Source organism: Lepisosteus oculatus, chromosome 6, assembly GCF_040954835.1.
Source record: "Lepisosteus oculatus isolate fLepOcu1 chromosome 6, fLepOcu1.hap2, whole genome shotgun sequence".
Taxonomy (NCBI): Eukaryota; Metazoa; Chordata; class Actinopteri; order Semionotiformes; family Lepisosteidae; genus Lepisosteus; species Lepisosteus oculatus.
Genome location: NC_090701.1, coordinates 1,832,510 through 2,409,225, shown reverse-complemented (window position 1 = coordinate 2,409,225; position 576,716 = coordinate 1,832,510). Strand labels below are relative to the sequence as shown.

At 40.9% G+C, this 576,716-nt stretch overlaps 11 protein-coding genes and 2 long non-coding RNA genes across 32 annotated transcripts in view; 5 read left to right on the top strand and 8 right to left on the bottom strand.

Annotated features, from left to right (window-relative positions):
* cntnap2a (contactin associated protein 2a) overlaps nt 1–39,081 on the bottom strand; it is a 460,034-nt gene extending 420,953 nt beyond the window's left edge. Inside the window, exons 1-2 of one of the 2 annotated variants that reach the window (XM_015354892.2) lie at nt 38,848–39,081; nt 38,583–38,683 (exon numbers count right to left, since the gene is read on the bottom strand). In XM_015354892.2, coding sequence (XP_015210378.1) covers nt 38,583–38,670 — 88 coding nt within the window. In that variant the 5' untranslated portion in view covers nt 38,671–38,683; nt 38,848–39,081. The remainder of the gene's footprint in view (nt 1–38,582; nt 38,684–38,847) is intronic. The other variant, XM_015354893.2, reaches the window with a different exon arrangement.
* Nucleotides 39,082–136,410: 97,329 nt separating this feature from the next.
* On the top strand, nt 136,411–254,968 carry tpk1 (thiamin pyrophosphokinase 1). Of its 10 annotated transcripts, none has more exons than XM_015354882.2 (9): nt 136,411–136,497; nt 147,772–147,849; nt 170,355–170,429; nt 191,749–191,818; nt 211,884–211,956; nt 216,547–216,642; nt 223,424–223,570; nt 232,900–233,011; nt 254,303–254,968. In XM_015354882.2, exons 2-9 carry the CDS (start codon nt 147,807–147,809, stop codon nt 254,455–254,457), a joined length of 771 nt encoding a protein of 256 aa, XP_015210368.2. In that variant the 5' UTR covers nt 136,411–136,497; nt 147,772–147,806; the 3' UTR covers nt 254,458–254,968. The 10 variants fall into 10 exon arrangements, with proteins under 10 accessions (XP_015210368.2, XP_015210373.2, XP_015210371.2 ...); XM_015354885.2 differs by lacking the exon at nt 136,411–136,497 and adding an exon at nt 136,845–136,868; XM_015354884.2 differs by lacking the exon at nt 136,411–136,497 and adding an exon at nt 147,302–147,366.
* Nucleotides 254,526–257,820, bottom strand: sec61g (SEC61 translocon subunit gamma). The gene is made up of 4 exons (XM_015354888.2): nt 257,710–257,820; nt 256,375–256,487; nt 255,089–255,191; nt 254,526–254,671 (listed from the first exon to the last, which is right to left on the bottom strand). The coding sequence occupies exons 2-4, from the start codon at nt 256,466–256,468 to the stop codon at nt 254,662–254,664; spliced, it is 207 nt and encodes a 68-aa protein (XP_015210374.1). The 5' UTR covers nt 256,469–256,487; nt 257,710–257,820; the 3' UTR covers nt 254,526–254,661.
* Nucleotides 257,821–258,533: 713 nt separating this feature from the next.
* LOC102692420 (retinol dehydrogenase 12) lies at nt 258,534–266,925 on the bottom strand. Its single transcript, XM_006634485.3, has 7 exons — nt 266,747–266,925; nt 265,857–265,972; nt 263,018–263,173; nt 261,762–261,866; nt 260,922–261,131; nt 259,747–259,939; nt 258,534–259,295 (listed from the first exon to the last, which is right to left on the bottom strand). The coding sequence occupies exons 1-7, from the start codon at nt 266,758–266,760 to the stop codon at nt 259,193–259,195; spliced, it is 897 nt and encodes a 298-aa protein (XP_006634548.1). The 5' UTR covers nt 266,761–266,925; the 3' UTR covers nt 258,534–259,192.
* Nucleotides 266,926–272,678: 5,753 nt separating this feature from the next.
* Nucleotides 272,679–282,085, bottom strand: LOC102692624 (retinol dehydrogenase 12). The gene is made up of 7 exons (XM_006634486.3): nt 281,175–282,085; nt 279,478–279,593; nt 277,782–277,937; nt 277,281–277,385; nt 275,720–275,929; nt 273,479–273,665; nt 272,679–273,042 (listed from the first exon to the last, which is right to left on the bottom strand). The coding sequence occupies exons 1-7, from the start codon at nt 281,255–281,257 to the stop codon at nt 272,940–272,942; spliced, it is 960 nt and encodes a 319-aa protein (XP_006634549.2). The 5' UTR covers nt 281,258–282,085; the 3' UTR covers nt 272,679–272,939.
* A 1,954-nt stretch (nt 282,086–284,039) lies between these two features.
* LOC107078268 (uncharacterized) lies at nt 284,040–288,205 on the bottom strand. Its single transcript, XM_015354608.2, has 4 exons — nt 287,358–288,205; nt 286,761–286,986; nt 284,852–284,958; nt 284,040–284,495 (listed from the first exon to the last, which is right to left on the bottom strand). Exons 1-4 carry the CDS (start codon nt 287,451–287,453, stop codon nt 284,262–284,264), a joined length of 663 nt encoding a protein of 220 aa, XP_015210094.2. The 5' UTR covers nt 287,454–288,205; the 3' UTR covers nt 284,040–284,261.
* A 3,578-nt stretch (nt 288,206–291,783) lies between these two features.
* tnfrsf11a (tumor necrosis factor receptor superfamily, member 11a, NFKB activator) lies at nt 291,784–313,923 on the bottom strand. The gene is made up of 10 exons (XM_015354607.2): nt 313,591–313,923; nt 302,929–303,004; nt 301,572–301,697; nt 299,986–300,132; nt 299,414–299,501; nt 298,489–298,574; nt 297,970–298,077; nt 297,694–297,743; nt 296,472–297,111; nt 291,784–293,592 (listed from the first exon to the last, which is right to left on the bottom strand). The coding sequence occupies exons 1-10, from the start codon at nt 313,687–313,689 to the stop codon at nt 293,264–293,266; spliced, it is 1,749 nt and encodes a 582-aa protein (XP_015210093.2). The 5' UTR covers nt 313,690–313,923; the 3' UTR covers nt 291,784–293,263.
* An 8,353-nt stretch (nt 313,924–322,276) lies between these two features.
* On the bottom strand, nt 322,277–368,869 carry relch (RAB11 binding and LisH domain, coiled-coil and HEAT repeat containing). 6 transcript variants are annotated; one of them, XM_069190859.1, is made up of 30 exons: nt 368,316–368,858; nt 358,880–358,969; nt 353,259–353,330; nt 353,091–353,146; nt 352,694–352,807; nt 352,010–352,210; nt 351,447–351,538; nt 350,501–350,806; nt 349,505–349,598; nt 348,992–349,087; nt 348,794–348,817; nt 341,111–341,223; nt 340,233–340,323; nt 338,801–338,872; nt 337,855–337,992; nt 337,442–337,606; nt 336,989–337,136; nt 336,309–336,465; nt 335,839–335,962; nt 335,620–335,668; nt 334,826–334,905; nt 334,621–334,727; nt 334,179–334,278; nt 333,045–333,127; nt 330,827–330,890; nt 330,446–330,584; nt 329,626–329,742; nt 327,046–327,134; nt 325,751–325,821; nt 322,277–322,885 (listed from the first exon to the last, which is right to left on the bottom strand). In XM_069190859.1, the coding sequence occupies exons 1-30, from the start codon at nt 368,761–368,763 to the stop codon at nt 322,765–322,767; spliced, it is 3,621 nt and encodes a 1,206-aa protein (XP_069046960.1). In that variant the 5' UTR covers nt 368,764–368,858; the 3' UTR covers nt 322,277–322,764. The 6 variants fall into 6 exon arrangements, 5 of the variants coding, with proteins under 5 accessions (XP_069046960.1, XP_069046959.1, XP_069046961.1 ...); XM_069190858.1 differs by having other exon boundaries at nt 337,855–337,995; nt 368,316–368,857; XM_069190860.1 differs by having other exon boundaries at nt 337,855–337,995; nt 349,505–349,580; nt 368,316–368,856.
* Nucleotides 368,870–370,096: 1,227 nt separating this feature from the next.
* pign (phosphatidylinositol glycan anchor biosynthesis, class N) lies at nt 370,097–394,374 on the top strand. 2 transcript variants are annotated; one of them, XM_015354895.2, is made up of 29 exons: nt 370,097–370,324; nt 371,037–371,272; nt 373,104–373,225; nt 374,090–374,188; nt 374,278–374,384; nt 374,744–374,868; nt 375,565–375,695; nt 376,228–376,344; nt 376,598–376,638; nt 376,926–376,985; nt 377,338–377,430; nt 378,013–378,068; nt 378,712–378,790; nt 379,233–379,415; nt 380,039–380,178; nt 381,183–381,282; nt 382,188–382,280; nt 382,709–382,800; nt 383,247–383,352; nt 383,766–383,874; nt 384,591–384,693; nt 385,129–385,231; nt 385,626–385,712; nt 386,502–386,557; nt 387,989–388,064; nt 389,027–389,100; nt 389,761–389,803; nt 391,387–391,439; nt 392,474–394,374. In XM_015354895.2, exons 2-29 carry the CDS (start codon nt 371,046–371,048, stop codon nt 392,595–392,597), a joined length of 2,799 nt encoding a protein of 932 aa, XP_015210381.2. In that variant the 5' UTR covers nt 370,097–370,324; nt 371,037–371,045; the 3' UTR covers nt 392,598–394,374. The 2 variants fall into 2 exon arrangements, with proteins under 2 accessions (XP_015210381.2, XP_015210382.2); XM_015354896.2 differs by having other exon boundaries at nt 370,097–370,356.
* Nucleotides 382,901–481,920, bottom strand: LOC107078309 (uncharacterized). Its single transcript, XR_011189842.1, has 8 exons — nt 480,974–481,920; nt 476,942–477,038; nt 476,003–476,087; nt 434,575–434,720; nt 400,836–400,894; nt 386,905–387,186; nt 383,887–386,807; nt 382,901–383,458 (listed from the first exon to the last, which is right to left on the bottom strand). It is a non-coding gene; the product is annotated as an uncharacterized lncRNA (long non-coding RNA).
* A 736-nt stretch (nt 481,921–482,656) lies between these two features.
* On the top strand, nt 482,657–491,985 carry gpr141 (G protein-coupled receptor 141). Of its 2 annotated transcripts, XM_015355002.2 has the most exons (3): nt 482,660–483,015; nt 483,626–483,678; nt 488,408–491,985. In XM_015355002.2, exons 2-3 carry the CDS (start codon nt 483,656–483,658, stop codon nt 489,342–489,344), a joined length of 960 nt encoding a protein of 319 aa, XP_015210488.2. In that variant the 5' UTR covers nt 482,660–483,015; nt 483,626–483,655; the 3' UTR covers nt 489,345–491,985. The 2 variants fall into 2 exon arrangements, with proteins under 2 accessions (XP_015210489.2, XP_015210488.2); XM_015355003.2 differs by lacking the exon at nt 483,626–483,678 and having other exon boundaries at nt 482,657–483,015.
* Nucleotides 491,986–493,454: 1,469 nt separating this feature from the next.
* hnf4g (hepatocyte nuclear factor 4, gamma) lies at nt 493,455–522,123 on the top strand. Of its 3 annotated transcripts, none has more exons than XM_015354999.2 (10): nt 493,455–493,652; nt 511,237–511,408; nt 513,614–513,708; nt 514,640–514,746; nt 515,543–515,698; nt 517,501–517,588; nt 518,454–518,606; nt 518,750–518,986; nt 520,467–520,589; nt 520,896–522,123. In XM_015354999.2, exons 1-10 carry the CDS (start codon nt 493,616–493,618, stop codon nt 521,015–521,017), a joined length of 1,290 nt encoding a protein of 429 aa, XP_015210485.1. In that variant the 5' UTR covers nt 493,455–493,615; the 3' UTR covers nt 521,018–522,123. The 3 variants fall into 3 exon arrangements, with proteins under 3 accessions (XP_015210485.1, XP_015210487.1, XP_006634664.1); XM_015355001.2 differs by lacking the exon at nt 493,455–493,652 and adding an exon at nt 493,874–493,893; XM_006634601.3 differs by lacking the exon at nt 493,455–493,652 and adding an exon at nt 505,676–507,380.
* Nucleotides 522,124–543,866: 21,743 nt separating this feature from the next.
* On the top strand, nt 543,867–569,180 carry LOC107078320 (uncharacterized). Its single transcript, XR_001479257.1, has 3 exons — nt 543,867–543,913; nt 568,243–568,423; nt 568,688–569,180. It is a non-coding gene; the product is annotated as an uncharacterized lncRNA (long non-coding RNA).
* Nucleotides 569,181–576,716: the final 7,536 nt, after the last annotated feature.

The following is a 576,716-nucleotide window of genomic DNA, read 5'->3' as shown; positions in this document are numbered from 1 at the left end:
TACTGTACAGTATTTAAAAAAGTAATATTCAGGCCAAACAGGCAAGCCTCACAGATTTATGCCCCTCGCCCACCTCACTCCAAGTGAAGAGCTGTAAGGACTTTAGTGGAGGGTCACAGAGAAGAGAACTCCAGTAAGGAAAGTGTAATATCTCTTATATCTATAAAGGAGGAAGGTGTGCAAATGGTAAAATGTGTGGACTGGTCTGTCTCCTGAATGTCCATTCTCTTAAACTCAGTTTATTGCTCATTTGTCAATGCTACCTCCTGCCACACAGCCAGTCAAGATCATGGGTCTTGGTGAAGTCCTGCTAATTATTTTAAGAGCCACTGGTGCATATCAAAAAGTAATAGCCGCAATGTTTCAAGTCAAAGGTTTTACAGACATTTCATCTTAATTTCACTAAAATATCACTCTTTGAAATGGAAACTTCTCTCAGTCAGAAGGCTGATGACCGCTTTAACTGCTAATTGCAATTGTACAATGTTCTTTTTTCTTTTAAATGGTCTCCATGCCCTTATTTTCTCATTTGATTCTTTGCTTTATAAAGCTCATGTTATTTCTGACAGATGTACAGCTGTGATGACTGATTTCTATGCAGCATGTCAGCAGGCCATTATCTTGGAAAACTATGCTATATTGAGTGATTTCTAATACAATAATTGTGTGTCTTTTTAGGTACTGAAGGTAATTTAGATTTTTGCTTTGGTTTATTAGCTCTTTATTTCTACAGTTCTCTGGAGTAAGACTGAGTTGCAGGTTTAACTTTACCTGGCTGTAGGACCAAGGGAATCAAATCATTTGTGAGTTTCACTGTTCCAATGTATGCTAACCCATGGCAAATATCCTCCAAGTGGCAAATTAATGTTCTGGATTTCATGCTTTCATGCTGGATTTCAAGTCACTGCAAAGACACGTCACCACCCCACTGTCTGGGAAGTCAGGGATTCAATAGAAAAGGAATGGCCATGCAAGAGTAATCTCTCCTGCATGCTGATGACTCTGTCACCTCCAGGGCTGACACCAGGCTCTTTGCAGGCTGCTTACCCTCATCATTAAGATCTGTTTGCAATTATAGAGTCTTTACTGCCTTAACCAACTCTCCGTCACTTTCCATTAGACACCCAACAGCCCTGCTTGTTCATTTTGTTTATGTAGTTCACCAGCAACTCCTGGACGCTTTTAAACCAAAATAATAAAACCCAGTGAGGCATCTTCACTCTCTTCCTCAATATAAAAGTCTGTTTAACTAGAACAAAAATATAATATCAAAACATGGCATTGCTGGATTTGTATTGGTATTTTCCAAATGTATATCGTACTGTATGTGCTGTACTGCATATACCGTACATGAACATTTGATAAAACCAATGATGCTTTCATTTAAAAAAAAAATCCACAACAGAAACAGAGATGTGAAAGTTTCATTGAAAATGAGATAATTACCAAATTTAAACAATGAGTACACATAATTAAAAACTTCAGCTAAAGCATATAGTATTATTCAAAGAAACAATGTGTATTTGTTTGGATTCAAATCAGAGTACAGGCATTATATGGCTCTAGAGTAAAAAAAGACAAAAGCTTGCTCTCATCCCTTTCCAAATTAGGCTTTCTGACATACTATTAATTCTAAATATACGGTCCTATAAAACTAATCAGAAACTCATTTTGTATCTTGTTTGTTTTTCCCTCCAGTAGTTTCATTTAATCTCTTTCACTTTAAACTCCCTCCAATTCATGAACAACTATCTTTTTTCTGTTTGTCGCACCTGTCAGATTTCTATTATTTTTTTCAGAATTCCTGTGGCTTACAATTCTTTTTTTAGATTTGGTTTTTGTGCTGAGTGAAGGTGCTGAGGTGAATCAGTGACCCGGAAATATATAACCCCAGAGAGAGAGACACCGGAAGGACAGCAAAGCACAGGAAACTAGGGACAAGGTAGGGGTGCCCTCTGGCTGCAGAGGGTGTGACAGTACCTCCCCCTTCATAGGCGGCTCCTGAAGCCCATACAAATAAGTGAGCTGCACAGCACTGGGGAGAGGAAAAACCTAATTTAACTGAAAGGAAACCTCTGGGAGTCCACGGTTGAGAGCTGCCACCTCCTCCAGGGTATAAACCTTTATTGGGTAGAGGAAGGGGGGTCAGGTAGAGCTCTGGAGACTTAAAACAAAAAAAAGACAAGTACACAAGCACAAACCACAACAAAGATAAACCCGGGAGACCAGGGTAACAGACCACAATAAACAGATACGGACCAAAAGTTCCAAGACACACGGGACAGGGGGACCAGAGAGAAGGGGAAACCAGGAAATGAAATATCAAAACACCAAGCAAAAAAACAAAAACCAGGAGAAAATACCGCAGACTGGGCAAAAGGTACACTCACATTCTATCACTGATATCGGGGTGGACAACCCGAGTAAAGCCAGGCCACAGCCCGTTCACAGGCATGGATGTCAGGAAGATGATATCCAGCAATTAGAATGGGAGAGGAAAAAGGCTCACCACCCTATCGCTGATATTGGAGTGGACAACCCGAGGAAAGCCAGACACAAAGCCCGCTCACAGGCACGGTTGACCGGAGTGATATCCAGCGATGAGGACAGGAGGGCCAGCTCAACATTCAATCACAGATGCCAGAATGACAACCAAAAAGCCAGGCCGCAGCCCGCTCACAGGCACAGGGTTCGGAAAAAGCATCCCGTGATTTGAATAGGAGAGCTGAGAGAAAAAAAAGCCCCGGAAAAACAAAAAAGCGCCGCTAGCGGAGTCAGTAGGAGGCTCAGCATTCTGTCACGGATGTCAGAAGGGACGAACCGTGGAGAGGCAGGAGAACGGAAAAAGACCCATATGTGTAGCGGCGGATTGGGGGATTAGCCCGGGCTCAGCTGTTCAGGAGTCGTATAGAAACCAAAGTCCTCAGGCAGCGGACGTGGGGCGACCTGGTACTAGGGGGGTCTCAGGACATCCGAACGTCAATGCTGAGCACAGGAGAATCAGAGACCCGGAAATATATAGCCCCAGAGAGAGAGAGACCGGAAGGACAGCAAAACACAGGAAACTAGAGACAGGACAGAGTAGGAACGCTTCCTGACTGCAGAGGGTGTGACAGGTAGACAGTAGTTATTAAACCCAAGATTTCATCAAGCTGTTTCTTGAAGGATATCAGTGTGTCAGATTCAACAACATGCCTGGGTATCTTGTGCTTTCCTCTAACAGAAGACTGTGGAACAGAAGAAGCTGGGGTGGAGTGCCAGGATGCTCAGACTCTTTGAGACACTTTCAACAGCCAAGCCAGAAGCTTGAAAGCAGAGTGAGAAGCTGGCTTCAGTCCTGCAGCACCCGAACAGCTCGAAGAGATGAGGATAGAGGGTACATGATAGAAAGCCAGCTCAATCAGTTACGGTCTCCGCCATTTCTGAAGAGACAGGAGTCCTAAGAAGTAAGGCAGGAGAAGCTCCTGTCAGACCTCATGACAGAGGAGGGTCCAGAGTAGATTGGAGAGGAACCAGATATTCGTGGCCTCAAGCTGAGAAAGATGTCCTTGGTCAGAGCAGAGCTGACAAAGGTCCACACGACTGTGAAATAAGAGCAGCAGAGGCTGCCTGACCAGCCCCTGACTGTAAAGGATGACTGTTGCTGCAGCCTCCTGAGTGCCCAGTAGCACATGTGCCACCATAGAGGAGTCCCTGTTGCATCAGAAAGGAGGACATATTCCAAGAGCTGGACATACTCTGGATGCAGTTTGACATGTTAAGTTTCCATCTTTTCTTTTTAGACTAAAATTACTGCTTTAAACTTTGCATCTGGACACCAAAAACAACACTGGCCAGACACACCCAGGAAAGAAAATGAGACAGGGGACAATAAAACTGTACATGAAACAAAAATGAACACGTTCTCATCTTAAAAGATTGAGAGCAAAATTTAATTAGAGGTTATAACAGCACGTCAATGCAAATGTCAAGTGCACAAGATTTATGTTAAGCCTTGGAGATACAATCAAGAATGTTTTAAATTCCTGAATGCAGCCCATTTCAGGCTACCTAGCTATAGGGCCTGTCAATGCCTTTACATTGAGATTGAACATTTCACACTAAGCTATTTTTAATATCAACCATCAGTCACCAGTCTGCTTTAACACAGTATATTTTTGTGGTCTTAACAAATCTGCATTTATCAGCAATGCAATTCCATTTTAATTCTTTTTTTTTCACACTATAGGCATTTCCTATTAAATGCGAGCATAAAATGAAAGGGCATGCCCAACAATAAAATGGACAGCGTAGAAAAAAAATTCTGCTGTAAAGACTGCTAGATCAATCACAGAGGAGACTCAGCATTTTCTTTTAAAAAATTGAACAGAATTTTGAGCTTGCATGGAACAATCCCACCACTGCAGCATTCTAGGAGATCTCTACTGAATTTTAACTGAATGAGCTTCAAGGTCATCTTGGTAAATTTATTAATTTGTCACCATGAGCAGTATTCCCACTTTAGGATAAACTGCAAGGTGCCCATGAAGGCCTTTGACCACTCACGGGCATCTAGTTAGAAACTGAGCAATATAAAAGGGAGTAAATGAAAGAGCCTTAGTGCCAGTACTGGAGACAGTCTGAGTCAATAAAAGCCCAAAGTTTTGCGTTCAGCTTCCACTGTTAATTCTCATCCACAGCACCAAATCAATTAACAATTTAGAGAACAGACACACTTGTGACATGTCCCGGTGTCAAGTGTTTGTCTCTTGTGGTTTCATTGACTAAAGCATCGACCATTAACCCAGTATTTTTTTTAAGAGTCAGCGTCCTGTTGGAAGAAGAACCCAAACAAGCTGACACAAGACGTTGGAAACAGGCGCTGCACTTGTGCAGAGGGCAGTGTACTGTACCACCACACACAGAAACACAGGTGTTTGCAGGAATAAAGAGCATGTTCAGTCAGTAGAAAAACTGATCATGTCCCACCAGAGAATACTGTATATGCATAACATAACATCACTTTATTAGCCCAATACAATTTCTTGCATTAGGAATTCATCTTTTCACATACCCCAGCTTGCTCTCCATGATACACAGACACAGGGAGATAAGCTTGGGGTCTGAGTGCAGGGTCAGCCATTGTACAGCAGCCCTGGAGCAGTTGGGGTTAAGGGCCTTGTTCAGGGGCCCAACAGAGTAGGATTCCTCTGCTTGCTGCAGGATTTGAACCAGCAACCTTCCAGCCACAGCCACAGAGCCATCCCACCGCCCGTGTGCAGATGCAGGTCAAACGAGAAATCAATAACAATACCATTGCAGGTTATCTATGAAGTCATTGTGCTTTCCTCCCCTGCATGTATAGACTAACCCCATGATTTAAGATTTTCAGAGACACGTGTCTTCCACCTGAGTGTAATATAGTTATCTCTTAAAAAAGTTCATTGAAATTTCTTTAAGAAGTTTAATTGCAAAGGTAAACAGAGTATCCAGTAAAGCAGAAAACGGTATATTGTTCCTTTTGTGATTCTTAAAGGCAAAATGTGTTGATTGCAATCAGGACACAGAGCTGAAAGGAAAGCTGGTAATGGATGGATGACTGCACCCTGGTCGTGACCCATCAATTGCTCTGAAAAAGAAAAGACTGCAGTATGTGCTCCAGTCAGCTACTCTGCAGTAGGTGCTTATCTGAGTAGGAGAGCATTTTTGTGTAAAATCCATTTATCACTTTTTTGTGCAATAGAGCATTGCACTTATTTAATTGCAGCGCAGTTTGTCTTGGTGAAGACAGAGCTAGATTTAGAGTTTATGCAGCTGCTAATTTACTGACTTTAAATGCAAGCTTTTGGGGAAGATAATGAAGTGCTGCTTTCTGTTTATAAACAAGAATGGTGCATGCAATACATACTGTACTGGAGACTATGCACAGGAAAACAGAGCTTTCTTTAAAAAAAAGTTTGCAAGCAATTTTATAATTTTAAGAGATTCAAACATTATTTGATCTTTAGACCAAAAAAGACCAATCTAGAAAAGACAGAGGCCATCATATTTCAAAATCTGTTTTAACTAAAGAAAATATCTGCTCAGTCATTAGTGTGCATTTGAAATATAAGCTGAATTCAGTAGCGTACTGTAGGTACCCGAGAAATTACTTAATCAAACACAGCCTATAATAGAGTAAGACTAGATGAAGGAAGTCACAAGACACCAGTTTGTTCTGGTCGGCAAGAGCATGAACATTGTTTAGTCATTAAGCATCAACAGAATAATAATGTAAATATATTTTTGAGATTTGCAGACCATTGTTACATCACAATAAAATTATACTCAGACAATAACATACAGTACACTGTGTTTGTGCACAGGGATTTTTCAGCAAATAATGCTGCAACCTTCAGAAATGAAATGCACACGACAGATGCACGATTAAAACACGGATTGATTCAGCAGTATAAAGAGATCCAAAAATCTACAAGTACAGTAATATGTTTTCAGTAAATGCAGCAGAGGATTAAGGACTAAATCTCTATGCATGTCTATGTACTCAAGAACAAGTTAAAGGTTTATTCCATGCTGAAAAGAGAAGAAAGGATACAACATTTCAGCTGTGGAGACTTCTCCACATAGACTGTTCAAGAAGGTGCTACAGTACCTCCTTGAACAGTCTATGTACTCTCCTTCCTACTGTACATCTAATAACATTTAATATATGCATTTTAGTTATTAATTTTGTCTTTACTAATTTTATTTTATGTACTTATGTTAATATATTTTATTTTTAAGTGCCTTAAAACACCACGATACAAAGCAAGAATCAATGAATGTTTTACTCATTTTTTTTGGTTTTCAGTGATCCTGTAATACAGTGGTTTCCTTTGACACTGCTGCACATTGTGGTTTTTGTCTACAGACAATTAATTAATCAAAGACTAATTGATTGCAATTTTCTACTTGAGGTATATATTTAAAATTGCAATTTTAATCAATTTATAATGCTGACTGTAGAAACAAGTGTAACGAACAGTTCTTTCCGGACCCTATGCGGACGACACAATCCGACGAAGTGGGGGAACACTGGGGAAACGTCATGCAGGAAAACGGGGCTGAAGACAGGGGGGCGTGTCCAAGGTGCGCTGGTGCACGGGGGAGGTGTGGCCGAGGCGAACAATCCAAGAGTAATCCATAGGGAAAATCCAAAACACACGAGTAAGTCCAAAACCAGGAGATCCATCAGAACAAGAATTAAAAACCACGAAGACCGGGTCGGAACCGGCGGACAGGGACAAGGAACAGGGGTTAAAACCTTAACGGGACCAGGCACTTCCTGGTCCCGGACTCGCACGATATGGAAATCAGAGCAGAGCCCGGAAGAGCGTCAGCGCCTGGCTTTTAAGGTGGGCAGGGAATGGGAAACAGGTGCAGAGAATGAAGTCTTTAGTGAAAGGGCTGGAGCACCCTTAAGGAGGGGGGACTATAGTCGTGACAACAAGTAAACAAAACGTTTAAGCAAGCAGAAGGATCTGTTGAAGCTACAGTATCAGCCGGCGTCAGAGACTCAGAGCTTGGCTGGAATGAAAACCAGGAGTGTTTTTACACTTGTTTTAACAATCGAGAGACTTTGTGTAAGTAAGAATTCCATTGTACCAGTACATGTACCGGTTACATATGGCAATAAAGTTCAAGGAGACGAGGGTTCTCAACTCTCTGGGTTGGTAGACTCTGTTGCACAAACTTTACACTGTCCTTTCCTTCTGTGATAGCTTTAGTAAGGAAATCAGAGAGTATTCCCTCTGAAAATCATTTTGAGTAACAAACACTATGAGGTGAAACTACTACTTACATTACTCTGCAAATAATACAGGGTTTTCCAATCCTGGTCCTGGACCTCACTCACCCACTGCTTTCTGTTCCACCTGATCACTCAGTAAATACTGCCAACTTTAACAGGTTTCATTAAAACTGCTTTATTGTTTTCAGTTCCCAGACATGTACAGGTTGCCTTTTAACTCTTGTGTTTAAGAAGTAACATTGGATTCCCAACTGACTAGAAAAAAAACGTGCAAAGATTCCAAACCCAGCAGCTTCTCGATTCAGTTAAGGATTGAAGTAAATCCTTTCGGAAAGAGGTCAGCTGCACTGAAAACCTGCAGGTGTGCGAGAGCTGCTGTGGGTGTGCCCTAAAATGCTGTTCTCATTCCAGTAGCATGCCACTTCGGCTGCAGTGGCACAGAAAGCCTCACTGTAGAGGGGAAAAGCAGGATCTTTAGATTGAACTTTACAGGCCTCAATTCATGCCTTGCACCTGTCAGGATGCGTTCTTTCCGGACCCTATGCAGACGACATAATCCAGGGAAAGTGAGGAAACACTGGGAAATGGAAGAAATGGAGATGGGCATGGAAACAGAAGTGCTGGTGGTCAGGGGAGGTGTGGCCGAGGCAAACGATCCAGGGACGAGTCAACAAGGGAAATCCAAAACAGGGCAAAAGTCCAAAGCCAGGCGATCCATCCGAGACAGACGATTAAAACCAGAACCGGGTCAGGATTGGCGGGGGGGATCGGGAACAGGAACAGAAACTAAAAGCTTAATGGGACCAGGCACATCCAGGTCCCGGACTCGTCTGGTGCGGAAACCAATGCAGAGCTTGGATTAGCTTCAGCGTCTGGCTTTTAAGGGGGAACTGAAAAGGGGCTGGGACAGGGAGCAGGTGCAGGGGATGAATAACAAACAAGGAAGGGCTGGAGCGCCCTTAAGAGGAGGGGTTTGCGATCATGACAGCACCTGGAAATCTACAGCACCTCAGTTGCAGACCCACGTCTTTAATGCAGCTACTGCCAGTCTGAGTTGCCACCCGACTGGGTCAGGTTTCGCCAGTGTCGCAGAATTCTTGTGTGCTGTGCAGCGTTCACATCACAATGTGGACCGCACCCTCTGTTCCAAGCCTGGGTTAGACGTACGCTTGTCAGGCCTATCAATGTACCATACAGTGATGCTTTAGCAGCCAGGACTGACTTCTGTTCTCCAGCACCTGTTCTTGGACCTCTGCCATGTTTTTCTAGCCAGGGACCTTACTTTGATCCTATTTATTCTGTGTGGGAAAAAAAAAGAAAAAAAAACCCTGAAGAAGGTGGTCAACTTAGGTTAAACGTATGCACTGTGTAAATCCAAGGAAGTACCTTCGGGCGACCCCATCTTCAATTACACAAACTGCTTGGTTTCCTGCGCTGAGGTACTGTATGTGGCTTTAAAGCACACTCAGCTGGGTTAATCTCAGGGCCACAATCCATAAGCCACGAGGTGGACAGCTCCAACTATACATGAATTTCTTCATGGGGCTTTCTGTCTTTCTTCTGAATCCCCCAGTTCAGTTTTTAGTTTCTCAACAGACTGGGTGGCCAGTTTGGTCAAAGTCTTTCTCAAACATGTAATAATAGTTTGTCTCATGTTTCAGGCACTAGATGAATATGAAAAAAAATATGAAAAGATATATTTTTCTCCTGAGGATGTGACTTTTGTCTTATACCATAATGTTTTAAAACAGTTTATTATTCTGCTTATTTATTTTTCTTCGGCCATTAAATTATTTTTTACTGTCTATAATCTGTAAACTGCATTGCAACACAAATGCGTCTCTTTTGTTATGATTTAAAGTCAAAGAGATGCATCCTGCAGTGAAGGCGTTTTGAGACAGCATTGTATTGCTTTGCTGTTGCTTGACGGACGTGTGATTGTTTTCTTCTTACTATAAGATGGTTCAGTTTGTCTTTTAAAAGATCAAGAACAGAAAGAAAATAAATATTTCTTCCAGTAGGTTTTCTTCTCTGATCAGTCAAGACAAAAGAAAACCTTCACAGCCATAGCATAATGTTTCCTAAATGCTCACCATTCTCCAGCTTTCCCAGGTGGGTAGGTAATAAAACTGGGCAATGAACAGATCCAGAGCTACAAGAGCACACTGTGGAAATGTGTTTTCTTTAAAAACAAATAACTACCCACTTTATTATAGTTTATAAGTGGATGAATAAGTCATAAACATAAGTCTCAGTGCTCAAGTCATTCACAGTACTAAACACTTTCCTGTGCACTTTACAATGTCAAATACTATAATATTTTGAAACTAGTCAAGAAACTCAGACTAGTCTCTATGAATTCTTCACACCTTCAACAAGGGCCGATGATCCCTTTCTGACTTTGAAATCTTCTATATTGATTTCGCATTTATCGGTTGACATTCAGGCCAATTAATCTGGCTGCCAACAGAGGAGGGCTGCATGCGAAGCAGCATGTTGGCATGAAATCCCACCAGGATAAAAGTGAATGGAGGCCTCACTCTGGGTGCCTGAGACAGTTCACTGGGTTCAATCAAGCTCTAATTGAACTCTGCTGCTGTCTTTCTGCACCAAGAGGTGTCAGAGACTGATGGTCTCTTCCTGACAATTTTCTTCAACAGCACATTTTGTAAAACTGCAAGAGGATGACTTTTCTTTCTGGGGTGCTGTTAGAAAGCTTGAAATGAGGAAGGCTCTTTGCCTGCAAAATATGAATGATTCACACAGATATGCACCGTAACATATTGTACCATGTACCAAGACTTTGAATTGGCAAAACTGTGAGCACGTTTCAATATATCTCTGTCCTGCAGCAGGGATGGAATTATACTCCTTTTTATAAGGACTAAGACAAATCTGAAAGTTTTTTATAAAGTGAGGCTCTGCCTGTCTAGAATCACCGTTTCCCATTTTGAAATCATGTCATTTGTTTTGTGAAATAAACATGGTGCACATTCTCACATGGGATCAACATCCTCAGCATGTCAGTATAAAATACCAAACACAGAGACTCACAGTCACATGCGCTTTGTGCTGTATTGGATATCTACTTTCTATACAGTACTTCCTGCCAGGAGCACACTCATTAAGTAAGAAGGATGGATATTTTTCTACCATTTAGGTTGTAACACTTCAAAATCACACTGAAAAACACTGGCCCTTAAAAAGACTAAAAAGTATGGAAGCAGCACCCCTCTCTACTGTATGTGTCATGATATACCCATACGTAATCAGCTGACATTTTTACTCATGCTTCAACCAAATGTTGTTTGTGCCTGTTGCAGCACTTACTGTAAATGATAGATGCCACTCAGTTGTCATCTACTTGAGTAATAAGGTGATGCACATCAGTCAAATTAATAATAATTGTGTGTGAGCCCACGGCCTTGAGCAAGACCCTCACTAGCAGAGCATATTTTCTACTACTTTGCAACTCTTCTGGGTACTGATCCACTCTAGTAGCATCTCACCCACTCACAGAGTATTGGATATGAATGATACCACCCTGTCCACATCATCTGATCATGTCCAAACAGAGCTCCTGGCTCTCTGCATGCGCCTATCACATGGGGAAAGGGTTAAAGGGGTAGCTCTGTTTAATGAATGCTGGTGCACTGTCTGTCTACTTGCCCTGCAGCTTTGCAGTTTGTCTCACCTTAATTAAATGTAACCTCAAGAGAATACAAATGTCAGGAGGAGTTGACATAGTCAAGTAATATTGTCAGCTAATATTAACCTCACCACCAAAATGATTTCCTGGGGCCAACAAAAAAAAACCAAAACAAAACCAAGAAAAAAAAACTAAAACAAAAAAGATAATCTACTTTTTTTGTAAATATTTTACAGTATATATTGATGAGATTGTGGTTTTATTTTTCTCGCCCTTAATAAAACCATATTTTGTGCAAATGATTTATTCCACAGTGCTGTTTGACTCCCATTGAGAGAAAAGTTCACATCCTCACTGTAAGTGAAAAGCACTGCTGGCTGATTACAAGTCAAGTCCTTGGAGAAATAAACTGACATTTCAATGCTGAAGTACTTTCTGTGCCTGTAGAGCTGCACAAGGGTTAAGTCCTTGAAGGAGTTTCATATTTAATTAACAAAAAGATTTTTATTTCTCTTATTGGGATACATACGACAAAATCAGGCATTAAAATAACAAAGTTTTATACAGAAACCGATACTTGTTTGGACATATCAGACACTAATTGATAGTGGTCCTATGCTTACCTAACATTAACACTAACTGGCACAGGATTGGTAAAAACCCTAGGGAAAAGTTTCTTAAGAATGTTTAACAGACAAATACGTACAAATATGCCCATATAAATCTATCTATCCAAACTTCCTACACCCCTGAACAAACGTTTGTGCTTATGATGCTGTGCCACTCTATCCCATTTGCAGGCATTATGCATTTAAAAACCTGTCACATCTGGCCAAAAGCTTACTGTAGCTGTTAATATGTTGCCGACGTCACTAACCCATCAGCATGTAAAAAGGACTGATCACCTACAGAACAGAACAGGTTCTGTCAGACTATATACTGCAGTATGTACACAGCACAGGTACTGATGGGAACAAAGCCATTTCTCTTCTGTTTCACGTTTTGTGCAATTTTCTGAAAGGGTATTTGCAGATCTCTACACACTGTATATGAGGGATTGTGTTGCAAAAAGATAAACTATACAATTTCTTTATTTCATTATTTTAATATGTTTCTATAGCAGAAGTGTTGTTTTCCCCCATTTGGTACCCTGTAAAAGTATTGTCTTACAGCCACAGTGGTCTTAATATACTACATGCCTTATTATATCATAATCATTAGCAAAATGAGCACATCCTTTTTCATTTGTTTTTTAAACATTTTAAAAATCTTTTGAAGCTAAGGAACATTAATTTGAAAAACAAAATCCCTAAATCCTTACAAAATCAGAAAATCAGGTTAAGGATTACTTTAGCCCATCCTGCATGTAGAACCATATGTCCATGTCTGTCTGCTAACCAGTCTGTATTAAAATGAAACCTACTGTATCATATAACTTTGCTTCAAAGTTGCAAAGATTCCCCCCATTTCTTTTGAAATAAAAAAGATACTTGGAAAAACAAAGCACTAAACTAAAATCCACTATCCAAGTGTCTATGGTAATATTGCACAAAATGCAATGGAATTTACCAAGTGAATGTTACTGGCAAAAGCCTTTTTGCACAGCATGCAGGGTGGAACTGTGTTTCTTGTTTGGGGAGAGGAACAGTACCAGCAACGTGTTTATCTTAAGAAGTTCACCAGCTCTATTTGCAAAAACAAATACCTTTTCAAATCATTCCAGACACTTCCCAAACAAACAAGGCCTGTGCTGTGTTTCCTGTCACTTTTCTCCATTGGTTTGAGAACAGGCTTCTACGGAGACGACAGTCAGTAATGGAAACTGCTGAGCATTTTGACAATGAAACCAATGCAAAGAGAGGGGGGAGGAGAGTCCATCCAGTCCTAGCAGCAGTTCAGAATTAGAGGCTGTTAGGATTTCGGCAAAGCAAAGCCATAGAAAAGGGTTTATTCTAGCTAGGAGAATGATGACTGCACATCGCATACTCAAATGGTGGACAGGAGATGGATAACTGAGTCTCCACCTATATCCATCAGGCACTTTACGTAGGATGCTAGTGTACAACAGATAATGAAAGTTAAACCCATATGACTAATGTTATTTTAAGCTGCAATGCACACTTTCTCCACTGTCTGATGCAGGGACATGGTTGCTTGCTGTGGTCTTCCTTGTGTGAGCACTTGGCTCACATCGAAGGCCAACAGATTAAGCAGCCTGGTGCAGAAAGGAATCACCAGCACTCGCCCTTTGTTCACTCTGGCATGAAGCGAGACGTAAACAGGACTTTAAAAGATAAGATCATCTCTGGGGAGACCTGTTCTTGTGCAGTTTGAAAAAAAGGTTAGAGGAGCTTTTTGCACAGCACACACAGAAAAAAAACTCATGTGCTCCCAAATTCAGGGTTCAGATGGAACAGCCGTCCTGCCACGTTAAATTAATTTGAGTTCATTTTCTATTTCATGGGGTCATCAAGGAAGAAAGAGATCTGACAATTGTCTGTGAGAAGAAATTGTATTGCATTTAAACAACGTGTCTGATGGCATTTTTGTTTTTCCAAAAGAATCTAGAAACTAGATACAGTATAAACAAAATATGCTATTACCCATTCAGCACTCGTGAAACATTACACAACACATTTCAGAACCACTTTCAGTTTTTTTACAGAGTTACGGTGGATAAAAGTGGAGCAATAATAAGTAAGAATGTACAGAAAAAATTGCAAATAAATACAATTCTCAAGACTGCAGTACAGATGTTACTGATTGCAAGGTACCCTTTATTTAAGATGGTTCTTAAAAAAAGCAATTTCATTTCACAGTCTCAAAAAGGAGGTAAAGAGAAAAGATTAAATGACAGAAAGAAATATATAATACGTATCAGCATAAGATATACTGTATGGGATCTGCTTGTGTTAGATTATTTCACCTGTGTCATCTACCAGAAAGCCTAAACCAACCAAGAGCAGCTTCGATTCAGGTAACAAGAACAATTCAAGATGTGTGATGTCATTTTTATGATACCAGTTGTGATGACAGTCATGGTGACAGTCATGACATTTATGATCAGGTGTTACAGGTAGGAGAACGTATGAACATGTAGGATGTATTACAAAAGTCTATTTTGTCTCGGTAATCTTACCTGTCAGATACAATGCTGATGTGGATTTAAATCACATTCCCTGTGTAGTGTTGGAGTAATATTTGATTGAAAAGTGGATCACAACTCCTCAACTACAACTGCAAGTACAGCTCATAAGGTATTAAGATGCTGGAATATACAGTATAGAACAGATTTTGTTTGCAGTAGGTAAGAGGGCTTATTGGTCTCAAAGTTTTGTAACCTTTCTTATGTTCTAGTGTTTCCTGTGTGTAAAAGACATACATATTGATTATTTAAAGCAAAAGTCATTCATTGCTTTCTGAAAGACCTTTTCCAGAAGGTGAATTTTTCAGTATCTTTATACAGTAGTTTACTGAATTTATTTAATTTTCATATCTTTTAATTGAATGAGAAACAAAGTGTGGAGCTTGATATGGCCTCCGGAGGTCATCTGTCCATCCGCCTAGCACCAAGTCGCCCTACGTCCGCTGCCTGAGGACATAGGTTTCTATACGACTCCTGAACAGCTGAGCCCGGGCTAACCCCCATCTCGCCACTACGCATATGGTTCTTTTCCTGCTCTCCTGCCTCTCCATGGTTCGTCCCTTCCGACTTCCGTGACAGTGGTGATTTCTATGCACAAAGGTGAGCTGCCTGTCACATTCTCCTGTGTGTGTGTTCAAGCTTGTGAAATGGTCTTGACCAGAACTGTGTTAAGCTGAACTTGAGTTTGAACTTGAACTTTAGTCCACATGCACCATTAAGGGTTGCTCTTAAATACAGTACATGATTGATTAAATTACACGTGACTCACCACACACGTTATGTGACAGAACAGATAAAACATGCACAATCGGGCTGGCTTACAAAGAGGAATATGTAGTCAAAAAATAATTCATTTCAATGAACTTAATATTCATAGTGAGTATTGTGAGACTTGCAGCAATCATCATTGGATTGGCATCATTCCTTAATGTGAAATCAGAGAAACATCAGAGATGGATGTATTGGGGAGTTATCCCTGTGGTTCTCTGTCAAACTTCATTATGATTATGCAGCTATTAATTCCAGTTCTATTTCAAGCTCTACCAAATATTAATACAGGAGGGGTTTGCGGTTAAATGTCAGGAAAACCTGTATTCATTTAAGTAGATTGATGAGTCATCTTGTGAATCAACAGTTCATCTCAATTATTTTTGGCTGTATTTCAACACCCCAGTAATTTAGACCACTGGTCTATATACACTTTCCTAGCCTACATTAAGCACAGAGTTTAACAGCATTCAAATGTTGCCTTTGCGCAGCTTGGTGCTGTTTGAATAGCTAGTAAGAAGAGACGGCTCTGCATTATGTATCAGAAAATAGAATACTCCTTCTACCTTTCTTCCCATATCCACTGTTCACTCCTGCAACAATTGTATGCAGAATTTCTACAACTGAATACAAATCTAGCAGTGTACTTAGCGTGAAAGTACACAGGTCAATCTTCCACCATCTTTACATTGTTGACATTTTGTCATTATTCCTTAGGGTGCTAGATGAAAGCACACTGTGTGGATTGAAATTTCAGAACGCCTTTGATTTTGTATCTACTGATATTCACTTTGGCACAGACAAAAAGGGAACATTTACTAGCCTGGTGAGACCCGTACTTTATGTAAAAGTACTGTCAATCTGTTTTTGAATGAAGGGCTTGGAGTGGGGAGCTCCTGGTGTGTGCACTGGCTGCAAAGGAGCAAATAAAAGGGGATTCAACACCGAGAAGAAGAAAGAAAAGAAAAAAAAAAGTGTTTTGGCTGTGAAGTCTTCTGCGTTTTCAATTAGCACACCCCATATTGCAAGCTAGAAACCATTTGTTGCTGCTATGCTCATAAAAAGACCTGCACATGAGGGTTTAAACACATTTGCAAAAGGAAAATGATATATTGGAGTTTTTGTGAGGAAGGAGGAGCAATTGCTATTAATCATTTGACCTTACAGAAAACATTTCATGTGAATTTAACGCATGGCGTCAGGATCTTCCTGAGCACAAACACGGTGCTACATCAAGAAGTGGTGCAGCATGATCTTAAGGGTAGTGCATTCGCTCACTTTGAGCTGTGAAGCAGACCCTGGAACTAAAGAGGAGCCAGAACCTGATATTCGGCCTTTTCACATGGAGAAAGACAGATGTCAGCATCTGCCATTAACACACATGCGCAACTACAAATTTAGCAGCATCTGTCTCTCATTTTTGGATACATGTTTGATTTTAGAGATCATGTTCAACAAAAGACCAACAAATACCTAAGGATAAGAAAATGTTTCAAATGTAAATGTCTGAAATATAAATAGATTGTACTCCAAAAAGACAAATGTCAGAAGAACCCGTCTTACAATGCCCTATACCACCTTACAGTAAAGAACAGCAATACAGGTCCATGAAATTCCTTGAATTTTGTCACAGTAGAAAACTGTTATAGCTCTATACATCTTTGATTCATGACAGAGGTCAAAGCAACTTCCGTACTCAGCTGTTTTACAGTATGCCTGACACATCTGTGTACATATTTAAATTTGTCTATTGCAGATAAGTTAAAATTCCTCCCGTTCCACGTCAAAGATGTATAAGGCTCTTTTACTCCTACAAAGGCATAAAAAAACATAGTTTCAAGGAAAAAAACTAATGACATCCCCCCCTATATTAAATCCAAACACGTTTGAAGGGCAATAAGAAACACAATTATACAAACTTACTTGTATACAGTACATACAGCAGGAGTCTTTGAGCACTATCATTTACCTTAAGCAACTCAGGTTTCATTTCAGCCTTTCCACACAGTTCCCTCAATTTGTTTTAAAGTGGTATCTACAGCAACTAGTTCTGCAGTAAGAACTGCCCTGACCTCACCCAAGAAGCAAACAAGACAAGGCACTTTCAAAAACACAAATTAAAAAAGCCATCTGGGAAGAGCATCTTTGTTCTGGTTGGGTGGTTGAAGACCAACTTTCAGAGCACTTGGGCAACTTAGGCATAACAAATCGTTTACTTAGAGTTAGAAGACAAACTGAATCATAGGCTAACTCGTTTGTACAGCAGTACTTACAGTGCGCTAGTTTAGCTGATGGTGAAAAGATCTGAAATGTGTAATTGGAATACAATGCAGACACTTTGGTACGGTATCTGTATACAGTATGGAGTACTGGGGCATATCTAGACTCCATAAAGTGAACAGCTGTGGTGCTGGCACAGGGCAGAAAAAAACTAAAGATATAAATAGCCTCTATATTTACCTTTTGACAACAGCACTAGATATCATGTGAGCTATCGCCTGTCAGGGTTTTTACTTCTGCTACAGGTTTACATTGACCGAGTACTTTGGAGGAACTGACAGACTGGCAGCTTGTAACGAAATCTATTAATGATGGTAGAAAAATGTATGTAACAACAGAGTGCATTGGCAGACAGCAATATTTTATCTCATATATTTATATTTTTAAAAGCGATTTTTCTGAGCAGATCTTTCCTAAGACACTTGGAAGGGTAGGAAATACAGTAAGAGAAGAATATTTGGCCCACCCAGCTCCTGTGGTACTGTAGTCACATGTACAGTAGCTGCTAATTGATCTTTAAATCTCCACCAGCTGCTTCTTGGAAGAAGCCAGAGTGCTGACTTTGATGTCATGGCACGGTAGCTTATATAGACAAATATTAAACCTATAACTGGTTAGCACTTAGAAGTGAATGAAGTTAAAAGAGCAAGATGAAATATACTTCAGTAGGAATACCTTACACTAGGAAAAAATGTCAGGCTTTATTATTTATAAAGGAGTTTTTAGACCATTGATAAATACACCATGTGTTTTATTGTTGTTAAAAAAAAGTTAGATCAGCAGTATGAAATACCAAATAATACTGTATGTGCTTTCAGCTTAAAAGTAACTAATACAAAACTATATGATTCCTTGACACTAAACATTGATTACTGTAAAGCTGCTTCATTTAATGCAGATTTCATGTAAAGGCATTTGAAAATGCTCTTGGCTAATGTGTCTAAAATAACTGAACACATTTGCTGCTGAAGTTGTGATTATGGTAAATGGTTACATTATTACGTGTTAACAGAACAAGCTCACTTTCCTTTTCAAACTGACAATAGCATCTGCTGTTTGCCAATGAACAATATCAGAGGATAGATGTTCTTTCAAAACATGATACCCAGGGGACACTGGTTACATAGAAACCACGCAAACTGCTCTCAGTGAGATCAATAACCTATAATGGATTTGTAATAATTTATTACCTAGACTCATTGTGAGTCTTTGCAATCAATAATAGATTTTTGTATTATTTGGTCTGCCTTCTCTTCACCTATTGAGAAAGCTGAGAAATGGAAAAGAGGAATTTTAACTAAAATAAAACAAAGTTTAAGAATCTTTGCAGACGCAAAGCTTGATAATGTTGAAATTGCCAAGATGGCACATCAGTAATACTGGAACATGAGCTTCACGAAGAACAAGATGAGAAAAATACTAATAAAGCTTTATTTTATAAAGTACTATTTTTCATTAACATATCCTGAAAAGGTGTACATATAGCATAGGCTAAATGTTACATTGGTAAAACCATGTGCTATATATTGAAACAAAACCCTGACTGTAAATATGAAAATTATAAAAGGTCAGAACAGTGTAAAACTGTTTTAATGGGTCTGACTCAATACCCAGTCAAGAGAATCTTAAATCTAGCAAAAAATAAATGGTTTTTTTTATGTTGAGAACAGTCAAATAGTAGAATAAATCGTATGTATAGTACGCTTATTTATGACATGATGGCATCCGTTCCTACTACTTAATGTATTGTGAAAGACAGAGATCATAGAGACAATTTCAATGCCTGCTTCTTATCATAATGTGCTTGAGAGACACACAAATACCAATCTGCAGATGTGTCTGTGTGTTTTAGCTACACATTTACACAATGAGAAGATGGATCAGGTAAGTACAGTAAATAGAGGAAGTTGACTTGAGAATTTCCTCATTCACCTGCCAATTTCTTACTGGACGTTCCCCACATTTTGCATCCTTTCATCCAATCACATACTGTATAACCTAAAGCTGAACCTAAATATTCATTCCTTGCTGCTGACATCAATGTTGATGAATAGTACCTTCAGGTCATGCAAATATAATTAAGAATATTGCCCTTAAGACATAAACTAGATTGAAATGACATAACTGAAAACCTCATTTAAGTACCTGACTTTATTATTTTTTTACTTCCAATAAATGTTCATTAGACTAAAACCCCTGATTTTCAAGAGCTTGAGTTTAATAAAGTTTTAAGCATCTACAGGGAGTGTTATTAATAAAATTAGATCAGAAACCCTAGCCACCCCGCCGCTGCACAACAGTACCTACCCAAATCTTATTATGCCTTACCCAAAAATAGGAGCCAGTAATCAGACTTCCAAGCAGGGAAACCTTCAGTGATTTGTAGGCTTAAAGCCCGCAATGAATGTATTCCTTTTCCCCCTAATATTCAGACATTGCCTAGTCAAAGACCATAATATTATTACCATATAATAATAACAATAACAACAACAACAATAATTTATGTAACTAATAATAATAATAATAATAATAATAATAATAATAATAATAATAATAATAATGCTTACACTTATATAGCGCTTTTCTGGACACTCCACTCAAAACGCTTTACAGGTAATGGGGACTCCCCTCCTCCGCCAATGTGCACCAGTAATAACTATTATTAGCTAAGCAATATCCTCATTTCTAATATTTGAATCTGGCAGGTGAGTATAGTTAATGTACTGTAGTTCTATGGCAGTTATACTGTACATGAGCACATTCCTGTAGTATATTTTGGTACGGGCCCTTGGCATTGAGCAGATACATAGTTCTCACTTAAAATCTTACAAATCTCTTTAATTCTGAGACTGAAGCCAAGATGATCAGAATTGCAAATTAATGAGATATGAGTGATGCTAATTATGCTACCTTTCTTGCTACTAGTTTCTGCTTTACCACAAACCCACTGTCACAACAGTTACAGTTAATAATATAGTATTTCCTGACAATGAAACTTGTACGGAAGCCGTCACAAAACTGCATGGAAGACAAATGTCTGGAAAGCATGTGCATTGAAGACACTTTTTTAATAGGTTTAAAAGTAATAGGTTTATACCACGCTGAAAAGAGAAGCAAGAAAACACAAGGTTGTAGCCATGGAGCTTTCTTCAGGTGTGAGAAAGACAGGGCAGTAAGCAAAAGTAATGTAGTATAGGAGAACTAAAGCTGGGAGATAGGAGGAGTGGGAGATGGGAGCAGGGGACAGACAGAGTGGCCCATCAGGTGGCGTGAAGTCAGGATAGGTGAAGAGAGGTGTGAAATGAAATCTGGAATGAATAGAGGATTCAGTGAACTTGCAAAAAGTACCAAAGCAGGACATTTCACTCTGAAAAGAGACCCCTTTGAAGTAAAAAATGTAATAAATCTGTAGGTTCCACTTTTTGGGAGTAAGGAATCTGCTTCATCATCTCGCACAAGTTTTTCTTCTGCACCTTGTTTTCAGCACGTTTGTTGATAATTTCATTGGAACTACAGTGTGTCAAGACAGGTGACAGATTTGCTGCTGTCATGAAGGACTGTTCTCTTTTGAGTAGGGGAAGGGGCAGCTGAGGTGGAGCTCACTCAGTAGGGAGGAGGTCATGGAAGAAAAGAGTATTGTATTTCCAGCAAATGTTCGTATAAGTTGTTTCCACCCCAAAAAAAAAATGATCACAAAAAGTATTAAAATTAGCAAATAGAATTCTGCCCCATATTACTGCAGGAGCCCAGACATATTGTACAATGAGTTATCGTGTTACGTGATGCCACAAATCAAAGAGTGACACAACAGAGGTACTGGAGAAGGGCAGAGCAGGGAAATCCAGCACGGAAAAAAGCACCCTCAGAAGGCCGACAGCAAAAGCACAACGAATATCAACAGCACAGTATCAAGAAAGAGATGCTTTTTAGAGCAACAGGTGTGTCCACAGGCTTTTGCAGTCCACTCTTCACAAACGGGGTGTGTTCAGTCCTGGGTCCCCTTTCACACACCCAGAACGTTTGCTCATTACCACACTACAGTGTTAGCTGGGCGTGTCACATATTTTCTGCTCACATGCTGACAAAGAAGGAAGGACATTCACAACCCCCCTTCCAACAGAGTGTTCCAACAACGGTGTTGCATTTGTTTTAAGATACTGTCAGATTTTAAACTGAAAACCACATAATTAGATCAGTCAGGTCAACTGCAAGAGAGAGACGATGTTTCAGCTTCTTTTAGTGTCCAATGATGTTTCAGTGCAACCAACATACAAATTATAGCCTTTGTAATCCCAAGGGAACAAAGCAAACATTAATCATTTTTCATACCGCTGTAACAAATTAGCTGATTGCAGTGTTCACATATTACTCATACAAAGGTTTTTCACCAATAAACGAAAACACGTCATTTTTTATGAAACTGGAAAGGAAGAAGCTGTGCATGAATTAGTGTCATAAGCCTGGGTGTTTCAGGCTGTATCTCGACTGCTCTTGACACGGTCTGCATCGTCCATACCAGTGTTATTCCCTCTGACATTTCCAACCACTTCAGCGAATCCACGCGCTCGATGGATTCATCTACACTACTCACCGTACTGCTGCTTCTACTACTTTGTGAACACTGTGATGCCACTGAAGCAATGATATTCTCCCTGTGGTGGAAGGAAGAGAAGAACTTTTTTTGTAACATTATACTGTAAATATGTTTATTTTATTAAGATTGGTTTCTAGGTACTGTATGTCAATGAAAACTGTTCACCTGCAGCAAAACAGTAAAAGAAATCCTATGATCTACAGTATACAGATAGAACATCACCATCGTGTTAAGAAGTCATCTTGGAAGTTCATAACGGATGCTTTCCTACCAAGAGAGCATCTACAGTAGGACTTTCTGTTTCTGTCCTCAAAAAGAGAACTTTCTTCTTTGGAGTAAATAACAGAACAGCTTAAAACATGAATGTTCACTATTTAAATACAGTTATGCACCCAAAAATCAGGGCAACCCAATTTCTTTGCTGCATTTCACATTTTATGTAATATTACTTAACGATTTCGAGGAAACAATCATAAACCATTAACTCAACAGACTGAACAGCAAACTCTAACCACAAGAAAAACAAGAATATGATTGGATCTGATTTCATTTTTTGTGTTAAGTTCTGATAAATTTAACTCAGGGTAAATTTCTTCTACATTAAATTGTACGTCTGTAATGTGTTTGCAGAGTAAAATGCGTTCTGAAGGCCACCTTTTTTGGCTAAAGAATGGAAGACAAATTATTGCAATTAACAGGGACATAACTCAAGATTATTTACACCATTGTCCTGTAGTACTGCATTCAGTTTGGTGACAGTATCGATTCTGCATTAAGGGATAAACAGTGCAGTTGTCAAGAAATAAAAAAATAATGCCTGTAAGTATGCATTTTCATAAATGGAAATGAAAACAATAGGAGACACTTGGTGCCATTATGCCAAAATTGATAGGACAGCAGCATCACTCAGAAGGGGCTCCCAAGACAGATTAAATGTTAAATTCTACTACATTTGAGCCCATAATCCAAATTCAACACTCATTTCAATATTTTACCTCCCTCTCTCAGGACTGGGTGACAAATTGAAAAGAGCAACGTCTCCTATGATATTGGAAGGTTTTGTAGGCAGTAATTCATCTAGAACATGTTAATGAATGCTACAAAAAGTTCAGAGCCAGGGACTTAACACAGTTCAGGTTCGCTGCATTAAAAGTTTTCAGGGATCATATCCAACACAGATAATATGGTAGATTGCAACCAGTCTACAAAATGTGAACTCTGCAAAAACCCTTTATTGGAAATTAAATATGCCATTGTCGCCACCACGGGGATAATTCTAATTCAATTAATCTTTTTCATAAATCCTTTCAAATTAAGTCTAGGATAGTTCACTGTAACGTTTCATCTGAGCTACCGGCAGATGTCTTTTCTTCTGTTCCCTCTTCCACAACTCCCATGAAGTCAATAGCCTGCAATGCCTGGGCAGCTCTACAGCCATCTTCCTAAAGGGGAGCAATATTGAAATAAAATTGTTTTAATTGATCTATAATTCAAATTCCGATGAGCAGCGACAGAAAAGACTAACGACTAATTCACCACAAGAGAGCGAAACAAAGCACATAGAGAAGTTGTGGCAGTCTGTCTCCTTTTTTATTCTGGTTTCGTCTTGTGAGCCGAGTGTTGCACCCTCCAGCATGCGTGTGTTACAGAAAGAACACATGGCAGACCTTACTGTGGCACTCAAACACTGGCCAGCACCTCCCAGGATGCCTGTTAAAAGCTCTGCCAGTAATTAGATCCTCATATTAGCAAGGTAAGCGGGAAGACTTCGGCCAAAAGTATTTTGTTGTGCTCACAGCTCCATGCATCACGACATACAGAGACCTCAGGTGGCTCCAGGCAGATCTCGGTAAGAGCCACTCCACTTCCCATTAAGCTTAATGTACTGCTATTATCTAAGCAGCCCATGCTATCATCGGTACACACTACAGTAAAAATATTGCGCTCCATCCAATATTGTCTAGAAAAAAATGGTCAAGATGCTGTTTGTTTAATGTTACCTTTCCACCAATAGAAGAAGAAATGATTTTTTTTATTTAGTCATTGAGTGGTTTAATAGTCAATTACTCTGTAATCCAAGAAATATGAATAAAGTCTTGAACTCTTTAAAGGGAAAGTACAGAATCACTCTTAATAGATCTAGATCTATGCGATTTGTTTTTGAATTGCATTCAATTTTCGCTGTTTTTTTCTCTCTAAATTCATCCAATCAACAACTGCTTTCATTCACTTATAGATTGCTAAAACGTATTAGAAGGTTTTAGTTATTAGTTTTATTCTAGATCATTCTCACATTAGTTAGAAACAGTAGTCAGAATTTGTAATATAGTAAATAAAATTCCATGAAAAATAAATTATATGTATTATTCCATAAAGAATACTAGATTTTGCTACAGTACTTATAATCAAAACAATGTCCTTGACATGCAATGAAATTACACTGAAGGGAAACAGACCTCTAAAAGGACAAATACTTTAGACTCTGTTTGCAAGATTTATTGAACTTTTAGTAAGTGCAAGCAACATTGTGTAAAGTTCCCTTTTTCAACTCACATGAAAGGTTTTGAGGCTGAAATTCACATACCCTATCATTTAAAATAACAGTGAGGCCCTCTCTGGGTTACGTGCAGACAAGACTTGAGCAGTCATGTGTTTCGATGCTAGTGTCTGCGTGCTTTATGGAGAGACCCTGTGCAGACGGTATAGTCCGGAAATGACTGGAAAAGGGCTAGAGGGAAGACACGGAGATATATGGATGGGAGGACAGACAGGGAGAGGTGCCGACGGTGTTCAGGGTGTGAGAGGGAGCGCAGGCGAGCAAGTCCAGTGGGAGTCCAAGAGGGAAAAACAGGACGCAGTCCAAAGTCCAGGTAGCAGGGAGATCAATCCAAGACAAAGATGGGCAAAAGGGATCCAGGAACATGGAAAATAAAACCATAACGGAGCCAGGCGCTCCGAGCCCCGGACTCAGATGGTCAGGACACCTGGGGAAAAGGTCTTGCCCTCAGGCTTCTCCTGAGCCCGGTGGATAAGCAGACCTTCAGACGTCTGTCTTCCAATACTGAGCCCAGAGCTTAAGAGGCACATAACTTACAGTATATAGTGATGGATAAAACAGGAGACAGAAGCACGTAATGATGGAACTAATAATAAAAGGTTGGAGCGCCCTCTAGAGGAGGGACGACAACCGTGACAACAACACCATGATTTTCATGGCCCACCCCAACTTCTTGATGGCGATCTACGCTAATTCCGTAGATTGACATCAAGAGGCCGAGTCCGCTGGAAACTAACGTGAGAGTGCATTTAAAACAGAGTGTGGAAAAAAATATCTACTATAGTCATATTGCTGATGCCCATACCTCTCAATAAAAAGCTAGATGAAATCATCAGATCAATAAGATACTAACTACCACATGGGCTAAGTGGGCCAAATGGCCTCCTCTCATTTCTAACCTTTCTTATGTTCAGAATTGTGAAGCATATTAGCAAATACTCCATCCATCCATTTTCTAACTGCTGCTGTGACTTCATGCAAGAAGAAGGATTCACTTTGGACAGGATACCAGGCCATCAAAGACTAGCAAATAATACTCATAATAAATGTACTTAAGAGTAGCCTTCCAATTAAGGCTTCCAAGCACTGTGGTACTTTTTAAGTGAGGTTAAAATGTTTGCTTGTTTCCAAAGTATAGTGTCCATTGCCAATATACCATAGGAAGGTTTGTAAGGTTTTAGGAAGGTTTCTCTTTGCCTAGCATGTCACACACAGTAAATACTGTAGCTTTTGCACAAACATCAGAGGCAAAATCTGTTTCTTCTATGGTTAATACAATGAGTCAGGAGTGAAAGGAGTCTCATTTCAATGTTTTCCAAATGTCATTCACTGTTACCTTGACTAATCACTTTGAAATATGATATTGTAATATAACATACCATGTGTACTATACTGTAGGAACATGTTGGTTTATAATTGATTAAAACAATTACAGAGAAGTGCTTAATTATAGTAATGTAAAATTAAAACAACCACAGTTGTGATACAGATTCAGTTGGTCTTGGCTATGCAGACTTGATTGCTAAATTAAAAAAAAACACAACTAGTTAACCTGTAATGCAAAATTACAACTCATCAGCAATTACATCTAAGGGATAATTCCATAATCAACAATCTACTGCTAGCTAATTTTGAAATCTCCCCTCGTGATGAGAGGCAATTATGGGCAATTTTAAATGGATGTTTTTTTAAAGATAAAGTTTAATTTGAAAGGTAAAGCCCTCTCTTTCACAGGTCAGACAGGAAGAAATACAGGTTATAATGCACATAAACTGGAAGAAAACGTTGTATAGGATCAGCTTTTAGACTATTACGTTGGCCCAACTTACCCAGGCAGACAAAGAACCCACTTGCCTCCTTCCCAGCTTATCATCTGTGAAATAATATTGCCTTTAAAACTCAAGGAAAAAAAGACAAACGTGCCTGATAGGTGTGGAAAATTCTTCAGGTACATAAAGATAACAGAATCGGTGAGATGGGAAAATACAATTAGACATAAATAGCCGAGGATGAGCGAGGTGATCTCTTCCACAGATCAATGACTGAGGAAATGGGCAGGTGGGCAACAGCTTTGAATTTTCATCTATTATTACTCTTCCTAAAACATAACTCACTCTTCAAAGCCACTGGAAGGTGTTCCTTTCTCCAAGACGGAGTTAGGAACAAAGACAACATCAACATCAGCTGTATTTCACAAAAAATATATTAAGGTAGAAGAGTACATCCCAACTAAAATAAAGAGAGAAAAACATATTGGGGCTTCACCTCAGGGGGTGTGGATCTAAAAACCATTAGGCCAAATGGGTCCCGAACAAAAGAAAAATGGCAGCAATGGGGCTGATTATTGAAATTAAACCTCTGAAACTGCCTTTGCAGTTGTTCCCAGTTGTGAATGTGAATAATCAGTTTTCCAAAGCTACGGATACATCATTTTTTTAACTTGCTCTGTGTTTAAAATTGGATTGAAGACCTGGGAGCTGTGTCTGTGTATTATCCTTCAGGTTCTTTTCTTTTTGTTTTTAAACTGAGATGCTTTGTTGCTGAATTGCTATATTGTTGTTATTTTGATACTGTGATACTTTTTTAGTCTGCAAAGTCCTTTGAGGTCCCTGGATTGAATGCACTATATAAGCTAGTTTTTATTATTTGTTTAAAATCAATACTTAAAGAGACATACTATTTGAAAAACAAAACTAGAAAAGGGCTTCCTAATTAGAGCATGTTTCAGTTCTCATTTTGAGAACTGCAAATTGATGCGGGCTTGGATAAAAAGTCCTAATTACAAAGCATGTAAGCGTGAAAGTTAACAGTTTAAATATGCAGTGTGTCTCTTCACCAGTGTAACCATGAAAGCAAGAAAACTGCGTTTTTAATGTAATACTTCTAACAACCTTAACCAGAATCCAGATAGTAATTGAGCTGAAAGACTAATTATATTGAAAACGTTCTTTCCTTTTCACCCTTGATTTTTATTGACAATTTACAATTATGATGCAGGCAGGAAAATGCTGAATAGTACCAACTGTGCCAGCTCAAATCTTTTGCTGACTGATACTAAGTCTGGAACTGGAGAGCAAAGCCTCTTGGACAGCTGCTGTGTCATCAATGAAAATGTGTGTTCTTCTTGAAAGGAAGTAAACCTCCTCCCCCTGGGAATATCCCTCCCTCTCCCAATCCACTCTTTTGATCCCACAGGAAGAAGATCTTCATCTCCACGGCACAGGAGAACATTTTAAAGGTGACTATTTAAAGAAACACTGCACGTACAGTACACCTCCTCTCCATTCCTAATTAAGGGGCAGAGTGGTGGCTCTGTGGCTGGAAGGTTCAAATCCCGTTGCTGGCAGAGGAATCCTACTCCATTGGGCCCTTAACCCCAGCGGCTCCAGGGGCGCCGTATAAACGGCTGACCCTGCGCTCTGACCCCAAGCTTCTCTCCCTGTCCGTGTGTCTCATGGAGAGCAAGCTGGGGTCTGCGAAAAGACAAATTCCCAATACAAGAAATTGTACATGGCTAATAAAGTCATCTTATATCTTATCTTATAACTAAGATCTGAACCACTAAATTCTGAGCATCCCTTCAATGACAAAGAGTGGGAGAACGTATGAGGAATGAAATGTGATGGTGTTTGCAAGCATTAAGGATGCAAACAGATTTTCTTGTCCTACAGGTACTGTGACCAAAACGCAGCTCAGTGAAGGGCAGAGAGGCTGTGCTGTGAGATCCTACCATCCAGAGGACAGCTCTGCTGGATGTGTTGTGTTGACTGCACTTGGAGACCTGCGCCATCCCCTTTATTAGTACAACCTCAGCAGCCTCCCAGTGTTTCAACACAATGTGTAAAGAGCCATTATGAACTTCTTGAATGCACTACGAAATGCCGGTAGGAGAAACTGAAATGGATGTGATGTGTATGTCAATTCCAACCACTGTCACTCCACAGCAGCATCTTGAAACAATGGTGTAGGAAGAATAAATAAAAAGGACATTTGATTTATTCAGTGACATTAAACTGAACTTTCCAGAGATTCAAACAGATGTTGGCTTTCTAAGTGCTGATGTGTATCGACCACCTTATATTAATGATTATAGACCTTTAAACAAAACCCCCTTTACAAGTTGTCAATGGACACCACAATGGGCATTGGACACTGGGGACATGGGTATTCAAAAAGTGGACATGGGCTCTAAACATTGAAAACATGGGCATTGGACATTGAAAACATTGGCCAACTTCCTGGACTTCAACACCCAAAACCCAAAGCTAAATGCTTCAGCCTTTCCTCAGTCATAAAGCAGTAATGGGATCAATGCTCTCCTAAAAGGAAGGTGATGAGTATAAGACAATTTTGTTACTACTGGACTCAGGAAATTAAATTTAAGTACAGCACCTTGTACATGTAGCTGCTTTTGAATAAATAATCTTGGTATTAAGGATTAGGAAGCTTAAGCGTCTTATCACAATTCTTTGTTTGAATTAATCATTATTCAAGTAACTGTTTAATTGAAGGTTCCTATAATGTGTTTGCCAAGCAAATGTTGTCTTTGTATGCTTAGTGAGGCAGAACTACTTTTCCAAGCTTAGGTTTTGTAAAAAGAAAATACTGTCTCTCCGTCTACAGTATGTACTGTATACTGTAAAAGGAGCCTACATGCAGGGCATGCCACGCTCACAGTGCCTGAAGCCTATTCTCTACTGTAGTATACTGTAACTATTCTAGTCAAGGATTATTAAGATGTTCATTCCAGAAATATGTTTCTCCCTGGAACAAGGAAATAAATGTTACTCAGAGATAATCTCAGGTGAATTAACGCAGCTTTCAAGATCAATCTCAGGTACAGTATATTATAGTAGAAACTAAACTACCTCATCTGATTTCAGCACATGGTTTGATATTCAACGAGACCTGTATAAACACAATATGTAAAACATGTCTCAGGAAGTTTTGTACTGTATGTTACACTCAATACCCACGTTTATGCAAACAAATCTTTTTAAAGAGTGACTGATGGCTCATTCTATAATTTATAGAAGAATGTAGCCATAATTCGAACCCTAACATTAACTTCTATTAAATTTGCCTTTATTATGTTTACAAAACTAATGCAACTCCTTGGCAGTTTCATATTTTAAGATACTTTTTCAATAACTACCTAGACTGCAATAAACCCCAATCTAATATTTGACACAGCCTTGAGGCAATGCAGGAAAAAAACACACTGAACTATGTTCTAGTTATCTTCCTAACAAGTCTGTAATGTAGTTTAGGATCAGATTCTAAATGATAGGTAGGCAAACTAATAAATCTGTTTTTTTTGTCTTGCTGGTCATATTTAACACAAGATGGTAGTCTTCTGTTACAACAAAAAAACCATTAACACACAATCACAGGTGTTGAAAAAAAACTTTCACTGTAACATGTTTGGAATCACCTGTTTGGATTTTTCAAGCTCTGTATACTGTATACTGTATGTATTTTTCCTATGCTGATGTCAAGTACTCATAAAAAGGACACCTCAGTGGAAAGCAAATGTCTGGGAAAACACTGTAGTCACTAGTTTCATATTGAAGATGCATTTTTTTAGGCACCATCTTGAAAATGACTGTGATTCCCATCTGGAGATGTCATACTTTCCCTCAGGCAGTTAATAAACAGGTTGCAGGAAAAAGGGCTGAGGGATGACTTTGATGTTGAATAAGAAAAGATGTGATAAATGAATGAAAGGTGCTCGCAATTAAAGAGAAAACAATGGAATTTTCTCTTTACACAAGGTGCTGCTGAAGAAGAAAGTTGCCAAATCAAACTTCAATCAAGCCAAAGCGATTCAAAATGAAAGGTCCATACTTATCTCAGTTGCCTCATGTGTTTTTAAAGCACCATTATTGTTTGGACAAGGCATTTCACAGGCACACAACACCCCTTCTGACAAAAGTGGAACAGAGGATGTCTTGCATGTTGTGTGGTTCAATGAGGCAAAACATCAGCACTATGATAGGAATGTTACTGGCTAGTGGCTGCCAGTGCAGCATGAAAACAATATAACACAGTTATACAGTAGAACAAGGTTACATTACAATGTTATAACATGTTATAACAAAATGTCTTATTCTTATTCTTATTCTTATTCTTATTCTTATTCTTATTCTTATTCGCTGTTCTGTTATAACAATGTTGTGACGTTGTTGAATATAGCCTAATGTGCTGCCGTATCAGAAAATGGAGATGTCACACTACAACCCAGCCATCTGCTGCATTTTCTGGAGCTGCTGCAAAATTGCCTTGTACATCCAATGACATTTGTCATGGTCTGGGACAATGTAAACTGCCATTGCACATTTGTAGAACAAGAGAGTGAGAGTGTTTTGTGTAATATCCATGACACTGTTCCTGCAACCCTTGTCCCCATTTGCTAGCGCCTTTACCTTTCAAGTCATGCAGGTGACCCCTGAGTTTTTTATTTTAAAACTGTACCCTGAATTGATATTGTTATTATTTTGCATTCACTAAGAATATCCGTTTTGGACTCTTGTTAATTCATTTGATTCACTAACTGAAAGGAAAATTTCAAACTACACAAAGGTTTGGGGTTTTGATCTACTTTTCCTTGACGTTCTTATCCTCCAGAACTTGACATTTTGTACTGGTTGTGTGTTTGTGTTGCTGGAAAGCTGATCCAGAGAATGACCCTGTGAATTCTGCCAGATGTGTACAAGCAGTTGCTTTGTCTGAGTGTTTGTGCTATTAGAGCTCAGATACAGTATATACATGAGCTGCTGTGGTGAGAACAGGTCAGAAACGCCCTGATAAAGTAAAACATCTGCCAGACCTGCCACAGCCTCCACAATGCCATGCCTCCACCTGACTCACACAGGAGCCAAACAGGGAAATGAATCTGCTTCAACTAAGACAAATATTGCTATTACTTTCTGCCTATATATTTAATTTGTTTTTAAGCTGCTTGAAAACCCAATTTACACAGGGAGATTAAGTAAATTAATCTTTCAGCCAGTCCCCAATGAGAAGAAAAAATACAGCTACTGTGTATCACAGGGAAATGGAGTGATATGGAACAACCAAAAAGCTCATTTGTAACTGCAAATATGAATAATTGCCTTCATTTGGAAACAAATATAATGTCAAATTACATTAGTTAAATATACTCTGTATTACAAATCTATCTGTTTATAATAAACCTAAGAAATCACACCTATTCATTTTCAAATTTGCTAGGAGCCTTTATTTTTTAATCTTTTTTTCAAGCACTTTTTACTTTATACAGCATGAAAAATCCTCTATATTGCATTAAGCTAGGGGGACCAGGTGGATAAGGGATTTTCAATTAAAGCCAGCAAAGAGTGGTGAAGTAATAGGTGAGGTGACCTGAAGAATTAAGGGAACTTCCAGAACAACTCGATTGTGACTCCCACTGCTTTTCAGGGTCACGCACCTATCAAGGGGTCATTATATCCTTCGGTAGGGTGAGCAGTTGACTTCACAGAGAACAAATAAACCATAGCCAGTCAATTCCTACATTTTCGAGAAGTAAAGAGAATTTAAGTCATACTCAAGCCTCAGGCTCCCAGAGCCAAAATTGGTCTTTTAGAAGTATTCCCAGCTCAACTGCTTTCTGGCCGCAAATATACCGCAGGTTGTTTTAAGACACATCATGGGCTTAAAATGAATTTCTGTCAGAAAAAGATGCAAAAAAAGGAACCGTTTTAAATCTCTAAAGCAAAACAAAAACGTCTGCCTGCCTGTCAGTAAGAGAGCAACCATAACAAACATTACTCCGACTGCTGTCTTCCCAGCAGTGCCTGTGTTACAGTTATTAATCCCAGGCCTTAAGGTCTCCAGGAGACCACTAGGTAATGAGATCTGCTTTGGAATTTTTAACGTGGACAAATTAAATAAAACTAACTTCAAATAAATCAGAATCAGCTAATGTAGCTGCCGGTGAGCACTTCATTGTACACTGGTCTGGTTAGAAAACCTTGAGCAGATCAGACAAAAACAAAAAAGTCCAAACTCTGGAGTATTACATGGCATCTGCAGCAGTTTTTTTTTCTGTTTGGACTGCAGACTTCATGTAATAATCTTTCTTATACTCTAAATACTCTTCCTTTTGTTTAGCAAGTGTATGTGTGAGGATCACATAGGTAATGATTAGTTTAAAAACAACTTCAGATGAATCCCACGGAAATCAAAGGCATTTTGATTTAGCCTTAGAGTAATTCTCCTGTTTCATTGTTCAATTATTCATTTTATGAAACCAATTTGCACACAATGACTTTGATTTCTGTATTGTCTCCACCAGTCTCTCTGAAGAATTTTCTGTTTAACTTTTCACAGATCAATGAGCCAAGAATTGAAAAGTTCAATTTATCTTCAAATCAGATAGTGCCACTACCTGGCTTACCACCGTCAGCAGACAATCTGCTGCACAACGTGACCCTGCAGTCCTTCTGGGTCCCCTTGGGAAGTTTCTGTTTCAGCAGCAGGAGCTTGATTTGGTTTATCTTCATCTCTTTCTCCTCTCTTTTGTAACCCTTGCTTACTATGAATAGAAGCCAGGTCTTTACCCAAAGTGTTGTAGGAGTGTGGAACAAAATGTCCAGCCATATGGTTGAAGTCAATACCTTGCTTTCTCTCAAGAAATGGCTGGATGAGACCGTGGGATTAATTAGCATCAGGGAAAGTGGACTTTGCTAGCTAATTAATCCCAAATTCTCACCCTGAAGGGAAAATGTCCACCACTAACAAAACCAAATCGTCCTTGTTCTATTCCAAACCCATAACAATTAACCACATATGTTTTCAGAAATATTTGGTCCCTATGTTAAAACACCGTTGCTCAGGTTAGTCTTACATTACATTTCTGAAGTAAAAAGATATCTAAACATTTTTGCTAAAAGAAGCCACCAAGCAGACAGTGACATAACAAAGCGGACCTACAGGTGAATACAGCAGCTCAAGTAACACCACAATTATAGAGTCCCTTCAGTCCATTTTCAGTAGCCACTCCCTCCAGTGCAGGACTCCAGCAAGCCACAGCCTAACTCAGCTGACTCTGCGGACTCAGCACCAGTCCATTGCAATACACACGCGGCAGACAGTTTTGGAGATACCCATTAACCTAAAAACCCTCTGCCTCCGGACTATGGGAGGAAAATGGAGCCCCAGAGACATACAGTATGGAGAAGATGCCAGCTCCTCACAGAGTGCACCGATCAGTAAGGGAATGCACAGCCAGAGCTGTGAGGCTACAGCGCTAACTGCAATGCATGCCATCCTCTTATTTACTCACAAACTGGTGAGGACATAATATCTATAAAGACATGGAATTTAACAAGGAGCTCATGTATTGTTCAACAGATATGCAGTGCAATTGACTAGGCTCCTAAAATTAAGTCAAGGGTATAGTTGCACAGAGTCCATTAGCTAGTGTAATTGCTTAATTGTCAGAACGAAAAAAAACACTTACACATGATCCACAGACACAGGTAACAATCATAGGTGTTTGCAAGTCAAATAAAGCTGGATGGAACTTCAGCACCCATAAGCAATCTCATTAATACCTCCTTAATAAGTGGTATCATACTCAAGTTATAACAAATATAACTTTTATTTCCCACATGCACTTGCAAGAACCCCAGGGGAAATGTACAGTAATGCTATTAAATACAATGTAAACGAGTGTTTCTTTAAGATGAAACATTGTAACATGCCTCTAAAATGTAGAATACTATGCTGATAGAAGGGAACTGTAATGTGAATAACAACAGCAGACCCAACCAAAGCATCAGTTCAGTCTTGAGGATTTATACAGAGTAGATGAAAACTGCAATATAAGCCTTGTGCAATGTGTTGAAAATAGACAATTGGCTTTTCACTTTGGGAACCCATTACGGTACATCATTTTCAATTGTAATATATACATATATCTAACCTATATGGTATAAAGCGATTTTGGTACATGACATAACATGACATACTGTACATCTAACATGCTGAAATAATTAGGTATTTGGGTTTTTTTAAATGCCAAGCATGCACTGTGATCCAACGTGTTTCCTTACAGTATATACAGTACCTGTATAATACATTTACATATTTCCATGTGGATCTTTTAGGAATCTCCACACAATCCAAAACTGCATCTGCTTAACTTTGACAACAAAAAGCCCAGAGTGAGAATACCTGAAACAATGAAAATATGCTAAAAATCTGTAGAAAACTAATTTCACCGATCTCACAAGACATGGAGGAAGAGCAAATGTGCAACTATTATGAAACAAATCTTAATCATTATTATATAAGCCTTCTTTTGTATATTTTTTTAAAAAGAGTGATATGAGTGAGAAAAGTTGGACCATATTTCATAAACATCTGCCTGCCTTTCACACAAGGAAAATCGAACTGTTGGTCTCCTAGGACTGTCAAGAACACAACAAAAAACAAGGCTTTGGAATGCAGTTGAAGATGCAAAGAACAGACACAGACAGTAATGAAATTAAAGCCCTTCTGCTGAAGGTTTAGAGTCTGGATTGGAAAGCGCTCCCTGAAAAACCCTCTGAAATCCTAGGGGAAAGAATTCCAGAGCTCTGTAGCGTAGCAAGAGAAGGCAAAAAGTTCAGCCTATTTGTCTACCAACACCTCTTACAGCAGAAACAGACTTGCTTCATTGCTGAGATCTGTTGAGATACATCTACAGGGTGCTGCCTCTGACAGTGCATGAGTACCAACAGTGCTGAAATGCATGTGGTGTTTTTGGACAGGTAACCAGATCCTTTGCAAATATACAGTAGGACTGGCTGTTTATCTGCTTTACAGGCTTGGGATATTATGCAAGCTGTACAATTGGACTAAAACTTCTCTTTATTATCCAAGCTATACATTTGGACTAAAACTTCTCTTTATGGGAAACAAAAGTTCTGTTAGCTCTCCTCCTGGTGGGACATATTGTACTGTTGTTGTAATATGGAAGAAATACCTAGAAATCATGTTATTTCGCTCTTTGCAACAGTTTGCTATAAAGCGCTTTACCGGTCTGTACTGTACAGTATGTTATAGGAGTTCATAATATACAGGTCACAGACAGAGCACGCCAGTTCAGTGAGACTTTTAAGAAAGATTTTGAAACGTTATCGTTCTAAAGTGCACCACAGTAATTGAGGAAATAACATTTACAAATAACTGAGTATGTTTCACATCTGATGTTGTATAGTATCGGCAAATGTACAGCAACATAACTCTTTAGACGTGATTTTAGTGAGCCCCACACAGACAATGTGTGGGCTCAGTTTCACCATTATTATACTATAAGCTTCCGCGTTTCTGGGAATAACGCCAGTTTCACTTATTTAATGTTGATCATTAAACATGTGCGTCGCTAAAGATTCTTCTCTTCAAGTGTGTCTTAAAAACCTGAGCAACAAAAGTCATCATTGCTTATACTGTAAAATATCAGACAACACCCATCTTGCATAAATCACAACTGATGGTTTCTGCGATGAAAGCTGGAAGTTAAGCTAAATAAATGGAAACTGAACGGCCGCAGGAGGAGGGGTCCTGTCATTTAATGACGTTTCTTGTCATCAAGAAGGGATCACAATTATCGGTGCGTCCGCTCGCCACTCCATGGAAATTATTCTGAAATTCCATCTATTAGTTGTTGGTCTTCTAAAAAATACCGAGTTTTGTTTCATACTCTAGTTGCCCATTAATTTTGTAGTCTGTTAAAAAAGCACTAAGTACCCGTGGTAATCGTGCTTTGACCATACCAGTTACCCGCCTCAATACCCAAAGATTTTGCTATTAACCTGGGAACACTCTCCAAATTCAGCATCCGCGGATCCAGCTGGACCTGCTGCAGAGCGGTAGGACTGAGGGCTGAGCGCAGAGACATTGTCTCCGTCCCCGCCGCAGAAAAAGAACGATTCACAAAGGGTCTTTTCCCGCGCCCTGTCGTGAAATCCGTGCTTCGTGGATGCGTTTTTTTTCAGAAGGCTTTTCTTTATTCCCTCTCTGAAACCTTTATAGACACCAGATATTCACTATCTATAATTATCTATAGTTGCACCAAGTTACCAGTACAAACATCGAGATGTTCTCGGTTGCTCTATCAAAAAAGGATTCAATGCATGTTTGTCCATTATTAATATAAATCCGTAGTCAATCAACTACCAGTGTATAGTCCTTTTTAACTGCAATGTTAACCTTGCTGTTTTCGGCACTCAGCCCGTCCGCTTTTCATAAAAGCTGATACCTTTTATAGGCATTAGAGAGCGAAAGACTCGCATTAACGCTTTGCTTAACAAAAAAGCAAATGTATCAACATTGCATTATCAAATTAAGTGTCACGGTTAATGCATTGTAAACTCTGCAAAGTGGTACTTTTAGAGTTCAAATTGTTCAGCAGTTATACAACGTGTCCTAGTGATCTACCAGGAGATCCTGTTAATAAAAAAATATGTAGCACACTTTGGATAAACGATTATATCCATACTGAAGCCAGGTACCAACTTCACTATACTGTATATGATAGGTGATATACAGTATATATATAGGAAATATTTTTTTTTAAATGCGTGTCTGTCGATTATAAACGATCACTCGACTATACCACACAGTAGTTCTTGCAGTTTAAAACATCTGGAAACTGTAAAAGCCCTTGCGTGCTGTACCCGAGTCCATTCCAGTGACCATTAAAATGAATGTGATGCGATGAATTCGCACATGTATCTCATAATGTGCTGCGCTTGGACAGAAAATTATAGGACGCTCAAGATAAAGCGGACGCGCTGCCTTTCTGCAACTTTTTCGCTTTCATTTGATCTCAACCTTCAGAAACCCGAAACTTCTTGGATAGAATCGCGGTTTGTAGTATACAGTATGTGTACTGTATAAGGAGAGTACTGTATAGTATTTTATCCGTGGCTATTTTGCATCGGGTTTCACAGACACAATTCCATCAAATAACATCTAAATGCCCAGACACCGAGAAGACTGCTTTGGTATACAGTACCTCCAGGTAATAAATATCACATACATTCCAGCACGTTCAAATACACTTCCTATTCTTCAAGAAGTTAAACTGTAACTTTTTATGGGAATATTATCTTCACCTCTAGCGACCATCTGCGCCTCTCCCATTGTACGTGGAAATACAGTATACAGTAACTGCTTAAATCCCTTCTACTTCAACGCAAGAAAACGAGAAAGAAAAAACACTGAAACTCATTTTCCTTTACGGAAGCTACTTCTGCTTTAGAATGGAAATGAACAGTATACCAACACTTAAAAACCTTTCCATATTTTAATTTATTCAACGTAATTAATCGGGAAGCACTTATTAAGCCTGTATTCAAATCCAGAGAAGACATGATCACTTTTCTATAAATACAATGTAAATAAAATCTCAGTTTAAGCCCGGCAGATAAAGTAAGCATCCCAGCACACAAATTTCACTCCATAGACAATCCCAAACAGCCTCTTGACTGGTGCATTATAAATCTCATTCCTCAAGAGGCAACACATCGCACTGTTCGGTGTAAAATACTGTGGCACATTTCGTTCTGAACTAGTAAAACTTTGCTTTTATTAGCGGTCGCAGAGGGGCTATGCCACAGCTCTTCACAAATGCTCACGGTACCCTTGGCCGGATTCAGATTTCAAGATATTAAAAGCCATTTCCAGAATCTGCTGAGCGACCTGCTGAGCTTCACATGTTCCCGGCGTGCCAGTTTTCTGCATTGCCCTGTCTCTGCAAAGGAGTGCTAAGTACTCAAGCACTGAAGCACAGTCTCCTGTGATACTTACGGGATGCCGGGAGAGCTGCATTGAAGCTGCTGATGCGGCTGAAAAAACAGAGCAATAGCGTTATCCCTGGTCCAGGAAGCTGCAGCATCTTCAGTTCTCCACTGCAGTTAAAAAACAAGCACAGGATACTGCTTTTATTCTCCTCGCCTCCTTTCCTTGCACCAACGTTTCCCCGCACACGGGCAGCCCAAGCTACAGACAGTCCCACCTCGGTCTGTTTTATTTGCGATAAATAAAGAGGACGATGCTGCCTCTGCGGTCTAACCTGTGCTTCTCACCAGCAATACACAACACTGCCGCTTCTCATTTATTAGCCCGCAGCACTCGAGCCCCCGTCGACAAATTAACGCCAGGCTGCTCAGAAGGACCCCTCCAGCCTCATAGCTCCGCCGCGGATCGGGACGTCGGCGATTATCACATAATTTCGGACAGCGTTTGAAAGGCTGTCAGAGACGCGAAGGTCGCTGTCCAGGTGCTGAAGTTGCCAGCAGCCGCGTCCTCTTGGCTCCCCCCCCCCCCCCCGTCCCCCCCTTTTCCACCATTTGGTACATTCCGCCAAACACTATCCTCCGGGGACTCGAGTCGGAGAACAGAAAGCAGGGATTTCTCCCGGGTCCTAGCGAGTGGCTGGGAAGAACGCGGAGGGGTGTCCCTCTCACACGTGCAGAACTAATGCCCATCGGTGTGTCACCGAGGCACCTATAATTCACGCTTTTCTGACTGCTCCGTGGACTCACGACAATGAAACTACCGAACGCAAGCCTCTTCGGTACTTACTGTACACAGGGCCAGCCATTGGATTATAATAGATGTTAGAATTCACCTTGAACCGCTAATTTTACCTTTTCATACAGCATTTCTGGGCGGGCCAGCTGCTTCTTTAGATACCTTTTTTGTTTGTTTGTTTGTTTGTTCGTTTGTTTGTTTGTAAAAACAAAAGGTTAAGATACCAAGCGCCAGACATTTACACGTTCTGCCTCTCTGTACTGTATATTGTGAAAGTTTTTTTTTTTAAGTTTGAATCCTACCAGTAACAAAACCAGCTTCAAAGCTCAGGATAGTCATACAGTACATGTGACGTACAGTAGACAACAGCGGTCAGAATGTTATTAAATAGCCATGGTCGTGCTAGTTTTACTCATACTGCAGAATGAGAATTTAAAAAAAAACACGTCTCAGTTTGCATTACAGTACCGGGCTGTGGATCCAACGGACTAATTGGCAGCTTGACCGAAACGAGAGGAGAGAGAGAGTACTCCGGTACGGAGGAGTACATACGGTATACTGTAGGTGCTGAAAACCCCGTATGAATCAGTCCACGAAAGTCCGAGGGGTCGGAGGTCAAGTTTACTCTGGCTGCTGAAAAATGACCTGTGATGCCTCCGTACACAGAAACATAACGGACCTACAGTGCATTACGTTAAAAGGGCAAGTGTATCTTTAAAAGGAATGCACCTCGCCCCCGAGCTCAAACTAATCGATTTTATCAAACTGCCTAAAAAAAAGAGGCGTTTGAATGCCTTAACGATTAACAGTATAACTCCTGTACAACATTTCCGGGGAATTGCTTTGTTTTGCTGCAGTGTGTTGTTCGTTACTAAAACAGCAATTATCAATAACTCCATACGCAAAATAGGGTATGGATTGCAAACGATAAGATGTGAAATAACAATTTAAAAAATTCTTACACTTACACAGTATATAGCGCTTTTCTGGACAGTCCACTCAGAGCGCTGCACAGGTAATGGGGTCTCTTCCCCACCAGCACCAGTGTCCAGCCCCACCTGGATGAAAGAGAGTAAACTTAGCGACGTGAAAGGGAATTATATTTATGATAAATGTGTTGTTTCTGTATGATTTTCACAAATGCTCTCAACATTTTCCATCAGAAAGCTGCTCATCGCTGGGACAGAGTCTATCAGGACAGACAGCGGTGCACAAGCGGGGCCACACGCTGGACTGGACACCAGACCACGGCACAGACCCATAGACAATTAATTAAGAGACACCGATTCATCTTGCCACCGGGTGTTTTGAGGGCTAGAGGATGAGGACCATCCGGACCCCAACAGAACATACAGACTTCACACAGAACCCGCTCGGGCTGGAATCGAACCCGGGACCTCGGAACCTATCGCCTGCTGCTGCCAGATTAAAACAAAGAGAGCAAAAAAAAAAAAGTTTTTTTTTCCTTTCCTTTTTTTGCGAATGATATTCGGTTAAGTTTGAAGATCGCGTTTGCCCTTTACAGTTTATGCCAGAAAGTTTTGGGGAAAAAAACAACGTTAAATGCCATCTAAAAATTATCAATACGAAAGAGACCGTTTATTAAAAGCTCCGTCCTTCATATCTGATTATCTGAAATGTGGTGACCATAGTTTTCGTGCTGCGAGTTATTATCCAGTCCCCATGATTTTCAGACATTTACCACTGTGTGGTGCGTTTACTTCCGATTCACCGATACGCTTACTGTAAAACAGTGTTCGTGTGATGCATAAATAGTGCATATTGTATCTGTACTGTCACCCACTCCATGGCTGTGTGGAATCAAGGAAAAAAGGAATAACAACAAGACATCCAGTTTTTTGTAGGCATTAAAGTTCTAAATAATTTATCGTTGTAATGATACAGATGTGTTCAACATGTTTTCACGGTCTGTATCTAGGGCGGGATTCAGAATCAATGCGGGCCGCTTGCTTTAGTAGTGCAATTTATAAAACACGGTTATTCCACCCCGGTCAGACTCATTATTAAAGAACTTTACATTTTCCACTGCAGTATGTTTCGTGTTCAGTGACAGGGCTGCAATCTAAAACGTAAACGTACTTAAACGGAAAGGACATTGTAACTTAATTAAGAGGATCTCTTTGTTTAATTTAACTAAATTGTCTGCGACACAAGGAAAAATCAGTTTGATAGCTCTCAAGGAAAACGAGTGGGAAATACAACCGCAGGTCTCTCACCTGCACTGTCAGACAAGGAGAAACGTTTCAGCTGGAGACAGGGCGTCCGGTTATCGAGTAATTATCCTGCTTACAGACCAGACATTTGCAATGTGTGCTTTAAAATGTGAAGATGGTCATTAAGACAGACAGATACAATTGCAAGTCGGTATGTTTGAGAAAGATTGAAGCCTACCAATTGACACCGCAGCTTCTTTGACAGCAGGCACTAGCGGATTAGTGAAATACGACTGGAGAAAGTAAAAAAGAACTACGTGGTTAATCTGCCGTTTCCGCAGTTTTGAAAACTGTTGGAGATACAACATACTGTACCAAAATATATATATATATCGGATTGTTTGCATGAAGTCTTGTTAAGATGCTTAAAACATCCCTCATCTATCTGGTCCAAGATACCAGAAAATTGCATGCAAATTTGTTTGCCTCTAGCTTGAGGGCAGTAAAAAGAAGCGGCCCTCCACATACTAAATGTTAAATGTTACATTTTACTGTGGGGGGTTGTGTTGAGATCTGGTACTTTACTTTCTTAGGTAGTAACATCTTCTGACCGTGTTTGTGAGGGATTTCTCCCATCTCCAAAACACATCCAGGTCAGACGAAACTGGACACCCCCCCGGACATGATGTTGGGACTAGAGGCCACACAGAGCAGGAGACGGAAGAAATAGATTTGTTTAGATGGTTCGTATTGCACCCCCCTGCGTGCTGGGCGTTGGACCTCAAGCAGGTTTGTGGAGGCCTGTCTGAAACCTTACACCCGACATCTGTTTTTGCTGAGTCTTCCTCTTCTTTTGTTTTTTTTTTTCGTTTTTCTTTCAGCATCGTCATCACTGTCTGGAAGACTCATTTCTTTGCCTTTGTCATGGAAGCTGAAGAGAGCTGGACGCTTCGTTGCACATCTCCCTGTGCTAATCCAGGGAGCTCCGACTCAGAGCCTTCGGAAAATGAATGGTAAAAGAAAAAAGCCACCCATCCACTATAGTTAAGGGCTGTAACTATGTGTAAATGTTTTAATGCAAATGAATACTATAGGTGTGGAACCAAAGAAGGTCTTTTTAATCATGATATTGTCTCTTAATTACATAGTTTATGTTATGATCAAGTGTGACTGTCCTTGTTGCACTTGTTACATGTCAAACCATATTTCTAACACATTGGGGCACATGAGAGGTACAACAAGGTGGCTTCGGAGAAGAAAGCTTGGAATTACATAACGTTACACAGGCTCAAGGAATAATTAAAAAACATCAACCTCAATAAATATATCCCAAAAAACAAAACAGTCATAGAAGCATTTGTTAGATTTTTCTTTGCACTACAACTTAGTTAGACTTAGCGTAAAACTAATTTACAGATTTAAAGCAGTTAAGACTGTTAACACAACTGGCACTCTTCAATTCCTATCAGCCAGTGATATCTATGTACCCTATTTCCTTCAAATTGGGAAAATATTGATAGATTTCAGCAAACTTCCTCACTGCTGTCAAAACAATAATAAAGGGCATCGTTCTGCAATTTAGCAAACAAAAAAGCTGATGTAATGGGTTTTTACATTGATCCTGTGGTCACGTTACCTTTCTATTTAAAAAAAAGGAGAATCTTTTCCAAAATGGGAATGGGGACTTTTAATACACTGACGAAATAATGGGCTTCTGAAGTGTTTCATCACCCTAATTAACTTGAACAAGTCAAAAGAAAAGTGAGCTTCAGCAGAATAAAGTAAAAGTATCTGATACCGATCAAGCATTATCTTGGAGTTCAATTACACTTCACGCAATCGGACGAATACAAATCTTTTCATGCACCTCCAGCTGCAAGGCTGAAAGGAGTTCCCCAGTGTTGTTTAGATTAATTTATTGCTTGTGCAGTAGATTTACTCAGAAAAAAAGAAAAGCATCGTAAATCTGTAAAAACCATAATCCATATACATCAGCGAAGGAGCGTGTGTTCCAGGGCTTCTTTTTCTGAAAAATGCAGTTCAATTTATTTTTTTGTAATTAAAAATCTAATTAGGCAATAAAAGCAATTAGAATTAATGTGTAGCAAGTAACCCGTATATAACATCTTCCATATTCACACATACCCTTGAGAAAATGTAACTATAAAGATTTGAATAAGCATGAAATCCAGGTGTGTTCTCAAATTTTTTCACAAAAAGTATATAAAACCAAAAACCTGCACAAACATATGAAAGGTATCAAATCAGGCTCTGATGTGACAATTTAAAACAGCATTTTCAGGGTTTTAGACATCTCCTGAGGGATATTTGACTGCTCTCCAGGCTGACACTGCCTCTGCTCTGTGCAGCTCATGTCATACATACTTAACTCTTATCTGAGATGACCCATCAGGAGCAAGGAGCTTTATTGCCTCTTAACTCTTTAGTCATTGAGCTTCATGCATACTTCTTCAGTCTGGATTTGCATGCACTCAGGTAAGTGACTTACTGATATCTAAGGGGACAGGATTCAAGAGCTCTGGGGTGCAAATCAGCAAGAATACTTTAGGTTCAGACCAGAGCCCATCCACCTGCTATCAGAAAGCTACTCACTGCATTCTTGGTGACCATCATAGCAACCCAGAGCCTTGTCCCAGAAGCACAGGGCACAAGGCGGGATTGGGTATCCACCAGTCACCACACAGGGCTTGCTCATACAGGTGCGCACGCACACGCACACGAAGGTGATCACAGTCTTTCACCAAGTTTCTGGCGAAAAGCCAATTGAACACAGGAAGAGCATGCAGGCTCCAGAGAGAAGGACCTGGAGTGCAGAATCAACCCCAAGAGCCGTGAAGCTGTGCTCCACACCACTGGAGTCCCAGCGGCTCATCAGAGCGGACAGCAAGCACCGAACATGCAGCACTGCACCGGGAGCAGGAGATGCACAGGACAGAGACTGCAGGTCGCTCAGACTACACCCGCTGTTGCCCAGAGGGGAACACGAGTGGGAGAGATTCTGCACGTTCCCGTCACATTCATCTCCCATCTGCCAAGGCAGGGAATGAACCTGATGTAGATTTTATGAGGGCTTTTGAAATAAAGCCTTAAGGAGATCCCCAGCGGGCCATCAGGTTAAACTGCAATATCACACAGCACATCACCGGGATCTCCATTGTTTAATGTTGCTGGGGAAACACAAGGAGTGCAAATCAATACACCTGCTTAATAGGCACAGACTACGACTAGTGGAAAATCCTTCAGGGCATAACAGCTCAGCGACATTCACTGATTAATACCGAAAGGTGAGAGGAGAATAGATGTTCATCTGTTGTCAGTCTGGATGCTGCAGGGTGACCAACGAAGTCTCCATGACAGAGAAGAAAAATGGAAAAGTTGGATTGCAAATGGAAAATATAAATATTCATCACGTACATCCGGTATTGTGCTTGCTACATTCCAATGTTTAGTGCAGTAACCCAAAGTTTTACTTTTTTTGTACAATAAGACAATTACAGAAGAAGATTTAAAATGGAAGAGATTACAGGAAAAAACCTTTTGATAGTTTTGAAAAGATGTGCAAAATCAAAAGCATTTGCTCATGCCTTGGTACACTATAGTCATGGTTCGACTCCAAGAACTTTGGGCTGTAGAACTGCAGTTCACATCTCTGCTGTGTGATACCAAAAGTTGTTGTAATTACATTAAGTTGTATAGTGTAATTCAACAGTCAACACTGCTCCTGCTTCTTCCCATTCTGAGATTGATGCTTTACTGCCTTGTTTTCACAGTGATCTGTTGACGTGGTGAAAAAGTTGTATTGTTCAAGAGATCTAAAAGACAGGTTTCAAGGGTTAAAAGATTAAATTAAGTAAAGTTTTTTTTTAGTTTGTTTATGCAAACATAAAGACATACAGTAACGTCCCAGAAAATTATTTTGGCAATGCACTATGTGTTTTTCCTGTTTTTTGTTAAAACTCCTGTTTGGATTTGAAGATAAGAAAACCTCCAAATTAGGAATTCAGGGAATACTATTTAAAGATTCACATGTCCAATGTGTAAAGATTTAATTTAATAGGTTATAGGTTCCCTTTTATAAGGAATTTTGGAAGAAAATACTGTCCTTACTGTATACTGTGTATGTTTAACGTTCTTTAACTTTGGCTTTTTTTAAAGAAAAACAATTCTGCCTAAAACTACTTTATTATGAAAGAAGGTGTATGCATATCAATAATCCTACATGCCCTTCAAAGAGCATTTTGGAAAATGTCTTGCTTGTTAAATTTTTTCTTTAAATGCGAGAGGTCCATTTCCTAACAACCTTACACAAGGTGTTGATGTCTAATTCCTTTGCAAAACAAATCATGCTCAAAGAAAGTGTCCATTATTTAAGATAAATAGTCATACAGTTTTCCATGGCTGAAGGTGCCTGCAGACAGGAATAATTTCTCCACTCATTATTCTGTTTGTACGTTAGAATCCACAAACAGCACTGGTTATTTGCACAGCAACTATCCTGATCATAGAAAATGTTTGTGCAAGCTTTTGGTTTTAAGAGCATTCGAGACACCAAATGGCAGCATGTGGACTTGGGAGAGTTATTTCAGATCTATTGTGAAGCTATATTTACATAAGAAAGGCAATGCAAATGATATTCAAATTTTATTTAAGTTCCATGGTATAAGATTACTACAATGACATATAAAGAACTGAGAACTGCTTAACAAAGAGGGGTTTCCTAAAATTCTACAATACAGGCAAAACAAAACTTAAACTGCATTAAACACAACTAGACTGAATGTTTTTATGATTAATTGAACTGCAACATGAAATGGCAAAGCAAACATTTACTACTATTCTTCAGTACCAACAAAACAATGTTTTAAGGATAACAAGACATTACATTGTATTTACTTTTCATTGCGTATATGTTACTAAGTACTAATAGTTTAAAAATTAGTAATGATCATGTTGTCTGTAACATGTTAGTACACTTTTCCACGCAACAATATTTTTAAAAAGATACTTCATATACCAGTCTTGAATAAATAGAAGCACAATGAAAACACAACAGTTTCAAATAAATCGTCCATTAGGTATGCTATATACAGTACATAATGTTATTTCTATTTTTTAAGGTTTCTTGATTATCTGAGTATTATTGGTCCTGGAGGCAAGGAAATACTGCACTCTGATAATATAACTTTCTACAAATCTCCATGTCTGGCATTCAGGTTGCTAAAATGAGTTGATTAAGAATCTGTATAAACAGCCATGCAAAAATACATGTTTTTAATTAAAATAAAGGAAAGCAAGAGATATTACCATGAACCCTATCTTCTTAAAGATTGATTTGAGCCATTTAAATATTCAGAGCTTAAAATTATGAAAACTTCTGGGAGACGAGACCTGTTTTTCATAGACTAGGGAACATCTGGTAGCAGCAGAGAGAGAGGTGGAGTGTTTTACTCAGAATTCACTAATGAAGTCCAGTTTGTTCTTGGCAGAGTTGATGGAGGACAGCACATGTGAGGACACTATGATGTTGATATGATGACTGTGAGTTGCTCAAGCCAGCCGGTAGGGCGGAAATATGGTGACATGGCGAAGAATTTCCCTAAACAAAAGAAGATCTTCGGTGCAGCTTGAGAGCAATTTCACAGGCCAACGGGACTTTGATGAAGTTCTTCAGCTAAAATGGCTCATGTTTCTGTAGACCTACCTGGAAATGCCAGTTGTTCCAGCAAGATAGTATAAGACCCCACGAGGTTTGGATCTCATGAAAACTTGTTTTCTCCTGCGCTGATCTAGCTGCTGCTGCACAGGGAGTGTGGCAGGACATCCCAAAGCAGTCTGTCCAGAGGCTGTTCATGTCTGTGTGTCAGCACTACCAGGAAAGTGTCATACTCATTTTTAACTTTCTAATGTTTTATTTTGGTATCATGCCGTGTTTCACAATGTAAACTCAGTCCTTTTGTTGATGTGTTCTGTGATTTTTGTATATTGTATATGCAAAAAGGTTAATTCTTTTTTTCTTTAGAATCAGTTAAACTTGATTTCGAGTGAAAGCTGCTCAGCTACAGTACTTAAGATGCAATTTTGGTTTCACCTGTGTTTGCAAGTTGTTCACTCCTGTCTAGGTCCTCCTAGAAAACCCATCACTGAAGAGAGAGTCCCACTGTCTACAGCCTGCTGATACAGATGCTCCAATGACTGCAGTTAATTTCAAAAATCTTGCAGCCAGCAAATAATTTTATGCCTGTGCTCCAGTAAGCGATGAAATGATTGAAAAAGTACCACTTAAACTACAAGAGCCTGATTTGGCTGTGCAAAAGCCATGATTTATTCATCTCATGCAGATGGTATTGATCCTGCCCCATCTCAAATGTGAAAGTGCATGCAAATAAATCTTTCTCTGCTCTATTTAAACAGTGTCACTTATATGAGTCGTATTCGTAAAAAATGCATGGTGTGGCATTATTATTTTTTATAATTTATTACATAGTTTTTCTTTGAATTTGTATGCTGAGAAAGTAAACTTCTAGTTCAAAGTCAAAGTTCTGCTATATTTAAAAAAACATTTTCATCCAGTCGAGCATGGCAGAAACCAAAGACATATCAGCATATCATAATGTTATTTTTGAGATTCACACACTGTACAGTACATATTGCAATCAAATACATCTTTCACATTAAAACTGGTAACAGAGTAAACATGAAAGAATGATGTTACAGATTCTGTGAATTTCATGCACACAAAACAGACATAATTCATGTCCATAAGAACATGTGGCGTACAGTAGTTGTGCATTATCTGAGAAGACAGACTGAGCATACATAAATCCATAACAGGAAAGGGCCCTGTCCCATAAATAGTGATGAATGCAATCAAGCTTCAAGGCTGCACACCATTTCAGATGTCACAGAATCAAATATCAGTGGCCTTCTGAGACATGACAATGCCAATTATAACGTCAGCGATGGGACATGTTCAGGACACCCATATGTAATAATGACAAGGCACAAGGCACAAGGATTAGGGCACATAATCATCTACTGTCAGCAGTTGCAGAAACTGAAGAACCCATCCATAACTCGTCACTGACAGGCTAGGTAGACATAGATAGCAGGACTACTGTGATGTCTATGGGATCAAAGATGTGGAATTCGAAGGACTTCTTCATTAATGGAGTTTATTTAACTAAAGTTTGGGAGGGATGACAACAACCACGCTCAATCATTCCCAGCCATCAGTGATTAGCAATCACTCCCTTCGTCCTTCCTCCACCGAACACCATAAATAACCATCCCACCTCCACCCCAACTCCACCTCTGCAGCTGCCCCTCGGTTACGTTGCGGGGGGGTCGGCCCTCAGCCTAGTGGGTTAAGCCAAATATTCACTCCACAAGAGTTCGTTACACTTCAATTTTGGGGCATTGTCATTCCTCGTGAATTTGTGTGTGTAGTTCTTCTGTTGTTCATCTCATATGTCAATGTTGCACCACATTGCCATTCCATTAAGTTTCTTGTTTGAGCTCAACATCTGTGCTGAAGATGTTGTACTGTAAAGCCGAGCACAGGAGCGAAGTTTCTCCTATCAACATAACTGCTGATTGTTCACATATAAGGGAATTTCCCTTGAACTCAGGAAGATGATTGTGCTTATGTTTAACTTTCCAAAGACGTGCCAACAACCTGGAGGAAAGGGATTCTTTCACGAGTTGCGAGGATGAAAAAAAAAGACATTTTTGAGTTTATTCAGCATGTGACCTTATCATATTATTTCAAGGGCAGGAGAAAAAATGCACAGTTGTCCAAATAACTCTCAGTATTAGTCATTTTAATAGTTTTGATTACATTACACACCGTAAATGTGCTTTCACTGAAAAGTTTTGTGATGGTTTTTAATGTCAAAACTGGCAGCTCGGGACAAGGGCTGTCATCACTCTTGTGAAAGGGACATAGTGTCAGTGAGGCCAGGGTCTTCCCCTGACAATGATTAAACCATTACGAGTTTACTGCTGGAAAGTGCGTGAGGTCAGTGGATGGGTAAACAGGGGCTATTCTTGTACATCAAATTGCATAGACTTTATTGGCAGACTTATAACTAGTAATATTAACATTAGACATGTTGTTGAAAAGCAGACTCTAACTGATGCAGATCAACAAAATCCCTCATGCAATTATATGAGTCTACCAAGGAATGGCTCTCAATGTCAATACCTTCTTTACTATAATGCCACCCCATTGACAAATTGATAGCTTTTGTTGTCTGGGAAGGAATGCGCTGTACAATTTATACACTGATTTAATCAGTTTTGAGCCTTTGATTCAAAACACAGACACCTCCATTAATGATACTGTTCTTTAAACAGTTGTTCACAAACACCTGACAATTAAAATGTGAATCAATACCTGCATTCACACATCTTCGATATCACCCGCTGCATCACTTAAATATTCAGTTTGGAGAAGGTGCTCAAAGATATAATGTTATCCCTTTTCATTCTGGTTGGCATTAAATGACTGTGCCATTCCCCCTTCCCTCTGCTGGTACGGAAGTGTCGTTATCTTTGTGAGTTAAGTCAGGTACACTCAGGTACAGTGATGGAGGCAGCGACACCCTGTGCACTTTCCTCACCTGCTACTGAGACAGGAAGATGGCATTCTGCTTGTGTGTCAAGTTCAATGGGAAGAAAAGGCAGTGTGCATTGAGTCTTTTCATCTCATGACCCAGTTTTGTATTATTACCAAAAAACACTTACATTATGCAGCAAATGATAAACAAGGTTAGTGCATAAATATACAGAAGTGAAAAGTTTTATTTTTGCTGGAGTTTCCCAAGATAAGTGGTACCCTGCCTGCACGTTCCTGGTTTAAAGTTGCCCTGCTGGCCATTTCCGTAATGTTTCGCTTATCTGATTTGTCCCATATTTTGTGTAGGCTTATCTTTACACATTTGATGAGATTATTCATTTGGTTAGATGTTCTTGCAATTAAACATTTTGTTTTTTTGACCTATTGATGTGTGTGGGCTCTTCAGGAATGAGGCCAGCTGCTATCTGATGGTTTTTGGCATCCAAGTTCCACAGTAATCCTTCCTCACTCAGTGAAAATGCAGAAACAAGAACATAAATTACTGTATGTCTGTTAATTGAAGGTTGTTGTGTATTTGTTGTGTAATCTGTTTTATCCTGAGTGTCATCATTTGAGTTTGTTCATTCTTTTGCTGCATATCTTAAAGGTTAAAAGTCATAATTTGCTTGCAATGCTGGTGTCTATGGTTTTTGTAAGGCGAGAAACATTGCCTACTTACAAACGAAATCTCCAAATATTCATGTCACCAACCTCATATACGTAGTATGCCCCTTGGAAAATGACTGTGCTACTCTGGCTTTTCTCAATTTCCAGGGTTTTTCTGCAAGACTCCATTTTTTTTGTTTTTTCTACAGTATGTGAAAAGACAAATTCCTAATGCAAGAAATTGTGTATGGCCAATAAAGTGTCCTTTTCGGATCCTAGTGTTTTCAGGCTCTTGTCTCTTAATGCTGCCCATAGCTCTACTTGAGCAGCAGAGTCAAATACCACTGCCTGAGTGATAATGTTCAGATCCTCGCTGGCCTCCTCATATAGAGAAGTTATCAAGACTGCAAATGTTACAGTAAGACAGATAAACCTTCAACACCTTATGGTTGACTCTGCAATAGAGGTTTTATGTTATGAAAGCTTTATTGGTGTACACATCATTTCCCTCTTGTTTTGGTCACCTAAAAATGTCTGTAGAGGTCACTCTTAGCCTCTGCATTTCAAACCGAGAACAGGAAGCAGTTCTTCACACTATGGGTTCTTGGTGCCTGAATTGTAAATCCTGAGGTGCACAAGAGCAGGAGGGAGCGGACACACATTTTCAAGCCAACAAGCTAACAAGGAATGTTAAAAAAGTCATATAATTTCAAGTATAACAACATGGGCCTCTCTGTTTTTTCACCGCGGTGGACCTGTCATCTACTTCCTTTCTGTCTGAAACTACACTAGCATATACTACAGAATATGTCACTGGGTTCAGCGCAGTGATCTAGTCTTCTAGCTCAGCTTAGTTCACTGCTGTCTAGGCATTAATGCTGTGTCTGCTCTGAGTTTGCAAGTGACTGTGATTGAATCCTAGCAGAAAGAAAAAACAGACCTACAAAAACAGACATGATAATCTCGTTATCTTCACAAAACAGTGACTTAAACTTTTCGGTTTCAGAAAGCAGGTGTCTAACCTGATGAAAACACTTTATTGTCCAAACTACTGTAGTTGCCTCATGTTGCATTAGCCAGATTTTCATAGGGCACTGTAGAGACTTCTCAAACATTTTTCTAATCTCTGATTGAACTGATTGACTATTTGCAATATTGGAATGCAAAATCCATCCCATATGAATCCCATTCAGTTCCTGAGCATTTCATGGCTTTGTTGTGTACCACTACCCTTCTCTTCTTTTGTTACATCTGGAGCAGAGGTAGTCACAGTACAAGTTCTCCAATCTTTAGCCTTTAGTTTCACGACAGACATTTTCTCTGGACACTGGCAGCCTCTTTATGTAGACATGTCATGCAGACAAGGAACTTATTCTCCATAATAAGTCACAGATGCAGAGATGGATACAATTCACTTTAATTTTGAAATGTTTACACGGCTCAGTGTTATTCTGTCTCTCACTGTTGTCTATTTTATCACTGGTGTGTGTCTAGGATGGTACAGTATTTGAAGACGTGTTGGGTGGATGCTGTCTATCATTGGCTTTGTGTTGCATATTTCTATTATACTGCTGTATACTGTATGTCTTTAAATTGTGTATGAGCTCACCAATCCAAATTCCATGCAACTAGTTGTTATAGAGTAGTTGAACTAGAATTCAAATTATTCAGTCATCCAAATGGTCAAAACCACCTGAGTTTCAAGCCTCCTTCACTTGATGAATTGACCTGCTTTCTTCCTTTCCCTCGGCCCCAGCTTTGAGCCAGAGCATCACCAGAACTCACAGCTGCATCAGCAGCACACCTGATGCCTGCTTGGGGCTTTCCCCTTTTCAACCCAGGCTCTGATTCATTAAGCCTCTTGTAAGATATTATATAGCAGAAAAACGCTCACATTAAATTCTTCAGGATGTGAAGAGCTTCAAGTGTCCAGAGCATGGGCAGTGTAAAACTGAGAGGTGCTGGTGCTGACGTTCGGCAAACTCGAGCACAAGTGTTTGCACAGAACCGTGTTGATGAAGACATTATGTAGTATATCTGTTTCTTGCAGAAAACCTGGGTGAAATTCTACAATAAGAATAAGAGACACTTCTGTACATAAGGAGTCTGGAATAAGCTGCCTGGCCAAGTTGATACTGTCACGCCCTCCGCAGCCAGAGGGCACTCCTACCCTGTCCTGTCCCTAGTTTCCAGTGCTTTGCTGTCCTTCTGGTGTCTCTCTCTCTGGGGCTATATATTTCCAGGTCTCTTATTCTCCTGCGCTCAGCATTGACGTTCGGATGTCCTGAAACCCACCTAGCACCAGGTCGCTCCATGTCCGCTACCTGAGGGCATTGGTTTCTATACGGCATTTCCTGAACAGCTGATCCCGGGCTAACCCCCATCTCTCTGCTACACATAGGGTCTATTTTCACTCTCCTGCCTCTCCACGGTTCTTCCCTTCTGACATCTGTGACAGATACCCTATCTTCTATTTAGAAACAAAATCATGACATCAATTAAAGACTAACTATTTGACAGACTAATGGGCTGAATGTCCCACTCATATTTGTAACCTTTCTTATCTTATTCACTTCAGTAATGGACACAATATGCACAGTACTGTAAAATTACTATTTATTTAATAATGCATTTATTGCAGCTGTCACAAAAATGACAGTTACTGTATGTTTCCTCATCTGCCTGAACATTAGATTGCATCTATTGATAAGTTGTATCGAAGCTATTTATTTCATTGTTTGAAAAGGTCTGCTCTTTTTTGCAGCCAAAATTATTGGCTTCAATCCTGCTTCATAAATGTTTGTGGAAGACTTTGTTTCTAAAGGGTTTAGAAAGACAGGGTTTAATGGCTTTGTTACGCAGATCTGTGAACCCAAACAAAATCATCAGAAGAAAACTAATTGAAAGGTGAATCATTCTGGAAGGGTGTTTAATTATATACCAGTTTCAAAATACATCTGTGTTAATCAATGCATCCAATTAAGCAAAGAAAATTGCATATCATAAAAGGAATTGCTTATCTGAAGAATTAAAAGGATAAAACAATCTAAAAACATGAAGCCACAACAAGAAAAAAAACCCAGATCAGTTCAGTATCCATCATGCTCCTTACAATGGGCATATACTGTACCTTAACACATTTTTAATAATTGTCAAAATTCAGAATCATATACAGTATATTCTTTTGAGGAGATTGTTATGAAAATCTGTAATTTCTGTGTAGATGGGGGATTTGAGCTGGAGATAAAACTCCTTTGCAAATTGAGCTGCCTTTTTCTGGAGGCTCGATGCAGTGAAAGTATTCTACATGTTGCAGTATATCAGCTACTTCACAGGCATTTCCTTTACAGTATCTGCTGTAAGATCCTCAACTGATGTGAGGTTCCTGTCCGTGGATATAAGCAGTGGGTAAATGGGGAAACTAATACCAGTCACTCCTAGTTTAAGACCCTTGCAGCCATTTTGTTTTAAAACAGGAGTTAATCCTCATAGATTTTTGTTTTGTAGGATAAAGTTAGTTTGCATTATAGATGTGTAGAGGGGAACAAATGATGTTAATGACAAGGAACACCTGACAGCGAGTCAATTAGATTTGATTGATATGTGATGGAATAGCTACTTGTGCTCTTCACATCGGCCACTTGTGTAAAGTTTGCCTCAGATTGCAATTGATTTTTTCAAAGTGGATTAAAGATTGCTAAGTGACAAGCTCGGTTTCTGCGCTTTTCTATTAACTACAATCAAAGTTGTTATAAAAGTAACAAATACTAATGGGGGGCTTTAAGTAAATTACATGGATATGATGTAACTCTGGCTGTGTATTTTGCACAGCATATATTTAGAGTTATATTTCTTGAATAGACTTAATTTTCAATGCTTTGTCAAGTAGATGCATAGCTCCTGATGTTCAGGAATTCACTCATTCATGAGACTTGACTGGCTCCTCTGTGACTTTCCGTACTGATCTGATTTACAGACAGCCTACAGTCTCTAGGTTATGCGTCTCAAAATGGACAAAACACATATGCAATTCTTGTAGATTTTTTCTCATCTACAAAACAAATTGCCCATCTTATTCAGAAGTGTCTTTATAAATGGCAGGAGGGCTAATGGAGCTTTCCCTCTGTAAAACGTCTTTGATTTTTTTTCTTTTTCTTAGTAACCTGAATTTTAATGCATTCTGTCATATTTAAAAGTAAATATAGATTTTGAGCAGGGGATGGAGAAGGGTTTTGGGAGACAGCACATTGAGAAATGCTGGCACCACTGATGGTATTGTTAATTTAGTCGTGATACTCAAAGCAAAATCATTCCATTCTGGGCATCTAAGCTCTTGGTTAGGCATTCCCATGAAGAACTGAGACTCAGAGTTTTGAACAGAATATAATTCCCTGTCAAGAGCACCCTTGTCAGACTCGCCCAAAAGCATGGCCTTGCCACTTCAACAGCTGAGTGGTTCCGTGCCAGGCACATGGCTGTGTTATGTCTGCTGGAGTGTTTAGACTGGACCCACAACTCCTGGGAAACTCTGTGAGGGCAGATTAAAGGCAGACTGAGCAGGGACAGTAACAGCATTACAATTTTCACTGGTGCTACAACCACCATCTTACGGTAAAATGCAAAGGGGTCACAGAATGACAAGCCAAATGCCAAAACCACCAGATAAACTAAGGAAAGTTGTATATTGGCTGTCTCCAAAGAGTTTTGGAATTGTTGAAAATAGATGTGATGAAGTGCATGTGCAATCCTTAATTTCTGTAAGTTTTTAAAAAATATGTTAATATATAATATTTATATAATTAAATTCACAGTCTAATTTTATTCATTTATAAAAATGCTTTTAGAAGTATAGGTATTTAAGATTCCTGTTCCCAATTTTCTCACAGTTACTTGTGCAGTGCTTAAATTGAATTGAAAAGTAAGATTTCAAAAGTCAAAGAATCATTCTTATAAGTAAGGTTCTGTACATTTTTAAAAACCACTAATCTTTTTTTTTTTACGTGAAGAATTAAGTCATGTTGCAGCATTTTTGTATAAACCGATATGGTAATGAATTTTGCTTGATATATGTTGGAGAAAGAGTACATTGATGGAGCAATTAATCAGGTAATGACTATGTGGATGTTCAATTATAATCTCTATGGCTGATTAATCTTAGCAGTGAGAATTCTTGCTACCCTGGGCTTGATCTACTTGCGTGAGTGATGCAAGAAGAAATGTGAGGCTAGGTACAGTATCTTGAAGAAACTAAGATGGTGGTAGAACATACAATTTTTTGCACTGACATGTTCTAAAGGCATACTGTTCTTCAGTTTTCCTTTTCTACTTGAAACCTTATAATGGAGGTTGCTGCGTAGGCATAAATGTTCAAGTTTAAGAAGCCAGCTAATCTAAATGCAATCTTCTTGACTCATCCATTTAAAGTAGTCACACCACCCTCATATCTAAGTATCTTTGTACTGAAATTAAGCATAATAATCTCTACTTTTTAATTCAGAACTCTGAATCTTGATGCAGATTTATTTAAAATATTTTCTCCAACAGGAAGATAAGTGATAGATTGGACAATCATACAGTCAGCTTCAACTGTATTTCAGCCTCATTTCAGACAAATGACATGAAGCACTTGTCAATATTGAATATACAGTACAGTATATATGTTCCTTTGATACTTTAAAACATTTTAAATTGCATTTGCAATACAGTATATGATAACCCACCTGGCCTTGCCTTAGGAGATGTTTGTTTCTCTTTATTCTTACACTTCAATAATTTATTCCCAGGCCAAACAAATTATGAAAGGAAACACAATGAAAGCTAATTAGATTTCCTCAGAATGATTTACAGTATCTGCGATCACAAAGGAACACTCTGATAGCTTTTGCACTGTGGAAAGCCCCCTGTGTGGTGCTCATATTCTGTTTTCCCCTTTGTGTTGCTCAGGTCCTCTGACTGTTCAGAACGTTAACCCATTCGGGAAGGGAAATCTATAGGTGCAGCAACTGGAAATACAAAAGTGCTGGAGGATGTCACATCCTGCAGCGCTGGGAACAATCAGAGAAAAGCTGCTGCTGTGGATTTCTCTGCTAGTCATTTGCCACCATTCAAGTCCTGGTTTTCACTTGCTTCTCATTAATGGAGAGAAGTTTTTAAAAGACCTCCCCAAAGTAAATGCAATAAGTGTGCGGCAAAGGCTTTCATTCTGTGTTAGCCTCATTACATTTCATTATTCACTGCCCCCAGAGCTACTGCAGAGGTTAAACCGATTCTGTATTTCCTTGAGCTCACATTCACGCAGTACAGAAAGTACTTTCATCACTTTGTCCTCCCTCAGACATGGAGGACTGAGTTGAGAAACTAGATGGCAGCAGTAGTTTTTAGTTTGAGGGGGTAAATAAGGACCTCAGACAACAGAGACCATATCCTTTTTTACATTACAAGTTTGAACATCTTTTATAAATGCACATGCTCACTCATACACACTACATTTCCAGTGCCTTTTGACTGTGTTCTTTAGAATAGAGTTTTACACCTGTTTTAGGTCAGTGAATGTCCTTTCCAACTAATTTCAACGCATTCAAAGAGTGTTTTCTGAGGTTGTCACTAATTTGTTTCCTTGGTGCTGCAATCAATACTACAATCGTGAACTGTGAGTTCAGAAACATTTTTATTACGCTTCTTTTACTTTTTGGGTAAGTTCTTGTTCTTTTTAGAATACTTACTCAGAACTTGAAAAGATATTTTAATCACAGAACCCATGCACAAGTCCATCACTCCATTGCTAACAGCGCACAGAAAACACGATTTCTGCTATAAAACCCAATTCATACTAACCTGAATAGATTAAATGTTTATGACTTTTTACTGTAATAATTACTACAGTATATATATTTTAGATTATATTCATCATGGCTCTGCGCTTTACTTGGAAACAACACTGAAAACAGTTGAAAATATGCATGCTGTACAGTACTATATATGGTGTGTTGCTGCAGACTACAGCAGTAAGACTGTGTGTGTGAACCCAACGACAGTTTACAATGGAAGGATTGCCAGAGAGTGGACAGAAAAGCGTCATGAAGTCACGGAGATGTCGTATCTGCCCAGGAAAGTCGGAATGAGGCAAGTTCAGTCCTGCTCTGTGATCCTTGTAAACATTCACTGCATGTTGTCGAATCACTGTAACGGCCAAGGGCCGTTCATCACGAAGGAGGAACCCAGCTGCTCAACAGCCACCATGAAACATCTGCCTCTTCCCCAGCACGTCTAGTGTCAATCCTCAGTGAGGTAAACAACACATCTGTCTGATCCAGACTCAAAGGGCTGTCGTACATCTCCCGAGTAAACCAGCAGTCCTTCCATCCATTTTCTAACTGCTCTATCCAATCCAAGGTCGTGGGGGAACTGGAGCCTATTCCAGCAAGCAACAGACAAGAGGCCGGCTAAACCCTGAATGGGACACCAGTTCATCGCACAGCATACACAGCAATCACAAATAAAACAAAGCTACAGTAATTATGAAAAACTATTTCTTGCCTAACTGAAGCTCATCAGCACAGTATTGCCAAGCCTCAGATTATCTCTTTTTGTCATTTTGTCCTTCAGTTCAAGTGGCAACAGAAGTCTAACAAACCTTCGTAAGGGATTATGAATGCAGAGTGTCATTGGATTTGTTATGCGAATTCAAATTTCTTTCTCATTGATTAAAAAAAACAATTGGCTTTACGTTATCCAATAACAGCTAAATAATTTAATATGGGCTCATGCTGAATCAGTTTTTACACAGGCTGCTGTAATAAAAAGTTAAATCGACTATCTTAATTGAACAAACAAAACTCAGTGAGAGGAAAAATAAACATTCAATTGATTCCACAAGTCTGAAAACTAATTTTGATCTGCTTTCTTGGAATTGAGCTACACACTAACAAGGCACTTGAGCATGTAATTGACAAGTCTGATTCGAGTGGAGTCGAGCAACAGGTGTCAAGAGATAGTGAGGAAGATGCAAGTATAAGAAAGGGAGCTGAGAATAAGAAGGGAAACGGAAGGATGAAGATTAAAAATCAGGAATATCCAATGAGGAATATCGTGGGCAGGAACTGCGCTTTGGTAAGAGAAACAACTCAGCCATTAAAAAAAGAACACATCTCATGATTTTATGATCACCCCAGGAATCGGAGAGAGAGAACAGCGCCCCAGGCTTCAAAACGGTGTCTTTTGTACTAGGGTATAAACAGAAGCACAAAAGTGGGAGACCTGGGAAAGGTGTTTCAAGAGACGGAAAATGAGGCATCGGTTTATGTTGGAAAAGGACATGGAAGAAAAAAACAGCGTTGTCTTTGTCATGCATTCCTTTTGCATGTCAGAGAGAAAACAGAATATGAATGCACATTAGACAAGAAATATTCTTTCTGGTCAGAGAGCCCCTTTAAACCCCTTTTAATGCCTCTCAACAAGGTTCATCAATTTAAACTCAAAATCATGTCTTAATCCACGAATGTGACATACTGTAAAGTGCTGTTTAAATTAGAAGTGCTTTTACAAGAATAAGTGCACACTGACAGATGTGTCACAAGGGATGTGACAGCAGTTCCACTGTCAGAGAGTGTGGTTTTTAAAACTTTAAGATACCGTATGGGATGAAAACCTTTTCATACTTAGAGCCGCTGAAGATGAACATGTCTGAGATGAAAAGGGGGTTAGCATTTGATTGAGATTAACTTGCAAAGAAGGTCAACAGAACAGTGATATAATTCAGGAATGTGGCATTATATTTTAAGACCTATACTGCTGACCCTCAGGTTTTTACAGCTACTCAAAATTCACTTATACATTTTAGCTGTAAAATCATCAGGATAATCACTTCTGTTATTTCATTCAAAAGTATGTTACAACCTCAGTTGTTTCCCTTGCGATGGATTCCCAAAACTATTTGACTATTTTATATCCTTCACAGCTTCATGAGCACATCTAGTATATCTACAGTTGTTTTGTCTGCGCTGTGATTCTTTACATGGCTTGTTGTCAGCAGGTCAAGCAGGATTTGTGTCTGAAGATTTTATAATACACTGTACAGTACGTAATCTAAGTGCCAATACATGAACATCATTTTCACTGCTTCAAGTATCACAGTCTGTACCTCACTCAGATTTTAAAATGAGAATGTGCTGATAGCACCATCACCATATAGCACAAATATTAACTTCAACATCTATGACTTTGAGAGAATTTAGTTTATACATGACTGCTGTTTTATTAGAATTGGCAATTTTAACAGTAACATAATATTTCCCCTAAGACATTGCCAATTGGAAGGCTCTTATGGGTGCCAAAAATGATATCTGTGATTTTTTTTGTAATAACATAGCTCAAAGTTGTCTCTCTCAAGGCTCAGAGGAGTTTTTATTTATATTTATTGACTGTATATGTATTTATCAAGGCTTAAGATACAAATCAGATAAAAAAAATATATATATAAAAAAACATTTGTTCTGAAGCTTCAATCCCACTGAGTCTTGCAAATATTTCATTATGTTAGCTTGAGCACATTACTTGTAATGTATAGGAATCAAGGCACTCTTTCAGGACATTCAGCACTTAAACTGAAGGCCAGGCTCTATTCCTGAGGCTATAACTATGTCAGTACAGCTGTACTTTAATGAGACGGCCTATGAGTGCCAGCCTGTGCTTTGTGTGTGCAGTTGAGGTGGCGGTTTTTCCCAAAAAATGGAATGGCTACACCAAGATTCACTCTGAATCGATTATTCCTGAACTGCGGTACAGGAGGTACAGTACAGCCACACCAAAGTGTGTCCAGGAGTGTCCCACTAGAATGTGCTCTGTGGATCATGATCTTTGAAGAGATTTTTCACACCATTCATTAAACCCAAAAACAGATTCAAAACTTTAAATTAAAACTGGCACATCCAGACAGTACGAGTTTCCAAAGTTGTCTTTCATTATTGTTATGCAATAAAAAAGTAAATTAATTTCTTTTAAGTTCAAACTGACATTCTCTGTGAAAAAAGCGCTCTCTGGAATTGTAATATCTAGAGAACTGAATTTCTCATCACTTAAAAAATACGGTGCAGATTGCTGTCAATATTTTATTTGTTTTCAACAATGACTAAGATGCCAAGCTGAATAACTTATCTGAGCACAGAAACATGCATCAAATGCATTTATCCTCGGTGACATTCTTCACTGAAATAGTAAATAGGTTATGATGTTTGTTTTCATGTAAGAGAAGGCTTTTCCCTGGTCTGTTGTATTACCTACCAAGAGACCATGCCTTTCAAAGGAAACGTCAGGGATTTCATTATTTATTTATTTATTTTTTATTACACTGAACTATCTGCAGAGGTGCTTCAGATATTGATCTGCTGTTTCATCTTCATTTTCATATTCGTCAGACATGAAGTGCCTTGCAAAAGTATATTGCAAAGTCATTGACAATTTGGAGTAGAAATTAATGCAATTTATAACAGACGTTTGGGAGGAAGGTCATATCCAGTATGCCTGTTTGCATCCAGAACTACCCTTCTCCAGGGTATCTCCAGTTTTTTTTTTTGCAGCCCCCAACTCCATATCTACACCCTTGCAGCTGATCCATGGCTTATTCCTCACAATAGTGAGGCAGCTTATCCTCTAGAATAGGCCTCCATTCCCTCATGCCAAACCCACACAACACATATTGTCACTCATTGCATTCCTTAGGATTTAACCAAACTTTTATTACGGTGTGTATTGCACAGTATATACTATACACTACAACACAATCTACTCCTCACATACAAGGCAAATCTGAAAGAAAAGTTGTGTATATATCAGTAGTTGAAACCCTTTTGCTGTGATGTCTTTGCTGCCTCCTCTCCTTCTGGGGTCTCAGAAGCCAGTTCTATCCCAGGTTCTAGTCAGCGGGCTGGGATGAGCGCTTTGCCACGTCAGCCTCCCTTACTGGTTTCCAGGGGTGCAGACAGCCAGCACCTCCTGGAGCGCTGCACAACACTTGCTTTCAACGTCTTGCTCTTTCCCTTCTCATTACCACTGGCCAGAAATAAAATTTAAGACTAGATCAAGCAAAAACCAGCTCTTGTAAATAGTTATTTTTCCATCATAAATCTACTTTAGGCAAATTTTCAATTAGCAGAAAAATGCTATTAATATGGTAATTAAATGATCGTGTATTTCAGGCCAACGTAGAGTTACTGTAGGTTTACAAGAACCATGAAATCTTGACTGCAGATATACTTGTACTTCCACTTCAAATGACAAATTTAAGAGAGTTTACCCAGTAAAACTTTTTTTGGGGGATAATTTCACTAAACGGTTCATTATGCAAACAGATCAGCCAAAAGCCTCCCAAAAAACAGATGAAAGTAGGAGCAAATTGTTACACTCATAAAGTCTGACCCAAAATGCAGAGCTGAGCTCAAAAAAAGTATGAATAATAAGTGAATGTTAACCCTAAGCCTAGCTTGGGTTTCAACTGAGCACATCCGCAGTCTATATCTGAAGCCCTCGAATCACTGGATTTTGACATGATCCCCAAACCAAAAAGTACAGTATGAGTAGGAAAAAATAAAGACCACTGATCAAAGCCCATGCAAGGAAATGAGATTCAATAACGTATGTTTACAACTTTAGAACAAGTTAAGAGAGCTAACCCCTTATGGAATCTATTTAGTGTGGGAATGCTAATTTCTCACAGTATGAAATGAACAATAAGTCTAAAAGAATCAAAACCACCAAAAATCTCTTTGATAATACACATTTATTTTGAGAAATTTTAAATCGGCTAAAAAATTCTGTATAAATGCTATTGAAAAGAGTCTGCATTTCAGGCCAGTGTAGGGTTTGTGTTACCATAACCCTGATATGTTGACTCCAGTTATACATCTGCTTGCACGGTAAATGAGAAAATTAAAAGATTTTACCCAGTAAAACAGTTTTCCTTACAACTTTTTGTCTCACTTAAATTTAGGATAAATTACTGAACGGTACAATATACAATATAAGCAACCAAAAGTATCAGAAAAAAGTTGAAGATAGGAGCAAATTCTCACCAAACGAGCATTTCCGCTTTCTATATCTGAACTTCTCTGGGAATGCTAATCCTAACCCTGGCTGAGGTTCCAACAGAAGCAATTCTGCAATCTGTCTCTGAAGACCTCCAGTCATCAGGAAATATTCTTCAAACCACAAAATATGAGTTTTAAACATTAATCAATTCTAAAAAGCTCCTGGAAATGTATCTTTTTCAGTAATAAACTTTATGAAAATGGACAGTATGATAGTTAAGTGAAGTAACTGTAATGCCAATTCTTGCGTGATGATGAGTTTTCATACTTTGGTACAGAGACACTTTGGCTTCATTGAAATCAGCAAATGCCTGCAAGCAAAGACACGTTTAGTAATTTTGTCTTTACTCCTGATCATCTCAGATGCCTTTGTTTTATTTTTTACTTGATAAAAGCATCATAACTCCATACCCAAAGTTAAACAATTAAAAAGTCTACTGACAAAATGAAAAGGGCAGCATCTCATGATATATATCTTCTCAAATTGCATTGTCAACAGCTATTTGTCAAGCCTAGTCTTCCTGAAGATTTACGGAAGAAGCTCACTTCTGAGTAATTCAACCACTGTCTAACAAACAACCTAACAAATAAATAAATAAGCTACAGTTGTACTGCGACAACAAAATTGCTTGCAGTCAAGTCAGAAAACACAGTATAATGAGCTGATACATGTCTTCTGGAAATGTTTGTTTTGATTTGACTACATTAATTTGAAACGTGTCTTGTACGCCACAAGGTTTTGTACAAGTTAACACTCTTTTCAACACTTTCATTCACAGTGGTTTTCAGGATAAAAAGATGTGGATAAGGTGTCACAATATTCATCTATCCATCCATTATCCACTTTTCCCCAGTTAGAGCTATGGCAACACAGAGCCTGTCCTGGTATCACAAAGCACAAGGCAGGGCTAAACCTGTCCATCACGTTGTGCAGACACAGATACCAGCACAATTTAGAGATACAAAATAATTAATTAAATTGATTGATTTTACTTAATCCAGCTAGCACACCTTTGAATGATGGGAGGAAACCAGAGTGTGCAGAAAAGAACAGAGACAGAAAAAGCACACTCCACACAAACAGTGCAGAATTGTGCAGAATTGAACCCGTGGCTGAAACCAAACCGCCACGCTGTAGCATGACTCAATAACCTTTTTTAATCAGATCTAATTATCATAGAGTCTAATGATCCTAATGATTGTTTGAACAGATTTGCACTATGGCCATTTTAAGAAAAGCTTTCAAGACATATTTCTGTTTAAACAGAGGTAGAAAACAATTGGACTCCATTTGACTAAAACAGAGAATCTGAAAAAATTAAGGAGAGGTGTCATCTTTCTCGGGTAGATTATTTTTAACAATTTCTAGTTAGGAAATGGTTTTGTGAATTCTGACGCAAAATATATTGATAATAAACTTAAAGATCATCATCCTCACAGAGATCAATACAATGAAATTTACACAAGTATATCTTTTTAACACCACCCCCTATTAAACCAATCCTTAAGGAACCATTCGCAGATGCAGTTTGTTTTATTTTGTTTGAAAACTTAATCAAAACTCAAATTCAATGCCTTCTTGTTTGAGAGATACTACAATCTACTTAACCGTATAACTATTTGTATTGTAAAGCACTGTTGACTGAAAGCACACATTCAGGGTGCAGTTAACTACAATAAATCAGTAAAAAAAAACATGATGATGATAAAACTAAGCTTTGGCACAATGTCGTGCCAGCCGGTCCTCTCCAAAGGAAAAGGTGACTGTGATTTCAAAATGAGATTTATGGTCCTCATATTCTGTTTTTCAGTCTACCAGAATGAAAAAAAAACTGTTGTGTTGGCTAAAATTACTCCAGACTAAGCAGAACCGCCCTGGTGTTAGCACTTAGAAAAGGATTTGTCAGATCAGAAGAGTTTCATCTTCTCTCTCTGTGCTGCCAGCGCTGTAATATCTGGTTTATTGACCAACACGGTCAATAGGCCTCAGATTGGAGAAAAATTGCACTCTGCATCAGGCAGGTTGCTGTTTGCGAAATCCATTTTAAGACGGACAAAACACAACTGCTGGATGGAGCTGATGTTCTAGAGCTAATGTAACATTGTATTTCCCCCCCCTCTTTTTAAAAGATCTCTTGCAGACATTATTGACAAACACACTGTCACTCCTGAAGACGAAATGCAGCACCAATGCAAAGGTGAACAGCTGTGAGCACAGGACTGGAGAACGATCTCCCAGCGAGGACGGGGGTCTCTGCAGGGGCAGGAGGCTCTACGTCTAAAGAAGAGGGTTCCGATCAGAATTAAGGGCAGGAAACAAATGCTACTGCATACATGTGCGACCATGATGTACTGTAACTGGAAACAGAGACATGGAAGACCTGCTTCCGCCAGCTCTTGTTAACAATTTCAACTAAAAGGGAAACTTAGAACTAGACTGGCCTTCTGGAATGCATACATTCGTCCTACCTACTTTTTTTTCCCTCCTTTGTTGCATGGGTAAAGTAATTCCTCGCTCCTCCACCTGAGGTCACTGTTGCGGAATGACATCCCGCAGTCCGGCACAGCGCTTCCAGTGGCGGGCTGATGTGGGGCCCAACCTATACATCAAACACTTTGGGATCCTTTGGAATAAACAGCACTGTTCAAATGCAAGGAGTTATTGCGATTATTTCAGGCGAATATTCTGATACTCAGTTTCAATTCAGCATCTACAGGGTGCCCATCAAAAATCCTGCACACGGGGCTGATAATAAGAATTCATGAGAGATACATATTATGTGTTTTAGAAACCAATCTCTTTATATTACCAGCAGTACAGCATGAAAATATGTGCAAACGTCAGCAAATAACTGTTTGTAAGGTGAGAAACTAATGCTTATAGCTCTGGATTATTATTCTCAGGTTATTATTCTCATACATTTCAATGTATTGTTTTCTACTTTGCTGGAAAGTAATTATATGGGAAGACAGTCTATGACCTCTTCATTTTTTAATTAAAATCCATGTGTGCTGCCATTTTATCTACACTTTTGCACTAATTAACAGTGCTGCAAATTCACAGACTGACAGCAGAACATATGAAAATGATTTAGATCCGCATGTTCGATGCCTGGTTGCCTGAGTACATTTCCTGCAATAAATTCCCAATCTGCAACTGATCTGTAGTGTCGGTAAACTAGTTCAATAAAGAAGAGGTAAATAAAAAGTTAAAACCTACTACGTCTGAAATGTTCACCAATATTTCTCAGATATACAGTATATACTTTTTGGTTCAAATATCACACATTAAAAAAAAAAGTAAAAGTATAGTCCATCCCAGAGCCACAGAGCTCATCCGGGTTTCTGTATTGTGACTCAGTCCTAGACAGGTCCCCAGTCCATCACAGAGATCGTTGCTGGTTCCCACTTACACAGTAGGGGGGACTGGAGCAACTGGGGTACAGTAACTCACCCAGGGCACAACATCATGCCTGCAGCAGAAAGACCAACTGAGTCCAACTGCTAACCCCCTACACATAATTACAGTATTGTGATACAACTACAGTACTGACGTTTACTTAGAGTAAAAACCACATTGGATATGTATTAAGATAATCATCCATTCAGCTGTTTTTAGAATAAACCAAAGGTTTTGTTTTTATTCCTGCCCTTACAAAAAAAAGATGAACTAACCCATCTGTACAGAGCAAACCAAGTACAAATTCTCCTGGGTGCCACATTGGGGGAAAAAAAGCTCACATTTTAGGAGCATCTGCCTGGCTGTAATTTTGGGTCACCTGTATTTTGGTGCTCTGCATTTAAATGTCACAGGCAACCATGTCCCTGAGGATGCAGAACAAAGAAACGCACATTTGTCTTGATTGCCTGGTAATACAAAACAACTTCTAACAAATTTATAATCCTGCAGGTGCATTTTGTTTTCCCATTGGAGATAAGTAATATAGTTCAGCAAATGTGTTTTCTAACATTAAATACAAAAATACAAATCATTCATGTATTTTTTTGGAATGGGTCTTCTCACTAGATGTATATGGCAAGATGATTGCCTTATCTACATTTTTTGTCACTGTTTGGCCAGGCATGATTGTCCTGCATTAATACATATTTTGAAAATGATATTTTCTCTTGATGAGCATATAACAATAGCATACACGCCACTACTTCTAAAATTAAAGTGATACTTTAACTTCATTGGCCTTTGTCTTGCAAATGCAGGTGCTGTTCTTATGTGTGTTAAGACATTCCTTAAACACTTTTCAGGGAGGTTTCTACTGTCTACCAATTTAGAGCAGAAACAGTAAGAAAAAGCTTTAATTTCAGTTTCATTTGTAGCAGAAAAATACAGTGCTCAATTTCACTTCTTCTGCCTCTTTTATTTTCACCCACAAGGAAGCTGTCAATGTGGTACTCTGACTTTCTCATATTCTGAATTAGACACACACTTACATTCCCCTTTTTGAGTGTAATTAAATTGACATAACTTTCATTTACTGACACATTTATCTAAAGTGACTTACATTTGCACCCATTTATAAAGCTGGGTATTCCAGTGCTGCAGTTTGGGTGAAGTACTTTGCCCAGGGGTGGAACAACAATGGCTTTCTTGGGATTTAAACCCACTACCAGTGGCCATCCAGTGGTAGTTTAGTCCTCCAACTAAACGACCTGCTTTTAGCGTCTCTGACTCTACATAGCTCCTCACTCCAGAACCCCTGGAAATGTCCTCTCTGAAGACTGTACCATCGACTTGGACATCCAGCACTGCCTAAGACAGGCTTCAACAGCTTTTGGACAGCTGAGAAAAAAGGAGATTCAGTAACAGTGATCTATATATAAATGCTACATGCATATTCTGCCTGGTCCCAGCGAAACCTGACTTGTTCTCAGCTCAGTGCTTGGAATCTGGATCGGTGTTTTGAGGATTCTTTTGTAGGTAGGATGTGACAGCACTGATCTCCAACAAGCACTGTCACTTCCTCAACCAGGGAAGTTAAAGCCGAAGTATTATAATATCCCTTTATATTCATCTGCTCATTTCATCATTATTAGAATCTGACTCAACAACTGAAATGCTGTTCTTGAACTGAACTCTTTGCGATGGGTGTCCAGATGTGCTGTTACAATGAAGAACCTTTCAGACTCCAACAAGAATATGAGGCTTCTCATAACCAGCCTGCTGTTTCATCCTCCTATGCTCCCACATTGTTCCCTCTGCATTTCCCATCACTGAAATCCATGACATCAAAGACTGGACTAGCTAGGCTGCAAAGGACTCCCTACGGCCCTGGAATTCCCTTCAAAAGTGAATGCATGGAATTGTATCTTTCTCTTTCTACCACTCAGAGGTCCATAAGAAGCAAGCTGTCACCCAGCTTACTTCCACCTCCCACGTTGGCATAACCCAGCACACAGCTGGACACCAGTTATCGAGAGGACCCCTGAATTGCCCCAGCTGCCACCCCCAGAATGTGCCATTCTACTGTTTCTCCATTTCCGTTACTCTTCTTTTGTTCTTACTGCTATACTGTACTGTGTGTCTACTATGCCTGCTCCTTCTTGTTTTCCTCCTGTTCATTACAGTCAACTCTGCTTTCTCCAGCTGTATATTCGGCTTCTATCCCCGGCATTCCAACATGGTCCAGTCACAATGTTTTTGGTGCCTCTGGCGCCAGTTTCCTCTCAACACAGCCCAACATCTTTGGTGCACTTGACTCTGGTTCCTCCCTCGCGTGCCCTGCTACTATCTCCTTGGCCTCGCTTCTGTCCAGCTCCAGCTCAGTCAGCAGGCGTCCTACAGCTTTTAACATCTGCTTTGCTTTTCTAATGCTGTGTCCGACATTCCTTCTGTCTCTATGCCCGATTCTTTTGGGGTACCTTCAGACCCTGTTTCTCCCTCTCCACCCCCTTCTTCTGATGCAACCTCCTCTGTCATAACTCTGCCCAATGTCTTATCTATAGCTGAGTTAGATGGCGTCCTACCTACCCCAAAACGTTTTGTTTTTCTTCATTGTCAATTCACCTTCCTGTTCTTTGTTCCTTGTCTTTATTAATGTTTAATATTAAAAATTGTTTTGGAGTGTCACAATGCATTGACATGGACTTTACTTTTAACCAATTACTTAAAATACTTCAAATTAAGTATTTAATTACTTAAAAATTATATTTTTATTTGAAGAAAATGTAATTAAATTAACACAATTAAAAGAAATACATTTCAATTACTTGAAATAAAGTCAACATTTACCCCTAAAGGATTAATAAGTATGATTCAAAACCACCTTTTTTGGCTGCTCGTGTACAGGGCATCTGGTCCTTTGAGCACTTAAAAGCTATTAAAAGTTATTAATTGGGGAGAAAGGCAGGCATGGAGTTGTTTAGAGCCAGTCTGGACATAAGGGTGGAGGACAGGAGCAAGGCCCATGAGCTTCTATGTCATGACGTTGGTCTAGTGGGCATATAAGGAACGGATCATTAAAGAGCTAAGAGGGCTGTCAGAATGATTAAGCAGAGAGTTCTGGGCAATGGACTGAGAAAAAATGAATAGAACTGAGTGCCTAAGGTTAAACAGTTGGGTCACTGTTGCTGGTGGAAGGAAGGCAATGGGTTCAGTGTTATCTCTGTGTTGTGTCAAAGATGTACTGTACAGTACTGTACTGTAGCTGCACATTCTTCCCCACATCTTGTCCACTGGCCCCCCGCAGTGCAGTGCGAGATAGACTCCAGAAGTGCTAGCTGTGTGGTTTGTCCAACTCCTCGACAGCTGTTAGCAGTCTGAAATATTTTGTCTGATGATCTACATCATATCTCTCCATAAAAATGCCTTGGCTGGTGAACAAGAAAATATGGCCAAGATTCAGAAATGCTTCAGATTACATTGAGTGATAGCTCTATTAATTAAAATAATCAAAAGCAACTTCCTATGGAAATATACTGTACATACTGTATGTATAAATTAAACATATGCTTCATTTTAATGCAATTATTGTTATGTTTTGACTGAGTCATATACAGTACAATGTACTTAATTTTCTTTTATTCAGAAATCCTAACATTTGTAGTCAGAAATGTTTCAGAAGAACTTGTTTCATTGGCCAACTATGCAATGAAAAAAAAATCTACATGGTTAATAATTGTAAGAGATACTAAGCAAGTCAGCTCTAGATTTATAAATACATAAACAAAACCAAAATAAATCTTTACCCTGCTCCTTTTAAATATTTATAGTTGGAAAACTTCTGAACCCACATTCGTTATATTCAACTTAGTGTTAAACTACTCTGCCGCTACACGTTGCTAAGAAATATTTCCTTGTCAGCTAACCCAAATTAGAATCTTAAAGATTCTCCAATATATACAGTAAATAATTATACAGGTTTGTTAAACAGCTCACACAACACAATTAAATACAATCAAATCTTCCTAATGATCTAATTGATCACTAGTTTGTAAGGTGATCCTCATCTTTAACATCAGTTGCTCCTTTATAACATCAAAATAAAAATCAATCAGGAATAAATAAATTAAAGCAACATTAATAGTAAAAGTTAGAGAACTGTGACTCTGCATGAAGAAGGAAAACAGAAGACTAATGCAGAATGTCTAAGACTTTGTGTAAATGCATATATTGAGCGGAAGCTTTAAAAAAAATTAACATTAAAAGGTTAAATTGTCCAGATTTTTTAAATGATGGTTCGAGGAACTGAAGGCAGAAAAGTACCGTTTTCCTTTTGTGACTTAGAAACATTACTCTACATAGAGGAAGGAAGTTCCAAACTGAGTGACTCAAAACCGCCGGTAGGGTTTTGAAGAAAAATAATTCTGTTCTAAAATTCTCAAAGGATGAATGACAAAAAAAAAAGAATTTTAACTGACATATGGTATTAAATATAAAGCAGATTATAACAGAGCTGTTGCAGCATCATGTATTTAGCACCATTTGTCATGAAAAAAGAAAAAAAAAACATTTTTGAAAGACCTACAGGTGAGAAACAAGATGAAAGTACATAATGACTATGGGAAACAAACATCTAAAGAGCACTTAGCTGGAATCAATGTCCTCAAATGTTTTATTAGGCAAACTTATTTCAGAGAAAATCCACAAGAGCTAACCCATTAAGAGCCTGCAGGAAGGTAGAATCAGCATGTTCTTTAAGGCACATACTGTATTTGCATATGCAATGACTAAACGCAATGTGAGTCTGCATGTATGGCATAATGAACTGAGCATTGAAAACCTGAGCTAGCTTGTATTTATGACTGAAGTTAATAGTGCACTTCTGCATATCACTACAAGGAGAACATTACGCTGATAGCAATAGGAATACAGAACGTCTTTCCTATAAAGGATTTTTCAGTCATATAAAATACATATTGACTCATAAATCATGATAAAAATCTAAAAAATGCCTTTTTGTCAGAGTAGAACATCTTCCATAACACTGAAGTACTAAAACTAGAGAAAAAGTGAAGAGGCGTTTTCCAGAAATGCAACTAAAGTTAATCATTGTGACTACTGACATGAAAACCTTTTCAAACTGAAGAGCATCAATGTGATCTTAAATTTAGCCACAGTATGTGAATCTAACATTTCTTCCAGTTGTTTCTTGAAGGAGACTAGTTGAGGGGAGCCTGGACATCTACAAATATTTGAAGAAATATTTTGAAATCTCAGTCCTAAATTAATTCCAGGACTCCAAAGCAGTCCACTAGGTTGACCCTATCTATACATTAATATGTTCGACACTTATATAAAAAATCTCTAATCACTTACGAGACTGAAGAGATTTTTCTCCTTTAACTTGTGAACATGGATTATATCCCCCAAGACCAGAAATAAAGATGTTGCTCTTCTAAGAGAACACACACAAAAAACATTTGCAATGTCCTATTTTGTATTACACTCACCAAAAAATGACAGTATCCTAAATGAGGTCTTACTAACCTGTTATAAGGCTTGAGAGTGACATTCTCCGAATTGAATTGTTCTGGTTTTGCTACATATTCAAGTACTTACTTTTGCATAGCTTTTCTGCTGTCTTGATAAGGACATACTGTAAAGCACTAAACAAACATCCACATCTAAAAGAATCTATATAAATATGTATCACTTTCTGCAGCTCAGAACAATCCTTGTGAAAGTTATACTATATGTTCCTACTGTACTTCTAAGTTAGTGTCTTTGCAACATGAAATGCAATTTACTGCTGTTTCTGTTTTCCCCATTATGCCCATGTGTGTACAATTTTCAATGTAACTATATGGAATATTTATTACCTTCTAACTTATCCGTGCAGACATGGCTTAATCTAAACAAATGGAGTAAATGAGTTAGAGTAATAGGCCTCCAATGGCCACCTGCATTGCATTTGCTCAAACATACTGTAGGTTGTGCCTCTTAAGGTAAAGCACTGTTTACTATTTAAAAACATGACATTGGATTCTGTCAGATCTTCATTTCAGGATGAACTTTCTATAACGCACCTTGCCGCCTTCCATTGTATCATGTCATGTGACTTAGATGTACCATCTGTTGCTCGATCACAAATTCTAGTATATTAGTTAAAATATTTTACCTCTTACTCTATAGTATGTAAGAAGTATTTTGTAATACGCTTCTAGTTTGGCTCCACCATTTTCATAACTGTATCAGTAACAAGAAGTCTGCCTGAATGGTCTTTAGTTTCCCTTTTCATGCACTGACATGGCATTTGAAGTTTCTCCAGGGTGTGGGTGCAGGTCTTTTCACTATTGAAAGTTGGGATATCGTAGGGGGAGTTTTATGATTTTCTCAGGTATAACTGGGAGTCCATGGTTACCTGGTGACTTATACTGTACATGTCACGGGAGTTGGATCGGTCTCCCGTGGAGGGTGATGTTTTAGACCCTGTGTGAGGCAGCAATTCCGGAAAAAGGACCATTGACATGGTTCAGAAAAGACACAGTGCAGGCGGGAAGTTCACGCAGACGTGCGGGGAAAATCCGGAGGCAAACGTATGCAAGGAAATTCAAGGGGAAGTCAGGAAGCAGTCCATAATTCCATTGCCGGGAGATCCATCAGGAGACGCAGACGAACAGGAACACAGACGAGACGGGAATCCAGGAAAGACGGGGCTCTCTTGCAAGCTCAGTGGGTCGCGTAGCGTAAACGGACATGGGGGGAGGGCGACCTGGTACTGGGCAGGCCATCGAGCTACCGTCAACCAGGAAGGGGTAAATTTAAATAGGAAAACTAAAACAAGGCACACCAGGACATAATGCAGGTAATAATTAAAAGGAATAACAAGAGGAGGTTGGAGCGCCCTCTGGGGGAGAGGATGGTGACTGGAACTGTGTTTAAAGTCAATCAAGCTTCCGTGTTAAAGTTTATTCCATAACAAGGGGCATGTTAAAACATGTGAGAAATATCTATTTTATTTTAATCCATTCTAGCCTCTGTAGAACCTCTTTGTCAGTTATACTTAGATGTAACATGAGTTTATTGATGTATTTTATGGTAAAAACAATTATGGCGTGAATTATTCATTTATCACATTTACCATTTCTTTTTTGTCTTCTATTATTAATCCTTTATTATGTCATAAACTATTTATTTCACCTTTTGTGGTTCTTTTCCTGCAGAATAACTGAAAACGTTGTTTGCCATTTTCTTTCCTTCTTTCTCTATTCCAATGTTGTTTTTCATCTACAGCTCAGCACCTCAGTACACTCTTTTACTGTACGTGTTAATCTTGGGAACCATTTATACAGTCTATAATGCTCTCTTCCTTCCAAGCTATTTTATTCATTTTTTCGTTGGACCATTTAGGTCATGTTTTCCTAGACCTGGGCTTATTTCTCTTAGGGATACATTTCTTTAAGCTTTCAACACAATGTTTTTCTTAAGTATAACCATCCGTCTATTGACTCTTTCCATCTGTTCCCAGTTCACTGCTTGTAAGATCTACCACATACTTTTACAGACTGCCTACCTTTTAAAAAAATCTAAACCCCTGTTTTATATTTAACCTTTAGAGACTTGAAGTAGACATCAAAAGAGGTTTGCTCATATCTATTCCCTTAATTGGTAATAGGTGGATTCTGCACATTGTGGAGGGGAGTCCCCATTACCTGTAAGGCACTTTGAGTGGAGTGTCCAGAAAAGCACTATATAAGTGTAAGTAATTATTATTATTATTAATAATTCTCCCCTAACAGTTTTAAAAGACTAGGTCAAGCAATGCATGTCCCCTTCTAGGTGCCTTTACATCCTGGATAAGAAGCAGTCATTAACCATTTCAGCCATACGCGTTTTAGCTTCAATTCAGTTCAGTTGCCTGTCATATGGACAAGTGCAATGAAATGCTTATTTGCATGTATGCCCCAGTACAAATGCATCAAAGGAATCACCAAATACATAAACACATAACAGCAGAAGCAACAACAACAAGTTAAATAACATATAACTTAAAACAAACTTCAGTGTCAGACAGTGGTAGGGGTAGAGTTCAGTAATCCGACAGTTTGTGGGAAGAAACTGTCTCTGAATCTGGAGGTTTGTGCCTTTATGCACCTAAAACGCTTACCAGGAAAAGGGGGAGAAAAGTGAGAAACCAGGAGGACTGGTCTTGTGACTGGAGACTCCGTTTCCAGATCACCTGCCAGTCATGAGGCATCCACATGTACACATACAGTTACACACACACCCAAACATTTCAGTATCTAAACACAGGCGATAACTCTGGTTTACAACGTAAACAAACTAGTCTGGAATTCCAGGGATAGCTTTGCTTGCTCTGTGGGTGCACAAACAGAGTAAAGTAAGGTTGTTCCCGCATTATCAAAATTAAACATGAACTCAAATCAAACACCCATTTTCCTTTGTTTTAGAAGTGAAATGAACCAAATTGGTGATCAACTCACGTGTTTCAGATAGATAAGTTGTTTGGATTACTCACCTGCAAAATGGCTTCTCCCACAACCTGTAGGACCCAAACTTTGGCATGGCAACAGGGGCTGGTTTAGTAGTGCCTGTTTCAGGATTGTGCAGGTGTAGATTGATTTGTAAGAAGATACCATTAAGAGGGGGTAGTATTTTCTTAAACAATATTTATGTACATAATAGGAGTATGATATTTTATTTTTGGTAATAATATGTTCATTGTTCAGTTGTGTACTTAATAAAGAAATGTGTATATCAGAATTCTGATTATTATTTTGTAAAATTATTTTTTCTTTATAGTGGAATATTCTAGGGGGAGGAATTTAACCTAGAAAAGGAGCTCTTCAAGATAGGAGGGGGAGATAGGAGAAGGTTGGTTGTGGGGTAGAATAGGAGCTGCCAATAACAATCTTTTTTTTTTTTTTTTTTACAGCAATTAATGTATGATAGCTTTGGGTTGTTGTTTTTTTCCTGGTTAGTTTGTGTTTTTCACTTGGGGTGTGGACTTTGGGAACACAGTTCCTCTTAATAAACGCCATTGCACGTCTTTTGCAATCTTTGCAATTGTGGCTGTGCCATTGTTATTGTTACATTCTATCTACGCCTCTAAACTCTTCAAGGAGGAGACATGACAGGTGCCCTTAGCGATACTTCCAGCCTTCCTGAGACAGCATCTCATCACTGCTTAGGCAATACCCCAGTCTGTGCGTGGCAAATTGAGGTTTCCCAGTGACATCATGCCCACCTTGCTACATCCCTTCAGGAGGAGCTCATCACACAATGAGCCACAAGTGTCTGTGTCTGCATCGAGACCCTTGTCTCCAGAAGTGGTCTATAGCATGAGCCTGCTCAACATCTTAGGATTTATATTTTCCACTTCAACTCATATATAGTAGTTTCTAAAGTTTCTGTACCTCCCTAGTTTCTGATTTCTAGCTTGCTGGTCGTTTTTGATGTATCGTCCCTCCCCACCACATCTTCCACTCCACCTGTCTTTCTGAGAAATGTGTACCCATTATTTTTAAATTTGTCCCCGTCATCTACCCCTGGCCATGCCTCAACAATTCTTCTCATGTCAAAGGTCCCCGTTAATGCCTCAGGTATGTTCTTTGTTTTATTCCTCATGCTTCTAGTATTGAAGTATAAATGTTTATATAAATAGGTGGGTTGTTTTAGGTTTGTTCTTAGTGTTGCCCTGGGCTTTTCTAATCCCAGCAGGACTGCTCTGTAGTGAACTTTCATCCCACCTGTTCTCATCCAATAACCCCCCCTAGCAAGTCCTGACATTCTCCTCATATTATGATGCATATCTGGTGTATGTGGAAATTATAGTGTATATTCTTTTCCGCTCAGCTCTAACACTCTCCCACTAATCTGTACACTTTCCTATTCTATTTTCCTGACAAGATCATTCTGAAATGTCAGTGGCATTAAGGTCTGGGCACTGGTGAGACTATCCTGCACATCTGTATGAAAAGTTGTTAGCCCTTGCTCCTCATATCAGTAATTCATGTTTAGAATCATCCACTTACCAGGAAACAAAGTCTTCACCTAGATGTGCAACAACGACACAGTTGCTGTACATGCCAAAAAAACAGGTCTTCTGTGGCATTTTTGGAGAACACGGGCAAAAACCCTCCGGTATCTAATCAATAATTTTTAATTGACTGAAACTTTTTTCCAAAGTGCCATTTGTTCACAGTCATTTAGAAAACTAGATATTTGTCAACAATCTTCTAGGGATGAGTCCAGAGCACTGACAGCTGCTTCCAGTCTAGTGAAAGGTTGGTTGATTTCTTTCTTCTTCTGTTTCTGGATTCCTATATGATTTCTGTATTTCCATGTGATTGTTATCATGACATGATAGTTACAACCACAGGGGCCTTTACAGTATCATACATATTTCAGCTAAAAATGAGCATAAATATATGCAGGGAATGCTTAATGTATGTTTAAAGTTTAAAGTTTTAAAATCTTTTCGTTCAGAGACAAATAAGACAACATCAGCTGAGAGAATGAAAGAAAGCTATTTATTTTAATCATTAGAATTGTTAATTAAATAAGTATTAGTAATAATATAATTTACTTTTAAACGAGGTGATAATCATAATTAATACGTTCCCAGAGGCATATTGTTTTATTTTGACCACAGATGTTACTTGTGTACATGCTGGCTTCAGGCCTGGCGAGACACTCTCATGATTAATTAGTGAGAGCTGAAATATCCACATCTAATTTATTCTTCTTTGAGATTAGAAACGATACAGCTTTAACTGTTGTTTATTTTTTTCTGCTTATAAAACAGTGAAATATAGTAAGTCATTTAAAATCATCACTTTGCATGAGCTAAACCACCAGGCAAAGACAAGTGACATATTGAGTCAAATAAACCTCTGCGATATTCCTGGAAGGCTATCATTCATTCGCATTGAGCAGTCTAAACTACAGTGTCTGATTCAAAGAATAATAATAATTTTATATAGTACCATAAAATAATTAAGAATGATTACAAAATTAATGTTAAATAAACAAAGGGATTGATTTCTCTTCCTTCAGATGAAAACTTTACTTATTTGTGTTTTTTTCATGATTTATTTACCTCACCTAAAGTAGAACATACTGTCATATACAGGTAAGTGCACTGTATATACAGTTCATATGTGATTCAGATCAAACAATAGTCATAATCGTTACATTGTATAGAGGTGATTAATGATCATATGTTACAGAAGAAGAAGAGTAATGGCCCAGTGATGTGAGCTCATTTTTAAGAGGTCTGTTCGCTTTACTGTAAGCTGACTTTGGAAAACAGAACAAGCAGAACAGTACCCAGAGTTTCTATTAAATGGTCAGTAAACTGCATCCTTCCACCAGCTGACAGGGATCATTCAATCAGAGTGCCCTTGCAACACTGCTGCCTTCCTTTTCCTCCAGTGAAACCCCAGATCCTGTCACAGAACGTGATTATCAGAAGAGCTCAGCCCACATACAGTGACATAAACTGAGCGCAATTTGCAAATGTACCCAAGACTGACAACTGCTAATTAACCATTGTTAACCAGAGGCGCCTGTGCTGGTAGGCGATCATGGAAAGGAGGGAGAAGAAGTTTTGTGTTCTTTAGCCTATTTCACTCATCTCTTTGATCTTTAAGACGGGGTGTAAAACACTGCAAACATGTGGATTTAATTCAAGATGGTCTACCAATAATGTTCTCCACTTCCATCTGAATTCAAGTTACTAAAACTCAACCGGCAAATGGAATGTAACAATCAAGTTAATATTTTTGACCAGATAGACTGATCTGAGGCACCCCAAATGAAGTCCCTAAACCAAATGCAACCTCTTAGTCCTGAATCACCTAGAGATTTATTTTCTGCCTCTGGGAGTTTTCATTTCTCTCTCCTTCATTTCCTGTGGTCTGTACTACCTGCCCATAAAACATCTGTGGTATGAAGAGCTCGGTGGCAATTTGTTTAGAAGGGCTTTATGATAAAATAAAGTCTAATTGATTGAAATGCAACACAGTTTTCGCAGATCATCTTCTGTTGAGCCAAAACACACACCTGTTGAATGTGTAAAGTTCAGTTTTTATCTCGGGTACGTGCAGGCATTGACATTTGACATTGTCATCTAGAACTGAATGTTATGATCAGTTTATGCGTAGCACTGGGATTTCATTATTCAGCTCTACTGCCTAATCGCAATTTGACATAAAGGAACAGGCAGAGATTTTAATTAGAATGCAATAGTTTTTCCAATTCTCTTTTTTTGTAGAGTTGTCTTATAAAGCAAATTATTTTCCAAAGTCTCAAAAGAAAATGAGGCAAGACAAGAAGAAAAAGAGTTACTGTTCTCTCAAGGACAATTATAACATTCTCCTGGTGAAATTATTGGTCAGTCTGTTTGTGCCAAGGGTCAACATTTACTAGAGATGAGGCATTTAAAGAGATATTATCAACCAAATACACTTCTAACTCCCTTTGTTAAACCCAGAATAATTTGGGTAGATATATTGTTAAGCTTAATTAAGTTAAGATTGATTTTGTCCATTCTCCTTACTCAGCATATCAGTGTTGGGAAAGAGAAATCTTACTTCTGTCGGAGTTAGAAAAAGAATCAGAAAATGTTAATTTGACAAAATCCAATGGCCTTCAACATTTTCTCCAGGAGATTTTATTGGACCTTGCCTTAAATATATCTCAGATGCAGTTGTTATGACCACAGGTATACTGTAGTTCATCCAGTCTTTCTGTAACAGGTCTCATAGTAGCATAAAAAGTACTGTATAGTGCCCAGGCCAGTGACATCACCTCCAGCATGCTTCAGAATTTATTCGGAATTACAGAGATGAGCCAGGATAGATACTCAAAAGAAAATCTCCCCATCTGTGACAGCAGGCCTGCCCTGGGCAGGCATAGTGACCTCTGCAACTGACTGACTCGTCTTTATTGGTGATGCAACTAATGACAGAAGCAGCAGAATGAATTATGAAGTCGACAAAGAACATTTTCTCTGCTAATGTAGAAGAAAAGGCTTCAATTCTCGTTGGGCTGCAGTTCCCTGTGCAGTGTGGCAATAGTGTAATGAAGGTTTGAAAAAGAAGGCAAACCTTTAACCACACTTCATTACGTATAAATGCAAGTGTCCTTATCCTTACCTTTTCTCATCCTAAATTAGACATTTTTTGCTGGTATGTTTATTGAAAATGTGTAAAATGGAGAGGCTCCTGCACAAAAGTAATTTGCAGAACTACCACCCATATTAAACATGCAGAAAAAAGTTTAAAACAAATTGTTATCAAAGCTTTGTGAAACTGTTTTATGCTTTGAAATGAAGAACAAAGCTTGCTTATTTAACAATGCACTTATTGCATTGCCTTGAAAATATTTGTATTAACTTACACCACAGAATAATAGAAATATGAATACTTACAGTACTGAAGTAATGACAATAATAATTGATCGTACTTACAGTATTTAGGCAATTGTACAGTTTAATGACAAATGAAGATTAAACAAGGATGTCTGATTAAAGTTTATATAATAATATACAGGTTTATCTCTAGCACAGAGTAGCTATCAGTCTGGAATATAAACACAGACCTAACCAGAAGCTTAAACAATTACTCAATAAAAACTAATGTTTTGGAAAAGACCCCAGAAAACAAAGAAGTACAAAAGGTAGTTCTCTCACTGGTGGATTACTGAAACAATCAGAGAACTGAAAGGCACCAATCAAACAATTGCAAAGAATAGACAAGACTGCCAAGAAAAGATTTAAATTAGTCCCAGAAGTGCATTTTACACAAACATTAAACAAAGAAGCCAAACAGAAAAACATCAAAAATAATCTCCCACACATTGAGCTTCTTCCCAGCAGCACATTTCAGAAGCAGTCCAGATAATTTCCTCTGCAGGGATGAGACAAAATGTCAATACCGGTGCCAACAATTAATGCTGACAATCCCGAAACTCGCAGCAACAATGAGCTGAAGGTCAGGATGCATCATGAGGACAGCCTCCTAAGGAACGGTGATTTTCTGCTTCTCCACTTCCCTACACGAGTTCCTGGTGAAGACACAAGTTCACTGTGATTGGAACAAAACTTCCTGGAAGGAGACAAATTAGAACACAAACACTTTGCTTCAAAATCACACTGGGAAGGTGACATCAGGCAACTTTGAAAAGAAATCCAAGACCCAGATATGAAAAATGGAGCCATAGTAAAAACCTTCCCGTCAAAAAACGCATCTAAAATACCCAGAGAGATAATGTCTGAAGGCACTGGCATGTCATGAAGCCAGCAGATGAGGTTAAAAATGTAGACAGAGTAGCACGTTTGAGGTTAAAAAAGAGTAATGAAATACTGTGTAACACAGTATAACATTACACTCTACCTTAAATTTCTTACTTTATTTTCTTTATAGAAAAATCCTAATCTGAATAGGGACTTTCTACTAAAATCACTTAATGGTGATAATGTCTACACATCCCTCATCACGAAGGAGCATATTATTTCTCAAGCAGAGCTTAAAGGACATGAAACATACTGTATGCAATGCAGTCTCCAACAGCAATGAATGTCTTTCTTTTTTTCCAATTTCATCTCAGTGTGCTTCATGAACCATTGAAAACCTTAGCTTAACTTCTTTAAATTGCAGGCAGTATGATTGGACAGAAATGTACCATTAAATGTACTATTAAATTTCTTGCAGCTGTAAAGCAGAAAAGTAGCATTGTTGGATTGATTTTTCTATGGTCTGGCTGACAGCACTTCTAGAGTAATACCGAAACTGGACAAGCAAGCGGCGTGAGACTGAATGAGCTGCTAGCTAGTTAAATTCTCATCTCTGGTTCGGTTTAGCAGTTTATTTCTTTTATCATTTGGCGATAAGAGCTTTGTGCAGACTTTTGAAAAATAGAGACCTGGGATTAACATTCCTCCATGTTGTCAATGCAAGTCCTGACATACTGTACAGTAACAATGCCAAGATCAGTACTTTAGATTCTACACTCGGACAGCAATGTACAGTATACAGCAACCTCCCGCGCAACAGACAGGTGTGAAATGAAACTAACAGAGTTATAATATTTTGTTCTCTTTTCTTATTTGCGCTTCTTTTCACCAGAAGGTAGGAAAAGGTAATTATCTTGAACCTCCTAAAAGTTCAATTATTTGTATATTTAATATTTATTAATCCTAGTAGTCTAACAGTTCAGCATTTGATTAAATAGATATATAGTATATGCAATATAAATCTATTTTTGCTTAATAATAGAGTTTATTTTTGGACTCATCACATTCTACATTTCAGGAAAGTTAACTGTGACTCTCAAGTAATTTATAACTGTAATGCTTCATAAAAGTAAATTTCTCCAACAATGAAAAACACAGGAGAATATGTTAGCTTGATTATACCTTACATCAAAGATGGAAACTCTGTGACATTGTTTTGCTGACATCATATCTGACATCTGAGTCTGTTAACTAAATACATAAGAAGAAAATATAATATTAAAACTGTCTGTTTATCTTGAAATATATGAAAGTGTTGAAATTATATATTTTTACCAAACTTCAGGAGTGCAATTGACACTGTAAACCTACCTGTACCACTCCAATGTGAATTAATAAAGAAGTACCTCTATAATATCTGAAAACAATCTGACTGCTGCTAATAAAAATGAAATTAGGCACTGACAATCAGTGTCTGCCAGGTTAATGACACTCTGTTGACACTCCATTTATACAGTATATTACAGAGGTTATAAAGTATATATTAATGGAATCCTAAAGGTATTACTTTATTTAATTATTTCTACCAGCCTGTCTGCAATGACTACAGTACCTTTATTTGTAGACATGAATTGTGAAGTTAGTGCATCATACTGTACCTTACAGAATATTCACAAATTGTACTGTTCCAAATGCATTGCATGTAAACAGTTCCAGAATGATTTCTGCTCTAGATTATCAAGAAATAAGCTCCTGCAACTGATTTCTTTTTGTTTTAACGATGGTCCCTCTTTTATTTTAACACTCTTCTTCCTCTCCTTACATACAGTGTAAGAAGGGCTGCCACCCACCTTAAAATTATATCTTGAACTGGAATTTCCCTTCCTTATTAAGATTTCAAATACATTCGTAAATACCTTTTTACCATACAAAAACATTGCAATTCATACAATTTAGTTTCAGATTTATAAAAAAGGCCACTCAGCTGGCCAGTGCAGTGACTGTTTATAACAGTGCATCTACCTGTAGCTCTTTACAGATCGGGACAGTGTTGTCTTCTGATTTTTTAGTGAAAGTGACAAGGTCTTCTAAAAGGCTGTAGGATTTGAAAGTTTGCCTCTGCACAAGGACACAACAGGAAAAATTAGTGTGTTACTTAATTTGCAAATGCGATGTTAGAAAACAGCTTTTACAGCAGAGATGCCGTATTGGAGAGAAACCCTTGTAACAATTACCAAGGACTACAGGGCTTTACAAAGGCCTGCGCAGATCTGAAATGGGGAACTTTCCTTAGAATTACCAAAAATCATTAAAAATTGTCACTGCAATAATGTCACTATTAATTGAGTATGATATAAGCTGCATTTGTCAGAGCACAAGGCCACTTTCTGATTTATGGGCAAGCGCATCTCATTTAATTTACCTCACGAACCTCTTGAAGTGAGTAGCTAAGTTATTTGATAGATTTTCAAGATCGATAAAGCTTGGAAAATCTTTTATTGAAATGCGTTAGATTCTTCTGAATGCCAGCAAGAGCACCGGCAATCAATAGCCTTGTATGGGTAAGGGTTCAGACTTTTATTAGCCTAACACTTCAGAAAAACCCTAGAGGTTCAAAAGAGTAAAGATGCAACCATATGTCCTACAGGTACTTATTTCCCTTAGTGCTCCTAAAATGAACATTTAATAAATTTTATTTTTCATAAATAACAATGAGAAAGATAATATAGTATGTTACAAAGACACACTTTTGCATGTCAAACCAGCATAATAAAACTGTTATTTGCACTGTTTTAAGATTGCATGTAGCTATCCACTATTAGAGAAGAAAAGTAAGAGGCAGTCAATAATTGAGCGCAGCTTGTTGATTAAGACCTTAAAGGAGATGTACAGCAGAGATATTAATGAGATATTCACTTCACAAGTTAAATTACTCATAAGATTTTTGAAACATTTTAATAGTCTATAATATTCCCAGGACGAAGAATTTTACACATGCTGTAGCCGTGCAAGAAGTAAATTTCTTGAAGAAACTTGAAGAAGTCAAGGGAGCACAGCAAGGCACCCAAACTCTGATACAGGCTGGACTAGGTATCCAACACAGAACCTAACCCTAATCCAAATACTAATTCTAAGACTAATTTTAGCCCTAGCCCTAGTCCTAGTCCTAGTCCTAGTCCTAGCCCTAGCAGTATTGAATTAGAGATACTGCAGAATTATATACCTGCCCTTGAGGAGTCTTCTCAGTTGGTGGTACAACAATTAGCAGCTGGACTCAATGGAAAAGATGAAAACACTGCAGGAAACAGTGCCACAATAGCAACAGTGTTGTCTTTTACCTATGTTTGCACTCTACACCCTAACTGTTTTAGCAGCCCTTTAACAGTTTAACCGCTATACTGCACTATATAGATCAAAAACTATATAATCAAAATGCAGGTGTGAATGCAGTCACAGACAATATTATCTGGGGAGTTAAAAATTTGAAAAAAAATGTAAAGAAAGTGATGTCTATCAATTACATTCTGCTGCCAAAAGATGATTCAACTTGATAAAATGATAAAACATCAAAATGTTACTTATGTATTAAAATTTGAAACTGATTCCCGGTATCCTTCCAGAGATATTTTTGTCCATTTTTCCACATACACACAGCTTCAAGTTCAACAATCAACTTTGGTTTCCTCTTTGCAACAAGGATGCTTCAAATCAATCCACGGCATCTCAATGTAATTCAAGTCTGCAGTCTGATTTTGCCATTCCATAACTCTTATCTTCCTTCCTTCCTTGCACAGAAATATATATTTTTTTTACATTGGAGAATTTTTAGTAGCTGTATCCCTGAGGAATACCAGCTTTTGCCCATTCAAGTTTATGAGCACTTGTTAGTATTGAAGGGCGTAAAATTTCCTGATCTCACTGATCATTCTACAGCGCAAAGACTGCCCAATGCCTGAGGAGGAAAAACAAGTCTATATACAGTACAGTTGTCAAACAAGGGAAAACAAGAGCATCCTTCCAGAAATAGTTGGCATCCTGTCTGTTTTCCCTGATATTCTACTGGATACTGGTGGGTGCAGGCTTTCATCTGAGGGCACAGAGCCGAGTGACAGCCACATTCTCATTTGGACATAGTCGATTCTGGAAGTATTGTAACTACTACAACAGCATCAATGTGATTAGTGTTTAGCAATGTTTTAAAGTGCATAAAAGCTTGATTATCTGAAGCAGAGTGGCAGTTAATTTTGAGAATATAAAAAATACTGTTGTTTCTACCCAGAGAGCTCTATCACCGCAGAGTGATAACCTGTGTACACCTGGTAGATATTAAGGGAAATTCTCTATTATTAAAAACAAAGCCCGATGCAATAAAAGTGTCAAAATGGTCAAGGTAATGGAAAGCAGGTGAAACATGAGGTGAAAGTTAGTTCTACTTACGTTCTACACTATGAGACCTTTGTTTTTCCTTGGAGAAAATATTTGGTCAAGTCAAAAGCACAGCTAGCTACATACTGTAACATACGCCATCTTATTTGATCAGAAATTGAAGTAAAGGCGAAGACAAAAAGCACCTGAATGTTCTTTCTTCACATCCTCTGCAGGTGACAAAGGGATTTCTCCTGAGTTCATATTGCATGTGTTCACGTCAAGGATATGATCCGCGGCACACACAACAGTATGAATAAAGGGCACATAAACACAGCACAGCATTAATAAAAGTGTATTCAACTGCTGCATTTGTTTTTTTGCCAAGTGAGTGGTGAAAAGACTGAACCTGCTAAAGATACTGTATCTCTAAATCTTTTTAAGATATCTCCACATGATTTAAAGATGCCTCTAAAAGGAATTCAGGTACTGTAAATATCTTTAATTGATTAAAGACATCTCTAAATAAAGAAACAGTATCTTCAAAATAAATCTTGCCATACTTCCTGGGTATACATTCTTTACTCAGCTGCTTTTTTCTGGGGGGGGGGGGTGTATTGCTTAGTAGAGAGCTGTTATAAAAACAAAAAAGTATCACTACCACAGCTGGGGAAATGTACTAAGCCCATTTGTAAATTGCAGATCCGTTTTTGCTATTTCAGTGATTTCCACAGGTATCTTAAGTGTCTGTAAAACAAAAGGCCAATTAACTGAGAGATGGAAATAACACACAAGTGCAGCATAAAGATTAGATTTTCTTTCCTCTTTAACATGGAAAAACTCTTACACAGGTCAGTTTAATTTACAAATTCATAAGGGTAAATTGTCATCCTTGTGGAGCTGCATCACGATTCCTCAACTAAACTGAGTTTTTTGGAGTCTGTGATGTCATGTTGCATGTGAAACCACGACTTGTGCAGAAGAGAGGTTTGATTTTTTTCTATTTAGAAATTTTATTTTTCTTTGTATTTTAATGAAACTTCTTAATGGAAGTTAGGGCAGAATAATTACGGACAAGCCAATCTCATCCAGCTGTTGTAAATCATAATCATTACCAACTTTCTCTGTATATACAGTATATAAAAAGCTTGCACACACTTCTTCTCACATTATTTATGCATTTATCCTGCATCCACCCCATCTCCACCTTTGCAGCTGCCCCTTGGTCACTCCTTTCTCTGAATGGGGTCCCTGCCTCCTCGTCCCACTGCCAGGAGACTACCAGGAGACTACCTCTTAATCAAGCGGGTTAAGACAAAATTTATTATCTGAAGTAAAGTTACTGTATATTATTTTCATTTTACACATCATGTATCTACTGTATACGAAATCACTATTGCTCAACTGCTTAGGTGTATGACATGGCATTCGTCACACAAACAGACTTTTTGGAAAAAGAAGACAGAATTTTGGTTCAGCTATGATAAGGAAAGCACCTTTAATTTATTAATGTTTATTTTATGGTTCAATATTTCTCTTGAACTCATCCTAAAATATTTTAAGATCACACACGTACCATGTACAGGCAAGTGTTTAAATGCAAACCAACAACATCATGTGTTAAGCGTTTAATGCCTCTGAGTATTTACCCAGCTACAGTACCTGCGCAGGTACACAGCTGCTGCCTGTCTTGCCAGGAAAGTCATGGCAAGCCTCCCTGATGTCTGGGCCTGAGGCCTCCCTCATTGAATGCCCTGATTCGGCATACCTAAGGGATGGCTCTTCTTATATTACCAAGAAAATAATTTGCAGAGCAAATTTGCGAACTTGAAACAGGGTCTTTTTGGGACACACAATCCCACTTTTTGAAGTGTGCTTCTGAGTTTCCCCAAGTTAAATACTGCCACCAAAAACCCTATGGTGTTCTGACAAGGGGGTGATCTTCAACTGAGCATTAGAGGGGCCAGCCATGACGCATGCCAAATTACCAGCGTGGTACACTAGATAAAAATGCTGCCTCATGCCTATGCGTTGCTATTGCTGCTCTCTTAATATCTCTTTGACTTCACATTTTCTTTCTTTGTGCTGATGATGCGTTTTTCTTCTCTCGCGTGCAATGAAATGAGATGTTGCCTGTGGTGCTTTGGCCCAGTTTCATGGCTGCCTTGCCCTTGAATGTCTGGCAAGAGGCTCCTGTATCCCAGTAAACTTGTGATCCTGAGAGAATTCGGTTTAGAAAAGATGACTCCAGCCTCTGTATTTTAAAGCTTGCAGTGTTGCCCATCATCTTCTTGTCTCCTGCTGCCCAAAGCTCATAAATCACCCAACACATACATATTCGGAAATATATAGAAATATAAAATTGCTATACTATTAGAACTAATATTACAGCAAGGAAAGGATTAACATTGATGAACCTTGTCATAGATTTTGAAAAAAAAAAAGAGAACATCTTTGGAAAATTTTATAAATGTTTTAGAAATATTTTAAATAAAGGGTCAGTCATTTGCTTTCTAAAAAACACATGCAGATTCTTGGAGGAAGCTGAATAGGGTGTGTAAATGTAAATTGTGTGTAATAGTAGTCTAACAAATTCACCAAAAGAGAATAGGAGGCTTATATCATGAAACCATTAATTGTTTAGTTTTTGTTTGTACTGAAGATCAAGGGCTGAAATACCTTCTTTGTATTTTTGTCACTCATCATATAGTAGGTCACGTGCAACTTCACAATCTATCCACAGTACTCTGGATTATTATAACTTATCAGAAATGTAATGCACTGCTGTATCTCCATGTATCCATTTATGATGCATAGGAAAACATCTTTGCTTCAAGAGATAGGTCAAGGGCAAATCAAAAGACGAGACAGGAAGCAGTATGGGTCCACTATGACTGCGCTCTATAATAGACATGTCACTTGTCCATTAAAATAAATGGCGCTAATGTCCCAAACCTTTAATAGGGAAGCTTTCATCAGAGGACATGAAGTTCAGTGTCAAATAATAAATAAGTAAGCAATATTTATCTGGCAAGAGTCAGCTGCTTTATAAACTCACAGAGCATGTACTGTAAGTGTTTGCTCATGCTGTACTTGAAAATTATTTTCGTATTTTGTCGTCTATTCAGACTGTAAATTTCTCGAATGTCTCGTTTGATTGAACCCTTTTAACAGCTCAGATATAAATAATATTAAATGAAAAAGAAAAGCAAAAAAACCTCTTGTAAAGTAGTGCTTAGGAATCAGCTTGTGCCTTTTTTACTTCTGTTACAGGATTGCCAAAATATGATTTATGCCTATTATTAATAATAATTCCTTACACTTATATAGTGCTTTTCTGGAGTCTCCATTTAAAGTGCATTACAGGTAATGGGGATCCTCCACCAATGTGCAGCCCCACCTGGATGATGTGACAGCAGCCATAGTGCGCCAGAACGCTCACCACACATCAGCTATTAGTGGGGAGGAGAGCAGAGTGATGAAGCCAGTTCAGAGATGGGATTATTAGGAGGCCATGATTAGTAAAGACCAATGGGAAATTTGGCCAGGATGCCAAGATAACACCCCTACTCTTTTTGAGAAACACCCTGAGATTTTTAATGACCACAGAGAGTCAGGACCTCGGTTTTACGTTTTACGTTTTACCTCGGCACCTTTTTACAATATAGTGTCCCCTGTCACTATACTGGGGCATTACGACCCACACAGACAACCCCCTACTGGCCCATTTAATGGCTCTTCCAGCAGCAACCTTGGTTTTTCCCAGGAGGTCTCCCATCCAGGTGATGACCAGGCTCACATCTGCTGGGCTTCAATGAGTTGCAGGGTGATCTGGCTGCTGGACAATTAACTGCAATATCTGCAGCTACTGCATGATACCACACAGTGAGAATGATCAGCTTTGCTCTTTGGACTGACATTTTAAATCCAGCCCTTCTTATAAAATACTGTATTTCAGAACGGACCATAAAATCCATCTCACTAACCACACCCTCATTTGCTTTCAACTATTTATTGTTCAGTCTTTCATTATTCATTCCACATTTCACTTCCAAAAAGCTTGTTTAAACAGACCATCCTTGTTTTCTTTATTTCAGAACACCAGTGACATTGTACTGAACAATGCTCTCACTTCTGCTTCTCAAGATTCAGCAAAAAACTGCTTCTAGCCTTCAGCAAATTGCCTGTTATGTTCTAGGATCTCAGGTGTCCCAAAAAAACCTTTGAGTTCAAACTTACTTTGAAACTTTCTACGTGGTTGTATTTCCAATGCAATGATGGAATATTATTTATCATATGAGTAGCTTTGACCTGTGTTTGAGCAAGTCCTCCCTTATCAAAAAGAAATTGACCCAGAATGTAAGAGCCAAGGCAGGACTGCACCTTGTTGGGTTTCAGACTTTTATTATTTTGTAGAGACACAAATTAACAAATTAAGTGTAGTTAAGACCCTATGCGAGGTGGCTAAGCTGGGAAAGAACCAGAAATGGACTTCAGGGAAGACAAATGAGGTTTATTAGTGCTTACTGTGAAAACAGAGAAAACAGGGAAGTCCGTGCAAAAGTTAAGGGTAGGTACCCAAAAGCAACCAAATCCATGCGAGTCTAAAGAGAATCAGGATGGGTGTTTCATCCTTTCTGGGTGTTTCATCAGCCTAAACCTTATGGCTACTGTGTGCTTAATGAGTTAATTCAAATATTAATTGCACTTTCAAACTGTAGACATTTTGTTATTCCATCATGGTGATTTGAATTTGCCCAAACTACTGAACTGTAGTTTTAAAACAACAGTTCAGAAAGAGATAAAATTGTAATCTTGCACCAATACTCTCCTATGCATATATATCTCACCTGCTAAGACCCTTTTGAGATAAACTTTTCTCGTACCCCTCCCTCCTCCTCACCTTCGTTCCTTGCAAGTGAGGGGGCACATTGTTAGCTTTGACCTCGTGTCCAGAGCTGTCATTTCCTAAATCAAGCAAGCTAACACCAAACATTAAAATATTAAGTACAGTCCCAAGATCAAGCTTGCATCATCTCATCACATTAATTAAAATTAAAACAAATTAATAAGATTAATAAATTAAATTAATAAGAAACAGATTCTTACTGAACCTCCCAGGTGGAATGAAAAGATGCAGTTAAATTGTACTGCTGTTCACGTGTGAAAGTAGTTTTTCAATTACCTTTTCAGATTGTATTTTCTCTTTTAGAAGTGATGACAGTATGGTTATAACATATTTTTTATAACAGTGTTAATTTATTTCAACAATGAAAGGTATTTATCTTATCCCTTAATGTATATTGAGACATAATTAAAGATAATTAAAGATAAAATAAGCAATGTATTCAATCATAATTATAGAAATTCCACTTTGGTTAATATAATTTATATGTACAGCTCTGCTACTTAGAGGTACATTTTAAAATGAAAATGTAGAAATGTACCAGTTTAGAAAGTTCACATAATGTAGTCATACATTCAAAGTATCGAATCTTGAGTGTATGAGAAGTTTTAATTCTGTTTTTGGAGCTTGGAGGAATTCCAGGCCAGGCAAAGTAAATGGCTTTTTATTATTAAAAAAAAAGGATCATCGCGAGCAGTGAAGTGGTTTAAAGCTTAGGGCAGTGATATTATAGATCTGTCACTTTAAAGATGTGTTATATTTATTACTGTATAATTGTGGGATAATAGAAGAAGAAATGACTTCTTTTTACTTATATTTTTCTTTCAGCTCTCTGAACATATGTAAACATATGTAAACAGTGATAACAATAAAAAGTGTCCATCCGTGACATCCACACCTGCAAAGTTCAAAGTTAATTTACCATTAATGATTCTACACTGTGCTCACAGTCCAGGGAATCCCAGGAAGAAATAACCTGTGTATTTAACCTGTGTGTGACCTTAACTACTGTAGCTGTCCACACGAAAATGATTTATCTGTTCAGGAGTGGGCCAAGGGTAATGCTGACAACTGGGAGAACAAAACATGCTCTCCTGCGGGCCAGAGAACATTTGAGGTGGGGACAGAGAGTGGGAGAGTGTTTTAGTCACCAATGAAAGCAGTTTTTCCATGGACAATCCAGAGGCAGAACATCAGCAGAGAAGGTATGGGTATAGTACTGGCTGGTGCATTGATGCAGCCAACTGATTAATCTCCTCTTAAAACAGGATCATCCTGGGTATAGACTGCAGTGCTAGGAGTAGAAGTAATGTACATGTCCTCAGCATGGACAAAGTTGTGGTAAATGCCGAGGCTGATTCTGTGGCTTTGTTTTGCTCCTGACCTGAACCCAACAGAACATCTGCGAGGCCTGTTTTATATCTGTAAGCCTGGCACGTTGCCCAGAAAGAGACAACAGTGGCTGGCCCACCTTCACCGGTTGGGTGTAGCTCCACAGGAAGAGAGGCAGCACATCTCACAGCAGTCTGTCCAGAGGCAGATTAAGTCTAACCTCACAGGATTATATGGATACTTGTTCTGTACTGAAAAATTACCATGATTCCTTGATCTGCATTTTTATTCACATTTTGTTTGAGGTTTTTTTTTGCATTTTTGTTATATCAGTATTTTGCAGCTGAAGATTAAGATCCTGGTCTCTAGAGTGCTGTACTCCCTGCAAGATCCAGTTTTTGGATTTGTCCTTCACCCAAAATGTGTAACTGTTAAAACATTTTCATGTACATGCCATGGCAGTAATACAGGATTTATGTTCCCAGTATATCCAGTTGATATTACAAATGCCTCCCTTGTTTTGAATAGTGAAGAGGGACGTTCAAAGTTGCCAGTATTAAGCTCCCATTAAAACATAACAAATCAAATCAAAATGCTGAAAATGGAACTCTTGGGTAAAGGTTAAGGTAATTATCTCTCTTCAGCTTTACATAATTCTCTACTAACATATTCCTTACGAAAGAAGCTCGTGCCATTTAACATAGGTTATCGCAAAACATATGTTGACTGAAAGAAAGTCACTTGCATGTGAATTCAAGAACACAAGAGTGTTTACAAACAACAGGGACCATTTTCCCCTTCTAGTCTGCTTTATTACTACTAATTTTAAATTTTAAATATTTTATAATCATTCAACTTTCTTTTCTCAGGTGCGATTTTCTTTTAATCTCTTAAAATCCCATGGGGTTTAATTTAGTCCTAATCATCTTCTCACACTTCATTCTATTTTTAATATAAAGGTGTGCATGAGGTGGGAGCTGTAAATTCAAAAATGTTTAATCTTTATCCAGTACTTTTCAGGTTAAAACTTACCCCTGTGCTTAATAAGAATAAAACATGAGAACAATAATGTAACTCATAAAAATCATAATAAACCAGATAAAAATATATAAAAGCTAAAACCAATAGTCTGAAAACCATATTTAATAAAAAAAACAGATGTGGCAGCAAAATCCATTATATAAATGCTCCTTCTACACTAAATTGGAGGTTTACAATCCTTTCAAGTCTTCTCAACAAGATCACATGAGCGATGGTGTCAGAAGCAATAAGAACTGATTAGACAAGGACAGAGACAAAACCAGGATCAGCATTCATCAATATACAGTATTATTGACTCCCCTGACAAGAGCTGTTTCTGTGCCTTGAAACAGATCTGAAACTGGACTGAATAGGTTCATAGAGGTTGTTAGTAGATAAATGACTTCTTACCTGTTATTAAACAGCACACTTTAGGACCAATTAAAAACAGGCCTGTAAATACAGGGCAGTCTAAGAAACAACTAAAGTGTTTTTATGATTTAGTGAGTAGTGGCAACGACGTTTAAATGCTGTAGATACAGCTCCAGAATGAAGATGCTCATTAACAACGTGAGTTACATCAACACTCACAGATGCATGAAGTACAGGAGCAGGAATGTGGTCCAAAAAAACAGGTTGTACAAGTCGTTTTTGAGATATTTCTGTATATCCAGTTTGAAGAAAGCTCAGTGAACTCTGTGGACCTCTATGAGACTCATTGCATAGAACCTTTCATGCAGCCATCAGAGATATTTTCAATTTTGTGTGATGAACAAAAAGTCCATTATGTTTCTCTGAATATCACATTCGTGCGATTCTATATTACTAGCAGGATTCAGTAGGAATTGGATGGTGGAGAAGAGGAAACTGGGAGTCCTTCTGCTTTCTTCTATGTTTTTCAATATAAAAATATCTTTATGGTCTGACAGATGTATAGCACAAAAGATGTGCAGTAGAACCACACTGTATCTGTCCTTTCTCTACTACAGATCATACTGAATGAGAACCATGGAGACTTACAGGAGAACGAGATTCCCCTTCATTTTACTGGGAATGAGTAAGGATGTTAGATTGAATTATAAGCGTCACTTATTCGATTTAATAAACCGAGATGAAATGGCTGGAGCCCAGAATAAATCTTACTGGAAAAACAAAATGCCTAGCATTAAGCCTTTAGCTATACAAAAGAATAAAAACAAAATCCATGTACCTCATCAACAGAAGTATGGCTTAAGATCCAGAATACTCAGAATACTTACAAACAAAAAAATATTTCACTTTACTAATTGCTGTTTGACATAGTCCTGATTTTATGATTAAAAAAAATATATATGTATTTCCCAATTCTGGAATTCATAGAACATCATACAGCTTGGTTAACTTTTTCACAACAATCAGCTTATTTTGTTTGCAAAATTAACTCAGTTGTATTCTCTTCCCCCAAAACAATTATATCAATATAAGCAGATATGTCACATCATTAAAGAAAAATTACTTTATCTTCAGTATTACCTCATTATTCAAGTTGACTGATATATTTCTTAATTTGTCAAGAAATGGGCATGTCCAAACTATACTGATAGAAAAAAGAAATGCAACATTTTCTGGAATGAGAATACTATAGTTCTAGCTTAAGTACAGTACTTTCACAAAACGTTGTCAATTTGTTTTAAGCCCTCTGACCAGCAATACAGCTTGTGTAGTGAGTCATTGAACTTGCCAATCACACGAAAGCTCGTTAGGTGTACTTTTACCCAACCAGGTCCAGGTGGAACAATACCTGATCAGGTCACCTTTAAAAAGGCCTGAATTCAAAGCTTAGGTCACTGCAAGAAAAAGAGAAGGTTTCAGCAGACCAGTAGGACAGTTGGCCATCCAAGCTCTGGTCGCCCTCGAGTGACCACACCAGAGCAGGACCGACACACCAGACTGGTCCATCTGAAAGATCATTTCAGATCTGCCCCCCGTACTGCTGCTGAAACTGCTGGCAGACACAATGCCCACATCAGTGACAGGACAGTGAGACTCCATGCTGCTGGCCTTAGAGCAAGGCGACCTATCAGAGGCCCTCTGCTCACACCTCCTAGACGTCACCTCGACTGGCTTGGGCCAGACAGAGGCTGCGTTGGACTCGTCAGCAGTGGCATCAGGTCCTCTTCATGGATGAGTCACTCCACGCAGACAGGAGGGCTAGAGTGTGGAGGAGGAGGTGTTGCGTTTCTTTTTTCTATCAGTCTATATAGAATCTTTGCTGCATTATACACCTACCTTGTGGGACATGTGCTGCCCATTGGTCCTTTGACACTTCCTTAGAAATCTGAACTTCAGTTTGTTTTAACACATTTAAATGCTCAAATAACTCAGAAATTCAAGTTATTCTATAAAAAAGTTTTACACCATATACATTTCATTCAAAGGAAGGTTTTCCTCATGGGTCTTGTCGGCACTGAAATATGTCAGCACTGTGGTGAATTAGTACCTGACAATCACCCACATGCTTTCTGGAAATGCAATCCTGGTCTCAAATTGCATACATCATGTTCAGCATCCGTGCCGTTCTGCTTGACCCTGTGTTATACCTTATGGAAGACCTTAAGCTCAAAGAATCTACATGCACATCCAGATTTTTACTCCTGTTATGTAACGGAGGTGAAAAGGTTATATTATTCAACTGGAAGGATAAAAGAGATTTCCTTTTCACAACGGACATCAGGAATGTTTGACTTGAGAATCTATGATATGTATAAAGGATCAAATGTCTGTGCACTTCAGGATATTTAGTAGCTGTTCATTAATTATTTTAATTGGATGGGGTATACAGTATGCTTGACAGTTTGTTACTGTGATGTCTTTTATTTTTTATTCACAACCCCAGATAGATGTCTCCCCTATTCTTCTTTGTTCTATTTTCCTTCCTTTGCTATTATTTGCTTTTGTCTCATTGTAAACCTTATCTATTCTTATTACTGCTTATTCTGCTGTCTTTGCACAGAATGTTTTGTAAGTATTTTGTTTACTTAATGTCCTTTGTGTACTTTTAATGTATGTTTTATTTATTAAAGAAAAAATTAAAAATATCTTTGAAATCATTTTTAAGGGAAGTATTCCGACAGAACCAGTTCCCCCACAACCCTACTGTATACTGGATAAAGTAGCAAGAAAATATGTTACATGGATGGACTGAAGTATCTTGAGACATCTTCAACCTCCAGTTCACAGAATATTTGGTCTTTCCAAGTAGGCATTCAAATACTGAAATAGACAAAATTGTTTTGGGGCTGTTTGTTTGAAAATGGTCAAATCCACAGAAAAATGAATTTTAAAATACCCATGTATTTCACCCATGCCTATTGTGTAGACCTACTAGTTTTGCTAAGCAGCTTTCACCGAAGTAAGCAATAGAACTATTGAATATTCAATACAAAGATTTCAATAAAATCAAACTTATCTGATAATAATCAGCAGGTCAGCCGAGTGCTATTTTTTCACCACAGGCTGAGAAGTGAAAATGGATGAGATGTGAGACCTGCAGAAAGGTTATCACATCCATAAAACACTCCCTGCAGTTCTAGAAATTTCCTGTCGGGCCACTTTCTCACAGATACCCCATGGAAGGAGGCAAATGTTTTGTTTATCACTATTAATTTCTACTGAGCAATGAGACCTATAATGGTAATAAATAAACCACCATTTTTCAACATGCCCTGTACAGTACGTATTTTGTATCACATATTTCAGAATTGGACTTCTCTCACGTTGGTGCAGGAACTGTGAAAGAAGTAGTGAAGGGTAATTAGCACCCCTGCCTGATTACAGAAAAATACAATTTAAACTGTAATTTTACCTTTTTATTTTATCTGAGATTTCCTTCAATAAACATTTGCTTTAGATGAAACCCAGTTCTGACAACTCATCAGATATGAAACATGTTCAGGTCTGTGCAATTGTTACTGTCAGTGTTCCTGGAGTTTCCTGGCTTGCAAGCAGGAGGGCTGGAAAGACATTGCTGAGAGCAGGAGGGTGACCCTGATGTGTCTGAGGCTTGATTTCTCCTTCCTGGTACAGTGAACCGTACTGCTTGTATGTCACCACTAATGCTCCTCTTCACAGCAGTGTGCTACCATTTGCGTTTACCACTTAACTTCAAACCATGTGTTGATAGTCATATTGCAAAGTAATATTCCATATCTAATATTTTAGTTAGATTTGCCTATTTGAACACAGGTACCTTGAGAGTGGTATTCCCTGTTAACTGCACTAATTGATTCATTTCTTTCTGTACCTGTTCAGATATACATTATTATCATTTGAATATTAATTAATTTTGTCCAAACATTTATCTGATTTTATGAGGAAGAGATCTCTGAAGAATTCCCTTTCTCGTTAAGGGCTATACTTTTCTGATGATGATTTGCATATTTTTATTAAAGATTAATGGCTATCTAAGAAGTAATAGTCAAGAGCCTGACTATTGTAATTAAAAAAGGTCAGTCTTTTGAAATGGCCCTTCAGTCTCTTGGTAAAATAAAATTAAGTCAACTGATGATTTTCCACAGCTGTCTGTCATATAAAAAATTATCATTTACTCATTCCAAATTTAATCTAGCCCACATGAACAATTATTCACAATTTTCAAATGAACTTAGGCATTTTTTATTTTTCTAATCTTTTTTAAATTCATAATTCCTCCTGTACAAAGTCAAAAAAGCAGTGGTCAAGGGGGAGCAGGAACCTTCAGTATCTTGAAAAGTAATGGATGTAAGGCAGGGTACACCCTGGACAGGACGCCAGTCCATCACAGGGCACACACACACACACACACACACACACACACACACACACACACACACACACACACACACACACACACACACAGGGCCAATTTTCCCCCAAACCAATAAACCTACCAATATGTTTTTGGATTGTGGTAGGAAACCCACGTGAACAAGGAAAGACGTCGTGCAGATAGTACATCAGGTCAGGAGGTTTCTGCCGGGGATATCAAAAGAAGCAAATTCATATTCATAGATTCATATTTTATTGTGGATCTCTTCTAACACATTGGTGTTCTTTGATATAAAAGTTCTGCTCTTTTCATTCATTGTTTTTCCTTCTTCATGCAAAGCCACAATTCTGTTGAGACCTTCTGGTGGTTTTGGTCCTGATTGTACTCTTTCTTTTAATGTGGATATACACATTTTTGGCTCGAACACTAACCTTGTACTGTATGTATAAAATAAAAAAAGAGATACAATACATTTATTTTCGCATCCCCCCTGTTTACAGGGAATAAAAAGAGCTTTTGATGATGCTGCATCCCATTTTTTGAATGCTGTTATATAAATCTATTGACTTATATAACATTTTTTTAACATTCACGATACATGCATGCAAAATGCAATACAATAAAGCAATTAAATTGTGTCTTTAAGTGACTCTTGTAATTGCAGTCTCAAGAGGGCAATTTAAAGAAGTCAAGGCTATTTCATTCACAGTTATCCTACTTTTCGTTGAAGTACTGCTGGGAGAATAGAAAAAAAACATTAGGACAAACATCCATAACATAGTTTATGAATTCACCTCAAACTGGGTAGCCAGTGTGATTCTAATTCTATTGATTCTTACATCCCCAATACACTCAGTAATGCTAGTACATGTACATCTCAACAAAGTGGAATTTTGCTTTCTTACCGATCTCCTATATATACAGTATGTATCTCTCTTGCCTTTTGGACTTCTCTTTGCACGTTTCTCTCATGTGCAAATGTTTGCAGCACTGTGCATGTATCCGAATTTACCGTGGCTTAAAATGAGGACAGTAAAATTATTATTTTTTTCAAACTGGAAAAGATAATAGGAATAATGCTTCCTCACATAACTCAAACCAGTAGAAAGGGATTTCGAGACGGATTGGTAATACCTCCAGCTACCTCATCAACTGTACACCCTTGCAGCAGCTCCCTGGCTCATTCTGCATGAAAGTGAGAGGGGGTTCGTCAGTCTCTTCCTTAGACTCTGACTGCTGTTCTCTCAGCTAGGAGAGTTTGCAACCTCTAATCGCCTTTCATTCAGACAACCGAACTGCTGAATCATCTTTTGAATAGAGTACTGAAAGCTGATGCTGTCACTAAATGGGGTAAACAGTATGTGAGATGTTTGTGAGGCAGTTTAGATCCAAATCTGGTCTACTTCCACAATCCTATGTATCCCTCTAACCTTCTGGTCTTCTCTTTGCACGTTTGTCTCACACGTTGGCCCCCCACCACATCTTCACCCCTGCTACAGCTCCCTGGCTCATTCCTCAGGGAAGTATGTGTGGGGAGCCCAGTCATCCTTACAGTTCTCTCAGCTGGGTGAGTTACCCCAATTAATCTATAATACATTCATCCCTCTATCACATTCATTAGGATTATTATACCTACATATAGATGATTATGAAAACCTTCCCATTGGAAGTTTCTGAAATTCAGCTTTCATAGTCTATGGGAAGGGCATACTATAATAGTATTTATTCAACATAGGCAATATTTTAATAATTGAATGAGAATGGATTATTACCTCTTAGAAATCTATAACATTTGTTGAAGTCATCAGATTTTAACTTAAGCAAAAGTACCCAATTCTAGTTTTGAGGAAATGCAGGTATTAAACACAAGATTTTACCCGTCCATTTTTGTTTTATGTTTCTTTCTACACATGTATACTATACTTTAGATGTTCTTTTTAGGTATGACTTTATTTTTTACAAAGTCTTGTGAAATATTTTCTGAGAAAAGTCTCATGGATACTAGTGTCTGATTCAGGAAAGACAATAAAACCAAATAAAAAATAAAGATGTACATTGGGCCACTTACTCAAAACAGTATATTTAAATTAGTTCAGCAAAAAAACATAATTAATTGGAGTGAATCACCACTCTTATTGTTACTCTGCCAATACTAGATCAAGAGCCAGTGGTGAAATTGTGACTTGAATTCCACATTAAGATAGGAAACCAACCCTCCTCAAAATCGCTTTCTACTGGTTTGATCTGTGTGAGGAAACATTATTCCTATTATCTTTTCCAGTTTGAAAAAAATATTTGAGTGTCCTCATTTTAAGCCACGGTATATTCAGATTCACGTAGCATTGCTGTACCTTCCTCTAATCTCTGATTCTATAATTAAGAAACATAAGATTTGTTTTGCGGTTAATGGATAATACTTTCAAGGGATATATGTGGCAACAGATTCATCTAGACTACTTTTTCATTGTTTCATATTTGGTCTTTACATGTGTATATAGTTTTTTAATGTAGGTCATTATCAGGGGAAAAGGAATGTGGTCCGTGTGCAAGGGTTTAACGATGTAAATGTAACTGTCAAGAAAATGAGGCTTTCAGAAATTAATAAGAGTAGTTAGGAAATTAAAAAACTTTGAGAATGCATAGCCTGATTCCATTTTTTAATTATCTCAATATTTAGCAGAGCCCTGAAAGAGAACACAATCTTCACAAGAGCGAGTTACTCCAGGTCTAGACTTACTCAGCAGGGAGTTAAGGCACATGAATACCTTTCAAGCAGAAAGTGAGAAACACAAGGGTTGCCTTTACACCATCAACAGAACAAAAATACTTTAACCATTACAAAATCACGATTGTTTTATTTTTTGGAGAGGAAGTGTAAAGAGTGACACATCATTAAAGGGCCGACACATTTATTTTCAGAGAAAAAGAATGAAGGCTCTCTCAGGAACCCAGATGTTTTTTTCCACCTCACTCTGCCTATGAACTTGTGAGCTATAAATTATTGAAACATTGTGTTTCAGAGGATGAATGGGAGAGGTGAGGCATTAGTATTTTTGCCCTACTTTCCCTCAAGCTTGTTAAAAACAATTGTCTGGCCAATTTGTCACACTGGTCACAACGTCTCCTCCAGCACCACCTGACAAGTAATAGAAGGAAGCTAATTGAAGATGAATGTCCGAAAAAAAAATAACCTGCCCAGGCCTAACATTTCATACATTTAACAAATGATAAACAGAGAAAAGTAGAATCACAATGTTGTGCAAAAGTGCAAAAGACAAATTGATCTGCTTTGAAATATACACCAAACTCTTTTCTTTAAAGACTCATAAGGTTTTCTTCAGAGCTCGAGCCGTCACTCCCTTGTTTTCAGGTCTGCCGGGGCTGTAAATTAATATGAATGACCTTTTCCAAAAAAATCTAAGTCCCTTCTGTACAGGAATGTAATTACAGTGGACAACGAAAGGAAAATAATGTAGCACCGTGTACATGGCATGTCGTGTGTTTGTTTTTCTGCCATCAATGTTATATTTTGTAGGCATGCACAAAGTCACAGCACAGTTCAGTACAGTTTTAACATATATTTATTGGCGGATGGCCATCCGGAGAGCACAGAAGACACAGTCTACTCATTTCTACTATATAACACATTACAAGGGCCTTTTATAATCCAGGCACAGCCCCGATTAATGTCTTGTGTGTAACGAGCAGTTCTTTCCGGACCCTATGCGGACGACACAGTCCGACGGAGTGGGGAAACACTGGGGAAACGTCATGCAGGAATACGGGGCTGAAGACAGGGGGGCGTGTCCAAGGTGCGCTGGTGCACAGGGGAGGCGTGGCCGAGGCGAACAATCCAAGAGAGTAGTCCTAAGAGTATCCAAAACACACGAGTAAGTCCAAAACCAGGAGATCCATCAGAAGAAGGATTAAAAACCACGAAGGCCGGGTCGGAACTGGCGGACGGGGAACGGGAACGGGAACGGGAACAGAGGTTAAAACCTTAACGGGACCAGGCGCTTCCTGGTCCCGGACTCGCACGATATGGAAATCAGATGCAGAGCCCGGATGAGCGTCAGTGCCTGGCTTTTAAGTTGGGCTGCGAATGGGAAACAGGTGCACAGAATAAAGTCTTTAGTGAAAGGGCTGGAGCACCCTTAAGGAGGGGGGACTATAATCGTGACATTGTGTTACTACAAATGTTGTGTTTGGGACAAGGACACAACATCTATTCAAACGCAGAATATAAAAAAGCAGACGTGGTATAGGTATATTTGTAAACATCAACACAGAATGCATGTTCCAACATCCAGCTCTCTGGGAATGTCACACACTTTTTAAGTCAGCTGAGTAAGAACGTGTTGCTTCCAGAGTCGAACAGTAATGCTGCCTGCTTTGTCTGCCTACTTTCATAACGTAAAGGAATTACTACGTCCCATGCAAGTGAAGTCTTTACTTTGTCCAAGTTAAACTTACAGCATCAATTGTCTTCCTCAATTAAAAAAAAAGTGGATGCGGTCACCCAGATTTCAGATTCTACATTTCTAAATAAATACCACAGGATTAGACCTGATATTAGCAGGGACAACAGTCATACAGATACACTGTACAAGTTAAACTGTCAATGTGTATGTAATTCTTCTTGTTAGGTGCCATGCTCTTAGCAGACAGAGCTTTTTTATGTAAAGGAATCAATTCAATATGATTAACATAACCCACTTCAGTACTTTCAGTTTGAAAACATTATACGAATGTAATTTTGCAAACAGTTTGGGATGAAGGGTCATTTAATTTAAGGACATATGTTCAGTTTCTCTGTAAATGATGAAAGAGGCACGACCTTCACAAGACTTCTCCACTGGATCAGAATAGCTGATCTCTCCCTCTCTCTATTCAAATCAAGATAATTTTTTCTTTTGCTAAACAGAAGGAAGCCTCAGGCAAAGAAAACCTGCAGGAGTCATTCTGGCAGAGAGATTTGTGCAGGTGTGTTTTTGATTTGTTTTAACCACTTTATCAAAAACACAGCTGAATTGAAAAATCAATCTAAGGGGGACATTTGGTGGTATAAATTGGTGTTCTCGAGAGGTGGAAGTCTGGCTGGAGTCTCCAAGCCCGGTCCCAGAGAGCACCATTCCAGTAAGTCTTCAAGATCTAGATTTCCCAAGGCCTGAGATGGCCTGGGTGAGACACTGCTGTTGTACCTTCAGCAAGATACTGCATTCTGATCACTCTGTGTCATCACCCTGCTGTATTCATGGCCTCCCGGCACTTCATTCTGAATGAGACCATGTTCTCAAGAGACTTAAGAGACTTATCTGGTAAATAAATAATTAAAAACATAAAAGGGATTGATCAACTAAGCAATTAGTGTGCTCAGTTAAGGGTACACTGGGGTCCTAAGGAGATACATTTGTATTACAGATTATTTCTAAATGATTTAATGCAAGTTTTTACAGTTGATCCCAATTAAATGTTTCCTAGAATTTAGAAGCTGATAACCTAATGGTTACCTATAAAACCTGAAGGATTTAGTCTTTGCAGGAAGAGTGTTGCTGCTTGATCTATAGGTTCAAATGAAATAATTAATTTTAAAAATATTAGTTGTCAAACATCATTAATGTTATACAACAAATACATACATGATTTCTTGGGTACTATCATCAGATTAGGTGATCCCAAAGCCAACAGGTAGTGTTAGCTGAAAAACAGAAAAAACATGATAAAGACATTATTGCATAAATAAGCACTCACAGAATTCCCACTCCTGTCAGAATAAGAACTGTTTCCAGTCCAACTAGTGCTGCAGCCCGATGTGTGATCTGTGATCTCCTGCCTGAGGAAAAGAGTAAGCCCCTCAAACAACAGTAATACAGATGACAGAGAGCAGAGACATCACAGATGTGAAACATGTCGGTGCCTTCTGATGGATTCCTCTTAAGCAGTTGTTACAACTGTTTAAATTGCAACAAAATATAGGTACAGCTCTGTTTATTACAAGCACATCAAAATTAGGGTTTGATAACATTCGAGTTGAGAATTTGCTTCTAACAGAAAATACAATATATAGCAGTATAGTAGTTATAGCATCAAAATCAGCCTATATGTGCGTGTGTGTTCATATGGCATTCAGATCTCCAAACTTACAAGGAATGGGTTCAGGGACAGGGTGTTTTAACCACAAGGAGATTCAATATGAATCATGTAGTGTCCATTGCAGGATCCATACATACACTGGGCAAATTATATCTACAGTATGTCATGTTGATAAGTCTTAATACCAGCAAACAGTTTCCGTGGCACCTACTGTATCTGTGACCTCATACACACAAAGCAGAATTGCTTCTTTAGGCGGCCTTCCAGCATTATTTATGTATAATGAACAAGGTGTACAACTAATGCATCCAATGTTAATATATCTCTTCACCTTTAATATTTGCCATCTTATTTTATTTTTTTCCTATTTCAAATACATTAAATAAAATGTTACAAAAGGAGAATTCTCCCTTTCCATTTAGTGTAAAAGCAATTTGGTGACCCACCTTCATTTTGCAAAAAGAGCATACTGAATTAAGAGAGCTTCTGATTAATCACGCTGATTGCACTTCGGAAAACTGCCTGAAACAGCTCTACCAGCAGACAGAAATATTTTTAAAAATATGAAGCCATTACAGAGCAAAATCAGAAAGTGAAAAAAGGCCGTTCTCCCACAGTAGATACAACCAAGGGACATGAAAGACAAATGTGAAGACTGAAAACTGAGTGTGCTTCATGTTCAGTGAAATGTTTGTTTTTCTTCTTTTTTCCATTAATTAATTTCTCATTTAATTAATTTTAATTAATTTCTCAGTGAAATCTATCGTTGGCAACTAGTCAATCCTAGTCCAGGCTTTTACATGATAAAATCCTATCTAATAATGTTGTGATTTTTTTTGTTCTATTACAAGATGCAGATATCTTGTCATTTCAAACTGTCTTCTGTGTTTTCTGAATTTCACTTTTGTATCTACTGTACAGTATGTGCCCTTAAGGAACAATCGCTCTTTCTTGTAAATTACTGAGGTGGTGAGTTAAAATTTTAATAATTTCAATTAGATTTCTAATGCAGTTCAATGCAATTTGATCTAGCCCCTATATTTTCGAAGATATTATTTCTTTCATGTTAAGCAAGTGATGAATTAATTAATAATTTTCTAGACTGGAAGCGTGCTAATGAGCAAAATGTGTAATGTAATAATTAGGATTGTGGGATCAAGGAAAGATCTGATAATGCTGGAGACCATTTTCATTCTTCTCGTTTGCTTATTTCATGTATTGAGGGCAAAAACAACTTAAAACTTATTTTCAAAATAACATGGATTAGAACAACATGTGTCTTGTACTCACATGGTTACACACTTTGTACAAGGGATAAATGTAGATGATTTTCAGCCCTGTTTGTGCTCTCTGTGCCTTCCTCCTCGCCACCTTTATTGCTAATCCTTGTTTCTCAGCCATCGCCTCATGGTTGTACTACGATTTTCTCAACGTGGACCTCTGTTCTTCCTCTTTTGTTGGCCTCCATTTCTCTTCCTCTTGACTCCAGCCCCTCCCCAATGATGTCATCCTCCCAGACTGCTTGTTCCTTCTCCTCTCCTGTCGCTCAGTCTTGACAGGGGCTCCACAGAGCTGGAATCAGTTACCAATGGAGCTCCTCTAAAGAACCTATAGAACCAGTCACTTCCTCTGCTGAAATGATCTGACTGTGCAATGAACACCATTATTTTTAATCAAAGTCAAATGAATTTATGGTTAGTGTTTAGCACCGGTGCGTCTCAGCGCTGGGGACCGTGGTTCTGTTCCTGGGGATCTGGCTGATATCTTTGTATGTTCTTCCTGTGCTCACGTGGGTTTCATCCAGGTGCTCCGGTTTCCACCCACAGTCCAAATGCATGCTGGTAGGTTAGCTGGCTTCTGGGAAAAGTGGCCCAGGTGTGAGTGTGTGCATCTCTGTGTCTGTGTGTGCCCTGCAGTGGACTGGCATCCTGTCCAGGGAGTATCCTGCCTTGCGCCCATTCCGTGCTGAAACAGGCTCCGGCTCCCCCACCACAACGTGCTGGATAAATCGGTGAAAAAAAGAATGGATGGATGTTTAGAAAATAGATGGATGGATAATATTATAATAAGTTCATAATTTTAAGAGTTCTTGATGGAGAATTACATCAAAATTTATGGAACTGGTTTGTGAACAGCAAAAACTGAAAAGAAAAGCATTAAATGTCAAGAAAGCTGCTGGCAATATCATCCTCATACAGCTATTACGTACAATACATCAATACATAGAATATATAATTGATCCTGTACATGAATGGATGTAACATCAGGGTTATTATCTGAGATTATTTTACTAGCCTATCCCTAATTATAAAGCCTAGACTGCTCCAGGACCTAATCCCTAATGTGTCCTGTGTCCACTCTTATCCATAGCTCTGCAGGAATGGAGTCAGAACTTGAAATCAGAACTGATCAGATTGTTAGAGGCAGCACTTGCGATCTCTCTCACACTGCCATGACCCTTTATCCACCAGCCCGTGCTGCCCTGCTCAGGGGCGTTCCTTGTTTACTGTGACCGTTAACTCCTCCTTATGTTGTTCACCAATTGATTGCACTGGACATTGGTTTCACTCTACCCTGCTCAGGCCCTGGCATGTGTCTTGTGTTTTCTCCTTTTGTGTTTTTAATATTATCTGTTTTAAAATAAATAAAAAAATAATAGTATATAATACTAAGTATATTATATGGATGGCATATTATATATTTTTAAGTCACCCTGGATAAAGGTATCTGCCAAGGCATCTGCCAGATACATAATAATAAGAAAAAAATAACTCTACTTATTATAATAACTGCTTAAAATGAAAAGAAATATGTTAATGTACAGAATATGCTGCACTGACATCAGTCTTATTATATTTTAGCATTTTTATCTTGGTAATGTTGATTGAGGTAACTCTTTTTTTAATGAAGAAACTCATTATGGAAACAGTACACAATGAGCTGCCTTCGAAAACATATAATCAGCAAAAGTCTGTCTGAATTGCAACCTTTCCAGTGTTTTCCTAGTGCGTGCTCCCATAATTCTTTTTGCTTGAAGTCCGATAACATGACTGTAACACTCTAAATACATTTTAGGATTAAGAGCCAAGAATACTAATATTTTTCCATTTATTTCCACAGATTAACCCCCATAATCTTCCTTCCAGAGTAACTACAAAACCATTATGCCGCAGATTATTGGCATGCCAGTCAAATCCTGGAGATTTACTGAGTGATAAAAGTCTTTGACAAGGAAATTGATATTGAAAGAATAAAAACTACTTATATTTGCATTTAAAGGAAACACTTTGACCTAAAAGAATAAATGTCATTAAATAAGGCATTGCTTATGAATAGCGCCATTGTTTCATCTAAAGGACATCTTTAAGAAAAAATGGTGATGCTGAAGATAAAAACAGTTCACGCAGATGTGATCCATACTAGAGCAGGATGGATATCCAAGCCAATGTATAATAAGTGCTGTGAGTGTGGGTAAAACTGTTTAGTAATTTTGGATGTTTGGCATCATATGAAAGAAAACATGAAAATGACTGACTGGTCAGTTAAAAACATTGCAGTCATGAGATTATTTATGTACAGTAAATTAAAAATGAAAATAGTTCTGGGGGGTAAACTAGAAATAATTTGTTACCATTTAATATTGCCTAGCCAGTGTTTTGTCTATAGCTTCCCTGAGAGGGTGCAGACACTGAACCATATATCTGTTGTTTAGTTTTCCAAGAAGTCTGCTTCAAAGGCTTTTTGAAAGAGAGAAAATGTTATGATTGTTCATCCAAATAGCAAACAGAAATAGGCTCCATCCTGAGTACCACATCCCACAGCCATTAGGCTGCAGTTTCTGAGTTGTTTGAAGATCATACTGCACGAACGTTACAGTGATTTCATTCAGTAATTTTAACCTCACTTCAACCACAGTGAACCCCAAAAATTCCCATGTTCATACCTGTAACTGTAAATTGCATTAAGCACCCATCCTGGGAGCAAAGAGCAAAGGTTTCCGCTTTCCAGGGGTAAATTGTTCCTTTAATGCAGTACATTACCTGAAGCAGGTTTCCATGTGACAGCTCTCTTCTCTAGATATTTTCCAATTTACCTTGCACAGGTCCATTCTGTTCTGAAGGTTTCATCTTCTCTGTTTCCCTGCTTGAACAAAAAGTTAAATTTGTTCAGTACTCTAAGAAAACTGCTTTAGTTCTAATGGTTATGGAAGAGATAAACACCTGAAGGTTTGTTGTAATTAATTTATCTGTTTGTTACGATACATGAACACATGAATGTACTGCTCACTGATTGCTACTTGCTGGGAGCTCTCTGTGAAGAACTACAACTCTGGTTCGGGGGTGTTTTTCTTACAGCGACCTTTTAGTGTGTTCCTTTCCTTGACATTAAAAATCACTCCAAGATGGAAACACCAAGTCAAAGTCACAGGTCCCAGTACCTTGAACCCGGGTGCACGAACAAGAACAACATGACATTTCCCCGGCACTGGAGGGCATACCGAAGGTGCGATGATGAACAAAGGAGTAGTGCCCCCAGCAAACCAAGCGAGTCTGCGCTGGACCAGTCGCAGCAGACTGGGAGGAGAAAACTGGGGACCCTCACATTGCCTTCCAGTACTGCAGTCAGGCTGCCAGCGATTAGAAAGGGAAGAGATGGGGCTGGCAGACATCCTGCAGGAGTGCAGCGGGGGCTCCGCATGAGGCTCCTGCACACCTGTTGCCATTTCCTGGCAAGCAGGAACGGTTCAGCCAGTGATAGCAAAGAAGGGGGAGGCCATTTGATCCATCTGGCTGCCAGTAGCTAATGGACATGGCAGTCTCACCCTGCTGTTTCTTGAAAGTTGTTTGCGTATCTAACACAGGTCAGGTGAGATTGCTCCGCACTCCCACAAGCCATAACACACAACCCTGGACCCTCAGGTTAAAAGTCTAATATGCCAGTGAGTGAGTTAGCCAGGTTCATTTCGTTCTCTTAAAAGCTTTATAACGCTGTTATTGAATTATGTTAAAGCCGTTTCAGTGGTCAAGAGGACGCTAATCCATACTGATGCACATTATATGGTAATAAACTGTAGGTAGCAGTTGTTTATGGTTTTCTTGACTTAAAGTCGTTGAAGAAGAATTAGGAGTTTATTTAGCTAGTTTTGTTTTCTAGTGTTGTGAATTCATGGATATTTCATATTCAGATACTGTATATGCAATATTTGGAGATGTAAATATTATCAACCCCTGTCTGATCTAGTTCACTAGTGCTAGTTCACCTCAAAACTTCAGTCAACTTCAAATTACTTCAAAACGTGTAGATTATTAAACAGTATTTCTCAATTTAAATGAATAAGCAAAAGGAAGGGAGCCAATACTTTGGTGCGAAGCAATTTTCCAGGTCAATATACAGCACAGAAAGAAAATTATTCACATATATTTTTAGAATGTTTAGAAGCCATCCAAACAGCATGCAGGTTTTCCCCAGTACCTGTTTCTGACTTTCAGATGGATAACGATTTTGACGTATCTGTGTAAATGCTTTTACTGCTTTCAGATAATTACTCCCTGTTATTGCAGCTCTGAATCCCTCTTGGCATTCAGTAAAGAACTACCCAGAACAGAAGTTAATAATGAGCTATGGCAGCCAAGGGGCATGTTAAGTGCAATATTTAGATGGGGTGATCAGTGAAGATTATAAAAAGCTGATGGGTTATTGTTGTTTTCCTGTATTTCAGAAGATTTGATCAGGCCAGTACAATAAATCTAAGAGCACCAAGCATCATGAATAATAATAAAGCTTGCATTTTTTCAGCTAGACTGAGATCTTGAGAGGAAGCACACCTAATGAAGATGAATGCTCTAGGGTTCCCATTTATACACATTAATGCCTTGCGTGTAGTGCACTGGCCTTGGACTAAGACAATTCTTTAATAAGCCAAGTGTAGCTTTGAAAAGCAGGAAAGAGAGTTTGTTTTGCAAGAATGTCTTTGTGGCACCAAAAGATGAGATGAATCGGGGTCACAGATTCTGATTTTAGCACTCTGCAGTGAGCAAGGGCACGTGGTTTATCTGGTGAAAAATAAGGCAAACCATCTCGTACTGTCACACATTGCCCGGAACCAGAATGCTGTGTTCAGTTTGGTGTCCTTTCTTTAACAACTCTAAGATCTTAGCTTCATGTTCTCTCAGATACCATTAAAGCACTTTTGTTTCTTTATTGTAAATGTTTCTGGGGTTTTCACAGGTGCAGAGTTATTGTCGCTTTACAGCTCGTACTCCAATGGCCAGATGTACAGTATTATGTCACAGGCTTAATGGCCTTAAGGAGGGTTGCTTCTAGAGAAAGACTAGGTGCTGATACATACAGACCTTGTTTTATATCACCTAAAATCAGCATTTCAAAGACAGGTACAGCTAACCACACAGAAAAAAAGACGAACTTCACTAAAAGCTTGCTTCTGTTGCACAGAGAGTAAAGCCTTTGGCTGATGTTTTAGGGGCTTCAACAGCTCCTCCCTGCAAGCATTGATTATTTTAAATACAAAATTCTGGAAAGAAAGTAAAGAAATAATGGAGTAATCAGAGATGAAGAAAAGAAAAAAGACAGATATTTGAAATCGCAACCTCAAGCCAATGTTTGAGCAAAGCCATGAATATCAGGCTTGATTGAATAATTGTATCTGAGACAAATTTGCCACCAGTGTTAGCAGTGGCATTTGATGGCTTTAAATATGAAGAAAAAGCCTGGTGGACATTTGTACCATTAGTGTAGCACTAATTTGCTTCCCCTGAGGGTTCTCCACACCAGCAGTTTTGAACGTTTGTTTTTCATAATCAGTGGGGAGGAGGACAGGACTGGGGGGTTTTGAACCCCGGGGGTGGGGGTGTCAGCAGTTGTTATTTTTGTGTTTGGAAAAGTAAAAAATGTATTCACAAAAACAACTACGTCAAATTAACTGTAGAATATTAATGGTCTTTCATAATCTTATGTCTCATCCAATTAAATATTTTTTTAACTTCACTTTAGTGGATTTAATGTTCCTGTTAACAACCAAATATTCTTTCTAGGCGAACATGGTAAATAACAACAACAGATGATTATAAAACAGTAATTTAAAAAACGGTATAGGAAAAGTCAACAGCTATACTATCTATAACCTTTCAACAAACAGAACACAACAACAGTTAACTACCCTTTCAAAATTGCTACAGTATATGTTGTGTGTTTCATGCTGTGTGAGGTATAGATTGACATTTACATTGAGCCTTATTTCAGGAAGCAAGGGCCTCTTTAGCAAGCGGCTGTTTCTGTTAGGAATCAGACTTTTAGAACATCTATTGTTTGAGAAGCCTTTCAAGATCACAAACACAGCTTACACTTCAGCTGGCTTTAGCTCAATGCCTCTGATAGTTGGATACTGTATACTAAATTATTTTGAAACTGATTGGGTAAGGTTCACTTGTGTTTTACATTTTTGTTTTGACATGACATTTTATTTATTTCAAACATAAAAGATTTGGTGTGAGATTTCAAGTCTTGATCGAGAAAGCTTTATTATTCAACAAAATGGGAGAGCTTTGAATACTTTTACAAGGCACAGTAATTCAATTTTAAGTTGAGAATTTTTCATAAACTGAGAAATACACACACAACTCATTCTATTTTGCAGGATGAAGTCTTACAATCCACCTCCTCTCTGTTTTGTAAGGCAAGATAGGTAAGTAGACCCCCTTCCCCTCCTTTCTTTCTCATAAGATTTGGGCTAAGAAGTTAACTTTCTGAAATCTTATAACATCTTCCAAACATAGTCCTCAAGTAAAACATGTCTTTTCTGATTTGCTGCCACAAAACTCTCAATTACAAAGGATAATTGGTCCCTTAATTGAACTGCTTTCCTAATTCCTAATGCATTCTGTACTTATTACTTAGTTTCATAACTAACTTGCTGTAGGTGTTTTGTTGCCAAGAGATTTAGCAGCCAGAATGTGAATTAGCTGCACCTCAGCTTGAAATGCATTGCTCCACAGTACCAGGAGGACACCTGACTTCTCATGTGAAGGATGTGGGCTGGAGGTCCTGCTGATGTGATCTTGAGTGAGGCACTTTCCACTGATCACTCCAGTCCTCTGTGCAACAGGTTATCAACCTTTCTCCAGGGAGGAGCTGTGTGCTCTTGATCTGGCACACCTAGTGGGATAGGCTGTGCTCTGAGGGGTATGCAAGCTTGAGAATCAACCTACAGCTATCTAAGCAAAAACTTTCTTCCATTTCTGTCCTGGAATTTTTCAAACACTCCTGTGCTTCTTAACATCACATTTATAGCAAAAGGCAAATATCAGTTTCAGTACAATATAATCTTAACACATAAAATTACCTATATTTTGGTTCTAAGACTATTATTGTAAGCAGCAGGGAGCAAAGTACTGGTGGGTGTTGCTGGACACCTTTAGTGGTATTTCAATCAGAAATACAGAAATTTAGTCACACCCTTTCTCTACAGGAAAATATCTCACCTCTATTCCCAATATGTGCATTTCTTTCCCACACTCCTCCTCCCCATCCTCACTCTCACAGCAGCTCCCTGGCTCATTCCCTCTTAAAGAGAATGTGTGTGTGTGTTGTGGGGGGGGCTGTCAGCCTCATCCTCATGGTCAGGCAGCAAATCCCTCAGCCAGTCCTACCTCGGCAGCTGATCAACATTTTCTCACGCCACTTAATGAAGAAACTCTGTCACTGACAGAAGCATACATCTGAACCAACTCTAGAGACATTCTAGAGAAAACTGCAGCTTGTCATACAATCGTTTGAATTGCTGCTTTCACCTGGTACCCTCAAGTTCCTCCAGTCTCTGTTTCTGCATGCATTTGTGGTTTTGGGGTTCATCTGTTTCTGTTGGGGGGTTAGGAGGCTGTCCCTTAACGCAGCGAGATAAGACAAAAACGTATCACATGTAAAATATTCAATAACATTCACAAAGCATTTGATTCTTGGATGTCATTATTTCTCATAAATAGAGGTTTGTGATGAAAGTCACAAAAAAGGCAACACCTTAACCCTTACCAATCACCTGTCCACAAGTGTATCAGTACAGGACTTTCTTTCCCAGCAATCCTGAAGCGCATTGTTCCTTCAGGAACTCCAGTATTTTAAATTGCCACTGTATTTTCAGTACTTATTAAACAGATGTTGCTGAAAAAATTCCTGTGCTGACATTTAGATAAGATGTGTGCCTATACAGTACTGGAATTGTTCATAAAACAAATCTAAAACCAACACAGCTTTATTTTATTATCTTTAGAAAATATGTAAATCTATGACTGAATAAACATTGCACTTAATTTTAACAATACATCTTTTGGTACAAAAAACTAGACTGATAATTTTGAGAAGAGCCACAATGAAAATTAAAAACTGTGTGGTGGCAATGAGCAAGTACAACAAAGGGGATGAGTTTAAAGTAGAGATAGATAAAGCAACAATCAACATTTCCACTCATTCTAAATCGAGCTTAGCTAACCTGGAGAAACTCTTATAAGAGTCTTATAAGATATGCATATCATTACTGTTTATAAGGCAAGGACAGATTTAACTTTTGGTAGCAAAATTAGCATTGTTCTGCAATTCTATTGGAAAAAATAACGTCATCATACTGTACTATAAAGATTATATTTTCTCAGCTTGATGCTGAGCAAAGATTAACATATCAGGCAAAGGTAATGTGCCTTAGGTACAAAGCAATATGATCGGTGCAATCTTGCACAGTATTCATATTCATTATAACAGCTATGGCACAAAAAACATTAATAATTCTTAGTATGTGCCCCCAGGGGACCTAGATATAAAAGTTTAGATTTATTTGTAAAGCAAATTAGCTTAGTAAAATGCTAACAGTTGTTCTTTTTGCCCTCTTATACAAATAAGAAGAAATCCCCCAAAGCTGTCAACGTAACCCAAAAAAAGTGTAGCTGTTCAGGAAAGGAAATAAATTCAGACAGACCAGGACCAAGATGCAAATCCTTGGTGGGCAGTTTCTGTCCTCTGGCTGCTGCCTGACAGCTGCGGATTTTTGCACTGGAGTCACAGTGTTAGAGGATGTCAGCATGTTGACATCAGTGCAGATATTCCAGAACATGAGAAGGGGAGGATGTACTGTATTTCTTTTTGCTTAGAGTGGACACTTCCTAATGTTGTTGAGAGCTTCTTGTTCCGGAGAAACTGAAAATATGGAAAAATCATTCTAAAATTTAACTTTAGGACAGAAATAATTGAAATTTTGTTTCACAACTGCACTATTCTGTACTGAAATTCTATTGGCAAGAGTCAGAAAGGCAAGTGTTAACACAACTGATTTTCTGACAGCAAAGAGCCATGATCATTTTTTGATGGCAAAGCAGCAGTGTGGTGACAAATCAGAACACCTTTTTAAAAATGATATTTTATAATATAATATTTAAAATATCTGTGAACATAAAAATATAACCTTGTGAGAGTTAAGTAAGGGCTACCAACTGGGAAAAATAATACTTAAAAATCATTATGGGCAATATACTGTAGGTTGTTGTAAACGTGTCCACTAGACCAGTTAAAATGCCAGCGCTGAAAAACTTAAGTATGAATAAGAAAAGTAAAACCTGTTGCTGTCGTGTTTTGCCAGATGGAAAGGTAGCACTGTCACAGGTAACTTGTTAAGCTTCCTTAAGGCAGTTCTTATAACAATAATGAATAAGACATTGACAGGGTGAAGAGAGACATTACAGCAGGCCACAAAGAGGCAACATTTTAAAGAGGTTTTTTAAAAGAATCATATAAGAGTAGGAATGCAATTAAGTGCTGGACTCTAGGTCACATCACTAGAGAGTCTGAGGCAAGGATGACAAATATAATTCCAAAGAATCATGTACTTAATTAAAAGAAACAAAAATACAAAGAGTACCTGATAAAGAAAATAGCAGTCTAACTACACACAGTGATGTCAGTGTATCTAAATACAAAGAGAGTCTGTCAGTGGAAATACTGTACATTTGATGTCAGCTTAATTAAAATATCAGTTTTACAGTGCATGCTTGGCAAATTAATTAATGTTTGACTTACACAAATCCATCAGTTTGAGAGAGATGAATGATAAGGTTAGATCCAAAAAGTGCACATTCAAATCGTTGTGACATTATTATTACTGAAGTAGAAAACATACTTAAAGTATGATCACAAAGAGGTGCTGGAGGGTACTGTAAATTAAAAAGACTTTACAGAAATCACCAGGCATATTCATTGTTTAATTGTGCTTAAATACAATCTATAATAATTAGTGTCATTTGATTATAAATTTACTCATGCATTGGATTGTCAGAGTAAAACTAGGCAGACTTCCATTAATTAACTGATTATCATCACTATGATGGGGTTTATAATTAACATGGAGTTTTGTACTGAATGTCATGTGCACTGAACAGGAATTGAACAGTTTTTGATTTAATGATGCCTAACGTTTGAAGTGATGATTGTTTGTCACAAAATTAATTTAATCTATGCCCCTGACAATGCATTATTGGTATTTACATATTTTTAAAACAGTAGTGTGCAAATGTTTTTGCATAGGACTTCAGAACAAACCGCAACAACGTGGCATCAAAATGAAAACAAAAATCGCCTCTCAACTCATGAACCACTAACGAGCTCTGCAAATCATCTCACACTACTTCTACTTTTCAAATTGATACTGTAAATCCATTTTGAAGAAATGCAAGGAACTTTAATTAAAAGAAACAGAAATGTGATTTCTCTCGTCACTGTCGCTCATGGAGACAAGCTGAAGATGAATCTCTCTGCAGTACAGACCGGCCAGACTGCCCTGCCCTTCCACCCCTGGAATTCTGCACTCTCAGCTGATTTCCGAAATTCTTTAAATCTCAGACACACTCGGACCAATGGCCACTAGCATTTAAAAATAGTCCTCTCGAGGTTATTTTTCACAAAAGTCTCATTTTATTTTCATTTTTAAAAATGTAATGCTTTTTTGGGGCGCCAGTGGGGAAATTTGGCCAGAATGCTGGGGTAAGCCCCCTACTCTTTTCGAGAGATAGTCAGGACCTCGATTTTACTTCTCATCTGAAGGACGGCGCCTGTTTACAGTATAGTGTCCCCGTCACTATACTGGGGCATTGGGACCCACATTCAGGGTGAGCGCCCCCTGCTGGCCCCACTAACACCACTTCCAGCAGCAACCTTAGTTTTTACCAGGAGGTCTCCCATCCAGGTACTGACTGGGTTGCTTAGCTTCAGTGGGTTGCCAGTTGTGAATTGCAGAGTGATATGGCTGCTGGCTATAAAATAAAAATCAACTTCGTTATCTGCACTTGTTTTTCATTACTTTTTTTTGCATTTCACATTTCTTTTCTATGTCTTATTGGTTATCATTGCTTTACATGATCAGCTGCCACTCATAAGACTTAAATCTACTGTATAACTTAAAGAAGGGCAATGGAAACTAATTTTAAGATGTGGTTTAGTGTGTGATGTTTTTTGTAAAAAAGACGGATAGTTACTGTAACTAACAATGACAATTAAACATTAACAATTAAAATCTAGCCTTTAATTTGCCCACTGGTACTTTCTGTTACTTTCTGTTAGGTATCTGGTTATTCTGGAGTCTGTAAGCTAGCCTGCGTAGTGGAGCCTTGTTAGCAGACAAGCTTGTGAGCTGGTTAGTCTTTCAGGACGTTTAGGTTGTGATCCCAATACTTTCCAGCTGAATACTTGTGTAACTCTTAGCTGTCCATTAAGTTAATTGTCATATTTTGCTTTTCCTCCAAACTCGTGGATAGACTACTGTCTTTGTTTTGACTGTTCTCCCCTTTCCCAGCTGTACAATCGCACGTGTGAGCTCAGTTAAACTCTGACAACCTCTAATCCATCCCCAGAGAAAATTAATTGTGCTCCTTGCGTGCTCTGTCTTGAGATTAAGATCATTTTCATTTACAGTCTTGATAACAATTACTGTCTGGAAAAAACAAAATTGAGATTAATTTCTACCCATGCCGGATAAAAAATTTGAATATTGGGAAACACCAAACGAATTAATCAATTTTCAGTAATAAAACAGTTTTCCGCTGCTTGAAATTTGCTTTTACAAATTCCTTCCAGAGGGATCTGTTTTTTTATTTTTATTTTCATACCTACAAAGATGAGTAGTTATAGTCAAGAAAGAAACGTTATTGTTTGGATTACAAAATGTCCTAAAATTATGTAGCTGTTATTGACCTGATTTACTCTATAAATATTTGTAATAAAAGGTGATTGAGCAGTAATCGATCTGTCAGATGATCATATACTGTGTATCTTGAATACGATGGGACTCTTGGCAAGTGCGTTCCAATCCAAGAGCCTGATGACATCACAATCTCTGGCGTTCCTTTTAGCTCTCCTCTCTTAGCTATCTTCGTTCTCAGAAGAAGTAGGAAATCGAGAAATGGATTCTGTGGTTGTAAGTGCTCTGCAGTTCATATAGGAGTCACTGCTTATACAGTATATAGACTGAGGTCCACTGGAAACTCCTGGTCCCAGACAGCCAAAAGGCCCAACCCTGTATGGGTGCTGCCAAGTTTTTAAGAAGGCAAAGATCCGATTTATTCAAGGCTTTTGAAATATTTTTTTATATATACATAATCAAAGACAATTTACACAAAACAACCAAAGTTGTAATAGAATTTTGTCACAAGACTTAATAAGAGAGTTTGGGGAAAGCCAGAGACAAGCAAAATCTCACTTCCAGTAACTAAGAGGAAACACCTCAAAAATGCATCCCCTCATTTAAGATAGGGCTGCTAGACTGGCCTCTCTGTTTGTAATGTTATAGAATGAGTATTATTCACTGCCTCTGCTCTCATTCAGGTAAGAGCATATATTACACTAACCTCATGACAATCAGCTTAAAATCATTAGACCACAATGTTGCTTTTCTTTTGTGCATCAGTGCCTTATACTTAAAATGATCAATTTAATTCTTAAACTACTTTATTGCCACCATTATTATGGTATTCTTTAAAAATACTCTTCTGCACAATTACATTTTAAATGTTAGTGATAACTATTTTAAAATAATCTTATGATTATGTGTTTCAATTCAAGAAACATTATTAGGATCAAAAGTTTCTTTTTTACTGATAGAAATTAATGAGCTTTTCAATTCATAATTTAACATTAAATGTTAGAAATGTTGTAATCAGGTATCAAGCTTCCTTTTATCAAGATGGGAGAATTAAAATTTAAAATTCCATTCCATGATTGTGAAGAAAAAGATTAATTATTGTCCATTATTTTACAATAATTGTGCCTATTTTGAAGTTAAAATTTAAGCTTTTCAATTGTTACAATTTTATAATCAGCAACAAAGGCGCTTAGGAAATTTAAAGAATCATGACTGAACATCCCAGATTATGATAATAAATGAATGACTAATTAAACTAACAAAGAAACTCAACTTGCTGTGTGTTGGCAGCAATTGGAAAGGCGAGAGTTACTCAGAGTAACTGCAGGCTTTGACAGCCACAATACAGGGCAAAAGTGGTCGGTCCATATGCTTGTATATTTATTACATAATAGTTAAAGTCTTATTAAAAGATTGCCATAACCTGATTAAATGTACTGTGTAACACAAAGACTAAATATCTATTTGAATTATTTAAACAAAATAATCCAACAGTAAATAACCTCTTGTGAATAAGCATGTGGACCCTCAGATTCAGTATCTGGTGGCACCTCATTTAGCAGCAACTAGACATTTTCTAAGTGTTTTTCAGTCTCTCACATCATTCTTTTTTCACATTTTTCCTAACAGAGCTACTTCTAGTCAGGAACATTTGAGGGTTTTCTTGCATGAACAGTTTGCATCAGGTCCCGACATGCACATTTCAATGCAGTTTAAGCCCAGCGTTTAACTAGGCCAATCCAAACTGCGAAATTTCGTCAGCCACGGTTGTAGATTCCATTGAATGTTTAAGATCATTGTCTTGTTGCATGACTCCCAAAGCAGCCATTATACTCCCACCGCCGTGCCCAGTGGTCAGGAGAGGTTCTTCTGTTGGAAGACAGTGTTTGGTTTTTGCCACACAAAACGTCTCTCCATTTAGAGAAACCATAGTCTTCTCGTAGCCTTGTAGATTGCTCATATTATCTTTCGAGAATTTGAGGAGGGCATCAATGTTCTTTTTTAGAGAGCGGTGGTTTCCTCCTCCTTATCATCCCTTTAAAAACTTTCCTGTTCAGTCTTTTCCTGTTGGCTGAGGGTTGAGCAGTGATATTAGCCACAGCGGGAGAGGCCTGCAGATCCTAAGAAGATGGGGTTCTTTGTGACCTTTGAGATAATTGGGGATAATTGGCTAGACGACCTATCCTGTGTAGTCACCATGCTCTATTTTCCGATTGTAGACTGATGACTATTGGATGGATGTAGTCACAAATGTTGAGAAAGGTTGTAAACAAGTGAAGGCCATTTGGTCCACTTATCCCAGTTGGAAGTTAGTGGTTAATTTAATGGGTTTTTTTAAAATAATGGTTTTGTAACCCTTTTGGAGACTGATAAGTATCAATTACTCTTTTTCTGGGGTGCTCTGGAAACTCTGCTAATGACATGACATGTTTCTACTAGCTTGTACTGAAGACTGAACTCTCAAAGCTTCTTGCAATTACAGTACATAGGACATGGCTGCTCAAGCTCAGTTCTTGTTTATTTGTTACCCAATTATTTCACCACCCTGATTCTAATTACCCACTTAGTTATGGTGAGTAATCAAGGGGTTTCGATATTTTTTTCACATACTGTACACTTATCATTTAACCTTTACTTTTTTACTTCATACACCCCTGTGTCTCAAAAAAACATTGAATTGGTAAACATAACCCGTCCAGTTATTAAAGAAAAGACTGGTTTCAATTTAACAAGGACATCTTTGTAAGAAATTGTAATTATTCTTATTTCCACTAAAGATTGGAAACTGCATGTGGAATATGCAAAGCAGCATATTATTGAGGTGTCAGATGATCAAGACAGGACAATAAAATAACTAACTCAGCTGCTGACGCAGCTACCCATCTGAAGTAACTCAAGATCTGATGTTTTCCTAAAGCAGTGTATCAAATGGTCTACATGAGAATCTTAGTGGTCCACATCTTTTATAGTGTCAATGGCGGCAAAGCGTCTGTGCTGCAGACACATCAGAGTGTTCTGTAAGCCACTGCAATTATTCTGTAGGATCTTGGTCCTGATCCACCAGCTTAGTAGCAGCTTAGCTTGTTTGAACGTCCTGTCACTGGCATTGGGATGTTGGAGAAGTGCATAAATGTTGAGCCTGGGACATCTGAGAAGGCTTGCAAAGCCTGTTGGGGCATTCCTGGCTGAAGCACAGTCAGCGCTTGGTACCTCGGTGAATCTTTAAAGAAGCTGGTCTACACTTTGCAAGTGCAAGTCAAAGAATTTGTGATATCCCATGCTTAAAATCCGCCCTTTGGCACCAGATTCAAGATTTTGAAAATGTTTTTGCAGTAAATCCAATATGTGAATCACAAATTAATGGTATACTGTGAATATACATCTGCCATTTTGGAGAGTTTTGTTTTGGGGGCGGCCTAATATGAAATATTTAATTCAAAACATTGTTCCATACATAATACTATATATACAGTATTTATAAAGGCTAACAATTGCTACTTTTTGTTTGAGCAGACTGGTTGTTAAAGTGATTGCTTGAAGTGCGTGCAGGCATAATTAATAATTCTGACTTGATTCTTACTTGATTCTTTGATTTTACTACTTAAGGCTTTCATTTGCATTCCAGAGGGAACATGACTGATTTCATTAAGAGACCCCACAGACTTTATGTTACAGTCCTTGTAACTGGTTGGAACTCAGTTCATGATAATTTCATATATTTTCAGTTCTTGATCAGCATGACTGTTATTGTTTCTTTGCGTTAATTGCGGAGGGGATCTCATTGTGTTTTCTACAGTGTGGAAGAAAGGTCAGGGGCTGTACTGTAAACTTGTACGTGGAAGGGTGTGAGTTCAGCTCCAGGATGGAGAACTTCTCAAGGAAGGTACTGCCCTCAGATTCCAGTAACAGACCCAGCTGTACAAAAAGGTAATATACTTTAATGAAAAGATTTCACCATATGAATTACTAACAGGTTTACATAAATGTGAAATGATTATCCTTAATCTATAAACAGAGCACAGGTGTCCATGGTAATTAAGGAATTTACTGCACAGGTAGGTTTAGATAGACGGGCTGGGTACTGATGACCATTACCCTACAGTATGTACTGTAACAACATGTCAGCTTCCTGAAGGTTCTACATGACAGTGAGCAACAGGATGATATTATAGGACAAGCCACCTTCACTGAAAGATATTTTTAAATATTTGAAGATATTTGGTGTTTTTGAAAAAATGTGCCTTCTGTTTGGACTGTGTGACCTGTCAGTACACTGAGAACCTGTTGGCGTCAAGCGTTTGTGAGCCATTTCAATAAAAGTTGCAGGATGAGCTGGAGAACAGAGTGGAATAAAAAATAACCGAAACATTTTAACTTTAACATATGAAAAACAATCCTCGGTAGCATACGTACAGTTACATACTGTAGGTAACAACTTGTTTGCTTGTTTCATGCAAAATTGAACGTCAGAAAAACCAAATGCAGGGATACGTAGTGTACCTGAAGATAAAGACGAAGGGAGAAAATACAGGGCTGGAAGAAGGCAGCTGAGGAATGAAAACTTGGATTTGTGTATTCAGCTTTTATAGAGACTCCTGAGAATTTAAGTGAGACCTGGGAATTCAACAGCCACAGTTTTTAGAAGAAGTACCGTAAGAAAATCATGGTTGTATTCCAGTAAATATTATGGAATATCGCAAAATAATTTGACTTTACCATGGTACAGTTACGTTTGTAAAGGTACATTTCCAGAAACAGCTGGATGAGATCTGCTACCCACCACCTCCTCTTGTTTTGAATCGTTCTGTTTGTACCTGGCGTCTGTATGTTGTGTTGTCTGTGTGTGGGCCCTGTGATGGACCCATCTGACACTCTGCTGGAATAGGATTCAAGTAGCCACAGAACTCACCAGGAATAGAAGAACAAAGGGAACAAAGGTGACGCCCCATCAGTCCCGCTGATCATGACAGTGCTCATCTCCAGTGGCTGGGAATGGGCATGCAGCGCCTTCCTTGGGTGTTAATTCAGCAGTACACTTTTCTTCTGTGTTGCACTCCAGCATGTGCTGTCACTGTCCATTGTCCGTGAAACAGGTCCCTGAATAGGCCAGCTTCTTTCACAGACACCCTGGATTTACCTTTCAACATTGCTGGTGTTAAAAATACAAGAAGTATGCCTTGTGAGAACTCGCTTGCACAACCTTCCTGACAAGCGCCTGTCAGATAAAATTCAACATTCCAGTTGCTGCATTCATTTAAACATTTAGCAGATTTCAATCTGCTTCGTGTTTTAGTATTGTGTTACCCATAAAGATAGAAGTATTAAATTGTTTTGCATTGAAATGTATTTTTTAAATTGCATTTTCTCCGTTTATTTTTGTGAGTTGTTGGTTGCATTTATTAGAGGGCTTGTCCACTATATTTCACATGCTACTGTAGCTTGGATTGGAGATTAATACCAGTTATGACAAGAGGCAGAGAAAGACAAGGCTGCTGCTTTACAGTAGCTTCAGTGAATTAAGCTACCTTTGTTTTCTTAAAGCTGATTTTGTATAAATTGCTGCTGAGATCCCACTAGATAACTTTTGTTGTATAATGATTATTCGACGCATTTATAAGACACAGGTAAGCAATTAAAATTGATGCAGGGATGTATTTCTTTTGTTTATCTGATCTAATTAGGCTTTTTAGGTATGCATAAATGTACTGATATATTCTTTCCAGTTGTACAGTATGTTGCCTACAGCATCAGGGACTCTCCACAATTATTCCAACAGTCAAATAATCAGTTTCACTAATTGCACTTAATTGTACTGAATCAAAAGCTGATTATAACTCTTAGAAGTGTTTTTATGTCTCTGTGTGAATGTGCAGGTATGGAAGAGAGATGACCGAAATAAACAAATACACATAAGCATTTTCAAATGAATCATTATCAGACTGACAACCTTTGTGCATATTTAAAAGAGTTAAAATATTAAAAAATACCTTTTAAACTTGATAGTACTTGTGCTTATTGCAAACCAAATAATTTTGAATGATTTGTACAGGCATAAAAGACTTTCTTTCTGGCATCATTTGTGCCACATCTGTGAATGTGAAAAACACTTGTAAATCTGCAATACCTTCATCGTCCAGATAAGCAGGGAGAGACACGTTTGAATCCAAGCCCTCTTTGTACGTTAGGATGCTTTTCAAAAGATTCTTATTAGTGCTCTTGAATGCAAATTAATTCCCTTTGAAGGCAAATCAATTAATAACATATTATTATTGCAAATGGAAGATACTGAGGATAATTATTTTATTGTAACTTTCAAATGAAACATTTTTCTATTAAATGGGATTTATTTTCTTCACAATATAACTTAAAAGGCTGAGAAAGAAAATGCTAATTTAACACAAGTATCATGCACTCTATACATTAATAATTTATGATTATGGCTAATGTGCTTTATCTATACAATTGTTACCTTCATGTTGCTAATCAGTGACTAATCAGAGACCAAAGGGACTGTGAACCCACAGTCTTATCAGTCTTATCTGTAATTTAACTACATTTTCTAAATTCCTATTTAATACCCCCATCCTTGGTACTTACTGGGTACTTTTAAAAAAATGCAGTTTCAGCAAGGAAAGGAAAATGTGAAAGAAAGGACTGTCTCGTCAGCTAGCCTTACTCAGACTGTCTAGTGACCCAACATTGTTCTGCATAATGAAAAAAATCCTCTTTTAAAAAATATGGCTTAATGCATTATGCATACATGAATTTCTGGACTATCTCTCTAACTCTTTCTCTCCCCCCCCCCCACCTTTTCAATGAGATGCTGAAAAGCCCATAAAACTAAGGACATAATAGCAGATTCCTCATTTTCAAGGTAAGTATGGCAGCAAACCTCAGAATCCTGTCAGCCTGAACAAGTAAGTGTCACTACACCATAAAATGCTCATTTGACTTCATGATTGCATGAATGCTTTGCAAATGTTCTGCAAAGCATTTTAAAAACTTTTTGTAGGAATTAAACGTTAAATCTCTGAGCCTTCAGTTTCATCACTGCACTTCCTGTTATAAAAAGAACTGCCAGGCATTTAAGTCAAAATGCTATGAAGAAATAAGTACAAGTTAATTCCACACTGTAAAGTATAAAGTGGAAAAACGTACCATTTTGGTTGTGGAGCTCCTTCAAGTGAAGAGCTAAACTGTACTCAGGCCTGAAGAGGATACACAGCCAGAACATGGTTTTCTTCTTTCTGCGAGTCAGAGTGGAATTTAAGGGGAAATGCTCTTTTAATAAGAGGAATGCAGTTATTTACTTCTTTTATAGTAACAGCATTTTCCCCAAAATGTGAGCACTGGATATTCTTTCCTCTTGCAGCAAGACTACAGATCTTCAGTGGCCCAGTGTCAGAGTTTGCAATTATTGTTAGATGTCATTCTGTGCTACGAAAAGGTCCCACTGATACGTACAATATCAAGTACACTGAAAGATCAGCAATGACCTAGAAATCTTGACCTTGAGTCATCAGTAGAAAGCACATTAGCTCATTGGACTGGGTTCCAGAACATGTTCTGGTGAGCTTGCAGCAGCCGAGGGCATGCCTGGAGAGAAAGACGTGGTAGATGAACATGTCGGTACGTATGGATTCCTCTTTTATGTGGACACCTCAGTACTGCCTGGCACTAACCCTGCCACATCCAAAGAGAGGCTTCATGGCTCCCTTCTGAGCTCTTTCTGGAGGCGAGTGTGATGGGACGAGTTTTCCCAGTGAGAGGATCTTGGCCAGGTAACGGATAACATTCAAACTGACATCCTGTTTGCCAGTTGCCAAATGGGTGGGATTTTAAAGCTGCTCTGCATAAAGGAATTATGTCAGCTTTTGCCAAATGTACAGTACTTTTCTGATATCAAGTAGAGGTTAAAATGAACTCTCCCTGAAGTACTTCCTCAAGATGATGAGGACTTCGAGCAGGAACCCCAGCACTGTTCCCTTCTGGTTTCATCACAGCTCATGGACTGAACACACCTGCTGTAGAAAATGACTTCATACAGGGGCTCTGTATGAGATGATCGCTTTCAGCCTATAAAAATTCTAATGAGAATACCTGGACATGAATGAGAATGCTATCACCACAGTATTAGAAGCTGTTACTGTAAAACTAAAACATCTGTATTACATATACCTTCACTTTTAATGGAGGGCATCGTTGCTGCAGTCAGTATAGATGACCATATTTTACTGAAGCCGAATGAAATAGAATACCCAGTAAAACTATACTTTTAAATTTCCTAATCATTGCATTAGGAAATATTATTTCATATGATAATGTCACTTTTTATTCTTTTTAACATTTGATGTTGCTGTATTGAAATTCCCTGTAAGCATTCAGAAATGTATTTTTTTTTCTTAAAACACACATTCCTGTATTTTTCTAAATTTGTCAATCAACAGTTTTTCCATCTTTATGCTGGGTTACATTTCTTTGGTGAATCCTATACTGAAGCTTTTACCAGCTTTTTTTAATATACCGTAAAAGTTAATAGTTAAAAAAGTACCATCTTATCTTTGACATTGAGAGTTATTTGTGCTAAATACAATGGATTAGCTACAGTATTGTATTACTGCTCTACACGCAGTATTGGCTGCTTATAGATAGATAATACTTTATTAATCCCGTAGGGAAATTGATTAATATGTATAATTTACTTTAAGTTATGATCATGTTTTTGAAAATTGTCATCAATGTGAATTTAACATGGCTGAAATGAAAGGCTTAGTTTCTTCTCACCCAAACTAAGCGATATAAAGAAAACATAACATTGTTAGAAAAGTACAAAACTTTAGCAATAACTTTGAATACTGCTGATTCACAGAACTTATTCTAACTCCTGATTGTCTCAAAGTGTTTTGTTCAGCAGTGTGTAGTTTCGAAAAGTACAACTTTTGACAAAGTAATTCATTTTGCACAATTCAACATGTGCAGAAAACAGTATATTTGAGATTTTTATGTTAAAAAGGGAGAATAGAGCAAAGAAGGCACCAACTACATATCTACAGTGCTGGAAGCATATTGTTTCATTTCTTCTGACTTCATTTATAAGAAAACTCTAAGCTTTTCCTTCCCCCTCCCACTTAATTGAAATTTAATAAAATGTCACTTCATTTTTCAGTTCTCCGTGTCTTTCATATGCACATGTATTTAAATCCACCGCCCAGTACCACTAAGCTATAATGCACAAACAAATCCAGGAGCAGTCAAGTAAGAACACAAATCTCAATTTTTACTGTGGCACTTTATTTTTAAATTAAAGGGCTGAGAGAGCTGACAAAGAAGCAAATAATTTGACAAAGTTATCTTCACAGAGCTGTTTGAATTCGGCTCTTTTATCTTCCCCAATGCAAATGAATTGTGATTACCTTGTTGGCCTTGCATAACTTTCACTCCAGGGTCTACTTCAAGGGTTCTCGAGTTGTTCTGTAAATTCGTCTTTGTAGTGTCTTTGAATATTAACATCTATATTTAAAGCACTCGTTCTTGTTGTATAACACAAATTAACATATTGATACACAGAGTTAGTTCTGCCATTCGTAATAACTCATTATACATTTTCAGATAATTACATCATTGAGAGAGGAAATCGTGTCTCAATTATTGGAGTACGTACAGCAGAAGTAGATCATAGCAGATATATTTCTGTAAAACAAAATATTTTGGTCTTCAGCGCACTTTATTATTTATAATAAATATCATTTATTTCACATATATATAAAAAAAAACTTATTTAACTGATCCGTTAGTTAAATTATTCATACAACATTTGTATTCTCTCATCTTACTCCTCTGCGTATTTAAAATATTTTCATTTTTTTGCACGAGCCCTTTGAAGGTCTTGTTTTTAGGCAGAAAAGAGCTCTGTGCCGGGCTAGTTACAGCACCTGTTCATTCACCCCTCTTTCACCAGGAGCTCGTGGGCTTACAACACTCTGTCACTGTAGGTACCAGCTGGCATCGGGACTTCAGAAGCTGGACTGCTGGCTTTCAGGAAGGTCCCTTGGGCTCCTTAAAATAAAACAAAATGGAACATTTTCTGCTCAAGGTTTTCAATTGCTAAGGCTTTTCTTCAGCTCGTTGCACTGAAAAAAAACCCCGAATACATGGTGGACAGTGAAAAAGCCCTAGTCAGTGTTCAGGAGTTAAGGAGGCACAAGGTTGGACTGGTGTGCCCAACCAATTATGATGAGCCAGCTGTGTCTGCACCTCCCAGGCACACAGGCAGACGGGAGAGAGCTCGCCCTTCAGGACCCTCGGTGACGGTAAGGATACTGCCGCAGTACTGTTTGAGAAATCCCAAACACAGTGACACTCCACCCTCCACTGGTGACACAGGTTTTCTTTTCAACAAAATGTCCTCCGAAATTGTGGTCAATTGATCGGTTTGTTTAACAAGCTTTGTACTGCCCAGGAGGTGCAAAAGAGTGGGTCTCAATTAAAATGAGTTTGTTCAAAAATGGGAGTAAAACCTAAATAAGGCACATGAGTTTATAAAAAAAAGAAAATTAAAATAAGAAATGGACCACTACATCCAGTACACTACAGGCATGATGACTTGCGAGGTTTTTGTGGCTAAGAAAACGAATGTCTTCACAGACCAGTTGTATACTCCTAAAAACAAATGACATCAAGACATGAGAAGCTGAATGGTTATTTTTAACTAAATTCTAAAACTGTTAAGAGCTGTCACATCAAATTTCGTAAAGTTTTGTGTCCTATTTATCCTATTCTGTCCACCAATATGCCATCACCCAGGGCTTCCACAAGCATGTTTTATCTTTAAGTGGATGGCTAACTACAACTTTTTGTATTAAACCATTGCTATCATTTATTTGGTGATATAATCCATTCGTCTAAGGCATTCCTTAAACATATTTTAATATCTTTGAAAGTTCACCTTTGCAATACAAAAAACGATCTGCAAGGTACTTACTGTATTTTGTTTATCATCATTTTCTAGCACAGTATGCTGTGAAGGTTACTGTATTAAACTAAATATCATTAAAGACCCTTTCTCCAAAATTACAGATACGCTCAGATATTTACAGCTGCATCTCTTTCCTTATCGGCACCAGTAAATGCAACATATTGCAACATGCACATCCAAAAGCAAGGCCATATCTGTAGTTAGGTTGGCGTGACAGTTCTAACAAAGGGTTGAGTGGGTTTCTAAAGATAACATGAAAAAAACAAAATGACAAGGCAATGACAAAAGCTTCGCTTAACCTACGTGAATCGGGGATAAATAGCATTCTGCAGAAAACTCAACGTAGAGAAAGTGGAATATGATTAGAGCACTACTTTCAGATGGACAGATGAGCAGCTGTGAACATGAATTATAGGTTATGGGTAGCCTAACATAGAAGATCTGTTACAGGTAGTAATGTATGAAGTTTGCTCTTTCCAGTTTAACAACTACGCAGGAGCCTGAAATATTACAGTACTATACAGTACTGTATGTTATACAGTATACAGCTATAGCACATACTGTAACACAAGCTTACGTCTTAATGCCTAGAGCAACTGCTACAGCTGTTCTCTTCTAGTTTGCCAATCTGCATTTTAACAGTTTTGTTACTGGGGCACAATGTGTGTACAGTATTTAAACCCAAACAGCTTTGTGGAACATATGATTCTACCTACAGTCTAGAGCCAAATGATCTTACAGTCTAGGATTCCTATGTTGTTTAAACAACTTTGTCTATACTGTTACAACTATTGAAGTGGCTGTTTAGGTATCTCAGTACCTACAGTAGAGACAACAGACAACACCTGTCCTGTGTCAACATTTGCAATTCTTGGGAGCTTCAAAGCAAGAAGGAGGAACTGAGGTGTTTACTGAACTGTAGGTTAGTCTGAGACACATTGATCAAAGAAAGTGGATGGTTTACCTTAATTAAGGTCTTGATAAATCATTGAGAGTCATTAACAGCCCAGGAACTGAGGATAAAAGATCAGGTATACAGAAAACAAGAGGACATAACAGGAGAGAGGACAGACCAAAAGACACAAGGAGAGAGGAGAACTGTGCCAGGTGAGAAGTCCTTGTTTGGACTTAAAACCAGATTCTAGTTAAGTATGAAACCTTGTTAAGAGAGTTTGCAAGTCTGTTGTTTTAGGAAACTCTGGTTTCCTTCATAAAAAAAGCACTAGGTTAGAAATGATCTCTTCTGGTTAGTGAATCCATTTTAAGAATAGGGAGATAGGTTTCCCATTCACTTTGTAACATCCAGACATACAGGGAGAGAGATATAACTCTAGGTTGTGTCCTGTTTAGTTTAGAAGGCAAGTTTATCTCGCCTATTGGCCTGTGTGGCCATTATACAGGATTTTGAATACTTGGTAGCAGTTTGGGGTTATTCTGTGTGTAAATAGGGTAATTTGTATGTTTTCTGTATTGTGTTGTTTATTTTGTGTTATTATCATTATTAATAAAGACTTTTTATCCCAGTTTCCTTGATTTATAATTGTTCTTGTCAAAGCTGTACTTGGGTACCTCTAATTATACCAACCATTCATGTATATTCTTGGCAAAATCTTTACAATTTAAGGGTTGTGATTATTTATTTTGCTAATTGATTATCCCACTCGGCCTGTTTTTTGCAGTTCTCTATTTTTGTAACCCCTAATTGCACCAATGCTCTTGAACAGAGCTTGCTTTGTTTTGATGAAGAGCAGATCTGTAATGAGAACAGCTATGTAATAAGCGCTGCTCTGAAGATTATGATCTGTCTGGAGATTTACCTGATACCTCTCATTCTTATTACTTCACCCTGTTAGGCATGAAATCAAATTCACTTCTGTAATTTTGTTCTTTGGCTATAATTGAATAGAAAAAATGCCGCAAATTGCTAAGATGTTCGGTAAAGGATTTGTATTCTCCACTAGAATGAAAAGAAAAAGATATTTTGCTGATTCTCCCATGAACAGTATAACCCAATTAACATCCCACCTTCCATGCTTTTTTCTAAAAAAATAAGACATTCATACTCTTTTACTCCAGTTTCACTGAAAGATTAGGTTTGAAATAAGTTATGAGGGTGAAGTAAAGTAATCTTAGAGTTGTGAAAGAATTCACAAGTGAAAAGGTAAGGAAAACTAACGAGGAACTCAATGACTTAAGTTACGAGGTTTTCTGAAAGATTACAAGGTTTTCTGAATTCTTAACGTCATAAATTCACAGTACCTGATGCGTGTTCTGTATACTGTATTTCTCTCACAACAACTCCTGGAACAATTTGAGGACATACAGTAAATACTGTTATGTAACACTCATGATTTTCAACCTCTTTGTATACATTTTTAGAATTTTAAAATATTTTTTCCTTAAAATCAAATGGATAAAGGTGTTAATGTTTATCAAGTTTAATTTGACATTAAAATGTTCTTCTTCTTTGTAAAAGTAATGTACAGAGACCAGTAAATCTTTACTTACAGTGGTGAGAAAAATATTGCGAACTGTATTCCTGCAGCAATTGTTCCCAAACTGTTGTCTGATCTGTCAAAGTAATAGATAAAACACAATTTGATTAAACAAATAACATGCAAACAATTGTACTTTTTCATGTCTACTGTATACTGAACAAATTGTTTAAACATTCACTGTCTGCTTGAAAAAGTATGTGAACCTCTAGTATAATGACCTCAGTTGAAAGGGGCAGGAATTCCAATCAATGGGATGACATTCAGGTGTGAGATTAAGGTTTTTTTTTCTATGAAAAACCCCACAAAAGTTGGGTATGAACAGAGTGTGCTCAAGATCACACTATGGGAGAAATGGATGCAGGGGTGCCTATGATTCCAAAGGGTCCACAAACTTTTTCTGACAATTGTAAAACACGTTTATTTGTGCAGAATTAATTTTATATACTGTAATACATTTAATACAAAGTTAATTTTGTAATGCCGCATTGCTTTTGCTGCCATTAAGTATTGTCAACAACAATCACAAAGGATCCCAAATCACTTTAAATACACTCTTCGTCCACTACAGCTCCTGTCAGGGTAACACAGCAGCTCTGCACCACCAGGGAAAGGAGTGAGACACCTCTGCACCACTTGAATGGAGGGTGAACTGTACGGTGGCCTGACTGTGCAAGTGCCGAGCCGAGTTTAGCCATGGCACTGGAGTCGAGATCCTCGTATCTATGAACAGTGCCCTGGGGCCTTTCAAGACCAGGTAGTCTGTTTCATCTCATCCGGGGTCGTCGCCTCCTACGGCACAAACAGGGCAGGAGCAAAGCTGAAAGGTCGAGGTCGTCAATGTGTACTGTATTGTTTGGAGCGAAAGAAAAAACCCAAAGACATAACTTTCTACTTAACCAGTTGTTCTGACACATTCTCCTCAATCACAGAGGACAGCTTAGCCGTTCGAAAGTTGCAGTGGAGTACAGTATGCAATGATGCCACCTACAGAATAGAAAAGACTGCAGCTGGGCCTCATTTTTTTCTTGCAAAACGCTAAATATTGGTTTAACTTCATGCTCGCTCGATGCTTTCAAATTTAAAGTGCTTTGACAGGAGTCCTGAATTGGTTTGAAGGTAATATGCAATTTTATTTTGTTAAACCAAAATATGATTTGATCGCACTTTTTATTTAAATCTTCTTGTGCTCTTTAACTATACTTTTTATAGTACAGTTATTTTCTATATTTTATTAATTAAAATGCAGTAACTTTGGCAGACTGACACTAAGGGAAGCACAGTGGCGCGGTGGTGAGCTGTACTGACTTACAGGGGCCCTGGGTTCAATTCCGGACTTGGGGTGCTGGGGTCTGTGATGGATTTGTACGTTCTCCCTGTGTTTGTGTTTGTGTTTGCATGGGTTTACTCTGGGTGCTCAGGTTTCCTCCCACAGTCCACAGACATACTGGTGGGTTAATTGGATTCTGGGAAAATTGGCCCTGAGTGAGTGTGTGTGTTTGTGTCTGTGTGCCCTGCGATGCTCTGGCATCCTGTCCAGGGTGCAATCTGCCTTGCTTGCTGGGACAGGTTCTGGCTCCTGTCCTGGAATCTTCCCAGTTGCTTGCAGGGACAGGCTCCATCTCCCTGTGACCTTGGACTGGATTAAGCGTTTAGGAAGTGGATGGAAAATAATGGGACTGATACTATTATATGTGAAGGTTGAGGGAATAACACTTGCAAAATGTGTCTGGGAGGTACTGTAAAAGGCAAGGCAGCCCAGACTTTATTAAACAGAAATGCTGCTCTTCTGCCACCACTGCACAGCATGTGAAAGCTTTCTATGTCTCAGCAGGAGTGTCGTGGCACTTGATCAGACAGTCTCACAGCAGCCTTTTACTCAGTTTGAATCCTAATTGGCTGAGAATGGCAGTCTTGCCATGAAACACTCACAGCCTGTTCCGGCTCCCAAAACATGTCCCTTCACCTACTGTATCGTGCAAAGCTGAACACACCAATCACAGCCCCCCTCAATCAAACTCATCAGGCCAGCACGTGTCGTTAGACACATGCACTCCCTTCCATTCAATTTTCAAGCACCTGATACCCAACCAAGTGAGAAGGTTTCCGTCATGTTTCTGGGAGTGCTGTTACATCTCCAGTCATTTCCAGCGGAATTTCTTTTTGAACTCATGCTGTTAAAAATAACAGTTGTAACGAAAGTACATACGGTAGTTTAGCTCTGTAGCCCACTCACTCACTATATTGTGGCTGGGAACTGGGAGACACAGCAGGCCAGCAGGATAAGTGTGGCAAAGTCTGTAACTCCATCCTGTCTTCTGAGACCTGGTGGCAACGAACAAATTCCATCTCCTGTTCCAGCATTCTTCTTAACGCATTAGTCTCATATGTTCTGATTTTACTCAAGTAGTGACAAAGGTTTAAGGCTGTAAATCCAGCAATAGATCTGGGGTGAGGAAAATGCTGAACTGAGGACAAGCATGGAACGAGCTGCCCAGTCATGTTGTTGAAACCCACACCCTGGCTTCTCTCCTGAAACAGCTGGATGAGTTCCTGGGATCCACCAGCTACCAGCCGAACTGGGTGGGCCGTATGGCGTCCTCTTCATTTCTTATCCTTCTCATGGTGTGATGGGAGCCTTATGAAATGTTGTTTTCTTTCACATGCACAGCCAATGGGAAAATGAAGTACTTCATCATAAGTAAGAAATAGAAAAAGAGTTACCTTGACCTCCTGTTTGCATTTAGAACTTAACATCAGTAGTTGCATTGAAAGTAAAATAGCTGGATTGCCTTTTTTATCATTAAGCCTGAGAACTAATCCAAGCTTCTTTGTTATTGCGTGGGTGGTGTATTCTGCTCTTAATAGTTAATTCCAGCTGTGTAGGCAGTTTAATGATTAAACTTTGATTTCACAGAATTTGCTTACAGGTGGCAATGTATTGTGGAATTATGTTGTAGATCTTTTTGTGTTTGCCTAAGTAATGAAATCAGTGAACATTTCACTGGATTCATAGTTATTAACATTTAATAATCAACATTTATTTCTGCATTTATTTAAAATGTAGAGTTTTAACTGGGAAGTTTACATTTTACACGTAGTTGTATTAGCAACAGACTTTTAGAGCTTCAAAATGAAGGAATTTCAGTGGGTTTACCATTTGATTTTACAGTTATTCGGATAATCAGCTACATGCTACTCAAAGGAAACTGTCCAAGAAGTGAATCACATTTTATATTTGTAGATGTTTGTTTCTTGTTCTAAATAAATAGTATGTGTAGAACTGTATATTGAATTCAGAATTCAAAAGTACAGTATCAAGGAGGTAAACGTTTCAGTCATTGTTTTCCAAACTTTATTTTTCTTCATTGTGTGCCATGTTGTTGGCATGTCAGATCCTACACTGCAAGGGGAACATTTTCTAATATCTCCCTTAAGCAGTGAATTCATTCTTTGAACCCTGTAAAATAAGTTCGGTTTTATATATTTGTTTCTATTTATATATATTTTTATAGTCATTAAAACACAAATATAAATCCTGTTTCTTACTCTCATTGTTAAATTAATGTGGAACATGAGTAATGTGGAACATGAGTGACCAAACCAGTATTTAAAATCCCTACAAATTTTGACTGTGAACCATATAAAAAAGTATACTCTTAACTTTGATGAAAACCTTAGATTATTATCACTAGAGAGTTTTCTACATTAGTCTCTTTCACTAATCTTTACCAACTTTAATCTGTTTAAAGTAAAGAAGTCTATAAATTGCATTGATATTTTATTTGTCATACTTACACTTGTTTGTAAGTTGTTTTATCATTTTTATCCCCAAAAAATGGGAAAGAAAGACTGTGGATTCTAATACCACCTGACTCATTCAAAAGCATTAAAACCAATTACCTTCCCAGGACATGTTCCTGTTTGTGAAGAAATAATGCAAAAGGAAAAGCTGGTTTTGCTCCTTGTAATGAATCTGATCCTGGAAGACGTTGACCAAACACATGCCCTCAGCCTCTAAGCAATTATTTTTATCAGCAACACAATGTGGAGGGTAATTTGGCAATGAAATGTCTAGGATGAGATAAACTGTTGCTTTCTTCAGCCAATGAACTGCTTGTTTAGCCACAGCTGGGTTTCGCTGAATTCACCATGGGAGTAAATAAATTGGTTACTCCCTGTAATAAATTGGGTATCTGCTTTTTTCTGACAGCTCAAAACTAACTGTGATGATCATTTATATTTGTTTGTTCGTACAATTCTTATAGAATCAGCAGAGCTGTAACATCCTCTGGCCTAAGGCCTCAGTGCTTTAAGCAAATGCCAACTCAAACAGTCAATCATCGACTCTGCAGGGCCCCCTGTCTACATTAGGCTCAGACTGAGCATCAGCCTTTCCCTTGTTCTGTTTCGCTCAAACTTTGCTCAGGGTGGATCAGTGGAACCTTTATACTGGCCCTGTTTCAAGGTTTTTCTTTGTATTCTCTGCGTTTTGCAACAGCTTGTGAGCTTCCCTTGTATTTTAAACTAAAGGGCCTGTTCCCTAAAGGGGCTTGTTTTGTGCTTTAATTTTTTTTCTCAGTAACAGAACTGATCAATCTTAAAATCTCAGATGCTTATGGGTGTCACATTGATTACCCTTTGTGAGTTAAAGGGGGCTGAATACTGAAACAAAACTGGCTGTGGCATTTTATCATGAGGAAAACCAAAACCCCCAAGATCTAAGCTAAGTTATTATCAACCTCAACAGATCACACCCCAGAGCAACAGCTGGAAATCAAAGAAAAGCTCTGGACTCACCAGGATGTAATATCTTTAAGACTCCCATTCAGAGCTGACCTCATGGGTTTGGTGTCTGCTGAAGAGCTCCACATCAACATATGAGGAAAGGACAAAAATGGTCCTAATAGCAACTTCCAATTAGAATGGGATCACGTGGTTGGATGACACACAGAGCATTAGAAAGTTTGCTAATGAACTGAGATCATTGGACCCATCTGCCTTGTCGGGTAGTCGGACCTGAGTGATCCCAGGGTCTCATCTAGTCGTGTATTGAAACAAGCCAGTGTACCAGCTTCAACTCCACGGGTGGGCAGCTTCTTCCACATTCTCAGAACTCTTTGGGCAAGGAGCTACAGTACCTACTGTTCTCAGTTTTAAGTGCATTTCCATGTCCTTAACACTTGGGTCCTCCTTGGTTCATGTTTCACTGTTTATTCGGAGGAAAGCAGCTGGGTTGACTTTGTCACTGGGTTGAGTGGACAAAGCTGGAGCCCTTGGAGACAAGCCGTGGATGGCCAGTTCTTTCGCGTGTGCAGGTATAAACACCTGGAGGCTGCATTTCCACGGAATGTCATTCCTTCTGTGCCAGTCGGAAGAAAAGGAAAAAATGGATTCCATAGTCTGCCACAATATTGTTTCTAAAGCTCAGGCTTGGCTGCAAATGATGTTATAAAAGGGATAACGAGTCCAAGCCTGCATCGAGCTCAGTGACCCCGTGGTTGAGCCAGCATGGAAATCAGTGATTTCGCTTGTAGCTGAGGACTCCAGTGTCACATTAATCACTTAATGGTGAAGCACAGGCATAGAAACATCTGATTCTGGGAAGAGAAAAAAAACGTTTTAATTATTAGGGATCAAGCGTCTAAAACGCTGAATGAATACACTGCTGGTATCTCTTTGTGAAGAACGTTCGTATTTTTACATTAAATGCCCCCCTCCCCCGAGTTAACAAGCAACCAGTTGATGTTTAATTCCTGTAACTCAGCAACGTGTGCAAATCATCCCATTTTACCATCTTAAAGCTCAAGAATTAATTCTCTGATCGTTCTTAACTGGTTCAATTGTGTCTCTCCTTCAATTAAAGCGCGAAGAAAGATGAAATGCGTTTCCTTTATGTTTAATTAAAGTGTATCCCCTGACTGTTCGTTGCTAATCCAGGTCGTGCAGACTTGAAATCTCCCTCGCCTCTGTTTGCTGTTTACTGACCAGACCATTTGAGCACATCTTCCTTATCAGTCCTGCTCAGGCTGTCCTCATTTAACACGCGAGTTAGCAGGCTTTCCGTGGGCTGGAATCAGTGTCTTGTCCTGCCAATATTTAACCTCAGTGTCCCCTATCAAATTATAATTTCCCCTTGCTTGCCCGTCACTGCATGAGAGCACACACGCATATTGTATCGTATACAGTGTGTGTGTGTGGTGATGAGCCTTGAGCTTCAGAAAACGTTTTTGTTCAACTTGCATATACCTTCCGTATATGGGCCTCGGTATATAGAATATATCACCACAGTCATGCTTTAAAAATAACGAGAAGTTCTTCCAGAGATCATAATGAATTGTCGGCTGTTAGTGTTAACAGTAGTGTTAGTGTTAAAGTGCCGCTGGAGGCGTTAAGGCACGTTTTCGGACGCCACGTGTCTAACATGCAGAGCAGGAAAATGGTAAAATGAAACTCCAGTTTTCATTCTGTAAGTGTAACTGTTACTTCCCAACGTGTTCATGAATACCTGTACCATGCCACTGCTTAGACTTTGGAAAAACAGGATAAACCATTAAACTGCAGAACAAAGGTTCCGAGATTTTACACATTCAACACTGTCTACTCGCTTCTGGGCTCTGAAATCCCTGTTCTCCAACGCCGCGATAACCTGTAGCTTGATAGGAGCCACAGTCCCGTCCTTTGAAAAGTGATGCCCGGTCATGAGGCGAACGGCCTGCAGAGGGCGCAGTGCGCGAATCTCGCTGTGAGACGTGGTGGGGAGGCCCTCTTGCCCGGCTGGCTTGGCGCTCGTTGGGTGAGCGCGGCGCCCCCCCACACCAGGAAGCGGCTGAGCATTGGCTGTGAGCAGAGCGGAGCCGAGCCGGGCGTGGGGTACGAGTCACGTTTTGTGTTTGTGTAACGCTACGAATCGGATAATTAAAACATTGATTGTTTAAAGCGGCTTTTGGGTTTCATTGTGGCAATGCATGCTTAAAAAGTGTCTGAAAAAAAGGAGCATAGTCAGGGTTAAAACGCGTAGCACATGCTATTTGCTTAGATCGGACAGCTGTTTTTTTTAATGAGCAGGTGCGCTCTAGCTTTTTTTTTGGTTTTGTTTTATAGGCTGTGAATGATGAAGTAGCTAGAGGTATGCTTTAATCGTTTCCGTAGATTGCGGTTTTGGACTTTTTCCTCCTGTATTTCGCCTTTAGCCCTTTGAATTTCCTGTTCCGACGATTTCGCTGCATCGTCGTTGCGTTATGGTCAGCAGTTTGCAAAATGCAGTTTTTTAACCTGTCTTTCTTATTCGATCTCCGTCATTTTTGAGATGTCAGATCTGATGCAGATTAGGTAGAGAGCGTATAAACCCGACTGCAGGGTCGTGTTCGCCGGCATTTAATCGCGGGGTTGAACGTTTGTGAAACGTTAAACATGTTACAAAAACGTCACAGGTGTGTTTTTAATTTTCTTTTGTTATAGAAAAAACATTAAGTCGTGTTTCTCGGGAATGGGGATCCAAGTGTTGTATGTAAAATCTCAAATTAAAACGCGGTGAATGTCGGGAGCGAGACAGTGTCACCTTAGAGGTCCACCTCGCCTTCTTGCGGCACAGAAGGTTCAGAGAGATCTGGAGGCAGGGATGCCCATTATAATGGTGCCATAATATCAAGGCTACATCAGCAGTGTCCCCACAGAGGCTTAGAACCCGAAGCCGTCCAGTTCTGAGCTAGGAGCCTTGACCCCTCTTCCAGACTGTGGCCGGGAGTTTCTCCTCTTACCAGTTGATTTAAGTGCGACACAGATCAAGTGCCAATGCCAGTCCCAGTCCCAGTCCCAGTCCCTGGAACGCCTGGTGTCTTCAGGGTTTTGTTCCACCTGAGCTTTTAGTTACCGTGTTGGTTCAATTATTGCTCCTTATTTTAAATGCATAATTGTGATGCTTCCACCCAGGCCACGAGTAGTCTTATATAAGGTACAGAGAGAGAAAGTGAGTGTTTCTGTGGAACTACCTGTAAAGGACCTTGTGAAATAACCCATATCTAATATGTAAGCTTGAGGAAACAGGCTGTTGAATTGGCTGCTCGGGTTGATATACAAGCCGGAACACCCTTGCCCTTCCAAGAATTGAGCAAAAAGTTCTCCGGGCATTTGACAATGGCCTATAAAGCATTTGAGGTGCAATTTTGAAAAATGCTTTTTGCCTTAGAACTAATAATATATAACATAATACGGTTTAGTTAACATTTAAAAAATGTACCAAATAACTGTTCATGTTTGCTGTGTAGATAGGACAGAAATCCTTTAATTTGTATGAAGTATGTGACTTAGAAATAATAATAATAAGGGAGAATGTAAAGTCAAACCTTGTTCAGTTTCATACGTGGAACTGGAAACTCCAGTCTTGAGAGAAGTGCAGTAATCAAACGGAACATTTGTTTAAAATAGTTCTGTGTTAACCCAACAAAGCAAAAAGAGGGAAGGGGGGAATTCTGCTTGTCTGTGCTGTGGGCCGGCAGCCAACCCAGCCTCATTTGTGCTGATTAGTAAACCCTGGAACTTCATTCTAAACGACCAATTAACAGTTTCCTCATTAGGGGATCCGAGCGCATGACAAAAGCCAAAGCAATCACCGCGCAGTGTTCCTCACGGAGAGCTGGAGAACCTCCTGAATAGGCACGTTAATTGGGAGCCAGCCTTGCTGTGTGCTGTGGAGAACTTGACATCAACAGCGGGGTATCTTTTGTTGGGAACATTTTCTGTCCTGGCGACATCTTTAGAGGATGATGCGTTTCTGTACAGTTATTACAGAATCGAGCTGAAACAGGCATCGGCCCCAGCTTGAGACTGGCGGTTTCTGTCTGCTGAAGCCCTAGCTGAGCTGTGGCCAATCTCGGCCCTGTGAAGCTACAGTCTGGCACGTTTTATAGGTTGCTCTTTAACTCAGCCATTTCTAAACACTTGAGATTATTTTTTCCCCACCACATCATTTGCTCAGTTTTATAGTTTAGAGATTATTGGAGATGAAAATCCTGAAGCTCATAGGTTCCCTATGTTTATAGCTCATGGGTTCCCTATGTTGGTTTTTCTAGATTTAGTTGGATCAGTTAATTGGGTAAATTGATTAAAACAATCATGTGCTTTTGGTCTTTACAAATTGCTTTCATAAGGGGTTACCTGTAGGACCTGCTAGATTGTCTGTGTAGGACCATATCACACCATCTATTTTATGTTACATTTTTCACATAGATTTATATATTGTCTACAAGAAACCGTGTTGTACAGGAAAAGCAATAGTTAACCAAGTCAGGGCTGGCATTTTGTTTTCGTTATTGTGATTCTGACGGTTTTTGCCATTTGACATTACTATGATTAAACCTGCCGGTGATTTATCTTTGTTAACTTGTGCTTTGTGACATCAATGTCTGTACTACTTAACAGCTGAACACTAGCAAGCCTGAAGTGACTTTCATAAGAACCATCTCAAGGTGGTGTATGTAAAAACCGGCGAGCAGCAAAAGTGTAAGGGAAACAAATGAAATGAAGATTTTAATAAAAGCCAGAAAACAGGATGTGTGGCGAGATTTAATATTTTGGATAATGAAAACATTTAAATAAGCATTTTGAAGTGAACTCTTTAGATCAAAAATTCTTTACCCTGGTTAATTAGTATTCTCCTTGTTTGGTGAACAGCAAAAGTCCAAAGGTTAGAAGTGAGTAGCCTAAGAGCTCCACTTGTGCTCTTGATAATTCTGCAGTCCATCAGCTGTGTGGTCAGGGAATGCATCCAAGTGACCTTCAGTGCAGGGACACCAGGGGAGGGGATAACAGCTGTCAGTGTAGACTTCTGTTTCTCTGCAAGACGCTTGCCTGTAAGGTCAGCTGTGCCTTCGTGGCTGACGTGCAATCAGTTAGTAATGATCTTACTAGCTGAAAACGAAGAGGTTTTTTAGTCTTGACAATCGCGAGTGTTATTTTAGCTGACAAACTGCGGCAGTCAAAACTCCTGGTTTTCTTTCTTGTCCCTGCAGCATAGTGCACTTTTAAATCTGAGAGTCCTGTTATGACTAGTTTGTAACATTTTACAGGAAAGTACAGAAAGCTCACACTGGGAGAGCAGCCAATAAGGTATGATGTGGCAGTTTTATTGGAGTGGTTTTGTGTCACTCGTGCTGAATGAAAGGCAGAGAAAACTTGTGAATTCAAGTGTATATATTACCAGATATCAGATTAGCTTCTGCTTCATCAGGATAAAAGTTTTCATCCTCTTCAAAGACATGTTGACAGGTTTCTTAACACTAAAATATAAGTTCGCAGCTTCCGCACCTGTGATAATATTATGCCAGCAGATTTCAAAACAGCACAGCTCAGAGTCTAGCTTTGTTTCTTGCAATGAATAATTGTTCAGTCCTAATTTTCAAGCTTATCATACAAATCGTTGCTGCACTACTGACAATAACAAAAAGAGGAGGAGAGCTCAGAATGAATTAAGATACACTTTTATTAGATTCGTGAAGTTACAGTACTTTGAAGAAGTTCCAAATGAATGCATTTCTTTAATCACTGCTCTATTCTATCTAAAAAATCCTTGGTTTATTCTTAGACCCTTGATCCTCCTACTTCCCTTTAAAATGATTGTGCCTTCCTCCCAAAGTTGTACTTAATCAGTATCCTCATCTTACTGACGTTCTGAAGCGTGAAATAACTAAAAAAATAACAACGCTGTGCCAGGATCACAGAGGAAGGTATGATCAAAATGCCTTTGCAGTCCAAAGTCTGCTAATTTGTGCTATGTGCCTTTTATGCTACAGAAGGAATTGTTTCCAATTCTAAAAAAGCAATATGGAAACAACCACAAAATATGAATACAAAAATAAATGTTTCAGAACTTTTGGAATTGCGTTGTTGAATTCTTTGTGATTTTGAACACACATCAGTCTGCTTTTATGCAAATATAAAATACTGAAACTTTTTGTCCTTTTAAGAACTAATTTTGAAGGAGGCCATCAGTGAATATTCATGCTAATATGATGCTTAAATGATATGACCTCTAAATTTGTTTTGTAAATAAACATGACCAAAGCAAACACAATTTATACCGAGCAATCCTAGATGCCTCACTGCTGTTGAATGTTTAACAGATAATGCTTCAGCTATTGGAGACTGAGCAATGACTTCCCTGCTCTGCTGGAAGGCACATACCAGCCTATTGTACAGTCTGTAGGGTGCTGCATGGTGCTTTGCTTTGGAGTGGCAAAGTAAAAGTAGCTGAGACACTTTCTCTTGTTTTAATCTCAGTAAGCAAACAATTTTCTTGGCGGAAAACTAGAGCAAGCAGTGTATTCAGTGAGAGGTCATTAGGCAGAGGACAGGTCTTGCTTATTTAATTAATTGCTTTTAATTGCAAAAGGGCTTTAGCTTCTTGAGCAGTAAACAGGAGAGAGTGGGAGCAGCTCCCTGCTCTGGCTGTGGGTGTATTCAGCGGGCAGGATCGCTCTCTGACCCACACTGTGGAGCTCTGGGAGGAGGGGCCAGCACACTGGCTGGCAGGCTGACCTCTGTTCCTGGCAGGGCTAAGAAGTGGAAACTTGCTGTTAATGCTGCATTGACTCCGGTCCCCAGCATGATCAGTCAGGCAGCAGCGCTTTCTTCTCGATCCCCACTGTGCCCGCAGCCAAAAACGTGCTCTCCCATCCCTCTCGGCTGAACGGTATCCAGTGGCTGACACGGCTGAGCTGTCTTGTTATAAAGTGTTCGGGGTCACAGATCTTTGTTTTTTTGTGTTTTGCATGGGTACCCTGTACAGCAAAGCAGAGATTTTTTTTTTAAATGATCTCTTAAGAATTCAGCTTCAGGACATTATGAGAAGCAGTTCTCGGGAGTGCAGTTTTATGCCCATTTTACATCACATACAACATTTTTTTTCCAATTCAAATAAGGGTAATAAAATAACAGTCTCCTCAAGTTATTGTGGGTCTGTAGCCCTTCACCAGTATTCTCTAACCCCAGTTCAGTAGTGTCTTAGTCATGAATTATAGATAACCAGCCTTGGAACAATTAAATTGGCATCAATCAAACTACTTTTGTTAATTAATCAGCACCTTCCATCTCTTTCCAGTGTTTAGGAACAGCTGATTTTGGGGCTCCTATAAGATTAGTGAGTTTGGGCTGCCAAGGAACAGTGTAAGAGACCCTATAATATTGAATGAGCTTAATTATTTTGCTTAATGAATCCTATGCTACACTCTCAGAGTTCGTATGCCTTACGAGCATGTGTCTCGAATGTTTGAGCCATTAAGGAGTGCCAGCTTCCAGGTGCATGAACAGTGCTGGCTTTTATTTTTGAAATCATAAAGCCGGGCAAATTGTTTATCTTCCTGGTAGTTTTCCTGGTAATAAAGTTACTTTTGTAGCAATAACTTGGTACACATATTACCAATTATAGTCTGGAAACCTTTTATGAGAGAGTATCTACTGTATAATTGCATGCACTACTGTATGTGGCAAAACTAGAATGGGATCCTGCATAGCCTCAGCTGAAACCTTTATTTTCAGATGTGTGCTAGAAATGTATAGTATGATGGAAGAATATGCAGAATGAAATCACCAGAGCAAGGTTTTGATATTTATTTTTAGTCACAGCAGGTCTACTCCTCGTTTGATAAACTGATTTAATTTCCCAGACCAGTGATTTAAAAAAAATACACAGGAATTGCCAATTATATCATAGCTGTAGAAATGCAGAGGAATTTATACCATATTTGCATTTATAGGAACATTTAACAAAAAACATATCAGTAAAGTAAAACATTTGAAGTGTGTTATCAGTATCAGACATCTTTTCTCCTTTCATATAGTATCGAAAAAACTCAGCTGTTATAATCCACCTGGATTATCCACTCATTATTTTAGTTGCCTAAAAAGATAACTTTAAATCTGGCAGCAGATATACTGAAGTACACTGGTGGACACTTGAGCATGTCATCATTGTCACATACCTGGTAGCACAGAGAGATCATCTCATCTGCTCTTCGTCAGGGGAGGTGTAAAGACAGAGTTGTGCATCCTGATTTAAGAAAAAAAAACAGGTTCTAACATCAAGCCACATTTTTGGAGTGTCTTCTCTCAAAGAGAAAACTGTAGCACAAGGTGTGACATATCAACGTTGAGCTCTGTGGAATGGAGAAGACTCGGATTTGCCGCCACTCCAGAAGTGACCTTGAAGGTGATCTTTACACTGCTGCTTTCCCATCCAGATGAGCCCTTCAGCTTTTTCAAGCCCTTAACTAAGTGCTGATAGCCCTCAGTAGGAGGCGCCTACCTACACTGTGGGTTTGTGGGTGACCCGGAATTGCTGTACCTCCTAAGCGCTGAAGTTAGCAGTTAATCACTGAGAACCTCATGACTCTTGGGAGCAAAAGTGTCTGCTGATGGACAATAAGCCAGGATTTCCCTGCCTGACATCTAGACGTTGCTCCGACGACTGTGCACTGCAGATCCCAAATGCAGCCTTTCCTGCTCTCTCCAGAGACGATGTGAGAGTTCCGCTTACACCTGGACCAGTTTACTGGGGGCCCCTGTGCACGGGGACCACGACGACGGAAACAAGCCGAGGTCTCTGAGCAAACTTCAAGAAAAAAAAGTTTGAATTCACAGGCCTTAACCTGGTAATATTTAAAAAGAGTGCGTCCCGCCAAACATTGATTTTCATCTTGTGCAATGGCTTAAGATTATACTGCTTTGAGAGGGAGGCATCAGTAAGTAATGAGGTTATTATTAAAAAAACACACAAAACAACAGAAACAAAAAAAGCCCACTCACTTTTCTATCGATCAGTAGCGCATTTTCCTTCTGTAACCCAGACTTTATTTTCTATTGCACTCCATTCCCTCAGCACCTATTCAGTTTTGCTGGATGGGCCTGCTCAACCGTGACCCAGTCTACAAATTGGACTTTCTCTTCAATTCTTTTTTAGTTCAGTTCCATTCACCTGAAATTACTCTCTGTGGGACTGTATTTAACATAAAACAAAATTAAGAAAGCTACGTTTATTTGCAAAATGGACATTTTACAGAATCATAAAAATGTTGATTTTTTTTGGTGCTACAATATATTGATAAACAAGATAAATTCTATTTCCTTGTCTGGCTTGCTAAGCCTCAAATGATTTTCAATCTTTAGTGAATTCCTGATAATCAGAATATGTGGGACAGTTTTAACTTCACAAATGCTGAAAGTCGTTATATGTGGGATGTTTTAGATAGCTTCCACAAAACTGAGATGTATATATACAGTATATGATAAATGTAGGGAGTGAATGTTGTAAATGTTCTTTTGATAAAATACATTAGTGCAATTCAACAGAGCCTTAAAATATTAAAAATAGTGACAATATACCCATGTTGCTTAAGAGCTGTTGACTTAAGCATCACAAGAACTTCATTCCTCACAAAAACGTTCATGTGTCCTTTATGTTATTAATCAGTGACTTATTGTTTCACAGCCTCTGGGGACCAGGGTTTCTGATGAGGTACACTGTCATACTGCGCCATTAATGTACAGTAACAGGTGATTGTGCTAATATATGCCTCGCTTACACTGTGGAAAGCCGGGTCCAGCTGAACTAAAAGAATGTCGATTCTAAAGACAGTAGAAAGTGCTGCCGCTTCAGACCTTTTTGTGTCATGTTTCAGTGGTGGGTAGCTTTTCAGTAAAAGCCGGTTCTGGTTTGCCGGCAGGACCGCTGTCCCACGCGTCCTGACCATGTGACACCGTCACAGCCCTTCTGCTTCACTCCTGTCCAGAGCTGGACACGCCGTCGCCCAAAGGCGGATCGGATCGGATCGGTCCCGAGACCGGCTCAGCAGCAGCCCAGGAGGGAGTCTCATTTCATACTTCTAAGCCTCAGACTGTCTCCCTTCATAAATCCAAAAAGAGATGCAAGTAAAAATCTGCTACATACTGTAGTTGAGAAAAATCGAGACGTGCTTTTCTTCCTGGTCTGCCGACCCTTGATCTTGTGTTTTTCTTTGCAGTGTTAGATTTGCACTTTCTGTAATTTCATAGCGCACTCTTTGGCTGCTTATTATGTATTTTTTCAGCACCTCTGCTGAAAGTCTTAGTTGCCATGACTACCCCATGTGACTGTTTATTACAAATAACCCCAGTAAAGGCCTTGTAAAACACAGTCCTGGGAAGTGTATTTAAAAGCACAAAGTACGGGCTTCGGTATTTTTTCCATTGAAAGAAGAAAAACAACAGGTTTCGTCTGTGCCTGTGTATTTATCCTAAATTTCACACGTTCAGCGCACTTTAGCACATTGCTCCCCAGCAGAGGTCAGTGAGGGGGATCAGGGAGAGGTGATTGCCCTCTCAACTCGGTGTCTACTCACACTCCTTTTCATTGCATGAGCCCCTGTTTGAAGAAATTCGTCTTTACAGTACGTCTCCCCCTGGGCACCAGCTCGGTAGGTGATGAGGGTGGGTGGCACACAGAGGCAGTCACAGCCTTGGTACTTGAGGTCAGGCCTGCAGGTTTCCAGGCTCTCGGAGTCACCAGCAGCTTCTATCCTGTGCACATGAAGGGTTCAATTAATCTGAATTAGTATGCCTTGCCTGTCCCATGTTTAACCCTTTCCACCGGTCTACAGCTGCTAATCTAAAGAAAACCTCATCGATCCCTTATGCACCACAGTAGGAGGTGCTTGTGCTAACCATTTGGACAGCAAAGGCTAATTAAAAGACTCTTCAGCGAGATTCACAGGTGCTAGGGTCTGCTTGCTTCTTTTTTGTGCTTCTCTAGATCTCTTCAGTATGCTTTTGAACTGTTTTCAATAACATCTGCTCTGAGCTTATCCTACACTTTAAGCTTATCTTATCTTTGAGCTTATTTTACACTTTATCCTAAACTTTAAGTGTAATAAATTCTAAACTAAATACATATTAATCGCAGTGGAGAAAGTACACATACTTGCATCACACAATACCACGGATACAAATTAGTTCTTACTACAGGTCAAAAACCTTAGATTCAATAGGAATCAAAAGCAGAGCAAGAGATATTGCAGAATTAGTAGTATTTAACTGATTAGGTCTAAATTTTAAAAAATGACTTAATGATTTGAAGAAAGATTTTCACATTTCACAAAAATGTAGTTAAAAGAGCACACATCACAACTCATTTGGAATGTTATGCAATACATGTACATATGTCTGATATAAAGTAAGTAATAAATTAATCTGTATGGTTTTATCCATGTAGTTTATTAAAATTGTTGTGCTAAACTGCTGTCATTTGCAGTTTATAACATGTATTTTAGAGGCACCAGATTAAGTGTATTTGTTTCACGTTGGCTCAAGCAGTGGGAGCCTTAAGAATATTTAAATGTAGCTCATTTTCTTCCATGAAATGTCTGTATAGCCCTCAAATCATCTGCTATCACAAGTCCCAGGCAAATTGAAAGTCATCTTGACTGATGTGCTGAATACTGTCTCTATTCATTTTAATATTACAGATTGAAGTACTTGCATGGCAGCACAAGAAAACGGTTACAGTCCACTGTCCTGCATGTCAGAATTGCAGAGTTTTTAAATATGCAGTTTTTGAGTTTGGCTAGAAAAGCGCTGACTCTGGGTGGAGCAGATGCACAAGGGGCCTCATCAATTTTTCAAAGCTGGCTTCATCCCTGAACGCAGTTTCTTCAACACTTCATAACGCTTTTTATGAAAAGCGTATTCCTTTTTTCATAAACTCTTAGTAAATAAGAGAAAGTGGGATAGCATTTGAAAACTCATTAAAGTTACATAATCTGTGTACCATTCATGCAAAAATGTACTTAAGTGGGAAAAAGAACCTTTTAAGAACTGAAGCTGATATCAAAAGGTGTCTGCAAACAATCCACTGAACTACCTACCTAGATAATGTACTTTCTAATTAAACATTGGAACTTGTAAATGAATAAAAATTAAAAATGTATCTCATGTGCTGCAGACTGAAATAGGAGTTAGCTTTAATTTTATGTTTTAAAATTAATATCGAACCTGTAATGTACATTATACTATATTCCGCTCAAATAATAATAAGAAGAAAAATAATGAGAGAAATGCAGGAATCAAGGTTACAGTCTGGGTTTAAGTGGACAATATCTGCAGCCGCTGCTCTGCTAGGAGCAGATGATGTATATTGTGGTGATTTCTGGAATCAGTTGTTTTTGTCTTTAGGCAGAGTAGCCTTCAGTTCAAAAACGTACAGCACCTTCTAATGTGGCCTCATCAGATATCACAATCTGTACTGGGATGGGAAACCAAGTAAACCAAGGTGATGGACCAGTAGGATGCACTCTGTCCTCTGGACGTCAATCTCCACAGCAAAGCCCCAGTATGGAGACTGTTCATAAGTACAAGAACAAAGAGAGGGGTTCCAAAAACGCATATTATACCAATTCTGTGGAACAACAAAGAACAGAAGGATAATGAAGTATATCATTAAATTAGCAAAACTGGGAGTTTTGTACCTTCTCGTTTTACCAGATTTTATAAATAACTAATCAAAGACAGCCATCAGTAGCCAATCTACTTTCTTATCAGGTCTTTTGTATATACTGGCAAAGTCGGTGAGTCACATTAATAAGTGAGAGACGTGCTTTTGGATTAAGAAGTCAGTGCGCCTGTGACGTGTGCTCACTTGGCCGGTGGCTTCTCTGGGATTAATGTTGCTTTCAACATAGTAGGTGGAGGAAGCCTGAGTGGGAAACTACTCACCAGGTACTGAGTGAGTGCAGTGTATACCATGAGGGGAAGGTGGTAGGACTGTTTCTTCTGGGGCTGAGCGACAGTGCGCCACGATTTGTGCAGGAGAGAGCTTGTTGACGCAGAGGAGAAAGAAGTCTGAAAGTATGCTTTACTAGACGCAGTTTACAGTGAAATATCCCATAGTCCAGCTGGGGTTTTTAAAGGTCTTTTTGCCTCTATTTTTATATTTTCCATTGTTGGACTATATTACCAGTGCCCGCTAACATCTATTTTACTGGAAACCCGAGGTTTGACAAGTCCAGCAATTTCAGTTTGTGGTTCGTAGAGAGAGTTCTGATGAATTGCTGTGTTGTAATAAAATTAAACCTGTGCTTAATGCAATTTGATTTTCAAATGGTTTTCTTGTTTTCATTTTAGCTGTGGTCTTTTGGGCAAAAAGCATCCTGACTGTCATGGCTGAGGTATTTACACCGCTGGACTGCTTGCTCCCTTCAGGTATTGTGGATAATCTGTGCTTCCTTCTCCTCTTCCCCATGTTTAGTTTAAGATGGTAGTTGTACATTAACAGAAATATCTACAATCTGTTGTTGAAGAGGTTTTCTCAGTAGTGCCACAGATAAGTTCACAATGACCCACACTGAACTCCTGATCACATTCCAGAGACAGCAGGCTTGGCTGGGGCATTCTGGGCACTCCTGCTGTACCACCTGCAGTGTCCTTCATGTGGGATTTGAACTCTCAGCCTCCCTGTGAGGGGGCCAGAGATCTAACAGCTGCTCCACTGCTGCTATCACTGACACGTAAACAGAGTTTGTTTGTGAATATAATAGCAAAATGTTTTAAAAATGGTTAAATTCACTACTGCATGAAATCTTTCCTGTTCAAGCAAAGACAATTTAAAACACCCCACACTCTACTGGTCTGCTTCAGAATTGTCTTTTGCCATTTCTATTTGAAACGTGATTATATGCATTTTAAGCTCTGTTTTTTATCATGTTTGACATTTAAGGGTCTTTTTCAAACACAGTTAGTTATATGAATTTAGATTCAAAAGTTCCTACTTACTGTATTGTCTTTGCACACAACTGATGCCAGCAGTTGAATGAAATAAAAAAAAATTAATTGCATTTGCCACTGAGAAAGGCTGAAATATGAAGTTCTGACGTTAGTAGTGTAGAATAGCTGGATTTCTTTAAGTTAAACACAGCGTGGGAGAAAACAGTAATTAAAATGAAAGCTTTCCACAGAGTAACTTAGCATCCTACATGGCTGTGTGCCAGGATAACTAGTGTGCGAATCCCTAATGCACCATACATTAATAATTACAACTAATTTAGAAATATGTTTCTGCATATTTAGTTTTATAAAGTACTGCATGCCTTTGTCTGATATATTCTGGCTTCCCAACCTATCTGGAGCTATAAAGGGTGGGGGTTAAGAAAATGACACAAGAGTTAAGTCCTGCTCTGCGTAGAGTACAGTATGTCTTCCTTCCTGTAGCGGAAAACACAGTGTGCTGTTGCATGCTGATAGTCAGAAGAACGTCCAGCAGGATCCTGTTACAAGTGCTGTAGGCAGATTGTAATGTAACAGATTGATCGAGCCACCTGGAAACACCAGGAGTGTGGTCAATCGATAGTACGGCACATGAAGAAGCACCATTCTGTTTACATAGCTGTTTTGTTACTGTAGCTTCCGGACTTCTGACACTTTAGCTTTTGGAATCAGAGTGGTTTAGTCAAGGAGTCTGGGTATGAATTGCATGTTATACAATATATTTCAATATAGTATAAATATGTATAATATACATATAAATACAATATAGACATAAATTGTTAAGGTGTGACATGCATTGTTCATTTTGGGTTGAGGTAGAGGTAGTGAAACAAGTGCATTGCTATAGCTTTTTTTTATGCAGGGAATTTACTTTTATCCCCTGAACTAATCAGTCATCCCATAGAGACTCACGCACACGTGCTTAAGGGGACAGTTACATCAGGAGTGTGTTTTTATGCTCTCCTTACATTGCTCAATGGAATTAGATGCGTGCAGAAGCATTAGTAGAGCTCATAACTGCGGTTTCAGAGCAGAGCCTCAGCATGGTCGTAGGCAGTTTGAAAGGTCCATGATGCAGACTCTTGCAGGAGACCCAGATTTCCCAATCCAAGGCAGACCCCTCTACACTTACATCTGGCTGCCATTGAAGTACTGTGGTGAGGAAGCACCATCAGTGGCAAAGAGCAGAGATACTGAGGGATCTGGCTCAGTAACAAGCAGTAAGTGAAAGCGGGCAATCGGTGAACTAGTTTAGCATCTGATAGGAAGAAAATATTTGCTAACTAATGCAAAGTTCTTGCAAAATGAATTTAAAAAGTATCGAAAAGTCAGGGATCTTTTTTTACACATGTAATTACCATGGTTACATGGAAGACTGATGTACACTCTTCTGAGTTCATAATTAATGTATCTGTAGAAACCGTCTGAATGTGCCTTTCACATATCTAAATATCTGTATTCATGTATACAGAAATATACTGTAAGTTATACTGTACATATACAGTATCATTGAATAACAAAAAAACAAAAGTTTCACAAAAGCTGCTTTTCAGACCATAATTAATTAATAAATCCTTGATGGTATATTACCAAATGTTCTCAAGGCAACCAGAGATGTCATCTAAGACATCATATAGTAGTATGACAAGTGTAGTACCCATGGACTAGAGAGTTCTTAACAAAGAAGACTATAACAGATATAATACAACTACTGTATTTAAAATCCTCTTTCATTTAAAAGGCACTGACAAAGTCAGCCCAGCAGACTAGAATATACAGTGAATTGTAAACAACAGAAAGACAAGTGAAAACTATGTAGAATAAATATAGAAGTGCATTAAAAACCCAAAACAGGAGGCACTTCTTTTCCACAGGTTTGTGTGAGGGTGGAACAAGCAGCCCAGCCATGTTGTTGGAGCCAATACTCTGGCTTTATTCAAGAAATCTTTGGATCAATTAACTGATATCTGACAAACGTGATCTTATTTGTTACTCTTCGTTTGTATTTATTTACTAAAGCCAATAACCAAATCACATATGGTCCTGCCAGAAAATGGCGTTTTAGAACTAGAGATACTCTCCTTTGATAATGCTTAATAAGCTGGATTCTACTGAGAGGCACTAAGAATAATTCCACAAATCTCTGATGGTATGCGCATAAAAGTGCATGGCTAACTCACACATAGCTAACTCATCCACAGAAGGTGTTGATAGGGGCCCCTTCAAAGCACTGAACTAAACTAATAAAGCAAAGGCAAAACCTATGTTAACAGATTTGTCTGAAAAAAACAAACACCCGTTTCAAAAGAGCATTACATCCTGACATTGCTTAGACTTGACCTGCTGTGGCACTCTGAAGAACAGCAACTCATTCCTGTACTGTATTGAGAATTTCATAAGCAGAAAACTAAATTTGCTCTGCGACAACATAACGGCAAAAGGCACTGAGCCTCATATTGGATTTTTAGCATCTATAAGAAGAGTATTGCAAGATAGTTTCAAAGGGGTTTATCACAGAAGTAAAAATAGATAAACAATTGTGGAGGAATTCAATTAATAGTTATGGTCACACGCTTTTTTAATAAACTTTTTTAATTTGAATAAACTGCTTTAACTAGCTGTAAGACAAACATTTCTTTGTGCAACAGGCCGGCCTGGCTGAGGATGAATTGTCGATGGCGTGTGGGGCGGATTTGCCAGTAAAGGTTTTCTCCTTCGTTTGGCAGTGTTCAGTGTAAGGAAATGCAGCATCCGTGTGATGGGAAGTGAATAGAAACGCTTTCACATTGTTCGGCAAGCGCTGTTGACATCAGTGGGCTGAACTGCAGGAGGATTTATTGCTTTGGTCCTTTTCTCATTCGGGCATGAAGAGCAAGCTAAGCAGCGTCAGTCTGAAGGGCCAGAGACAGCTCTTTACTGCGCTGGCGGTGACCCTTGTCTCCTAACTTCCCCACTTTCTGTGTGCAGCCGTTTGCTAATGCCGTGTCCTTGTCCTGGGAAGGAGCCGGTGCTCCTGTCCCCCAGGGAGCGCCCTCCCTCTGAGCCTCATTCATGAAATATGCAGCCAGGCCACATGTGCGGGTTCGAAGGGAAAGGTGACTGTAGGTATTTTAAAGCAATAGAAATCAATCAGTGCATGTGTTTATTCCACAGCTGTTTTGTCGTGCCGTGAACATTAATCCACATAACTTTTAGCTTTATTGAGATCATTCCCTGAAACCTCAAAAGCATCCAGCACTTGGAAAATATCTTTAAAAATATGATGAAAGCTAATTTTGTTGGTTTTGGCTGAGAGGCAACGGTACAAGCATCAATATAATCATTAATATAATGATCAAATTTTGCTGAAATTCCTCATTGATCCAGTAATGAGCACTTTTCACTATAGTAATACATTTAAAAATGTATACATAATACACCTAAAATATGTGTGGAAAGAGACACAAGCACGAATGTTGTTGGGTGCTCTGTGGGTCTATGTCTGCTGAGACCCTTTCAATCAGCCTGAAAGTGTATAACTCATACTGTACTGTAGCAGTTTAGGAACTGGGTTTACAGTACATTGCCTGTCTTTCATGTAAATAAAATGATAATTTAAAAAAAATTAAAAGACTTTGCACTGCTCGGCAAATAAATCATCATTAACAAATTGCATATTACGTTTGTGAAAAACAATCTCTCGATGGAAAAGTTGTAGGCAGATGGATAAATGGACAGATAATCGAAAGAACTTACTGACATACTGTGCTTCAGAGGTGATCACTGAAAGACACAGAGCTTGTTTCAGTTTTAGAAATTATTCTTTAGCAAGGAGAAAGTAGCAGAAACATTCTTGACAAAAGCGCATGGCTTTGATAAATGAATGTACGTTTACACCAAGCATCCATGTGTGACCTGTGTATTTTTCTAAACTGCCTGGCATGTGTGTGCAGATTTTCTGTTATGTGTGTCAGCCTGTTTTAGCCATGAGTGACAGCATGAGCAGGGGGATGCTGAAGTTCGCAATGTGCTCTTTTCTCTTTCAATTCTTTCAGACACGGATGCGAAACAGTTTTTCTGACGTGTGACAAGAATCCTGACACCTGTTGGTTAAAGTACTGTACATATTGTAGTTTCTGCAAACAGTATACGTACTCAGCATGCTCTGCAAAGTTGAGGTTGAACCGTGTAGGGTACACCGTACATGTGGCTGGGTAGCGTGTCCCAGACTCCCAGAACCCTTTGCATAAATAAGGGCCTTTCTGTTGTCGGTTATAAATGCACATCCGTGTAGCTTCCAGTTCTGTCTTCTGTGTTATGTTTCTTTGTCGATGCTGTATTATTCCCCTGGCTTGACTTTGAGGATTTTGAATACTTGTGAGAGGTCCCCTTATAGTCTTCCTTCTTCAATGACTACTGTATCCATAGTTATGATATTATAAGTTTTCCGAAACACAGAAGCTAAACTGCATTTTGAAGGTGTTTACTTCCAGTCAGGCAGTAATCCATAGACTCCCCAGATTAGGCCCTGCCTGGGTTGCTACTCTCAGCACCTGTGAACAGCAGATCAAGGAAGGTGATGTTAAGTAAGAAATGAGATCTGAAATGCAAATAAAGACTAAAACGTGTTTGGATGTTGATGCTGATTAAGTTTTTTTTAATCTATTTTGTTGGCTGGGTGCAAAATAGTAAAGTTAGCACAGGTGAAGCATTGATTTTGATCAGTCTCTGAGCCATCTGTCTTTTTTATTCTGGAGATTGACGGCCGGCCTATTACAGTGGTGACCGCTGTGGGTGACCAGGTTCAAGTGGACTGAGGCTGCACTGGTAGGAGAGTGTGGGCTGGTGATCAGGGCTCTGGACGTCTGACTGAAGGGTTGAGGGGTGAAATCCCAGGTCCTGCTGTATCCCTGAGCAAAGCTGTGCACCCGTTTGTTCCAGCAAACCCAGTTGTGTAAATGGGTACCAAAAATCGATCATTGTAAGTGGCTTTGGAAACAAAAAAAAACTGCCAAATTAATTATAACGGAACAAAATCATTTTCAGTATGTTCTCTATCTGTCCTCCAAATTGCATTAAAAGTCTGCTAATTCCACTGCAGATTCCCAGCGTGAAAAGATTACCCAGACCCCACGTGATCTGAAGGACACATGTAGTGAGGTGGCAAATCAGGTTGAATGTCAAGTGAAAATTCCCCTATTTCATTATTAAAGAAGGAAAAAAATGGCTGTCAGTTTTAAAGTCATAACAACATAAAAAGTTCCAGCTCGCATTTGATTAAAAAAAAAGCCTGCAGCTGTTGAGGCTGATGTCGCAGATGATCTTGAGTAATGTCAAGGTAAGGTTGTATCCAGCTGTGTTAAAGAGCAAAAGATAGGGACATAAATTTCAGGGCCATATGTTCAAACGTATTTCATGGGCAAGATAAATCAGTAGAATACTAAGCAGACTTTGCAGTCTTCAATAGGTTATTTTATTACATTGCAGGATTTTGTCTCAATTTGATCAAAGTTCTTTTATAGAATTTGTTTTTCATAGCATTGCTGAACAAAAGTAATGATCAATGCAGCAGCCTGTTGAATTTTAATACGTTATGACTATTTTTGTCTCAAAAAAAGTTCCTTAAACATCCATGCAGGGTAGTTTTTGTAGCTTTTTGATTTTTTTTTGAAAGTTTGCCTGTTTAGAGACACATACTTGACAAGAAACAAGGAGATGAAAATGGAAATACAATGTATATACACTGTATATAACAAATACAAACAGGACATCCTTGGAATTTTACCTTGGAAACTGTTTCTTAACAGTATGAACACACTGAGGCACACAGCTTAGGAACACACAGTATATTGGGTTCAAAGGCAAGAACATTAAGGAAGAAGTCAGATAAACTAACACTGTAAGTTGTTACAGTGCATACAGTGTAGCATGGTTGCAAAACCAAGTACCCCTTCTTCATCTCAGATAAGTAAAAACAACATTAATAAAATCATCTAGTTACTGAATAGCTTGCTTAGTCATTTGTCTGTATACTGTACCTTTGGCCCCTGTGGAAAATTGTAGTGAATGTGTAATACTCTCATGTACTATGACTTCATCCAGTTACAGCACAGTTTAACTCAGTTAATGTGTATTATTGACTCCTGCAACGCTCACAGACCTACAGTACATTGCTAGTTTGAAAGTTTACAAATATTTAAATGAGTGTCCTGCCTAATGCGCTTTGAACATGTCTCATGTCTCTGAAAGCGCAAAAGGTCCCCAGGCGCCCCTCCTGACTTCCTGTTGTACACGCCTCTCGCTGTGCAGAGGGGCAGTGTGGGTAGCAGTCACACATGAACACACCTGTGTCCCTCAGCTTTGTGAGGTTTTAGTTCTCAGTACAGCTGGAGAGACGTTTTTTCCTTCTCAATTACACTTTAAAATGCAGAAAAGAAGAATAGCTTATCCATAAGTAGGGTTATGCGTTTGTTGTATTTACTAATTTTATTTTGGAGGCTAGCCTTGAAACCTTTAGTCTTAAATTTGCTATGTAACTCTAGATCAATTATAGTTTCTGTTGAATGGTGGCAGATCGATTTATTTTTCTGTCATTGCCTTTTCTGTGCTTTGAGCCAGAATGCTTAGTATGCCTTTTTAATAGACGTCACAGTAATACCTTTGTTAGGGAAATAGTATCACACAGTTTTTTGTGCTGTGTCTTGCACATGCAGTTTTTAATTCACTTCCGAATTGATCAAATTAATTGCAAAGGCATTGGAAAACAACTTTGCAGCCAACTGGAATAAGATAAACGTTTGAGAGAACAAATTCTGTTCTAAGCCATGAATGCATTTCCTGGTCAGTGTGTGTCTTTTAGTTGGTTCGTGTTTATCCGGTATTTCATGTAATCCTTAAAACGGATGATCTCGGGTGAGTTGACATTGTAAGCATCCATTTTAGAACAAGCGTTTCCCTCCAGAGTAAAATAAACATGTCGAGGTCATGCAATGAGCTGTTAATCCAGCGATTGACAGTTATTATTGCTGCTGTTAGTGGGGGTGTTGATATCACTTTTATTATGATTAATAATAATTTGCCTAGGTGCTAATTAGTTTTAGAATTAATTGCTTTTAACCAGTGCTTTTGATCCCAAAGGATCCTAAAGCACTTCACACATAGGATGGGACCCACTTCATTCCACACTGACGTGCAGCCCCACCTGAGTGACAGTGATGTATTTCTTCCTAAGCTGAATTAAAGGGGAACGTTAGCCAGGTCAAGTTGCGCAGCTCCAGGATGGAATTTAGTCGGGGCCTGGGTTTGACATTCTTGCTCTTACGATCAGTGCTGTGGGTTCTTTAATAACCGTGTGGGCAAGACCTTGTTCGGCGTCCCGCCCGAAGCAGAGCACCTCCTCAAGCACAGCACCCCTGGTGACCGTACTGGGGCATTCCTTTGTCAATTCTGATCCAGAGCAAAGAGCGCCACCTCCTGGGCCACACACATCCCTGCCCTTCGGAGCCTCTTTGACAGAGGAAAGAGGTTAAATCAGCCTCGCTTTATTGACTGTTCAACGGAAAAGGCAGGAGAGAAAGCAACACAAAAGAAATAATACTAAGAAACAGTGACAACACCAAACTGGATAATGCACGTCTCAAAGATGAAAGATTTTTAGAAATACATTTGCACACATGCTTGGTTGTACATCTCCCCCTACATCGGCTGTAGGTTTTACTTATCCTGCCCCTTGCAGTGACTGCAGACTTGGGAAAGACAGAGAACTTACAGAGAAGGTCCCTGGAGTCGTGCTTGAATGGCGATGTTGAATAAGAGCCAACAGGTTGGGCACTTGGATGCTCCGGACATGCTTTACACAGCGAGAGGGACAGGAAATAAGTGACTCTCAGTGTAACTTGGTCACTTCAAGCTGCTGATTCTTTAGCCGCCCATCCATTTTCAGATCAGTTTCTCCAATACGGGGTTGCAGGTGAGTCGGAGCCTATCCTAGCAAGCAACAGGTGCAAGCTGGAACACACCCTGCATGGGACACCAGTCCACCTCAGGGCGCAGGCAGGCAGGCAGGCAGACAGGCAGGCAGACAGGCAGGCAGGCAGGCAGACAGACAGACAGGCAGGCAGGCAGGCAGGCAGACAGACACACAGACACACAGACACACAGACAGACAGACAGACAGACAGACAGACAGACAGACAGACAGACAGACAGACAGACAGACAGACAGACAGACAGACAGACACACACACACACACACACACTATCCTACCAGTATGTCTTTGAGGGAAGAAACTTCATTATCAGAGGAAACCCATGCAGACACGCGGAGAACAGACAGACTCCACGTAGAGCGACTCCAGGAATTGAACCCGGGGCCCCAGAACTCCATCAGAGCAATGCTAAACAGGTTTTTTTAATATTAATTTTTTGTTTCTGAACGAAAAGCAGCCTAATTTATACCTAGTGAAGATTTTTACCACTCTTCTGATTTTTATTTCTGACTTCCTAGTTTAAAATAGTCTTGGACAGTTAATATATTTTACAGAGGCACCTTTCACGATACATTATCATCTCAAGGCACTGGATGTTGCAAACAAAATGCGTGGTTATCACCTTCATAGTCGCATTTGTAGTGGTCACAGATCATTAACTCCTTTAATTTGTTGGTGCGGATGCTGTTTCTGTCTTTGCTGACTGGGCATGTTTACGGTTTTTCACTTCCACACTTCCAATGTGGACTGTCCCTTGTAAATGTGTGAGAAGATGAAACCATTAAAAAAATCTAGGTTATAGGTATCTCATGAGACTTAGTGGGATTCAGTAGGAGTGAGGTATGAGAACATAAGAACAGCTACAGACTAGAGTAGGGCACTCTGTGTCTTTGGCAGTTAGTACTGAAGGTACTGTAATCGATCCCAGGATCTTGTTCAGCCGTTTCTTGGAGGAACCAAGGAATCTCGGAGATCCCCCGCACACTGCCCCGCTTGCTTTCCGCTTCTGTGTCCTGTTATCTGACTGACTAACCTATGTCGCACCACAGCCTGGTGAACCAGGAGAGCCCCCTGGAGCAGAAATACAGAATCCACCTTTTACACGTGGATGCTTTCATAAAACTGTGCATGGCAGAGCAGTTTAATGTGACCTGCCTATACACTGCAAAAGGGGAGAAACATTTCCCCTTGGACAGCGAGGGGGGACGCCAAACAGCTTCACACAGTTGAGTGACTTGTCCTTCCATGCATGGTCGCTTTAATGTTTACTGTCATATGTTGTGTATTGTCACTGACTGTACCACATGATACATATACTGTATGTGTCTGTATCAGATTTCATTCATCCAACCCAGCATTGACTGTGTAGCTCTTTGAACAGCCCAGGGGACTTTATAGACACCCTGTGCACTGATGGCCACTTGGATCACCTTGCTCTGGCCTGCTGTTCCCTCCCCTCTGAAGATGTATGTCAGACCTGCAGCTGAACGGAAGAGGGGACATCAAGAGTGACAGGCCTGCAGTTTTCAGAAAAGAAGAGCCATCCGTCATGGAATGTGATTGCTCCTGCAGGGTCATGTTGTGGAGAAGCAATTGAGTGTTATGTCTTTTTTTCAAGTGCACACTTCATTCTTCCAACTAAAGGATAACGATGTTTAAGCTCTAAAACGGATTGCATGAGCTCTCACGATCCCCTGCTGTATTTGTCACCTGGAATTATATTGGCGAAAAACAATAATACTGGCCAGCTACTGCTGGAGACGGCATTCTTCATCTGAGCACATTGAGACAGCCGGTGAAGGTTTATGGCGTGGGCACCCTGCTTTATGTGTGTAATGTGCCAGTGTGCATGAAGGCGTGTCTTTTGTTTTTAGATTTAACTCATTCAAGGTGTAGTTGTTTCTTGTTATTTTGCTTCGAGTTGCAAAATCTAAAGCATCGGTTATTAGCGCAGTGATATTTTGTTTTCTGAGACGTACTGTCAAGACTGTGTCTCTCAGGGAATCCCTATGGGGCCAGTTACATGCTGCTTAAGAAGGCTGTGCAAGAGTGGCTGTTCCCTGGCTTTTCTGCGGGAATTGTTTACAGCAGCTGACGAGAGCTATATGGTTAAATACATCACTGATAGGAAACAGATGGAAACAAGGTTGTTTGTCGTGGTGGTGTCTTTGCACTTCTGTTGGAAGTTGAGAGAACAAGATTTTTTTGTTTCATCCCACATAATTGCCTTCTTAGAAAAGCACTGCCTGTTATTCAAGTCCTGCCTTTTCTGAAGACAGTGAAACAAGCTTGACTGCTGAGGGAGGTACCATTGCCAAAGAAAGGCTCTTGCTGCTCATCCTTCTGAGCCAGTTCTGCAGAAGCTGTTTGGCATTCTTCAAGCATCCAACAGTAAACGAAAACCTCAGCATCTTAAAAAAAATTAACTGTATGAATATTTTATGCCCTTGTATGCTGGATAGGGACAGCAGGCCGAAGGTCATTTTTTTCTTTGCTTTTTTGTTTTCTTTTTTTATTCTGATCCTTAGAATGTGATCAAAAGAAAATCTGGCTTAACTGGCCGAGTGAAGGAAGTCAGAGGGCGGGGGGTTGGTGCTCTGTGGGTGGAAAGGTGAAGCGATTATCCTCCTTCAGCGGCTCGCGTGTGGGGCGAGAGCTGCGCAGGGGGTGAGCTTAGTCCCCCCATGATGCTCTCTTAGGATGAGAGCTGGCCCAGAGCTCCGGATAATCAAAACCGGCTGTCGGCTCACTGCTCCGGTGACTTGAAAGACAGCTCGGTGACATGGAACAGGCCCTGCTGGTTTGAAATCACTACTCTCTCTTTCTGAGGAGCGATGTACAGCCCAGGGTAGTCCAGCCCCTGTCCCAGAGGGCCGGTGTGTCAGCAGGTTTTTTTGAAACAGCTGGGAGAGGTGACAAATTGATAAATTGGTCGGGCCAGGCCGATAGCGGTGACTTGCTGTAACTGGTTATTATTTTTTTTTTCATTTGTTCACATTTGAAAAGTGTACAAGGCAGGACAGTGCGGCAGCAGAAAGCGAGAGACCTTGTCTTGATGAGCCAATTCTGGGGAATAAAGAGGTGATGGCACGTTTGCCTGTTACCTTTATACCTGGGATACACACTGTAGTTAGCTGCTTGGCTTGATGTTGCATTTGTGATCAGCTGCACTGAGTGCTCGTACTGTTTCACTGTTTAACTGCTTCCCAGAGTAAAAATCTTGAAACCTGTGGGACAAGGATTGGTCGCATCAGGAAGACTTCAGTCCTTGAGAGCTGTTCAGCATCTCTCTGAGACTGAACTTGCTGTGTTGATCTAATGTGTTGATCTAATTCTTCCAGTGAGACACCAGATCAGCTATTCATTTAGCGTCTAATCAGCGTTTGGTTGAAGAGTAGCTCTGGACTCTGGAACTTCAGAAGCGGTCGAGCCCCCCCCCTTGTGCACAAGCTCTGCTGCTGAACAGCGGGGAAAAGGGAGCACTGGCTTCTATCTCTGCAGTGCCCACATGTGCAAGGTACTAACACACCACCAGCACCGTGTCTCCATGGATTTCCTCTTCCAGATGTTCTGGAGTCACAGCTGTTCAAACCTGTGAATGATAAGCAATACCCTCAGGATCCTGTGGAACAGGCAATAGAATTATTTGGGAGTACAGAGAGCACTGCTCACAGTATGTGTTAGCTGGGGATATTGTGCTGAAAATGACTAATAAATCTATTTAAAAAATTGAACGGGAAACATCCCCTTGATTAGCCGCTTTTCCTGTTGAGATCATGGCGAAATGGTTTTGACAAAATAAAGTGCTAATTGAAGTGCTATTAGCGATGGCTGTTTTGCAACAGCACACGTCAATATGTGACCTGTGTGGCTGCCCTTGATTAAATCAAATCATTAAGCACACCAGACGTAGATAGGCTGCTGCCCAAAGCATTTGAAGGAACACTGTTTGCAAAATGTTGTTCACGTACAGTACGTACAGTATGTACAGTACCTCTTCAGCAGTCATACAGTTTATTTAAAAAGTTTCTTGAACCCGTATATACCAGTGTGAAACAGACAACAACCCCGGGGAAAGAGTGTGCTCTGGGGGTCTGTGCTGCTCCCCTGATGTGTACTCCAGTCCAAAACCCAGATTCAATTAGACTGTGAACCCAGTGCAATCCCAATGATAATCTCTTTTCGGTGTCATTATACCATACGCACTGTTAATCTAATCCTCCCACTTTTCAGTTGTGTCTTTACTGTCCATTATTATTCAGACCCCTTAAGTCCTTTGGACCCTTCATCCACACAAAATCACCTCAGTTGTCCTTTAGTTTAATATTTCCTGTATGCATTTCTAACTACCTTCTGAAAACCTTGATTCATATAAAATTCAAATGAATGTATTTTTTTTCCATGAAGACCCCCTTTGTGTACTTGTCATCACTGTTAGAAAATTATAGTAATTCCAAAGGCATTAGAATAATTCAAGGTCTTTATTCGGACCCACACTCAAATTATATATTTAATTTATTTGTTAGCCTACAGAAAGGCACATTGTCTGAATTATATATTTCTACAGCACATATAGAAGCATGCACATGCATACAAATATACATTCATATGCACATACTGGTGGTTAAAATTATAGGTTAACCGAGATTAACGGCTTAAATGCAAAATACATCAAAAGACGGGAAGGTTCTCCATCGATTTGAATTTTATAACAAAACTAAAATTTGAGGCTAGAAAACAAATGTAACAAAGAATTGTTTTTTTTTGTTGTTTTTCTGCAAACATTTCCAATGAAAACATCCTTTTATTATAATCTGGGCATTCTGTCCCTCAGCTTGGATGCTGGTACTGTCTGCCTCCCTGTTGAGTTATCAGGCCTGTACAGACACTGGTTGTTCCATCCCTCAGGTTGAGTAGGGTATTGCCTACCATTCTCAGCACAGCCCTGATCGTTTCCTAGAGAATTAAGTACAGTACAATGGTTTTCCTTTCCTTTGTCACACCTGCGGGCCCATAGGTTGTCCTACTGTATGGCACAAATACTTGTTCTTATCTTTTTTGGCATTATTTCCAAGTCCAAACCTTTTTGTGTTTAAGAGTTCAGTGACTTTTTTTTTCATGTAGCAGTCACTGTTCTGTGAAAGTATTTGTGTGATAGGCATCAATTGCCTGTCATTCGGGACCCTCAACATACAGCCGCAGTACGCCTTTTGGGATATTTGGGGATGACTGAGTTGCAGCGCTGATACTTATAGACTTCTGTGGTTTTATCTGTGGTTTCTTTCCAGATGTGAAAGTGGCTTTGTCTGTCTTTTTATTTATTTTGCTTTTCAGAGAGCTTTTCACAAAGCATTCTCTTTGATTGACAGCCATTTTTTATTTATTTAACTATTTTGTGTCTTATCTTGCCTGTTCAGTCACTTGGGGATTTACTGTAGAGAATTATTAATGAGAGTATTCACTGCTTTGCCCTTTTGAGAACACGTTGCAGGCTCTTGCCAGAGTGCTCTGTTCTTTATTTACTGTGCTGTGGATTGATTTTTGTCCGTGTAGCTTTAACCACAGGTGTATTGAGAGGTCCATTTTTAATGTTTCTTCAAACATTGATGCCCCTACTGTTGTTGCTGAAATTTTGACATTCTTTCTTTCTTGCTTAAATACATTAATTTCCATGGAAACACTTTTGGTCATTCTGTAGAGACAACTTAGAGATCCAGTACTCTTCAGAGAACAATTATCTGAATAACTGATCTTACAAAGCGTACATACAGATCTATGTTTACAGCTGTAGTGAGTCATTAACCTGTGCACCGCCTGTGGTAAAAGTGTTCAATTCTTATTAGATGTACATGTTTTATTTCTTCGGTAGTTCAAATCAGGCTTATGAGAAATATCTGTTTCAGAGTAAGGATGTAATCTTTTGCAGTGACTTTAGGTTCTTTGACGAAGCTGTCTACAGCACCAAACATGAAAGTTAAAGCAAATTCATATCCTACATCAATTTGTACAAATGATAGAGTATAGGCTTTTCTTCCATCAACAAGGTTTTAAGACGTTGTTCATGTTTACTTAGATTGTGTGGGATGCAGCATGCATTTCAGAAAAAGGATGCATATTTTATTTCAAGTCCTTTTTTACTCCTCAGACTTGACGTTTACAGAAAAACTGCCAGTTTTAACAAACTGTCAGAAACAAAATGAAATGTAGTGTTATACAGTATATTAGAACATGCTATTGTGTGTGTAGTTTTTGTTTTATTGATAATTATGTGATACTTTTATCCAAAGTAATGTGCAGACGCGAGGTGCTCAATTATGCATTAACAATCACTGATGCAGTGTCTGACAACAGGATTTTGATTTTACATTTCATCTGGCACACAGTTGCACAAGGAGGTTACATAATGGCAGAAAGAATCACTTACTTAGCCATTGACAAACTGGCCTTTACACCATAACTATTGAACCACCTAAATCTACTTTGAACAAACTGCATGTCCAAAATTCAGCAGCAAGAATCCTGACCAGGTCTAGTGCAAGTGATTACTCCTATCCTGGAGTCCTTGCACTGGCTTCCTGTCAAATTCCATGTTGACTTTAAAATCCTCATGCTCACCTATCAGGCTCTGCATGGCTTGGCACCTCAGTATCTGTCTGAACTATTATCGCCCTACTCCCCACCTCGCAACCTCCGCTCTTCAAATTCTGGTCTCCTTACTGTCACCCAAGCCCGTCTACATTATATGGGTGACAGGGCTTTCTCCTGTTATGCCCCCAAGCTCTGGAACTCTCTGCTAAAGGATATCAGAGAGTCACCTTCTCTTAACTCATTAAAATCCACTCAAAACCTTCTTCTTTAGAAAAGCCTTTACTTAACTGTTCCATTCTTCACCCCTCTGCTTTTCTTAGTACCACCATTCCCAGTCTCCTCTGTATATTGTAATTGTTTTATCTTATCTATTATTTTTATTTATTGTTGTTGACATTCTGTAAAGCGCTCTGAGAAGCCACCTTTAAAGGTGCTATATAAAATAAAGTTTATTATTATTATTATTATTATTATTATTATTATTATTATTATTATTATTATTATTATTATTATTGTGATTATGATTATTATTATGATAATAACTGTTCTTGCCCATCTTCACAAATTTCATAGAATCACGAACAGGTCATATGAGATGTTCCTAAATGAGCTCCCTCACTTGAATGTTGTTGTTTTTTTCTTTATTTCGTCACTAATTTAACCATTTGAAGTCAACTCTGTACAGATTCTCATTTGCACTGTGTATACGGAGCAGCTGTATCTGTCATGTCAATATGGGGTTCAAGCCACCAGAGGGCAGTGTATGGACATCCCGGAGAGAGTTACATTTGCATGACGTTAATAGAGGAGTCAAGCTGATTGTGATCTGATTCCTCTATTAAAAAACGTTCCACAGTCAAGAAGGGTTGTCCATTCTGGCTTTGGGAAAGACCAGTAAATGCTGGCGGGGAGTCAACATTGATGTCTAAAGGCTGGTCTCACATTGAGACGATGAAAAAGAGCAAAATGACTGCTGCAATGTCAGGAGTACTGGTCCTGCTTGGCAGAGGGGGTCGGTCAGTAAGTCAGGTCAAGGGGAAAGGGAAAGGTTACAGTCCAGACAAGAGAAGGGAGGGCTGTTAATATAAGAGTTGGTCCTCCCTCAGCCCCAGTTCTGCTCTGCCCCCTATTAGAAAGGGTGTTTATGTGTGTGGGTCATCTAACGCAGTGCTTCTGATTAAGGGGGTGCTGCAAATGACAGTCTGGACAGTGCCTTGCTCAAGGGCAGAACAGCCACATCCTAGCTGGGATTGACCCACAATCACTCTGGAGACGAGAGCCCTAACCTTTACCCCACACTTCCGCCCCGTGCTCTGCGGTTGTTCTTCTCCCTCCCCTGTTCGGGTATTGGGGTAGATCACATAACAGAGCTTCTGACGTCTTACACAAAGGGTGGTGACAAAGTATTCAGCTCTCTGTTCTGTAGCATGAGAAATCTGTGTGGAGCCTAGCTCTGACACATTTTGAATTGTTTTCCCCTTGGTTTCGCATTTGTGATCTTTTTGAGATCCCTGTACTTGGTATCCATTTCTCTGACGTCTGGTCGTTCCGTAGAGATTTCCAGTTTTGACATGTACTGGTGTTTCCCTTAGGCTCGGTAGATTAAGTTTTGGCCCCGTAATTATGCACTTCATTGCAGCTTAGTGTCTTGTGGAGAGATTATCCAAGAAACCATGACATTCACACATCCCTGTTTTCCAAAGCCTCTTACAGATAGTTTCTCTTTCGCTTTTCTACTTTTGACAAATAAAGGGATTCTTATTCTTGTAGATATTTATAATGGGGATGGTTGTCGCTCATTCCAATGAATGACAGTGTCAGTACAATCTGCCTGGCGTTTTTAAGTGCAATGGCACTGTACTGGGACACTCAAACTATAAAGGCAGCAAGTGAGAACTTGTGGTGGATACAGGAGAGACATTGCGTGGGAACAGTAGGTTTTTGGAGAATATAAAATATCAGAGAAGAAAGGTCTAGTGCCAGATAAGAACAATGACATCCTGATCATACCCAGTGTGATGAAGCCGATACCCTGGCTTCCTTCAGAAATGGCTGCATAAATTCCAGATCAATGAACTACTGATTACCAAACAGGCTAGATGTGCTGAATGGCTCCTCTCATTTCCTACTCTCAACTCTAATATGTTCTGATGCTTCTTTTCTTGGTTTTGTTTCACATTGCTGTTATTCTTTGCTATTGCTCTTCTCATTGCCTTGATAACCTTTTGTGAATGAGGCTTGTTTCAAGAGGTCAGTTTTTGTGAGCAGTAACTGGAGATATTCCGATCCATATCGGGTGCATTGGTGAGGGCTGTAGGAATTACACGGAAGCCTACATTTTTGTGTTTTCCTGTGCCATTGTGCTTGAGTGTGTTTTGACATTCTAGATGGTTGACAATTTGTTGGAAGAAGTGCCTTCAAGCTACCATGAAACTGAGATTTGACTTTCAAGCCTGACTTGATTAAAGCGAATTTGGAATTCAGTGCAAGCAATGCAGGCCAGAGCCGATTGGACACCTGAGACAGGACTCCCTCATTTAAGCAGCGCTACTTGAATTTTGCAATTCATTGATGTGGTCTCTAAATATGCTGGTTAGGTGACATTATTTAAAAGAGAAGATTGTTTCTTTTCACTTGCAAAGTAAGTACTGTACAGTTTATTTAACTGACAGGTAGTAATCGCACACCTGACAGGAAGTAATTGCTCACAGAAAAAATGTTGAATTTACAAGGCAATTAAAAAAGATAAAGATTTTATCTGAACACATAAAGGACCTTTTAAATTGTTTTTTACTTATTGTCAAATGTAATTGAACTTTGTTCATTTGCAGTTATATGGCTGTTCTGCTGTATACAGTATGTACGATAGACGGATTTATATTGTACATGACAGTCTGGGAGTCATGTGCATGCCTTTTGGTTTTTGGAATTCAGAAGTCAAAACAGGGCCATAGCTTATCCTCCATTCTTCTTAACCACAGTTACAATTAGGATGCCCGGGTGTACATTGAGAGTTAATTACCATGCAGGACTTTACTGTAGGTACACCTTTTATAGATCTCGATTGCCAAGAGGACTCCTGCATGACTCACCAAAGATCATTTAAAAAAGCTGTGTGAAAAACCTGAGCAGTGTGCGTGCTTGTTAGATGAACAGTTTTGTTACCTCTGTGTTATATAAAAGAGAAGTTACTTTCTCCCACAGTTGTCATTTATTTCCTGCTGGGAAGATATTACCATACTAACAGTCACAGATCTGTTGGACGGTTTTGTAAATTAGCAGACCTGTTTACTGGCAAAGAAAATCTAGAAACACTAGTCGCTGAGTTTATGTGACGATGCCATTGTTAGCTAATTTGATTCCCAGGAATCTGACAACAGGAAGAATCAGATTGCTTGGTGTACGTGGCGTTACTCCACTCTAATCACTCAGGAGCTCCACAGGATTTCACATACCAAGCAAAGAGACTTATCGTAGAAAATAAGTCCTGGTTTTACCCAACTTCCGTGTTTAATCATAACCGTTTTTGCATTTTTAGAAGGTAAAATGACCTACTATTTTTAAAAAATGGTCAGCCACATTGAGTGATAAAAGCAATGAGGCTAGTGCTGGTATACAGAAGGTTGGAATAGCTGGGAACTGGTCACAGATTAGTCAGGCTAAATATATGTTTCAGATGACATTTGAATTCTTAGGGGAAGAATTGGCCTTCATATGTCCTCGTATGTCCTCCAAAACACTGACAGGGTCAATCCAGTGGGGGTCTTAAGAAAGAACCTGAACCAGAGAATGCAAGTGGATGTGCATTTATACCAAGAAGAGGAGACACTTCTTTGCTCAGAGTAGTGGGGTGTGGAACAAGCTGCTGGGGCATGGTGTTGAAGCCAGTGCCCTAGCTTATCATTAACTACTCTCTACCAAATGGCCTGCAATGGGCCAAATGTCATTTCCTCTCATTTGTAACCTTTCCTTTGCTCTTGGGTACAGTCATTTTAACACAAAGGTTTTTGTCTTCAGCATCACAATATATTAAAAGCATAAATACTGTATAATCAACCATATACTTCTTTGGCAGCAATAAAAAGATGGGGTTTACCTTTTTATGCTACTTATAAAAAACTACACAAAATGAAATATCAAAAAGTTGATGTGTCAAAATACATTTCAAACTACCAAATACGTGTTAAAAAATGCTAATTTAACTCGCTGCTATGTGGTGAGCTTTTTAAAATTAACTCCTGTGAGAAAAGACACAGCAAAAAAGGCACAGCAGTCCTGTCACTCAATTATAATTTAATTAATGATAGTATGTTTTGAACAATTCGTCAAGTTGCATCTTCTCAATGTCTCAAATGACAGCTTATTAAGATGATATGTGGACAACACATTAATTATTAGTTCTTCCTCTGCTGTGTTCAAAGTTGTATTGTCAGTGTCTGCTCTTAATGTTGGCAAATGTCTAAGAATGTAAAAATTACAGTCCTTGATTGTTACATTCTAATTAACCAGCTTGCAGGAGAGACGTTTACACCTCCAGGACTCAAATAACCAATGTGCATTTAAAAGAAAAGAAAAAGTGCAAAACCCCGGATCTTGGCACAGTATCCAAAAGACTGCCTTAAATTTAGGTGACTGGAAGCCAGGAATGAAATTCGTGTTAAGCATGTCTTTGCATCTGTGTACACCATAAACAATTGGAATGAGAGCCGTTGAGGTATACCGGGAGTTACATGAATTATTACATCAGAATTTACAGCCACATGAAGGGTGGCTGTAACTATGTAACTGTGTGCCTCTCTCTCTCTGAACATACTGTACAGTTAGACAGGGTTATTTGCTGCTTTTCATCAGCAATAAATTAATTCTCTATGAGGTGCAGTACTGACTCTATCCACCACTTCGAGAAATATTCCAGGACCCGACCACAAGATCCAAGCCAGAGCGCGCGTCTTTGCTGTCTGCCGAGCAAGTGCTGGGGTCGGTCAACTCCGCTGCACAGTCACTGGTGACCTTGACACGAAACACTGGCACAAGGGCAGGCCCATCAGGGACAAGGAGCTCAGCAGGTTAACCAAGGCGGAGTTAAGGATCTTCTGAGGACCAGATAAGATGAGGAACACAGTGCCTAGGCCACAGGCTGCACACCCTGGTCCTTGTTGCAGCACAGGAGCGCTGGCAAGGATCCTCAGCCTGAGAAAGGTGTCGGGTGCCAGGTGTCTCTCTGCCCCAGTGAGCAGAAGCCATGAGTCCTGATGCGCCAGGGCTGGCTGTGAAACAGAGCGGCCACAGCAACTGCAAGATGAGCCACAAGAGTTTCCTCACCTGCCGCGGCCGTCGTGATAAATCTAAGCCACTGAAGTGTTCATTTCATTTCCAAACTTTCATCAAACAGAGAGTTACTTAATGAATTTCAGCGGCAGAAAACATAAAACAATTTGCTCGGGAATCCATTAGCAGTGATAAATATTTACCGGCTATTACCTGGCACGCCTCACAGGACGCATGCTTGTGGCAGTTTGACTAAGTGGAGTAATGTACCTCTGTATCCACACAAGGTATGGGAGTGTGAAATCTGTACTGTCATTTTCAGTAAGTCACGGAACCTAGTGGAGTACAAACAACATTATACTCAGTCACTGCAGCTATTAGAGGAAAAAACAATAACATGGCCCATCAATACAAGAGTTTGCGTACGGAGCTGCTTTCAGCTGATCATAAGTTGCATTCAGCACCTTTCGGGCCACTTGATTCACACAGGCCTTTGTGGTAAGCAGAAGGTGCTCTGTGACGAGGACCAGCAAGAAGGGACACGTCTTCATTACTCCTGAAATAATGGATTGTTAAAAATATAAGAACATGAGGACATTTACAAGCAAGAAGAGTCCATCTGGCCATTGCCTGATGGGTACTCAATAGTGATGAGCTTCAGCCACATGACTGCGTAGCTTGTTTCAGACTCCTGCAACCCTTTGGGTAAATGAGTGTTTGTTTTTTAAAGAAATGCTGCAATGTACAGGATACAGAAACAAACAAAATCAAACAGGAAGTGTTAATGTTAAGGTGCTCTTTACAGTGTAATATTTTTGAACTACAGGTGTCTGTGCTCACTATAGCGATCTGCGCTTCATGCATTTTATCCAAATCAGCATAACTGAGCAAATTATGCTGTCCAAATCTGTTCTTTCTGGCAGCCCTTCCATAGAAGCAAAAAGAAATAAAATAAGAAGCATGCTTTTGCTTATGCTTTTCAGGAAGCTCAATGCAGACAAGACGGATCATTTAGACGAAGCCCTCGTAATGACAATAACAGCTGATAAAGCTGGAGCATGAACTCACTGCCCAGCCCTGCGCATTCCCAGGATCCCAGTGCAGGGCTGATTTCGCTCAATATCTGTAAACATAAGTAATGGCTTTGCTTTGGCATAGGCTTCCCCTTTGATTTATTTTTGGGAGGAATGCTGATCAAATGTAATATTTAATAGCTTGTAACAGCCATGGGTCCTGGGACTGTGGGAGTGAGTGTGAATAATCGTGCTCCTCTGTGCTGCTCTGCAGTAGCAGTCGAGTCTAAGGTCCTGCCACTCCTGATGCACTGTATGCTCCTGTCAAGACTGTGCCGTGCCCATTTTGATTGACAGCCACTCTAACAGTGTTCAAAGGAATCTGCCAAGAATTGACCAAGATGACAGTTTTTTATTTTCTGGAGAGGAGAGATTACATCGGACACTGGTGTTGGCTGAATTTACTGTAGTCTCTTTGACATGAACCAAAATGGGTGTGAGGCCAGAGACCCAGGGGTGTCAGAGAATGTGCCCTCCCCCCCCGGTCGGAAGTCTGAAAACAGTTCCTGAGCCCTGAATGTGGTGTGTGTTGCTGTTATGTTGCCTTTCTTTTCTACAGATCTAAAGTGGCATGCAAAGTACTGATTAAACTCAGTCTTAGTTGATCAGCGACTTGTTCTTTAGAGTTCATATATGTGATCAAACTCTTTACTGTGTGGAATACTGACTTTTCAGATTAAAGTAAAGCAGGTAACAGCTGTGAAATGTAGTACATTTCCTTTCATGTGGTCCATGCAGTTGAGATCCAACCTTACTTTGTTCTATATTAATTGTCATCTTGGTTGAGAAGATCATTAAATTGTTTTGCAGTGCACTGCCTTTGCTGTTTTAATTAATGCCCTCCTTGCAGTAATAGCTGCAAAGTATAACTTGAGAGAAAAAAGGGTTGTCGCAAACAGAAGCTGGATAACAAACAGAAGAATACAGATGTTTTTTAATCTATTTTAAAACAATTTTGCAAGGGAAAAGAGAAACAACTGACAAGACAACGAAAACGATTGCCTATGTTTTCAAAATCACGACAAAAGCAAATGTCTTTTTCTCGCAGGAACACAGAAGTTCTGTTTGCTGATCCTTAATCAACCTCTGGATGAAGACTACTTTCATCAGCTCTGGCCGAAAGGTATTGATTTTGTGATAAATATGAAGGATAGGCCTTTGGCGTTTTCTTGTTAACAATCACTGCTGTTGGAAACTTGTGGTGGATAAATGGGGCCAGACAGCAGGAGTCCATATTACTCAAGAGAGGTCAAAAGTTCTTAATCGTCGGCTTAGAAGTACATAACTCACAGTAAGAGGTCCCGGGCCATGAACTCTGGAATGCTACCCATCACGTTAAAATCCTTCAGGACAGAAATTCCTCAGTGTGGGCTCAGAGGTTAAATAGGTGTGGATGGTTTACAGGGGCCACCAGTGGTTAACACTGCTCCCTCACACCTCTTGGGTCCTGGGTTCGATTCTGAACAGGGGCTCCTGTGTGCCATGCACAGGCCTGGCATCCCAACCAAGGTGTGATTCTTCCATGCGGTATTCCGAGGACAGGTTCCCCGATGCCACTCAGATCAGATCAGGAATAAGTGGCTTTGTACTGCCAGATGGGTTTTTTACCAGCATTGCTCAAGCCTGTTTTACCAATGCCTCTGTAAATAGTGTTACAGGAGACAGGTCTTTTCCAGTATTAGTTTTTGTTTGATTTGCATTTGGAGGTGCTCAATTAGCCATAATTTGGTTCATCTGTTTCCATGAGACTTTGTTATAAGTCCGTCACTAATGCTTCGAAGTTTAAGAAATGTCACAGATGAGAGGCGGCTGCTTGACCTGTATCCCTGTGTATCTGCCTTATGTTTTTCCTGGGATTCTCCACCCCCCCCACCCCTTCCATTCTAGTTTGAATGATTCTGGATTTCTGAGGTGATCCTGAAGTGTATCAACGGAGACACTTCTCTTTCAGATGTAACCCGTCTCATCTGCGCAGACTGTCACGATTATAGTCCCCCCTCCTTAAGGGTGCTCCAGCCCTTTCACTTTAGACTTAATTCTGTGCACCTGACCCCTTTTCCCAGCCTACCTTAAAAGCCAGGCGCTGACGTTCATCCTGGCTCTGCATCTGGTTTCCGAACCGTGCGAGTCCGGGACCTGGGAGCGCCTGGTCCCGTTAAGGTTTTAATCTCTGTTCCCGTTCCTAGTCCGCCTGTCCTGACCCAGTTCATGGTTTTAATTCCTTGTTTGGATGGATCACCTGGCTATGGACTTATTCTTGTGTTTTTGGATTCCCTTTATGGATTACTTTTGGATTATTTGCCGCGGCCACACCTTCCCCGTGCACCAGCGCCCCCCTGTTTTCAGCCAAGGATTCCTGCATGACCTTTTCCTAGTGTTTCCCACTTCTTCGGATTGTGTCGTCCGCATAGGGTCCGGAAAGAACTGTTCGTTACACAGACGTGCTGTTGTAGTGTTTCCAGTGCCCAGACTGATGTTTTCTTCTGCGCACCACCTGCACAGGAAGAGGTCCTAGAGCTCACTCACACAGGGTATCAGACTGAGTACTTGCAGCAGCGAGGGAGTTAAGACTTACGGATGCCTTAATTACCAGGACCTCAGTGACGGATCTGGAGAGTCTGTCAGGTTTTGATCAGGATTATCATCGGTTTTGAGACTCCGTTCTAATGAGGTGATTATTGCACCAGTTTATATCCTGGTGAGGGGCTGTCACCTCTTCATCGTGATAATGTGGAAGAACTGGGAAGGAATGACATGGTATTCAACTGAGCGTGGGTGTTTAAGGTTATTGCCGGTGATCCATGTTAAGACAAGAATTACAAGCAGGGGTTCAAAGTCTTATTCTACTGAGAGCAGCATTTTTACTTCTGCTCCCTCGTTTTCAAACAAGTCATGCTGCATTTTTAGCTAGGCTTGATGATGTCCTTGATTTTTGTTACATTAGCGTGATATTGACGTGCCCCTGCAGTAAGTATCAAGGGCAGAATCTTTAGGAAGAGTGTCTTATCAGAAGTGACTGTCTGTTATTAAGAAGAGCAACAAACCCAGATTGGTTCATCTGAAAATATTGTCCTTCAGGTGAAACAGAGGAGGAGGAGATGACAGTATTACCAGAACCAATCAGAGGCAAGAATCATCCCACATTTGTGCCTCAGCAAACCCTGTCTAATTATTGGCAGTGGGGTTATACGATTTACAAAAGTCATTTTACTAATATATTTGGAGAGGCTTGCCTCCAGATAACCCTTGTAAATCTGAAGGGCACATTAAGAACTTACGATACAAATACAACACATAAATTATTTTTTGGGTCAGTACATTTTGTTTACTGATGTGCTTATTATGAATTTTTTAGTATTGAAATTGTAAATGAGTTGTAGTATTTCATTGAGTCATTTAGGTCAAAGAAATAATAAGTATTACTAGTGCATATATCAGAATTTTGTGAATAGGTGAACAAAGGTGAAAGTCACTATAAAACTGAACAGTACTGACACAAATGAAAACGGTTCCTTGTAATGCTAAACTTGCATTTCTTATGCACTATTATGCAATAACATAAAGACTCCACATCGATTTTAAATACATGGCAACTTTTAAAGTGTGAAAACTTTACACAGTATATAAGCCTTTTATGTCATCCAAGTTACTGTTGAGTGATCCTGTTAAATACTAGCCTCCTAAATTCGATTTCAGTTTCTGATTATTCAGAAAAAGATTTATTTTAATAATAAAATCACTTTATTAACCCTTTACAATTTCTTGCATTAGGAATTTTCTTTTCACATACCCCAGCTTGCTCTCCATGAGACACACAGACAGGGAGAGAGCCTGCGGTCAGACATTGTACAGCGCCCCTGGAGCAGTTGGGGTAAAGGGCCTTGCTCAGGAGCTCAACAGAGTAGGATTCTTCTGTCGGCTGCGGGATTTGAACCGGCAACCTTCCAGCCACAGGTGCAGATCTTTAGCCACAGAGCCACAGCTCTGCCCTGATGTGTTTCAATGTGGAATCACAGTTTGTTTTAATAATGGGTTGCTTCATTGGAATCTTTAATTTTTTTCTACTCAGAATTTTGGAAATTGATATCATTTATGAAATGCAACAGCTGGAATGCAACCTCCAACATGTTTAATTTTGTTATTTCAATTAATTTAGTCATTTCGGGTTCAGTAGGGGTACGTGAGAGCTCAGCTGGACCAGGATTGGGAACCCCTGTACTAGGTCACTCTCTCTAGCAGTGCATGCCCAATTGAACTCCGCTCGTTGCTCCTCAATATTGGTTTGTGATGCAATCCAACCAGGGGAATCAGGAAATTTAATTACAATGTAATCCTAACCTCCTCTCTTCAATACATTATCCACACAAAAGCCTATAAGCTAAACTCGTATCTTTATAAAACTTGTGCTGGAACACGAGGAAGATTTTATTATTCAGGCGGTGAGCCTTGTTTTTCACCTGTTTATAAGAAAGTGCTACATTTTTTCAAAGTGGATTGAGAAAACTGGAGACTACTGCCAAAAAGGTAGGGTTCCAAGTCATATTTGGAAATCCATATGGTAGTCCTGGAATGATTCATTTCAACCTCATCCCTTTCCTCAAATAAGCTAAGATCTGGCACCCTGTTGCCGACTCCAGCAGAGAGATATGCTACCGAGGTCTATTAAAAATTGATCAAAGCGACATCTTTTTTGAAACTTTTGACATTAGACAGGATCTTTGCCAAGTTACGATTTTTGTCAAGGTGAACCTTGATAAAAGTATGAAGAAAAATAGGACCATGAGCTAGAATATTACATTTTGTGAACATTTATCTGTGTTACCACACTTGAGCAATTGAGTCATAACTACTTTAGGTCCCATTTGTGATAGCTGTAATTTAAATCGAATGTTCATTACATTTAAAGAAAATATTTACAAATAATAATGTAGCACAGTCTTGGTTGTATAGGATAAACTGCAGGAAAGCAATGAACAGGACTACACTTTTGTCCTAAAATTAATAAGCAATTACCTGTATATGTTTCATATGTTTTCTCATTCAGTGTAACTTTGTAAATGAATCTCATTGCCACTCATCTTTGCTGTGGTAAAATATAAACTGTTCCTGACCCATGCAGGGTGTTACAGCTACAAATTATTTAAATAATAAATAGTAAATAATTGCACTGCATTTACCAGTTACTTGTTTACTGTGGTTTTCTCAGCATGGAATGTGATATCAATAATCATAGTAGTATAATGCCATGTATTAAACTCATGATTTTATTCTCCCTGGTGTCTGGAAGCCTGATTTTGACTACAGCACTCATATCTCATTAGTTACCTGTGATGCTCTTTGGTGTGCTGTGGAATAAAGGTATAATAACAATGGCCTGTAACATTCAATTTTGATTTCCTTGCAATTGTTTTCACATCTGATGTCGTTAGTGATACTGGAGGGTAGTATTCCTTTAGAATGGCAGTTTTACATGTAGATTATATTTTCCTCTCTCAGCTGTTTGTAGTTTGTAGTCATTATTTTTAAACTGTCTGTTGAGTCTACTGTGCACAGAAAAGTTTTTTTTATTCATTTTTGCTTTTTTGCTCAATCCGACAGCCATGTTCCCCTTGTCTTCATCACTAGGCCCTGGAGTGCCAGTGTCATACTTTCATACTGCATCATCTAAATTGTACTCTTCATAATAAGTAGAAATCATTTTATTTCCTGAGCTGCCTAGGCCATGGCCACTCTTCCAGATGATTTAAGCATTCCCCCTTGGACTGTGGTGCTAGTATAGCACCTGTAGGAAAAACACAGAACCGTCATTACAGGGATGATGAACTTTACATCTTGCACTTTGGCTAGTCTCACCCCTTTAAATTTACTGACCAGTCTCTCCCTGTTTTAATTTACAGCTGCTACTCCGTTTCCTTTCCTTTCGCTGCCAGCTTTCATCAGAATTGTAGGTGTGAGGTCTAGCTCATCAGTAGCTACCAGTCATAAAACATGCAGCTTGGACAGCAAAATTCTCCACACAAAAGGAGCGCAAGACATTGAGTCTTACAAACTGTAGATTTATAATGTTATCAGCTCTTAGATGTTCACACAGTAGAAAGGCCCTGCCCTAAGTGATTTATATCTGAGTGTTTTTTTTCCCCTTCTGTAATGCTCTACTGTATATCAATTATTAGTCATTCTGTAATGTTTCTAGCTGCAGTCTGTGCTGTAATAACAGGCAGATTCAGGAGTGAAAATCTGAACGTAGGATGTATGTATTTCGTAACTTACAGGAGCTCATCATATCTCATATCTTGAACTGTGGACCAATTCCTAATAAATGGCCTGATAAATTTATAACATTCCACTCTTTTCCTGCAGAACAAAGAATATTGACTGACCTTCTATCCCCAAACCTAACCAAAAGCTGTACAACTACAAATGCAGATGATAATATTTTAGCTTTGCACTGCATCCCACCTGCATGAAAACTGTTGGTGGTATCAGGACTTGATTGGTGAACACACAGTTTTGTAGATGAGTACTGTTTCAGTCCTTATAATGATTGACTATAACTAATCAAATTTTTTAAAATGATAGTGAATGTATTTCTTCAGGTTTGCTTGTCTGCTGGGCTTTTGTTTTTTCATTCACTGTGTTTGGTGTATTTGAAGACACCCATATTTTAATATATCACCTCTTTATTCATTAGCAAATCTCCACTGTTAGCGTCAAACAAAGTTTTGAATTATTGTCAGATAAACAAGGAAATTCACACAGTAAAAGCCATTGTATGCAGCTAATGGAATATAGACTGTTGGTTAATTAGACCTGACACAGGTTTAATTAACCAACAGAATTAAACCTGAAGTAACAAGTTGATCAGCTGATGTCTGGGTTCGAAGGCGTACCACTTAGGCTTGTGCAACATCAATAAAAAGACTTGCTGCTGCAGCTTTGAGATGCTGTAGGAATTGTAAAAGCACTGGCCTAAAGAAAATGTGCAGAGCCTCATGGCATAAAACAACAAGCTCAGACATCTGTCAGAGTACCAGAGCAGCACATTCTCTGAAGACCTGCGGGGCTCTGGTAAGGTCTCATTTTCAGCTAAGACATCTGAGCTAGTTTTTTTTACGCCATCTCAAGGCTGCAACAGCAAATCTTTTTTATTATCATCATTGGATGTTGCACAAGCCTAAGAGGAACACCTTTGAACCCTAACAACAGCTGATTAACATGTTACTTCATGTTACGTCATATTGCACCCTCAGCCCCTCCTCCAAGTCCGCACGCAGCGTCAGTGTGGACTTCAAGTGCACAAGGATTCGAGGGACATGATCATAGACGGGGAAGGGACACCTCATGCGACGTCACACGGCTCGGGGTCAGAATGCTGTCTGCTGTTGATGTTTCTTTTCCAGTGGCTAAGTGCATGATCGCAGACCATTTAAAAAAAATAATTATTCATTCTCCGCTTGCAGTTTGATGACATTGAATTTCGTCTCAGCTGTCCCTGCACACAAGTAGTGACACATCGTGTTCATTCGTGTTGAGCGGGCTCAACTCACAACAGGGGAAGTAAACAAAGGAAAGCTTGGCAATACTACTCTGTTTGTTAAGAAGCTTTGTGCTACTTAACGCTTTTCATGTCGTCTGTCCCAGTACAAAAAAGAAAGTACGAGGAACATAACGCGTTCATTTATGTTCATTTAAAGACAACTAAATAAGGTAAACTTGGCAATAACTCAAAGCCTTGTACTATTACCTTGTACAAAATACACCGGCGCTAAACAAATATTCCTCAGTCGAAATGAGGTGAGAAAATAAAAACTTTATGTCATAAAGAATACATACAGTGTGAATCTGTGAATGTTCTATTCTGCATAGCAACCGCTTTGATGGGTTAGAAAGTGAAGCGTCACCATTCCGCAGGGAACTGGGGGTGACACCCTTCAACTCCGAGCAGATTATTAATCTCAGATGCCAAAAGTTTATTTACCTTCATCAAATCATAGTTTTTTCAGCCTTTTGCTGAGATTCTGTCTTTTTCTTTTTCTTTAGCCAAGGGAAAGATAGCAGACAAGGCAGCACTATGCAGATGAGTTTACTTAAACCCTAGAGATTAATTTAGCTGATCCAGCAGGTTTGTATAAACTTCTAGCAAAGTAATTACAAGCTCATAACAAAATGAGAGAAGAAAAGGCATTTGCCTATATAAAAGGGGAACTGGGAAAAGAAAACGCTGTGCAGAAATCTGTAGATACATTTATAAAATTTTAGCAGAAGGAGTATCTTATGGTATTTCATTATTTTGAACAATGAGAAAATTGAGAAAATAATATTTTATCGTGCTCACTTTTGGATGTTAACATTGGCATGTAATCTGTCAGAACACAATTTAAGGGATGCTTGTATGTATTACAAAGATATTGGGTAGGATTTGTAAAAACGTTACTATTCTGTGGAACTAATGCATGCTTCTCATTTATGAGAAACCTCACAAAAACATTGGGATATGAAGTTAATATTCAAAGAACCAAAAAATGTAAATATCTTTTACCTTTATTTTATAATATTAGGAGTTTGCATTGCCTGTTTTAGAAATTAAGATGAACTCTGCATAGTTTTATGAGCGTGTTTTCAAATTCTACCTACTCACAAAGGAGCTTTCTGATAATTTGTTTTAATGTGGTATGTTAGAGTTTTGTGTTATATTCCAGTTTTTTCTGTGTTTAAAAATTAATTTCAGTTAATATTTTGCTTTTTGGAGGTTCTGTTGTGGTTTTGTTGTGTTGTTTTTTTTTCTATAATTTTTGGGACTTGCTTTCCTTTTTTCACGTAGTTACATGAAAAGGTATTGAACACATTGTATTACATATTAGGTAATTTCAGTTTATTGTTCTTGAACCTAACAGCAACGGGCTTAGATATAATTCCTGGAAGGCCTAGTGATTATTTTTTTGTTCCAACCTGAGTAGCCAATTAAACCATTAACTTAATTATGTTTTTAGTTCTGTACATATGTGGGATTTTTCTTTTTTTTTTTACAGCTGATTACTCAAATCTTGCGCTTCGTTAAAGTTACAGTTACCGGTTACAAAATTCAAAAATCTGGTTAAAAGTCTTATAGTTAATTAGCTAATTAGTCCAATTATTTGATGTAACCCAGAGCCTATGCAGAACACACCCCTGAGCTCACTGGAGCCTGGATCACCTGAACTCGTGCATCACCGCTCCGTGACTCTGCAGCTTCCCCAGGTTGTGTTACGTCATTTCAGTTTCTTGTTCTTGAGTGAACTACCAGCCAGCGTGCTTGTTCTGGAGTGTACTACCAGCCAGCGTGCTTGTTCTGGAGTGTACTACCAGCCAGCGTGCTTGTTCTGGAGTGTACTACCAAACCAGGTGCTGACAGTGACACTGGTTTTTTTTATGCATTCTAAATTTTTTTGGAGCATGCTGTTATTGTAACAGCATTGTAAATCCATACTATACCCAAACATGAAGAAGGCAAGGAGAAAAACAAAGAAGGTAAATGGCCCAATATTCAATAACTTCATGTTCACAAAATGTTCCCCATAATAATGCATGGAAGTGCTCAAAGCATTTGAAGCTGAGCCATTTCTGTTTTTTAAGAGCTCCAGGCCCTTGTTTAAAGACCAGTGCCAAGAGTTTCAGTGTTTTGTGATTGTTCCCATTACTTTGAATAAATTAGCATGAATTAAGCCAAAGCCTAGCACTAGTAAAGCCTGCAGCAGATGAAATAATTTTACATATTTCAAATAAAGTTTTGGATTTTTTTTATTGTACGGTATATAATTGATTATATTATCAAATATTTTACCTCTAAATGCAGTACTAATGTATAATTAAAATGCAACAGCATAGGTTTTACATCAGTTGGTCATGGGGCACAGACATAATATTATTTCCGTTTTCAGCACTGAGAACTGGGTTGAAATTGTTTGAGTGGTATTGATCCTTGCGATAACAAAATATTGACCGTAAAAAAACACCAGAGGCACAGTGTCTTGTATTTGAGTTGATTTAAAAAATGTAAATTGTGTTGATTAGGAATGTGTATAACTAGCTGTTTTTAAAAAGGCATGGTTAATTCAAGAACAGTATAAGACATAACCGTGCCCTGCTTGAGTTGTTTGCTGTCGAAATGATTGAAATCCGTGTCAATAGTTGAGAGAAAACAAAAAAACCCGCTCACTGTGGTCAGTGCAACATTCTAGACACTTAGGACCATCGATTAGATCCTGCTGCAGGCAAGTGGAATGTACATGGAAGTGCATCTAACCAAAAATGGGGACACGTATTTACCCAAAGGGTTGTGGGATTAAGGCACAAGCTGGAAGGTCCCACCTCATTAGTAACTGTTCTTAGTTGTTTTGAGATTGCAGTGACCAGAGCCTGAGAAATTCAGATGAAATAAACCTTGCACAAGTAGAATAGCTGTTGTTCATCATTAACATGAAAATGACCTGAAGGGTCAGAGGTCATTCAAGATTAACATGGCAACAGTTAAAATATCTCTGAGGTGGCTGTGCAGGCAGTGTTGCAGTGATTGATGCCCTTGAGAAACCTGACAGAAGACAATGTGTGTACAGATGTCAGGGTGAGCATTACTGTGCTTGTCCATGCTAACAAATGGGGCAGTGGGCATAGGATAAAGCTGAATGGAATCTCCTTAAACTGAAAAACACCTTTGGTACAGATTGAGTGCAAACTTACAGATCAGCAATATAAGGACCAATGAAGTCTTTGTATTCCTGCAACTAAACCTGTAATGGCCATAAAGTGTCAAGCAAGATAGTAGTTAACCAAATAGTACTATGAATACAGCAGTACAACTTATTAAAATAAGGAGTGCAACAGAACATCTGCAGGACCAGCTTGCCAATGCTATCAGCAGGAGACTGCCGTGACTGGCTGACCATTAACAACTTGTTGCTGTTGCACAGGAAGAGTGGAGGAACATCCCACAGCAGTCTGTCCAAAGGCAGATAAGGTCTGAGCATCAATACTTCCCCTTTTGTGTTGATGATCAGGGAAGTCTGACTTTGTAATGTTTTCATTCTGACATTGTGTCACATTTCACAGTTTCAGTGATGCTTTAATACTTTTGTCCAAGTTTTCTGGGAATTAGCTTGATGTCTGTGTTCCAAATATATTAACAAATCTGTTAGGTGTAAACTGGCAATTTACTTCAATTTTTGAGCATACATATGCACAGAACTACATTGAGTTCTTAGGAGCGTTTCTCTAAGTAAAGATGATAATCCACTTAAGTTTTTAAATTCTGAATTTACAGAATATCTAAAAGGGTTTTTAATGAGATTATTAAAAAATCTAACAAAACACTTTGTTATTAATGTTTTGAAAAACTAAGTTAATGATTTGGAAGAAACAATGTAATAGGAAATTTATTTTGTATTACAAAAAGAACTTAATTAACTTTTTCAAATGGAAATATGTAGAAGTGATTTATTTAATAAAATCTGTCTCATCCCTTTTACAAAATACAGAATACATTATATGACAGTGCTAAAAATCCATGTAGTTCTACACATTAATATTGAAATAACACTCGCTCAGCACTAAACCTTTTCAATTGATTTCAAGGCAATGTTTCAAATGACTGCAGTTCCAGACCTGTCAACTGCAGGACAATATCAAATTCAGCGACACCTCATTAGGTAGTGGTAAAATTTATTGTTGGACCTAAGGGCCTTTAAAAATGTAAACTCATTTATCCTTCATCAACATCTCTATAGTTTGGTTAAAGTCAGGATCAAACTTTTAGAAATTTGTAACAGTCTGAGTGATTTCTGCTATGCTTTAATTATGTACAGGAAATAATATTCCTAATGTTAATGAGATCCCTTTTCACCTTGGGTTTAGATATCTATTTTAAAACTGCAAGTGTGAATTCTTAATTAGCAAGACATAAACTGTAAGAAAAAAAAACTACTGCTATAGGACAACACATTCTTGTTTAAGTCTGATTTTAAAAGTGTATGCTGTCTCAGCCATTTCTGAACAAATTGAGACAGTAGTTATTAATATGCATATATGTATGATAGATAATTTATTCCTCTAAGCTTTCTGAAAATATACTTTGTAGTTTTTGAGTCATGGAAAAATGTTGTAATGTTTTGTGTTTGTGCATATACATAAAATTGACAGCATTTGGCAAAATGCCACATTTTGCTGACAATTGTTACACAGGGATCACTAGTGTCAAATCATGTCTATTTCTAATTGAACTTTCATACAATTGTATTGGATGTTGACCTTTCAAAATGAGTTGCTCCCAAAAAATGGGCACCCTTTCTTAGAGGGTTGAACGCATATGCATAACCAAATCCACACATAAACATTGTCATTCACTCATGCATTAGATACTCACCTTAGAAAGAGAAGTTCAATGATCTGTTGTCACTGACGGGAAAAGATTCCGCCAACAGCAGATCAGGGTAATGATGACCAGCAAGATTTTCTTCCTGTGTCTTAAGTGCTAGTATTTTAGAACACAATGCATCTTGCACAAAGACTTTCAAAACAGTGTTGGAAATTGAACAGTGAGCACATTAGTCCAGCTAAGCCATCCCTTTTTTAGCATACATAAGAAGAAGGTCAATCAAACCACCTTTCAGCATCTCAGCAGAGAACATCAAGACAACAATGCACCCTCACAATAGATCACTTAAAATGTAATATATGTACAGTATTCAGTAGCTATGCATACTTTTGTCCATGTGTGGGCCAAACAAGTCAAACTCACCTGGGGATTTTATTTATGAAAAGAGGAAGAAGGTTTATTGTATGTGGGGAATTCTGGATTGTTTGAAAAGACAAATAAGATGTCAAACAGGATTTTCAGCAAACATCTCCATCAGCGCTTTACTGTAAATTAATCCTCCTTTTTGCAGTGAAATGCTGTATCGTTTGTGTTTTTCCACTGAATTTCTGAAATAAAAAGTCATGCCATCTATGTAACAACATGTTTCCACCTTTGATATCTTTTTGGTCCTCTGGTTCTTTAACTCTTATTTGAGGCAAATTCTTTTTCATGTGTTGTAATGTCATTTATCGAACTTCTAGGTTTTGATTAGGTTTAATTTCTAGATTTTTAGGGGGTGTAGATGGACATTTACTTAATTTGGCTGGTAGCTGTTCGAGGGGCTCAACTGAGTGGTTGACCATTACGCGTTGTCCTCTTATGTCTACGCAACTATACCTGCCTATAAAAACCAGAGGAATTGCATGGAACATGGATCAGCCTATAACTAAGGCATATGAAAAAGCGTTCCTGAATATGGTCATCCTCTGCAGCGTATTATATTTAAGAAAGGTCTTTTTCTTCCAACCATAAAGTTTCACTATGACCTGAGATGTGACTCCCACAAGTGCCCATTGGGGCAACCCTATCACAGACAGAAATAAGCTTTAGACTACGCTAAGGAAGAAAAGGAAATTCTTGACATTGGCCTACTATAAATCTTTAGTGTACCTTTTCCTCCAATCACAATCCAAAATTGTTATTGTGTGTTTTACATCATTTATAAAATGGTATGATCATTGATTTATGCTTCCAAGATAAAAAAATTCAAAGGCAGATATTGTTCATGGGCAATCAAAACCCCAAAAGACCATATGTTCCTCTCATCTGAGTACTTAAAATTAGACTCTCAAAGTCAATGGGGGCAAGAAAGTGCTGTAATTGAAAGAGATGGAAATCCATATTTTGCTCTGTGCAGGAGGAAGAGAATTCTGGGGTATAAACCATATCTTAGTGTTACCCCACTAGAGACTTTGACCAGATGTAACATCTGCTGCCTTTTGGTTAACAAAACAAATAATTCAATGATCGTTCAGTGGAGAAACTGTCACTAACCATTTATTTTGTGCCAGCAATGCACTCTCTGCTCCAAGATTACCCTGAAAAAGAAAGAAATCAAATCCTTCCACCTCTCAAAGAATTAGAGCTGAACCCTGTCACTGTCAACAGCAAAAATGAGGACCTGTCACAAAAGGATGACAGAAATCTTCAGAAAGAAGTGAGGGACTCTTCAGCTGTTAGAGTTACAGTGCAAGAGACATTGTGCCTGTACATCTGTGACTGGTGCAGCAAGTGTCACACAGTTGGGAGGAACACAGAGTTCTGACATTTCTGAAAGACCTCTTGAAGGATTTGGAGAATAATCAGCTCAGCTTGGATGAACTTTCAGTGTGCACTCCTGGTGGCGTTGCTTTTCATGACTGGACATCAGTAATACTTTGTTGGTCTTTTGAGGAGACTTTCTCTCACTGTGTCATGTATCGGCAGTGTATCTTCTTAAAGATGGAAATCTCTGACACTTTGATAAGTTGGCAGGGAATGATGTTCACATGGGGCCGAGTGCATCAGTTTTTACCCACTGGTGTCACTAGTGGCAGTTATGTGCTCCACTCAAAAAAAAAAGGCTACAGTAAAATCTTTTATTTCAGAGATGTCAGTTGGGAGAATCAAAGGTGCTGCTTTGTAGCAATTTGTTGAAATGCTGCAGCCGATTTCTGGGTTTCTGAAAGAAAACAGGAGAACAGCCTGCTGGAAAACTTGGAAATTAAATCGGTGTTGCAGGTTTTCCGTCGCAGCAATTGAATGAACTGAATCTGAACCTACAGTCAAAGAACCTCAATATGGTTGGGAGGTGGAAGGATTTATTGTGATGCTTGTTGGAGCTTTTCTGCTGGCATTTTATTGCTGCCTTCACTCTCCCGCAGTTTCTGCTCAGGAAAGTGATTTCACTGGGATTTTTGTGAATGAACTCTGTGTGCATGGGGTTACGATTATGACTTAGATCCTTATGATTTGGAAATAGACACATGTGGCCCGATTCACCATCTCTGAAAATATGAAAGCGGGTTATTCTGAAAGATCCATTAAAACGTGGTCACTCAAAAACTAAATTATGAATTAAGAACTGTGGTGGTTTTGTTGCATCACTTTTCAGAGGCAACTTACAGTTGGTCAATTATGCTGAAGCAAACTCATCAGAATCAGGGAAGGATATATTTTCACCCTGATTATCCTATTAAGTGCACAGACTCAGCGACAGTTTGCCATCAATTTTTGTGTCAGGTCACTGGTCAGCTTTTGCACTTTGAATTTGTAAGGAACCTTATTGTTAAAAAAGATAGATGCTCAGTTAACACCTTACAGTTACAGTTTGCAAGTCATTTGAGCCTTGCTTCTATCACTCATTAATTTCTGAAAGAAACCATTAGATTGCCCATTACTTTCAATATAACCTTTCCTTCTGTTTTTAGATGCGTTTTCTGGTATCAGTATGTGCAGTTGTATTTACAGGCTGTATGGAATTTCACTGGGATGAATCTTCAGGCTTCAATTCCATCCTGTAGTGATGTTAACTGGAGTGACACTCTTCAATTCTTCAATACTCCCAGAGTAGCACTGGTGTCCAAGATAGGAGAAATTGCCATTGGGAATGTTGTTTGGGGAAAAAAGGCCAGTTGCAAAAATGAACCCATTCCAATGGTTGATCTTGAATAAATGATGACCCAGATCCTGTTGAGCTCATTTGTTTTAGGAACAGAAAGGAGCGAAGTTTTTTCATTTTGTAGGAATTTTGTTTTTCAAGATTTGTAGGAATCTGCTATTGAATGACAAGGCCAGTGAAGAGTTCTGTAAAATCATCTTATCTCTTTTACTGCATTGATTGTTTTTTTCACCATGCGGCTTACAAAATATTGTGTTAAATGTTCCTGTGGAATTATAAATTGGACTGTTTATCCCATCACCCCTCTTGTACCAAGACTCTGTAGGCAATGCTCATTCTTTATTCCACAAACATTGAGAGTAAAAAGACATGGAAGCATGATAGGTGTGAACATTGTCAGTAGGTTTTAGTTTATTGAAAAGGTTTTTTTTAACAGCGTGACTAAAAAATAAATAAAAGGTAAAGAAAAGGGTGCATGTACCACAGCACACTCAATCAGACCAAGGTGAAATTCTGCTCAGGCATTTCATGTGTATTCTGATACCACAACATGGAGTAAGCATGGAGTAATTTGTCTAGTGTGCCAGAGCTCTGCAGTATGCATGTAAACCTCCATTTCTTATTTTTCTTAACTGTCCTACTCATTTCTCTTAGTTGTCTATGTCAAGGTTGAGGATTGGCTGTTCATTTTTAATTTCTTTTTTTATTTTTTAACCATTAATGACAGCATTTTGTAAGCGATGTGTTAAGTACAGGAAAAGCTCATGGATATGACGTTCATATGTTGCCATAATGTGTACTACACCTTAGCACTAAGGATTCTGGGAAACCCTCAAGGAAGTAACAGTGGCTCTTGATCCGCAGAAACTGCATCTTCATCAGTGTAAAACTCCTGTTCTCTCAGCTGTTCCTGACATATGAAAGACACAAAGAAATCTGATGGAATCAGAATGAAATGTGGTGCCCTGTCAGGCCCATACGAGAGAAACGGCAGAGATCCTCAGTTATTCCAGTGCTCATTCTCCACCTGGGTAGTGTAAGCCACACTGCTGTCTTAGAGTCGGACAGCTTGAGCGTGCTGTGAATTTACTTTAGTCATACCTAATAATACAGATGGGAACAAACACAGCCTCTCTGTCAGCTCTGACATTTATTCAACACCTCTCGTGTAAATAAATAATGATTTGAAAGCATTTATTCACATATATATTCCCTAAATGAAAGTGCATTGGTATTCGGAAGACAATCATTCATGTTTGTGGAATTAATCATTTTGCAAAACACCATATTGGGAATGGGAAAATAATTATGATCATGAACAATTTAATTATTGACTTTTAGTAAAACAGATTTTAGTAACAAGATCTTGCTCTTTTCATGTTTAAACAGGGACTGTACCGTTGTGTTGTTCAATCAACAACATTAAGTACAATTCAGTTGACCAACAAACTGGTAGGGAATCATTAAATTGTTTACTTTGCCACAGTTTCATGAATATATGTCGTATTACAGCTGATGTGATTGACTCTACTGTATGAGGTAAATTATGTTGCTTTTTTTGTTTGTTGTGGACTTGATAAAATCTGCAGTCAGCTTTGTTCAGCCATCAGAGTTTCTGCATTGTGATTGTCATTAACCAATACATATTTTAGTTTCAGGATCAGGCAAGAATCATCCATTTCAATTTCTTTGTTTATCGGTTTTAAAATAATTATATGTCTGCATGTAAAATTAAGCTTTGCTTATTTTTATAAATATTGAATCAAACCAGTGCATTGGAAAATAATTAAACTACATTATCCTCCTTTCTGAGTTTGTCTTTGCTCAACATGAATGATATAGCTGGCCACCCTATTTGATAGTGGCATCAAAGTCTGGTGTCTATAGGATTCATGATATGGAGCCAACATGCTGATCCTTAAACCAAGATCTGAATCGACGTTTGTTGCCATTCTGCAGTGAAATTGTCTGTTCACAAACATAGCTGAAGTCAAACAAAATGAGAATTTTGTGGGCGTCCTTGTACAGCAGTTTATTTTGGAACTTCAGTGATTGAAACACAACAGAAAAAAATCACAGATCTTTTCCTTACAGCAGGAATTGCGCTTCGAAATCAATGACGTGCAGTTGTAATTGCTGGGGCTCTTTCTCGTGGTTTAGGGTATGACGTCAGCTGTGTCTTTTCTGTGTCTTCTGAGTCAGGGCTCATTTTCTGCTTCTTGGCATCAACAAGACAACCTGCATGCAACCTTGTCATTCTTGACAAGTTCTATCCTGCTTCTATCATGCTCAAGTATCAGAGTGATAGAAAATGAGCCTTATTCTTCATTTGGCTTGTAAACAAGACAACCTGGCTTTGAGTATTAACACTTCAATGCAGTTTGTGTACAGACAAACGCCTTTCCTTGCACCTGCTCATTTGACACATTTAACTGTAGGTCTACGGCACCTAAAGTGGGGACTCCTGCTGAGTATGAACCTCTTGATCTGGCAGAAATCATTGTGCTTCCTCTGCATCTCAAGAAAATGCACATTTCCTGTCTCGGCACCTTCAGGCGCTACAACACCTTTCCTAAACTGGAGCTAGTGGGTGTTTGTAATAATAAATTAAGTCCTGGTGTTCGGTTTCATTGTCTTTAAAAAGGGAAATGAACCAGCCCTGATTGAGACCCCTTTGTCTTAGTTGGTTCAGTATTTTCATTACCAGAGAGGCACCCGAGCATGGAAAATAATGTCTTTTTGATTGAAGGCTTCTTTCTGTCTGTAAGAAAGACATTCTTTTTAAAAGTCCTGTGTTTCATTCCTTAGTCAAAACCTTGCAATCTGGGGTCACATTTGCTAGTTTACCTCAAGCGAAGCTTTAGACGGTCAAGGCATCCAGAAACCCTTGTATACAAATCAGGCACCTTTGTTGTGTCTTTCATTCTTCCCTTTGCTAACAAAATCCTCTGCAGTTTCAGATTTGTCATTAATCTCTCTCCCGAAACTCAGGAGCTGTGCTGTGACCTTGATGTTAGTCATCTCTTTGAGAGCCGATGAAAACATAAAGTGCCGCATTCTCTTGTTCAGTTTTGTTCCACATCTTCATGAAACACTTGTCTATGGTAAATAAATATTTTTCTTGGTGACGAGATAAAGTTCTCAGTTTTCCTCAAGGTTCCTCAGCTCCAGACTAGCGCCATCCAGAGGCTCAACACCACCTCGCCCCCACACAATGAGTGGATCAAATTCTGCTTGCCCTGCCCCGGGTTCCAGATCCTCTCACACAGACACAGGGAAACACAGGCCCTGCAGAGCAGGACAGCATTAATCCCAAAACCGCATCGTCGATTGCCTGTCCTAATCTAAGGCAGCCAAGATCCTGGGGCTCAGAATTCCCAAAACAACATTAGCAGTTTCCTTTCCTTGCCACTGTGGCTCATTCCATGACCACGCCAGCGTAGCAAAGGTGGACGCAGCTATTAACGAGCTGTTTGAAAGTTCTCTTTTCTCTACATTGTCAACACTGACAACGTGACAAGCATGACGGAGAACGAGAAAGTGGAAACTTCGGTGCAGGGACGTTTCGATTTCAGCCTTTGCAGTCCTCACTGGGCGTGGACCCCCAGCTCTGAGATTAGAGAAGGAAGCCTGCCCCTGCTAACCGAGCTGAGGCAATGGCACAGAGCTTTCTGCTTTGAATACCATAAACATCTCAAGAAAACGGGATGCACTGCTGCTACTGGGACAGCTCTTGTTTAAGCCTGTGTACTGCTCTCCAAACTAGCCAATGTGCATCGGGGTTTTTGGAATGCAGTTTAAATTTTAAATTTTAAATTGAGTTAAAATTTTATTTACAAAACTGATATGAAACATATAAACTATATTGCTATACAAAAGACCACTGCAATGCTGAAGATTTTTTTTCCTTCAATTCTTCTTTTTCTGTGCAAGTAAATTAACCAATTTGCTTCTGAGTTCCTGTGGAGCCAAAGCAAATAGTGCCAAAAAATCTTCTTTGTATCACATTAATATTATTTTGTAGATCAGCCAAATCAGTTTCAGACATCACGTGATGTACTATAGTACAGTTATTGACTAAGAAAAGATCCAGAACCTTTTGAAAATACCAGAATCTGTATAATAGTTTTTTTTGTTTTCACTGAAGGGGAAATGTGGTGTGAATAAAGATCACAGTACGAAAGTATTATTCCACTGTATTAAAATTGCATGCTCCCTAATGCCACTATCAAAGTCAAATATAAATCACCTTAGCACAGCCTTCAGACCCCAAAAAAATGCATCACTAGTACAAGAAGGGGAGGGAGAAAGAGGCAGCAGGGCAGCAGGTCTGCCAGGACTCAGAAGGCTGTGGGCTCAGTCCTAGGTTGGGCACTGTTGGTGGACCCTTGATCAAGCCACTTGAGTCAGAGTGATCCAGGAAACTACCCACCTTCTGACCCTAGTCAGAACAGTGAAATATCAACAGCTGATAACACATTAAATACCGAGAACAGGAGACAGCCCTCAAACCCAGGGGGTTGTGGGAAAGTGAAACAAGCCACCCAGGAGTGCTGCCGAAGCTGAAAGCCTGGCTTCTTTTCAGAAATGGCTGGGCGAGACCTGGGGATCATCTACTTTCCCAATGGGATAGATGAGGCAGATGGCCTCATCTCATTTGTAAACGTCCTTGTGTCGAAAACGTGAGATTTAATGACGTGTTCTGACACTTCAAGCCCATTGCATCTTCTGTGGGCACACTTAAACGCCCATGTAGAAGCACTTAGGGCCAGGAGCAGCAGCAGTCTCGTGAATCAGCAGGTTTTAATATTCCACATTCATAAATTTCACATTGCATCCCACCTTCTGTGTTTAATTGTACATTTTAAATGCTGTGTAGCTACATGGGCTTGCTTGTTTTGGAACTGTCATATTTTTATTAAATTATCATATCTATCATATTTGTATGTGTTCGTTTATATTTTAGCAGGTTTTTCTGGTCTCCTGTGAATGTAGAGATGCTGAAATTGCATTTCTAAAAATGCATAAAGAAACCTGTCTTCCATTCTCACTCCGACCATTCAAGAGGTTTCTAATACTAGACCCCCTGCTGTCCAGTCTTCTATATGTTCTGCACAGAGATGGACAGAGCAATTTTCCTGGGAGCGCTCTTCCCAGTGTGAGATCCAGCTGTAGGGTGCTTATTAATATATATTGAAAGAAATACAGGAAGGTCTTTCTGCTTGTTGCAGGCCCTGCAAAGCATGTAGGAGAAAATCATTGACTCTGCCTTCAATACCAATTAAGCCTACAGAGCGTATCAATAAGATATAATGGCTTGAGGAAGACTGACCTTATGTTCAAATTATTAAGAGGACTGTTTCCACACCGTTAAGGATAGAATGAATCAAGACAGTTTTCTCTGCTTTGACATTATTATTATATACAAAAAGAGCTCAAGGCAAAGGTTGCTCCCCCTTTGAAAACTCAGTTATGACCACATGTCTTTCTTCTCAAATATGTACCTCAAATTTAGCTGCTGTATTTGTGTGCACATTTAACAGACGAGCATACCAAATCTTCTTTTAACTCCACAAAACACTGACGCTGTGAGATGCTACATAAAATATGAATAACCTCTTAGGTGCTCTTCTGGAGTGAAATATTTATTAAAATTCAGCCACAGCATTACCAAGAATGAAATAATCATCTTAAGCCTTATATGAGCATGTATATAAAAAAAATGTATAAAAACTTTAAATGGTCACAAAATTGGGGGATTGATCCTCATTAACAGCCCAGCCATTTAAATGAGTTGGACTTCCTGTTTTGATAAATGCCTGGGCTTGCTATCATTAAGCTTCCATAAGAAAAGCGAATTTGTCATATGGGAAATTTATAGTTCTTCATGTTCTCCTAGCAACGAGTGCCTAGATGTGCTTACAGTGCCAAGCCAATGTGTTCACCCCCTTCTAATAATAATAATAATAATAATAATAATAATAATAATAATAATAATTGCTTACACTTATATAGCGCTTTTTCTGGACACTCCACTCAAAGCGCTTTACAGGTAATGGGGACTCCCCTCCACCACCACCACCACCAATGTGCAGCATCAACCTGAATGATGCGACGGCAGCCATAGTGCGCCAGAACGCTCACCACACACCAGCTATCAGTGGGGAAGAGAGCAGAGTAATGAAGCCAATTCACAGAGGGGGATTGTTAGGAGGCCATGATTAATAAAGGCCGATGGGGAAATTTGGCCAGGAAGCCGGGGTTACACCCCTACTCTTTTCGAGAAACACCCTGGGATTTTTAATGACCACAGAGAGTCAGGACCTCGGTTTTACGTCTCATCCGAACGATGTCCCGTTCTGTTGAGTTACAAAGGGTGTATGTTCATCTTTTTCAAAGTGAATATTTGGGATCAAAACTTCAAAATGGTAGATATGTGTCCAAAATGACTAGAAGCTGTAATTGCTGCCAAAGTACTGAGGGGGTGAATACCTTTTCGGTTCTTTGTTTTTCTTAATGGTTTTTGCTGACATTACCTTCTTTCACCCATAAAAGTGTTCGGTTTGAGCATTCAGGGTTTGATTAAAATATTATCCTAAAAAGAAAGATGTGTATATATCAGCTGTAATTGAACACAACAGGATGTCTTTGGAAGGAGTGGATATGCTCCCAAGGCACTGCATATTAAACTTCAGTTTAAAGAATTTTTTTTTTAATTCCTGAACACAAAATTTGTAATATTGTCTCACCTGTGGTTTGCAGGTCAGTTGTCTTCATGTGATGTCTTTTCATTTGTGAAACTCATTCCAGAATTCTAATGCTTACAAGTGGGAAATTTAGAGATTTGAGAGCGTGTTTGTGTTCATGTTATTTTGTATAAGCAATGAATCCTTTTAATTACTGCCTCTAAAATCCTGACAATAAAACTATCCCTCATGTTTTTGTCTGTTTCAGCAACACTCAAGGCATGTGCTGATGGAGGAGCAAATCATCTCTACGACCTCACAGCTGCGGACCGGGAAAGGTAGAGTCCTGGTTTTTCCTTCTGGTTTTTGTTGGCTATTTTTAATGTCAGTAACTTGTGCTCTATCCAGCCTGCAGAGAAGGATATTATACTGTTAAGGTCTTCATGTCGCTGTGACTCTAAGTGCATCGCTGAGTTTGAGGTGTCTTTCTGGGGACAAGAGGGCAGAATATTTCTGCAGCTCTGACTCTCTGTCTTATTTGACTTCAAACTAAACAGCGTGACTAGAGAATACACATATGGAATCAGAACTTTTGATCATTTCGATCATGACTATTTTATTTAAGATTCATGTTAAAGCTAACAGCTGTTTTTTGTTATTAAGCAGTATAAACCCTACGCAAAACCGATTAGTAGAGACACTGAGGGGATGTCAAAGTCATGGTTTCTGTCTGCACTCTGCTAGGTTTTGGCCTATGTCCTATTCAGGCTTGGTGTCCATTTCAGTGGAGTGTCTCTTTTTGAAGAAATGGCCAAGGGGCAAAAAGTCTCAAGATTAAAAATAATCTTTGCTCTGCCTTCCGAGGTTAGACAACAGTTAATATTGAGGAGCAAAATAGCAGAGATGACAGGAATGGAGCAGGTTACAGCAGACTGTTTCCAGTCTAGGATCACAGGTTAATGACAGCGTTGGAGTAAGACAGCCTGGGAACAAACTTAAGCTCACTGCTGTCCACAGTACCACTTCACTTCACACCATCAAAATAATGTTCCAGAGCCGTTGGAGTGTAAAACAACTATAATTCCCAATTAACTTAGCTCATTTCATCACCTCAGTCACGTAAAAATAATATACGTATCTCCACGAAAAAGCTGTGAGCACATAGCGAATACAGTATAACTGAGTTCAATGTACTTGTTCATTAATGTACCGTTATTTTTTCACACCTCTATAAGGCTTTGTTTTAATCAGTTTTAATAATCAGCATTATCATTCACAATCTGCATAACATGCTCATTTGTTCAGTTAATAAACTAGAACTGGAAAAGAGATCAAGAAGAAAGATTGAGAGGTAATGCTGAAGAGTCAGACTTCACAGGGGACAGAAGACTGTATGGATGCTAAGATAAAAAAAACGATGTTTTCATTTTTTAGTTGAATGTACGTAATGACATCTCTCATCTGGTGGATTTGTGTAGATTAAGTCAAATTGTGCCTAGTAGTTTGTCCTTGTTTGTCTTTGTTTAATTTTCTCTGCCATTAACATTTCTTGAATTGCTCCTGTAGGGCCTGTCATGCAGCATACGTAAGTTTCAGTCTAGTTAAACTAGCAATACAGGAAAAATTAAAGAATTGCAATATTGAACCAAATAGTAACAACTCTTTTACAGAACCCACCCAGAGAGCCCTGACCAGCAGGTGTTGTAGGACACCCTTGAGTCACCAGTTTCTAAGAGCCCTGAGATGGACTAGCACCACGCCCCGAGTGTACCCTGCCTCACACTCATTGCTTGCTGGTTTAGACTCCAGCTCCCCCCTGCAACCCTGTGCTAGATAAGAGGATGAGGAAATAGATGGATGGATAAGAACATAGGAAAAGTTATAAACGAGAGGAGGCCATTAGGCTCAACTGGACCGTTTGCTAATTATCCCAGGATCTCATCCAGGTGTTTCTTGAAACAAACCAGGATATCGTCTTCATCAGCATGGCTTTTAAAAGCAGTTCCACTAAACAATATCATTGTGAAAATTTAGGCTGGCGATATGTTAAAGTAAGAAATACCAGGGTCAATGAAGAAGTGAGGTGAATGTATGAATTACCCAAAAACTACACCACTAGGCAGGAATGTATTTATTTTTTCAAATCGTTCCCTTTCACATCCTGACATCTTCTTCACTGCTCTCAGAGCTAAATGGTGTTTGATGGTCACTGAGCCCGTCCTGCGATCTCTTCCGGGCTCCCCCGTCATCGGCTCACACGTTCTGACCTCGGAGAGATTCGAATCTTGAAATCCTTCGCAAGTGCAAGGCCTCTGAGGAGGATAAGTCACAAATTCACTTCAGTTACTGACGTGCAGAGCTGTGGCTTTGATTTGAGTCCTTCCACTAAGGTAAACATATTGTGGGATGACATACTGTATCTGACCCATACAGTAGGTGCTGTGAGAGTTGTATATCACATTCCTCCAGTAGTGTCTATGTAAATAGAGACATACAGATGTATACAAGTCCTACTGAACAAAAATAGCTCAGAACAGTCCTATATGGTAGAGATAATTTAGCAGAATATAATAGAATTAAAAAAACATTCATAGTTTAGAAACTGAACTATCAGTGTTGCCTATAATTTAATTACCAGAATAAAACTGCTTATGAGTATGAGTTAAAAATACAAACTTCCTTTAGAAATATTTGCATTTGAATACAATCAAAAAATATCCAGTTGAATATATTGATATTTATTAGTTTTACTGACGTTTGAGCTTTGGCATGCTGTGCTTTTACAGTACTGCAATGTAAAAAATATGGCCTTCATCCTTGGAAAAGTTCAGGTCTACTAATGGAATGGGTTGTATCTTTTCTATGTCATTGCTGCTGACTGCTAACGCAACCAACCATTTTGTGAATAACCAGCATGGTCTAATCAAAGCCTTTGTTGTGGCATTTTTCAAAATCAGATCAATTACTGCTTGCTGGTGCAGGAGCACAAAATACAATAGCCTTTTTGTTTAATGGTATTTTATTAAAATTGACCCTATATATTCTCAACAATAATTTATAATGTTCCCAAGAAATGACATTCATTAACATATCTGAAATTTGATATTTTAGTGATTGCAGTTCTAATAGTATGCTTCTCAAGGTACCATGAATTACTGTAATCAACACAGCAGAAACTGGTTTACCCTAATTATGTATCACCCTTAAAATTAGGGCTGTTAATTGAAAGCTTCAGCTGCAATTTGCCCATTGTGGCACCAATATTTGTTAATATTCAGAAGCATATCAGATAAATTCAGAATGGAAGAGGAGGTGTTTATCTCATTCCCAGATGATCTGTTTATTTCATTACTGGCCACATAAACTTTTAGTAGAAAAGTATTGGATACTTTTTGAGGTTTTGGGCCAAGTTCATTGGCCTGAAAATAAGATGAGTCAGAGGTGTCCCAGAAGACATGTTTTTTTAAAGCTTGATGCCACACTCTAGTTGAAAGCTGGAAACTAAAGAGTTCACACAGTATCACCCAGCACAACTAACAGCACATGCAACTGTCAGTGACTTAATGCAGCCTGGGATGATACTCTTTTAGCAGCATAAGAACAGTTGCAGACAAGAAGAGGCCACTGGGGTCTTCTGACCCGTTTGGTATTTACTAGTTAATTGATCTGTGGATCTCATCCAGTTGTTTCTTTAAGGAAACCAGGGTCATGGCTTCAAAAACATGGCTGGGCAGCTCGTCCAAACCCCCACCACCTTTTGTGTACAGAATTGCCTCTTGTTCTTAATTTTAAATTTGACCTCTGCATTGTATTCCAGTGCTGATTCAGAAGAAATCTGGGTTAACATTGTCAATGTTTCAGAGAAAGTCTGAATCAGGTCCCTTCATAGTCTTTCTTCTCTGTTCAAGACTAAAATGATTAAAGTAAACATACTTGTTTTTCTTACTTCAAACAAATAAAATGAATATGTGCATACTGCAAATACAATACTGTATAACAGTTTTCCATGCATGTCAAATATTAATATTTCTGTTCATTTTCATATTTTATTTATGGGCGTATTTACTTTATGCATTCACATATCACTTTAATACTCAAGTATTTTTCACAGCTGTGCTCTAGAGTTTATAGATCTTTAAACCTCCTCAGCCAGTCCCCAATTTTCACTTCCTTTTATATTCAACAGCGCAAAATGAATTTTAATTTTCTTAATTCTGTACTGAAAACAATCAATACTCTGGAGCTGTTTCAGTTTTTTACAAAAGGCTTCGACATACCAGTGAAATGTTTTGTGTTTATTCTCTTCCTAGTTTTTAGCGACTTGAACGAGATGGTATTGCCAGGGATTTGGTTTTCGTTTTAATTAGGAGGTGAGAACTGATGTTCCGTCCCAGAGCTAATTGTGTGGAGACAGTGTTGTTTGTTTGCTTTTGAGTCCCCACAACTCTGCGTTTGGGAGATTACAGCCAAGACCTGCACAGCACCACAGGATAATACCAACAGCATTTGATTCCTTTCCAGCAGCGCAGATGTAATTAGGCCTTAAAAAAAAGTAGTAATAATACAAAATATTGAAACCAATCTCAAAACGATGGAAACCCTCATGGAAAAGAAACAGTTGCCTCTAACTTCCAAAAACAAGGCTGCTCAGTTACGATTCCCGCACATTTTATTTCCCTCTTTGATTACAGTAATGTGTGATTAGTGACCTTTGGGATGTGTTTCGTTTTTTTCAAGACTATTCTCCCTTGTTTGTCAAAGCCCGCAGTGTGCCACCAGAGTCCTGCCCAAATTACAGGAATCATCCCATGTGGGGAGCTGATTACCATATTCTTTGTGTGTTCCATGTTTTTAATGATGCTTTCTTTCATGCTAATAACATTTCAACCTTTCTTTAGTGGGCAGCCATGCGTTACAGTGGAATCCTCTGCCTGGGAGTACCTTCGCTTTATTAAATCTAGGATTAGAAAGTCCTGGACGACTCGCTCCCTCCCTTCCCTTCATCCTTAGGTATGAGACTAGCGAGATCTAAGGTCAGAAACTGTCTGAAAGGTTAATTAACTGTGAATGAAAAGTGGTTGGTTGTAATTAAATAGTAATGCATTAGACACTGTGAAATATGACTGAATAATGCATTTCTAGCAGGCAGGGCCTGGAATCCTAATCCAAATTTATTATTTTATTACATATTCTATTATGAACTTCCCCCTGGGCATGAGTGTAATTTTCACACCTCACCTTGGCTGTGACAGTCAGAATGATGTGGACTGGTCAGTGGTTTGGAGATGGAAGAAAGATGCAGGATGGGGGAAAAAGAGGGCACCTACAGACCGCAGCGACAGACGTGGAAATTTTCCCAGTGCCTGGGTGTTTGCTGACAGGCAGGAAACTTTAAGAATGTGGGAGCTGGAGCACTTCATTAAGCTCTTCCTCAACTTAATAAAATGAAACCTTGACATAACAGTGATTGACGGTATCGTCTGTGTATGTAGTCGGGGTCACTGCAGTCTTCCTGGGTGCTGCGCTAGACTCTTTCGCAAAGTTCTGTTTTCAGCCGTCCTCATCCATCTTCCTTCTGGACACGTAGTGATTGTCTATTCCCACCTTACAGGTGATCCATTATTTCAGTGCTCCAACAGTGGCTCATTCTTCTGTGTCTATTGGCATCTTGGTCTTTTCACTCTCACAGTGGAGTCTCATACTGTACTTACACGTAAGTGTGTGCTTTAACCTTTCCGTTTAAGCGTCACTCCCTTTTTAAGGCCTAGAGCTAATTAAGTTGAGACATGGGATGTCAATACATACTGTATGTGTCTGACTATATACAGTATACATAGGAAGACATAATTGTTGAGGCTCAGTGCTAAATGAAATAAAATTGAAAAGCGTGACTGTATTGTCTTCCTCGGTAGTCTGATAAACAAACAGCCAGCACATTTATCAGTGTAAGTGAGTCTGTCCATATTGGACTCTTCAGTGCAGTGTAACGGTCCTGTTATTTTCTCCTGAGCTCCAACTGGCAGCTCCAAGCGTTGCTGAGGATGAAGGTACCCAGAAGACTGTAATGGGGCAAGAGTATAAAATGCTTTGCTGTTTTGTGAAAGCACACACAGGAAACTCTCTAAGGAGGCATGACTGTGCTGACAGGAGCCCTGGTGAACCAGTGTGAATTCTCCTTGACTGATCGCTGTGAACACACTGCAGAAAACCCGTCCTGGGACCCCACTGTTACAATAAACACGCAGGTCCATGAGTAGGGGCAGCTCACCCTGTTCGGGCAGGGAGCAAGTGTACCCTGCTGAGGGCGAAAATGAAAATGAACTTCACTTGGCTTATCGGTCAACTTTAAGTGCATGATGCTTAGATCTTGAATTAGTAAAAAAATATATATTCTTACACATGCAGATGTTTGATTAAATACCCACTGAGATGCAATTCATAAATACAAGGAAGAAAGAACAACATTTTTCTGGTCGAAACTGGAGGTCTCGGATTTGCAGGCAATCTCATCCAAAAAGTCAGAACATCCTCACAGATAATAGGACACTACAAAAGCCGCAGGCAATCCTAATAGGATTATACTTCCTCTAGGGAAAACTGAATGCAAACGTCTGCACTCCCAAGCACAAATTGATCCTTCTTGGTTCGGCTTTAGAAGAGGACTGTTTGAAATACTGAAATGGTGTGCAAAGTTATTGTTGTTGCTATTATTGTTGTTGTGGCTGTTGTTAATATTGCTGTTTTTGTTGATCATGTTGTTGTTGTTGTTGGTGCTGTGGCTGTTGTAATTTTTGTTGTTGGTGCTGCTGTTGTTGTTGCTGAGGCTGTTGTAGTTTTTGTTGTTGGTGCTGCTGTTGTTGTTGCTGAGGCTGCTGTAGTTTTAGTTGTTGGTGCTGCTGTTGTTGTTGCTGAGGCTGTTGTAGTTTTTGTTGTTGGTGCTGCTGTTGTTGTTGCTGAGGCTGTTGTAGTTTTAGTTGTTGGTGCTGCTGTTGTTGTTGCTGAGGCTGTTGTAGTTTTTGTTGTTGTTGCTGCTGCTGTTGTTAATATTGCTGTTTTTGTTGATCATGTTGTTGCTGTGGCTGTTGTAGTTTTTGTTGTTGCTGCTGCTGTTGTTGTTGCTGAGGCTGCTGTAGTTTTAGTTGTTGGTGCTGCTGTTGTTGTTGCTGAGGCTGTTGTAGTTTTAGTTGTTGGTGCTGCTGTTGTTGTTGCTGAGGCTGTTGTAGTTTTAGTTGTTGGTGCTGCTGTTGTTGTTGCTGAGGCTGTTGTAGTTTTTGTTGTTGGCGCTGCTGTTGTTGTTGCTGAGGCTGTTGTAGTTTTAGTTGTTGGTGCTGCTGTTGTTGTTGCTGTGGCTGTTGTAGTTTTAGTTGTTGGTGCTGCTGTTGTTGTTGCTGAGGCTGTTGTAGTTTTTGTTGTTGGCGCTGCTGTTGTTGTTGCTGAGGCTGTTGTAGTTTTAGTTGTTGGTGCTGCTGTTGTTGTTGCTGAGGCTGTTGTAGTTTTAGTTGTTGGTGCTGCTGTTGTTGTTGCTGAGGCTGTTGTAGTTTTTGTTGTTGGCGCTGCTGTTGTTGTTGCTGAGGCTGTTGTAGTTTTTGTTGTTGGCGCTGCTGTTGTTGTTGCTGAGGCTGTTGTAGTTTTAGTTGTTGGTGCTGCTGTTGTTGTTGCTGAGGCTGTTGTAGTTTTAGTTGTTGGTGCTGCTACTGTTGTTGTAGTTGCTGTGGCTGTTGTTGTTGCAGTTGTTGCTGTTTCGGGGCAGGTTTACGCTCTGGTCAGGTTGGAATTGGTCTTGTCACTGTATTTTCAGGAGTGATTTCATTGCTGCTGAAGCTTGCAGAGACTGGGGAGCTGGCTTCGTTTCTGCACAACTTGCAGCTGGAGTCTGCAGGTCTGCAGTGAATCGACCCCCAGAGCAGGAGATTAATGTGGTTTGTGCCCATTTTATCTCTGCATCTTCTTGTCCTATTTAGATTATCCCTGCCGGGTTTTGTGTGAACAGTTGTGCTCTGGCAAGATCGAATGCCTGTGGGCTTGAGCTCTTCGCAACTACCCCAGCCAGGGGGAGAAAAGAATAAATTAGAAAAGGAGAAGTAAATAGAGGAGGCATTAGTGGAATCGGGTTGCATGCAGATATCAGGAAAAAGTGAGAAAGGTTCATGATCTCCTTTACAAAAATAGCAGAAAGTATCGCGAAAGTATTCACCATTGTCATTAGCCAGCTGGGATCTGGAGTCCTGCAGGAGGGGCACACAGTCGGTTAAGCAGCGTTTGGTTGGCAAAGGATTTAAGTCAGCAAGGATATCGGTGGTGCACTCTATGACAGCTCCCCTCCCCAAGACATATTAACAAGAGCTGCATCTGTCCTCCCTCCACTGCTTTCACTCTGCCATCAGATCTTGGGGCTCACAGTGTCAGTCCCGGAGCAAGGGCTTTAACACAGAGCTGAGATATTTCTTTTTTTTTTTCTCTTATTTCATCTCCAAAAGAAAAGCAGAAGGCGCTTTTATTGCATAGACAGCCATGGTCATTTTTTGTTTTCAGTTCTAGGTGTTATTATTAGGTACTGTGCTTTCTACCAGTGTAATATTTGCTCCCTACGCACTCAGTTAACCTGTCGTCCTTGTGCACCGCCCCCTATAAAAGAGCATGATGAGTTCTGCTTGTACCTGTTCCTGAGTGGTCTTGATCTCCCTGCTGGGCATTCTTACACAGGGGCATGTAAGTGGACCCTACTGCATTTGTGGAAGAGTACTTGAATGGCTACAAAATATTTCTGATTTAAAAAGACAATCAACAAAATGAAGGCTGAAACAGGAACAAAACGTTATTGATCCCTTTCTTTACCCCTTCCTGAGTGGAAGATCCAAATTGATGCTTCATTTTCACAGTCCTGTTCATACTGTGTTTTAGTTCGTTTAGGCTGAAGGGGATTTTTTTGTTCTTGTTGACCCTCAAAAAGAAACAAAGTATTTCATTCCAGCATGATGCAAGTTTCAGGAAGAAGAGTTTTGGGGGTTTCCCAGTTTAACTCATTTTAAGTTAGCTCTGCTTGCTGATGTGCATTCATCAAAGCTGTCATCTGGAAAATCACATTGCGCAAATTCTTTGGCCACATGTTGTCAAAGTGCCTGGAATAATGTGCCTGGAATTTTTCTTATCATTATTCAAACCTTTTATTTAAAAAAATGCAGTGTTCACAATGCGGTTCGGATGAACTAATATGTAATTCTAATATAAAAAGTGATATGCAGTATGTATTTATTAGCCTGTGACATAAATCTGTGTCTGTGCCTCAGATCTGAACAAGTGCAACATCAAATAAAACTCACTCTCTTATCTCAGCTGTGGGTCTCTGTCTTGGAACAGTCAGTCCCACAGGTGCTGTTTGAAGTTGCTTCAAATTAAACCATGAAACAATGCTTTTAGAAACAATTTTACCAGCTCCTGTATTAATTCTACAGGATGCTCTGTGGCGTGGCCATGTTTTGTTGGCACTTGGTCGTTAGGGAGTTTTATCACTGAGTTATTGGTTGACAGATCAAATATAAAATAGCTGTTCATTTAGTTTTCTATCAAGATGGTTTCATTTTACAAGGCAAGAATGTAAGTCATCACATGCTAATTTACAGTTACAGTACCTGATTGCAAGGGATTGGAAACCCTGATCCCCTATGTCCAACATAAATATCTGAGTCCCACAACTGCATTTCTGTATCCCCGGTATTACTATAGCTATAAAACCATCTTTTGCAATAATAGGACTATTGAAAATGGATGTGCATGTTCTGCATTACTTTTGTTACATAATTTTCTGTAACTGAACATACTGTATGAAAATCCTTACAGTACGTAAAAGGCACATTTTCTTAATAGCGGTATAATTATGAATTAAAAAAGGTATTATACATAATAAAATATTAATAAACAGGAATAAATACAGTATTAAGAAAACTGTTTTTATTTAAAAGGCCAATTTAATCTGCTCAGTAAAAAAAATGTTCTTTACACTTCATAGAACTGTTTAGCAATAACTTAACCTACTTAGTGAAATCAGTATATAATTTAAGACCTGTCAGATTTACGGGCACTAAAGTCCTTTTCATTAAATATTTAATACCATTTAGTAAACAAGTGTTTATTTCATTTTACTTGTTTCGTTGCTCATGAGGGATTACCTCACATCCGTACAACATCTGAAATGTCAATCTAATAAAACAAATAAGCCGTCCTCCTGTAAATCTGAAAGTGATTAACAAAGGGGCCGCAGACGTTTACAGAATAGCGAATCAATTACAGCAGAGCTTTGCAGAAAGAGGAGGCTGTGAATTTGGAGCTCCTTGAAACACAGTGTATAATGGGACTGTCACTGGGTAAGATCCACAATGAGTAATGCATTAATATAAACATGCTGTGAAAGGTATATGCACAAAGAATTCTAAAACACTACATTAAAACAGACCCTTATGTCTGTGAATTCTAAAGTGCCCGTTCCCTGACTTTCACTCTCTCTCACTGACCAACTCCTGACCCTCTCTGGCTCTCGTTTTCCATCCCTTCGATGGACAGACATTTCATACAGGGTGTGGTCCCACCTTCCACTCTGTTTTGGCCAGATTCAGTTCACTGCACCCCTCTAAAGGATAAAGCAGTGCCTGAAGAAGGGTGGATGGATCTTTTAGTTCTGAATCAAAGGTGTGTGCAAAAGGCTTTCTGGGCTGCTCACTAACTCGGCCATTTTAACAGAGAGCTTCATCAGACCATTAAGCTCACAGAATTAAAGCCCCGATTACACATTTTTAAATCGGCTCATGCTTCGATGCACTCGAAAGTGCGATACGGAGGTATTTGAGAGACATTTCTGACTCCTTTCTTGAAGGAAGCAGTGATGCTGACGATGCCTCAGAAGTCTGTTGAAGGCTTGTGAAAAATCCTTCTGCAGCAACTGCATGACAACATGCTTTAGCTGAAAACTTCCTTGTGCAGTCAAGGGGAAATCTGAACTCAGCCTTTTATAAATTTATACTCTAATTCCAGCTCACCCCCCGGTGTGCGCGTGTACACAAGCAAGTGTGACTCGGGAGATCAAGACCCTTACTTGATGAAAGAGCAGCTGCAGCGTTCTCTGTATAATTAGAGATTAAAATGAGCACTTAAATTTTTAATAAATTATTAACATAGCAAAGATTTTGCATTAAAATAGACCTGTGGATGATAACAGTTTTGTATTCAAATAATTGGGAAGAGTAAAGTTCAGGAAAGGCTAAACAAGGATGGGAATTGATTTGAGCTGGAAGCTGTTTGTCAGACAGTCTGCTTGGTAGATTGATGAAAGAGAATCAGGGCAGGAAAAATCATTAACAGCTTCAACATCTTACTAAGATATTATTAATTATCATCATCATCCTTTTGCATTTATATAGAACTTTTTATCCACGAAGGATCCCAAAGCACTTAACAAGGCATGCATTAATGCGCTTTCAGCTCAATAAAAAAGTAAACTTAACCTAAGAGCATCACTGTGACTCAGTGGTCATTGTTCTGAACTTGTAAAAGAAGGGCTGTGGGCTCAGATCCCAGGTTGGATTCTATTGTACACTTGAGCAAGGAAATTCATCCAAACTGCAACCGGAAAATACTCAAATGCCCTGCTCTATAAGTGAGTGTAAATGGAACTTGTTTTGGATTAAATCACAGGCAAAATAAATAAAAATGCTTCCTGATTAAACCATAGGAGGACATTTTAGAAATTTTCAATTGTAGGTACTGAAATTAAGCCACTGCAACAGGATTTGCATATTTACCGATTTTTTAAAAATCGGTCTTGCAATTACCTGACGCAAGCTGTTCAGTTGACCACACCTTCTTTATTTTGGTTTGACAATGCATTAAGATTAATTTTGCCAGTTAATATAATTTCAGTTACATCTATAAATTGTGAATCTCAGTGCAAGCAAATCAGACTGGTGTCAGCATCTCACTTTATGATTAGATTTAGGCTACAGAAGCTGTCATAGTGTTTTGACTTGTGTGTGTTCCTCGGTGATGTCAGAGGTGACCAGAGTGTTTAGGGGTCATGTTTACTGTGACCTAGTATGACTTAATAGTGTTAAGATGAGATTTGAGAACATGTAGAGATGCATTTTGACTTATTCACTGTAAAATGAAGATGCAGATAGAACTTAGGTTGTATTTAAGATTTGGAGTGTGCTAGAGTTAGGCTTAGATTGCCCCATTTCTTAATGCAAGACAATCCTAAAAGGCAACCTATTGCTTACTGGAGATATTAATTTTCCTGAAACAGGTCATTCTAGACCTGATAGTGAGGTTGAACAGGGAACCAAGCATAAGAAAAAATAATTTTAACAGAACACAGATTATAATATTATTGCATGTTATGTTTTTCTTGTATCAAAATAATGATGAATAGTAAATCTCAGAAAACCGTTGAATTGTGCATGTACAAGAAAATAGTATGTTTGTACTCCAATGTGTGACTTGTAGCTAAATGCAAAGGATTTAATGATGGTCTTATTCACTGGTAACATCAAGTGATTTAAAGAATTCTGTGTGTAAGCAGGAAAATGTGCTCAATTAAGGAGTGTAAAAATCCAGGAAAGGGAATGCTGTAATAATAAAATACAAAAAAAAGGTTTGTGTGGATGTTGTACAGTAAATACTCAATAATCTGAAACCTAAAATAACTTTATTTTACTGTATATAGCACCTTTGGAAGCCAGTAATATTGTAAGTATAATGCAAATATTATTCAATTCAATATTATTCTATGTTCTATAGTATTTTCTCTCACCAATGACCCACGGACTGGCTGAATGAGATTGTTGGATCTGTAGCTGCACACTAACAACCACACGGGTGGGAGGTGCTGAATGGCTCCCCTCGTTTCTCACCTTTCTAATTCTCTTAGGTGCTTGAGTGAGTAACACCCATTGTTTTCAACAGCTGCAGAATTACAAGGCACAGCTTTCACCTTCCCTCTATAAGGGTGATCCTGCTGCAACAGAACATTTCATCTGCTTGTTGTTCTGCCTTTCCTGTGTCTGGCATGACAAAATCTGACGATAAGACCTGGCTGAAAATAGGTTTTGAGCGATGGGTTGAAGGGCTTTTAACAAAGTCTGGGCTAAATGTGTGTTTATTTGACATTTATGTACCCATCCATTACCGTATACCTGTGTTAAGACCTTAACAGGTTTTATAGAAACGAAATGGTTCAAGGAAAATGTTGTTTCATTTCTCTTGATGTGGTTCCCTGCAATCTAACAACATAAATGTGGAAACGAATAAGGACAATTAAAATTAAAAGAATTACCCATTAAAGCGCAGTTCGCTTCACAAACATTGCAAAGGACTTTATTGTCAGTGTAAAACACTATCACGTACCGGTCATCGACATTTTTTACACTGGAGACCAGGCGTCTACCTTCTCTAGACTGAAACTGCGGAGAACTTCAGTAGTTTGGCTCAGTTCTTTGCAGAGGTCCCCCGCCGTTAATGTCTGTTTAATGCACGTGACTTACACAGCACAATGGATGCGAACTATTTGGATAACTCCACTGTTGTTTGCTATCCCACAATCCCTGCATTACCAGAGAGACACACAGACCCAGGGCAGATTCGAAGAGCCTGCTGCCAGTTTGGCATGAAATGTTCACCATGAAATGCCACTTGAAGCCAGAAATCACTTCTTGCAAATTGTTTTTAACTGCGTATCAAAATTATTTTGTGTGCAAGGTATTAGACAGACTGTATTATTTCAAGACAAGGACTCCCCACAGCTCGTACCACAGCTCTGGAATTTAATTTGCCTGTCTGTAACAACTGCGCTCACAGTTTAATTTCAAATTTCCTTCACACATGTTATCTCTTGTAGATATATCACAGATTCAGATGGATGTCAGGATCTGTCTGAACCCTTAAATATAGATTCTGTGTATTCGCCATTTCCCTGTATTTGTAAATAATTTTTTTGGGGGAAAGGGGTGTTCACTGTGTGAGATATCTATGAGATCCTGCCAATACAGGATGAGCACTTTAGAACCTAATGAGTAAATTCTGGCAACCCTCTCTTGGCAAGTGAGACTTCATACAGTATGTTTTTTTCCTTATTAAGAAGTTTTTTTTTCTCTCTAAAAGTTAACAGCTTTAGCGTTATCCTTGTCAGACAGAACATTTTGGGGTTTGAATTCTTATTTACATTCTTTAGGTATAATTGTTGTAAAATTAAACTTATCATTGTAGGTAATAATAGGTGCGGAAAATGAGTATTGTGTTAACAGCTTCCCTTTTATTTGTCTAGATTAAGTGTAGATGATGACTGGCTTAATGAAGAGGTGTGTAGCTGAACCCAAAGAGCGTGTATTATCTCATCTCCTGCTGTGAATCTTTTGAGTTTTGAGATGCAAATTCACAGAAAACCAGAAAAACAAAGATCTTGTGTGAGTTTGATGTTAGTGTACTCACAGTTTTAGTGATTAATACAGGTGTTGCACGATCCTGTTTCATTCTGAGAGTCTTTTCTGAAGGGGCTCTCTGCTGGAACTGCACATGTGCGTGGGGGGGTGGGAGAAGAGGCCAGAATTGGCTTCATTACTCTCCTCTCCTCCCCACTGAGAGCTGGTGTGTGGGAGCGTTCTGGCGCACTATGGCTGCCATCACATCTTCCAGGTGGGGCTGCACACTGGTGGTGGTGGAGGGGAGTCCCCATTACCTGTATAGCGCTTTGAGTGGAGTGTCCAGAAAAGCGCTATATACTGTAAGTGTAAGCAATTCTTAATTATTATTATTAAAAGAGTGCTGTCCTGTGGCAGGGAAGGAGAGAATAAATCTAATCTTCTCCAACATTTTGAGGTTTGAAGGTCAAAACATTAAGTGTTTCCTGTGGAAAAGCTCCACATTTTCAGGACACATGTGAAAGGAGCATGAGAGCAGGAACTGGACCCTTGGCATCGTTAACTGGTGTTCCAGCTTCCAGCTTCTCCCTTTCAATTGGATGCTGCTGGGGAAAAAAGTGCATTTCCTTAAGAAGAAGAACGAATGTGCTTGGAAACATGCAGACAAAAAGGATTCCGACCCTCATCTAGTTCAAGTTGTAATAACATTTAAAGGCACCTGAAAAGTAGACAAATGAAGCCAAGTTTCCAACAGAATACCAAAAATATTCTTTGCACTATTTCTTCGAAACATTTTTTTAAATGACACCCAGTCACGCCTTGAGCTCTGAGATTTAACTTCCCTGCCTTTGACAACAGCACTCACAATTTAAATGTGCTTGTGCACTTTGTAAATGTTATCTAGATAGATGCAAAGATGCAAATGGATGTCAGTCTGCATTTGCAAGAAACAATGACAAAGAAGAAAACTACATTGTAATGTAAAATAAGAATGTTGTAAAGAAAACTCAAAAACAAATCTAGTTCATTGCTTATGTTTGATAAGCTAATTATTATTTATAGGATAAGTTGAAAAGTCATATCCTGAATATGAAGCCCCCCCCCCTTGTACTTCAGACATACTTACAGTACATGTGTATGAATGTCATCTCAAGTTATTTAAAGACCGTCCACGTGTTCATTTCATTCCAGCACATTTCCATTTGTTCATTTCTTCAAATTAACTGAGTGGCAGCTTATTTGTTCTGGCTTCTTTACGTCTTACTCCAGAGCAGCTGAAGATGGGTTTGCAAGAAAGGGGAGTTGTTTCTTCATGTGCATTACATAGCTCTGTTGGTTCTAGTGGAATTAGTTCGCTCAGAATCAACAGGCCCATTGTTTCCATTGTGAGGAACACCAATGCTCACTGGTCCTGCAAGATGTGCTTCTGGGTGTTTTTTTTTATTTATTCTTTGCACTATGAATGGAGAATGGAAACAGCACAGCTGAAATATCAAATCGAGATCAGGCACTTTTAAGTCACATAAGAGCTGTTGTGCAGTGCGTGGTAAGCTCAGAATCCTACTACAAATACTGCCTTACCCGGCCTGAACAGTGCTCTTCCCAATCAGCACTGCCTCAGGCAGCTCCTAGCCTGATCCTGTAATCTACCAGCGTGGAGATTAATCCTGCGCTCTTGGTGGTGGATTTGACCAAACAATTGGCTCAAAATAGGACTGACTGCAGTGCTTGAGTTTAGAAAAGGCAGTTCCTGTTTAACTAACTTGTTGGACTGCTTAGTTCAAGCAACAGCAGTGATGGATGCGAGCAGATCTTGTGATGTAGTGGACTGAGATTTCCTAAAGGCACTGGATAAAGTTCCTGACAAGATGCTGGACCATAAGAATGGCTACAAATGAGCTGCGGCCATTTAGTCAGAGGTTGAAAGGTATAGGAATCAAAGGCTGTGAATGTAAATGGATCGAGAAATGTGAAAAGCGCTGATTGCATGCAGCATTGATAAGGGGAGAAACCTTTAATTTGAGGCAATTTAATTCTGTTCTAACTTTCTTGCTATTCCCAAGGGAAAACTTGTATTATGGCAAAGTCCAACGCACACAACAATGCAACATCATAACCGTCACCAACGGGAAGGTCAGGACAAACAATTTTCCATTTCAAGAACATCTCCTGTAAAAACTGTAATAAAAGATATAACTATTATACATGATTCAAAAGTGTAATTGCCCAGAGGAAGACACAATTTCTTGGAAATTTAGTCTTATACCTTGGTGCACAGAGGCATCACTCAGATATCTTTGCAACTGGAAACTATAAGAAAGTGTATTTACAGCAGAGGACATGAAGCACCTTGGTCACAAGGGGTGTCTGGTGTCGGGAACAGGCTGCCAAACTACGCTTTTGAAGTAAGTTCCCTCAGAACCTTGAAGAAACAGCTACAGTAGATGAAACCTTCGGTCTATAACTTCACAGTAACGTCAGTCAACTGGCCTATTCTCATTTCTTTTCCTCTTATATTGTTATGTTCTTAGAGGTCTAGGATGTCAATTTTAAATGAAGCCTATAAGGATGAATGAATTGCAGAACTGTATTATATTATATGATACTGGGTATTGCCTCAAGCCACTTGACAATAACAAATATGCACAGATGGTATTAGGTGATGTTGGAAAATTGCTTCACCCATATTGAGATAAAAAATTACAATGTCAATAGTAATCAGCTTGATGTCTCAGTGTTGCTGCTTCTCTGTAAACTCATGTTTTACCTCTGCATGGATGAGTACCCAGTGATTCTACGAACTGCATTGCGCCGTCTCTCACCAGTGCAGAAACATACACAAGGTTATAAGAGAAGTCAGGGATGAGAGTAGGTCATCTGGGTCTGTCTTGCTCATTTGGACCTGTTTCTTGAAGGAAACCAGGGAGCGTACCTCGATAAGATGGCTGAGCAGCCTGTTGCAGACTCCAGCAAGCCTTTGTGTAAGGAATCCCTTACTCTCCTAACACCTAAATGCACACCTTTTCATGGGTCCCCTGCGGGGGTGCTTGATCTTTAATCACTGTAAGTTCAGAGAACAGTGGCTGTACATGAAGATTAATGATCTATAAGACTTGCGCATAAGGGGTATGGTTCATTGCGCTAGTGCTCTGACTTTCTGTCAGTATTGTGCTGTGAATCATAAACATATCAGTGAAATGAATATAATTATAAGTGAAATGAGAGTCTAAGGGGAAATTTTATTATGATGTCTGTGCGCTTCAAAATATACTTTAATACTTTAGCCCTGCAGAAAGGATGGAAAAATATTTTACTGTTGCTCTTGACACCGTTACAATAGGATAAGCTTTTAATGCAACTTTAACTTTTGACTTTATCTCATACATTTAAAATAACCTCAGACATGAAAACGTGTTTTTTTTCTGTTGTAAAAAAGCAGACGTCCAAGACCTTTGTCTACAAAATAAAAATGAGCTCACAATAAAATCTGTGAAAAGGAATTACAAAACCTGCATTTCAGACTTCTGGTAATGAAAAGTGCTGTTTTTATTTTTATTTTTGCAATGTGAGAGAAAAGATTGACCATAAAGCATAACAAAGGAAGCCTGTCAGGGTGTGTGCATCTCGCTTTGTTTTGACCTCCTGAAATGACTTCAATTTTTTATTTTAATTGGGAAGGCGAATGCCTAAACTGTGGTTGTTTGTTAGGAGTACAGAGCCTCCACATTTATATTAATTTTAAGTGACACTTTAATTTAAATGTGAAATTGCACGTTTTGCCTTCAATTTGTGTTATTGCCAATGGAGAGGAAAGTGCATTGCTTACGAAATGTCAAGAGGAAAGGTCTCATTCAGTATCCATTTAATGTCGCAGCTGACCTGTTGTCTCTGAAGGTTATTTATGTCCTCCTGTTTACCAGTGATTCATTTGGGGAGGATAACATGCCGAGAGAAAATTGAAGCTTTTAAAATCCATTAGTCTTTCAAAATGACTCTTTAACTATTGATCTTCTGGAATGTTTTTTTCAGTGCAACATAATGAATTGATGAAAATATGACATGTTAACACAGTTTAATGTCTCAACTTCACAGAAGAATTCAGAAACAGTTGTTTTAATATTGTTTCCAAAGCTTACCTTTGAAGAGGGTTTTCTGGCTTGCTCTACGATCCTAGCTCCCTGTCTCAAGCATGTTAAGGACCATGAGTACATTTTTCTTCTATTAATGTTTCTTCATTAAAACAATTAATGTTCTTGCAGTCTACGTCAGCATGCATGGGCTGCAAAGGAAAAAGAAAGGATTTTTTCCATGCTGAAAAGAGGAAAGGAAACACATCTTTTCGGCCGTGGAGCCTTCCTCTAGTGTCACACAATGTAATAGTTTGGTTCTGCTTTAATTCCGGTTATTCTAGTTATGGGTCAGTACAAATAAAGTCCCCTTCCTTTAAGCATTATAGTTCATTCTACATTTCTAATATTTCCGTAGTGTTCAATTAAACTTGCTGTAAAAAGGTGAGCCTTACATGACTGAGTACAGCCCAAGCATTTCCACATGACGGCAGTACTTGCTCATCATGAAGGGGCAGTATACTGTATTCGTTGCAGTGAGAAGTTCTGTTATGCTTGAGCTGAACAGATCCTAGAACCTAAAGAACCTTGGATCCTGAAACACCACAAGGTGCACTTATCTGAACAGATACTGCAACATTTTTGTTAGGTCCATAATATTGGTGGAATGTGAGCTACCCTAGGGATAGGGATTAAGACCATCATGTTTCATTGGCATTCATATAAATCTTTAAAAGACGTTAACTTTACTAAGATTCAGTCTGTCGTTATTTATTGCAAACATATTGTGTTTTTAAGAAATGTGCATTCACTCCAGGTACACAAAAGAGTGGAAATGTTTATTTACTTCTTAAGCTTTAATTGTCCGATTTCTACATTAATTACGCAAGTGCATTTTTGCATTAAAGACTAAACATGTACATAAGATTTTAACACAATTCATGTAAATCACATGAGCCATAAAAATATAAATATCAATTAATATATTTGATCACAGTGCTCCATTTGTTACCCGTTTTAGTCTGATTATATGATTGATCTTTTCAGACTTTGAAACAATATGCTGAGATTGAATATCTGGGACAATTCAATGTATGCCTCTAATCCCTGCTTAAATATAATGCACTTTAAAAAGTATGTAGATAAATTGATAGGTAACTAGAATTTTATGCTGAGATCACCTTAGACACCGTTGCTTATGGAACAGTAGCAAATCAAGCCATCTTCATCACTTCATTACCTTTCAAACCACACCCCAACAATTACCAAACATGCCCCAGCCCATTTGAAAGTCTCCTCTGGCAACCATGCTAATCAATAGTTATAGGCAACCAGGCCCATCCAGCATCTTTTTACATGACCCTTATGCATGAGCCATGCTGGAGTGGAAGCCCTTGCTTTCAAAGGGACTTTGTGTCCTTCATTTACCCAAGTGTTTCCAATTTTGTATCCACTACCTACATTGTGATCACTCCTGGCACAGGAGGATTTTGATGAGAGATGTTGGCAGTGCATCGCCTGCACAAATGTATTAATGTTCCGCTCAATTTATTCGGATTTTTTTCCCCTTATTAGGCTGTATTATGGTGTAAAATTTCCTAGTGATCTCATAAATCTAACCACCCATGTGTAGTGTCTGCACATGGACTGTAGATGACACTGTCATGTTAATATCGCCACATTTCTCAAAGCCTCGTGTGTTGAAAGTTCTCTTTTTAGGGTTAAGTAAAACAGAAATGCCATGCACTTCACTTTGTCTTCTGTCAGACCATTGCTTTCCTGCTTCTACCATGTAGATGGGGGAGATAACTGCACCCCAATGGCTCTTGTAAAGAAGGCCTCTGTGAATCGACTGAGCCTGTACAAGACATTTTAAAAAAGCTTTCACCCCTGGAGATCATTTTGTTTACTTTTCCCTTTTTTTCCACTCCCAGGTTTCTTCCGGACTACATCAGTGGGGACTTTGATTCCATTAAACCAGAAGTCAAGGAATTTTACAAGGAGAAGGTATTCAAACAAAATTGAATAAAAAGAAATTGCTTATTGAAGTCGGCAAGAAACGGTAATGTGTGTTAGACTCACTCTGTGTATTTATCCCCTGCTGATTTCAAATAGTTTAGGGCTAATAGTGATAAATACAGTAAATGGCATGAAAATATTAAATGTTTATAGCAATTTATTGTGCTGTTTTTTGCAGACAGGACTCACACACAAAAAAGGCGGAGAAATGCGGCCGGTTTTGTCTAGTTTGGGCAATGTGAAAAGTTAAGCGCAGCTGCATTCTGGGCCTTTTTTATTTTTCCTTTATGCCTACATGATCAGCATCGACTATAAAGACACTGAGTTTGCTGACAAGACAAAAACAAGGCTGTCACTCAGGAAGCTGCTGGGGGAAAGTCAAGCAGGTCTAGACGAGATATCGAAGTGGGGAAATTAAGTTAAAATAATACAAAATTACAAAAGCATAGCAGGCTGGGAAGAACGTTATAGAAGACGGATTGTGAATGAAAAATGTGTGTCACAGTTTAAATGCTGTAGTTCTCTTATTGCTGTCAGGATCTCAGAGTTTTCTAAGGCTGCAGTGCTCAGGTTATGGCAAAGTTTGCTTTGACCTTGAATCGAGATAAAAGCCGAGCTCCAGGTAGAGAGAAGTCAGGTGAAAATGATGGAAGACATCATTAAGGACTTTAGAAGTGGTGAGGATTTTCTGCAGTTGCAGCTCAGTAACAATGGTCCTGGTGCTATATGTTTTTTTTTGTATGTCCTTATATCATGCTGTGTTGTATTTATGAAGTTATGGTAGTGAGTTTTTTTTTGCCTCATGAAGTGAAGTGTTGCCAGTATATGTCATTATGTCTCACAAGCTTTTCCTTGTGGTGACACAGTAATGGACAGTGACTGGTTTAATGTGACATAAGAACATAAGGTTACAAATGAGAGGAGGCCATTCAGCCTGTCTGGTCCTTTCAGTAGTTAATTGATCCAGGGATCCAATGTTGCCATATGAATACCAAAGGGACGACCCTCTTATTTTATTAATCGTCCGTGATCTTTCCCATGAAACTAGTTGTAAGGTTTAGTCATGACAGAACAAAGAGAGTGTCTGGAACAAAGTGCCCAGCCATGGCCCTGACACAGAATTTCCTCCTAGCACAGGCTGGAAGAGCAGATCAGTATAACCAACTTACCTGTAACACGCACGATGGGTCAAATAGCCTCAACCTGTCTGTGACTTTCTTGTGATCTTAACCCGTGCCTATACAGTACAAGGGTGTTAGTCGGGAGCAAAGTTAAATAATATGAAACTAATTAGTGAGTCAAGAGATATTTGTGAAGATTGACCAGTTCCCCATAATAACCCACAGTTATCCGATATGCTGATTATATCTGATTATATCTTTATCATAGCAGAACATAGAAGCATTTACTTGGGTTTTCTCCCTTAAAGCCAGGTATAGATATCATTAAGTGTTCATGAATTCAGAGGCACGGCCATATTTCAGTCATTACTTGGAAATAACTTGTTTCTTTTTTATACTTTAATATAATAGTGCAATTAATTAGCAGTGAACAACACACAGGTCCCGGTGAAAGCAATTTTTAAGAAAAGTAATTGTTTTTATCCGTAAAGTGTAAACGTTTGTGAAAAAGCAAAACACTGAACTTTCTCTCTTTTGGCGTAGTGTCAGATTTGGGGGGGGGACATTTTGTTGCAAATTGAGTGGCGCTGTGGCTGTCCCCCGAGGAAGGGCTGTCGCTCGGATCAGGCCGCTCTGTGAAAAGATTTGCATTCGTTAGGAGCCTACAAAGAGCAACTCGAGTGAGGGGCCCGAAGCCCTGGTGGCTCGGATGAACATGTTGTGTCTCTGGCGTGTAGGATGATGAGCGAAAATGAAGGGAAAGAAAACATCGGGAAAAGATTCATAATCAACAGAAAGTCATTGAGAAGCTCTCTCTGGACGTCCTGACATGTGGCAGAAAGTGGGATAAATCTGGGCTTTTTTCTATTTGGGGAAACTGTAAACTGTGAATTTCAGATTCTGTATATCAGATATGATATATTTCAGATTCACATGTGTGGCAGTCGGTATTTTTTCTGCCGTTCTCACTATTACTGTGAATTGAGAGGTGTCTGTGTGGGCAAGTAGAACATGTCCAATGATATGTTGCAGATTACTTGCTTAATTGAAAGGCACTTAGCGCGATGTGGAGAAAAGAGGGTAATGTGAAAAGAGAAGTGTGTAATTATAGACAGCTTGAAAAATATACCTGGATGCATGTATCATTTTAACTAAAAATTCGAGTTCTTGTCTTTTTACTTCATTTTAAAAATGACTTAGCGCAGTGCCCCCCCCCCACATACACTTACTGTTAACTGAAATCATGTTCATTTACATAAAGTTAAGTTCAAAGTTGCAAAGTTAAACCCTTGCTTGACTCAGCAACAGGATACAATAGAATTATAATGATAGAATTATAATGAAGCTCAAATCTCCAGTTTCTGGGAAAGCACCGATCCAGAGACTTGTTAGCTGAATGAAGTAAGATTTAGTAAGTAATTGAGTTTTTCAACTAGCTTGTTTGAAAAAACGGCTCTGAATGGGTCCCAAAGATTAGGGTTGGGAACCTTTAAATTAATCTATGGGAGGTTTACAACTGTTGAGGTGAAGAAAGCAGCTAAACGTCCATTAATGCACTGCAATTTCATATGTAAACTAACCACTTAGCCTGCAGGTACCTCCATTTCTTCATGTCTCTGTGCAGTGATGGATTACAAGTGTGCATGTATACCACAGATGTGGACAAAAGCTTGTAGATTTTACTGCGGATTCAGGATGCAACATGCTGTAAGGCTGTTGTGCATCTGTATAATGCCTTACAGCTCCAGTCGTGCACAAAATTTGCATTCTTTGAAGTCTGTCAGTAGGCAGTGAAGGCGGGAATGGAAAAGCAGGAAAGTCATTTTCCTCCCTTTTCTCTGCCCCCCTGTTGAAATACAGCAGTGCACATCTCTTCCACTTCTCTTCACTGGCAAGATAGCTACATTATTGTTCATTTGTTTGGCTGACATACAGGAGAGGCAGTTTTTTGTACAGACCGTTTTCTGTGCCCACTGATACAGCTGGGTTTGCTGGAGCATTCAGAGTAAAGTGCCCTGCTCCCTGGTTCTGTTGTGCCAAAAGCAGTGTCCCTCATATGGGACATGAAACCACAGCCTTCCCATCGTAAGTCTAGAGTGTTGTACAGGACACATGTATCTACATGTGTAAAGATATGTGTGGCAGCAGTGTAATGTGCAGGCACATCACTATCTTAACTCATTCTCTCTTAATTTGTTCAGTTGGTTGGTTATCCAGATGAGACAAACTTCTTGATTTTGATTCAGTATTTGTATTTATATATAGAGACATAGGGTATTAGAGTTTCAAATTCAGAGGGACCACCATTTTGAAGCTATCAGTTGCCTTGCAGCCATACAGCAGACAAATTTGTTTCTCAAAATTAGACTTGTGTGAGATCTGAGAACTGTAGATCGTGCTTTCTCAGAATTAAATCTGAGTAACTGATGTGGAAGGCAGGCAGGGTGTCCTTGGGCTTGTGTCTTTGACTGTCTACAAGAGGATTAAGACAGAGGAAACTTTCATTCATGTCATTCTCATTCAGCAACATTTAAATAAATTTCAAGCACGAACAGTTCGCAATCCAAACTTTTTTAAATGCAATTTACAATGGAAAGAAGATGTCTTTCTGAATATATTTGCATAGTTTAAGTTTTACTTGCAGAATCTACATTTCTGAAATCTGTAATCTTCAACAGTAATTATAATTTGTCATAAAGTATCCCAGATTTGCTCAAAATTTGCATATTTAGAGAATACATTCAGGGAATCGTTTTATAAATCATGAGGAATATCCAGGCAGTTAATTAAAAGAAATATGTATTTTATAAGCCCTAAAGAAAATAATCACTATGGAACAAATTTGTTACCTTTAGTAATATCATTTATTTCTACCTCCATAGTTCTCTTTTTTTTTGTCTGTCTGAAGTTCAGTTTATCAGATTTTATACATTTGTTATGCCAGGTATTAAACAAATGCAGTTAGCATGAGAGAGAAATTGAACTTTTTATCTAAAAAATAAAAAAGAAAGAAATTGAACTTATCACATTTTTCACTGGGGGGAAAGGAGAAGTGTCTGTTTTCTTGTTTGGTATTACAGAGTACAGCAGATATCAGGTGGGTTTTAAATTACTGTAAATGCTTAGTTTGCAATTTCCCAATATAATTGACTAGAATCTGGATATATTTCCATTTATTTCACAGAGAAGAACAGAAAATCCAGGTTTGATTTTGTCCTCTTTTATATGTAATTAAAACAAAGAATGTCCACTTCTGTGTGTATTTAAAAGTTGACAAGTTTGATGCTTTCTCATGAAAATTGGGTATGATTTTAAGCGATGTAAGAAATCATGCCAGGAATATTGTTTTAACCAGGATGATTGGAGTTCTGGAAAATGTCATTGCATTTTTTTATATTTTGATGTTTTTTCAATCTTACTAATGCCTCTTTTTTATCAATGGTGTTTGTTTCTTTAGAAATGCAAGATCATAGAAACCGAAGATCAAGACCTAACAGATTTTACTAAATGCCTGCACATCATGGTGGAAGAAATAAAGAACAAGCGTTTACAGGTACATTTCCTCAGTCCATCCCCCTGGTCTCTGACTTCCTTCTCAATCTGCCGTTCATTGTTCTAAAGAGATTATTTTATAAATGTAACACCATAGTTTTCCTACTGCACCCAAACTACATTCCGGGAAGATTTCAATCAACTTGCCACTTTCTGAAAGGAACAAAAATGATTCCATAACTTCTGGAGAATGCAAGTCATTTCCAATTTTACTAGCGCACACTTCAAAACTGTTGCCTTTCTCACACTACGGTTGGCTTCCCTGACTTGCCTTCAGTACCGTGACAGCTGGTCTGACAGCCTATTGACAATCAAGCAGAAGCTGAAAGTTGCAGAGTTTGTTTTTGGGGGGGAGGGGGTGGAGTTTACATCTCCAGTCTGCTTTAAAGAAGTGCAGAGGCATTTGAACTGAGAGGATGCAGTGATTCCAACAAGATGGACAAAATACGACAAAAAAACAAATAAAGAATACAAAGGAAAAATATAATCTTCCAGCAAGCCAGTCACTATGTGCTCCTATTAAGCATTTGATGTATTCAAACCAAATTGTGAGCTCTAAAAGCTATTGTGCTGGTGTTTATATGATGTTGTAATGGCTAACACAAACAGATAGGATGAATGTAAGAGGGTACACATTATTCCAGCAGGGATGTCACAAGAGGATTGGCACTACCTGTGCATACAGTATCACAAATGAGAATGAGAAGTTGGATACGAGGGATCCTACAGTATGTTTTGGCGTTCAAATGGAAGGGCTTAGCAATAGGTGCCGGCTTAGAATGCTTATCTCAGATTGGAGGTTTCATTGCATAAAACAAACAGGAATGTGCGTAGCAAGGAACAGTTCGCCCTGTTTTCTTTCTTCAGACGACCGAGGCAGACAAAGTGGATAAAGGCGAGTGAAAGCTTGAGCTACATTGGTAACAGCATGCTGTCCTTTGAGGGAGACGGAATACGTCTTGCTTGAAGTTCATGTTCTTGGACAGGCTATGAAGGAATGACTCTGATAGAAATAGGCTGGGGGCATAGGGAAAAGGGAATGGCGACTACATACATTATTTTCAAAAGTTTTCATAAGGAAGACACACATACTGTAGCATTTCGTGACTGAAAGGAGGAAAAGTGCTGTGTGCTGAAGAATCTAAAGAAGTGCTACAGGACTAGGCCCGGTGTTCAGTTGTACTCAAGTAAATAATGATTTTCATGGACCACACCTAAGGTCTTCAGACAGGCCCTGGAGACAGGAGCTGTACTTACTGACGGCAAAGTTTCAAATGTGACTTCATTCCACAATGCCGAACAAGACCAAAGCCACATGATTCCAATGTCTTATCACCTGGTACTTTTACACCTACAGTATTATCTATGTGTAGGCTTGAAACAACAAATGATACTCACCATTCAAAGCTCATTTTAATTGCTATTTGCTTTCCTGGTCTGGTTGGGGAACCTGTATGAATCACACGGTGCCTTGAATTGCTTAGTTATGTCACAGCTGGCGAGGTGTGTCTTTTCAACTTTTAGAAAAGGGGGAGGCTATCCAAAACACACATTTTAAAAATATATTTATTTCAGTCTATTGCATCACAGCTGTGATATTCTGAAGGTGAAGAAGATGTTTTTGAAACTGCTAAGCGTTTACAATTTGAATAATCCAGTTAAAATAAGCCCATTTACAGATTTGTGGATTAAATGCGTCAGTGTTGTGTGAGAGTATTTTGTGCACAATACAAAAGATGTCTGGCAGCATTACAATATATAGATATCTAGCAATACGAAGGACAGAAATATGGGTATCTGGCCAGATGAGGGGAAGGAAAGAAGTTAAAATTCATAATGGGAGAGCAATATTTACACTTTATTTAACATAGATTGAACCGTGCAATATCTCTGCAGCATCGCAAATGTTTTTTAGGAGTCAGCTTGACTTGATAGTGAATGAGTTGTCATGGCAGCGCCGTGCAATGGAAACGCAAGAATTGTGAATGGTGGCATATTGACTGGAACCCATTGTACTGCCTGACAGAGCCGGCCGCTCTGGGGCCCTGACCTGCCGCTGGTGCAGAGCTTTCATGTTCAGGTGAAGAAGTGCTTCCAGGGGTTTTGCAGTGAATCCAGCAAGCCAACAGGGCAGCATGCAAGTGGAGCACAGAAAGAAAACATTCTGAAAGATGAAAAGGGTATTGGCAAAATCTGAGTTCAAATGTTATTTTAGTGCTTTGTTGTTTTTTTTTTCAGTATTTGCAGAAAAGATGATTGTGGAACAAAGAAACTTAAGATGTCAGGGCCCAGTCTCTTAACAATTTCCTGCCGCCGACCACAGTGCTGGGTTTTTAGTAGCTCGAATCCCCTCATGTTCTAGTGCGAAGTCATAAGGGTCAGTAAATAGATTGTATCTGCTCAGTAGCTCAATAACTGGGTAGTGCTTAAAAAATAATCTGTTTCTCTGTTTAGAAGTCCTTTCTCTGTTGCTTGCCTTCAGAATGCCTCAAAACAGTGCTCTGTTACATAGGAATGGAGACATTTATCTCTTAATATGTTATCTTACATCTTAATACAGTGTGTTTGGCTGATCCTTAGCTATTTAGTTTCATTCACGCAAAAGCGTTGAGTCGACCTGTAATTACACGCTCTCTACTACAATTAGTTTTATTATAACTCATCGGCATTTCATCACAAACAAGCCTTCATCAGTACATACACATCTGGGTAAATGAAATAGATTTCAGTTGCACCCTTAAAACCTGTTTGTTTAAACACGCGTAAGTCAGTATACTGTATACCTGTATAGACCAATTCAGTGAGCTTCAGGTATTATGAAAATATTCTAAAATATAGTTATGTTTATATAAAAGATAGAACCATTTTTAAATGGTAGTTTTAATAATGGTCTTTATTTTAAAACGCAATAGAAAAAACCTCATGAGCTTGTATTTATAGAATAGGTTTGATTTCAGTAACATTCTACTATTGCGAAGGCGTTCAACATTCTTGGCACCAATTTAGCTCCTCACCACACGAGAGGAGGTTTGCTAGAAGTTATGAACAGAAATGGAGTCCGTGCCAGAGAGGCTTGGATTCATTTCCCTAAAGGCCATACCAGTTCAGTGTGCCCATCTACTGTCTCCTCTGCATGTTCTCATTGTGTTTATCTTGTGTAATTTTTTATTGTTTATTTTTAATTGTTGTTGTTGTCATTCTGTAAAGCGCTATGAGAAGCCTTTAAAGGTGCTGTATAAAATAAAGTATTTTATATTATTATTATTATTATTATTATTATTATTATTATTATTATTATTATTATCAGGTCTCACCCTCTTCAGGAGTTACCTTTCCCTGTTGTCTAGATCCTCTTTCGGTGCCTGAAGAGGATAGTTGTGCTTCTCATTGGGAAAACAAAAAGTAACTCGAAAGTTGACTGGATTATGAAAATTAAATCTTTGATTCAATAAGGCGTATTTCAGAACATGCCACTTGAGCAATGTGGGTGATGGACAGAGGACTGTAAGTTGTTCATTTAACTGTGGCACAGCCATAAATTCTGAATAAATCATATGATTAAGCTTGACACTGGGCTGCTTTAGTATGGTGGTTGAGTTCTGACAGAACAAAATTGCATTTTATGTCACTGAAAGCCTGTTGTGTGATGTTAGTGTGATCCTCGTTTATTTCTATTAAGAACCCCTAATGGCACTAAAAGCCTCCTCAGTTCTGTCTCATTAGGAGGTCCTAGACAAATATACATTTTAATTGTACCTTAGAACACTCGTTTTGCTTTGCTTTCACCTGTTTCATCATTACGTGCATGAAATTATGGTGTGAGCAATTTATGTGTCAAGTTTCTGTTTTTTGAAACTCTAAAGAAGTATCATTTATCACCCTGAGACTATGAGCCCTGATGGTGAGATTGCCAAAAAGATCCTTCGTTTTGTGAGGTGGTTTGCATGAGATTTGCATGAGAATTACAGTGCTCATCTAGGTATCACGCAGCAGGTTACAGGGGGACTCAAAGGGGGAATGAAAGAGTAAATTAAACCTGATTGTAAAGATTTTGCCAAGCTGCCATTTTCAGCTCTATGCACTTTGTGTTAAAGCTGTGACCCTCCACTGAGAGATGACGAGGGGTGTTCTGTTTGGGATTTTACACAACAAAGAAGTCAAGATGAGACACATTGCGCTCAAAGCTGTGTAACCGATATCCCATTAGAAAAGCACTCCATTTGGGATGAGCAATTTTCAGACATTCATTTTGTCTTTTATACCAATATACAGTCCCATACAGCGTTTGCTAATGTCCTTGCAAAAAAAAAGGTCTCTGTTGCTGAATCGATTAATGTTATTCAGTTGGATGAGCTTGTTCTGAATTTGAACCTTTGGCGGTGAGGAACTCCACATTAGACACACATTAATATGGCCACACACAAGATGCCTTCATTATAATACCAGTAATCTGGGGAATTGAAATGAGGAAAAGGTGTTATTTTTTGCTGTTACCCTGGAGTCATCATCATGGACACTGCTGGCAGTTACTGTCTTATCAGATTCCAGCTTTCTTGCTTCAGCTCCTGACTTTAACTCAAGATCCTCGGCTTATGTTGACCATCCTCGTTTTCTGAGGTCTGACTCCCCGGATCTTTCTCAGGTAGCTCACCCCCCCCACCCACCATTAGGAACTGGTTTCCAGCCTCCATGTGATTTGTGGCACATCCATTGTGTTGCAGATCTTCCATCATGTTGCAGATCCATCATGTTGCAGAGCTTCCATCATGTTGCAGATCCATCGTGTTATAGATCTTCCATCATGTTGCAGATCCATCATGTTGCAGATCTTCCATCATGTTGCAGATCCATCGTGTTCAGATCTTCCATCATGTTGCAGATCCATCGTGTTGCAGATCCATCGTGTTGCCAGTACTTACGCCAGTCACACTTTGCAACTGTTTCATCATCGTGTGGTCTGCTTTCCTTTGCCTGTCTTTCATTCGATGTCCCCCAGCACAGGTGAAAGTCTCGCTCCTCCTGGCTCGCCGCCATCATTTCAGTTCTGCTGGCTGGTTCACAACCGGGCTGAAAGTCGTCGACTTCACTCTCCAGCTTCAGCGGGTCGCTGTTGCTTTCGGCTCGCAAACTCCCGTCATCGGCTCACTGTTCGGATTGCTCGGCTTCTCCGAGGCACATTTCCTCCCTCGCCTCGATCCTAACGTGCCGCCGTCTCGTTCCCACTTTCATCTTGAGCCATTCAGACACCTTCATGGCACTTCGCTGCTTGTGTCGGTCTTGTCCTCTTCTCCTCGATCCCGCAGCCTGTATGTACACTGGCGTGTTAATTTTCGTGTACCACGTTAAATATCATTCACACGGTTCCTGTTTACGGTAGAGTTTCTTTTATTTAAGATGGTGTATATTTTATTTTAGCATATATTGCATGTATATATTTGCATATATAATATTCAAAAACTGTTAGTCTTGTAGGTTTTGTATATAGAAGCTTCCTCTTCCTTCCCACACCCACCCCCTGCCAGAGCACTGCTCTTTCTATGAAATGTTATTATGACTCTGGGATCAGTTTAATTACCTGCATTAGATGAAGCGTGTCAGTGTTCAGCACCATGTTAATCACTGACAGCTAAAATTCCACAACTGATTTTAGCCCTGCAATCACAATACAGAAAGAAACACAGAAAAACATTTGGCACCTATTTGATCCGTGTCCGACTAGCTCCACTCTCTCCCGTTATGAATAATACCTCTGCTCTGCGGCTGATGTACGTGCCCTGAAAATGCTAACAGGCCTGTTTTAATAATATTTTAATTGAGTCATTATCTACAGCTAATTATAACCTTTTTCAGGTTATTGAGTTGTAATAGCTCACATCTTGGTGTCTTCTTCCTGGAGTTGTGTTAACTGGTTGGAGAACAACACACGTTGAAGAATTCAGAATGTGCCCTAAACACGTCACAGGCAGGCATGCCAGGAAGCAAAAGAGCAGTGCCACTACAACGAAAAAGAAAGCGAGAAGACATTACCGCTCATGAGCCAAGTAGCTCAATTGAGAATAAATTCTCTTTTACGACGATGATGTGCAGACTCATTCATACAGTGGGAGCTTTTGGGGTGCAGTAGTGTGATTGAGGGCACGGCGGCAGAGGTCTGCTAGAGATCTGAGCCCAGGGCCTCCAGATAACCAGACTACACTGCTAATCGCCAAATTACAGACAGTTCGTTTCCTGCAAATTAAAAAAAAAACCTGTCGATATTAAGGGTGTAGACGTTGTATTATTCTTCAAAAAGGTTTGCTTGTGGAGTTAGAGCAGTAAGAGTATCTAGCTGACCTCTGCTACTTTTTTGTGTTTTGTTTATATTGGATCCATTGAATATATCTGTTGTATTTTAACTTCTGGTCTTTTTGACAGGCATTTATCAAGAAAGACTGAGTAGCCCCAAGAAAGGGCAGTGTAACAATTAAAGCAGGAAGAAATGGGTTTTCACAGAGAATACAGAAAGAAACATAGAAAAACCCTGTACCCTTACCCTTACCCATACCCTTTTCACAGAGGGGTATGTTGTCTAACCTTTAACCCTTGATCCTACTGTATCTGGGTATCTCTTTGAAAAAACAAATCACAGAAACTTGCCAGTAAAGATAAGAGATGTTTACCAGAATAAAGCAAGATTGCACTAGTTGGTTTTAATCAATAACCTGCAGTTTTACTCCAATATTGTACTGGAAAGCCTTGGAGGACCAATTGTGTGTCTCATCACTGTTCTCGTGCCTCTGCAGCTGGACGCCATAGTGACCCTGGGAGGGCTGGCTGGCCGCTTCGATCAGACGATGGCTACAGTGGAGAGTCTCTTCCACGCCCTGAACATGACAGACCTGCCTGTCCTAGTCATCCAAGGCACTTCCCTGGCCTGCCTGCTCAGACCGGTAAGGGCCTGCGCTCCCCTCTGCACGTTGGAGAGGAGGCAGCCGCCTTTCCGGGTCTAATTCATACAGCCTACGTTTCCGCACCGAGGGCTGTGAGAGAGCTGGGCTTGCCAGCATGGGAGAGGGAAACTGAGGACTGTGGAGGGACAAACACTGCCGAATCACCACGGTCACTCCAGCTGATCTCCCTTCGGCCCACAGCTGCTGCGCAGTTTCCTCTTGCGTTTAAACAGTGGGAGTAAAAAGAGTTTCTGACTCCTTGAATCTATCCCGTAAATAACCAGGAGAATTTACTTCAAGGTTTTTTTTGTATTATTATTTAAGAAAATAGCCAGGAGAATGTAATGCAAAACAGCACACTTTTGGCTGAAATTTCTGTTTTACGGAAGAAAATTGAGAAATAAAAAATTGGCTTCTGTTTCCAAAGCAGCGGCAAAGTATGTTTAGGAGTGTCTATATTAAAACAAAAAAGGTTACTGCTAACAAACTAGCAAAAAAAAAAAGCAGAAAAATAACATTAATAACATTTTTGATGGGATTTTTGTTCTAACAAAGGTAGTTATGGGTAATTATTTTAGTCACTGGAACTTTGGTTTTTTTTTTGTTATATTGTAGGACATGTAGTTTTGTCCCCTTGTCATCTTCTGCAGAAGTTCCTTTTTCATACAATTAAGATCTAACATCTCATGTTCAAAAACAAATGTTAAAACTATTTGAAAAGCATGTATCATCTCAAAACAACTTGAAGAGCTTTACATACAGTAAAGCCACATTTATGAATGCAGAAAACAAGTGCCTAAATTATCTATTACACTCTAGAAAATGTAATGATTCATAATTATAAAATATTATACATTATATATCAAACATAATATAATGAATTAATGATGGGATTAAAAATAAGATTTTGAATAAAGCATACTGAAGTTTAATTACACAATTGTAGAACATAGTATTCTATAATTGAAATAGAACAATCAGTAATTCAAAATAACTTGCCTTTGTTGTGCAATAAACTCATACTAGAGAGCTACGTCTTTTCAAGTGAAAGCAGGCAAAGACCTCAGGCATCAGAGCAGAATGCAGTTTCCTCTTTCCTTTCAAGGTACACCAGCTGTAAGCATGGCAAGATTTGGAATTTCATGTCCCAGTGAAATACATCAGTCAGAAAAGCATCAGTCAGAAAATAAATGGTCTAAATTTAGCAATATCTCTAAGATGCTAAAAATACAGTTTAGTATTGTTTTTTTTATTACCTGACTCAGAATGCAGACAAGAATCAAATAAAGCACTCTAATTTTTCAATTCAGATTTTACATTAGTTGACAGGTTCTCAAGTCTTTTTGTGACAACTCTAGCTGTTGCTGCGAGAACAACAACAAAACTTTCTTCTTGCATGACATGAGTTGCATTGATTGAAACAGCAGCAAAGTCACCATGTTTCACAGAGCTATACAGTTGTATGCTATTCATCCCTATACACACGCCCTCACTGGCACAAATTACTGTCTGTACATAGGCCCATACATGTTGTTCGATCTGCTCAAATGGAATGACCTGCACTGTGAAATATTACACATACTGAAAATCTAAGAGAAATGGTACAGATGCAACACATGAATCTGCACTTAATTGAAGTAAAATCTATGTTTGCTGCTCAGCAGACTCTGTGCTATGATTAGAATGGATTCTGATTTAAACTTTTCCAAGATATTATTACTACTGAGCAATCTCCTGATTTTATTAGGCACTACTTTTTTGTTGACTCTAGCTATAAAACAGCTTTAGATGTTAGATTTTTTGAGACAGTACTTAACAAGGCGAGCTTTACAGACAAACAGAAACACCCCCATAGAGAAAGTACTATTATAGCAAGAATATAATTCCACAAGTAACTGAAGGCCTGCTTTAACAACTTAGGTGGTGTTACAATCACATAACAATTAGAGGATCTCATCCTCATTATAGTCATATACACGTCTTGTGTATTAAACAAAAAAAAATCCAACTCAGATTCAATCTGTCTGCCCAAGACAGTCAAATGACTGTTCTGTTAGTAGATAAAGCTTCAGTCTTAACAGAAGATAAAGACTGTATGTTGTATTGATTGCCAAAACAAATCACCCCAAAGTTATTCCTGTCAACCTTTTTTGCAAGGCATACATCCTGTAAAGTTGAATTATACTTGCATAGACTCCAAGTATTAAGTTAAGTATTAAGTATTAATTTTAGCATTTAAATTAAGAGAACTCATTAAATTAAGAGAACTCATCTGTTCTATATTGTAAACTCTTGTAGCCTAAATGGAAAATGGTAGCAAGTGAAGAGCAAAGCCCCACACTCCCAGGAAGGGAAGGCAAAACATTTGTGCAAGGCAAAACATTTGTTTCTCTTCTGCCCGCCTGCTCTGTTTGGAGTGGCAGTCTGATCTCGGAAGTGCCTGGGTGGTATGATACAGTTTCCGCTTCTTAATGATCTACTGCGCTTTGCTCAGAGAGTCTCAGTTTTCAGATTTTAATAGACCTCTCCTGATCTCCGCCTTTCTGTAACTTTATCCTTGACTTGTTCTGAAAGCTCCTTACTATTCATGGTTGAATCTGTGTGCTTGAACTTCACCACCTGACTGAAGGACTTTACAGAGGCAGGAGTATTCTGAAATTATGATAACCACTATTGTTGCACACAGACAGAGGGCACTCAACTAATTGTGAGGCTCATTAAGATAATTTTATGCACCTAAATTAATTTAGGTTTGCCATGGCAAAGGGTTTGAATAATGATGTGATGGTGACTTTTCCACTGTTCTTTCCTATTACATATCAATTCTTTTTTTTTGTTTGTTGTTTGCTTTGAATGTGTGCAGTATGCTGTCTACATTATGTAACTATTTTTAATTGCTACTTCAAAGTGTTATGACTGCAAGCTTTAAAGCAACAAAATATGAAAAGGGTGCCAGGCTCTGAATACTTTTTTACAAGGAATTGTCTGTGTGCTGTAAATGTCTTATATAATGTATGTATAACATGAGCAGCATATATGCTTCTTAGCACAGTTATATATAAAATGCTGGACACTATACTGTATATAATGTCAATTGGCAGTACGTTTTTCAACTACTGTACTGTACACTGTTTTCAAAGGGCATTGTAGGAGAGCAGGAGGTTACTGTAGTTCACCTCCCAAATAAAAATGCAACAACTCTATGGATATATTTCTGAGTTTTTCCAGCATCTGCAAAATGTAATAATTTTAAGACTACATTATAGAAGAGCACAGCTGTTGTATATTAAAGGTAATTTTCAGCACAAGATGTTCAATTATTTAAAAATATCAGAAGTATTAACCAATGCTTAACACACACACAAAAGTTAAGTAAGCAGTTCATTTTTAATGGATTGTTTTTACATTCATGCGTTAAGTGAAAGTGGTTTGCAGTTATTGGTGACTATCAGGCCTAAAATTAATGAAGAAGCTCAGTTTTCATAGATGGAAAAATAATGAACACTAACTGGAAATTTTAAAGTTCGTATTTTGTTTTACTCTGCAGTTTTTATATAAGATAAAATCACTATATTGGCCATATCAACTTCTTGTATTGGGAATTTGTCTTTTCGCATACCCCAACTCGCTCTCCATGAGACACAGACAGGGAGAGAAGCTGGGGGTCAGAGCGCAGGGTCAGCCATTTATACGGCACCCCTGGAGCAGCTGGGGTGAAGGGCCTTGCTCAGGGGCCCAGGGAATACGAACTGGCAACCTTCCAGATACAGGCGCAGATCCTTAGCCACAGAGCCACCACACGCCTTACTTTGAAAGTATTTTAAAAATTAATTTAAAAATTCTAAAAATCCAGCAAAAACAAATGACATTAAAATGCAGAAACATTTTTTAACATTCTCTATAAATACAGTTTTAGATAATTAAATACATAATTAGAGAGAAAAATGCTATTTTAGGAAGAGTCCTCACAAATGTCCTCAAAGTCTGTACATTCACTACAAAGTACTGCTAAATCTGAGACGTTCGACAAGTTATAGAATTTTTAATTTTTTAACCATAAAATAATCTGCAGACTGATACTAGAAAACATGGTTTACTTCTCTTTTCCTGAAAGATAACATCCACTTCTAAAATGCAAATGCAATAGAAAAAATAAACAAATACATACGTAAATAATCTGGTATTATTCAAGATAATTCATTGTGCGTGACAGGTGACATGATATATACAAAACAATCTCTTGATGGCATCTGTGTGGCAGAGAAAGCAGGAAAGGTGTTAAAATAAATAATGACAGCATCAAATTTTTAAGTTAATTGTCACATGAGGTTAGTTTTATCTTCTGAGGATATAATGAGGACTAGGTGAAGGTCAGATATGTCTAGGTTTTTAAACCACAAAGTCTTAAGTGGGTGTGCTTACTGTTTCTAAACACTGTATACCATCTTCTCTGGAAATAAATTCGATTTTCATTTTAAATGGAGATACAGGGGAAAATAGGGAATGCATCCTAAACACAGCATTCCCAGCTGATGACACATCTCAGAGGTAGAACAGACAAATACTGTACATTAATGCAGGTATGTGAAAAAAACACAATCTCTCAAGGATCAGCAAAGGTAGAAAGGACCTGTACAATAATACCCTTCCTACTGCATTAATCGGTAAAACCTATTCAGCAATGTACGAGCATGACATACGGGCTTTGGGCAGTTGTCTTACCACCTTGAAGCCTGATCTAACCAAGACCTCCGAAAATGAGCAAGTACCTCCTTACGGACGCACCCCGATTTCCTTAAAGAGCCGTGCCCATCCTGGGAGAACAGGAGTTATCACCCAGTGTTATCTGGATTCCTAACTGCACTTACAGTACTTCATCCCCTGTTCCTCATGGCACCAGGACAGCAACCCCCTGCTGTTCACTCTTACACGTTGTCACTCACATCACACTGACCAATAATTTCCCTTTCTGATGCTTAAATTTCTATCGTTTGGTGGTGCAATCTGAAAATCTGAAATCCTTTGAGGTCAGTGTCCTGTTGTTCTTTTTTTTTTGCTTGGCAAAGTTACATCTAACAGATAAACAGATGGCAATGATATATTGCAGTCCCCCACTAAGAAAAAAAAGTTTCCGCTTGCAAAAAATATATATATTTCAAAGTTTTTGAAGCAAACCTTCCCTTAAAATCTTTCTAATAGAAATGCTCTGTCCCCCTGAGCTCTGCCCTAATTTGCAGTTTCCTAGAAACCATATTTGCATTGCAGTGTACAGAAATAGTTTAGCAAGATTGTTTAATATTCACAACATCTTCAGTAATTAAGGTGCGTGGGAGAGGGATGGAAATGTATTGGGTGTTTTTCTCTATGTTTTTCTATTCTTTTAAAGCCATTTTGTTTGACTGCTGAGAAGAGAATGGGAGATTTGCATCAGGAGTGCTGTTTTTAAAATGAAGTGTGCAGTTTGAAGACTAAAAACATGTTTCTATTGCACTAGATACAGGATAGGTGTAAAATCTTAGAGTAACTAGAGAGAAAACAGCCAAAATAAACCATTACCTGGTTAATTAAAGCTGTTTAACTTCCAGCTCTTTTGTTATTTTAAGAGCTAGATGCGTACAATCATTTTTAATTGAAAATTATTTTTTTTTAATAACGTGTTTTCTCCAAATCACTGAAGAAGACCAGATGTTTGCCTAATGTAGTTACAGAATGTTATTAAGCTAGGGAAGCAAAGGATATATTACTTTACCCATGCTTACCATACCAATGTTAGAAATAAAAGTCCCTTTTTGAGGGAAAAAATGTCTTCCTCGCTTATTTAAGCCCTGTTGAAATATTACAATGTAACAAGGTTAATATGAACATCTTTTTTTCTCAAAGAGGAAGGAAACCCATGACTCTGAATTGTTTGTTTATAGCCAGAATGCCACATAAAGCCACTGGCATTTAGATCTGGCACTGCCAAAAGGCCATTAAGCATTCCTAAAAATCCCCAATGGATCACAATGTTCATCCCATTTCACTAAACTCGGGCACTGTTTTTGTATCTAATTCCCATTTTGGCAAACATTTCTGTTTGCTTTCATTTGTAGAACATTGTTAGGGTATTAAATAGAGAACAGTACTTGTTGATGAGCTGGAATGAATTGTTTTAATTTCAACATATGCATTAAAAATGGTTCTCTTGGGATCTTGCTTATTTGAAAACCCAGCAGGGACTCAGACATGTTGGGTTACGTTCCAGGGCATTTTCACTCTGAGGAACTAAAGGACTGCTATTTCCTATTTACTTCATTTGATATTAGCTCTTGTATGTAAACAATTTATTTTAAAGGGCCAAACTGAGCTGTATCTCTAGAGACTTAAGAGTTCTACACCACTAACAAGTACATGCGCAATGATATTTTTCTACATTTAGTTTTTAATTTTCCCCTTTGCCTGTTGCTTAATGTGGTTCAGGCATATACCTTCACACAGAACAGGAAATAAAACATGAAGGTTTTATTTGAACAAAACAGAGAGCGCTGCCCCCCCTTTAAATGCAGAGAAACAACAGAAATACAAAATGAGAACGTGTTCAGCTGCAACGAAGAAATGAAAAATGGCGAGAGACTTGCGACAGATGCTTTAGGACTAGACTAAATTAGTATGATAATTTAGTCCCACTACAATGAGGCAAGAACTATCAGATAGTCCCTCACGTCTGTATTGAAAGCTTCAGCTACTGGCTGCTGCCCCTCAACACTCCTGATACCGGGTTCTAAATTTAATCAGCAGATGCTTCATACAAGAGGTGGCCACTTCTGGTCCAGGAGGCTGGCATTTCCTGCAGGTATTCTAGGTCTCTTTAAAGCTCCCCCTGAAGAGCTGGGAAGAAACGCCACCTTGTTCCAGTTAAGCCAATAACGGGCTGATGCTGCTCAGTTAGAACTGGGCTGGATCATAACCCAGCCAACACGCCGCTCCTCCTGTCCTGAATTACACACCCCTGCTTCAGACTAAACAGTCTGAAACAGTAGAAGAAATTTTTGTTTCGTGTTTTGAAATAAAACGTTACTAACACCAGTAGCAAACACTGATTTTTATTCTCGATATTTAGACCACGTAGCAGATATTTGAGTTGTACCAAGGTATTGAACAGGTGTGTTTGAACAGGATCTCATAATTTTATCCCGTATAAAAAATAGTTTTTTTTATCATGAAGAGGCCGGAATCTTTACACTCCTGTCTCGTCACCAGAGATCTGTTCTTCACATAAGAACAGAAAAACATAATTGTTGTCCTTTGTTTGGATTATCTATTGGAGAATAGTTTTTAATTAATTTCGCACTCTTCCATGCTTATATGTGAAAAGGGAGGCACAGGCTGGGTAAAGGGAGATGCCACTATGTGTGTGTATTTTTTTTAGTTTTTCTTATGGGGAAGGGTATTCAGATATGCCAGCTGACATCGCAAAACACACACAATTTGAACTTTTCGGTGTGTTGTGGTCTTAACATATTGTCTTGGCTGTATAATCTACAATATTTTTAGAGCAGAGGTATGGTGGTGGAATGTGGCTCATACTTTGCTGGACCTTCTCATATCCATTGCCTTGGTCTTTAAGCTCACTTTGAACAAGAGGTTAAAACGTACCCATCAGGATCACTAATAAACTGTTCAACTTTGTCATCTTTAGTAGTACTACTCAGAATAGTTTCTTCAGTTTCTCTTTTGTAGATTGCTAATTTTACACTTGAGAGCCTTGAGCTTCTCACACATTTTTGTCAAATAATGTGTTTATTGAGTAGCTGGAAAATAAATGTCAGTAACAGCCCTGGGGGAAACTGGTGATAATTGTCTAAGAAAGTGATAATGGATCAGCACATGAACTGTACAAAGATTCTCAACAGCCTTGAATTCATTCGGATCCTTGTCATCAATACAAATGCCCACTGTGGTTGCATCAGTGTTAAAAAAGCTGAAATACCTGATTTTCAGAAGAAGATACAGAATGCAAAAAAATTAAATGAGCCAACCCTGAATCTTTTATTACTTATTTCTTCTAACTGTAAAATATGTATTCGGTACAGTACACACCTGGAGTATCATCAATGTTTTCTTCTGATGCTGCAGACCGTGAGGTTTTCCAATTGTTTTTTATGAGAAAGATTTCAGCAATGTACCCCCCTTCAATTTAGTCTCAATACAGATGTTTTTCTTTTTTCAGTTTTTGTTTTCAGTTACTAAGAGACATTGTGGAAGTGATAAAATTGGCATTCAATATTGGATATGGCAAACAAAAGAATAAAAAAATAAATTAGTCCTTTTAATTAAGATTGAGGCATTTAAAATGGATTTGGATTCAAAATTAGATCTATGCTGGACTACGTTGTCATACTGTGTGTGTGTTTTCATCAATTTGACTTCCAACACCCCCTTAAAACGCTTTTAAAAATGTATTTTTTTTCAGTAGATTTGTGATGTTTTTAGTGTTCATAACAAGTGCACAGATGTGACATTCATTTATTGGAAAACTAATTACTTAGTTACAGTCCTGGTGCATTTCTCATCCCAAAGGTCTTGATTAAGTATGGAAAATGTATTGTCACAGATGTATTCTTTGAATCGATTAATAAGCATCAATCTTCATAGCACCTTTTATCACTCCTGCGCCGTCCAAAGTTAAACAAAGTTAAACAGCCACTGGGGGGAGTACACTGTCAGCAGCCTGTGCTGGCACTTTGTTCAGACCTGAAACTCTGCAAAGAAAGGGAGAGCTGATATACCACATCGACCGATTTCATCACAGCATGCGAGGGAGAGGCTGAGATACAGACAAGCCAGGTTTTATTTATAGACAGAAGTTTAAAAAAAATCGAATTAACATTTTTTACCTTTGATGTTTAATACATATTGCAGACACAATGCCCTTGAGAATTTTGATACGGTAACTACAGCCAGTCACTTTTTGTGTTGCACGCGGTGATCTTTTGATCTGCAGATCTCGAACAATGACACTTGTGCTGTGAGGCCCCTGCGTAATGATAGCAATCACCAGCACCATTGGCAATCAGCAGTTCGTCTCTTTTTTATTAAAAAAATGCAGGCCATTGATTGAGAAGATGATAATTCATCCAAACCTTGCTGTTTATCGATTGGGCCTCCTGTTCTTTAAAGCAAAGCCAGAAGACCACAGCTCTCAGCTCACAGATTGAGTTGAAGCTGTATCAACATTGTGCACAGGGACTGGTAGGGGTTGGTGGAGAGCTCTTTTTCTGGGTTTGACAGCATTATCACACAGAAGCTTCTCTGGGGGCGGGCTAGTAACGCCTGTGCTTGCCTTGCAGGGCAAGAAGCACATTCTGAACGTGAACACAGGGCTGGAAGGAGACTGGTGCAGCCTGGTGCCTGTGGGAGGCCCCTGCATGACTGTGACTACGGGCCTGAAGTGGAACCTCAGTAAGTCAGACTCCCTTGTCTCTCTCGGCAACAATTACTTTCCTACCTGAGGCGTGACGCTTTGTTTCTTTCAATCCCAGGCCGATTTTGTTTCTGACCTAGATAAGTCACGGTGAAATATGCCTTATTTACAGGGGCCTCCTGCTGCTAAACACTAGGAATGCAATACTTTTTATCCTCTACGTGGCTCTGTGAAATGTGTTTAGGGCTTGTCCGCTGTATCCTGCCACTTGGAGTGAATTTTTCCCTTTCTCTTTCTGAACCCCTGAACAAGATGGATGGGAGACAGATTCTGTCCGTGCCCGTGGGTTTCTGAAACCTTCACTCGTGAAAAAATACCATATCTGGATGTGCCCCTTGTGTCAAAAATGTAGTCACCACATTTGCAGAAATCATGGCAGTGAAAGGGCGTCCCCTAGCGCAGAGTCTCGAGCGAAGCAGGTGTCCAAGGCCTGAGCACAATACCTTAAATGAAAAAGAAACACAGCGACATTTTTCAGCTTTGGTGGCCTTCGTGACCTGGGCAGGACATGGTGAAAATAAAGAAAACGAGTCACCACAGGCACAGACAGGAAGAAGCTCACTCTCTGGCCGTCAGTGAGATGAAAAGGCTTGTGGGATGGCGTGCTGATGAGTGACGTTGACAGTTTTGTGCAGGGATGTCACCTTCTGGTGTGAGGGGAGCTGCCTTTAGCTGCGCTGTGACGTCCCACACTGCGCACAGTGCTCGGCAAGGTTCAGGTGACCCATGACTTCATGATGGTGACACAACAGGGCATCGTGTGGAGGTGGAGATAGCAATTATACTGTTGGGTATCCAATAAGCTTCTGTAAACCAGGCTGATGCTTTAGTCCTACTGCCCTGGCAGGCCTTCCAAATGCACCATTTGGTTTACACGGATGCAACTGGAAATCTTGGTCTTCCTTATGTCTTTCAGTACGTCTAAGCCATCCTATTTTTGAGCTGTAACTTAGTGTGAGGGAGCTTTGGTGGTCTCTGTTGTAACAGAATTGAACTGTGTGATTCCAGATCATTATGAATTTAGTTTACTGCAGCGCGGTGTGATGGGAACAGCACTGTACTTTTCCAATTGATCTCATAAACAGTTTTTTTCCCAGAATACGGGTGCAATTAAAAGCATTTAACGTGTGTGCTCAGTAAAATAATGTTATATGTCAGCATTTCCAAAATGAGTCCTTAAGCATTTTCATCCTTTTGAAGTATTTAGGCTACCGTCATATTCATGGCACAGGCTTTACATGTTCAGAGTTGACATGTTCAGCTTCCGGAGGTGTTAGAAAGAGCAGAAATGTTCAAGAAGCGGTTTTCTTTCATCCTATTACATGTTCTGTCACAAAGAATAATGTCCTTCCACCTCTGAAAGGCATTGCAGAAGTAAGGATTCATTGAAAACCGCATGAATGTAGACTATTCTAGGAGCTGCCCCAGATTCCTGGTCTTTTCTTAAATCCTGTGAATCTCTGAAAGGAACTTTGTTGTTGACAGACAGTCTTCTCCAACAATCGTGTTTTTTTTTTCTTAATTGTGCTTTTTAACCTACAGGAGGGTCTGTGGTGCCCTCGTGCTCTTAGCTGTAGTGGCCGAGTATCCCTCATTCATCCTGGCAGATTCTCAAGCTCTAGAGAGCCACCACCGGTCTGACCATCGGTCTGTAAAGAGCTCTTGGGTTCCTTTCTAGCGCTTATAGAAAGGCAAATGAATCAATCAATCCACTTGCGCTGTAGATTTCTTTTTATATCACAAAAAATATCACATATACTGATTTGTATTCAGAGGGTCACATTTTTCATTAGTTTCTCATTTTCTCATTGATACTACTGTACATTCAAACTGTAGAATTTCCCATCCGCCTAATATAGTTTGGATCTGGTTGCTTTTTTGCCTTTTTTAAATATCTAGAAAAGGTTTGTTCCCTTTCCTTTTCTGAAAAGGTGGTTATAGGTTCTGTGCATCTTTCTCCAGATTCCATTGCAACCTGATGTGCTTTGGCCCTCTCACAATTCTTCAATGTGACCTTCTGAATAAAATGTCATTTTCAATTCAAAACGAACAATGTCACAAGAGATTTGTTTAAGACCTGTGCACAATGAATAGGATTATGTAATACTCCTCTGTTTCCTACAGTAGAAAGATTGAGCCCTACCCACTGTGGCCTGTACTGCCAATTAAATCCTCACAGCTTGTGGGTTCAGTGTGGTAAGGAAAGCATTATTCACATGGCAAGCGAAGCGCAAAGTGAGGTTTTGTAGGATCAAAACTGACACTGTGTGTTCTTTTTTCTCTGTCTGTCTTCCTTGACAAATCCTGTTAAATGTAAAGTTGTTTTAAGAGGGATGGGTGGTCAACTTTCTAAGAGCAACAGTGTTGAAAAGAAATCAGGTCACATTTCTTTCATCACTTCATTGCTAATGTTCCAGCCAATACAATAGACAAGTAATGCTCCCACACTGAGAAAGCGTAACAAGCCTCTAGATGTGCCCATCTTAATTAGCATCAGTACTGTAAGCAACATTACAGTTGTCTGGCCTTTCACGTCTCACCTGACAATCAAGGATAGTGAAGTCTTTTGGCCAGATTTTGCAAGATGGTTTTTGTTAAACAATATTCAGTACTTTCTTCTCACAAATGACACTATTTGCGAGAAGTCAAAGGCCAGAAACATGTAACGGTACTGAATGGTCTAGCCTCCTTTAAGAAGAACCCACACACCCATCATCACTGTATTTTCAGAATCTGGATGTTCCTCTTTAGTGTGCATTAATTCAGGCTCTCCTCTTTTCCATAACACAGCTCTAGATGAAATGCATTAATGCTACATGGCTTCACATGAATTGCTGATTACTCAGAAGTGTCCGAGTGAGTTTGAGAGGTTCCTGCAGTGTTACGTGCAAAGTTGCGAAACTGAGAAAAAGTCTGAAATTGCAACACTAAAAAAGACATGTTTTAATCAATGTAAAGAATGTTAATCCTTGATTTAGGATACAAGCAGTTTATGTTTCAGTCTTTGTTAATAAAAGACATTAATTTGCTTTGCAAAGCACAGGCATGTACGGTTCATAAGAAGAGTTTTATACTCATATCATACATAATCATAGGGTGTTTATTAAATTCAGAAATGGTTAAATTCCATGTGCATTCTATGGCACCTCTTGTCTAAATGGGTTGAAATTAGTTCCACAGGTATAACTATATATATATATGTGTGTGATGTATCTGTTTACAAATTAAAATATATCAATATTAACTATTGACAATTCTCCCACAAAGATGTAACTTCAGGAACTTCATAAAGATAGACAGTGACGATATCATCACACTTTTCTTTTACTCAATTACCTTGATAATTCTTGTTTTAACCTCACAGGATGCCACTCTTTTTAAAAATAGATACCAGTATGCTGATATAATTACAGATTCCTTTGTCCTGGTGATCCCTCTGTTGCTGCCAGAGGTCAAAGGGATGGATATATATATACTTTGCTGCTGATGTAAATCAACTGCAGTTTGCAGTTACACTGCCAGCACACGTCAGGTACACACAAAATGATCTGCCCTCCTGTAAAATAAGTCATTTGTAATGCAATAAAGGTTAACATCAGTGAAAAGGGTAAAAAAAGTGAAAAGGCCAAATGCAAAATACACCTGTATAACCACACAATAGTCCACTTTATTGCATATTGTTTAAAAAAACACAGTGCAAAATCTGAGCAAAAGAATTTACATGCTGTTTCTGATATTACTTTTTTAACCTCTGGGTTCTGATTTTTGTATTTTCCATTTGATGTAAGGAGGTTGGAGGGCATCAGAGTGGAGAGTATTCTTGTGGTCCACCCACAACATTTCAGCCAGATTTGCGATTGAACTTTCATGATTGCTTGTCATCCTCGTCTTCCTCTTGTCAGCTTGGCTGTGGACTGTAAGTCACTGTCATGCTGAACCATCAAGATATGTCTCCTTGACCACGTGTGCGATTTCAGGCTCACTTTCGCACTTTGATACATTTAAACATGAAGCAGGGGACACAAATGGAAGCTACATTTAAAACTGAGAAAGGACCATGGAACAAGCTACCCATCAACGTTGTCAAAGCTGACATCCCGGCTTCTTTCAAGAAACTGCTTGGTGAGGCCCTCAGACAAGTTAGCTACTAGAAGCAACAGGCCAGCCTGGCTGGATGGCCTCTTCTTGTTTGTAATCTTGAGATTGTTTCCAAGCCATGAAGAGCTGATAACCTTCCACCATAATCTAACTGCTACTGATTTTAATAACATGTCTTTCGCTGCTGACTTCTTTCCTTTGAGAGGTAAAGATAGTCATTTATTTTGGAAACTATTTAATAGGAATTAGTCAGATCAGCAGACTCTTTTAGGTGTATGCTGTATATTTAGAAAATGAAACTGATAAACTCTTAACTTGGTCTTAAATGTTCTGTGTCACGCTTAAAGGTGTCATTGTACTGCACTTTGTGATGTTCCAGATCCTGTCAAATCATCCTGTAGGATTTCTGTGTAGTTTTTCTGCTTCTAGTGATACTCATGAGCATGAGTGGGATCCTGTTTGCACTTACAGAAATTGAATTGTATTTACAGGAAGAAAAAATGTCCCTTCTGTAACATCTTCTTTCTATAATTTTAGAACTTCAGTTTTGGGCTGCGTGGGGTATTCTTTAGTCAAGCCTACTGTGAAAATGATTATGACCTTCAGAGAAGAGTCCTGATTTTTAAATGGTGTTGTGTCTAGCTAACACTGTGCTCTACAACTCAGGAAAGCCAGAGGATTGTCAGATGTTTTTTAATCACTGTAGAGATGCCTGCTATATGCATTGAACTTCCCGTTAATTCACTTTCCCTTGTTTGGAAGGAGTACAGCAGTAGAAGATCATTGTCACAGCAATCAGGTCTTTCAAGGGCATTGTGTAATGTACGGATTTTTAAGAATTCCCATGTTATTAGCTTAACTCATGTTGTATTTTAATTTTCCATCACATAATCTTCTTTTACTAATTTCATGTTTTCAAAGGAAAAACTTCAGCTCCTGATCTGGTGTAACTGGAAACTGCACATCTTTATGAAGCCCAGGGGCCACTGATCAAAAAAACTGCCATATACCTTAAGCAAATGATATGAGGCAGTGGAGTTTAGCCTATTCTTTCAACCTGAATCACACAAACTAAAGCTGTCAAAGCTGACCTGTCTTCTCTGAAGAAACTGCTTAATGAGACCCTCAGATAAGTTATTTCATTAAAATCATCTCATTAAAATTGCAGCAGCTCTCCTCTTTAACAGTGCTGTTTAGTTTCCTCAAATTCTTACTAATACGTTATCAGAGTACCCACACATGTCCAACACTTCTGACCACTCTTCGTTCTCTGAAAGTAGCTTGTGTGCGGATTGTGACCTGCATGTTTTATCAGCGCTGCAGATCCGTAGCTTGGAGAAATGTTAGCACACCATTGTCATCAAATTCTTAAACTATAAGAGATATTCAGACTCACGAAAAGTATCAAAGAAGCTATATAAGGAAATCAACAAGCAATATAATATATTAAAAAAGGCACATTACAGATTTTTTTCCTGTTTTCACAGAATGAAATGTTTGCTCTTGTGGTTTAGAAAGGGATTTGCTTATTCAAGTATAAAATCAGTCACAGTGTTGATAAGGCCTGAATTGGACTTTATGTTTAAGTTACCTATGTTACAGCTAAAGGAAAGCAGACAGACATAAATTTATAACTTATCATCTGCATACTTTATTATTTGCTGACATTGTGTGAGTGAAGGTGAGAGGTCACGGTCTGATGGATTTTGTTATTGTTTTGGAGTAAGTGAAAGGACATCTGTTTCAAGCTCCCATCAGAGCAATGAGGATCTTCTTCCTTTCCCCTCAATGTCAAGTTCTTATTTTCAAACTTTGTCCCTGCTTTTTTATTAATTTTGATTTTGAATTGATTCTCAGGGTAATTGTACAGTAGATAGGTTTGTAAACGCCTTTGCTACAGTCTGTTTTTGAACTTGGAACCTCTCAGGAAACAGGTGTAGAAGCCCACAAATTACAACTTGCAAGCCCAGTACTTACATGAAGTGAGTGCGAACCGTAAAGCAGACTTGCTTACTTAATTTGGAGAAAATCCCTTTGATAAAATATGAACTCTGCTGCATGAAAATACCTTTTTTGGTTTTGAATGTTTTTTTCTAGTTTTACGTAAGTAAAGGTCTATTCCTTTTTGTATCGCTCATACCGTTTCATAATCAACCTAACCATGCAAATTGGGTGCAGTGCTGACTTACTGATGGAAGCAGTGCTTACAGGTGCACTTTTTTCAGAGCAAGGAAAGGAATGATACAAATGAGAAATTATAGAATTAATGCTTCTTGTAATGCAATTTAAAATTGTCTTGAAGCTTTAGGAATTAACTGTCTATAAACCATGGAAAATATGCATTATATGTTGTAATGCGAATAGAGTGTAGTTCATAATATTTCTGTGTGTACCCCAAAACTCCACTAAAAGCAGAAGTGTGGCATTTAACTGAGTAGCTTCAACTGTGACCTAAAAGTCTGTCCATTCTATTTATCTGAGGTCAAGCATTAAGGTTTGAAAATGGCTGGTATAAGAACAGGCTGCAGTTACAGTCAATCTGTCTCTAGAGGCCACTAAAAGGCCTCTTATTTTTGTTAAATAGCCACACTGGGTGTCAAATATTTAATTATTAGATCATTAGGGATAGTGTATGGACAGAAATGCACATTCTCACATGGGTTTGATTAGTGGTTAGTCAGGTATTAAAAAGACATGCAGAGACTTGAGTGAGTTTTTGTTCTTTAACATTCTTCAGTGATCGCACTGGCTGTGCAGTGAAAGCTATAATTTTATATCTTTCATATAGACACGTACAGACTGTGAACACTATATCTTGTTCAGTGGTGTGCTTCTAAAGTCCTCCCATCAAGCTGTCTTGGTCTTGCTTAAATCAAAAGTTCATAGCGAAATTCTGATTCTGATACTTTCATTGTTTGAATGGCATGCTTGAGATTTGCAGTTGACAGGTGTTTTGAGGTTTTTATTTAATAGATGCCTTTATCTAGAAGGGTGGTGGCTTTCAGTGTCACTAGTTTTGCCTGCAGGCCATTTCTTTCATTTTTCATTCAGGCTTAATTTGTTTTCATTGTGGTGCATTTTAACAACACATCAAAATCCACTTGATAAGAGTGAAGCTGAGAACAAACTGTTGGGTTTGTGATCTTGCCGTTGATTGTCAGCAGAAATCTGTGGAAATGCCTAGCAAGAGTGTTTTCTGTGCAATAGTCCCTGTTTTCAGATAGCTTATACTTGGGTATTTTCTAAGTAGAGCTGTAAATAAGCCCAAATATACCGCACACAAATTACCGTTCGTGGGGGCAGCAGTTTTGAATTGTTTTCATTTTCATCTTTTGTTTTATTAGACAGTGAAAAGAAATGTGCTGCACTCCTCTTGGCTGCAGAAACCAATAAAATATTTAATGCTTTGAAATGTTGAAAGGAAAATAAAAAACCAAGCTCAATCTCGAGAAATAAACACTGGCAAAAGTGATGATAAGGCACTCCAGAAAAAAAATTGTAGTCCTTATTAAAAGGTCATACCTAAGTTTATGGAAAGATTTTAATAATAGAGAGGATATTCAGAGCTAAGTTTTACTTAGAATTTGGTTTGACAAACTTTTTATCACACCTAGGTAATGGAGATTAAAAACTGGGAAACAAATAGTGTTTATATAATTGTATGCTGACAGTGAAACAACAAAATTATTGACTAATTCATTGTTATTTAATGATTATTGTTTTCCAAGTGCACATTGTTGTTGCACACTTGCCTGGGACTTATATCCTTGGTGCTACAGAGCCCCCACAAACAGCCCAAGAAACCCCTGGAAAAGCTCATCTAGCTTGTGATCATCTGTCCTCATTCCTCATTCATCATCCGTTTTGCAGTCACAGGTTAAAATGCTCATATACTTTGTTGTGCTTAATTTACACTTCAATACTGTCATTGTCTGCAATAATTAACATTTTCTGTTACTTTGCACGGGTTGGGGGTCTTGCCAAGAGAAATCCTTTAAAAGTGGACCCCTCAGCTGGATAACTCAGCTCGAAATGCTACGTTTTTATTACTTGAGATCCCACTTTAAGCAGCGTTGTAGGGAATATCCCATTCTCATGTCCTAATTGATCTCTTTTCAGATTTTAATTTTTCTAATGCTAAAACATAAAAGTCAGTAAACATCAAGTCTGTTTTTTTTTTCTCTATCTCCAAGTGCAGCAGCATGCATTTGCATCAGTTATTGTTGTGCTCATCTTAATAGCCCTGCTGTGTACCTTGACTGTGGACATAATTAAGCTTGTGTATTGTTCAGAGGCTACCCAACACAGCTATAAAATGTAATTTTTAGGCAAAATTAAGGGCAAAAAATGCTTGTGGCTTTGATAATCCCATTACAATAGTCTTTTTACCGATTCTAGCTGTAAAAACATCTTGTTGACCTTAAAAGTCTAATTACTGCACTGAAAAAAAAACATTTCTAATACAGTACCTGCATGTTCCTATATTCTGCATCTCATTCTTAATTCATTATTCTGGGGTGCATTTTTGAATGATTTATTAATATGCAATCCATCGGTCTCACACATTACAGTCAAGTAATCATGCTGCAGAGACGCTCCAATAACACTGCCAATGTACCACTTGCACAGACTCTGTCAGCGAACGGCATTGCCGGAGTTCCTTCACTAGCACTTACCTGGAAACTGAGCACACACAAGTGTGGAGCTGCTCAAGGCTGACACATTCAGAAAACTTGAGACCTCTGCACTGTTTCGCCTCGGTTGAACCCACATCGAAACTCACTTGTGAATGATTACACTTAAATTTTTCATAGTGGTAGCAAAGAAACCTTTTAGGCCATTACAGTATTGTTTATTATTTAGTTCCAAGGCCTCGCCATTCACCTCAAAATGGTGAATCATTTTGCAACGAGCTAGATGCTTGCTACCATCTAACTGAGAAATGCTGTGTCTACCTCCTTTTTGCATTCTGTTCTTCTTGAGCCAGAGATGCTATTTAAACAAGATTGCATTTTGGATTCCCAAGTAATTTTTTCTCTATTATAGCCAGCTATAAAGGCCTGAAGAAAGAAGGAAGGAAAATGTGTTTAATTTAAAAGCAGTTGGAAACATTTAAAATGAGGATTGCATTTCTTCTGAATGAATAAAATATCTGTAAGCAAGTGCAAGAAGTTGAAAAACAGAATCTTTTGAGAATTTAAATAATGATCCTCTCTTAGTAACCTACCATCACTAAGCTTTTTACATCACCGAGATTTACGTGTGTTTCTTTAAACATACTCTCTATATTATAACCATATCTTACAAGGAACACCTTTCATGTTAATGGTGTGTGTTAAGAGCATGCAGTCACTATGCAGTCACTATGCATTATGGGAACAAATATTAATTAGCTCTGGCCATTTCACAGTGCTGATAAGTTCGGTGCCAACAGCCGAGACTGCAGTTCCACCCTTTGTGTGTGTAAAATCAAAGTGTGCAGCCAGGCAGCTGTTACATTTTCCTTTAACACATATTCTGCCAGATGTGTTTTAATCTCTTCTTGTATTTTAGATTTGGGCAATCAGTTCAGAATAGCGAATCCTGCTTTAGTCTCTTGACTAGAATATTAAACAGATATGAGTGGAAAAGAAAATGTGAATGTAATGTGAATTTTATTTAAAAGATAATAGTTTTCCCAAACAATGCTGGTAAGGTTTCTTGACTTTTGATGTATTATAGCAGAAATCAACACCGATCAACCTTTAAACAAGCAAATACCATAATCTGCCCTTTCTGATTCTGTGAGTTAAAGGAAGTGGCCTGCATGTCCAAGGCTTAGACACAAATACAAGGTCCTGTTGAGATGATACAGGCAGTTTATCCACGGCTTTAAAAAAGCAGCCACAACAGGTTAGTAACAAGAGAGGTGGCTTGAATAACTTGTCATTGAGCACCATCTAAGTGTATGCTAAATGCATTGCATCCAAGTCGGCAGCTACAAATCTACAGCAGGAAAGGGCAGGAAAACAGGATGACTTTCATTTTGATTCCATCTGACAGCAAGTTCTCCAGAACATAACTGTAATATACGATACGAAGAAGAAATGTAACATTACCTACAGTCATCTCTATCAATGTAGAGGAACAAATCCCCCAAATAAACACCCTTTATAAAGAGTTTTAGATACGGTGTATAATCTTGTATCCCCTTTGGCTGTAAGAAGAAATAGTCTTTGTGTTTTGGGCGGCTCACAGGGTGCTCTTGTTTTCCCCCACTTTCTACAAACCGGTCTGTGGGGCTCCCGGCCGCCTCTGAATGCACCTGGGTGCCAGTCAGAGTTCCCCTGCAGTGGAAGGCGCTTGGCATGGTATCCCAGTCCCTCCTTGTGCCCTGTGAGCCAGGTGAGACTCAGGCCACTTCCAGTACGGACAAGTGAGAGGTGGAGGTGACAAAGAAAACAGAACAAGACACTTTTAAAAAGCACGATGTACATTTCAATGTAAGGTATGCATTGTGTTGAAATTGACATCCAGAGCAGACATATTTGGTACAGGGTAGCAACAAAATGAACGTGTTTTTATAAAACGAGGACACCAGAGCAAATGGCAGACATTCGGGAGCAATTATTAAAAATAAACTGTGAAACAACAGCTAAAACAAGCCATCTTGTGAAGATAACGCCAGAGTATGACACAAGTGGTTTTATTAAAGAAGCACTGCAGGATGTTTGTGTGAAGATCCCTGGAAGATGAATGGTTTTTGTAATGGAGATTGTGGAATCAATATTAATTTTATCTAAATAATACAAAGCTGAGCCTAGCTTTTTTTTACCAGATAAACCCCTTGTCAGAACAGCAGAAAGCCACAATCTTTCAAAGCATAATTCTTTATAACACAAGAAAGGGCAAATGATCATTTTAATCATAGCCTTATGGTGTCACAAAATTTGTACCACCCTCGCAAACATGATTTAAGACTCATAATACAGTTTTCAAGATTATATGGAATCATTTGGTACAAAGTCTACAGGGAAAGCAAAACTTAAATGCCGCTGTTTCACATATATTGGTATTCTGTTTCTCTTTCATGTTGATTTTGAGATGGTTTAATGAGAATCAAACAAAGGAATCAAGCTGGAAAAAGCTTTCCTGCCGTCAATGAAAGAAAGTGCTGTGGAGCATCCGACTAGTTAAAATAAGTCCTTATGGGTGAGTTTCTTCATCCTGACATGAATCCAGAGGGTTAGATCACCAGTGAAGTAATAAATCCTGCTGTTAAATTTATTTGTACTATATTATAACCATTGTTGTTTCATGGCAAGTCTACATTTTGCATCTCTTAAATTAACGTTACATCCATATGCAACTGCATCCTAACAGAATGTGAAAGGCAGCGTCTATTTGTGTTTAGAAATTAATTGATGATAAGATTTATGTGATGACAGTATAAATTATAGCAACACTAAAAACATATTTTGGTTCCTCCACATTTGTGTCACAGGAAACAGATTATGTGGATCTAAACTTGAAAGAAGGAGGCAGGTAAAGTTAAATGCATATAAATAACCAGTCCACACGTTCACTTATTGATAAGCAGTCTCAATTAATATGCAATTACATCTTCATTTCAGTTCATTTATGCCACAGAAAATACATATTTCTATTTTTTTATTTATAATGCTGATAAACTTAACTTAAAAAATATATAATGTGATATATAACAAAATAATATTATTGCATCACTAATTCAATGCAGTCCAATTATTCAATTATAACATACAATCTTGTTCTGGAACAATAAAGAACCTATCCTGGCGAATTCTCTAACCAGTGTCTTCTCTACTAGCATGAGATCTGCGGTGATTCAGTCGAGAAGTAATAACATCCCAGCACCAGAAACTGACAGAATGTCCACAGCCCCAGCAGCTTTCTCTGCCAGACAACGCAGACGTGTGTCCTGCAAAGCTTCACCCTCACTGTATTGTTCCCAGACATGTTGATATCGAACTAGCTGAGAGTGAGAAGGCTGTCGCAAACTGTGTACAACAGGGTCCTGTCTGAGGGAGACTTCGGGAGACGGAGCACCAAGAAAATAGATCTCCTTGTGTCGGTGGAAGTCATAGCCAGTTCTTTTTAATGAAGAGCGGAAAGACCCCTCACGGCACGCACCTTCAACGGAGGGGGGCTGCAACGAGGGAGTGGGGAAGAAGATCAACATGCTAGTCCTTATGGTCATCGAGCCAACATACCTTCTGTCCAGCACGGGCAACCATTTCAACAGCCATCTTAGAAGGAGGGAATTAAAAAGCAGGGCAAGCTACAGTAGATTAGCTCCTGTAAAATAGTTGTTGATGACAGCCTGAATCACAGCCCCTGGGCAGTGTGTTTTATTTGCAAAATAAATCAATGTACTGTATTTATAAACAGTATGTATACACTATAAAAATGCAGTTAATTTTGTTAACTGCATTTGTTGTCAGCTCTTAGAGTTAATTATGCAGTGCTAACCTATTGCCCCTCTCAAGTGCGGTATAATGAGGATGAGCTGTGCACACAAGAGGTGCGAGAGCTCATGTCCTGCTTTTCACACTCCTCGTTACCACCACCCCCCACCACCCCAGTGTGAAATGGCAAGATGCGCGACAGCACATGCACGGAGGAAAAAAATGTGTGCAGTGTTTGTATGCAGCCAAGACACACAGGCTCGCCGAGCGTTAAGCAAACAGCACTGCTGCTGTGGCTCAGGGAAGAACAGAGGGAAAGCACTGGAAGAAAATGCCACAGGCTGGAATATCGCAAGATGGTACTACGTCATTCAGTGCCCACCTGTTCACAGTTGCCAGGCTCCACAAACTGAGGAGAAGCAGCTGTGGTCTATCCCAACCTAATTAACCACACGTCATGATCCAGTGACGGCACTGTCAGGTTTGGGGGGCTTGCCCAGAGGATAGCTCTTGCACACCAACACCTATGGCTGCAAACATCCGTGTTTCCTGGAAGAACCATAAACCAGAATGACTGCTAGTATCTTATTCGAGTACAACGGTAAATATCCCTCGGCATCTACTGACTCAGACTCAGAACTGCTGGTGTCTGGTTCAGTGGTAGCTCTGCAGTGGTAACATGACCCGGCATTATCGGGCTGAGCCTGTATCCCAGCAGTAAAAACAGTGTTTTGCTTTGATCAGTCCTGGTTCCGCATCTGATGGCAATATCACAGTACATGCATACAGGAAAATGGCTTCTTGACCTTTATGATAAACTTGTGGCCAAGCATTATGTTGACTGCAGTACTGTAAGTTTTGAGACCTCATGCCCCCCTTTTGTAACAGCAAATGCAGTGCATTTGGGGCCGTGTGGTGGCTCTGTAGCTAAGGATCTGCACCTGTGGCTGGAAGGTTGCCGATTCATATTGTGCAGCCGGCAGAGGAATCCTACTCTGTTGGGCCCCTGAGCAAGGCCCTTAACCCCAACTGCTCAAGGGGCTGTACAATGGCTGTCCCTGCGCTCTGACCCCAAGCTTCTCTCCCTGTCTGTGTGTCTCATGGAGAGCAAGTTGGGGTTAACAAAAAAGACAAATCCCCAATACAAAAAGTGTATATGGGAAATAAAGTGATCTTATCTTATTCTTTTAGCTGTGAACTCAGTAATGGATGTAATCAGGTCAGGTAAAAAAATATTGAGTGAGAAGAGTGGCAAAAGGCCAAATGCCTAAGATGTTTGCACACCAGCAAATATTATTTTCTTAATATAATTTTATTACAGCTATGTCAGCAGTCGTTACTGAGAGAGAGTAAGTGTTCTAATAGTAATAGTCACTGAATTTCACGAAACTCATAGGTGCTTTATCTGCTTCTGAACTGCCAAAAGAATTGCTCTGCAGACGTTTCCCAGAAGGATCCTATTATCGATCACAGCTGACATACACAGTCTAGAAGAAACCCACACAACAAATACATTTGATTTTGATCTGAGCATCATTCCATTTCAATATATACATAAGACGTTCTAGAAATGAAAAAAAATAATTTCATATTGAAACCATGAAATGAATATCAAAGTTGTGGGTCATTCACGGGTTCAGTTCAAATGAGAATTTTGAGGATCAGTTCTTAAGCATCATCTCAAATATCTGGTAAACATCTGAGAGAGCATAAAAAAATGCTCTGATATTTACCTGAGTGGATCTGTTGTGTCTTCACAGGAAAAGACCAATTCAAACTGAGGTGGAGAGAGACTAGTTTAAATATTCTATGAAGCAAGGTTAGCGGTATTTAAAACCCTGTCAGAGTGCTCTGTAAATTCTGGATAAATCTATTATGATGGCTTTTTGTGTAACCATTAGCTGTGAATATTTTGTGTCATTTGTTTTCATCTCTCCCTCATCTTTTTTTAAACACTTCCATGAGCTCAGGTATTGCAGTTCCAGCAGTTTAAGAGAAGCCTGCATGTGTTTGTTCTTCTGTTACCCGCAAACTGGGACAGGGCTGGTAGCAGCACTAATGTGCAGGTCGCTGGTGGCAGAAGGAACGTTTAATTGATTAAACAAGTTGTTTGCTCCAGGGAGGCATGGGCATATGATTCAGGCTGAAGAAGCTTTTCTCTGGCCACTGGAACATCATGTAAAATGAAAACGGAGGCACATGTCTGTGTGACCTTGTGAAACGACACTGAGTTGAGATTCCCAATCCTCCATCCAATAGCTGTCCTATTCCAGATCAATCAGATTTTCAGTTCGTCATCTGATACATGGAAAACAATTATAAACAGTCTCACACAAATTCTCCCTGCACTGTCTGTAGTATCTGCCACTACTAGCCTCAGTTTGTCATTTGTGTCACCTGACTCCGTGAGTCTGTCACACCTGACACAGCCAACAGCAGCCTTGTAATATTTCGCTGTTACACCGATACAGAGTGCTGTCGCAAGACTGGTAATAGGCTAGTTTGTTAATTAAAACATCCCTTTTCCAGGTGCACGTTAGCTCCCGAAGAATGATACTAATTCAACACCGATTTTGTTTTACATTTCCATTGGTGCCTCTGAATATTCAGGAAGGATTTTCTTCTCACCGGATTTACAACACTTGTCCTGGTTTGTTTTTTTTTTGTCAGTAATGTAAACTCAGATGCATTATAATAAGATCTGCATTAATTTTGATTCATATTCCTGCTTCTGCTGGGGCTCCAGGAAATGCTTTGCACTGTTCGATAAATCTGAAAATGATCAAGTTAGAGCACTGACTCTAAACCCCTGGCACCCTGTATAGTGTACGTCCAGACCCATGGGAGACAAGCCATCTGTTCTGTAAATATTGAATACTCTAGTTAATAGCACCTGAGCTGGAAATACAATTAGACCACACAGACATTATCAATAAGAGAAAAGCTCTTACTTCTCTAGCTCTTGGTGTGTCAGGATCAATCTGCATCAACAATCCACTACTTCCATTTTTTTTCTTAAAGTTGCGTGTCCGAGGCTTGCAGACTCTAAGCAAGCCGATTTTTCCTGCAGCAGAGAAGGGGGTGCTTTCTGCCAAATTTACTAAAAAAGATCAAATATTTCTAAAAAAATTTCTGAAGAAAACCTTCAAGTCAATAAGCAGACAAAAAAATCCATAAGAGCAAAACAGGGTTGCCTGAATCCTAGTTCTTTTGGACTGTTTTTTTTCTCTGCTTCGTTTGCAGCGGACATGTTAGCGATGCCTTCTATTCCCAGTTAGGGCCTGGGCTCCCTGGGGCTGTTCAATAGCTCCTCCTGCTCCAGCTGCACGTACAGTACAGTATCTCGGTGTGCAAAGAGCTCTGTGGCCCAGACTAACCAGTGGGACTCCAGTGTTCTGCTGGACAGACTCAGGAAGCCCACGTCACTCACGAGGTGGCATTAGGAATATGTTGTTGATGAGCGGATTAACATTTTGATTTGAACTACAGGCAAAGATTTTTTTTTGGGTGACCAATGAAAGGCCCCACATTCCCTTGATCATTCCTATCAGCTAAGAGAGCACAATTAACTGGGATTTCACTTTAAAAAAAAAACTCTTGCCTTTCTTAACAGGCACAAAAGTTAATCTCGTAATTTTTACCCCAATAAATATGGGACAGTGACCTTCCATTTGTCAGAAAACTCAATAATGATATTTTGTGAAAAATATAAAAGTGTTAGCAAAGCGTAAAATGTATTTCCTTTTATTTAGTTTGGTGAAAATGACATCATGAACTGTGGCTCATAATTAATGCTGACAGTCCCATGCAGCAGGAAAGGGAATTGCAGTGTCTGTTGCATGCATGCACTCGTTCGCTTGGTTCTCAGTTTCTTCTGCCTGGCGCGGGGCCTGTGACTTTCCTGCTGTCTCTCAGACAGTGAACCAGCACCTGCTATTGACCTTCAATGTGAGGCGCACTGTCTCTGTGAACAATGGGGCTCCACTTCGACAGTAATCATTATGACAAAGGAAAACAACATCTACGGGATGTTATGGCGCAGGGAGGGGTTTAGTTCTGAAATCCAGCTTTCTGCATCAGAACATGAACTGACGATAAATAAGGGCAGCCAGACCCGAAGGCAGATCTGGAGCTGTGGAGCTCAGAGCTGCCCTTTCCAGCTTTCCCAGCGGGGTGATGCCTGTACAGAATATGTGTGATGTGTGAGAGTTAAGGCCTTCGCTGCTCGATGATGGAAGAGTGAGACTGGGCAGCTGACTCAGTGTGGCCCACTGGCGCAGGCAGCAGTTTGGCAAAAGAACATCACAAAGTAATCAGGCCTGGGAGTCGACACTAAAAAGCCATAAGAAGGAAAAATTAGCCCTTTGGAAATTAAGGGTAATAGGACTTTAACCAGACAAATTAGATTTTTTGTTACATGAAGAAATGGGGCTAGGTTCCTTACTCTGCAGTTTAAACTGATAAATGCGATGAAAAGCTCCGTCTGCTCCTGTGTATGATTTAGTGTCGCTCGATAAATGAGCTGTCTTTCGCAGTGTCTGTCATGAGAAGAGGGAAAAAATGTTTCCTGCGCAGCCCTTAATGATGGAGCTTTTCGAAACCACCTTACTCATAAGTGACAACTAGCTCATCTCAACTAATCAGTAAATTCGATTCATGTCCATCCAGCTGGCCCTGTATGTCAGCCTTTATAGTATGTCAGGCTGTCCGATCCTCCTGTCTCTCTCAGGCAGTGAAATGGCTGAAGCCACTGGTCACATGAGAGACAGATAAAAGAGTACAGTATACAACAGTCTGCATACTTTACACCTCAAATAAAGTGTTACTAGTAGTGCAATATCAGGAAAGCAGTATTACTCTCTATTCTCCAGCAGTAGCCTGCTTTGCCTTAAAGGTCTCCCATCCCAGGACTGGCCAGGCTCAGCCTTGCTGAACTTCTGAGACCCAGTGACATGGGGGTTCAAGGCAGACTTTTATAGTAACAGTTTGGACAACACAGGGGGTCTTTCAGTTCAGTGTTGAAAGCAGCTTAGTTACCAGTCAGCAACTGTGGGAAAAGGAGACGGCAATATCTTACAGTTATCTCGCAATCGTACAGGCCGGATATTTCCTGGCTGAGCAAAACCCTGCCGCTGTGAACTGCCACTGACAAGAGCTGCCTAGTTGCTACCTACCTGACTTTTCCTATGAAGTGAAAGAAAGAAAAAAAACGCCCTCTTCTGCACCTGCACTGCTCACGTGCCTTGAGTCCTGCCCTCAGTGCTATGGAGCCAGCAGGAGCCATGCTATACGGCACACTGTGCTGCAGAGGGAGGCTGTGGCTCTGGTCACTTATCCAGTGTAGAGGGATGTCATCAGCTTCAAGGGTTGGCCTTCCCCTGTTCAATACAGTTTACACAGCTGTCCTCTCCTTATTCGCCTGCTGTCCCAACACTTCTGGTATCAGACATACATACTCCTCCACCACTTCACAATGAAGTTTACAAAGGAAGAAACTTCGCTGGTCACGTTCTTCATCTGAGGAAGCAATTTCCCTTCAGTTTATTTCAAGGCTTCAAGAGTGATAACTAACAACTAAAGTATCGGCCACATTAGAGAAAATATGACTTTTGTTTCTTTCTGGGGATCTAATATAAAAATACAGCAGAAGGCTCCTGCACAGAAGTAATGTTTCTGAGACAGATTCTTTTGCAGCAGCTGGTCTTGCTGAAGTCAGTTCAGCACTCTGATGGCTCTGGGTTGTCTGTAGTATCTGCTGTATTAAAAGCTGAAGGTGACTGTCCCACTGCTGCAGATGACCAGAACACACGGACACTTCCTGTGTACTTTCACTCAGACGCAGCCTCCATCACAGGTCTGATATTCAGGACAAAAAAAGTTCTGATTGTTCCAGCAAGGACCTTGTTCTCCTCTAGTTCCTGGAATTATTAACCTTTTGACTTCTAGATGTGTGTTGAATGAGTTCAGCAGCTCAGTGGATCACTAAGAATTAATGAACATCTCAAAATGGTCCAAGTCTTTTACGGTTGTTTATTTAAGATAACTGATGTTATGCCCACCTATTGAAACATTTATTTTTGCGACATCACTAAAAGGTCATCCTCCATCCTGAAACTGCATTGAGAGGCTCGTTGTATCTGCCTGTGCCCATTTTCAAAAGAAACTGTCCACTATATAACAGAACAGACGCACAAACTCGGCCAACCAAGCACAGGAGGAAGCACGCAGGTTGTGTCCCAAGGCCCATTATATCATTTTAGAGTGTTAAGTACTAACCTCTTTTTTTAAATGAATAGAAAAAGAAATTAGCCTTTTCAGACGCTTTCCTCTGCTTGAATGTGCCTTTTACTTTCAAATTGCTGATAAAAGGGACTGAAAGGATAGCAAATAGTTTTAATTGACTGTGATGAGGCACATGCATAGAAAAAAGACGAGCTCAATACAAAACCTAAATATATTGTACAGGTGGTGACCCTGCGAGTTACAAAACTACGTCAAGTAAAAAAACTAGCCTTCCTAAAAGAAATTTTGCCAAGGACTTTTAATGAGAAACTTTTAACAATAAGGATCCTTTTATATTTTAGCAATGTATGACTTCAGGCTGCGCAGTGCCAACAGGGAGATCAGTAGTGTTCAAGGTGTGACACACAGGCCTTAAAGTTTAATTATTTTGTCCTGTACCAGCAGCATAAAGTAAATTATTGTCAGATATTAAGAAAATCTGTATGAACAATAAGATAGAAAAAGACAATGAGAGACAGACCTGAAAACAACAGACCTCAACCAAAAGAGATGTAAAATCAAGATATGAGAAATCAACACATCCACACAAAGGCTTAAAAGACTGCTAGCCAACCTGCAGCTCCTTCAGCAAATCACCTGTAATGGCTACATGGACACAGTTTTCACTGTATTCTGCATACTGCACTACTTGGACATAATGTATTGCATTCACCCTGGACACATAACTGCTCAATTTATATTGAGTTTTCTCTGAGTTCATTTTACTCCATTTCTATTGCACTATTATTATGATGTAACCTTATTTTGTAATTTTAATCCCCCCGCAGTGAGCTCGTAGAAAAGACATTTAATTGCCTACAAATACTGCTGCATGTTGTATTGTTGTGCATTTGATTGAATCCTAAAGAATCGTTTTTACAAACATCTCTGGGAATAAACTATAAATTTATTGCCCACTAGAGGGCAGACCACTGATACTTTTTAGCTTACAAAAAGATTTTGGCCCTTTATGCGAAATAAGACCTATTGAGACAGACCCAGTGAAACAGTTCAGTGCCGTTTATTCACACCACATTTTGTGGATTGTTACGTTTATCATATAATTACACCTAGTATTTGTGTATATCGGGGTTTTGCTTATCTTCTATAAATAACCAAAAGTAGTAAAACAACTCAGCAGGTGCCAAAATGCAGCACTTGGACTCACATTAAGCTATTTGTCCTGATTGAAGGGAAGATGGCAGGAGTTAATAGCATATTCAAAATCATGGTAAACTGCTGTTCTACAAAAAAAAAAACTACAAAAATGGAAAAAAGGAACAGCTGTGCACAAGCTTCGGTTGTTGAATAGCAGTCTTCTGGAAGGATTTGCTGGGCTCTGTGGATTTCTGCTACATTGTCAAGCGGAACAGCACATTGCGCCAGTCTGCTGCAAAGAGAGAACACTGGGGCCAAACTTCCCTCTGGCACAAGGGTTAACGTGCTTGGTGTCTTTCGAATGTCCTGTCACATGGAGGACGAGGAGCTTGGCTGGACACTGTTTATTCCTTTAGCGTTACGAAAACTGTACCACAGTACCAACAAGAATAAACAGAGCCATAGCTGGGAGACGCCTGCTCATTGAATTCTGTTTTTCAATGGTAGGTTTCGGAGCCTGTAAGAGCTGGCCATCTGTAGGTGGTTTAGTCCTTTCGCTGATTTTTGAGGCGTGTAACATGCTACACCTGTCATCGGCCTTTTGGCTGTACTGTATATGTACAGGATTACAAAACCTCACTCTATATACTCCAAAAGGCCTTTCAAATATATTCCTTCCTTTGCTGAACTGAAAACTGATCCAAGCAGAAACAGACCTTTCAGAAATAGCACTGCTATTGCTCTATAACAATTCCTGATGAGATTTAAAGTGGACCGACAAGGGCACTCCTTTTATTCTTTAGAGGTGGTTCGCAGTTGATCTCTTGATTCTGTCAGACTGATCTATTATCACATCTCCGATGCGCGGCAGGGCCCTATTATTACGGCTCTTAGGATGTCGGATGGGGAGATGGTAAAGAATTCCGACCGTAAACTAATTTATGGTGATGCAGTTGTATGGGGCGCAGTTGAACCTGTACATTACAGACACTTATTAGTGCAATGCAGTGTCATACGGACACCACTAGTTGGGCACCTAAGAGTTCTCTGAACAGAAATAAGAGCTCAATATGCATGCTGAGGGAAGGAGGCTTGGAGCCCTTTGCAAAGTTTCTTCACACCTTACCTACAGCTAAAAACTACTTGATTTACAAACGGGCTGCCACTTGTGAGGGGAACAGAAGATTTTCTTCACATGGCCTTGAACTGAGAAGTGGCGATGGCAATAAAATATCTGCAACATATCCAAGTGCAGGTTATCTACTCTTAAGGAGTTGACTTAAAATACTAAAAATGACTTGTTGAATCTTAGTTTCCAAAGAAGAGTCAGCAATTTGATTCAATTAATGTCCTTCTCCATTTCAGACAATCAGCTACTTCAATTTGGAAAACTAGTCAGCACCTCCAACACCTATGAGTCACATCATCCCCAAGAGACAAGACAGCCTGTGACAGTGAGGACAGACCAGCCCCTGCTCTGGAGTATGGGCATCTGCAGGAAACAGAAGACATGGCCCTAGATGTGACCACATCCTGTGCCTTCTATAATCTTCTCATACAGGGCCCCGAAGGAATGCAAAGCCACAAGTTTGGGTTTTCATTTATTAACACAGCCAAATACAAATATACAGTGAATGTAAAAGTAACGCACCACACCGCCCCACCACCCCCACTGAAGGTCTTCAATCCTCTGTCCCCTGCCAGCCAGTCATCAGATCAAAGACTCAACCACCACTGTAAGAGAAATAGGAGGTTCTCAAATCAAAACGTCCAACTTAAAAGGCATGAAAAGCTGGTAATGATTTAAGATCAGCAATGTACTTTTCTTTAGACCAGAGCTCTCCAGTACTGATCTGGTGTCTGTAGGTTTCCAATCCAGCTCCAACTTTAACTTAAATCAGTCCAATATCTGCTTAACCAAACCACTTCAAGTTCCTTTGTCCAGATACTGTCAATGAGGAAATTCTATTCATCATCACGTTTTACCACACATATACCTCAATTTTTAACAATAAAAAAATGACAAAGCTCTGTGGTTGTTTTTATACTCATTTCTGATCAAATAATCATTAAGAAAATGTTTCCTAGGTTACCTGACGAGTGTATAAATAAATCACAACACCCAGCCCAGACGGGGAAGCAAACACTTACACAATGATGTTGTTGATGGGGATGTGGATCAGTTTAACAAAGAAGCCAATGAACCCCATGATCGCAAAACCAATCGCCGTTGCCATGGCAATCTTCTGGAACTCTGAAAACAGGGAAGGCGCATTAACGATGGGGGGAAAAAAACGTACTTCAACAACATGAAGATACTGATTATCAGTTTAATCAGAACTGCCAATTTTACTACACGTCAAAAACTATTAACCTAACTCCAACCTTCTGGTATGCAAGGGCTCAGCTCTTAAGACTACAGAGGTTGATTCAAAGGTTAAAAGCAGGTTTCCTTATTGCTGGGAGTCAAGTTCTACAGAACAAGACGACAAGCTGCCAGGCATCCTGAAGATGCTCCATCAGTAAATATGACGTGTTATATACAGGTGAGAATGTGAAGTGGTAGGATAAAGCCAACGCAGACCACAAATGAAAAAAGACTCATGTGGCTTTGCTGAAGTCAACAATGAGACAGAACAAGAAAGTATAAAAGTTTGAGGGCTTCAGGGAAATCTGCCAAACCTTTATCAGGGGAAACTTTAGTGATCATTGAGCCAATGTGATCCAACTCAATGAAATGGGCTACTAACTCCCCTTCTGTAACCTACATTTACTTAGAAGTCTAAAAAAATGTGTGCTCTAAGCCTGTTTTTCAAGCTTCACTGTTGAACATTACTTTCAAATTAATAAAAATGAACCAAGTGTCTTTTAGTATCCCAATTTACAGTACATAAGGAGCCTGATCTCCTTTCTGAAATTCAAATGTGCGGTCTACATTTCATTCAATGTTATCATGAGAAAAGTATCTGTTTCTTACAGCCTTGGAAAACATTCAGATGTCTGCAGGATAGAGCAGGACAAAAAGAGAATAATATTTTTATTATTTTATATAGGGCCCTTACAGTCGGAGATAAAAAAAAAACTTGAAGAGGTAAAAGTTAGCACAATTAAAAACGAGGGTTTCAAATGCAGAAGATGATATAAGGGGCAGACACAGATCTGCTTAAATAAAGCCTTAAATAATGCTGAAGCAGAGAACATCTGCAAACGTCTCGTCACTTCAAGGCAAGCTCTGAAAACAGCAATGCTCCCAGATAGAAGACTCTGACCGAATCCACACTGCAAGCCTCACGAGAGCATTGCCTGTATCCAGGCAGCACCAATAGCTAGAAGAGCACACGGGTAACGTGTTACTGAAACTCAGGGCATCTGCCTTCACATTCCAGCAGCCTGGCGGGGAGTCTGCGTTTCTGCTGCCTGGAGAGTGAAGGTCTTACCTTTCCTGTCTGGTTTGGTGCATCTCTTCACCAGTCGGATCGAGTCCTTCACAAACTGGCGGCTGGGCTCCACAAACTGCATCACCTGATCCATGGCGGCTGATCTTAATGGGCTGGATAACACAAAGAGCACCAAATTCAGACGCGCAGGAGGAGCGGGAGTTCAGGCGAACCGCCTGAAGGAATTTTCTCCACATTAAACCCAATGGTGCAACAGATTCCTCCTAAAATGTGACCTTAACATGCAAGATCAATGTTAAGGCGTGCCCTAAAAGGTGACAGCGAAACATCACCCGTTTTCAATTTATTTTCCACTTCACGTTTCATCCAGCTACAAGGAAACGCGTTCAAGCCTTAAGAACAGGACGCCCTACTAAACAAGCTACACAGCCACGGAGTCGAGGCCAACACCCTGCCCTTATTCGAGAAACGGTAGGATGAGATCTTCACGCCAGTCAGCTGCAAAGATGCCACATAGGCTGCATGGGTTATATTCATAACACGGCTTCGTTATTACCATACTGGCTGAAAAAGTCACTTAACTTCTTTGAATCGTCCCTAACAAAATAACCCGATACACCAATAAGTAACCAAGAGAAGAAGGCCGAGGTTATCTAGATGAATAACCTATAAACCAACATAACATCATGTTGTAACCCTATATCAGCAACTGAGGGTATTCAGTCTACTCTAGCTGCGTGGCACAAAAACACCAACATCGCCCTCGATTCAAAACAATCACGCACAAGATAACTTTTTTACATCAATTTGTGATCATCAAAACCGAATAGCATTTAATTTTTGTAAAAAAGTAACGAGAATATAAATCACGAACATTACGAAAGAGCCGTATCATTAAACTGCGAAATACAGAGGTGTGTTCTTTTTCACGTCTTCAGTACAGTAGCGTTATGATCAGAAACCAGGTCACGGGGAGAACTCTCACTTCCAGACAAACTCAGTTTTTCTTGCAAGTGAAGCAACAAGGTAACACTGTACCCGGAGCTTCGGACTGCGGGTATCAACACTGTACGAGCTGCCACGAACACACACAACATAGCCCGGGCCGAGGTCATTAATACCACTGCAACCGAATTAAACCGAGATTTAACAAACTCGGAGACGTTGCTGCACTTTTACAGATGCGTGTAAGTTCAGGATACCTGCGTTTTCACTCGCCAGAGGCCTCAACTGTGGTCTATTACAACGCAGCTCGATAATCACATTTTATCGGTTTCTCCTACGTATACAATCCTCAGGTTTACCTATATTTTCCACCACAACAAAGACTTTGCTTTGTGCTCCTGAACCCACCAACATCTTCACAGTTCATACCTGTGTTAACAATGAAAACCTCTCCTCCGACTTCAGATTTCTCGCTGTCTTCCTCCACAAGAAAAGCCACGTAGCTGCACGGAGCCTCTTTAACGCAGTAAAGGCTGACGTCGCTTTACGAACCCCCACAGTGCGCTTGTGCGACTGGAAACCCACCCCGGAAGCACATCCCTTATTTCCGGGGTTGCCCGAGTCCCGGATGGTGGCGGAAGTGATTACGAAGTAGCATCTATTTAGTAAATAAAGGGAGTAGCGACGCTCGAAGTATTAATTCATATTAGTTTGAGAGTTGCATTCAAACAGTTATAACAGAAGTGCATTTCGAGGTGGTATGAAGAGCATACTGTGTTTCAGAATTTAACGAATACATCTTTCAATGTTTTTACACTTGAGCGTTTTTTAGTTGATTTTAAGTTGAAATTATGTCTGCTGTGCTTTTTCTTAATATTAATAGCTTAGTCACCTACTGCGTTTTTATATTTACAAAGTCTGTGTCAGATAAATTGAATTAAATGATGGTACACGGCAAAGGTTTTCTCGGATTTTCATTTGTTGCGATTTCTCTGGATTATTTTCTTGTTTTCATATTATTATGCGATTAAACCATCGAATTCTTCTGCTTTACTATACAATCTTCACGAGACTGTACAAAATGACGTCATACATATAAGACTAATATTTGTATGGATATACATTTATGCAAACTAGCTAGCACTTAAAATATAAATAAAACCCAACAATTTGTCTGAACGTCAAGCCACCTTTTATATAACGAAAAGCGACTAGAAGTGACGGTCTTTGTTAGCCAAACAAAAACTCAAAAGTCCGGAAAGTAAAATACCATTTTATTTACTAAGGCAAAATCGTTTTGATCGTACCAAAATATATTCTTACAAAGGACTTCCAGAATATTTTCCCAAAAGTTGGAATATCATGTAACTTGAACAGTAAAAAATAACCAAAGTTCCGAGCATTTACATTTCTGTATGAGGGCTTCGGTTCTCTGGAAAACGCAGTATTTGGAAAAAAATAAACACTAAGCCACATACTCTCATACTTCCTTGTAAAACGGGGTTTCCGGTGTATACTTCATCAAAATAAAAATCCTAAACTGCAACATGGTTGTGAAAAAAATGTTACAGTATGTTGTAATTATTTTCTTCATAAATTCTGTGAATTCCCCCACCCACCCAAATAATAAAACTCTCTTCTATATATATTGTATTTTTTGTCTAAAAAAGACTCTTTAGGATAAAGAGGCCCTAATGTTGAAAAATATTCTAGCAAACCAATATGAGCTGATATTGCATCAGGTTTTCTTTTAGTTTTCCGATGCATCGGTCATTATGGCAGACAACACTATACTCCACTGCAGTTGTTAAGCAGCCTTAAAGTGCTAATCCAGTCCTAGATCTTCCTTGTCTCCATTAACCGTAAGTGGTTACAAACTGTTTTGACCCACAGCAGTTCCAGTTCCGTATTGTCACTCCCATGATATCCCAAGCATTTGACAGCTGGAGTCCCAAAGCTTCTTGGCCATTTCGTCATCTTTAGCAGCTCTGGAGCAGGATGCTGGGGCACAGTCACTGTCGAAAAAGAAAGCAAAGAACGAGGTTCCTAAAGTATGCCTCGGCTCCGCTGGCCATACAAGCGTGTTGTTCAGGGGGCAACAGAGCACAAGACAAAGGCCTCGGAAACGAGACAGAGAAGTTGTCTCCTTCAGTGTAAAGAGTTGCAAAATTAGTTGGGAAGAACGTGATTTTGTGGTGTGGTTGTTACACATTTCCTACCCCTGAAGGATGAAGCTACGAACGATACGCAGAGCAGCGTGAAAGATTTATACAAGCACACACGCAGCAGAATTGTGCAAATGGGGGAAACAGAGCTGCAGTTGTAGTAAGTACCAGTATGAATGTTCCTTTTAGAATCATTGTCCTACTTGTTCAGGCTGTCCTAGCCAAGCGGACGTGCTTCAGCACAACAGAAAACCTGCCCAATTCCCAGGGGGGAAGTCATGCGACGGCCAGCAGACAGTACCTGTAGTACCCTCCACTCTCCTTCTCTAGCTCCGGCGCCACTGCGCAGTAGATGGAGGTCAGAGCTCCCTGCACGGAGGTCTTCGAGAACGGCTTGACCACCTTCATGGCCAGCTGCATGGGCCCGCCGAGGTGCCGGCCTAGCTCTGTCTGCACCACGCCCGGGTGCAGGGAGTACACCGTCACGCCGGTCCCTGCGGTGGGGGAGGGGAGCGGGGTTGAGTAAGGACAGTGATGGGCGCCTGACTGCGGGAAGTCCGCACGTCCTGGCTGTGCTTCTAATAGGGCTCTTCTTCCGCAGACGTGCGGAACTGGTCTGGTTGGCTTCTCGGCGTCAGACCCCTGGCGCCCATGAGGAAGGGAGCACTGGCAATGTGCCAGCCCGCCGCCCCTTACCGTTTATTAAAATAAAACCAGGACGATTTATATTCACACTGAGGGATTTCCCAAGTAGTCTGTTTTTACAGTAGAGCTTGTGCTTCTAAGAAATGTATCACTTTATCGGCCATATACAATTTCTTGTATTAGGAATGTGTCTTTTCACATACCACAACCCGCTCTCCATGAGACACGCGGACAGGGAGAGAAGCTGGGGGTCAGAGCGCAGGGTCAGTCATTTATACGGCGCCCCTGGAGCAGTTGGGGTGAAGGGCCTTGCTCGGGGGCCCAACGGAGTAGGATTTCTCTGCCGGCCGCGGGATATGAACTGGCAACCTTCCAGCCACGGGCGCAGATCCTTAGCTACAGAGCCATCGCACCGCCCCATTTGTGAGTCTCATTCCCAATGATTAGTTGTACAATTAATCAGAAACACTTCTGGGTTACTCAGGGGCACTGCACAGTTTACTTTTAAACCGGTGTTGATCAGACAAGGTCAGGCTGATCCTGTACTAAAAGAAAAAAATGTTCCCAAGCTGCCTGTGTGGATAAAAGAGCTGAAAGCTGAGCCTGCAGGCCAAACCCCTGCTGTGAACCTCCTGCCTTCAGTCCTGGGTCAAGCTGCACACTCAGGGGGCTTGCCAGTCAATCCCACTGCCCCCTGGCAACCTGAACTACTGCAGCATGGGAAAACTGACAGACAAGTGCTGTTAAAACCTCTAAAGGAAATATACTTCTTGACAACTCGTGTACTTGTCACGTGGGCTTGTCGTCTTGCAGAAACCTGAGGGCACCTGCCTTGCAGCTTCTCCGCCAGGCGCCGCGTGAATAGGATGTTGGCCAGCTTGCTCTGGCCGTAGGCCCTCCCCGAGTCGTAGCTCTTCTCGCTGTTGATGTCTTCCAGCTGGATCCTGCCCCAGCTGTGCGCCATCGAGGAGACATTAATGATGCGGGCCGGAGCCGATCTCTTGACCAGATCGATCAGCAGGTGGGTGAGCAGAAAGTGCCCTAGCAGATTCAACAGGAGTAAAAATTAAAGGAGGTTATTCATCGGTGCAATAGATTCATCAGATGATAGCTGTTATGAGACCGAAAGCTACCAACTCTACAGCAATGTTTATTTTAGAGCCAGCCTTTGTGCTGCAGCCAGCAGCCATATCACCATGCAACTCCCAGCTGGCAGCCCCCTGGAGCTCTGCAGGTGTGAGCCTGGTCAGTACCTGGATGGGAGACTCCTGGGAAAAACTAAGGTTACTTTTTAAATACCTGTCTTCAGTTAATTCTTTAAATATATAATTAACATGGAAAACACTTGATGGGTTTTAAGGAATGTTATTTCGACTTTGACTGATGCTTTGGTGCAAAGTGGCTTGCGTGTACACAGCTGGGAATTCTACCAGAGTAAAGTGATTGAAGTACCAGGCTTACAGGTACATGAGGCTAAAGATTAAGACATACGTTATCAAATACCCCCAAACCTCAAAGGAACCCACGCTGTTATTGAGATCAAGACCCTTAAAAACCTTTCTTATGTATATTACATTATAAATGGCTAATTCTATACAGCATGAACAATAACTTTGAGGAACTGAAGAGATTCCATATCCTTATTCTACTGTACATGTCAGGCGCTCTTACCCAAATGATTGACCCCAAACTGCATTTCAAAGCCATCAGCTGTCTTGGAGTAAGGGCACATCATGATCCCCGCGTTGTTAATAAGTATGTTGACTTGCTTCTCCTCTGAAATAAAGAAAAGCCTATTGACACATGTCGTTTCTTGAAACACCCATGGGAACAGACAGTTTTATTAGACTACAATATTGTCACGTGATCTTGCTTCATTGGTTGCATTTCCTGAGCACTTTGCCTTTTGTCTCAAAACCTCTAGAGCAGGAATAAGTGATTTACATTATACACAGTACACAACAGTGCCAGGGAAATTCCCTAATCTGAATCAAGGAGGCTCACTGCACCAGACATCCTGATTTCTGTGGCGTTCAGCCTACTAGAGAGGACACGAGTGCCCCCTGGCCCATCACAGGCATCAGTCCCCCAGACATCACCTGCAGTACAGCGCCAAACTACTAAACAGTGTCCCGACGTTAATAAGGATCTCGTTGTGGAACAAAATGAAAATAAAGCATTTGTTCTGAAATGGAGGGAAATGAATACTATGCAAAACTCTTAAATATTAAAGTTAGAATTACTTTTCACCAAGGGTAGATTTTTTCACTGCTGCTTGTTGTCATTACATTTTCTGAGATTCCCCTCTTGGGTTTTTCTTCCTTCTGAAATTGTATCTGGAATGCTGTGTTGCAGGCACCATGCATTTCCATCTCTAATTATTAGCTTCGAATGTGGATTTACTTGTCTGACTAGGACATTACAGCATTGTGAGACACCTCTACAAAACCCATAACTGCACGAGTATCACATTAGGGAAAAGCTGTCACAACATGTGGTAGAAAACAGGAGCTCGCACGTGTAAGAGAGATGTGTAAAGACACCCAGTCAGGCCTGTGCCTTAAGGACACTGCACCAGCACTACAGCTCAGGGAAAGAGCTCCCAATGTCCCAGCTGAGAACATTGTTCAAGATTCCTTTTGAGGGTGATGACTCCAGTACCTTCTCTCTCGCTCACATCACCTCAAGCCAGGACACCCCCTGGAACTCACAGGAGAGTCCTGGGCGCTCTCAGCACTGGCCCACCAACAACCACCCTGACTGGGTCATTAGTGACAATATACTACCCAGACTCGAACCCATGACATCTGGGCCTCAGAGCTCATTCGAGAGGGTACCTCCAATGGGCCCCACTTCAGTTCACTACGTTCCTTCAAAACCACCGCCTAGTAAAATCATATCAATCATTTGTGCTGCGGAAGACTTACCCTTGTTAACCTGCTCAGCAAACTCTCTGATCGACTTGGTGTCGGACAGATCCAGCTTCTTCACGACGACTTCCTGGTTTCCAGAGTCCTGGATAATTTCCTTCTGTGCACCTTCGGCTTTCTCCAGGTCCCTGCAGGCCATGATGACCCTGGCCCCTGGCGAGGAGGAGAACGTGAGCAAGTGGGCGGGTGTCCAGCTGAGAGACCCGTCTCTGCAAGGACGGAGGACTAGGGGCTGCTGAGGCTCTTGATGACTAGTCGGATGGGCTAGTCTTGAGGTTAGTTAACGGAAAGGACGAACATCTCCCAAAGGGTCCAAGGGCACTGCTGTGGGTTGTAAAACGCCTGAAACAGGGTTAGCCCTCCCTGAAGGCTGACCTTTACAAGGGTGAAGAATAACACTGCTCTCCCAGCTTTTAAAAGTAGGTTTGTAGGCGCATCCAGTGAGGCAAAAGCAGGTTATGGATGAAACTAGTTTAACTCAAGGTCTTTACACCAGGGTCAACCCAGCCTCAGCTCCGGTTTCAACCATCGGCTTTATTACGGGTTACAGCGGGTACCCTGTGACGGGGACTCAGGTGCAGACAGGTAGGTCCTCCACACCTCTCTGACAGGTTACAGGGACCTGTCACACATGGCAGACCACGATACAGCCAACAGGGAAAGGAGCAACTTCAAAGACTGTGATCCAAAGGCATGTCTCAAATGACTTTGAATTTACCGTAACATTAATGTGTTTGACTCAAGACTGAAGCAGGGGTGATGGTGGTACAGAGGTTCCTAGTGGCTTCTAGTCCTGAATTGCTCACACGTGAAATGAAAAGAGCCAGTAACCCCTAGTACCCCCTTTTTATTTGTCTTTAAATCAGTAACTTTCCCATTTTTGAAACCAGGTAACGTGAACTTTCTGTATCACATGCGTTTCATTTTCTTCAGTCAGTGGACCATGTGGATCTCCAGGATGTGCCTCAGAGAACGGGATTTTGCCAGGTCATTCAGCAGTGCAAGCTGTGCACTGATTTTCACGGAGAGCCACCTGAACCCTGGACTTTGAAACGAGAAGCAGCAGGAGTACCTGCTGAGATTCCCAGAGCCAAAACTCATCAATATTTTCTGTGCCCCAGACTGGGTCTGACGAGAAGCCTGCATGAAAACAGCTACAACTGAAAAACATAGTGTATCATATAACTTTTTTAATTGTAGAGACTCAAGGCCCTTCTTTAAAAAGATTTTTACTCATTTAAATCAGGGTGACTTGTCTGGTCTATGACATACAGTATACAGTTAAACAATCGTCTTCCTCTGTGACTGCTGAATCACAATAGGCTGGGGGGACACTATGATGGACAGTCAAGCTTCACGATTTAGCTGATGCTCAGAATTACTTTTCAGGTATTTATTTCTTTTCCACTGGAGTAAACAAAGCGGAAATAAAAGTGTCTTTTTGGTGCTAGAAGGACTTATCTTTATTTACAACATAAAATCCAAGAAGCAATGGTCAACAGCACTTTTTTAAATAAAAGTGCAAACAGATATGTAGTTCTCTGTGGGGAATTGTATTACCCAGTTGTTAAAGGTCATGGATTTCTGACAACAGTCGATTTTCACTCGAGTTTTCGGTTTTGATCCTGACGTCTATACCTACACTTCCTCATATTTCCACTTTCTGGAAATAGAGTTTGGCTTTGTCATTATATTTTACTTAGCTGTGCGCTACTATGCAAGGGTACGGAAGCACATTGCTGCCACCAAGGATACTTGTCTCGAAATTACGAGATAAGGGAGGCGAATTTTTTTTTCCTTGGTGGCAGCAATGCGCTTCCGTACAAGAGTTACGCAACCCCAGTCTTATGATGATGTTATGCTTAGAAATGAAGCAATGTTTTGATTCCTCCACAGCAATATACCACACCATAAGGTTTTGAGCAATCTATGTTTTTATATTTTTAATGTATTTTTTCCAACAAAATTAAAACGAGAATGAAACGGACCCTCCTGGCTTCCCCTCTCATCCCTCCCTACTCCTAAGGCAACCCGCTCATGACAAAAAAAAACACCGGAAACCTAAAAAGAAATAACAAATGAAAGTTGTTAACCACATTGAAGTCGTTTTAACGTGTTATAAAACCCTGTTGAAGGATCTAAATTTGTAATAGAATGAAGACCAACACATGGTAATTTAGCTCTTTCACTGACCAGCAATCCTTCACCAAGCACTTTAATCTCACACTTAGAGCTGTCACTGACACATCGAGTAGATTCACAGTGGGAGGAAGCCCAGGCAGCACATTTGTTCTCTACAGATTATTGCCGGCTTCTACATACAGACAAATACAAAAAAAACTTGTTTTCAATTGCACTGTATTCTCTAGAGCATGGCACGATTATCTTGCAGCTGTAAAATATCCAATGCTATTTTCATCTCCAGATTATCCAAAGTACCCTGAACTGTGTGTACTTTGGAAATGCACCGCTCTTCGGAGAACATGGACCTTTGTCTAAGCAATGTTACGTTCCCATCTAGATATAGGAACATCGAGATAGGTGTTCTGTGCTGTGAATGGTTGAGCTGCATTATCCAGAGGACTGGAGAACTGGAAGACACTGGCCAGTCACAGAGCTTGCTACACAGTAGATCGACAGTATAAGAGGCGTTTTTCGGGTAAAGCAGAAGAGATAGCATTTGTGCTGTTTTCTGGTTTTTCTAAGTGCACAAAGCTGGAGGCATTTCTTGAGCGGTGCCTTTCAGAGGCCCGGGCAGCAGGGGGCACAGGTCTGGGCCAGGCTGCGCTAACCCAGGGGACAGGAATCCACAGAGGAATAAAGTCAAGCATGATACCTCTCCTAGCCAGGTCCCTCGCGGTCTCCTTGCCGATTCCAGTGTTGGCCCCGGTGATGAGCACCGTCTTCCCCTCCAGCCTCACAGTGGACGACCACGGACCACAGAAGAAGTTCCTAGAAAGTGAAAGGTGTCCCTTAAACGAAAGCGGATGACGAGACGCCACGATCGATCACATTCTGAACAATCCTCGGGTGGAGAAAAAACAAACGTGTGACGTCTACTACCGTGTATTGCAGGGGGTTTCAGAGCCAGAAAGCGTAACTTGTGCACAGACAATGAATGGATAGATTGGGTCATCTTAATCAATAATCGTTGCTTTTGCAAAAGGGGAGAACGGTAAATGTCATGTCAGGACAACAAACGCGACTGCAAAACACAGCTTCTAAAAATATAATACATTTTTGTAGAACACAAACCCATAAGTCAAGTCGATCCGTATTCAGTTGCTAAGGTAGAATTAAATGTCCATAACTTGTACTGGTTTAATACGATTTTCATCGTTGCCGGTTGCTCCGTGTTGCACTGGACCGCAGAACCCACCTTTTGCTTCGCGATCCTTTTTAACTGTAAACTAGAATTATTACAGTAGCATCAGATGTATCTTATGCACAAAAGCAGTATTACACATTGTCGCTCAGTTATAGAAATAGTATGTTGACCGAGCACTAACGAACGAAAACCATATCCGGCACAACCACGCCTGGCGTCCTATTGACTTTAGTGTTTTTATTTTATTTTGCGTGGTGACTTCAGTACTTAACGAGGTCTCTTCCCCCCCAAAACCGTCACGTTTCTGAAATAGTTTCCATGGCACATCGCTGGGAATGAACAACTCAGTCCGTAACGAATAAATATTAAGCTCCCGCGCCAATAAGACACTGACTTGCCTTATTGAATGCATTGTGCATCTGAAGGGGGCCCCTGTCACCGAAGTCCCGCCGCAGGTCCAAGCCCGACAGGCGTTTAAAAAAACAGGAAAACCGGCAGCAACTCGTCTCTTTCCTCGAGTATTTTTTTGACACTAAATTTCCAGTCGGACCTTCCCAGCTCCCAGGAGCCGCAGTCGCCGCGAGTGACGTCGCGGCCGGCCAATGAGCTGGCGAGGCTGGGCGAGGGGGGCGGGCGGTCAGACTCCACCCCCCTCCCCTCTCTTGCGAAACTCAGCGCGGGTCGCAGGTCCGAGCCGCGCGGTTAACCCTTTCACGGCCTCGCAGCTCGCCCAAGTCAGAAACTCTGCAGCAGGTGGTGTTGTCCCAGTGAAGCCGACAGGAAGGTGCATTCCCTATTTTATCGGAGTTGAACAGCGGAGAAGATATGTAGGCTTCCGGGTCAGAAGCTTTAAGGTATAAATCTGGAATTTATTTTTTAAAATATACATTTTTTAAATGTGTTTTTTTTTCAAAGAGAATTCTCTGTATTTAACATGAATAGCCAGTTTTAAAAATAACAATAAAGCAAACATTGTCAGCTGCAGAATGTTTCGTTTTGGACCGATGCAAAATGTTGGACTTTTTTATTACTCGTGGTGAATTGAAGTTCGTCTTATAAAGTTACTGAGAGATTGTTCTGTTGTTTTTTTTATCATGTCCCTTCACCTGGATTTGATCTATTTTGCTAAAGCAAGATGTGGAGCTGTATCTGTTTACATATACATGGGGCTGCGTGAGTCTTTCACATCTTGAGTGTTATCTGGTGATCTTTAATTGGAAAATTAGCCGTTTTAAAATAAAATAATCCTGTTAAGGAACAAAGTAAATGAATGAGTCAGTTAATATCTGGTTGGTGAGTGTGAGGGATTAGCTACTACAATATTTTATATTAGCTTCTCATTCCCATTCCCCTTGACCTGACTTTTAAAACTTTCGGAGATTTTGATCACTGTGAATTAAAGATGGCTAAAATACTGTTTTTTCTTCTCACCCAAACTAAGCTGTATTAATAACAACAACTTTTAATAATTTATAGCATTAAGTTATCAAACAGTAATAGGAGAACAGACCACTGGAGGCATTGAACAAAAGCTTGTAAACAACATACAGTACACATATTGTAATTCCTGATTGTCTAAGATTTATGTACAGCATTGTACATAGCTACAACAAGGATTTATATAAGGTCTTTTCCAGCTGACATTTAGGATCTTTCAGCTATAGACAGATACTTAATCACTTCCACGTGATAGATATCTGCATTGACTAAGCAGCTTACTACACACAACACGGAGAGAGCTAAGAAATTTGCAAAGTCATTTCCTACCTATCATCAACGGACTTTGGCAATGGTGCGTCAGAACAAGTCTTTTTCTTAACTCTTTCCTTTACTGAAATGTGGTCCTGTTTTTAAGCAGACATGACCACTGGTGTCAGAGTGCTCCTCACACAATTTCCAAAACTGGATGCATTTGAATTTTATGTAACAACCTCGGCGTTTGTGATTATTTCTAATGTGCTTTATTAAAAACATTGAACCTCCTGTCAGTATGAGATTTAGACTAGTGTCATGTCTACAGTAATATATACTGTAAATTGTAGATACTGTATACAGTAGATCTGTAGCTCCAGACCCCAGTCTTGAGAACTACTGCATCTATTGGCTTCATTTGGGTTGAGATCTAAGTAAACAGGTTCTTACAAATACCTTTAACTGACCCGCTTGTTTGTCTAGACTTTTGCACTACGGGTTTTAACAGGGTTTTAACACAAAGCCAGCAGCTATATCGCCCTGCAATACACGGCTGGCAACCCACTCAGGCTCAGCAGGTGTGAGTCTCACCAGGACCTCCTCCTGGGAAAGCTGAGCTAAGGTCGCTGCTGGAAGAGGTGTTAGTGGGGCCAGACCTGCAGTCTGTGTTGGTCCTTATGCCCCAGAATAGTGATGGGGACACTGTACTGTAAAACGGCGCCATCCTTCTGGTGAGAGGTGGTGGAGGGGATCCCCATTACCTGTAAATTTGCAGCATCAAATTTGGATGCTCCACTTTGAGTTGAGCTATATAAGTGTTAGGAATTTCAAAACAGCTTCCACCAGCTTTAGCATACACACCATGAGGTAGTAACTCCTCAATTTCCTTATTTACAAACACCTCTTAATAGGTTATCAATGTCTGATAAACAGAACCACACTCCAGATGGGAGTGACAATGCACGGTGTCAACCACTCCCATAGGGAGTCTTTCCTTTCCAAAAGACATGGCCAGGTTAATTGGTGTCTCTAAACCTGGTGTGTGGACCACTAGTGGTATTTCCAGTCCACAGTGGACTGGTGACTGTCCTGCACATACAGCAGTCCTGTCTGGTGACATGTGCTTCTGGGATAAGCTCAGGGTGACTTGGGAAACAGTTTTCTGATAACTGAAGGCAGTGGTTCCTTTTCTCCACTAGATGGCCCTGAAAACAGCTTCTACTGTAGTGGCACACTGACAAGGACAAGCTGTAACATCTGCAGGGGCACAGGAGTTAAACATTGGTTACAAACTCAGCATTTAGCACTGAACACTATTATAATGCTGTATGATAAACATTAACTAGAGTAAATACCTTTTTTTCCATTATAAGAAGAAATTGCTGATTACAATAAAATATATATTCTATAAATACTTTGCATGCTGTTTCAGTAACATAACTGTAAAACTGTGATTTGGAAAACAACTATTATATTACTACTATTCTCGCAAGGAAAAATTGCACTGAAGTACTATATTTGGCCTGTCTGACTGCACAATGACAGCTCTGTAAATTGATGTAGTGTAGTTAATTGCAAAGTGTGATCTGATTTTCCTCCTTGCAGTTGTATTCATTCTGAAGAACGCAGTTGTTTTGAAAGCTGCTGATTTACAAAGGAACATGTGCACCACTCACTGCTTAGCTTCATACAAACGCCTGCCCTCTTGGCACCAACCTGCTGCATGTGCTTCAGGTGAAAGGAACCACACACTCAGAAAACTGTTAATGTGATAAATATGTTTTATCAGTATAAATTTCAGCCCTTCAGCACCTCAGTAGCACCTTTATTGAAATATTTATTCCTAGTTAAGTTATTCCTAGTTCTTATAAGTCATTATAAGAAAAACAGTAGATACCTGCAGAACGGTTTTCTCATACATTGTGAATCAGGGTAATAAACTCTAGTGTAGTGATTTGAAAGCTGCACTTTTTAAAACTTTTTAAAAATTAAACAAAATACATAGTCATATAATTTTTGTTCTGATGAACAGCAGAACTACAATTAAGATGCATCTAAAAATATTATGTTAGACCTCTTCATAACTTTGCTTTGCTAGCTTTGTGCTTTAAGATAACGTTTGAGGAATAAACTTGTATGATGCATGTCAGATTTTAGGTTTCTGTATCTATTCTCTTAATCCCTACAGTCGCTGTGCCATTTATAATGAATTTTCAAGACAGACATGTCTCCTGATTGACCGTATGTAGCAGCTGATTTCAGACGTCTAGTCCAGGGTCCAAGTGTGACCGTTTTCCCTGCTGATGACCAAACCACTGATGGATGTGACCTACAAAACCCGAACTGGGAGTCCAAATGAATTACACACCAGAGCAGCAGAGAATACACAACACACAAAAGGGCTTTATTTTTGCCCAACAAGAGGTGTCTTGTTGATCGCGTTATATAATTCCAAGAGCAAACAAAAAAGCCATTTTCCACATAGAGGAGGCATTGAAGGACTTCAGTTGCAGACTGTTAATTATCTGCACTCCCCACGTCGAGAACTGCATTTTTCTCAGCTCATCTGTCACTGCTGTCCAGGGGCTCAAGCAATACTTATTAAAAAAGGCGAACCGAGAGACACCACGTGGGATTCTTTCATCTCTTCAGTAGAAACAGAAACAGCATTGAGCAGTTATGAAATGAGTCTCTGAAGTAAAGTCATAAACTGTTAATAATGCTACATGATTGAATTATGCAAGGCCAAACAGCAGGCTGGCTGATGTTCTGGCCTGGGCACATGTAGCTTGTGGTTGAGGTTCTGCCTGCTCCGTGATCCTGTGGGGGAGGGGCTGGGTGGATGAGGGCTTTAGCTCAGTCTTGTTCAGCCTCTACAGCGGGGCCGTGGATCCGGAAAACGCCTCCATGCTTCTCGGACTTCGAAGGCTCGTCTGCTCGTGGCGTGTTCCGATCTGGCCACCAGGCGGCGACAACAAATTCCCTGCTTTCTCTTAAAAGAACCCAGATACGTTTTCAAATACCGAGCTAATGAAGTAAACTGAAACTGGGCATTTTTAGTAAGATGCAGAAATTATTCATGCCAGCTATTGTTTTATTATAGTATGCAATGCAACCAGACATACGAGGAATTATTGAACCATAAAGACATGTTTTTAAGTTTAGTAAAAAATAATGTTTGATGTACCGAATAATCATTCTTAGACTTCGGTCTGTCCTGGTAAGTCGATTTCAGTTTTGCTTTATCCATTTACAGGATTCTTAAAATTTTAACGGTAAATGCAGAGCGAAAAATACCCGCTTGTTTGAGAATAGGAATTTAAATTCATCCGGGAGATAGCAGTGTGGCACATTGAGAGCAGGTGTGTTTACAACAGCTAAGGAATCATTTCCAACAGCTTCCCTAAATGGATATTTATTCACAGCCCCGTGTTTTCTGTTTATGTGAGCTGCACAGGTTCCCGAAGGACCCACTGAAATGTCTTTTGACTTCTGTTCTTCCCTGAGAAGTCAAATACACAATTAGCCTGGTTGTTTTCTCAGCCCATAGTATTTTTATAGGCATTTTACTGATGATTACTTAAAACATTAGCTTTGTTAAAGGCACTGTTGTTTACAATTAATGAATTAATGACCAGCTATCTAACTAGGAGCTGAAGGAGATCAAACTCCAGGCCCTGCAGAAACAGCCTGACACCCCTGGTGTAGGTGACCAGGAACAGGATGTACTGTAGTCCTGAAGCCCCTGCTCTTGTACCCTGTGCTTGTATTGGAATTGGAATGCAGATTCCAGACAAGTGTCAGATAAAAACGTGTGCAACACTTGTTCATGTTGGTTCAGCTGCAATGAACGTGGATTTATTACAGAGCTGCAAAGTCAGCGATTTTCAAAATAGCCCACATTGGAAATAAGTTCATTATTTAAGAAATTCAAGATTGATTTTTAAAGCTAATGCTCCCTAAGAAGCAATTTAATAACAAGCACAGGTGTGACAGTTTCTCCTTCACGTGGATAGCTCTGGGCTGGAGCAGGGGGCATTCCAGGACAAATCCTTTCACACTAATCAGTGTTCACTTTTCTAAAGCAGATACAGCATCTCATTAGGCTCTTAAGACAGTGACACAGCCAGCACAGAGGAGCAGTGAGGAAGAAGAAGAAATAAAATCCAGTTTTTCAAAGAGACACAATGACTCTGAGTTACCTAGACACAAATTCATTCCTACACTGTACAGCTCCAGATGCTTTTGGCAGGGGAAGAGTTATATTCATATGATCGTTTAATACATCTCTTCTACTACAGGAAAAACAGGACCTTTTCTGTTAAACTTCTCTGTATATACTGTAGGTAGAAGAATATAAACAATATAATCATACACTGTGGAAAAACAGGTCCATCAGCCTAACTCCTTAAATATTGTGACTCATTCAGGTGTCTTCCTGGTCAAAGGGTTATAAATATTTGTCTTGTCTTTATAAATGTGTCTTTCTACAGCAGGTACAGTTAGGTGGATAGAGCATTACACCACAACATGGAGTTACTGATCGATTCTGTTTTTCCGCTGGTATTCTGTATTTTTTCATGTAGCAGCGTACACTTCGTTTCGTGTTCTGACACATTTCATCACAGCCCACGGGTGTGTGGGTTTCTTCAGCAAAATTTATTTCCAAAGACAGTGGGCACAAAACACTTCACGCCATACTGGTGCACAGAAAGGAAACATTATCATGCATTTACAGTCTTCTTTTACTAAGACAAATATTGGCTGTTGGCAGCCATTCATTCTCATCAGAAATTAAAAACATTTGTAACGCCCGTCAGGGCTCTAGTGAAGAAATATGGGGCGCGCATGAAGAGCACTTCAGGGGTTCTTTGGCAGCTGCCCTGACAGTGATCTGCCTTATTTCCACCTTATTCCCAACAGACAGCAGCTGATGCCCCACAGCTTGTTAGCGGTCTGGTCATCACAGGCAGCTCTGGAGCAGATAGCTGGGGCACAGTTCCTAACCCAGACACGAAAGACAGGAGTTATTCTGGACATACAGCATATCACGTAAACAAACTGTATTTTCCATCTCCTAAATATCTCTCTACAAGCCATTTATGTAGGTCTATCTTGCAATATCTAGAATATTTTATTTTCATTTTCAAGTATTATTCAAGTGCATATAAGAGCATTCCTTGATTAACATATTAAAAGTTCATCTCTCATTTCCCATATCTTTTACATATTGATTCCTTCATTAAGAAGGCGTAAAGCAAATTATTTCTAACTAGTACTGCTGGTCTGAAACTATTACTGTATAATAAGTACTGTGCACCCCAAATAGAGGGATTTATATTAACCTGCATCAATATATAGTATTTTGAACTGATACCATTTACCATTTATGTGTCTCATAAAAACATTTCTTTATTATGTTATTGGTGTGATCTCACCTGTAATAGCCTCCTGACTCCAGATCCGGAGTTAAAACACAATACAGGGTAGTGTAGGCTCCTTGTGCTGGTGTTTTGATGAGGAAGCTAAATGCTTTTATAAAAACCTGGAAAAAGGTTTTCATGTGTCGGATAGCATCCGTGTAAACTATCCCAGGATCAACAGCGTACGCTGTCACCCCAGTGCCTGAAAGCAGAGTGATGCAGAAAGCTATGAGCTCTTGGGTTATGTGAAGCCACAGCACAGTTCAGCAAAGGTTTGACATTTGAAAAAAGTTTTAATTTGCTACAAAAAAGGCCATTTCCAGGGAACACACATCTGTCCTCACCTTCCAGGTGCTCTGAAATGTCACATACATTCTTTAACCAGTGTCTCTCCAGGGCACAGAAATACAATTCTACACCGATATCGAAAAATACCTTTTTACAGAAAGTGTCAAGATTCTCACAAGTGAGAATCAGCTGATTTGGACTGGATGAGAGGTCCATCAGACCACAAGATACATTATGAACAGAAAAATGTTTGGGATAGGTAGAATCCATTTATTCAAATGGTCATAAAATTCCCTACTGAAGCCAGAACCTGGACAGTAAGTGGCTTCTAGTAGTTTCAGATCAGATCAGATACATGTCCTGTGACTGGTACTGTATGTCTGACAAGCCCTGATAAATCACATACTGGACAGCAGCTGCATTATCAACATGGCCTCACGTGTACTGTTGCCAAAGGATTAAGGATTCTTATGAATAAAGGTATTGTTTTTTACAATACATATTAATATTTACATATTATTTGGTAGTTAGGAGTAAATTAATACACTTATCAAATTCAGCCATTTCTTGAAAGAAGCCAGGATATCACTATTTACTCCAACTTGTTCTAGGCACCCACAACACTTTGCTTGAAATTATGGCAAAAAATACATGCATTCCTGTTTGATTCCTGAACCAATTAATTCTTAATGGTAATAAATCTATTTTTATATTTTTTTAGATCTTTTTTAACTCGACTGTATGAGACTCAACTGACTCTGGAAGCACAGCTGTGCCATCGGGTTCAAGATGTAACCCACTATCACATGCTCGATTCTCAGCTCTCCATGTGCGCAGATAAACATGTGCAAAGCCAATGAAGGCAGAAATCTCCTACCACCACCAAGTGCTGGGACAGTTCATAGAGTTTCTGGAATCGACTCTGCTGTCGTACAAAATGAGACCGTGACCATACTGTATGTGTGAAGTCGCAGACTCTATTGAATTCAGAGAGATTCACAGGCTACTGATGGGATTATCATGACTAAGATTTATTAGAGAATTACAGCTTTGAAGAAGCTGAAAGGACTCCTTCTAGGCAATTCTTTTACACGCGAGTTAAATTATGAATTGTTATGCCCCGACATTAAAGTTAGGTTCTTGCCACTATGCAATAACTTGTTGATCCAACCAAGTAGCTGAAGATTTGATTGATAACTGTCAATGCATTGACAGGTTGCAGACAAAAAAAATCTACCCTGCAGCAGCAAGTGACTTTGTTGGTTCTTGCGAAAACCAGTTGCTGGTGACACTATTTATCTACTTCTGTTCATTGCGTTTAGTGGAATATAGGTATGTCAAATGTATATACCCATGTATGAAATTTCTGTTGAGGATGCATCTCAAACTGATTACATTATTCCTTAAGAATATTAATTCCCTTAAGTCATTTTGCTGTAAGTGGCATTATTTAGGAACATAACCTGGACGCTCTGTACAATGACACACCTGAAGAAGGCTCCACGGCCGAAACGTTGTGCTTCCTTTCTTCTCTTTTCAGCATGGAATAAACCTATTACTTGTTCCTCTGTACAATGCTTGCTTAGATAGAAGTTAAACACATATTCTTTCTAATTTGTGCTCCCTGACCTGACTCTATTCCATTAATTCTTGTGGGAAAACCCACCTGCTCTAAGTCACAAATGCAACCCCCATATTTCCATTGTTTTATTCCCCTTTATATGTCGTTTCGTCACACGTCACAACATTCTAGTCCTTAACTCTGACGTGTAACAGAGATCGACTGTAAAGCACTCTAGGTGCTTGTGACCTTATCACAGCTTTTCAGACCTCAGTGTATTTTTGCTCTCCTTCCCCTGAAGAGAATAATGAAACATCAAACAATTCAGCCTCTGTGACAGGAGTGGGCACACCTCCTTGGAGGGGGAGGGGCTCGGGAAATAATCGATTAGAAGTGATGGCTCTCACCTTGCAGCCTGCTGGCCAGCTCCCGAGTGAACAGGACGTTGGCCAGCTTGCTCTGCACGTAGGCCTTGACCGGGTGGTAACTCCTCTCGCTGTTCACGTCGTCAAACTGAATCCGCCCCATGGAGTGCGTGATCGAGGACACATTGATGACTCTGGACGGAGCAGACTGCTTTAAGAGGTCAAGCAGTAAATAGGTGAGGAAAAAGTGCCCTACAAAAAAGATTGCAAGCATCAGCTCCCAGAGAAAGAGTTTTGCATTACAAGAAAAAACAGTCCTCCTGCCCCCTGAGATCCTCTTCTGTTTTGAATGGCCGACTTTGGACTGCCATGAAGGAACTGTCCGGTTCAATTTAGTGACCATCTTTAAGGGTGACCTTTAAGGAATGAGCGGCTTGCTTTCAAAATAAACTTCCCTGCATGTGTCATGATCGCCATCCCTACTCTAGAGGGTGCTCCTACCTTTTCTGTGTGTTCCCCAGCCTTATTTCCCCCAGCTGTTTCCTATCCCTGTTTCCCTATTTAAGCCCGGCATCTCCGTAGTTCTGGGCTCAGCTTTGGAAGACGGACGTCTGAAGGCCCGCCTCTCCTCCGGGCTCAGGAGCAGTCCGAGGTCGAGGCCTCTTCCCCAGACGTCCTGACCTTCTGAGTCCAGGGCTCGGAGCGCCTAGTCCCGTTATGGTTTTAAGCTTTCGTATTCCTAGTTCCCTGATCCCTGTCTTTGTCTCTGATGGATCTCCCAGCACCTGGACCTTGGACAGCACCCTGATTCGCCCCTTTGGACCTCCTTTCGGACTCGTTCGCCTGCTGTCCCCCAACTGTCTTCATCGCCCCCGTCTGCCATCCCGTCCATTCCTCTTCGTGTCTTCCCTGACGTCCTTCTCCAGACACTTCCGGATTCTACCGTCCCTCATAGGGTCTTTAACAACGCACTTCACGGGAGTCAGGACCGGCTCCCGTGACAGCATGCTCAAGAGTCCTTTCAGTACCCGTCATTGTCTAAGAAGCTCTTCACTGCTTTTACCGAAATAAAGAATATTTCAATAACTAAAATAGATGTACTCACTGCCACAGCCCCATCTACTGTGGCTAACTGTAAAGCTTCTCAGAGCTTTCCCTTCACCTGGAATAAGTGGCCCAAGCTCCAGGGTTATAACACCGCAATCCAGGAAATGAATCAACACATAACAGAACATAAATGTCTTTCAAACGCTGTGATTAATTATATTCATTCTAAGGTAGGCCATCAGATCAAGACATTAATAATGCAGGATGAACTGATTCTGAGAGAAGGTGTTATGATATTCACCCATCTGGAGCGCAGAAGCCTGATCTCATGGGTACATCAGAACTAGAGATCAGACATAGAGGTTCTTCAAAGTAGAAACAGCAGCAAACATAAAGGGTGAGTTTCATAAGCAAAGATTTTGCTATAGCCCTAGACATACAGTATTTAACCTAAATAATAACGTGGTCCAAAATGAGTGCTAATCAAGGTCTGTGAAGCCACTGGAAACAGTCCTTAGCTGTTTGAATTACTCTAATTTAAATATACTGTACATACCTAAGTGATTGACTCCAAATTGCATTTCATAACCATCTGTTGTAGTTGCATATGGGCACATGGCGACTCCTGCATTGTTAATCAAAAAGTGTAGCGACTTCTCCGCTGACAGAGAACAGAAAAAAAACAGGAATTTGAACACACACGGTCATCAAGACTGCTCTAGTTTCAGGACCACCATTTCTATTACCATCGGTCAGTCACAAAACATCTCCTGTTTTGATTACTGCTATTTGTGCATTTACTGTTCCATAAATATGATTTATAATGCCTTCAAGTGGGGACTGAATAAATTGCCTCATGCATTACAAATAATTCCCCTGCTTTAAAATCCTCGTCAATAATCACTGTGACGTAGTTACTGTTGCAGCCTGATGTTTATAACTTGCTAATACATGTCCCGTACTGATCTGCCATATTTCCGTTTTAATTGTCTAAATTACAAATAGCGGACATCTAAGACTTAACAGTAAAATATACACGCTGATGTTCAGCACTTACAGTTATAGATTTGCTCTGCAAATTCACATATGGACTTGGTGTCCGAGAGGTCCAGTCTGCAAGGAATGACACTGTTGCTCCCAGTGTCCTTAATGATCTCATTGGCTGCGACTTTAGCTTTGTCCATGTCTCTGCACGCCAAGATAACCCGTGCTCCTGTGAAGAACAGGAAATGGAATCTGGGTTAAAGGTCGCAGTAATTTAATCGTTCCTGTTAAAATGCTGTTTGGTGTATCATTACTCCTGGTTTATAAGGGAAGGAACTTTTACTAAGGAAGGTTAACTGTCGAAAAACAGTCCAAAAACAATAAAAAATAATCTGAAGTGCCATTGTGTTCCAAGACACAGGACAAGTATGTGAAAATATTCTCCTAGATTTCTTTTGATTGATGGTTTCTTTTCTACAAGCGAATCAGTGCGTTTGAAATTCATAATGGAGGCAGTAAGGCTGGAGTTAACTGGGATTGTCTGCTCCCTGATCTGTCAGCCTCAAAGAGCTGAGGCTCTCTGGGCAAAACAACAGATCTCTGTGTCACAAGAATTTACCCAGAGAAAAGGTCACATAAGTTCAGATCCGATATCGCAAGCCAACGCCAGGAACATTTACTGCGCAGAACTGCGCAGATTAAATTTGCATTTGTGTGATTCTCCCCTAAAATCCATGTCCTACTACAGGAGTGATGTCACTCCCTCTGAAATCAAGACAGTGCAAAACTCAGACGGGGGAGCCGGTCTTGTTGCTGGTGTGAAGGAAGCTTGCCAGCGCTCGGGTCTGAAGCCTGGCACTGGGCACTGGGGTTACTGCACTGGTCACACTAATACTCTCAAATAATATGAAGCAGGGGAGCCCATCTCTCTCTTGGGGTCACAGGACACACATGGGGTGTCAGAAAGACTCTTTGAGACACGTCTCAAAGTAAGTCAGACAGCTTTGGTAGATAATGTTGAAATAGATGAACTCATGGTCAGCGTTCTTAGGTGCTGGTTTCAGATGATTCCACAGAGCTTATGAAAATTGTTGGTCTACTGCTACAGGCAGGTCCCCATTCCAGATAGCACTGTTTTCAAGCACTATATAGGATCTGAATAAGTGAGTGTAGAGCAAAGGAGTCCTATTGTTCCGCCCTTTCCAATCCATACTTTACTCTAGTGAGACTAAAAGCTCTGTGCCACCACTAACCCCATGGAGACGTGGGTGAAAACGAAAGATCTCGATAAGCATCACGAGAAGTGAAAATGTGAGTGTCTCTCATGAGATCTGTCAGACTGCCATCCCCCTCCTTTCTGACCATGGAGGGGAAAGCGAAGGGAGGATCGAAGAGCTAGGTTTCGAAGAACACCCGGATGTAAATACGGCCCATCCATTTCCTAACTGCTAACTTTCCGATTCAGGATTGCGGAAGAGCCGGAGCCTGTCCTGGGAAGGATCGGCTGCGAGGCAGGATGCAGCCCGGACAGGACGCCAGTCCGTCACAGAGCTCAAACACACACAGACACTCAGACACTCACACCAGCGCCAATCTTCCCAGAAGCCGAATGCCAATAGCCCTGCGTTCTAAGTTTAGTGACGAGCTGATTTTAATCCTAAGAGTACGAAATTGCAAATTAGGAGTGTATGTACCCCACACATGTGGGTTAGAAACCATGGAGACGATCGAGTGCTGTGTCACAGCCCCTGACATGACGTGACACCCACCCCTCCTGGCCAGGTCTCTTGCCGTTTCCTTCCCAATGCCGGAGTTGGCACCCGTGACGATGGCCATCTTCCCATCCAGCCTGGCGTCGGAAGACCAGCTCTGGGACATCATTCCTCTAAAACAAAAAAAATACCAAACTAAGCGGAAGGCAATTCAGTGCATCGCCAGGACCTTTTAGACACCCAGGAAACACAGTGAAATCAAATCTTAGACCTGGATCACAGGATCTTTCCATCCATATGGGTGACAGTCTGCCGGGACATTCCCGCAACAAGAAATGTGTTTTTCCAGCTACAGAGGAACGATCGATTACATTTCAGGCAGCACGTCGAAACGACGGGATGTCTGAATTTCATATATTCGTAGAGGGTGAATAAGAATCATAAATACCATTTGAATTTTAGTAGCTGAAAGTAAATTTGAAAATGTGCCCTAAGAAAAAACTTAATGAGCTTGTGATTAAGAACTTGGCTGAAGCCAACTCAAGCACTCCTCTCCCAGGACCTGGGCTGTGGACTTCAGAACTTTTGTCTCACACCTTGTTGCTCCAAAGACTATTAAATCCTATAAAACAATGAAAGCAGACCTCAAACATTGCCATGGATACAACTGATTATAGAAGCAGTGTCTCCAGATTTGAAACCCGAGTTTCTTGTTCGTTTCTGAAGCCACTTTCTTCTTGACAGGCTCACGATGAGATTGCTCCCTGTGTCTCATACAGTATTCAGTACTGTACTCATACTGTTCCAGTCTGTCAGTTACTTGGGTTAAATGTTTACTCCCAGCTCTTCACTTTTGCCAAAAACAGGTAAACAATAGCTTAGAGGTGCTTAACAAACTAAATCCTGTTTAATATCTAATTAAGTGTTATATTTGGTGAGCTCTGTTTGGCCTTTGTGTCTAATAACTTTGTTCTGGACAGTGTATAGAAAAGCCTCCTCTGGGGGTGTTAATCTACATCAAAATCAGATTTTCCTGTTACTCATACTTGATAAAAAGAGACATAAAAGAAAGGGAAATAAACTCAGGTCTAAAATTGGATGGTAGAAAACAACCTGACCCTTACTTTCACTTTCACTCTGGGAAGACTTTAAATACAACAAAGGTCTTTTCTGTTCACAGCTTGTATTGGAGAGTCACAGTTCACTCCTGAGCGCCACTGTGTCTGCAGGGTTCCGGTCCCAGCTCAGTTACACAACTGAACCTTTAATTGACTTCACTAATAGGATTGATTAGGACTGTCTGACGTCTAATATTTAAACATGCCAGAAGTTGCAGTTTTAAATACTGCATCTCGTAATTAACATAAAAAGCCAAACATTGAGTAGAAAAAAAAGCATGCAAATGTTCCAGTCAGACAGCTTGTTACCATATTTCAATTAAGGCTTCAATTAAGGAATTAAGATGAGATGGAATGAAAACCAGGAGATGTGTGGTCCTCCAGAAACAGGACTGGGACCTACAGTATATACAGTATGTGCGTACTGTATATGTATCAATGTAATATGGTAGCACATGGTTCATTTAATACAACAGAAAAAAAAACAGTAATAGCAATACAGTTAATCACAAATGTTAATGAAAAATAAAAAGGTACAGTCAGCTCTAGCAGTGTTTATAAAAATATAAGGACATTTTCATGTAGCCAAGTTAGTTACACAGATATTTACACAGTGTCTTAAGGAAACCCTCTTACCTGAAAACACTATCTCTGTAACTCTGCAAACCCAGCTGCCACAGTGGGGCTACAGCATCTTCAGCAGAGCTAGGGCTGCTCATGGTTGTGCTTTTATAGTGCTCCTCAGGAAAATAGAGAAGTAATATGTGCAGATGAGGTGCGTAAAACAGGGAGCATCTGACTTTTCTCTGAGCGGCAGGCTTGGATGTTGTGGTCAGGCATAACTAGTGTGAACACCCCTCTCCCTTTTGCTCAAGAGCAGGCATGCCAAGCCATGATGAGGGAGAATAAAAGCCTCTTTCAGATGAGGAAAATTGTAACTAATTCTCACATGCAGGGTGTTGTTTGCCCATTGAACTGGGCAACCCACAAAACGTCAGTGCAACAGAACGATTTTTCCTGCAGAGCCGTTGCGCTCAATAGTCCCTTTGTTGATGTTGGGCCTTTCCTTTTCTTCAGAGCAAACCACTGTATCACAGAGCCCCCACTTTCTAGGGTGAAGGTTGTAGGAGGCTTTATCACGGTGTTCGATGATAAACATTAGTAAAGCTCATTCGTCTTCGCTATAACTCCTAGATTCACAGATATCTTTTTGCCCAGAAGCACATGGCTGTTTCCTCCTACGTCAACCTGCAGGCATTGAAGGGAAAGCGGTCTGGGAGTCTAAGCGATGTTATGTGTCCTCCTTTCACTTGGAAGCAGATACAGCTGGGGTGGACAAGTGTGCTGCCTATCACATCACGTCAAGATGCTTGACCACAGTTCTATTCTAATTCTTGCAGCGACCTATAAGCAGTATTCATAGGGGGAAAGTAGACTATAATCCTCACTCTGATCCCTATGTTCCTACTGCTGTACTACGAACAACACCCACCTTCAGATGGACTGCCGTGTTTCTAAAACCGTGAACAGTACTTGCATATACCTGTGCGTAAGTGTGGACGTCTCTTGTGCTGAAGATCAGGAATGGACAATATTTAAACCTGTCATTGTTTTACTGTTAATTCAATCCAAGACAATACATAGATAATATTCTGATTTTATCTTAAGGCAAGATTTTAAATGGCTGGAAAAAATGTATATATAGATGCACATTGTTGAAGCTTTCAAGACCAAATTAAGACAACAGATGAAAGTGCATTATTTCACAGCTTTAACTGTATCTTTAGTGAATTCACTGTTTTAGTGGTGATTATTTAGCAGTTAACTACATAATCTATCACATAGTGAGAGAAGGCAATACCAATCATAAACATACTGTATATAAAGTGTGATAAGTGAAGTGAGATTAGTTATTAAATGATTTGTTGAGTCTTAGTGTGCCCGATGTACTGTTGTGTTCTATTGAAGGGAGGACAGAATCGAGTTTGTGCTTGAGTGTTAATTGTAATTGGATAGATGATCTGTTAAGGCACGTGAAGTTTCACATAGGTTGCAACGTAACAATGTTAACCACATTGCAGACCTACTGTGCCTTGCAAGTGTATTGAAACCCTTGAACAGTTTTCACACTTTGTTGCTTTAGAGCTGGAAGTCATAACACTTCATTCAAAGAAAGGAAAGAGGAAAAAAAAAGTCAGTATTCAAACCATTTGTTGTATATTATTTAGGTGCTCAGAATTACCTTAACAAGACATAATTACTTGAGAGGTTTCTGTGTATATTAATTGCACTACACGTTATTTCTGAATAAAAACTGTAAGGTCGCTCAGTTGGACGTGAATTTAAACCAAAGATTCAACCATAAACACCAAGGGGCCTCATGGTTGAAGCGAGATACAGCCTAGATCAGCCAGACATTGAGGAAACTGGTTAGGGATGCTACCAAGAACAATGCCGAAAGAGTTACAGAGAGAAAATGTGCATGAGCCAACACTATTCCAGTCACTCCACGCAGCTGGCCTGTGTGAGTAAAAAGCTGATTTCAGTGATGCTGCCAACATGTGTCAAAATATTTTGTGGTAATATAAGACATAATTGAAATGTTTTGGTCTAAGTGCAAAGTGTTACATCTATCACAAAACCAGCATAGTGCATCACACAGTCAACCCCATCCCTACTGTCAAGTACATCAAGTGATAGTTCTGTTTTTCACCCGCAGGGACTGCAAAATGTATCAAGGCTCGTCTCATCAATAAAACTGGGACAAAAATGCATCTTTTAGCAGGACAATGACCCAAAGCACAAGGCCAAAGCTACTTTGAAGTGGCTTAAGAATAAGAAAGGGAAGGCCCTTGAGTGACACAAAGTCTTGACTTGGATCCTCTTGAGAATGTGTGGAAAGACTAGAAAACCGCTGAGAACTACTCTGGCAACTCCAGAGGCTGAGCAAATCTGGCAGGTAGAATAGGCAAAAGTTGGTGCTTCTACCACGTTCACAAGTCGGAATGCAATCAACATGTATACTGTTTAGCTTTTACTGATATACAGTATACTACAAACTTTCAGTCTTCAGCTCAAGCACTCAGGCTTTGAATAAAATATTAAGCTTAAACGTTAGGCATCATTTTGCAATTTAACAAAACGCCACACATAGTCCCAATACTTTTGCTAGTCTTCGTCTTGCACTTCATCACCCGTAATAAAACAATTTATGAATGAGACCCTGCCTGTTAAATTTATTTTAAGTAATCTTGTGCAGCAAGCTCTTAAATATACAGGAAACCAGTCATCAATGAGAACACTTTCTTCACTTACATCGGCTCTTGACAGTGTACGGTATTTAAATGAGGACCTAAAGCTCTTGGGGGAAAGTGGATGCTGTAGTGTGGTTGTTTACGATCCCTTTGTATCCATTTCCCTGTGAATTGGAATCGGAACACGGGCAGTCAGAAAGCACCTGGACGCTTGTCAGTCAGTAAAAAAAAATTAATGTATAAAAGATCTGGTAACACAACCTCAAGTTCAGTTTTATTTTTATAGATCAAAGTGAAGGTCATAAAAGAAAAGACAAAATATTCTCCCTGTACTCCAATATTGTTCAAATGGTCATAATACAACTATCTGATCTACATCACAGAAATAGGAACCATACAGACAGCCATCACTGCACGACATGGACAAGTTTGTCTATCCCAAAAATTCTCTTGCTAGCAGCATGATCATTCACCATCTCCTTGAAAGGAAGTCGGGACAAAACGAAAGCCATATGTTTTTTGGGTCAGCATTTTTTTGGAATAATGTTAAATCATTCTCAGTGATTAAATAATCACCTTGCTTGAGCCCCCCTCCAAGAAAGACCGGTGAATCTGTAGGACCTGAAATGCAACCTTTCTCATCTCCCTCGAGGTAAACGAGACTCCTCGTCACCAGAAAGAAACGACGACTGAAGCTGCATCTCTGAAAAGAAATCCACAAGTTCTGTAATAATACTGTAATAGTTCTGTAATAGATCTGCATCATGTCTGTAATAAGTGGGAAGTACTAAAGACTTGTTTTGACAACTTCATTTATTGGAACACAACCCATTTATATGTCACATCTGTATTCATGATTTCTATTTTACTTTTGAACTAACTTTAGAAGTAACTGAATTTCTAAGGCAGTCAGAAAAGCAACAATAAAACTTACTGACTTTTTGGCAAGTCTGTAGTCTGTACCTCCACAACACAGATATGGCCTCTTAGCACTGGGCTGCTCTTATTAAAAGCTAAAAGCTTGTTTTGGAAAAAGTGACGCAAAACACTCATACTCACATAAACCACATAAACAATAATCACAGAAGGAAATAACGCCAGCAATTTGTAGTCTGTCTGCAAAAATATCTTCATATCCTGGAATATGTCCGCCAAAGTAGAACAGCCTGTGATTAGCAGAAATAAAAACATTATAATGAGGAACTTTTACTAGCAATGTTTGTGGAGTTTAATTTGTGTATAAAACTAGTTTTTAATGTTTTTCTCACATACAGTATGTATTCTGAAGGAATGTGAAATACCACTGAGACTGTACCTAATGCGATCTAATTTTCATTGCAAATTAGTGAGTCTTCAAATTTCTATTGAGGTTTCTGTAAATGTTTTATAAAAGAAAAAAATAATAATACCTTGCACTGAAAGCTACAGAATTCAGCCAAAACAATGAAGAAGTCTCAGTAAGATGCAGATCTGAACACAAACAGATGTAAAATGTATACAGTAAAATACAAAATAAATACGACACTCCTGTCTCATGGCTGTAACAGGATTTAACAGAACGGTGTGGTACGAATCTCTGAATGCATTGGCTGGGAAAAGCATCAGTGATGCTAGAACGACGTGCTGATGAAAGCCACTTTCGCAGCACCATTCTGTTTTGTTCGAGCCTGCTCGCAGAACCAGGGTTATCCTGCTTGGCTTCCACTCTGTCCTTCGCCACTGCGCTCCAGGGCCTGGGACTGGGCACAGAGGAGCCCACAGCACAGCACGGGGGTCTGGTGGGGGGTGGGAGAGGGGGAGCCATACAGAGGCGCCCAGGGCCAGCATGGGCAGAGTCGGGAGCAGGAGTAGGAATGCCCACAGGAATGTCATGAAAGGAGGCCGGTGTTGTGGATAAGTGAGAATGTTATTGATAATTCAGCCACTTAAAATTGCCCTACATGAAACCACACAGTGCAATAACCCCCCAGAACTGTCCTGTAGTCTGGACCTCTCCTTTCGGTGCTGCAAACTCCAGCACTGTGGGAGCAGGTGCTGTGTCTCTCAGGGCAGGAGGAGTCCCTGTCCTGTTCCCAGTCCTTGTCCAGGTGGTCCTCATGCCGCCATGTTTTTAATTCCAGCCCACCTTCATTAGATACTGTCATTGAAGCCTTACTTCATCTCATCTTCATCTTACTTCTTCATCTAAGAATTTGCTTCAATTGAACGCATTTTGTTTGTATTCAATCACAAAATACTTTGCTTCTACATTGTCCTCGAGCTACAATATCGAACACAGCACAATATACATATTGAGTGAATTAGGTTAACATCACCAGATTTCCATTAAATCAAATCAGATATAGCCGTCTCCCTTCTTCGTTACACAAAATCATTCAGCAAAGCTAAAAACTTGTTTTAAATACTTTTCAATAAATTGAGCTAGGTGATGTGAGTCTATGAATAAGAAGTACGTTTTGCAAGACGTTGTTTTTATTCAATAATTTGTGCCAAAATATCCAGGTGAAAAACGCAACAAAATCACTAATTATGAAGAACCTGTTCCTACATTTCTAAACCACATGTTAAATACTGCTTAATTTTTAATTCTAGGAAAACACTATCTTTTCAATGCATTAGGCTCCTCGTGTTTTGTTGCATTTTCTCGATGCGCTATTCTTGATGTTTAAGAAACCATGTGGCAGGTCCACGTGGCCTCTTCTAGAAGGCTGGGCAGGACTGCCACAGCTGGCCCTGTGGAAGGGGCTTTCACTCCTTCTGGAACACACCACGTTGTATTTCGGGTTGAATATAAATTTCAGATTTTCAGGTGATTTCCAAGAAGAGGCACGAGGAGAAACCTAAGATACCTGCAAGACTGTTCTTTCTCTTTCTGAACACCGAACGGGCCTCCTTCAAAGGGGAAAACCACACAGAAAAACACCTGAGATGCGGAGCAATGGTTTGTGGGTGCAGAGGAGTACACTACCTGTAACTGTTAGTCGGGTGTCTCCTTCCCTGTTCTGACGCCCCAGTGGCGCCCACAGTGTACACCTGTAGACACCGAGGTGCTGCTGGGTGAGGTTTCTCAGCTCAATTGTGAAACCGTCTCCAGTGGGAAACCCCACTGACTGTTTCAGGCCACTGTAGACACTGACCAAGTTGCTCTGAAGATTCCAGCGAACAATACCACTTAAGTGGCCTTGATCAGAAACCTATGGAAAAAACACAAAGCATCAGACTCGGAATTCAACACATACTTCACCAGCATGCAATTCACAAAAGAACAAGACGAAACCTCAACATTCAAATCACCCTGAAGCCTAGTCGATACGTCTCGTTTCGTTTTCTTAGAAAACATTTAATGTTAGTGAGCCCCAAGACTGTTAAAAAAAAGTACAAAAGTTTTAGCATAAGAAATCATTGCTTTAGGCATACTGTGGCTTTTTACAAAATTCAAGAGAAAAAGTATGATTTCAAAGAATGACCATAAGCAGATAATGATCCAGATACATTAGTTTGAAAACAGAAGGTGAATATCAGACCATATACAGTATGTAAAGTGAGTTTTTTTTTTCTTTCTTACCTTATACCAGCTTATAGCTCTGTACTGGACATCTTGTTCGGATTTTGCCGGACATGAGATTAAAACGTCTCCTCCACAATTAGCCGTTATCTCCATAGCTGCTTGGCCACACAACAAGACACACAAAAGAGCTGCACAAACAGGTGCGTTTTGTTATTGCTCTGTGACAAACGTGGTGCACTTAATGTCATTTAAAGACGGCAATGGTTTGGCAAGAACAGGTACTGTATATCAACACTGGATCACACTCTCAGAAATCCACAGATGAGAAAAACGTTTCAGGATTTGTCGTTAGGTGGTGTAATCGCTAGTACACATGCTCCCAGCACATGCTCCCGTCCTCTCCCGTCTTTCTTCTAGTTTAGGAGAAGTTCACGAGGAATAACACTCAAGAACTGGATGTGCCTGGGGATTGAGGCATAGTGGATCTGGGCTTTACCTGCCTCTGTGAGCCAAACTAAGGGACAGCTGCACAGGAGGAGGTCAGGTGGAGGAGGAGGGTGCGAGTTCAAAATCTGAAAGGAGAGGATTTGCATATGATATATGTATAGCTTTGAAAAATGGGAAGTATTATGATTTAGAACAGCTGTGGAGAAGGGCTCTACTATACTCACACCTCCCGAAGGACTGTTAAATGCTACATGAGTACAACTGCTTTGGAAAATGTTCCTGGGAAAATTTCCAAATGAAACAGTGCTCGAGTTGTCATTCTCGGCACTGTCAGCTGGTGTCTGGGCTGGTAGTAACTAGACTCGTGCATTCCGTTGTTTTCACAGTTCTTATTTCAAAAGAACTTATTTCAAAGTCCATTTTAAATCTGCTGAATCCCATAGCATGATTTTCACAGAAACACGCATAGTTTCAAAGAAAATTTTTTGTTGCCTTCAGTAAAAAAAAGAATTCCCCATCCTGAAGCAAACTTTAGTTCAAGATTTTCATGCAGCAGTTAGTGGAATCACAAGAGTTCAGACTGTTGCCATCTACTGAAGTTACATAGAGATTGATTTCTCACCGGTGTTTGGTCTGTCACTGGAGGTTTCTTCTTGGTTTCCATTATACAGAAGCAGTTTTTTCAGTCATGCTGTTAACAAACCGAACCTTCACCAATCTAAAATCAAGTGACTCAGAGACTCGGGATGATGATTGCCTGTATGATCATGATGATGGTTGAAGAATAATGCGGGCACTAAGAATCTGCCCCCCTGCTGGATCAGGAGATATGCTGGTGCCTGGACCATCAGAGTGTCCACTCAATAGGGCATCTACCTGACAATCATCGGGACGGAGCTGGACAGAGTGGACATCCAGCTGTGACTCCATCTGTCCCAAATATCACAAGCCTCAGTGCCTGTTTCGCACTCTGGTTGGTCAATGTGTTAGGAGTAAAGGTTACTTTGTTTACTTTCAGGTACCGTTACATTTAACAATGACACTAGCAGTTCAGTTGGTTTTAATAATTAAAACATAATACTTACAGCAAAGCAAGGACATCTTTAGCTACCTTCCTCACAGCTACAATGAAGAAAGTGAAAGTTTCATTTCTCTTACTAACGCGTCTCGTTTTGCTTGGTCAAAGAGAAACTTAATGGAGTGATTTGGCTTTGACGTTTGCAAAAGCCATTACTTTTAGTTTCCAATCTCATTGCAACAATTCCTGTAAATAAGCGATTTTAATTAAGAGGTCATGCAAACGCAAGGAAAGAGCACTTGGTTTTGAAAGTTGACTCCAATCCGTGTTAGAACTGCCAACACACCCCGATGTACTTTGCCCTAAACCGCGAAATGCAGAATTTCAGAATTTCTAGATGCGTTCAGTGCACAATGTAACAGATTGTACATACACAGAAGTCATCATTGTAATTACATAAATTACACTAATTACATTGTAATTAGTAATTACGAGATAAGGGGGCGAATTTTTTCTTTCCCCTTGGTGGCAGCAATGCGCTTCCGTAATTCCAGAGTATTCGTCACACTGTTTTCCCAGCTTCTAAAAGAACATACATTTTTACCACTAGATGGCACCATAACCCTAAAAATCCATTTCATGATTATTTCAGTTCCCTCAGCTCGGAGCATTCTTGAGAGCTTGATACGCGCACAGCATTCGCATTAGCTGAAATTCTTATACTAGTGCGCACAATACATTCAATCACTGTTGAAACACGTACAAGTAGCATTTAAACATTGTCAGAGACAGAATCTCCTAAAACCCACAGCCTGTGCGAATGGTTGAAAATCCCAAATCCCCAGACAGTTCTTTAATATGAGCACAAATCCATTACATCCCACATTAACATACTGTGTACTGTAAATTCCCCTCATAAAAGAAAGCAGAACGAATTTCTTCATCTCACCGTCAATACTTTCCTTTCAGCGCAAAGGCATTCAATGATTTTTAAAAGGTTATGGGACCTGGTTTCAAAATATTTAGCTACGTACCCCTCAATGCTTCCCAGGGTAGGAAAGTGTTTTGGAAATGGGGCCCTGCGTTTTTTGGCTTGTGTGAGAGGGACAGGGAGGGCGCCTGGCCTCACAGCCTGGAATTCTGTCGTACAGTTGTACCGTATGTACAGTATGTGTGCACATGGTATGAAAGTAGATAATCCGTAATGATGTTAAACAATATCCGGATATCTCACAACACTGTTATATTTTTCTCTGTGTAGAAACAACTGCAGGAACTGTAAGGCTATAGCAATGGTACATTTTATTTTAATTACAGGGAAACTGTTACGGTTAACAAGCAACTATTAACATACTATTGTAGGGGTGGTTGAAACTCTTTAGTCTTACGGCCCACCAAGAGCATGAAATTTTGTTTGTGTTTTGCTCTACTCATTTATTTTGATGTGGGTTTTGCATGTGTCCTGCAATTTCACAGCAAAGCAGGCCTGCAGCACAGAGCCTTGATCTATGGGCTGACTCACAAGCAGTTCACACAATAACACCATATAGTGCCTTGCAACAATATTCACCTCCTTCAAATGTTGTTCAATTACAGACGATGCATGCATATTTTTTAAAAGTGAATACTTTTAATAATCGTACAGGTGAAAGGAATGAAACGTCAGCAAAAGCTAAAAAAAACTGTATTCACTCTTAAATACTTAAATGTGTGTTTTGAATTTGAATTTCAAAAACACTGTATTTACTAAATATATGTACTTAACAGTGTATTTTAAGTTCAGTAGTTTACTGTTTTAGCCAGACTACAGAAAATGTCAGGTATTTTCAGTTACTTGGGTGTATGGGAAATTGTATGTATTCATGTACTAAAAAGTTCCTCCAAAACATAAGATTGCTTTAATTTATAAAAAAAATAAAAGATATTAAAATTAAAGCTCTTAAGAAACAAAACAAAAAGACATGATCTACACTAATACATGTCAGTAAACTTTTACTTAAAATAAATGTCTACTTAGAATGATATTTCATAGTCACATGCATGCCAGAGAACAATCTGTCATTATTTCCTATGTGCCTTAAAATAGTGTTTATATACACAATATACGGTATACCGTATGTATATATTTGTCTTCTTCTGCTGCAGTTCACATGAATTAAAAACTACTCGTCAAAGAATGGAAGCGCTCGCCTTGAAATATAACTCACTTCATTCTGATAACAAAGGACTCTCCTCCTGCATCGCTGATGTGATACCGACCTTTAACTCAGTAATTCAGTTAGATTTTAATAAGTGTGATAGAGGGATGAAGGCATTAGAGGTTATTTGGGGTAATTCACTGAGAGAACAGCAGCCTGACTGTATGGATGAGGCCGAGTGGACTCACACACACTTCCCTGAGGAATGAGCCAGGGAGCTGCAGCAGGGGTGTGCAGGAGGGGTGTGAGAGAAACATGCACAGAAAAGGCCAGAGGGTGAGAGAGATACATGTATATATAGGATTGTGGAAGTAGGCAAGATTTGGATCTAACCACCCTCACAAACATCTGGTATACTGTACACCCCATTTAGTGACAACATCAACCTTCAGTACTCTATTCAAAAATCAATTGAGCAGGTCGGTTAGATTCTAATGAATGGTAATTAGAGGTTATTTTAAAGAACTCTCCTAGCTAAGAGAACAACAGTCTGACGAACCCTCTTCTCACTTCCCTGAGGAATGAGCCAGGGAGCTACAACAGGGGTGTAGATGGAGTGGCAGGTGGGGCGTCAGAGAAACATGCAAAGAGAAGTCAAGAAGGCAAGAGATTGACAGACGTACATAGGAGAACTGAAATAGGATCTAACCTGCCTCCAGAACTTCTGTTGTTCATTTTATATATAGGTTTTTTCCATGATCTATTTTTGGCTCATTACAGAAAATCACAAGAAAATGTTCAAAGATTTTTAAGAGGCAAAAATGTGGCAGCATTCTGTATTTGAACATAAGACTGAAAAAATAGACTAAAAGACAAAATCTTATAAAAAAAACATTTATACATGTTAAAGACACAATACAAAACATTTTATACAAGGGCGCAGTTTGAACACCCCTTAAATGGAAAGTTACAGGGCAGTATTTGTAGATTCTCTAGTGCAAAGTTGCTCCATCTTTTTCATATCCAAATAAAATTGTAAAAAAAGGCAAAACTCATGTAAATGAAAAAATATTAATTTTATTTCTCCATTCCCAACCTGTGATGTCTCTTAATATATATATATGAACCTTTAATAGCTTTCTAGAATGCTTATAAAAACTAAATCCATTTTTGTTTCAATAGCTTAAAATGTATCACTTAATTACTGTATAGGCCTTTCAATCCGTTTCTCTTCCCTACAGGTGGCATCAAGCAAACAACAAAAGAAGAATCTTTCTAACAGGACGAAGAGCAAGTGGGAGTGAGGGTGTTCTCATGCTCTGGGAACAGAACGGGTGGTTTTAAGACAGGAATACTAACACAAATGGGCTGAACGTTTGCGGAACCTTGAAACAAGAAAGTGACAAAACTCTTCAAAACAGGTACCTTCTAGACAAGCATTACTGTGTCATTACTGAAACACAGCTCATTAAGAGCCAGTGAAAGCCTCAGGGCTGTATGTTACCCTGTTATTATTGATGAGAGATAAGTAGCGCCTAGCCACTCTTTACACAGCAAGATGCATGTGATGTGAAATCCAGGCATTACAAGGCAAACACGCAGCTAACATGCCTGACAGGTGATGCCTCAAGTAAAGTGGTACAGAGGTTTTCTCCTTTTCTTTGTTCAGCTCCTTCCTTCTTCCGCCTCACTCTCCAGCAGTGTTTGCACTCTGAGGCTTCGCTGGATGGGCTCAAACAACAAAGAGCGAGGTGTTCCATGTCTCCCAACACAACCCTTCTTCGTGTAACAGCCCTTAACTGTTGATCCAGTGTAGCCTCAGGCCCCAGGAATAAAGGAAACAGCAAATACAGTGTACAGATGCACTCTTCTGACATTATAGCTTACATTCAACCCAACCTAACATTGGGAGGCACTGTTATTACTGTCCCAACAGTCTTTTACCAACAACTTGAAGAAGTCACTGAAATGGAAGCTAGCTTTTTGTGTCTATTTGCATCACACAAAACTAAGTTGAATCCTAGATTTCAAGACCTCATGCTCGTTCAAGAACACAGGATCTGCAAATGCCAGTCATTACTAATACTAGTAACTAGTCAAAGAATTGGGACTGAAAATCAATTAAAGCTGAGAAAAAAATAGGCTTCAAATAATTTAACAAATGCATAGCATTTTATTGTAATTGAAATTGCCCTGTCGGTTTGAGCAACGCAATCCGGAATACTAAAAACTAAAAGACAAAGTCCTAGCAGAAGTCCTTCCTGCCCCAGTGCTACCTGCAGCACCCTGAGTGGGTAAGTAGAGTGTCCTATTAAGGCACCGTGTAATTCCAAAACACCAGTCCACCACGCTTCTGGTGTCTAAACGCATTTCTGCTGGGTCCACTCGTTGCTCTCCTCCTGCACGGGCACAGACGTGTTCCTCAAGGGCCCTTCCTTCCTGTGCCGCGTCTCCTCCTGCAGGGGACGTGCGGCGTTCCCCTGGACGGGGTCCTCCTCCTTCGCATCGGCGCTCCCCGGAAAACTGGGCGCGCCGGTCTCCTCCTGGACCGGGCTGGCAAAGCCGTCCTCGGGGGTCCCGCTGCTGCCGTGCGAGTTCTGCCGGACGTACACGACGATGACGTCCCCCGTGAAGTTCATGACCTGTCCGTTTGAGATGAACGTGGTGTTGTTGTTTCCCGTCACGCTGCCTGCAGAACGAGACCGGCGCCTGTTACACGTGTAGTGGCGACTGCTCATGGGTTGCAACAGGGCACGAGCTAGAAGCTAGGGAACGTTCGTTGCTGTACTAAATAAATCTGGCTGCCATGGTAATAACACGCACAGAAGGCCCTACAGCATCTGGAGCAAGTGACGAAAATGCACTTAAATGCACAAGCGAGCACTTTATCTTTCGTGGAAATTGCGCTGCTGTGCTGTCCGTTGACCCACGGCTGTAGATTTATTTGCAGGAAGGTAACGGCTTGAAAGGAGTTCATGAAGAATTTCATTCTCAAGTAACTAGCTGTAAAAAACCTCGCAATGTTTCAGATCTGGGGCACACGGACACTGTGGCGAGACTGGGGACTGGCTCACCTGCTGGCTCCTGAGCACAGGGAGGCCAGGCTGCAGCCCACTGTGAGCCTCACCTACCTCCCCTGCGTTGCCTTCAGCACCACACCTGGGCGGCCCTGAGAACTGCAGGCCTCAACGATTCACTGTTGACAACGAGCCACACTCCCTCTAGTTTCCCATGACATGAGATTCTTTCAATAGTTAATAATAACTCCTTACACTTCTATAGCGCTTTTTCTGGACACTCCACTCAAAATGCTTTACAGGTAATGGGGATCCCCTCCCACCACCACCAGTGTGCAGCCCCATCTGGATGATGCACTAGTACACTCCCCACACACCAGCTCTCAGTGGGGAGCGGAACAGAGTGATGAAGTCACCCTGGGATTTTTAATGACCACAGAGAGTCAGGACCTCGATTTTATGTCTCATCTGAAGGATGGCGCCTTTTTACAGTACAGTGTCCCCGTCACTATACTGGGGCTTTAGGACCCACACAGGCAGCAGGGTGAGCGCCCCCTGTTGGTCCTCTCTATCACCTCTTCCAGCAGAAACCTTAGCTTTCCCAGGATGTCTTCCATCCAGGTATACCTGTTGAGCTTCAGTGGGCTTCCCATTGTGAGTTTCAGGGTGATATGGCTGCTGGCTCATTTAAGTCTATACAGGTATATTTGCTGTGCAAATCTGTGCAAAGTCTGACCCCTCGACCTTGAACTTACAGTGGTCTGCACTTCATAAGTTCGTATGAAGCTCTATCTAAAGATGAGTGCTGCTGTTTGACAGAGACATCGAGCCTCAGCACTGCAAATTCTTATACCCGGCATTCAAACAAAAAAAAGGTAGCAGTTTGCAGAAGTTCCTGTTTTACTTCTGCAAACAGTAAGTACTTCCGAAGTTTAATAATATCCACATCCACTCATATATATAGGCTTCAAATGTCTGGTGAGTAAGTGTTCATCTACCAATTAGTCATTACCGACTGCTTCATAATATATAAATAAACTCCAAAATGTCAAGTAAGTTAGATTAGAACCATTTTCATTTTCTCATTTTCCTCTGGTTCTGAATGCAAAATTCCAGTGGAGTGAGAGTCCTCAAAGTCAACGAGTTCAAATAAATCTAAGATACTTGTGCATATCAGAAACACTGGCCACCCTGAAGTACTACTTTACATGAGCCATTTGGACTGCTTCAGCTGGGAGAGGACAGGTTGTGATTTTACAGCTGCTGAGTGGTGCTGCTGAGCTGAGCACAGCTGAAATGAAGGGGTACAAAACACCTTTGTCTTCCACAAACATCCATCTTCACTCTTACCTCAGTACTGGGGGGTTTTGATTTTTAAAGAATGGGATTCTCGTTTCACTGCAGTTTTTGGTAATGCTTCATTTGAATTTTTCATTTAAATAATGGGCAGAATCCCATCACACACAAGACACTATAATGCCACACATAATGCTATTATACAGGGACGTACAAATGACATACTGTGCATGAAGCTGTATGTCACATGCATCGTTCCAAGCACTATCAGGGATGCTAAAACAAATGTCTTGACCTCTTTTGCACACATTACGATATTTGCGCATGTCCCCTATAAAGCATTACGCACGCGATTATATCATCTTGTGTAGCATTAATGAAGGGATTATGAAGCCACCATGCAGCAACATTCAAATAAAGCATTACCACATTTTTAATTTAGTTCTGTTCTCACTCACAAAAACTACTGTCATCTATGATTTATTTAGCTAAAGGTGCCAAGGCTTTTGTCTATACAAATAAATAATTCTAGGAGCTGACTCCATGATCAAAAACACAATTCAAAGCAGTCCCTCCAGCTTCTGCCATTGCTCTGCCTTCACAAAGTCAAGGCGGACAGTGTCTCTGAGACTCGGAAGATGGGCGAATGGAAAAAGAGCTTACCCCTATAAACAAAGATATAATCTGAACTGCAAACCATCTGAACAAACATCTGGAACAGGAAAACCTCTGGATTTTAAACAGTTATGCCAAAGTGCTGACTGGAAGAGAGCTTTAATCATGTCATTAAAGCTTTGGGGAACACAAAATTACCCTCATTGTGTGTTTTGGACCGCATTCAACAATAGTTTCAAAAGTCACAGCCGCAAGATTCTGTGCAATTTGCCTTGCTGTAACAATCACGTTTTCAGAGGGATGTCCATGCAGAAGTTTTCATTTGCGTCTTGTTAGAATAAGAATATATATGGTCATATGAAGTAAATTGCAATGGCGAACACAATACTTATATCTCTGATGATATTCTCCACCTTTAAGGTGCTTAAAATCAGGTCCAGGAAGTTTCCACATTCTCCTCTCTCTTCCTAAACTGCTAAAATGTTCAGGGAAGGTCAATTGTATTCGAGTCAGATTTAGATCATTGATATCAGTGGAATATTCTACTTTCCGTTTTCGTGTTTTCATGGCAACTGTATCCCAGTGATAAAGTATGACCCGCGTTTGTTTAACGAGTAAAAGCACGTGGGCATCCACCTACCCGAGGCTGACGGGGGCTCGGCAGTGTGTCTGGGAGGTCTGGTGTCGTGGCCGGGAGACTTCCTCTCCGAGTTCAGGTCCTCCAGGGAAACGTCCCCAGCGCTGTCGCCGAGGGCGCTCGTGGAGTCGGTGCTGCAGCAGCACGGCTCGTTCGCGTTTCCGCTCCGGTGGCGCCCCCTGCTGTCGGGGTCCAGGCGTGGCCCCCGCCCGCAGGGGCAGCTGGGGCTCCCCGCCGCGCCCCCGCAGGACGGCGGCTCCTGCAGGTGCCCGGCCGCGCCCGCGCCGCTCTCGCCGTCGCAGGAGCAGCTCCGCGAGATGCCGCTGGCCACCGCCTGGCTGCAGTCCTCGTTCTCCCCCACCTCCATGGGCTCCTTCAGGGACAGCACGCAGCTGCAGGAGCTGGAGGCCGTGGGCGGCGAGGGGTCGTACTCGGACGGCTCGCCGCTGCCGCTGCTGCTGCTTCCCGCCGACTCGCACCCTTCGTCCGACTCGACCGGGGCCCTGTCGCCGCTCGGCAGGCCGGCGTTCGAGCAGGTGTTCAGGGAATCGGGCGCGCTCTCCTCGTTTCTGATCAGGCACGTGGTCTCGTACCGGGAGCACGTGTGGGGCCCGCCGTAGGCTTCGTAGGAAGAGGTCGTCTCCTTTGCAAAACGGGAAAGATGGACAGGTCATCGGATTGTGCGATTATATCAGGCGCACTCCGAACCGCCTCTACTGCAGTGATGTGAAAATGAAGCCATTCATTACTTAACTGCTAGCAATTTACTGATCTGTCACTGGGCTGCAACTAAATGTCTTTCAAACTTGTTTTGTGTTCCTAGGTAAGATGAAAAACTTGGGTGTGGTATACAAGAGTAAGAGTTAATTTTCACGAAGCTTTTCTCTGTATTTTTCCCCCCTCCACAAAGAAGTCAGCTTTTTCCTGCTCAATGTCACACTCTCTGAAAGAGCAACTTTCAAGCATCGATTAAACAGAACCAACACTTCAAGTTATTAGTATTGCAGCTTTCGCAACAAAACTTGGTCATTAAGTTTATCAGCGCATAGTCTGACTCCTCAGAAGACATTTTAAGTGGCCCTGAGGGTCAGACATATTGCAAAGTGATCAGATTTTATTCTTGATATCGATGTTTGACAGATACAGTATCCCAGGCCCAGGGGGCGAAAGGGAACAGGATAATGGAAAATGTTACAGAGAATACAAACATGCACATTTCCCTTACCTGTGGTTTCCTGCTTCTCTTCAGATTAAGCACACATGAGCGAAGATTTTCTGGAGGTGGGAGAATAGCAGCCATCAGGTCAGAGGTTCACTCTTTCTTATCTATAACGTACACGTGTGCTTATGTAGTATGTGGACAGGTAGATATAGTAAGTTCTAATTGCTCAAGTTAGATTTTCACACACAAGACGTGTCTTTTCCATGCAGTCCACAGGGGATCCATTCTGACTGCTTGTGCTGCCCCTGGTACTAGAAGGTAAGGTCGGAGGTCACTCACCCGACAGAGGCTTCAGCTTGTCCTTCTTGCAGACCAAGAGCAGCATGACAAACGATATCACAATGATAACCGACAAGCCAATCACCACTCCCAGTAATGTGCCATTGCCTGGTGTGAAATAAAAAAAACGCAGAACGTTAAAATTCAGCTTTACTAAAGCCGCCTGCGCTCCTCTTGGAACAAGGTGTCCTCTATGTCAGAGGTGCTGTGATGAGCTGTTTCCTGGCTTTGTGGAGCTTATACCTGCAGTGTTACAAGGAAAATACTTCTGGCAGTAGATATGGATTATTAATATGGTCGCTGTTTAAATTCAGGCATGTTCCTAACATATAGTAAGTACCTATTTAGAATGATATGCTTTCTTCTAATACAATTTATTTAAGGTTTTTGTTCTAAATATATTTGCTTGACTCACGCTGAATTGAAGGGCTTTTTTAAGAAAATGCAGTGGAACAGCCACCTTCAAGGCAACAAGAAGAACGAGTTATAATATCAAAATGGGGGAAAACAGTAACATACCGTCAAATGGTGGAATGGGCACCCCACATACTGCATCTGTTTTTTCATTCCCAGGCTGTTCCTCGGTCTTTCCAAGGGCTCTGCAACTGCAGGAAATAATAATAATACCAAATATTTTTTCTCTCTCTTTTTTTTTGCTGACAGTTGTGTTTCTATTTCCATCAGCTTGAATTATCCCAGTCTGACATTCACCACAAACACAACTGGCTGCACCAGTCCAGCTCTTTCCAAGGGAAGTGGTGCTGGAGTTAGTCATCGTGCCGCACTGCGGTTGGCTCTCCGGGACCACAGCCCCTGACCAGGAAATCGCAAGCAGGGCTTCCCACACGGCCTGCCATCGCGCCCGCCACCTAGGACAACTGCCTCATTTTCCTTTTCATTCTTTCTGGACAACTCGGACCAAATCGATCACTCGACAGGAGGGTATGCAGAGTTAGAGTGGTCGGGGTAATAAAATCTGATCCTGTCACAGGTCTGGTGCCGAGTTTCCCATTACCACGTGGCTGGGACATGGAAAACGTACACGCTGGCAAGTGAAATGATAGATTCATGGACAGCACTGTATTTCCATAAGGCGTATTTTTTTTTAATGAATGTGCTTTCTTAAGAAAAAAAAAAAGATTGTGACAAGTAGGTGATCTGGAGAACAATTCCAAGATCTGGGGAGTGTAAACAAAGGATTTCTGCCCTGGTCCTGCAGCAGCTTCTCACTTCTCACCTTACTGGATGTGTCCTGGGCGACAGTCGGACACTGATAAACGTTAACATCTGAAATAAGTGATGGAATGTGCCTTACGATAAAGAAATGCCATGCAAAATGTCTGAGAAATGTTCTCTAAAACGTTCGCCGGCTCTTGTGCCGGTGACTGTAAAACCCAGGGGTCAAGTGGCGGAGCAGAAGCAGAGGGCCGTGGCTGACACTCACTCTGTCCAGGGCTTGCACGGTTCTGCGGCTGAGGTGACGTTGGAGAAGAATCCCTCCGTGCACTTCATGCAGGCGGTCCTGCCTGACTCTGGTGAGCACAAACCCCCAAAAAATCAGAAACAGATGCTGAAACATCTGAACTTACAGATCGCACAGACGACGAACTATCTTAGAGTCTTTCCTCCCAGCGGCTGTCAGGGTGTTTAGCGCTGCCCTAGGCTAGGACTGTTAGCCCTTCATTTGCTCGTCTTTGGACAGCATGTTGCTCCATTGTAATTTTTTTTTTGGGACACTCAATCTGTATATACCTACGCACACCTTGCACATATTTTATTGTTTATACAGTGACTATGAGCATATTTTGCACACACCTATGTATTTATTTTATATTTATTCTGTATTACCATAAGTAATTTAATTTTTCATCTATTCCGATGTCTGTTTTTTGCTGGTCTTGGGCTGGACTGCTGTAGCACATCAATTTCCCTTTGGGATCAATAAAGTCTTATCCATCTATCTATTCTCTGTCTCACCGTGCCCACAAATACACAGATAGCGCCCGTGCCAGTTACCTTCTAATGTGACTCCGTACCCGGGCTCACACTCCTCCACCTTCTCGCAGAACACACAGTTTAAGATCGAGCACTGGAAGCCAGGCCGGCACTCACAAGGCACCAAGGCTGTGAGGTTTATTGTCTTCGTCTTCTTGAAACCCCTTCCTGACGGGAAAAAGGACGAGACCAAACCCAGCCCTGGTCACATCGGATTGGTTGCGGGACTCACTGTGCATATATTTCAGATCAGATGTGTGAGTCTTAACGAGTCTAATCGCTTGCACAAAACAGTTTTAAAGAGTGTTATTAATAATAAGAGTAGCCACAATATTGTTGTAGTCATTTTAATAGTTATAGTAAAGTTTATTGAAGTTGGCCAATGGACAATACTTAATTCGAATATTTGCTGTGTCTGTGTATACTGTACTTGGCTAAAACCATTACAATATATACAGTATTTTACAACAGTAAAAGTATAAATTTGCTGCATGTGAAAAGACTTCAATGAATGTATAATTCTAAAATTTATTCTGAACAGGTTTGTGCTTTTCCATTTGTTTTCCATAAATAAAGTATGGAAATTCCTTGTATTCCTCTTTATTTGCTCGGCTTACAATGCCATTTCTAATTGATATTTTTGATTTACACATTAATTAATTTTGTAAACACCCATTACAGACATTGTGCCAGTGAAAAGGGAACTAATGATTCTTTTTATTAATCCCTAAAAGTTATTAGAGTATGCTAATACTGATAATTTAATATAATACTGTACTATTCTTAGTATATGCACATTTATTGTGGCAGAAACAACAGCAATTTCCCAAATTCCAGCTCAGAATGTGTTTTGTTATGGGTGTCCTTTGTGTGTCCTTTGCGTTTCCATGATTGTGGTTTTTACAAAGGTCTTCATTTCACACACACAGATTTTTAGAGGATACCTCTAATCAAGTTCACCCTCAGGACCCGGGGGGTGTGTCATTTTTACTGAAAATCTATGAATGTGGAATATTATTTCCTGAGACACATAAGTTCTTTCCTCAACCATGCTTTTGTACAAACGCATGAGGAAGTAAGATTAAGATAAAAACTTCAAATAAACTGCAGTGTTCTTATAATCTGTTCAAGTCCTTTAATTACACTACACATTGAAGGCTGTCACATGAGCTGTTTATTTCTCTACACCCTTGTGTGTAGATGTAAGAAGGAGTTATAAAACACATGACCACAAGGTCAGGAGATAGAACAGTTGGCAAATTATCGGATGTCGGAGACTTCCTTTTCTACTGGGACACTTCCCCTCAGAGTTTGCTTATTAATAATTCCTCTCCCCAACTGTCAATTTCATCACCAGTGTGTCTGGGCTGGGCAAATACAGAGAGAAGCATCTGGGTCAACAAGAGGTGACTCTGCTGCACCTCGGTCAGCGGTTCTCATGATGTCTACCTTTTCTGTGGCTGTAATTGTATCATCAAGCCAGAATTGATATGGTGTCCTCTTAAGGTCTAAATGACAACTCCATGAACATACAGTATACTACACAATTAAAATCCGCACCAGACTTGTAGCCATCTCTGCTGAAGAGAACAGTTGTAGCTACTAACCTTCATCACAAACGTTCTGTGAATGGCATCTCTCCTCCTGGTTCCAATCTGGCTGGTATTCATTGTCTTTACAGGGCTGGCATCTGGTGTCCGACCTGTTAGTACACCTTGCTGTCATAAATTCGCCTGTGTCCAAAAAGAAAACGTATACGATTTAACCTTAATGGAACTCCATTGGAAAATGTAGACAATAATTATTTATGCAGCTCGGATGACTGAGTGCCCATCTCTTAAAGTTTCTGTTTCAGTCCACAGATTTTATCCTAGTTTGCAATTGCTTATAACCTAGGCATCCCACAATTGTCCCTCCAAGTGGATTTAAAATGATGCAATTTGCTCTCTGCTGTGTGTGGAGATTTTGTAAGTGGGGATTTATGAACCAGCATTATGGGCGGGTCTGTGAGCATACTCCTCTCTCACACTTTGCTCCTTATCATGCAGCCTTGCAACAGCATTTTTCAAATACTATCCAAAGCAGGGGAGGAATGCTGTGCTTTATAGCAGGGAGATCTCACAATGCCAAGCCCTCACAAAGATGAGGAACCACTTTCAAGGTGTTTAGAGCCAAGCCTTCAGGCTTGGGCCTGGTGAGCAGCTCAGGCCAGCTCCTGCTGTTGCAGCCCGTTCTGTCAACAGACTGATGAACTGATATCAACATCCCTTCCCTAAAGACCAGAACTTGTGGGTGACCTGGCCGGCCCCTGTCCTTCTCTGCTATAACCTCAGCAGCATGTGGCCTGGGATTTCCAGCGATTAAATCACATGCTTTTATAATGCCAGATATATACGGAGCTCTTCGCATAACGAAACAAAAAAAGAACAGTTCTGAGAAATAAATCTTTTGAGAAAGTGTTACGACAGTCCTATCTGACAATATGACACAAGCCTGTTACATGGGAATTCTCCAAAGCCTTGTGATTGAAATCAACAATGAGGTGCTTACACAATGCTCAGCGATTTCGGTATGCTTTTCATTTTCTATACTGCAACAAAGTGCAGTTCTGGAAACGTGAAAATCCACTGAAAGTAAGATTCCAAGTGCATTACAATGTTTCCAAGTGTCATAGAACACTACAGACCCTGGGTTTATTTTATCATTATCTGGGAAGACAATATCATATGGATTCAGAAATGCAGTGTGCGATGCTTTCATGTTTTGCACGTTTTGCTTGATTGCTTTTCCACAGCCTACTCTATTTCAAAGAATTTCATTGATGACACTCTTGCCAAGAATAGAATCGATCTGAGAATGATCTCACATTGTTGAGTGGAACTGTTCTGGAATTCATTCACAGTGGTGGGAGTGAACAGAGCAATGTACTGTACTGTTGCACTGGACACACATGAAAGAGTCTACCTGGTTTACATTTACTGCAACACTTCTTGTCTTTAAGGTACTGCCGCTGGTTGCATTTTCCATTTTCCAAGGCTGCCTGAAAAAAAACGAGTATAAAAACAATTCTGTGAGAAGTGAAAGCTTTTTGTTTCTGAATTTATTTAAGGAGCACATTGAGGACTGCATAGGAGCATTCATGCTTCAGCTTTTTCCTTTTCTATCTGTCAGACAAGCATGCCCACAAGGGAGCACTTGTTTGTGTGATTAAGCATTTGCAGGAAAATACATGAATAAAAAACAACATCTACAGTATAAACCAAAGTCTGTAGACTTAACATTTTGTAGAATGAAGTGAGAATGCAATGAGAATGCAGGGAAGATGGTGATATGAGCACCAAAACATCTTCTCGTATGACATTTCAGTAGAGCAAAAGAAGTAAACACTCACACTCAGCTACAAACCCCAAAAAAATGAAATGGGTAATTTTTTGATGAGTCAAAACACTGACGTTTTCAGGCCAAGATGCCTTTTTGGTATCCTGAAAAAAAATTCGCAAGTGGCTCTCAGTGAACAAAGGTGCTGCTCAGAAAACAGAGCCTGTGGCCAGACGCTGTCACGGCCAGCCTGGGTCACCACACTGACTGCCTGTGACTGGGAATCTGACAGGCCAGGGCTGGCGGACAGCTGCTGGCCAGAGCTCCCCTTAAGGCTTGGTGAATGAGCGAATCCTATAACTTGCCAAGGGCCTGCAGCCTGCAGTGACCGGCCTCTGCCAGGAGCTGTGGGGCTTGCAGAACATCAGCAGATAAGTGCCTCTTACAGGTGAGCATGTCGCACGATCCCATTGGCAGGTACTCTCCCTGCTACATAGGATGTGAAGCCATAAGACTATTCCCAATAGAGCGAGTTGATGAGAAAAATAATATTAACAAGAAAAGCAATTATGAAACAAGACACATTACCCAACCAAGACACATTCCTTTGATAAAAGGAACCAGGAAAGACACAGAGTATCTCGCTTCACCAAATGGGTCTCAAAAAGAAAGTATAAGTGCTTAGTCCAATACTGACTAGTGAAGACAAGGCACCACTCAGTGGTGACTGATCCTTCCCATCCTACTGAAGACCAGACTCCACTCACTGATGACAGAACCTTCTCACACTGCTGAAGACCAGACTTCACTCAGTGGTGACTGATCCTTCCCATCCTACTGAAGACCAGACTCCACTCACTGGTGACAGATCCTTCTCACTCTGCTGAAGACCAGACTCCACTCACTGGTGACAGAGCCTTCTCACTCTGCTGAAGACCAGACTCCACTCACTGGTGACAAAGCCTTCTCACTCTGCTGAAGACCAGACTCCACTCACTGGTGACAGACCCTTCTCACTCTGCTGAAGACCAGACTCCACTCACTGGTGACAGAGCCTTCTCACTCTGCTGAAGACCAGACTCCACTCACTGGTGACAGAGCCTTCTCACTCTGCTGAAGACCAGACTCCACTCACTGGTGACAGAGCCTTCTCACTCTGCTGAAGACCAGACTCCACTCACTGGTGACAGAGCCTTCTCACTTTACTGAGGACAGATTCTACTCTCTAGTGACAAATCTTTCTGATGTGCAGAATTATATCAATGGAGGCCACTGCCCAAATTCCCTAGAAACTGAGACTAAGGAGTTTCTTTAGTGCTTATAATAGATAATGTATAGCTTAGTTTTACTTGTGGTTTCCAAAGCCAATTTTATGTGACTTTGTACCTCTTCTTTTTTGCTTCTATCACATATTTTATTTTGCAAGCTGTTGAAAAGCTTTGTGTATATTGAAAAAGTGCTCAAAAATAAAATGTATTACTAATTACATTTTTACATTACAGTTATCATCATTCTGCATTGTTTGCAATGTTTAATGCTTCAGTCTGGGAGCTGTTTTTAAAGTGTGCCTTCCAGCCAGGAAAAAACCCCAACTAAAACACTTTTAATTGCTTTAGAGTTAGCCTGTACTGTGGCTTATGCGTACTAATTTGGCAGGTCATGGGTACTGAAAAGAATATAAAAAAGCACATTCTTTCAAATTTTGAATATATTGCATCTTCCTTCCTGGTGCACCATGATTAAATTAGGAATGGGCTGCATATACAGTTCTCTGTTTTTGAGAGAATGCGTTCAGCCGTCTGATTTTCTGTAAGAAGGTGACATGACAGTGTAGAGCAACAGGACAGTTATCTTGCCAGACACACAGCAGGCTCGCCTCCTAATAGATAACAGGGGTGTGCTGATCTTGCGCTGCAGTGAGTACTCAGTCACGCCCCAAGAGAAGCGGGTTGCCCCCAGAACTGGGCTCCTCAGTGTCACAGTCTGGAATGTTCCCATTCGTCACACCAGCCGGGTTCCAGATAAATATGCAGCTTGCAACAACAAAGCCCTGTCGCATCGGGCAACGGAAATCAACTGCATCACCTGCTGCTGAACCGAGCCCTTTCAAGAGTCTCGCCCTTTGATTCAGTCTATCTTCACACATAAATACACGTTTATCAGATGTATATAAGTGAGTAATTACGCATAACCCTGGAGTAATTACGGATTCAAGTGCTCATGCCTTAGAAAGTAAATCAGACAGGGCCATTGGGAAAGTGTTAGGAAACCTTACAGAACCTTTGATCTTGGTAATTTAATAATCGGCATAAATCAATTTAAACACCAGGAAGTGCCATTTCGTTCTTCACAGTTAATGAAAGGAAATACGTCCACAAGCATGGTAGATGATTTGAAACAATTTGCCCATTTAAAAAAAATGTAACTTTTACAAAAAAAAAATGAGTTCAACTTATCTACGCCCACAAGTGCACACATTCTGTTTTCAGTAGACCTTGGAACATGCTTTGAAGACCAACGAAATGCTACAGTTAGTTAGTCTGCGTAGGTTTATAGACTAAATATTCAACATTTTTCCCTGGTTTACCGATCCCAGGAAGAAAAGTGTCATGGCACCTAAATGGCCTACTTTTATTCAGCATCAATTTCACACAGATAAAAGTGCGAATCTGTAGTTAAAAATTGAATGTCAATATTGTTAATTATTCCTTCATTATTAACTCCTTTAAAAGAGAAAACTTTTGCCAGTATTCATTCATAGCTGAAGAGATGTAGACTCGCACTGGGAGTGAGGAGCAGGAAACACTGGTCCAGGAAGGTGAGCAGAGCAAGAGAAACTGGTCACCCCCTTTTTAGGACCCTGACCAAGTGCAGCAGCAGGTGTGACACAACACTTGACTACACTAATAAATACATAATCAATTCCATCAGAAGAAATTCAACTTTGTGAGAATTAACTGACAACTTAGTGTCAGCAATCTCAGAAAAAAAAACAGAAAATGAAACAAAATTTAAACTCTGCAGTGAAAGATTTCATGCAGGTCTAGACTGAGCTACACTGAATGTGCCAGATTCCTTTTATTTTCTTATAGTAAAATATATAATATAGTAGAAGTTAGTGAGACATTATTTGAATGTTTGTTTATAATTCTCCCTGCAGCTGGTTTGTCTGCATTTGCATCCAATTGCATTCATTCAATTAGAATTTGGGAATATGCATTGAGCAGGAAATTTGTATCCTCCTGTACATTCGATTATTTTAAGTTTTTGCGTTCTCTACGCCATAAGTAGGAAACAAATCTTCTCTCAGATACTTCACTAGACGAATGTATAGCACAGCCTTCATTCTGCAGACATTTCCTTTCAGATAGATACTTTATTGATCCCGTGAGGGAAATTGCAGAATTTCACTTGCTGTTAGTGACTTAGTGACCTCACCAATTTGCTTTGATAGCATGTTTTGGAACTGAAATTGTTATGAATGAAGTACTGGGACCGTGTGTTCCCTGACAGGTTTACACACTTTACGGTTCGGTCTCTGGCAGGGCAGGTCGCAGTGCTGAGGGTCATGGAGATACTGTAGCCCTGGAAAAGTGGCACAGGGGTCTGCGAGGGAGTGTTCTTACAGACGGCGTAATTTCACTTAGATGAGACTGAGTCTGAAGAATACCACAACGCCTACAGCCGGGACTTGTTCTAAAACAATTGTAATTAGGAGAGGTAGTTAGTTTGTACAGACAGTACTTAAGCAACAGCGTGTGCAGACATTGCAAAGACACGGTCACGTCTGCCTTTTTGAGGGATTCACTGCACATCTGTCTGTGAGATGGAACTGGCAGCTCAGGAACAGTCAAAGATATAGTGTAACGTGCTTGTGAGAAAGAAATGAGTATCATTGATTAACGATGACTTATTTGCTTATGTGATACCTTTATGAAGGGCATCATCGAACAACTGTGCCAGTGCTGTACGGAGCTCAGCCACTGAGAAGAAAGCCATTTAGCCACTAAATCCCTTTTGTGTTTTCGGGCAGTAAGTACAGTTAATATGAAGCATTCTTCAGGTAGAGCAATAGGCGGCATTATAGCAATTCAAAATCGATGGACATGAGCACAACAGATTAACAAACAAAACAATGCTGAGAGTTTAAAAAAAACATTCATGAGGAATACTAACACCCAAGCATTAAAGGTATCGAAATGTGTTTCTTTTTTATACACAGGTATAGCTAAATGTGTTTAAACCTGCTTGGCAACAGCCAAAAGACTCTAGGAACCAAGGGGACAGCTGCACAGATGGAGGAACTTTACTGCTGTATGTAACCGGTACACGTACTGGTACAATGGAATTCTTACTTACACAAAGTCTCTCGATTGTTAAAAAAGTTTAAAAACAGAAAGTGCAGACAGTGGATCAAGACAATATATAGACAAACAGTAGACAATGTACAAGAAAACAAGGCTTATATACAGGATACAGGATATGCAGGATTCATATATTTTTTTATCTTGGAAATGGGAAATTTATTACGATTTTGAGCAGATGAACTTGGCGGACTTTGTCCATTCCAAACTTTCATTGTAAATGCCATCAATGCAGATTACTTCGAGATACCATAATCTGTCAGACAAATACAAGTGGAAAAGACCCATCTTGGTACAGTGCTTAATATCTCATCGTGTGTTTCCTCCTTTCAGAGCCCTGTGAAGGTAAATCAATCATGGGGAATTTAGAGGAAGCATTTTTGTTTCCTTATTTAATGGAAATTTACATGTGATCTAGGTTTCCATGTCACAGCATTCATTTACTGTAGACCGATAAAGGCGGATTACAGCTTGTGCAATCTCCTTCACTGAAGTCTGGAGATGAAAGGCCAAATCGCCCTGCCAATTCTTGTCAAGTTCTTGGTCTTAAAGTTTCAGTTTGGCTTGTGCCATCAACAGATGTGCTCTGTCAAACTGAAGCTGTAGTGACCTAAAGACCGAGACTGTGAAGATACACAGTACATGACATGCGATGGTGTTTCAAAGAAAAGGTAACGGTATCGGTCTGTGAGAACTTGTATCCAATAGGACTGTAAGACTGGTCAATCAGACAGAGAGCTGTCATCTGCCATTCACTGGAAAACAGGGTGAGTGGTTTCCTGTCACTGGGAGAAGATATGGGCTTGAGGAGAGGAGGGGCTGCTTACAGTTCTGTGGAGAACATTTCTAGTGCACAGATTGGTAGGGCAGGGTGAGCGGGCCATTTCCCTCTACCTAAATAATCTACTTCTAAAATAACGACAGGTTCTACAGCTGGCCTCTGTCGTTTGTTTCTACAGTTCAATCAGCCGGAGGAGAACCGAGTCACTGCATTTGGAGTTTTGTTTTAACAGTGGAGCAGTCTAGACATGTAAAAGTGATACAGGGAAGGCAGAAATGACCTTGAGGACTGTTTCTGCGGTCCAGGGAGCAGAATGCAATAAGGGAAATTGGTGAGAGCACATTTATCCACAGCACTGTGCTCTTCAGGGCCTCCTGATAGTTTTCTTTTTAGAATTCATCGTCATTAAATCACAACTCAGGTCTCTTACAATACCGGCATCTTTAATGTCTCTGAGCATTTCTTGGAAGACAGGCATTGCAAAGAAAAGAGAACTTGGGCAATTCCTCAGCTCCCCTGCCTCTGAGCACTGCTGTAATGCCGAGTGTGGGTGGAAGTGATGGGCAGTCTCTTCTTGTGACATTCAGTGTTTAACTGGATTTTGTAAAGCTGTCTGATGGGACACATGGTGCATTTCTATTTGTCAGTACTCTGTGAATTTCAGTTTTTACAATGGGATTTATGTGAAGTCCTTGATATGGCCTTTTCCTCTATGAAACAGAAGCATTGAAAAAAAAATAATAATTTGGCTTTTCCGGGGGCTGTCAAAGGCGAGATTGTGGAAAAGACCTAAAAAACGTTTAGTTCTTTTAAGTTCCCTACAACCTAAACCATTACAATAGTGAGTTTACTCATTTCGGCTCTGTGATTGAATCATTTTCATCTGTCTTTATTCACTTCTGAGGGATATCTGTCATGTTCTTACCAAGTCACGGAAACCAGCAGAAGACTGGAAACCTTCAGTGCCTTCCGCTGTGTCAGTACATGAGAATAATTATGCAAAGCAAAATGTCTGTCATTCACTAAATGTAGAAATGCCTGGTTTGCGACGCCCCACATAATTGCACGTTGTCTTATGTTTCTTAGGAAACTACCACATTCTACTCCTAGGGAGACGCATTTTATCTTTTCTGATCTGCATAGTTAAGCTATGTTTAGTTCTGATGTATACTGCTGCGTCTTTTTCTAAATTTCTAATCAACTATTTCATGTTGTTAATTTGTTAGAACATAGGTTTCTTTTTCCTTTTGATGCCTTTTATGGGGTTTTTGGGGCTGCTCGGCTAACCAGCATGTCAGCCGTGTTTATTATTTCTGAATTCATGCAAGCTACGACTCCAGTCCTCTACGACATGACCTATACTGTATGATCAGTACGTACAAACTCAAGTGCAAGTTGCTGATTAGTCTGTTTTGGGTCAGCGGTCAGTGTGAGGTTTGCGAGTGAAAATCTGTCTGTCCAGGAACTGCAGATACACTAGTCTTCACAGGTCAAGCGCTGTAAAGAATAAGGGGTGTTGAGCAAGTATCTGCTGTATTCTCTGACCTGTCCTGTGGGAACTCTGAGGAGATGACCATGAAGGGCTACCATATGGCCATTTTCCCTAGATGTTCAATTCAAACAGGCCTATTGGCATGACCGATGAATTTCAGTGTTGCCAAAGCGAATACAATGAACACAACATCTACAGACATTTACAATACAAAAACATCATAAGACAATTGCATACAATATACCACAGGTATAACCAGACAGTACAGACGTACTGCCAGACAGGTTCATCAAAGTTCCTCAGGCCGTGACAGGAGACATATTCTATTATTGTTACTATTATTATCATTATTATTACTATTATCATTATTACTGGGGGACAGGCTCACTGTTCCTCAGGCTGTGACCAGAGATCACTTACTGGGCTGCCAGTTCAACTGAGTTCCCTCATCCCTCTCCCAGTAGGATTGGGAGCTGTTCCGATTCTTCCGGCAGGTGTGGGATTTCTAGGGTGACATTTGTTATTTTGGGGCAGAATGATTGTCTAACGCCAGAATACCTCTCACGTCGCAGCGGAACGTGCATTCTGTTTCTACCTCTGTTTCTCCCTGCTGCCAGTGGAAGCCTGCCCTCTGTAGATGGGTCTGTCTGTGTCGCCCAGTTTCTAGACTGACTGACTATCTGCTCTGGGCCTCCTGCCTCTGAAGGTACAGACCTGAGCAGCAGTTTCCTGCTGTACCCCACAGCCAACACGAAGGGCAGAGGCGTCACAGAGGGCTTTGTGAATACTGGCTGTAAATGGCCACAGGATTTATGGATGTGATGCACATTTGCAGTGTTCCAGAACCGAATGCCATTTTATAATGGCCTTAATGACCTTAATATACAGTATGGTAACCGGAGGGCCATTTGCAAAGTCTTGATGCTGAAGGAGTAAAAAAGAAGAAGAAAAAAAGAGTTCAGTTGTCTGCTATTTTGGGGGAGGATGTTTTTTTTCTTCTTAAACTGATCTAGGATTATGAAATAAATGGATAAATCGTGTGGAAAAAAGGTTTTGTGGGCGAAGAGTACCCTTTATGAAATCTGCCGAATCGCCTGGGAAGACCTCTGTTTTACCGCTTCCTGTGAAAGTCGTAATTGACACCAGTTCTTCAAAGTATCTCACATCTGTGTGTGTGTGTGTTACAGTATTGTTCAGCGGTAAATCTAATAGGTTCATACATCAAAAAAGTAAACTAGAGAATAACATTTATTTTAAAAAAAAATTACACTTGAGAATAACATTTTTTTTCCCTCTTAAAAACAGTTTTCAAGGAACAACAACCCGACTTTTCAGACACTATACTGAAAAACAACCACCACGACCGTTCGGTACTGTTCAACATGCATATAAAGGGGGTAATGCGAATATACTTACAGTATATACATTAAAACAGCAGCTACTGTAAAATCAGAGTGTACTATGTATTCAGAACTATTGTTTCCGTGCGATTCTATCCACTGCCCTATATACTGTAGTAGTTTTCAACCAATTTACGTCACACGCCCTCGATGTTAATTGAAGAGGGGAGTTAAAATCACGATTCTCTGTGCCAATCATCGCAGAAATCACCCTGGCAGCACACCAAAGCAGAAAAGCCTGTACAGTTCAGAGCTGGGAATCATTTTATGTGAGTTATCTAGGAATACAAAACCATTGCAGAAATTTGCATAACTGCCATCACGCCTTGATAACCTGACCCAGATCAGCTTGGTGTCGTAAGTCATGGTCTTTTGTAGCTGTAGTCAATCAACCGCTGTTTGATTGAAACAAAGCAGTAAAACTGCTTTTCTTTCTGAACATTTTTTTTAATTTATTTTAATTCATCGAGCATATAACAGCTTCCATCCAGTTCTGTAAAAAAATAAATTTGCTCTGACAAATTTCAAAATGACCCCACTAAAGTTGGTTCACGCTTTTGCCTGAATTTTGTTCAGAATACGGGTAAATGTCTTTTTTAACCCACTCCACACATTTCACTGCAATTCAGCGTCACCTGTATGAAATTACTTTGCACCTTGACCTACACGTGCAGGCTGTTAACATGATCAACAGTAATATTGTAAACCCCAAGACGAGGTGTTAGTTTTACACGGCGATCATTTCTGGCATCATGACAGGTTTCTGCACCAGCACGTATTCGTGAAACCTGCAACATTTGATAGCAAGCTGCGCATGGAAAACAAAATCCTTAACACGTGACTCGTGTACAAATTAAGAACCGATTAATTTAGCTTAGCAGTTTTCATCGATTGTGAATTTAAAAAAACAGCGCGGAACAGGAGGTCTTCAGTAGTTTCTTTTTTTCCTCGGCTCTGACATTCCCTTAGCCCAACGTGTTTCCAGGCAGCGTTTCAGCTGCCGCATTCTTCTCAGAACAGGGAAATCATATCTTTTAAACTTTGCTTTGAGATCAAATTAGCCTGCCAGCACAGTGATAATAAGGTATGAATGGCCATTTCCACAGGACAGTTGTCTGAATACGTCTTAGTGTTATTATATAATACGAATGAAACATCTGATGGGCTTTCTGTGGGAAAACAAACTTAGTTTTACCCGTTTTTACCACCTGTTTACAGTACGTTAGACATGTACAGTCGAGTGTTAAAAACCTTCTTAGAAATAACATAGATCGAAAAGTCGTCACCCTTATTTGAAAAACTGCAGGTCTAATATCTGCCCTCCATTAGTTTTCAGCCTTTTTAATGTTAATTTCCTTGTTTCAAAACACGGGGAGGAATCGAAGACAGGCGATGCTCTTCCCTAAACCAAGAAGTACAATGTCCTCTCACTCCAGGCACCAGTACATTCAATAACGTTCTACACTTCATCAACAAAGTAGATACAGACAAAACAGAAACAAGCTGACAAAATCTATGGGAAGACACCTAGGGTAAGTCCACTGCTAGTAAATCCAGCAGTATTTTACAGTCAAGTATTTTGGAGGCCGTCTGTTAAGACAGCCAACTGCACAGTCGTACACCACAGATAAATAGGGAGAACAGATGCAAATGAAGAAAAGTCACCAGCATGTCCTAAGAAATTTGTTTAGACTTCCCACCACACAAGCTGTAGAATGCCAGAACAAAACAAATTAAAATCTGGCAATGAGTTGCCGTTCCCTGCGAGATTTCTGAGGTTTAGTGGTAAGAAAATCTCCTGGAGGGAGATCATGCAGCTCTCTGGTTCTCGTTAAATCAAACTTTGAAGCGTGTAAACACGGCTGTACAGAACCATTTATTGCAGACAAGAGCCAAAGGACAGTTCAAAATAATAAAAAACTTAATATCCTGGACCTACAGTATCACAGTAAATTGATCCGCATGCTGTAATAAATGCAAAACCATTATTATACACGAACACATTTAATACATCAAACTTTTTAAAATTGTCATGAATTAAGGATTTTAATTCCAAGCTAACCAGCTCAGATACTTCCCATTATCGTTAGTTTTATTGATTTGCTTATTATCGTTAGTTTTATTTATTTATTCTCTCTTTATAATACAAATTAACAAATTGGATTCTTATTTAAGAACAATTTCACGAAGTTCAATTACACAAACATACTTCAATGTTATTATTCTAAGGGAAACGCATGTGAAGTTAAAAACATATGATTTCCTTCTTACCTGTGTGCAAAAAGCCACCAGCATGAACATAATCCACCCCTGGAAAACCCATCTGGCTGAGAAACCCTTCCTCATGACTCTTCTGGATTGAAAAGGCATTAAGAGGTCAAAATACGAGCGTGTGTCTCTTCGCTTTGAGCAGCTTTCCTTTTTCGGGAAATGAGCCGTTTGATCTTTCCTCGAAATAAAGAAGCAAAAACAAAATTAAAAAAAGACAGGTTCCCTCAAGGATCCGGCTGGGTAGAGTCTTGGGTTTCAGAGTCGCGCTGCATGTCCACGCAGTACGTTCACCCACGCTTCCTAAGTGAAGTTCATTCCTGTTTAACAACAGGATTTACAGCAGAGGAACTTGTCTGGTGCAGCCAGGGCTCCTCCCACTACAGGAATATGTATAAAAAAACTACCTCTGTGAAATGTAGTACAAGTGATGAAATTATCTTGCCGTCTAGCCAGTAACGAAAGGACACTTTCCGGCACCTGAGTCTATTTTGAACTGTACTTTCTTTCATCCCCTGTGGTACAGTTAGTGAAACACTACTTACAGTAGCATTTGCTAATGCTATCCTCATAATCACTAAATTTAGAAAAGCAGGCAGCGTAGATTAAAATACTTTTTTTTCCCCCAGACATGTTTATTAAATGACCTGGGTCTTTGCTGTCCAAACGGGAAAGGGTCTCTAATCATCTGTTAGTCATATACAGTATACTCAGCATGCTCTGTGGCTCAGTTTAGATTCTCGATGAGGTTGAGAGGAACTAGTGTGACCTACACTCTACACCACAGGCTTGCATCATTCAGGGTTCAATAATATTAACATATTAATATGAGTAACATTAATTGCCAGCAGACATATCACCCTGCAGCTCACAACTGGAAGTCCACTGAAGCCCAGCAGGTGTGAGCCTGGTCAGTACCTGGATGGGAGACCTCCTGAGAAAAAGAAGGTTGCTGCTGGAAGAGGTGTTAGTGGGGCCAGCAGGGGGCGCTCAATGTGGTACATCTTCAAGCTCTATGCCCTTTGCTGGAGGGTCTAAGTGCAGCCAGTAAATCTTACTGTCTTACAAGGTAAGGTTTGAGGCAGAGATATTCTGTATTCGTTCGTAGAAACTGTTCTTATTGAAAGCGTTATGATTGGGTTACACTGGCTACTGCAGAAACTGCAGAGAGGGCAGATTTTTTTTCATTAGCTTCATGGTTTGTTTTTTGAGACCTCCCTTTCTGGATGATTTTGTTTACTTTTAAATGGAGGTTCTTCACTGAAGTGCGGCACGGCTGGCAGACAACCAAACCACTTTCATCCCAGCTGTTCTCAATGATAATGATTCCCAGTGCAATTTCTTGACATTAAGATAGATATATATGTCATATTCACATTTTTCTCACATTCCATCCCCTGCACCCTACAGTAGCTCCACCTGTGCAGCTGTCCCTGTATGGGGGTCCCAAACTCTTGGTCCTGTGTTGTAATTCCTAGTGACATAAGGTCCCGTGCTAAAAGGTTTTCACAGCTTATGCAAAGCAGAAAGGAAACATCACAGAATGTATTTTTATTTTTATTGAACATGCCTTGCTCTTGCAGGGAGGAAGCATTTTTTTCCGGTTATCAGACAGAACATTCTTTTTTCCACTGGCTTGGACGATCGGGTGATTTGTGTGCGCAAGTGTGAAGTCTCCACAGTGCTGTTTCTTCAGCTGTCACCACAGGGTTTCCTGCTTCAAAGTGCAGATCTGAGCAGGAAGCTCCCTGTGCTTGTGTGTGGGGTGTGGGTTCTTCTCAGTGGCCTCTGCACGAGTGCTACTGTACAAAATCCATGTACAAACAGTAAAGCTTACCTTATGGCATTTAACACCCAGCTCTCCATGAACTGTCCAGTGTATTGACAGCCAGCCACAGGTTACAGGATAAATCCATAGACCAAATAATTTTATTTGCCTTCAAGCAGTTGTCTAGGGCACAAGCTTCTGAGACACCCCATCCAAGTGGGAACCCCACCAGCTGCTGTAAATCTGAATAGTCTTCAGAGTCCTGGGTAGCAACATCACCGTCACAGCAGTGACAACACCATCACAGCAGTGACATCACTGTCACAGTTGTATCTTACGCTATAAGACATGCAGTGACCTCAGTGAATGACAGGCACCAGGATCAATGGAGTACAAACTCAGAGACTGGTCCTTCACTGTGATCATATAAATCTTAAAATCTTTTTTTTACCTCACCTTAGCTGTTACTGAAGCTACTAAACAGAACAATAACACGTCAAACAGTGTTAAATAACTGGGAACCTGAGTAAAAAAAAAGAAAAATATCTATACAAACTCTAGAATATATACCACATCTTTCTGGAAAAATAGACTATAACCAGTCACACTGAAGAATTGCTTTAGTGCACATATCCAAGGGCAAATCAAATCATTGCCACTTAGGGCTCTCAACCATGCAACCTAGCATGACTGGCAGGCAGGCAGAATGACATCCCATTCTCCACTGCTTTCAAGTTATTATATACAGTATGTACACATGCTATCAATGCTATTAGTATAGATTTCTAGGTCAAATCAAAGCATCAAAGCTAATGGCTGCTGCTCCACCTTTTAGAGAAGCATGCCCTCTAATTTCTAACTGCAAATGTGACCTTTTCAATAGGTCTAATAATCTACCTGTCAGATTGCAAAATTAACTGCAGTAAGGCACACTCAAGCTTTTGAAATCCAAGAGCTAAAGTTGTTTTCTCCTACCTGCTAACCTCACCAGCTACTTGCTCTGATCCAAGTTTTGATGGGTATGTGGGTGAGTTCTATCAGCATAGTGCTGGTGAAGTTTAAACCAGTAACGTCACTCAACCTTTTCTGTAATCAATCAATATTTCTATTCACACATCTAACTCAAATTAAAAGAGATCTTAAGTGTATATTCTCTGAATGGTTTTCAACTTAACACAAGGCTCACTTCTATCATGTTAATAAACTATTAAGCTCTCTCTCAACTGCAATGCAACGCAGTTTTCATTTTAAAATGTCACTCTTAAACAAGCCGTTTAGTAAATATTGCAAAAAAAAAGAAAACATAAGAGGTTGTTTTAAAACAAGGCAGCTATAGATCTCTTTAGCTGTAGCAGTAAACAATGGGTGTGTTTCACCCCCCTGTAGATACTGTCTTGAGTCACTGTCACCTGTCTTATTTACTCCACTCCAGTCACACACTGCCCTGAATTGTTTCCTCATAGACCAGAGGCGCAGATTTCCAGGAGCATTTTGTATTTTGAATAACCGTCAACTCTGTACTGTGTGACTCTGATCCTCATTAACTTTTTTTTACATTCCCTTGCGACCGTTCATTTCCTTCTTAAATCTGAAGTATGCCAAGATGCAAATCAGGTGCACATGCGCTCAGACAGTGCCACAAGATGCTGACTTTTTTTTACTGTTTCCTTGACACCTGATTCTCCACCATGGTTAAATTATGGGATAGTTTTTGGATAGAAAGCCAACCTGGTTTAGGCATGATTGCATGATGTGTATAAAAATTTAAAAATTGCATCCCGGAAAAAACATTTGCATTGCTCTCCTGAGACTCCAGGTTTAACAGAAAAAACAGCATAGAGATTTCTCTCTAATTCTCAATCTGCAACCACGGAGGATGACAAAGGCACATTGTTTCTTACTGAGGATACAAGTAAAAGAACTGTTTAATGACCTTGAGTCTTTACTATCCTGTGCTTAAAGTCTTTAATTTGACATTTACTTTTCTATGAAAAGAGAATTTCACTTTTATGACACTGTAAAACAATGTATGAATGTCAAAGAATGACAGTACTGCAGAGAAAGAGAAGTACATTTCTACATTTAACAGTTTACAATGAACTGTTGAAAAATACTGACTGGTACAAATTGATTCATACTGTACTAGCAATTTTGCCTCTTAAATCTGCTTTGAAAAAAATCTAACGCTCTTTTTTTCTGATGCTAGCTATTAGTAGATGACATCTGGGGGGTTGTTGATTATGTAAAGCTTCGCAGTGCTGTTCTGAAGGGACAACACACTCTTTCTTCCAGGACTTCTGCACAGGTAAAGTTAACAATATCATTGAAACCCTTTCTGTTTTCTAGTCAATGTGAAACTGGAACAAATAGACTTTTTAAATTGTGTTAAAATTGTAGGTGTGCTATTTTCCACCATGCTTTTAATAGACTAATTGAAGTTTCACTTTAGGTTTCCACAGCAGGAACAGTGAAACATGAGAAAAAACAAGTAGAATATACAGCAAGTACAGTACCTTATCAGGACATTTCAGCACCGAGAAATTGAAATGAGATGTTATTTCCTACCCGGAACTAGATAAACAGATAGCAATCATTAGGATTGTGAACTTCAGCAGTTTCACTGATGGCAAGTACATGACGTTAAGTTATTATTTATCAAGGGAAACGGTATCTATTAGTTATAAGCAGAGAGGATGATAATAATAATAATTATAATAATAATTGCTTACACTTATATAGCGCTTTTCTGGACACTCCACTCAAAGCGCTTTACAGGTAATGGGGACTCCCCTCCACCACCACCAATGTGCAGCATCCACCTGGATGATGCGACGGCAGCCATAGTGCGCTAGAACGCTCACCACACATCAGCTATCAGTGGGGAGGAGAGCAGAGTAATGTAGCCAATTCATAGAGGGGGATTATTAGGAGGCCATGATTAGTAAGGGCCAATTGGAAATTTGGCCAGGACACCGGGGTACACCCCTACTCTTTTCGAGAAGAGCCCTGGGATTTTTAATGACCACAGAGAGTCAGGACCTCGGTTTTACGTCTCATCCGAAGGACAGCGCCTGTTTACAGTATAGTGTCCCCATCACTATACTGGGGCATTAGGACCCACATGGACCACAGGGTGAGCGCCCCCTGCTGGCCCCACTAACACCTCTTCCTCTTAAATGATGTCAGAAAATCACGCAGAACAGATAGGCTGTCTGGGCTCAGACTTGACTGAGTGCAATACCAATTACACATGGCACAGTACCCTGACAGGGACTCATGCTTGTTGTTCTTGTGATGTCTCTCTCATCTGTTGGCCTTCAGATGTTCAGACCAGCAAACTGCTGCTTCCCCACCCAGGGTAAACAGTTCCATTTCCTTGGCCCGGTAGTATTAAAATATTTTTGTTTTTGTGAGTAATATGATTGATTGTACGGATTCCTTCCATATTAAGCAGCGTTGGTGCGGACACCATAATCCAGCAGTTCCCGTGCACTTTCCTGACAGCAACGCTCCGGTCCACTAGAAAACCCCCCGTAAAACAGCAGCTTTCTCTACAAGGCTTATAAGAGACACAGTACAAAGGCTTGAGAAACAAACTCTTGTCCATCTTGTTAATGTTTTGCTGATTCTCTGCTTGGTTTCCAAAAAATAAACAAGTAAAAAGACAAAGATTATGACAAGAACATTATTCTTAAGAATTGCATTTTTTTCAGCTGCTTATGGGCAACTGTGCGCTCTTGTGGAAAGTCTTTGCAAACTTCAGTCCTTTTCGTGAGAAATAAATGGTTCCAGTATTTTAAATAAAAAGGAAAAGAGTGACATGTTCATGTGATTAATGCAGCATGGCTTCTCCTTGGCTTGGAAGTTAGCCTGATCTCTGATTCATCACTCGACTGCCAAACTGCCTTTTTTTATGACTCACTAGTCTCTCTCAATCTTTTTTGTAGGCACTACTTTAGAGATTTTACTAACCGGACTTGCTTTCTGAATGATTTCTGTACACATTAAGCAAAAATGATTAATCCTTTTGATTTAAGAGTATTAGCTCTTACAGGTTAAAGAAAAGAAGTGTTTATTATTACACAGTAAAAAGTAAATCAGTTTAAATGAAAAGGTAATACTTTAAGCAGGTTGCATTATATTTCTTAAAAGCTTTTTTTTTCTCCCACTTGCTCACCAACAGAACCCGCAGCTCATATAATACAATTGAATTCACAAACTACCAGACATCTTTCTTTACCTAGCAGGAGTTTGGTCTGCATCTTTTTTTTTCTAATAATCGTGATCTTCTGTAGTGTAATATAGTCATTCATACTGTTTTTGTCACTTCCTCTTTTATCTATTTGTTGAAGAAAGCTGTAAAACGAATAATGCACCAGAGGGTCTGGCTGCCTTATAGCTCAAAGAAGGGAGTAAGCAACTGGATATGATGCTACCAGCAACAAAGTGACTTAGACTGGCTGAAAGACCTCCTCTCATTTGTGGTCTTTGCTCTGCTTTTACTGTGGTACACACTCTTACATGATGCCTTAATTAAGATATACAGAGCATCAAAAGAAACTGCTCTAATTACGCCTGTATTGTTTCTGCATTTGAATACTGATGACATTGTTTTGGCATGTTATCAATTTTTGATTAATTGATCATTTAATCACCGTTAAACACTCAGGTGACTTTGCTGCATAGGCTCTCAATCAACATCGCTGCTGAGGACCGATTGGGAAAGCGACGAGGAGATTTACCCTGCTGGATGCCAAGCCTAAAGTAAAACAGGCCAGTATGCCCTGCTGATCACGACAACGGTATCTTTACGCCTTCTGTATGCCGGAAGGCCATCACACTGTCGCTTGCTGTTTTGGGCTCACCTACATCGATGTCATCACGCGCCATCTTCGTGGCTGTGTGGCGATGCAGGGCGGTTGAACAGCCACTGGAGAGCCCCAGACTCTCCAGCATCCACCCACGCAACGCAACGTGGAACCACAGCCTCTTCACCGGAGACTGGAGGGGCTTTCCCCCACCGATGGAGGTCAGCAAGCCCGTCGCTAACTGCTGTATGAAACGAAGCAGTCGACGGCGAGGTCCAAGTGTGGTGTAGCATCCCCATCGATGCGTCTCTCCATCTGGCGGTGACGGAGGGGATTCTGACTGCATGGCAGGACCTGGGACACTGGGCGCTGGCCCTCCCTGGCACCAGGATTCCAGCAGATCCTCAGGCTGTCTGTGTTACGGTCACGCAACAGAGTAGGGATGTCCTGCTCACTGGATCTGGGGAGGGCGAGTGGCACCTAGGGCTCAAAGAAGAACTTGCTTGTGCAAATTCAAGAAAAGAATTGGCACGGAACCCCACAAGGCAGCATCTGCAACCCTGTATTGTTTCCAGTGGCAGCCACACTCTGCGAGTCTGGATTGTACAGCATCTTCAGCCTTCACACAACTATTAAACTCCCAGCCTCTCTCCCTCTCACCTATGATCTGAACCTCACAGTGCCTTCTTTCTTACCAAAGACTCACACATTGACTTGACGCGGTTTATCAGTGCTGTTCCTGACCTATCGGCCATGTCCGATCAATAAAATGTCAGCGCACCCGTTAAAAGATTCTAATTTTATTGACAACACCTTTGAAACCAACACAGTTATAATTTTTTTGTTGCTTAGTGTACATTAAGTGAATCGTTTATCAGAGCCGAGGGGTTGCCTATCAATCCCAGTAAAACTACAGAAGCATGAGAATTTCAAGAAGTGCAGCTGGACCCCCATAAGCTTTGCAATTCCCTCCAATAAAGTCTGAACTACAGCAATATAATGTTCGAAATCTGGTCTTTTGAGCACAACTGGAAACATCCATTTTCAGTCTGTTTTTCTTGGCAAGGGCTGTGGCTCAAACAGACTTAAAAAAAACCTGGACATTGTAGAAGACAAAAAAAGCAACAGCCATGTCTTCTTGTTTTACACAGATCTATAATGAAGGAATGCTTCAAAATCTGCGAACGCCAGCTCCAGCCTGCTTCTGTTTTGAGGCGTGTGCGCTCTACGATCAAACTAATAAACACGACAGAAGGGGGTGTGTAGGGGTGTCATCAAGCCTTACATGGGAACACCAGCTGCCCTCTGTCCTTGACAGCAGGAATGCGTTAGGTGCGTGCTGCTGGCCTTTTCCAATGACAGAACAGCAGGAGACTTCTTGACGTGACAGGGATGCTCCCATGGGCTCCTGATGTAGCCAAGCTGACAACTCACCCGCCTGTAGTGCGGATTATGCAGTAGATGCCCCAGTCTCAAGATTCAAGCCCCCCAGTGAACATCTGTGGGAAGAACTGGGAGGAACTGTAGCTTCTAGGAACCGGAGACTGGGGAAGAGCATGCTTGTGCAAATTCCAGATGGCCAAACAAAATCCTTTAACTCTTCTGCAGCCAAGGGCTGGGTGCCGAACGAGTGGAGAGTGATGAAGTGCACACAGAGTCCTCCTCTCTCCACAGACAAGGCCACAGGCGCTTCGGGTGTTCTAACATGCAAGACACTCAAGGACCGTGCTGGGTCTACCTCAGACACAGAGACCGTCAGCGCTGGTGCTTCCCTCTTTGAGCATCAACGTTGAAGAAAAGACTTGTCAAAGGAAAAAAAAAAGTACAGAGATCAGCCTGGAAAGGAGAAATCTTCCGAGCCGCCCGTGTAGTCAGTCCCTGCTTCGTGGCAGACACCTGCAGGCTGGCCTTATGCTGTTCCTTCAGTTTCCTGTCTTGTGCCGGATCGGGGACGACGCAAACACCCCCCCACACTTTTAACCGGGGGATCTGTCGACAGGCAGGTGGGCAGGTTCAGGAAGCTGACCTTGGAAAGGTTTTCTTTCAGAATAGTACTTCTGGATGGAGATCCTGCCACTGGGGTGTTGAACAAGCAGTCATGGGCAGACATGGCTTAAGAACACTTCACTTTTATTACTTCATGACATCGACTTTAAATTTACATTATATGGGTACCGTTCTAATAATTCAGTGTATTGTACAGTTATTTACTTTTAGAACATATCCACAAAAAAAATAAAACAATCCCAAAACATTTCCACCCACTAGTAGAAAACAAAACAAAACAAAAAAACAAATGGCAGAAATAGTGCAACACAGAGACAGGAAGGATCTTGAGTTTTTTTTTTCTAAACCACCTGCACCAAGAAAAAAAAAGTACTTGGGGGAGGAGAGTAATTGAACACAAATGAAAACAAGTGCAAATTTCTTTGGAATTCGGAATAAAATTATAGCCACAGTACACAGATTAAAAACAAAAGACGCAAAAACGGACAAAAAGGAAAAAGAAAGAGGAAAGGCAGAGGAGAAACTTCAAGTACGAGGTGCCGGGCTGCGCGAGGGTCCTTCGCAGTGTGGGAGCAGCGCAGCGCCTGCGCGGGGTCACTTCTTGCGCTGGAACACGTTGGCCAGCATGGCGCCCGAGGTCGTCAGCTGGCCCATCTTGTTCAGGAACTTGGTTTTGGCATCCTCGCTCACCAGGCTCGCCGCGATGGACATCGAGCTGCGGGGGACCGGGAGAGGAAGAGGAAAAACTAAAGGGGGAGACGAGGTCAGCGGCGCCCCTCCTCACCACGGAGCCCCGGCGGTGCCGAGCAGACCGTGGTGGCGTCAAGGAGCCCCACCGCCAAGGCCAGGACGCTCACACTCTGAGACGAGATCCGCGGGTCGGCGAGCTGCTAACCGCCCGACAGGCTAGGCCGCATGCCCCGCTCTCTCGCTTGTAACCTTACCCTCACCTGGGTCCCCAACGACATTGTTTCACCGGCGCGTCTGTGTGATGCATCCTATTTTTGTGGAGGATCATAAAGAGGCCAAAACAACTCAACATTCAACCATGTGTCCCTGCTCTATTGGCATTCAAGTTCTTTTTTTTTTTTGGTTTCCTCTTGTTGCACGTTTTTTGCAAAAGACAATTTACCCGTAGAGTAGTGCACTGCTGAAACAAAACCAGGTGCGAGCAGGAGAGCTGTTTGAGTGATTTACCCGACGTTTCTACATCGGAAACTGTCATTCTAGTCTAAGCAGAAATGATCTAGCATGATTCAACCAAACCGTATTTTACCTGTTAGAAACCCAGTTTACAGCTGTAGCACTAGTGCACAGGGACAACAACCCCTGAAATTAACAGACAACTGACATTATAAACACTAATCACATGGGCTTTCACACTCAGCTTGCCAAATACTGATTTATTTTTTACTATTACAAAAACAGGTAAGAGAACTGTAGCACGGAACGACCGCAGGTATTAACGGTCCATGAATTTCTACTGGACAACAGAAATAACCCTCATGGGAGCTCAGCTGTAGCTCAGTGAAATGTACCCAATGTCTGTTCCAGTGCTTCTCTGGTCCTGAAACCCAACATTGTGCTACAGAAACACAAATAGCCGACCAGCGCTGTTATTCACTTCTATTCTTGAAAAACAATCCATATATTTTTTAAAGAAATAAACTGTATAAGTGAAAACAGTTAACTGAGTGAAAAAGACTACAGTTATAATAAAACATACAAAACAAAAAGAAAAATACAGATCTCTGAAAGTATGTTAACTGTGCACGTGAATCATAATTAATGACAACTTTGTCCTGCTTTCACATCTCTACTCTGTATTTCACAATCTTCCTTGCATACTTAAAAGTTCAGCTTCTGAGAAGAGTGAAAAAGTGAAAAATTGAGAAGTCAGGGAGATAGATCTCCTCCTGAGCAGGAAATGGATTATTTCCCCATGACAGATCTTGCACACAGGGAGCACAAGTAGCATTTCTCCCACTGGACTATCACTTATAAACACATAAGTAATAAAATGCATCCCTATTCTTAAGGACTTTTGGGAAACGAATGCTCCTTGTTTCATAATCTAATAAAATAATACAATGAAAATATTTGTCAATGGCAGACACACAGAAGTACATTTACTTCTATTTACTGAACTAAAGATACATCCTATTACCTGTAGGGAATATAATTTCAGATTTGAAGCATGCAATGTAACAAGAAAATCCAACTGAGATTAAAAAATATTTTTGCAATAGGGACAGAACTAAGAGACATGTTTGGGAGCCCAAATATCACAACCTGATTAGAATTTGGGCACTAAGCAAACTTTTTCTTTTGTAAATAAAGTGCAGCACAGCCAAGAAGGTGCTGTTTAGTCAGAATTAAGGGAGCAAGTTCTGAATTATAAAATTGAGGAGAAACAGTATAATGTTAACAGAAAGCAGGTAGAGAAACAACAAAGCCCTAAAAATAAACTGCTTACAGCTCTCTCTCTCTCTTAACTCCCTTAACAGAAGTCAAAATACGGGAATATGTAAAATAAAATTAAGATGGTGATCAGTTCTTCTTAAAAAATAAATATTACAAGATGGTGCCTGAGTGATGAAAATGAGACACTTCTCTTTTTTTTTTAAAAGAAAAGCTTTTAGTACAAGTCCCCAACTGCTGTGGAGAAGGGGAAGAGCAGAAAAGGAAATTAGTGGTTGTGCTTTATATAGTGAATAGAAGCACAACATTTAATTAGGAAGCACAGGATCCACGGGGCCTGTTTCTCAGGGCAGGAAGAAGAGCAGCAGAGCTACAGAGAGGCCGTGCTGCTCTTCAGTCCCATGGAGTGCCCACAGTGATTGTTTGTACCGCATGCTGAAACACTGCATTCCAGCGGATCTCAGTCAGCAGCAGTCTCGGCCATCTCCTGCCACAACTCTAAATACACACATACACCAACAGGCTGTCTGGGCCAGTGAAACTGGCCGTCCCCTCTCGGGCCACCCCCCTTCACACCGGGACCCCTGCTGGTTCGGGGGCCAAGCCACGGACAAACCCACCCTGACAGCATGAGGGCCACAACTGTCAAAAACGGGACGCTAAAACGGTTAACTGATAAAAGCTCAACGTCCTGGGACAAAACCTGATCAGTAATCCCGATTGCTGACTGGTTCATTTGCCTCACATTTCCCATGATGCATCTTGCTCCCATTAAGCCACAGAAACCAATGATTTTACCAGCTGTAACAGGGACGAGGTGGACATTAAGAGCCACACTGCGGTTCAGAATACTGTAGCTGAGGTTGCCTCAAATTATAAGGATGGTGGGAGGAATCGGCTACGTTACATAATTAAAATTAGCCGATTTATTCAAGAGATTCGGTCTCCAAAATCAAAGAAAGTATTTAAGCTCAAAAACTCCACTTGCATTTTATTTAGATGCTGCTAATAATTAACATGAGCGGGAATTTGACTTGAACACGAACACTGGACACAGATGCTCCCACAGAGCCGCCTGCAGCTGCTAAGTTACTCTCAGTTCTTGAGTGAACCAATTCCCCAGCGCTGGAAGAGCAGATACATGCAAGACTGTTCTTACCCCTGTGGCTCCTGAACAGTCTTGTTTTCCACCTTCAGCTCACATTCCTTAATCATGGAGCTTAAAATAACCTGTGTGAAGAAATACACGAGATCAGGGATTTAAATAGCAGTCTGGAAAAAAAAAAACTTCTTCTAACAGCATTTTTTATTCAAGACCGCCCCTTTCACGTCAGTGGAAAGCCTTCACCTGTCCGACAGGTGACTTGAGCAAGTGGTCATTACTTTAATTCAGCGGGACGTACGGAGAACTACGCAACAGAGGAATTCATCTGAAAACGCAGTCCGTACTAAAACTGGTTTAAAACTATGAAAACGGTTCATATCCACGGATGTTGGGGAGTTACACACTTATTCCACATTTCCTAAATAACCTTTAAAAAACAAAAAAGGTAGAGAAAGAGCACAAAAGTCTTGCAAACAAATTTATTAATCCCACTTTTTTGTCTACTATTGCTCACCCTCCTATTAGACCTCCTAGCTATGTCCCGGGGTGCACAATCACAACTGTAAAAACTTGACACACATCTGGTCATGAAACAGAAATTGACTATTTCACCTTCTCAGATTGTCTCATGCAAAATATTAGGAACTCCGACTGCAAGGTACTGTGTGCTTGCTTGTGGGATTATAGTAATTGCGATTTAATCAACCCATCTGATGCAGTCAACGTTAAAATGGCTCGTGGCAAGTGGAGATGACCCGCCGGCTTGCGTTCCCGAAAATGACACAAAAAAGATGAAGTGGAGAAACCTGTTCCCGACAATGTCAGTTGATACAGTTATTTAAATGCACCGCTCTTCTGGAAGATGAACTGCAACTTGTCAACAGATCGTAACAAGGTGGTATGGCGCACAAGCGGAGAATTAAAAGGCTTGGAGATGGAAAAGCTCAAAGCCCCCATTCAGACTAATGCTATGATCACATTCAGTTATTTCACTTTCAGCATTGCCTATAGGCAGGAGTGCCACTGTGCAAGGCAACCTGTGAGTCTCCCGCAGGACTAAAAGGAACAAGCAGTGGCCTAATTCCTAATGCCGAGACACAAAGAGAAGGACGACAAGAAAATGAAAAGTGGGATGAGGAGACAGGAATCTGGGCGACTCGAAGCGAGCAAGGAAGTGTTGAGAGAGAGCAGGAAAGACGACTGCAAGACACTCTGGATCCTTGAGTCCGTCAATAATAAATAAAAAATAATAATTAATGTAAAATGATCAACTGCTCGGCTCAAGTACAAGGGCATTGGTTCTATGACTACAATAAAGAAACAAACACACAGCCTCTGAAGCTGCCTACCTCGTGCTCAGGGGAGAGATGCTCCATGTCAGTTCGTAGGCATCTCAAGCCAGGCAAAAAATGGTTCACCATCAGCTCCTCCGAGATAACTGGACACCACAGTTAAGGGGAAGCAAACTCAACTCTTCCACCATCCTAAAACCCCAAAAGTAGGCAGAGGTTTATACAATCAGATTTATCTTCATTAATAATTAGTTTTTAATTATAATGTACATCAAAAAGGAATGCAAGGACACATTCCCCTTTTAAAAAGAACAGAACCTTATTGATTCAGGTTCTAAACTGCTTGGCCTGCACTATTGATATTACCTTGTGCGAATCACATTGTGTGTGTCCATAATCACAATACAGAGAGATCATTCTTTCTGTAAAGAATTAAACTGGTACAAATGCCATTATATGAAAACAAACTTTTAGAATCAACCTTCATGAAAAATCCCAAAACTGTTTGAAATGTGTTGAAATCCCTAAGACATTATTTGTAAGTATAATATTTTGTATTTCTGAAGCTGGGATTACACTTTTCAACACCTCTAACTACTTTTGCCTCAACACTTTCTATATTTGAAAAAACAAAAAACATCTTAAAGGTATCGTGACTTAATGTCATCATTCTTAATAAATCTATTTACATCCTCAAGCAACTTCTTGTAAGTTAACAAATGTGAAGCTATTCAGCGCAAGAAATCTGGAGTATTTCCTATGATCAGTTCTCAGCTTGCTCTGCTTATATCTGCTGCGGTATCAAACTACGTCGGAACGATTTTAATCATGACATGAAATAACATGTTTGTGTCCCGTCCAATGTGACAGGCCCCACTCCCTCTTTGTGCAGGCAAAGCTTAACTGGTAAGGAGCTCAGGAGAGCTTACAACAAAGTCAACAAGTGCTTGGCACAGCTGTCTGGAAACCTCACACAGCTGTCTGAAAACCAACACTGCCATCAGCAGAGTTCACGAACGCCCGTCAGGAGATAGCTATTTTGTGGAAAACCTACACAAGGCCAGATGCTGGGAAATGTGACCAATAAGGAGGACCCTTCCTGCTTTTTGAACAGATCTCCTATACCACTTAAGAACATCACAAGGTTGTTTTGTTTCGGGCTTTAACATCAACCCTGCAATTTGGTTTATATGTACATATGAATAAAGGCCTATTTTCATTTTGCTGTCATGGGATATTGAAATGAAAACAAAATGCAGAATAACCACCTTCTTGCTTTGCCATTTGGTCAGCAGTAGAAAAAGAACGGAAGACAACATCTTTCATACATCTGAGATGGTGAAACTGTGCTGCTTCTCTTATTAACAAGGCAGCATTTATCCAGTTACATGCAAACACATTTATCTGTTCACTTCCGTGTTTTACAGTGTGTGTTTTGGGGAGAAAAATTAGTTTCTTTTGCCATTTTGACAGTATCTTTTGTTGTTTCAACAAGTCAATATCCACTCCAGCTATGACACAGGTTATGCTCCGATCAATACAATTCCAGTGTTCTTTATAAATACACACACAGCACTGCGTAGAGATTCCAGCTCAGCTTGCTGTTGTCGTCATCAAAGTCAACACAACGGGTGCCCCACACACGTGGCGTCGCGGTCTGCTGACAAGTCGGCCGCCTGTGGACACGACAGCCAGGGTGGCTTATAAAAAGACGACGCGCGGGTTGAACACGGGCACAGCCCGAGCAAGACCTGGCCATGACGTAGGAATCCGGCTGCGTTAACAGAACTCGGCGACAGCTAGTCAAACTATCAAGGGGTCCTCGACAGACTCGGAGAAAACTGCACAGCACCTGATGCCTCGGTCTGAAGAGGGCTTCTGGGGTAGTGGAAGTGTGCTTGCCGGTTTTCAGCAGCTTGCTGTCTGTATTATCTGAGGTCACAGGGTGGCCTTTGATGGCAATAAAGGAAACGGAGGAGATTTCTTTAACATCCCTGTTCTGGGTGTGGCGCACATGCCTCACCGAAGTAGCTCATGCCATTTACATAAAACGTCAGTTAAGAGCCTTCGGTTAAAAGTAATTACTTTAAGCATCAAGGCTGTTTTTTAAAAAAACGGCGACAATGAGCGCTGACATGTGCATGGAAATGTACCGTCTAATTGTTTGACCGCTATGTGATGACAAGCCTCCGTTACGGCTGTGTTAGAATTACTGTTTGCTTAGCAGACAAACTTGTGTAGATCAACTTCCAAAATACATCAGCTTGGAATTTTTTCCATTAAATACCCAGTACGTTTTCACTCTAAAAAGGACTGTTTTTTTTAAAAAGTAAAACACACTTCATTTGGGAGACAAATGGACCACAGGAACAAGTAGAGGATAATTCCAGGCCTTCTTCGGGTGCCGAAGCTCAACAGCTGACATGCCGGGCCTTCTCAGAGCAGAGATAACCTCGACTGGCTCCTTTGAGGCCAACCCACGCTGACACAGTTCCCCATTTGCCCCTAAACAGGACCTCCACTTTTAGACTTTCGACGATTACAGAGTCACCCAGATCTACCGCCAGAGTAACAGACGCAGACTGAGAGCCGGGCTCACAGAGCTGCAGATCTCCGGACAGCCGGACTGAAGGATACAGCAGCAGGACAGGGCACTGTAGGCTTCGAAGAGTTGGGTTGCGATGTCTAGTCTCTTGGCGTCCACCGCCTGCATGTTGTTACTCAGAGCCAGCTTGTGCAAATGAGGAAGAACAACTGAAAACAAATGACAAGAAGCGTGAATTCAAGGAGGCCGCATGCATGACTTCAGAAATACAGGCTCTCCAAAGACAGCACTAACATGACGGTGCAAGGACTTCCCCAATGAGCAGTAAACGCAAAATAAAGAGCAAAAAGAAAAACACTGTTCTTTTTTTAAAAAGAAAATAACCCCGCCATTTACAGAGATTATGCACCTGCATGTGAAAAGCAGTGCACTGCATCCAGTTGTTTATTCTAACAGCAACTTAGCAGGACAAAAGGCCGCTTTTCTTTAATGCACGTGAAAAGAAACTGTACAGCAGGACAACTGAACTGCTTTATATTTATACACAGCAGCCGTTTCCCTCACCAGCCTGTAACCCGTCCGAAGCTAAGCGAGGCTGGGCCTGGTCAAGGGAAGCCATGTTGCTGGGAGAGGTGCTGGCACACCAGCAGGTAGAACTCTTTCCTATGGGCCTGATCACACTCCTGCTTTTACCAACAGTGCTGTGGGATCTGTGGGCACAGCCGGCAAGACCTCATCTGAAGAATGCCACCACCCTTGCCAGGCCAGGGCACTGGGACTAGGGAGGTCTAAAACCAGAGGAAACAGCGCTACCTAGAGGTTGACCAATTACACCAAAGTGTGCCCCTCCCCAAAAGCCAAAATGCATCACGGACAGTGTTCAACAGCTGAGGCGCAACAGAAAAGACTCACACTCATCTCTGAACCTGGGCTCTGCGTTAGGCCCCACCCTCCCAAAGGTTTTAATAATCTCCATGTGCAAAGAATGCTGGTCTTGGTACTGGGGATCCTCCAGAAATGAGGCCAACTGCATCTTCACTCTTTCCAGCAGCTGAAACAGCATTGGAGCAAATAAAGTGCTATTGCACATATGGTATTATATGCAGACGGCTACTTACGGCTTTAAAGACATATGCTTATTTACCAAAATGGTTTAGACTTTAAATTTAAACAAACACTACTTTATAACTGTGATCAAAAATTCCTCCACGCAAAACTCACAACAAACAGCTGTCCTTCTACAACCCACACTGAACGGTTACAATGAAACTGCCGTCCTCATTTAACAGGTACCTCTTTCTGCGTTACCGTCTCCATGATCGTACCAAACGCGGGGATCGTAGATATTCTTACAGAACTGGAAAAAAGACATGAAAGGAAATACCCGTTCAGACATTTTTTTTTTTAAATATAGCAAAAAGACAAAACAAACAAAACAGATCCAAACAAGTCTAGTTGTAGTAATGAGCAGGCAAGCATGGATTCAGTTACGAGTTCATTCTGATGTCAATAATGAAACAGAACCAAAACAAGGCTAAAGAAACAGGTTGGTACTTAAGGTAACTTAAGGTCTCGCGTCTGCATTTTAACTCACAATTCGGGACCACCGGACAAGGTAATAAGGGCCGGAGCTACTCGCTTGTCAATTAAGGCTTCGCTCATGCGTCGCAGAATCAGCTGCAACCAGTCAAAATGCAAGAGAGAAACGGTGGGTGAAACCCAGTGAGTGAGGCCTGCAGGCCGAGGGCCCCGCTCGCGGCAGCCGGGGGGTAGCGGGGTGGGGGCGGGGCCGCCTGCGAGGAAAGGGCCAGCACAAGCACAAGCACAGCGAAGCGCGCCGCCCCCCGCGTTGGCTTCGAAGAAGAACTCCGCCACCCGGCGGAGCGAGCCCTGCTGCTACGCTCATCGTGAGGGGGCCGGTTTGAAACCGCGGTTCGGCCTCTTCAGTTTGGGAAGCCGTGTTGACTACCCTGCCCTGTGCGGATACACGGACCTGTAGCGCAGCGAGTATAAAGAGACAAAAAGAGCATGTGCTGCCCTAGAAAGGTGCAGTGGATAAGGTCGGGGAGACCCTTGTACTTCTGCGGTGAAAACAAGGTGCTTTTGGCACAGACACTCGAACCTGGAAATTGCCAACGGTCCTCGCTGTAAGCAGCCCCAGACCCTACGAGTGCAAGGGACCGTGAACAACGTGCTGCTCAGATGCCGCACTTCACAAAAGGGAAAGCCGGGCGGAGGCCAGTGTGGCCGACTGTGCAGGGCGGTCTTATTTTCCCCGCACTCCCAGCATTCCCAGCTGTCAGGACCGGCACTGAGGACACAGCCGCCTGACCGAGAAGGGAGGGAAGATGGCACACGCTCCAACAGGTGGAGCGGGCCTTAACCAACTCCTTAAGTAAAATGATTATTAATTAATTAATTATTATTATTAAGAAGAAGAAATATTAATAAAACGAAAAGTTGCGGAATCATGTTCGTGTTTCCACTAAACTGAACTAAATTCAAATGCGCGAGAATCTAACAGTTACACCGCACAAGGCGTCAAGTGTGGCTTTGACAAACTGTGCGGGAACGATTGGGCACATGTGCAAACTGCATCTAAAATGGAGAGCGAGAGGCACTTCTTGATCCAAAGGGCTGCAGCCAACCGGAACAAGCTGCTCAGCTAAGTGACGGGAGTTAATACCCTGACTTGTTCAAGACAAGTCTGGACGGGCTCCTCAGATCAAACAGGCCAGGTGGCTTGAGTGTCCGGTCGTCAGGAACCACTCTCAGGGTCCCAACATGACATGAGCCTCCGTCCAGCTCCCACACCGAGCACCTTTCAAAATGATAACCGCATCGCGTTTATTCAACAGTTTCGATCATTACCGCAACACGAAATACAACGTTATTGTGCTCTGTTGTGACGCACGTCGATAGAGACTTTCAATTCTCGTTTTTTTTGCATCGCACTGCCAGCAGAAGCTTTCTCCCCCACCATATTCACTGGGTGCTTGTTTGGATATGAAATCTAAAAATTGCGAATCCTGCAGGCAGAGAAGCACCATATAATAACAAGGATTGTTATTTTGGCTTGGGGCCCCAACTCGACTATTCTAGCACGCTATTATTTTGCAACGATCTTGTATCTCTGGTGAAACACACATGCTCCGTATACCTCTTTATGTGCGCTAGTCTCCGTCACAAAGCACAATCAACATGTCTTAATACTGTCCATAAGACAGCAGGAAAAAATAGCAGAGGCTACCATAAATACACCGAGGCATTAATAATGCAATGTAAATATTGGAAGCAACAGAGTAGTAGTATATGTGCTGCGTTTTCTAATGCATCTAAGTATACAGTGTTAAATAAAGCAGTAGTCAATGTTAATTGGTGTATTAATTGATAAATCTCTCCTCTGTGCGTGTGCTTATTATATACAGCAGACCGGGAGCGGTCAGGAGTTCACTCTTCAGAAGCCAAAGCTGGGCGCAGCGCCGGATGCACAAAGCAGGAGTCAACTTACATTTCAGGATCACTGGAGAGAGTAATGAGTGCAGGAGCGACTCTCTGAGCTACCAGAGTTTCGTTCACCCCCTTCACCAACAGCTGATTGGTCAGAGCAGGGTGATGTCACACGGGATGCACGGACAGAGCGAGCACAGTGTCATGGCAACACCGCAGAGAGAAAAGGAAAAAAAAAAACAACAATAATAATAAAAAACAACAAAATAAAAAAAAATACACGGAAGTGTCACATAAGCTTAAGAAAAGCAAACAAAAAAAAACGAAAAATGCAAAGCACAATTCTACACTCCTGTTCATGAAGGGCGTGGGAGAATGTAGGATGTCACACACTCTAACAGGCCCAGACCGTGTGTGCGCATCAGCTTTTAAGGACACTAGCGAGCATCTGCAGTAGCCCTGTGCTTAAGCAGCATTTTCTTATCATGTTTGTTTAACTCACAATCTGAATGTTATGAATAGTGGTTGAACCGAAGCTGGAGTTGGCGGGGGCTGTATTCAATTTGGTTTCATCTTCCCAATGAGGAAAGCTGGAAGAGTCTATCCCCTTACAGAACTGCCCTTCAGCAGTGCCACCAAAAAAAGCCAGGTGGCTAGAAGATCGCGTTTCAATAGTCTCCAAAAGCAGAGAGCATGCAAAGTACGGGCACTGCTCAAAAACTCATTACAGGGAATATCTGCCAGCCTGCCTTCACTGCTGACGTCCGGAAGCCAGTCGCATTCTTTAAATACTGACGTGCCCCCTTTTCCGTGGCTCTGCTTCTGCCTGTGCACTGACCTCCTAGAAGACGAGTACTGCCTGTGTCTCCTTACGTCAAGTGTCCGTTAAAGGCAGGGCACACGCAGCGCACAGACCAGCCAGCGGCATGGACGCGCTAAAGTCTCTCGGCAACCTGCTCTCCCTATTTTCTGCTTTTGGAAGCAAGGAGCTTGCTGCAGCACAGACACATTGACATTTCTACATTAACACTAGTTGTACTGGCGTTCCTCTCTATCAAACACTGGGCTGTATGTTTTTTTTTAAAAATAAATTTACAGCGTGCACTCAATTTTTCCCCCTTAATGAACCCCCCCCCCTCCCCCCAGCCGTGAAATCACTTTGTTGATGGAAAACAAATGTCGACAGCCCACGTACCTCAAACATCCGGGCCGCGGTGCAGCGAACGAGCGCCGAGGTGTGGACGACGCCATACCAGAGGACAGTCAGGAGCAGCTCGTGGTACGCAGGGTTGGCCCTGCGAGGCGAGAGACACCTTCAGCGGAGAGCCCCGAGCCCGATTCACAGCACGCGTATACGGCAGGACCACGACTGTTAGCTGTCGTGCTCTTTAAGACGTGTCCAACCTACACTCACACGACGGGCAGAACAATATCGAAAGGATTTCCAACGCGACGGCTAAACCACCTCATTTTTCTAAAAAGAAAAACAATGCTGAAATTCTTCCAGCCTGATGGCTTGAATTTTTTTTCAAAAAAGGAAATGTTAGCTCAGGCGCCGCCGTGTAAACCAAACCACGGGGGAAGAGAAGAGGCCGAAAGCAACATCGCATCCGAGCGAGAGGCAGGCGCATCCGTACCCCAGCTCCACGAACGAGGCCTTGAGGCTGTCCAGCGGTGCGTGGGACAGGGAAAGGATTGTCATGACGTCCTCCAGGAATCCCACCAGCAGCTTGCGGTCTTCTTCCTAATGTTGAAAACAAAACGGGTGCCGGCTCAAAGGAAGAACTGAAGCCTGCCCCTGCTCTCCTGCCCTCTCAGCCCCTGGCGCCGCAGCCTCCTCACCTGGATGTAGCACGTAAGCACACCTGTTGCATAGATGGGCACTGTGGCTTTTGTCAGAATCCCGTTTCCCGCAGTCGCATCTGAAGAACCACATGCAGAGCAACATTATTCAAAAGAGCATTTCAGTAACTGGCCATTAAACCGACAAGAATGAGCATCGTCTCGATTTTTGTGGCAGGAGGGCTTAATGTTTTAAACTAAGGGCTAAAATATGCATTCTTCCCAGTAATCTAATCATCAATAAGCAGACAGAATGACAGAAATCTCAGCTGCTGGGGCAGAGACTTAATAAAACGACAACTACAGATCTGAAACTAATTTTCCAAGATTGGTTTCTCTAACCTATCGCTGAAGGTCAGTTTCCCTTAAGCAGAAGTCCTGGGACTAGCTCCAGTCTTCACATGAATGGACAATGGCCTTACTGATGTGCTAATGATTTGCTTTAGAGCCTTGCCGATTCACTAGAAGAGCACGTCTTGATTGTCACACGAGGTCTTCAGCGTGTGTTGCTGAGGCACCTTGAGCTTAGGCTTTTACAAGTCAAGAGCTCTTCACAGCAGCAGACGCGCAAGAAAGGAAAATCCCACGTGAACAGCACTAAACACAATGAACACTGCTGCAACACCGAACCCGAAAGCAACCGTGTTCATGAAAATGAGAGATCTACTTGAATGGGACAGGTGTTCTCAATTGAATTGGCCATAATGAAGACAAACGTATAAAAGCCACCATCTTGTGCAATTGCTCAAAGTATATTTCTCACACCACAAATGCCGTAAAACATTTTTGCTTACCAACATTCTCTTCAGAAAGCCTGAGTATTTCTTGAAACTGCGGTTTTACCTACAAGCAGAAACAGCACAGAAACAAAACTGGTTAAAGAATCATTATCCACGGAGAGGCTTTGCAAAACTTTGTTGCAACGATAATCTCGCAAATGAAGTAAGACATTCAACTGTTTTTAATGAAAAGTCTTAGACCAATAGCAAACAACACATTTGAAAGCTGCTTACTTTAGTATTTGTAAAAATTTTCCCAAATGTTCTACATAACCTCCAGAAGAACCTGGAGAATTCATGGACACAGGTTGTTGAAGCAACGTTGATCCTGCCCACTATTCCTATGAGCTGTGGCAACCTGTTGACAGAGGAGGAGGAGGAAAGATGGGAGTTATACTTGAAGGGGCAGGGACAGGGCCACTGTCAGGGACGGGTTCAGTCTCGGGGTGCCCAGCGGCAGAGATGGGGTCACTGTCAGGACCCCGGGAGAGGGGACGCGGTCAGTCTCGGGGTGCCCAGCGGTAGGGACGAGGTCAGTCTCGGGGTGCCCAGCGGCAGGGACGAGGTCACTGTCAGGACCCCGGCGGAGGGGACGAGGTCAGTCTCAGGGTGCCCAGCGGCAGGGACGAGGTCACTGTCAGGACCCCGGCAGAGGGGACGGGGTCAGTCTCGGGGGGCCGGCGGCAAGCCGAGAAGGGACTCACAGCTGGTTGACCACCCAGAGCAGGCTCTCCCAGCCCGTGGTTCCCTCGTGCTCCAGCTGGTGGTCGTAGAGCTGCAGCAGGGCCGCCAGCTGCTCCCGGCTGCCGACGATGGTGGCCACGTCCTGGAGAGGGGAGGCAGGCCGGGGGAACCTGGTCACTGAAAGAGCGGCCAACAGGGCAGCGGTCAGGGAAGACATCTATCCCACCTCTCCCTGGCGCAGAGCGCAAGGAAACGGGGAGAGCAGAGCATGGCTCTGCAGAGCTCTCCGAGCGCAGTCTCAAAGCAGACAGCGTGCATGTGCTAAACCATCCAGAAGTTCAGATCATAAAATTTTGATAGAATGACTTTATTTTTTCAATTCCCTCGGGTCCTTCAGGTAGCCCGTCTGTGGTGACCCAGTACAGAGGGGCACGACGCCTCATTTTTTTAAGCTAACCAGGGCAGACTCTGAGGACAGCTTGACACATGGAGTAGCTGGCAAGTCTGGGTCGCTGCTCGTGCCAGTGCCCCACCCACGCAGGGGACACCCCAACAGCACAGCCCAGCCTTCCTCCAGAGGGAGCTGGAATGTCCTCTCTTATGGGGCGGTTCATCCGACACCAGACGCAGCGGTTTCGTGCCTCACTCCTGCTCTAGTGCCGAAGAAGCAGAAAGGAAAATGCGGCAAGGCTCTCTGTACCTTCGATGGACGTCACGTCCCCTTGCAGCTTGGCTTTACTGGTGAACGGGGCGTTCTCTAGCACCACCGCAAACAAGGCCGGGATGAGGGACTGCAGCGCCGACAGGAACACGTGCAGCTTGTGCTCATCCAGGCCGTGCTCTCCTTCCTACAAGCCAGAAGGGAAGACTCTCAGTTGGGTTACCTTGCCCCACACGCTCAGACCTGCCACGCCACCAGAGAGGTCCCAATTCGCCCGAACCCGGGCAAGGCAGGAGGTCGGTGAGGACAGAGAGCGATTCAGCACCCTGTGTGATTTGTGACTGGACACAAAACCCAGCCGGCGAGCTCTGAATGAGCGGCAGGCCAGCTCCCGTGGATGACACGCATTGGGAGCTGATGCAGAACCTAGAGGACTGGAAGATGCCGTGCGCCGGTGTGCATGCTGGGAAGAGCCCTCTTGCGCCGTCCTACCCTGAGCAGCCTCTCGATCCGGCCAAGCAGCGTGGGGATGAGCTGCGACTGCAGGTGGCCCAGCTCCGTCGTCCAGGCGGCGAAGGCCGGGATGAAGACCTGGTGAACGGCGTTGACCACGCGCTCCGAGGGGTCTCCCAGGGCCAGCAGCATCAGCTCGAAGCCCTGCCGGGAGGACACACGCAGAGGTTCAGCACTGCGCTCAGCAGGAGCTCGGGGGAGAAGTCACGCTACAGTGGCCCTCAGTCTTGTAGATCTGGAGGCTTCACTCCAAATATCGCCTTATTATAGCATCTCAGGGAAACACTACATTCCAGAAAGAGAAGTTACAGTGTTTTGATGCCAATTTCAAGAGAATTACCAATAGGTCACAGTTAAAAGAAACTCGGTTTTAAGAGCTAGTGTTGATGTACCTGGGAGTACTTGTCTGGGTCATCAATATAGCCCATGATGATGCCCAGGCTCTTGACCACAGCCTCTCGGACCATGTCCGCCTTGTCTTCCGTCAGCATCTGCTGCAGCATTGACAGCACCAGCGAGCTGCGAATCTCCTTCTGAAAAAGGGGCAGGACATCAGGAACGCCGCTCGCCGCAGGGGTGCAACCAGCCGGGGACGAAGCAACTGGCAACGCCGGACTGGAAACCGAGAACGGGAGACGCCTACAACGCGGAGGGCTGCGGGAGTCTGGAACAAGACACCCAGCCACGCTGTGGCTACCCTGGCGGCCTTCAGGAATCAGCCTTTCAGGACGCTACGGACTGCCAGTCAAACCAGAGGGGCCAAAAGGCCTGGTCTCGTGTCTAACCTTTCTCGTGTTCTTGAAAACACCCGCTATGTCAGCAACACATGGTGAGAAAGGAGACGAGCTATCACTGCATAAATTCACAGGTATGACTATGGTCAAAATATTAGCCACAGCGCCTGGTCGCCGCAGGCCGGCAGCAGACGGGTTCTCTTCACCTTGCTCTTCCTGGAACGATCCTCAGCCCCCCCCCCATCTGCCGAGAACCAGTGAAACGGGGGGAGCGGGCGCCCCATGACCCCACCTGCCGCTTCGCTCGCCAAGGCCTCAGGCTGGGGCATTCGCGACGGGGGGCTGCTGGGGTTCCCAAACCCAGCCGGACACGAGTCCTACCCTGCCCAACCTGGCATGTTTTAGCGCGAGACTGGCGGCAACTGGTCACGGACACAACACACACGGCGAGCGACACAGCTAAGGACAGGCGGCGTCCCAAGAACAGGAAAGAGCTCTGGGCTCCCAGGACGCCTCGCCTTCGCTCAGCAGGAGTGGGGTTTAAATGAGAGAAAAGCCCACGAGCTGAGCAGGATTTTGCTCTGTCATGAGCAGATTCTCTTACGGGCAAATATGGCGCCAGGGCTCCACAGGACTCGGCCACCAGGAGCCTCCTCTCCGGATACTTGTGGTTGATCTGAAAAGAGTGGAAGAAACAAGCGAGTTATTTGTGTAACATCCTACTGCAAAGTGAAATGACTCCAGGGATTCACTGTCCTAGACAATTTTGGCACAACACAGAAAAAACTGATGTGAGAGTTTATTTCCAAATGTCACTTCCAAATTACGTTATGTGTGGATAAGTATTTTGAACAAGCAAAACTGGCTTCTTATGTGCTAGAGGGTCCAGAATAATTTGCAACAGAACACTTTTGAAGGTGAATTAAAAAATGCACAGTCTAGCAGGTAGTTATTGTTCCTAGCAAGAAATATATTTCCACAGGAACTAAAACTTGATAAAAAACACCTGGCACACCTACATTTGGGTAGGTGTTTAACCAGGTGGTCAAAGCAATTCTTATGCTGCTACAGGGATTTTAATTCATATTATGTTCTGGTGTGTAGAAATAACGTGTTTAAAAAACCAACAAAGGGAAAATTAACAAACTAAAAAACTAAACTTTTCTCTAAATCAAACATCACGTTTAATATTAACCACTAAGTCTTGCGACCAGCTCACTTTCTACAAAGTTTAGAGTCTGAACAGAAGGTTTCTTTGTAAGGAAAAGGGGAAACACAAAGCCATAACATTCCTCTTTTTAATATCTTTATTTTTAAATCAATAGTTTTATCACTGGATAATAGGTTGTTTAATACGATTACTGTATCGATTGAATAAAAAGGACACCTTCACATTTTATATTAATTCTCTACCTTGAACAAAGCATCCTGACTCCTGGATCACAGCCAGCATGAGATCTGGTCTCAATTGCCAACTCCCTGCTCCCCCTTTCACTCAGAAAACAGGATAAACCGCTTAACCTCTGTGTGGTCTTGAACATCATTAGCCCACGAGCTCCAAGCTGTAGCTTCTTACTTGGACACACACAACTCCATTTTCCATTTTCCACCGGACTGGAAGGAAGGTGTTGGACTGTGGCCCATGACTACTGTAATTGTGTCCCACTGATCTGAGCGACTCCTCATGTTCCCAGTTGGGTAAATCTGAGCCTTTTCAAACATTTACGCACAGACATTATTTGGTGGTAGAGGTGCCTGTACTGTGCACACATCTGAAAACGCACGACACCTTCCTCGCGCGTCACTATGTCTTAAGGGAGGAACCCACACAGATAAGGGGAGAACATCCAGACTAGGGGACCCCTCCCCTCCCTGTCCTGAACAGACCCCCAGCACCCTGCAGCTGCGAGGACGCAGAGCGACGCGCCACCTCGGGGTGCGCCACGGAACACAGCTTCCGAGAGCTCCACGGGCTGGAGCACCCAGAGGCCCCCAGGCGTCGCGGCGCAGCAGGCGGGCCGGAGAAACGGTCTTACTTGCTCCCAGCACTGCGGGAGGAGCTCCGCTTCCACCCGCGTGGGACCCACGTGCCGGGCGAACGCCACGCAGCCGGTGAGGATCATCTGCCTGAGGACAGAGCGGGAGCCGGAGTCAGAGAGATGGGCACAGTGCCCCCCAGACCACACAGCAGGACACCGCTCGGCAGCGGTCTCGCTTGAGAACGTCTGGGAAGGCTATCAACCGTGATCCTGGTGCCACTGCGCAGAGCAAAGTCGCAGCGGTCATGATTAATGGAACAAGCAAAAGTTTATTAAACACCGAAAAGAAAAGGAAAAAAAAGAAGAGACGTTTTGGCTGTGGACCCTTCTTTGGGTGTTAATTCATTAACATGTGAATACCGGAAAACGGGAGAGTCACGTTTATTCATGCCACTAAGCATTCCGTGAAATGAAATTCAAAAACCGATATTCCCTGGGGAACAGAAGGAGGTGGCGCTTGTAAAACAATCGATAGCAGCAGCAGTATGGAACAGCACAGGGGCGGACACTCTTCCCGTCTGTGCTGAGCCGGGGGGGAGGGAGGCACGCGTTCACGCCCGCGGAGGGCAACAGTTCAGACCAGCCAGTCTACACAGGGAGCCGCCTGTGCCTACAGCACACATGCAGACTCCATAAAGACACCCACCCAGCGCCAGAATCGAACCCGGCACCCTGCAGCGGAGGAGCCCCCCCACACACACACACACCCCGCTGTGCCCTTGCCTCCTCAAGTCAAAATTCAGTCCCGCGCACGAACACCGGAGCAACGGACTCTCCGGAGTCAGCGCTTGCAACCAAACCGGCACGGTCTCCGTGCAGCCCGCCTGACAGCCCGCTTCCAGCCGGGTGTGCCCCTGCACGGCCAGCTCCCTCACCTCTGCTCATCGTCCGGTCTCTTGATGAGGTTGAAGAGGATGTGCAGCAGCTGATCTCTCTCCTTGGACTCGGGGTGCAGGCAGGCCGTGCACAGGATGAGGGGGATCAGCTCCTGCGGATGGGAAGTGCCGTGAGTGCACAAGGCAGAGCACTGGAGGGAAAGTAACACTCAGAGCCGGCTCTGCGGGGAATGCTGGGAGTGGAGAAGGGGAGCATCATGGGACTCAGAGCAGGAGGGGAGGAAGAACAACCACCAGCTGCTTTTATCTGTTTATTAAGCACATACAACATAAAAGGGGTAGACGCATGATTTCACTCCGAAGACAATCGTCATAGCTAGGGAGAAACAGCGGAACACGCATCATGAACCAGCACCTCTCGCAAACATCTGGGAAAGTGTGGGAAGCAGGGGCTGGACACCCTCCCAGTGAAGGTAAGTGATTCCAAGCACGCTGATCGGAATTCACTCATTTCACGACAAAGAGCGGGTAAGATTTTCAAGGGACGCATGTTGTGTCAGTAAGCTAAGCCACTGGTCATGACGTTCTGTTGTTCCATATTACGGTCTTTGCTACGAGACTTTCTGGGTTTTAACAGCTGGGTGGACAGATGAGAGATTGCCAATTAAGCACCAAGATCTGGACCCACAATTACCAAGCCAGTGGTCAGAGCCAAATCATAAATATAAGGCTCAGCAGTATTTCCAGAACATTCGTTGCTGGTAACGTCAGTTTCTGACGTCTCCACAATACATTAGCTCTTTCCTTTGCAGTGCACCTTGCACCCTACCTTTTATATTTGATACTGTTCCGTTTTATATTGAGTACATTGTGTTAAAATCTGTCCGGTACTCCCAAACCTGCCTGCTTATTCAGACAGCCCTCCCGCATGCATTACATTTTTTTCATTTTTTTTTTTATCTCAAATGTTAGTGGCTCCGTTTTACAGGGGGTAGAGGCGGGGGGAAAAAAAACGCAGGAAACGTTAAAGAAGCCGTAAGAAATGTCTGTGTGAACTGCTGCGATTCGGCTGTTTAGTTCTCTCTGTACGCCTGCAGCGGTACTTTCCCCCTCTGGAGAGCGCAGTGCTTGCCCGTACAGGCTGCTCCTGCAGCACTGGGCCAGCAGCGTGCGGCCGGGTGGCGGCCGTCCTCGCGCTCCGATGGTGCTCCAGCAGCTCTGCGCCGAAGCGGAGGACGACCTCGCACGTTGGTACTTTGGAGGACGTCCGCACAAACCTCACCTCTCCCGTGCAAAGGAACACAAACACAAAAAAAGGAAGAGCTGCTGTTCGCCCAGGCCGGGCGGGGGAATCGCGTGTGCCGACGGCACAGGCAGAACCACGGGGCAAGTTTCCCAGAGCACAAAGAAGCCCAGCGGACCAGACAGGACTCCATTGTATTTAAGAGCTGGGCTGAGAACACAATGAGCATGAAAGCGGATCACGAGAGTTTCGCAATGCTTCACGGCGTGACCTAACCTGCCCACCGCCGACACAGCCCTCCTGTGGGCTTTCACCATGTCAGGAAAAACATAAAGTGTGCGCCTTTTGCCTTTTCGCAGACCTCAGCTTGCTCTCCAGTGTCAGCCATCGATACGGCGCCCCAGGAGCAGGTGGGGTTAAGGGCCTTGCTCGGGGGCCCAACGGAGTAGGATTCCTCTGCCGGCCGCAGGATACAAACCGGCAACCTTCCAGCCGCAGGCACAGATCCTGAGCCCCAGAGCCACAGAGCCACCTCTGACCTCCCGCTGCAACTCCAGCGAGAGACACTATTTGCAGATGCAAATTCCTTAACCTGCTCATACAGTACTATCAGGTGTCAGACTCTCCCAGACTCAGACATTGCTTTGCGCTTCGTGACAGAGCATAAGCATGATTCTGCCTAGAATACATTTATTATAACAACAAATAGAATTAATGATAAAGTCTGTAATAATAAAACAACTATAGGTTGGATTCTTACAGCGCACATTTAACCAAAGGAAAAACAAGTGGGGGACCTGCCGTACAAGACAAGAGCTTTTCTTTAAGCTGCTTTTATCAGAAAGAACAACTAAAGAAGAGGGTACAACACGTGTAGAAGTCTGGGACTGGCTTTCGAATTTTACATTCGGTAATCTCATCGCAAAACGGGACCAACTCACTAATCATATGGCCAGCAGCCATATCACCCTGCAACTCACAACTGGCAGCCCCCTGACTGATCAATCTTTTCCTTAGAAACACTGCAATCATTGCGTAACGCACAGTGGCAACGAGCAAGACAGCTGCGTTTTTCAAACTTCGCAGCAACAAATCAAGATTATAACCAGACGCAACGGAAACATGGCAAACTAAGACAGGACGGGCTCAGTATCCAGACTGCAGTCAGACTCCAGCTGTGGCGCACTCCAGGAAGATGGTAACCCGTGTCAAAACAAGGCCCAGGGAGAAGTATCAGAATGAGCCGCGCAAGAGCAAACGCAAATCATTCAGGCTGCTGACAGCTTCATGCCAGCTCTTCTTGTTTACCCACTGCAGGGAGCACTCAGGAGGAACCCACCTGCCCAGGTCTGAAAGGGCTGCATTATTCTCACCCTGACCCCTCGGGGTCAATTCAAAAACCGAAATGCCACCAAACCGCCTGGGGGAAGTGGTTTTAAACTGGAGCTCGGCACGCCACGGGTGCGCGGACAGAGGCGCTATTGTAGCCAGACCGTCCTCGCGAGGACACCTTCCAGAGGAAGCCTCCCGCCGGGCTGTTTACTTTGGCGGCTGCTCCCAGAGAGGTGTCTGGTTTCAAAGGAGCTGCGTCCGCGGGCTCCCAGCCGGCCAGGCGCGGAGGGGCGAAGGATGAGCCGGCTTGAGAGGCAGCCGCAATGTACTCTGGCTCGACGTGTCTAAACGGCACGAGGCCGACAGTCTGGCCTCTCCCTTTATACCGACTGTCACCGGCTACCTGTGCGAGACAGACACCGGCGCTCTGAGGAATCAGGCCGCTGTGCCTGGGCCACTGCAGAGAACTTGTTTCCCTCTGAGCTTCTGTCCAGAGCAAAGTTATCGGGGTGACGGCTGTCTTGGTATCAGTATCTGCTGGCTGGCTTGCCGGAGCCACTTGGGGTGCGGTATCTCGTTTTGGGGGTACAGCCGCCGCGTTCCCCAGGGCAAACTCCCCGAGCCCCACCTACTCCCCAGCTTCTGCCAAGCAATGCGTGGACAGGGGCCGGTCTCCGTACCCAAACCATGGCAACGCCCAACACCAGGGCATCCCTTACTGCGCCTTTCCTTTCCAACCGTTTTCCTTTTTGTACACGCAGATTAATCTTAAACCCCCCCCGCCAAAAAATGTAATTAAAAACTGTTAGGAACAAAGATTTACTCGCCTAATAGTTTCACAACAGAGGGGATTTTTAAACCTAATACACATGTAGCCAGTCAACAATATCGAATTATTAATAGCTCTGGAATATCAGCACCTCATGCAGCCGACTTCATTTGTGAGAGGGACCAAGGTGAACACCTGGGGCTAGCTGAAAAGAGGAATGGGATCTGGAAAGATATGAACAAAGACGTCTAACTCCATAAGTCATAGACTATTTCAATTTCAGTTTCTTGGAGTGTTCCTCACGCCCAGAAAACGCAATGATACAGACGGCTCTGTCAGCTTGCTCTAAACTGTAAAATGTCAGCTGTAACAGTTGAAATAAGGGTTAAATCATACTTTTATATGCTCATAATGGGGAAAAAATGCTTTACAACTTGAGACTTTCATAGTCCAGATAAAGAGATATGGGACACAATCTGAGAAAAGATGAGCAATTCGGTTTTATTTTCGTAACAGTTGGGAAAGGTCAAGCTTGTCGGTCGGTGTGACAGGGACATGGTCATGAGGATGGGTTGCTATTACAAGATGTCACCCTTTTCTTCCAGGTGGTCAATTATCTAACCAACATAACGAGTGCCTATTTATTTCTACAGACTTTTGGAAAAGTCTTTTGGAAAAAAAATCCCAAAAAGTAGAACAAAACACAAAGCACTCCCAGCACAGGGTCAACATCTCGACTTCCCGAAAAAATTCTCCGGTATACAGTGTTGGATTTCTCAGAAGGCGTCAGGCCTGATCTTTCAGCACAGGATTCCTCATGAATTCTTAAAGAGAACGAACGCCCTGCGAAGCTGATTATTTTTATAGTGCACGATGGGACGCAGGAACAGACATTACAAACGAGAGGAGGCTCCTGGGCCATCTAGCTTGTTCGGATGTTACTGGAAGCCAGAATGCCAGCGAGAACTTTACTAGGCCACTTGTTACAACCCTCTGTAGAAAACTCCCTTCTAACCATCTAGTGACCCCAGTCCAATCTGAGCTATACATTAACCAGCTCTTAATCCAGAGAAATGCACCGCCTTGAAGGCCAACTGCCGGATTTTAATAATTAACCTTTAATGAGGAACTTGATCAAAAGTCTTCTGAAAAACTAAAGATACCTTATCACATGCTGTTCCTCTATTAATTTCCTGCTGTAGTTTACAACAGTTTAAAGACCTCAAGCCTGCAGGTCTTGCTTCACTAGTATTTTTTGAATCCATGTCAAATATCCCAAAGCCTTTTAATGGGACAGAGATGATCCTCTAGTTTAGCTCCTGTTACCATTTCCATAACTGCCTCCACAATAGAAGCGAGAGATATTGGGCTGGAAAGACTCAGTTCGGGTTCACATCCTTTTTCACAAGCGAGCGCTCTGACACGAGTGTAATGTGACACTGTAGAGTTGTGCGTGACCCGTTGCTACAGAATTCCCCATCTTTAACAGTGCAGGCTGGACACCTGGACTTTCTGCACTTCAGCGTCTCCTGCTCTAAAGCCCACTATTTCAGCACAGTAGGGGAAAAACTCTGAAGTCCGCAGAGCAGGAGAAATAGTCTGCCGTAAATTAAATGTGAAGGTGGTAAGTTGTTCTCAATAAGGTTTTCCGATTTCTTACAGAGACCCTTTGTTCCTGCAGACAACTGATCAGAAAAAACTATCTGAGCTCCACAACTTTCCCCCCTCCAAACACACACTGGCCAAAGCTCAATGGGTGCAACTTAGGAGACCACTTAAAGCACCACGGTAGTTATCAAAAGTAAACAGCTCAAAAATAATCACTACAGCAAACAGCACCCACTGTGTGCTTTTATTGCATGTAATGATCAGGAATGAGGAAGTTTCTTTCATTCAAAAAGGTTGTTTTTCTTTAAGGTCTGGAGCAATTCCAAGCTCCCATTAAAACTGTCACTTGTACCAGAAAGCAAAACAGTGTCATGCAAATTTTCAGCACTGGAGAAGGCTTTCTGTATACTGTTTTGTTCTTCTCAAGTGAGTCAAAACATCTGAGCTATCTACTCACGCCTGAAGGGTACATTCAGGGCAGGTGCAGATCTTGCTTTAGTAATGTATTAAGTGGTCCTGCAGACAAACTCCATTTAGGATCTCAACTTTCAGGTTATCTTATTGATCATAATATGTTATCCAAAATCTGGCTTTAATTCTTAATTAAAATGTGTCAACTTAGCATAGAAAGACTACATTTATGAGCCGTTCAATAACTCCCCTTTATAAGAATATCCCCTATTTCCTCTATATGAAGCAAAGAAAGGCAGTTTAGGATATGGGGATGAATCTCTTGCCCAGCAGAGACTCACACACAGTTTTAAGATCTTCACCTCTACTGGAAGAAATCGTTTCTTGCCTCCTGAAGATGATATCTTCATGCCAGTCACATCCCACCGACTGTGGTGTCATTTAAAAGCAAAGAAACCAAGAAAGATCATTCAAATGACAAAGCAAATCAGTAAAATACTGACGAGTTTAGAAAAGGCTCATTTTCTCTCTTGAATCATATACCTTTATTACTAAAAGCAACTGCGATGAAGACATTCCGAAACACCAGGGAATGTTAGCTCTACAATACTCCGAGAGGGGTTTGCAAGTTTGTGGGCCATAAGAACATTAGAATACCCAAGGCCACAATTTTTTACTGTAATTTCCACAATCAAAGCCATGCTGGTTTTCTCCTCCTTGCCATAGGCAACAGCATTTCTATTCAATTACCTTATTTTCTACTAGTGCGTTAACATCCTGAGGGAAGATCACACCCAAAAAAGATAAGCTGACCTTTCCATCTTGCAGCCCGTCACAATATACAGTACAGCAAATACTAATATATCAATAAAATACTCAGAGCCACTAGTACTGGAAAATAAAAGGAGTCTTTTACATAAACTGTAATGTTCAGCTCTATCTAGTGTTGAAAAAACCACGTGAACACAAATGCGCTCCTAGGGCATCGTGCGAGTTTCAGAAATGGCTCTGCTTGCTGTGCACGGTCACCTGCGGTTATCACAACTCCTGTGTCCTCCTTGGGATTTTCAAGTGTCTTAATAAATGCCATAACCCTCACTCCTGTCTGCAAAAGCTCTTATAAACTCTGCTGAATAAATGTTTCTTCTTTCTTTAGCTCTTAATTGGAGCCATAATGCACAGTTAGATCAGAAAACAAGTGGCGGTCTTGTCACTGATCACAGGAGGAATGTTTTTTACAGCCTGGAATGTAAAGAAAGGTAAATATATCTGAGAAGAAGTAACATTTCTCAGGAAGACCTGCTAGCTAACTGAAAAAACACCAGAGTTGCTGTAAAAAGTCTTCATTTTAACAGTAATTACAATTAAATGAGCAAACAAAGTGCTTCTAAGCAAGCCTCTGCTGCTGCTGCTTTGCCAGGCCAGTGCTAACAGGTTCACGGCCCCAGTGCCTCAGGGCCACTCTTCCAGAGCTTTATTTACTCCTTTTAGCCAAATAATTACATTCCAGTGAAGACGTAGCCAAAAATACAGGTATACTGTTTGGGCTCCCATTTTTCTGACTCTTGCTAAGAATAAATAATAAAACAGTAACGCAAAGCTGTCGCTTAAGACATCTAGAAGGAATCCTTAAAGGAAGTCGTTGGTGAGCAAAGTTAACAGTGGTGAATATGCAGCAGAAAACTAGAACACAGGAGGTAACTTGTACTTGGTGTTCAGTAACTCCACTGCTATCCAGCCAAACGGTCAACTGACAATTTTAACTAAGTATTAGCCCTAGGTTATTACTCTGCATTACGTTGCCAGAATTCAGCTGTGAATTCTTTCTGATAAACTGCACATAGCACCCAGAACAGGACACATTTCCAAAAGTGCATTCCTAAATGCATTTGACTGAAATTCCAGCAAATATTCTCTGCTAAATGTCAATTAAATGTCTGACTTGTTAAATACTAAACTGCACATTCAACCAGTTTGCTCAAATCCAAAGACAATCTACATGTTAAAGGCGGACAGAGATATTAATACATTATATTTTCTTGTTATACTTAAGGTGCACTTACTTACCTGTTAGTGATTTAGTGTTTAATGTTTTAATTTGACTATGATTAGAGACTTACATAAATCTGTTATGTCTCATTTTACTGAGATTAAAGGGTTTAAAGAACAAAAATAATAGCATTTGGGCCCATGTGTGAGTGTGCATGTCAAGCAGAAGTGGTCCTAATAAAAGCAGAGCGCAGCATGGTTGTTCAGAGCTTTGACTGCTCAAGAGCAAATGGGCAGCAAACTAAAGCAAAGCACCAAGCCCACTGAAAACAACACAGACAGCGACAGCATGCAGATATGTTGAACTCACCTGGCACAGATGCACAACCATTCTCTAGGAGCAGAGATGCATGCACAAAATAAGAAGGCGATTGAAAGTAACAGACTGTCACACAGTGGAAAAACGAGCACAAAGTGAAACAGAAAACTCAATGCGGGCTCCGAAGATGGCAAACGGAAGCCAAGAAGAAGAAGGCGGCCCACGCCGCTGGGGGTGGCTGGACGTTACCTCTCTCTTCGCTAGCAGCACGTTCGGGACGATGTGAGGCAGGCAGCGCCCCAGCATCAGCATGACACTCTGCTCGCTGTCGGCGATACGGGACACCTGCGCGGGAGAGAGACGGGTCGTCAGGGCCGGCGCCGGCGCTCCCACCACCAGGGGGCGCACTGGACAGGCGGTGCTGCAGCCTCCAGCCCAGCCTTGGCGCCAAAGGAGGAACGAGAGACTGACGTGTTCTACTGTCCACTTCTAGCTTCTGCCATTTTGACCACTCCGGTTTAAGCTAAGGGCCAAACTGGACAGATCTGCGTCTCCCAGTAAGTCTGGATTTAACTGGCGCGCTGAGGGGAGCAACCGACGTCAATTTCAAGGGCTACCGCAACACTTCACACGGGCTGCTCATGAACAAAGGGCTCACTTTGAGGCTGGGATTAACGCGAGTTCATTCATACACGACAAGCTCGGTTTCTTCTCCTACACACTGAGCAAGTAGTAATAACAGTCACGCGAGATCGGTCTTACCTCCGAACCAAGACGACTGTCGGCAGACATTCGACAGAAGGATAACAGTGCTTGGTGAAATGCAGGAGACAGCTTTCTGGAATGCAAAGACAGTCTGCATCTGTTAATGCGCGCTACATAATCCCACACCTGAAACAGTCAACTCATCCTCCTCCCGAACCTGGGAGGACTGACCCCACTGAGAGAACAATTGTTATGGAAGTGAGTTAAAAACCGAACATTAACTCCCTACAAAAGTTAATACAGCAAATTCTGGTATTCTTCCACTATGTCGATGTTTATAAGGTCGAATTTCACTTTCATTGTAAACGGGATTCGCTTTTAGATACCCGCAGCTTGCTGGTAATCCGCAACTCTGTCTTTCAGTGAGGCATGACAGAGCCCTCTAGTGTCTGCTGGGTGTACAAACTCCGACTGATGGGCCATTTGGTCAGAAGCTGTCACCACGACAACATGCCATCTCAGCAAAACCAAAACATGGAAAAAATTGACTCTTTTCTTTGCATAACTTTGTATGCATGTTTTACCATTGACAACCGCAGGGTAAGGGAGGTGCTCTAATGTAGGAGCTCAGGAAATCACTGGTTGCCTTGGATCAGCAGTCTCAAGCTCCTGCCTAGTAAACAGGTGACCCTGCGTTCAATTCCAGGAGACTTCATTCAGCCAAAAGACCTGGATGGGCAACAGGACCACCTCCCACCTGTAATTATTTTATGCTCCTATGCTAAAACATGTGAAATGTTGGTCTGTCTTTCTTAAAAAAAGACTAACCTAGTCCACAAAACATGTCTGACAAACAGCAGTGACGTTAAAGGGCTGAGCAAACCGTACCCATTTCACCAAAATCAGTAGCAGAAACCACCACAGGTAGGAAACTCGTTGGCAATCGCACCGTCTCCCCGTCAGCCTCCAACCGACCCCATCACCCCACACCCCTCCATCGTCTCCCTTCGACTCCCCATCAGCCTGCAGCTCCTGCATGCTCCCATGTCTCACCTGTTGGGCTGGTCAAACTGCACAGGCACTTTTCTCTGGGACACCTGGGCTTTTAACTTGGCGCAGCGCGGGGACTGCGTCTCAGCTCCGGGCGGGCCGGAGTCCGTATCCGTAGTGTGTGCTACTGTGGAATTCGTGACTTGGTCCTGCTGCTCAGTCCCTTTGGCGACTTCGGTGCCTCTGATGTCCAGGTACTGCCCGTTATCCAGGGAGTCCGACTGCGGCACGGCCTCCAGGCTGGGCGTTCCCGATTCCGGACCGGCCAGTGGGGAAGCAAGGCTCTTCTTCTTCAGGGCCTCGATATCACTGAACACAGGGAAAGGGGTACCCGCCCAACGCGGCAGGGAACAGGGTGCAGCGTTGAGTGTTCCCCTGAACGAGCTACATCCGTACAAAAACATCCCTCTATTTTTTTGAAAAACAGTCTCATACATTCATTCAAAATCCATTTGTGTCAAACATGCAATGTTTAACATTGTGCTGTTCTTTTCAAGAATCATCTTTAAAGGGTTATGCAATATTAAGCATTTTGATTACCTTTATTCACACATCCACGCCTTCGTTAGTACATCATGAACACAGTGATACAAACTGAGGTGGCTGAAAAGTTAAGCTTGAGCACAAATTCCTCCAGAAGAAAAATCACGGCACACTGTGTTTGATGTACGTCGAGTACAAAAGCACAGCTGCACACATGGCACGCAGAACTGAATCTTTCGAATCCCAGTCTTGAAGTCATTTAGCTCTACAGAGGTTAAAGTAAATGTTTTTGAAATGCATAAATGCTGAAAATGGCAGGAAGTTAGCTTGGCCTTCATCACACACTTACTAGCCAGGAAACGCTGCATCTGAGGACAGCTGCCTTCTTACATCATGATGTAGGTCTCTCAATGTGCTTACGGAAACTTATCAGCTTGGAGCCCCTATAATCACAGCCACATCCTACCTCTGAAGGCTTTTGATTTGCTCCGCCAAACACTGCTTCTCGCTGTTCAAGAGGCTGATCTGGTGCTCCAGCTCTTGGACCACGGAAGACTGCTGAAAAGAAAGGGCAAAAAAACACAAAAGGTAAACACAGCAGGAAGAATACCGTTCAAATTAAAGAAATATAAAAATGCGTTGCACGTCAGAAGATGAAGGTGTATGGCCATAACCACACTGCTAAGCACGAAACAAGTGATCTTCAGTGCTGCAGCTCACAGCCCGTTCGTGAGGTCGCGGGGGAGAGTGTCGTATGGCCAGGGACAGGTGGGCTGTGTGAGGCCCGTCTTCCTCCACCACCGGCCCCTCCCCCGGTGTGCTCCTCGTGAGCGGGGTCGCACCAAGGCGCAGCGGCTCGCCCGGCCCCTCGGCGGAACGACCCGCACGGACCGCAGAACGCGCTCGAGCGGACGGGCCGCCGTACAGCCTGCGCAGAGCAGCAGCGTCCCCCGCGGGCAGGCGGGCGGGCCAGCTGACGTGCGGGGAATCAGAACAACGGAGGCAGGACCGAGGGAGGAAGGCAGGAACCTGTCTCGGCTCGACGGGCGGCGGCAGCAGCAGCTCCTCCTCGGCGGCGGACGGAGGCCGCAAGTCGCCCGGCTCCACCCCGACCGCCACATCGGCCGTGCTCTTCGGGGGCGCCAGCGACGCCCCGCAGCTGCGGTAGAGCTGCAGCAGGTCGGGCGGCTTCGGCACGTTCAGACCCACGTCGTCCCACAGCTCGAAGTCCTGCACACCGGCACGGAGGGACAGACAGCGCATCAGTGCCGCCGCCCCAGCCCCGGCTCCATGTCCCGGAGCCGTCCCTGGGGCAGGGGAGTAACTCCGGCAGCAGCACAACCCGCCAAGCGACCACGTCCCGCGAGGTCTATAAGCCGTTTCTCACGCCCGGTTCCCTCTCGGTTGAGGAACACAACTCGGACGTTTAAAAGAATTTGATGCTTCGTATGATTATAACTATTCTTTGAAAAGGTGCTCCAGGAAAATGTAAGTATTTTTACAGACTGGGTCATTGTCCGCGCAGAAATAAGATTTTTAGAAGGTAAGTGATGCACATATGGTTAAAACAGTCGCCATTGCTCACTGCCGAAAGATCAATACAGCTCTCACTGAGACTCTCCTGTCCCATGACTTTCCAAAGCCCGCTCATCGAGAAGTTCAACCTAACCCCAAAGTCCGAGAAGGCAACGAAAACACGACGGCAGCTGGTACCTGATCATCATTTTCATCTGAAAACGTGATGGACGACAGTTTGTAGTTGTTCTTTAATAAATACTCATTCACTAAAAAGTTCAGTGCTCTTTTTTCAAGAGGTCGGAGGGGTTCCTGCAAGAGAAGAGAGAAATTCAGGCACCAAGATCCAAGACTCAGACTCTAAAGAATCACATTTAAACAAAGTCATCACTGAAGAAAAAAAAAATCCCCATAATTATGCACTAACTGATCATGGAAATCAGTCTCATCCAAAAACCAACAACAACCTGGCTGGGCAGCTTCTTCCATACGGCCCTTTTTATTAACATGGGGAGACGAAGCAATATACAAAACAAATATCTCCAGAACATTGCATCAATAGGTTTTGCGCACACACACACAAAACAACTCTCACCTGAATTTCAGGGCTGGATTTTAAGTTCTTTCGTTCCTGTAAAGGAACTTCACTCTCTGCAAAAGAGAAGGAAAGCCGTTTGTACCCGGGCGCGCGACACGCACGGGGCCTGAGCGGTTCTCAGAGCAGAAAGACTGAAGTAGTGAAAGTATAATAATAGTACGCCACCTGCTGCCTGAGTCAAGTTCGCACGAAGAGCCTGAATGGTCTCCTTGGCTTTCCGTAGTTCAAACTCCAGGACTGGACAGGGAGTGGATTAAACACACACAGGCATCCAACCAAGAAAAGGGAACAAACAAATAAAAAAAGAAATAAAAAACAGGATGGCCATGAAAAAAATAACGCAAAGAAAACAATACAGTCTATCCGAAAAACCAAAGCAAAATGAAGAGAGAAATAAAACTGAAGAACATGCAAACTATGAAACTCATGAACACATGCAGCAGAGGCTACTGGAAAAGCAGACTGGTGACAGTTTTTCCATACTCGCCATTACCATCAACACTGTGAGCTGTCTGACAAGGGATCTTCGCAACAGCTACCACACAGACAAGCGAGGTTTGTTTTAATGTGTCCCGGTCGGACCGGTTGATAGTTCATTTCCTCGTTTATTCCACGTGGGTTCGATCACACTGGTAGTTAATACCCTGAAACCGGCGTTAGGGTGACACCGGGCCTCAAGTTTTGAAGATGGGTCTTTATGCCCTACAGAGGCAACAAGGAGCGATATGAAAGAATATGGACTTTGCGATTTACAAAAAGAACGCATCGCCATCCTGCTAACCTGCTGCATCAGTGCCATCTCCTGACCCCCTGTCAGTCCTGGCTCAGACTCGCAGTGACAGGAGGTACTAATCACATCAGAAAGGTCATATAATCGGCTTTCAATCTCCGGGTAAAGAAAGATACAAATTCAGGGCGAGCTTCAGCCTAGAGATCCAGGCCGTTTCCTCGTGGAGATGCGCACGGACAGTATGTACCCCCCCCAGTCCAGCCAGAGTCGCCACTGTGCAGTCAAAACAAGGTACACACACTCCGTCTTCACTGGAGGGTAGGGGCTCGAACCCACGACCACCGCGCTGCGCTGCCTCCCTTCCGATCTGCAGTCTTCAGGGGCAGAGGCGATAGCGCAGGGGGCCGGACACGCCCCCCCCCCCAAGCAGTGGCTCAGGCCTGCACACCTGGGTCTCACCTCAGAGCTTATCTGCAGTCTCCGTCAGACAAGAGGCAACAGCTCGCTGTCCTCCTCACGGCTGCCCCATCGCGTCATGCTGATTTTTTAAAAAGTGACGGTTCTTTCTTACTTTCCTCTGCACGACGCCAACACGAGTCTCCTGGCCAGCTAGGCGGAGTCACTGAGAAACTGGTCTTTATCGACTGTTTCAGTTTAAATAAGGAATTTACCATCTTGGAAAAAACTCATCTCCATTCCTTCACACTCTGGACCGATGACATTGGTACATATCCCACCCACTAACAGTAACAGTACAATGTTTACTGGTCACTCCCTGAACACACTGACTTGTACTGGAACTGCACAGAAAACCACTGAAGGTGATTTGCTTTCCGTATTAACTGTGGGTATGTATATTAATTCAGTCTTCACCCAATCACAGCATTGCAGTAGGCTGATATATCTTACTCATTCTAGCTTTTTGTGCAGATTGGTTAGCAGCCATGGCCGGCTGTTATGTCCTTATCAGGTCTCATCAGCATGGTATAACTAGTACACAGTCGTCTCGTATGTCTTGGCCGAAACTAAAACATTGTGTTTCAGCTTTACTCCTATTAACTACTTTCCAATTTTATTTAGAACCTTCCTGCTTTGTGTCTTAAAAAAAAAAACGGGACAATTTTAGAAAATAACAAAAACAGTATTGTACAACCACCTGTAGGAGGTAAAATAATTATCACTCACACAACTGATTTAAAGGTGGTCACAGGCTAACAGGATGGCTGAGCGAATATAAATTAGAAGCACAATTCATCGAGTTCAATTTGTCTCAGCGCTCCCTCTCTTCAGGTTAACAGAGTCATATAAATCTTGACTGCCATCCTCATTTCCTTTTAGGATGAATAATTTACTGTTCTTTTTCAGCACATTAACATCATTTTCGCAGGCGGATTTTTGCCCTTCAGTCAGCAGCTATTTGGACTGGCAAAGTGCGAAAGCAGAGCTGCCCCGAAACAAAAAACCTCACACAGTTTGCTTTTCCCTTGCCTTTGAATGGCTTAAAATTATACCCTAATGCTACGCCAAGAGAGGGGACAAAGACACTGGGAGGCTGGGAAAGGCAGAAATCCTGGCCGCTCTGAAAGCACGGCCAGAGAACAGCTCGAGAAGGAGCATGGAGAGCTTTAGCACGCGTTGCATGTGTGTGCACCCATGATCTGATCTGCAGCCAGCCAGAACACCTCTGTTCTGCTCACTATTCCAAACCCTGCGGCTGCTAGCAGTTGGCCCAGCTGGGGTGTCCACTGAGCACTTCCGCGATCTATATCTGAACTTCTTTGGGTATCGGATTTTGACATATCCCCCAAGCTCTAAAGTATGAGGGGAAAAAAAATCCCAATTTCGATTGGAAAATTAAGGATTTCCCGTGCTGCACAAAAGCAAGGCGACAGCGCCACCTTGTGTGGCAGATGAAAACCCGAAAGGAGTTTCGCTCGGGAGGGGCCTGCACTGAAACGTGCAGTGTCCTGCAAATAACGGCTCGCTGCAGATCAGGAACACACAACATGCAAACGCAACACACGGCACAAATCTGGAAAAACAAACAAACATAAAAGAAACAGTGGTGGCCAGCAGAGGGGTTGCTAGCCTGCAGGGTGTGTTTGTTGTCCAGTTTTGGGAAAAGGCACGAAGTTTAAGATTCAGAAAGCCAGAAAAACCCAAGTCAGACAGCCAGGGAAGAGAATGGAGAATGAGCAGCGTCATCTCTTTTCTACTAAAAGAGAACAGTTTGGAGTTGAAGTATGGAAGCACTGCACTGCTTTCAGCTGCTAACCTGAACTATAGGCAATTGGCTCTCTCTGCTGCATGGTTCTTAGACTAACATTCCCCCTCAATTTCTCAATGCCAGCTCCTGCCGCCATTTCCCCACACGACCCCCAAGCATTCGCATACACCAACCCCAGCCCGAGCAGCACAGCAAGACCCGTCGTTCCCGTTGTTGCATTTAATTGGATTTAAAAATGGGCAATCGTGCACAGCTACTGTTATCATTCTATATTAAGACTGTTAACATACTGCGATAAAAGAAAGGATAAGCAAATTGGAGTTCTCCTGGCGTCCCAGAACCTGTTGGCAGGAGTCCTTCGTAACAGACCTGTTAAGGCCGTCCATTGTGTGTGTGTGTGTGTGTGTGTGTGTGAGAAACTGGGAAACTTAAATTACCTACTGAAAACTACCCTCAGCAAACAACGCCTTGGCTCAAAATAAAGCCGTCAGGATTAATTAACCACTAGGACCTTGGAGGAAAAAAAAAACTTTTAAATTCGCAAGCTTGAAACCCACATGAATATTAAGCATACATGATGGCACATGCCTCCGAGCCACAGTCTGAGCTGAGCAGACACAGATTTCAGAGACGACAGCAAACCCAAGGGAGGTTAGCATGCTTGTACATTTCTAAAGGAGAAGAAATCTTTGAGGTGGAAAACAGCTCATGTTAACAGAAGCCACCAGGATAGGGACACATCCCATCCCACTAGGACTACACTGCAGAACAAGTTGCTGTCAGTGCTAAGACTTCATGGAAACAGAATCCAAGTCTTCTTGCATCAGAACACGTGACAGTTTCACATGAGATTCTCAAAGAGTCATTCAGAATGTTCTCTCTATCAGCTGATCAAGAGTTGTCAGTAAGTGAATCAGGTGACTGCTGTGCATCCTTTCTGCTGAAACCCCTTTAGGAAACATGCAAAAACACATCTTAAAACTGGATATTATCCAACCACAGAATGGGGGCTTCTTCCTTAAGATCATAAATCATCCACAGACAGGAGTATTGAACACCAGCATAGCTTTCAAGAAAATAAAATCAAGAGCCATCTTAAAAGGCTGATTTTATCCAACTCTATTAACTTTTTTAAGGCTCTAGCATGTTCAGTTTTGGGTAACAAATAATGAAATGAGGTAGAAACTATTTCATTTCATGAAGCACCTCAGTTCTCATTAGTAAAAGCACTTAAATAAGCTGTTCTTTTTAGTGTACAGATTTTTTATCTTGCGGTGCCTTTCATAGTTCTGAAAGAATAAGGGAAGGATAATCACTAGACTGAGGACAAATACTCACTGGACTGAGAACATCAGAGAGCTTTGTTTAAAAAAAAGTAAAAGCTGGTGCTTAAACCTGTTCACATGGAAATTACGCTGTTTTCATCTTGAAAGGGATACATCTTCCTGGATTTTGTTCATTAAATATTCTGTGGGTGTAACTATCTATCCATATGCTTTCCTATGCAAACTTCACATAACATCTAGGTGCAGAACACAAACATCGACATATCCCCTTTCATTTTTACCTGGCTTCTGTGCTGGGTTTCATACTTCACTAAGACTCACACACTAAGCTCACCAGCACCCTGTGACTACATTTCAAACTGGAACCTAGTGGATGATGCGTCACAAAAATATCTTAGTGTCACATTAGGAGCTTAAGACCACCGTACATTTTAATCCACATAAGTAACCTAGAGTCAGCGAGCACTGCATGTGCCAATACAAACTCCACAACTGAACAAAGAAAGTAAACTCTCTGCCAGCACCTATATTAACTTGTAACTCATAACTGGCAGCCCCCTCAAGTTCAGCAGGTGTGAGCCTGGCCAGTATCTGGATGGGAGATCTCCTGGGAAAAACTAAGGTTGCTGCTGGAAGAGATGTTAGTGGGACCAGTAGGTGGCGTTCAACCTGCGGTCTGTGTGGATCCTAAAACCCCAGTATAGTGATGGGGACTCTATACTGTAAAAAAGTGCCGTCCTTCAGATGAGACAGAAAACTGAGGTCCCGTCTCACTGCGGTCATTAAAAGTCTCGGGGTGTTTCTCGAAAAGAGTCAGGGGGTAATCCCAGCATCCTGTCCAAATTTCCCCCTGGCCTTTACCAATCATGGCCTCCTAATAATCCCCATCTCTGAACTGGCTTCATCACTCTGTTCTCCTCCCCACTGAGAGTGTGGGGAGAGGACTGGGGAGCTGTCGCATCATGCAGGTGGGAGCTATACATTGGTGGTGTATTAAAATGGACAAAGCACCAGACTGCACGAAACTCTTAGCCCCATGACTTTCAGGAAAAGATGTTCTTTCTATTTCCAAACAGCACATCCCAGTCAAGGACATCCAGTAATACACGTAAATAAACAGCGGCTCCGCTTGACCAAACGTTTCCTGCGTTGTTCAACAGAGGAGTCTTTCAAACTCTAGTGGCTGGTACCGAGTCAGTAAATTCCTGCCTTCCTTCGTGACAAGGGCTGGGGAACCTTTCAAAAAGAGACTCGCAGAGGAATGAGCTTAACTAGCTGGGGAACTGGGAGACACGGGAAAGGAGATAAAACTGCTTATTGAGATCCAAATGTCAAATGGCTATTTTGTTTTAATTGGAGCCAACGTCACCGTTAAGAAGCGATCTTAAATGCGGAAGGACTTTAACGGCCCCTGCACTGCACACTGGCTGCTCCCCTCCCCTCCATTTCTCACACTTGCTCTTGGCGTCTCTCTCACCCCGGCGTGCTGCACTCTCCCCCGACGCGCCTCCCGCCTCGCGCGCCTCCCAGCCACACCGCTTACCTGCCACCCGCTCGTCGGCCTCCCGGTTCCCGTCGTCCGAGTACCGGGCGAAGTCCAGGGAGTCCAACGTGCTGATGCTTCCCGCCCGGTCTGGAACACAAAGAGGACGGGGGCTGAGGATTCATCTTTACATGGCGCCCTTTTTCGCAACAAGGTCGCCCCAAGGCACTTCCCAAAGCTGGGTGACAATACGTGACATTGCGATACAACGTCTCCTCCTTCACAACCCACTCGGGGGGTTCCCACTTCACCCCTCCTTCCTGGTTTCCAGCACCGAAGAAGAAACGTGACAGAACATGTAAGAGGGCAGCTCTACGAGCCATACTGGGGTCCCGTTCCGCTTACGTTTGTACACTTTCACTAACCGTTCAGTTACTTACCCCTCCGAACACAGACGCAGCTTGAGGGAACAGTGCCAACGGGTGTAAAATCCTACGTTCTTCACAGCCTCCTGCCATCCTTTCCCATTTTCTCGGTTAGTCTGCTCAACGCTCTTAATTGAAACCGTTAAATCTGTTTGATTGAGCCGCAGAGAGGCAGCCTTCTCCCAAGGCTAGACGCAGGCCCGTCCACAGCTAGCGGACTGCGCAAAATTAAACAATCCATCTTGCGGGCAAGGCTGACCCGATAACACGAGCTCATCACAAGCTTTTAAAGCCTGCGGGAAGGCTAAAAGTGGCTCGATCACACCAGTGAGTTACACATCGTGCGAGTTACAGTTTATCAGAACTCGTCCCCGTTAATCCAGGGGGCGCTCCTGTCCTAAAATGGTCACAGAACCAGAGCCAGCGAGCGGACGAGGGCGGAGAGCCGCGGCACGGCCTCTGTTTGAGAGACGGAGCGGTCGACTGCGCAAGGGGAGACATGGCTAATGCGCCCGATTATAAAGGAGAACTAAAACAATAAATGTTGTTTATTTATTGTCGGCAGTCCAGATGTAGCCTTTTGCCGCTCAGTAACCGACTCAGTCGGAAAACACTCACTGCAGGCGGTAACCCGAGTTTCCCCAACGCGTTTTCGTTCTGATTGAGTCCCGACGAACAAAATCGACCCCAGGGGACACGATGGCCTACAATACAGACACTGCGCAACAATCCCAAGCTTGCAGAGGACAGCAAATCACACGGGACATAATCGCACCGTGCAGGAGAGGTCGCTGCCCCGCACAAGGGACAGAACTGCAGAAGGCCTCTCTCTCCCAGGACACCTTATGGACCTGTAAACCCCATCACAGAGCAGCCTGAGCAATGCTGAGCAAACACCCTCTCTCAAGACTCCTGTACTTAAATTCCTCTGAACTCACCAGAGCACGCAGTGTCCCGGAGGGACGGAAAAGCTCATCATCGGGCGACGCACAGAAGGATACAAACGCCTGCCAGAGTCTGACGGGAAACTCTTGAGAAAATGAGATAACATCATCCTGATTTCAACCCTGCCCCTCATCAGCTCAGCATCATATCGTATCCCTAGGTATGACTACAACTCTGGAACTCTGCTCCCTGCCTCTCCGAGAAGCACACACTCTTCCAGATTTGGAATCTAGACTTAGGATGTCTGTTTGGTCATGCTTATAAACAGCGTCTGCCTTTACTCCTTTTCCCACGTTTTTTAATCTCCTTCACTGTTTCTCGATTCCTGTTTAATGTTATTAAACATTTGGTGCATTTTTGTTTTTACCTTGTAAAGTGCCGCACAATCTATCTGGTGTACCAGGGCACCAAAACAAAATCCCTGTAATCCTCGCTCTGCACTTCAACATGTCAGCATCATGTCTTTCACTGCATAGCCGGGCACCTGCCCTCCTTCTGCACGTGCATGTAAAAAGAGAGGCGGAAGAAACCCGTTACAGAACGTTTCATTGGCACATTTCTAAAAGAGAAAGTGTTCTTGAACAGCAGCGGAATGCCTTTTAACTCCTGCTCAGCCAAAATAATATTGCAGTCGCCGGCCGAATTGTCGGAAAGCTCAGACACCAGTGGTGTGTAAACCTCAAGGTGGCAAAGGAAAGAATCAAGGTCGCGTCTTTGCCTCGTACGAGTGAAGCCGTACGTTGAAGATGTCTTCATGAAAGGACCGCATGCATTTAAAAAAAAACTCTTACCCTGCTGCGCAACTGTCACCAAAATGTTACATTTACTACTGCCTTCTGTTTTAACCTCTTTATTAGAAACACTTTTATCGGCGATGTAAACACAGACTATTTGCTTATGTTTCAGGACCTCAGGCTTGCTTCACACCATGGTGTGTCTTTTTGCCGTAAACTAAGAGTGCCTTTTGATATCCCGAGAAAATGAGAACTAGAGCTTTTATCCAGCACTTCCTCACACCAATCTGGGACACAGGCACACACAGTATTCATCCTCCTCTCCAGGAGCAGAAATCCCAGAGCGCAATGATGACATCCGTCATTTCTCCAGGAGGCTGACGCATCACCCTGTCGCTCCGCAGGGAAGGAGCTGATTTCTCTTCCTGTCTTCTCAGATACGAAGACACACACACACACACAAGACACAGCAAAACATAAGCTTAAAAACACCCGATATCAGTCAAGCTACTGAATTCTATTCTTATCCACCTCTGAAGCTGCTATACAGCCACAATGACAGTGCAAGTGCTGGTATAACTACTGAACATTGGATTCGATCAGCACGGACCACTATGTGCAGAAAGCCACGATGCGTTAAGAGCTCAGTGCGCGTGATTCTAGCCTCAGCGTATGCAATGTGCTTATTTCAGCTTGGCTGTTTCTCAAGGCCCAGCATGTAGCAACCAGTAGTTCAAACGAGTCCGGTGCTGAAACCAGCACCAGACGACAGAAATCGGATCAATGTTAACACAGAATTCAGGCTGGTCATTTGTGGAGAGGCAAGACTGTGTCCAATCCTAACACTATCGCCCTGGTGGGCCAGGCGGGCCTATCCTCACCACTGAAGGCAAGGCCAGCACTAGTCAGTGGGGCCCTCCGGCCAGAGACTCGCTCTGAGCCGTGAGCTCAAGAAAGGGAACGGGCTGCTTAACACACATGGTTTCTGCCTCCTAACAAACCTTCTCTGCGCCCCGAATATTCAGAGAGCCTGAATGTTTGTTTAAAAGTAAAAAAATCCCCCATTTTACAGTTTGTCAAAAACGCAACAATCCAGGAAAGGAGTTAAAAAAAAACAGGAAGACTGAACTAAAAGCTGCCTTCGCTGTGAGGAGACGGATGCGAGGAACGTACTTCGAGTATCAAAGGGAGCAGCGAGTTACAGCTGGGGCTCATTTCAGAAGAGTCTCTCCAGCCTTGTCAGGCTTGCTTGCCACTTCAAATGGAACAGAAGGGGAAAAAATCCTGAGGTGCTGAATATTTTACAGGAATCATCAAGTGGGAAGAAAAGCTGAGCTCAAAGGAACTTACAGTGCACAAAGGATTGCAACTCTCCAGAAGCAGATCTGCCAACGAGGAGAGGCCAGGAATCATGTTCCACTCCTTGTTCCACATCAGGGCACTGATGCTGTCAGAGCTGCTGCTCAAAAGAATATGGAAACTGCCAGCTTTCTTTGGGGGACTCTAATATCCTTCATTTAGCCCAGAAAGATCACAAGATCCATTCATCATGACAGGCACACGTGTACAGCGGCTGTGAGCACTTCAGCACCGAGTGCTCTGAACAAGACTTAGTCATGCAAAACAAGACTTTCATAGCAGGCAAATGTTCCGCTTTGACTTTGTTGCCGAGTACAGATTTCACTCAGGCAAGAGCTGCAAATGTTACTTTTAAAGATGCACAGATGCACAAATAAAATGAGACTGTCTCAAATTTTAGATCAATAAATTCACACAAATAATGTACTATACATTTTATGCATGTATGCATTTTATGCAAATTATGCGCATGCAGGTTCCTTGTCTGAAGAGCGCTGGTCCTGGAGATCAATCGCTCAGCAGTGATTTAACAGAAGGCCCGGGTACTCCGAGCTTGGTAAACTCATGTTGCCCAGAGAATGACGTGTTCTGTTTCAGATGGTGCAGAGACACCAGGGAGCTGGGTCTGTGGAGGACAGGCCAAGACCAGCAAGGCACAGGGTCCAGACAGCGGCGCAGAACTGTCACGTATCTGATTCATGTCAGGGTTTCAGACTGCAGCCGGGAATCGCGCAGAAAAAACGCACAAGAAGCTGACCCAAAGCCAGGCGCTCTGCACGCCAGGCAGCCACAATCCAGCTGCTGCACGGGGGGGTACCGGCAGGTCCAGCCGGAGCAGCTCCGGTCCGCCAGCAGCGCGAAGCTCACATCCCATCAGGCCTGCCAACTCGCGGGCACTTCCTCTCCGTCCCGCTAAAGCCCGATACACTGAAGGCCCTGACTGCACAGCAGCTCCTGCAGTGGCCACCGTCTCTCCAGACTGCAACCCAATCAGAGCCGCTCCTTTCCAGGCCCCGCAACGGGCCAACGTGCCTGGGGCCATCCTTAGGGTGCAGCATGTAAAAAAACAACAACACTTTTTCGCAAGCGGCAGGTGTCCTGAGTCTGCAGCACGAAAGCGACCCGTACGTGCCCCTTCCTTTGTCCCCGTGATTGATGCTAAATGAAATCTGCTATTTCACATCTTCAAATGAAGGAGAGAAAAGGACATTTGAATGTTTTAAGAAGCATTTGTAAAAAGCCAGAGAGGCAGTAGGCTTCATTTCGGACCTTTTACTGCTTTTGCAATAGAGAGAAAAAGCGAAAACTGAAGACGGCAGCAATACCAAGCTATTACAATATCTCACTGGAAGTCATCAAAGTGGTGCCGTCCATTTCAAAGAAACATAAACCCTCTACATCGAGCGACGTTTAATATTTAAAAAAGGCACACAGGCCGTTGTGGCTTTTCTTGCAGCTGCAAAAGGATGGGATGTGTTCAAGTAACAGACACAGAGCGACTTCCCCTCTTGACCTCAGCGGCTCCAGCGGGCTCTGCCTGGCGTTACGTATCCAGATATGTATACCGTTGTTATTGCTCGTGAAGATGAACTACTTTTCTCAACATCAACGTGCAGTACTAGCGCTGCCCTCCAGAAAGCCTCTCTTAGAGGATTCTAATGGGGTTAAACGCAATGTTCAGCCCAGACACGGGTCCCAGCCACTCCGTGTGCTCCGACGCCTCACCTTTGTCACAGCGCTCGGCCTCGGGGGGTGGGGAGGGGTTCACCTGCTCTATTTTATTTTCATTCAGCAGCTCCTGCAGCGCTTCCCTCCTCCGAGCGGCCAGGAGCCCGTCACTGCAGGCAGGCCTGTGATGTCACAGCGACGGCGACGGCAGACCCCTGGCAACAGCAGTGTGCACAGCTGCAGAACTGCACGGCCTGCGAGTTCAGCCTCTTAACTGCTACCAATGACATGCCTTGCTCACAAGGAAGGCTCCTCCCGTCCGCCTCCAGCTCACTCATTAGTTTACGGCCAAAGTCTTAAAGGTGTGCTCTGTGGGTTCAAGCTTGTAACAGCCAGGTAAAGGCGGAGTGGTGCCTCTGTGGCTCAGGATCTGCGCCTGTGGCTGGAAGGTTGCCGGTTCAAATCCCGCAGTCGGCAGAGTAATCCTACTCCGTTGGGCCCCTGAGCAAGGCCCTTAACCCCAACTGCTCCAGGGGTGCCGTACAATGGCAGACCCTGCGCTCTGACCCCAGGCTCTCTCTCTGTCTGTGTGTCTCATGGAGAGCAAGCTCGGGTATGTGAAAAAAGATAATTCCTAATGCAAGAAATTGTAAAGGGTTAATAAAGTAATGTTAAACAAATACAGTAAACTGCATATGCAAACCCAGCACTGCCAAAGGCTCCTATTCAAGGATTTTATTTGGTAGCAGGGCTTAATTACAGTGTGTATTTCTTAATCCCATATTTTGTCAACACGGTCGAGCATTGCCTTAACCTTAATCACTACTGCTCCAAAACAGAGCGCACAGGAGGCACATCGTGAGGGTACTGGTTCATGATGCAGTATCAGAAGAACACGGTGTTTCACTGAAACATAGCATCTCGTTTGTAAAATGTCATCTTTCAGTTGGAAGCCCCCAGAAACATAGAACCGCAGGTTCTGTAAACTCAGAGCGAGTCTCAGAGAGAGACAAGAGGACCCAGGACGATGCTGGAACAGGACATACTGCCCCTCCGATCACACACAGCTGAACACGACTCTCCTAGCGGAGTGGTTTTCATAAATGAAACAGAGAAGCTCTTTTCTACCCAGTGGGCAACAGTGAGCCGTGTGGCGTTTCAACCCAGAAGTGGGAGTGTAGAAATCGGGGCCAGATTCGACTCCACTCCACGCAGGCCCTGGTCACCTCTGTCTCCTGGGGCCTGTGGTGGCGCAGTTCTCTAAGTGTAGCGATTACTATGGGCAGATGGGTGATCAAAATTATCTTGAATATTTTTTGGATAGCCAACCCTTGCCCTATATGAATATTTATTCAGGATGAGATCTTTTTGACAGTTTTTATCTTACAAATAAAATAAAATATCTTTCTTTTAATTTTCACAAGGCCCTACACACAGAGCCTAGCGTGTCTACTGGATAATACAGCCCTGGCAATAATCTTAAAATACATACTGTAAATGAACAAGTAAAGTTTTATTCCAAGGTGAAAAGAGAATAAAGGAAACAACGTTTCGGCTGTGGAGCCTTCTTCAGGTGTGAACACTTGTTGAAAAGATTTATTCTTCCACAGCCGAAATGTTGTTTTTCTTCTGTTGAGCGAGGAATAAACCCTTACCTTTCCTACGCATGCTGACAGTTACCTACTCTAGTGACATACTGTAAATGCCCGCTAACGAAGGGGAACGTGGAAGTCAGCTCTGTCCTTAGCCCCACCCGGCCTGACCCACCTCTGGGTGGCTCTGCTGGCCCCTGCTCAAGGCCAGTCCTGCCTGGGTGCTCACTGGGTGCTGTCCTCCAGCTCTGCCGCACCCCAGGAGCCGTTACGCTGTGGTCAGGAGGGCTCGGCTCAATCTCACAACGACCGGCACAGCTTTCGGGACGCTCACACGTAACCCAGGGTCTTACAGCACGAGTACAATTCATTTCTTCCGAGTTACAGTAAGTCTCACTTTGGGAATAACTCTAAACAGGCTTATATTTCAGACAGAGCGAAACGGCCTTATTAAAGCAATCAATGAAGAGCATCACGCTGTACACTGTCTTGGGAATGGCCTAGGGAGGCCTTAACACATAGTGATCATCTTTCATTGTTTTTTTACACACGACGATGAGCTTATCCATCATATTAATGTGTTCCCTACTGCACTGGTTATTTGCCCGTTGAAGGATCCTGAGGTCCGACAGTCTCCGCCGACGGCAGAGGGATTCCCTCTTCACGTGACAGACACAAATATAATCATGGCAGCATTCTCAAACACACACAGGCTGCATTGCAGACTCGGTTGTTTGTGCGTCTTCATTCTACTTTTTCCAAACATTTCCAACACAATAGTGGTGACCGAGTTTCACAGATGCTGCACTGTCTGAGAAGCTGATGGGGCAGAAGAGTCGGGTCGCCACTTATACCTGAAACACACGAATGAGCCTTGTGCCATACCATTCGCCTTCTCCTGCAGGGCATGAAACGATCTTTTCTTCAAACGCCCACTGTTTTACACACTCCCCAGATTAGAAAATGCAAAGATTCCCCCCCTAATATTCCAAAAGTTAACAAATGCCTAGCCCTGTGCCTTTACCCAGATATTGAATAAACCTGTTTCACACACTCTTAAGCGTTACACTTCAGTACTGTTAAATGGGAATGTGGGTTCCACTACAAACCAGCTACAATGCCAGCATCATGTTTTATTGTATCTGCAAAGTGTTAAGGATCTAAAGTTCATTTCCTACATGCGACTGTTGCTGCACTTATGCACTGTTCCTCGATGACCCGCTTGTATATTTAAAAACGTGTTTGTGTCCATCACAAGATGTAGGCCTAATACATCATGAGAACCTAAACCTCATACAGCATCAAGTCACGACTGCAAACGCACTGAATTGCCAGGGGAGCAATAGCACACAGGGTGAAAACTACTCGGACCCCATGCAGATACGCACTGGCCTACAACGGAATGCACTCGCGCAGTCTCCCGGAAATCCTAATATTTGTGTAATGGCAGCACTTCTGTTGACCCTTCAATGTCACGGTAACTTTAAGGAGCCACGGTGCAGCCAGCAGAGCTCCGAGGACAGGCGCAACACAGAGACGCTCTGCTGCTCGGATTCGCGACAGAGGTCGCTCTCTCCAGGGGTCTGCTCCTTCACTTCCCAGCCCACCTCTCTCGGTACAGACCTGTTATCGTACCCCACCATCCTCCACCCTCTGTCCCTGCCTGTCCCGCCTGTCCCCCCTCTCAGCTGCGCCAGGCCTCCCAGATCCCTCTCCCTCCCTGAACCCCCCGTGCACTCCCTTGCTCCTGCCTGGTAGTTGAAATGACATTTTTAAAATATTTGTGTTACCATTGTATTCACCCGAGCATTGCTCTGACCGTGCGCAGGCGTATATTGTCCGTAAGGGCGTCTGTTAAGCATTAAAAACCTAATATATTTTTTTTAATTACGTAAAAAACTAATAAACCTGCACTGCACGGTGCACGAAAAGATAGTTTCTTCGATCAATTTATCCTAAAAGCACCGCGGTCGTATCCTAAAGAAAAATGTTCATCTAACCCCCCCGCACACACAGACACAAATCCTACTTCCTTTAACTTGCAAACATTCGAGTTGGGAAAGGGAGAAAGTTATGCATCGTAAAAATGTATCGGGATGAGCGCTAAGCACCTCGAAGGCGCCCGGCCAGACGAGCCTATCCAGCCGAAGTTTTTTTTTTGTGTTCATTTCTGAAACAAGGCCAGAAACGCCGGTCTTTCCAGGCTGCCAGGTGTGATGCAACCCAAGCAGCGGCATCTCCTGCTCCCCACCTACACGCCGGGCACCTGCTGCGCCTGACGCGTAACCAGCGACGCACCAGCGCCGGGCGAGCTCGACAGGCACCGATCAACCCCCCTCACCCCCTGGGTGTTTTTAAATAACGACCCCGCCACCCCCAGCCTCCCACCTCCCGCCTCCGCCTCGCTCTTCGGAGGGTGCTTTGAAAGTAATGTCGTATTCTGCATGGTCGGGGGTCTGAGGAAAAGCAGCGACGCCCGCGTTCGCAAGGAGAGGAGGACAGGGTACCGCACCGGGCGGGGACCACCTGCACCCCCGTCTCCTCTGCAGACCCCCACGATCGGGGGTGACGGCTTTTATTCACGCATCCCAAACGGAGGCAAAGACGCTCGACGCCTCCCGAGCTTGCATTTCCCCGTGCCCGACGCACGCCCAGTCGGAGACCGGGAAGGGCTTGGCGAGAAGGTGGTGGACCTGCCCGTGTGCCGGGCGCACCGCCGCCTGCCTGCGGGCTGCACCGCGCACAGATGCCGGGCAGCCGACGGGGTACTTACTGAGCTGCCCTCCTTGCCCGAGCCCCTGCTCCTTGCAGGCGGGCGGCGTCCCGCTGTGTCGCTCGAAATTGCCCGGGTTGGAGAAATAATCCCGGAGACGGGGCAGCTCCCTGCCGGCCTCCAGCAGCTCGGTGTGAAACTCCAGCGCCGTGAGGATGTACTGGTCCCGCAGCAGCTGGGCGGCCATCACGTCCGCGGGCACCCGCACCTCGGCGGCGATGGCGGGGGCCGAAGCGCCTTCCCCGCTGGGGCTCGTCCTGCTACCGCACGGCAGCAGCCCCAGCCCCGCCGGCTCGGCGTCCGCCTGCGGCGAGAGGGGGCCGGGGCGCCGGCCCGGCCCGCCGCCGCTGGGGCTGGGGCTGCGGCCGGCGTCGGCCCCGTCCGGCCGCCGCTCGCTCTCCTCCTCGGAGTCGCTGAGATTAAACGGGTTGACGCTGCCCGCCGCCATCTTCCAGCACCTCCAATAACAATTTTCTGCCCCCGTCTTCCTGGATAGCGCCGATCAATGAACGGCAACGCGAGAGTTGGTAGGCTGCGCCGGAGTGTCAGCCTTCCCCTCCTCCCCCGCCGAACCCGCCTCCTGCCCCCGGCTGGGGTTCGTCCGCTGCGCCGTGGGCAGGGCTGGGGTGACAGGCTGGGTCTTCCTCCGAGGGAGACCCGGGGGAACCCCGAAATTCACAGTCCCTGTTCTGGTTAATAAAGGTGCCTGGCTCACCAGTCGCACACGGTTGTGCAATTCAAGATTTCACCAAACGCAAAGCGATAAACAGCATCAGCGGCATCATGTAGATAGGCAGCATGTTTTAAAACCGTGAGATGTGTATTGGTTTTGTTTTCCCTGTGCTATTTGATTCACCGTCTGACTGTAAATGCAACATATATGTATACAAATAATTCATTGGGATTAAATGATATGTCATATCACCCTGCAACTCACAGCTGGCAGCCCCACTGAAGCAGGTGTGAGCCTGGTCAGTACCTGGATGGGAGACCTCCTGGGAAAAACTGAGGTTGCTGCTGGAAGAGGTGTTAGTGGGGCCAGCAGGGGGCGCTCACCCTGCGGTCTGTGTGGGTCCTCATGCCCCAGTATAGTGACGGGGACATTATACTGTAAACAGGCGCCGTCCTTCGGATGAGACGTAAAACTGAGGTCCTGACTCTCTGTGGTCATTAAAAATCCCAGTTTGTTCTGGAAAAGAGTAGGGGTGTAACCCCGGTGTCCTGGCCAAATTTCCCATTGGCCCTTACCAATCATGGCCTCCTAATAATCCCCATCTACAGTATGAATTGGCTTCATTACTCTGCTCTCCTCCCCACTGAGAGCTGGTGTGTGGGGAGCGTTCTGGCGCACTATGGCTGCCGTCGCATCATCCAGGTGGGGGTACACACTGGTGGTGGTGGAGGGGATCCCCATTACTTGTAAAGCGCTTTGAGTGGAGTTTCCAGAAAAGCGCTATATAAGTGTAAGCAATTATTATTATTATTATTATTATTATTATTATTATTATTATTATTATTATTATTATTATTAAAGAACCAGGGTGTTAATCACAGTACTATCAGAGGCAAAAGACACCTAGCCGCTAGCTTTTCTGTGTAAGAATGGCTCTGGGGTGATCCACACGGTGTATGTGCGCGCAACAGTTGCATAAAATTGTATTGCAGAGCCATTCATCCCCCTTAAATTTTAAGATCGAAATCAAAATTGCGACGGCAAAAGCGAAACTACAACTCCCAGAACGTCCTGCGGCAAACCTCAGGTTCAAAGGTCACCGACACAACAAGGAAGTTACTGAAATTTTGGGACGACAATAATCTGAAAGCCGTATGGATATGTACAGTTTAAACGTCGCCAGTGGTTCCATAGCTCACTGTGTTCTTCTGAATAGTTATTACTTTCATGGTGTACTATAGGTTTATTTATCAGTAGTAGCACCGCTTACTTTATTAAGCGTCCAGATCACCTTCATTCATTCATCAGCAGTGGAGCGCACGCAGAGGAACTGCAGGTCTGCTCCGTTTGTGCAAAATCCAATAAGAGGTGCTATAGCAGTATATATATATTTAATCTTGTGTAGCCGACATTGTTCAGTTAGAGTTTTAATATGCGTTTATCTAATACATGTCTGTATGCGCGTCTTGATTCAGTCTTCAGAACGTTTTTTAAATGATCTGTTTTGAATTCCTGCATTGAATCCGATATATAAAAGTTGGCGATTTTATATATTTTTTAAGATAATATTTATGCATTAATATATGTGTCCGTCATTCCAGGAAATAATGCTAAATGAACCTTAAATTATGTAATGTCTTCTTCCAGAGCTTCACCTTACAAACCTCTGTATAGGTTGAAACAAAACACATGAGCTTTTCTCTGTGTATCTTTCTGGTGTCTTTTTCTTCGTTTGGGGGCAGCGTGGTGGCCAGTGTCGTTGCCTCACAGCTGTTGGGTCCTGGATTCAATCCTGCCATGATGCTCCTTCTGTGTGGAGTCTGCATGTCCCCAAGTGGCCATGTGTTTTTTCTCTGGGGGCTCTGGGAAATAGGCATCAGCACTAATTATTTAAAAATGTGGCAGAGCAAGAAGATTTGAAAAATCCGCCTGTTGTGTGCCACGATGCAGGCGTAGTTGGCGTCTTCTTTGTCAAGTAATCCGGAGAGGCCACAGCTTCTCCTGTGTAGCATCTTCTTTCATGCAGGTGTCACTCATTTCCTCTGCAGACCCGCGCCATGAACGTGCTGGCGTTCTTCGCAGTGGGACTGGTGGTCCATGTTGTCTTCTTCGCCTCGATATTCGACATCTACTTCACCTCTCCTCTGGTCCACGGCATGACCCCTCACACAGCCCCCCTGCCGCCTCCGGCCAAGCGCCTCGTGCTGTTAGTCGCCGACGGCCTGAGAGCAGACGCCTTCTACAGACCCGAAGCCCACGGGACGAGCAGGGCTCCGTTCCTCAGGTACACCGCTTCCTTGAAGAACAGACTGGCTTCTTGTTCCCTCAAAATAATATAAACGACCTAACATTCAGTCAGAGGCGACGTTTCATGACTTCTGCCAGTATTGGACTTTCAGAATATATTGCACTGCTGTATATGTGTGTATTATGTTCAAATAAATAAAAAAAAAGCATCGGGATGACTTTGTTTAGAATCCTGCGCGGTTTTGACTGCCATGTTTCAAATCCGACTTTGTTGCGTTGCTGCTCTGTAATCAGTTCAGCTACCTGGCAGTTAAGGGCAATGAGGCTTTAAAGTAAAATCTTACACTCACAGATCAAAGCAAGCAAACCTCCATCATCTAAAACAGCAGTTGAAGATGCCTGGTAGCAGTGTTACTTCGAGCCCTGCCTCAGCACTTTCAGTGTCTGTGTTGCCATTAAGAAAGTTGACTAGGTTGCCGCGTTTAATAGATAGATAGATAAGACTTTATTGATCCTGAAGGGAAAATGTTTTAATTGCTATCATTATTGTCGTTATTGTCACTCCTGTGATCCGTTATGTGTGGTTTTGGGGTACCAGTGTCACTGCAGGAATGAGGAAGGCTGCCCCGAAGGACCCAATGACTTTCACGTTTATGAAAGACAGGTGTGAACTCCAGCATGTCCTGAGTGACAGATGTTATTTTTCTTCTTATGATATCGAATTCTGAACTACTTAACCTTTTCTCAGCATTGACCTGCATCTCATCCGTATCCAGCTGCGGTCATTTTATCGTGTACTCTTAGGAAAGTAATGCTGTTTGTTTGGAGACGCAGCTCTCGCTGCACTGACTTGTTATTCTGCAGTCCAGTTCGCCGTCCCTTTCAGCATCTGGCCAGGGAGCTGATCAATTGGCCATTGTTGTGGGGCCTTTGACAAAGGTTCCTTCTGCTCACAGTCGCATTTGTTGTCTTACTTCCTGTCAGTCTGTGTTTTGTTTGACTGCAAATCACAAGAGCACAAGAAACAAAGAACATTTCCAAACGAGGAGAGGTTTTTTGGCCTCAGAAGCACGGGGTGGAAAGCCTGATCATTTCCAGTTGAGGTAGGATGCCGTGGTTTTCCAGCCCAGACACTTTGGAGGATGTTCGGAGAGCTGGGCATGAGCGGCAGAGATAGAAAGTCAGCGGTGACAGATGATAGAGGCAGCAGAAAACGCTTCATGCTGGCTCTGGTACAGACGGGATGAACCATTATGGTCGCCACAGGCAAGCAGTATCTGATCATCACTGCTGTCCCCCTATCCTGAAGAAGTTCTGGGTTAAGGGACGAAACTTCTTGTGACGGATAGACCTAGCTGATGATGCCAAGGCAGACTGTTTTATCTCGTCTGTATATTTGATGCATTAAAACATTCACAGATGATAAACAGCTAGTTCAGCAGTGAGCAAGGAATGATGAAGAGAGTTGCTGGTTCACACAGCTTTGAAACCTTCTCTTGTTGGTGTCAAAATGAACCTGAGACGGGCTCTCATTTTGGAAGAAGAGACCCCAAGATACAATCGTCTTTATTCTCAGCAGTGTAACAAAAGGTGCATTTACACTGCCCTGGGGAAGAAAGTGCAGCCTGGTGCCGCCCTGCTGGCGATCTCTGTGGGTCACTGTGAGGAACAGTCAGGTCGGCATGGGAACAAACTGAAGCGTAATGGCCTTGGAAAGACAGAATGGCTCCCGTCTATCATACCTCACACAGTCACAAAGCAGTGCGTCGCTGTGAACAGTGTGCCAAAATGAAGAGATGAGATTCCTGAGAGGCTTCTATTTGCTTTTGTAAATGCCATTTTGTTAGTTTTTTTTTTGTTTCCGTCAGGGGTATCATTGAAGGAAAAGGCAGCTGGGGCGTGTCTCACACTCGTGTTCCTACGGAGTCCCGGCCAGGGCATGTTGCCTTGATCGCTGGCTTTTATGAAGATGTAAGTGCAGTTGCAAAAGGTGAGTGTTAGATTTCACCTGGGGACAGTTTACCAGCACCGGGACTCTCGGACATCTCCTCATTCTTCTTCCCAAAGAGTAAGACGCTGTCACTGTCAAGGGCACTAGGGGCATAAAGCACATTATAGGATTAAAGTCAGAACATCTGTGAGAATTCTGCATGAACTATACTCGCTTTTAATCGTGCTTCGGCTACAAGGTGTTGTAAAACACTCCCAAACTCCAGCTTTGGACCTAAGAATTAACTTGCATGGTGTCAACTTTTAACAACGATATTTTTTATAGCTGCCTTTAAAGCTGATAGTTCAGTATTGTTCTTCTTTAGCTCCCAGTTGTTATTTCTCTTTCAGGAATTGTGGTTGGATAAGCATAAGAAGATTCCTATTCCTGAATTTTTAGCCAAGAATAGGAAGGGCAATATGGCTTAGAAATGCAGTGCTATAATTGAATGATTCCTGGCTGCAATACACATTTGTTGCAAGTTTTTCTTTGAAATCCTTATTTCAGCACAAATTGGGTTATTTGGAAAGCCCTTACCTCTGGAAGTGTGACTGAGAGGTTCAAGCCGCCAAATAAAATCTGTTAATGTCACTTCAGAGAACTGAGTTTCTTGGGGATATATCCAACTTGGAAACTTGGGAAAAAAGCCTCAGCTGAGTCTATCGAAACGATAGCCGATTCCGTGTCGGCCTGGCTGATTGCACTTCGTGATTAGTAAGACAGCTTCTCTCTCCGTAAACAAGTCTCGAGAGGCAGAAGCATTTCCCCTTACTCTGTTGATCGGCACACTGTCGAAATCCGCCATCTCGGGAGTTTCCTCGTACCAGGGACCTTGACTCTCCCCCCCTGCTTTTATAACATCAGGCTGGAAAGAGAATCCCGTGGAGTTTGACTCTGTGTTCAATGAAAGCCGGACGACGTGGAGCTGGGGGAGTCCTGACATTCTGCCCATGTTTGCTAAAGGTGAAGTATCGGGCCGATCCACGGCTGCTTTTCAGCTTCTTTACCAGTGACAAACTGTCCCTGTTAATGCTTCTGCCTCTGTGCCTCAGGGGCCACTGGAGATCATGTCCATACTTTCACATACCCAGCGGAGAAAGAGGACTTTGCAGCTAAAGATGCCTCAAAACTGGACACCTGGGTTTTTGATGAAGTGAAGGTACAGTATTGCGTGAGCGTTTGAGATTCCCGTTCTCTTTCTCTAAAGCAAGGCCGCATACACACAGCTCTTCTTCCACTTCTCTCCCTCGCAGAGTGTGTGCTACAGCCAGGTACTTATTTGCATTGTATCGTTCAGTATTGCGTGTGTTTTGCGTTTAAACTCGTCTTACTTTAAGTCAACACTGCAGACAAATGTCCAACGTCTCGCATCCTTTCACTTCTTTCCTCTTAAAAAAGTCTTGCGTGAATCAAATAAAAATAACCCGACTTTCTGCAGTCTAAGAATGTATTGATTTGTTGGAATTCACAGTGGCAGTGTTTCCAGGTGCAGCTAAAGGATTCCTTCTCTGTGTGTAGGCCTTTTTCGAGTCTGCTAAAGAAAACAAAACCCTGCTGTCAAGATTACGTGAGGACAAAATTGTTTTTTTCCTACATTTGCTTGGTCTGGACACAAACGGACATGCCCACAGGCCCATGTCAAGGTGTGTGTTTATATTTCAGATTTATCTGTGCATTATGACCTCTGTGTAACTTATTGACTCTTTTTGCATTCCTCTGTATATGACTGATCATTGCAGCTGTATACCAAAATTAACCAGCCAAAAGATTGTCTTTTGTCGAAAGAAAAGCCTTCATTTTATCCCTGTGAGATGACATGTCCAAATGAAAGCTGACATCGTGGGTGAATTGTGCAGAACAACTTTTATTTTTTATTGTACATCCATCCACACGTTTCCTCACCACTATTTCCAGTTTAGGGTCAGGAGGGAGCTGAAGTCTGTCCCAGCGCAAGGCAGGATACACCCCGGACGGGACGCTGGTCCATCACGGGGTCACACTCACACTGACACCAATAGACACCCACTCACACCAGGAACCCTTTTACAAAAGCCAATTAACCTCCCAGTAGATCTTTGAGTGTGGGAGGAAACCCACGCAAACATGGGAAGATCATGCTGTACAAACTCCTTGCAAATAGCATCCGTGTGCGGAGTTGAACCCAGGGTTAGTAATGCTATCCACTGTGCCACCGTGCTTCTTGGAAGGATATTGATGAGGTTATTCTCCCCTTTACAGTACGGTTTAGAAGAGACCTGAACCATACTGTATATCATTGAAAGGTAGCTGGGATTAGGCAGGTAGTGACATTTCTCCTTGCCTTTTCTTACCTTTTTCAGAGACTATCAGGAGAACATCAGAGTTGTAGATGCTGGCATTGCAGAACTAGTTTCATGGTTTGAAGAGTTCTATGAAAATGATGGAAAAACCTCTTTTGTGTTTACTTCTGACCATGGCATGACAGACTGGGGTAAGATCTCTTTTTTTTCTGCTGGTCGTCCAGATGAGCTTGCACGTTTTATGGGAATGTATGGAAAGCTACAGGTTTCTGGTATCTCGCAGCATTACTTTGAAATGCCAAGGCGTCTCCTTGCATTCTAGAGTTCTAAAAAAACAGAATAACGTTTGGCAGGAGTTCCCTTCTGAAAGAGATTCTCTTAGAGGCTTTTTAAAACTCTTTAAACGGGGGGGTTCTGTATTGTTTGTCAGCAGTTTAAAAAGCCTTGTCTCAGTTTTGCCCTGCAGCTACAAGGAAACAATATTGAATACCACCACACCTACAAGACCTCAAGCATTTCATATTCCGTCAACACCTGCCGTGTTTTGGGTTTTATTTATAATGTAGAGCCTTGGTCATGGTTTCAGTAATGAGCTCACATTTTTGACTCTCTGCGTTGCATTTTCAAATGGGTGCCAGTTCTTGCTCGGTTCAGTGCTCCGGATGGAAATGGACCTCTGTGTCCGAGCAGCTATGAGTTCATGGACTCCTGCCTTGATAACAGGGTCTCACGGAGCTGGCCACCCCTCGGAGACACTGACTCCTCTGCTGGCGTGGGGAGCAGGAATCAAGTCAGCACAGAGAGTAGCTGAACAGCACTTTGAGGACAATTTCCTGCAAGGTATTTTTTTTTCTACTAATTGGAACAGATACCCAGCTAATGCACACCATTACTTGTATTGGTTTAATTTCCCTTGTTGCTTTTGCAAGATTTTATGCGTCATTGATTTAAGTAACATCTCTCACGAGCTGCACTTTGAGCTGCTTCAGGCCTGGGAGACATCTGCTCCGGCATTGTCTGACTGAGAGCCAGAGCCGGTTCTCTCTCTGCGAGTCTCCACTGTCATCCTTCTCTCCTCTCCTCTCTCTTCCAGAGTGGAAGCTCGAGGGCGTCAGGAGGTTGGATGTCAACCAGGTAAATGTTTCGGAAGGCAGATCTGGGACTCGCCCTTTCCTGATTTAATCATCGATAGAATTGAACTGCCTTAAGTGGCTTCCCTGTCAGTTTGGTGCTTTACAATATCTCAAACACACACCCTTTCATTTGGGGTTTATTTTAGAAATGAAGGGAAGAAAGAGTGTTATGGCCCATCTTGCTTATTATCTTCTGTCTTAAAAGACCAACGTTTGAACAAGTGGTCATTTAAATACCATCTAGAACAATGCGCAATGTTTCACCTTTACTGTTCTTCACATGGGCAGGCTGATATAGCTCCACTGATGTCTTCTTTGATTGGGGTGCCCATGCCTTTGAATTCCGTGGTGAGTTTTAGCCTCCTTCTCCCTTTTTGTTTTGTACGCTGTAGTGGGTAAATTAAAAGGGCAGATAGCTTTCTGTGTTGTACTCGTGCTATAATGCCACAATTGACTTTTTGCACAAGCACATCATACATTGCAGTTATCTTTTTTTAACAGATCTTAAAATAAAAAGCTCAGGCTCTTGACTTTCAGTGTAAAAGCTTCACCCAGAATCTTGTGTCTCGGGGTACTCTGCTGCTGCAGTATTTGTGCTTGAAGTGGTGTGTGATCTGTGATCTCTTGTGTCTCAGGGTACTCTGCTGCTGCAGTATTTGTGCTTGAAGTGGTGTGTGATCTGTGTTATCTTGTGTCTCAGGGTACTCTACCACTGGAGTATTTGAACAACGGTGACCACTTCAGAGCAGAATGTCTGTATGCAAATGCCCTTCAGATTCTGGAGCAGTTCAAGGTATGAATGACAGAATACTTATGTCTGTATTATACAAAAACCAAAATACCTGATTTTCTGCTGCCTGTGTGGTTCAATCTTTAATAAATAAGACAATTCCAACCTGCATGGTTTAATATGAAACAAAACTTCAAATGCAAGTATCGGGGAATTCCAGGATTGTGAAACCTCTCATTTAATATTGGAAAAATGCACACTCAAAATGTACTTTGACTCAAAATAAATTTGGTCATGTCTTTTTCTTGCTTATAGTTTACTGCACTTTTGGCCTTCAACAGAGAGTGAAGTCAACCCAGTGATAATAGCTCATTCGTGATTCTGAGTTTATTCTGGTCAAGTAAATTGAAAATAAAAGTTGAAATAAAATAAAAATAAAAGTGTTTTAATTTGTAAATGTTTAAAACCTAGCAGTAGAGTTAAACCTTTGATTGTTCTTTGTAGCTTTTAGTGAGTCCATATAAAAAAGAAATTGTACGTTCGACACATCACTATATACGTGTGAGGCTTTAGTGATTCAGTTCTTGCTTGGATGATAAACAGATCTCTGTGTGTTTTAAAGTTCCTGCCATTTTTCCCCCATAGGTTAAGATGGCCCAAAAAAAGGAGATGACTCTCTCATTTTTTTTCACCCCATTTCAGTAAGTAGACCTCAGTTTGTGTTGTTTGATGACCTCTATCTGATTGTCACTTTGAGGACTGACAATGACATTTGACACTGATGGGCTTTACCAGTACGTACCAATAGTTTGTTTAATATTATCTGTCTCAAGTGTTTTTTGTTATTTAAGTGTTGGTTTATGTTTTTCATCAAGTGTTATTAAATAAATGTTATTCATTTAGTACTTAAACAGTCACGTCGATTGAGAATAAATTCTCCTGTACAGTGGTGACCTGGAGGCTGATTTATACGGGCTGGTATTTCACTGTAACAATATGAGTGCAATGTCTTTCTCAAGAGTACGACAACTATATCTCGCTTGGGATTCGAGCCCAAAACATCTGGTCTGGAGTCCACAGCCAGTTTATTTGAGTAGTGCTTAAAAGTGTTTACAGGCAAAACTGTAAAACGGTGGTAGTGAAAACAGTAATTTTGAAGCTACACACATCACTAATGTGGGGTTGCACTAAGCTTTAAGGAGCACAAAGCTCTCGGGCTGGAGACGTGAATAGGCTTTGGAGACGGAGTCTGGGAGAGAAGGGTTGTCACACAGTGGCCCCACACAGCCTAGACGGGTGGCTGAGACCCTCCCTCTCAGAAGATACATGTGACCTCTCCTGCAGTTCGCTGAGGGAATCGGAACAGGAGGTCTTCACACGCAATGTGACGTCACTCATCCAGCAGCAGCGCTACGATGAAGCTGTAAGTTCTGTGACGGGATTCCTTTGGCTCGTGTGTCGGTTCACTCACATCGCGTTTACCGCTCGCAAACACACTGGTCCTCAAGGCCCGCTGTCCGGCCAGATTTACAGCTCTCCGGCTCTCTAAATCTCCGGCTTCTCAAGAACAAGGAGAATCTTGAACTTGTCCAGTTAAGCAATGAATTAGTTCAGTTAGCAAATTAACTGCTCAGGTGGAAAGAAACACAGAAACCATCTGTTCTCCAGGAATGGAGCTGTGCCTTCCTGCTGTAATGCAAACTAATCTAAATATTTGACCCTGTCTGTTGCTGAAGAAGCGCAAGTGAAGGTCAGAAATGTAGCCTACCAGCCACAAGCATTCAAGTTGCAGAGTCAAAATTCCAGCCGACGGAGTAATTTCGCAACACTGTTCTCGAACCCCTTTTTGCTACTTCCTCTTTCAGATCAGCCTTTGCCATGCTCTGATCCGGCTGGCGTTGGAGGGGCTTGCCTACTACCACACGTACGACCGGCTCTTCCTAGGAAGCAGTGTGGTGCTCGGCTTTGTTGGCTGGACCTCCTACGTCGTCCTCGTGGTCCTGAAAACCCACACCAGTCTCCGCAAGCCGCCCGCGGGCAGAGAGGAGGTGAGGGACTGGGCCAGAGGCTGCAGTCTCGGGGATGTGCGGCCGTGCAGCCATGTGCTCCTGCTGCCACGCTGTCCATCAGCCTTGCTGAAGTGAAGAGCGCTGTGGGCAAACTGGTGTGAATAGCGTTTCACAACACGCTGAGGTGCTCAAAGTGTGTGCACTGGATTCAAAGTTTCATTTTCCATGTGCATGATGCCTCTCGCAAGGCTATGGGTTTTCCTCAGAGCGTAACGTTTAGAGAAACGCCTTGTGTTAAGGCCGCCATTCAGACACGCAAAGTATTGTGCAGAGGTGCTTTTGTAATGTGGGAATGCATGGAGCTCCAGGCTGCTGCATCAGTTCAGTCCTGAAGTGGGAATCTGGCCGTGCAGTTCCAGATGTGCAGATTCTTTCCACAGAACAAACCATCCTGTTCCGGCCATGAGCAATTTAAAACCATTTGCACTCCCGGCCCCCGCATTACAGAGGATCCTTCTGCAGTTAGATCGCATCAGTAAGATACCATAATGAATAAGACGGGCTCAGCAAGATTTGTCTCATTCCCTGATGAGCTTTCCTCTGAATCTGTGACGAGGGTTTTGGGGAGGCCATCTTCATGTAATTCTACGTCTGTCTCCTAGATATCAAGCAGTTCTCTTGGCAAGGCTTTTGTCGGCATTGCTCTGCTGATAACCGTGTTCCTGCTGATCCAAGCTAGTCCCTGGACCTACTACGCTTACAGCCTGCTCCCTGTACCTGTCTGGTATGCTGTGTGTAAAGAGTGAGTAAACCAATATTATTCTCTCCCCAGGGTAAAAGGGCTACCATCTACTGCAAGGCTCAGTGTCCCCAAAATTATCCAGTCTGTGATACGCAGTCACGTGTCTCTGTTTTAATTTTCCGGTTGCCATGAAGAAGTTTGCTGCATTTTTATATTGCAGTGTAAGGATGTCCTACTGGGGAGAACAGGTGGCAGGCAGCAACACTGAGTCTTCTGTATCATATACTGGATTCAGCCACACATGTTTTGCATATTTATTACAGTACTCCGTCAGTAATAAATGGCAGTAATGTGCTGTATTTATGACTGTACATTACTGTCACCATGTACTGTTCTGTAATATACTGTGCGCATTGTGTGGTATTGTGCACGTCCTGAGAGAACAGTGTGAATATAAATCCCAATGTACAGTATACTGTATGTACCTATGGCAAATAAACTCCTCTCTCTCCATTTTTATGGGTTACTGTGATGTGACCTCACAATTTGAAATCTAAGGCACTGATGGCCTAGAATGCTCTATGAAGAAGCGCACATTCAGTGGAATGAAATTCAAAATAGTGTAATCATAGTAATATGTTTGAGCACATCCATGCAAATGAGGGTATCGTGTTGCTGATAGAGATGTAATACGTAATTCATCTTTCTTTCAGCTCATTAATTCATTATTCCCTGAAGGCTTCTTTTAAACATTTCAACACTGTCTTTACCAACATGCTTTAATTAATAGGAAGTTATCTTTTTTGGATGTACAGCTACTTAGGGTGCTGTTGTATCTTCTCTCCTGACTGCTTCCAAGTCAAATTGAGTTACAAAATATTGGTGTTGTCATGTTTGGCACTGAACCCCTGACACACACAGAGTGGGACCGGGGTCAAATCTGACTGGCAGAACAGTCTTGTTTTCTAGGATGCATTTTTAAGCAAAGTCTTGTTCCCTTCAAATGAAAAGCAATGACATGGCTACAAGTTTGCTGGATTTTAACACATTTTGTTCCCTTTCAGATACAGAACATTTACCAGTCTTCTCGGGTCCGTGTCTGATTATCCTTTAAAACAGTGTGCTGGATTTGTGCTGGTGGCAGTCCTTGGTGTGGAGTTACTGGTAAGTAATTAATTCAGTTCAATTTAAAATACTTTATTCATCCCTGGGGGCAATTTTAAGTTTTAATTTAATGTTCCTGAGGTTCATAATATGAATTGAGTACAACTTTGTTAGGGTTCACCTGTAAGACTTGTATTCATTATTTATGAATGACTCACTAGAATGTAAGAATGAGAGACAACTCCTGCATAAAGGCTGGAGAATCCTTATTACCTCTTGTTACTAATGCGTAACTATTACAAGCTCTACATGATTCATGAATAAGGCACATTAGCCATGTGTACGCCTGTGAGACGACTGCTTTGTGAGGTTTTAGGTTTATGTTTGCGTCTTGAATATACTTTGAGAATACTGGAGACCATCACAGCTGAAGCTCTGTCCTTCTAGTCTGTGATGAGGGACTTTGCTCCTGATTTCACACTGTGCCTTAGTGAAGGGAACCCCTCTCAGTGGGTTATGGCTCACTTTCTACAAGAGCCCCTAGGTCTCTGCACCTGTCAAAAACCCACACTGAATGTGTGAAAGTGTGTGCTTTTGTGTGACGCTGTGTTCCAAGATCATACTCTTTCATGTTGGTTTTGAGTGTTGACTCTTCACTGCTTTTCTCACTGTGTTTAGACTGAGGTCTAAAACAGAGTTATTGTCTGCCTGATGTTACATGGCTTTATAATGGGCCTTAATGTTACAGATACAGCCTTCTAAACGCAGGATATCTGTACAGGCACAATGGCCGGAATCAGACTAATTAAGACACTTGCTGTGGAAAAACAGGCCCCTAGAATGCACAGGTTTCAGAATAGACACTACTCCACATTGCAATGAGCAGTTCAGTATATATTAAAGATCGGATTTTTCCACTTCTATGCCTGTATTAGGTATTTCTGATCAATATGTTTCAATTGCAGGTTATGACTTTTTTCTATCGCGCCGTGTTAACTGTTGGACTCGTTGCCCTAGCTGGCTGGCCTGTCATGTCGACACTGTGCAGACGAGCTAAGGTAGGCTCAATCCAGCCATTTTTCATTTTGTCCAGACAGAGTCTGTCTCCGGCTTTCTGATCCGTGATTTTTCACAGCACAGAATAAGATGCATCTGGAATTTCATAAAACATCACCAAGAGAATCAGTAAAAATGCAAATGATATGAAGTGCAACAAAGCATAATGCAGTAAATGCTACACCTTTTGAAACAAACTAATCTGAACCTCACAGATACTGTCTGTTGTTTACCAGCCGTATATCTGTGAATGCCCCGAGCCGTTTGCAGCATTTCTTTTCTTTTGGTTTGGTTTCTCTTCACAAAAAGAAATCTGGAGGAGTGAGAAACGATGCTGAACCTCTGGATGGGATGGTGAAAGTCTCAGGGAGGACCTGTCCCCCTGTGTGCGGGGTGTGGGTCTGACGCTCCTGCTGCGTGTGTTTTGCAGGCAGAGTCAGCGCGCTGGATCCTCGGGTGTGTGTTTCTGGCCACCTTCCCCCTCATGCCTGTCGTGGGCCGCGAGCCCAGCACCAGCCTGGTGTAAGCCCCGCCGGCGTCTCCCACACCACCCCGCAGCATGCCCGCCGCATGCTGAAGCTTCTACTGCTTTTATATATATATATACACACTACACCCTCAGTGGCAAAAACGACCATTATTTATTTTAACCACTTGTTAAGATGGTGCTGGAAACATGCAGTTATGGTATGTAGTATAGTAGGCTTCATGTTCTCCATTGCCGCTGGTTTTCAGTTTGTTGCACAGTGGAGCCCCTCAGGTGAGCAAGCTTGTCAACAGCTGCAGTGCAGTCATCCTGCTACAGGGCCTGGGGTTCTTATAAACATTTACGTGGATCCACATTTTCTACGGATCTGGACTCATGTCGATAGTGATGCTGAAACTGGATATGCAGAGTGCAATTTAAGCTGATGTGATAACACAGGCACCTAAGTTTTCTGTTTTCCAATCTCGGCGGGTGCTTGCAGGATCTGTGCTGCTGCCTTGACTCTGGTCATCTCGGCGCTGTTCCTGTGGAAGTCCAGGAGTGCAGCACCTCAGCACTGGAAAGACTCTTCTCTTTACGTCCTGCAGGTCAGGCCAGCTCTGCTTGCGTTGTCATGTGCAGCCTGCGCTGATTCGCAGAAGCTTTTCCTTTGCTTGCCCTGGACACACTGGACAAGAGCAGTAATCTGCAAACCTGCAAATTCAAATTGTAAATTAATACGTTTCTTTAAACAAAATTAAGATATTACTAACAAATAAGAAGACAATCATTAATTAAATGTATTTATTCAATCAGTTCTTTCCTTCCTCACTTTTCACTTTCGTGTTCATGTATCTAAAATAAAAGGACAGCATAACATTTGACAGTGCATTTGATCTGTTAAAGAAACCACGCTGTTGTTGAAATGTGCTTTAGGTCTTCCAGTTTAACCAAAGGGGCTATGAATTCATACCAATGTGACACGAATGTTAAACTAAAGTATCTTGTTCACTTTTTTTAGATGTTTCATGTGGTTTTATGTGCTGGTGTGCTTAACAGCACCCATTCCAGTCTACATCAGAAGCAAGGGTTACCCGTCTTCAATCAGCTTGTCAGCTGGGCGACACTAGGTATGAGCTGACCTGTTCGTGAATCCTTCCTCTTAAACTACATCGATGCGTGTTGGGGGTCAGGGCTGTCATCCGAAACCTTTCCTGTGTTTCTCTCCCTCTCTGTCACCCCATCTCTCCATGGCAAGGGGGTGTTTTTAGTCTGTTGTTTTTTTTTTCAAAACTTAAAAAAAGAGGTTAGCAAAATGACAAAATGCCATTAATCTCCTGGGTCACAAACCTGGGAAGAGCTGTGGTAATGTGATGTGTGTATATAGAGGCGCCGATAAAACCGGTATGCCCTTTTCGAACATCTTGGAAATCGAAACCCGCGCAGTGGATGGCACTGAGTACAAACAGAAAGGGGACTGGGGAGAAGACGTTTCACCGGGGGTGTCGTACCAGCTCGGCGTGCTCGAGCTCCCCTTCTGGGTCAGCAGCTGCTGTTGTGGCTCATGAGCATGTGGACCCCATGCTATCACACCTGCCCAAGCTGTGTGAGCACCGTGTGTTTTGTGCTAGTAGTGTACTGTATCTGAAGGGATGGGCGAAGGTTTATTCCATGCTGGAAAGAAAAGAGACAACACCTGAAGAAGGCTCCACAGCGGAAGTGTTGCGTCTCTTTTCTCTTTAGCCTGGAATTAACCTATCGTTCCTTTGCAGCCTATGCATGCTGACGCAGCTCCCTGCTTGAACGTCATGTGCTGTTTCTCCCCTGTCTCCGCCCTGTGTTTCAGCTTCCTCTTTCATCGTCCCCCTGATGAGCTCCACCCGCCTCTTCCAGCGGCTCCTGAGCCTGTTCCTCTCCCTGGAGTCCACCTACCTCCTGCTCAGCACAGGGTAACCCCGTCTGTCTGCTAGTAATCCCGCCCTGCAGGGGGCACTGTGCCACCACAGGCACGGCCGTCCCCACTAGCTCCTTTCAGTGCAACAAGGGGGCACTTTCTACACTTTATAAGACTGATGACGCAGAAATTGAAACAGTATATTTGTGCCTTTTCTAATTCCACAAAGGCTTTGGTTACGTTCTATCAGCCATTTTTGCTCTTGTGTAGCGCCTTGCAGTCCAGGGCATTCTCGAGACACCTTACCTAAAGTAAAGTTTTGAAAATATCATTTGTGTAAAAACTGTTCTGCAGGTCAGTCGTGTCAATTCACAGCCAGCTCAGGGTACCAGAGCTGAACACAGAGATGATTCCCTTTGTGTTCCAAGTCTTACACCTGCTGTAGACACTACTGCCTCCTGCAGTTTCTCTCCTGTAACTCTTGTCACAGGTATGAGGCTCTCTTCCCCCTGGTGCTGTCCTGGCTGATGTTTGTTTGGATTAACATTGAGCAGGAGACCATAAAGATTCAAGGACCGTCTAGCAAACTAAAGGTAACTGTGCTTCACACACTGACAGAATCTCTTCCTGTTTCTCTCTTTCTCCGTCGCAATATGGAGTGCATTTCAAATCCTAGAAAAAGTTCACATGAAAAACCGCAAGATGGTTTTGTGTATCTCGGCCCTGTTCGTTTTGATCAGCTTCTGTGCGGTGGAGTGAGAGGCTCTGGCTCTGACAGGGATCTGGCATGCAGAGGAAATCACTGCTCTTGAAAGATTTCCTAACATGACTAAAGGTGATCATGGATATTTTTATTCCAGTGGTTATTAAATCATCGTAAAAGGAAGATGAGGCTTTCTGCTGCAATACAGAGCACAGTCTGGACAAGGGGGTTTTTGCAGTGCTCTCGGGCTCATCTTCATGGATTTTTCATTTCTGTTTTTTCAGCTTTCTGGCATTGATTTTTCTGAGAACATCGACATATCGAAGATCAGGCAGTTGAGGCTTGACGACATAAGAAGATCATATTTCTTTGTATCCTTCTCTCAACAGGTTCATTCTTGCTCTATCCAAATGAACCAGTAGGTGGCGGTGTTTAGAAACTGTAGTATCTGAAAGCTGCTTTTCAAGTTCAAGCTTATTGTCATTATACTCATATGCAGGTATATGGTATAACGAAATGCTATTTAACTAGCTCTCAGATGATAAGTAGTACAGAAAAACAACAATACAATTGTATAATAAAAGAAAGACAGAGACAACAGGCGATGTGCAAAACAACTTCAGATGTGCAAAAAACATGCATCAACAGAATTAAATAAAAGGACAGAAAATTATGGGGAGTGAGCTTTTTGACATGTAATTAAAAATGTCTCGGACTGTATGCCAAAAAAAATTACATGAATGCATGGGTCCGGTTATTGAGTTGATTGTTCTGGGTTTCCAGATCACCAGCGTACATGAGAAAATCCATTTGACTTACCTGGTTAATTGCACAACTGCAAAAACAATGACCTGCAGTGTCAGAATGGTGAAGGTCACAGGGGATAGGAATGTTTTATATTGCTTTTGAGCCCCTCGTTTCTCTTTGTGAAAGGAAAGCGAAATGAAGAGAGTTTGTTTCATGTCATACCCTTGGGACGCGGTGTGGTGTATTAACGTGTGCCGTATTAACGTGTGCCGTGAAGGTCCAGATGAGGCGAGAAGTCCGTCTGGTTCTCCGTGCAGGCTCTTGCGGCGGCGAAGCGCAGGGCTACACCCTTCCAGCCGCGGCTGCTTGGCTGGCTTGTGTTACGCCACCGTTTTCCTCAGCAGTGCGTCCAGGTCTTCTTCATCATCACCGCCTTCTTCGGGACGGGGAACATAGCCTCCATCAACAGGTAAAGCTGGGATTGAGGCGGCATGTGCTGTGGCACACCGTCTCCTTGTGTAGGTAAAAACGTACAGTAAATGGCACCTCCCTGCACCACAGATCATGGAACCACCTGGCTCTGCGGGCATTCGGATCGTGTTGGGAAACTTACGTAGCTCTGTTCAATTTTGTCTGAAGCCCATTCCCTGCCGGAAAGCCGCTTATTCCTGGTGGGGCTTGCAGACTCCCAGCATCCAGCTTTGGAGACGCCGGTGAGCCTAGATAACGTACAAAATACAGTAGCTGCCAGTAAGATAAGATCACTCTTTTAGCCATATCCAATTTCTTGTATTAGGAATTTGTCTTTCCACATACCCCAACTCCCTCTCCATGAGAGACTGACAGAGAGAGAAGCTGGGGGTCAGAGAGCAGGGTCAGCCATTTATACGGCACCCCTGGAGCAGTTGGGGTTAAGGGCCTTGCTCAGGGGCCCAATGGAGTAGGATTCTTCTGCCGGCCGCGGGATATGAACCGGCAGCCTTCCCGCTGGGTCCGCGTCCCGCTCGGCTACCTGCCTTGTCTCGGGTGGAAATGAACACGGATCCGGAGACTTGCCTGCCCCTGGAGTCGTTTTGCTAGTTCTCCCATGTGTGCGCTCTTGAACGAAAGGAGAAATGCATTTCGCTGAATACCACCACTGAAATAGCTATTGTAGGCGTGCTTGACAAATATTTAATGAGCCTATACCATCGTCTTATTTACTGTTATTTACTGCTTTCATACATTTAAAATCTCGATCTACCTTAAGACTTTAGTAAGGGGCTTTTACAAGGGCTATAGGGTAAAATGTGACTTTACACGAATTGGATGTTACATTCACTCCTTATAACTCCTTATTCATAACAAAAAACAAACATTACATTATTTCATGGAACAAGTAAAGTTTTATTCCATGCTGAAAAGAGAAGAAAATAAACATTACAGCTGTGGAGCATTCTTCGGGTGCGGACACTCGCTGTAAAGGTTTATTTTTCCACAGCCGAAACGTTGTGTTTCTTTTCTTCTCTTTTCAGCAGGGAATAAACCTTAACTTGTTTCTTTTGCAGCTAACGCAGCTCCCTACTTTAACTACATTATTTTATAACACTGTATGCTGTGCTTTCAACACTCGGTTAATATATGAATCGGAAATCATGCTTTTACGCCTTACCTCTGCTGCGAACTGGCGCACAAGAAAGAAGAAAAATAAAAATTACAAACGGGAGAAAAAAATACTCCAAAACATTCTTAGTCAGTTTTAAACACGACATGAATGGAAATTAAAAACAGAGGAGTTACAGTTCCTCGGGCGTAAAACTGGGGAGCGGGGTACCGGAATCATTTGTTTTGCGATACTATACCGCGTATATTTAGAATTATTCAAGCGACATGATTGTTTTGTTTTTTTTCCCCCTCACAGCTTTGACCCTGCTTCCGTCTACTGCTTTCTGACCGTGTTCAACCCCTTTGTCATGGGAGCCTTGATGATGTGGAAGGTACCAGCTCTTATTCTGCCGTGTTTTAAGTGCAGCTTAGGCACCCCGTGAGAGACTAAAGAAAGAATCGGGGGACTTCACGGGTGTGCTGGACACACTGCCTCCTAAAGTGGCCTTACATTTTCGAGCTGTTCCGTTTGTAGTGTATAGTAGTATAAATACAGTATTCATCTTTTTATTCGGTGGCTATTTCGCTCTGTAAAGTGCTTTGAGGAGCTGCAAAAAATAAAGTAAAATAAAGTTTATTATTGTATTAATGTGCACCCATACTCGTGTATGCAAGGAGATAGGTGTTCCCTTCTGATAAAATAATAGATTGTTAACAAATGTCATCAAAGCAATTGCTCGGTAACCCCGCAACAGTCAGGTTTGGCATTCCGTTCCTTTCTGCCAGAGCCTCAGTTTGTGAATGTGCCACTATTATGTCCTCGTTTGCTAGTCTAGCTGCTATGTGATTGGCTGCAGTCAGACCACTCAGAGCTCTAGACCCACACTGCCTGCACCCCAGCAAAAAATAACCTGAAAGTTTACCGTTACATTTCTAGCACTTTGTAGGTCACATTAGAAAAATCTATTTTTGTCATTTGTTTTGCACCAGAGTTCTGTCGTTTGCGTCAGCCAGGCTCGTTAGATTTGCATAAAAATATTTCAAAATGTCCGATGCACAGGTGGGAGATACCCATTGAACCCTTGAGTCGCTCGATGTGCTTCACCCTGGAAGCTTCAGTAAAGTGCTTCGCAGTACAACAGTAGGAACAAAGCTGCTTCGTACTAGAGCATCACACAAATACATTCACATCCCTTTTAAAAAAAGTAATTTAATTTTATGGTGTGGCAGGTGTGTTTTCTAATGCATCTCTTGACAAAAATTCAACCTATGAAAATCGGAAGATAATTTCCCAGGCCCTGGGAAACGGATTAGAGAATCAGCTTACTGATGTTTGTCCTCGTTTCCTTCACAGATATTGATTCCTTTTGTCATCGTGATGTGTGCATTTGAAACCATTCAAGTGTCCACACAGCTTTCTTCGAAAAGGTATCCTGCAAAATTGTCATGCTATTGATCTGTTGCCAATAATGCATTTACTTTATTTGTTTAATATGTTCAAAGAGTAGACTGCTATACACAGTGGGTGGGTTCCGGACACAGGGCATGTGCAGTGTCCTGTTGATAGGTGTGCTCTCAGGTGACATGGAAGTGCTGTAGTGGGATCTTCGGCCCAGTGTCTGTCAGCCAGCTGTTGCACAGCTGTGTGAAACGGCCTGATTGAAGAAGGGAGTGGACACCTCCCTGCGGCAAGCAGTCGCCTGCCCCCAGCAGAGCCTGTACTTTCTAATTAACTTGGCACGGGACTTGGAACTGGACGATAAATGTTGCTCTACAGTCTGGTATATGCGATGGCCCTTATTTATTATTGCATCTTTCAAATTTGTGTGGGGAGAAGGGTTTTCATTTTCGTGTTAGAAACGTTGCAGGGATGTTTTCTTGTTACTACCTTGTGAATCCAAGTATCCAGTAACACCTTTGGGCATGAAGGGTATTTAGATGTTAAATGTCCCACCCTCTTACACATCTTGTTTTTCCCTGATCGCCAGCAGGTTGGATTTACTGGATATTGCTCTGTTGTGAAGACACTGAAATGACACTTCGGATAGTTCCTTTTATTGATGGGTTTATTTCTGCTTTATTTTTCAGCCTGTTTCTTATTGTCCTCGTTATCTCAGACATAATGGCACTGGTAAGTTGCAGGTATTGTGAAAGATGATGATAATAATTTTGATACATTTTTATACAAATACAGTATACCAATACATTCAAATTTCCAATTGGCCCTTACTAATCATGGCCTCCTAATAATCCCCCTCTATGAATTGGCTACATTACTCTGCTCTCCTCCCCACTGATAGCTGATGTGTGGTGAGCGTTCTGGCGCACTATGGCTGCCGTCGCATCATCCAGGTGGATGCTGCACATTGGTGGTGGTGGAGGGGAGTCCCCATTACCTGTAAAGCGCTTTGAGTGGAGTGTCCAGAAAAGCGCTATATAAGTGTAAGCAATTATTATTATTATTATTATTCTGGATTATGCCACGTCAGCATCATTGAGTGTGAAACAAACTGCCTCAAAAAACAGAACACAAGAAAACTCTTATTTGCAAACAGTAAAATAAGTACGCAGCCGTGGTATTAAAATTGGTACCCTGGTTTCTTTCAAGAAATGGCGGGATGAGATCCTGTAATCAGTTAGCTGCTAATTGAAGTAGACTGAATTGCCTCTGCTCATTTGTAACTATTCTGTTCCTACAAACAGTGACTGAGTAAGTGAAGGTGGATTACATGTGTAATTAGGCCTACTAACAATGCAAAGACTCAGTCGAGTGGATTCATGTTTTGCAAACAATGTATTTTGAAAACAAACACCACAGGATGTAACTTATTTACGGTACTCAACTGGGAAACTGTGTGTAAAAAGAAAACGCTTTAAGGGAGAGAGCCTGAGGCAGCACTCTAGTATCTTTCTGAAAACTGAAAGAGCTCCTCATTGTCGGTGAAAACACTGCGCATCGGTCCTGCTGTGATTGAAGTGCACAGGACAGTACCTCCTTTTGCACACATGCAGCATGAGGTTTCTCTTCCGGTGTTGATATGTGAGCGGAAAAAGATGGTCTGTTTCACGGTGTAAAGTTAAATAATTCTGTTTAAACACAGCAGGAGCTGCAGATTCTTAACCAGGCTACAATGAGATAAGGGTACAAGTTTTCAGGTGAACAAGAGAAGGTTTATTCCCTGCTGAAAGGAGAAGAAAAGAGACCTTTCAGCCGTGGAGCCTTCTTCAGTTGTGAGAAAGGGGGAGGGGGGATCCTCGATTAATTTGCAGGTTTCGACTTCATCTCTCGACTTTACCCGAGTGCCCACTCTGCCTCTCCCTGCTCCCGCCTCCCCTATCCTCCCAGCGGTAGTTCTCCTATATGTTATGCTATATAAGCTGCTGACCTCCCTGTCTTGCTCACACCCGAAGAAGACTCAGCTGAAATGTTGCGTTTTCTCTCCTCTCTTTTCAGCATAGGATAAACCTTTACTCGTTCCTTTGCAGCCTAAGCATGCTGACTCAGCCCCCCACCTGAACTAATTTTTCAGATGTTGTAGGAAAATCTTAAAGCAACCCTGACTCTGAAATTAAATCAATGGAATTGTTTCTTGAAGACAAAGAGAACCAAAAATGGTATAATGGACCAGTGACAAGTCATTTTGAAAACCATAGCAAAAGATTGTACTGAAATACAAGCAGATTTAATTAAATTTCTGGCCATTTCTTTCACAGCACTTTTTTTTCCTGGTTAAAGATTATGGAAGTTGGCTAGATATTGGTACCAGGTAAGCAAATTGTTTATTTTCAGAATAATGTAATGCTTTACAGTTCATTAACTTTACAGGATATAGACTCATTTTCAGTAATCTTAACAGCAGGCTATGCTTTCCTGACAATTGGGTTAATCATTTGTGATACCGTGTGTCTATCTAGGACATAACCACCTAAACAGGAAAGTACAACTGAAATTGAATTAACCCAGAGCTGTTGATTGTTAAAATCGTTGAGTTTACTGGATTTGGTAGTCCTTCAAATAAACTTTGTGCCATGCAAGGGAAAAACAGTGAAAAATAATTATACTCTCCAGACTGCTAGTGAGTCACCCCAATGCCAGGGCTGCCCTGAAATGCAGATGTCACAGCCTTAATGGTAGCTGCTGTGTCAAGTCTGGGCTGCAGAAAATAGATCTTAATTTTTTTTAATGAATCCATTAGTTGAAAAAAAATCTGATGTTTTGGAACTAACTTTTGCTTTTAAATAAAAAGTAAAGCACTGTATACTGTGTAAACAGTCATAGTCCCTTGAAAAAGTTCCTATTATTGCTATGATTTTCTGCATATTTGCACTTTTGTCACAGTGAATTTGGCCAGGTCTTCTTGTGGATTGTAGCAGTAAATACAGGAGATTCTGAGAGGAAAAAAAAAGGTTTTTGCCCCGTTTGTGATCTCAACCTATTTAAAGGGATAATTCAGGTCAGCTAACAATCAGACCTCATCAAGGCCAGCCCTGCCCAGTATAAATCTGACTAACTTTGGCACAGAGGTACATCATGCTGCGATCAAAAGAGCTTTCTGAACACCTGTGTCCAGAGCTCAGGAAGGCAGTGCCTTTCATAGCTGTGTGGATGTGTGCCTTCTTTCCTCCCTCACAAACACCAGGGCCACAGCGGTTAACCTGGGGTAGAATAACAATTTGTAAGGGTCTTGTTTAAAATAAATTTAAACGCGCTGAATAACGTCGGCATTTGCACATTTCAAGAGTGCTGAACAATGCAGTTTCCTACATTTAAAGAAACTAATGGCTTCTTTTCCTGTTGCAGTATCAGTCATTATGTCATTGTGATGTCCATGACTATCTTCTTGCTGGTCCTGAGTGTCCTGGCCCAAGTCCTGACTTCGAAGAGAATTTATCTGGATAGAAGAATGAAGCTACACTTCACATGAGGGATCTGTGAGATTGCTGAGGACGCACAGCAGAAACGTGGCTCGTAAGGAGGACATCTCTCTAGAGTCTAAACAATCCTGCAGTGGATTCTTGTGATTTTACATGTAATCTCATTGTAGTGCTGTATCCCATTAACACTGCAGTCATTGGTGTGCTCCTGTATCTTTTAGCTTAGAAATGTTGAATCTGGGTGACGTGGGTTGGGGCTGTATTGCTCATTTCCCTTAACAAATATCCTATAGTCCCTTATACATTCATGAGTACGCCGCTTCAGTGTTAGAATAAGAGCTGGCATTTCCTTCACTTACAAGGCAGGGAATTGGCTGGCTGGGTGCCTTTTCTATCACATTGAAACTGAAATGTTTACTTATTAAACCAATGAAGTTTAACTTCCTTTACTAATACACAGAATACTATGTGCTACCCATGGTTACAGAATGTACTGTAATGTTTCTTATCTTTTTAGTACCATCAAACAGGGCTGCAGGGCCAGTGACCAGCGACCAGCAGTGTGTTTAGTGTTTTATCTCCCAATCTTCATTTGGGGTGGGAAGTACTTCTTAATGTCACAAATGTCACAAATGAGAGCAAAACATCTGCAGGGGACAGAACTGTAAAATGATTGTTTTGGGAAATATTTTCTCATTACATTTAATTTTCCCACTGTCCAAAGTTATCCCAAGAGCAGGGAGGGCGTTTTCAGGTTCTGGTTTACAGTATTTACTCAGGGAAAAGAACAGAACAAGACCGTTGGTCTGAGCAGGGAGAAATGGACAGTTCCATCACCAGCACTGTCCTTCTGTACACTGCTGACTGCTTAAAGTTTCCATTATTTAAAATCTGTATTTATTGTGAATTCTGTACATTACCATTAGCTGTCCCCTTGGTACAGTAGCATTAGAGATCAGGGTAGGGACTGAGGAGTGACGCACTGTAGTGGTTCAGTGAAGAAACCCACCTGCTGTGAATGCAGGTGACACATATTGGATTAGCTGTTCAGAAGAGCTATCTAAAGGGATTTTGGCTTTCAGAAACATGGATATTTATTTGCCTGTGGCACCAAATTATTTATGTATGTTGTCATTTTTCTGTAGAGGTACTAAAATGAAAAATGTTCAAGGAAGTGTGTACCTTAGTTTCACAAACTGAGCATCAAAAGAAACTTGAGACTTAAAACTGCAACAAATTCACAATTTATCAAAAAAGAACTCAAACACACACACCTAAAGAGAAGAATCTGCAGGTGAAAAACATTTTCTCCTTTCAGTTTTTCATTATGAAATCAGCCTTTACTTGCTCTTCCACACAGAGAAATGCTTCTTTTTTATTTTTAACTTATTTATTGATTAAATGGTTTTAAAGTAAAATATACATAGAATGTTTAGCTTTTTCTTTTATCTCTGCTTTTAGTTTATAATTGCATGTTTTTAGAACTTTTACATTGTGGGGTTTTATACAGAAATACAGTATATTAACTTTGTCAAATCTTTATTACAGAAAAACAATCTAGACTGAAATATTTTATTTCAGAAAGTGAAATCAGGATTTAACGTATACATACATTTTATCCAGGTTAACCAATATTTGCAAAATCTTCCTAAGGTAATGTTTCTTTTGATGCTGAGGATATTTGGACTATACCAGTTGTGGATACATATCTGCGCAATAATTTACTTCTTTCACCTGTCTTTAATTTTTAAAAATGTTTTAACAGTTGTTTAATTTTTTACATGGGCATGCATGAAAAGCAAATTAAAGTGGAACTTGAAACCTAAATTCTTTCTTAGTATTTTTACCTTAAAGCGAAGATTTTACTGGATCTCGACTATTAATTCTCACCCAGTTTTGTCACACAGAATACAGAATTGTTTTTCGTTTAAGTGACCCAAGTGTGCTGGCCATTCAAGGCCTCTAATGATATTTTTCTGAAGAAGCTCCTCCAGTGGGTTAGGCGTGTGTTGTTCTGTTCCTGAAATATCTAGGAACATTCCTGTCACGTGAGCTTGCTCTTCAGGACAGAGGTTAGGCCATCTGAGCACCGGAGTTCATGTTGTGAATGTGCTGCCCGTCAGTAAACGGGACCAGAGCACACAGTGAATGGGGCGAACTTGCAAGCGCCGCAGAGGGTTTCCTGTCCCAGAACTGAACCCAGGCGTTGAGTGGGAGGTGGCAGCAGTCCAAGCTACAGTGCCACACTCGTGAATACCACTCGCCTTAGAACCGGCCACATGCCATGCTTTCGACCACCGAGGAAGTGAGCTCGTTTAATTGACCTGATTGTCTACTGGGTACATTTGGTGGCAGTTTCTTTCTGTACAGGGATGATATTTGAACATAGAGTGCTTACCAAATCATGTGGTGCTGACGCTCACTTTGCTCACGTCTTTAGATACATAGTTTTAATAAGGATGAGGTGACCTGCAAAGCACTGCGGAAATAATAATACTTAATAACAATAATTGCTTACACTTATAGAGTGCTTTTCTGGACACTCCACTCAAAGCGCTGTACAGGTCATGGGGATCCCCTCCACCACCACCAGTGTGCAGCCCCACCGGGATGATGCTCCATTCCGCTCCCCACACACCAGCTCTCAGTGGGGAGGAGAGCAGTGATGAAGTCAGTTCAGAGATGGGATTATTAGGAGGCCATGATTGGTAAGGGCTAGGAGGAAATTTCATTGGGGTGACACCCCTGCTCTTTGAGAAACACCCTGGGATTTTTAATGAGCACAGAGAGGAACTTGATTTTACTTCTCATCAGGAGGACGGCGGCCTTTTACAGTCTAGTGTCCCCGTCACCATACTGGGACATTAGGACTCACATAGACAGACAGCCCCCTACTGGCCCCTTTAACACCACTTCCAGCAGCAGCCTTAGCTTTTCCCAGGAGGTCTCCCATCCAGGTACTAACCAGGCTCACACCTGCTGAGCTCTAGTGGGGGGTTGGTTGTAAGCGGCAGGGTGATAAACCCAAAATTCATTTCACTCCCTCTGCTCTTCTCTGAGCATGCTCCTTTTCTAGCTCAGCCAGTAGGAAGTCCCCTCTCTTCAGCTGTTTTAACCTGTATCCTGCCACCCCGACTACTTGAAGGCAAGTCAGATTGTCTTTTTCTTTTGAAATGGAAAGAAAAGGCTTTCCATTTCAAAAGAAAAAGACTTCAATTGGTGAAGCTACTATATACAGTAGATTTAACAGTCAACAAAACGGCAGGGAGTTTGCTGTACTGGCTCCTGTGTTCTTTTTCCTCTTTCATACCATCCCATTAGAGAATAAGTGACATTTCTATGGTGAGGGAAAGCAGGGCCCCATCCTATTCCCCTTTAGTTATTCAGCTGCCCCTCTCTAGACCTCGCACGCCTGAACAGGGTAGAGATCAGGGTAGGGACTGAGGAGTGACGCACTGTAGTGGTTCAGTGAAGAAACGCACCTGCTGTGAATGCAGGTCCCCATCCTATTCCCCTTTAGTTATTCAGCTGCCCCTCTCTACACCTAGCACGCCTGAACGCTCACGTCTAACGTCTCCACCCCCGTCCTCCTCCCCCTCTTTCTGCGTCCCAGTTCCCCCTGGATGAGCGAGGCCGCGGCCCCTCCTGGACAGGCCAACACAGTGGGAGTTGCACTCCTCTGCTTCCCAGCTGCTGGAGAAAGTTGGTCTCTCGCTAATTCTCCGGAGGGCGCAGCTCCGGGCTCCCAGATGCCGCCGGACCAGCCGACCCCCAGGGTCTACGATCGTGCTATCCACACTGGGCGTTCTCAGTGCGGCGCTGTCCTCTACTAGCCCTGCCCACTCTTATTTACTGTACATGAATGCAATCAAGAGTACAACCCTGTGACTCTGCAGTGAAGTTTCAATTTTTCTGCAATTGCTCAAGGTGTGCCGAAAGTTCAGTTTTCCTGGAAGTGACAAGATTCACACCTATAGCGCCTACACAGTCCACTCCTGGTGTGTACGCACTGCGGCTGCTTCAACAATTGCCCACAGTCTGATCTGGCAAATGGTCACTTTTCCCACGATCTAAACCTTTATAACTGCTTCCTGAAAGTCGTTCACTTCCTCTTGCAGAAAAGGCACTTGTGGTAAATGGTCGTTTGCAAATTCTCACCCGATTCTCTGACAGCGCACTCCTTTGGATATCTAAAATCCGTGATCCACCTGTACATTGTGTGGCTCCTTTGGACCATTTTTAAGTATAAATTCACAATTTTACAGTAGTCCTTTTCCTCAGTTATTCAGCTGACCTGCTAGGCAAATGTTGCAGTCAGTTTCTGTCATGTCAGCCAATGTCCATTATGAATTCCAGCCAAGAATATATAGCACCATTATTACTAGCTGTAAATTAAAAACAGTCTCACCACATTATTTTTTTAAATGTGTTGTAGTATTATTTCAGGACATAGAATAAAATGGCAAAATGGTGTTAATTATCATAATTACAGTAATGTGTTTTTTAAATAAAGGATTCGGGAGTCTTATTGGGGCACACCACAGAGAAAAACCTGCAGCATGACACCTCCTCAGTGGAGTGTGGCATAGTGTCCTGCAGGTTCACTAGAAAAGTAGTGCAGCAGCTCACATCTGAGTAACTCAGGTTTTTACTTTCTTGTCCAGACACTCAAGACATAATTCTTAGTTTTAGCTATAAAACAGCCTAGTGCTGCCCAATTCATTGAATTAGAATAAATGGTTTAATGGTTGAAAATATTAACTCTTCATTCTATCTAATAATAAATTATTTTGACAAGAATGGTGTGTACCTAAGCAAAACTAAACAGAGCTTTTGTTTTTCTTTAGTCAGTTCTTTTTTTCTGTAGATTTCTATCTTTTGTCTATGCTGTTTCTTCTGAAACAAAGCTCTTTCTTCAGTTCGAAGGCCCCAATATTGCAACATGAGTGTTTCTCTGACTGGTGAAAAATTGCACACCACTTCCTGTCTCCTGACAAGGACATCCCAATGCTCAGGTTGTACTTCTATATTGCTGAATTTCATTGTGAATGTTTAGAGAAAAATATTCTGTCTATCTCTCTGCCTACCTGTCTCGCTGTCTGTTTTAGCTGATTGATGTGTTAAAGCACTTTTGTTTTTTTTTTTCCCTTTTTTTGCCGTTTTCTCCAACTTCGCACCAGTGCCTCCGCCCCCTCAGACAGGGCATCGACTTCTGCCAGTGCTCACCGTTTGGCTTTTCCCCATCTCCCCACTGTTACGGAACATGTGCTATGATTGTATTCACTTGCATTTTTTATTTTTAAATTTGATGTTACAAAGCTGATCATTTGAAACTGTTGAGACTAGAAAAAGAGAACAAGGAATAGATGCTATTGCAAGGCACTGTCATAATAATGTTTTTAAAGAGTTTCTTTCAGAAAACAACTTAGGAGTAGTTTGGAAGGGTGACAGAAGTGCCAGGTATCAGAATACGTTACTAACTGTAAACTATAAATCAAGAGGAACTTGATTAAAATCAATTCAACACTAAGATAGAACAACAACTTCTAAGATATTAAATTTATCTTCAACAATTTATCTTTAACACTTTAATTCACTTAAGCTATGATGTTCAATGAGCAAAGGCAGTAGCACTTAACAAGAAACAAGGGCAAGTCCCAGGAGGTAATACCCTGTAAAGCAGTGTGCTGTTTCTACAGCTGGAGCTGTAGAAGTCTGTACTAATCCACAATAACACAATGGTAAGGATCTGTTGATTTCAAACTGGTGCTGCTATATCTGCAGTAGTATCTCATGGTTTCTGTGCATTTTGTTTTACGAAATGGAATCTGGGCACTTGGTCAGGTATGTAACATCGATGCAGCCTTCCCAAGAGGTTTAAAAAAATGCATCCCATCAGGCTTGTCACTCCAGCTTGTCACCCCAACAGAGAAGAAGACAAACTCGAGTAAAAGAATTGTGTCCTTTTAATTGGTTATGTTAACATTTTTCTGTAATAGAAATACTAATTTTATTCCAAATTCTCTAAATTTTTCTGATGTTTTTTAAATCTTTAGCCTAATATTTAAAAACCTCTGCCACAAAACACTTTACCTGTATCATTATTCCGTGTCTGACAGACTCGAGGTAGAATTTAGTTTCAAACATAAAAAGCAAACAAACATATGTTCACAAATTGGACATTGAAAACTCATACATTTAAATTAGTGTACCAACTGAGTAGGAACATAGAGATGTTAATACTGTACTGAACTGCAAAATGAAAAGGCACACCAAAGTAGGGTGGAGAGGCTCCACAGCTGAAATGTTCTGCTTGTTCTTTTTCTTTTACTTTTAAGTGAAGCCTCTACTTGTTCCCAGATAAACACACACACACACACACTAGCTGCTTGTTTGTAAGGATATTGAAGGAGACAGAAGAAGAGCTTGGTGTAATTTTACTGGTGTACTTTCATGTGCATAATTCCTGTCTGTGTGTACTGAAGTATGTAAGCAATACTAAGCTGCCTTACTAGATGTCTGGAATGTTCTGCTTTTTTGGTAATGTTCATTAATTAAACATTAACTTTCATCAAACATTTAAAATCACTCATTGACTGTTTAATCTGTTTACAGAGCATGAAACTTCATAGTAACCTTGATCAGCTTTAAATGTTTTGGAACAAGTTTTCCTCCTTCCGTAACAACCTCCACATTTCAAAGTACGCTTCATGACCATATGTAAATAAAATTAATGGATTGTTCCTTTTGTAAAGGGTAGTTTTACCCTACAAAATTAAATAAAATGCAGAATAATACTTAGAACTTTTGAAATAATGTTTTAGATAGTGCCTTCCACAAGCAAAATGGCAAAGCACTTCACAGGACAATGCAGACAGATGCAATATAAACTGACTTAAGATGACACTATTTGGTCAGCAATCCAAACAAACATGAATATGTTAATAAAATCCCACATTTAAAAGTATGCAGTAGAAACAGTTTCACAGTCTGTTATCACCTCAAGAGATCATTCCATTGCCTAGGTGCAAAAATAACCCAAGCCTGGGTTTTCTCTCTTTCTCAGTATTAACCAACAGCCCAATCACATCTTCTCTCCAGACCTACAGATGCAGCCATTCAAAACAAGGGGGCGATACCGCATTATTTTGCAATGCGCTTCTCGCGGTGTAACACAAGTTATCCTATATTCTCCTATAGTACCGCATGATACCACGTTACTGCAAGTAAAATAATAGTATCCAGAATTTCCGCAAGGTGGAGCTTATAAAGCTCAACCTCCCATGTTTGAAACTGTCGCCATCAAAGTCTTTACCGAAGATATTACTAATAGGATTTATAATGAATGACCTTGGACAAGCTGTAAACTCAAAGTATTGCCCTGCTCCACATTTGTTTTTCATTGACCGTCTTTGTAAAAGTAACACCACAGCATTTTGTTGATCCAATCATGCATCTGTTTCCGATCATGCAAAGTACAGTAATTTTTGAGAATCTCTGATTCACCATGCCTTTCACATGCTCATAAAAGATATTGATTTAGGAACAAACATATTACTATATGCACAACTGTACTGTATACAGTATGTATAGTTAATGTCTTTACTGTGCCCGTTTAAGTATTGAATATTCATATGGAATTTTACCACTGAAGGGAAATCTTAGTAGCCAAGCATAGAAAGAATAGGAGCATAACGCGTGAAGACCATAAACCATATTCATTTTGGAACATAAACATACAGTATTACAGTATGTAAACTGTATATGGCTGGTCTTGGTACTTTAAAGAAAAAATAAACACCAGTATTCCATTTCTCCCTAAACATTTTAAGCATCGAAGTCTTTAACCAACGTGAAATAACGTGTGTTAAAAAGTGGTAGTTTTAAGCGTTTCTGCGAAAACGCTCGATTCCGGAGCAAACAAGCTTACTTTTAGAATTTGATTAATAGGGAATATAATATGTTATCACATATCTAAAGAAATTAATAACGATATAATTATATTCATGTACTACAACACAATTGTACACGCTGTACAATGTCTGTTGATACTGTTCGTGTAGGGCTTTTTTCACCACTCGTCATGTGAACTTGCAAGTGGCGCTGTGGTCTAGGTGCCGCACTTGTAAACGAGAGGTAGGCTGTTCAAATCCAACCAGCGCCATGACTTTTCTTTTAACAAATATTTCTGTAAAAAAATAAAATAGCAATATTACGGATAATTGACTTTTTATATTTCTAAATATCACACGTTTGAATCCAAGTCATTTTTTAATAACGATAGTCACCTTCTTTCCTTCTGACAATGGTTCCTGCTTCTGCCGTGTGGGAATCCCTTCAGATCTCCCTTCAGATTTAAAAGGTTATTAATAATATCTTCGGTGTCGCATCTTTCCAGTTTAGCTGATCTTTTGCTGCCCATGCATGCTTACACAGCTCAATGGGTAAACTATCACAAAGCTTTAGAGAACTTAACATTTTTATTCTCAACAAATTGTAAATACAACACTTACATTGGTGTTATTAATTTTTCACTTGAGTGTATGGAGGATTGTCAACTGTCACTGAGAGCAGATCCCCCCCACCTCTTAGGCTGCGCAAGCGATTTTTAACATTTTTATTAAGAAATGGAGGCTGTATGCGTTGCAATATAAACATTTACTGTCAAACGTTAACAGATCATCTTTAAATCAATTGTTGTTTTAAAGTGCAATGAAATACAATATTGTTGTTTTTATCCTGTAAAGCATTTTGAGAAGCCACCTTTAAAGGCGCTATATAAAAGGCGCCGATTCTTATGGAATGTGTTTTCTTTCAGCATGGAATAAACCTATTACTTGATTCTTATGGATGCCTAGTTCCACCAGGGATTAAAAAAAAACATGGAATCGTGCATCTAAGGAAATAGCAGTATAACTATATTCTTGCACAAACAGTAGCATGTTGCATTATTAATGTGGGTGCCTCCTCTTGCGAGAAAGCTCTAAATTGCATTTTGAGGGCTGTTTGACTTTTTTTTAAATTACAACCCATAAATAAAGCTGATACTGTTTAGACTTTTAATTATTTTAAACTATTACAGCAGCACAATGCAACGTAAATCGCTACCTTTGTCTTCTGTGTAATAATGTTCACCTCTCTGTCCAGCAAATTAACAATAGTAATAATAATGAACTTTATTGTATATGGCGCCTTTAAAGGTGGCTCCTCAAAGCGCTTTACAGGATAAAAACAATAATGATAGGCTGGACAAACTATAATTCAAAAAAAAAAGACATTGACATGACTTTAAAACCTATAAAAACAGATTTAGAGAGTTAATTACTAATTTTTATGCGCAAAAAACGGGTGATCTTGTGCAGCTGTTTCACCGTTTTAAACGAATAAGAAATTAGATTGCTCATAAATCTAATCACTTATTCTACATAAACACAGCGTAATTGCTCTATGAAAATGTTTTTTCCTGTTAGTTTTGGAGACTTTGATCGAAACTGATTTGAGATGTCAGAACGGATTTATTTTCTGTGCATTTCTGTGTGCGCGTTTCCTACATTGTTTTGTCGAGATTTTAACTTTATATTTAGGCTCAGGATGTCAACTATAAATCGTACACTAATTACTAGCAGTAAATACTGATGTTTTGTTCCCTCTTACCACAAAAATATATATATGTATTGTAGCTGGAATGAACTTTTTTTCCATATGTGTCTCTACCTACTGCGACTCGGAATGGTTAAAGATTGTCGACAAGTCAGACACCCAGAGGTGGGGAGGGCGTCTTTCCGCCTCCATAACTAAAATGCCAAATAGGAGTGGCTTAAGCGACATACACAGTCGTGTAACTGACAGTTTGAGATAGCCTATCGTGTAAATTTCGCTTTGTTGCTGATAGGTTAAGCTTTCTAAACTCTGCCCCAAAGTCATGTGACTGATTTTTCGCCCTGTTTCGTTGGTTAAACGCAATGATCACAAGCACCACCATGGTAACTGGGATGTGTAGTTTTGAATTCAGTTTGAATTATAACTGTACGTACTGTCTTCATATTTGGCCAGGGCTTTAAAGAGGGGGCGCGCCAAAATTTTTCGGTGCCGTCGTCTCCGCTTTAAAGGTACCCCCGTGCTGGAAGAATTTGACCTTGGAACGTTTACATGCATAGCTGTGTTGTTGGGCAGGAATTACATTTAGGAATCATATTTTTTCAATGTTATCCTCACATTTTTTTTCTCCCCTATATGGCCATATCCAGTACACACCATTGTCCTATAAGGGAATTTAATCAAACTTGCCCAAAAAGCAAAAGCTTCAAAAAGAGTGATTATTGCTTTTAAACTCTTGCACTTGCTTTGAATTCACAGGCATACTATCAAATGAAGCCAAAACTGATCGAGTATTCCTGACTCTTAACCTAGTTAAGCCTGAATTCACGCTAATTAAGAACGCCATTGAACATGAAATCTTCCACAGTAGAGTACTTCTCAAAAGTTGACTTTTGCCATTAGTGATACATTCTGTTTGGTTTAAAGAGGGGGCGCGCCAAAATTTTTCGGTGCTGTCGTCTGCGTTTTAAAGGTACCCCTGTCGCGGAAGAATTTGACCTCGGAACTTTTACCATTGCACTTTGACAGAATGTCTTTAATTAATTGTTGTCAGAATATCACCACCTCCAAACAAGAACAAAACTGCAACGATATTATTAACTGGCTGTTTCAGTAGCTTAAAGTATATTTTCAAAGTAATAATTTAACAATGTATGTAAATGTTTTAAGATATATCTGTGTCAATGTCTGTATATTGTATTTTTAGTTTTTGTTTTGTTTCACATAAGTTTTGTGAAACTAGAGTGTCATATAGAGTTTTCTTTTAACAAAAACACTTCATTGAAATACTAAAATAGCAAATGGATACTATGGACACTAAAGTTTATTGACATTTATATATTTCAAAATAAAATGTTCGTACTGTACGTACAGAACACAGCGGTACCGCAGGTTGAACTGTAGGGCGCAAATCAACATGAGTCCAAAAGCTCAAAATTATGTGCATTCGCCTGGCCCAGCGCGGTTTTCAATCACTCCCTGCGGGAGTAACGAATGCTGTAACGAATAAAACCAATTTCACAGTTATTTTCAAAGTAGAAGGGGGCTTTCCAGCGAAAGACACCGCCCCTCAAAATCCCTTTTTTGCTTACAGTAGTACTTAAGTACAGTACAGTAAATACAGTACTTACAATAGCAATTCTCACAATACGAAAGCTAGGTGTTAGCACAAATTATTAGTAAGCAATAATATTAAATTTAGCACTGTAATAAATTGTGCTAATAATAAAACCTATTCTACTCTGAGAAAGTAGGGGGTAGGAAGAATGCCCGTGGACTTCTCACTGCCTGCAATATTATGGACACTCAAATGACTTTTTTCTTCAAAAATCGTCCAACATGGCTTCTAGTAAGTATTGCACAGTTGCGCAACAGTGCGCACTTGTGTTCAGGAACCAAGCCGGATCAAACGTAGCAAGAAATCCTTTTAGTCTGCTTTCTACAGTGGATGTGTGCCATTTCGACACCGAATGTGAGGCTTGGGGAACATGTTGACAAAACGGTAGGCTGGAGTGCTTCAAAGAACGAATGTATAACTGCTCTGTTGAAACCCCAGCTCGGGATGGGGTTTGCATTCTCACACCAGGCATTTAACATCACTTTATTAACCCTATACAATTTCTTGCATTAGGAATTCGTCCTTTCGCATACCCCAGCTTGCTCTCCATGAGACACTGACACACAGACAGAGAGAGAAGCATCTCATTTGTGATGCTCAGCGCTGGATTGTGTCCCAAGCAAACTTGAGGACAAGTGAAAACATGCTCCCTCCTCTGCCTTTTTTCTCTCCTGAAACTGTTGGTGGCTTGTAATGCGTATTGAGCAGTTGAGAAATTGTATTGCAGAACCGAGTCAGATCAAATGTTGCAAGAAATCCTTGTCGTCTGCTTTTTACAGTGGACGTGTGCGATTTCGACGCCGAATGTGTCCCAAGCAAACTTGAGGACAAGTGAAAATGTATTCCCTCCTCTGCTTTTTTCTTCCCCCAGACTATTGGTGCCTTCTAGTGCGTATTGCGCAGTTGCGCAACCGTGTGCCGGAACGGAGTGGGATCGAACGTGCCTTCTAGTGCGTATTGCGCAGTTGCGCAACATTGTTCCGGAACGGTGTGGGATCGAACGTGCCTTCGAGTGCGTATTGCGCAGCTGCGCAACATTGTTCCAGAACAGTGTGGGATCGAACGTGCCTTCGAGTGCCTATTGCGCAGTTGCGCAACAGTGTGCCGGAACGGTGTGGGATCGAAAGTGCCTTCTAGTGCGTATTGCGCAGTTTCGCAACATTGTTCCGGAACGGTGTGGGATCGAAGTGCCTTCTAGTGCCTATTGCGCAGTTGCGCAACAGTGTGCCGGAACGGTGTGGGATCGAACGTGCCTTCGAGTGCGTATTGCGCAGTTGCGCAACAGTGTGCCGGAACGGTGTGGGATCGAACGTGCCTTCTAGTGCGTATTGCGCAGTTGGGCAACATTGTTCCGGAACGGTGTGGGATCGAACGTGCCTTCTAGTGCCTATTGCGCAGTTGCGAAACAGTGTGCTGGAACGGTGTGGGATCGAACGTGCCTTCTAGTGCGTATTGCGCAGTTGCGCAACAGTGTGCCGGAACAGTGTGGGATCGAACGTGCCTTCTAGTGCCTATTGCGCAGTTGCGCAACAGTGTATCGGAACGGTGTGGGATCAAACGTGCCTTCTAGTGCCTATTGCGCAGTTGCGCAACAGTTTGCCGGAACGGTGTGGGATCGAACGTACCTTTAAGTGCGTATTGCGCAGTTGCGCAACACTGTTCAGAAACCAAGTCGGATTAAATGTTGCAAGAAATCCATTTTATCTGCTTTTCACAGTGGATGTGTGCGAATTCAACGCCGAATGTGAGGCCTGGGGAACATGTTGACATGGCACTAGAAGTGCTTCAGAGAACAGATGTCTGACTGCTCCGTTGAAACCGCAGCTGGGGAAGGGGTTAGCATTCAAACACCAGATATTTGTGATGCTCAGCGCTGGATTGTGTCCCAAGCAAACTTGAGGACAAGTGAAAATGTATTCCCTCCTCTGCTTTTTTCTCCCCCCAGACTGCTGGTGGCTTATAGTGCATATTGCGCAGTTGCGCAATTGTGTGCCGGAACGGAGTCGGTACGAACGTGCCTTCTAGTGCGTATTGCGCAGTTGCGCAACCGTGTGCCGGAACGGAGTGGGATCGAACGTGCCTTCGAGTGCCTATTGAGCAGTTGCGCAACAGTGTGCCGGAACGGTGTGGGATCGAACGTGCCTTCTAGTGCGTATTGCGCAGTTGCGCAACATTGTTCCGGAACGGTGTGGGATCGAACGTGCCTTCGAGTGCCTATTGCGCAGTTGCGCAACAGTGTGCCGGAACGGTGTGGGATCGAACGTGCCTTCTAGTGCGTATTGCGCAGTTGCGCAACATTGTTCCGGAACGGTGTGGGATCGAACGTGCCTTCTAGTGCCTATTGCGCAGTTGCGCAACAGTGTGCCGGAACGGTGTGGGATCGAACGTGCCTTCTAGTGCCTATTGCGCAGTTGCGCAACAGTGTGCCGGAACGGTGTGGGATCGAACGTGCCTTCTAGTGCGTATTGCGCAGTTGCGCAACATTGTTCCGGAACGGTGTGGGATCGAACGTGCCTTCTAGTGCCTATTGCGCAGTTGCGCAACAGTGTGCCGGAACGGTGTGGGATCGAACGTGCCTTCGAGTGCGTATTGCGCAGTTGCGCAACATTGTTCCGGAACGGTGTGGGATCGAACGTGCCTTCGAGTGCCTATTGCGCAGTTGCGCAACAGTGTGCCGGAACGGTGTGGGATCGAACGTGCCTTCTAGTGCGTATTGCGCAGTTGCGCAACATTGTTCCGGAACGGTGTGGGATCGAACGTGCCTTCTAGTGCCTATTGCGCAGTTGCGCAACAGTGTGCCGGAACGGTGTGGGATCGAACGTACCTTTAAGTGCGTATTGCGCAGTTGCGCAACACTGTTCAGAAACCAAGTCGGATTAAATGTTGCAAGAAATCCATTTTATCTGCTTTTCACAGTGGATGGGTGCGAATTCAACGCCGAATGTGAGGCCTGGGGAACATGTTGACATGGCACTAGAAGTGCTTCAGAGAACAGATGTCTGACTGCTCCGTTGAAACCGCAGCTGGGGAAGGGGTTAGCATTCAAACACCAGACATTTGTGATGCTCAGCGCTGGATTGTGTCCCAAGCAAACTTGAGGACAAGTGAAAACGTGCTCCCTCCTCTGCTTTTTTCTACCCCTAGACCCTAGACTGTTGGTGGTTATAGTGCGTATTGCGCAGTTGCGCAATTGTGTTCCGGAACCGAGTCGGATCAAATGTTGCAAGAAATCCTTTTCGTCTGCTTTCTACAGTGGATGTGTGCCATTTCGACGCCGAATGTGAGGCTTGGGGAACATGTTGACAAAACGGTAGGCTGGAGTGCTTCAGAGAACGAATGTATGACTGCTCTGTTGAAACCCCAGCTGGGGATGGTGTTAGCATTCTCACACCAGGCATTTAACATCACTTTATTAGCCCTATACAATTTTTTGCATAAGGAATTCGTCCTTTCGCATACCCCAGCATGTCTCCATGAGACACTGACACACAGAGAGAGAGAGAAGCATCTCATTCGTGATGCTCAGCGCTGGATTGTGTCCCAAGCAAACTTGAGGACAAGTGAAAACGTGCTCCCTCCTCTGCCTTTTTTCTCCCCCGAAACTGTTGGTGGCTTGTAATGCGTATTGAGCAGTTGCGAAATTGTATTGCGGAACCGAGTCGGATCAAATGTTGCAAGAAATCCTTTTCGGCTACTTTTTACAGTGGATGTGTGCGATTTCGACGCCGAATGTGAGGCTTGGGGAACATGTTGACAAAACGGTAGGCTGGAGTGCTTCAGAGAACGAATGTATGACTGCTCTGTTGAAACCGCAACTGGGGATGGGGTTTGCATTCAAATACCAGACATTTGTGATGCTCAGCACTGGATTGTGTCCCAAGCAAACTTGAGGACAAGTGAAAATGTATTCCCTCCTCTGCTTTTTTCTCCCCCCAGACTGTTGGTGGCTTATAGTGCATATTGCGCAGTTGCGCAATTGTGTGCCGGAACGGAGTCGGTACGAACGTTCCCACTAGTGCGTATTGCGCAGATGCGCAACCGTGTGTCGGAACGGAGTGGGATCGAATGTGCCTTCTAGTGCCTATTGCGCAGTTGCGCAACAGTGTGCCGGAACGGTGTGGGATCGAACGTGCCTTCGAGTGCATATTGCGCAGTTGCACAACATTGTTCCGGAACGGTGTGGGATCGAACGTGCCTTCTAGTGCGTATTGCGCAGTTGCGCAACATTGTTCCGGAACGGTGTGGGATCGAACGTGCCTTCGAGTGCCTATTGCGCAGTTGCGCAACCGTGTGCCGGAACGGTGTGGGATCGAACGTGCCTTCTAGTGCGTATTGCGCAGTTGCGCAACATTGTTCCGGAACGGTGTGGGATCGAACGTGCCTTCTAGTGCCTATTGCGCAGTTGCGCAACAGTGTGCCGGAACGGTGTGGGATCGAACGTGCCTTCTAGTGCCTATTGCGCAGTTGCGCAACAGTGTGCCGGAACGGTGTGGGATCGAACGTGCCTTCTAGTGCGTATTGCGCAGTTGCGCAACATTGTTCCGGAACGGTGTGGGATCGAACGTGCCTTCTAGTGCCTATTGCGCAGTTGCGCAACAGTGTGCCGGAACGGTGTGGGATCGAACGTGCCTTCGAGTGCGTATTGCGCAGTTGCGCAACATTGTTCCGGAACGGTGTGGGATCGAACGTGCCTTCGAGTGCCTATTGCGCAGTTGCGCAACAGTGTGCCGGAACGGTGTGGGATCGAACGTGCCTTCTAGTGCGTATTGCGCAGTTGCGCAACATTGTTCCGGAACGGTGTGGGATCGAACGTGCCTTCTAGTGCCTATTGCGCAGTTGCGCAACAGTGTGCCGGAACGGTGTGGGATCGAACGTACCTTTAAGTGCGTATTGCGCAGTTGCGCAACACTGTTCAGAAACCAAGTCGGATTAAATGTTGCAAGAAATCCATTTTATCTGCTTTTCACAGTGGATGTGTGCGAATTCAACGCCGAGTGTGAGGCCTGGGGAACATGTTGACATGGCACTAGAAGTGCTTCAGAGAACAGATGTCTGACTGCTCCGTTGAAACCGCAGCTGGGGAAGGGGTTAGCATTCAAACACCAGACATTTGTGATGCTCAGCGCTGGATTGTGTCCCAAGCAAACTTGAGGACAAGTGAAAACGTGCTCCCTCCTCTGCCTTTTTTCTCCCCCGAAACTGTTGGTGGCTTGTAATGCGTATTGAGCAGTTGCGAAATTGTATTGCGGAACCGAGTCGGATCAAATGTTGCAAGAAATCCTTTTCGGCTACTTTTTACAGTGGATGTGTGCGATTTCGACGCCGAATGTGAGGCTTGGGGAACATGTTGACAAAACGGTAGGCTGGAGTGCTTCAGAGAACGAATGTATGACTGCTCTGTTGAAACCGCAACTGGGGATGGGGTTTGCATTCAAATACCAGACATTTGTGATGCTCAGCACTGGATTGTGTCCCAAGCAAACTTGAGGACAAGTGAAAATGTATTCCCTCCTCTGCTTTTTTCTCCCCCCAGACTGTTGGTGGCTTATAGTGCATATTGCGCAGTTGCGCAATTGTGTGCCGGAACGGAGTCGGTAGGAACGTGCCTTCGAGTGCGTATTGCGCAGTTGCGCAACATTGTTCCGGAACGGTGTGGGATCGAACGTGCCTTCGAGTGCCTATTGCGCAGTTGCGCAACAGTGTGCCGGAACGGTGTGGGATCGAACGTGCCTTCGAGTGCATATTGCGCAGTTGCACAACATTGTTCCGGAACGGTGTGGGATCGAACGTGCCTTCTAGTGCGTATTGCGCAGTTGCGCAACATTGTTCCGGAACGGTGTGGGATCGAACGTGCCTTCGAGTGCCTATTGCGCAGTTGCGCAACCGTGTGCCGGAACGGTGTGGGATCGAACGTGCCTTCTAGTGCGTATTGCGCAGTTGCGCAACATTGTTCCGGAACGGTGTGGGATCGAACGTGCCTTCTAGTGCCTATTGCGCAGTTGCGCAACAGTGTGCCGGAACGGTGTGGGATCGAACGTGCCTTCTAGTGCCTATTGCGCAGTTGCGCAACATTGTTCCGGAACGGTGTGGGATCGAACGTGCCTTCTAGTGCCTATTGCGCAGTTGCGCAACAGTGTGCCGGAACGGTGTGGGATCGAACGTGCCTTCGAGTGCGTATTGCGCAGTTGCGCAACATTGTTCCGGAACGGTGTGGGATCGAACGTGCCTTCGAGTGCCTATTGCGCAGTTGCGCAACAGTGTGCCGGAACGGTGTGGGATCGAACGTGCCTTCTAGTGCGTATTGCGCAGTTGCGCAACATTGTTCCGGAACGGTGTGGGATCGAACGTGCCTTCTAGTGCCTATTGCGCAGTTGCGCAACAGTGTGCCGGAACGGTGTGGGATCGAACGTACCTTTAAGTGCGTATTGCGCAGTTGCGCAACACTGTTCAGAAACCAAGTCGGATTAAATGTTGCAAGAAATCCATTTTATCTGCTTTTCACAGTGGATGTGTGCGAATTCAACGCCGAGTGTGAGGCCTGGGGAACATGTTGACATGGCACTAGAAGTGCTTCAGAGAACAGATGTCTGACTGCTCCGTTGAAACCGCAGCTGGGGAAGGGGTTAGCATTCAAACACCAGACATTTGTGATGCTCAGCGCTGGATTGTGTCCCAAGCAAACTTGAGGACAAGTGAAAACGTGCTCCCTCCTCTGCTTTTTTCTACCCCTAGACCCTAGACTGTTGGTGGTTATAGTGCGTATTGCGCAGTTGCGCAATTGTGTTCCGGAACCGAGTCGGATCAAATGTTGCAAGAAATCCTTTTCGTCTGCTTTCTACAGTGGATGTGTGCCATTTCGACGCCGAATGTGAGGCTTGGGGAACATGTTGACAAAACGGTAGGCTGGAGTGCTTCAGAGAACGAATGTATGACTGCTCTGTTGAAACCCCAGCTGGGGATGGTGTTAGCATTCTCACACCAGGCATTTAACATCACTTTATTAGCCCTATACAATTTTTTGCATAAGGAATTCGTCCTTTCGCATACCCCAGCATGTCTCCATGAGACACTGACACACAGAGAGAGAGAGAAGCATCTCATTCGTTATGCTCAGCGCTGGATTGTGTCCCAAGCAAACTTGAGGACAAGTGAAAACGTGCTCCCTCCTCTGCCTTTTTTCTCCCCCGAAACTGTTGGTGGCTTGTAATGCGTATTGAGCAGTTGCGAAATTGTATTGCGGAACCGAGTCGGATCAAATGTTGCAAGAAATCCTTTTCGGCTACTTTTTACAGTGGATGTGTGCGATTTCGACGCCGAATGTGAGGCTTGGGGAACATGTTGACAAAACGGTAGGCTGGAGTGCTTCAGAAAACGAATGTATGACTGCTCTGTTGAAACCGCAACTGGGGATGGGGTTTGCATTCAAATACCAGACATTTGTGATGCTCAGCACTGGATTGTGTCCCAAGCAAACTTGAGGACAAGTGAAAATGTATTCCCTCCTCTGCTTTTTTCTCCCCCCAGACTGTTGGTGGCTTATAGTGCATATTGCGCAGTTGCGCAATTGTGTGCCGGAACGGAGTCGGTACGAACGTTCCCACTAGTGCGTATTGCGCAGTTGCGCAACCGTGTGCCGGAACGGAGTGGGATCGAACGTGCCTTCTAGTGCCTATTGCGCAGTTGCGCAACAGTGTGCCGGAACGGTGTGGGATCGAACGTGCCTTCGAGTGCATATTGCGCAGTTGCACAACATTGTTCCGGAACGGTGTGGGATCGAACGTGCCTTCTAGTGCGTATTGCGCAGTTGCGCAACATTGTTCCGGAACGGTGTGGGATCGAACGTGCCTTCGAGTGCCTATTGCGCAGTTGCGCAACCGTGTGCCGGAACGGTGTGGGATCGAACGTGCCTTCTAGTGCGTATTGCGCAGTTGCGCAACATTGTTCCGGAACGGTGTGGGATCGAACGTGCCTTCTAGTGCCTATTGCGCAGTTGCGCAACAGTGTGCCGGAACGGTGTGGGATCGAACGTGCCTTCTAGTGCCTATTGCGCAGTTGCGCAACAGTGTGCCGGAACGGTGTGGGATCGAACGTGCCTTCTAGTGCGTATTGCGCAGTTGCGCAACATTGTTCCGGAACGGTGTGGGATCGAACGTGCCTTCTAGTGCCTATTGCGCAGTTGCGCAACAGTGTGCCGGAACGGTGTGGGATCGAACGTGCCTTCGAGTGCGTATTGCGCAGTTGCGCAACATTGTTCCGGAACGGTGTGGGATCGAACGTGCCTTCGAGTGCCTATTGCGCAGTTGCGCAACAGTGTGCCGGAACGGTGTGGGATCGAACGTGCCTTCGAGTGCGTATTGCGCAGTTGCGCAACATTGTTCCGGAACGGTGTGGGATCGAACGTGCCTTCGAGTGCCTATTGCGCAGTTGCGCAACAGTGTGCCGGAACGGTGTGGGATCGAACGTGCCTTCTAGTGCGTATTGCGCAGTTGCGCAACATTGTTCCGGAACGGTGTGGGATCGAACGTGCCTTCTAGTGCCTATTGCGCAGTTGCGCAACAGTGTGCCGGAACGGTGTGGGATCGAACGTACCTTTAAGTGCGTATTGCGCAGTTGCGCAACACTGTTCAGAAACCAAGTCGGATTAAATGTTGCAAGAAATCCATTTTATCTGCTTTTCACAGTGGATGTGTGCGAATTCAACGCCGAGTGTGAGGCCTGGGGAACATGTTGACATGGCACTAGAAGTGCTTCAGAGAACAGATGTCTGACTGCTCCGTTGAAACCGCAGCTGGGGAAGGGGTTAGCATTCAAACACCAGACATTTGTGATGCTCAGCGCTGGATTGTGTCCCAAGCAAACTTGAGGACAAGTGAAAACGTGCTCCCTCCTCTGCTTTTTTCTACCCCTAGACCCTAGACTGTTGGTGGTTATAGTGCGTATTGCGCAGTTGCGCAATTGTGTTCCGGAACCGAGTCGGATCAAATGTTGCAAGAAATCCTTTTCGTCTGCTTTCTACAGTGGATGTGTGCCATTTCGACGCCGAATGTGAGGCTTGGGGAACATGTTGACAAAACGGTAGGCTGGAGTGCTTCAGAGAACGAATGTATGACTGCTCTGTTGAAACCCCAGCTGGGGATGGTGTTAGCATTCTCACACCAGGCATTTAACATCACTTTATTAGCCCTATACAATTTTTTGCATAAGGAATTCGTCCTTTCGCATACCCCAGCATGTCTCCATGAGACACTGACACACAGAGAGAGAGAGAAGCATCTCATTCGTGATGCTCAGCGCTGGATTGTGTCCCAAGCAAACTTGAGGACAAGTGAAAACGTGCTCCCTCCTCTGCCTTTTTTCTCCCCCGAAACTGTTGGTGGCTTGTAATGCGTATTGAGCAGTTGCGAAATTGTATTGCGGAACCGAGTCGGATCAAATGTTGCAAGAAATCCTTTTCGGCTACTTTTTACAGTGGATGTGTGCGATTTCGACGCCGAATGTGAGGCTTGGGGAACATGTTGACAAAACGGTAGGCTGGAGTGCTTCAGAGAACGAATGTATGACTGCTCTGTTGAAACCGCAACTGGGGATGGGGTTTGCATTCAAATACCAGACATTTGTGATGCTCAGCACTGGATTGTGTCCCAAGCAAACTTGAGGACAAGTGAAAATGTATTCCCTCCTCTGCTTTTTTCTCCCCCCAGACTGTTGGTGGCTTATAGTGCATATTGCGCAGTTGCGCAATTGTGTGCCGGAACGGAGTCGGTACGAACGTGCCTTCGAGTGCGTATTGCGCAGTTGCGCAACATTGTTCCGGAACGGTGTGGGATCGAACGTGCCTTCGAGTGCCTATTGCGCAGTTGCGCAACAGTGTGCCGGAACGGTGTGGGATCGAACGTGCCTTCGAGTGCATATTGCGCAGTTGCACAACATTGTTCCGGAACGGTGTGGGATCGAACGTGCCTTCGAGTGCGTATTGCGCAGTTGCGCAACAGTGTGCCGGAACGGTGTGGGATCGAACGTGCCTTCGAGTGCGTATTGCGCAGTTGCGCAACATTGTTCCGGAACGGTGTGGGATCGAACGTGCCTTCGAGTGCCTATTGCGCAGTTGCGCAACAGTGTGCCGGAACGGTGTGGGATCGAACGTGCCTTCTAGTGCGTATTGCGCAGTTGCGCAACATTGTTCCGGAACGGTGTGGGATCGAACGTGCCTTCTAGTGCCTATTGCGCAGTTGCGCAACAGTGTGCCGGAACGGTGTGGGATCGAACGTGCCTTCTAGTGCCTATTGCGCAGTTGCGCAACAGTGTGCCGGAACGGTGTGGGATCGAACGTGCCTTCTAGTGCGTATTGCGCAGTTGCGCAACATTGTTCCGGAACGGTGTGGGATCGAACGTGCCTTCTAGTGCCTATTGCGCAGTTGCGCAACCGTGTGCCGGAACGGAGTGGGATCGAACGTGCCTTCTAGTGCCTATTGCGCAGTTGCGCAACAGTGTGCCGGAACGGTGTGGGATCGAACGTGCCTTCGAGTGCATATTGCGCAGTTGCACAACATTGTTCCGGAACGGTGTGGGATCGAACGTGCCTTCGAGTGCGTATTGCGCAGTTGCGCAACAGTGTGCCGGAACGGTGTGGGATCGAACGTGCCTTCGAGTGCGTATTGCGCAGTTGCGCAACATTGTTCCGGAACGGTGTGGGATCGAACGTGCCTTCGAGTGCCTATTGCGCAGTTGCGCAACAGTGTGCCGGAACGGTGTGGGATCGAACGTGCCTTCTAGTGCGTATTGCGCAGTTGCGCAACATTGTTCCGGAACGGTGTGGGATCGAACGTGCCTTCTAGTGCCTATTGCGCAGTTGCGCAACAGTGTGCCGGAACGGTGTGGGATCGAACGTGCCTTCTAGTGCCTATTGCGCAGTTGCGCAACAGTGTGCCGGAACGGTGTGGGATCGAACGTGCCTTCTAGTGCGTATTGCGCAGTTGCGCAACATTGTTCCGGAACGGTGTGGGATCGAACGTGCCTTCTAGTGCCTATTGCGCAGTTGCGCAACAGTGTGCCGGAACGGTGTGGGATCGAACGTGCCTTCTAGTGCGTATTGCGCAGTTGCGCAACATTGTTCAGAAACCAAGTCGGATTAAATGTTGCAAGAAATCCATTTTATCTGCTTTTCACAGTGGATGTGTGCGAATTCAACGCCGAGTGTGAGGCCTGGGGAACATGTTGACATGGCACTAGAAGTGCTTCAGAGAACAGATGTCTGACTGCTCCGTTGAAACCGCAGCTGGGGAAGGGGTTAGCATTCAAACACCAGACATTTGTGATGCTCAGCGCTGGATTGTGTCCCAAGCAAACTTGAGGACAAGTGAAAACGTGCTCCCTCCTCTGCCTTTTTTCTCCCCCGAAACTGTTGGTGGCTTGTAATGCGTATTGAGCAGTTGCGAAATTGTATTGCGGAACCGAGTCGGATCAAATGTTGCAAGAAATCCTTTTCGGCTACTTTTTACAGTGGATGTGTGCGATTTCGACGCCGAATGTGAGGCTTGGGGAACATGTTGACAAAACGGTAGGCTGGAGTGCTTCAGAGAACGAATGTATGACTGCTCTGTTGAAACCGCAACTGGGGATGGGGTTTGCATTCAAATACCAGACATTTGTGATGCTCAGCACTGGATTGTGTCCCAAGCAAACTTGAGGACAAGTGAAAATGTATTCCCTCCTCTGCTTTTTTCTCCCCCCAGACTGTTGGTGGCTTATAGTGCATATTGCGCAGTTGCGCAATTGTGTGCCGGAACGGAGTCGGTAGGAACGTGCCTTCGAGTGCGTATTGCGCAGTTGCGCAACATTGTTCCGGAACGGTGTGGGATCGAACGTGCCTTCGAGTGCCTATTGCGCAGTTGCGCAACAGTGTGCCGGAACGGTGTGGGATCGAACGTGCCTTCGAGTGCGTATTGCGCAGTTGCGCAACATTGTTCCGGAACGGTGTGGGATCGAACGTGCCTTCGAGTGCCTATTGCGCAGTTGCGCAACAGTGTGCCGGAACGGTGTGGGATCGAACGTGCCTTCTAGTGCGTATTGCGCAGTTGCGCAACATTGTTCCGGAACGGTGTGGGATCGAACGTGCCTTCTAGTGCCTATTGCGCAGTTGCGCAACAGTGTGCCGGAACGGTGTGGGATCGAACGTACCTTTAAGTGCGTATTGCGCAGTTGCGCAACACTGTTCAGAAACCAAGTCGGATTAAATGTTGCAAGAAATCCATTTTATCTGCTTTTCACAGTGGATGTGTGCGAATTCAACGCCGAATGTGAGGCCTGGGGAACATGTTGACATGGCACTAGAAGTGCTTCAGAGAACAGATGTCTGACTGCTCCGTTGAAACCGCAGCTGGGGAAGGGGTTAGCATTCAAACACCAGACATTTGTGATGCTCAGCGCTGGATTGTGTCCCAAGCAAACTTGAGGACAAGTGAAAACGTGCTCCCTCCTCTGCTTTTTTCTACACCTAGACCCTAGACTGTTGGTGGTTATAGTGCGTATTGCGCAGTTGCGCAATTGTGTTCCGGAACCGAGTCGGATCAAATGTTGCAAGAAATCCTTTTCGTCTGCTTTCTACAGTGGATGTGTGCCATTTCGACGCCGAATGTGAGGCTTGGGGAACATGTTGACAAAACGGTAGGCTGGAGTGCTTCAGAGAACGAATGTATGACTGCTCTGTTGAAACCCCAGCTGGGGATGGTGTTAGCATTCTCACACCAGGCATTTAACATCACTTTATTAGCCCTATACAATTTTTTGCATAAGGAATTCGTCCTTTCGCATACCCCAGCATGTCTCCATGAGACACTGACACACAGAGAGAGAGAGAAGCATCTCATTCGTGATGCTCAGCGCTGGATTGTGTCCCAAGCAAACTTGAGGACAAGTGAAAACGTGCTCCCTCCTCTGCCTTTTTTCTCCCCCGAAACTGTTGGTGGCTTGTAATGCGTATTGAGCAGTTGCGAAATTGTATTGCGGAACCGAGTCGGATCAAATGTTGCAAGAAATCCTTTTCGGCTACTTTTTACAGTGGATGTGTGCGATTTCGACGCCGAATGTGAGGCTTGGGGAACATGTTGACAAAACGGTAGGCTGGAGTGCTTCAGAGAACGAATGCATGACTGCTCTGTTGAAACCGCAACTGGGGATGGGGTTTGCATTCAAATACCAGACATTTGTGATGCTCAGCACTGGATTGTGTCCCAAGCAAACTTGAGGACAAGTGAAAATGTATTCCCTCCTCTGCTTTTTTCTCCCCCCAGACTGTTGGTGGCTTATAGTGCATATTGCGCAGTTGCGCAATTGTGTGCCGGAACGGAGTCGGTACGAACGTTCCCACTAGTGCGTATTGCGCAGTTGCGCAACCGTGTGCCGGAACGGAGTGGGATCGAACGTGCCTTCTAGTGCCTATTGCGCAGTTGCGCAACAGTGTGCCGGAACGGTGTGGGATCGAACGTGCCTTCGAGTGCATATTGCGCAGTTGCACAACATTGTTCCGGAACGGTGTGGGATCGAACGTGCCTTCTAGTGCGTATTGCGCAGTTGCGCAACATTGTTCCGGAACGGTGTGGGATCGAACGTGCCTTCTAGTGCCTATTGCGCAGTTGCGCAACAGTGTGCCGGAACGGTGTGGGATCGAACGTGCCTTCTAGTGCCTATTGCGCAGTTGCGCAACAGTGTGCCGGAACGGTGTGGGATCGAACGTGCCTTCTAGTGCGTATTGCGCAGTTGCGCAACATTGTTCCGGAACGGTGTGGGATCGAACGTGCCTTCTAGTGCCTATTGCGCAGTTGCGCAACAGTGTGCCGGAACGGTGTGGGATCGAACGTGCCTTCGAGTGCGTATTGCGCAGTTGCGCAACATTGTTCCGGAACGGTGTGGGATCGAACGTGCCTTCGAGTGCCTATTGCGCAGTTGCGCAACAGTGTGCCGGAACGGTGTGGGATCGAACGTGCCTTCTAGTGCGTATTGCGCAGTTGCGCAACATTGTTCCGGAACGGTGTGGGATCGAACGTGCCTTCTAGTGCCTATTGCGCAGTTGCGCAAAAGTGTGCCGGAACGGTGTGGGATCAAACGTGCCTTCTAGTGCCTATTGCGCAGTTGCGCAACATTGTTCCGGAACGGTGTGGGATCGAACGTGCCTTCTAGTTCCTATTGCGCAGTTGTGCAACAGTGTGCCGGAACGGTGTGGGATCGAACGTACCTTTAAGTGCGTATTGCGCAGTTGCGCAACACTGTTCAGAAACCAAGTCGGATTAAATGTTGCAAGAAATCCATTTTATCTGCTTTTCACAGTGGATGTGTGCGAATTCAACGCCGAGTGTGAGGCCTGGGGAACATGTTGACATGGCACTAGAAGTGCTTCAGAGAACAGATGTCTGACTGCTCCGTTGAAACCGCAGCTGGGGAAGGGGTTAGCATTCAAACACCAGACATTTGTGATGCTCAGCGCTGGATTGTGTCCCAAGCAAACTTGAGGACAAGTGAAAACGTGCTCCCTCCTCTGCTTTTTTCTACCCCTAGACCCTAGACTGTTGGTGGTTATAGTGCGTATTGCGCAGTTGCGCAATTGTGTTCCGGAACCGAGTCGGATCAAATGTTGCAAGAAATCCTTTTCGTCTGCTTTCTACAGTGGATGTGTGCCATTTCGACGCCGAATGTGAGGCTTGGGGAACATGTTGACAAAACGGTAGGCTGGAGTGCTTCAGAGAACGAATGTATGACTGCTCTGTTGAAACCCCAGCTGGGGATGGTGTTAGCATTCTCACACCAGGCATTTAACATCACTTTATTAGCCCTATACAATTTTTTGCATAAGGAATTCGTCCTTTCGCATACCCCAGCATGTCTCCATGAGACACTGACACACAGAGAGAGAGAGAAGCATCTCATTCGTGATGCTCAGCGCTGGATTGTGTCCCAAGCAAACTTGAGGACAAGTGAAAACGTGCTCCCTCCTCTGCCTTTTTTCTCCCCCGAAACTGTTGGTGGCTTGTAATGCGTATTGAGCAGTTGCGAAATTGTATTGCGGAACCGAGTCGGATCAAATGTTGCAAGAAATCCTTTTCGGCTACTTTTTACAGTGGATGTGTGCGATTTCGACGCCGAATGTGAGGCTTGGGGAACATGTTGACAAAACGGTAGGCTGGAGTGCTTCAGAGAACGAATGTATGACTGCTCTGTTGAAACCGCAACTGGGGATGGGGTTTGCATTCAAATACCAGACATTTGTGATGCTCAGCACTGGATTGTGTCCCAAGCAAACTTGAGGACAAGTGAAAATGTATTCCCTCCTCTGCTTTTTTCTCCCCCCAGACTGTTGGTGGCTTATAGTGCATATTGCGCAGTTGCGCAATTGTGTGCCGGAACGGAGTCGGTACGAACGTGCCTTCTAGTGCGTATTGCGCAGTTGCGCAACCGTGTGCCGGAACGGAGTGGGATCGAACGTGCCTTCTAGTGCCTATTGCGCAGTTGCGCAACAGTGTGCCGGAACGGTGTGGGATCGAACGTGCCTTCGAGTGCATATTGCGCAGTTGCACAACATTGTTCCGGAACGGTGTGGGATCGAACGTGCCTTCGAGTGCGTATTGCGCAGTTGCGCAACAGTGTGCCGGAACGGTGTGGGATCGAACGTGCCTTCGAGTGCGTATTGCGCAGTTGCGCAACATTGTTCCGGAACGGTGTGGGATCGAACGTGCCTTCGAGTGCCTATTGCGCAGTTGCGCAACAGTGTGCCGGAACGGTGTGGGATCGAACGTGCCTTCTAGTTCGTATTGCGCAGTTGCGCAACATTGTTCCGGAACGGTGTGGGATCGAACGTGCCTTCTAGTGCCTATTGCGCAGTTGCGCAACAGTGTGCCGGAACGGTGTGGGATCGAACGTGCCTTCTAGTGCCTATTGCGCAGTTGCGTAACAGTGTGCCGGAACGGTGTGGGATCGAACGTGCCTTCTAGTGCGTATTGCGCAGTTGCGCAACATTGTTCCGGAACGGTGTGGGATCGAACGTGCCTTCTAGTGCCTATTGCGCAGTTGCGCAACAGTGTGCCGGAACGGTGTGGGATCGAACGTGCCTTCGAGTGCATATTGCGCAGTTGCACAACATTGTTCCGGAACGGTGTGGGATCGAACGTGCCTTCGAGTGCGTATTGCGCAGTTGCGCAACAGTGTGCCGGAACGGTGTGGGATCGAACGTGCCTTCGAGTGCGTATTGCGCAGTTGCGCAACATTGTTCCGGAACGGTGTGGGATCGAACGTGCCTTCGAGTGCCTATTGCGCAGTTGCGCAACAGTGTGCCGGAACGGTGTGGGATCGAACGTGCCTTCTAGTGCGTATTGCGCAGTTGCGCAACATTGTTCCGGAACGGTGTGGGATCGAACGTGCCTTCTAGTGCCTATTGCGCAGTTGCGCAACAGTGTGCCGGAACGGTGTGGGATCGAACGTGCCTTCTAGTGCCTATTGCGCAGTTGCGCAACATTGTTCCGGAACGGTGTGGGATCGAACGTGCCTTCGAGTGCCTATTGCGCAGTTGCGCAACAGTGTGCCGGAACGGTGTGGGATCGAACGTGCCTTCTAGTGCCTATTGCGCAGTTGCGCAACAGTGTGCCGGAACGGTGTGGGATCGAACGTGCCTTCTAGTGCGTATTGCGCAGTTGCGCAACATTGTTCCGGAACGGTGTGGGATCGAACGTGCCTTCTAGTGCCTATTGCGCAGTTGCGCAACAGTGTGCCGGAACGGTGTGGGATCGAACGTGCCTTCGAGTGCGTATTGCGCAGTTGCGCAACATTGTTCCGGAACGGTGTGGGATCGAACGTGCCTTCGAGTGCCTATTGCGCAGTTGCGCAACAGTTTGCCGGAACGGTGTGGGATCGAACGTGCCTTCTAGTGCGTATTGCGCAGTTGCGCAACATTGTTCCGGAACGGTGTGGGATCGAACGTGCCTTCGAGTGCCTATTGCGCAGTTGCGCAACAGTGTGCCGGAACGGTGTGGGATCGAACGTGCCTTCTAGTGCGTATTGCGCAGTTGCGCAACATTGTTCCGGAACGGTGTGGGATCGAACGTGCCTTCTAGTGCCTATTGCGCAGTTGCGCAACAGTGTGCCGGAACGGTGTGGGATCGAACGTGCCTTCTAGTGCCTATTGCGCAGTTGCGCAACAGTGTGCCGGAACGGAGTGGGATCGAACGTGCCTTCTAGTGCCTATTGCGCAGTTGCGCAACAGTGTGCCGGAACGGAGTGGGATCGAACGTGCCTTCTAGTGCCTATTGCGCAGTTGCGCAACATTGTTCCGGAACGGTGTGGGATCGAACGTGCCTTCGAGTGCCTATTGCGCAGTTGCGCAACAGTGTGCCGGAACGGTGTGGGATCGAACGTGCCTTCTAGTGCGTATTGCGCAGTTGCGCAACATTGTTCCGGAACGGTGTGGGATCGAACGTGCCTTCTAGTGCCTATTGCGCAGTTGCGCAACAGTGTGCCGGAACGGTGTGGGATCGAACGTGCCTTCTAGTGCCTATTGCGCAGTTGCGCAACAGTGTGCCGCAACGGAGTGGGAATCGAACGTGCCTTCTAGTGCCTATTGCGCAGTTGCGCAACAGTGTGCCGGAACGGAGTGGGATCGAACGTGCCTTCTAGTGCCTATTGCGCAGTTGCGCAACATTGTTCCGGAACGGTGTGGGATCGAACGTGCCTTCTAGTGCCTATTGCGCAGTTGCGCAACAGTGTGCCGGAACGGTGTGGGATCGAACGTGCCTTCGAGTGCCTATTGCGCAGTTGCGCAACAGTGTGCCGGAACGGTGTGGGATCGAACGTGCCTTCGAGTGCGTATCGCGCAGTTGCGCAACATTGTTCCGGAACGGTGTGGGATCGAACGTGCCTTCGAGTGCCTATTGCGCAGTTGCGCAACAGTGTGCCGGAACGGTGTGGGATCGAACGTGCCTTCTAGTGCGTATTGCGCAGTTGCGCAACATTGTTCCGGAACGGTGTGGGATCGAACGTGCCTTCTAGTGCCTATTGCGCAGTTGCACAACATTGTTCCGGAACGGTGTGGGATCGAACGTGCCTTCTAGTGCGTATTGCGCAGTTGCGCAACATTGTTCCGGAACGGTGTGGGATCGAACGTGCCTTCGAGTGCCTATTGCGCAGTTGCGCAACAGTGTGCCGGAACGGTGTGGGATCGAACGTGCCTTCTAGTGCGTATTGCGCAGTTGCGCAACATTGTTCCGGAACGGTGTGGGATCGAACGTGCCTTCTAGTGCCTATTGCGCAGTTGCGCAACATTGTTCCGGAACGGTGTGGGATCGAACGTGCCTTCTAGTGCATATTGCGCAGTTGCGCAACATTGTTCCGGAACGGTGTGGGATCAAACGTGCCTTCGAGTGCGTATTGCGCAGTTGCACAACATTGTTCCGGAACGGTGTGGGATCGAACGTGCCTTCGAGTGCGTATTGCGCAGTTGCGCAACAGTGTGCCGGAACGGTGTGGGATCGAACGTGCCTTCGAGTGCGTATTGCGCAGTTGCGCAACATTGTTCCGGAACGGTGTGGGATCGAACGTGCCTTCGAGTGCCTATTGCGCAGTTGCGCAACAGTGTGCCGGAACGGTGTGGGATCGAACGTGCCTTCTAGTGCGTATTGCGCAGTTGCGCAACATTGTTCCGGAACGGTGTGGGATCGAACGTGCCTTCTAGTGCCTATTGCGCAGTTGCGCAACAGTGTGCCGGAACGGTGTGGGATCGAACGTGCCTTCTAGTGCCTATTGCGCAGTTGCGCAACAGTGTGCCGGAACGGTGTGGGATCGAACGTGCCTTCTAGTGCGTATTGCGCAGTTGCGCAACATTGTTCCGGAACGGTGTGGGATTGAACGTGCCTTCTAGTGCCTATTGCGCAGTTGCGCAACAGTGTGCCGGAACGGTGTGGGATCGAACGTGCCTTCGAGTGCGTATTGCGCAGTTGCGCAACATTGTTCCGGAACGGTGTGGGATCGAACGTGCCTTCGAGTGCCTATTGCGCAGTTGCGCAACAGTGTGCCGGAACGGTGTGGGATCGAACGTGCCTTCTAGTGCGTATTGCGCAGTTGCGCAACATTGTTCCGGAACGGTGTGGGATCGAACGTGCCTTCTAGTGCCTATTGCGCAGTTGCGCAACAGTGTGCCGGAACGGTGTGGGATCGAACGTGCCTTCTAGTGCCTATTGCGCAGTTGCGCAACAGTGTGCCGGAACGGTGTGGGATCGAACGTGCCTTCTAGTGCGTATTGCGCAGTTGCGCAACATTGTTCCGGAACGGTGTGGGATCGAACGTGCCTTCTAGTGCCTATTGCGCAGTTGCGCAACAGTGTGCCGGAACGGTGTGGGATCGAACGTGCCTTCGAGTGCGTATTGCGCAGTTGCGCAACATTGTTCCGGAACGGTGTGGGATCGAACGTGCCTTCGAGTGCCTATTGCGCAGTTGCGCAACAGTGTGCCGGAACGGTGTGGGATCGAACGTGCCTTCTAGTGCGTATTGCGCAGTTGCGCAACATTGTTCCGGAACGGTGTGGGATCGAACGTGCCTTCTAGTGCCTATTGCGCAGTTGCGCAACAGTGTGCCGGAACGGTGTGGGATCGAACGTACCTTTAAGTGCGTATTGCGCAGTTGCGCAACACTGATCAGAAACCAAGTCGGATTAAATGTTGCAAGAAATCCATTTTATCTGCTTTTCACAGTGGATGTGTGCGAATTCAACGCCGAATGAGAGGCCTGGGGAACATGTTGACATGGCACTAGAAGTGCTTCAGAGAACAGATGTCTGACTGCTCCGTTGAAACCGCAGCTGGGGAAGGGGTTAGCATTCAAACACCAGACATTTGTGATGCTCAGCGCTGGACTGTGTCCCAAGCAAACTTGAGGACAAGTGAAAACGTGCTCCCTCCTCTGCTTTTTTCTACCCCTAGATCCTAGACTGTTGGTGGTTATAGTGCGTATTGCGCAGTTGCGCAATTGTGTTCCGGAACCGAGTCGGATCAAATGTTGCAAGAAATCCTTTTCGTCTGCTTTCTACAGTGGATGTGTGCCATTTCGACGCCGAATGTGAGGCTTGGGGAACATGTTGACAAAACGGTAGGCTGGAGTGCTTCAGAGAACGAATGTATGACTGCTCTGTTGAAACCCCAGCTGGGGATGGTGTTAGCATTCTCACACCAGGCATTTAACATCACTTTATTAGCCCTATACAATTTTTTGCATAAGGAATTCGTCCTTTCGCATACCCCAGCATGTCTCCATGAGACACTGACACACAGAGAGAGAGAATCATCTCATTCGTGATGCTCAGCGCTGGATTGTGTCCCAAGCAAACTTGAGGACAAGTGAAAACGTGCTCCCTCCTCTGCCTTTTTTCTCCCCCGAAACTGTTGGTGGCTTGTAATGCGTATTGAGCAGTTGCGAAATTGTATTGCGGAACCGAGTCGGATCAAATGTTGCAAGAAATCCTTTTCGGCTACTTTTTACAGTGGATGTGTGCGATTTCGACGCCGAATGTGAGGCTTGGGGAACATGTTGACAAAACGGTAGGCTGGAGTGCTTCAGAGAACGAATGTATGACTGCTCTGTTGAAACCGCAACTGGGGATGGGGTTTGCATTCAAATACCAGACATTTGTGATGCTCAGCACTGGATTGTGTCCCAAGCAAACTTGAGGACAAGTGAAAATGTATTCCCTCCTCTGCTTTTTTCTCCCCCCAGACTGTTGGTGGCTTATAGTGCATATTGCGCAGTTGCGCAATTGTGTGCCGGAACGGAGTCGGTACGAACGTGCCTTCTAGTGCGTATTGCGCAGTTGCGCAACCGTGTGCCGGAACGGAGTGGGATCGAACGTGCCTTCTAGTGCGTATTGCGCAGTTGCGCAACATTGTTCCGGAACGGTGTGGGATCGAACGTGCCTTCGAGTGCCTATTGCGCAGTTGCGCAACAGTGTGCCGGAACGGTGTGGGATCGAACGTGCCTTCTAGTGCGTATTGCGTAGTTGCGCAACATTGTTCCGGAACGGTGTGGGATCGAACGTGCCTTCTAGTGCCTATTGCGCAGTTGCACAACATTGTTCCGGAACGGTGTGGGATCGAACGTGCCTTCTAGTGCGTATTGCGCAGTTGCGCAACATTGTTCCGGAACGGTGTGGGATCGAACGTGCCTTCGAGTGCCTATTGCGCAGTTGCGCAACAGTGTGCCGGAACGGTGTGGGATCGAACGTGCCTTCTAGTGCGTATTGCGCAGTTGCGCAACATTGTTCCGGAACGGTGTGGGATCGAACGTGCCTTCTAGTGCCTATTGCGCAGTTGCGCAACAGTGTGCCGGAACGGTGTGGGATCGAACGTGCCTTCTAGTGCCTATTGCGCAGTTGCGCAACAGTGTGCCGGAACGGTGTGGGATCGAACGTGCCTTCTAGTGCGTATTGCGCAGTTGCGCAACATTGTTCCGGAACGGTGTGGGATCGAACGTGCCTTCTAGTGCCTATTGCGCAGTTGCGCAACAGTGTGCCGGAACGGTGTGGGATCGAACGTGCCTTCGAGTGCGTATTGCGCAGTTGCGCAACATTGTTCCGGAACGGTGTGGGATCGAACGTGCCTTCGAGTGCCTATTGCGCAGTTGCGCAACAGTGTGCCGGAACGGTGTGGGATCGAACGTGCCTTCTAGTGCGTATTGCGCAGTTGCGCAACATTGTTCCGGAACGGTGTGGGATCGAACGTGCCTTCTAGTGCCTATTGCGCAGTTGCGCAACAGTGTGCCGGAACGGTGTGGGATCGAACGTACCTTTAAGTGCGTATTGCGCAGTTGCGCAACACTGTTCAGAAACCAAGTCGGATTAAATGTTGCAAGAAATCCATTTTATCTGCTTTTCACAGTGGATGTGTGCGAATTCAACGCCGAGTGTGAGGCCTGGGGAACATGTTGACATGGCACTAGAAGTGCTTCAGAGAACAGATGTCTGACTGCTCCGTTGAAACCGCAGCTGGGGAAGGGGTTAGCATTCAAACACCAGACATTTGTGATGCTCAGCGCTGGATTGTGTCCCAAGCAAACTTGAGGACAAGTGAAAACGTGCTCCCTCCTCTGCTTTTTTCTACCCCTAGACCCTAGACTGTTGGTGGTTATAGTGCGTATTGCGCAGTTGCGCAATTGTGTTCCGGAACCGAGTCGGATCAAATGTTGCAAGAAATCCTTTTCGTCTGCTTTCTACAGTGGATGTGTGCCATTTCGACGCCGAATGTGAGGCTTGGGGAACATGTTGACAAAACGGTAGGCTGGAGTGCTTCAGAGAACGAATGTATGACTGCTCTGTTGAAACCCCAGCTGGGGATGGTGTTAGCATTCTCACACCAGGCATTTAACATCACTTTATTAGCCCTATACAATTTTTTGCATAAGGAATTCGTCCTTTCGCATACCCCAGCATGTCTCCATGAGACACTGACACACAGAGAGAGAGAGAAGCATCTCATTCGTGATGCTCAGCGCTGGATTGTGTCCCAAGCAAACTTGAGGACAAGTGAAAACGTGCTCCCTCCTCTGCCTTTTTTCTCCCCCGAAACTGTTGGTGGCTTGTAATGCGTATTGAGCAGTTGCGAAATTGTATTGCGGAACCGAGTCGGATCAAATGTTGCAAGAAATCCTTTTCGGCTACTTTTTACAGTGGATGTGTGCGATTTCGACGCCGAATGTGAGGCTTGGGGAACATGTTGACAAAACGGTAGGCTGGAGTGCTTCAGAGAACGAATGTATGACTGCTCTGTTGAAACCGCAACTGGGGATGGGGTTTGCATTCAAATACCAGACATTTGTGATGCTCAGCACTGGATTGTGTCCCAAGCAAACTTGAGGACAAGTGAAAATGTATTCCCTCCTCTGCTTTTTTCTCCCCCCAGACTGTTGGTGGCTTATAGTGCATATTGCGCAGTTGCGCAATTGTGTGCCGGAACGGAGTCGGTACGAACGTGCCTTCTAGTGCGTATTGCGCAGTTGCGCAACCGTGTGCCGGAACGGAGTGGGATCGAACGTGCCTTCTAGTGCCTATTGCGCAGTTGCGCAACAGTGTGCCGGAACGGTGTGGGATCGAACGTGCCTTCGAGTGCATATTGCGCAGTTGCACAACATTGTTCCGGAACGGTGTGGGATCGAACGTGCCTTCGAGTGCGTATTGCGCAGTTGCGCAACAGTGTGCCGGAACGGTGTGGGATCGAACGTGCCTTCGAGTGCGTATTGCGCAGTTGCGCAACATTGTTCCGGAACGGTGTGGGATCGAACGTGCCTTCGAGTGCCTATTGCGCAGTTGCGCAACAGTGTGCCGGAACGGTGTGGGATCGAACGTGCCTTCTAGTTCGTATTGCGCAGTTGCGCAACATTGTTCCGGAACGGTGTGGGATCGAACGTGCCTTCGAGTGCCTATTGCGCAGTTGCGCAACAGTGTGCCGGAACGGTGTGGGATCGAACGTGCCTTCTAGTGCGTATTGCGCAGTTGCGCAACAGTGTGCCGGAACGGTGTGGGATCGAACGTGCCTTCTAGTGCCTATTGCGCAGTTGCGCAACAGTGTGCCGGAACGGTGTGGGATCGAACGTGCCTTCTAGTGCCTATTGCGCAGTTGCGCAACATTGTTCCGGAACGGTGTGGGATCGAACGTGCCTTCTAGTGCCTATTGCGCAGTTGCGCAACAGTGTGCCGGAACGGTGTGGGATCGAACGTGCCTTCGAGTGCGTATTGCGCAGTTGCGCAACATTGTTCCGGAACGGTGTGGGATCGAACGTGCCTTCGAGTGCCTATTGCGCAGTTGCGCAACAGTGTGCCGGAACGGTGTGGGATCGAACGTGCCTTCTAGTGCGTATTGCGCAGTTGCGCAACATTGTTCCGGAACGGTGTGGGATCGAACGTGCCTTCTAGTGCCTATTGCGCAGTTGCGCAACAGTGTGCCGGAACGGTGTGGGATCGAACGTACCTTTAAGTGCGTATTGCGCAGTTGCGCAACACTGTTCAGAAACCAAGTCGGATTAAATGTTGCAAGAAATCCATTTTATCTGCTTTTCACAGTGGATGTGTGCGAATTCAACGCCGAGTGTGAGGCCTGGGGAACATGTTGACATGGCACTAGAAGTGCTTCAGAGAACAGATGTCTGACTGCTCCGTTGAAACCGCAGCTGGGGAAGGGGTTAGCATTCAAACACCAGACATTTGTGATGCTCAGCGCTGGATTGTGTCCCAAGCAAACTTGAGGACAAGTGAAAACGTGCTCCCTCCTCTGCCTTTTTTCTCCCCCGAAACTGTTGGTGGCTTGTAATGCGTATTGAGCAGTTGCGAAATTGTATTGCGGAACCGAGTCGGATCAAATGTTGCAAGAAATCCTTTTCGGCTACTTTTTACAGTGGATGTGTGCGATTTCGACGCCGAATGTGAGGCTTGGGGAACATGTTGACAAAACGGTAGGCTGGAGTGCTTCAGAGAACGAATGTATGACTGCTCTGTTGAAACCGCAACTGGGGATGGGGTTTGCATTCAAATACCAGACATTTGTGATGCTCAGCACTGGATTGTGTCCCAAGCAAACTTGAGGACAAGTGAAAATGTATTCCCTCCTCTGCTTTTTTCTCCCCCCAGACTGTTGGTGGCTTATAGTGCATATTGCGCAGTTGCGCAATTGTGTGCCGGAACGGAGTCGGTAGGAACGTGCCTTCGAGTGCGTATTGCGCAGTTGCGCAACATTGTTCCGGAACGGTGTGGGATCGAACGTGCCTTCGAGTGCCTATTGCGCAGTTGCGCAACAGTGTGCCGGAACGGTGTGGGATCGAACGTGCCTTCGAGTGCATATTGCGCAGTTGCACAACATTGTTCCGGAACGGTGTGGGATCGAACGTGCCTTCTAGTGCGTATTGCGCAGTTGCGCAACATTGTTCCGGAACGGTGTGGGATCGAACGTGCCTTCGAGTGCCTATTGCGCAGTTGCGCAACCGTGTGCCGGAACGGTGTGGGATCGAACGTGCCTTCTAGTGCGTATTGCGCAGTTGCGCAACATTGTTCCGGAACGGTGTGGGATCGAACGTGCCTTCTAGTGCCTATTGCGCAGTTGCGCAACAGTGTGCCGGAACGGTGTGGGATCGAACGTGCCTTCTAGTGCCTATTGCGCAGTTGCGCAACATTGTTCCGGAACGGTGTGGGATCGAACGTGCCTTCTAGTGCCTATTGCGCAGTTGCGCAACAGTGTGCCGGAACGGTGTGGGATCGAACGTGCCTTCGAGTGCGTATTGCGCAGTTGCGCAACATTGTTCCGGAACGGTGTGGGATCGAACGTGCCTTCGAGTGCCTATTGCGCAGTTGCGCAACAGTGTGCCGGAACGGTGTGGGATCGAACGTGCCTTCTAGTGCGTATTGCGCAGTTGCGCAACATTGTTCCGGAACGGTGTGGGATCGAACGTGCCTTCTAGTGCCTATTGCGCAGTTGCGCAACAGTGTGCCGGAACGGTGTGGGATCGAACGTACCTTTAAGTGCGTATTGCGCAGTTGCGCAACACTGTTCAGAAACCAAGTCGGATTAAATGTTGCAAGAAATCCATTTTATCTGCTTTTCACAGTGGATGTGTGCGAATTCAACGCCGAGTGTGAGGCCTGGGGAACATGTTGACATGGCACTAGAAGTGCTTCAGAGAACAGATGTCTGACTGCTCCGTTGAAACCGCAGCTGGGGAAGGGGTTAGCATTCAAACACCAGACATTTGTGATGCTCAGCGCTGGATTGTGTCCCAAGCAAACTTGAGGACAAGTGAAAACGTGCTCCCTCCTCTGCTTTTTTCTACCCCTAGACCCTAGACTGTTGGTGGTTATAGTGCGTATTGCGCAGTTGCGCAATTGTGTTCCGGAACCGAGTCGGATCAAATGTTGCAAGAAATCCTTTTCGTCTGCTTTCTACAGTGGATGTGTGCCATTTCGACGCCGAATGTGAGGCTTGGGGAACATGTTGACAAAACGGTAGGCTGGAGTGCTTCAGAGAACGAATGTATGACTGCTCTGTTGAAACCCCAGCTGGGGATGGTGTTAGCATTCTCACACCAGGCATTTAACATCACTTTATTAGCCCTATACAATTTTTTGCATAAGGAATTCGTCCTTTCGCATACCCCAGCATGTCTCCATGAGACACTGACACACAGAGAGAGAGAGAATCATCTCATTTGTGATGCTCAGCGCTGGATTGTGTCCCAAGCAAACTTGAGGACAAGTGAAAACGTGCTCCCTCCTCTGCCTTTTTTCTCCCCCGAAACTGTTGGTGGCTTGTAATGCGTATTGAGCAGTTGCGAAATTGTATTGCGGAACCGAGTCGGATCAAATGTTGCAAGAAATCCTTTTCGGCTACTTTTTACAGTGGATGTGTGCGATTTCGACGCCGAATGTGAGGCTTGGGGAACATGTTGACAAAACGGTAGGCTGGAGTGCTTCAGAGAACGAATGTATGACTGCTCTGTTGAAACCGCAACTGGGGATGGGGTTTGCATTCAAATACCAGACATTTGTGATGCTCAGCACTGGATTGTGTCCCAAGCAAACTTGAGGACAAGTGAAAATGTATTCCCTCCTCTGCTTTTTTCTCCCCCCAGACTGTTGGTGGCTTATAGTGCATATTGCGCAGTTGCGCAATTGTGTGCCGGAACGGAGTCGGTACAAACGTGCCTTCTAGTGCGTATTGCGCAGTTGCGCAACCGTGTGCCGGAACGGAGTGGGATCGAACGTGCCTTCTAGTGCCTATTGCGCAGTTGCGCAACAGTGTGCCGGAACGGTGTGGGATCGAACGTGCCTTCGAGTGCATATTGCGCAGTTGCACAACATTGTTCCGGAACGGTGTGGGATCGAACGTGCCTTCGAGTGCGTATTGCGCAGTTGCGCAACAGTGTGCCGGAACGGTGTGGGATCGAACGTGCCTTCGAGTGCGTATTGCGCAGTTGCGCAACATTGTTCCGGAACGGTGTGGGATCGAACGTGCCTTCTAGTGCCTATTGCGCAGTTGCGCAACAGTGTGCCGGAACGGTGTGGGATCGAACGTGCCTTCTAGTGCGTATTGCGCAGTTGCGCAACATTGTTCCGGAACGGTGTGGGATCGAACGTGCCTTCTAGTGCCTATTGCGCAGTTGCGCAACAGTGTGCCGGAACGGTGTGGGATCGAACGTGCCTTCTAGTGCCTATTGCGCAGCTGCGCAACAGTGTGCCGGAACGGTGTGGGATCGAACGTGCCTTCTAGTGCGTATTGCGCAGTTGCGCAACATTGTTCCGGAACGGTGTGGGATCGAACGTGCCTCCTAGTGCCTATTGCGCAGTTGCGCAACAGTGTGCCGGAACGGTGTGGGATCGAACGTGCCTTCGAGTGCGTATTGCGCAGTTGCGCAACATTGTTCCGGAACGGTGTGGGATCGAACGTGCCTTCTAGTGCGTATTGCGCAGTTGCGCAACAGTGTGCCGGAACGGTGTGGGATCGAACGTGCCTTCGAGTGCGTATTGCGCAGTTGCGCAACATTGTTCCGGAACGGTGTGGGATCGAACTAGTGACTATTGCGGAGTTGCGCAACAGTGTGCCGGAACGGTGTGGGATCGAACGTGCCTTCTAGTGCCTATTGCGCAGTTGCGCAACAGTGTGCCGGAACGGTGTGGGATCGAACGTGCCTTCGAGTGCCTATTGCGCAGTTGCGCAACAGTGTGCCGGAACGGTGTGGGATCAAACGTGCCTTCGAGTGCGTATTGCGCAGTTGCGCAACATTGTTCCGGAACGGTGTGGAATCGAACGTGCCTTCGAGTGCCTATTGCGCAGTTGCGCAACAGTGTGCCGGAACGGTGTGGGATCGAACGTGCCTTCGAGTGCGTATTGCGCAGTTGCGCAACATTGTTCCGGAACGGTGTGGGATCGAACGTGCCTTCTAGTGCCTATTGCACAGTTGCGCAACAGTGTGCCGGAACGGTGTGGGATCGAACGTGCCTTCTAGTGCCTATTGCGCAGTTGCGCAACAGTGTGCCGGAACGGTGTGGGATCGAACGTGCCTTCTAGTGCCTATTGCGCAGTTGCGCAACAGTGTGCCGGAACGGTGTGGGATCGAACGTGCCTTCGAGTGCGTATTGCGCAGTTGCGCAACATTGTTCCGGAACGGTGTGGGATCGAACGTGCCTTCGAGTGCCTATTGCGCAGTTGCGCAACAGTGTGCCGGAACGGTGTGGGATCGAACGTGCCTTCTAGTGCGTATTGCGCAGTTGCGCAACATTGTTCCGGAACGGTGTGGGATCGAACGTGCCTTCGAGTGCCTATTGCGCAGTTGCGCAACACTGTTCCGGAACGGTGTGGGATCGAACGTGCCTTCGAGTGCGTATTGCGCAGTTGCGCAACAGTGTGCCGGAACAGTGTGGGATCGAACGTGCCTTCTAGTGCGTATTGCGCAGTTGCGCAACATTGTTCCGGAACGGTGTGGGATCGAACATGCCTTCGAGTGCCTATTGCGCAGTTGCGCAATTGTGTGCCGGAACGGAGTCGGTACGAACGTGCCTTCTAGTGCGTATTGCGCAGTTGCGCAACCGTGTGCCGGAACGGAGTGGGATCGAACGTGCCTTCTAGTGCCTATTGCGCAGTTGCGCAACAGTGTGCCGGAACGGTGTGGGATCGAACGTGCCTTCTAGTGCGTATTGCGCAGTTGCGCAACAGTGTGCCGCAACGGTGTGGGATCGAACGTGCCTTCTAGTGCGTATTGCGCAGTTGCGCAACATTGTTCCGGAACGGTGTGGGATCGAACGTGCCTTCGAGTGCCTATTGCGCAGTTGCGCAACAGTGTGCCGGAACGGTGTGGGATCGAACGTGCCTTCGAGTGCGTATTGCGCAGTTGCGCAACATTGTTCCGGAACGGTGTGGGATCGAACGTGCCTTCTAGTTCGTATTGCGCAGTTGCACAACATTGTTCCGGAACGGTGTGGGATCGAACGTGCCTTCTAGTGCCTATTGCGCAGTTGCGCAACAGTGTGCCGGAACGGTGTGGGATCGAACGTGCCTTCGAGTGCGTATTGCGCAGTTGCGCAACATTGTTCCGGAACGGTGTGGGATCGAACGTGCCTTCGAGTGCCTATTGTGCAGTTGCGCAACATTGTTCCGGAACGGTGTGGGATCGAACGTGCCTTCTAGTGCCTATTGCACAGTTGCGCAACAGTGTACCGGAAAGGAGTCGGATCGAACGTACCTTTAAGTGCGTATTGCGCAGTTGCGCAACAGTGTTCAGAAACCAAGTCGGATTAAATGTTGCAAGAAATCCATTTTATCTGCTTTTCACAGTGGATGTGTGCGAATTCAACGCCGAATGTGAGGCCTGGGGAACATGTTGAGATGGCACTAGAAGTGCTTCAGAGAACGGATGTCTGACTGCTCCGTTGAAACCGCAGCTGGGGAAGGGGTTAGCATTCAAACACCAGACATTTGTGATGCTCAGCGCTGGATTGTGTCCCAAGCAAACTTGAGGACAAGTGAAAACGTGGTCCCTCCTCTGCTTTTTTCTACCCCTAGACCCTAGACTGTTGGTGGTTATAGTGCATATTGCGCAGTTGCGCAATTGTGTTCCGGAACCGAGTCGGATCAAATGTTGCAAGAAATCCTTTTCGTCTGCTTTCTACAGTGGATGTGTGCCATTTCGACGCCGAATGTGAGGCTTGGGGTACATGTTGACAAAACGGTAGGCTGGAGTGTTTCAGAGAACGAATGTATGACTGCTCTGTTGAAACCCCAGCTAGGGATGGGGTTAGCATTCTCACACCAGGCATTTAACATCACTTTATTAGCCCTATACAATTTTTTGCATTAGGAATTCGTCCATTCGCATACCCCAGCATGCTCTCCATGAGACACTGACACACAGACAGAGAGAGAAGCATCTCATTTGTGATGCTCAGCGCTGGATTGTGTCCCAAGCAAACTTGAGGACAAGTGAAAACGTGCTCCCTCCTCTGCTTTTTTCTCCCCCTAGACCCTAGACTGTTGGTGGTTATAGTGCGTATTGCACAGTTGCGCAACAGTGTGCCGGAACAGAGTCGGATCGAACTTACCTTTAAGTGCGTATTGCGCAGTTGCGCAACAGTGTTCAGAAGCCAAGTTGGATTAAATGTTGCAAGAAATCCATTTTGTCTGCTTTTTACAGTGGATGTGTGCGAGTTCAACGCAGAATGTGAGGCTTGGGGAACATGTTGACAAAACGGTAGGCTGGAGTGCTTCAGAGAACGAATGTATGACTGCTCTGTTGAAACCCCAGCTGGGGATGGGGTTAGCATTCAAACACCAGACATTTAACATCACTTTATTAGCCCTATACAATTTTTTGCATTAGGAATCCATCCTTTCGCATACCCCAGCCTGACACACAGACAGAGAGAGAAGTATCTCATTTGTGATGCTCAGCGCTGGATTGTGTCCCAAGCAAACTTGAGGACATGTGAAAACGTGCTCCCTCCTCTGCCTTTTATCTCCCCCAAAACTGTTGGTGGCTTGTAGTGCGTATTGAGCAGTTGCGAAATTGTATAGTGGAACCGAGTCGGATCAAATGTTGCAAGAAAACCTTTTCGTCTGGGTAAACTCTCACAATCCTCTCATTTATCATGTAAGTAGATGTTTAAGTGCAATCTGCATTTAATGCTTCTTGGAACTAGGAATCAGGGTTCCCCCTGAGGGGTGGGGCGGGGGGTACATCACACATGAAGGACCAGTCAACTAAGGCATATCAAGTGAGCATCAGATTATGTTGCTAAACTTTAACCAGTTTATTCTTACCTTAAAATAGAAGTTACCACAGAGGTCCGGGCTCAGCTGCCTTCAGTGTCTGTCCTGTTGCCCACGAAGTGGACGAGCGGTGGACTGCTTTAATCCAATACAAAGGAATAGGATCGAATCTCTCCAAAGGAGGTCCCTTCAGATCACTAAAAAGAAGTGAGGAGAGTGAGGAGTTAACTTTTTAGAAGCTAGTCTCTCCTTGGCCACCACATAGGTAGATCTGAATAAAACTGCGATTTCCTGAATTAATCCACTCCTCGGATAAATGCATGCCAAGTGCTTTGTCTGACAGCAAAAGACCCTATACATCTCTGCATATTGTGAATCCCAAGTTTCCATTCTTAATGAAAGGCCATGGGTTACGTTTTGAACCCACAGTTTTACGATTGAACCCAAAACTAGCAAGTAAAGTTCCCTGTTTTCTCTTGGGCATCGTTGTTGCTTCACAGTAACTCATATATAAAAACTAATGTCACTGGACATTTTCTCTGCAATTTCACTGTGTGCCTTTTTTTTAGAAAACTTAAGCAAGAGTTATTCCTTAGTTTGTCTGCTTGTTAGGTGAAAATCTGAAGACGAAACGTTGCCTACTTTTGGAACCGCGCCGCCATGGCCTTGATCAGTAACAGCATTAAGTTGCTTAGCTATTTCTATGGCAACAACACACTCAAAACACAAATATAAATGTAGTCTATACTGGAAAAAAGTGAGATATAAATAGGAAATTTCTTAAATTGTCAGTCTCCATATTTCAAAGACCTCCCCCCCTCCCAAAATCTCACAAAATGGTCTCTTCAGGGGAGCTCGTGCCTTGCTCAGCTAAGCTCCCCTGTAATTTGCACTGTGCTTGGAACCCAAACCCTAATTTTGACCTGAAATACACCCTCATTCTAACACCATTTTACAGCCTTTTCCAGCTAACAGACAATTTGTCTAGATAAGATACATTATCAGAGAACATACATTTCCAAAAGCATTTTTCAGTGGATTTGATTGTTTTGGAATTTTTGTGATTTGGGAAACATTTTCAAAGAACAGTAGACTGGAGTGCTTCAGCGACAGATTGTTAGATTGCTCTGCTGAAACCCCAGCTAGGGTTAGGGTAAGCATTTCCACACTAGACATTTGTGATGCTCAGAAGTGACCACAGAGGTCTGGACTCAGCTGTCTTTGGTCTCTTTCTACACATCTACACTTAATGCTTCTTGGAACCCAAACCCTACACTGGTCTGAAATGCACCGTCATTCCAATAGCATTTTTCACCTGATTGACAATTGTCTAGATAAGATACATTATTGGAGAAGATAAAAAATAAACACCGTTGTTGGAAATGTATTAGTATTTAATTAACCTGGAACATACAGTTGACGGAAAGTCAGACATTTAAGAGGTGAAAACAGAATTTAACTAAAGAATTGCAGATCGTTAACTTTAAAACTGACCTGGGCTTTTTATGCATTTATTTGTAAGGAGTTGAAGCATACTTAAATCAGTATTACCACAGACCATTTAACCAAACATTAGGACAAGATAATCCAAATATTTCACAGGATTGTTATAGTAAGCTTTCTTTGTAAACAAGCTGTGCCAATTAAGTCAATACATTCAGCCTATCATTATTCAAATACCAGTGTATTTAATATTTCAAGGATCCTGTACTGCTGCTCAGATAATCTGATCTCCCATGGTGGACTGTGTAAGCCAAAGCCATAAGAAAAAAAAATATAGGTAGGTTTCTCAGCTAGAAACAGGAACTGGTGGGGTTGCACACAAAACTAATAATCCTAATGCAGGTGTCAAAAACTTTAGGAAAAGTGAACATTTCTCCCCTTCTGCAATTCCCCAATCAATTTTGAAATTTTGACATGTTTAATGTAGGCATCTACATTCAATATGGGAAATGATATTCTATACCCTATCTAGAAGCATGGAACAACTGTCTAAATTATATGTACAGGCGTAAGTTAACAACTGTCAGGGGCAGAAGATGTCCAACACTGCTGTAGGGGAACCTAAATTACTCTTAGATTTGGAGCTTCTAAATACACAAAGGAGTATTTAAATCAACAGCAATGAGTTTGTATAATGATTCCGTGTACAACCCTGATACATGAAATTACCTCTAAATTTAAAATGCCTTATAAATAAAACTCCTAAATTAAGCACACATGCTGCTCGGTCACTACTTTCCCAATCAACTCTGAATTACTATTTTCTTTATTGAAAGAAAATCCATTTTACCGTATATATGACTGTACTTTGCTTAGTAAAAACAAGAAACATCAGTTAAATAGCAGACGTTATATATATTCATTAATACATACATTTTCATCCATGTAAGCAACCAGTGCAAATCAGGACACCAGCCCATTGCAGGACAGACACTTAGACACAAACACCAACATGCACACTGTCAATTCTTCCAGAAGGCAATTAACCTACTAGCACGTGTTTGGACTACAGGTGGAAACCAGAGCACCTGGAGAAAACCCTGGCCAACACTGGGAGAGCATGCAATATCCACACAGATAGCACCCCACAGTCCCAGTGCAGCAAGGCCAACCACTGTGTCGCCATGCTGCTAGATGTCATATACAGCATACTTTAGATTATATTAGTTAACAAAAATACCAGAGCATAACTGTCTAAATATCTATACTTTCCCAATAATAATGTAAAATTACAGAATGTTGTGATGTTCAGGGAGAGGTAACAAAACAGGTTGCCTCATTGTTAATTGATTGACACTAACTATTTAAAATTAAAGAGGTGATTTAAGGGGTTCAACAGAGCCAGTGATTGAGCTGTGATTTTCTAGGGCCAACAGCAGCCATCTCTTTTCTAGTTTACATTACAAGTGACTTGAGAAGCAATAACTGGGAAAACAAAAGATAGTAGTGAAGCAAATCAAGCCAAACAAAAGCCAGAGAAAGTCAAGCTGTCATTTTTAAACTAATGCTGTTTCACCATGGAGTAGACTGTGCTGTACTTGACTCTTCTATGCATGGCCTGGCTGCTGTTGTGAAGTGCTTTGGTATCTCTTGAGATGAGAAGAGGTGCATGAATGTAAGTTTGTTTTTAGAATTCCAGTTGTTCTACCCCACATTGGGCTCTTGCTTATCTATTTCCTGATTCAATGTATTCAATCACACTGTTAAGTGTGCAATCCTGTTGTTTTTCAGTACATTGTTACCTATTTGTGTACGACGCATGCAAAACATTTTATTACACTGGCTCTCTTGATGTGCGACCGTAGAAAATGTCTCCATTTCACCAGATAGCTGTTTTTGTGTTTTGCAGACTTATCAAATAGAGCAGGTTAATGCTCAGTTTTATTAATACAATAATTTGGCAAGGAAATACAGATGGTAAACGAAATGCTCCCTGCATTATATGAAATATAGAGTGTCCATTGTGCTATTCATTTAGTGACACATTGAGCAAGCACAACTGCAATACTGGCTCTTTACACACAGTATTGTCTGAAAACAAATCCAAGAATTCCTTTTGTATCCGTGGAGAGGAAATGAAAATTGTGTAACTATGTTATGACTCAGGATTCCTTGTAGGCAGAAAGACAGTGTATCAATGCCCAGCACCCCCTTACTTCTGCATTCATAGGAGCTGTCAAACCCTTTCTGATTTATTGGGGTTGGAGACAGACAAGCCACATTGCATGTCGACTCAAAAGGGAGATAAGCCCTTAAATTACAATGCAGTGCCAGCGAAGGAGAGACATGCTATCAGATACCTTAATACACTTAGAGGGGTTTTTATCATACCCTCTAGAAAAGGCTGCTTCATCAGCAAACTCTTAAACTGGTATCTTGGTAAAAATGTAAAACAAAACATCAGGGATGCCAACTGTAAAAACTTTGATAAATACAGAAGATGGTTAAATTCAAGGGCATTTTCTTTATTTGCATCACAGGCAATATGACACCTGAGTTGATGAGCCACAGGTAGCTAAAAAATAAACTAAAATGTGAGCTTAACAAAATCTTCATCACTTCTAAAGATTCCCTGAACACAAGTTCCCAAAAACAAAACTAAAGCAGTAGAAACACTGTTACATAAGATTTAGAAAGTCAATAAGAATGATAAAGGGCTAGGGCCCTGGGCTTAATTCCCGCAGTGCTATCTGCACAGGGCTTGTACAGTGTGTTCTCCCCATGATTGCAGGGGTCTCCTTCAGGCGCTCTGGTTTCCTCCCACAGTCCAAAGACATACTGTTAGGTTAACTGAACAGGCTCCAACTCCCCTGCGACTCTCTACTGGATAAAGTGTATGTGTGAAAATGGATGTGTTAGAATGATATATTAATTCCCAAACAACAAAAGGTGCTTTTCAGAGGAGTATTTAACACCCCATATTAATATACTGAAAGCGTCAATTCTATTTTAGTGTAACGAGACGCTCTCATTTTTCTGCTTTCACTTGAAGAGATTTAGCAAAATTAAAATGTAACTTTTTAAATCATACCAAATGCTTCTGAAGTTGGTTCTTTTGATCCACTATTCTATGGGGATAAGCTGCCAGCTAGCCACTTAGTACTTTATATTGCAAACCAATTTCATTCGGAGTATTTCTTGAAGGTCTGCAAAATATTTACGGATATTTCTTGGGTTAAATCCACTATACACATTAGACACTCTTGGAACTTTTGTTTTAGGAGTTTATCCTTAACAGAATATTACTTGCAGAGCTGTGATGATAAAATATAAATGAGCTGTTTTAGCTTTTTCCTGTTTCTTTCCATCTCTTTACTTTGAAATGCAGCTTTAAATTTGATGTATTGCCAAACCTCCTCCAGAATTAAGAAGCCCCCCTACAGACAAGCATTTTCTCTACTCTGATAAAGGTTAAATATTTTAAAATTACAATTTGTTCAATATTTTATTTACAGAAACCTAACTCTCCCCTACAGTTATGTTTTTTTTTTTTAAATTGGTAACATCTTCTGAAGTTCTGAGTATAGGGATTTGACTGCTTTTCACTATTTTGTCATGTTAGGAAAGCAAGATATTTCATAATACTAAAATGACTGGAATCTGTAACCAAAAACATAACTGTAAACAAAAGTGTTTATAGGTAACCTAATTGCTCAGTATGTATAAACAAGCACCATTATGAGTTATTCATTTATGAGACAAATTGCAGCCAAAGGACTCTCTGAAAACACTAGACCTTTTTATCAAACAAAATGTGAAAATTGCATTCTGCATATGTAGATTGTTTAGTTTCATTGGAAATGGAAAGCATCTACAGAATTGTGCTGTCTGAAGTGAAAATGAGAATTTAAAACATTTTTGAGATTTTCTCCTTTGCAGTATTTCCTTTTTGACATGTATTATGAAACATACTGTATTGCTTTTGCTTGTGTAAGGTAACTTAATTCATATATTTTTCTGAAGCGTATCATAAAAACAACAGAGTACTGGAGAAATAGAAACCCCCTATACTCTCACAGACTTGTATGCAGTGTCTCCCTTGTTAAACCTCTTCAAATTTAAAAACTCACAGTTGTGTCATGTCATTTGTACAGCATTGGTAAGTATTCTTTCCTGTTCTTATGGAGTTACAAAACTGTGCAATTGTAAATATGCTGGGAAAGAGAAAATACTAGTTTGGGAGTTATCCAAGCTAGCTGTGCACTCATTTGTAGAAGATTCCTTGGCCATATCTACATGTTTAACAGATGAAACTGTTTTACTGACAGGAAGCTTACAGACAATGTGGTTTGTTTCAGTTTGGAATAATTCTGCTTTCATTTTTCTCTTGCTACATTTAGTAGTTTTCAGTTCCCTTGGGGAAAAAGACCTTGTTGTTGATATTCATAACGTGAAAAATATTCACAGTGACTTTTGAGTCCTACTGTATATGGAAATATAGTATAATGGGAGCATTATGAAAAACTGGGAAAAAAACTGAACGTGAAGCCATATGGAATTAAATAATGCAAAAAGAAGGTAAAATCTATAAAAGACCATGACATTTGTCATTTGTTATGCAAATGACTGCCAAGCAGTATTCATAAACCATCATGTGTATACAGTATATTTCCTGAATATTAAGATTAATAGGAGACTATTAATCTCAATCTTCAACACTGTCTTGTGAAATGTGTGCTTTGCATTCATACTTTTTCTAAGAACCATCAATTTCTAGTACGGACCCAGTATTTAAAACTGGCAGTGTTTCTTCACATTATTGCCTTGTATGAATATTCCATCAAAGTAGAGGTTGGATATGTGGACTAGAGGGACTACAAATGAGTCAAAATCAACTGCCTTACACGTCTTCCCATACACACACGGACTGTACTCCAACACCACTGCACACACAACAACCGAATGAAAGCTGAAATTGTACTGTCCCTTCGATAGCCCAGTAAAACTATTAGTTGTAATATTTATTAATCACCATACTATTTTTGCACTGTTCCCCGAATTACCTTGCACTGTTTTTGTCCTGTTATATTATTTTCTCTGTTGGCGGATTTTGCACAGTTTTGATTACATGTGATGTTATATCACTGTTATCGTGTTACTGTCTAGTGTCTTATTTTCTGTTGTATTTATATACTACACCTGAGTGACTAATGAGAAACACTTTTCACTATGCACCTGTGTAAGTATAATGACAAAAAGTTTAACTGAATAGATGAATGAATACGAGACAGTAAAGAATGTTGAAATTCTGTGTGAAACAAAAACAGCAATAAAATTAAACTGAACATTTTTATGTAATGGAAATAAGCCAGTGTCACCAGTGCTTAGCATGGTATTAGGTTAGAAACTATGATAAGACCAGAATTTCTCTTTACCAAACAAAAAATAACTGAAAGTAAATATAATATGCCTCCAAACCCCATTTAAGCTGTAATGTGACATTTTTCCCTACATTGTGCCATGCCAATTAAGTACAATCAACATTATACATAGCTGTTACCCTCACAGTAAACTTTAACCATAATGAAATGAATACCAATAAACCTTGAGAGCAAGTTCGGCTGTAGGCTATTCTTTCCTAAAGCAACTGGTTACAAATTCAATCAAATGCAAGTTCAGCTGTAAGATGTTCTTCCCAACAGTAACTGGGTTTACAAAGTCAATTAATCTCATGCCCTGCTGAGATTCTATATTTGCACAAACGCATTGTCAGAGAATTATGCATTTTCCTCTCCTTTCCCACTGCTACAGAAAACCATGACTTTCACAACATTAATTGTAATTGATGGAAAGAGGCCAGCCTTTTTTTGGCAAGGGAAATCACCATATTACACATTTAATAAATTGTGTAAAATCATTAGTGAATGCTTCTATTTTGTCATGTTTTAAGGAATGTTGATTAAAAGTAAAATATAGCTCCTTATATGCTGTAGCAAAAACAACTTTTCAAATGTTAAATCACTTCGTATTATTTCAACTGCAAACTGTTCAATAACTTGAAGTATATACTGGATGCTTCATATAGTATCAAACATGAAAAAGTTTATGCTTTATTATGTTTATGCTGCTTAGCCTTCATTAGGCTTTAACAGGTCTGCTTAACAAAAAGTTCAGCTTTTCTTTTCAGTATAGAATCAAACTTTGACTTGTTCCTTTGCAGCCAACAAAGGCTGATGGAAAAAAATGTGGGGTTTAAACCTAAAGAAATGACCATAAATAGATGTGTATTTAGACTTCAGAATAATACAGAGGCCAGATTTGGAAAAACATTCCATCTAGGTATTGTCTGTGACAGCAAATTAGACAGTTGTCCGGGTCCAGATTTTGAGTGGGGTTAATATGTGACCACATACACTTTAAAATAACTATATATGACAGGTCCACTGCAGTGTATTATCTTCATGATTACTTCTGCATGTTGAGCCCATTCTAGTTCAGTTTTGTAAGCCTCGAATGTCTGTCAACCCCCCTTCCTCACACCTTATTCACAATACAATCCTTGGCTATCTTTAGGTGCACATACAAACTAACTGAAGAGGCCATGCTTTAAAAAATATTTATCTTTCATATGCTTGCTTTAATGTCACCAAGACTATAACTAGGAACTCAAGACTGACACGGCAGGTGCTGAAGCCACGTAACCCCTCTTGTGAAGCTGATCCTCAAAGTACCACAGACAGGCACTGGGCCCCATCCCACCAATTGGACAGGAGGCTTTTAATCCCCCTGCTCTGTGCCTTGACCATGTCTCAGCTATGGTCTTCTACATAAACTATGTTATTTCTGATTTCCAGGTTTCATAAAACAGCTAACTATCACACAGACAGGCTTTAAAAGAGATCAAAACATACATGTTCACACGATGCACATTGTACAATTCTTTTGGTTTAATTTAACCAACAGCAAAGCACTGTATGTAAAAAAAGTCTATGGTGTCATAACTTATCACAAATTTATGAGAAATTTGACCACTAAGCTTTCACATCTCAGTGATCAATAAAGTATTTCTAACCCTGACAGACTGGCTTCCTTTCCTTCTGAGCTCTAGGTTTTTAATCAAAGTCTTAATTAAATATGACTTTGAACCTGAAATAAAATGTCTCTTAAGCTTTTAGACATTTCAAGCTAACTGTTTGATTTTTACAACCCTGAAATCAGAAATGTTTATCAAATTACTCTTTAGCTGAGATGTAACCAAAGTAAAGACATTCCACACAGCTAAACTTAAAAATAAAAACTTTTTTAAATCATGCATTTATCACACCAATCTGGCAGCATCTCTGCCAAGGCCATGCTATGGAATGAGCTTGGAAAATGAGGAAAGACGTTGCAAAACCATACATTCCCTGTAAGTGATTAGAACAAAGTACAAAAAACACTAACACTGCTAAAACTGAGAAAATTCTCGAAGTGCAGGTACAATCATTGACAAGGGAGCAGTAAAGCTTGCAGGAAAATTGCATCAAAATGTCCTGAATTGTACTTTGACAATTACAATATGTGATCCTTAAAAAACTGAGGTGTCAGGGCATGTGGGCATGTTTAAATTAACCTGATTCAATAGAAACTTCCAGGCTTTTCTAAGGAAAAGACCCCCCAGGAGTTTGCAGACTCTAGACACAATAGATCACACCAGGCTAGACTGCTTGGAGGAGTTCTCCTGCAGTGTACACTGAAGTCTCTGGGCAGCTTAAGCAACAACCTATGTGATCACACCTCTTTTCCCATGAAGACAATTTTATTTCTGATATTGTGCATGCCACTGTGACAATAGTATATGGAGACTTTTTTTGAACAGACACAGCTGTGTTCAGCTTAATAATGATAGAGTACAGGCTGGTATTTGGTTGCCACGCTGGTTGTGATTGAATGTGACACCAGTTGCCCGTGTTAATGAGTGACTTTTCCGGTACAGAGCTACCTCCGCTACATTTCCTGGCTGTGAGAACTTTTCAAAGCTGAGTTTGCCTTCTCTCTGCTCAATTTCTTCTCGTTAGGAAAAAGCCAACAAGGAAACAATTATGCTGAATTTGGCAGATCTAATGGCTTTCCCCCCCCCCTTTTCTGAATGGAAAGCTTTGAATTTCCTGGTTCAAAGACTACCTGTAATGAGCTGTGCACATTGAGAAACCAAACTATTCTGATAAGCAAAGGGCAGAATAGTGAAAATGAACATTAATAAGGTACCCCACTGCGTGCTACTAATTGAAAAACTGATCTATTCTACTGCATTCCATTCTGATGCCTGTTGCTATGCTATTAATGAGAGTACACTGTCCCAGTGAAAAAACTGCAACACTTTTGCAAGTCTGTTACACCTTCATTCCAATGCGGCCCATTGTTTATAGGACAGCTTGAATTCTGTCCAAACCTTATAGACTGGTAACCTCCACATACGGTCCACTACAAATGTAACTTGTTATATACCCTCCTTTTCCAGGCTGAGGCTGAACTAGCATTCTCCAATAATCGAGCTACAGACAGATGCAGCCATTCAAAATGCGCGGGCGATACCGCATTAGTCTACCGCAAGTTACCGGTAAATACCGCGAGTTACCGTCAATTCTCCTATAATACGACAAGCAAAATAGTATCCGGAATTTCCGCAAGGTGGAGCTAATAAAGCTCAACCTCTCATGCTTGAGCTGTCGCCATCAAAGTCTTTAACGAAGATATTACTAATAGTATTAATAATGAATGACCTTGGACAAGCTGTAAGTGTAAACTCAAAGTATTGCCCTGGTCAACATTCTTTTTTTCATTGACCGTCTTTGTAAAAGTAACACCACAGCATTTCGCAATCACGCATTTGTTTCCAATCATGCAAAGTACAGTAATTTTTGAGAATCGATTCACCATGCCTTTCACATGCTCATAAAAGAGATTGATTTAGGAACATAAACATTACCGTATGAAAACTGTACTGTATACAGTATGTATATGTATATTTAATGTCTTAACTGTGCCCGTTTAAGTATTGAATATTCATATGGAATTTTACCACTGAAGGGAAATCTTAGTAGCTGAGCATAAAAAGAATAGGAGCATACTGCAACGCGTGTGAAGGCCATAAACAATATTAATTTTGGAACATAAACATACAGTATATGGCTGGTCTCGGTACTTTAAAGAAAACATACACGAAACATGGTTTCATTATGACCAGAATCAGTCTTGAGACATTTTTAACTTGATTTACAGTATTTGAGAGGTATGTCTTAACACCGATACTACGTAAATACTGCTCAAGTATATGTTTCTAGGTTTATATTATGCATTTCATACGGTCAAATTACTTTTGAGCAACTAATAAGAAGTGCGAAACGGTATGCCCAGGGCGTTTTAAATTCGTTTTGTGCTGGGACTCTGCTTTAACAATGTCGCCGTGGATTGATTAGAGATATCAAGTACATACAAGTCAGTTTTTAAGTGTTGTAGTTCGTCTTGTAAAAATGTTACGAGTACATCATCTATCAACAATTACACAGGTTCTGTTTCCATATTGCAGATTTTGGTTATGTAATATTATTTTCTAAATTTCACGTTGTGAATATATGATTTGGGCAAACAGAGCCGCAAAGAAGTACATTATGGGTTGTTGTTTTTTTTTTGCAGTTTTATCTAGAACAAGCGATGCTTAAACCTTTGTCTGATTCTTGTGAAACTATCCACACGACAGTTACAGTACCTAGGAGTTGACTTCAGTGATGTCACTGATGGGATGTTTCTAAAAATCCATCCTCTGTAAAACGTCTTCTCTAGGTGTCCTGCATATGTATTCGCTGATGAAGCTGAGTGTTCTGAGCCTGGATCTCTACATTTCTGTATGAACCAGCTTAGAGGGCTAAAGACAGCTTGTGTTTAAATTGAGTGTAAGGTAATTTATGCTTATAAAGTCATGGTCAGCATTTATTATTGTACTGTGCTATAAACTTGTTCTGTGCCTAGTCACATTATTTTCTTGCATTTTTATAGCGTTATCAAATCTGGTGGCGCTGTGTGTTAGTTTCCTGACTCCCATGTCACATGGTCTGTGATTGAATCCCATGGAACTATGACTAATTTTTAACAAACATTTCTTTGAAAAAATGAAACGTTTCCCTTGGTCAGAGATTAAATAAAACCTCAGTCGCACCAAACAAATTTATATTTCTAAATATCACAACATGATCGAATTTAAGTCTTTTTAATAACAATGAATAGTCACCTAATGCGTTACAAAATAAACATTTATATTGATTTGAATCGCGTTTTGATTTAAATCGTAAACGCGTGTTTAAATATAGGTGTTTGAAGGCGATATACTGTATAAAAGCGCTGATTCTTATGGAGTGTGTTCCGCCGGGGATCAAAAAATTTATTTTTTTTAATCGCGTATCTAAGGAAAATTGCAGTATAACTGTTCATGCAAAAACAGTGGCATGTTACATTATAATTTGGGTGTCTCCTCTTGCCAGAAAGCTCTAAATTGCATTTTGAGTGCGGTTTTTGACTTTTTCTAAATTGCAACCCATAAATAAAGCTGATAAAGCTTAGACTAACTGTATTCTAAACTGTATTACAACAGCACATTGGACAATGCAACGTAAATTGCAAAAATGCACTTGGAATCTGTCCAAGCCCTCCTACGAAAATTATTTAAACTGCGACACTGATCATTCATCTCTAGATAAACTTTATTTTATATAGCGTTTTAAGCGAATAGGTAATTAGATTGCTCATAAACCTAATCGCTTTTTCTACATAAACAGCGCGATTGCTCTCTGAAAATGCTTTTCCTTTATATTTAGGCTCAGATTTCAACTATAGATCGTATTATAAACTTTCTTGGAAAAATGTATTTTATGTAAACCATGTTTGCTATTAATTCATTTAGGGCTAAAATACGTTCATTGTCTTCCAATCGAGTCGAGTTGACATTGGAAGCCTGCCACTCCCGGACTGTTACACCAACGCATTAGCATGTTAAAGCGATTTCATTGAGGAGCCCAGCTACCAGTTAACACTGTACTTCCTACTTTGAAAATACCTGTGAAACCGGTTTAATTCGTCACAGCCAGCACTCCGGCAGAGAGGGGGTTGTACTCGTAAAGTAGAAGCAGGCGAGATTTCCAGCGAAAGACACCTCCCCCCCCTCAAAAACCCAGTAAGTACAGTACTAGTTAAGAAAGGCGAGGCTCCTCAATGAAATCGCTTTAACATGCTAATACGTTGGTGTGACAGTCCGGGCGTGGCAAGCTTCTAATTTCAACCCGACCACGTCGAAAGGAACCCTTCTTTCATTTGAAGACAATGAACATACTTTAGCCCTGAATGAATTAATAGCAAACATGGTTTACATAAAAGCCCTTTTAGCCTTTGTCACTAATGAAACAAAGGTCACTAGCCTAATGAAACTAATGAAACCACTACATGTTCTGGCTGTTTGTGAATGATCGTTGTTGAGTATGGAGTGTTGAGGTATTGATTTTGTGTAATGCTTTATGTTGAAAATTGAGGTGGATTTTGATAAAGAGGATAAACTGGGATGGGAGGAGGGTTTGGTTTTGCATAAGGGGCGGGGTTATGATAATTGGATGAATTTGCTAGAGTATAATGGTTTGATATATTTGATTTTGTATTGTGGTCATTATCTATGTTTTTGATTGGTATTATGTTTATATGGTTGTTTTTGTTGGTTGGTTGTTATTATGGTTATTAATAATACGATCTATAGTTGAAATCTGAGCCTAAATAAAAAGAAAAAGCAAGTGATTAGGTTTATGAGCAATCTAATTACTTATTCGTTTAAAACGCTCTATAAAATAAAGTTTATTATTAATTTGCTGGACAGAGCGGTGAACATTATTATGCATAAGAAAAAGATAACGATCCTGATCAGTTTAGAAATCTGTGTAAGCTGTAAGGTTTTACTTCTTAAACTTTTAAAATACACGTTTCGAATTGAAAGAAATCCTCTTCCTGGTAAAGTCGCATGAAGAGAGAGGCGAAACAGCCCTACACAGCCCTGTCGCAGTACACAAATATAATCATATCGTTATTAAATTCTTTAGATACGCGATTCCATATTATATTAGCAGAAAAGCTTAAAACTACCACTTTTTCACACGCTATTTCACGTTAGTTAAATTTAATTTATTTATATATTATATATTTATATATCTGACCAAGGGAAACGTCTCATTTTTTAAAGAAATGTTTGTTTGTTGATTATCAAAAATGACTTAGAATCGATCATGTTGTGATATTTTGAAATATAAAAGTCAATTGTTTGTCCATAATATCGCTATTCTATTTTTTCGAAGAAATGTTTGTTAAAAGAAAAGTCCAGCACCAGCTGGATTTGAACACACAACCCGTGAGTTGGTAGTCGGGCAAGTAGACCAGTAGGCTACAGAGGAAGTCGCATGAAGAGGGAGGCGAAACAGCCCTACACAGCCCTGTCGCAGTACACGAATATAATCATATCGTTATTAAACTCTTTAGATACGTGATTCCATATTATATTCCCTATTAATCAAATTCTAAAAGTATACTTCTTGACTCCGGTATCTCTTTAGTTAAAGACTTCGATGCTTAAAATGTTTAGGGAGAAATGGAATACTGGTGTGTATTTTTTACTTTAAAGTACCAAGACCAGCCATATACTGTATGTTTAAGTTCCAAAATTAATATCGTTTATGGCCTTCACACGCGTTGCAGTATGCTCCTATTCTTTTTATGCTCAGGCACGAAGATTTCCCTTCAGAGGTAAAATTCCATATAAATATTAAATACTACAACGGCCACAGTAAAGACGTTTACTGTAAATCTTTCTTTGACAGACCAACGGACCACGAGTGCCCCTGTCGGTCAACCAATCACGTACCGCGGTACCCCGCGTCATCTTGCGTCATGATACGCGAGCCGTAGCCAATTACCTCCGGTACGTGTCTGTACCGCGCACTTTGAATGGCTGCATCTGTATACACTGTACTGCACTTTTGTCCTGTCATTCACTACATTGATCATCCTGTTGTAAATATGTGAAACAACCTTCAGATATAACCTACAACTTTATTTTTTATTAATATATTTTACACATATAAAATAAAAACTCCACGGGAAGGCAGCTTGTTATAATTTAACAGTTTAACATTAAATGTACAACATTATCTGTATTTTTGGTGTCATTTGAAAGTTCTTCCCATCCCGTCACAAAACACATGGAAAAAACTAGAGACAAAGCGGAATTGATTGTTTTGCAATGTTGAGGATGACCGTGGTTCACAAGCTAGGTGCAGTAACTTCTATAAATGTGTAATTATGATGGTCTGAACCTCTTGGAACAAATAGAAATCGTAACAGTAAATTGCAAGAGTACTGTATAACAATCAAGCACACAAAAAGGCAGATTCAAAGAATACCACTTTTTTCTAACAAATAAAACACTGCGCAAAATAACCAATACAAACAAAACCATATACAGTGGTGTGAAAGAGTACAACCCATGAAAAGGATCGTCTTTTTTTACATTTTAAGACAAAAGAATATTTGATCATCATTTCAACAATACTGATAAAGGTGATCTAATTTTTAAAAATAACATTGAAAAATCCCATTTTGCACTCAGTTGTACCATTTAAATCAACAGAACATCCAATTTCCTTGTGGGGAAAAAGTTAGTACACCCCTACCTTTATCATTGCAGCAAATGCCTAAAATGAGAATCAGGTACATCAAAACAGGTGCAAATCATTTAGATCATCATTAGAGTAACTTGGACCTTGCAACAAGACAATGACCCAAACACTAAACTTCAAAGTTGAAGGAGTTCTATAAGGAAGAGTGGGCAAAAATTTCTCAAAGTCGATGTAGGAGACTGATAGACAATTACAAGAAATGGAAAACAAGTGATTTCTGCTAAAGGGGGCAACACCAGCTGCTGAAGCTAGGGTGTATACTTATTTTCCCCACAGTAGACAATTGCATTTCTGACTGAATTTTGTTGAATAAATGATTAAAAAGAATAATTTGTTAAATTAGATCACCTTTATCTATAAATATTGTTGAAATGAAGATCAAATATACATAAATGCAAATATGTTGAAAAACACATTTTAATGGGGTGTACTTTTTCACAGCACTGTACACTGGATATCGATGGCCACAGAAGATTATCTATACAACAGTAAATAATGGAAAATACAAATATTACCAAGTAGTTGCACATGACACCACCCTGGATTTAAACCTTTATCTATAAGGCAGCTCCTAGCACCTAACCCACATAACGCAGACAAATTCACTATTCCCAATGGATCCCAATGTCTCCAGAGAGACGTCAATAATACCATCTCATCTTGTACAGAAACAAATCTTTTACATGGCTAACTCTCAGTATTAACTGGTGTACTAAGTTGATTCAGTTCACCTACAGCAATACTGCTGACTTAGAGTCAAGCTAAACTGCTCTGATTCTATTTGATTTGACATTTGTCTACATATGGTTTGATTGAACAATTAGATAATTATACATGAGAAGAACAGGGTGAGATTTCACTCCCCACAGGTTCCTCAGATGTTAAAAATTAACATCCAAGACAAGGCATTATTCAAGAGATTAAATCTATAATGAAAAACAATGCACTTAGCCAATGTAACCACCTAAGGTTTTAATATACAACTGAATTCAAAGATATGTAAGCATTTGAGAAGTTCTTTCTACAAGTCAGGCCTTTATATAAGGCCTCAAACAACCCATGCTGTAAAAAGTTTTTAAATTGATGAAAAAAACACTGAAAGGTTAATGTGCACATTAAGATGTCATTTGTCCAACTTACCCAAGTAAAAATGTAAAATCAAGGGCTGCAAATGCCATTTCTGCAGTAACAAATATAATAACCAACCATTTACAATTGATTGTAACCGAACACTTATCCTGACTAGATTAAACGATACACCTGAACTTTACCTAAAAGACACTGATAAAGATACTGACCTAAAAGATAATGTTTTGTATACCACTATGATACTGGTTAGAATGTTTATACACAGTTAAAATGGGGACTTAAACATGTCATGTGTTGTGTGAGCTCATGTGACAATGCGTGTATTCTGACACTGGTAGCAGTTTACATCTATATTTCCAAAATGGTCAAATCAAAGAACAGTATTCATACTGTATCCTCTACACAAACGGACTGTCAAGCTTATATGAGTTTAAGAAGATGCCCTCAACCCAAATCAATTAATTAAATGACAGGTTATTCTCACATCCTCACCCAATTTGGAAATTCCAACTTTTTTCTTCCAAAACTAGCCTGTTTTCCCCAATTATAGAGAGAATGGACATTTTGTCACTGCAGTCATCTGTAGGACCTTTTGTGATTTGACAACTACAGGGCCCCGGTGCTACAAGGCAGTAATGTTAACCACTGTGCCACCTTAGACTTGAACTAATGTGGTCTGAGTCATTACTTTCTGATCTCAGAGACGCCTAACATCACATATTGATGCCAGTTTAAAATGTTTTGAAAAAGGAAGGCTGATTCATGTTTCGTCTTTTAAAACACTTACTGGTGTTTACAGAGAACCACAATTAGCAATAACCTTGGACTACCTAATTTTTCAACTAACGAAGACTAGGAGTACAACTCATCTTAGCCTTAGATCCCAGCCTGAACACATCTAAAAAAACTGCAGTGTGGGCTGGAAATGTTATACAGTACTTATTTAGAGAAATAACATTTTGTCATTCATGTTAGTTTTTTTAAATAAAAAAAGTGCTTCTAGAAATTTAATTAGAGGTTCGGCTTGTGATTTGGATTGAAAATTTGTGCAGCCTATTTCCCTCCCCCCAATTTTGAAAGCAAAACAATCCCGCGCAGTATCCATTCTTGCAATTGTATAAACATCTGCTGTTAAACCAACAGTTTGCACTATCTCCATACAACACATGAAATATTGTGATTTGTGATAATTCCAACAGGGAAAACGGAAGAAAATGACATTTAAATATATAAGTGTGTAATATTAGTTCTTATTCCAGTTTAATACTTCATAAAATGACCATTCCTATTTATAACCTGCAAGAGTCCATTTCGTTGCAGAGCAAACTGCAACTTTAAGCCACTTTCCTTACTTTCCTGGATTCTGCCAATCAAGTGAAGTTCATTTGCTTAACATGCAAATTTAATAATAGTTGATTAATTAAATCCCTTGGCTTCTGAGGAAATAGTGCACATGGATTGTGAGCATGCGACGTAGAGATGCTATTTAAGTATTTCATGGAATAAGAAAAAAACATTTGAATAATGAAATGTTTCCAAAACCCTGGAATCTTACATTCTTGTTTTTATTTTATAAAGAATAGGTGTCTTAATCTCTTAAGCCTCTTCTAATCAAAGACCCCACACACACCCCAGCTACAGACTGTATGATCCGCTACCATCTGGAAAACGGTACCGGAGCATTCGGGCCCAGACTACCAGACTCAGAGACAGTTTTTACCCCCGCACTATCAAACTAATAAACTCCCAGCCTCTCTCACTCTCACCTCACCTCTCACCTATGATCTGAACCTTACAGTGCCTTGTTCCTTTCTTTCTTTCTTACCAAAAACCCAAACACACATTGAAAATCTACCTCTACCTTACATGTCAAAAGCTCACTCCCCGTAATTTCTATCCCTTTATTTCATTCTTACGATGCATGTTTTTGCACATAACCTGTTACCTTTTTGTTGTTTTTGCACACTGCCTGTTGTCTCTGTCTTTCTATTGATATACAGTACAATTGTATTGTTGTTTTTTTTTGTACTACTTACGTCTGAGAGCTAGCTAAATAGCTTTTTGTTATACCATATACCTGTATACAGTATGAGTATAATGACAAAAAGTATTGTAGAAGTTACTCCAACTAACTCACTGCTTCAGGTAGTTTAAAAAAATAAACCACATTTTCCCAAATGTACCATTTTCCAATTGTAGGTGTTTTAGATATCTTTGCTGCATTACACATTGTACTGCTTAGGCATCTGTTCATATTTGCGAATAGATATTATCCAATAGTGGAGAACGGCAAAGTAATACTAATCTTTATTTCAAGGGATACCATCATACAGACCTGTATTTACCCCGATAACATAATAAAGATACCAGAGATTCATTAATACCACAACAGTTAAATATGTGAAGACATTACTCAGTTACCACTGAATCTGCATCCGCAAGCTCTTGTGTACTGTATCATTACCATCAATTAAACCCAAAGCTGGGGAGAAGCAAAAATGGAGTTGCATTGTTGATTTACATAGATTTGATATAATTCTTTTCCTCTTATCTTTAGGCTTTATGATCTTTAGGCTATCTTTATCTTTATGATCTGAAATTATCCATTCTCTGATCAGCATTGTTGGACAAATAACCAAGGAAAATTATACATACAGTAATAACCTAGAGAGGCCGAGTCACTTTAGGTTTTATTGGAAAATAAATGTCTGCAGAGCATATTTTCAGTAATTCCAATTCATAAATGTTTTGGAGTGTTTAAAAGTCTTAGGGACTACAATAAGCTACAATAATAACACTGATTTAACATAAGATAAAAGGTCAATTAAAAACCAAGGGACCATGTGACCCTGGATTTGCCATAGGATAATGTGAGTTATCCATTCCAAATGTTCCATATTTACTTGAAATGCTTTTTCCTGAACTGTAGGTCAGTTGTAAAAGTTACTGCACACAGGTTTGAAACGGTCTCACATTCTGTGGGATTTGGGGATGCCTCCTCATTTTCACAAATGGGATACGAGGAGCGGGAAGGGAACTATAACACTATCCAGTAGTCTGAGGAGGAACCTGGGACACAAATCGTTACTGAATGTATGCTGTGCACCAGTACTAGACTAAGCTGGGAGCTACAGCTGGGCATTGTAAATAAAGAGTCAATTCAGCCTCAGGAACCCACCTGAACCCTTGTAAGTGCTACAGTCTCATTAATAATATTCACAAGACAACCTAGAGTTCAGCATTCTTTTGCCATCGGTATTCAGTCCTGTATTTAACTATTTACAAGTTTCACACTAAACTAAAATTCAAAGAATACCTGTAATGAGCTGTGCACATTGAGAAACCAAACTATTCTGATAAGCAAAGGGCAGAATAGTGAAAATGAACATTAATAAGGTACCCCACTGGGTGCTACTAATTGAAAAACCAATCTGTTCTACTGCATTCCATTCTGATGCCTGTTGCTATGCTATCAATGAGAGTACACTGTCCCAGTGAAAAAAACTGCAACACTTTTGCAAGTCTGTTATACCTTCATTCCAATGCGGCCCATTGTTTATAGGACAGCTTGAATTCTGTCCAAACCTTATAGACTGGTAACCTCCACATACGGTCCACTACAAATGTAACTTGTTATAGACACTCCTTTTCCAGGCTGAGGCTGAACTACCATTCTCCAATAATCAAGCTATATATACACTGTAGTGCACTTTTGTCCTGTCATTCACTACATTGATCATCCTATGTTGTAAATATGTGAAACAACCTTCAGATATAACCTACAACTATTTTTTATTAATATATTTTACACATATAAAATAAAAACTCCACGGGAAGGCAGCTTGTGTTATAATTTAACACTTTAACATTAAATGTACAACATTATCTATATTTTTGCTGTCATTTGAAAGTTCTTCCCATCCCGTCACAAAACACACGGAAAAAAATAGAGACAAAGGGGAATTGATTGATTTGCAATGTTGAGGATGACCGTGGTTCACAAGCTAGGTGCAGTAACTTCTATAAATGTGTAATTATGATGGTCTGAACCTCTTGGAACAATTAGAAATCGTAACAGTAAATTGCAAGAGTACTGTATAACAATCGAGCACACAAAAAGGCAGATTCAAAGGATACAACAACTTTTTTCTTACAAATAAAACACTGTGCAAAATAACCAATACAAACAAAACCATATACAGTGGTGTGAAAGAGTACACCCCATGAAAAGGATGGTCATTTTTTACATTTATGGACAAAAGAATATTTGATCATCATTTCAACAATATTGATAGATAAAGGTGATCTAATTTTAAAAAATAACATTGAAAAAGTTAGTACACCCCTACCTTTATCATTGCAGCAAATGCCTAAAATTAGAATCAGGTACACCAAAACAGGTGCAAATCATTTAGATCATCATTAGAGTAACTTGGACCTTGCAACAAGACAATGACTCAAACACTAAACATCAAAGTTGAAGGAGTTCTATAAGGAGGAGTGGACAAAAATTTCTCTAAGTCGATGTAGGAGACTGATAGACAATTACAAGAAATGGAAAGCAAAGTGATTTCTGCTAAACAGGGCAACACCAGCTGCTGAAGCTAGGGTGTGTACTTATCTTTCCCCAAAGTAGACAATTGCATTTCTGATTGAAATTTGTTGAATAAATGATTAAAAAGAATCATTTTTATTTGTTAAATTAGATCACCTTTATCTATCAATATTGTTGAAATGAAGATCAAATATACATACATGCAAATATGTTGAAAAACACATTTTAATGGGGTGTACTTTTTCACAGCACTGTACACTGGATATCAATGGCCACAGAAGATTATCTATACAACAGTAAACAATGGAAAATACAAATATTACCAAGTAGTTGCACATGACACCACCCTGGATTTAAACCCTTATCTATAAGGCAGCTCCTAGCACCTGACCCACATAACGCAGACAAATTCACTATTCCCAATGGATCCCAATGTCTCCAGAGAGACGTCAATAATACAATCTCATCTTGTACAGAAACAAATCTTTTACATGGCTAACTCTCAGTATTAACTGGTGTACTAAGTTGATTCAGTTCACCTACAGCAATACTGCTGACTTAGAGTCAAGCTAAACTGCTCTGATTCTATTTGATTTGACATTTGTCTACATATGGTTTGATTGAACAATTAGATAATTATACATGAGAAAAACAGGGCAAGATTTCACTCCCCACATGTTCCTCAGATATTAAAAATTAACATCCAAGACAAGGCATTATTCAAGAGATTAAATCTATAATGAAAAACAATGCACTTAGCCAATGTAACCACCTAAGGTTTCAATATACAACTGAATTCAAAGATATGTAAGCATTTGAGAGGTTCTTTCTACAAGTCAGGCCTTTATATAAGGTCTCAAACAACCCATGCCGTAAAAAGTCTTTAAATTATAAATTGATGAATAAACACTTAAAGGTTAATGTGCACATTAAGATGTCATTTGTCCAACTTACCCAAGTAAAAATGTAAAATCAAGGGCTGCAAATGCCATTTCTGCAGTAACAAATATAATAACCAACCATTTACAATTGATTGTAACCGAACACTTATCCAGACTAGATTAAACGATACACCTGAACTTTACCTAAAAGATACAGGGTTATAATGTTTTGTATACCACTATGATACTAGTTAAAATGGGGACTTAAACATGTATTGTGTTGTGTGAGCTCATGTGACAATGCGTGTATTCTGACACTCGCAGCAGTTTACATCTATATTTCCAAAATGGTCAAATCAAAGAACAGTATTCATACTGTATCCTCTACACAAACGGACTGTCCAGCTTATATGTGCTTTAGGATATGCCCTCAACCCAAATCAATTAATTAAATGACAGGTTATTCTCACATCCTCACCCAATTTGGAAATTCCAACTTTTTCCTTCCAGAACTAGCCTGTTTTCCCCAATTATAGAGAGGATGGACATTTTGTCACTGCAGTCATCTGTAGGACCTTTTGTGATTTGACAACTACAGGGCCCCGGTGCTACAAGGCAGTAATGTTAACTACTGTGCCACCTTAGACTTGAACTAATGTGGTCTGAGTCATTACTTTCTGATCTCAGAGACGCCTTTCAAATGTTTTGAAAAAGGAAGGCTGATACATGTTTCGTCTTTTAAAACACTTACTGGTGTTTACAGAGAACCACAATTAGCAATAACCTTGGACTACCTAATTTTTCAACTAATGAAGACTAGGAGTACAACTCATCTTAGCCTAAAATCCCAGCCTGTACACATCTAAAACAACTGCAGTGTGGGCTGGAAATGTTATACAGTACTTATTTAAAGAAATGACATTTTGTCATTCATGTTAGTTTTTTTAAATAAAAAAAGTGCTTCTAGAAATGTAATTAGAAGTTCAGCTTGTGATTTGGATTGAAAATTTGTGCAGCCTATTTCCCTCCCCCCAAGTTTGAAAGCATAACAATCCCGCGCAGTATCACATCTTACAATTGTATAAACATCTGCTGTTAAACCAACAGTTTGTACTATCTCCATACAACACAAGAAATATTGTGATTTGTGATAATTCCATCAGGGAAAACGGAAGAAAATGACATTTAAATACATAAATGTCATTGACATTGACATCCAAACCTTATAGACATTGATAAGCAAAGGGCAGAATAATGAAAATGAACATTAATTAGGTACCCCACTGGGTGCTACTAATTGAAAAACTGATCTATTCTACTGCATTCCATTCTGATGCCTGTTGCTATGCTATTAATGAGAGTACACTGTCCCAGTGAAAATAATGCAACACTTTTGCAAGTCTGTTATACCTTCATTCCAATGCAGCCCATTGTTTATAGGACAGCTTGAATTCTGTCCAAACCTTATAGGCTGGTAACCCCCACATACGGTCCACTACAAATGTAACTTGTTATAGACACTCCTTTTCCAGGCTGAGGCTGAACTAGCATTCTCCAATAATCGAGCTATATACAGATGCAGCCATTCAAAATGCGCGGGCGATACCGCATTATTTTCCGGTACGCTGTACGCAGTCTACCGCAATTACCGGTAAATACCGCGAGTTACCGTAAATTCTCCTATAATACGACAAGCAAAATAATAGTATCCGGAATTTCCGCAAGGTGGAGCTAATAAAGCTCAACCTCTCATGTTTGAGCTGTCGCTATCAAAGTCTTTAACGAAGATATTACTAATAGTATTAATAATGAATGACCTTGGACAAGCTGTAAGTGTAAACTCAAAGTATTGCCCTGGTCAACATTCTTTTTTTCATTGACCGTCTTTGTAAAAGTAACACCACAGCATTTCGCAATCACGCATTTGTTTCCAATCATGCAAAGTACAGTAATTTGAGAATCGATTCACCATGCCTTTCACATGCTCATAAAAGAGATTGATTTAGGAATATAAACATTACCGTATGAAAACTGTACTGTATACAGTATGTATATGTATATTTAATGTCTTAACTGTGCCCGTTTAAGTATTGAATATTCATATGGAATTTTACCACTGAAGGGAAATCTTAGTAGCTGAGCATAAAAAGAATAGGAGCATACTGCAACGCGTGTGAAGGCCATAAACGATATTAATTTTGGAACATAAACATACAGTATATGGCTGGTCTCGGTACTTTAAAGAAAACATACACGAAACATGGTTTCATTATGACCAGAATCGGTCTTGAGATATTTTTAACTTGATTTACAGTATTTGAGAGGTATGTCTTAACACCGATACTACGTAAATACTGCTCACGTATATGTTTCTAGGTTTATATTATGCATTTCATACGGTCAAATTACTTTTGAGCAACTAATAAGAAGCGCGAAAAGGTATGCCCAGGGCGTTTTAGTTTCGTTTTGTGCTGGGACTCTGCTTTAACAATGTCGCCGTGGATTGATTAGAGATATCAAGTACATACAAGTCAGTTTTTAAATGTTGTAGTTCGTCTTGTAAAAATGTTACGAGTACATCATCTATCAACAATTACACAGGTTCTGTTTCCATATTGCGGATTTTGGTTATGTAATATTATTTTCTAAATTTCACGTTGTGAATATATGATTTGGGCAAACAGAGCCGCAAAGAAGTACATTATGGGTTGTTGTTTTTTTTTGCAGTTTTATCTAGAACAAGCGATGCTTAAACCTTTGTCTGATTCTTGTGAAACTATCCACACGACAGTTACAGTACCTAGGAGTTGACTTCAGTGATGTCACTGATGGGATGTTTCTAAAAATCCATCCTCTGTAAAACGTCTTCTCTAGTTGTCCTGCATATGTATTCGCTAATGAAGCTGTGTGTTCTGAGCCTGGATCTCTACATTTCTGTATGAACCAGCTTAGAGGGCTTAGAGGGCTAAAGACAGCTTGTGTTTAAATTGAGTGTAAGGTAATTTATGCTTCTAAAGTCATGGTCAGCATTTATTATTGTACTGTGCTATAAACTTGTTCTGTGCCTAGTCACATTATTTTATAGCGTTTTTATAGCGTTATCAAATCTGGTGGCGCTGTGTGTTAGTTTCCTGACTCCCATGTCACATGGTCTGTGATTGAATCCCATGGAACTATGACTGTAATTTTTAACAAACATTTCTTTGAAAAAATGAAACGTTTCCCTTGGTCAGAGATTAAATAAAACCTCACTCGCACCAAACAAATTTATATTTCTAAATATCACATGATCGAATTTAAGTCTTTTTAATAACAATGAATAGTCACCTATGCATTACAAAATAAACATTTATATTGATTTGAATCGCGTTTTGATTTAAATCGTAAACGCGTGTTTAAATGTGTTTAAAGGCGATATACTGTATAAAAGCGCTGATTCTTATGGAATGTGTTCCGCCGGGGATTCAAAAAATTTATTTTTTTTAATCGCGTATCTAAGGAAAATTGCAGTATAACTTTGTTCATGCACAAACAGTGGCATGTTACATTATAATTTGGGTGTCTCCTCTTGCCAGAAAGCTCTAAATTGCATTTTGAGTGCGGTTCTTGACTTTTTCTAAATTGCAACCCATAAATAAAGCTGATAAAGCTTAGACTAACTGTATTCTAAACTGTATTTAAATTTATTTATATATTATATATTTATATCTCTGACCAAGGGAAACGTCTCATTTTTTCAAAGAAATGTTTGTTTGTTGATTGTTATCAAAAATGACTTAGAATCGATCATGTTGTGATATTTTGAAATATAAAAGTCAATTGATTGTCCATAATATCGCTATTCTATTTTTTCAAAGAAATGTTTGTTAAAAGAAAAGTCCAGCACCAGCTGGATTTGAACACACAACCCGTGAGTTGGTAGTCGGGCACGTAGACCAGTAGGCTACAGAGGAAGTCGCATGAAGAGGGAGGCGAAACAGCCCTACACAGCCCTGTCGCAGTACACGAATATAATCATATAGTTATTAAATTCTTTAGATACGCGATTCCATTTTATATTCCCTATTAATCAAATTCTAAAAGTATACTTGTTGACTCCGGTATCTCTTTAGTTAAATACTTCGATGCTTAAAATGTTTAGGGAGAAATGGAATACTGGTGTGTATTTTTTACTTTAAAGTACCAAGACCAGCCATATACTGTATGTTTAAGTTCCAAAATTAATATCGTTTATGGCCTTCACACGCGTTGCAGTATGCTCCTATTCTTTTTATGCTCAGGCACTAAGATTTCCCTTCAGAGGTAAAATTCCATATAAATATTAAATACTACAACGGGCACAGTAAAGACGTTTACTGTAAATCTTTCTATGACAGACCAATGGACCACGAGTGCCCCTGTCGGTCAACCAATCACGTACCGCGGTACCCCGCGTCATCTTGCGTCACGATGCGCGACGCCGTAGCCAATTACCTCCGGTACGTGTCTGTACCGCGCACTTTGAATGGCTGCATCTGTATACACTGTAGTGCACTTTTGTCCTGTCATTCACTACATTGATCATCCTATGTTGTAAATATGTGAAACAACCTTCAGATATAACCTACAACTTTATTTTTTATTAATATATTATACACATATAAAATAAAAACTCCACGGGAAGGCAGCTTGTTATAATTTAACAGTTTAACATTAAATGTACAACATTATCTGTATTTTTGGTGTCATTTGAAAGTTCTTCCCATCCCATCACTAAACACATGGAAAAAACTAGAGACAGAGGGGAATTGATTGTTTTGCAATGTTGAGGATGACCGTGGTTCACAAGCTAGGTGCAGTAACTTCTATAAATGTGTAATTATGATGGTCTGAACCTCTTGGAACAATTAGAAATCGTAACAGTAAATTGCAAGAGTACTGTATAACAATCAAGCACACAAAAAGGCAGATTCAAAGAATACCACTTTTCTAAGAAATAAAACACTGCGCAAAATAACCAATACAAACAAAACCATATACAGTGGTGTGAAAGAGTACAACCCATGAAAAGGATCGTCTTTTTTTCCCATTTTAAGACAAAAGAATATTTGATCATCATTTCAACAATACTGATAAAGGTGATCTAATTTTTAAAAATAACATTGAAAAATCCCATTTTGCACTCAGTTGTACCATTTAAACCAACAGAACATCCAATTTCCTTGTGTGGAAAAAGGTATTACACCCCTACCTTTATCATTGCAGCAAATGCCTAAAATGAGAATCAGGTACACCAAAACAGGTGCAAATCATTTAGATCATTAGAGTAACTTGGACCTTGCAACAAAACAATGACCCAAACACTAAACTTCAAAGTTGAAGGAGTTCTATAAGGAGGAGTGGGCAAAAATTTCTCAAAGTCGATGTAGGAGACTGATAGACAATTACAAGAAATGGAAAGCAAAGTGATTTCTGCTAAAGGGGGCAACACCAGCTGCTGAAGCTAGGGTGTGTACTTATTTTTTCCCCCACAGTAGACAATTGCATTTCTGACTGAATTTTGTTGAATAAATGATTAAAAAGAATCATTTTTATTTGTTAAATTAGATCACCTTTATCTATCAATATTGTTGAAATGAAGATCAAATATACATAAATGCAAATATGTTGAAAAACACACATTTTAATGGGGTGTACTTTTTCACAGCACTGTACACTGGATATCAATGGCCACAGAAGATTATCTATACAACAGTAAATAATGGAAAATACAAATATTACCAAGTAGTTGCACATGACACCACCCTGGATTTAAACCCTTATCTATAAGGCAGCTCCTAGCACCTGACCCACATAACGCAGACAAATTCACTATTCTCAATGGATCCCAATGTCTCCAGAGAGACGTCAATAATACCATCTCATCTTGTACAGAAACAAATCTTTTACATGGCTAACTCTCAGTATTAAGTGGTGTACTAAGTTGATTCAGTTCACCTACAGCAATACTGCTGACTTAGAATCAAGCTAAACTGCTCTGATTCTATTTGATTTGACATTTGTCTACATATGGTTTGATTGAACAATTAGATAATTATACATGAGAAGAACAGGGTGAGATTTCACTCCCCACAGGTTCCTCAGATGTTAAAAATTAACATCCAAGACAAGGCATTATTCAAGAGATTAAATCTATAATGGGGACTTAAACATGTATTGTGTTGTGTGAGCTCATGTGACAATGCGTGTATTCTGACACTGGCAGCAGTTTACATCTATATTTCCAAAATGGTCAAATCAAAGAACAGTATTCATACTGTATCCTCTACACAAACGGACTGTCCAGCTTATATGTGCTTTAGGAGATGCCCTCAACCCAAATCAATTAATTAAATGACAGGTTATTCTATCACTTGCTCACCCAAATTGGAAATTCCAACTTTTTTCTTCCAGAACTAGCCTGTTTTCCCCAATTATAGAGAGGATGGACATTTTGTCACTGCAGTCATCTGTAGGACCTTTTGTGATTTGACAACTACAGGGCCCCGGTGCTACAAGGCAGTAATGTTAACCACTGTGCCACCTTAGACTTGAACTAATGTGGTCTGAGTCATTACTTTCTGATCTCAGAGACGCCTTTCAAATGTTTTGAAAAAGGAAGGCTGATTCATGTTTCGTCTTTTAAAACACTTACTGGTGTTTACAGAGAACCACAATTAGCAATAACCTTGGACTACCTAATTTTTAAACTAATGAAGACTAGGAGTACAACTCATCTTAGCCTAAAATCCCAGCCTGTACACATCTAAAACAACTGCAGTGTGGGCTGGAAATGTTATACAGTACTTATTTAAAGAAATGACATTTTGTCATTCATGTTAGTTTTTTTAAATAAAAAAAGTGCTTCTAGAAATGTAATTAAAAGTTCAGCTTGTGATTTGGATTGAAAATTTGTGCAGCCTATTTCCCTCCCCCCAAGTTTGAAAGCATAACAATCCCGCGCAGTATCACATCTTACAATTGTATAAACATCTGCTGTCAAACCAACAGTTTGTACTATCTCCATACAACACAAGAAATATTGTGATTTGTGATAATTCCATCAGGGAAAACGGAAGAAAATGACATTTAAATACATAAATGTCATTGACATTGACATCCAAACCTTATAGACACTGATAAGCAAAGGGCAGAATAATGAAAATGAACATTAATTAGGTACCCCACTGGGTGCTACTAATTGAAAAACTGATCTATTCTACTGCATTCCATTCTGATGCCTGTTGCTATGCTATTAATGAGAGTACACTGTCCCAGTGAAAAAAACTGCAACACTTTTGCAAGTCTGTTATACCTTCATTCCAATGCGGCCCATTGTTTATAGGACAGCTTGAATTCTGTCCAAACCTTATAGACTGGTAACCTCCACATACGGTCCACTACAAATGTAACTTGTTATAGACACTCCTTTTCCAGGCTGAGGCTGAACTAGCATTCTCCAATAATCGAGCTATATACAGTCCATTCAAAATGCGCGGGCGATACCGCATTATTTTCCGGTACGCTGTACGAAGTCTACCGCAATTACCGGTAAATACCGCGAGTTACCGTCAATTCTCCTATAATACGACAAGCAAAATAATAGTATCCGGAATTTCCGCAAGGTGGAGCTAATAAAGCTCAACATCTCATGTTTGAGCTGTCGCCATCAAAGTCTTTAACGAAGATATTACTAATAGTATTAATAATGAATGACCTTGGACAAGCTGTAAGTGTAAACTCAAAGTATTGCCCTGGTCAACATTCTTTTTTTCATTGACCGTCTTTGTAAAAGTAACACCACAGCATTTCGCAATCACGCATTTGTTTCCAATCATGCAAAGTACAGTAATTTTTGAGAATCGATTCACCATGCCTTTCACATGCTCATAAAAGAGATTGATTAAGGAACATAAACATTACCGTATGAAAACTGTACTGTATACAGTATGTATATGTATATTTAATGTCTTAACTGTGCCCGTTTAAGTATTGAATATTCATATGGAATTTTACCACTGAAGGGAAATCTTAGTAGCTGAGCATAAAAAGAATAGGAGCATACTGCAACGCGTGTGAAGGCCATAAACGATATTAATTTTGGAACATAAACATACAGTATATGGCTGGTCTCGGTACTTTAAAGAAAACATACACGAAACATGGTTTCATTATGACCAGAATCGGTCTTGAGATATTTTTAACTTGATTTACAGTATTTGAGAGGTATGTCTTAACACCGATACTACGTAAATACTGCTCACGTATATGTTTCTAGGTTTATATTATGCATTTCATACGGTCAAATTACTTTTGAGCAACTAATAAGAAGCGCGAAAAGGTATGCCCAGGGCGTTTTAGTTTCGTTTTGTGCTGGGACTCTGCTTTAACAATGTCGCCGTGGATTGATTAGAGATATCAAGTACATACAAGTCAGTTTTTAAATGTTGTAGTTCGTCTTGTAAAAATGTTACGAGTACATCATCTATCAACAATTACACAGGTTCTGTTTTCATATTGCGGATTTTGGTTACGTAATATTTTCTAAATTTCACGTTGTGAATATATGATTTGGGCAAACAGAGCCGCAAAGAAGTAGATTATGGGTTGTTGTTTTTTTTTTGCAGTTTTATCTAGAACAAGCGATGCTTAAACCTTTGTCTGATTCTTGTGAAACTATCCACACGACAGTTACAGTACCTAGGAGTTGACTTCAGTGATGTCACTGATGGGATGTTTCTAAAAATCCATCCTCTGTAAAACGTCTTCTCTAGTTGTCCTGCATATGTATTCGCTAATGAAGCTGTGTGTTCTGAGCCTGGATCTCTACATTTCTGTATGAACCAGCTTAGAGGGCTTAGAGGGCTAAAGACAGCTTGTGTTTAAATTGAGTGTAAGGTAATTTATGCTTCTAAAGTCATGGTCAGCATTTATTATTGTACTGTGCTATAAACTTGTTCTGTGCCTAGTCACATTATTTTATAGCGTTTTTATAGCGTTATCAAATCTGGTGGCGCTGTGTGTTAGTTTCCTGACTCCCATGTCACATGGTCTGTGATTGAATCCCATGGAACTATGACTGTAATTTTTAACAAACATTTCTTTGAAAAAATGAAACGTTTCCCTTGGTCAGAGATTAAATAAAACCTCACTCGCACCAAACAAATTTATATTTCTAAATATCACAACATGATCGAATTTAAGTCTTTTTAATAACAATGAATAGTCACCTAATGCGTTACAAAATAAACATTTATATTGATTTGAATCGCGTTTTGATTTAAATCGTAAACGCGTGTTTAAATGTGTTTAAAGGCGATATACTGTATAAAAGCGCTGATTCTTATGGAATGTGTTCCGCCGGGGATTCAAAAAATTTATTTTTTTTAATCGCGTATCTAAGGAAAATTGCAGTATAACTTTGTTCATGCACAAACAGTGGCATGTTGCGTTATAATTTGGGTGTCTCCTCTTGCCAGAAAGCTCTAAATTGCATTTTGAGTGCGGTTTTTGACTTTTTCTAAATTGCAACCCATAAATAAAGCTGATAAAGCTTAGACTAACTATTCTAAACTGTATTACAACAGCACATTGGACAATGCAACGTAAATTGTAAAAATGCACTTGGAATCTGTCCAAACCCTCCTACGAAAATTATTTAAACTGCGACACTGATCATTCATCTCTAGATAAACTTTATTTTATATAGCGTTTTAAGCGAAAAGGTAATTAGATTGCTCATAAACCTAATCGCTTTTTCTACATAAACACAGCGTGATTGCTCTCTGAAAATGCTTTTCCTTTATATTTAGGCTCAGATTTCAACTATAGATCGTATTATAAACTTTCTTGGAAAAATGTATTTTATGTAAACCATGTTTGCTATTAATTCATTTAGGGCTAAAATACGTTCATTGTCTTCCAATCGAGTCGAGATGACATTGGAAGCTTGCCACTCCCGGACTGTTACACCAGCGCATTAGCATTACACAAAATCAGCCCTACACAGCCCTGTCGCAGTACACGAATATAATCATATCGTTATTAAACTCTTTAGATACGCGATTCCATTTTATATTCCCTATTAATCAAATTCTAAAAGTATACTTGTTGACTCCGGTATCTCTTTAGTTAAATACTTCGATGCTTAAAATGTTTAGGGAGAAATGGAATACTGGTGTGTATTTTTTACTTTAAAGTACCAAGACCAGCCATATACTGTATGTTTAAGTTCCAAAATTAATATCGTTTATGGCCTTCACACGCGTTGCAGTATGCTCCTATTCTTTTTATGCTCAGGCACTAAGATTTCCCTTCAGAGGTAAAATTCCATATAAATATTAAATACTACAACGGGCACAGTAAAGACGTTTACTGTAAATCTTTCTATGACAGACCAATGGACCACGAGTGCCCCTGTCGGTCAACCAATCACGTACCGCGGTACCCCGCGTCATCTTGCGTCACGATGCGCGACGCCGTAGCCAATTACCTCCGGTACGTGTCTGTACCGCGCACTTTGAATGGCTGCATCTGTATACACTGTAGTGCACTTTTGTCCTGTCATTCACTACATTGATCATCCTGTTGTAAATATGTGAAACAACCTTCAGATATAACCTACAACTTTATTTTTTATTAATATATTATACACATATAAAATAAAAACTCCACGGGAAGGCAGCTTGTTATAATTTAACAGTTTAACATTAAATGTACAACATTATCTGTATTTTTGGTGTCATTTGAAAGTTCTTCCCATCCCATCACTAAACACATGGAAAAAACTAGAGACAGAGGGGAATTGATTGTTTTGCAATGTTGAGGATGACCGTGGTTCACAAGCTAGGTGCAGTAACTTCTATAAATGTGTAATTATGATGGTCTGAACCTCTTGGAACAATTAGAAATCGTAACAGTAAATTGCAAGAGTACTGTATAACAATCAAGCACACAAAAAGGCAGATTCAAAGAATACCACTTTTCTAAGAAATAAAACACTGCGCAAAATAACCAATACAAACAAAACCATATACAGTGGTGTGAAAGAGTACAACCCATGAAAAGGATCGTCTTTTTTTCCCATTTTAAGACAAAAGAATATTTGATCATCATTTCAACAATACTGATAAAGGTGATCTAATTTTTAAAAATAACATTGAAAAATCCCATTTTGCACTCAGTTGTACCATTTAAACCAACAGAACATCCAATTTCCTTGTGTGGAAAAAGGTATTACACCCCTACCTTTATCATTGCAGCAAATGCCTAAAATGAGAATCAGGTACACCAAAACAGGTGCAAATCATTTAGATCATTAGAGTAACTTGGACCTTGCAACAAAACAATGACCCAAACACTAAACTTCAAAGTTGAAGGAGTTCTATAAGGAGGAGTGGGCAAAAATTTCTCAAAGTCGATGTAGGAGACTGATAGACAATTACAAGAAATGGAAAGCAAAGTGATTTCTGCTAAAGGGGGCAACACCAGCTGCTGAAGCTAGGGTGTGTACTTATTTTTTCCCCCACAGTAGACAATTGCATTTCTGACTGAATTTTGTTGAATAAATGATTAAAAAGAATCATTTTTATTTGTTAAATTAGATCACCTTTATCTATCAATATTGTTGAAATGAAGATCAAATATACATAAATGCAAATATGTTGAAAAACACACATTTTAATGGGGTGTACTTTTTCACAGCACTGTACACTGGATATCAATGGCCACAGAAGATTATCTATACAACAGTAAATAATGGAAAATACAAATATTACCAAGTAGTTGCACATGACACCACCCTGGATTTAAACCCTTATCTATAAGGCAGCTCCTAGCACCTGACCCACATAACGCAGACAAATTCACTATTCTCAATGGATCCCAATGTCTCCAGAGAGACGTCAATAATACCATCTCATCTTGTACAGAAACAAATCTTTTACATGGCTAACTCTCAGTATTAAGTGGTGTACTAAGTTGATTCAGTTCACCTACAGCAATACTGCTGACTTAGAGTCAAGCTAAACTGCTCTGATTCTATTTGATTTGACATTTGTCTACATATGGTTTGATTGAACAATTAGATAATTATACATGAGAAGAACAGGGTGAGATTTCACTCCCCACAGGTTCCTCAGATGTTAAAAATTAACATCCAAGACAAGGCATTATTCAAGAGATTAAATCTATAATGAAAAACAATGCACTTAGCCAGTTTTTAAATTGATGAATAAAACACTGAAAGGTTAATGTGCACATTAAGATGTCATTTGTCCAACTTACCCAAGTAAAAATGTAAAATCAAGGGCTGCAAATGCCATTTCTGCAGTAACAAATATAATAACCAACCATTTACAATTGATTGTAACCGAACACTTATCCTGACTAGATTAAACGATACACCTGAACTTTACCTAAAAGACACTGATAAAGATACTGACCTAAAAGATAATGTTTTGTATACCACTATGATACTGGTTAGAATGTTTATACACAGTTAAAATGGGGACTTAAACATGTCATGTGTTGTGTGAGCTCATGTGATAATGCGTGTATTCTGACACTGGTAGCAGTTTACATCTATATTTCCAAAATGGTCAAATCAAAGAACAGTATTCATACTGTATCCTCTACACAAACGGACTGTCAAGCTTATATGAGTTTAAGAAGATGCCCTCAACCCAAATCAATTAATTAAATGACAGGTTATTCTCACATCCTCACCCAATTTGGAAATTCCAACTGTTTTCTTCCAAAACTAGCCTGTTTTCACCTATTATAGAGAGAATGGACATTTTGTCACTGCAGTCATCTGTAGGACCTTTTGTTATTTGACAACTACAGGGCCCCGGTGCTACAAGGCAGTAATGTTAACCACTGTGCCACCTTAGACTTGAACTAATGTGGTCTGAGTCATTACTTTCTGATCTCAGAGACGCCTAACATCACATATTGATGCCAGTTTAAAATGTTTTGAAAAAGGAAGGCTGATTCATGTTTCGTCTTTTAAAACACTTACTGGTGTTTACAGAGAACCACAATTAGCAATAACCTTGGACTACCTAATTTTTCAACTAACGAAGACTAGGAGTACAACTCATCTTAGCCTTAGATCCCAGCCTGTACACATCTAAAACAACTGCAGTGGGGGCTGGAAATGTTATACAGTACTTATTTAGAGAAATAACATTTTGTCATTCATGTTAGTTTTTTTAAATAAAAAAAGTGCTTCTAGAAATTTAATTAGAGGTTCGGCTTGTGATTTGGATTGAAAATTTGTGCAGCCTATTTCCCTCCCCCCAAGTTTGAAAGCATAACAATCCCGCGCAGTATCCATTCTTGCAATTGTATAAACATCTGCTGTTAAACCAACAGTTTGCACTATCTCCATACAACACATGAAATATTGTGATTTGTGATAATTCCAACAGGGAAAACGGAAGAAAATGACATTTAAATATATAAGTGTGTAATATTAGTTCTTCTTCCAGTTTAATACTTCATAAAATGACATTTCCTATTTATAACCTGCAAGAGTCCATTTCGTGCTTGACATGCTACAACATGCACCACCCCCTGGGTGCGGATGCAGAGGCTACAGACCCAGGAGCAAGGGTATCACAGTCCAGGAGAATGTTTTCTGACACTGGTAACCTGCTCTACACCTGAGGCTCACTGCACATGAAAGAGCAAGACTGTCCGGGATACTGGCAGCTGCCCGGTGACTGCTGTGTGACCTCCCACCACAGCCAGGTGCTCTGTGAAACCTGCCTCCATGCCGTTTGGGGCAGAGCAGAGGCGTGGATAGTGGCCACTCCAGCTGGGACATCCCGCTGGGATGCAGCAGGGTGACTTTAACCACACTATCTAACTATATACAGTAGAGAGTACATTATATATACACTATTTTATGGCATCACAAAATGATACATTTAATTAAAATCAGTCAAAGGAAAGCTAGAGACATTATGCTCTTGTCTATTTTCTGAAGTTAAGAAGAATCATTTACTATTTTATATTGATAGGTTTTAGTGATTGCTGTTCCAGCTGTTACGAGCAAACTGCAACTTTAAGCCACCGCTGAGCTAGCATTTGTAAGCCTTACTTTCCTTTTATTATCCAATAGTGGAGAACGGCAAAGTAATACTAATCATTATTTCAAGGGATACCATCATACAGACCTGTATTTACCCCGATAACATAATAAAGATACCAGAGATTCATTAATACCACAACAGTTAAATATGTGAAGACATTACTCAGTTACCACTGAATCTGCATCTGCAAGCTCTTGTGTACTGTATCATTACCATCAATTAAACCCAAAGCTGGGGAGAAGCAAAAGAGGAGTTGCATTGTTGATTTACATAGATTTGATATAATTCTTTTCCTCTTATCTTTAGGCTTTATGATCTTAAGGCTATCTTTATCTTTATGATCTGAAATGTTCCCTTTCTTTGATCAGCATTGTTGGACAAATAACCAAGGAAAATTATACATACAGTAATAACCTAGAGAGGCCAAGTCACTTTAGGTTTTATTGGAAAATAAATGTCTGCAGAGCATATTTTCAGTAATTCCAATTCATAAATGTCTTGGAGTGTTTAAAAGTCTTAGGGACTACAATAAACTACAATAATAACACTGATTTAACATAAGATAAAAGGTCAATTAAAAACCAAGGGACCATGTGACCCTGGATTTGCCATAGGATAATGCGAGTTATCCATTCCAAATGTTCCATATTTACTTGAAATGCTTTTTCCTGAACTGTAGGTCAGTTGTAAAAGTTACTGCACACAGGTTTGAAACGGTCTCACATTCTGTGGGATTTGGGGATGCCTCCTCATTTTCACCAATGGGATACGAGGAGTGGGAAGGGAACTATAAGACTATCCAGTAGTCTGAGAAGGAACCTGGGACACAAATCGGTACTGAATGTATGCTGTGCACCAGTACTAGACTAAGCTGGGAGCTACAGCTGGGGATTGCAAATAAAGAGTCAATTTAGCCTCAGGAACCCACCTGAACCCTTGTAAATGCTACAGTCTCATCAATAATATTCACCAGACAAACTATAGTTCAGCATTCCTTTGCCATCGGTATTCAGTCCTGTATTTAACTATTTACAAGTTGTACACTAAATGTTTAGACTTGCTTTGATTTGGGATTGAGAGAAAGGAGAAGCTTGTGCACAACTGTTACCCTGAGCCTCCCTGGGGTCACCCTTCAGATAAGATGCAATATAAAACCAAACTAACAGTGTAAATTACTCGGTGGCAATTTTTTTTATAAAAACATTAACTTGATGACCTTTTGAGCTGATTCATTTGGAAATATGAATATTGAGTATTTAATGAAGTTCACAGTGTTTACCATGGTGTTAGGTTAGAAACTATGATAAGCCCACAATTTCTTTTTACCCAAAAAAAAGAACTTGGAAGTAGAGCTGGGCGATAATTCAATAACGATAATTATCGCGATATAATTGTCCTCGATATAATTTTAACAAAAGTTCAATAAATGTTCAATATATGTTTATGCTTTGCGCATGCGCACAAAATACCACGCGAGTGTGCGTGCGTGTTGCAGACCGGGCAGCTAACAGATTTGTTTAACGTTTCTGCTGTTTGGCAAGTGTTTGTCGTGTTCTTAAAATAGTTGTTTAATTTCCCCAATTAACTGTCTCGTTTCTTCAACTTTCACTCAGGAGAAAAAATCTGCCTTTAAACTTGAAAGAAATAATGATTTGACATTTATCGTGATAATTATCGATATCAACTGATATGAAAATTTGTATCATGATAATGTTTTTGGCCATATCGCCCAGCCCTACTTGGAAGTAACATTACAGTCTCTGCCTCTGGACCCCATTTAAGCTGTAATGTGACATTTTTCCCTACATTGTGCCATGCCAATTAAGTATAATCAACATTATACATAGCTGTTACCCTCACAGTAAACTTTAACCATAATGAAATGAATACCAATAAACCTTGAGAGCAAGTTCGGCTGTAGGCTATTCTTTCCTAAAGCAACTGGTTACAAATTCAATCAAATGCAAGTTCAGCTGTAAGATGTTCTTCCCAACAGTAACTGGAAAAAACTAGAGACAAAGGGGAACTGATTGTTTTGCAATGTTAAGGATGACCGTGGTTCACAAGCTAGATGCAGTAACTTCTATAAATGTGTAATTATGATGGTCTGAACCTCTTGGAACAATTAGAAATCGTAACAGTAAATTGCAAGAGTACTGTATAACAATCGAGCACACAAAAAGGCAGATTCAAAGGAAACAACACATTTTTTTCTTACAAATAAAACACTGTGCAAAATAACCAATACAAACAAAAACATACAGTGGTGTGAAAGAGTACACCCCATGAAAAGGATCGTCTTTTTTTAACATTTTTAGACAAAAGAATATTTGATCATCATTTCAACAATACTGATAAAGGTGATCTAATTTTAAAAAATAACATTGAAAAATCCCATTTTGCACTCAGTTGTACCATTTAAATCAACAGAACATCCAATTTCCTTGTGCGGAAAAAGTTAGTACACCCCTACCTTTATCATTGCAGCAAATGCCTAAAATTAGAATCAGGTACACCAAAACAGGTGCAAATCATTTAGATCATCATTAGAGTAACTTGGACCTTGCAACAAGACAATGATTCAAACACTAAACATCAAAGTTGAAGGAGTTCTATAGGGAGGAGTGGGCAAAAATTTCTCAAAGTCGATGTAGGAGACTGATAGACAATTACAAGAAATGGAAAACAACGTGATTTCTGCTAAAGGGGGCAACACCAGCTGCTGAAGCTAGGGTGTGTACTTATTTTCCCCACAGTAGACAATTGCATTTCTGACTGAATTTTGTTGAATAAATGATTAAAAAGAATAATTTGTTAAATTAGATCACCTTTATCTATAAATATTGTTGAAATGAAGATCAAATATACATACATGCAAATATGTTGAAAAACACACCTTTAAATGGGGTACTTTCTCACAGCACTGTACACTGGATACCCATGGCTTTAGCTACTTTGCTGAATGCCCAACATTATTCAGTGCTGTCAACAAAGTCCAAGTGTATTGTTTTGTCGATCAGGAAAAATGAATCAGGTGAGAGAAGGTCTTAGAAAGAATTCTGTTTTGCATACAGTTTCGATTGCTTTAGCTACAGTACGTTTCATTAAGGTTGAGTTTTTGGTCCTTTAGGATGCCAGGTGTTCAGGAGGTCAAGAAAGCAGAGAGACGTTCCCAACACTTTGTAATTCAAGTTACAACACCTACCCAGCCATGTTGTGATTAGGTGTAGTGATACTAAATAATTTAAAATTGTACTGGATTTAAAACTGGATTGCAAAAGCAACAGATTATGAAAATGTACAACTTCACAGAAAATATCGCTAATATTGTTCTTAACATAGCCATCAGATATTTAACGACAATATTAATTAATATCCCTAAAACATATCAGCATGGCAAAGCGGTCTTGGGTTCGGTTAGATTTTTCATCTCCTCGGAAGACAGGTTCTAATCTCAACTTCAGTATCTTTCTACCTATGGGTGTCACGCATAGCGCACCAGTGATTTTTTATTTCAATTGCCCCACGATTCAGCTTAAATGTGTATTTAAAAAACATTGTAAAACTAGATTAAGGGTATTGATAGCTATAAAATGGAAATCAAAGCTGATAGACTGTGCTGCTGAACCAGAGGTTACAAATACAGAAATAAGTTAAGGGTCAGAACGATTGCTAAATAAGTAAGAACAGAAAGAATATACAGTAGAATCCACATCTACACATTTTACAGCAGAACAGTGCAGATAAATTTCAATAAATTCCTACCCCATTAGGACTTCTGTTCTCCCCTGTTTAGATACATAAGTGCTCTATCTTCAAAAGATGTATTGTGCATCTCTTAAGGGGGAACTTTTCTTTGCAAAGCTCACATGCTCTGCTGCCATGATATTATTTGAAATAACCACAATCTTTCACTTAAATCTGTCAGTTCATTTCAGACTGGAAATGAGCAACAGGTTCCATGTCATTTTATCATTTACCTCAAATACAAAGTCATACAAATTGGGTTTCTATTCCATACGAGTCAGAATGCCCTCAGGAGATGTAGAACCATTCCCAAACCTCCTTTTAAACTTAATAGGAATTTTTCTGCTCCAGATATGTGCCAGCGGTGAGCACAAGGCTTCTTGGAACTCACAGGCAAACATCAGCAACAGCACGTTACACGTTAGTGAGAATGAAGAACAGATAAGAGTTTCAGATGCTAGCAAAAATTTCCTTCTCAAACCCAGTATAAGCACATTTGAGTTTCAGTTTTAGGCGTATAACTATTTAGAAGGAGAAAAAATAAATATTGATTCAATTTAACTTTATGACATTATAGTATATGGGTATATTACAGTATGCGATACATAGTTAAGATGGTTAAACTCAGATTAAACAAAACCACTTTAAAAATGTTTGTTTTATAATGGTGATTTGTACTTCTGACAGGGAGCCCTACAGGAGGTCATTCTTGCCTTCTAAAATAAGACTGTACAATGCATCCACTTTGTGTCTGGGCAGGGGCAACATTGACATTGACCTGTTTCTGGACTGAACAGTAAACTGTCTGCTACATCTGGCTTTCCCGTTTACAACTGTTTTTGTGCAATATATCCCAGGGACTTGTGCAATACATTTATACTTATATTGTGCAATACAATGTTTTGTGTACTGTTCTGGTTTGTTCTTTGCATGTTCTGGACTGTGAGTAACTTCTTAGTGCACTTGTATTTTATTATTATTGTATCATTTGTTACACTGTTGCACTGCAATTTCCCTCATAGGATCAATAAATATCTATCTAAATATCAAGAATGACAATCTATTGCAGTTGCTATTCCTTTTGATACTAAGACATTTGGAACAAGTTAACTTAATGCCATAGTTGGGTTTTGAAATTTGTGGTAATCATTTTTATACATATAGAAAGATTTTTTGCTTCTCGACATCTGAGGGTAAAGATCGCTTTGCCCTACATTGTGACCTGACCTTCAGGTGGTACTACTGTAGTGGTAGTAACCAACGCTTACAGCCATCTCCAGTACTTATGACTTCACCTCCTAATGAAGATTTACTGATCAATAACAGCCCTCTATTTACAACTTATCATACAGAGCAAATGAGACAGAACCAAACCAACATACTGTACCTGTGACCTCAAATTCCCCAAGAATATTGCTTGTAACCAGTCCCTCGAAATAACTAAAGGGATAGTCAATATGAAACTCCATTCTGACCACTGAGATAAAAGAAAACTAATTGCAAAGCAAATGTTCCATTCAAATGTGACAAGTACTGTATGTGTTTATCTAGCAAGGTCTACTTGAATCTGGGCCTTCATCAGATTGTTGTAATGAAAGTGTTACACCACTGCTATCCTGTTTTACCATTTTCCATTTCAATTTTCATACAATTAGAATATTAAACTCCAAAACATCTTTTATACCAACATGCTTTGAAGTACCACAGTAAGTACCAAAATATTTTGACTAGAAAGGCAAGGACTGATGTCTTGTAGTTTGTTTATAAATACTGTTGGGGAAGGTATGTTCTGTGACACAGGTATGGCCATATCTAGTTTAGGCCTTTGAGCAGAAGGTGGTGAGGACACTGGTTAAAAGCCATTAACAGCTGCCTTGCAAAATAATAATAATAATCATTACTTACTGTATACAGCGCTTTTCTGGACACGCCACCCAAAGTGCTTTTCAGGTAATGGGGATCCCCTCCACCGCCAATGTGCAGCATCCACCTGGTAATCAGAGTAAAGTAATCAAACTCTTGCACAATTATCACATATTATTGCTTTAAAGCTTGCAGTTATGATATTTTGCAGAAGCAATTATCTTTATAACAATTATATCTATATTCAAGCAAAATTAAAAAAAACACAGAAAACAGCAAATCTAAATTAATTCAGGAACACAGAATTACCTTAACAAGCCGCACAATTAGTACAGGTGTCCTCTGTGGGCAGTAAGAGGCCCTTAATTCAGACTGAATTCCAAGCAAGGCCTCAACCATAAATCCCGAGGAGTTTTTAAAACCACTCGGGGATAGGGTTGTAAAAAGGCAGAGATCATGAGAAGGGAATAAAAACAGTATAAATCCTGCTAAATATATACGACTAAGCGTGTATTTGTTTTCAACGGTATCCTTCTCGTTACCAAAAAAAACTTTTTGAATCGTTTCTCAAAATGTTGCAAATACAGTTGATATCCAATATTCCCCGACCTCGGAGGAAAACACTAAGTTTGTTTTCACTTCAGTGAAACTGTTTTGTAACAAACAAATTAATAGTGTACTCTTGGCAGGCCTACATCACACAAACTGCGCATCGGTTTAATTACACAAATTTCTACCATAAAAAATCAAAACACCATCACGTACTATACTGTACGTAACAAAAGGCAACCTGAGCTTTTCAGGACTTCGTTTCGTAATTGGATATACCAGCATAAAGCAAATAACCCCCTTTTTGATGTTTAAACTTATCTGGCATTTACGTTAAGAGAAGCAGGAAAATATTTAGCATTTATCGGTCAGCAAAATACAAGCGCAAAAGCAAAAAATTCGCTAAAATATATAAAATGCATTTTACCTTACCTTGATCAAGTTCGTTCACTTGACTGTTCACACTGCGAGATCCCGCGAATTTGAAAAACCAAAATGGCCGCCAGACGCCGATCCAGGGCTTTTATAGCTACCGGTATAAAAAAAGCTAATTTAATAGGTTAAAATAGCTGTCACTCAGCGCATTCTGACCATACAAACTAAAGCCCTCCTCTCTATAGCAGGCAAGCGCAGTTTTTTTTATTTTGCTAAACTTTTTTTATGATGAGTTACTGTAAGCCCATAAAAAAACAGAATTCTGCACCAAAAAAAGTATAAAAACACATTTTTAAAACTGTAAACATTATAAGAAGCCTCTTTAGGGCTGTCGGTATTGAAATACTACGGTACAAATGTCTTCTTTTCATTATTTTATTTATTTTACATTTTTTTGAAGGCTGAGAAAACCTATTGATGCCCTGTCTTAACAAGTAATTAACAAGTAGTGATGGGATGAATGGCCTGTTTCCATCATCAATTTTTCTTAATGTTTTAAAAGTTTCACACTTTCACAGAAAAAACAATCAGCGACATATTGTATTTGTATGGGGAATCTATCTCATATTCCAATAATAGTAGAGCAAGACCACACAGTGAATTAAGAAATCCTTTTCTTCCAGTGGTTTCTTTGTTCGTGATGCAGTTCTGGTGATAATAAAATATGTATTTTTCATGCTCAACTGGGAAGCTTAAATATACTGTGGAACAAAATCAGACAGCAGCAAGGTCATCCAAAAAATCAACAGATAGATCTGGCACTCAAATTGGTTCCAGTTGAAGTACTTTGCATTTAGATGCACGTGATACGTGACACCTTAGCAGGGCAGCAGGTGTTATATTTATAATGCCTGTTACATGCTGCTGTGTTAAGAGGATGAAATAAGAAATTGAACTGTAGAGTAGGGTTCAAAACTAACTATCTGTGTGGAGTTTGCATGTTTTCTCCGTGTTCAACTCAGTTTCCCTTGTGTGCTCTGGCTTCTGCCCACAGGCCAAAGACATACTGGTAGGTCAACTGGCTTGTTGGAAAATTGGCCCTGGTGTGGGTTTGTGTGTTTGTGTCTGTGTGTGCCCTGTGACGGACTAGCATCCCATCCAGGGTGTTTCCTGCCTCGTGACTTTTTCTTGCTGGGATTGGCTCCTGTATTGGATAAGAGGGATGAGGGGATAGATGGGTGTTACCCCTGTCTTGAATGCCTGCTGAAAGAGTTTGGCTTATGTTCGATTGAAAAAAAATCTCATTCACTTAAGTATAATTGGTAGAATGCTACTGGGCCCAGGAGATTTGCTTAAGTGCTTCTAATACCTGTAACAATTCTTCCTCTTACATGATAATACTATTTAATACTGAACTTACTCTTTGCGTAGCCCGGAGCATATTTCAATTACTTACTTGGTAAATACCTTAGTGAAATATTAATTTAATACATTACCCATTCCAATTTCATCATCTAAAGTTTTCCCTTTATTACTCCTTGACTACTATGACCTTTTCATAACTATTACCCAAAGACATTTTGAGACCTTCGTATTCATCTACTGCAGGTTTCTTTCCTGTGCCTAAGTAGTCTTTTTGATGTATAGTCCTACAGCTCAACCTTTTCCATCTTTCCTGTCTCTTCAGAATGCAGTCTATCCACTAATGTATTTCTCACTGTCACTCTGGTTCTGTGATTCCAGTTAAATCATAACTACATGTCCAGGCAGAGAAGGGGGAGCCGACCGGCCAGCTTCGGAGCGCCCTGCGCACCTGCGGGCCTGCCGAAGGGCCAACCTCCGAAGGGCTCCACCAGCGGGCATGCAGACGGGGCAAGGCCCGGTAAAAGCTAAACTCCATCTTGGCTTCTTACAGCCGCAGAAACGAATTTCGTTGGGTGATCTCCCTGCAGCTGAAGAGGCGCCGGTGCTGCATTGGGAGCCCCTGCATTCCTTCTCTTGACAAGAACCTGTCCTGCTTTGGCACACCAGTATTGATATCAAGTGTTCTACTGCTCAGATGCGCAGTGCAGTGCTGGGAGGTGGGTTTGTAGGCTTGGAGTGCTGCTGCTGATACAATATCCTATTGTAAGAAAAAAAGGGGGAATTTTGTTCTTTCCGGTACTTAAGGCTCAAGTCAAATCTTTTTTGCACTGTACTTTTATCCTGCAGATAATCCTATAGCAATTATCTGACGTTACCTTAGGGGTACTATGGTGGAAATTCTGAGAGGATATCACTGAAGTGGAGTTGGCAAGAGGGTTGGTTGTTTTTAATTCTGTTTTAAAAAACAATAATAGGATTTAAGTCACACAAAGGAAAAACATCTGAGTAATTGTTCAAGGGGTTAAGTCCAGTAGATTTCCATCAACTGTTGAGGCCTGTTATTTTTATGAACAATATGAGCAGTACCTTCATAACAAAATTCCTTAATTCACAGTACACAATATGACAAAATGGAAAAACACAGTGCACCCATAGTATAAACATTGGATAAATGTGGTAAATTCAATGGTGTTGTTTAAAATGAACCATGGCAATTATTCATATGTATTCTCCTGTTTGCATACAGTGTACTCACTCACCCTATTCATGCCAGAAATGAAAGAGGGGTTGGCATCATTACGTGGCAAGGCATTCTAAGACAAAAGACTTTCACATCTCTTTTACCGTGCTGTGGGTATAGATGCCCATTTATGAAAAATTGTAAAGAAACAACTGCAATGCCCTCTGCACTCCACAGCCCCCATTATCCTCTTTCCACTGCGTGGAGGTGCCTGTTTTTTCACTCAGGATAATGTCTAGAGGCCTGTCAGTAGGCTCAAACTAGCAAATACTAAATGAATGTTTGCCAATACTTGAATTTAGTGGGACATAAATATTGATTGTTACAAGCCATCAAAGTACTACAAAAGAATGTGATAACATTTATAACAAGGTTTCAGTCAAGAAGAAGGCCATTTGGTAGAGAAGGCTGTCTTAATTAAAATCCCCAAAAAACATGCCTCATTGTAAATCTGGATTTTCTAAATATATTGAGTACCATACTGTGTACATAATGTTTTGCTGTTGTTGTATGCATCTATAGAGGCTGATCCTCTGAAACTACCTCCTCTTTTTCATGTCACTAGCCTTGGAATGTCTGTATCCATTCCCAGCACAGATAGTGATTTTGGTAACAATGCATGTCTCACTACTGCTGAGCACACTGGAGGGCAAAACACTTATTGTAGTTACATTAAGACGTGTAGTATTATGCTACTTAAGTGTAACAAGTTGTTGCTCATATATTTACAATCCCTCAGTTTTTATGAATGTAAAGGAATATTCACTGCGATTGGTCTTCATTCAGAAGTTTTGTAACATCCTGAAGTTCTGACAGTACATTAAAAAAAGGAAAGAGCACTCTATGGCCTCACAGTTCAGTTCACAGTTATCTGGGTCTTCTGTGAGAAGTTTACATACTGTATACAGTAAGTGACATTTAAAAAAATGGTGACCTGTATGCTATTTAATATTGCACTGAAAGATCAAATCAATTCAAGTAATTAAAGTAATTAATTAAAGTATGTCTCTCCCTCTGATGAGGGTGTTCTATGGGTTTTTCACACTGCTTCCAGAACACTTTGGCAAAGGCATCCAGATGAGTAAAACATGTTAAATCTTGTACATTTTAAATAAACATTGTTATTCCAAACATGTTTAAAAAGTTTACTGAGCAACAGTTTTTGCGAGGAATGTTCCTGCCTCGTGTACGACTACGCCACCTAGCAATACAAACGGGGTGCTAGGGCCCCTCTACATTACCACAGGTCCTGTTTATCTCCCAGAATCACCAATGCACACACAGACCAGCGACAAGCATTTGTATTGTATAAGTGCCCTTTTTATCTTTGAACAACATTCACATTCACTATCACCCAACAACACAACGAAAACAGCATTCGCAGCAACAAAAGGTCCTTCCCATGGTCATAATGAATACAGAGGAGCAGCAGTCTTTCCTGTAAAATACTGAAGAGAGGCCACTCGAACGTTTCTACTTAGTACCTGTAGTCTCTGATGGCCCACTTGGAGGAGAGGGGTATCGCCCAATCCTATTTACCCAGTCTCCGTTCAGGTAATATAGAAATCCTCTGCAGGCTGTATTACATTCCCCTCAGTTTGAATTGGCTAGCTGTGCCAGTTTCCTTGTTCCTTGTCTTCAGGTGTTAAAAGTCTCTGTACAGTACCTTTTTTCCAATGCCTATGTCTCCCGTGGTCGTCAGTTACTGAACCAGTAGTTCCTTGCCTTCAGGTGTTAGAAGTCTCTGCACAGTTCCTCTGTGGTCTCGCACTCTGCAGCTTCTCTTCTGCTGCCTGTGTTGTCTCCAGGGTCTGGTGGGAATCGTGAGCCCCCTCTGTTCTGTCTCAGGTCTTTTTTATCCCACTCCTTAGCCAATCCCTTTCAGGGGGTTTTCCACTGTCCCTGTCAGAATCAGGTTTGCCCAGTATTTTTCCAGGAGGAAGCTTGTGTTGTTTGAGGGGTGTGGGAGTGCCAGGCTAGGTGTCATGGGACCCTATCAGTTCATTCTTCACTCTCTGGCTCTCCCTCTTCCTCCCTTGGTCTGGCTAAAACTGGCTCAGCGACTCCTCACATCTCCAAGTCTCGATACCGAATTGCTCCCTGAACGACCTGGGTGTGACTGTTGTTACTGACTGCACCTGCTAGACGGTTTTCATTGGGACAACTGCAGTCGACCCCCTTTAGTGAGAGGCAACATTGACATCATCCTGGAAATCAACATAACCTAATCAATCCCAGCCTGTGACTGCCTCAATGGCCCACATCCTGCGACACTAACCCAAAGTGAGAAATAAGATTTAAAATTTTAGCCTGAGTTCCAGTGGAAGCCAGTGTAGAGTTTCTAGGACTGGTGTAATATGATTGTACAATTAAGTTTAAATTTCAATGGCTGGATTATTGACATATTGTGGCTTGTTAAGAGCAGACCTGATCTCTGCTTGGTGAGACAAGAATAAATATAACCAATATGGTTAAGGGGAAAACAAGCACTTTACTGATGTTCCTGGCTTCAAAAGCCAAACTGGTCTGAAACTGGGTCAGAAATAAACCAAGTGTGACAAGACCACACTTTAGTGTCATCAATATTAGTTTTTAAGCATGTTAATTTCAAAGCATGTTGTCCAATTTATAAAACTGACATAGTGTTGAATACCATAATGTACACATCAATTTAAATCGTGGTTGATGCCGCAAACTGTTTGATTTTTTTTCTAGTTCTGTAGTATTGCTGTTTTTTCATTGAAAATGTAGCAATCTAGCTTCACATGCAGCAATATCTGAGCTTGCACTAACCATGTTGCAATCTACATCCGTCACTCTCAAGCGCTGTTTAGTTACCAGCTGCATACAGTAGCTTGGCTTCTCAAAGTGAACCCAGAAGTTGACAGAAGACACGGAGGATACTTGTTTGTCAAACTCATTTGTTTCGGCCAAGTCATCAATGTTATACCCCGACATTTTTCTAAAATTATAGCCACCTTTGCACTTCAGTACTATTGATTGCTGTTTAATCCCGTATTAAAGTACAGTTTATAAAACAGTGAAGTTGTAAATCCCTTTCCATCGCCGTTTGCGTAGGCAAATCTCCGATGTTTTAAATTTAGGGGATCTTCCTGTGGTCTTGGGGCCCCCTCTAGGTAGAGCATGAGACTCGTCATCTCAGGGTAGTGGGTTCGTGTCCCACGTCTTGCGCCGTGGGTCCTCCGTGTTGGAGGTTGGGCACAAGGCTAGCAACCCTGTTCCGTAAAAACGGATATTGCGGTAACAGCAGAAGGGAGGCATAACGGGCGAACATCCGCCCTGTGGTCTGTGCTCCGCAGTCAGTGTAACCCATCTCAGTTGTGCTTGGAGCAGAGCTGACAGGCGTGCCGATGCCAAACTTCACCGACAGACGCAATGTCACATACCTGTACTTGTTTTTGCGCACAGACAGGCACCTCTGGGCAGGTCTGTGTCCCATGGAAGTAAACAGACTTTTAGTTATTCTGCAGCGAGGCTGAGTGAAGAACGACGTCCTTGTGCAGAGGTAGGGGGCTGTGCATTGTCGTACAGTGTATGTCTCCTAGAATTTGTAAAATACTTTTTTTGTTGTTGAGATGGTTTGTCTTCTCTTTCTTAGTGTTTTTCGGAGATGTGTTTTCGGTCTAGTCCTTGTTGGGGGAACGCTGTGCAGAATGTTAGATATAATATATGTTATGTTTTGTCTATTCACACACTGCGTGTTACATTTTTAAATAGGGTTTATGACGGCTCAAGAAAAGTCTTGGAAAACGCCGGGAACTGTAAAGAAGTATCCAGTGTCAATTTATTAACATGAAATGCCCCGTTAACATTAATTTCATTCCGATATATTAATTTAATGTGGAACGACGATAACCAGACGTTTATAGAAATGTAATGTTTTTCAAATTGTGCTGTTCTAACAGACATCACGTTAAGTGAAACTCGAGGTTTCCTTCATACAGTACTACAGAGTAATACAGAGACAGGTGTAACAGAAATAATTATTAGATAGATATAAAGCAAAACTTTAAAGCCAGACGTGTAAAATGACCTGGCCAATAACTACATGCCATTTTTATAAGGGGCGGTGTTGAATAGGCAAATGAAAGAGTAACTGAGATCTTCCCTTTTAGCTGCTGTTTTCCTGGGTTTGGAGAGCGTTTATGGAGAGCCGCTCGCTTCACTTGTAAGTATGTTTGCGTTGGGGAACACAGGCATTAAGCTTCACAGTCGTGAATATCAAACGAATATCGAGCTTGGATCCACCTTTAACCCCCTTGCATCTGTCTGGAGTTTAAAATTCATTCTACCACTGAGGCGCTGGTCTGTATGTAGAAATTAAAGGTCGCAGTTTTGTTCTACAGCGCGGCGTACGACTGCCTTGTACAGAAGTGCTGGTAATTTGAATGATGATGTAATGATTTCGATAAAGCAAAATGTTTGCTTTTTATTCGTTCCTTTATTTCCTTTCTTGTTTTGTCCTAACACATTCTATAAAAATGTATATATTACTACAAGAGACAGTACTGGGGTGGAATCAAGTCTTCCTATATTTGTATTTTTAGCTTTGCTGGAGGATCTTGACGTACATGTACCAATCACCTACAGCAGTGTGTCAAGAATGAGCTGGATATAGATTTTTTACAGTGGATCTCGTTAAAAATGGAATAAACTGATTTTCTTTTAGATTCGTAATCCTTACAATAAACTAATAGATGATTAGTTAATTTAAGTCAGATATATCTTACGTACATCGGGATTCCAAAGACTTTAAAACTGAAAAATCTGTTTTACATTTTGTGCTCTTTATCAATTATGTGACAACTGGGTAACAATGTACCTTTATCTCCACCAACAAGAAGACTTAGCAACAGTGATAAGATGCGCGTAAAACACTTGAATTTTCTTTGCACACATGCTACCTCCTAAGGTAGACTTTGATTAGCAGCAGGGTAACTTTAAGTTGTTTTTTATGAAGAGAGAAAAACATTGGGGTTATTCTCCACCTATCCGTCCATTTTCTTGATGAAATATTGGGTTGCTGGGGAGCGGGGACTATCCCAGCATGCAGATACACCCTGGACGGAATGACTGTAGCATGGCAGACAGACACTCACACCAGGGCCAATTAACCTACCAGTAAGTCCCTGAACTGTGGTAGGAAACCAGAGCACCTGGAGGTTGCTGTGCCAGCAGCCGTATCACCCTGCACCCCACTGAAGCTAGGTAGGAGAAGTTAGCCTGGTCAGTACCCGGATGGGAGACCTCCTGGGAAAGCTAAGGTGTTAGTGGGGCCAGCAGGGAGCACTCGCCCTGCGGTCTGTGTGGATCCTAATGCCCCAGTATTGTGACGGGGACACTAGACTGTAAAAGGCTCCTGGAGGAACCTCATGTGAACCTGGGGAAAGTATACGAGCACCACTGGAATTGTGAGGCAGCAGTGCTAGCCACTGCACCACTGCGCTGCCCACAGTTATTCCACACTTTCAACTATAAATCTTTGTTGCTAGCTGCAGTAGGAGACCTGTAAACTGTTTAAGAGAGATGAAACATATGGGCCCTGTACTTCACGCTAGGGGTTTTCTCCCAGCTCAAGAGTCCCTTTGTTGTAAAGGCACTGCTCTGATGAAAGGTGAACCACAATCCTGTGTTTCATGGAAATGATGATAAGACTTTAGGTATAGTAGCCATGTGTGTGTTTCCTTCTGAGCCACTGAAAGTGTGTGATGACTTAATTAGGAGCCTCAGACTCAGTTCCTGGAGAGCCAGGTGTCTTCTGGTTAGTGTTCTGATGAAAATGTTTAAACAATTTAACTAATTATTGTCCTAATTAAATTTTTATAAAGGATTTTCCTTTACAGTTTATTACTGACAAATGCCCTTTAGTGACAAAAAAAGTAATGATAATATTATTTTATTTACAGAATGACAACAGCAACAACAACAATTAAAAATGAACAATAAAAAATACACAAGTTAAACACGATGAAAATACGCCGAGGAGACAGTAGATAGTGGTACTAAATACAGTAGGAGCAGAGGGGTTAAGAATGGAACCAGTGAAGTAAAGGCTCTTCTAAAGAAGAATGTTTTGAGTCTGGATTTGAAGGAGTTTAGAGAAGGTGACTCTCTAATATCCTTGGGGAGAGAGTTCCAGAGCTTATGGGGATGACAGGAGAAGGCCCTGTCACCCATAGAGTGTAGACGGGCTTGGGGGACAGTTAGGAGACCAGAATTAGAAGAATGAAGGTTGCAAGATGGGGAGTAGGGCAATAATAGCCCAGACAGGTACTGAGGTGCCAAGCCATCCAGAGCCTTATAGGTGAGCATGAGGATTTTGAAGTCGACAAGAAACGTGACAGGAAGCCAGTGCAAGAACTCCAGGATAGGAGTAATGTGATCACTTGCACTATGCTTGGTCAGGATTCTGGTTGACAAATTGTGGACATAATGGAGTTTGTTCAATGTGGATTTAGATACCCCAGCGAGTAGAGCATTACAGTAGTCAATTCGGGAAAACACAAATGTGTTGATCAGCTCTTTAGCCACAGTTAGTGATAACATAGGGTGTAGTCTTTCTGAGGTGATAGAAAGATGTTTTAACAATATGCTGCACATGTGGGTTGAATGTTAAGCCTGAATGAAATATCACCCAAAGGTTTTTCAATTTAGACTGTAGATGTATATTTGAGTATGATAGAAATGATAGTTGAGTCCGTGTTATCTTAAAAGCTGACCAAGTGGAAACATGTAAATGCTGAAAAGTAGGGGACCCAGTATTGAGCCCTGAGGAACACCAGACTTAAGTCCAATTTCAGACCTAAATCCGTCAAGAGGGACAAAGTGACAGTGATCAGTGAGATAAGAACCATTTAAGAGCACTTCAGAAACTCCAAACAGTCTCAAGATGAGAAAATAAAATGTCGTGGTTAACAGTGTTGAAAGCAGAACTGAGATCAAGGAGAATGAGGATAGAAAGAGAAACAGAATCAGAAGCTCATTAGAAGATCATTAGTAACTTTGACCAGGGCAGTTTCTGTGCTATGAAGTTGCTGGAAGCCAGATTGGAGGGGTTTGAAAAGATTATTTGTCATGAGGTGGTTATGTAATTGAAATGTGACAGCGAGTTCCAGAATTTTTGCAAGAAAGGGTAAGTTGGAGATGGGGCGAAAATTGTTAAGATTGTTGACAGCCATGTTAGTTTTTTTTGGCATGGGGGTAATGGCAGCAGTTTTGAGGACTGTTGGTACAACACCAGTGCTCAAGGATTCATTTATTATATTGAGGACAACGGGGCAGAGAGAAGTAAAACAGGACTGAAATAAAGTGGTGGGAACCTGATCTAATATACAGGTGGTGGATTTCATGTGTGAAACTAGTTTAAGGGGGGATGCAGAGTCAAGAGGAGAGTTGGAGAGAAGGGAACCAGAAAAGTTCGACAAGCAGGGAGAAGGTGTGCGAATGATATATGTTGTGGAGAGAATGTGATGCCGGATGATGTCAATCTTGGAGCTACAGAAGTCTAAGAATGAGTTGCAAAGTTGCGATGAGCGAGGTAATGTGGTGGGGCAGTTTGGCTTGAGCAGTCTGTTGATGGTGGAGAAAAGATGTCTGGGGTTGTTATGGTTGTTTTCAATGATGTGAGAGAAGTAGATGGATCTAGCAGACTCTATTGTATCCTTATATTCAGACAAGTAATCTTTCCAAGCTTGATAATGTACATTTAGGCCAGAAAAATGCCACCTATGCTCTAGTTTCCGAGAGACTGCCTTCATAGATCGCAGATGTGTACCAGGGGACAGAGCTAGAAAAAGAGATGGTGCGAGTTTTTCGAGGAGCAAAGGGCAAATAAAAGAGCACTATTAATCACATGTATTTTATCCTCTAGAGGATCTAAGGAAGAGAAGCGAGATAAGGAGAACAGAACAGAATACGTGAACCTAGGCTGATCAATTGATCGCCAGTTGCGGAAATATACAGTGTGAGGGGGAAGTGTTAGAAACAGGTAATTCCAGGTTGAAAAGAATAGCTAAGTGGTCAGAGAGGCTTAGATCAAGGGAAGAGTAGTGGGAGACAAAAGAGCCACTTGCAATGATTAAGCATGAGTTTGTACTTTGTTATGTGTAGGGTTATGAACAAACTGAGTTAGATCAAAGCATCCTAACAGAGCTAGGAAATCATTAGTCAAACTGGAAGACCTTTAGTAAATGTGTATATTAAAGTCCCCAAGAATAAGGATCCTCTGAAATCTAAGGCATAAAAATGAAAGTAAATCGGCAAACTCACCTGAAAAAGGCTTCGTTAGGTTTGGGTGGTCTATAGACAATGATAGTAGAATGGGGAACAGGGGCATTTAAAACAAGACACTCAAAAGAAGATGAAGAGGTACAGTAACAGGACTTTAGTTGTAAAGAAGATTGTAAATAACTATGATGCCCCCACCTCTGCCTGAGAGGTGTGGGAAGTCAAACAACCCAACCTCTGGAGGGACTAGGTTCAACAGGAGACCATCGTTTTGTCTGTGCCAGGTTTCGGTTCAGCAGAGAAAGTCCAGTTTTTTATCTGTAATAAAGTGACATATAAAAAGAGCCTTATTGGTCAAGGAGCAGGTGTTGAGTAGAGCTGACCTGGCCAGTCTTGGGGATCCAGGGGGAAGCAGAGAGGGTTCCAAGGATGGTAGTGAGAGGAGATTTTTTAGGTTGGCGCCGTGCATCAATATTATCTTTACGGAGTTTTGGAGACCTTAATACAAAGCTCAAATATACTTGACTTGCTTGGATCGTCCGTTTCAGGGAACATTAAAGTCACCTAACCTTTTTTAGCTGAAAGCACTTCATGAGAAGGCGACAAGAGGAGCTGCAGATGTGAAAGCAAAAGATGTCGGCTGCTCTGATCCACCCTTTTTTATTTTCTAGGGAGAGACAAATGGACGTGTCACTGAATGGCGTTGCAAATAACACGACAGATGCCAAGTACTGGCCCCTCAGGGTGGCGTTGATCACGATTTACAGCTGCGTCCTCCTGGGTGGCAGCGTGAGCATTGGACTGGTGATCTGCGTCCTGAAGTCGAACATACGGTCCGTGACGACGACCGCCGTGCTTAATCTCATTGTGGTGCATATCATCTTCCTGCTGACGGTGCCCTTCCGCATCCATTACTATGTCACGGACACTTGGGATCTGGGCCCCTTCTTCTGCAAGCTGGTCAGCGCCATGATCCACGCCCACATGTACATCGCGTTTGTCTTCTACGTGGCGATCCTGGTGGTCCGATACCGGTCCTTCTACCTGAAGAGGGACAAGGTGGAATTCTACAGGAAGCTTCACGCCCTGTGGGCCAGCGCAGGGGTCTGGGGAATCATGCTGGTGATCGTGCTGCCCATTTACATTACCAAGTACGGAAATTCTGGAAACTATACTTCATCCCAGTGCTTCCGTTTTGAAAGTGAGCTGAAGGAGACTTACGTGGTTGTACTGAACTACGTGATCATTATCATTGTCGTGTTAGTTGCGTCTGGACTGAAGGGATTCCAGATGTATATCTTTTGGAAAATCCTGAGAAGATACAGGAGTGAGTGTTCCTCCTACCAGGAGTTCTGGGCACAGGTTAAAAGTTTTGCGTTTGTCATGGTGATGTTTGTATGTTTTGTTCCATATCATGTCTTTAGGATCTATTACTTAGTAAAACAGAATAACGAGGATGAAAAAATGGACCTTCACTGGCAGAACGAAGTCTTTCTTGCCCTGACGGCTCTCAGCTGCTTTGACTTGCTAACCTTTGCAGGAAAAGCCTCTTGCATTGCCTGCGACAGCGCGTGTAGTAAACTCAAGAGCTTCCTTCCATGCTGCTGAATGGATGTGTGAATGGATGTGCTATATTGTCTTCTACGAAGAATTTAATTGCCACTCTTTACTTGCTAAACCCATGGCTCTGTTGCAAGTGGGCTACTGAATGTAAAACAAATTGAACTGAATCAGTAAATTACTGAATAGAGTGTTACTGCTTGGACCTCTGGTTTTTCGAATTTGACCTTTTGATTCCATTGGTCAGGCTCTCGTGTTTGTTTACAGAATAATGTCATTTCCTGTCACAGTGCTGTACATATAATGGGGGACCCACTTTGGGCAGCTCATCCACGGAGGCGCAGCCCCCCCGGGTGATGCTCAGGGGAGCAGGTAGTGAACTGAGATGCCGTGCCAGCAGTTGAATTAAGAAGGCATTTGAGGAAGGTCAGAATTTTACAAGCCCAAGGTAGTGTTTAGCCAGGACAGTGGTTGACAGTCCAACTCGTCACACAAGTGCCATGAGATCATTTTATTGTGGTCCAGGGGTCATGGCCAATTAGTCAGTACTTTCCAAGAGTTGAACCCAGGGCCCCAGCTCAGTGAGGAAGCAGGGCTCACCCCTGAGCCGACATGCTGCCCGGAGATCAAAAGCCATTCAGCTTCAATATTCACAAGCTGGAACTGGTGAAGGCTAGAATCATCAGAAAATCTTAAAGTTTTGTCTAATTCTTCGACTCACAATTAACTTAGGGATGTCTGAGTGACTGTCTTTACAATTTCAGTATCTCACTTATCAAAGGTAAGTAACTTGAGTACCCAGTCGACTTTGATTTCAGTTATTTTTTGATGATCACATATCTGTTTACTTGAGAAACAAATTGGAAAGTATTCAGGGAAAGAAAATATATAGTGTATGTGGACAATGAATTTTCCCTTCTTTGGAGCCTTTTAGCCAATGGCATAGGATTTTATAATGCCATAAAAATTGTAAGTTGAGGTTATTGTTTTAGCTTTTACCAAACATATGTATTAAAATCAGTCTACATGAAAAGGAAACGTTGGTTCAAAAACAGCACCCTAATTCTACTTCACTACTTTATATACTTATACTGCCACCTTGTGGCCTCATTTAGAGACCTAAAATACAGATTGTTACCTATGTTATTAATTTTCAGGCACTGCTTTTATGGATTAATATAGCTGCATGTTCGATTTATATGAACATTTTCTTATGGTGTTTTCAATTTAAAAAATACGCTTAATACTTTAAAGAGACTTATCTTCTATGTGGCAGTCGTCCCCGCTGATTATGTTGAACGTCTGTGTACAGATGAACTCTACACTAGAGTCCACTAGTGATAAGGGTGTGGAGAGCGTTAAAGAATTACTGATTGCCACAAAAAGCAAGTTTTAAACTGTCCATAGTTTTTTTTTCCAACCCTCAGTGACGTTATTGCCAAAGTAAACGTCCCGTCTCAATAATTTAAAAAAACGGAAACTGAAACTTCAATCTGCTGTTTCCGCATAATCATTAACACACAATCCGTCCATTTTAGAGAATAGATACAGTCAAAACTGTCGCTGGTACAGCTATAGCTTCACGGACAGCCAGTAAACAAGTTTTGTTAAGACGATTATCGGGTAATTTAAGACTCTTAATTTAAAACAAGTAGAATATTTTATGAACAATACAGGTGTTGAAAACGTATTGGTGGACTTATTCTGCGGTGGTTCTGTAGTATAAAATGAACATTTGGAGCACACAGCACACTACACACTTAACAGCTTTAAGCTTTTCTGCTGTAGTGCCTCAGTGCCACCTGGCGACAAAAAATAAAAACGCAGTCTTTAAGGAACTCTGTAAATTCCCAAAATTATCCCAGATTGTCTCTCGCATCAAGGCATCGCCAGTAATGATAGTAATCTGGAATATCACGGTCAGCATCATCAGGAGACGTTTGGGTACATCAGAATAGCCAAGATGAATTTATTGAAAGGGAAAGAGACTGAAAATGAACTGTGGTAGTGGTCCTTTGAGAAAAGAGTATATTAAAATACTATGCTAATTCAAAATAAAAGGAAGATTACATTGGTTAAAACACATGAACTAAATAACGTTTAAGTTTAGTTTTATAGTTTTATATAGTGGCAAAGTATAGTCTTTGTGAAACTACACTGCTTTGTATTGTGTATCATGAAGAGTGATGTGTGTTAGTGCAGGGTTAGTTCAGTCACTTGAATGATTCACAGGCAAAGGATATAATTATTTTAGACTTTTTTAATTTGTTGAGAAAGTCTGATGTGAATAAAAATATTCTTCCCTCTGCATTTTGAAGTTGGAACTTCTAATTTCAGCAGAGGTAAGATCAGTAAACCAAGGATCTCTGATCTCTGTTGTTGTACTGTAGCTCCCCAAACCAATTTTGAGTTAATGCTCCCTACCTGCACATTGCATGGTTAATAGTGATGTTGATTTCAAACACAAATATTTTCTGATAGCTTCTTTTAGCTTCTTTCCAAAATACTGTTCTAATGCATCCCCTTCTAAAGGTCATCTGCCTGCTTTCATGCAAATTATCAACCCGGAAATCAGCCTGAAAATTTCTGTTGTTGATTCTCCAATAAAGAATGTGCACTAAATACACGAAGATATGTTTGTAGAAGCATGTTTGTATTATTCCTTCAATTAAAGATGTTTACAATTTTATGCATTTTTTACGATTTATAATTGTAAGACCAACAGCAAATATTTTAAACAAAAGCATATACTTTAATATACCTACTTCAAAGTACAAATATCATTTTTGAGAAGAAATACATTAACAATTCAAATACTAAATTAATATGAATTGATTTACGCGGTTTATTTAAAATAGAGTACAAGTGAACTCTTAAAACTGTATTGATTTTGTTTGGGATTTAATTAAAATAAAATCAAAATTCATGAAAATAATCTTGCAAACAATATTAGTTTTTACTTCTTGACAGAAGCTTTTATTATGGAAGACATTTTAATGTATAACTTCTTGAGTGTAAAAAATTAGAGCAAGGCAAAATCTATCAAAGGTACACAGTGTTTCCTGAAATGTTTTCTCCTGTAGCCCTTCTCGTTTGCCTGTACTGTGATTGCTTTCTCCCTCGGTCAATAGCAATCTCAGGATGAACAAATTAGGTTTGTAAAATAAATGAATACATAAGATGAAAACCAAGCAAACATTACATTAAACACACAGACATTTAAACAGTCTCTGTATGATGAGGTCTCTTTTGCTTTAAACAGAAGACTAATGAGGTCATATAATCTAAGTCCTTCTTTGCTGCCATTATTCAGAAAGATGATATGCCTTTCTACCACAAGAGCAGCATAAAAACAAAACGTTTCCTGATTATTTAGTGTTTCTGATCTGTTCATTTTCTGACTTCTTTCTCCAGTACAGGGTCACAAGGGGTGCTGGAGCCTAAATTAGCAAGCACAGGCACAAGGTGGGGTACACCCTGGATGGGACACCAATCCATCACAGGACACACAGAGACAAACATACACACCAGTTTTCTCAGAAGACATTTAACCTGCCGGTATGTCTGAGCTGTGGGAGGAAACTGGAGCACCTGGAGTAAACCCACACAAACATGGAAGACCATACAAACTCCAAGCAGACTGCACCCCAGGAATTGCACTCTGGGCTCCAGTGTTGTGAGGAACTGTAAATACAAATAAACAGTTCAGGATACAAAACGGGTATGTCCCTGCAAATTTACATTTAATTTTGGTGTTTCTTCTTAGGTGGACAAAATCACACAATGAGTAAAATATCACACATTGAAAATGTTGTTGTTTAATAATGTTTGCCCTATTGAAAATGTTTAGTTACCTTCTTATATAAAGCTTGAAGCTGACTTGCCTCTTGCTAATAAACGCACTGAGCTGCCCCGACTTCCTTTCGTTACTGGCCACGTTAATTCCTGTTTGATTTAATTTATTATTCAGATTTTAGATTCATAACATAACGAAAAAGGTGATTGAACTTCTAAATCTATGTGATTTAAAGATACCTTTTCAAGATACAGTTGACAAAGCTTTTAAGTTTTTTTCTACTCTCTTTTTTTATTGGAGCTAGTTACTGTTTAACATCCACACCCAAGTTTCAGTTTGTTTAGTAAATCGATTTAATGACAGGCACCCCCTGACGCCACCGAGTGGGTCTCTATCATAGAATTGTATACCATATGGTAAAGTCTCGACCTAAAAACCTCACTGCGAGAGAAGGTCTGGGACCCACCTCAGGCGGGCAGGCAGCAGTGTGGAAGATCTCGATCACACTGAAGAGGAATGACCCATGCCGAGCGAGCGCAGAGCCAGTGACTTTAAACAAGGTAAAATCGTCGAGCCGTTTGTTTCTGTTTTGAAAAGAGAAAAAAAACTTTAATGGCGCAAGATGCCCCTCTAAAACTAGAGTACATATAGTTTTTTGGGGGGAGGGCGTAGGTTTAAATGCGGGATGATAGGGTTAGGCTCCATTTATTTTAAAAATGAAAGCGCACAGGCTTAATAAGCCCTAGAAATACCTTCGTGGGTGTGTCACGTGGCGTGGGGACGGAAAGTTCAGCTAAACAGGTCAGTAAACAAGCACTCCTTTCAGGTGTATCTGCAGAACTTTGCTGACGTCTGGATACACTGCCGTTTACTTCCGAGATTAGCTCTATAATAGCTTTTGTTTTTCAACTAGTGACGGCCGGTATATTATTGAATCACTGTTTTTTTCTCCGGCTCAATTTATCACACAGCGCGCTTTTCATATTAAGCTACTGTACGTGTCCTGCGGACAATAACGCTCGGGTGGTCATGTTCAGACATTGAGATCTTTTGTTTTTGCACCATGTAGAACGATCATTGTTGGTATTTGTGTCCTCAGTTAGGATAAGAAAGTTAGGGAGCCACAGCCTGTATCCCAGTGATCTTGTTTGTAAATGAGGGCTGATTAATCTTCTTGAAGGTTAGTTGTCTAATTCAGGTGTTGCATTCTAAATGCCATTAATTAGGGCCTTGCGTTTTAATGCAGGAAGTGAAACATTTAAAAACTCATGAATGGCAAAATCCCATCGTCTAGATCCTGTAGATACAGACCGGGCACCGTAATTCATACCGGTGAGGCCAGGGTGAATTTGCCAACACTTACAGTACGTGCAGCTACAGTAATACAGCTGTGGATTGGCTCGGGAAAGAGCTGCACGAAAAAATGTGTCAAAGAACAAGTTCCTGGAAGCTTGCGGCCTGATTCTCAGAAGCCGGACCTCGTCAGTTATGGGAAGGGAGAGCTACTAAGGAAATCAGGCTGCTACTTAAAGTGATGTCAGTGGACCAATAGGTGGAGTTCTTTCTCTGGCCCAGAATTTGCCTACCGATGTCCAGTTTCTCCCTCGTCCAGTATGGCTGTCACTGCGCCCTTTGGTGGTGGATGAAGTGGGTCTTCTCCTGTGTGGAAAGTACTATGGGATTATATGGGGTAAAAGCCCAATATAAATGCAAGCATTTCTACTTGTCTCCAAAGTGGATCTGTTTTACAAAGCTCATTGGTTTCTACAGATATGAGGGAATTGTTTTTTTTCCCATACAAAAAAAGTCTGGATGGGCACATCTCCTGTTGGACTACATTTCAATGTATGATATTGACTGTGGGCCAAAGGAAGGAAAAAGATATTAGTTTTTAGTAACTGTCTATAGACTGAATGTGCTTTTCATTACACAGCAGTTTAATATGAAAGGTTTATGAATCATTTGCTGAATAGATGTGGTAAGGTAAAACCTATACTTTGATTATATGTGAGATGTTGCTAAAAACTAATAAAATGCTGCTTAATTTATTAAAGAAATATATTCACCACTTGTTGCTGAAAAGGACAGAATTAAAAATGCATTTATGACTTCAACACCCCTCTCCTAGAACTGTAACTCTGTAACACTTTTACCCTCATCTGATATATAATGAGGGGCACCTTTCTCAATCTTGTCCTCTAAACCCAGTTAAGTTATTGGAATAATCACAATTTATAATGCCTACATTATTCTCAGGTTGAAAATGAAATTTAAGTTTATCTGGATTTTCTAGGAACATATGACTGAGAAAAGGAAACTCATTCAAATGAGATCCCAAAATCAAAGATAACAGTGAACCTGTTGAACTGTGTTACCAGCTATGAAGTACTGAGGGCTCAATCATAGTTCCAGAAATATATCTCCTCTATGTTGTGGCAATGAAAAACTGCATGAATGGGGCCTAAATAATTTCAAGGCAGCTTTTTCCCGTGTAGAAATAGCAGTGCACTCAGTGGGTGTTGTGCATACTAATAAAACAGATATGGTATCTCTGTTTGCTGAACATCCATTACCTTCAGCACAGTAAAAAATAATCTGAAATCACCTGTACAGTATATTCACTCACTCAATGCAAATGTCTGTTTTTCTTGCTGCAAAGCTTTTTTAGTTATTTGCTGTTATTTTTTTAGTCATTTGTGTTCTGTTTCTCGTGTATGAAGTGTTTTTCAGTGTACCGTGCAGTACATTGTTTCAGCTGCGCTTGAGAAAATAGTAAGCTTGCATATCCTTGCAGGTTTGGATTTTTTTCCATTTTGGGAAAACATGCCTTTAAGTTATTGTTTTTCTCAACATACATTTTCTGCAGAAAGATTATCCTTGCAGAAAAATTATATATAGATAGAAAAGCACTGTCACTGTAGTTTTGAAGTTCCAAGATTGTGCCAGATATTATACAAGGCAGCAGATTTTGGACCGAGTGGGGATTTTCATAAACAGAAATTGATGGTAGAGTCAGGAAAGCATGTGAAGTTGCATTTCCTATACTGTTTTTATTGTTGTGTCAGTTAGTCTTCACTAAGACAAATGTTCTTGCAGGGTCTCTTTGAGTGCTGTAAGAATTGCTTTGAGACTATACTGAGTGGGGATATATAGTAAAACTGTAGGACTTCAGTCCGGGGATGTAATGCCAGAATTGTACAATATACTCAAATAACATCATATAGAATAGTATTTGCAAACGAGAGGAGGCCTTTCAGCCCAGTTGTTTGGTTCACAGTAGCGAATTGATCCAAGGATCTCATCCAGCTGGTTCCTCAAAGAGTCAGCGTTTTGGCTTCAACACAAGGGCTTGGTAGCTGGGACTCCCACAGCCCCTTCAGGAAAGAAGTGGCTCCTGTACTGGATGTTCAGTGCTCCTCCACGCAGTTCCCTCCTGTGCCTGGTTCATGTTTCACTGAAGAAGTCTGCTGGGTGGACTTTCTCAGTAACTTTCAAATTTTAAATTTTTGTATCTGTTCAAGACTAAAAAGAGTCTTTACAATTCTTCTCTGATCAGATTCCAGAACAGCAGTAATGTTTTCATAACCCATTGACCAAAAATGTACTGTATGCTGTTCTAATGTTATATATAACATTTTTATATATAAAAAATAATGCATTCTGGGAATTTCTGATTATAATGAGCTAGGGATGGAGTTCTTTTTCTTCCTGGACCTAACACATTTTTTTTCAGGGTTTCTCACATTTTTGAGAGTTTATTTATTTTATTTGGTCAGAGATTTAAAAGCAAGAAAACAACAAAGTATCTTGAACATGAAACGTTTTTGTGTCTTTGCAAACCATGACTGGCAGAGGTCGGGAGGAATCAGATCCGTGGACACACACAGGTAGGCTCTTCAGTTCTGTGGGAGTTTGCAACATGCAGATCAACCGGCTTCAATTTGAGGAAGGTAGAAAGTCACTGGGACCAGATATAACAAAGCGCACACCTGAAAAACACCTGCCCATGATCATCAGGAGATGCACCTTTGTAGTTGCCCAAGCACACAGAACTAGGAAGCGCTTCCTAAATGAAGCAGGATTGACATGCCAGGACTGTTCAGAGGTGTCCAGAGAATAAAAAAAAAAATCCCTGTTGGTCCGCCACAATCCGATTCAAAGTTCTTTTTTTTGTGATGAATCAAGATTTAAATCCCAATTACCATCTCTGGAACCCTGCTCTGCTGGTTTGTACTCTGTGAGGGCAATCGCAGTTCATAGCAGAGCTGGAGCAGGAGTTCGCCAGAGCACCTGAGTGCCATTTCCCACAGTCAGATCCAAGCCCATCTTGCCAAGGTGCTATTGCTGCAATTGGCGGATATGCTTGTTATTGAAACTGTGATGTCTTCACTTGACCAGGTTTGGGCCAGAGATGTTTGGACAGCAAGGATGATCTTTAATTTGAAGTGCAATGTGAGGAAAATTGCTTGTAAATGACTGAGGTGTTACATCTTTTATACACATGAAAGCTGCTTAGTAGTTCAAGTAGGGAGCCGCGTCAGCATGCGTAGGCTGCAAAGGAACAAGTAAAGGTTTATTCCCTGCTGAAAAGAGAAGAAAGAAAACACAACGTTTCAGCTGTGGAGCCTTCTTTGGAGGGGTTCTCTGGGTGAACCCACAACAGCCAGACTGCTTAGTCATGTATGGGAAAAGGTCCAGTTTGTATGGAGAAATTATATTTACAAAAATAATTATTCACATGTATTCTTTAGTTTTGAACGCATTTTGAAAGCGGTGTACTGATTACAAACAATATGATTGTAAACTAGCGGCTTCTTAATTAGACAAAACCTAATCTGAGATTAATACAGTTCTTTAAGTGCATTTTATAATCACACGTTTAAATAAACGTGCTGTAAAGATCTCCTAAAAGACCTCACAGTAAAAATGACCTGGGGGAACAGAGATTTCAAACTGGTAAAATATGTATTTTGCAGTGTTGCAGTATATGTGGTAATAGCTTTCTAGGCCATTTTCGTGTGTTAATCATGAACACTCAGTGGCTTCAGCAACAACATAATTATAGCACAAGATTGCTGGCAGAAATGGTTTCTAATTCCAGGTATCACCAGGTACGAAGGTCTCCATCTCTGTCATTAAGGAGCAAAACTAAATAAACAGCTTGCTATATGATCACTTTATTGCACTTCACTCATAAGATTTAATTTTTATTGCTCTAGCAGGCACCTGCAGACTGAGCATGGAACTGTGCTAGAAAAGTGAAGGAAATCATGGCCTGTTAGGAGGGGCAGCAGTATCAGAGTAGATAGCAGGAGACCTGAACAAGCATTTTATTTATAACCCTGAAAGATACTGGCAAAGTCAGCCTAGAGGTTTTCTTCAGGATCAACACTGAAAACAAAAACATGACTCTGAAGAAATATAGGAGAAAGTGTAATTAGATCTGAAATCAAGAAGCCCTTTCTTGCACAAAGAGTGGTGGGTATTCACAAACAAGCCACATACCCATATTGTCAAAGCTGATTCACTGGTATTCTCCAGGAACAATCTGGATGAGCTTCTTGGATCAATAAACTTGTTGCAGCCAATAGAGCAAGTTGGCTGAATGGCCTCTTTTTTATAACTGTTCTTATGTTCTCATCACAGTAGGCTTTATATCACTAGTGATAATTCATTTGGTCAGATCAACTAGTTCTTAACTATTTAAAGTAAATGTGCTCTAGAGGATCCTAAGCTACTCTGCTTCCTGTAAATGGAGTTCCTGGTTTACAAATAAACTTCAAACATGGCCTTGGAAACTAGAAAAACACCCGGAGACGACTGAAAACTGCTCCATTTACAGGGAGTCCCAGTTTCTCAGGCTGGTTATTAAATCTCCGTAACAAAATAAATCCACTGACAGTAATGGTAAATTTGACATATTTCTGAATTAAACACAAAATCGTAAACTTTGAGAAAGTACTGTAAGTTGCCATGCTGTCGAGACTGCGCGAGGATTAATAATAATAATAATAATAATAAACTTTATTTTATATAGCGCCTTTAAAGGTGGCTTCTCAAAGCGCTTTACGGGATGACAATAACAATAAATAAGAAGACTACAACAATAAATAAGAAGATTTCACAAGATAGGACACAATTATAATTATAACAATACAACAATAACAATAGAGGAGACCGTGGAAGGTGGTATTAAGAAGAGCAGAGGGGTGAAGAATGGAACCAGTTAAGTAAAGGCTTTTCTGAAGAAGAAGGTTTTGAGTCTGGATTTGAAGGAGTTTAGAGAAGGTGACTCTCTAATATCCTTGGGTAAAGAGTTCCAGAGCTTGGTGGCATAGCAGGAGAAGGCCCTGTCGCCCATACAATGTAGACGGGCTTGGGGGACAGTAAGGAGGGCAGAATTTGAAGAGCGGAGGTTGCGAGGTGGGGAGTAGGGCGATAAAAGTTCAGACAGGTATTGAGTTGCCAAGCCATGTAAAGCCTTATAGGTGAGCATGAGGATTTTAAAGTCTACGCGGAATTTGACCGGAAGCCAGTGCAAGGACTCCAGGATAGGAGTAATGGGAACACTTGCACTAGACCTGGTCAGGATTCTGGCTGCTGAATTTTGGACATACTGCAGCTTGTTCATAGTAGATTTAGATACCCCAGGGAGTAGAGCATTGCAGTAGTCAATTCGAGAGAATACAAATATGTTGATCAGCTTTTCAGCCACAGTTAATGATAGCATAGGGCGTAGTCTTGGGATATTTCTAAGGTGAAAAAAAGATGTTTTGACAGTATGCTGTACATGTGGGTCGAATGTTAAGCCAGAATCGAATATAACCCCAAGGTTTTTCAATTTTGATTGAAGCTCAAGTACAGAGCCATCTACAGACAGGGTTACAGGACTGGCTTTACGAAGTTGATGGGGGGTACCAATAAGCATGACTTCAGTCTTGTCACAGTTAAGATGAAGGGAGTTTTGAGTCATCCAAATTTTTATGTCAGAGATGCAATTAGATAGAATAGAGACAGCCACATCAGTGTCGGGTTTGGTATGGATGTATATTTGAGTATCGTCAGCGTAAAAATGAAAGCTGAGGCCATGTGATCTTAAAAGCTGACCAAGTGGTAACATGTAAATGCTGAAGAGCAAGGGGCCCAGTATTGAGCCCTGGGGGACACCAGACTTGACAAGACCAATTTCAGACCTGTACCCATTGAGAGAGACAAAGTGATAGCGATCAGTGAGGTAAGACTTAAACCATTTGAGGGCAGTGTCTGAGACTCCAAACACAGTCGAGAGACGAGAAAGTAAGATGTTATGGTCAACAGTGTCAAAGGCAGCACTGAGATCAAGAAGGATGAGTATGGAAAGAGAACCAGAATCAGAAGCTATTCCGACGTGAGGCGGCCCTTCCTGCTCACTAGTCCTTTTTGGATGACAGTGCTTCTGAACATTTTGAACACTTGTGTTACAGTGTAGGTTCCCTCACAGTATTCTCTGTTCAGGACTATAAACGTTCGGTTCCTTTACATGTCCAGTGAAGGAAAGCTTCAGCTGCTGGCCGAGAGTGTGGTTTGACCCTTTCCCACGGGGAAAACGAAATACGACTGTTGACTGCGGCCGACGTCTTTATTCAGGCTGGCTCAAAAGAGTTCCAATTGTTAAAGCAGTTTGTCAAACGTTTTAAAGTTGCAGAAGTGGGTGATGGAGTCGAGCGAAAGAACCCCAGAGATTGTGTGTGTGTGGGCTGGCTGCAGCGGGAGGATAAAGAGGAAGTGAGGTCAGCGGGTGGGGCATGCAGCAGGAGGGAGGTGGGAGGAAATGCGACAGTCCAGGGAAAGAAGGGAGATGGAGATGGGATCCGCAGCAGGAGGCAGGAGATGTGTCCTGCGGGGTGCAGAGAGAGAAAAGGCGGGGTGCACCTGCAGATGCAGTAGGGGATACAGAGGGAGGGAGAGTGTCACCGGCTGGCCTGGCAGGAGCACTCGGAGAGATGGAAAGCCTGAATAAAGAACCTCAGGGAAGGGGAGGAGGGAACATCTGTCCTGACTGAAGCAGGGTTGATTTAAACAAGGGATTCATTCAGCTGGATCGATGCTTTTCCTTGCAGTATTGTGTGGAAGACTCACATGAAATAATAGCAAAATGAAATATGTACTGTGATGTTTATATGAACTCATTATATTCATACAGACATTTACCTTCCACCCTCTTGCTCTCAAAAATCAGGGAAAGCCTGGAAATGTATTGAAATTAACTTGTGGAGACAGAATCTGCATATGCTATTGTCTCAACTCAAAATATATTACTTCTCTACAGGGGGAAATGCAGAAGATGTATTTTGCTGACATTTTACTGCACAGGTTTCTCATTAAAACCGCACATATTCTAGGTTTTCTGTCACGCAGATCTCCGTTCCATATATTTTTGCTTACTCTGTTCTAATGATTTCCCTGGAGGATTCCTTGGGCATTTCTTCTGTCTGCCGTCTAGCTGTGAAGCTCACCCCAGAACTCGTCAGCAGGCTTGAGGTCAGGTGACGGGGGAGGCCAGTGCATGAATTTTAAAATTCCCCAACAGTGAATTACCTAAATAATAAAGCCGATGGACATATGCACTGTATGTCCCGGTTTGGCAAATAGTAAATAAAAATAAAAAGTGCGCGCAGCGACATTGAAACGTGAGCATTATGTTCTCATTAATGTCTCTGAAAGGTATAGGAAGAGTTTCCAAGTCACATGGCTGCTCTCTGCTTTCCTTACTTGCAAACCTGAGTACAGAAATGTGTATTCAGAAAGTTAAACTTTCTTATTTCACTTTTTCAAAACAGTATTTTTAATACCTTCGCCTCACAATCTAGGGGGCGGGTGTGGGTGTTTGTGTCTCTTGGTGACTAAAGGAAATTTATCTCCAATCTGCATCCCTTTGGTACTTCAGCAGGACTCAAGCTGAGTCAGGATTTGCTTCGAAGTGATAGCGCATCATCAAGCTTCCATAATGTTAAACAGTGGGTTTAAGTTGATTTACTAAGCATTAACAAATTATGTTTTTGAAATTTAACTTATATAGTGAGTTACTGCAGTGTTTGTATTAGTATTTACATATTTGCACCATCACGTTTATCACAGGTTAGCATAACCATATCATGTGCCCCTACAAAAAAGTTAAAATATGCCCTTTTTAATGCTTCCATTATACCTAAATCACAGTCTTCCAATCAAGTCTAATATCACAGCTGAAATGCACCTTCATGTGAAATGTTTAATACACACAGAGATGAAATAGCAACAACATGCGACATGAAGTGTCCCTTCCTGCTCACTATTCACTGCGATGACTAATGTACTGCAAGGCACAAGTAAATTAAGTTCAGGTTGTGCAGCAAAAATGTTCCAACGTGATCTGCTTGCTTAACAAGTGAGTAGTGTGTGTCGGACAAACCGTCTCAAAGTCAAGAGCAATATTTCTATTGGATGAAAAGAGATTAATTCACAAGTCCGCTTGTTTACATTGTATTACAATGTAATGGGGCTGCTTCAAGTCCCCGGAAGTTTTGTTGCCTCATTCTGAATCTCAGACGACGACGGCAGCATGGTGCTGCCCATTTGGAAATGTTATCTACTTTGTGATGTACATTGTACGTTTTACATGTTACTGTGTAAATTTTACTTTCACTGTAGTTTGAAACGCACTCATCGATGCCATTTCACTCTAAACCCCAAAAAATAGCATTGCAGTTCACCGTTAACATCCAGTCGCACTGTTAATCTCTAACACCAACATTTAATTTAAAAAGTACACTGTACATAGTTTGTTGCTTTCTGTAGCTCCAAATGAAGACTGCTGGGTTAGGCTGACAGAGGCATTCTAAGTGCAGAATTGTCATCTTGAGTAAAATCGAGATAATCAAGTGTTGAAATTGGGGTGTGAAGAATATCTGCAACTACTGCAAAAACATTGTCCAAAATAATTGCATTTTTTTTCTCAATGTACCATGTTTGTAATCATCCACACCCCAGCAGTCAATGTCTCATTAATCCTTCTTTGGCTTTAAGAACAGGGTAGGAGCTTTCTGGAGCCCTTCTATGTTATATATTAAATATACAAGCAGTTCCCAGTAGGGGTATTTTCCCTCTCCTCTCCAGCTCTTGGATGACATGGGTTACAGTGGTGATTGGCTTTCTGGAGTTCCCACCTCAGCTGTGCTGTTGGGCTGAGGTCTGGAGATTGATGCCCAGTCAAGAGCTTTGCCCTTCTGCTCCCTTAGCCATTCGGCAGCAGATTTGGAGACGTGCTTAGCTTGGTTGTGCTTAGCTTTGTTCCTCAATTCTAACAAAGGTACTGGGAAAAGAGGATATAACACATTCCTTTAAGGGAAATGGTCTATTCCTACTCTTCACAAAAGGGGTGACATTGTCATACAAGCTTCCTCTTCCTCTGCTAATCATACTTCTGGGTGGAACGGTCCAGCAGCTGATCTTGTTTTTCGTGTAGCTGAATTGTGCTGTCCAGTTCGACTCAGGAATCTATTAGTTACTGTTTGGCAAATGCATGTCTTTTTACATTGTCATGGAATTCTTTTTATAGCCTTCACCCAACCTGTGGAAGTTAATAACTTTTTGCCTTTTTCCTGTGAATTCTCTTGACTTTCCCCATCATGATTAATAATACTGACTGGCTTGCATCTGTGTGTAGCCTGCTTCTATACCTAGTTGCAATTGAGGTGACCTCCAGAAGCTTTCAGAAACAGATGACCACATGGCAGTGCGATATCATATTCACAACAGCTTTGACATTTACTGGGCATTTACAGTAAGAGTAAGCACCTACTGTACAGAAGAGCTCAACAGTGGAAAATTGTTTCTTCTGTTTTACAGTGTGAAATTAACCTATACATCTTCCATATTTGTAGCTATATTTGAATATAGCTTTTTGTGTTATTTTAATGTTTTTTTTACTTCTTTAAACAAATAATGTTTTATGTTTAAAAAGGGAGCATTCTCCCTCCATACTACTAAAGACTTTGGTGTCAGTAGAACTTTGTCCTGTAAGTCTTAGTTGGATTGATTAATAGAATCCAAATAAGTTTTGAGAATGTGAGCACCGCAAGATAATTGTGAAGATCAGTCTTTTGATCCCAAAATCAGAATTCTTCAGCAGTGTTCATGTGGGATGTGGGGATATCTTGTGAGTAATCACTGACGGCACAGAATGTCTGCTGATAACTCGAAGCAGTTACACAATGTGTTGATGGATGTGTCTCAGATTCAGGGCAAGAAGTGCACTCTGAGAGACAGGTGTAGATATAAAGGGCTGGGAGCTTCTGTGCAAGAGCAAGGGGAGTTTGTGCACTTTGACTAAGGCAGGCAGAGAGCAGAAGCCCTGTTGGAGAGCATTGCTCATGAACGCTCACATTTTCAACCCTGGGAAATCCAGTGGTGTTCCCTTAAGCAATTTTTTTTCTGACGATTTTTGATTAGTTCCCTTTCTCTTCCTTTGAGGACAATTTTGGTTTGGTCTTATAAACAATACACCTAAAGTGATTCTGCTATTAAACCTAAATAAATAAATTACCTCATGCTAAAAGTGTCTTGACCCTGACTGAATTTAATGGTGAAATACAGTTGTTGGGTTCAGTCCCTGTGCTTAAGAGTGACTCACACTCACACACTATACTTGAATTGTGGCCTTACGTCAGGACATGCTGGATTGCTGTGTGTCCTGTCGAATGCCGGGAGAGAGATATTATAATGGCATTGCAAAACATATTAAAGGCAAGAAAGCCTTATTTTCAGAAGAACTGTCCTTTATTAACTGCTCGTTTTGCAGCCTATTCACAGCCACACTTAGCTCCCTTTACAGGCTCTGGTCTGGACGGCTTCCTTCAGTGTTCAGGTTCACTTCAATTGTCAGAGATCAGCCCTGTCCTGCTCCCAGCAGCAATCCTGGGAAGCCCTGAGGGTATTTGTAACATGGAACGCAACCTGTGCAAATGTGGACCCTACCAAACACCTGCCATTCCTGGTCTCTGCTCAGGCCACAGGGTCCAGGTGCTTGAGGGAGTGACTGAAGGGGCAAAGGGAAATGTACAGCATTTCACACACAGGGCAATGAAATAAAGTTCAGGATTTTGTCTCTCAGGTGGGACGAGAGATCTAAGACTGTCAACATTATGTTCTCCTAAGGTCCTCAGTGTTATTTTTAAAATGTATTTTCTTTGATTAATTGTTTTTGTGGTTAAGCATCATAATAACATGTAACTCTTCCTTCCTGATAGACCTTTGACTTATTTTACAAACCTGTTTTGAATTTTCAGTGACATGATTTCCTTGGAATTATACAGTTTTGCAGAATTTGGTCACTTTTGCTTGGAACCAGCTGTGCTTGTGTGCTTAGTGTTGGGATAAATTGGAGAAAAAAAATTACGTGAGTGTAAAAAAACTATACAGATGTTCTCACTGTAGCAGTGTCATTATTTTTATTACACTTCTCCTGGATGTTCAAGGAGAGCCAGGAATAAGGAAATGGATATGATCTTGGAATGTGATTTCAGATATCCCTGCAGATTGGCTTGGGTTGTCCCTTTCCTTGTTGTGTTATATATGCCTAGTTTACATTTCAGTGCTGAGGCACATAATAACGGTACAGATAAGATAAAGACTGTAATTGCTTGTGCATAATTTTGGGTGATATTTAAGGCAACAGTGCCCAGTTATGGTACTAGGAGTCTTTGAAGCCGCAGCTGAAGCAAGGAACCATCTACACATGAAACTAAGACAGAAATGGACTCCTGAGTGAGATGAGCCCCTTTAGTCTCTCCCTGACCAGTAAGCCTCTGGGCTTCGTCACTGGCCCAGGTGTAACCAGGATCCCTGTCCCCAGGAGAATCTCCAGGTGCCCAGCTGGCCAAGCCCCCTGGCCAGGCTGCTCTCTGCCTGTCACACGGCAGTGACTCTGTGCCTTGATGAGTGCCATGAGCTTTCAGGCTGATCGTCGAGAGTCACACCACTCCCCATCGACAGTGCTGTAGGCGCGGTGAGGCTGACAGTGCTGGTAAAAGGGAGATGGCTTGCAAGAGCAGGCGTAGCAGTGCTTGCTTGGCTCTGAGCCCTGTTGCAGGAGGTGATGCCACCCCCTTGGAGCCAGGAGAGTGCTGAGTTTTCCAGTGATGGCGTGGTAAAGCTGTCTGGTGTCTGGGGAGCCGAGCTACGGGGTTCTGTGCCACTGGTCCTCTGGGTCAAGCATGTGAAGTTCTCGTCCCTGCTGTGGTGTTGCAAGAGCTGTGTCTGCGATCCAAGGGGACTGACAGGTGGTGATTCCTCTGAAGGGTGGGTTAGGGGTTTCGCTCTCAAAAACAAGGAACAAAATAATTGGGCACACGTGGGACATGCGATGCAGAGCAGTGAAGTGCTTCAGATGCCCGTTTCCTGTGAGGATTCAGTCATTCATGACCCGACAGGGCACATTGGTGCACAGAATCTCAGCAGTTCAACTACCTCATGGCACATAATATCGCCCCAGGTCAAGCTGCCAATGAAGGGAACAAGGAAAGAATGCTTATGAGAAGATACTGTAGCTACAGTTTCATCGTTGTTGTTATTGCTCTTGTTTTTGTCCATAGTAGCTGTAATAGTATGTTCAGTAAAAGTGATACAGTGCCAGCATATAGTTTTAGCAGTAATATTCACTGAATATGGTGCTCGTGTAAAAGATGGCAGCTGTTTTTTTTCCTGGCTTGTTTCCTTGTGTGCGATGTATTTATAACCTCCATTTGCAGTATTTGAGTATGTTATGTGAAGTGCTGTGCAAACATTTAGCTTTTTTGCTCTCATTTCACAAGAAACAAGCAAGGTGTCTCTTTATTGTATGGCTTTAAAAGACTTGAAGTGCATGGCACAGAATTTCCTTTGTAAGTCCACCAAAAGTGGCCTGAGACAGTGTGTTTATTTTTGAAAATCAGACGGGATACTTGTCAGCGTTTCTGTGCTTGGAGTAAAGACCGTGTGACGCGAGGAAACCGAGAATCACTTTTGCAGGACTCCTCCCATTTCATCACAAGGGACAGTCGGGCAGGTAGTGAGAAATGTAACCCTAGGTTAGCATTTTACAGACCATGTGTAAAAGAGTAACCAAGACGTGCTCATCACTCAGAGGGCAAAGGAACTTCTCAGGCTCCTTGAAAGAATGACACTGTCTGAATCCCTTTTGGACATGGATGTACCAAATTACAGCGAAGGGTTGGATCCAGATTACACGACACTTGAGTTTGAAAATACGCATGTGCTGTACGGAGATACAGGTAAGGTGTTCCTACCTTTCTTTACGAGCAGAAAGCCAACAAAACCGTCTTTTTTTGCAGGAACGACAGCAGATCCTTAAATCTCCATGTGTGTTCAGAGTACAGTGCACTGCAGTTATTCTAAGAGTGAATTCATTAACCAAAGTAAACATCTGTGGATATTTATGCTGAGGAGGGTGGTGATGAAACAAACAGTAGAGCTATAATGGAGGGAATTGTTACCTTGCAGCAGGTTTCATTAATAAATAAATTTGATGTGTTTTGAAAGAAAAAAGAAAAGAAAATGATTTCCATTAATTATTTCCATTGTTCTTTAATATTGTGCAAGATGATGGTCTTGTTTCAAGATAATAAAATTTATAAAGATAATAAGTGTTATAAACACACGTAAGGTCTTACGTACAATGAAACTCCAACACAAACACAATTAACTTAATTTTATTTTCCAGTATAAAGGAAGTTCCTACTTTGACCGGCCTTCCTAAAATATTTTAAATTATGGCTTTATATTGATAAGTGATAATACTGGCATCGATCTAGTTATGTAACAGTGGTGAGGAATTATGCGGGCATAATTTACATTTTCAAAAAACAAAAGGTTTTGGTTAAATCATTCTCCACAACTTTAATCAGCAATTTCTTATCCTATCAGCCTCAGGCTAATGTTTAGCAAAGTTCAATTCTTATTATTTAACAGGGTTAAAAAATTAACTTTCGGTTCTTTAACAGTACTGCAGTACATTTCTCATATTTCTTCTAGGACATCTTTTGTAGGTTTTAATGCTCAAATTTGTTTAGTAATATTAACAAAAAACGATATTTTACATAGTGTTAGTTTAAATTGTAAAAAAACAATATTACAGTTGTTTTACATCTCTTTTTATTATAAATGAACAAACCCACAGAATAATAATAATAATTTCTATATAGAGCCTTTAAATGTGGCTTCTCAATGTGCTTTACAGAACAACAAAAAACACATTGAAAGGTGATAGTAGATGGGAGTATAGAATACAGTAGACATTTAAGCCAAGGGGCTCACAGAACCAGTTAAGTAAAAGCCCTTGGAAGAAAGAAGCACAGTGAAGGTGATACTCTGATGTCTTTAGGGATAGAGTTGGTGTAGGAGAAGCAGGCCCTGTGCAGGGACTCAGGAGTCACATGATCACTTGCACTAGACCTGGTCAGCATTCTGTCTGATGAATTTTGGACATACTGCAGCTCGTTCAATTTGGATTTAGATCAATATGAGAAAAAATAAAAGTGTTGACCAAGTTTTTCAGCAACATTTAGCGACAACATGATGATGTTTTTGACAATATGATGTGGGACAAACGTCAAGCTTGGATCAGATATTACTCCCTAGTTCTTAAATTTTGATTGAAACTTCAGTACAGTACCATCTGTACCATCCACAGACAGGGTTACAGCATTGGTTTTACATAGTTAATAGGTTGTGCCAAGAAGCATGACTTCAGTCTAGTCACAGTTCAGGTGAAGGAATTTTTGAGTCATCCAGGTATTTACAGTATGTCAGAGATAACCTTAGAGACAGCAGAGACAACCACATCAGTGTCAGGTTTGGTATGGATGTAGATTTGAGTATCCTCATCATAGAAATTATCATTTAGACCACGTGATCCTAACAGCTGACCAAGTGGAAACATGTAAATGCTGAAAAGTGGGGGCCCAGTATTGAGCCCTGAGGAACACCAGATTTAACAAGTGTCAGAACAGTTGCAATCTCCTTTACCTGTCTGATTGATAACACTGGCAGATCCCCATTTCTAAATTGACCATTTTTGCTTTGTCCAGATGTACAAATTAAGGGAACAACTGGAAATGCATAACTGGGAAAAAACCTGTGAAAGCAAAACTTCGACCCACTTGCCCGTAGAAAGTTCTAGTTGGAAGCTCTCGGTCTGACAGAGGCTTGCTGTGCCCTGCTTGATGAAAAGGTATTACCAGCTGGAGGAAGTCTGCAGCGGTCGTGGGTCAAGGGGAGCCATTGGTAGTTCAGACAAGGGCGTCTAGCTCCTGACCGGAAGGTCCCTGGTTCTTTCCAAATGAGTACGGGGGGTTAATCCTCCTGGGGCTAACAGGCCAGCCGGAGCGTGATGCTGACCACATCACCTCCACCTCCGGTTGGAGGGTTGAGAAAAATGGTGGCCCTTCACCCCCATTCCCCCATGGGCCTTTATGACCTGAAAAAGGGACCTAACCTACCTTCTTACCTAGTGGGTCAAGGACCTGAATGAATCCACACCTACCTCAGTGTATACTATGGGGTGAAAGATGCAAACATATTTCTAATGGGCCCTCTTAAAAGCTCTCATTCAGAGTTTGTCAGAGTTTAAACAAAACCAGTCAGCAGTGGGTTCGGTTTGGGGTTAACAGGCGGCGCCTGATTTGCATCTTGCCTGGTGTTTCCCTTTCACTGGGAATTGCGGGGCTTGGTTGACCCTGTGCGCTGCTCTCCTCGACGGTGATGGCCCGTTCTGAAACACGGTCGAGGTTCAGCCGTGATGCCGGGTTCTCAAAGCCACCTCTTTGTGGCTTTCTCCTTCCCTCTGATGTGGGGAGACATGAAGGTAGAATTGAAATCGACTGCGACTGCTGATTAGGAAACGATGAGCCTTGGGCTTTCAGGCAATAAAACTGGCTTTTGTTCTGATTGTTTTGCTCCTTTTACCTGGGTTACTTTCATTTGTATAGCCTCCTATTTCACTGTGTCTGCTGATTTTGAGCTGAATTCGGATCCACTTTCCTTGCAGTGTCTCTTATAACTTTCCCTTCCCGATCAAGAGCAGATCAGCAGTCGGAATTGTTGCTTCTGGTTTGTCCCAGACTTTCACTTGTCTCTTCTGTCAGAATTAGCTCATGTTTTAGAAACTCCCTGGCTGCACCCTCCTGATGGAGGAGGGAAATTTGACCCTTTTTTTTAAGACAGCTGAAGTGTCAGTAATGGACAATGTAACATTTCCAATGTTATATTTCCTTTTGAAATGGATATATATACAGTATATATTTGCATAAGCAAAGTATGTGCTTATGTATTGTTTTTCTTTGTAGGATGTCAGTTCCCATTAATTGTGACCACTGGTGAGTTGTTTAAGCACGATGCAGGTCTGGGAGCTGTATGTTTTTGCGCTGTACTATACGCTGGTGTCAGTTTCGCATTTGTCCGTTTCTTTAAAATGCAATTCCGTGGCTCCAAAAACACTTGTACTAGACACGGCAATTGAGTAGTAATTAAATAAATCGGTGAATGAAATTAGCTGTGTTTCAGAGGTTCGCTGAACAGCTGGAGTGATCTTCTTCTGTGTAAACAGCGACACTGCACAGTCAGAAAAATGTGCGAGTCCACCGCACATAAGAATTCTCTGCCAAAGCCAAACCGCTCATTAGCCTGCTGGTGAGACCGCAGCTGACAAAATTAGCAATCAAATAATAATTAATCCTGGCAGCACGGTGTGGCTGGGAGTGGACTTGCGATGTGCCTACCCCTGTTTTAATTGGATCACTCCCAGAGGTGCCCTGACTCTTCTGTTCGTTAATCAGCTGTTTAAGCGCGCGTTTAAACACCCTGTCTTTCAAGTTTGTCCTGTGCCAGTACAGGGAGCCGGGAGACGCATTCTGTGAATGTCCAGTAATTCTTTGGCATTTGAAGTGTTCAGGAACTTTGTTGTAGCATACGGGTGCTGAGCCTGGCCGCTCTGCTGCTCGGTGTTGCGAAGAGTTGCAAGTGGTGTTGCTGGGCGGCAGGTGGTGCAGAATGAGTTGTGCCCGAACCCGTACGCGGCGCTGCGCGGGTCCCCACCGCCGGTTTTCTTCTCTAACCCCCCCTCCTCCCCAGACCCCGTTCCTGTCGAACCCGCGGCCATGGACACGCCCGAGAGCGGCCTGAGCTCGCTCTGCTCCATCTGCGGGGACCGAGCCACGGGGAAGCACTACGGGGCGTCGAGCTGCGACGGGTGCAAGGGCTTTTTCAGAAGAAGCATCCGGAAGAGACACGTTTACTCGTGCAGGTACCTCCGTGCAGAGCTGTCACTGAGCACAGCCGGGCTTGCTTCATGAGCACGGTCTTGCATTGAGACTTGTATTTCTTTCCGTCTTGTCACAATTGTTTTCGGCCTGTAAATCGTGTTTCAGGTTTGAAATATTTATATTTAAAAAAAAAAATTGTAGATAACATTTTGCCAATATTGACCAAAGACCTTTACTGGCTCACAAACTGTTTTTTGGGATCAAATGTGTGGACCTCTGAGATTTAACTGGCACTCCTGTAGGATATTTAAGGATAACTTTTGAAGAATGAAATATTCTGCTCATAGAATTTTGGTGCCAGACCTAGATAATCAAGGTCCCTTCTATTGATTTGCTATTCTCTGTAAGCACTGTAAGGCTCTTGCCTAATAAAAACACCCTGTGAGTGAATGAAAAATCAATTCATTAAGGTTAAAGATACAACTGCCTGGATCGTCTGTCAAGGTTTTTGGAAATCATGCCCACAGCACAAATGTGAAAAAAAAAAATTCAGGTCAAAGAACATATCCTGCCCGAATCCTAAAAAAGTTAACTTCTATCACATCTGTTTAAGTTCCATATCCTTCTCTGTCAGTAAACAAAAGTGGCCAAACTCAGGATCCAGCACTGTGGGACTTGTATAGCAAGCAGTGGTGCAGAGCCATTTCATCATTTGGCTGAGAGTCTGAAGTGGAAGCATGTATTTCATTTTCTCCACACAACACAAGTAGAAGCTATGTAGTAGTGCGTTTACGACCAAGAAAAGAAGGTCATCTTTATGCAAACGGTGGTAGGGGCATAGAGCAACCTTCCCTGTGGTGTTCCTGAAGCTGATCCCTTCATGAAGAGGCTGAAAGAGAACGGGTCCTGGCTACTCCATGAGTTAGGTGCGCAAAGTGGCCTCTTCTTGTCTGTTACCACTTTTCAAATTGCATATTGAAGAATATTTCACTTTTTGGAACTTTGTTTTGTCTGTGTCACTTTCACGTTAAGGTACCCCTCAAACTATTCACAGTGGTTCAGATCCAAAACATAGGGCAGGCATTCTACAGCCTCGATCACAGTGTCCTGTACACAACGTCCTAAAATCACACGATTCTCTGCACTCTGACCTGAAACTGTCAGTGTGCACCGGATGGGGAAAAAAAACAACTGACTTTTATCAAATCCACACATGTTGGAAGAGGTTGTTGAATGTAATCAAATAAATGATCATAACATTATTGAAGACCCTTTCTGGAATTGCTATAGAAGTGGTGTAGAAGGAGCTTTAAAGTTAGTTTGGACCTAAAGGAAATTTGTGGTGCTTTTTGGTGTTTTTTCAGGCACTAAATAATGTACATAGTTTTATTTCATAAAGACAATAAGTATCATATCACCCTGCAACTCACAACTGGCAGCAGCACCAGTACCAGGCTCACACCTCTTTGGGAAAGCTAAGGTTTGTGCTGGAACGGGTGTTAGTGGGGCCAGCAGGGGGCGCTCACCCTGCGGTCTGAGTGGGTCCTAATGGCCCAGTATAGTGACGGGGACACTATACTGAGAAAAGGCGCCATCCCGCTGATGAGATGTAAAACCGAGGTCCTGATTCTCTGTGGTCATTAAAAATCCCAGGGCGTTTCTCAAAAAGAGTAGGGGTGTAACACCGGCGTCCTGGCCAAATTTCCCATTGGTCCTTACCTCCTAATAATCCCCATCTATGAATTGGGTTCATCACTCTGTTCTCCTTTCCACTGAGAGCTGATGTGTGGTAAGGAATTATTATTCTTATCCTGCATGACCTTCTGATGATTTCACAAATTGAAAGTGACCAATATGTTTTTGGAATAAAATGATACTGCCACTACTGTTACTGCTATATGTGTTTTATCATATTTGCAATTTAGGAGGTGATTATGTAAATTAGATTAGCTTTAAATATATAATTAGGATTGGATAAAAAATAGAGATGGGTAATAAATGTTTTGAACTTTGTTTAAACAGACGTTTCTCTAAACTACTGCTTCATTGATGTTTTGAGTCTGTTGCATATGTAAAGAATTATGTGACCCATTAGCACTGGCTGAAAGGACCATATAGAATAATTGTTTTCATAAAGAGTGCTGTGAGTAGATCTAAGAAGTATTAAGTATCTCTAAAGACCAGTCCTATGTGACCTTTTAGAACAGGAATTTAAGCTCTAAGCTATTATTTTTCCCTTTGTTCAGGTTCAATCGACAATGTGTTATTGACAAAGACAAAAGAAATCAGTGTCGATCTTGCAGACTGAATAAATGTTTTCATGCAGGAATGAAGAAAGAAGGTAATAGTTTTAAATTATCCTCTTTTCTTTTAAGTAATAGATATTTATTTTTTGTCAGGAAGGAGTTATAGCATAGAAAACCTTTACCCCCGAAAAGCAGTGTTTGGCTTGAAATATGATGTGAATTATACAGGCAGTGTGCTATTTATTGCAAGCATAACCTTGGCTTTGTAGTTTATGACTTATGATCATGTGTTTGCTCACTCACCTCTTATTCCTGTATAGTGTTGTCCACATAACTGCTGGTTAAAGTTTTACTTTTTCTTTCTGCATAGCTGGTATTTATCATCAGCAACTCAGCTGGGCCCTACCTAATGAGAGGAAATGGTTCAATGTTATTGGTCTAATGTAAGAAGAAGAGAAAGGCACTTAAAGATGAACTAATAATAATAAAGCACTTCTTTTTTTAATGGCCAACAGAAGAAAATGGGAAAACTGACAATAACTACTAAACAGTCCTAATGAAATTACTAATAATTAAATTTTAAAAGCCTATACTCTATTTTTAACTTGTTTATTCTTCGGTATGACACAGAATAAGCCTTTTGTTGGTGTTTTAGCTTTACTTTTTCAACTTAGTGACATGGCTTGTAGTATGCAGTATCGGAGCCTTTAAAACTAAAAACCTGCTGTAGCCAGTACTACAGTATGTAGAGCATCAATTATTTATAAACAGTGACATAATTTCCTTTTTAGTGTTCACGATTCATACCTGCAGACAGAAAGAGAAGACAAGGGAAACCCCTTACTCATTCAGTGGAGCTGATAATTCTCCTGATTAGTTTTGTGTTAAGACAACACTGTGCTAATGACCATTTGCCCATTAGGGAGGGTAAGCTTCACTGAGTAGAAATGAAAGAACAGTGCACGGGCAGTGAATCGGGGGCCCTGTTGGTTTTCAAGAAATGAAAACAGCTGGCTTGCCTTCCAGCCGTACAGAATGAAAGAGACCGCATCAGCTCCAGGAGAAACGCGTACGAGGCCCAAAGCCTGCCGCCCATCACTGTGCTGACGCAGGCGGAAAGTCTCTCTCGGCAGGTAAGACGGGCGCCGGTGATCAGCCCCTGCCAGGCCAGATGCCAGCCACAGCTCCCAGACGCACAGTTTCCCTTTTCAAAATCCAAATTTTAGTTCGACTCCGACGTCTGGAGAAAACCGCATTGATCCTCTAGCTTGATGATCTTGTAAGTCTTACTATCTGATATCGGGATATGTGTGCTCATTTCCTGCTGACAAATAAGTCTGCAAGCATCACCCAACTGGGACATCTCTGAGTAATGAGGTGTTTGTTATTTCCTGTGGCTCCTCGAAGGCCGGGAGGGCATCAGCTTACTCGTTGCTTTTCCAAGCCTTTGGTCAGAAACCTCTGTCCAATGTGAATACAGGTGCCCGTACTTCAGGTTAGTTCTCCTTGATTGACCAGAAAAAGAAAAGAGCTTGAGCCAAGAGGAAAGAAATCTGTCCAGATACAGTATCTGCTGCAAATCTAGCCTTCTGTACATAAAGTATATGCTTTAAATGATAGCTGTGAAAATATTATACTCTTTATAATTGGGAGCAGGGCAACAATTTGCCTGTTTATTTATTCCCCTTTTTTAGGGAACGCATTTCCCAGAATGTTAAGATTATTAATGACTTTGTCGTGAAATGACAGCTGCTAATTTGCATGACCATTAGTCTCCACTGAAGCATGAATAACGTCATTTAATTTTTTTTTCAATTATCCGCCTGAATACTTATTGGAGGTTGCTTTGGGAACTTTTAACGGCCAGTGAAAAAAGGAGTGTTTCCTGAATGGTGACGTAATTTCAACTCTATATCCGTTTCTGGATAGATCAGTTTGCCCAGCCCAGGAGTTCCCACAGATATATCAGCCAAGAAGACTGCCAGCATCACTGATGTGTGCGATTCTATGAAGCAGCAGCTGCTCGTGCTGGTAGAGTGGGCTAAATACATCCCAGCTTTCTGTGAATTGCCACTTGATGATCAGGTAACGATTTAAAATGATATTAATAACCTTTATTCATATTCGGTCCCATCTGCACTAATTCTTCAGTGATTTTGATAAATTGCTTTGGTAATGAGAGTAGCAGTTTCATGTTGCATGACTATCTATATATGGAATTAAGAAATAATGCATAGTGTATAGTCATTATAACAGCATTTAGTACGTAATACATCTGCAAGGCTTAGCTCAATTAATTGGCAAAACTGTTTATAAGCAACTGTGCTTTTTATGGACTGCTCCTGTCCTTCGGTTAAGATTGAATCTAATTTTTCAGTTAGACGTTCCAGTACATCTTATTCTCAAAAAGTAGGTATTCAAGGTCAATCCCTCAAAGCTGAATTTCTTGTCCTACAGGCCTGCTCAAAAGGACAGATTTGCCGGAGTCGCATCCAGCATTAGTATCCTGAATTTACAGTCAGGGCTTTGTAAATTCAGTATGTTTTCCACACCAAATTTAAGAGAACAGAAAATATAAGTTCGTTGGCGAACCCCAGAGTTCCAGATATCCCCAAGGTGGATCAAAAATTGATTTGCCCTCTGTTTGCTAAACTTGGTAATTCAACAGATATGTAATTTCCTGCTTACACAGATGAAGGAGTGTCTAATGCACACAGAAAAACACAGTTGTCAAATAAGCCTAGTGTAACAAACACTTAATAGATTAGTCGTTGGAGATGGTGGGCGTCTGTATTTAAATGACTACGCTGTGCTGACTCTTTTTTCCCTCACATTTATCACACACGTGGGTGTTTCAGAATGCAAAGGCCATTGAGAATTAAGACCAGAGATTTGGTAGGTGCCATTCATTGCCTCACTTTTCCACAGCAGAGCAAGAGGAGTAGAGAGAAACACCTCCCCCAGTTGTATTAAGAGTGAACTTTAGGGAGGTTAGTTTCTGCATTCCCCCCGGAGAGGAATCTAACCAGAACGCCCTGGTTGACAAACCTACTCTTATGATCATGGGATCTTTAATAACCAACTAGTCAGGACCTTGGTTAAATGTCTCATATATTTCACATTTTAACGATTTAATATTTAAAAATATGTAATATTCAATGGTAAATGACCACAAATCAGGCAAGTTATCTTTACTCCTTTTCAGTATAATTAATGCTGCCAAAGTGAATCATCTTTTTTGAACATGTTTTGCGGTATGATATTTGCTTTTGGGAACAAAGTGAAAATCTGGTTAATTAGGCTCCTATCTACTCCTGTCAATTAATGACCTATCTACAAACATCACATTTACACTTCAGAGCATTATCTGTTAGCGCTGAGACTCCAGCTGGTTACTCTACAACAGGTAAATGCCCTGTAGCTGCTTTTTAAAAATGCTGATGGAGGCAGAATGTTACCTTGTAAACAAAGATTGTAATGAAATGTTGCTACAAATATCACCTCACCTAATTACATTGTATTTGTAATGAACTAACATGCTGTGCGCTTATTAATGTTCAGTCACAGTCTTCATAGTAAAAATAGGACTTTAAGATCTTATTTTCAAATTGTATTTATTTGCATTTTATCCTTTAATATAGTATTAAGTGTTAAGTGTTTTAGTAGATCTTCTTTTTGCTATGTTATAGTAAATACAACTATATTTTATTTTTCAAAATAATGTATGGATTCGTCAACTATAATCTGGGCAAATCTTGGTTCAGTGTGGCTGTCCCTGTAGTTGATGATAAAGCTTAGTTGTTTGGCTTTAGTGTTGTAGTGTCAGAGCAGGATGAAAGTGTAATTCTGGTGTGAGAGTTCGTCTGAGTCTCACTTTCTTATTCCAGGTGAGTTTATTACGGGCTCATGCCGGGGAGCATCTCATTCTGGGAGTGGCCAAGAGATCAGTGCCTTACAAAGACATCCTTTTGCTTGGTAAAACACTATTCAACCGTTTAGTCCTCCAGAGCTATTAAAAAAACTTCAAAAGCATGCATTCTTTTGCAATGCTTACATAGCATGTATTGATGCTTAATGATCTGGTAGAGTGTCCATCTGAAAGTGCCCAAGTGTCTAAAAGTGATTCTTAGTGGTTACACATCTGATGCCACTTTACAGGCTATAAAGTGTTCAGTTACTGTACTACAGTAGGTGTGTACATGTGGCCCTGCAGTTACAGCTTGTGTTTTTTAAGTTTTCTCTTCAAGTCTAAACTCCCAGATCCCTCATGTACCCGATGTTGTAATGATTGATCTGAGGATGATAAGACAGCTTGAAACTGAATTGTCAGCGTTTTTTTCCATTGGTCTGGTCACACAAGTGCATTCAGCTAACCTTGCTTGAGCATGTTTTTTCATGATCTGCAGTTAGAATAATAGAAATGGTCACTGGTATAGGAACTAATGGCCATCTGTGTCACCTAAGCTAAAACCCACGATAACAAGAAGAATTAAAAACATCATTTACCGTGAAGAGATTATAAAATAATTTCTCAAGAAGCCATGCAACCTTTTACTTGAAAGGATTGCCAATGTTATCATACCTCACCCAAGATAAACAATAAATAATAGCACAGTTACTTATACTTTTTCCAGTGACTTTATTAAGTTATTGGTCCTTTTTAACAGGCATTACCTTGAGCAGATGAATGCAGGGGTCCCCTCATGTTTTTAGTGTGTTGTGATATTGCAGTACGTTTTGTACGGCTCAAGAAACATTTCACTGCGAAATGCACCAGCATCGGTTTCCATAGGTAATAATTTTAAGTTTCAGTAGAAACAGTTTTTTTTTCTTCCCCAAGGTAACGACCACATTATCCATCGGAATTGTCCGGAAGCAGAAATCTGCAGAGTAGCTAATAGGATTTTGGATGAGCTTGTCACACCATTCCAGGAGATTCAGATTGACGACAATGAATATGCATCCCTGAAGGCAATAGTTTTCTTTGACCCAGGTAATGTCTGTGTGTCTATATATATACACACACACAAGTTATCAATAAGATGTAATTGAGAGGTAAATTGAATAAAACACAAACATTTACATCTTTATTTCAACTCCCCGTGATTGCGCCCGTGTCTCCTCTTGCGCCCCCAGATGCCCGCAGCCTGGGGGACCCCTCCAAGATCAAGAGCATGCGCTGCCAGGTGCAGATGAGCCTGGAGGACTACATCAACGACCGGCAGTACGACTCCCGCGGCCGGTTCGGCGAGCTGCTCCTGCTGCTGCCCACCCTGCAGAGCATCACCTGGCAGATGGTCGAGCAGCTGCAGTTCGTCAAGCTCTTCGGGCTGGCCAAGGTCGACAGCCTGCTGCAGGAGATGCTGCTGGGAGGTACGTCCGGGGATACGAGCCGAGTCCTCGAAGGCGTTGCTCTCGGGCCGCGGTCCCCAGTCCTGGTGCCCCGCACACCACCGGGTTTCCATTCCAGCCCACCTTCGTTAGACAACTGAAGCCGTACCTGTTGTTATCAGTTGCTGTCGGATCCGTGGTGTAATGGTTAGCACTCTGGACTTTGAATCCACTGATCCGAGTTCACAGTTTGGTGGAACCTGAGCCCGAAATCCTTCTTGGGGCGGGGCGGTGGCTAAGGAGGTTGCCAGGTTGTATCCCGCGGCCGGCAGAGGAATCCTACTCCGCTGGGCCCCTGAGCAAGGCCCTTCACCCCAACTGCTCGAGCGACGCCGTATAAATATCTGACCCTGTGCTCTGACCCCCAGCTTCTCTCTCCGTCTGTGTGTCTCATGGAGAGCCTCATGCAAGAAATTGTAAATGGCCAATAAAGTGATCTTATCTGTTCTTATCTTATCTTACCTGATCTAGGAAGTAGTTTCAACTGAATGTTTGCCTTTTGTTTCTAGTCACAGGTTGGGGATTTTATTTCATTTTCATTTTGTAAGTGTTTTGTACGCTCCAGCATGTTTAAGAGCTGGGAACAAACTCTTCAAATTAATCTTGTCTTTCTTAAGTCAATGAAGGGCTCAGGTGGGAGTAAAACTTAACAGGCATGTGGGTCACCAGGACTGTGCAGGTGTATTTAAGACTAAAATTAATCACAGGCAGAGGACCCTGGATTAAATGTATTAATTCTGACACTGCTTAATGTGTCTGCATGGATGTTTGAGGGTGTCTGCAGATGTAGCAAAGGTTCTGATGTGTCAGCGTACATCAGTAAATGTGTCTCTCCTTCTGGTACTAAAGGACACCAACTTTAAGTTAAAAGGAGCAGGGGTGTCCAGTCGTGGTCCTGGTGGGTCAGAGTGTCTGTGGGCTTTTCTTTCAAACTCCTTTCTTAACAATGCACTATAGATGAGCTCAGTGCTGGCTGAACTGGACCAATTTGACATTTTCTCGCAAGAACACAAGAAAGGATACAAACGGAAAGGAAGTCATTCAACGCATCTCGCCCTTGTGGAAGTTAGTAGTTAATTAAGCCATGGATCTCACCAAGCTCACCAAGTTTCTAGAAAGAAGCCAAAGTTTCGACTTCAACCACATGGCCGAATGAACCATGTGGTTGAAGCTAGTTTCATAGCTAGTCAGATGCATGCGGTTATAAAACGACAAAATTCACTGTGAAGCGCTGTTTTCAAGAGTTTGTGTTTGAATTTTTGTTCTGCAGTCGATTTCCCCATTCAAGGGTGGCATGCTGTGTAAGTGCCCCTACTGCCATTTTGGCTGACTAAAGCCCTACAACGCCAATTGCAACATCATACGTGTGAGCGACCTGCACAGTGCAAGTGTTCTGCTGGTACTCAAGAAGCTCGGATCTCCGTGATTAAGAGTAACAGGTGTGCTGGTTGTCGTTGCGCAGGGACAGCCGCAGAGCCCACACACTTCCACCACCCTGTCCATCCACACGTCGCTCAGGACCCCCTGACTGGGCAGACTGTTCTAATAAGCACACTCCCCACCCCTGTGCATCCAGAACAGATTGGTAAGTGAACCGATCTGTAAATCCGGCAGCTGTGGTTTGAGATTGCCTCACGTGAGTGTTACTGTCATAAAGAATGTCTTTGGAAAATACAATTACATTTTAAAATAAAATGTAAAATGATTGAATTAATATGTATACTATTTTTAGACCAGTATATACTGTATGTATGTTTCCATTTTGCTCCTGAAAGTAAGCGTTTTAAAGTGTTTTCTCAGACTTTGGAAAAGGTGTTTTAGTCTGAGAACCTGGAGGTTTTCTTTTGTGCCATCTCTCAAGTTAATAATGCAGCACAACTCTTATTTTCAGCTACTCCTGAAACTCCTTTGCCATCACCACCACAGGGATCCGGGCCAGACATTTACAAAGTCATCACAGACCAGGCTGTGGGTGTTCCTGGACAGGAGATTTCCAAACAGAAGGTCTCATGACTTTTGACGTCAAAGACCACTGAAATGGAATGTTTAAAAAAAAAACATAAAAATTGGACATTAAAAAGTAAAGTGTGCTTGTAAGTGCATATGCATTTAAATACTGTTGGACTATCAACCGTTACCAAAGAAACTTCAGACCTGACAAAAGAATAATGGTGAACATTGTTCATAAATACTGTAGATGAGCATAGTGAGTCTAGTGAAGATCGGTTAAATCTCAAAACATGTTTATTCTTTTGTAAAAAAATGTGCTTAATTCAATTAAAAAATATTTTAATAATGAATTTTATTACAAAGCTAAATATTAAAGATAAATAATAGATTTTCATGAAGTGGCAAGTTTTTATTAAAAAGTTATTTAAATAAGTGTACCATAGAATAAAAAATATTCACACCATTTTCTTAAATATATTATATGCTCTCCTTGTGGATCTTTTAAAATCTTTTATTCATTGTGTTCCATTTGAGCACTCTTGGCATCTTTTGTTTTTTTCTGCCTGTTGTTTTTTGCGGAATTTCTATGGCTGCTCCACAGTGGAGGGGTGATGACATTTGGCTGAGGCCTGCCCACGGCATCTCAGTTCACATCCAGTGACTGAAAAAGTTGCATCTTTGCTTCAGAAATTCAGTGGTTGTTTTTTGTGCCACATGTTTAGTTTTTTCACCATGTTGGAGTATGAAATTTCAACCAACAAGCCTGCGAGCTGATGGGGTCCTTGTGTTTCTTGATATTTGGTTGCAAATTAGGTGTCTCCTGTAAAACATTTCACTGATAAATCAAGGTGAAGGCGTAAAGGACCCAACTCCTTGATTATCGTTAGGGATCAGATCACTGTCTTCAACAACTGTGCATTTAGGCCTCCTAATATACTGTAGATTACATTTTGGAAAAGGTTTCCTAAATCAGCTGTAGGTATCGGGACAAAGAATGTTGTCACAGTATTCAGAAAAGTTGACTGACTATGGCCTCCCGGCGTTTTTACTGTTCCGGTAGGTTCTCTCTGCATCTCTCCATACTAGTTCAGGTGGGTAGCTGCGTCAGCATGCGTAGGCTGCAAAGGAACAAGTAATAGGTTTATTCCATGCTGAAAAAAAGAAGAAAGAGAACACAACGTTTCGGCCGTGGAGCCTTCTTCAGGTGTCACACCTGAAGAAGGCTCCACGGCCGAAACGTTGTGTTCTCTTTCTTCTTTTTTTCAGCATGGAATAAACCTATTACTTGTTCCTTTGCATCTCTCCATACTGTATGTTCCAATTACACAATCACCTGATGTGCCCGAGCTTTCCGAACCCGCTGTGAACACCTTTCTTCCTCCCCCGATGTCGCTGTCGGCCTTCAGTTAGAGGGGGGTGTCTGGTCCAGGACCAGGAGGGCCGGTGTGTCTGCAGGGTTTCAGGGTTTGCGTGAAGCACCAGCTATTGAAGTCGTTCAGGGCTGAGCTGGCAAGCAAACCAGCAGTCCCCCTGTCCCTCCTGAACCGGGACTGCACGGTCCTGCTGGCTCTCATCGCACGTGTGAGCTGTGCAAAGTCAGCCTGCTCTGTGACAAACTGCTCATCCACCCTTCTCAGCATGCAAAGTCAACATACTGTCCCTCTCCGCTGATTGCCCACCTGACAATGACATCTCTTTCAAAGTGTTGTAGAATTAACCATGGTGGGAATGCTTTCTTGTCTTCGACGACTATATTCTTCATACGTTTGTGATTTGCTGAGAGTGTGTACAGGTATATATTGGACTTGTGTCCAAGCCAGGAAAAAGAAAATCACAGGGCTTTTGAGATGCCAGCTGTAAATATGCTTAATGTGTTACTGAATATTAGTATTTTATGATTTTAAAAGTGGAATTCGCAAGACCTGTCACCCATAACTAGGCTCTCACTGAAAATGTGTTAATAATAAATATTGTAGTGTGGGTAATGATTTGTCCTTAAGGTTTATCAGTCGTGTACAGCAGTCTCCATTAATACACAGTTTGCGTTATTTTATTGCTGCCTTACTAAAGTACACTCTCCAATTTTTTGTACACCCTCCCAGTTTTTCTTTTAAAGTAACCCCCGTTTACCTCTAATTTACCTCTCGCAATTTATTCTGATTTTGGGGTGATTACAGATTTGTGAGAAAATGAGTCTGTTTCACATTTATGCTGCAAGTGTTTTTTCTTTGTTTAAGGTATGAGTTGTGGAAATATATTTTTCTTTATCTTACTAGTTATTCAATAGCCTTATTAACTGGCTTTTTAACCTGTTGTTTTAGTACTCATACTGTTTATGTTGTTTGATAAAAAGCCATTGATTTGTGTATAATTTTATTATAAATTGATTTGTATCCTGGTTATCTAATTCATTGATTTTTTTAAGAGTAAAGTAGTATTTATAACATTTTATAGATTAAAATAAAGCATCTTTACTTTATAATATTTTCTTCTTATATCATTCCCATTACATAAAGCGATTAGTAAAAAATGATGAAAATAATACCTGTTAATATCTTTTAAAGCAAAACAGCAGTATTCAGTCATGTAATGATTTAAATGATTACAAAAACAATAAAAATATTAATTCATTGTAAAACTAATGTAATGTAATTGCAAACTAATAAAAAATGATGGGTCATAAGCTTCATGTTTTATTAATGGAATCTCTGAGTGTACAAGATATGAGAAGTTCCCACACCTTTTTGTTCATTAAATATTAATGCATTAGAAAGTAAGAAAGGTTAAATCTAGTTCGGACCGCTCAGCCTGTTTGGTAGGCAACTGATCCAAACAACTCATCTATAGTGTATATTTCTGGATATATACAGGGTACGGCCTTCAGCAGCATGGCTGGGCAGCTTGTTGCCACACCCCCACAGTCCTTTGTGGAGAGAGTGCCTGTTGCCTCCTGTACTCCCTTTGAAATGCACTTCCGTTGGGTCGTTTTTCCCTGTGGATTCTGAAGAAGTCCACTGGGGTGCCCTTATCATGGTCTTTGCAGAGTTTGGACCGGGAGTCTCGCAGTCTTCTCTTACACAGAGGCTCAGTTCCTTCAGCCTGTCGGGGCAGAGCATTCCTGTAAGTCCCGGAGGGAGTAGCGCTTCTCTTCTTCGGAATGAATATCCTTGTGTCTGAAAGCCGCCAAGCTACACCTCCCATTCCGTCTCCAGTTTCTCCAGGATGCTCTCCCAAGATCCACTATTTATGTATTGCTGTCTGCCAGGTTTCAGTGATTTCATTACATCATAATCGCCAGCTAATGCAATTTAGTTTAAGCAATTAATTACTTGGTCCTCTGATGTTCTGTTTCCTTTTCCAGGTTTTAAACTCTGCTCCCAGCACATATGCCTTGTCTGCTTTCATTCGGGTCTTTTCTGTTCTAGTTTCAATGTTTGATGTATTGATTAGTGGGATCCTGTTTTCTCATCAGTTGCAGCAACTCCCTCGCACTGGTGCAACAGCAAATATTCAGAACTGCCCTTTGACATGAAAATACTACAGCAGGAAATTGAACATGTAAGCTTTTTAGAAGGAAAGCAGCACAGTCACAAAATCGTGGAACTGAATTGCACTGATAATGTGAAAACATCAAATTGCGACTGAATGATTAATACACACCTTTGCTCATTTCACAGCGAGAACTCTCATAGCTTTTTTTTGCTACACCGAAACTCTCCTGACATGAATGGCTCAAGCATTGATCGACTGAATTGATCTTGTTCTCTCAGGAACATTATATAAGGATATAAGAAGTCTACAGAAGCAATTTGGCCCATCCTGCACTTTTGCTCAAATTACAGGGTTGGGTTGCATTACAGTAGAATGATACAGGTTTTATGTTCAACATTAAGCGTTATCTGAAATGTTTATACTTCAGGTCAGTGCTTCCTAATCCATTTTCCAAGTACAGGGGCCCAAAATGTCACAGATTGACTCCCATCATTTTGGGGTCTAAAAGAAACAAAATGGGTTTCTTAAAACTGTAACACTTCACTAACATCCGGTCTGCTTACCAGATAATAACACGTCTGATCTTATTGCTTTTTTCTAACAGTCCTCGTAAAAAATACAATGTGGTTTGGTTTCAAAACACATCGACAAGGCCTTTCTAATCAGCAAATCTACATAATGGATTTAAAGTGGGTGCTATCACTTCTGATCCTTATATTGTGTTTCAGAGACCTCCACTGCTTTGGATTCCAGTTCAGTTTTTGCTTTATGTACAGAATTATGTCTATATGGCACCAGTATGGAGGGTTCTGTACCTACGAAGGATGTTACCCCATGGATGGGAGTCCTTTTAATTTGTGGTCGATCGCATACCATTTGTCATCAAACAACAGCTGTCACTATCCTAAGTGTGGTGAAGGGTACAAAAGACCTGCAGCCTCTCTGTGAAGGTCATGACAGTCACTAGGCATTCTTAAATAATTGGTTTTTAGTTCTTTCAGTTAAGAAATGACCTTCAGACTGAAGAATGTATAGTATTTGCAGATCCTTGCCAGACAGCTTTTCTGGGGTGTTTTACTGTGTTATATAGGGTTTCACCCCAGACGCCCCTAACGTTTGACTGGCCGTCCTTCCTGACACGAATCAGAAGCCCTGACTATCAGAAGGCAGTTCTGGGGTGGCGTCACCACGTCTGTGTACAGGCCACCTCTGTGGTTCCCAGTGGGGTTTATTCCTGGTCACCGACAAGCTGACATCAGACCCGTGATGTCTGTGCTCCCTGTGTGTTGCGCTTTCAGACACTAGGATGGAATAGGCTGCGCTCCACTATGGAATTCTAAGCTCCGTCCAGTACGAAAAAGACTCTCCGAGCAGCACGTGCCTGTGTCTGTGTGTCCATGGTAATGAGTCTACAGAGCTCGTATAGAAGTCCCAGCCCACACTGAAACGGATGGAGAGAGGGTATTACTGGCCATAGCTCTGTTATTGTGTGGCACATACTGGACGGAGCAGCATGCATGAACCACCATTGACTTACAAGTATCCTGGTTAACCCACTTTGTCTTTCACACATAGTCTTGACCAGCCATGGGTTGACAAACTCACTCACCCTGTATACAATATGTGAGCACACACATAAGAGCTGATTACAAAGCATTATCGATATAACAATAGCGATGTATTGTTCCAGAATACAAGTAGGGATACTTCCTCCCCTCTAATTATTTAAATAAGACTTTTAAGACTGTTTAGTTGTTGTCTGTTTAATGAAATACATGCACTGTAATATGGTGTTAAGATCAGTTATTACTCACTTTGTGATGTTTTTGTAAAGTGGACATTATTTATACTATATAGATAGGTGTTGTATCCTGCAACAAGTTAAATCAATGAAGAGTGACTCCTACAAAGAAATGGACTCTAATTTCATTTAGTACGAATGCAGTGTTGTCTTCCTCTTCAGCTTCAAGAAAATATGCCTGCAAATTGCAGTGCCAGGTCCAGTTTCAACACAAGTACCACGTTTAAAGAATACAGTATAGTCATAAGCAGTTGTGGTTTCCAGGCATATTGTGAGGAGTTTATAGGAGGCAAAAATAATGTGCTTGGGAAATGATGTCAGTGGAAGTTCATGAAAGGCGCCATCTTGTGGCTGTGATTCAAAACGTAAGCTAGATGTTTTCTGTCTACTTCCAGAGGAAGCTTGTGTTAAGCACTTGTTTATATAGATTTAGAAACCAAAGAACACTTTTAACATGCATTTAGAAACTTTTCCTTGGCCCAGTGTTGTGCAGTATCACAACTGGTGATCACATGATGCCTGACTCTGATAAATTAGCTTCCATTATTGTCTACCTGTAGGAAATGAGAACAAGAGTAAGGGAGTGTTTCCCAGTCCCCGGCTCTGTGTATTCCTGTGCCTTCTGCTGTTAATTCCCTCTGACGTCTGATTACATAGATTAACCAGTTATTTTAACTGTTTGGTAATGGAGCTATATAAACCTTCTGGACTGCTGCTTTGACCCTGTGCACTGCAGGTCAATCTATTCATCCGCTGAAGTTTTTTCTTGTTTTTGTTTTTGTCCCTCCATGGACACATGTGGTCTCCAGAGGCTACAGTGGAGCTGTGCTCTCAATGTCTCCCCAGCCTTCTCGCCAGCTGATAATTAAGTCATTACTGTGCAGCATACTGCTATTTGACAGGCTAAAGGGACTGCCACAGTGTCGGAGGTTTCTGTTGGAAGAGAAAAAGGGATTAACTCTCTAGTTCACGACCGAAGGGCGGGGTGTTTATGGGCATGACATCTGCGTCGTCTTTCTGCACTGGTGGATTTCACCCTCTCTGTCTGCCCACTCTCACTTTACACTGTGAGTTTCCTGCAGTGTACCTCCACCAACCAAGCTTTGCCACCCCTCCAGGAAGAAGGAATAAAACTTTTGGCGAATCAGAGCTTACAGTAAGACAGGACGCAAAACTGGAGCTCACCCTGGACGCAATGCCAGGCCCCTGCAGGGCAGACACACATGCTTGGACAGCTTAGAGTGCTTACTACTCACTGTAATGACCGATGTAATGTGATGTATGAGCGAAAACGTTTAGGTGCAGCCGACATTTCACTGCAGAAGTGTTCCAATGTGATGTGCAAGCAGAGTTAACAAGTAGTGTTTGTCGGAAAAAACATCTCAAAATCAAGAGCAATATTTCTATTGGATTAAAAGACATGTAAAGTATTCACAAGCCTTGTTTACAATGCCATAGGGCTGCATCACATCACCACACGTTTTCAATTCCTTCTGAACAGCAGCATATGGCGCTGTGCATACCTGGAAATGGAGTCGATTTTATTATGTGAATTTGAGGTTTTACAAATTACTGTGTATTTTTTACTTTAATTTGGTTTGCACTCATCAATGCTGATTCTTTCTAACTCTGAAATATAAAAAATATCTTTGCATTTCTCTTTTAATAGAAAATTATAATGTTAGAAAGGATTATGTTACAACATAGAAGTACATAAAAGCACTAACACTCCATAGAACATAAAACATTTTCAAAATGTACAACAGTACCGACAGAATACTTCACCACACAGTGAAAAGTTTAGAAAGTTTTGAAGGTTGTGGTTTAAAATCCCAGGTGAGATACTGCTGTTGTACCTTTTTAGCAAGTACATATGACTGGGTGCAAATGTCAGTTTATTTGGATACAACTATGTGCCAGATAAATTAGTATCTTTGTCGCAAAATAAAAAATTGCTGAACCTTTGAGAGTCCTATGAACAGCGACTACAATACTTTATGATGTCAAGGGAATGTCACGCAAAGACCTAATCAAAGGAATGGTCTCGAGTTGTAAACAATGGAAATTGTGAGGTGTTAAACATCTTGATTATCTTTTAATGTTGATGCAGTCAGCTCATGGGGCTACCAGAAGCTCAACAATTAAAGAAAGGTATGAGTCATGAGGCACTGTATGTGTAAACTAAATGAAGATTAAAACTGAAAAGGGGAGGCTTCTGGAAGACACTGTTCAGTCAAACTGATTAAGCCAGGATTTTGAAGGAATCTCCTACAAAAAGCTAATGGACATTTTTACAAAGAAGTTCAGAACCATGACTTTTCAATTGTGACCCCTTTTTATTTTCTCAAGATGCTGGAAGGCTGAAGGACTTTGATGTGTTTCCATCTCCTTTCTCTTGCTGTGACTATGGCTGGGCAGAACTCGGTGATCTGCTGCACCTGTGTTCATCGACCGAGTCTCCAGTATCACATCGCAAGTACCGGAGCTTTTGCATCTGAGTATCGTTTTTTGGTCTTTTTAAATACTATGTGAAGAGAAAAAAAAAGAAAAAAAGGGAAAAAAAAGCTGAAAGTCAGGTTTTGCAACACAGAATTTATCCTTATGTGAAAAAAAAAATAGATATCCATAGTCTCAATGTCCATAATCAGTCTAAGGTTTTCAGCCTCTGGATTCCAAATGTCTTTTGTAATGTTGAATGAAGAAACAGGAAACTCACAGTGACCTAAATGTGATGTTTTTTGAGAGGGAATTAATCTCAATTTGTGATGTTAAAGCACCAATTAAAAGAAACTCATGTTAGGGGTAGACAGTTACTTCCAATTACTAATGGGTTCATTGAACTATTTCATTAATTCAAAACTGCATGAGATAGATTTAAACAGTGTTTCTACCTAAGATCACTGACTTAAAGGCATCTTTGTAACAGAAGATACAAATTAGCCAATCTAAATGCCAAACAGTAACAGCATTATTCCTTTAAAATAAAGGAACCTTCTAAAAAGAAAATTCTTAGACACATGACTTCTTTCACTGGGAATGAATATCATTAAAAGTAATACTAATGAAATATGATATAAGTATTTCATTACCGTTATAATGTATAGATTCATATATATATGCAGATTATATATTTATTATACAAATGATAGATACAATAGAATATAAAAACTGAGCTGGTTGTCAGAAACAAAGACAGGGCATCTACCTTATGTTTTATATACTACATTGTAATTCATATACAGAAATCATCAATGTGTCAACCTGTGTTCACGTGCTGTCTAATCAGAAAATTGAATCCCAAATTAATCAGGGTAGAGCCAAACAAAGCACCCTGTCATTAACCGACTGTGAACAGGGTCACCCAAATTATGGCACACCAAACATTTAGCAGCACCAGGTTGGTCCCCGAGATATTCAGGTTAATTTGAGCTTTTTTTCTCTTGCCTGGGGTCTGCGGGTTACTGGATCTGTTATCAGTGAGAGCTGCTGCTCCTCTATCTGATGTAAAGTCTGCTGTAGATGCTGTGTGGACGTACAGTGTGAGGACATTTTAGAGGAAGGCATATGCATGAGATTATAAGGGTAGTGCCACCCTGATATGGCGGCTGTCCAAATGGAGTTCCAGAATGAGATTTAACCCTGAATGGTACTCAAATCATCACTGCGTGATTGATTGGACCAGTTGTGCTTCCACAAATGTGATAGGTCTCAGAGATGCTCTGTAAGTGTGGCCATGGATTTATAAAGCCACTGCAGAAACTGCTTATTTGCTACTTTTCCATAATAATGCTTGCTTCCATTTGAAACCTTGTCGCAGTTGCTGACGAAGTAACTTTGAAAAGGTGGGAGCAGGGGGCTGTGTCAGCGTCTGAGCTGCAAAGGAACCAGGTTAAATCGAAGTCACTTCAGCTGGAGAGTCCTCTCTCTCCCTCAGGTGTGTGATTACTACCTGTATATAAAAGAGCTAAGAGTTGTTCAGGCTTAATAAAGGTGTTATATTATGGACAGTAGAGTAGAGAAAGCTTTTCTAAAGTTTTATTTCCACTTTGGTCTTTCTTATTAAACAACAGAGCTCTAAGATTTTCATTGCATCTAATGAAACCTTAGGAACAAGTAAAGGTTTATTCCATGCTGAAAAGAGAAGAAAAGAGTGTGACACCTGGAGAAGGCTCCACAGCCAAAACATTGTGTTTCTTTTCTTCTCTATTCAGCAGGAATAAACCTTTACTTGTTCCTTTGCAGCCTACGCATGCTGATGCAGCTCCCCACCTGAACTACTTCTAATGAAACCTTAGCCTGGCACAAAAATTTAGAATCTTTTTTTCACTTGGTTTTCTCTGGCCACTGTTTGAATAATTAGCAACTGTACAATGTAGTCGTTCAGTATTCTGTGTTGCTATGTGTATTAACTCAAGCTGTTATGTGCATGATGCTCCAATGACAAGGAGAAGGACTGTGTGAAGGGTGTCATGAAATACAAGCACTTGCTGAAAGGTTAGCAACGCGCGATATTTCCCTTCACTGCTTTATCAGCCAAGAACTCCTTGGCCGCCACTGACTTCTGATTTTCATTTTGAGTTATTTTTTACAAATATTTTTTGGCTTTATTAATGCTTTTTTTCCGTTTCCTCTTTAAATACCAGTGATATAAAACCTTGCCCGTGCACGACTCAGGCAGGTGTGTATACGTTCTGAGGCATGCTTGCAAAGAGTTTCTTTACTGTCAGTGGCCTATGAATGGAGTTACAGCAGAAACGTGGAGAGGACACAAACTGAATCTGAATGCAATCAGTACCTAACAATGAGGTAAATCAATTGTGCATGGCCTCTTTAGTACTCCGGGTTCTCTTGTAATCTATTATTTATTATAAAAAGAAAAATCTTTTAACCAGAACTTGCTGTAGGTCATAACTAAGCATTTTGTTTACTCTACAGAGACCCATTGTTTCAGCTAAAATCAATTACTGCGAGTGTTGTTTTCAATCATAGTACTTAATTTATTCCCTATAAGTAATATCTCTTTCCTACACATGGTAGTTTTTGTTGTTGTTCAGACTTAGATGGATTTAACCAAATCTGTCTCATCGTGTACAAAGCATTTAAATATCAATCCTTCTGTTTTCGTATGGGAAGCAACATTTATTTTAAAGCAAGGTTTTATGTGTGTGCGTATTCAGTTAGCAGAATGCATCAGTACAGAACAATTTAATTGAACTAATATACTGTACATTAAAGACAACATACTTTGGAGAGGATTTTCTGAGTTTACAATAAAGCTACAGTCTTCTTTTTTAAATGAAGAAAAATACATCTTGAAGCAATGGGTTACTTGCAGCTGTTTGGGGTGGAATGCTTGTAATTGTCACCATTCGTCTTTACACTGACCGTGGTATTTTGTTTGTTTTTAGGAATTTCACATTTTGGGTGTTTTCTTGGGTCTGGGATACAATTGTAAATAGTTCATTCTGCATGTTCACATAGTCTGAGAGCCAACTAATACGGATGAATGTTTACAGAGAACGGTGATGGACTAATGGCAGTAAAAAGGCACTTCGGGCACTTCAGCTGATACCAAGGTTGACATAAACTTTGTTTTAACAATGGGATTAGGATGAGAACAGTAACCATTTCAGACATGTGAGAAAACTACTCTAAGGACAGAGTAAGGATATTTCCTCTGAATGTTGGGGAACAAAGTTATGGCAAAAAATTATTGCTAATGGTTTCCTTTGTCAAAGGAGACATACTGTACAGTACATTCGGTTTAATATCGATGTGTTTTGAAACCCTCAGCACTTCATTAGGAGGTATATAATGTGCTAGTTTAAGACAGGTAGGCCTTTGGTATAAACAATAAACTTTAAAGATCATTTAGCCAAAACCATTTTGGGAACATTTTCCTGTCCAAAACTGGGTTTGGTTTTATGTTTCATTCAGTCTGAGAACAATACAATATTTACCAGTTCGCATGTGTCTCCTATACTCTCAAGCAATCACAGTACTGTACTGTTTAATAATGGTCTGTATTTTCCCTTTTCCTCTTGAAATGTCCCTCTACTTGCGATGATCAATTTGAGGTCATGTCCCTTGAGAAAGACAGATGATAAGCAGAAATATATACAGAGATATTTAATGAAGGAAACAGCAATTCAGTATATTACTTTATTCATGTAAAAGGGGATACTTAATCATTCAGGGCACAGATTTTATTTCTGAAGCACTTAGCTTCATGTGACAAACCACATTATACCCTGGCTAGCTTCTAGTATACAGTCTAGACTGGCTAAAATAATTGTTTCCTTTTTGGTGCTTTGTTATAAATGAAAAGACACACAGCCTCTTATACTACAGAATTCCAATTATGGAGAAGGTTTTTAAAATGCTCCCAGATTAAAGCACACACAAAGCAGTCTTTATGGATTGAAAACTGGTTAAAGGACATGCTCTTGGTTAGGTAATGTGTTGTATTTTGCTTGACCTGCACCCTCTTCTCTGCAAGACATCACGTTCAGGCCAGAAAGTTCAGCTCCGTCCTCCGCGTCGAGGCAAGGAGAGGAGCGCAGCTCTGCTCGCTTTGGAACGGAGAGGCGCCTCCTGCTCTGTGAGCCAGCAGATGTCAGCATGTGTCTGTCCTGTCCTCAACACGAAGGATTCTCATGGAGGAAACAGAACATTCGGACTGTACCATATTCCATCGTTATGTTAAACGCATTGCACTGTGAATGCATTTTTTTCATTATTTCCAGTTATGGCATTATTGGATCTATTGCTATGAAAAATTCATCCTTTTCATTCCTCATTTTTTCCTATATGTAGGAAGGGGATATAGTGGAAAGGTTTTGTCATTTTGACATTTTCTGTGTTTCTACTGTGGATGGACCGAAAAATAAAGCTGGAATACTAATGTGTAAATTAATAATTGAAACACAGATTTCATAATCAATTAATCATTAATTTAACCACTTCAGAATTAAATTTAGCCTATATAAATTTACAGTCACTACTTTTGAGTAATCTGTCAGATGTTAAAAGAATTTCAGGCATTTCGAAGTGAGTGTTGTTTTCTAATCCATCTAATGGAGAAATAAGCATGGAAACCTCATAAAAGTTTGAGAAAATATGTAAAGGTACAGCAACCCTACCTGCTCACTAATTGAAATGTAATTTTTGGATACCAGATCTAACAAGATTAAATTTAATGAAAACAAACTGAAACTCCACAAAACATCCTGTGCACACCTACCTTAAAGTTTCTTAAGAAACAATGTTTGTTGAGCAGAAAAATAAATGACAATGGACAGCATAGTAAATGATAAAGGCTGTGATATTTTCTTTGACTGATGTTGTAGCAGTGATAAGGAATGTATGGGTACATTGCAAGAAGTGTCTCTCAAAGCTGACAATAGCCATAGGGAGATATACATGAAATGCTGTTAAACAGTGTGGAAACTGTGTAAAGGATATATACCTTCTTGCATAGTTTTGTGTTAAGCCAATTTTTTTAAAAAAGTAGGAGAAATATGTTGAATTTGGTTTACTTTTCCACATTTAGGAATTTTCTTGTCCGTGGAATTTGCTTCAGCTTCTATATTTCTTCTTTTATCAGGCTTTAGTCCACTCAAAGAGCCTGTCACCTTCAGCTGTGTTTTTTTCCACCGCTCAGAAATGAATTTAGATTGTATCTCCACAGCGCCGTGAAGGGGCGTACCTGGTGGCTGAGACAAGTTTCTTTTTCATGCAGTGGGTCAGTATTATTCTAAGGATGTGCAATATTATTCTAATATTCATGTATTTAATCCAGGAAGGTGATACTGTCAATGATGGAGGCTGTGAAACTTCTCCTCTGCTGTTTCCCTGATGATTAAAAATTGTTACCTTCTAATCTCACTTCAGTTTAACTGTTGTGCTATTAGTGTCAAATGTTGAAGGTACTACATAAAATCTGAAATTTAATATTTGCATTAGAAGTCTTACTAGTAAATTGTTTTCTGTTCTTCATATGCTTCTAAACTATTTCATAAAACAGACTTTTTGCTATTTTGTGCCATCTGGGGGAAGTTGTAAGTAATTTTATTTAGACAGAAAGGAAGATGTATTTTTTAATTGTTTCCTGTTAATTTTGCAGCGAACAGGAAGCTGTGCTGTGTGTGTGTTAATCGCAGCTCACTGTGTTTCGCCCCGACATTCCACTTTTATAGCTGCAGGTTTATGAAAAAAAGATGTAGACGACCAAATGGAAGTTTAGGAAAATGGTATAGAATAATATGATATTTACGCTATAGACATGTATGGTAAAAAGTCTTTAAAGAAGCTACAGTATGTATTTATTTTCTAACTGCATATAAAGAGGTTTATCACTGCACAAAGCCAGATGTTACTCTAACTATATATATATAGTGGCTAACAGTATGTGCACTCTTTCGCCTACAATGTGTTTATACTGCTATGTTGCAGGAGGTGGGTCAACACAGAGGGCGTTACATCACAGCCTCCAGGACGAAGACAGCAGCTCAGGCTCGTCAGCTGGGAAGGCTGGCCGCTCAGGCTCCTCTCTAGATGGAGGTCTGGGAGAGTCGAGCCCACAGCTACTCTGGTGCAGGGGCTCCCACTCCTGGTCCGGTGGAGCCACACACCTGGCTCTAATTCCAGCTGGGCTTCATTGCTTAATTGCTTAATTGAAACCTTAATTGAACTGACAAGCTGCTTGACTGGAAAAGCCGCAAGTTTTTTATTTCTACACAAATGTTTGGAATTTTATGCTGCTAATGAAACATGGGAGTTACAACGCAACTTTCGACGAGCTGTAAGTACTTTTGACAGCCAAAAAGAATCAAACAGTTCAAAATTCATCCTATTTCTGAGGCTCAAATGCTGTAACTGAGAGTCTGACTGCAACTTAACCTAGCTGGTGCATGAGCCACCAGGCCCAGGGCTGGGAATCCCTGAACTATTACTCTCGGGCTGAGAGAAAAAGTCAGCTTGCTGACAGAAGATTAGACCTTGACTTTGTTTTCTCAATGTTATGACATTGTAATGCCACTCTGTGAGGTCTTTTTGGTTGCCACGAGAAACATGGATTGTAGGAACAGAAAAAACTTTCAGCTTAAGGGCTTGGTCAATGTATTTGCTGAACAAAAAGATTGCCTCAATCTCAAACTTCACAAACAGGGCCTTTTGTAAAAAGAGGTTCCCTTCCACATCGTCACACTACCACTACTATACTGGTTGGTTTGGGCAGCTTGAAACTGATCATAAGGCTCACTGTGAGGTTTCCTGCAGATGGCTGAGATGTTCCTGGGCTGGTATGATGACCCTCGGTCCTGCAGGACTTGACTCATTCCTCCCAAATCTACTTTCCTAGTTTTCTGGACTAGTCTGCTGGTTGTAGAACACCTTCCCTGCACACGTTCTCTCACAGACAGACCCCCTTCTATCATTCCTCTAGCAAACAGGAGAACTTGGGTATTTCAGAGTTCTTGCATTAATGGCCACCATGTCTTTTGAATGATTTGAATTTATACAGATTCTTACTATAGATCCACCCAGTTCTGACAGTGCTCCTCAAGTGTTCAGCAACCCTACCTGCTCACTAATTACAATGGAATATTTAGAGCCCAGTGATGTACTGGTGTAAAATGTAGTCAAATAAATCTTTATTGCACATCAGTACAGGATTTGTGACCAAATATAACACTGAAAATCCATGTGAGCAAAAACCAGAAGATACTAAAACATAACATGAACCTGAAACCCTAAAGATTGCATTTACATGCTAATTGATTATATGAGTACTGTGTGTAATTTCATACAGAAGTGTGAAAGAAATATATTTAAATTGTGGACTAATAAATAAGGATAAGGCATCTGAAATTAGGTGCAGCTTCCTTGTTCCTCAGCCTCTAGTTTGTGGTTGTGTTGGGTTTATAATGAGATTAATGAGATTTGTTTTTTTATATTAGATCCTAATTCTAATGTGCTTTTCCTGCCTTTGTTTCTGTTACTACTGAGGCCGCAGGTTGCAGTCAGTGGTTAATTAGCCTAAATGCTATGAACACATGTGCAGACCCGTTAACAATACTTACGCATTCACTCTGTCAACATGTGGATTTGTCTTTCAAGTGCAATGGTTTATTTTCACACTGGAGATTTTGAAGCAAAAGCACAGCCCACACATTTCGTGAAAGGCATTTCCACGTCACGAAATGTTGTCTTCTGTAATTCCATTTACAATTATAGTGTGAAAAATAGCGGGTCTCTTAGATTTTTGATTCGGAAAAACAAAAAAAACCTTCCTTTTACTTCTCAGTAACGTAAGTACAGTTTTAAAATTAATGATGGCTGTCAGGATAGGGACCATCCTGCCTTTCTGCAGGAGATTAAGGGCAAAGATTGTGCCCCATCATTTTTCACACATGCATTTACTCATAATTCCTGACTGTCTCCTCTAGATCAACTAAATTTCCCTTGAAAGATTGAGAAGGTATATGGACTGATTCCCTCTCAGCCCAGGAGGAATTCAGTTATGAGCTGATCTGAATACTTTGAATGGTACTTGCCTTTTTTTTCTTTCAGATGAATGAATTCCTGGACCCGTTTCTATAAAAACTTATTTTACAAGAAAAAGGGACCTCACAAACAACAAAATGAAATGCTCGTAGAAAGCGATATTATTCACTGTAGTCTTCAATGACACTGTGAATTTCCACATAATGTGCAAACTGCATCGTATAAAATGATTGCAAAATTTATTCAATTCAAATTAAATAGATGTAGCGCAGAGTAATCTTTCTCTATTAAATGTGTCACTTTTTGCAATTGTTCCTTAATATCCTTTACAGCTTCAATCTAAGATTAGTGCTTTCTTTGCTGCCACAGTTTCAGTAACCTACTGAATTATTCACTGAAGCATAACCTTCAGATACCAGGTTAGAAAAGACCTTGATTATAGCAGGAAGCCAACTGTATAAAGCACTCTCCTTTAAAGGAAGTGTTTCACTATGTGAAAATTTGAATCGTAATTATGAAATACACACATAAATAGTAATAAGAAATAAATTATACGAGCACTGTGGGTTTCTTTGTACACACAAGGATCTCAATTCTAATTCATGGAAAAATCATTAAGTAGATATAGAACCTCCTAGCAGAAGTGCTTTGCAAATGAAAGGCTATTTTTTTCTTTCCTTTCAGCTGTACCAGAGAAGGTAGGACCAGAAAAGGGTGGGTTCACCCGCATGTGTATTAAAAATACATCAGTGACTCAAAAGTTTTGGAAGTCTTCCTATCCAGTTGTGTGTCTCCCAGTGTTCACTGTTTTTTTAACTTCTATTTTGTAGGCCTAATAGTCAGCACTCAGAACTGATCGTGGTTTGCCCAGCACACTATAATATCCCTGGCTCTGTGGGGCTCAGTCTGCAAGCTGTTCCTGATACACTTACAGGAAATGAGGCAAACTGAACGCTGACAGTTTGTACACCTATAATTCGCACCCCTGCATGCATTTTTCATAAAGTTACTATAAATGGACTTTTCTTTATTATCTGCTTCTCTGAAATTGAGTCTGTCCCACTGTGTTCCTGATTAACAAGGTTAAAGAGTGAAGTGAGACTTTGAAGGAAGGACACTTCAGGTGATTTTATGTTTCCTAACGACCATTCCCATGTAATTTTGTTTCATAATTGACAATAATCAAACTTGTTTTCAATTGGTCACACTTGCTTTCAGCTTGGCAAACGATGGCATTGGGGAACACTTCAGAATAAGTCAAATTGAAGACATTGACTTTATGACTGAAACACAGCTCGTTTCTTTATCTTATATCAGTTGGCTGTAATGCTACATGTTGATGCCACTTGTGGTTGATATCACTGGGTGTCAGAAATTAGGCTAAGCTAAATGATCCAGGAGACTACAGGGAGCATTTTGTTTGGACAGACAAATTGAAAGTTTAACTTTTTGGCCATGCCGAGTAATGTTTTGTGTGGTGAAAACCGAACACTGCCTTCCAAGAGAAGAACCCTTGTCAAACCGTCACGCATAGTGGTGGAATGTCATGGTTTCTGTCTTCATTGTTTTGCTGTCTCAGGACCTATATAGCTTGCCATCATGGAGTCAGAGTTCTATCAGCAAATTCTGGAGGTGAAAGTCGGGCCATTTATTCATTGTCTGAAGCCAAGATGAAAGTGGGCTATGCAGGAAAACAATGATCCTTAACGTACAAGATCTACAACAGAACGGCTGAAGAGACATTTTGGACTGACCATCTCGAAGTCCATACCTGTACTCCATTGAAATATTATAATAGGAACTGCAGCAAGCTGTTCTGTAAGGAAGAATGGGGCTCAATTCTTAAAAGCTGGTGCAACAGATCGATATACACTTACTGAATGTAAGGGTCCACATACTGTACCTATTCACACAAGGATATTTACTGTGTAGTTATATTGTTAACTAAATAAGCAAAATATACAGTATCTTAGCTGTTTGTTAAATGTTAAATGTTGTTAACTTTTGTATTTTTATTAAGACATCTTAATACAATTAGATTTAAATTAAAAATCAGAAGATCTAATTCCATTTTAGGTCTAAAATATACAGGAATACAGACCAGCTTTTGGGGTTTACAAACTTTTTCCTAGCACTGTGTTATATGCTAATCTCAGCAGTAGTACTATGACAGTTATACCACCAGTACAGTACAGCAGTTTTTCACAAAAAGTCACTACCAGAGGTACTGTAAGTTATCGCTATTGAAGGTACATAATTCTTACACATTCTTTACAACTAATACCTACAGTATTCCATGTTACCCTAACTGCTTTACCACAGTATTTCTAACACCTTGGCTGGTGCATACTGGCTTTCATATTAGTGAAGACTCAAATAATTATTTTACCTTCTTTTTTGCTATGAAAATAGGAGATTTACTATAGTATTCCAGGAAAAGCTAACTTGCTTGGAAGCTGTCAAAACACCGGCAGCTCACATCTGCTCTCATTGTTTCTTCAAGGCAGGCTGTTTCCAGGGCTTATGTGCATATTGCAGTAGATGCCAGTGGTTAGAACTGAGTAGCACAATATGTGGTGTTTTATTTCTGAGGCTCTATACACATTTTCAGATATAAATAAATGTATGTGATCTCCTCTTCCCTTTCAAAATGCTTTACTATGAACTGATATTAAAATAACTTCAGAAATGCAAATATTTAGGTACTATTTTAAACATTCTTTTCTGCACCTTTAGTATTCAAGTGTTTGAGATTGGTTTAATATTAATTAATGTTAATTAATTAACTTCTTGAACAAGAAGATAATCATGCACAACTAAAAATTTTCCTTTGATTTTTCATGCTATTTATTATTTTAGAAAGTGATTTTTTGTTTCATAAAAAAGTGTTATAATATTTTTTTATCTCAGAATTTCAGATTCCATTCTTGTACACAGTTCTCAGCATAACCAAAAACTCCAGGAGCAGAGCAGAATTTTCATACACTGCTGCTCATATCCATGTTTCTTTAGTGCTAAAATTGTGAATGTAAATGAAATCATTTTGGATTGAAAAGATAGGAAGGTGTGCAAACCTTTGTCTGACTGTGTTTATATCGCACTTTGAAGCAACTTACTGACCCCTCCTTGAAATGTAAAGTATTATTTCAGTGACAAGAAAAACGTCAGTTGCATATTCAGCTTAAAAAATATAGCAAGCTGATGTAACGAAGAACGAAACTTAGCTTAAAATGCATTTGTGTATTCACTGAACCAAATTCAGAGGCTTGTGTCTGAGGGAGATAATCACAAGTAACTCCCCTGGTACGTGTTCAGGAGTTAGATAGACTACCTGGCAGGGGGAGATTGTAGACCTGCTTGGTAGCTGATAGACTTGATATATCAGGGGGCTAGCTTTAATTTGATGGCTGCAAAAATGTAACAGGTTAATTTAGCCCAGCGCTCGCTGAACACGTTACCTAAATAGCCTTCTACAGTGTACTTCTGATGTCTGCATTTTTAATGTTATTCAAACTACTGTCATAGCTAAGGCAGCCAGATCTGTCGAGAAAACAAGATGTGATATCAAGTACTGGTTTATTCTTGTGAGAAGCATGTGCATTTCAGAACAGAAACTATTGAATATAAACCTGATTAATGTGAAGAACCGTTCGGCTGTTTGAAATATTAACTGTTAGTTGGCAAAAACATTTTTGTGACTTTAAACTTGCATGATAGAAGAAAAAGAAAAAAGAAAATCTCAGGGAGGAATTTAACCCATCTCCATCTCCTCCAAGTGAAATTATGTACAGATTTTCAACCCGGAAGAACCGAGCCTGACAGGGCTTGCTGTACCTCAGCACAGTGAGCTGATGTCCTCAACACACCCACCAACTTCCTTTTCCCACCCAACTAGAGAAAGTTAAGTGGTCTTTGGGACGTCTAATAACACATCGACAGTCTCCACAACAGTTTCAGAAGGACCTGCTTGCTGCATTTCGGGCTTCCTTAAAGAAGGGTGTCATGCGACCATGCAGCTCTGGGTTTTTTGTCAGTATGTCGTTGACATTTGTTGTCACGAAGTTCCTCTAACCCTGGCGCGTGCAACAACCATCCCCCCCGCTCCAAGTCCTTGGTCTGGAAGAGGGAAAAGTGAAATGGTCCATCACGCTGTCCAAAGGACCACTGCTACACGAAGATGGGCTCCTTCTCTGTGAGTGCTCAGGCAGCTCACATTACACAGCTCCATACAATTTCATTCGGAGGCTTAGATGGCCTCATTACATCGAAGCCATTTCTGACTTTTTACAAGTGTTCACCTCCGGATTCTGATCAGTCTCTTTTTCATCAGACTAATGCATTTTTCGCAATCTTGTCCTGACAACCTCACTTCTGTAATTTCATTTTCTTAACCTTCTTTAACAACAGTTCCTTCTCGGTACCGTGAAGATCTAGATTTGTGTTTTCTTCAGTACTGTAAATCATCTCCTCTGTGTCTCAGTGAGCCCTACTTATATGTTTAGTGCCTGAGATTGAAATCTTAGTTCAGGCCTTTGTGTGCCCCTTTCCCAGATGAAATTTATGCCTGCTTGCTATAATGACTTTTTTATCCAAGGCAAAAAATACTGTATCCACATGACTGGACACTCATGCTGTAGATATCTCTTCCAATATTTTTTCCTGGTGTTTCTTTCCTTACCTGTCTGATTCCCTTCTTTGTCTTTGGTGCTCTACTGTTAAAGTTACCAGTATTGCTTATCAGCACTGTAAAACTTTAAGGGCATTACCTGTAATGCCTTTTTTCTGCTTCAGTTTTTAAAAATATTTTCCGATATTCCATTTAATTCAGAAACCACACGGTCCTTCTGCCAGGGAGTGAGTAAGAAACATAACATAAATCCTGCACAGATTTTAGATTAATTTCAGATTACTTTATATGGAACTCCATACTCTGTCCATTGGGTCGGTGACATAAATTCAGTTCCCATATCCTTTGTGAATTCTGAGCAAGGCCTATAAATGTGTTATTAATTACTTCCTTCTGCCTGATCAGGGAGTTAAGAGACATATGAAAGTAAACATGTATGATAATAGGAATCTAATGCATCACATATTTTAAATGTGTAAAATAGTTCACCTTCTCTAAAGTTATCTACAAATAAATTACATTTATTTAGAATGGTGAGGTTTGATTCAGGTAGTAGTACTTTTTATGTAAATTATTTATAACACATGTTTTATAGTAAATAGCAAATGTTATTGGAATCATAATGTTAATTTTTCATGTTTTAGAATGTTGGAAACTACTGGCTCATCTAAATAAAAGGCACTTTTATTTTGCAAAGGGTTTGTATAAAACCCTATCTAGTGAATTCAGGTTTTCAGGACAGGAGCATGACATTCTTTCATTTTTGATAATCCCTATAAACAATACCTGTCAGCAACATTACAGATCCCATAAAACTCTGCTGTCCCATTGGGAACTTGGTTACAATATGCGTGTTAAAATTCCAGAGTGCAGGGCTGGCATGAAAAACAGCACAAGACTAAAATTGGGAACATGTTTTGTTTTCCAGTACAAGTTTCTTTTTTTTACTGAGATTAAATTAAAGTCAGCCTTTATTCCTTGCTGCTATGGGCTGCTTGAACTACATTTTATTAGGAGGTGGCGTTGTGTTTTGAACAGTGTCTATAGAACATATTAACATAGTTCATATGTGGTGCAATAATATTAGCAAAGTTCATTTGGTCATGAAACTACACTCACTATTATGACCTTTAGATGAATCCACTCTGTCTGTCTTGGGCTAACAGACGTTGATAGCATTGGTCAACTTGGTTACACAGATGTGTACTCAATAGGTCCCAAAGCTATTTAAAATCTCTCTTATTACTGCTCACATTGAGATTCCATTTTAAAATCTCAAAGCAAAATATGTCGTGACACTGACAAGACTGGAATCACTCATTATGGTGTCTTCTTTCCCTGTCATAGAACATAGACACATTGTGCAGGTTCTTGTGGCTGGAGTAGGTGATTTTTCTAAAGCTTGTGCAACATAATTTCAGAAAGAAATATTATGAATTTTAAATGTTCTTATTTCAACCAACTTTTTGGTTGTTTTTTTGTCTCCATTTGCCTTTATATCCCTGTTTCCAAATCTCCACATAAACAGAGAACATGATGATTTTGAGGCTTTTGCCTAAAGGAACATGTTAAAATGTTTGTTAAACAGTATGTCATTCCTAAGCTTGTACATTTGATGAAATAGTAATTTAAAGAAACCAAACAGTGTAAAGAAAAGTGCAAAGGGCACCCAGGTTAAAATAATCTGCATAACTGTTCCACTAGTTAAATTACAGCTTGTTGTTCTGCAGAATACACTTCAGTGCTCATATGGTTTTAAATTATGGGCAGATGCCTGCAATTGTGAACTACCTACCTTGTGGCTGCCTGCTCTCTGGCTTCATCAACCAAAGCTGTCCAATGGGATTACTGTAAGCCTTCACAGCAGTCTGCCAGCCACTGTTCAGAAATTCATATCCCTGGATGTTAGATTGCTCTCTTCATTCTGTCCTTGTGACGGCTGGGATTGCTGTCATGGTGTCAGGCTAGAAATTAGCATTTTGCGGCCCAAATTTTGCTGTCCAGCACATAATCAGAAAAGAAAGTAGATGAATAGTAATTCCATCTGTCAGAAAATAGAAATTGCCATGCCGTAGCAGTACAGTAGTCTAAGAACACTTGGTCAAAAAAATATATATAGTTGGGTTTGTGATGGCTGCTTTGCACTCTACATACAAACAGCTTATATAGTGTTTTTTTTTTCAGGCAGAATCCTTCAATTCACAAATTTGCTCTCTCTGTTTTGCACAATGTATTAATGACTTCCAGACTTTCTGCATGAAACTAGGTAAGGTTTAGAAACTCGGGGAATTAAAGAAAAATTGCAAGGATGTCTGGCAGATAGTTTCAAGGACATGCTGAATTAATCACAAGAGGCTGGTTGGCAGGAGGTCATTGAGTAGCTTCTGAGCATCATTTTGGGTCATATGTCTAGAGGCGATGGCTGTGTGTGTACTATACTGTGATATCCCCTTTCTAGTTTGCTTGTCTGAGTCCAAAAGGATGCACACACACACACAGTGAGTAGGGCGGTTGAAAGGAAGGAAACACTCTGGTAAATATTCACAAGCCTTTACTATATCTTTTCACTATTCAATCGCATAATCATGCTTTATTGATTGGTGCACGTTACTGTTTTGTGTATTTATTATTATCACCACCCAAAATTGTGTGCATTATCTTTTTTTTTAATTTCATCATGAGAACTTTTTGCCATTTCTGACACTGTGGATAAGATCGTTGTGCTGCATAATTCTTTCTTTGTAAAATAATCCAGGTTGTACTGAAGCAGGTGCCTTGTGCTAACAGACTGAGACAATATCTAAAGTGCTGTAATATACAGAGGACGATCAGGTCTTTAAAAGACGCCTTGTTATTCACCTTAGACTAATCTGCAGACGTTAATTCTCCCTGTCATTAGCAATGAACATGCTGGAAGCATTCTGACATTTAAGGTGTACAGATTTACCGTTAGCAGGCTCGATTTTTATCCACCCAAGCTTATCCATCATCTTTAATCATGCAAAAAGCAGAGATTACTTCATCACTGTGTTCTACTGGAAAAGAACAGGAAAGATTTACATTAGAATGAATGACATGCAAGAAAAATATAAGGAGAACGATCATCAAAAATGTAATTTGGAAGCGAAGGCTCCATTGGTTTTGCAATGCTCATTTAGAGCAATGATCTGCTGAAGTCACTGCATTAAAAAGAAGATGATCTTGCCTGCTGAAGTGAACCCCAACCTGCATCTTAAAATGTATCTCATCTAAGCGGCCTCATCCATTCTCAGGCATGTAAGAATAGGTTTTGCGAGCATGGTTTCAATGTACCGTTAGCGAAATATTAACTTTATGACATTTTCCGTGTTGCTCTCCATTCCAATTTATTTTCCTAATACAATTCACATCATTTAAAATGCTTCACATACAAATGTTTTGCCTTTTTTATTATGGTGAGGCTTTTAATGCTGTTTATGTGCTGTAATACATTGTGAGTAAATTATGAATATTGCATGAGAAAGGAAGAGGATAACCATAATATTTAAGCTATGTTTCTAGCACAAATGTGTATTTTAAATGCACATAATTTATTAGACGAAAAACTTGGCAATTTTTAATTCCCCCCCCCATTTCTCTTTTAATAGGTAGTGCAACAACCCATTTATTGCACCCTTCATACATTGGAATAACATTTTATATTATAATGATTTTTGGAATACAATTGTTTTATTCTGTGCATATTATTCTGCGTATGTTGAACCATTAGAGGTCGTTTTTATGCTGAGAATATATGGATGGTTTTTAAATTTTAAAAACATAAAACACATACCCAACTATTTTTCATCAAAACAAAGATTTGTTACATTGCATTATAGTAAATATTAAATATAAGGATGTTTTAGTTAATATAATTTTTTTATGTTTTTTTTATAAAGCTTACATTTTCTAAATCAATTTTAATCTTCTGTCCATGGGAACGTTCTTTGCAACCTTGAATTTGTAACTATTTTGTCTGAGCTTTAAGTATCTGTTACAATAACATCTGTTTTTGTGTTCAGGAAAAAAGACAAACTTACATAGCATCTTATAGATGCAGGACATCTACAAGTACATTTTAAAGTGAAAACTGATGTGGAAAAATGCCACAAGCTTGTCTGATGTTTGTGGGATGGCCTTATTATCTGCTAATTTTTGAGAGAAAAATGTTTTTGTTTTTTTTTTAAAAACCCTTTTAATTAATATAAAACGTCATTATAAAAAACGTCTATATATTTAATATATATTAAAATAATATATATTAGAACAAATATATGTTCTGATAGTTTTTTTTGTCCTAATGCTATAATAATAATAATAATAATAATAATAATACAATTAATATTAGTTTTGTTGTTGACTTGATAACATAATCGCCGCATGTGCAGGGAAAAAATGAAAGAATGAAATATTTTTCCTGGAAAATATTTTTAAAAATATACATTGTTATTTTGAGCAACATACGAAATGTTATTAAATCAAAAAAGTAATAAACCTTAAATTATACACGGATTATATAAACTGTCACCCTACAATATGTTATTGCATACTTTAAAACTGATTTTCAGGGGTTTGACTAAAATCCCATGAGTTCTCCCTTGCGTTCTTTGATAAGTACGTTATTTTTTTTTGTTTTTGTTTGGGGTAAACACTTCGGATTTTTCTTTAAATTCTGCCGTTAACAGAACATTTAGTGAGTGTTAACTTGGTACTAACTCCTGCTGCTGAGTGATCACGTTGTAATAAACAAAAGATAGACTTTTCCTCATATAGAAATGCTTAATTAGTGGATATATCCACGTTTATAATTGTTGGTCGTTTGTGCATAATGTGCCATTTACCCTGAAGTGAACTCTTTTTTTGTTTTTTGTTTTTCCTTCCGAAGTCGCTCTTGCTCGTCATATACTGTACCCGGCTGCATGTTGTAGTTTAAAATTGTTGTAATAAAAAAATAAACTCCGATGAGGAGACTCGCCGTTAATGAAAACCGCACGAATCCTTTCACGTGTGTGGAGCAGGCAGTTGTGTTTCTCTCACACAGAAGTTGAGTCAAAAAATAAAAGAACAGCACAGCACTGAACGGAGGCTATTTTCTTCTATCGCACAAAACCATTTTTAGTCTAGTCTTTTAATTATTTATATTTCTAGATTTTCAAATGTCAAAAATGCAGTTCATGGGATGTCATTAAGAAACCGATAGTTCTTTTGCTGTCGTAATTGCTGAAAAATACATTTAATTCCGAGTTACAAATCTAGACTGCTCTGTAATTGTATTTAGTTCTGTTTGCTGTTTCTTTAGCTTTACAATATTGTTTGTGTTGCCGACCTTTGAAGTAGATTGATGTTCATTGACATAAACGTGAAAGTACCAGTTATGTATAGGTTATATAGTGTTTATATATACGTGTGTGTGATCTGAGGGTCATTTGCAGATCTGTTCATCTGAAATAAAAATAACTCAATGTAGTGTATAACATTTTTAAAGATTTCCAATAGGTGTCAGTGTTTCCTTAAGCATGTTACTCCTCCCTGTCTCCATTCTAACCTCCCACGAAATTAGTACGAATGGGAGCCCTAATGATTATTACCATTCTTTGTACTTGCGCTAAAGAAATAAATATATAAACAAGCGAGCTTGGTTTCTGGAATATGGACAAATGACACTAGAGAACCTTCTCCGGAAAGGTGAATTGCTACAGAATTTTTTTTTTTGTTTTTAATATGAAAGCTAGGTGAATGTTCAGCTTTTTCCTCACTGTAATAAATGTAAATGCCTGTAGGAGCAATATTATTACTGAAAATCATAAAATGATAAAAGATCTGTTATCATTCCTTCCATCAAAATGTCATAAAACCCTGTTAGAGTAGTATTGTATGTGTGAAATTCCCTTTTTAAGAAAAAAATGCTTTTGAGTTAATTTCCCATATCAGGTATTCTTGTTTCCTTTTCTCACAGTTTGATGTGGAGCTGGAATCATTTACATTGTTACAAAGCATGTTTCTGATTTAACACCATAAATATTCATTAAGATGAGGGTCCACAAAATTGAATCTTTTACCCTTTTTTGTAGAATGGAACTAAAATAATTTTAAAGCCATCCACTCTGCTGATGTTTTCAAAATATTTCCTTCTTGAGAAAATCTGCTTATTGTATTATATGAATACAAAATATTATGAACTCACAAAATAATTAAAATTTCCCAGAAGAAGGAATTGTTGTACTTACAGTCGTAAAGATAGAAGTTGATTAAAAACTGTCAGCGTTTCAGGGACCCACAGTCACTCTGCATCATCAAATCCATTTCTAATTTTATGGATTTTGATCAGGCTGTACCAAGATTGACCCTTAACTTTGACATATAATGTTCTTAATATCCAGATTAAATTTTCTTTAATCTGTTCTGCAACACGTGAAATGATTTCTGCAATAAAGTACAATTTCCTGATGCCCAGCAGATTTTATTTTAAGACCTAAATAATGAGCAGTGCAGGGGCGGCAGTGTTCCTGTGATGAACATGCAATTAGAAAGTGAAAACCAAGAAAATAATAAAAAGTGCATTTTATGGAATTTGTTTAAATTCCACAGACATGGTGGTTAATGAAACTAGGAGATTAAACGCAGAATGTATTAGAGTGGATTAAAATATACTACATGCAAAGACAAGAGATTTAAAACCCTTCATAAAATATATAAATACTTATTGCACAAATGCTATTTGCATAGTAAACATAATACCAAAATACAGTACATGTGTAGGGGGACGTAATTATGGAGCTGTTTCACAAGTGTGAATACCTCTTGTTGCGGTTCGAGCCCCAGTTCCATGTGAGCCAAGCAGCTCTTTTCTAGAAGAGCTGTTAATTGATGCTGTCTTGAGTTGCCCCTTGTGAGTAGAATTTGGGTCTTCGGTTGGTACGAGTCGATTCAATTCTGCCTCAATATGAAGAGCAAACTGAGTCATTCTTGCCAGCGCACTTGCATGCTGTGAAGCTGGCATCGAAAAGTATTTGGGAAACGACAGGATGGAATAAAGTGTTATCCTTGGCCTGCGTTTGACATTAGTTTAATTAAGCTGATTCAAATGTGAATTAAATGCACAGTTGAAGCCCTGAAAGCCTGTTTGTCCGAATGCCGATGCCATTTAAGAATATTTCTGCCCCATTTTATTTTTACTACTTGCCGATTTATTTGTTCTGTTTTATGTGAAACTCACAGCTGTTGTTGGCACTTTCCTCCAACTTGTGCTGGGTCTGTGTTTCGGTTTGTCTAAGCTGCATGTGGCATATTGGTGCCTTTTTTTGTCATGTTACAGTCTGTTTTGAGGCAGGTGCAAGAAAAAAGGAAGCAGGAGAGATGAATGTTTTTGATGGCAGGTAACAGCACCAGCTCCAACATATTTTACTATTTTTATCAGTATTTTCTCTGAAAAAACAATACACACGTGGCCTTGCAGGAACACGTCCATCAGAAATTCCTTACTGGGCCCATGTGTAGTGAAACCGGCACCATTGAAAACACCCAGTGATTTACATTAAGACAATTCCTGGAATTGTACATTCAAATGCCTTGTCAATTCCTGGTCATTTTAAACAGAAAAGACACAACTGAAGTAAAATGAAGTCAAGAATACCACGTTTTAAGCAAGGTGATAAGGAGAACTCTGATGTCGCACATTGCAAATTGAAACTGAAGGTTTCTTTCTCGTAGACTTTATCTTAAAGCAGTAAAACAAGTAGCTGTGACTACAACTGCAGGTATTGATTTTGTAATTTCAGCAAATTAAGAACAAGACAGGAAACCTATTAAACCTTTCACTGATTGCCACTGGTACTTTTTGGTGATGCTGGGGTTGACGTTTAAATTAGACCCATGGCCTTGCTAGAAATGGCTGCTTGTTTTCAAATAGCATGTTTTTAATTAACCAGATGCATTTTTTGTTCATTTTGAAATGAAAAATACCATGAATAAAATTCGATATATCATGCTACTTACCTGCAGTGATATTTAATAAATGACGTATTTTTGCATACCATGGGATTTTGTAATAAAAAGAACTAAGGCTATCTTGGTAACAATATTATCTGTCACAATATTATGAATCATGATAATATAAAAATCTGTATACAAAAGATTAGTGGTTACTGTGATTTAATTATTTTCTTTTATATGAATGTCTGAACAGCCATTGTAGGATTTCATTAACCCATGGCTAAGACATTTTTTCTTTAAGGTATTTTGAGATTATTTTCTTGAAATTGTAATTTAATTTACTAGAAGTTAAATATTTAAGATATACCCGACACAATTGTTTTTCAAACAAACTGTTTTTCATGGCGATTTCCTTATTATGCTTTAAAATTGCATCTTGAGACTGTGCTTGGTGGGTTATAAATTACAGAATACCTTTGTGTAATAAAATTAGTTTCCTAGGTTTTTTAGTTCTTTTCTGTACATTTTTCAACAAAGTACAAAGTGAACTGTATTATTATTACATTAAATAATAATAAAATAATAATCATAAAATAATAATAATAATAACAATAATAATAATAATAATAATAATATTGGTATCGCAACACTTTGGCCAGTGATGCATTGTGTATCCTATGAATAATGTATTGGTTCCAGTGTGAGAATAGCACTATATGAATTTGCATCCGTGATGACAGCTGCAGTTCCAAGTTCATATGAATTTTCAGTGGGAGTACAGAGCCTGCAGGAGTAAGGCTGTGACAAGGGTGGCGATTCATGAAGAGATATTATAAAATCTAATTAGCAGAAAGTGCAAATGAATTTTTATTTCTCCTGTTTGAAAAGTGCGGCTGCAAAGACAAGGTTCAGTCTGAGCGCATTGGAACAGGCAGCGCAGGACGGCAACTGTGGGAAAATCACAAGCTAATTCATTGATTGCCCCTTGGAAATTATGGTTGCTAATTGTTAGGTAATTAACATGGAGCTGCAATTATGTTGGCCTTAGGGGGTGATTAATGTTTCAACGTTGTCACATTAGCAGCGAATGGGCTCTAAAAGCTTTTCTTTACAGGGAGTTTAGAGACAGATGGCTTATTGTCAGCTGCAAAAATGTTTTGTTTTCCTGAAGTTCAGAAGTGCCAAGGGAGTTGTCTTTTTATATCAGCTTCATTAATTAAATGCTAATACGTTGTAATTATTTACAAAATCACACTTGGAATGGAGACATTAAGTGACTGTTTCTGAAAAGATTACAGCCAGTGCCACATTCAGAATCAGTTTGTCAGTGCATTTGTGTTTTTTTTTCAGTCTTAAATGGAACAATAAAACTGTGCCTTTTGAAATAAGAGATACTTTGTCAAGCTCTGATTGTTTTTTTTGTTGTGTGACTCTGATTGGAACATGGGCGCCACACTCATAGTGCTGAACTCGTACAGCGTTTGCATTAAAGAAGCAAAAATAAAAATTAAAAAAATCTAACTACATTTAAATACATTTTGGATTTCCATACCCCTGGTGTCTTAAAAAAGTAAGCAGATTGCATGAATCTACAAATGCTCACAAAGCTATTAATATAAATGCCTGGCCTTTGTTAAATGCATTTGGAATATGTACTGTACAGAATTCAACTGATTTCTGAGAGTTCCCATTTCTTCAGGCTAATATATACATAATTAAAAAACACTAAATTGCAGCTCAGCCTTTGTTAAAAATATTATTTTAGTTCCCTTGTGTTTGATTATTAGTTGTCTTTGTTCTTTTTAAGGTCAGTGATGGATGAAAACAGTGAAGTAGCCGGAGTCTTTTTGTAGCTGTTTCCCTATTTCCTTTTTTCCAGTTCTGGAGCTTGCCAATACATTTATGAAACCCTTCTGTGCTGTGTTTCTAGTAAGGCTTCAATCTGACATTGATCAGATTGGCAGTGAACTAGCTTTGGCAGTATCCCTAACATTAACACCTCTGGCTAATCGACATGACAGAATTTAGACCTGACCTAGAAAATCTGATAGCTTCTCCAGAAAGGACTTGATTGACAAGCCCACCTCCTATTAAGGTCACATTAACACGAATTTTGTGCCTTTGGTACAAATATGAAATGTGCAGATTTACATTTAGAAATAAAATACATATATTTTGTATTAGTTTTTCAAACTAAGATATAGGAAAAGTAAGGAAGAAAGAAGAGGCGAAAACAATTTTTCTTACAGCCTTGTGCAAAACCCGATGTTGATTTAAGAAAAAAAAAACAAAGCAAATGTTACTCAAAGTACCGATAATGTGAAAATTGAAAAGTCAGAATGGACATGCGTGTGCCAGATAAATGTGCAGCTGAGTATTGCCTCAAATTAGAATAACCTCAAACACTATTTGTGTGATAGCTGCAAATGTTAAGGAAAGATTATTTGCAGTTCACTTGATTAATGCAGTGTTAGATTAAAATAAGCTTAAGTGATATAAAAATATAGGATGTAATATCTACAAAGAGATAAGAGCTCCTACATATTCAAAATTGGACCATAAGTACAGAGATGACAATGGCTTTTACTCCTCCTGTTCAATTGTGGATTTAATTTCACATGGCAGCGTCATGCTGTGGTCATTTTGTCTGGAGAGACGTGTCGTTATCTTGATTTGGACATAACTGCAAAATGAACACTCAGCATGTTGTAACACGGTTGCTTTTAAAAAAAAATCAGAAATAAAATGATGCAGGTCCCTCTCTTATCTCCAATGGAACCATGCAGCATTACTGTTGCAATTACACAATGCATCATATTCATAACACCAAAAGTCATTTCGTTTTAAAGGTTTTCCAGCCCAAGATGTAATTTGTGTACAATTAACGGCAGGACCCTGCTAGGTGTGTACAGCAATGAGAAGCACAAAATGCAACAAAACACTGTCGTTTTATTAAGAAAATACATAGATGAATTTATAGGACTCGTCAGAGATAAACAAATGTCTGTTATTGAGCTTGCAAGAACAAAACTACTTTAAAGTATAATTATCATTGTTTTTATTTTTAAAAAAGTGTGTTGTGCTACAGATGCTTAGTGACTAGCAAATGTAAGTTTATTCACAAACACATTGCAACAGAGACCTTCCAGCACAGATGGGAATCAAGTATGATAAAACTATTTGGAATACATCGTTGAAAAATGACTTTTTTTCCCCCTTTATAATGTTAAAATGACTGATTTTATTAGCAAATGATATTATTTTCTTGAAAGCAAAAAAGAGCATTTGATCAGAAGATGTGGAATATAAATGCTGAATTTAATTCCAGGTCCTGTTTGTACTCTCCTTGACTCACACTTTGGCAATCGAAGAGGTTTGAAAGAGGGCTCTGATTTTGCAGATTGAGGAAGATATTTCACTTACTTTCCCCCCCAAAAATGTCAGCCACGTTTGTACTGAATGACTATGTTATTTCATTTCAACACCAGAAAGGAATAATCACTAATTTTTTTTTTAAGTAGCAGAATATTTCTGTTTTGTTAAGTGCATAAAATCCTGTTTAATTTGAATACATTCGTATGTTTACCTGCTCTTAGTCAGAACAGTTTCTCATCTCTTGGACTTAATGGATCAACAGAGAAGCGCTGTATTTTTCGCCTTGTTTTGGTTTAAATATGTCTTCCTTCCCTTTCCTTTATTGCAAAGCCAGTGTACTTCAGGCACAGCGGGGACCCACAGCTGTGCAGAAAATGGGGTCAATAATTTACCTGAGCTTCTCCACAATAGAAAAACTAGGTGAAGCATCTAACTTAAATTATTGCAATAAGCATTCATGCACAGCTGATATATGCCAGAGAAAAAATAAATAAATCAGCCGCTATTTTTTTTTTATCATTTTATTCTTTTCCAGATTCCAATTTGGGTCCTTGCTGCAATTGCTGGAATAGAATGTGGTTTTGTTTCCTCCCCATTTTAGATGGATTTTAAAAGTAGAAAGTCTTATCGCATTGCTCAAGCAAACTGCTTTGGATTGCATTGTGTGGAAGACTCAATTCCCATTTTGCATTTCAGCCATGAAGCTTTTATTAAGAGAAGTTAGAAAACAAATAATATACTGTGCTTAAGAAAAAAGTAGTTGCGGGAGGTTGCTTAAGCAATCATTTCATGTTAATTTCCCTCATTTATGAATATATCTGCAAATTTCCCTCAGATAAACTTGTCACTATTTTGTTACACATTTGGTGATACGAAAGCATCATATTTAAATTATTTAAGAAACCACTGAAATAAAAACACAAAAGTCATTTAATTAATTTGTTTAATTATCCTTATATAGAAAGGTTTTATGTCCTTCTCTGTAGTACCTGTTCTCTCAGGCAGGTTTTCTTATCACATGTTGTTCACTCTGTTTCATTGTAAAGAGCTTCACATTCTATATTTTGGTACAGATTCCTTATATACTGCTGAAAACCACACAGATTTCTCCATCAAACACTGTCTTATCCATTGTGGAAAATGTGTACCTGTAGTACATCATTTAAAAGGAAAACAAAATATAAGAGTTATACCTTAGATTATTCTGAGATTTAAAAATACTTACTGTCAGTCCGAATGTACTTACCCACAGCTACTGCATGTTACCAAAACCCCCACAAAATTAATGAGTTGTAAGTACACTAGACATTTAAAAAACGGGTATTTTAAGGGGTTTATTCACCAGATTGATTGAGATTATGGTCTAGTTGCAAAGACATTCAGGCAGCAGAAAGAGTTTTGCATTACCTTGTCAATCAAACCAAACCTATGACATCTGTCACTTGTTGTCGAGCCTTTTATTTTGGATAAAGCATGTCCTGGAGCTGAGCATTTCATCAACACTTCAGTAAACTGGATTATCTCATTACTGCTTGTCCCAGTTCTCTTTCAATACTGTACAACAGATGCAATGAACATAGCCATTTTAGTTAAGCATAAAAAATTGTTTAGCATACTAAAAAGTAACAGATTTTTTCTGTTTAGTACCTACCTTTAGTACCTTTAGATGTACAGTCTGTGAACTGGATTAAGCTGCTCCTGACAGATTGAAAAAGCAGTTTGTTCTACCAAATTCAGCTATGATATATCATTATCACAACTTTCGGAGGCAATCCATAGGATCAATAAGTTTGTAGCCTAACTAGGATTTGGATTGCTTACATGCTGAGCTGCTGTTGTACCACAAGTCAAGTACATTGAGCCACAGGCAACCACAGTCCAACATACAGCTGTCATTTGTTGTTACTCTTCATTCAAAGAAGAGAAAGTAAGCTCATCATTTTATTGAGAGATAGATGCTCTTTTCACGGCATCAGGAGGAAATCTTTTTTTTTCTAAATATATCTTAATAGTTTCCAAAGTGGATTTCTCTTAATGTGTTTAAACATCGTGTAACACAAAACTTTCAGGTGCTTTATATTTTACTGAAGCTGAAACTTTTTAACTATGTGGATAGATTGATTAAATCTGAATTTTAGTAATTTAGACCTAGTGACAGTGACAGTAAAAAAATAAATGCATCTAAATTGGTTGAAAAAAATCCACCTTGCTGTCTGGGCATTAATGACATGGCAGTATTTAATATAGATATTAGATATTAAAAAAATGTTTTTCTGCATTAAATGAATTTTTATTTATAATTTTCTTTGCTTTCTGACATTTTTGTGAGGGTGTTCTGTGTGGTACAGTGATGTCCAGTCAGAAAGGAAGAGCACACACTTGCGTATGTCAAATTAAAAGAGAAAAGACTAAAAAACAACAGAATCATTTTAAGAGGACGTGTGAGCAGCACCATTTGTCATCAGCGCTGTAGCAAAGAGCGAGTCTCTTTGCAGCTCCCTGCTTCAACCCTGCGGCTCTTGTTTTCTGAATTCCTTGGGAGGCATTCTTTTCCTGATTTGAACGAAACACATTGAAAATTAGGTGGACTTATTTGAATGTGTCACCTCGATTGCAATCAAAAGTACGTGTGTTTGTGTAATTTGTTTCATGTAAAGACAGATGAAAAGGTCTTTGGCGTTTCGGGGGTAATTACTGTGGTAAACAGGTCAGAAATGAGTTCAGACCCAGCTGTTGTTGTTTGTGATAGCAGACACTTCAACAGCCAAGCTGCAAGTATTGATTGGTAGTCTGTGACATCCCTTAAGCCATGTCACCCAAGAGAAAGAAGACTCCAAATTGACCAATAATAAAGTGCTGGAAGTTGTAGCTGCTACCTCCTGGGACTTGTTCATGTAGACGACAGAAGACCCCTCCCCTTTGACCATCAATCCTCCCTGAAGGCTCAATATGGTGCTAAATTAGCCAAGGGATGGTGGCCTACTGGACATCTGCTACAGATGCTTCACATACTTTTTTCTGGGTTCATACTGCTGGAAAACAGTAAGTGCTTCTAACAGGACGCTAAGGGGATCTGCTGTTAAAAAGGCTTTGATCCACTTTCAGCTGTTAAAGCTCTAATGACAGATCTTTAATTGTTCTATTACCCTGTCATTGTGTGTAAGAAAAACTCAAAACCAAGCCAGACTGTATCAGGATAGCGTTGCAGACAACGGTTTTATTGCAAAAGGATGCGATACTGTGGAGCGGTGTCCTGGATAATAAGTTGTGAATTTGCCTATTTTCTGAAATCTGAAATCCATCTTGATAACAATAATTTGTCAAATTAACACATAAAATTGTCCCTTAAATAGACATAACGAACAGTGTAGATTGTCAGATTCCTGCTTTAATCAGAATGGTCTGTTGCAAATGTTAATAAGAGGAGTCCGCTAGCCTTCCAGATGGGTTATTTGGAATTAAAATCAGAAGTAGTCACATAAAAAAGGAAACCATAGCAGATTGCTCCAAAAGCACGCGCGTGATCTCTCCAACCTCTAAAGGGGAAAAAAAATCAGCCCCTGATTTCCATCCTCCGTGCCTTGGATAGTTATTTTTGTTGATTCGGGGACTGCTGTGACTGCCTGGTTCGCTCTGGCCACACAGGCCACCGGCTGACTTTACATCACAGAGCAACAGGCGTGGAAGCTGCTGGTGTTAGCGCTCTGAGAGCCAGTGTCCGTAAATATTTAGTCCAGCAAGACTGTTGCAGGACTGTTGTTGTATCTGTCGTATTGTCATTTATTATTTTCACTGGGAGCAGTTGCGCGACGCCTCCTTCTCAGCATGTGGGAAAGGCTCCCTTTTTCCAGGCACCTCGGGAAATTTCAGAACACCTGCTCTGTGGGCAGAATTAAAGATGCCTTCGATTTTCACCTGTGAACAGCACGTTCTTTATCATATATAAACCACCTGTTTACAACTGCTCATTTTACAATCATGCAAAGGAACAAGCAAGAGGTTTATTCCATGCTGAAAAGAGAAGAGAGAAAACACAACATTTCGGCCGTGGAGCCTTGTCACACCGGCTCCGACCTGAAGAAGGCTCCACGGCCGAAATGTTGTGTTTTCTCTCTTCTCTTTTCAGCATGGAATAAATTTGTTACTTGTTCCTTTGCAGACTCCGCATGCTGACGCAGCTCCCCACCTGAACTGTTTTATAATTATGATATGCAGAAATCTTAGCACAGGGTGTTGAACTGGAAATTCTCAGTGGCAATTCAGATCTTGCCAATCATACAAATGTTGGTAGAAAATACTGGTTATGAAGCTTCAGCAGCTGAAATAGTTATTAAAACTGTCTGCTTTATATATAATCAACCTGTCTTCATAACCACTCTAAAGAAAAGTCCTATGATTTAATACTGTTTCCGTGTTGAAGGCACCATATCCTAAAAAAATAACAGTATCTCCATCTTCTCATGTGTCCACAAATGTCATTTTACTTTTGACATATGACATTTCATCACATTCGGAAGAAGCTCGATCTTGAACAATTTACGAATATGCAAAGAATTCTGTCTCCAAAGCAGCCACATGACTACCTGCGTACTGACTCGCTGCACAGGTCTTCTTACTGAGAGCATTACGTTTCTTCTCCTGAAGCAAAGTGTAGTTGCCTGTAAGTGATCAAGTGGCACACCTACCGACCCAATGTGTTCCAAGGGGAGTTTGTAGAGACAGGTTTTTGCATTAAAAAGATAATTAAACATATTCTTGAAGAATGTAAGTCATATACATGTAATATACATACAGTATACATGATATAATTCACGTTTGTGGAGCAGAGTTGTCACACGTTTGGTACCAGCAGTGAAAAGCATATTTTCTAAGCATGTTTCTCACTCTGAACCATACATTATTTTGTTCTCCCACTGTTTAGACCTGAAAGACACAACTGAGTGTGGAGAAGAACAGTATGGCATGCTTAATTTAGAAGAATAATCTACTCTTTTACACACGTGCTGTTAAATTTCAAGACGATTCACCTGGGTTCTCAAACACACCTCTAAATTTTTCATATACTGTATATATTCAAAGCTATGGGACTCAGTTCAGGAATATTGACCTTTTGAAAGTGAGACTACACAGGAGTAATGCAAATAAATGTTTTAGTGATTTTTTCCCCTTACTATTACATAGCTGTGGTAAAATTGCATTGATTCTGAATACAGAGACTTGGCAATGATTTTATCCAACTGTAGAAAACAGGATGCTAATTGCTTTATTGCGTTTAGACCTCAAATCAGCCTTTGGATTTAGATTTGGAGTTGTCAATTTAATTAATAATCATCAAAATGGCAAGTTAGATTTAGTGAGATGATAACTCAGTTTCTTCTTATTGATTTTATATTACTGCTAAAGACATACCATGGTCCACCTCACCACTCTGGAGCTCTGCAGGGAAAATGGCACAAGGGAATACTGATGAATTAGGCTCCCTGTTCTTTTGCCTTGCATACAACTTTAGTAGCAGATGTGTGTGGCCTCTTTCTCAGTTATTTGCATTGTTGTGTGCTTATATACATGCATGTACTATGCATGTTATAAAAATATACACATTCAAGACTTTAAATTTATTCTTGATTAATGTTCATGAGAAAACTAACTCATGAGGGGTATGAAGGCATAAGGATTTGGCCATGATAAAAAAAAATAATTCATTTTGAGATTTACTGTACTAGTATTATTTCATAACATGGGCAAAAGGAGGCGTAAATGCTTTGTACATGAAATAGATTTATTGATTAGGCATACCACACGAGCCCTTTCACAGGATGCAGTAACTATTGTACACTACAAAGACAGCAGTGAAACAGTATTAACTACGAATACGGCAAACTCCATGTTTTTAAAACATTCTTTCCAAAATTAATCTTCTTTGCCTTATTTGTCCACCACAGGTTAATAATGTTGTGTGTTCTGAGATTTTTCTTCTCATGCATAAACTATGTAATTATTGAGTTTTATGTCTTAAGGCTTGCTTGAGGTCATATTGATTGACTGTCAAGTGCTTCATGATAGGATTATATTGGTCAACATGCTTATAACTAATTTTCAAAGTGATTAGCTCTCGGCAACAGTGCTGAGCGAATTTCATGTAGAGTTCTCTACTGTAATCATTTTTATTATGATATTGTATTAATGGGTAATTTTTGAAGTGCCAGTCTTTCTGGAGTTCTCACATCTTATGATTTCCAGCTTTGATGTGAAAGAAGACTTCAATTGTGATGCATAGTCACATCTGAGAGTAAACTGTGTAGACAAAGAGTCTTGCATGACTGGTAAATCAAACACTTTGAATGAACTGTCTGTGTGGATTATCAAGCCCATTTGCATAACTTTGAAGTATTTATACTGCAGCAATTACAATAATTAAAATCATTGCTGTGTCAATTGCATGATGCCACAAGGCACAGCAATTATGTCTATGCAAATTAGACTTTTATTAAGCTTTTAGAGAACAATTACATTATTTGACTGATGTTACTTATGAGCCTTAGAGATACTGCAGCCTTTTGCCAGTCCAACCCTCCAGTGCATATTGTGTTTTCCTGTCTCCACATACCTTCTGGTGCTTACGCTGAGGAATCCAGCTGACAGCAGCAATTCACATCTGATTGCCAGTGCCCGAAAGGTACGGCTGCATAAAATTAAAACAGACAAATTGGGGAAAAGTCTGCAAAAGCCATTACCACTTGTGTGGTTACAAGAAATTATGTTTTTGACATTTCTGCCACTAACAGCGTTGCCAGATCCTGGGCCCTGCCTGGTGTGTTTTTCAAGAGTATTAGTTATACCGTGTTAATTATAGACAGTTCAAAGGAGTGGGAAAAGCATTATTCTTAAGAGCACAGTATGCAGTGCATCACAAACCATAGGTGTCATAGCAGCAGAATTATAGTGACTAGAGGCCTGGCTCGGTCGAGTCACCGTTTCACCAAAACATTCTCCTGTAATGAGCATGAAAATGTCAGGGAAGAAAGCACAGCTTTATTTTATGTCTCATAAATATTTGCAAGAAGAAGTCCTCTGAGCAAAAACTGTGATGTTCAGCTTCCAACAGCTGCACACAGAGACACCAGTACAGTATCTCCCTCTCTGGCACACAGCATTGTTAGAGAATCTCCAGTTGTTTGACCACTAGTGGAAATTTGTTTTTCATAGATATGTTCAGTTTCTTTCAGGTTTTGGAGGCATAAATACATTGCAGAATTACCAGTGCTGCATTTATGAAATATTTTCATTTAGCTTGCAGATATGAAGAAAAGAAGGACATTATTCACGTTTACAGTATGTAACTCTTTCTTTCTTAATGTGTTAAAGGTTGTCTGCAATGTACCTTCACAGAGTTACATGATTGCAGAACATCATCAGAAATTTTACTTTAAAATGAACTATTAATATACAGTAGAAGAATTGATTCCTAATACATTGTATTCTTTGATCCTGTATAGTGGTTCAAGCCAATCTATCAAAAAGTAACATTTTGCATTTTCAGAATTCAACACATTAAATGATCAATAAATCTCAATTAATTGTGGAGATTGAGACCACAGAGCTATGCATGTCTATTTTCATTTTATTATTAATGTCGACAATGTGTTTAAATAACATGCTAAAAGAATGTGGCAATCTTTAATTTGGTTGTAAAATATTTTCCAACATTTCTTAGAACACGTAACAATATGGCACTCTGAATCTGCGCAGTAGAACTTATGCAATGAAAAGTGTTTGCTGTTATCTAAAGTACACCGAGAAAAACATTTTTCTTATTTATTTATGTCATGACGTTGCACAGTTCTCATGATAGAGCTTTATACTGAAGCTACTGAGGTAATATTTGTAAAATGCTGATAATCATATCACATCTTCCTCGAGTGAGAATTTACCAGGTTTTTGCTTTCTTTTTCTTTCATGAAGACGGCTGTCATCTCCCTCAGGCTCCAATAGGTTCAATCATTAATCTCTCCTCCATGCCACCCCTCGACCACCCGACAGTATGTACTACTTCCTCTGGAAACTGTAGTTTCCGGATAAGATCTCTTTCCCATTCACAGGATGATGGCACTATTCCCAATTTTATAAAAACGTTGTACACTGAGTGATTGTATTTGTATCAGAAGTAGAGTTTTTTTTCTGCCCCGTATGGGAGACTCAAGATTTATCCAGGAAATCCCTAGGGGTCTGAAATATTCATATACCCTATTGATGACGTGAAGATGTGGAATCTACAAGGCTGTACTCCCGTTGCATTTCCAGTTCAGCTTGCAGGTGTCTTTCAGCTAAATTTCACGTTTTAAATTTGCTGTATAATAAATTACACGTCTGATGCTTTAATCAACAGCGACTCATATTTGTACCCATTTACACGGGGGGACATTTAACGGGAGCAATCTTTTCCACTGTTACCACCACAGCACTGGGACTTGAACCTGAAACCTTTCTGTTCTGAGACTGAGGCCCTACACAGCCCTCAGTCGTACCTACAAGCACAGGGCCCAGTGCTGCTCACAGCTTGCTCGACAGGCCCTCTGCGCAGGGCTTTAAACAAATGGTGGGTTTATAATTATGGACATTAAGAAGTATGTGGATCAATGTGGTTGATAGGATGAATCAATACAGTGGATAGAATTTACACCTCTGGGTAGCCTTAGTGTCTTTGCCCACAACTCTCTTCTGAGGTGTCCCTTCTATAGTGCTTCATGGCTTTTTGGGACTGAGGAGCAGGGTCAATATTTGTTGCTTGCTGGCAGAGTCAACAGTGTCCTCACTCTGGAGATGCACACACCTGCTGCTTTTCGTCTCATGCCTGCTTAATTACTTAACTGCAGCACCAATTAAACTAAGGAGCAACATTTGCTAATTTTTTTTCCTGCTCAAAGGTTTAGGATTTTTTTTTTATTTAAGAAATGCAATAGTTAAAAGGTGACCTCCAGCTCTTATGAAGAGCTGAAAACATTTAAAATTAATCCTATTAAGGGTCCCATTGTCTACTGGAGAGCTGGGCTGCAATAAAAGATAGCAGCTGTGTGGAGCTCCTGCACCAGCACTGGGAACTCCTGTTCTATAGTGGGATACAGAAGGGTTTGAAAGGTTTGAAAGTTGAAAGTTTTTATTTTATTTGTTTGCTTTATTAAGGGCAGCACTGTGGCACAATGGTTTGAGTTGCTGCCTTGCAGCACCTGGGCCTTAGGTTCAGGTCTGGACGTGGGGTGCTGTCTGCATGCAGTTTGGATGTTCCTCCCCGTGTTCCCATGGGTTTCTTCCAGGAGTTCTGGTTCAGTCCCACAGTCAAAAGACTGTAGTCTAGACTGTAGACTGTGTGCCCGTAGATTAATTGGTTTCTGACAACTGTGGCCCTGGTGTGAGTGCGTGCTTGTCTGTGTTTGCGCCTGTGTCTTTTAATGCATTTCCGATCAATTTCAGCACCTTTAATTTATTGAACAGCTCTTGTAAATAAAATTGTCCTTTATTGCATTATAAACAATACTACTTATAAAAATTGCACTTTTCATCCCTATACAGATCCCAAAGTGCTTTGCTTACAGCATAGTAGGGGACCCACTTCATCCACCACTGAAAGAGCAGCCTTCTCCCCAGTAGAAAGCAGGTCAGTTCGAGGAGTGAGAAGTTGCTTCAGAACTTGATTTAAGGGGCAGTTCGGGTAGACCCTGGAGTGCTGTGAACACTCCTGCTCTAACAGTGCCACAGGGTCTTAAGTTATCTGGACCTTTGCTGATCTTCTCATCTGATGGATGGCACATCCTACAGCAGAGTCCCCAATCACCATACTAGGGTGTCGGTTTGGAAATTCGGAAGTGCAGAATTAACGAGCTCGGAATCTTGGTTGCAAATTGAGAAATGATTGCTGGCTTCAGGTTCTGCTATCCTGATTGTTTGAGAGTGAACGTTTCCTTAAGCTTTAGCTCAGTCTTGACCCCTCCAATCCAGACATTTCCTTAGTAGGATATTAAATGGACTCTTAGTGGTTTCTTCTCTGCATATTATAACGCACTTTTTTATCGTCGCCCATCGTCTAATCATTTGTAACAGACTTTAAATGCAGCGTAGGGATTGCCGTGATCATCCTGCTGCTGCTGGTGTTCCAATTCCAATTGCACTCTGTCAATTCACAATCACAAATAATGGGCACTGAATGTGAATACCTGTGATGATCAGCCTTGCATGTAATTTCTAATCCATTTGGTGTCATTTAACTTTCATCTTATTATCATATTATGAAGCAGTTGAATAACACCTTTGAAAATGTTCGAGTTATTTAATGACATATTAAAGGTTTTCATAAACGTATTCAAAATCGTCCTTTGTACGTGGAATGGCAGAAAGTTATCACAGGTTTTTTGCTTTTTGATATTATTTTGAAATGATAGACAAGCAGAAATGTACGTTTTTATGACACAATATTTCAGTCACTAAAACTGACGATCATGAAATAATTGATTGAAAGAACAATTTTAACATTGTTTTTCTTTTGTAGGTCATGTGCCAAATTGAATGATAAAATGTTGTCCATGAATAATAGTTTGGTGGAATGTGTGTCTTACGAATATGTATCATTGCACTTTTATGAAGAAAAATGAAAATCATTCACATTTAAGAGGGTCTTCAGAACACTTTTATTCATATTTTTTTCTGCTTTAATCCATTTGGAGTCCCTCAATCTGAGAATGGAAATAATAATTATAATAATAATGATACAATAACATATTTCTATTTATTCAGATTGGTCAGTTGAGGGCCCTTGTATATATCTGGGTGTTGAACAGGACCAATCAGAACGAAGGGTTTTGGATGGTTTGGCTTTGTGAAAAGAAATGCTTCCTTCATTTCCTTATGAGCTCTCTGTGGGCTTGTTTTACTGGCGATTCTGAAGACGTCCACTGGACTGACTTTCTCAACGCCTTTGAGGATTTTGAGTCAAGCTCCCTTACAGTCATGTCTTTTCAGGACTAAAAAGATGCAGGTGTTTTACTCTGTTGGTACAAGATGTTTCTTTCAGCCTGGAAACGTACCTTGAGGCTCTTTATTGTACCAGTTCCAGAGCAGAAATGATGTCTTAACCCCTGACAAAGCTAGCCAGCACAAGGAGTGAAAAGCTGCCAAAGTCTTAATACTAGATAATATTTTAACATGCATTTAAAATGTAAATGCATTTAGAAAATTCCTATTGTTTAAAATATAACAGTTTTACAGGCCACATACACGTTTGTATCCCAACTTTTGTAGAAACAAAATTGCATGTTGTAGGAGCAATGTTGCAAGTGTACTGTAGTTGTCTTTCCTAGGATAGATGTAACTTGTTGTTTGCTGCTGCTGTTCAGAGAAATAATTCTCTCATATTTTTATACATGAGCTGTAGCTGCCTGTCAATTTGAATGCCTACAGATGTTTTATGAAAATGAGAAAATCTCTTTGAAACTGAATGGAACCTCATAGTATAATGTTTACATTGATTTTTGAATTACATTATTTTTTACCTTTTTCTCCAAATTTGTTCTCCTTCTTATAGAGGTTGTGAAAACAAATACAAATCAAAAACCAAACGCTACAGAAAACTGGAATATTTTTTTATAAGAATCTTTCGTACTTGTCAAGGACAAACCCCTGTAACTCTCAGTGTTCTCAGGTGGTCTTTCCTGATTCGGTTAATTCTCCAAATTGATCAGAAGTTACACGGGTTCCAAGTCTTTGTAAACTTCTTACGTATAGTAGGATGAAATGCAAAAATTGATGGGCTGTAAATCTCCACGATGGAGGTTCGACAGCCTTGACAAATAAGGTGTGTGTGGGGTGTGAAGTATTTGTGTTTTCTGAACTGGTCATCTGTCAACTGATTTTTTGTGAAGTGCGTCATTTTATAGCCAGGTCAGCACTGAATTATGATCATGGCAGTTCAGTCAGGCTCCATGAAGACGATTAGAAAAAACTGGGCACAAGTTTTTTATATTCCATGGGAGGTCCGATTAACCTGCAATTCCTTCATGGCCTCTTATCAATGAGAGTAAAGGTCCCCATTCATTTTTTATTTTATGAAGTATTTCACAGGAGCAATGATCTTTTACATTTCACTATTTATCTTAGGCATCATGATAACTGTAAGCAATATTATTTGTATTAATTGCTTGAAATACAAATGCTCAATCTTTTACATAGTGAACACACACAGGAGAAGTTTAGAAAGTTCAGAAAGATGCTGTGCCATTGAAAGACATTTCCTCTACAGATGACTGAAACTGAGTCAGACTGGGTTCCTAGAAATAACCAAACAGACTTTTGAGAACTTTAGGAGGATTAAGCAAAATGCTGACCAGTTATTCACTCTATTGGAATTCAAAGGACACCTTAATATAAACCAGAAAGAAGGCATCTGTTTTCTTTAGATTTTCTTTATGGGGCAGGTTTATCTTTATTATTGTATTTATTTTATTTTTTTGTGTAAGCACTTAAACTTTGATGTGAGAATTAATGTTACAGGATTGCAGTTCAGCTAGTCTGTAATGACAACAAAGTGCTACAGTCAAAGCTGTTTAAAACATTTGTTACAATTCAATAGGTTCAATATCATCATATTTCCTGTGATATTTATCATTCTTTTGGGTAATTTCCACAACACAAATGCTTTTATTGTTGGGTTGGGTGAGGGATGTTCTGGCGTTATTTGGGTTTTATTGTTGTGCATGATAGAAAGACGCTGAGCCAAACGTGAGCAGGAGAGAAGGTGATGGTCATGTTCAGTGTGATATATCATGGCCACGTTGCTTTCTCTCCAGGGTCAATCCAAATCTGAAATGTCTGTTTCAAATTACACCTTAATGTTCCTAGCCTGGCATGGATCACAAATGCTGAAGATTAGTGAGTTTCCTCCTATCACACGGTCTTCGAGGCTCTGACTGCTAAATTTAATTAGGCCATGCCGTTGAGTGGAACCTAAAAGGTTGTGCTACCTCTAGATTGGTCTTCAGTGCAACATCTAAGTAATGAGGGTCTCACTCCTTCCCCAGCTGACTTTCTCCTTAATCTCATCACACCATTACATGGTGATGTCACCACGGGGCTGATACCTCAACTTTAACTTAATATGAAGATCTCATTCAGCTGGAACAGCCCATGCAGTGCAGTCCCGTCTCGGATTGATGTCACATCTCAGAAACTGTACATGTACTGTATGTATGTCCGTGACCCTTTGTACGGTAGTCAAGTGCTGTGTTTCAGCCAATCTGGGCAGGGGTCTCTTAGCTCTCCCTGCATTGCTCTAGCGAACTGTTTTTATCCAGCTGTACCTCAGCAGCTCCAGGGCAGAAGACCTAACTGTAGTAAAGCAATTAATGTCACTTGGGCTGATTGTCAAATATATCTCAAACCTCATTAATAAATCAGGTAGCATTTTCCAGCCGATTAATAATGTTAGAGGGATGAGTCAATCATCAACTCTGAAAAGCAGTACCTCCTTACCTGGGGTTAAAAGTGAACAAAAACAGAGACAGATATAGACACTGTGTATTCAAACATTTTCATTAAAAATTATACTACATTAAAAAAATATCAGTTATCAATGTAGTGTTTTTCAAGTGCAAGAAGTTCAAGTATTTCAATTTCGGAATTCCTGTCTGAATGCAGTTCATTTATCCAAATTCGTTGCTACTATTTTTTAGAATGAATTAGCACTCAATAAGCCTGGAAAAGATAGAATTTGTAAACTATTGTAGTTTTATAAGAAATTATTTAGTAAACCAGAAATAGTAGTGAATAAGATTGTGTCAAAATAAAGGTGATGATCTTTTTGATGATCAGTATGCAGTGCACAGAACCGTCTGATGTGGATATTCAAACCTATCAACTTGCTTATTCACTGCTGCCCAAGTTGGTTAGCGAATCAGTTCCTATGAAAATGTTGCTGGGCCAAACAAATTGTTTATTATTTTACATGTTTTTTATACATTTAAATATGTATTTTTCTTATTTATGGTAGTATGATATTTTGTTATTTTAAGTAGCATAAGATTTTAATCTAATCGCATAGAAAAAACTGTGTTTTATCTCAAGGTAAATACACAAACTCTAAAACTAAAACACTTGATTCCTAAAATCAATAGAAACTGAAATCATTGTTTAGTTGTTTAGTATGTTACAGGAACTTCAGGTTGTCTCTGGAGTAATTTTCAATCACAGATCTAAGTGCATTACAGCAATATTGGTAAACAAGATACGCTGAAGAAGTGAAACGTACTTGATAGTCATAAAGTATTTTTTTATTTACTTTAAAGTGTGAACATCAAACACTGATTTTTTTTCTTGTTAAGTCCGTGTACATAGCCCGGAGCTGTGAAGCATAAATTTGGAACAAATCGTGTTGCTTTTGATAAGGTATTATTTTAATTTTGGGTGGAATTCCGTCCCAAAGAGGAAGACGAAAAATGAAAAAGTGAGATGTAGCACATCTACCATCTAACCTTATTTTCATTTGAAAATATGTAATGTACCACCTGCTCCTCATTTTCTTTAAAAATCAGTTTTGTTTCAAAATGAAAAGCAATTTTACTTGGTTTATAATCCTTGGTAATAGTCAACCATCATTTTTAATCTTTAGATGCATTTTAAATCCAAGCTGTAATGTCTTAACTCTTTCACAAGGTCAAATATCTTAGCAAATAAAGCTTAAGCTTTGTTTTATATGAAAGAATTACATGATTAATACTGAAGAATTAATCACGTACTCTTCAGATCTACCAGATTGGGTTTGTGATAAGGATTATTCTTAATAGTTCCTGGCCTACTTTTCGACATGGCATAAATTGACATTGTCGTTAGTTTAGCTAAGAGCTGCTAAAAAGAAAATTTAACTCCTATTTTACATGTTGCCTAATTGCAGTTAATGGTTGTGTAAAATATGCACAATATGAGCAACAAATGCACAAAATACTTGGATACTGTTTTTATAAGCATTTGAAATGCTATTGATGACTCAGAAACTAGATAAGAAAAGTCAGATCTGGGCTTTCACTGAGCAACCCAAGGACATTAACTTTCTTATTCTAAAACAACTGGAGTGTAGCTTTGGACTTGTGATTTGGATCACTGTGCTGCTGAATGGTAAATATTTTTGTCGTGGTTTTAAGTTTCAAATAGGTTTTCCTCCAAGACTTGCCGGGTGCTTTGCTTCATTTATGTTCCCATCTTGACAAGACTCTCAATCTCTGCTGATGTCTACTATAACACAATTCTGCCACCACCATGCTTGACAGTAGGGATGCTATTTATTGAGTGATGTACTATGTGGGATTTGCATCAAATGCAACTCACTTTTTAGACAAAAAGTTCCAGTTTTATCTTGTCTGACTGCAAAACCATTTTCCTCAGTCTGCAGTGTCACTTAGGTGTTTTGTTGCAAACCCCATGCAGGATTTGAGATGTTATGTTTTCTTTTGTGGAGGGTCTGGAATGCTGCTGACCCATGGATGTTTTCTCCCATCTCAGGTACTGAACCCATAGTTGTCACGACCGTAAATCCCTCCTCTTAAGGGCATTCCGGCTCTTTCCCGTTTTGCTTGATTTTCCTGCACCTGCCTCCTGTTCCAGCCCTTCCCTTTAAAAGCCAGATGCTCCTACCAGTATGAGGCCTTCATTGGAAGATGGACGACCGGAAGCCCAAGTGCAGGTACTAACATGTGCAGGTGCTAATTTGAGCTGTTTAAGATGCGGTGGTCGAGTGTTTGACTTACCTGAGATAATAAAGTGTGGGCAGAGACATCATGGTGGTTATTTTGGATGCTGCATAGCTCAAGTCAACTGGTGAGTGGGTGAATTTTGTCATGATGTAGGGAGTAATGTCTTCTTAGCGCAAGAACGTGTTTGGTGCAGAGTGGGTTACACTGTCAGAGTCCTTGGACCAACACATTTCCTGTTCCTGTCAATTTCCCAGCAGGAGGATGCAATGCAACACAACGTGCTAGGATTACAACCTCCAACACCAGCACATTGTTTTCTTGCTGTGGCTGGCTTTTTCTCCTGACTGGAGTCCAGCAAAACAGCTGTGTGACCAATGTGCCAGCACCATCAGTGGGAGACCATTGTGGTTTTTCCACTGTACTCCAGCTGGATACAGCTGGACAGAAACATCTCACAGCAGTCTACCCACGGGCTGATCAGGTCTGAGCGTCTGTCTCATATCCAATCTTAATTTGTAATGTTTAAGATATTTGGTTAAATGCATTAGACCTTAGTGTTGCATGTCTTTTGTACATCAATGTACTGTACAGTATGTGCAAGTATGTGGAAAATAAACATTTCATTTAATCCAGTTTATGGTAATATAATGCTGATAAAACAGTTGAGATAACACAGACAATAATGTAACCATATACTCTTACTTTTACATGTTTGTATTGTTCTTCTCATAATTCCATGATCAATAAATCGCCTCATCATCAAATCATCATCATTGTGTATTTATTTAATAGCAATAAATAAACAGACATTATCTGAATTATATGAGTGTTTATTGTGTCAGATCTGTATTTTTTTGTACACTATGAATGTAATATACTGATTACGTGTTACTAATAATTGCAAACAGTATTATAGAATGTAGAGTTTTTAGTTGTGTTCCGTTTTCATTATTACTTTGTGCTTACAGGTGTTTGTACTTTAATGTTGAAAGTTTTCTGTCCATGTATGCAGAACGCCAACAAATACTACACCTAATAATCATACCAATACAAGATTATATCGAGGAAAGGATAAAGAAAAGAGCAAAAACCCACAAGTCAGATACTTTCATGTTTGTTTTGTGTCTGTAGGTTGATGATAATTTTTTATAAATGTGTTTAATCCGACATTTTCTTTTTGTGCCTTTTTTTCCCAGTGAAAACGTCAAAGTCACTCCAGCCAGGTGTGCTGGTTAAATTCACGGTTGCTGCAGAGCCCGTTTTTTTTCAGAATCCTCATTGAATCAGTGACAGGTGAGAGAAGGTCCAAGCTGATGTAGCACCAAGACAAGCAGAAATCTGCCCTGCGCAATATATTCTGTATTCTTCCAGTTTACGGTGAGTAAATAATAATTTCACACCTCACTTTTCCATATTTATGATTGCCCCGCAGGGCATTTTTTATTTATGCTGACTTCTTCTATAAAGTGGACAGCAGAATTTTTTCCCATGTGTCAAAACAAACTCTATTTTATAATTTATGTGATTTATGATGTGTACCGCAAAAATAAGCTATTTAAAAAAGCCCTCGCCAAGAAGAAGTCTCAGTGATTCTTATACTTGTTAAAATAGAACCTGATATATGAATTATATGAGGCATGTTTTTAATTTATATCTCTTGTGTTCTGAATTCTCAGACTGTGACATTTAAGATTTTTAAATTAGAGTCCTCTTTTTTATGGCAAGTATGATCAAGTTTATGTAGCAGCTGGATTTAATAAGTCAAAGTATATGTCATAACTGAACGTTATAGAGCGTTAAGTACCACTTTAATAAGTAGTAAGTATGAGATGATGAATAAATTAGTTTATTTGGCAACATTTTCACACAGATCGATGGGTTCTCATTGCAGGGTAAGAGGTGGAAGAACTTCAGATCTAGGTGACGAAAGACTGTAATTGTTATCATTTTACATTACCCTGTGAAGCTTAGCAATCATTTAGAAACGTACACTGCAGTGTGGCACTGTGGTCATTTTTTTGTTCTGCTTTAAAGAGTTCATGAGGAGACAATGCTTTAGGCTTGAGCTGAGTTGTTTTCCTCCACTGGCTGTAGCAAGATGATTCAACATGCAAGTTGCACCAGACGTGATTAGAAGTGTGATTCTACAATTGGCGGTAGATTTTATTTCTCATGAACACATTATATTTCTCATGGCTTAACCTCTTAAAAGGTAATTTTGTGCATTTACTGTGGATTTCGTGAGATAAGAACAAAGAAAATAATATTCTTCGTTTAAAGATGTGATTCATTTAGAAGAGAGACATACTGAATTACTGAATGTGAGTCCAAAAGACACGTTAAGCTTTTTGCTTTTGTCAGATGCTTCCATCTTGAATTCTTGCTGGGCCTTGTGTGACCATACTTGTGACATGTTACTCATAACAAGCATAAAACCACTGTAAAGTTCCAGAGATTTCAAAGTCCGTTTCAGACGTGCTCCTGCAGAAACCACGTCGCATAATTCACATCCTTTCAACTTCTAAACATCTGCCTTGTTAGGTTTAAGGGGCCCTCTACTTTCTCTCAGTCATATCTGCTCTTTAATTATTGTAAAGAAAAAATGCACGTCATGATTTTCTGTGGATGTTGCTTTTTCATCTTGTACTTTCTGCTGCCTTCGTTGCTGATTCCACTATGAACGGCCTGTTGGAATGGTGGTGGAGAAACGGTTCAGGCTGGTGTTTGTCTTGTTGCTCACTGGGGAGCTGTTCCATTCGATTGCCTCTCACCTCACAACTGGAAGAAGACATACAGTAGTCTATCTGATTAAGAGCAAAGTACTGACGGAGTGACCGGCTGTGCCAGTTTGAGGGCTTTATGGAAGTTAATAACTGAAGTCTGGGAAGGGTAACAACGACAAGTCGATCTCTCCAGCTGCGCCTAATCACCAGCATTACAAAATTAGCTCTAGATATACTTAACCCAAACGCCACCCTTCACATTCATCTCCAGTATCCCTCCTGCCCATCTCCACCTTGCAGCTGCCCCTGGTTCACTCCTCTCTGAATGGGGTTCGAATCTCCTTGTCCTTGTCCTTGGATAACCATTAACCAAGCGGGTTAAAGCCAAACTCCCCCATCTCCCCCAGTATTCCAGTCACAAAGCATTCAATTCTTGGGACGTTGTTGTCCCTGGAGAAAGTATTTTAACCAATACCTATTTCATTATTAATATATTAATAATAATAATTATTAAAGATTTCAGTGATTCTGCAGTGTTGTTCAGGGCCTCTGACTCTAAAAGGATGAAAAGTATCAAGGTTGTGTATTTGTTTTCAAATCTTATTTTTATATATTCAGCATTTCTTTATATATTTTCAGCATGTGAAGAAAACGAATAAAATGACAGTATACAAAGCAGATTTGGAGATCCTGTGTAAAATGTACCCGTGTCACACACACACAGCTTATATAAAGCCAGCGATCTCCCGTGTCACACACACACACACACACGAGCTTATGTGGAGCCAGCGATCTCCGGGGCTTCAGCTACTCTTCCAAACCTCGATTGCTCAAGATTGGAGAAAAAATCTGCAGTCAATTGATCGAGTGAATCTGGAGGTCAGGAGTGGGCCATCGCTGGCCTGACTCGTCAGAGCTGAGCGCGGTGTGAATGAATCCCGATCGCCTTCTTCACACAAGGAGGCTCGGGGGCCTTGGGATTTCAGCTCACCTGTGCTCCGAGTTTCTTCACGCAATCGATATCCTGGGCCTTTTCGGCTGTGTTGTTTTTTCAGCTCTTGAACGATTTAACAAGTTAAGAAGATGGACCTAAAGTCACCACTGCTATCATCAGAGCTTAAGGGTAGTTTCAGTTTTTAAATGTGCAAAGTAATTAGTACGTCATGAAACATTTAATACAGCATCAGATACTGTATTTTTGTAAATACTATTTCCACAATTTCTGAGATTAGACTTGTTCAGCCAGACAAATATTGCATTACCTTTGGCAGATATCTCACAAAGGTGGTTTTAGAAAAACTAATGTGATTTATGCACTTGTACTGCATATAATGTATTATATTTCTACATTTATTATCATTGATTTAGTTTAGTTAAATCAGAGATTATAACCACTAATTTGTCTTTTTTCATTTCTTTTACAAAAATAGTAAATGTTTTTAAAGCAGGAAAGGTTATGTGTTTTTATGTGTTTATTAAGGGTTCAATGGTCTTGAATAACAATGCACTGGATATGGAAATATATTTTTTCATTAAGCCTGTTGTGTGCATGGGCAGACGTGTAGGGCTCCCTTTACAACTGTAATTTACAGTATATCACAGTAGCACCCTTAGCCAAGGAAATGCTAGGAAAACACCTAGTAAATCCATTCACATTAGACTTTCAAGTCACTTTGCTCTGTCAGTGTCTTATAATATAGATATTTATATTTTTTATGTATTTAAAGCCATGTTATACATTTTCTAATACCCAGCTAATTTTACAACTAAAATTGAACGATCAATCATCCATTTTCACTCTTAGAGGTGTGTTGGTCTAGGTAAACTCGAGAGTGCAGGAACAGTATACCCCAAGCAAGGTGCCAGTCAATTGCATGGCGCATGCACACAGTGGCAGGTGTACAGAGGGCAGTTCTGCCAGGTGACATGGACATGCATGTCTTAGGCCTGTGGGAGGAACTGGAGAACCTGGAGTATGATCAAGTTTTATCCATTTTTTTTCAACTGAAAAGATTCACATACAGTTTTACTTGGAATGAAAGCATAATGTAACTTCTAAATAAACATATTGTATTGTTCTGTAGGGGCATACAGTGTGTTTTATGACCCTATGATGTACGGAATAATCCTGATACATTTCAAATGAATTTATTTTTAAAAAACCCAGTGTGGATTCAGCCTTAGCACATCTGAGTTTTGTACTTGACCCTTGAGACAAAAATATCACCACAGCAAAACGCGAGGGAAAACATGGTTTAGTTATGGTGGGAAAAAAACAACCACAAATTGAAAACGAAAATCTCTTGCTCTCCAGATTTAAAAGTTATTGCTACTTAAATGAAGCAAGAATGTGTCGTAACCTTAATATTGAAATGTTAAAATTATGTTCAAATGCAGGACAGGGTGGTTTTGCTACCTGAGGGATACTGCAGAATTCTTTAGGGTCATTTCCTGTGTTTGATTGTTCACCTTTCCCGACTATTAAGGAAATCAGAAATTTGAAATCTGTTTCTGTTCTGTAAAATTTACTGTAGTGTGAGGTACACTGACAATGACTGCAATGTGGCCTGTCACTGCAGAACTATGTTCATGTTGTCTGTCTGTGAACCCTGGCCACATTGTCCTCTGGAGCAACACAACCGGTCCGGGCTATACAATGCATACATTGTATGAAAGCATTCACGCTGAATAGGACACATTTTTGTGTGAAGCACAGTTCACATTATACTGTGCATATCTGATGTCTGTGAATGTCTTGGGGCCTGAAACCTTCACCAAACAACCGCCCGATGAAGCCTCGGTGCTCCGTTGTGATACAGTCTTTCGGTTTTTCGATGCACAGTGCCACATGAACCCGATTCACAGTTATACAGTTTATATACACTATGAGTCTCTGCTACAGTAAATAATGTAAGTCTCACACCCAGAAATTCCCTTTGCATATCTCTTTGCATCCTCCCCATCTACACCCTCGTAGCAGCTTCCTGGCTCATTCCTCACAATAGTGAGGGGAGTTTGGGCATCTTATCCTCTCGGAGAGGTGGCCAGTCCCTCCACTAGGTAAGCCTCACCAAAAACACTCCACAAGTTTTGTCACTCAGTGACATTCAGTAGGATCTAACCGAACTACTGAAGTAACAGTAGCTGCTTTCATAATTTAAGTCATACAATTCAGAGCACAGCCCTTTGAAGTTAACAGCAAGCAGGTATGTTTCTTTTTTCTCAGGGTATGTCTCATGTTTTTGTTAACATTTATAAATGTTAACAATTATAAAATAATCTTTAATAATTTGCCATGAATCTGTTTCATTTAATGGATATATTGCATGCATTATAAATAATGCTGATAATTCAGCTTTCACTTTTCAATATTTCACAGCTTTTCAGATACATACGTTGTTACCTAGAATTAATGGTGACTCAGATTGGCTTAGATGCTCTATTTAGCCAACAGAAATTACGTCATGCAACTGTTTTACTAAAACTGGCAATCTGAAATAATTGGAGCTGCTTAAAAATGCATTGCAGTTACTGTAATAACACATTTTTCTATGATCTGTCATTTCTCATTAGTTGTTAAAAAATATTGGCACCCAATATTTTTTTTATTTAATTAGAAAGGCAGCAGCAATTTAAAATTTTCCAATTTATCCAAAGGTTTGTTGGGATTATACATACTGTAGCATCTCAGAATAGCACTAGCACTTGTAGTTTCAGGCAACACGTTATTTGGGCAGCTTTGTAGTCATAGCTTTTGAAGTTAATATTAAATTCAATTCTGGAAATAGATGAGAATTATTTTCTACATTGCTTTTCACTGATACTCTGTATGGTGTGTGATGCATACGTTCGAGTTATGCGTGCTTTGTCCCATAAATGGATGCACTGGTCAGGCAAAAGCTGGTTTTGTTATTTACTGCACGTGGAGATGAAATAGAAAAATGGGACCAGAGACTCTGCACAGTAGTCTATCACTTCTTTAAACAACAGAACATAAGGAAAATTACAAATGAGAGGGGGACATTTGAGTAGCGCGTTCCCTGTAGCTCGGAAACCTGTTCCCAGCTCCCACAGTCTTTTGTGTAAAGAAGTGCCAGTGTTTAACATTCTTCCACCTGTTCCCCCCTGCCTCCTCACTGCTCACCGTGTTTCACCGCTCATTCTGGAGAAGTCCACTGTCTTGACCTTGCCAGCTTCCTGAGTACTTGCATGGGGTGCCTTCTTCGTCTTCTCTGTTCGGAGAGGTTCAACTCTTATGAACTGAATTCTGTACTTTTGACTGTAAAACCTAACATTTTGTTTTACTCTTTTCATTGCTTCCGCACAGAGTCTGAAAGGTGTAAATGATGCACAGTATCAATATAAACAACTTAGTCCTTCTCATTTTGTATTTTGGATGCCGCCTCCATACAAAACCCGACACTAAAACGTCGCCTGATGGGAGTCTTGAATTTAATCAAAATCTTTTTGAGTTTTATCCGCTGCTTCTACAGTGCTCGCTGCTCCTCTGCAACCTTGACTAGAATCTGGATCATTGATATAAAGGAGGAAGAACAGTGGTCTAGTGTAGGTTCCTGTGGTTTTCACTTCTTATCTGTGTGCTCTGTTTATTTCTATTTATTAACCATTTCTCAATCCAAATGCACAAGTATGCCAACCACCAGTAATTAGAGACCTAATCTTGTATGGGGAACTTCATCAAAGGCTTTCTGAAACTCTAAACACACTTTATCCTACCATCGTATCCATTTCTGCCATTGACTGCTCATAGAAGATAGTCAGGACAGATCTTCTTTTTCTACATCCCCAGGATTAAATCACCATACACAGCAGGTGATCATCTAGTTTGGTTCTGATAATTGTTTCCATAATTTTCCATGCAATCAAAGTCAGACTTATAGGTCTATAATTATTCTTCAAGTTTTTGTGTCAGTGTTGACATCCTTCTTGGGGATGGGTACTACATTAGACAACAGGTCTTGAACAGCTCTTGTTTTCATGAATACAATTGGTGAGATACCATCTTGCCCTGAGATTTATCTTGAATGCTTTTAGTACCTGAAACACTTCTGCCTGTTCTGTACTAATACCTGTTAATAAAGAACTATTTTCTGCTGCCTGAGGCATGTTGTTGACTTCTTCCTTAGTGCACACCTGAGTGAAATACTCATTTAGTACATCCTCCATTTACCCTTCATTGTCTAGAAGTTGATCTTGGAAACATTTGACTTCATTTTTAACAGGTCTTATGATAAAACAGTTTATTGGTTGTGAGATCTGGGCTGCAGACATGCCAGGGCTTCACAGTAAAAGTTGGTTTCTACTCACGCAAACAAAACCTGGGGAATCTTGAGGATTTGATTTGATTCGGGATTCACATATGTGCAAATTAATGGTTTCTCTTGACTTTATAGAGGGGCAGATGACTTAAAAGACCTTTTATGCTGTCTAAGGCATTTGTTTAATTTACAAATAGTTGTGTGTTTGTGACAAGATCGGAGAGGTGAGGGCTGTGGAACATTTCCGAGCTGAGGTGGATCATTAAGATACAGCACAGTAC

What these genes read in the sequence shown, in the direction of transcription:
- tpk1 (XM_069190863.1), top strand. Translation starts at nt 157,506, where the DNA reads ATGGCAGAGCAGTTTAATGTGACCTGCCTATACACTGCAAAAGGGGAG. An exon ending in TCATCAGCTCTGGCCGAAAG is followed by an intron (nt 170,430 to 191,748) that starts GTATTGATTTTG and finishes TGTCTGTTTCAG; the next exon opens with CAACACTCAAGGCATGTGCT. An exon ending in ACAGCTGCGGACCGGGAAAG is followed by an intron (nt 191,819 to 211,883) that starts GTAGAGTCCTGG and finishes TTCCACTCCCAG; the next exon opens with GTTTCTTCCGGACTACATCA.
- sec61g (XM_015354888.2), bottom strand. Translation starts at nt 256,468, where the DNA reads ATGGATCAGGTGATGCAGTTTGTGGAGCCCAGCCGCCAGTTTGTGAAG. An exon ending in CACCAAACCAGACAGGAAAG is followed by an intron (nt 255,192 to 256,374) that starts GTAAGACCTTCA and finishes CCCTGTTTTCAG; the next exon opens with AGTTCCAGAAGATTGCCATG.
- LOC102692420 (XM_006634485.3), bottom strand. An exon ending in TGCTGAGCAGGTTAACAAGG is followed by an intron (nt 261,867 to 263,017) that starts GTAAGTCTTCCG and finishes TCTTTATTTCAG; the next exon opens with AGGAGAAGCAAGTCAACATA. An exon ending in GAGAGTGGAGGGTACTACAG is followed by an intron (nt 259,296 to 259,746) that starts GTACTGTCTGCT and finishes CTTTTTCGACAG; the next exon opens with TGACTGTGCCCCAGCATCCT.
- LOC102692624 (XM_006634486.3), bottom strand. Translation starts at nt 281,257, where the DNA reads ATGAGCAGCCCTAGCTCTGCTGAAGATGCTGTAGCCCCACTGTGGCAG. An exon ending in TACAGAGATAGTGTTTTCAG is followed by an intron (nt 279,594 to 281,174) that starts GTAAGAGGGTTT and finishes TTTTTGTTTTAG; the next exon opens with AGGAATGATGTCCCAGAGCT. An exon ending in GCTGGCCAGCAGGCTGCAAG is followed by an intron (nt 273,666 to 275,719) that starts GTGAGAGCCATC and finishes CTCTGCTTTCAG; the next exon opens with GCACTGGGGTGACAGCGTAC.
- LOC107078268 (XM_015354608.2), bottom strand. Translation starts at nt 287,453, where the DNA reads ATGGAGATAACGGCTAATTGTGGAGGAGACGTTTTAATCTCATGTCCG. An exon ending in GAGCTATAAGCTGGTATAAG is followed by an intron (nt 286,987 to 287,357) that starts GTAAGAAAGAAA and finishes TTTTTTCCATAG; the next exon opens with GTTTCTGATCAAGGCCACTT. An exon ending in CACCCGACTAACAGTTACAG is followed by an intron (nt 284,959 to 286,760) that starts GTAGTGTACTCC and finishes TGCTAATCACAG; the next exon opens with GCTGTTCTACTTTGGCGGAC.
- tnfrsf11a (XM_015354607.2), bottom strand. Translation starts at nt 313,689, where the DNA reads ATGCCTTTTCAATCCAGAAGAGTCATGAGGAAGGGTTTCTCAGCCAGA. An exon ending in TTGCAGTAAATGTAAACCAG is followed by an intron (nt 301,698 to 302,928) that starts GTAGACTCTTTC and finishes TTTTGGACACAG; the next exon opens with GCGAATTTATGACAGCAAGG. An exon ending in CGAGCCCCCGTCAGCCTCGG is followed by an intron (nt 293,593 to 296,471) that starts GTAGGTGGATGC and finishes CTCGTTCTGCAG; the next exon opens with GCAGCGTGACGGGAAACAAC.
- relch (XM_069190858.1), bottom strand. Translation starts at nt 368,763, where the DNA reads ATGGCGGCGGGCAGCGTCAACCCGTTTAATCTCAGCGACTCCGAGGAG. An exon ending in CGGGCAAGGAGGGCAGCTCA is followed by an intron (nt 358,970 to 368,315) that starts GTAAGTACCCCG and finishes TTTGTGTTCCAG; the next exon opens with ACCGGGCGGGAAGCATCAGC. An exon ending in AGACGGTAACGCAGAAAGAG is followed by an intron (nt 330,585 to 330,826) that starts GTACCTGTTAAA and finishes ATGCTGTTTCAG; the next exon opens with CTGCTGGAAAGAGTGAAGAT.
- pign (XM_015354895.2), top strand. Translation starts at nt 371,046, where the DNA reads ATGAACGTGCTGGCGTTCTTCGCAGTGGGACTGGTGGTCCATGTTGTC. An exon ending in GCCCACAGGCCCATGTCAAG is followed by an intron (nt 374,869 to 375,564) that starts GTGTGTGTTTAT and finishes TACCTTTTTCAG; the next exon opens with AGACTATCAGGAGAACATCA. An exon ending in AGATTCTGGAGCAGTTCAAG is followed by an intron (nt 377,431 to 378,012) that starts GTATGAATGACA and finishes TTTCCCCCATAG; the next exon opens with GTTAAGATGGCCCAAAAAAA.
- gpr141 (XM_015355002.2), top strand. Translation starts at nt 483,656, where the DNA reads ATGGAGAGCCGCTCGCTTCACTT. An exon ending in GAGAGCCGCTCGCTTCACTT is followed by an intron (nt 483,679 to 488,407) that starts GTAAGTATGTTT and finishes TTTATTTTCTAG; the next exon opens with GGAGAGACAAATGGACGTGT.
- hnf4g (XM_006634601.3), top strand. Translation starts at nt 507,266, where the DNA reads ATGACACTGTCTGAATCCCTTTTGGACATGGATGTACCAAATTACAGC. An exon ending in AATTGCCACTTGATGATCAG is followed by an intron (nt 515,699 to 517,500) that starts GTAACGATTTAA and finishes TTCTTATTCCAG; the next exon opens with GTGAGTTTATTACGGGCTCA. An exon ending in TGTGCATCCAGAACAGATTG is followed by an intron (nt 520,590 to 520,895) that starts GTAAGTGAACCG and finishes TCTTATTTTCAG; the next exon opens with CTACTCCTGAAACTCCTTTG.